Here is a 576,716-nt window from a genome sequence, read left to right as displayed (position 1 = left end):
GGTGCAATGAATGAAAGAAACAAAGATGTAACCAACAGTGACGCGGCAGTGAGACAATTCTGACCGAAATATGGTGATATATACAATATAATATTAATTAATTTAATTTTAATTTCCTTCGATACTGACCTTTGGGTGAAAGCAAAAGTGAAATATTCAGTTTCACTTTTCTTTCACCCAAAGGCGTCAGCGCCGATAAAGGCATTTGGAAATGATCTGCGAAGGTCGGAACTAGCCGTTTAGGGAGTGTTAACACACCTTTAACCGTTAAGTTTTCGGTTTTCTGGACATTAAACCGGGAAAAAGCAGGCGCCCTCGGCGACGCGCAGTTCTATTGTGTAAGATCGTTTCGACAGACATTAACCGAAATTTACGGCTCCGGCCAATTTTAGACAGGATTTAAGTACTACCCTTAATGTTCCGCCTGCCGATTCCAGTATGAGGCAAAATGACTTAACTAAACATTTTTATACGAAGCAGCACATTTTTGTCCTTAACAGTAATTGTATTTAACATAAGTATGTAAAGTACCTACTTAAATTACAATGTTATCGGCCGACGTTGCCGAACTTTTAAGCGTCTAATAAAATATATTTTATTAGACTCAAAGTTTCCTTAACGAATTAATTAAAAGTATAATACTTACTTATTTATACATATACGCAATGTTTAGATACGAATATAGTAATAGTATAATTATTAATAAGTTAGGCAGTTTAGCATATTTTTTACAAATTACTTTAAGTTTACGTTGAACTCAGCTTCACCTGATTATAAGGTACACTTACTTGGAAAATGATGTCTATACTGTGATATCTATCTACGTATCCTTCCAATTGTGAAGCGATAAACACCTTCATTATGGATTTCATCCGACGAATATTATAGGAGCAGGCTTCCGCTACAACTTTACTACTGATATAAAGTAAAGCTCCGCGCGTGATAAGGCTCATTTTGTATCTTTAAATGGGAAATGATTAGGTACGTTCATTTTATTATCTCGCTTTGTTCCCACATTCGGTGTAACGGGTAACCTTGTGCGAGGCTGCATGTAAAGTAGAATGCTGTTAGACAGGGCTGCGATAACTCCCTTATTCTGTATTTCCACCATGTTCTACATGACATACCAACTTCTACATGTATAGTTTATCTCGGTAATTCATTCTGACGCTTTTTACTTACTTTTAGTTTGTTGGTGGAGTTATTTGTGTTACAAACTGAAAGTTGTTTGGATTTACACTGCACTATATAGTTACATGTTTAATTTATTTGGCTAATACTTACCATAGAATACAGTAGAATACAGTTAGTGTTTTTAACATTAAAATTCAAACAAATCCAACCCTAGTCCACAGCGCGCACAACACACAGTTAACACTATCGAACAGCGGATTGAAGCGAAATTTACAATTCCATTAGAAATAGGATCGCGGCTGTTGGTGACATTTGAAGGGGCTGCGTCACTTTATTGCCAATTCATGCCACTGCCGGCCGGCTGAAAAACACACGCGCCTCTACAAGCGAAATCTGATAAGTGGAAATGTGCGCTGGCTCAAACGGCTCTCCAAAAAAGCCAGGCGGCCCAACTAGATTTTTTCTGCGCCAGCGTACAAAAAGCGAACACTTTTTTCTTGTAACTAGAGCCCGAGTCGTTGCCACTGAAACATTCTATTACGACCCTACATAGTCTAACGGTGTTTCGAACACCTTTGATTAAAGATTCCAAAACTACATTAGGTGGCAAAACTTTATACGACATTTAAGTACAGTGGATTACTTAGTAAATAACATTATTATTTTGGTACGTTAAACGCTTTCTGTTTACGCTTTAAAGAATACGTCTTTATTGGCAGACGAAATTTGCACAGTGAGACCTAACAATACGGAAAGTAAACTTTAATAGGGCGGCAATGACGGAGCGTTCTGCCTAGCATGAATAATGAAAGTGAGGGTTTTACGAGGCGAAGTTGAACCGCCCCGGCCACATCGCCAACGTTTATCATATCGTACAAACACATAACGTCTCCAAGACTGTCATGCCGGAATATACAAGTTTTATCAGTTACATTTCACTCGATTTTTGTCATTCGACTTCAATATCTACTATATTACTCTTCTTCTTTATGTTATCTTCATATATAATCATGTAAAATTTCCATGTTAGTTATTTCAGATGTCTGTTCTACCAATGAGTATCGTGGGCAGTATAATTATGTGCAAACTGATCAGTCTTAAGTACTTATCTACATAATATAATTTGTAAGTAAGTATGTAACACAACCCTATGTTTGATACGTTTTGAGACTACTGAGTCCAATTACCTTCGTAATACGTCGTCTGGGAAATTCATTCTGGGTTGCTAGAGTATTACTTAGGAGTTAGAACAAACAACTACCATACTTGAGTATTGTTATACGATAACAATCAATATCTGTTGTAAGTACAAAATAATTTTTATGGTGTATAATTTCTCTATTATTAGTTTAACAACTTTTCACAATTGCCGCCAGGAAAAATAACAATCGACAATTTACTCTTTTCTTTATTAAGCCACAAATTAAAAAGTAGCGAACATAACAAGTTTAAATTATGCCTGTATCAATTTATTATTGAGCCATCGTGGTAGATTATACCTACTATAATCCACCAAGGAGTACTATTCTGATTGTCGATAAATTGCATAATTATTTTGAACAGCAAAGCACAGCTCTACTCAACATCGACACAGCACACCACAGCTATACAGCCATCAGCTATCCTTCCTTTTCCTTTAGGAATATTCTAAGTTAATTAAAATTGAGATAGGGTTATTTTGACATCTTAAAACATACAAATCTGTGCTCTTAAATTAAAATGTAGCTCAAAATATTCATTTCGATTGAATTATTAAATACATAAACCCGAAATTTCTAACCTTATTTCTTGAATTTTTTAACAGAAACATTTGGAAAATTGGCTTTTAGCTTAAAGACAAATGTAATGCAATAAAAGTTAATACAAGTATTTGAAACTTATTTTCCTACTAAAACGCTGGTAGCATTTATTAAAATGAACACAATTTGGCACAATTCCGAAAATACTTCCGTATAATAGTGTTTTTTCTTTAACCTACTTAAAACAAAGAGTAAAAATTATATGGTTAGTTTTAAAATTCAAATATACCTTCTACGAAATCAAACTAATTATTGACGATCTGCGGTAAATCGGCCTCTGACCGGGTCAATCTCATAAACGGGTAAAATAAAATATTAAACTGTAAGATTTATTGAATTGATCCTACTATAGATATCTAGTATACACTACACACACATATATATTTAGGTTGATATACAAAGTTTAATTGTCTATGAATAAAAGTTCGAATAAAACCCCGAGGAAAGAACGCTGCTGTTGGCTTATATTCCTACTCGTGATTGCTACGCGTCGACTACGGCGTAGTCACAAACTGTAACGGCTGCGTAGCGTGGAAGTATGTATCAAGTCGTAAAAATAGTAAAAACGCTACTTATTTTAGGTGAAATGTGTAACTTATGGGGACTTACTTAGGTCTAAGTACATGAATTTCTTACTGACTTAGCTGGTAAGCGGTTTTCACGTCGTTTGTAGCACTATTAGTCAATAATCTATGATGTGCTACGATCGCAATTCTATACAAAGCAAAGCAACTCAGAAGCCCTCAGTGCTCCCGAAGTGTCCGAATCCGAAGTTATTTTTTATTAATTTATTTAAATGAAAAACTTAAACGGTAGATTTACAAATCATCCCCGCCAAACTTATGAAGTTTGATGGCGAGTAGTAAAAGTAAAAGTAGCGAGAGCGAATTATACAAACCTACTCGTACTTGTTATGGTCAGGTCTAAAGATATGGTTTAAAATATTGTCGCATTAACGTATTTGACAAATTTTAATAAAGTTTTAACTCAATGTCCAAAATGTTAATGGAAAATGGTTTTAAAGTGTGACATATTCTTTGGAAATGACCTTATTTGTCCTTACACCAAGTATGACGATTCTATTGCTTTCCCACCACGATTGACATAAGTAGTCAAATATGAATATGTCGAAGTGCTAACGTCAACCATCGATCATTATTATTCACACATCCTCTCCATTTACAAAGGTGAGCACACACACTTCCGCAGCGAGTAAATAAGAAAAATGGAGTCATCTTATTTCGAATAGGGTTGAACCGTTGAAAAGATATTTTTTATGGTTTTTTGAAAGGCCTCTGTGGTCCAGTGGTTGAGCGTTGTGCTCACGATCCGGAGGTCCCGGGTTCGAATCCCGGTGGGGACATTACAGGCTGATCACCAAATTGTCCAAAAAGTAAAAATATCCGTGCTTCGGAAGGCACGTTAAGCCGTGGGTCCCGGCTATTACTTACTCATGTAAGTACGTAGTCTTACATAAAGTCATGTCAGGGGCCCATGGCGGTTCAGTAATAACCCTGACACCAGGGTTGATGGGGTTGGTAATTTACCTCAAAATCCACACGATAGAAGAAGATGTTTTTTTATTTCGCTCTTGACCACAATCACAGGCGTGAAACTCCAAATCTATTTCTTGTGCCGTCTTGATGCGTAAGTGCGAGTAAGACAGACAATCCATGCGCGCTCCTTTACTATTTAATTACGGTTACGGCCATTTAAACTAAAGTGACACCCAGTGGGGGGGTGAAGTAAATGTAGATCGAACCGAAATGGTGCGGGCGGAGAGTGTCTATTCTATATACGTATACTATTAGGTATTAATTATTCTATGCCACATTACCTGATAATAAGAAATAATGTTAGTAATTATTACTTAAAGTTTATTTTATACTACCTACAGTACATTTTAAATATAGAAAGTTCTTAAAATGTACTTTTGTAACTTTTCTTGTAACTTTTCTATCTTATTAGAAATATAATAACTAAGCTTAAAAAGTATTAATCCGAATAAGTATCCTTCGCCTAAATAGCGCCACCTACATAATTTTCCATGAAAATCCTATCTGACTTAAAAATATAAACTTTTCATGGTATATTTTTGTGCTGCCAACCCTATCTCCCGATTTTCACCTACAAACATGTGTCATCAAATCAAAATGTTAAACTTATTTTTTCAATTTGTTATTTCTTTTATTCACGTAACGCAAGGCGCTCCTTTGACAATCCGGGACTTCATTTTCTGCAATTTGGACGGTTTTGTCCCAATCCATACAGACGTACGTAACCTGTATGAAAATAAAAGAAGAATATAGATACAAGTGCAGTCGTTGGAGAACGGGGTTGGGGGGGGGGTCGTCAAGTTATTATGACAGTGGACAGTTGTCTCGTTTCGACACGACACACAGTGTCGCGAGCCCATACAAAAGTTTACGAAAAATATTTAGATAATAATTTTGCAACATGTTGTGGATATTTAGTGTTTTAATTATAAAATAATATTAAAAAAGGTTTTTGCGATGGAAGTTAGATGCTATTTTTAGCCACTAATTATTTTTTTAATAATAAGGTTCTAAATAATCGATAATATCTTCATGAAATTGTTTTTGTTGTATGTTACGCATTTTGTTACGAATAGATGACATTAAAGGGTCTGATGTTAAAGCATCATGACCATTAAATCTTTGTTACATTTTTCTCTAGAAGGTTTACGCGTGTGATGCTTGCGTAAAAATATCGAGTCTTTATGTCTGCCTTCTAAGGCTTCTTCAGAAAGTTGACCAATAGGCAACGGCAAAGATTAAATTACTTCAGCTCCATGAATAAGAACCTTATGTATGGACATCGGCATGTAATACCAAGAATACAAACTCTTCTTGTCGCCACAAGCGCGACAAGTGCACAGTGATTATGAGTGAAAATGTATGTGACATAGGGTGGTATAAAGTGACTGAACAATTTTTTAATTTTTTTACGCAGAATGAAATTAGTATTTGTGTTTCGAGGTTTTAGCGAAGAAAATCACATCAGACTGTTAAAATTTGAGCTGAATCATCCCCCTCAGTATTTGTTATGATATCACAAAGGGTGGTATTAATAAACTAATCTCATCTGAGACTGCCCTCAAGATCATGCTCAAGTTCCTGTTTTTATATAAAATCTGTCACATTGACATGACCTTGAGGGCAGTCTCGAAGCTGAGATTAGTTTATTAATACCACCCTTTGTGATATCATAACAAATACTGAGGGGGATGATTCAGCTCAAATTTTAACAGTCTGATGTGATTTTCTTCGCTAAAACCTCGAAACACAAATACTAATTTCATTCTGCGTAAAAAAAATAAAAAATTGTTCAGTCACTTTATACCACCCTATGTCACATACATTTTCACTCATAATCACTGTGCACTTGTCGCGCTTGTCGCGACAAGAAGAGTTTGTATTCTTGGTATTACATGCCGATGTCCATACATAAGGTTCTCATTCATGGAGCTGAAGTAATTTAATCTTTGCCGTTGCCTATTGGTCAATTTTCTGAAGAAGCCTTAGAACCACCCTAACACTCTGTACAAGTACGTACGGTTCATCCCGACCGATACGGATGCCGTATGTCTATCTATATTACATTGAATTAAATTGAATTGCATTGTATTACATTGTCTGGCATTGTACTGCATTAAGGTACTATAGTACGACGACTAGCGACTGTCAATACAGGTGTCAGAACTTCCCAAGAATTCTCCACACTAGTGGAACAAACACAAATACAGTTCAGTTCAACATTTCAAAGTTGCTTGCAAGTTCGCGTACACAGTGGCTGAGTAAGTCAGGGTCAACAGTATACAAGTATTGTTACTCGACTGCAGCAAAACGAAAATGAGGGTTATGTAAGCGAAATCTCTTCGGACAAATTGGCTTACGATCACAGCTATCTTCTAATAAATATCAATATTCGAAGAATTCTAAGTTCGCAAAAAACATTCTTCGTATCATACTTTTTAGAGTGCGACTTTTCCGTACTCGGGTTTTAGTTTTTAAACATTTTTTACCTTCTTATATTAAGTACTTCCCATTTTTTAAAGTCTTCTTCTATCGTTTGGGTTGTGAGGTGGATTACCAAGCTCGGTGTCAGGGTTGCTATTAAGCCGCCAAGGGCCCTGACAAGGCTCATGTTACGACTGCTTACTAACATCAATAAGTACAACGGGTCCAAGGGCTTAACGTGCCTTCCGAAGCACGAATCATCTTACTTTTTGGACAATCAGGTGTTCAGCTTGTAATGTCCTAACCAAACTAAGGATCACAAAGTGATTTTTTTGTGATATGTCCCCACCGGGATTCGAAACCAGGACCTCCGGATCGTGAGTCCAACGCTCAACAACTGGACCCCTGACAATGTATATGTGTATTATCGTGATGAGCGGTTGAATAGCTAAGACGTGAAAGTAACAAAGGCCAAGGGCCCCCTTTGGCAGCTCAATAATAATCCTGACTCCAGGGTTGATGAAGTTGGTAATTCACCTCACAACCCACACGATAGAAGAAGAATTGTTAGGGGTACAAAATAGGACACGGTAGTTTCCAGACGCGGAAAAAAATAAGTACTTACTTTCCGTAATAATCGAAGTCGCGGATAGTAAGTAGATAATAATAACCTATCTATAAGGTTAGTACACACACATTATACTCACGCCTCCAACACCTTCATCCCAACGATAGTCAAGACACTAACTTGTAATCATTAATTAATCTAACTTTAGTTTGCCAAGAAACTTCCTGAAACGTCTAAATTAAACACGAAACAGCGATTAAGGGTTCAAACAGTTCGTAATACTACCTAGGCAACAAGTGATGCGTAAAGTTCAGTCGTTAGTAATAAAGGCGTTTTTAAAATGATTAATAGTCACATGCTATTGTGTTACTTCTATGCTGTACTGGGCGTTCAGCTGCTTGTCTTCCCGGGCATGTCGTAAAAACCGACAGAGGGATTGTGTCCTGTAACACGATGGATTAATGTTATTTTAAATGGAAAATCTAAATAAAAAGTATTTTTTTAAACTGATTATTATTTATTTTTGATGCGGATTAAATAAAGAGGGGAGGAATTTTCATCGTCTATCAAAACAATTCATTTATAAAATAGATATAAATAGCTATGACATATTATTTTTTGAATTTTTTTTAGCCTATTTCACGCCAATTTCAATCTAAATATATAAAAGGAGAAACTGACTGACTGACATATCAACGCACAGCCTAAACGGCTAAACGTAGGCACTTGAAATTTGGAAGGGACGTAGCTTAGGTACCGTAGAGGTGCACTAAGAAAGGAATTCCCGGAATTCCCATGGGAACGGGAATTAGCGGGAAAATCCTTTTGTATGAAAAATCTAAGCCGCTTAAGTTAGACGCTTGAAATTTGGCATGCAGATACCTTAGTTAAATTAAAGCTTAGTTGCAACAGGATATTGCAAAATTCCCACGGAAATGGAAGAAACATTTGTATGAAAAAATCGAAACCGCGTAAGATAGATGTTTTCAATCTAGCATGTATACATACCTTAGTAAATATAAAGTTTAGTTATGGCTGTATTTTGTTTAAAAAAAAAATATGTAGAAATCTAAACTGCATAAGTTAGATGCTTGAAATTCGATATGCACTCCCACACACACAAAGATCTCTCTTTTGTAACACGCCACGCGGACGAAGTCGCGGGCAAAAGCTAGTATAATACGTAATATAACGATAATACTATATTTTCCTAGCAAATAAATCTGAAAAGAAGTATCCAGTTGGTAAGGTAAGACTATTATATTTTAATGTGATTTTCCTTTGGTAGTTTTCGGACTCAAACAATATTGATGAACAAGTTGTGTTAAATACAGAATGCTGTAGTAAGACTTTCCTTAATAGGAGACTGAGATTTGTAGGCCAAATTGTATCTTACCTACTTAAGTTGTGGTATGGTCTAAAAAATGGTTATATATTTTTCATGTATTTTAAATGTTAATAATCAATCTTAAAAATAAGTAAGTTTCGAGACCTTAATGTGGTTGTTCTTCTTCTTCTTCTATCGAGTGGATTGTGAGATAGATTACCAACCCTCAACCATGGTGTCCGGGTTATTATTGAGCCGCTAAAGGCCCCGGACATGGCTCATGTAACGACTACTTACATCAGCAGCTTAACTCTTTCACGGGCAGACACCATGGTTCATTGATGGTTCCTAATAGGCAGTATGACACCTTGGAATCGGAACGTCATTAGACGTTCTGTCCTTGAAAGTGTTAACGTACCTTCCCGTGCTTCGGAATATAATCTTACTTTCGGACAGTCAGGTGATCAGCCTGTTTATGTGTTAATATTAAAAATACGAAAAAGCTAAGAAGCATCCATTATATGATTTATTTATTTATTTATTTGTACACAATAGAACACAGAAAGAAACACACAAAGAAAACATTAATTATTTCCTACAAAAAAACATGTACTTTAGTGCCTCAATATAAAAGAAAAAAACTTAAAATCGATACGTAATCGTTCTTCAATATCTGCTTTAATGTTTGATCATACTTATTTCATTTTTGATACAGGTTTGTTTATCATGACTTGTTGTACACATTTAAAGTTAGAAGATTATAACACACAATATAACGATATTCTCAGAAAGTTAACCAACCTATTGTGTAGGTGAAGGTGGGAGAACGCCTGAAGCACCTGCCAAATAAACTCAGACAATTAGTCCCAAGCCCTTTCCTAACTTTTTACGTCGGTTCAACTTGTTTCATCAGAATTTCCCTTTGTATCTAAGCCGCAACGTACTGAGCACTTTGAAATATTGAAACTACCTGTAGCTTGTGGCTAGCAGACACGCCTGTAGTAAACTAGAAACTTTTGTATGAAGAGAAATGTACAGAATATAAAGTTCTATAATTTGCGTGTGAAATAAAATAGTACTTAGGGTTTCGTTGACCTAATATATAAACGAAACGAAACGAGATATGCCGCAGTATTCTCCACTTAGCCCAAAATTCAAATTTTAAGCTACTGAATAACAGCAATCTAATTAAAATGTTCCACCAACCTGCAGTGGAGCAACTTGTAAGCACCATACCCATATTGATTGACGAGAGGCCTATGCCCAGCAGTGGGACGTATAGGCTGTTTATGTTTTTTAATTAAAATGTTCGGTGATCAATTATTGACGTTTAGAAGAACAATTAAGCAGTCCAAACACACTTTCTAAACTATGGGAGCCGCGCCGATATTATCAAAAATATGATGTCCCGATCGGAGGCCAGCTAACAAACTACTGGGAATGTTCGTCAATAGTCCCTCTGAAATACTCTCGATAAATTGGATCAAAGGACCGGGAGACGTTGAATGGGTTAGCCGCACATGATGGGAGCATTGTGTATCCGGGGAAATCCGCACGTCATTACCTCGGTGCGGATTACCCCGATTGTATTATGGAATATGGATACCACATCAGAGTTAGGACCCTAGTGTTGCTACACTGCAGATATCTTCTTCTTCTATCGTGTGGATTGTGAGGTGAATTACCAACCCCATCAACCCTGGTGTCAGGGTTACTATTAAGCCGCCAAAGGCCCCTGACATGGCTCATGTAACGACTACTAACTTACACCAGTAAGTAGTAACCAGGACCAACGGATTAACGTGCCTTCCGAAGCATGGATCATCTTACTTTCGCACAATCTGGTGATCAGCCTGTAATGTCCTAACCAAAGTATTTTTTGTGATATATCCCCACCGGGAATGGAACCCGGGACCTCCGGATCTTGAGCCCAACGCTCAAACCACTGGACCACGGAGGCCGTTACACTGCAGGTCTCTCTCTCTATTTAAGAGCTGCGCTCTTGTCGGTGGAGTAACCGTCATTCCTCTCTTCTTCCCGCCAAAACCTTCATCTCCCGATACGACACGACCTGCACCTTCTCTTTTATTTGTTTCATAAATGTTATCCTAGGTCTACCCCTTCCTCTCTTCCCTTCAATTTTTCCTTCTATAATGTTTGTTATAAATGAATCGTGTCGTATCAGGTGGCCAATCATATTTCCTCTCCGGTTCTCTATAGTCTTCAATATGGTTCTCTTTTCTTCAACTCTTTCCAGCACTTTTTCATTTGACACCATTTCAGTCCAGCTTTCAGTACACTGCAGGTATGAAAATGATAATACAATAAATTCATTTGACTTTTTGTTGGACATTTTCTAACGCTTCTTGTTAGTAACATTTAGGTACTTAGTTAACTATTTTTTGTCGTTACATAAATAATAGAATACGCGATAGTTTGGAATGTACAAAGTGCACGAACCTTTATTGATGAAAGTTATAGATTTTTTTGTATAACATCGCATAACATTTTGTTTATCATTAATGATTAGTTGGAATCTACGGTATACTCCACATTACCCGCAGTCCCTCGGGTAAATACTGTTTAACAATTAATGTTATACTTTGTTACATTTTATGTAAAGACATTAATTTAAATTATATTCCGTAACATCAAAACATATATTAACATTTCCTATACATATACGTAGTTTGTGACGAAACATTGACTGTTAAATAATAATGATAAAACACTTTATTGCGCACAAATTTACAAGAGATTTACAGGAGAAACTTATTCTAAAGTGGGCAAAGGCGGCCTTTCGGTAGAGGGTATAGTACACTTGTACACCTGCGCGCAAAAAACGACAATATTATGTACGTTTGTATGTATATATTCAATAACATGTTATAACTGCAGTGTAACAACATCATAACGTGTTATAACGGACGAATCCAGTTGTGTGTGAGGTCGTCTGCTCACGATTCAATTCTACTAATGGGAGGAGCTGACAACCAGATGGCTGAATTCGGACAGGATTCAGATAGTGTAGGTGAGAGTAATTATATATGCACTATGGGTGCAACTGTTGCATGCAGGCACTAACAAAGTTACCGCCAGTCCGGTGGAGTGTGGCTGCATTCTATTTGACGGTTGACGAGTCGACGCGCGAATGTGATTTGAAACTGGCGGGAACTGGTTTACCGTCAATATGTTCTGTGCCAACCATGACTCCTAACAATCTATGTTACAATATTTTTTCACATGAACCTTATATATAAAATACATTGGCTTGTTAAAAGTCAGTTTACTGTAGAATCCAAGACTTCCGTAAAAAGAAAACCTGTGATATGAAAGGGAAGCATTTGCTTCCACTAAAATTTATATTAAAAATTACCAAATTGAAATTCAATAACACTTAATAAAATGTAAAATAATCGAATTTTATACTAAGATGTAAAAATATTCCATAAACGTAATGGAAAAATGACGTATTGAACAACGGTAAATTGATATCTCCTAACTAATAATCGGAAAGTGAGTTTGGAAAACAAATTTTATTTGTGTTACTTTATTGTCTTCGTTCATTATTTAATATTACTATTTGCGACTAATTTTCCCATACTAATCAAATGCTTCGGGAAATACGGGAAACAGAACGAAATTCCCCCAGAAGCGCGGGTCGGCCATTGTTATACTAGTGATGTTCCAAGTTTAGGTACATAGGTAGAGTACCTTGCATAGTTTCAGTCAATGAACAAAACAAATTGAGTAGCCTCGAGAGCTGCGAGTAAAATCTTTGAACACAGCCTTAACCTTTACCGACCACATAGTTAATATCATTTAGGCGACAAATCCACAATAAATCTACCTTCCCCTTAATATCCCTGTCCACTCCACTGACTTTTATTCTTGTTTCACGTTGCAGGCTGTCCGGTTATGGAACTCTCTGCCTGTGGCTGTCAGGAGGGCTTCTTCTCTGGACTCTCAGGGCAAGAATGAAGACGCTTTTCCTCAAGGCATAACTTTCGAATGATTTCCTTATTCTTCTTATATGTATCTATTTGTCCAATACAATAAAATTTAAAAAAATATTAAAAAAATAAAGTAGTAAGAAATAGGAAAAAATAAACATATAATCCTACGAACATAAATAAAATATACTTACCCTAAATAAAGAATTGTATATATGTTTATTTTTCCTATTTCTTATTATTACTTTAATTATTATTTTTTCATTTTATTATATTGGACCATCCCGCGCTCCAATACATAAACTTCTTTCACCCTATGGTGGGCTTGCAGAAGTTGCTGTTTAGCAATTAAGTCGCCTGTTGTACTTATTTCATTCATCTGTACATATCCTGTATTTATGTTAATGTGCAATAAAGATTTATTGATTGATTGAATAAGGCACTTAAAAAAACTTTAATCTAACCTACACGCTAACTTACACAACAGCGTTACCACAGTCCCTGTCGATTATCATTATCGTGTGCAACTTTACTAAAGCCCCTGTAACGCTAAATCTCGGATGTAAATACTTCGGTCACTTCACTAGCACAGTTCGCTGGTTTATCAACACTTTATACCAACGGGAATACACAGATTTATAACGAGACGGTGTAATTCAACTTTGTAATTGACAAATGTCATTTTTGATTGAGTTTCTGTCGATTTGTCACCATCCACGTTTTGCATTGTAGATTGTTATTTTTTTATGAACATCGTTGGGACAACAAGCATGATACCATATTATGTTTGTTAATTGAGATTATTCATCTCCTTCTTTATGGTAGAATGTATTATTTTTTAATGTTAACAATTTATTGTACTAGTAAGCAATACATACGATAGATAAGATACATTGTCTTTGTATAAGCCATCTTCGGGCGCATCAGCGTCGTGCCGACTAGGAGTCGAAGTGGTCGCCATGGCCGAAATTGGTCGGAGAGATCATCATCATCATCATCATCACTTCATTTCAGAAAAGATCATTTTCACAATTGACTATGTTCGGTCACGAGTACTATGTATACACTTTGAAACCATGTCACATTAACTTTTTGGTAAATTAAACCGTAAGTCTCATTAAATGACAAATATGATAGTGAGACAGGGTTCTAAAGTGGGTACATGATTTTGCTCATGACTGTACTTAGTAGATAATTATGATCACCTACCAAGCCTATTCGCGTTGTCAGAATACAACGAATCGATTCTACTAACCATTAATCTATATTCTTCCTACAAGTATTGTCAATAATGTCAAGGTGTAAACATAATTTCCAAGTTCAAGTTAATGTATTTTTCCACGTAGTTCGTCTTCAGATAATGTCATTAGCAAAGGGTATCGTGCAGTGTATCGCGGTCACGGTACACCTCGGTGGTAGAAACTAGGCATTAATCTTCCGTAGCATGCACTTTGAATTGCTATCCGCGAACTTTAATATCACCGGGTGACGTCATTCTGCGTCCATTAGGGATTAAAATGTTCGCCTGACTGTCGGCCAAACGTAAAGTTCACAGAAAAAACCGCAAGGGAATCATTCCACTTGGGACCTCCACTAGTCATAGATTTGTTTCGAAACATCGCTCTGAAGTTTTTAATGCAACTTTTCTCGATTAATTGACTATTATATAATCGTTTGTAATGGTTAAACAGGGATAATCCATTTACAAAATATAAGTACCTAATTCAACAGATCAAGTTATTTTCGGACAATCAGGTGATCTGCCTGTAATGACCTAATCAAACTAGGGACCACAAAGTAATTTTTGTGATGTATCCCCACCGGGAATCGAACCCGTGAGCCCAACGCTCAACCACTGGACCACGGAGGTCGTTTTATATAATAAATCGTTATGAATAAATGAAAAGTTACGAGAAAGTTATTGCATATAAATGAAGCTAGATGACGGGGAACGCGCGATTGTGTATGCAGGGTAGTTAATACGGCACCGCGACACAACTTTTGTTAACACGGGTGGTAATACTAGTCTACCATAACTTTTAATCCGACACGTGGAGCGGATGTATGAGCCTGTTACGTGTCAAATGTAACTGTTACAATTACTTCTATTCACTGCATCCATGGTCCAGCGTTAGGCTCACGATCCGAAAGTCCCGGGAAATATCAGAAAAATTACTTTGTAATCCTTAGTTTGGTTAGGAAATTACAGGCTGATCACCTGATTCAATTGTCCGAAAGTAAGACGATCTGTACTTCGGACGGCACGTGAAGCCGTTGGTCCCGGTTACTACTACTGATGTAAGTATATAGTCGTTACATGAGTCATGTCAGGGGCCTTTGGCGGCTCAATAGTAACCCTGACACCAAGGTTGATGAGGTTGGTAATCCACCCTACAACCCACACGATAGAAGAAGGCTTCTATACAGAGTGTTAGTAAAATGAATGTCAGTAAGTATTCATTTCATATTACGTTTCTACTTTGTTATTGTAGCATGATTCGTTAAAAAATGCACATCGACTTCAAACTTTCATGTCGTAATAAATTATTCCTTATTTTTGCTAAATGTGCAAATTTTCACAAAAGGAAAACTTATTTACAGTTGGACACTTATAACATTTTTTTTACAATATTAATAAGCAAAAATAATTATAAAGGAATACAATTTGTCAAATAATCAGAAACATACGTATCTTCGTCACATCCAACTAGGCACTTAAGTGTACTGAGTCTAACCTGGTCCAAACGAACCCATTATTACACTAGCGGCATTGCCCCGTTGCACAGTCACCGATAGGCGTTGGACCAGGTTAGACACAGACCTAGGGTCACCTCCTTTGACTTTCAGTCTCCGGCCGATCTCCCTGATCAATTCCCTCGCCTCACTACCCCAAGGACCTGCAGTCTAAAGCTACGGGCACAAACACGTATGCAGCTTTCAGTTCCGGGTACGCGGCTTACTTGATTTATAGTTTACCTACATTTCATGTTGAGCGTTACTTCCTTTCTCAGAAATCAGAATCATTTATTCAACGTAATTATCATGGATAAACTTGTTGAAGGTCAATGTAACATTTTTGAATTTACGTCATATCGCACGGTGTTATGGCTGAGGAGAAGAAATGTGCAAGAAACTGCAACAGCAACACATCTTTTAAAAACCAATGAGGGGTATATATTACGTGTTATTTAATAACTAGAGGAACACATTCAATACCAGACATTTTTATCATTTACGTAGTCATTAATCTTATAATAAATTCTGCTAAAGGCGTGTAATAATAACCCATTTTCAAGCAATTAGAAAATTATACCATTCGATATAAGTAACTCAATTTCTGTCTGATTGCACTATTTCAATTTTCATTTCGTTTCTGTTTTCTTAGCAGTTGAAAACTTTTAATTGTTGCAGTTTGTTCTGAATCCGGGCAGAAAGCCAACGTTTCAAAGTTTTAGGTGCCGGAGCTAAATATTTTCATCTTCCATTTACTTTAGAAAGAATGAAAAAAAAAAAGAAATATTATTTTAGAACAGCACACACATAGATACATTAACAATACAACCATGTTTCATTCATTAAATAGCCGTTAGCCGTTACTATTTAGTGATGTAAGTGAGTAATCCTTACATGAGCTTCGTCAGGGGCCTTTCGCGGCTCAATCATAACCCTGACACCAGGGTTGATGAGGTTGGTATTCCACCTCACAACTCCCACGATAAGAAGAAAAAGAAGATTCATTAAATCCCAAAGCGAAAGATATCGTTATAAGAGGCTATACTTAATAGCCCCCCTTCCGTGTTATTCTATTCTTATATATATGGCCTTGCATGCGGATGATTGGTTGAAAGTGCAAATCAATATATGTATTAGTACAGAACCTTTTCTTGTGTTTTTAGACAATATTTATTAGTTAGTAAATAATAGTGTAGGTATTTGAGCTATTACTGCGGCGGTCGCAACGCAATATGTGTATGTATTCTGTGTAAAACCTAGCACAGAAAGAAGATTATCTCCCTATGTCCTGTTTTTTACATGGTACGCTATCCTAAAATGATAAAATTACAAATCCAGTTTTTACAGAAACGACTGCCTGTCTGACTTTTCAAGGGAAAACTAACCCAATTACTGATTAGACTGCATACCTCCGAAAACACATTTCTCGTGAGTTTCCTCAAGATGTTTTCCTTCTCCGCTAAGCCATGATAATCATTTTTGATCCAAACATGAACGCGAAAACAAAGAAAACCGTCGGCTTAGGCGGTGGACTTGAACCTGCAACCTTGCAATGAGAGTGTGAGTGTGAGAGAGCCAAGCATTCTCCCAACTACGACAACCCCGACAGGAAGATGAAGAAGTGAATATATTCAGGTACAGAAACACACAGGCGGCGCGTGCGTGAGAATACAAACATTTTCAACACAGAATGCGTATTTGAAATCCTTGAGCATTTGTCACAAGTGAGCTGCCATTACATTTTATAGAGTCATTTGTAACCCCCAGTGTAGGGGGGATATAAAATTATTTTATGCCTACTTGAGGGCGACTGAGGAGGGTTATTGTTTTCAAGAACATGAAAAACATGGAGTCACGGATCTGAAATTGTTTTATAGCACGCTTTAACAGAAAAATGTGTTCTTCTCTCCTCTTAATTAATGTTATAAGTAAGTGATTATTTGCTTATTCCTAGCTGCATTTTAGGGAATACTTTTATTATTTTTGCTGAAATTCTTCAGCGTCAGATATGCTGTATCAATGTTTTTGTTAAATATGGAATATTTTGTTAACTACAATTACCATCACAGAACAGAAACAGTCGATTTTTCGAGAGAAATAGTAATAATTCATTCCGATAACGTCATCAGAATTTTCCAAATAAACAAAACAAAACTCGGCCATATAAAAGTTATAATTATTCCATATAAAACTCAAAATTCTGATAACGCGTACGATGCAGATGAATTTGGTGTGTTTTCAGATTTAGTCGTATTTTTCTTAAATAACTACTCAGTAATTTTTTGTTAGTATAAGGAAACGCGATTCCTATGAAAATAATTAAATTAAAAAAGCACAACATGATACTGGAGACGCGGCCGGGTGTCGGCTGCTGGGTAATTTTCCTTGCTGTTCCATTATAGCATTTAATTAAAACGTGTCAAGCAAGACGTGCCGCTCACTACAAAGCCTACACTGGATAAGGAAACTTTGAAAGTCGTTTCTTCGTCTCTAAGTCTCCGCGAACGCACATAAATCTTATAAAGTCACTTATGCTCGCGCCAGGGTGTTTACAAACTGCTAGCTCGGCACCAACTAACTAATGGCTATATGAGATTATAAAGAAAATTAATGGCCGATGCTCTAGACTGGCAAACCTCGTAGTCGAAACCTCAAGCGTAGAAATGCAATAATTCATAACTGCAAAAAGCGAAAGCCCTCAAACGAGAATGCTGATATTGAAATTTCAAAGCTGGAGAAGTGGTTTAGTTTGGCTGTTTGCAGGTACGAAACATCTACAGCGATAACTATGTACCTACTTATGTAGCAACAAGTTTAACGTTGCAATATTTCCAACTATATCAATTGTCATAAACACTATGAGCTATTTATTCCGCACAACTTATGTGCTACATTCATTTGTTGGTTAGTTTTCCTGACACATTTTCTGTTCTGAGCCGGACGCACAACGCTAGCGGAGACTTAGTGGAATTGAATACCGCACTCTATTAGTAATATAATATATTACCTAATATATTACAATCTGTAATGCAGAATAATCGGTAAAACTGTTTGAATTCTGCCGATTATATGTAGAAAATAAGTAGTTTCATTCCCATAAACATTTTCGATTTAGGTGTAATGAATAAAATGCATCATATTTTTGTTTTAACTCCTATTAAAATTCAAATTCAATAGATGAAGTCGTCATCATGAAGATCATCAATGTCATACAGGTGACTGTACTGGCGATTCTTACGATACAGGCCTTGCCTTAAAGTAAAATTAGGAGGTGTCTGCAGGAATCGGGGCCAATGTCTCAAAAAAACGTAAACTCAGTAAAAATTTTAAACTTACACTAAAACATGCACTTAATACTGATTATGTAAAAAATGTACTTTTTATTTTTTATGAAATATTACTTTCTTATTATTTCTAAGTATTCCCACCAAACCGCTTTGAAAGCTTGGAAGAGTACACATACAAAAAAATAAAGACGCTAGGATAAAATCCTTAGTTGAATATTCTTAAGGTACAGAGTGTTGTAACGCAATATTGAAGATTAGTTCTGCGGCGCTCATCGCTCGCCGGCTAATGGAACTTTTTTCTATATGAGACATTAACCTTGATCAAAGAGCGAGGGCAACTTAGCCTTCTTCCCGAAGAACCGGAGAAACTGTCGTTCCACCTAATTGGATTATTGTACTGCATCTCCCAACCAAATCGCGATGGGTATTTAACCCGACCCAACGAGATCTAGCTACTCCTTAACTCCTTGTAGATAATATACGTACAAACTTTAGTTTTTTTTTTTCATGTTAAATAGGTACTCTGTCAAAATAATAATGTTTTTATGCGCTTAGATAGTTGAACTTAGTAGTGGTAATGAGATAAAGTCACATAGGTAAAATAAATATTGTAATAAAATACGTACAGTCACATACAGCGACGCATTTTACATCTGTTGATGTACTCGCCTACTCATAGTACTGACCACTTAAGATAATAGGTACGATGAACTATGTCGCCACCTAAATCTAATGCATTACAAGACACAATATCTGGCGACTACTAAGAAAGGCTTTAAATCTATCACGCAAAAAAAGTAAAAAAAAAAACATATTATTATTATACCTAATTCCACACAAATGAATGTCCCTCTATTATCCGTTTTATTTCCAGTTTCCGTGCAGCAGTTGTTGGTTTCGGTTTGGCTAAGCCGCATGCGGCGTTTTATGGATGTCCCGGGAAACGCATTTATCCAAACAAATGTTCATACCGGGCCCGCTTGCTCTGGCCAACATTCCCAGGCGTAATCATTTTGTACAACGTTCCTAATTCAAGCCAAGCTTCTCTAATAGTATTCAATTATCTATTTATTTATTTTTATACTTATACAAACTTACAAACTATAAACACAATAAATCACATCATTAAACCCCAATATTCATCCATTCATTTTAATGTTTAAAGACACAGACACTGGAACATATTAGCTTCAATGCTACTTTCATGATATTATAAAAATAATTTAACAGATAACATAAACTGATAAAAGGGAGGGCTTTTTGGGGGGAAACGGGAACGGGACAGTTGCTTTCTTCATTGAATAATCTAAATAATTAATACGAAGTGGTGTTTTGTGGTTGATGATCGCATTAAGTTAGTCGGAAGACATTCGCGAGTGTTATTATATTGGAGTATTCAATAAACAGTGTATCTGCCTATTTTCGCTTCGTGTCAAGAAGCCGCTTCATAACTCGAAAGTTTATGCGGACTTTCGAGTTAATTCGTTTGGGGTTCGGAGTAGGAGTCTACTCCGAGGGTGGGGGCTTAGGTTTCATCATCATCACCTTTCATCATTTCATTAATCATTAAGAAAAAAAACTACGTAAGACATGGCTGTATGGGCATAGTTCCCTTTGCCTTACCCTTCGGGGAAAACCAAAACAAAAAAAAATGATGAAGGGGAGGCGTTTGCCCAACAGTGGAACAATGTAGAAGACTATAACGTAGGCAACATAATGCAATATCTATTTCAAACAACTGAAGATTGTAATGGCAAGCATTCAACAAGTTCAAATTGGGGTGTAGACTGTAAGCTACAACATTATGTTTGCTAAAGATACTACGATCACCAGGAATTACTGACCCCACCGGCGTGGTCGACGATTTCCCTCATTCAGCGCTTATCGCTATCAACCCACCAGGGTCGATTAATCCTTTCAAATATTCTTCCTCTAAGACGACGCCCTGAGCCGAGGTTCGCGCCCAACTGGGCACCCTCAGGCCTGTTGTCGTAAACGTTGTACCGGGTGAGAGCCTTCAGCGCTCCCCATTTGTCCGGCCAAGTAGTTAATGCCATTTGCGGCAAACCTACAATAAGTCACGTAAAAAAAAGGAATACTATACGTAGTTGAAATGGTAAAATGTTAGAAAGGAGAAGCGAAGGAGAATAATAAATAGACCTCCCAGTAAAGCTAAGTAGGTAATAATTGGTAGCACTGTGGAGAACTTCTAACCGGTGTTCATTGACACTCAGTGCTTGGTTATTTGATTTGCAAACGGAACATTGTCGCAAAATGATTGCTCCCACTTTTGCTACACAAACATCAACTCTTTTTGCAAGACCAAGCCATTGATGAATTACAACCCTAAATCTATTTTATACACATTTTTCTCAATCGTTGAATGGATACATGAAATATGCACTCGATTTACAAAATATCTGTTATATACGTGGTGGAAAAAGAGAAAATAAATTGTAGCGGTTAAGAAAATCAAGGAAATGGGAAATGGCAAAGGAAAGTGGATCAGGAAATATCAAATGACGTGGCCATCTCCCACGACTTGCTATAACTTAGGCATGACTATTTCTCAAGGACTCGTGTTTTATATTGTTATTTCGTAATCAATACGTACAATTCATGTATATTTCTTTACCCGTCAAGATACCTGATCTAACTACAAATGTAAAGACAGAAGCATCTATTATTTTAGAACACCACATATTACAGGTACATTAAAATAACATCACAAGGACAAACAAAGAGCACTCACAAGGTAGACCAAAAAGTAACAACAACCAGATATTAAATATTACGAAACCAAAACCGAAGACACCACAAAAACCATCTTCGTTCAGAAATGTACTAATAAATATATTAATTTAATCATAAAAAATATATTACCTACCCATCTATTGCAAAAACGTAAATAAGACTTTATACCAACATGGTCTAAATGGGAACAAACCGTGATGCCGTGTGAAAGTCAAACATTTCCTCTCGAAATGGGTGGAAGGAGTTTTCAAAATTACGAGTGCCTTTGACGAAGTTGTCTTTGCGGCGGCGCTGTTCGGCGCCCGCGAACTCCAAATGAAACTAACTGCTTAAATTAAACTCTACTAAGCACACTCACCAACTATTTCGACGTCCCACCCATTTTCTTGTAAGTTTGAACGCGTTCGAAAATAAGTTTACATCTGATATGTACGTTTAGTTTGTTCGAAGTTGACGTAAGACAATGGTGTGTTTTGTAGCCATTTTTCTATGGAGATAGATATTGGCGTTTCCGAAATGCTTATAGAATGGGATCCAATGTCGATTGTTAACCGGAGTCTAGACTAGACTGTATTATGGCAAAACAAAAAGAAACCCAAATTGTAAGTGCTTAAGGGATTATATTAGAAAACATAAAACACAATATTCAATATCTCCTATACTTAAAGGTTGCCTGGAAGAGATTGCTACTTAGCAATAAGGCCGCTTATTGTACTCATTCTATTTCTCTTTTGTTTTTTCCTGTTTGTGCAATAAAGTATTTGTTATGTTATAAAATTGTGTTTAATAAATATGTATTACTAAGGATAACATTCTTGGCGCAAATTAAAAATGTTACTCAATAGACGAAGATCTCGGAATACTTTATTCCACTAATTATATGTTGCCAAAATAACCAAGTAATTTGTATCTAAGTGATAAAAGAACTATTAGCTTTACTGGGGTCTTGCGGGGTGATAAAAATAGTGTTACGAGATGCGTAGTTAATTTGATAGGGGTAAAGGGGACGGGGTAAATAGGCAACCATGCAGGAACAAAGGGCAGCGGATTAGTCGTCTTGGGGTAATTAATGAGCTCTCAGACCCGCTACATTTACCCAAATTAGCATTTCCATAATCATCTTTCGTAAACCTGGCCTTTGATTAACACTCGACATTAGGAGACTAACCTACTCTGACTACAAAGGCAAAGTATAAGGGTCTTACTAGGACATCATGTTTGTGGGTGCGCCATCATGGAGTCCTAATGAGATAAGGCCCTAAAAGTGTTTGTCGATACAAAGTGCATAGGGACTTCTCCAAATGAATTCCATCCATATCGGTAGAACTCTCGAATCATAAACTTAGATAAAGCTGGGAAAGTCGTTTCTAACGTTCTCCATACCACGTACTACTGACAGTGATAGTTCCATTATCACGTCTAACAAAAGCTATGGCTTTTTCTGACATTTCAATAACATACTTACTTTAACATAATAATACCATCTGGGCAAATAATAGTTCCCACGCAACTTGATGTTAACCTTCATAATAAATAATTAATTACCTACCTTTCTTAACGTTTCTCTTTATTTGTATATAACTATATCTTCTTGTTATTAACTTGTATCTATACCATTTTATCTATGTCTTCACTCATTTGAAGTTATTGACGGTAGCTACTTAATTCTAGGTTTACTCTAGTGAATTTGGGAGCTCTATTACAATAAACCAGTTAACATACTTTATGGTTTCAGAACGGTGGATCAAGTTATGTGATAGTTTCGCCTTCCTCGAAGCCATGATGCAAGCTGGAATCAAAAGTTTCAGGCAACCTTATGTTTCTGAAGAATTGTGCCGCAGCATCTTCTGAAGATGATGATGTAAGTCATATTGCCTCGCTTCTTATTGTTGCTGTTGCCATCCTATGCTATTATAGCGGCGGCAGCGACAATATTGAAGCCAGTGCAATTGGATCATGTGTTCTTAATTCTTCATCCTCTTTTTCTTCTTTGCCTTACTTCTCTAAATAAAATCAGGTCTGTGAGCGCTTTCAGATCTTAACTTTCTAACACATTAGCTGTTCTATTCAAGGAAAGTCTTCAAAATCGTCTTTATTTCTCAAAAAATTCTTCATGAAAAAGCTGAGGTACCAAACAATGATTACTACTGCCTTAAATTGTTTAAACCAATAATATATTTCATGCTACTTATTCCAATGTCAGTAATTTAGACGTTTTCATACACGTATATTATTATAAGGTAAATAGTGCTAATTACAAACAACTTTTGTAGATTAAAAATTCTCGACAGCAATATTCGATTAAATTCGAGTAATTCGTTTAATATGACTTACTAATTTCGTATGAAAATTTGATATAATTAAGGTAATTTATCTAAAAAAATATTCTTTTATAAAAGCTGTAATATTATAAGGAAGCTGAAACTTTAATTGAGTTAATTTACTTACCTATTAAAATACTCAAAGACAATTTGGTATCACTGTTGAAACTTTAAGCTTTTAAAGAACCTTAATTTAAAGCTGCTCAAAATTTAAAGCATAAAAGCACTAATAGAATAAGAAATGACATAGAATTCGATTGAGGCACCTACTGTTATTGATGTAAGTATAATTAGTGACCGCCACAGACGACGCGCTGTCCGTAATACCAATACAGTCTAATGCTTTCCTACTATATTCCATCAGTAAGTATTCATGAACTACTTTATTATTTATTAACAAAATATAACTTTCATTACTGGTTACCAAAACAAATAAATATTGAAGACGAAATCGCGGGTAGATTAAGTAAGCTGTTAATTTCGAACTGGAGTTGAATTGCAATAGCAATAAGGTACAAAATAGGATAGTGACGCCTACGATAAAGGACCCAGAGTCCCAGACACTAAAGGAGTCTGTTTTAACATCGGAAATAATTTTCCAAAACAATCGGTCTGATTATTTTGATATTTAAATATAACTTGTGTAAGTCTAAAGTTAAGTTTGTCTAGCCTACTCATTCAACAAATTCTGGATGAATGGCTCTACCATTCTGTTACGACAGTCACGAATCTTCATTGCCTGTTTACAATTATCAATGAACGGATGAATAATTCGAAACAATTACGAGCCCTCGATGAAATAATTTTAATAATAAGATAAATAAAAATAAACCTACCTCAATATTATTCCGATAGCGTATTACTGGAAATGTTTTGAATTGGATCGTGTACGGTCACGAGCATTAATATGTATACACTTTGGTACCATGTCACATTAACTTTTTTGACAAATTGAACTATAAGTCTCACTAAATGTCAAATATGTTAGTGCGACAGAGTCCTGAAGTGGGTACATTATATTACTCATGACTGTACTAGGTTCAAGATAAATTATGAAATACTGATTACTAAATAAAGACAGCTCTAAAACTATCTACATTTTCTTTTTCCTATTTAACTTATTTATGAATTTTAATGAAGTAAGACTCAATATAAAAGTCCGACATTTTATCACGTTTTTCTATGACGTCACAGTGTGCTTTTTCATAAAAACTTAGTAGGCTCGTGTTATGACGTTTAGTAAAAAGTAACTGATTTGACTAGTTGGAAACTACCCTATTGGATAACATTTCGGCTAACACGTACATTGAAAAGAATATTATGTGGATCTGCTGAGTCAGCGTGGTTCGTCGTGTAACTTTAGGTCAAATGTGTGTCTTCGGAAAGGGCAGACCGGCTGATGTTTTCAACGATAAGGCCGCCTTCAAATAAGTCGCGTTGTTACAGCGTGCACAGCTGTCGCGCAACTGTCGCGAGTTTTGTTAACTCCATAAGCAGGGTAGTTTCCAACTAGTCAAATCAGTTACTTTTTACTAAACAAGAAATTATTTTATGAAAAAGCAACCTGTGACGTCTTAGAAATTGTGACAAAATGTCACACTTATTATTGAATTTTTCTTTAAGTTACTTAGAAAAAAAGGAAACGTTTTTTGTTACCTTTAGATCTGTCTTTATTTAGGTAGTAATCAGAATTTAATAATTTATCATTGACCTAGGAAACTACCCAATTCATGGCGTTTCTATAAAATCCTAGATTTACTAGGCCTTGCTCTTCAGAAGTCTGTTTTGTTAAACTTCCCTTATTCTCTCCACATGTCTCTACAGTGTAATTAATTAACCAAGCCAGACCCATCCAAAGACAACTTTACCAGTTTATTGTTTATGTAATTGGAACACATGTACATAAAAAATAGGTGCAGGCATATTGAAGTATAGGTATACAAGTTTAAATATATCACTATATTTTTCAATCGTACATCCGAACATTACGACTAACTTAACGACTTTCATGGTATGGTATGTCAATATTGGTGTCAAGTGCTAGTAGGCTAGTTATCAACGGACAACAAGCTCTAGGCCCCATAATACCCTTAAAAGAAACCTCACTCTGTGACTCCAAATAATAAAACCGTGATCAAGATTTCTCGTATTTCAGTGTTAAGAGTGTCCTGGTGAGTGTCGTGCCTTCCGAAGCACGGAGGAGCTCGATATGAAAACTTTTTTTTTGTGGTCACCCATCCTATGACCGGCCTTTGCGAAAGTTGCTTAACTTCAATAATCGCAGACCGAGCGCGTTTACCGCTGCGCCACCGAGCTGCCCACTTTTTACACGCTTACCTAGCAAATACTATTGGAAAAACAGACGACGGCATATAATTCTAGTCCTTTACTGTTCGCATCAAAAAGGAAGAGACAAAACGTTTAGTCCGGATCCGTATATTCACAACATAAGGGTAAAATGCCCGCCGACGTCTAGTTGGCCGTACATGGAATGAAGCGGGTGGAATTAAGTCGTGAAGTTCGTACGTACACTCTAATAGTATGCAGCATGGAGCGTAAAACATACTTGCAATGAACTGAAAAGTATAAGAAAACAGCAAAACAGTTTTTACCTTAACTGTACTATAACATCAAAACTCGCTCGACGTAGAGGGAAAATAAAGCCACTCGCCGTAGCGAGAGTCGCCGTTCGGAGAGTCACTGTCAACGCTACAATTCGATAATAAACATTCTTTTTTATTTTGTTTCAGCTCAAAATTAGCAATCTGTTGTGGCATTCCCTTACTGTGGCCGTAAATATCACAATATTTTGCTGAACCAATGTCCAGAGGAGCAAAAGTAATTTTAATAAGATTTAAAATTACTTTCGCTCCTCTGTAATATATGCGTATATCTAAAATAAACTATTTTCTTTCTTTATTTCTTTCTCATCTCCGACATCAAATTGTATTACTTATTTGTCACGTCAGGGGTCTTAGCCAAGTTGCAAACGATTACGAAAAACGACATTGCAGTCCCAAACATTTTTTTACTGTCGCTTTTCAAAATCCTTTGTAACAAACAAGCCCTGCAGGCTGCTAGAACTGTAAGTAACAAATATTTAATAAGTCACGACACAAAATACCTGTCCAATGTCCATATACTCTGAAATAAATATCCTGACACGGTAACGATAAGAACAGTGTAAACGACTTACGAACGTTCTTATCTGGATTTTATACTTTTTATAAATTATATACAATCTCCTTAGTTTATAAGAATTTATATGTTTTATCTTCTATATGGTTTGACTGTCTTTTGTCTTTTTTCTCTTCAATTTTCGCTCCGACTAAGAACGTCGTTGTTTTTAAGTTATTTTTATTTTCGCTTTTATTTATGTATTTTACTATATATTCATTTAGTAAAAGTGTTATCCGTATAGTTTTTTTTTCCTTTATTTCCGCCCATTTGCTGCCGACCATTTACAAAAACGAAAACCAGAAATGTTAAAAACGTAAGTTATTGTAAATTAACGTAAATTAAGTAAACGTAAGTAATTGTTGCTCTGTCCACTCCTACCTACGTTATTATATCGATTATTGATTGTAGTATTGATATATTACGAAAACGTCCAGGTTCAATCAACTTTTGGCTGATTCAGTATAATAAGTGGATAATAATTAGTAATGTGACAACAATTAAGTACCCTACACAAGCAAAGGGCTGTATTACCCTCAAGGGTGCGCGACATATAGAATAGAGCCGTTCCGCGATGACTAGACAGGTTCGATTCGACAATATAATTAAAACATTCATCATATTAAACTATACGTATAAATATACGTATGTTATTTGCCACTCAGATAACCATGACCTAAGAGAGGAAAGCTAGTTGACTGTACTCAATAATTTTACGTCATTCTCCAAAAACAAATACGGAAAATTCGAACTGAAAGGTATGAGACAAGAAAGTTTTTCTCTGATATAAATATTATATTTATTCAATAGGTACCTAAGTATAAAATTAAGTATATAAGTATTTAAATATTATTTTTATTCATATTATTTTAGAGTGTTCTTAATGGGATAACGTGCAGTGCTTCTTTCTATAAAAATTGTAGTTTAGGCTTAGTTTAGGGACAAAAAGGTGTTCAGATCGGATAAGATGTTATGTTATCAAATCAAATCTTGTAAATACAAGCAAATCCACAGCAAATTTTAGCAATTGTTATTTTTGCTTCATTTTTGTGATAAGTAGGTTGTAGGAACAGACGTCCATACATACAGCGATCAAACACGTATAACCCTCCATTTTGCTCTGCCGTAGTCAGGTATAACAACAAGAATAGGTACGCGAATTAAAAAAATAAAACGCATTTGAATGGCCCATTCAAGTTATTAGTCTATAAATCGTCTCCACACTGAGTGGGAGTGACCGCGCGGTTTTAATTTTGAAAAATATTAGATAGAGCCCTCAGCATGACAGATGGTTGGCTTATTGTTTGGGTGTACCCTCATTCCGTGGTTGGGTTAGCATTCCTGATGACCATGGTATTCCACTAATAAAAAATATGATTTCCCCAAATAATCCTCCCGTGTCACTCGTCCTTTCCAAATTAAAATGTAATTTATACATCAATTAGAGGAACGTTTGAATAACCGATGGTATCGTCAAACTCATTAGACACATAACATAATATAACAACTATATTTACCAAGTGAGGTAGTTAGAGGTACATCGCAAGTATCGCTTCGCGGAACGTCGATAGTCGGATATTTATATAGTATTATTTATTAATCGATTATTTTTGGTAGTAAAGGTGTCCATAGTATAAAATGTTGGGTATGTTTTTGGTCTAAATATTTCAAGAATAAATTCATGACCAGGTACCTAATTTTGACGTCGAAGGTCGACCGAAGTACTGTAAGCTCTTTAGTGAAAACCTGAAGTTTTGAACTTTACTACCTAAGCTAAAATATAAATAACCCCGTATGCTGGTTATAATATTGCAACGACACAACGTCACTTCAATAAGGTAGGTGTTGTTAGCGCAGGCTGTGAGCCATCGTTGTTAGCTGCATTACACTAGAAATTCTACTCCGCCCTATGGCACTTCCCCGTATAAAATGCAAATTGCATATTCAGCCATCACGTTTACGACCTATACGGGATATCCAGACCGAATTACTTCGACGACACGAGACACTACCGCACTCTCGGGTTCATTTCAAACCCGCGACCCTAATACACGATCAAACTGTTCAACGAGAACATATTGCCGCATAAACTTTGATCCCACTGCTACCAGATAAATAATATACGATCTTCTTTACGATATAATATGTAAATTTGAGTTTTATCGCTGCATAACCAGTCTCTTCTCAGACAAATAAAATCATAAATTCTATCTAGTCGCTATCAAAATTGACGTGAGTATAAAATGAAATAGAGGATCCAATGTAGTTGCAATCGTGGGTCCTTGGCTGGCGGCTTGGTGCGCCGGCGCGGCTCTCGGTCGCGATAGAGGACCGAGGTTAAGTAGCGGAAAGCGCTTCTCAGAATTTCCATTAGTCTTGCAGGCGCCTGCCGCGACCTATCGATTTTATCATTTCTCTACAGTTCGCTTTAATCTGCTCTCTAATAATACCCCAGATAAATATTCAATTTGTTTTCTTTCATTTGACTGCTTCAGAGATTTGTGGCTATTGAAGGACGCGACTTGGAATGAATCAAATGGAAATACAATACGATTGTTTCTTTTTGTGTCGGCGCCGCTCTCACAATAGCTAAAAGTAATGATAGAAAATTTGCCTCGACTTCTTGTGAAAACATCGATTGAAGAAAATTGGAATTGTTGGATTTCCCCTCTTTTTTAACATTATTTCACTCAATGCTGTTTAGTGGTTAACATTCTAAAGTGAACAATATTAGCAACAATATACATACTACTTATATAAATCGTCAAATTAAAAAAATAATCATACATTCAAGTGAGTATTAACACATTAATCAGAAGATTTTATAATTGGTATAAAATATAAATCACCTACGTATATATATAATTAACGGCCTCTTATGATCGAGTGGTTGAGCGTTGGGATCACAATACGGAGTCCCCGGGTTCGAAACTCGGTGGGGACTTATCACAAAAATCACTTTCTGATCCCTACTTTGGTTAGGACATTACAGGCTGATCACCTGATTGTCCGTAAGAAAGATGATCCGTGCTTCGGGAGGCACGTTAAACCTTTGGTCCCGGTTACTACTTCCTGATGTAAGTGTGTAGTCGATACTTGAGGCACGTCAGGGGCCTTTGACGGCTCTATAATAACCCTGACACCAGGGTCTGAAAAGGTTAAGGTATACAAGCAGTTAAGCTTAAGTTACCGTTTTCAAACCGGTATGAAATCAGGGTACTAATTTCCTATTGGTCCGTAAAATCGGTAGGGTAACCTTAACTGTGTATATATATATATATATATATATATATATATATATATATATATATATATATACACATATATATATATATATATATATATATATATATATATATATATATATATATGTGTGTATATATATATATATATATATATATATATATATATATATATATACGATTATATATATATATATATATATCTTAAGCTTTTCAAGCCCTACCCTCAACCTTGCAGTGGATGAACGCATTATACCCTCACTACAAAATATCTGCTGTTAAAGTAGCAGTTCAAAGAATTGTTATAATAGCCTATCTATTAATTCCATAACAATTCTTTGAACTAGGTACCTACAACTGTGCATTAGCTTCGATACGTGCTTTTATTTTTCTGATTATTGGCGACAGGCCGCATTATCAACACCGACCATCTTATATGTAAATGAAGGTTTATGCGACTTTTGTAGTTAATGCCGTAGTAAATCAATACCGTACCGTCCTCTGGACCTCAACCGAGCCGGACCAAGTTGGGCTATGGCCAAATATGCCGCCCGCCCTACAACTTTATTAACAACACAGTTAACATATGACACTAATATATCTCCACACTATAACTCTCGACCTACGCAGTAAGTAACAAGTGAAAGAACTCCGGACAAATAGATATAAATCCCGTCTGTAATCCCTATTAGGGTAGGTAGAACCACAAGTTCCCAGAAAACAACTTTTATGCCGCGCTTGATACTGAAGTCTTAACACGTTCACTGTGTAACTGAAAATTAAATATCGACCCGTCACGTGCAATGTTATTTTTCGATAAACACATTGGAATTATGTACATAGACTCACTTGGGCAAAAAGAAATGTGGGTCATATGGGTCATGCACGTATGAGTTTCAAATTTATTGCCTCATATGTGGTTCATACACAGTGATTGTGTTAAAATCGGGCGAACACAAACATAACCTAATTTTTATTTGACAATTCATAAACTATTGCCATCTTTCACGTTGGTTCTATAAATGCAAGAAAAAGACAGTGCTAGTTTCAGTCCTATCAAATTAAGTTGGTAGTTACCCGAATCGGCGCCAGTGACTATTACTGACAGGTTATCAATCCATCATCCAAGAAGATAGACTGTCCCGCCCACTGATACGTATACTTTGGTTCCTATCACATTAACTTTTTTGACTAATCAAACTGTAAGTCTCACTCACGTGTCGTGCGTCGGGGTCTAAAGTGGGTACATGATACTGCTCATGACTGTTTGTATTCTGTTATATTTTTAACAGAGAAACTTATTTTATATTCCCAATGCCCTTGTAAGAGGTTCACCATCGCAAGATGAACTAACTACACACGCTTCACCGAACTTTCTATCAGACCAACATGATAAGTGAGCCGTACCGCCGTCTATAATGATCGGGCCAACTGTGTTAGTCAAAATTGCATTTATGATACATTTATAACTCATTGGTGCATTTCCGGTACCGGAGATCGAATCGGCGCTCCCCGATTGGTGACACAGAGTTCATTTTGCTATAAATGTACCTCTGACTAACTCAATTGGGGATATAGTCGTAAGCTTATGAATATTTTTTATGTTTCAAAATATACTTAAGGGTCTTGTTGACTCATAAAAACAAGACCCCAAACTAGGGCTTTGTTATGGAGCTGTCCAGATCCTACAATAAGTATATGCTCAAACATTAATTACTTAGTTATAATATACTGCAACTAACAGACATGGACACTAAAGCATCCATTATGTAATTATGATTATGTAATTATAATACTATTATTGATTTCCTCCCTTTTAATTTAGATCTCTGATTTTCAGGTTAGGGTAGTTTAAATAAATGCTATAAAGACCATAATATTAAAATACTAATTTGAGGTACAATATCTTCCAAAGGACTAAATGGTAATTAATACCTTTACCTACCAAATTTTTAGTTCGTTATTCGTATTGTCATATTCCAAAGTTCTAGGTAAGCATTATGCTTTCTGTGTGTGTATGTGTGTGTGTGGGGGGGGGGGGGGTGTGTGCGGGTTTGTGTGTGTGGGTATGTGTGTGTGTGATAACCACACTGTGGTTGTGTATGTGTTGGTGTGTGTAATTATTAAGTAAGTAAGTAGTTCAAACATTCCCGTTAGAACCCTTTAATTTTCACTACTTTTCGTTGCATGGTAAATATAGTTCCACGATAGAACAAATCTGGAACTACGTGGAAAAAGCTCAACTTTTGAAAAAGAAGCTCTATGAAGTTAAAAATATTATCATTTTCGGGCCGCCTTTCTCATTACATTTTCACTTCCCGATTACGTCTCCAACAAAAAAATTCAAAAAGATAACACAGACATTTCGCCAGCTTAGTCCGAGTCCAGATGACAAACCGCGTAGAATATTATAAAATTATTTTTAAAGCTACTTTAATATTAATATTATTATGTAATAAGTATATAAACGTAAATATACATTCGAGCTTTATGAGATTCTTTTGCCATTCGCCATCTGTTCGAAAGAACTATTGTACACTTGTGCATTCGACCCCTCATCAAACACATCTGTCCAAAGTATCCGTAAGTTCTCGCATTTATATGCTTTCTGGTGTCTTTTCTATATTCGATAAAGTTTAAGATTCCGAAAGATCGTAGCAGTGTACCATAATTCTTATCTTATGATTATAAAACAAAAAGTATCATAAAATATAAGTGTCTGTATTAAAGTGAGCGCACCTAATATGTTTATAAGGAAATCAAGGTAATAGTCAGAAGTAAAGTAGCATATAGCTTTAAGATATGTTTGATTTACATAGAAGTAGTAAGTATTCTGTTTGTTGGTACTTCAATTGTTATTGGCAAGATTTCTTATTTTTGTGATCTAAGGTGTCTATTTAGTGCACTCTCTTTAGTTATATCTAGCTTAATGGGAAATAAAAAGAGAAATAAAATCTGTGATAAACTATATTTCGCAGTAGCAAACGATGACATTCGCCTGGCAGAGATATTGTCCTTTCGCTTCCGGCCTACCTCCACATACTTCTACCGTTTCGAACCCTGAACTATCCCTAATACTTCAAACAAAAAATAATAAAGCCAACTAATGAAAACCTACCTTTATGCGGCTTCAGTGAAATGGAGATTCGAAGTTGTCTCGGCCCCTCGAGCTGCTCCTAAAAAAGATTATCTATATGAGTAACTCGTTATTTTAACAAAATTTTGTTTTATGAAGGCTGTTTTCCCATTTAGTACAAAGCTGACCTTTGAACTACCGTCGACTGACGGCGTCGAGGATGGGATACCTTCAAGCTCTATAAGGTCGCCTACGCATTACTCGCCCTTACTTGAAAAGTAAGTTATATTATCGGTCTCAATTTCGTATAAAAATATGTGATAGTCCCTTCGGTGCTATTAAAGTTTTCGGATACAGTAAGTCCCTCCCTCCGAACCGATCAATAGGCTGCAAGTTGGGTTCGGACTTCCGACTATCTCAGTTCTGTTATGAAAACTTTCAACACCCATAAATTATCCCCATTTATTAGAAAAAGGAATTTTGGAAGGCCCTCATAAGTCAGTTCAGTTTTGTATTAGAGGCACCCTAAATTGAAATTGGTCGAATGTAGTTCGACACCGGCCTCCAAGTAGGTACCTACGAGATGATATGATCAATAAAATATTTTGTTACTGGCAGCATGATTTATTAACTGAAATTTGGACCCTAACGTCCCAGCTGTATCAGCTTCGTGCGGGCACCGGAACGAAAAAGTACCTAACAATTAAATTAAAAGCTCATCAATTTTAACTTTTAAATGTTTTATTTTTTTGTTATTTTAAACGTTAAAAAATGCGCCTTTTAAACCCGCTTCCTGTTACATTTTATTATTTATTTCTGGTAAGTAACGGAGTTACGCACGGTTACCGCTACTCTGCATGCTTGAAGTACTATTTAAACCACAGCAACATGATAAAAAGCACAGATATGCCAGTCGTAAATATACGACAGTATTCAAAACGTTTTCGACTTCTCGTCATTAAACTTTGTTCATTGAGGCTCCAATAATTTATGCACTGTATTCAACAAACGATGTAATCATTGATATACAAATCAAGGACTGGCCTTCGACTGGATTTATTTCCTAGTGAGATGCTCGCAAAATTTGGCAAAAATTATTTTGGCGTAGTGCCAGGGCGAAGACTCACGCACAAGCCTGTAGCGGCGACTGAATAAATCTCCCGTGACATTAGTACCAGCGTCCTTGCAACGCTCTCAATACACAATCAAGATAACGCTATCGTAAAAATTAGGCCACTGCTTTGATTCGCGGCTTGCATCGTTTCCGAAGTCCGAACCGTTCGAGAGTTAAGTAATAGCCCAAAACTCTCGCAATTAACAAAGTTTTAAACAGCCATTATTTTTTTGGGAACCGAAATTTGTAAATTAGCAATTACAAATCGACGGTGAAAGTTGGGAATGGTTTAACAAACAACGGAATAAATTAAGTGGAAGCACCAAATAATATTAACGGCTAATACAGTAACCCGCGCGGGGTAAATTATTGTTTCCGAAGTGCAGGATAATGTCCGCGGAACGCGCTAAGCTCCCAACTTTGCCCATTACAACTCAATAACTCAAAGATCCTCTCGTTACGGTTGCTGCCCCTCTCATCAAGTACCGCCTTCCTCTCCTACGTAGGTATATAATTATTTAAAAACATTACGAAATAAGATTCTCGCTCTTTCAAATACAATTATATTTCCCGCAACAACGCAAAATAAGAGAACAAAGTCAAATAAGAAAATTAACTTCAACAAACTTTAAGAAAACAATATTTCTTACGCATTAAGTATAACATAAAAACAATGCTTAAAATAATAGTAAGTACAACACTTTAATAAACTTACTTTTAAAAAAATTGCTTTCCGGGGATGAGTCCGTAAACAGCTTCAAAACTCCAAATATCACGATAAAGTCACTTTGTCTATCACACTGATTCACCAAACGTCGTCATTGAACAAACAAGTTAGTGCACGTAAAGTTTTTCATAACTTTTCATTGTTTCGCGGGAAGAAAATCGCGTCTACCCCATAATTGGGGGAAAGTTTTTCGATTTAACTTTAAAAGTTAGAATGTAGATTTTTATCTGTGATAGAAATTGTTATAATAGTGGTGAGAGTAACCGGTGAGCCGGTGTAGTCACAAGTTTTAAGGGAGGTTCGGAGGTTCCGCGGTGCGCTCGGGAGGGCCTGCCGACGGACTGTGAGCGGGCCTCCGGTAGCGGAGCCGCCGTCGCGCCGCCGCGCGCTCGCATGCGCGCACCACCCCCGCTGCAACTCTATGTACACCCTTATATACCCCATACATACAAAATCTCCCAGTACATAAGCTTCTACCTGAACTGCAGCGTAATAACTTCAGTGCGTCATGCCGCCCGCGCCATTTTTGAAATCAATGGAATATTTTATTTGTTGATGGCCGCCGTTACATCACTTTATAGGCTATTTGGTATTCCAAAGTACTTACATGTATCAGCCTTATATTTTGTTTCAAAAATATTTTCATAACTATGATATAAAATTGGTTTTATAACAATTGTTACATGAATATATGCTTAAATATCAAATTTACGCTGTTTAAAGAGCCTACTTCTTATAAGTTAGTAACTTATAATTAATTACCAAATAAATTATATTCCGAAAATATTTTACGTGGTTATTAAAACCGCACAAAAAATTAATGAATGGCGATTCTGTACCCTTTAATTTACTGTTGCTCCGAGTGGTTGTCACTCATTACAAAAACGGTTAGCATAAGGACCGACCCGTCCGGTTATCCTTAAACTAAATTAACATAAAAGGTACCAAATCTTTTGACTTCAAAGTTTGAGATAATTGATGAATTTTTAATGAAGTGAACACAAAGCGTAGCGATGTGCTACGCCGTAGCGCCGCGGTCGCGTAGGCGATAGCTACGTTTGTGCTTCCACCTACGCCCCCACTGCTATGATGCAACGTAGCATTTAAGCGCCTTAATGCTTTTATAATGGTTTCTTCACTGTTTTATTCGTATCTTTTAGGACAAGAAAAAACCCTAGCATATACTACAGTTTAAAAAAACCACAGGTCCAAACCCAAGGACCGAAGATCTTAGAGTAAATACTTCGCAAGGACGGTGTATAACAAACATAATTATCACATGCGAGGGCGTGAGAATCTATCATTTTACGTGGTGACATATCACAATGCGGTACATCATTATTATGATATTCATTTTTAAATATACGTTAGTATTCCATGTTTCTTTTACTGCTAATGACTGAAGTGGTACTTCCCATTCAAGACATCAAGTATGAAACTCTCAGAACAGAAAATAAGGAAGCGTTTAGAATGACCAGTATTCGGCCCTTGTAATTGTTATTGGGGGGAGTACAGACAGTCGGCCGTAAAAACAAAAAGTCTCCTATTACGGAGTGCGTACGCTCTCCCTGCTCTAATAAATAGTAGGTTAATATTATACATTTTAAAGTAACTCTGTGTGTCTATTCGCTCTCACGCCAAAACTACGGAACCGATTTTAATGAAATTTGGTACAGAGATAGATTAGTCCTAAGGTCTAATCTATCTTTTTACCAAATTTCTTTAACATTATTAAGAGTTCGAATAAACATACCACGCGCGATAATCGAAATCATCGCGGAATCACGGACCGAAAGCTAGTGTGTATTTATACAGGGTGTTAGTGACATCGTAACGAAAACTTTGAAGACTGGTTCAGTCAGATCATGATTCTCAGTTGATATCAAGTAGAATTTTCCGTCGCTAAATTATTGAATTGAAATTAATTTAAACAAACACTAAAATTTTCATAAGTTTTCCGACAAGAAATTTCATTTGATTCCTATCTACTTGTGTTGTATGTACATGTACAGGGTGTAAGTGACATCGTAACAAATACTGAGGGGGATGATTCAGCTCATAATTTTGTAAAAGTAAAAGTATAGAATTGAGAAAAAAAACATTAATTTTGCGACGGAAAATTCCACTTGATATTAACTCAGAATCATGGGCAATCGGGAGCCGGAATTCGAACCCGAGAAACTGCGATGAAAGTCACGCGTTTTTCGAACTGATTTATGTATGTTTGTATTACAGAGTTTCTCAAATCATTTTTCAAAATCCGACAAACTCAAAAAAGATCTGTGGGCTTAGCACTGTAAGCACGTGACTCTTTCTCGCCGCGACAGAGATCATCTCTTTCTTTGCAGTACAGTGAGAGAGTGATGGGGGACGTATGTCGAGGCGAGAAAAAGTCGCACGCTTACGGTGCTAAACGGTGGTGTACAAGTTAAAGGTTAATAAACATCATTACAATCTCCCCACCAAAATACGCCCAAGGCTGATTAATTTTGAACGGCTTCAGCCTTCGTTATCGTTATTTGCCTTAATAAAATGCCGGGATTTGTAATGTGGCTACAGTATTGCTACTGTTATTATTAACATGTAACAGGGATAGACTACCTCACGCGACTCGGGTGTTTATACTCTTGATACTACTCTTCTCTCTACGCAACTACCAACACTCAGGTCTTTAAATGTAATATAAACGTTGTTATTATTAACGGCCTCCGTGGTCCAGTGGTTGAGCGTTAGGCTCACGATCCGGAGGTCCCGGGTTCGAATCCCGGTGGGGAAATGTCACAAAAAATATTTTGTGATCCCTAGTTTGGTTAGGACATTACAGGCTGATCACCTGATTGTCCGAAAGTAAGACGATCCGTGCTTCGGACGGTACGTTAAGCTGTTGGTCCCGGTTACTACTAGTGATGTAAGTAAGTAGTCGTTACGTGAGTCATGTCACACGAGAGAAGAAGAAGAAGAACGTTGTTATTAGGAACCTTGATAAACTGGTTGGAAGAACACTTGACTCGCACTGTGAGAGTCAAACCCCAGCTCGGATCTAAACCAACGATTTTCGAATTTGTTTTCAAATTCATATATGCATTACTTATACATTATTATCACGTACTCAGCGGTGAAGGAAAACATCGTAAGGAAATCTACATTCCCGATAAATGCGTTTCGAAAATATGTGCTTTAATCTATATTGGGCTGGTAATCCGCTTCTGTAAAAATCCGAAACTGTCAAAGCTTCAGGTTAGGTAAGCGGACCCTGTGAAAACAGGATAACGCTGGGGAAATGATGTAAACGTTTTAATACGACTAGGTAAACTCTCTTTTAAGCTGACCTAATTATTTACTTGAAGTAAGTACTTACCTATAATATGCATACATACATACATACTCACGCCCGTAATCCCAAATGGGGTGGGCAGAGCCACAAGTACCTACCTATAATATGGATATTTAAATTTATAGGTTTCATTTAGAAAATGTAGAATATATCATTTTCTTTTGAAACTCAATATACTCAATATGAAAATAAGCTGTGAGCAACAATCTACACTCCTGACGTTACACACGTGTTTTTTAATATTGTGATGGCAAATTAGGTACATATTATATTAAATTCGGCATCTACGTTATGGGAATAAGCCGAGATATTGAAAATTTCCCCTCGGGTCGTGTCTTCTGGGGCACTTGAATGTCACACAAACGTACGAGAATACACTGCTGTACACCCTCATTCATTATACGCTTGTTCATCTTTGTCTCTTATTAAAAAAAACATGTGAGATACCAAATTTTTATTAAAAGGCAAAACGATACTTTTAGAAATAATTTGTGCCTTTTGTCTCTCCTCATGTTGTCACATTGTGTTTCTGTGTTATCCTGTGTACAATAAATTATGAAATAAATAAAATAAAATAGAGAGCACGTCATGACGTCATATCTCAGTATTTCCTTACAATTCTAGAATTGTTAGAAAAAGTACGTACGTGTCTCTATTTTATTTATTTATTTAATAATTTATTGTACACATGATAACACGGAAACACAATATGACAACATGAGGAGAGACAAAAGGCAAAACTTATTTTCTAACAGAAATTTCTTTCAGTAGGCCTGTTAGAGTGAAAGATTAACGAGGAGAGGGCAGATAGCGTGTACAAGCATACACAATAATACATACATAATAATCTAATCTAGCCTAAAAGATCCCACTGCTGGGCAAAGGCCTACCCTTTCTCTTTCCATTTTTCGCTGCCAGTCCCTCCGGCAAGCGTCCAACTCGTATGTACCCGCCTTGAGGCAACCAATGCCTGAGGATTCGTGCCCACCGCTCAGGGTGCATGCGACAAACATGTCCAGTCTAATCCCATTTAAGTCTTACTAGTATGCCGTTACATGAGTCATGTCAGGGGCCTATGGCGGCTCAATAATAACCCTGACCCCAGGGTTGATGGGGTTGGTATTCCACCTCACAACCGACACGATAGAAGAAGACTATTTTTTTTTATTTGTCCTGTTTTTTGATGGCCTCCCCTCAATCAACCGGAGGGGGTATGGTGCATACTCCACCACGCTGCTCCAATGCGGGTTGGTGGAGGTGTTTTTACGGCTAATAGCCGGGACCAACGGCTTAACGTGCCCTCCGAAGCACGGAATCATCTTACTTTTTCGGACAATCAGGTGATTCAAGCCTGAAAAGTCCTTACCAAACAAAGGACAGTCACACAAAGTGATTTCGACAATGTCCCCATCGGGAATCGAACCCGGACCTCCAGATCGTGAGCCTAACGCTCTAACCACTAGAGCACGGAGGCTGTTACTTTTTATTTTTTGTGTTATTTTTTGCGAATTAGTTTTTATTTTATGAAGAAGTTGTATGCGGCGAGCCTACTTGTCTCATCGTCAACAGTGACTTATTGTAAATTTGCCTTTATTGTAAAGGGACAATGATATCAAATAAAATATACGGGAAGTGACACCCCATACCTATGATTTATTGGACTTCACTGTCTTTTCTCCGACCAAGTAGATAATGCCACATGCGGAAAATCTACAAATAAGTCACGTCAAAAAAACAACTGTCGTTTTTAGGGTTCCGTAGCCTAATGGCAAAAAAACGGAACCCTTATAGATTCGTCATGTCTGTCCGTCCGTCTGTCTGTCCGTCCGTCCGTATGTTACAGCCACTTTTCTCCGAAACTATAATAGCTATACTATTGAAACTTGATAAATATGTGTATTCTGTGAACCGCATTAAGATTTTTACGCAATGATAGAAAAAAAACAATAAATTTTGGGGGTCCCCCAATTGTACATAGAACTGAAAATCAAAAAATTTTTTTTCATCAAACCCATACGTGTGGGATATCTATGGATAGGTCTTCCAAAATGGTATTGAGGTTTCTAATATCATTTTTTTCTGAACTGAATAGTTTGCGCGAGAGACACTTCCAAAGTGGTAAAATGTGTGTGTGTCCCCTGTAACTTCTAAAATAAGAGGATAAAACTAAAAAAATATATGATGTAGATTAGCATGCAACGAAAATTGGTTTGAACCAGATTTAGTAAGTAGTTTTTTTTTAATACATCATAAATCGTAAACCGTAATTTACTTTCATAGTTAAAACATCAAAAGTTACTACGAACTAAAAAAAACTTTTATATTATGTTACTTGCTGTTACGGAACCCTTCATGGGCGAGTCCGACTCGCATTTGGCCGCTTTTTATTCGTAATTGTATGCAACTTGCCTAAAGCAGGTTGTTTAGATTTGGCCTCTATAGCTCTTTGATTTTGGTATAATGTTGAAAGCTAGATGTATATCGAAATTGGTTCCCCGCGCTTTGCCTTAGTAAGTAGGTAGCTCGCTACCCAAATTGCCTAACAATATCTCGCACGCGCTTAATGGAGTAGGATTCGTTAAATTACAATATCGATATTCCCAATATCCATACTAATATTATAACTGCTACACTATTATATAACATTAATTTTAAGCTTCTCATTTGTTTTTAATTTAGGGAGGGGGTGACCTATCTTCTTCTTATCGTGTGGGTTGTGAGGTGACGTACCAACCTCATCAACCCTGGTGTCAGGGTTACTATTGAGCCGCCAAAGGCCCCTGACATGACTCATGTAACGACTTACTTACTTACATCAGTAAGTAGTAACCGGGACCAACAGCTTAACGTGCCTTCCGAAGCACGGATCATCTTACTTTCGGACAATCAGGTGATCAGCCTGTAATGTCCTAACCAAACTAGGGATCACAAAGTGATTTTTGTGATATGTCCCCACCGGGATTCGAACCCGGGGCCTCCGGATCGTGAGTCCAACGCTCAACCACTGGACCACAGAGGCCGTTAAAACCGGCCCCGTTGGGGGTGACCTATAATACAGGTTTTCACCTAGTATAGGCATCGGCCCTCCACAAAGAGATGCTGTACTCTTAACTATAAGTCAATTGTTACTGTATTTGTCTTTTTGTAGATTCTAATAAACTTTACTTTACATTGGCGCACATAAAAGTCAGTGCGCAATGTCAAGTTGTCAACAAATATGAAATAGCAATATTGCTTTTACAGATGAATTTCTTCAAAGTGGGCTTTTTAACCCTCCTGAACTCTACGCGGACCATGTCGCGGGTGGAGAATTGGTACCTACTATACATAAATACATAAACAGAGTATATGCGTCCCAATGCTGGGCACAGGCCTCTCTCCGATCAAGCGGAGGTCCTCTTCTTCTTCTTCTATCGTGTGGATTGTGAGGTGATTTACCAACCCAATCAAACCTGGTGTCAGGGTTGTTACTGAACCGCCATAGGCCCCTGACATGACTCATGTAACGACTACGTACTTACATCAGTAAGTAATAACCGGGACCAACGGCTTAACGTGCCTTCCGAAGCACGGGTCTTTTTACTTTTTGAACAATCAGGTGATCAGCCTGTAATGTCCTAACCAAACTAGGGATCACAAAGTGATTTTTTGTGATTTGTCCCCACCAGGATTCGAACCTGGGACCTCCGGATCGTGAGCACAACGCTCAACCACTGAACCACAGAGGCCGAAGCGGAGGTGGTATGGGCATATTCCGCCACGCTGCTCCACTTCGGGTTGGTGTATTCCTTACCAAACAAAGGACAGTCTCACGAAATGATTTCGACAATGTCCCCATCGGGAATCGAACCCGGACCTCCAGATTGTGAGCTTAACGCAACCCCTAGACCACGGAGGCTGTTGCTTGGAGGGATCGATCTACTATACACGAGTAGATAATTAAAGCAGTCGATATAATGGCAAAAATTCCAAGTACTTAATAAGCTCTTTATACGAGTATAAGAGATTCCAATGAAGAAGACTTATGAATTATTTTTCTCTAATTTTATTTTACTTTCTCCGTACTCACTAATCGCTGAGTAGGCGCTGATGAATATAATAAGCTGAGCTTATAATATAAAATTGGTTTGGTCTTTTATAAATGCAAATAGTTTTGTAAAATATACTTAATTATACAGGTGGGCGAACATTTACACGAGCCTCGTCTCTGGATAACTTACATAAACTATGAGTAGGTTAGTAAAGAAGAGATAATGGCCGATAGTACAAACGTGTACATACATACATACTCGTACATACATACATAAACAGCCTATATACGTCCCACTGCTGGGCACAGGCCTCCCCTCAAACAACCGGAGAGGGTATGGAGCATACTCCACCACGCTGCTCCAATGCGGGTTGGTGGAGGTGTTTTTACGGCTATTAGCCGGGACCAACGGCTTAACGTGCCCTCCGAAGCACCGAATCATCTTACTTTTTCGGACAATCAGGTGATTCAAGCCTGAGAAGTCCTTACCAAACAAAGGACAGTCTCACAAAGTGATTTCGACAATGTCCCCATCGGGAATCGAACCCGAACCTCCAGATCGTGAGCCTGTTAACGTGTACATAACCGAACATAAATATACATAGCTTACTTTACTCGTATAAGCAAAACAAGTGAGCTCATATTATTCAAAGAAACAACTTTAAATGTTCATATTAGCATGTTCTCACAAATATTATTATAGTTTAAAGAGGGATCGACTTTCTGAGTGAGGTAGTCATTAATATTATTTTTAATCTAATTTGTGTACATTATTTTTTGGCTTGTGTATGATCCGTCTGTGTACCCTATATGTGATCCAGCTATGGCCTCTGCTTCAACACCGTTCAATGGTTACATTAAGAACGTTGAAAAATGAAAGTCGAGAAACAGTTTTCATGGTTTTATTTACCTTAATCGAAATAAATAAATAGCCTATGAGAAAATCTGCGTTGCACGTGTAGCGGAGACATTTACATAAGTTCCCTGATGGATGAGCAGTAATGCTCTGCCACCACTGTCGAGGAGGGAGATATCAAACAATATACCAAAGTATAATTTGTTTTTACACTTGTCTTTAATACCAATATGGCGCTCTAATATCAGTTAGCACCATTGACATTTCATAGAGGTTTGTATCTTAAAATGAACTTACAAATGTTACGTTCTCTTAATTTAATATTTTTAAAGGTATTTCCATTTGAAAAATTTAGTTACTTGGTAACTCTCCCCCGCCACTCGGTTGCCTCACCGATTCTTGTATCGACAAACTCGACTTATTCTAAAGTTAAGGCTAAACATGAGCAAATCCAATAACTAATGGTTAATATTTATATTGTTAATGTTGCAGGCTCTGCCAGCGACGTTCGAGCATCTCGCTATATTCATGGAAGATATTTTAATAATGTTTACTTTTAATTCTCTTAAAATAATCTTCTTGATATAATTTACGTCTCGCGTGATACTAGTGTTGCCGATCGCTAGTCGACTGTCGAAAGTTAATTGTAAGTTTAATCGATACTTAGACCAAAACAACACTATCCATACAAAACTACACTACACTACTACTACAGACTACAGAAACAAAACTATCGAGAGTTTTATTTCCGTGAGCTAAGATATTATCTATAGTATTGCACTGCATATATGCTATTGTAAGGTATCGAGTTATTATCGATAGTTTAGAACTTTATTTGGCTCAATAGGCCTATCTTTTCGAGATGAAACTATCGATAGTTTCGCAACACTAGTGGATACTCGCATTCGGTGTCAGAGCCCGAAACGATGCAGTCTTATTAAATAACAAAAACATTATTCGTTTTAATATTTCAGGCGGGTATACCTTACCTTACGGGTTAATATATTTGTTGCTCAATATATTTTTTGAAAACGGTTCATCACACTATAGGTTTTCTACTAAAAACTGACGTAAAACGAACCGTTTTCTTTATATGTATTTACTTAGCAAATAATTTACTTAATTTAGATCACATGCTGGGTCGAGTTTTTAGGTTTATAAATTATGATGTGTCGGGGACATGTCATGTAGCAACAAACCATTGTGCAGTTGCTATTTGTAAATTCTGTCTCGGTGTTTGATAACTTGCTTGACTGGTCCTGTTTGCTGAGTAAGGGTTGTCTTTGTTGACGCGCAATAGGTTGTCGTTCATACTACATTTCGCAATCGTCGCGGTGCGCATTGTCTGGCCAATCACAGACGTTCAGTTTCACGTTAAACACTGTGCCGGGTTGGCAGGTGAACTGTACGCCTTCGCCGTTAACGCACCTCCAGTACTAGAAAATAAATAATAATTTTGTAAAGCCAGTCTTTCATGTGATAAGTAAACGATGAAAAGCTAAGTTATTGATGTAATTTATTTCCATATTCTATCTTTATATCGTGTTTTATACTTTATTACCAAAGTGGAGCAATGGAGTACATATTTCATGCGTCCACATTTTCTAGAAGTACTTATAAAATATTATAACATTTAACAAAAGGTGTCTATACATCAACTCCTCGCCAGCTAGGTTTATGTCCCATGTAATAGAGAGCGAGCCTATTGCAATTACCAAGGCACAAATTCTGGTGATATTTATGATCCAAATATGAATTCACACTCATAACGAAGTCAGTGGAATAGAATATTACACAACATTTAGGTACTATTAACGAAATATGTCCAACGTACCATATCACACTTCTTCTTATCAGGTACGTAATCATCGTCCGACTGGCACACATCAGGGTTATCAATTTCATTCTCCTGTAAAACGAAAATAAATAAAAACAATTAAAAAAAAATTCTCGTTGAGAGATCAACTTTTCCATAACTCATTACGAGTACTTAGTTTTTAACTTGTTACTAGCCATATCGACTCTACAGCGTTGTTATCTTTGTCTCTTTAAATTATAAATAGTTCACATCTTATGCTTCACCAAAATGTTTCTAGAGACTCATTTCGTTTTCGCAATGATAATAAACATACTTATAAGCCCCAGCGCGGCTTGTGGTACTATATGATTGCGTTCTGTGCATATCGACGACACAACCAAATAACTTTTCAACTAGCTGAGGTAAAGGGGTGGGGGCGGGTGAAGGAAGAGGGACTGCGTTTTGATTGACTCACTCAAGATCCCAAACACGTCGAAAGGTCACGGAAGTGATCACGGTGGTTCGAATGTCGAGTGGCATCTTATATCTGCTTAGTTACATGTGTTTACAGAACCAATTCGTCTTTTATTAGGAGCCTAGAGGTTGTATCCCAGTTTGCACATGTATTTGTAAACCAGACTTACAGCGGGAGGTTCCTCGGGTTCAGGCTGCGACGATCCCTCCTGTGGCGCGGCTGTGGTCGACACCGACGCAGTCTCCTGTGTCAAAGGGGAACACGGAACATCAGAGGAAATTCGGTCTCGGTATTTCGTACTGAATCTAATTGTGCAGAAACAAAAGGAAAATCTACAAAAAACATCTCAAAAATAACTGATAATTTCACTTTTTTTTGTGATTCCTATTACGCTCTTTACTCTTAAAGCTAAATGAAACATTCTTAGTTTTCATATCCAGGCTTATTGCCTAATTGATTGACTAGACCTAATTGAATAATTACCGAAGTCGGTTCCGAAGGAGCAGGTTCCTCTGGTTTAGCTGTAGTTGTAGTGGTGGTTGTAGTCGGTTTGGCAGTTGTAGTCGGTTTAGCAGTTGTAGTCGTAGTCGGGATGGGGTCTCCTTCCGACGGATCCGCAGGCGTCGACGGTGGGCGCGCCCACTCGGGCTGCAAAATAAAATTTATTCAACCAAGCCGCCAATTGAATTGACTTTTGACGTCTTAATATTATTTATTTATTCCCGCGACTGAGTTAGCTGGAAGGCTGGCGGCTGGCGGCAACTGGCACTAAATTAAATAAAGATTTATTTTGTTTTTCATCTTTGCGTCGGTTGTATTTATTTGCTTTGGTGAAGTGTGTACCTAACAGACAGATCTAAAAATTGAATTTTGCAGGGAAATAAAATTTGTAGCGGACATTGTTTTGTAATCGATTGATGATTTCGCAACTGATTTTAAGAGTAAATTTATCTCCTTAATTTCGTTACTAAAATAATATATGGGTATTCACGATCCAGGGCGGTCCCGATACACATTAGGTACCTATGTAAATTAATACATTTACATATATCAGTTATTTTTTTTCTCTTTAGCATTAGTATGTGTTCTATTTTTATACTGCATTTTGACCCTTCATTAATAATTAGCGTCAAAATATAACCCAAACGGCGTGCTAAGAACAGCAAAGGGAGAACCTTTTTATAACCTTCATAAATGTTTAATACGGACTACTTAAAAGAGAACCATTAAAGCGTAGGTCAAAGGTATACTGTTATTAGTTATTACTATTAATATAAACTTACCGTGGGCGTGGCATTTTCAGTGCGGGGTGGCGGTACGGTGTAGGAGCTCATATGTTTATGAAGAAGTTTTATAAGAGGATTCTCGTCTCCACATAGGCCTTTGAAGTCATCCATGTCGATGGCCCAGGTCATCGCTCCCAAGTAGCCCTTCTGCTTGATCCAGTTCATCTTAATCTCCACGCTCTTGGTGTCTTCGTAGCCGACCCACTGTGTACCCTTGTATGCATAGGGACATTTGCCATGCTCGTCCCACTTCTTGGTCCATCCGGTACCTTCCTTGTCTACTTCCGTACAGATCTGGGGGTATAATAGTTGTGTTACTTCAGAACAGGGTATTCACAACATATTTTTGGTGGCGAGGGAGTGCTGCCACCAAAGGATGGTATCTGGGTACCAAAAGCATACAAGTTGGTAGTGTGACTAGAGATCGAAGATCCGCTTGAAACATGTTAAAAGTTGTATTATATGCGTCACTCTTAGTAAATTTCGATAGCGCGTTTCAGGACAGCATTATTTAATGGTGGCGCCATCTGTTGCATGTGGGCGGAACTAGCTGGTCAACTAGTTGAGTCCGCACATATTCCTACATCTAAAATAAAAAGCCTTAATAATTATGATGGTCTAGCCAAGGGTCCTCTCAATCAACCGGAGTGGTTATGGTAGTGCGACCATGACGTAAATACTGACAAACAGAATGAATATGGACCATTTTATAGGCAGATCACCTGAACAAATTCAAATTCAAAAATAGGTTTATTCAGTAGGTAAGTAACATAGTTAAATCGTCATTTTTTACCTAACTAACGTCGCATCTGCTTAATACTACTGCAGCTTCTCACAACCTGTATAGCCGGGGAAAAGCGAAGATGCAAGAAGAACCTCGGCAAGAAAAGTTCGTCATAATTTTTACGATCTTATAATTATAGTATTACATACATACATAAGAATATGCTCATTTCCCGTTGAGGTAGGCAGAGGCCACGGAGTTCTACTTACTACGATCCTGACACACCACTTTCGTTTCTACCACTCTCATCAAAGAGTTCATGCACGCTCGCCGGTTTGGAGTAATCTTGACCTGTAGGCTCTGCAACCGCGCCGCGCGCGGCGCGAATTATATCGAGGCCTTCCACCAATAGCCGTTTGACGTCCATCTACGTAGATAGCATTCGTAACGTTTATTGGTCCAAGCGCTCAATCCGCACCGTGCGCGGCGCGGTTGTCATGCAGACTCGGCAAACCCTTCTTTCAGACATCCTGGATCATAAATCTTTTACATTCATTCTCTCTACATGATGCCAGTATATATGATAATAGTTCTTGTCACCTCGTAATAAGCCCAGAACCCAGTGGCGTTGGTGTAGGGCGCGGGGTCTCCGCCGCCTGCCTCCTTGTTGATGTAAGTGCCGAGGTTGTAATTGTTGTTTCCAGCAGATAGTGTGAACGAGCGCCCGTAGAATGGGATTCCCACCACCAGCTTGTTGCTGGGGCAACCCTTCTCTTCCCAAAGATGTAGACCGTCGTTCTGAAAAGCAATACAATTTGGATAGTTTATAAACATATAGATAAACAGCCTATTTACTTCCCTCTGCTGGGCACTTAACCGGAGGAGCTATGAAGCATACTCCGCCACGCTGCTTCACTATGGGTTTGTAGAGTTGCTTTTTACGGCTAATACTGGGACGAACGGTTTAACGTGGCCTTCAAAGGACGGAATCAATAAATAGTACTGTAAACTACAAATTAATCAAAGGTCACGACTATATTCCCAATTGGGGTAGTCAGGGTACAGCCATCGCTTGATAAAGTGGTAAAGTTTTTAAATCCTTAGTTTTCGAGCTCTTACGTACTCGTTCATTGATATTTTGGCGGCGAGGGTGTGCTGCCGCCAAAGGATGTTTTCGGGGTACCGAACTGAGCATAGTACCCCGCTAGCCACAAGTTAGTAGTGTGACTAGGGATCGACGATCCAACAGTGTTGTGTTGGAAGTTGTATATATGCGTCTTGCTGTGTAAACTTCGATACCGCGTTTCAGAACTGCTTGAAGACTGCATTATTGAATGTGGCGCCATCTGTTGCATATGAGCGGAACTAGGTGGCCAACTAGTTGGGTCCGCTACAATATCACAACAAAAGCGGCGCTGATTTTCTTAAAATATCCTTTTTCCTGTCTGTGTGTACAGTGGCCATTAAAAATAAACTCTACAACCAACTTACCACGTTAAGTTTCTCGTAAGCCCACTGGTCGTGAGGGCGCTTGTATAAAGGAGAGTGCACATCGGCGAAGCCTGCCCAGTTGCCGCGCAAATCGTATGACATCACGTGAATAGCGTCCAATTCCCTGCGAAACGAGAAATAATTGCATTTTACTCTTCTTGGTGCATCAGGGTTAGGATTTCAGGAAAGGCCCTATCGTGTAACCATAGATTACTAAATAAGTAAGTACCTAGAGTTAATGGTGTAACTTGAGTTTCAACCGCATCGTTAAAACAGCATTTACTTAAGTACTTTCAATTTATTTTTTCAGCCAATCATAAGCTAGGAATTACACAAACACAAACGAACATAAATGGCTGCGGGTTGTTTATTCATGACTTTCGGCCGTGCCTACCCAGTTAGGAGCTACGGGCGTGAGTATATCTATGTATGTGAATCGTACTTACTGGCACAGTTCAGGCACATGGTACCCCTCCATGAGTCTGAAGTTCGCCAGCGGCACCGCGGCAGTGAGTTCCCAGCCGCGGCCGGCGCGGACGAATGCCCGTCGCAACTCCTGCACCAGGTACAGGAACCGATCCTTGTCGGAGAATGACCCGCCTCGGTCCGCCGCCCCGGGATACTCCCAGTCAAGGTCCAACCCGTCAAAGTCGTATTTCTTCAAGAAATCTAAAATCAGATTTAATAGTCTATGTGATGTCTCTTCTTGTTGATACTAAGGAGGTGACAGAATACCCTTTTTTTTTACATGACTTATTGTAGATTTGCCGCAGGTGGCATTAACTACTTGGCCGGACAAATGGGGAGCGCTGAAGGCTCTCACCCGTTACAACGTTTTAAGACAACAGGTCTGAGGGTGCCCAGTTGGGCGCGAACCTCGGCTCAGGGCGTCGTCTGAGAATATTTCAAAGAATTAATCGACCCTAGTGGGTCGATAGAGATAAGCGCTGATTGAGGGAAGTCGTCGACCACGCCGGCGGGGTCGGTTATACCCACATAGATTAAAAATCAACGTAAAATGTGTTCACAGATTGCCCGAGGAGAGCAAGGCCTCGGGGCATTAACTAGCACGTCACTCGCGAAGGCTCAGTCTATTTGCTCAGACAGTAATATCATCCCACGCTCTAGAACCGTCTAGCATTTCAAACAATTTTTATCCTCTTTTCTTATAAGCATGCAATCCATTGAAAACATTGTGTGGGCAGTACACCTATAATACATATCTCTTCCACGATATAATAACCAGCAATCCTATCTGCTCGACTAAACATACACGTGCAACACTTGCGGGTAAAATATAGAATTCTCATTTATTTTCTGTTGTCTCGCAGTGTTGTCACGTTTCCTACTGTGATCACAAAGCAATTAAAGACTAGTATTTTCTTTGCTAAGAAGATTTATTGCAGTGATAAGTATATTCGCAGAAACTGACATTTTTCGCAGAGCGAAAGCAAAGAGACTAATATAGAGAAATAAGAATTCCCGCCGGCGAGGGAGCCGGGAGGCAGTCACGTCGTAATGCAAAATGCTGGGCAACATTTTTAATCGCATACCTCATTGCCCCGCTCCGCAGTATTATGTTCACGATAGAAAATATAAAAGACAAAACTTGTGACTGCAACTAGGTAAACTGCTGGTTTTATGGGAGCGTTTTTCTTTGTTTGCCGCGGTAAATGAGTCAATATTTTAAATGGCGCTCTAGATAGCTGTACAATGTCTGCATGGTCGAGGAACTTATCAATTTGCCTGTGAATGCAGGTGGAGGCGTGCATGCGCGTTATCTTGCGAGTATCGCGAGGAATTCCGCGAGTGAGGCGGGTGGGGGGAGGTTTCCGCTCAATTAAATCAGGTGCCGTGACGCGCTTCAGGAAGGGACGCTATTTCCTCCTGTTGCTCAAGTATTGGGGCATTTGTTGCCTTGTTAATTTGTTCTCTTGTACTGCTATACCCATACAAAACATTCAAGTACCTTCACAAACTGAATGTTAAAGTCCTTAAACAATTAATTGCCTACGGTAACTTTCTTCTTAGATCATCTGGCCTAAAACTATCACAAACACAGAACTGTGGAGACTGACTGGGTAAAATACTGTGAAGGCTGATATCCGCACATGGAAATGGCGGTGGATTGGTCGTCCTTAGAAGACCTGTGGAACACCCATCCCGTGACCTGGTGTGCGCGTGGAAAACGCAAAGTGGGGCGGCTCAAAGAGACCTGGTGACGCTCGGTTGACCGAGAGTTAAAAACTCTCGGTATGTCATGGGAGCAAGTTACAAAGGCTGCAAAGGATCGCGAGGAGTGCAAATCTGTTATTCGAGCATCGAAAGTGTTGTATTGTCCGATGGGTGTCTAACTGTGTATCACAAAGTTCCGCCGTGTAAAGTGAAGCGTTTGATACGCCTCCTTGATACAAAGCTTTATTGACGTGCCTATGCAGATGCGGACGTGAACACGGAAAAGGACTACTAGGTATTAACAGTACAAAAATAAAGTAAAAATGCAGCTTTGCTTTCACGCCGGCTTCCGCAATCAATACCGAGTGTGCCAATGGTCGTCTGCAATTGTTTTCCTATAAAATTCTTGCAAGCTAATCTCCATTAACAATCGTTTGTTCATATATTTGGCAAATAAACTTCAAAATTTTTGATATTGATTGATAAAGTTAAGCTTTATCTTTGTTTTATCGAGAATGAAAATAAACTCTCATACGCAAATATTTTTGGATGAGTACAGAGATAAATTTATCTATCTATAAAGTTTATACAGGTCAGAATCAACTAAAAGGAAGGTAAAAATGCTCGTAGTTTCAAACATATACACACTTGATGCTAACATAATGTAATGGTAAGGTATGATAAAAGTCAATGGTGGGTTGTAACTATAATCGGGTTGTTTAATAAGAAAAATGAAATATTGATTTCTAATACCAGCCTCGTCGGCGGCGTAGGAAGGCCTTAAGAGATCTGAAAATATCGTTTTTAAACCATTTTAATTGGCAGTCTGCCCGCCTACAAAGAGTTCCTCAAAATTGTGAAGGACTATAACATATTGTTCTCAATCCGACTAACGAACCGAAGGATTGACGAATTTCTGACTATACCTGGGTTTAAATTGCTCTGTATGTGAACACTTATTAAAAATCTAAATTGGAGGATAGCCAGTATCAACCAGGCGCTCTAATAAGTGCTTTATAGGGCTTTATCACACGGGGGGTTTGCGAGAGATTTCGATTTGGAAGCGACTGTTGTAGGTATCTGCTTTCGTTTCCTGCATGTTTGAATTAACAAATCTGACATCAATGTTACCTCGGCGTAATCCATTCTGTTACTGACTACTTATTCAAAACGCGGACCGCACGCCATCCGGCCAGCACGCGGCTAGCTCGCAATTACGTCGTCGGTTTGAAATCGCGCGTTATCACCAGTGTAATAAGGTCGCGAGACAAAACCGTAAAGATTTGTGTATGTTTTCTTTTTTTGACTAACCGTTATTTTTTACGGATTTGCCAATCTGCGTGAGACATTGTCGCAGGTCACTAATTATAATACTAATGTACAAGATAAAGATCTTACCAACAACGCTGTGAACGAAGGCCATCCTGGAAGACTTCTGCGCCACCATATGTGAGTATTTGGAGCCTCCCTCTGCCCAGCCCCCTACGGCTACTGTGAACTTCACGTTAGGGTGTTTCGACTTCAGAGACGTGAAGTTACGGAACCCACTCTTGTTTATGTCCAACTAGGAAACAAAAAATAATTAAGTAAGTAGTTTAGTATTCCTGAAGTTTATAATTCAAAATAAATTTGAATTTGGAATTCCTTGTAGAACGAAATATACTTATTAAACTTTAAAGCTAGTATTAGATAACGCCAATTTCATAAACACCCCATAGACCCATGCAAGATACCTGAAGATTACTTGTGACGCGCCCCGTTCTTTTATGAATTACGTGCGTGTATGATGTAGAGAATAAACCATTCCAGAAGCAGTACGTAAGTAGGTACTTGTTCTTTTATCCTTACGTGTGCATGTGTTCCTCATTTTCTATAAACACTTATGTATTCATACGTGTATAAAAAAACAATTTGCGCACAGGATTTCTTTGAGGACATAAACCCATTTCCTTATACAAAATGTATGTCACAACGTTATGAGGATGGAGGATTAAGTAGAATAATGTTTTTATTTGAGAAACAATCAAATAGCAATGTTTCATGGCTCGGGGCATTTCTCTTTGCTCACTTATACGCATTAATTCAACCAATTTTATATTTCTAATTTCTAAAAGCGAAATCCATACTAATATTATAAATGCGAAAGTAACTCTGTCTGTCTGTCTGTCTGTCTGTCTGTCTGTCTGTCTGTCTGTTACTCTTTCACGCCTAAACGGCTCAACGGATTTTGATGAAATTTGGTATGGTGATAGATGATAACCTAGAAATGGTCATAGGCTATAAATAATCACGCCATCGTTCTTAGGGGGTAGGCAGTTGGCAGATAACTAAATTGATTTAGTGATTTGTAGTCGTTTTTGTTGGGACTTTTGCTCTTTCACGTCTAAACGGCTGAACGGATTTTAATGAAATTTAGTAAGGTAATAGTTGGTTATCTAAAAACGGTTGTACGATCAAATTGATCACGTCATCGTACTTAGGGGGTAGGAAGTAGGCAGAAAACTGAATTGAGTTAGTGATTTTTTTATGGTTTTTGCTGGGAGTTTTGTCTATCATGCCTAAACGGCTCAACGGATTTTGATGAAATTTAGTTAGCTGATAGATAGTAATCTAGAAAAGGATATGGCCTATTAATATTTATGCTATCGTACTTAAGGCGTAGGCAGTAGACAGAAAACTAGGTTAGTGATTTTTAATTGTTTGTTTTAAAAGTTTGCCTCATTCACGCCTTAACGTCTGAACGGAATTTTATAAGACTTGGTTAATTTAAAGATAGGATCTTAGGCACGGACACAGGCTACTTTTTATGGCGGGAAAATACCTCATTCCCGCGGAAATCTAGATTTCGTGATCGTGTCAAGAAGCGCATGACGCCATAGCTACTGGAATGATTTCGATGTTTTTTTTTAAACTGAGTGACCTCAAGTTAGTATTTGATCACTTTTCTAACTTAGAGGGTAGGTAGGCGCCATAATTTAGGGAATTTATGATAAAATTTTGATGCAACTGTCTTTATTAAACAGTTACATCTCATTCCTACAGGAACCTACACATAGCTATAGCTAGCTATCTATTAACATTAAAACTCTTTCTAGAATCACATTACGCCAATTAATTGATCTGATTTGTATAAGTTTTTTTATTCAACTAACTATTACATTACATACAGATAAAATCTAATTACTTACACCACATAATTAATATAGTACTACATGACTAGCTACGCTTTAAACTTGAGGAGGTAATTCGATAGACATTTATACGAACTTTAAGCCCAGTAATCAATCATAGTAATAAGGTAATACTCATTTTAGACAAAGAAACGGATAGGTAATCAGTTCGTCAACGAAATTATAACACCTACACTTAGTTTGTTTACTATTTAACGAGGGAAAATAATCCTTACTAATATTATAAATGCGAAAGTAACTCTGTCTGTCTGTCTGTCTGTTACGCTTTCCCGCTAAAACCTCTCAACCGATTTTGATTAAATTTGGCACAGACAATCTTTAGACCCTGAGAAAGAAAATAGGATACCTTTTATTGCGAAAAGAAGGGACGAAGAGATTGAAATAGGGGTTGAAAGTTTGTATGGGATATTTTAATTTTAAAATATAAATCCATGAAACTTTATATTTAAGCACTTGATAAAAAATAATTAAACATTTGTTCTAGCGTTGCTGAAATTTCGACCAGTGAGGGGGTGAAATGAGGGTTGAAAGTTTGTATGGGAGTTCGTCATTTTTGGGGATAAAACCACGAAACTTTATATTTAGGAACTTGATAAGAAATAAAAAAACAATTTGTTAAAGCGTTTTTGAAAATTCGATCTTTGAGGGGATGAAATAGGTGTTGAAATTTTTTATGAGGTTCGTCATTTTTCAAGATAAAAATATTAAATTTTGTGTTTAGGCACTAAATAACAAACAAAAAATCGTTTGTTCAAGCATTTTGAAATTTTTACCAGTATGGGGGTGAAATACGGGTTGAATGTTTGTATGGGTATTCGTCATTTTTGAAGATAAAACCATGAAACTTGGTACGTAGGTCTCTTAGGATGTGCAGAGTTTTTCAACAAACGGATTTTCCGAAATTCGAACGGAACGGAACGGATTCGGAACGGGAACTACGAAGCCAAACTTTTTGTATACAAAATATTAACCACTGAACCTAGGAACATGATATTTAGTAGTTTTGGGTGTATCAAGTTAAAAAAATTTGGCTTTTGTAGATAAAGTTCCTTTTAACGAATACTCTGCATCGCCGCCACTGCCGTCGGTCGTCGTTCGTCGTCGCGCACATTCGCCGAAGTGTGGCGGCAGTCAACGGCGCTGTCTTGTGGTGGGGGAGCGCACGTGGTGTATACGTGGCCTGCTCGCGAGTGTCGAGTCCAAACAATTTCTACATTTTAACAAATAATAACAAAATAGCAAACGTTGTGTACAAAAAAGTTTTAAATTAGGTCATTTTAAAATATTTTTGTACACAACGTGACGCTGACCCCTGTAAGTGTCTTGGACATAAGGGACCGATAAATATTCCTAGGTAATTTCTGCCACTCAATGGAATACATAGGTACTTTATAACGACTGTAAACAGATATTTTTTATTTTTTTTAAATATACCTACTTACTCTCTTTTAATCACATGCTATACCGTTCCTTTTATATAATCCTTAATATTCAAATTAAAAGTACGCAGACGAAGTCGCGGGTACCAGCTAGTTTTATTATAAAGTCTTTCCTTCGTGGACTGTGAAAAAGCTATTTTAAAAATGTGCATAACTGAATACGTTGTTAAGTGTTCATCCGAAAGATTAAATTGTTTTTCTCATTCCATTAAAAGAATAATAAGTTAAAGTAGGGTTTTTTCTCTTTATATTATTTGTCATTTATTTGCTATTTTAATTTGCCATATAGCAGACGATTAGTCACGATTTTTACGGTCTTAACTCTGACTTTTTATTCAAACTTCTATCGTAAGAAAATTAAACTTGTCAATAGAAGTTGTACTGGGATCAACATATATTATATCTACCGGTCTTTCTCGCATTGAAGTTCTTGTGCTCTACCATAGTTCGTATGACAGCAGGACAGAAAGATAGAGTACGTCCTAATGCAAAAGAGACAGACGTAGAAATTGTACTATTCTGACAGCTGTCCTACGCACCAAGTCACCCCGAACACTAAATACAAAAATCTCATTCATACCGCGCGCGCTCCTTCTTAGCGGTTTACAGCCATTTAAACTAAAGACGACCCAGTGGGGTGGTAAATCTACCTCGCCGGTAGCTTGATGCGGGGCGGGTGGTTACCGTTCTATACTCAGTATTATTCTTCATTCTATTGTACCATGCTAGACTCTTTGGATATGCCGTTAAAGTCTGACAACAATCGTCTCCACTTTTTCATTTTTTTTTTATTGACGTGACTTATTGTAGATTTGCCGCAGATGGCATTAACTACTTGGCCGGACTAAAATCGTCTTTCCATCTTCGGGCAGGGTCTATACTTATTGTGAGATAATGATTATGAAAATAGGCTTCTCACCTCGGGATCAATAACAAGGACCTCGTGGGTCTTCTCCTGGACGCCGATGAACGAGTAGATGATGTGTGTGCACATGTCCACGGGGATGTCTTCGATACCGTACCGTCCCACGCCGGGCCGGTACACCGCCCAGTTGCTGAAGTAGCATACTACGCGTGCTCTGCCGTCCGCTGAGGATTAATACAAGTCTTATTAGTCCTATGGTCTTGTGATGCTCCGGCTTGCTTCTCCTCCGGGGAGAGCCTGTTACCGCTCACCACCTATCACGTTGGCCTAACAAAAAAATTCGGCTGCGAGCTGTTGTTATAATTATTTTATAAATATTTGGCCGGAGTATTAGTCTTCCTTCTCTTCTACGCCAGGCTGTAAGCAATCTACATGTTATATAGAACGCGTTTCGCTTCTTATCCTCCAGGGCATTTCGCAATAACCGACAGAGGAATTGTGTCTATTCTAACATGATTTTTTCTGACATTATATGAGCTAAGACATGTCAAATAGTGGCTACAAATTGCCTACAAATTGATGCTTAGACAGTAATTTCTGAGAATAAGCGTAAGCACGTTTTTGTTTTTTCCTCGGATATCATTCGCTACTGTTCCAAAGGCAGACGAGAGATCTCAAGTATTCCGTCAACATTTTTATAAAAAAAACCCTCTCCATCCTACGCCATCAAGTAATAATACTCGTTAATACATTTAAATTATTAAAGAAAAAAACATTACTTAATTATAATCATGCTCACTCCCGTGGTCGTATGCCGTGTAAGCCAACTCTTAGGATAAACTGGCATACGACCGCGGGTATCTTGTAAAAGTCACTATTAGGAATAATTTCAGAGAAATATACCTATTTTCTTGTTTCATACTTTTTAGAGCGTGGTTTTTCCGTAGTCGGGTTTTAGTTTTAAACTTTTATTTTTATTTTGACGTGGGATATTGTAGGTTTGCCTCAGATGGGACTAATTACTTGTCCGGAAGGGTACTGCGCCTTCTCTAGTAATATCGGCCGCGAACTGACGTATCTGCATTTTTTTCTGATTCGTACCTTTTACAATTGTCAATAAGACAGAAAACACTTTAGGAAAAAATTACAGATACGTGATTTAGCAAAGTCAACCACGATCTATATTAGATGCTCTCCTCGAAAAAATTGCAATTTTTGGTAAAACTGATTCGACCCTTTTACAATTGTCAATAAGACAGAAAACACTTTAGGAAAAAATTACAGATACGTCATTTAGCAAAGTCAGCCACGATATATTAAGTGCTCTCCTCGAGTCTGGGAGGTCTACAAGCTTTAGGTCTTTCAAGCTCCGTATGCCCATCACACTCACTATTGAGCAGCTTCATGTGGTTTTTTGCCCAGAGGAGAGGCGTTCCGACGCTTCAGGGATGCGATATCGAAGAAAATTCCCAAAATAGCTAGCTATTAACAAATGTTTACTTAGATACATATTACACGGACCTCAATTGCGTGAATTAAAAAATAAATAAATAAATAACTCACATTCAGCAGGAGAAAAGACCGCTAGGACGGCCAACGACGCAAGTAATGCACGCATCCTGTACCTGGAACGAATACAAATACAAATTATGCACATTGCATTATCTATTCGAATACCATATCTGTTTTATGGCGTAACTTGTCTATGGTGTACTATGAAATACTTAAGTAATACTTAATCATTGCATAAAAATATGTATGTTAGCTAACAAGCTCCCATAAGAATGTTTTCGGAAGTGTAGCGACGTTTATACAAGAAAAGTACGTCAGGATTCTCTGCTTACCCAGGTGGGAAATAGGCGTGAGTTTATGTATGTACTGATGTTAAGGTAATGAAATCTTACTTAATGAAAGAAATACAATACGAGTACGCTCCTCGAATAGATTATCTCATTGCAAGAGTGTTAAATGAATGCGACAATAAATATAATTTGAATCAAAGCGCGATGGCTCTTGGCAAAACATTTATAGGCCTAATGAAAATGTTACAGCAAAGTAAATAAATATTCATCAACATTTCCGAGATCAAACAGTTTTCCGCATTTTAATGAGTCGAATAATTTGTAAAATTAAGTTCAATTGATAACAGGCTAACAATGTGAATTTAAATTATTTGTAAATAATATTCGCGTTGTCAGGAGACGGGATTGATCAAGCTTATGTTCATTGAACTTTGATAACACTTAGTCCTATTGATTAATTTATAAGACATTCGCTCCATAAGAGATTAAAATTTTGGGGGTACCGACCGACAGACTCAATACCCTACAATCACGTGTAGTGGACAATGCTATGTGAATAACACATTCTTCGGTGGTAAGCTTCGGCCGTGCCTGGTTACCACCCTCCAGACAAAGACTTGAGACGTATATTGTGTTCCGTCGTGATCGCTGGAGAAGTCGTTTTGGATGAGGGGACCGGGCAAATGCTCTATACATCACACCGATATCCAGGTAGACAGGGTTTGGCACGATAGCCATATTGGAAAACTTCTGGCATATGGGATCCTTTCTAGCCTGTATAACTGGATATCTGACTTTCTGAGAGATATGGTTGTATTAATAAACTAACCTCAGCTACGAGACTGCTCTCAAGATCGTGTCAATGTGACAGTTGTCATATAAAAACAGGGACTTGAGCATGGTCTTGAGGGGAGTCTCAGCTGAGATTCGTTTATTAATACCACCCGTAGATCGATTCAGGTAGTCGTTTACTGGTGCTTGCGCTGCTCTTTTTCTGCTCTGCTTCCTCGATCTGCTAATTATGCCCGGTATCTTTGAGTATGCAGACGATAACCTATATTATTATAAAAAAGAGTGATAGAGTTAACATGTATACGTTTTAGTCTTTGCAGGTCAATCAAATCCAAATCGTGATTCCGTTACTGGTGATAATCATAAAAATGTTTTGATGTTGACGGTAAGAGAAAAGACAGCGAGATTTTACGTATAATAATAACGGCTGCAACATATGCAAGCACATCAATCAACTTTGTGACAGAGTAGCGAAATCACATATCGAGCCAACGGTATTGTCAAGCATTGTTCGATGACAAGTAAAGAGTGATACGACAAGGTCTAACGGCACAAATCTGCAGCTAACGGTAACTCCGATCTAGTTGTCACTCGCCCACTAACCCGGTGCCCGACTAGGCGCTGTCTCGTCATAATACTCGTATTTAGCAAGTGGTTGAGCGCTAGGCTTGCGATCTGAGGTCATAAGTTGGATTCCCGGGCGAGGCACGTCTAACAAAAACTCGCTTTGTGAGACTATTGACCCTACTTTGTTATTGCACCCCGTAAAAGATGATTCCGTGCTTTGGAGGGCACGTTAAGCAGTCGTTCCCAGCTACTATTTACATAACTAAGAATGTAGTCGTTACATGAGCATTGTCAGGGGTCTTTGGGCAACCCTCAAGGGTGTCCGATATTGATGTTACAATCCACCAAGAAAAAGCGACCTTATCCTCCTAAAACAGAATTAAAATCAGCTTGTTTGCTGTGTGAGTCATATTAGTACCTACATAATATGGCTCGGTCAACGTGAACTGCCGGTAACTCAACTGAGTAGCAACACGGTTACTTGTATATGCTCCTTAAAACTTAATTTCGACTTAGTACAAAAAGTATCTAAGTACATATTCTTAGATGTACTAACATTGCACTTATGAACATAATAGATACTCTGTAAATCACTTGTAATAGCTCTGTTCACAGCCTAGTTCAATGGAGGCTGTATCTCGTCCGATATTGATATCTTTAAGCGCTTATAGATTGAAGAGGAAAATATATTGAAAATGCGCTGAGATTCACATAATAAATCTCACTATCTAGGCTAAGTACCTATTTCAGATTTGTATCGTTTATTCCAATGGCATTTTATATTAAATGCACTGGCAATAACGCGGATTTTCAATCCACGTTCGCTGTCCAGCAATTTATCTCGATGAGTTCAATTTTAGCACAAATAATTGAAATTCTTGTGCAACGTTGTATATAATAGAGTAAATTACGACTGCATTCTTAGCATTATTGTGCTTCTCGTGGTGGGATACTTACCTATTTTTATTGTAAATTTTTTGTATTCTTTTTTCTCGACTTGAGTCGGCTTTTAGGCGTAATCCTCTTACAGAATTAAAACAGCTTGGCTCTAAATTATAATCATAAAAAAGATAAAAAAGTAAAACCTGTATAAAATATAAAATTCTCGTAATTTTCGTATGTTTTTCATACATCTTTCGTTCGTGTATTGTTTTGCGTAAATAATATTTAATTTGAATATAGAATCGTAAGTAAAATTTAGCTCATCAATTTATTATATAAAAGATTGTTGTAGTCAGTAAAATGTCTAATACACTAATTAGCATTAAAACTGCAATGTACTATTTATTTTTATTTTTTGCATGTCACATGGCAAGTGTTTCAGTTCTTATACGTAAATATTCACAAACATGTGTAGTAACTTCAATATAAATTATTAAATTCTGATTACTAAATAAGACAAAAAAACTGAAGAAAAACATTTCCCTTTTTCTATTTAACTTATTTATGAATTACAATCAGGAAAAACGTAGTAATAAATCCATCACTTTATCACGTTTTTCTATGACGTCCCAGTGTGCTTTTCCTACAAATTCCATAATCATTTCGTGTTTTGACGTTTAGTAAAAGTAACAAGTTAGAAAGTACCTTATTATCTAAACACTATGTAGTACGAATACTACAACGGGGGTAATGTCGAACTCATTAATAACTTTGTATTGAACATCAGCAATATATTTTGAGCTTCATCTGAACATTATTGTAACAAAGCTTACGACGGAGTATATCAAACTTGTAATTAGTTCTAGTATCAATATCGTCCTCTCACATACACTAGTTTATAGCTAGTCCTCGCCTTGCTTGCTATACCTGAGATTATCGGAAATATTGTGTGCTTAACTTTGTATTGGACCCGGAGTTCATATCCAGTATGAGAATTTTGTGAATCCAGGTCAATTGGTATAGAAATTTCCGATATTACTTATTGGAAATATGTGCATTGTGTATTTCAACCAAAAAAACCGTGATATTGGTTCGGAGAAAGCGTAAAGTTCATTGTAGTATCACGGATTCAAATCTCGAGTCGGTCTCTAAACCACTGAATTCGATTTTATGAGTTTGAATGCATATTTGGATCCCATGATCCACGAGCTTTCCAGGTTTTGTGCCCGGACAAAAGGAATAGGTTCGCTATTACATGGAACTTAAACATTATTGGCGAGGAGTGGGTGTACCTAGATACTATACACCTCTGCCTACCCCTTCAAGGGTGCAGGCGTGATGCTATGTTACGTCATTATTTCTTCCGGGGCTAGGACGGAATGCAATTCAGTTCATGTGAAGTATCGGATAACAGGGCACCGCCTTATACGGTTTTCTTTATGTAAGGAATACGTTACATAGCATGGTAACAGCCAGGATTATTGGAAACATGTCACCACTTTATCGGTTTGCGCCAGCGGTTCATCGAAAGGCAATGAACTGCAATAATTACAATCACATTTAACGGTATTTGGCTTAATCACTAAAGCTTACTGAACATGGCGGTGACCGGCTTAAGATGACTTGATTCACCCTTTATTCGTGTCTCAGAAGACCTACAAAACAAAATTGGATTGCTACTATTTTATTTAAGCACTAGATGTCACTTTAAGTACTTATCGAGAAACACGGTACAAGAACCGGTCCCGCATCTGCGGCGAGGCGACACCCAATCAGCGATGCAAATGTATTCGCAAATCAAAACAACGCTCATTATGCGCCAACTTTTACTCAGATAAACTTTGTTGTCTGTCTGATAAATTAATCATTTCAACAAAGAATAACATCGGGTCCGTTTGTTTGCAGCCACTAAGAAAGGGACGAGCCAACCAGTGAGTGAATCGAGGCTACAGTAGCATTGCACTCGGAATACAGCGTCGCTGCGATCTTTTTCTTTTTTAACTTATTTGGGCTTAAGTAATATAGATTTGTTAGCTGAAAGTTGCTCAGCGTGCTATGCTTGGAGTTTTTCTTAGAAATAAAATCCGAAATGAAGTGTTCCGACAGTGAACCAAAGTTACAGACATAGCTCTGAAAGTTAGCAAACTGAAGTGGCAGTGGGCTGCTGGCCACATTAGTCGCAGAACCGACAACCGCTGGTGCAAGCGTGTTCTAGAGTGTAGATCACGTCTAGGGAAACGCTGTCTGGGCGACCCCTGGCAAGACAGCGGGACGACATGCAGACGGTGGCCGGAAGCGCCTGGGTACGTAAGGCTGAGCATAGAGCTTTGTAACGCGCCTTTGGAGAGGCCTACGATGATGATGATAGATTTGTATATGGCCGAACAAATGAGGAGCGCTGAGAGATTTCACCCGGTACAAACATTACGACAACATGCGTAAAATCTTCCAAATAGAATAGTAAACTTGAAAACATAAGTACCTAACAGTAAACAGTTAATGAGAAGTGTATCAAGGCAAATGTCGCGATGTTCTCAGATACACTTTCAACTTCCATAAAACAGATAGTCTCAACAACACCGCGAATGCCTTTGAGTAAATGCTTGTCGTGGAGTCCCACGAATCCTATGTTGGGTGAGTGACTGATTTATATGCAATTACTGTGACATCACTGATAAAAGAAAAAATAAGGGATCATAGTCTATGGTTTTTAATGTTTTTTAGAGAGCGCGGGACTTTGCGTGTTGGCGCGAAGATAAGAGAAGAGAACACGATAAGAGTACGAATCGTGAGAGACACCAGGTAATGGTTGTCTGCCTGCATGTAAGATGATGTGGAGCAAGGTCGGTAAGTCCCTGATGGCTTAGTTAAGTGAAGTGCGACAAGGCTCTTGAGATATCATGTATTATGTTACACGTTGTACAGCATGAGGTACAAAGTAGTGTCATTGAATGTAATAATTGTCACAGTGGTTCTGAGCATTAAGTTACCTCTCACCAAGTTTGACGGGTGCTCTGGGATCAGCACTAGGGTGAAGTGGACGCACTTACCCATGAGCTAGGTGGCGTGGATCGCAACGTCCAGCCAGCCTAGAAGCGAGTTTAGGGGTGGCCACCCAATCTTGAGTAGGGGGACTAGCAGTACGGGCTCTTCGCCGTACATGTTCCCCTAGTAATCCTATCTGGGCGAGATTCTGATGGATTCGCATGAGCAGATAGTGGGTGGTGAGAGGCAGGGAGGTAAAGGCGGGTTGTAGGGGTGTTGAGGAGACCCGAGGGGGCCCAGCCCCATGTACATGAGGAGATGCTCAGTTACTGCCTAACGGGTAAGAGGATCCAATGTTGCAAGCCTCACCAGTACATGGAAGTAGCCAATGCTGGTAAGGTGGATCCAACGGGTACGAGACCCGGGCCCGTGCGGAGAGTAATGCGGTCTTCTACCGTCCATCAGTCGAAGATGGCTCTCAGATAAAACATAGATAGTTGAAGTATCTATGTCGGACGCGTTAGAATATGTAGCTTATATCATTAATCAGATACATATGTGATATCTCATGACCACTGAATTGTCCCTTCAAAGTTTCTATAATCTTCAATTATTGTTGTAACTTATGTGACGGTACAGTAATATACTTGTTAGTAAGTGTTATTATCATAAACGCCGCCACATAATTTGGTGGAGGTGCTGGGATCTATAACCTCTAGGAAGCGAAGCAAAGCAATTAAAAAAAAAAAAAAAAAAAAAATGAAATTGTGTGAGATGTATTTTCATAAGTCTACAAAAAATCATTTCGTTCTGGAATACTAAATTGCATTTTTATTTCCTTTATGTACCCCTAATAAATAATTATAAATTATTCCGAGTTTTATTCACTGTTTTGAGCATTTTATTTTTGGCTCAAATTATTATTTACGGTTTTTTGTTTAAACGTTTGCGTTTTACGTTACGTTCTATGGCGCCATAGACTATAGGGGGTTGCGTTTTTTGTTTTACGAGTGCGGTACCACGTACGATTTTTGTTTAAAAATCGATTCATTTATTCGGTACAAAATATTTTTATAAATATATTTTACGTTGTGTTATATAATAAACTAAGATTAAATATTATTTTCGAATTAAACTTACGTTTACAGTTATTTTTAAGAAGGTTGATAAGTGTTGTTTGTTTTATAAAAGTGTTTCAATCGGTCTACGAGTGATCGATTCTCTTTATCGATAATAATTTTCGTAAGAACGCTCATCACTTAGTTACCGCCTTTTTCGTTGTTGAAGTTGAAAATTTTCTCGTCAAGGCAAAGTAGAAGTGAAATCTGTTTTAAACGCTTTAAATATCAATTTAAGTGCATTGCATTGATTTTACAAAGTGTTGTTGTAAAGTAACTAGTTAGTGTAACACTTTTCGGCGTGGGGAGTGTGGTGTGAACCCCAAGAAAATCGCCGTCCATTTTACGGTAAGGGAGTAATGAAGCTGAATGTATATTTAGAACGAATTTCTCGTTATTCATGTTCAGGAATGAAGAAATCCTTATCAGTACTTCGTTAATTTCGTATTACAGACGACGTCATAGGGGGCCGAACCTTCCCAGAGCCGACCTATTCTACAATAATTCTACAACTCGTAGGGAATTCACACAGGATTTACCGACCAAGGATATGATTTGTGATAAGTATTTCACACCTAAACTACGTTAAATGAAAGGTAACCTATGTACATTATCTGCGCAAAATGAGGCTTATTGTTATAGAAGTCAAATCTCTGAAATTTTCTTCCTTTTTTTTTCGTCTTATTCCAGTTTGAAGACTATGGATAAGTTAATGAAGGAGCGCCTCTCGTTGCGGGACGAGCAACTCAAACAGCTTTGTGCTGCAGCGACCGACATTACGAACCGTGCGCAGACAGAAGGCGTGTCCCTAGAAGAACTTACAACAGTAAAGGTTAAACTTATGACAGCTACCAAAAAGTTTGAAGAAGATTTCTTCAAGTTGATAAAATGCTCCCCGAATCTCGACATAAAGGAACAAGAAAGGTATACACTTAACCAAATGAAAGCAGAAGACTTATCTGCCGAATTGGAGACAGTCTGCCAACTAAACTGTCAAAACGTGGCTAGTAATAAAACCCAAATAATGAGAACTAAACTGCCAAAACTGGAACTCATGAAATTTAACGGAGATATCTTGAAATGGCCAGAGTTTTGGGACAAGTTTGAGTCTAATATCCACAACCAACCAATGAGTAAGACTGACAAGCTCTCCTATCTGTTCTCATCTCTCGAAGGTAGAGCCTTAGATACTCTGAGAGGAATTGATATCACAAACAATGGTTATGATGTGGCTGTAAACATTCTTAAAGATAGATTCGGAGACAAAAGTCTTGTGGTTGACGCCCATTATGAAGCGCTATCAAGACTACCACAATCATCAAATGATTACTTACGTTCAACATTAGATGCAATTATTAAACATATACGCATCCTTGACTCCCTAGGCGAGGACAGTAAAGGAAACCATCTACGGAGTTTGATTTGCTCAAAGTTTCCAAAAAATATAATTTATGAGCTCAACCTAATTACACCCAAAGACAGGGATCTAGATATGACTGTGAAAGGCTTGGAGAAAATTATTAATGCAAAAGAGAGGTCTGAATTTAACTATGTGCCGGATTTTAGGGAGATGGGTCACTCTACAGAAGCTCTTCACGTGAAACCAGTTCTGAAGAGAAAAGGTGTTCACCACGGCCATAACATACATCATAAGCGGCGTAAACCAGAATGTGCTTTCTGTAAAGGAGCTCATTACAGTGAAGAATGTAGGGAGTATAAAACACTTTATGATCGACAGAAAGTACTGAAACAGAAATGCTTTAGATGTTTTAAACTTGGACACTCCTTTAGGAATTGTAGGTTAACAATACCATGCTACCACTGTCAAGGCAATCACAACAGAGCCATGTGCCATAAGATACTTCAGCAGTATACATCAATAAAAAAATCCGAAAAAATAAAGACAAAGGGGAACGGTAAATATCTACCATTATCCAAGAATGATGACATAATTTCTAGTTCTGTATATAATAATAGTAACACATTTTTACAGACAGCAACAACAAGAGTAAGGAGTAGAGATGGTGATATACCAGCACGGCTTCTATTAGATTGTGGGAGCCAGAGAAGCTATATAACATCAAAACTAGCTAACCAACTTCATCTTTTACCTGATACTGAAGACAAATTACTGATTTATACTTTTGGCTCCAACTCACCAACAGAAATCACCAGTCCTTCAATTGAAATAACTTTAATTACCAAGAGAGGTACAGAAAGATTGTTGAGAGTCAATATTGTCCCACATATCACAGATAGAATCCAACTGACAGATTTACCTACCAATAAAAATGTTGATATACCTGCTGATGACGGTGAACTGGGAGATAGTGTTGACATACTTATAGGCAATGATTATTACTTCTCATTTTTAAGAGACAATTATATCAGACTGGAAGGTAGGTGGTTTCTAATAGACACAGAATTTGGATGGACAACTTCAGGATGCCCCATAGAACAAAACAATTCTGACTTATCCATAATTACGTACTGCCAGTGTCCGGGGACAGGAGGCCCGTATTTCACCGAACCTGACCTCCCTTTGAGAAATATTGATCTTAATTTTCTATGGACATTGGAGAGTATCGGTATAAAAGATTCTCCAAAGACGACTAGAGAAGATGAAGTCATTAAGCATTTCAATAACAGCATCAAATATAAAAATGGAAGATATTCGGTGAAGTGGCCTTGGATTGATTATCCACCGGATCTTGCAACTAATTTTGGACTTTCGTTTGGTCGGCTCAAGAGTCTGATGAAGCGTGCTGATGAAACTACTCTTATAGACTATAATGACATCATTAACGAGCAATTAAACGCTGGCATCATTGAAGAGGTAGATCCCAAGACTATACCAATTTATAACATAAATAATCCTGTTCATTACCTGCCTCATCATATGGTTAAGCAAGATGGAAAAAGAGGTCGCATTGTATATGATGCGTCGGCCAAAGTGAAAGACCAAAAGAGTTTGAATGAAAATATGTACAGAGGTCCCTCCATGCTAGAAGATCTTACGGCATTACTATTGAAATTCAGAACGGGAAAAATCGGAATATCTGCAGACGTGGAGAAAGCTTTTCTACAGATAAGTCTCCAAGAGGAAGATCGTGACGTCACAAGATTTCTATGGGTGAAAGACGTCACCAAGGAATTGTCAGAAAATAACGTGATCCATTATCGATTTTGTAGAGTTCCTTTTGGTATTATCGCCAGCCCTTTTTTATTGACAGCCACAATCAGATACCATATGTCGAAAACAAGCGAAACTCTATTGAAAAAAGTTGCCGATAGATGTTACGTCGATAACTTAGTGACTGAAGCCAAATCACAGGATGAAGCACTTGAACTTTATAAGGAAACCAGAGAGACGTTCAACAAATTGTCAATGAATATCAGAGATTGGATATCTAACGACAAGGAGTTTATGGAAAAGATCCCAAAAGAACACAGGATGAAAGGGAAGACCATAGTCAAGATCCTTGGAATTTTATGGAATGTGAAAGATGATATTCTTAAGTTAAAATTACCAAAATACGAAGACAAATCACCAGTCACAAAGAAAGAAGTATTAAGGACATTAGCTCGATTATATGACCCCTGTGGTTTTGCATCTCCATATATTCTACCTGCCAAACTTATGTTCCAACAAACATGCATAAGGAAGCTGAATTGGGACTGCCCGCTACCAGCAGACCTACTACAGTCTTGGCCAAATGTAATAGAAAATATAGAAGGAGCTACCATAGTCGAGATACCCCGATACATCGGTCACGGCTTGACAGAAGATATAGTAATACGTGAACTCCACTGTTTTACAGACGCGTCTAAAAATGCTTATGCAGCAGTGGTGTACTTAGTTTCAAGAACTGAAAACAAATCTTATACGTCACTTCTTATGTCCAAGTCCAGGATCACACCTATTGAAGACAAAGACGATCTTAAGATTCCTCGGCTAGAACTTTTAGGTTATTTGATTGGCAGTAGACTACTGAGATATGTCGCTGAGAATCTAGACCTAGACGTAGCTAAAAAATATCTGTGGACTGACAGTATGATCGTCCTATCTTGGATGAAAACCTCAAGACTAATGCCTCCTTTTGTTTCAAGGCGTGTAAACGAAATAAAACAGAATAAGGACTTCGACTTGCGATACGTGCCGACTACACTCAACCCCGCCGACATCGCGACCCGTCCTGACAGCGTAAAATTAAAAAAGGAACTATGGTTCTCTGGACCAACATTTTTAATGACAATTGAAAGGGAATGGCCTGCTAGTAAACCTGAAAATCTACCTTCGTTGGCCGAGGAGGTTCTGATGATATCAGAGGGTCCTGAAATGGCTGGGAAAGGTTATGAAGATATTTTTGACACGCAGTTTCCTGAGCAAGACACGAATGACGTAGAGACATCAATGAAAGAAATAATCGATTTACAAGCGAAGTATTTCCCCGATGAAGTAGCTGGGAAACGAACGAGCCTGTCACGGAATCTAGACTTATTTAGGGACGTGGATGGAACACTCAGATGTGGGGGTCGTATGAAAAATGCTGAATGGTCATATGAATCTAAGCACCCCATATTAATACCAAAACTGTGTGACTTTACTAACAGCATCATTCTTCGCACTCATCAAGATAATTATCACGTTGGAGTCTCTCATACGCTTAGTCTGATCCGTAAAATGTATTGGATACCCCAGGGGAGGGCTCAAGTGAAGCAAATATTGAAAACATGCCCGCAGTGTGTAAAACATAGTGGAGGTCCATATAGGTTACCTGATGCACCAGATTTGCCGGTAGAGAGAGTTACCTTCAGTGTACCATTCACATTCACAGGAATGGATTACTTTGGTCCTATCTTTGTTGAAGTTTCTGAAAAAAAGGAAAAAAGGTGGGTCTGCCTTTTCACTTGCCTCGCAGTAAGGGCAATCCATTTAGAGGTTGTCAACGATTTAACCGCCGAAGAATGTCTTCTCGCTGTGAGACGATTTGTTGCATGTAGAGGAAAACCATCATTAATTGTATCTGATAATGCTACACAATTCAGACTGACCAGTGAAATTTTTATAGACCGTCAATGTGCAAGGAGCAATATCAAATGGAAATTTATTCCTCAGTTAGCACCGTGGCATGGTGGTGTCTACGAAAGACTAATTGGTGTAGTAAAGAACTGCCTGAAGCGAACACTCGACAAACATTTACTAAAGGAAGGTCAACTAATGACGATCATAAAGGAAGTAGAAACTGTCGTAAATAGTCGACCGCTGACTACGTTAACTCCTGAAATTGAGCATATTCTCAGACCAGCTGACTTCTTGACTTTAGGAAAATGCTTAGAGTTAATTCCCCCTGATGACACGTCAGAAGGGACGTCGACGAAAATTGACTTAGTGAAAAGTTGGAAAAGAGGTCAAAGAATCATGCAGGATTTTAAGTTGATGTTTCGTGATCAGTACTTACCTAGTCTCAGGGAAAGATACTTTCAAAGACCTAAACAGCCCAGAATTACGTCCGGAAAATCTCCTCGTGTAGGAGATCTTGTACAGATAAAGGATGACTCAAGAAATAGACTGAACTGGCGAGTAGGTAAAATATCTACTTTAGTCGAAAGTCAAGATGGGAAATGTCGTGTGGCAAAGGTACAAGTGGGGAATCAGGTATTTACTCGTTCCATTGCGCATCTGTATCCCTTAGAGGCCGAAGTAGGAAGTATCGAAAGAGTACCAACTACAGGAAACCATACTGATCAAGTACCGAAAGAGCGAGAACCTAGATTTGAAGTTGAGACTCCAGAAGTTGCCTGTGATGCAGATATAATTACAGAAGGCGAAGTAAATGGTCCTCACAGTATTCCAAGATCAACAGAGGGGGAAGCGGTTGTAAGGGAGCCGTTCATCGAGGAGTCAACTGAAATATCTGCATCTGAGGCAGATAAGGTTGCTAATAGAGTAACAGATGGTAGAGTCAGGAGAGAGGCTGCCATCCGCGCACGAGAACGGATCGCGGAGTGGACTCAACAGCTTTTCATTCTTCTGTAACTTCTATCGCCGTCGGGAGTGTCGTGGAGTCCCACGAATCCTATGTTGGGTGAGTGACTGATTTATATGCAATTACTGTGACATCACTGATAAAAGAAAAAATAAGGGATCATAGTCTATGGTTTTTAATGTTTTTTAGAGAGCGCGGGACTTTGCGTGTTGGCGCGAAGATAAGAGAAGAGAACACGATAAGAGTACGAATCGTGAGAGACACCAGGTAATGGTTGTCTGCCTGCATGTAAGATGATGTGGAGCAAGGTCGGTAAGTCCCTGATGGCTTAGTTAAGTGAAGTGCGACAAGGCTCTTGAGATATCATGTATTATGTTACACGTTGTACAGCATGAGGTACAAAGTAGTGTCATTGAATGTAATAATTGTCACAGTGGTTCTGAGCATTAAGTTACCTCTCACCAAGTTTGACGGGTGCTCTGGGATCAGCACTAGGGTGAAGTGGACGCACTTACCCATGAGCTAGGTGGCGTGGATCGCAACGTCCAGCCAGCCTAGAAGCGAGTTTAGGGGTGGCCACCCAATCTTGAGTAGGGGGACTAGCAGTACGGGCTCTTCGCCGTACATGTTCCCCTAGTAATCCTATCTGGGCGAGATTCTGATGGATTCGCATGAGCAGATAGTGGGTGGTGAGAGGCAGGGAGGTAAAGGCGGGTTGTAGGGGTGTTGAGGAGACCCGAGGGGGCCCAGCCCCATGTACATGAGGAGATGCTCAGTTACTGCCTAACGGGTAAGAGGATCCAATGTTGCAAGCCTCACCAGTACATGGAAGTAGCCAATGCTGGTAAGGTGGATCCAACGGGTACGAGACCCGGGCCCGTGCGGAGAGTAATGCGGTCTTCTACCGTCCATCAGTCGAAGATGGCTCTCAGATAAAAAATAGATAGTTGAAGTATCTATGTCGGACGCGTTAGAATATGTAGCTTATATCATTAATCAGATACATATGTGATATCTCATGACCACTGAATTGTCCCTTCAAAGTTTCTATAATCTTCAATTATTGTTGTAACTTATGTGACGGTACAGTAATATACTTGTTAGTAAGTGTTATTATCATAAACGCCGCCACAATGCTATCATAAAGACGGAATGTTATATTATACATTAACACTCAGTTTACAACTTTTTGCGTAGAGGATTCCTTGTACCACAAGAACATAAACTTGTAATGAAATGTATAATAAAATTTCAAGTGCTTTGACTTTCTTGTTATCATGATAATTTATAGACTTACACACGTAGATATCCGCTATTAACAATTATTGGGGTCAGTACGTCACTAGCAGATTAGAATTGGTCTCCGAAAATTGTGTATATGTGTGTAAACCCATGATCAAACATTGGAGTACATTTGTGTGAACCCAAGATTTATCACAAACCGTCACGTTATCAGTCCCCCTTTGGTAGGAACCTATTATTTTTTTATATTTTTGTGAAGATTTTCGGAGATGTCGCGTACACCGAGACTGCCGCGAACGTATTCTTTAGAGAACATTACTAATCAATAGACAATTGAACCTAGCTATAATCGATCTATCGATGTAGGTTGCACAATCGCAATTTGCGGTACCTATTATCCTCGAGTGAACTTGCATCGTTCACGGAATGCCATCCTCGGCGCATTGCAAAACAATATGCCGCGTTTGGTTAATGTCAATAACATGAGGACGTGACTGTGCGGCGCACACCGCCCGCAACACAGCGCCGTGGTGCGGCGTGGTCACAAACGGACACTACGGGCCAGGAATACTAAACATGGCGATGAGTTCACCGGGATGTCGCTATCCTGCTCGCGAGGTCACCGCCCGAAAGTGAAATCCTTTGTCTCCTCGATTTATGTCGTACCAAAAAATATCGCCCAAATTCTTAACGTATCTACCAAAACATAAAAGCAAAGTTCGCGGCAAGGGAAGCATCGATTAAGCGTATATAAAATTCCTCCCCGAGGCGAAGTACTTTAAAAGGTGTCGTTAACCGTCGAGGTTACATTCCGGTAGCGCGAACTCATGTGGCGGCAGGGTGCGAATGTTGTTCATAGACCGGATGCAGTATTAAAAAGTTTCAAGAAAGATGAGTTTTTGTACACAGTCGGATGTTAAGAATCTTCTTAGTTGGAAATGCGGAAGCCAACACTACATGTCACATCTCCAAGGAGACAAGTGTGTTTACGTATGTAAATGAATTACTAGAGCCGACACTATATTACCGACATTATATGCCAAAAAAAGCGAATTGATGGTCTTCAGGGCCGGTACTAGGACTTATTCGAACGTGCCTCCTGTAAGACTGTGCGGGAGTCCATTGGTTCAAGTTGAACGTTTTAAGTACCTGGGCCACTGGGTTACCGAGACTCAATGTGACAACTCGGACATTGAGAGGGAGCGTAGGGCGCTGGCTGTCCGATGCAACATGTTGGCACGCAGATTTGCACGTTGTGGCAAGCAGGTTAAGGCGATGCTTTTCAAAGCTTACTGCCAATCTTTCTACACGTGCGGCCTGTGGGTCAACTATACGCGGAAGGCGTACAGCGCGCTACGTGTGCAGTACAATGATGCGCTCAGGATACTGTTTGGACTTCCGCGATTCTGTAGCGCTTCTCTCATGTTTGCTGAAGCGAGGATAGACTGCTTCTATACAATAATGAGGAAGAGAGGCGCCTCGACCCTAAATCGAATGTGTAAGAGTTCGAACAGTATCCTGAGTGTGCTGATCGGCAGGTGGGACGCGCCTATGTTCGCGCGGTGGATGCGATTGCACACATCTGGCAATCGTTAACTTAGTTTGTGTTTTCTACTAACAATAGGTTAAGACTGCATTTTTACTAACAACTATGGATTGTAAGTCTGAAATAAATGATTATTATTATTATTATTATATTAGCAGGGCTCGTAACACTCTCAATTAAGATTAACGAAATGCGCGCTCAAAGGGTAGCGTACGATCCAGTGCGCTTAGTGTTTTGATCTGAAACCGCATCGACCTTGGTAGTAACTGCACGAAGGTTTTTCAAAGTGGCAATAGGCCTTTAACTACTTGCCCACAATCAAAACCATCGTTGCGTGCGAGTCAGCATCGTCGACAGTGTCGATGCAGCCGGTAATTTTACAAATACGCACAAAATATGCAATTATACAAGCGTGATAACTAATAATGCTATGCACAACGTATCCGTTGTTACGTAAAAAAGTTTGATAACTATTCGCATTTAGCGGTCAATAACAAACAACAAAAAATACACGCATTCCGCATCATTACACATCGCATCGGCAAACGACAATAAATACCTGTTCGTAAACACATGGCAACAATACGGATCTCTACGCAAATTGACAATACACAAAAAAAACAGTAAGTAAAAATAACAAAATTAAAATAATTTCAAATATTAAAAAAGGTTGAATAGTAATGAAAAGGTGACGGAAATCAATTAGCCAATCCGTTCTTATCGAGCAGTGAGTCACACAACCACTAACCTGCAGTGGAGCAGCGTGGTGGAGTATGCTATGCCCAGCAGTGAGACGTATATAGGTTGTTATGTTTATGAGCAGTGTGTACCTAATTTCTAAATTCAGTTGCATAGACATTACATGACTGCTGTTGGCTGTTTCCCTTTCTAGTTTTTCTTCGGCCAAGCTACGCGTGGTTAGTTCAAAAAATGCGTAAAGCTGACTATCTAACGTGCGATTCACGCGTGACAATTTTGCGGTCGCGATGACATTTTCAAACAGCGAATACGTCAACGTGGATTGTTACCATTTCCGTTAGATATTAAAATCGGTGAAAACCTCTGAATCTCACTAGTTCCCTTTGCACGTTTTTTTTTTAAATAGAATAAATACCTACACATCCTGAAAGGCAAAGATTTCGAATCGTACAGAACTCAAAAATCAAACCATTCTAATAATTAGCTTAGCATTGACATTACCGCAATGTAAAATTAAAAAATATAAAAAGCCGAGTCACTTCATACCTACTACGAAGCTACGTTGTTGTTAAAATCTAGAAATATTCAAAATCGAGGTTGATCTATTTATAGAAGAATAAACTATATACATTGATGTAGAAAAACTAATAAAATTTAAATAACCAGTAGGACTACAATATTACTTTCGCTAAGTTGCGAAATTATGGACTTTGATACAAAATATCTGGTTAGATCTGAACTTAATTTGCTAATGTCCATAAATTAAAGAAAGCCAAGCCAATGATTTCACATAAAAAGAAAGTGGATGAAAGCGTGTTATTACCTGTAATAAATTATTTTTGTTTGTATAAAGCTAAGCAAATTCTATTGATAAGAACAAAATATGAGTAACAGACAATTTATGAAATAGTATGAAAGTTGCATTATAATATTTTACAGAAGAGTTGATTGAAAAGAGATTTGATTTATGTTATTATAAATTGATTTATAACTACACATTCACTTAACTGACGAAAACACTTCCTAATTAATAAGTAAGCACTTAAACTATAATTTCACTTAGGTAATTTAATTTAAGTACATACATTTAAGATACAATTGAGATTATTCTCATCCTAAATTAAAATACTTTGTAATTATATTATCTCCACAGCAAACAAATTATATTAGTGATTCACTGTAAGTACTTTTTTATATGTATAATTTAATGAATTATTTTACCTCGAACAATTTTCACTACTTGGCCGTATAATTTCACTGACGGAATGGAATATCGGAAATAGCGACGAATGATTTATTAAACACTTAATTTATCACTACGCATAATTACTGTTTTAACTGTTATGTTATGTAAACATATATCACTATCACTTCCTTTTGCCAATAAATTTAAGTTTAATAAAACGTTAATACATTTTTGAGTACTTAATCAAAAATAATCACTAATTTTATGTTTTAAATAAATAAATTGTGTAAGTATTAATTTAAAATTGGAATATTTTTTATTTTGTTTTTAAGCTATCCTTTATTTTGAATTGTTTTTAATTTTTATTTTAATTATTTTATTTTAGTGTTATATTGGTGCGTGTGTTATGTGCGTGCGATACTCACGTTCGTGGTTGCGGCGTGCGTGCGATTGTGCGGCGTACGCGCTGCACCGCGGTTTTATGCGCGCGCGTCGCACTGCACAGAGTGATCCGAAATTCTCGCACCTCCTAATGTGATATTTTCCTCCAATATCAATTATTTGTCATCTAACACACGTTCAAAGCCCCTTTGTTTCAAAATCCCGGAAGGAAGGAAATGAAAATAATTAACGTATGATCTGACATTTTCTATTCAAGTAGGTCACAAACGTTTGAAGTTAAATGTAAATATTTCAATTTACAAATTTAAATTTATTTAAGTATATAGCAATTAAATATAATTATAATTTTACGACAATTGTCACTGTTAAAACATTATAATTACTATTTTGTCAACAACATTGTATCTTTGTATTGTTTGAACAGTCCATTGTATCTATTCTATTTTTTGGAATAGAGTATAAGTATTTAGCGAGTAATACTACCGAAAACCTAAAATTAAAAACTTTAAATAATATTTAACTAATAAAGATAAGTAATAAAATAATTTATTATTTTCGTTATTACATACTATATACAATAATGTATCCGGGACTAGCAAAAATGCAGAGAATACATCTATTCATCAATTGAAATCTACGATAGGTTGGTTACATACCATAATACCTATAGTTCCTTAAGACACATTTCCAACCAAAATGCTTCCCGTGGATATACGTCAGCGCACCCCATGTCTGTCTGTCGATCTTTTTTTGATGTAACTTATTGTAGGGTTGCCACATATGGCATTAACTACTTGGCCGGACAAATGGCGAGCGCCGAGGGCTCTCACCCGGTACGTGACTGTCTGTCAAAGACTGTATTTTCCAGTAGAGATTACAGTAGGGGCGTTTAAGTGATTTATGTTTGTCCATAATCACTGGGCACTATAAACCAGTTAACATCTGCATAAAGCAACCATTGAGAGCATCATGTAAGTACAAGTAAATCGATGTCACGTATTTAACAATCCCCAAAAATGCAATGCATCAAACAATGAGATCAATGTGCAGGTCAACCAACGGTTCGGAAACCAGTCTCTGGTGGGGAAAGGCTTTCGATTCATTTACGAGCAACCGCATTACCCTACCTACATTTTAGTGTACACGCCACACCGACCGTCAGCGCCGACCAGGCAGTGCCTCACATTATCTCTTAATTCATTAACGAATAAACTCAATAATACAAAATCAGGATACTGGTGTATCCCCGGTGTTATTGAGGTCAGTCATCTAACTTTCAACCCTTATACTATGCTCAATAGCATAGAATAAGCATTAATACTACGTATAGAACTGAACTGTACACGTTCAGCTGCTTCTCTTCCCGGGCATGTCGTAAAAACCGACAGAGGGATTGTGTCCTCTAACATGATGGACTAATGTTATGGGCGATAGGCTGATCCCTTATCACCATAAGGTTCATCATATCCATCTTTGGACTTCGTATCAACAGTGGCTGCAAGTTGTCTTTGATTACTTGTGGCTCTGCCCACCCCATTAGGGATTACGGGCGTGAGTTTATGTATGTATGTATGTATAGAACTGAACTCTCAGCTCTCCACCAGCGGCTGAGCTAGGTTTACCTCACCGCCCCTCGGTCTTACTTTTAGCCTACAATCGTATGGGCGTCAGACGTCACACACACAGATGCGCGTGTACGAGTAATGTATTTTTTTTTGACCTGACTTATTGTAGATTTGCCGCAGATGGCATTAACTACTTGGCCGGACGAATGTGGAGCGCTGAAGGCTCTCACCCGGTACAACGTTTAAGACAACAGGCCTGAGGGTGCCCAGTTGGGCGCGAACCTCGGCTCAGGGCGTCGCCGCGTCGTCAGAGAGGAAAAATATTTGAAAGAATTAATCGACCCTAGTGGGTCGATAGCGGTAAGCGCTGAATGAGGGAAATCGTCAACCACGCCGGCTGGGTCGGTATCGGGGACCTGAAGTGTTTGGTGTCGCGAGCTGATTGGTTGCCTCTATGGCTAGAGGCTGCCTCTATGGCTAGAGAGTAGTGTATGTATAAAACGAGTTTTTTGTATGAAGTGTCCGGGGAGTGTCATTAGTTAGACATTACATCACACGTCACACCGACCATCAGTTACAACTACTAGCACTGGCAACGTATGAAACTTAGTTTTTTTTTATTGAAAACTGTTTTTTTTTCGTATTTCACCACAAGATCATATATATTTTGACAATGAAGCTGATTTCCGGTCGCGTGTCATCGGTATGGCATATATCCACAGTTACCCCAAGCCAACCTTTATTTAATCACAATTATATCGCATTCCACAAAATTTAATTTCGCGAATTTTACGACTGTATTAATAGCTGGTTCCGTTTATGTTATTGTATAAGATAATAATGAAAATGTAGATGTTACTCGTGTGTAGTTACCTATACAATTAATAAAATACATTTTTTTATTATTATTCACTGATAAGTGCCTGTATTCGACTATTCAGTAGTTGTGTTTTCCTTTCTCTACATAAACGGCCTATATACGTCCCACTGCTGGGCACAGGCCTCCCCTCAATCAAACGAAGGGGGTATGGAGCATACTCCACCACGCTGCTCCAATGCGGGTTGGCGGAGGTGTTTTTACGGCTAATAGCCGGGATCAACGGCTTAACGTGCCCTCCAAAGCACGGAATCATCTTACTTTTTCGGACAATCAGGTGATTCAAGCCTGAAAAGTCCTTACCAAACAAGGGACAGTCTCACAAAGTGATTTCGACAGTGATTTCCCCATCGGGAATCGAACCCGGACCTCCAGATCGTGAGCCTAATGCTCTAACCACTAGACCACGGAGGCTGTTCCTTTCTCTGTTTTATGGTAATTGTCAAATTCGTTTTTGAAGGTGTTGGCGCTAGAAGCGGAGACCACGTCCTGCGGCAGCCCGTGTCACGCTGCAACGACTCAAGAAGTCAAGAAGTGCTTATAGGGGTTGTTGTTTGAAATTCTTTTACGGAGTTTGAGGGTATGACCTCTTAGATTGGTGTTTTGATTGAACAAGTATAATGCTTCAAAGTTGTCCAGGTCATAATAACTGTTTAAGTACAATTATTCAGAAAACAACTGCTTATGAGACTAGCGTAGGTACATCACGCTTCTATTCAATAAACCAGAGTGAGTAAGGGAAAACAAATTCAGAATCCAGAGTTAGATAGAGGCTGACAGTTATTTGCCCAATACATAATACTCGCACCAGCGGGGTAATGTTGAAAGCTTTTTGGGGGCGTTCTCTCGATGTGGTAGCTTTGGGAGGAATTTTAAATTTGTAATTTTTTGATTAATTATATTTACTTGTAGTGTTGGAAATATTGTCATTTCGTTGTTAATAAAATGAAACTGTATAAAAACAATATCAAAAAAAAGTTCTATTAATATTATAATACTATGATAATTTATTTCAGTTGTTACCTACTTCAGACTGTATTTTGTTTCGCAACTATTCTTCTTATAGCCTATAGATAGTCAGGCTAGTTGGCGTTGGCTATACGATTTAATTTCACTTCACCCTACAGTATAGATGGCGCTTCTAAGATTTTCCCTTCTAATTTCATGGACCTTTGGTTTTGGGTATAAATGATGACCCTTTTTATTACACCCAGGCACAATTACATTTTCCATCCATTATTATTCTGATCAAAATAAAGAGAAGCAACATATTTAGGTAGCAACGTAAATCTATACGTACGGTCACGAGCATTAATATGTATATACTTTGGTACCATGTCACATTAACTTTTTTGACAAATTGAACTGTAAGTCTCACTAAATATCAAATAAATGTTAGTGCGACAGAGTTCTAAAGTGGGTACATTATATTTCTCATGACTGTACATAACGAAATCCAAAAATCAACAATTATTTTTGTAAATGCTTCTACCATCACATTGTATTTTTGAATAATTATGTGCCAGATAAAAGAGAAAATAGGTTATACGTTAAAGGTATACAGCGCCATTTTTATTTTATTATTTTTGGGGAACGTAGCCCTCATTTTAAGCACACTATAAAAATGTCTTGTACAGAAATTACCCCGGTAGCAGATATTAATCACCTCTTTAGCGATTCCTTCCATGAAACATTTTCTCTGGCTGAACAAATAAAGCTTGAAGCACACGGGCCCGAACTCAGGGCGCAGTTTTTGTTTGCAGTTTCAGTTTGCAGAATCCCGGGCCTTATCCACCTTTCCCAGCTATGTTTACAGCAAGCTTGAAAGAGCTCCTATACTTACTGATCTTCTCAAACATTTTTAAAATTATTACAGACCGAAACATCATTAGGACACACACATTCCCGATAATGCATTTTTGGAGGTATGTGATATGATAAGTCACATACCAAAACCAGCCCAATACAGGTTAGGACCTGTCAAGTCTTCTAATTAGGTAAGCGGACTCTGTGAAAACGGGATAACACTAGGGAGATGATGACTTGATGTTAACCGAATCCTTCTGAGTATTTCAAAGCCAACCATTTTCCAATGAAAGAAAAAAGTCAACCATTGCTCAAATTAGTTCCAAAACATTTTTTCGATTCTGCTCCGCATCATCCAAGGTAGTTGCGGCTTCGAAATACATCCCGCTTAGGGACGGTACTGAAAAGTATCGGCGTCCGAAGTACGTAATATACGATCCTGACGACCCAATTACTCTAGCCATAGAGGCGGCTAATCAGGTCGCTACGACAAACACTTCAGGACACCGACCATGGTGGACATTTTCGTTCATTCAACGCTTATCGCTATCGACCAACTAGAGTTGGTTATTCCAAATATAATCCTCCCAGACGATGCCCCGATCCGAGGTTCGCGCTCAACTGAGCACCCTCAGGCCTGTTGTCTTAAATTTTGTACCAGGTAAGAGCCCTCAGCGCTCCCCATTTGTCCGGCCAAGTAGTTAATGCCATCTACAATAAGTCACGTCAAAAATAAAATAAAAAAGGACTTTCAAATATACCAACTAAGTAGTCTTCTGGTATCGGCCATGTTGCAATACTGTAAGTAATAAAGTATGCACTCACCTTATGGCATAAGGTATAATAAGGCATAATAAGGCTTATGCAATAATAATGACTTATTTACGTTTACGTACTGATCTGTATGTTATCGTAATACCATAGAATAAAGAGTAATACCGCGTAAGGCCACTCTCAGCCCCGCACCAATTCCAATTCGTATCAGGCGCTAGATTTGCCTCACCCCCTCTGGGTTTTAAGTCTAAATGACCGTAAACCGCTTAGGAGTAAGGGCGCGAACTGTCTACGCCCCTCGCATTTGCGTAAGAATCAGATTTTTGTACGGAGTGTCCAAGGTCTGGTAGTAAGTCACTCGGTGAACCTCCTTACTTGCACCCCAAGCAAACATTATTGATAAACCAAACACACACAGTGAAATGTAAAGGTCAGTAGCGTATCAACACCCCATGTCTAATATTGACTCCAAAAAGGCAACCAGTAGTAAACAAAGGCTTTGTTTGGAGATATGTAGATATCAAAGCAAAGGTCCCAAAATAGAACTGGTTTGTCACCCGATATTCAGAATTGGAGCTATAGGTGAAAGCATGGCTCGGTATACCACCCATGCACACTATTGTTACCGAACAATAAGGCTCGACTGGTATTCTTAATACCTTTGGTCTAGACCCACTTTTATTGACATTTTTAAGGCATAATAGACACCATTGTTGTAGCTAAAGGATTCTAATTTTGATTAAAAAAAATGTATTTTCAAAAGCATAAGAAATTCCATGCAGTACATATTATGTGCCTGACAACCAAGGTAAATAAAAATGTTATCCAAACAAAACACATATATTTGGAATGTCCACAATAGGCCGATTGTTTAATCGGCTCGAATAGACAATAATGAGTTGACTACGTTGATACTTATTACGTCTTTTTAGATAAAAAAATATTTACAGAAGTATTGGCCCCAATATACGCATCATTTTCTTATCTGCAGAAAAGGAAAGGGACGGATGACAGTCAACAAGTTAATTTTAAAATTAATGAATAACCCGTGCGATTAAAATAGGCACCTCGCTGGTATGCAATCCGTTTGACATGTTGTCTACTTAATTCTGTCGGGTTATTGGCCGATGTAAAATTTTTAGACGGTTGTTTTAGATTTCCGCTTAAAATTGACGTGTATTCCATAAATTTTATGCCTGTCGAGTCCCTTTCTTCTTCAACGGATAAGAAAATGACAGGTATAACTTAAAATCAAGTTAGATGGCGTCGGCAGGAATTAGCACCATTATCCTGGTATTAAGTAATTAAAGTCAGTAGAAGTTTATATCGGAAGGAGGAAGAACATTGAACTACAAACGTACGTAGCATGTGAATATGACACTTAGACAATACAACTTTATATTATGACTCACGTATATAGAAGTAGGTACATATTACACGTTATCCTTAAAGATTTGTCTCATGGACCCAAAAACGATCGAAGGAGAGACCTTTGTCCAGCAGAATGTACCTATCTTATAGATTAGATTAAGTTTACCCTAGTTAAATATGACCATTTCATGAAATGATCGAGCACATCATGACGTGATCAATTCTAAGATCTGGCCACGACAGGTACATGATATTGCTAATGACTGTACATATGTTACTATAGAGGTAGGTGTACAATGTGAGTAGCTACATGAGATACTCCGTCCTTCTTCTTTTGCTTACGCTATATCTTTTAAATTTTTTAGCGCGCTCTTTCTCTTTTTGACTGTTTGGCAGGCTAATCTCTGCCGATAGACTTTCCCACAAGGCTATTGGGCAAACACTTGCACCCAGTTTTTGAGGGTTCATGTACCTATTATCTACGGTAGTAGTAGAATGAGGTTAATGTTCAACCCGAACATGTATCCGAATTCCAAATAATATGATATAATCTGTGGTAGGGATAAAAAAAAAGAAATAAAACGACTTCCTGTTTAACCATGTAACTATAATGGTGGTTTTATTTTAGTTCCCCAAAATTAATTAATTAAAATCAGTGAAGTTCATTTCAAAACTTATCTTTGTGCTAAACAAAAGAATTGGTCCTTCGAGTTAACCATAGTAACAATGCAGAAGTAAACCCAATGGTAAATGTACCTAAGCTCGCTGTTGTACTCGTACATGATTGTGTTTTGTCTATTTAATTTGTATTATTAACTTTGTAACTGTACGATTCAATAAAGAACATATTTTACTTTTCGAACTTTCTTGTGCCATAACCCATACTGGTTTACCTACTTTAAATTGTTTAACCTTGACTTTGACTTTTAATGCGAGTCCTCAACTTGTGAATGTGTTCCTTTTACCTTTCTCGACGCCCAAATATTTGTTGTTTTTTCACCATTTAAATTTATAATGTTCTCAGATTGTAACTATAATGGAATATTTGAGCAAGATTGCTCTTTCACAATGTGATTTCTAGCAAACACTGAGTGCGACTTCAAGTCTTCTGCTAGCCTCTAAAATGACTTTACCGGGGTAAACAATGTAATGTGGTGATAGAATACCGTAAATTAAATGAACAGATAAAGGATGACAAGTTTCCTCTGACAAATATTACGAGAAGTATATCGGATTCTTTATCAAGTGCAGTGTATTAATTTACTACTCTTGATTTTTATTATCCCAAATTCTGCATAAATATGTCTAAAGGAAGCCAAATAAAATACACATTAACAAGCTTTAATTAAGACTCTGAGAAATATATTTTGACAGCGATTATTAAGTAGGGAAAATTGGGCAAACAATAACCTAGAAACTTTTTTGATCGTTGATCGTGGCAAAATCGTAATTTTAAAATCAATTTAAAACATTTCCCCAAACTTTACTCCTATCTTTTATCTTTCATTCTATCTGACATATGTTGTGACGTAGATAAAACTTAAATGTAATGTAGTGTATCTTGCTTATGAAAAATACCTACTTAAGGTTCTTAGTTGTACAAGATCATTACTTTAGTACCAGGCACATCCTTTGTTAACCACTGCATTCTTCTTCTATTGTATGGGTTGTGAGCTTGATTACCAACCTCATCACCCCTGGTGTCAGGGTTATTATTGAGCCGCCAAAGGCCCCTGACATTGCCCATGTAACGACTAATTACTCACATCAGTAAGTAGTAACCGGGACCAACGGCTTAACGTACCTTCCGAAGCATGGATCTTCTTGCTTTCGGTCAATCGTGACAATCGGGACAAAGTAAATTTTGTGATATGTCCCAGAGTCGGAACCCAGGACCTCCGGATCGTGAGCCCAACGCTCAACTCTGCATTAATACATAGTTTTTTTTTTTTTTTCGTTTTGGCAGGACGCGTTTTGCTTATTTGACACCGACAGAATGAGGAAACATTTTAAAATAAAAAGGAATCTTTCTTCTGAAAGATAATTAAAAAAATCCGAGCTAGTGAGTTGATATCTTGATCGAACCACTTTAACGAATGACTCCTATTAAGGCGTTTAATCGTCTCCTAGGTGCAGCCATTGAAAATAGTCGACTAGATTAGGAGCAACGCTTGGAAAATGCACTTTTAAAATGATAACTCATTATCATACTATGAATGAGAGCGTTAAATATCAAGATTGTCAAGTCATGGTCGATGACAAGTCAACAAGGCGCTAACGGCACTCAACTCATCTTGTAACTAACGGTACCATAATATTATTGTTTTTCACCTCTCTTAAACTGCATGACACATTTAGGACCTGATTTTGTCATAAGGAATAAAAACTACTATACACTAATGTTTTATTCATATTACTTGTAGTATGTAGCACTTCGTCCCCGCTGCGTTCTCCTTGTCTTAATAGATGAGTTATAGAGTAATACCATCGATTAGAATCATTGTCAAAGCAAACCTATTCAGAATGACAGACACGCTCTTGTCGGTGTAGCATTCTCCATGCTACTTTTTTAGGGAAAAATAGGGCAGTGGTTTCCCTCCTGCCTTCCGCCGCGCAGTACTCTGTCTGATGCGGGTGAGATGGCGCCCAGATTAGTCTATTTCAAATCCGTACTAGAACTCCTGTCCTCCGCCACTAAATAGTACCCAATATATAATATAAAAATGTCTCAATAATCGAGGGCAACGGCCGGGGGAATATAGGCTCATCCAGCAGATTACTGCTTTTAACTTTATTACTTTTTATTTTTTCCTTTAATTTATTGTTTATTTAAGTAAGTTGTGAAATATATTTGTATTTCTCAGTAATAGATAAATGACTAATTGCTTGATTATATTTATAACCTACTTTTCTACTCAGACCCCAGTGACTTACATGTGTACTTTGTGACAATGGATATTATAATTAACCTAGTAAATTGTAGGCTACTAGCATTTAGGACGATTTATCTAAGTAGAGCGTTACTAGGCAATTATCTTACATTATACTATTGGTACTTATACAAACTGTTAAGTAATCGATTGTGTAGATATAAAGAGATGAGATGGTGATCATATATTATAAACTAGCGTACATTTTTACCCTCGCAGATATATTTGGGGGTAAAAAGAGTCTCAAAATATCAGGCCCACAAAACATTTGCCAAGATTTTTCTTGCGGCTACTTTTCCCCGGCTATGCTTCATTCGGAAAACACGTTTACCCGTTATTCATATGCTACAAGTACAAACACCTCCACCAACCTGCAGTGGAGCAGCATGGTGGAGTATGCTCCATAACTCCTCCGGATGATCGAGGCGAGGGTTGTGGCTAGCAGTGGGACGTGTATTTAATGTTTTTCACTGGGTTACCCAGGTGTAATTTAGATACTTCAGGTTCGTTCAATTTCCACGCTAATATCAGAAAGGAAATCCGATAAAGTTTATGTCTTTCAATTAAAACAACTCAGTCCTCTCTGATAATAATTAGATCGGCTCCGCCAACATCGATCTTTTATCTTATAACTAAGTCTTAATTAGTTTGCGGACCATTTATAAAATAAGTACCCTAGATTTGTAGATTTCTTTTCCTCGTAATTAAAAATCTTTAAGGTATATTACTCAGACTTCCTATAGTTTTCTAGTCGACCCGTTAAATTTCCATTTAATTATTTTTTACCTTGTCACCGTAAGTTTCATCATATCCATCTTAGGACTTCGATAACTGTGGTTGCAACTTGTGCTTGATTATTTGTGTTGTAGCTCTGCCCATCCCATTAGGGATTAAGGCATGTATAAAAATGATTATGATTGAAAGGTAGGTACTAAACCAATATGAGGCATTCAAAGAATTAATCAAGTATGCTGGTGTCGGACCATTGCTCTTACGAAAGATACGACGACTATTTCAGTAAAATTAGTAATTATATTTCAATAAACACAACATTTTATAATAGCTTCAATGCGTGGTAAGACTAGGCTAGTTTCCAACTACTCAAATTACTTTTTACTAAATGTCAAAACACTAAATTCCTATGCAATTTTTATGAAAAAGCACACAAACGTGATAAAATGTCGAAATAATTATTACTTTTTTCTTGATTAAAATTCATAAATAAGTTAAACAGAAAAAAGAAAATGTTTTTCATTAGTTTTAGATCCGTCTTTCTTTAGTAATCAGAATTTCATAATTTATCTTGAACTTAGTACACGACCCAATTAGATCTCTCAAAGTACGTAAGCTAGTGTTGTGAAGTTTATTGGCATAGTGGTGTAATCGATTCTTTTCTATCTAACATTACCTCAAATAAATGTTCCATAGTGTATCATGCAGTCGTTTGTCTTGGCGGTCGGAAGGAAGAACTCTGACATTGGACCGGTTTCACGTAGGAAGTTGCACTGCTCGCACGTAGAACGCCGCCGTGCGCGGATCGCATAGCAATCGCACGCACGTACTCTGTACAACAGCGCATCTGTCATGTCACAAAATCTCAGTGCACACAGCAATGGCCAGAAATCAAAAAAAACAGAATCATTTATTCTACGTAATTATGATGGATAAACTTGTTGAAGGTCAATATAACATTTTTGAATTTAATACGTCATTTAGCAAGGTGTTTGGGCTGAGGAGAAGAAATGACAAGAAACTGCAACAGCAACACATCTTTTAAATCAATGAGGGTATTTTAATAACTAGAGGCACACATTCAATACCAGACATTTTTATCATTTAGGTAATCATTAATCTTATAATAAACTTTTTTACATAATGTAAGCTTCACGTGAGTTTTAAATTTATTTAGATAAGTCGGCGTCTTTGTAGATAAGTCTTACAAAAAACCGTTTTGTGAGACTAACCCACCGTAGGCTGATCACCCGATTGTCTGATAGACAGGTGATCCGTGTTTCGAGGGGCACGTTAAGCAGTCAGTTCTGGCTACTATTTACATGAATAGGTTAGTATGTGGTCAATACATGAGCCATGTCAGAGACCAATAGTAACCTTGGCATCAGGGTTGACGTGGTTGCTCATTGGGGTCACAACCCACACGATAAAAAAAGTGCCCACAGAGACGACATCCGACACTAGAAGATTTCGGGCCACATATTCACAAAAAAAAATTCGCTGCGGTGCCACGTGGTTTCGTACACTTTCATTCTCCACTCGCAGTTCAGACTCCTGTCTCCAGCGGAGACCCACCGAGGAAGGTATTTTTAGTACTGTTATCTACTCTTATTATTACTTACCTTTGTATGCATTAGGTTTGACATAAAGTACTTATATACTTGAATACCTTCTTACTTACACGGTCACCGTGGTCCAGTGGTTGAGCTCACGATCCGGAGGCCCCGGGTTCGAATCCTAGTAAGGACATGTCACAAAAATCACTTTGTGGTCCCTAGTTTGGTTAAGACATTACAGGCTGATCACCTGATTGTCCGAAAGTAAGACGATCGGTGCTTCGGAAGGCACGTAAAGCCATTGGTCCCGGTTACTACTTACTGATGTAAGTACCTACGTAGTCGTTATAATAATATGAGTCATGTCAGGGGCCTTTGGCGGCTCAATAGTAACCCTGACACCAGATACACGATAGAAGAAGAAGCCTTACACGTAAGTAAGGCGTCTTTAATAAGGTTCAAGCCACCAGTAGTATTATGTACTTAGTTCCTACAAAAATAATATTTAGATGAATAACTGCTCTGGTTTGGCTTAAAAACAGAGACAGAACAAAAAATCCCTTTATAATGCTTCAAGTTCCAAACGATAACTCTCCGAACTGCTTTCTTTCTTTTCCAGTTCTTGCAAATACCGACTTAATACAATTCTTTAGTGATAAAGGAATGAAAAAAGGAGGATTTACTTTACAAAGTACTCGTACACTTTGTTAGTAAGAGATCGGTACCTACTTTGTTTAACATTCCGATCACGCGCCCTACAAAATACATGGTGAATTTATTCCTGCTTATTTCAATCGCGAATCCCTTACTTGCAGAGATAAATCCGTGCGAATAAATGGTACTGTAAGCTATTGTCAGTCAACTGCAAACCAGCTGTCGGAACTTCAAGCGAACTACAATGTCGATATAACACTGTAACAATATAATGTTGTTTTTCCACCCAAAAAGGTATTTTCTGTTTAAGCTTTATACAAATTTATTTATATATAATTATATACACCTAGATATATACGTTTTGTTGTTGTAATTATGAATGCAGTGTGTACCTGTAATTGGAGCACATATACAAAAACTAATTTAAGACTTTACAATATGTGTACTGTTGGTATACCTAGAATAGAATTGAACAGAAATCATTTATTTTAGATATACTTATATCTATTGGTACACAGGTACCTATCTAAATAAATAAATAAAATAAATAAATATTGGAAGTTGACCTTTTATATAGTTAATTATCGAAAGAACTTTACACTGTTAACTAAACAAAACAGATAAAAGCTTTATGGAAGCCATTTTTTTATAACCAAAATGTGAAATGTTTCATTGGCTTTTAATATCCTGCGATGATACTTTGATCCAGCAGCCCGCAAAGGGGTCAATATGCTGCGCTACGGCAATATACTGATGATATTAAACCTCCGTTCTGTAGAGACATATTATTATGATCGAAAACCTACCTACATAAAACGTTGTCCACGTACCTTACCTACACGGGACGTCTTATAGAACGGATTTATTATTTTGTATGTAGTATGGTAGTGGGTTCTTTTGTCCGGCCAAGTAGTTAATGCCACCTGCGGCAAATCTACAATAAGTCAGGTCAAAAAAAAAGGTAGTGAGTAGTGGGTCTATTTTCTGCATTTAGATTCACACATGCCTCATTAATTCTTGTCTATTCTAGTCAACTTATCTCCTTCCAGAAGCCAAGAAGCTTCCTAGGGCTTACGCCGGCTTCGCGGAGCCACCCCGCTTGCTCGGGCCCGTTTTGCTGCAACTCCCACGAATTCCAGAATGACGTGAGAGGCAGTTTCTTCTGCCTCCAGACAGCCTCTACAAAGAGAACTGTCAGTAGGGCCTAACTTTGTAGTAAGTATATTACCAAAATACTGCACTCCTCTACTTAGAATACCTATACATACAGATTACGCAAATTTACAACACCTTAAAGCGATTGGGTGGGTACAGGGTAAGGTTACATGCCTTTACGATTGAACTCGTCACGAATCACGATCTAGGGATAAGCCATAACGATAGTTTTTGTAATTATTTCTTTTTATTTTGGTGCAATAAAGTGTATTTGTATTGTATTGTATAGTTTGAATGATGAAACTGTAGCTGGGTTGATAAATTAGTATACTAATATACAATTACTACTAGTTTGAGATTGCTACTTAGCAATAAGGCCGCCTATTGTACTAATTCTATTTCTCTTTTGTTTTGTATTTTGTTTTTTCCTGTTTGTGCAATAAAGTATTTGTTTTGTTATGTTATGTTATGTTAATTAATTTGTATTTTTTTCAGATGGACATCTGTACACGGACTTCTGTACTTAATCATATGAGTACTTGTGTAGGTACTTGTACTTGACAAGTCAGAAAAAGCCAACAAGTTTATGGAAAAATAAAGTGGTCCAGTGCTCCTCCTCGTTACATAGGTCATTGCCCATCCCACTAGAATAGGCTAGTTTCTAACTAATCAAATCAGTTACTTTTTACTAAACTTCAAAACACGAAATTGCTATGGAATTTGTTTGAAAAGCAACCTGTGACGTCATAGAAAATGTGACAAATTGTCGCAGTTATTATTATATTACATTTTTATTGATTGAAAATGAGAAAATAAGTTAAAAAGAAAAAATAAAACGTTTTTTGTCCCCTGTCTTTACTTGTTAATTAGAATTTAATCATTTATCTTTGACCTAGAAAACTACCTAGTTCATTATGTGTATTCAATTCATATTTAAAGGACAAACTTACGGCATCCCAGATAGTTTTTCCTATCTGCGAAATAAGATATAATAAAAATAGCATAATTACTTATAGTAAATACTATAAACATTGTTAACTACTTCATTTTAATCTGGGATAATCGGTTTAATTAATGTTTTACATCACACACGCATTCATTGTAACGCTGTTGATTATCCAAATAAAATAAATAAATAAGTAAGTATACTTTTTGTGCAAAATAACGCGTTTGTCGCATAAATTAAAACAAAAAATAATATATAGTAAGATAGATACATTTGAACAATACAAACGCGTTTCATACTTTATGTTCGAGTAAGAAACTAACATGGTTTCAAGTCTTTACGAGTAGATGGGCAAAGATTTGGTGACGTTACAATCAATGAGGGAAGCCTAGAATTTCAATACGGGGCGTAACGCCGATTTCAGACCATTAGCGGCTCCGAGGCGCCTTACCCGCGTACCGATAACTCCGCGATAAAACCGAATTATCTCCTCACCTACCCGCACGACGCCCTAATATTATTCCGACAATAGAATTTAGAACGAATTTGTAGTATGGAATACATTAGCACAGATAACAAACGCTTCCATGCCCAAATATTTTAAATAGCGGCCCCATTCTTACCAATGACAGAGACACCAATCTCCCATGATAATGTGACAGGCAATGTCGTCTCGTTTTGCAATAAATACCTTTATGTATCAATAAGTACCATCAGCATCATAATCTCCGTAATATGTTTTCGAGAAATAGATAACTAATATGTATGAGGTTACTCAACTATGTAACAAACGTTTAATAACCAAACTTGAAAACCAAGTACGTAGTTTATCTCACCTTCAAGATACCTAGTAGTACTTTTATGAAAACGTAGTAAATTAAAGTTATCTAAGGGCACGGGAGTGCCTCCGCCAAGACGAGCAAAGCGAAGCGCAAGAACAGGGCGCTATTTTTTTTTATTCGTCGAATTTTTGAATCCTCATAACTCTGGTTTCGATTATTCTAGGTAAACCAAATTCTCAGGATATGTTGTCAGAAGCTTGACTCTACATGAGATCTGAACTTTTTAACATTGCGATCGATATGATCTCGTCTTGGCACATTTTACATGTAAATGTTTTTTTTGAGATAATATTGTTTCTATACTTACATGTATTATCCACCAAACCATAATAAAGCAGGGTGGTTGGGAACCTATGCTCCATACCATACCCCTCCTCCGGTTGATTGTGGATAATCCTGTGCCCAGCAGTAGAAAGTAGGATGTTTATGTTTGTGTACCTCAGAAATATATTATCAAAAAATAAAACAACATTTTGTAGATGCATATTTATTAGTTCTCAGATGAACAACACGCTACAGTTACAAGTTGCAGTATGAGGGATAGAGTAGGTAATAATCAATATCAAACAATATGCACAACTCCCTGTAGGTACTTACATAACAACACAGTTAAGGCATAAGTTGAGACTGTTCTATCGATAGTAGTTTTGTAAAGGGATTTTATGATTCCTATGTGTATGTAGTAAATTGTAGAAATTACTGTGTGATAAAATTTCAGTTTTAAATATTTCGTAACGAGGAAGTTTTTTTAAGGAGCTCCTTAACACCAATACTTAAATATTTCCTTTCCGTACTTAATCGTACAGTCCTCGCAACCGATGGTATTAACCAATAGCTGTACGCCGTTTATCCCAGTAGATAGCAATCGTTGCCTCCATCAGTTGAAACCCTCGATATAATTTGCGCCGTGCGCGGCAAGGTTGCCATGCAGAGCCTGATGGTCGACAAAGTAGGCAGGCACATATATCTAAAATGTACCTAGTGTGCACCCAATTTCAATGAACTTATTATTGACACGGCGCGGTAAATCTTAGGTATAAAGCTCAATGCACACCAAGGTTGTACCGACAACCTTTCGGAGGTGGAAATTTTAGTATTACCACACCCCAGACACTTCAAACAAAACACCTCGTTTTACACAGATAGGTACTACACATTGACGCTATCGTACATGCGCATCTGTGTGTGTGACGTCTGTTGCCATACGATTGAACACTAAACTATGTCCGAGAGGGGGTGAGGTATATCTAGTTCAGACGCTGATGAGGAGGTCCTTATTCTGTCGTTAGTATTATCGAGTTTGTATGAACCCACTAATATAGAAATCCACCACGGCGGCGCAACATACTCACAATTCTCTGAGCGGACCGTACCCGTTACCACCTTATTGCATTGAGCTTTACTGTTTACCATCGTTTGGGCTTTACATATCGATGCTAAGAACATTTTACAAAGATCGAGGTTTCAGAGATGGTAAAAGGGAGGCGAGGTCGCATTCCGTGCAGATGCCTTCTTAACTTAGTCGGCTTGCTTTCGTCCAACTGTCGGCGATTAGCGAGGCGATTTAATTAAATTGAATAAGTAATTAATACTTAGTTCACTACCGAACTTTAAACAGTATAGTTTTTCTAAATCTACTTACTTAGGTTAGATACCTACATTTTGCGCGTACCGATAATTTACTGAAGGTTTTTTACGAACATTGTGAATAGGTAGTTTGGTAAGATTGGTCTTCTAACCAAATTATCACCTAACTAAACGTAATCGAGTGGTATTGATTTATTGCTACCGCAAGGGTTCTGTAGCTTTTTCGAATAAGTAATCTGTGGTAGGTATAGTCAACAATTTTCTCTATACAAATGAAGTTTAAGCATCTCACCGCGTGCGAGAGAAAATAGCTTACTGCTTATTTATCGCTTCATCGCCTGCAGTAGGACCGCACAGAAGAATGTACGCACTCATAAGCTCTAGTTCTTTAATAAGTCCACCGCCTTACCTAATAAGGATAAAAACTAGAAGCTCACATGCAGGCGGCAGCACTGTTGAGTGTTCCTAAATTTTGACAGTTCTCCATACTGTCCAGCTAAAATTCGTAATAAATTGCTATAAAATGTGGAGCAACGTGGAGTGTATCCCGTATGCGATGACTTACGAAAAAGAAAAGCAGCCAGTTGGAAAAAGGCAAGTATATAACACTATGATTTTGCAGTTAAACGCTGCGCAACGAGTTATAGTGTAAATATAACCAAAACAATAATGTTCGTTTACCCAAATAGTACGAGGAACTGTCAAAAAATAAGATCCACTCAACAGAAGTGACACCTGATGGAAGAAATAGGTAGTTTTTATCCTCATTGTATTACAATTACAACAAATAAAAAACTAACCTCGACGCATCATAGTTAGAATGTATGTCGTTGTGCAGGAGTGTTATTATAAAATTGTACTTATCAAATCTTAGGTACCTAATACTAGTACGTACATAGAACATCAATATGTAACACCGTGATTTATGTCAATCGTTTTCACAACCATGTCACAGCAAATACATTGTTGGAAAACTTTGTAATTACTTACCTATTTATATAAATGGTGGTGGTATCACGCCAAATCGTGCGGAGTAGGTACATCTTTACTGTGACATGGTTCTCAATACTCATCATTTTTAATTACCACGACTATACAAGTAAATTGTGGAAAAATCAGATCTGTGCTGTAGTGTTTAAGGATTCTAAGTTAATTGTTCTAACATCGTATTTGTAGTATCAATTAATATAATTTTATAACCATGGATTACACTATCATCATACCACTAGATAAACATTTCACCATTTACTAAACACGGTGCAAAATGATAGGGTCCATATTACAGTCTTAATAAAAGCAACAGTGTATGCTTAGTTTATACGAGTAGGCGATATTCTATAAGAAGGATATCAATTACCATTAGTGGGACAACAGGGATTTAAAGCTTTCGTCAGTATTACGAGCAAAATACAACAATGGATTGATTAAAACAAACAGTCATGAGCGATAGGATGGGTAATATTTTATTACAAAATAAGAATTAATCGGTGAGTGTGTACATAACAAGTAAGTATATCAAATCACAAATACTACAGACTCGTTGCTTGAGTTATGACGGGAGACAGTCAAGGTTACACACATTTATGTTAATAAATATTTTGTTAATATTCATAAGAAGTTCTAAGTTTATAAGGTTCCTACCTAAAATTGACAAACTACATAATAATGTGCACGTAAGGCTATGTATAACCGCACACGATGGCATAATCGAAGACTTGTTTTTCAAATTCTCATGTTGTACTCATTGTTCGATTTTGTCACAGGGCGCTCTGATATCATGATCAACTTATAATATAATGTTACCTAATAAACAAAGTTAAATTACAAAGTAATTGTTCAAAATAAGGTACTTACTGAACAGATTATAACGTAAAGTAATATACACCAAAAATACACAGTAATTTAAACGAAATAATACTAAAACGCATTGACATTCGTTTTGTTAAACTAAGAAAAGTACAATAAAAATAGACGATAAAACATCTAATTAAATGTGCTTTTACTATGGACTAAAATTTATTAACATGGCATCGTCTTAAAACACATCTAAATAAATTTTACTATATATTGCGTAGTCGCCACGTACCTTACATCTAAAATAACAATTCAAGGCCCTTTATATAGAAGACATTATATATTAGTGGTTACGAAAAGATTTCTTCATTGTTCATTTATTAAGTAAACTGGCCTAAAATATGCCGCAGTCGCTTTTCGTATAAAATGTGAAATAACTACAATATTCCTAGTTGTATTATTGAGGGAATGTTGATAAAATTGAGCAAACGCTAAGGAAACTATCAAACCTCTATTGATATAGGTAAGTGTAAAGCACACGAACATTACATACGCTATAGATATGGTATATAAGATATGTGCGAAGCAAAGCATGGATAATACAGGGTCCGTAGCCAAGTTGCCAGCGATACGAAAAATATCATCATCATGAATTTAGGAGCCACACTCTTGTCGGTTGTAGCACTCTCCATTTTTGTCTATCAAGGGCCAATTATTTAACGTCCTTATAAGACACGACGTTCGCCTTCTCTGTAAGCTCTTCTTGGTCTTCTATCTTCCCTTCTATAATGTTTTTAATACATTCGTCGTGTCATATTAAGTATCCAATCGTCTTGCCTCATCTGTCCTGAATAACTCCTTAATATTTGATTTCTTTCCTTTACTTTTACTAGCACTTTTTAATTACAAAATAAGGAAAATTATGTAGGTGTGTATCCCCCTTATACCTTTTGGTGACATCAATCCCACATATTTTAATCGTATAACAGGCGTTTTTTCGTAATCATTTGCAGCTTGGCCAAGTCTCCTCTACCGTACGTAGGATATATGTACTTGAGGTACGAACTGGGAGTCTTTAGACGGTGCACCAATCAACATCATAGTAATTGATCAGAAAGGCAACTAGTGGTGCCAAGTTAATTGACTTTCAACATAAAACTTTACTAAAATATCAATTGCAGTACAAAGAACTAATTCATTACTTTTTGGATTAATTTTGGCAATATCTAAACGGATCTTTATAATATACTGATCCCAAATAAATAATAGACACTCTATTAGGTACATACAAATTCACCTATAAAGTTTAGTATAGATTAAAAACCGTTACTCTATTAATTGAACTTTCTACTTTTATATAGTTAACAATACTTTAAAGCCCAGAAAGTTTTATCTTTATACGTATATTCCGCTATCAATAGATAGGTTTTAAACATTGCCAAAGAAAGGTATTGTGTTAGCCACTAATTTGTGCTAACAATCTAGAAATGTTACATTTATTCGATGACGAAAACCACAGTAACATAGTATAGGAAATATACCTCAAATTCAATTGAAATCATTGCCTTGAAAAATCGTATCCTTTACCATTAAGAACCATTATTTGTTGTGGTGTGGATCTGTTGCTTAGTCAAGACAGAGTTTATGAAAAGAAATTATCTCTTTGCTGGTATATCGGCAACTCGACGTCGGGCGAGCGGTCGTCCAGATCACCGTTCCCGTCCTGTAGTGGCAGCTCTTCCAACGCTTTCACTGCCGAAAAAAAGTCAATCTTAAAAACATGCCTATTAAAACCATGAAACAACACAATTGAAATGATACAATGCAACTTTGACGCCCCCTCTACGCAATCGGCGATTACTGACAAGGACTCTCGTGCTGAGTACACTCGGCTGTATTCACCGATCATCGTCTATGATCGGGCTTAATCATGCTCGCGCGTAATAATACGTAGAGAAGGCATAAAATCAAAAACAAAAACAAAAAAAACTACTCACAACAAAATGCAAAAACGAAACCATGCTGCAACACTGGATACCAGATGTCTTCTAAAGGACCGTCTCGTGCTAGCCGATTTACTTACAAAGGTATTTTAAAGGTAAGGATTGAAAGTTTCAAAATGCCGTTGAATTTGGAGGTTTTGGGAGCAGAGCTACATCTAGCGGTAACATTGGAGGGGTGTATATTAGACTGAGTTATAGGGGGTCGGTGCGGGTGGTGCTAATGTAAGTGAATGGCCAATCAGTTGGTGGACGGCCCTTGGTCAGTGTTGGTTCCTGTAGAATGGGACAGACAACATCAAGCACGTTGTTACTGGCGTGACACACGTGGCTGTTAGTCACACACGAGTTGTCACTTCGATTGGACAGATATTTATAAAAGAAACTACCTGCACACTACGGTTTTAGATCTCTTAACCAGTATTTTTTTCCGTATGTTCTCCGATCACTTCGACTCTAACAGCTATGGTTGTAAGATTAAAATCACCTCATAGTTATAAGGTTTAATTTTCCATGCTGGCTCCCCATTTATTATGAGTCTGAAGTTGACAAATGTCATCTATTAAATTGTTACTTTAGTAGACAAAGTCCATTGATGCATAGTTACGTTACTATTGACAAAGTCAATAACATTAACGATATTATAATATCAATGGGCAATGTAAGAAGGAAGGTCTCTGGAATTTCCTACTTACTTATTTCTCTCAATCTTCTTCTATCATGTGGGTTGTGAGGTGGATTACCAACCCCATCAACCCTTGTGTCAATTACTATTGAACTCCCAAAGGCCCCTGACATGGCTCATGTAACGACTTACATCTGTAAGTAGTAACCCGGAGGCCGTTTTCTATCAATTGATGCAATTTTATGTATAACAAACCGTTTAGTTCGATTTGTGGCTGATGCGAACTCATACATAAATACGATTGGTTAACATCAAAAATACTAACTTTGAAGTGAAACTAACGTACCTTAGATTTTGTTAAAATTATGAAATTATTATTAGTATAGAGCAACTTGCAAGTACCTATCCAATCGAAGTGGCAACACAAAAATAAAATTTCACAAAAATTAAAGTGCATTCTTGGTAAAAAAAACACAACATCGATTAATTACTAATTTCAGACGGATGCAGTTTGCAGTGGTATTACCATTTATAGCATTCTCAACGACAACATCAAATCTAGACGTCAAAACAAAACATTAACTAAATAGTATACACAGACGACCACGTTTAAAAAATATTATCTCTATAAACCTAGAATATTCCAACGTCCTACTTATTTATTCAGAGCATGCTGAAAAACTCTGATGACGTCATCAGAAGAATTCGGCGCGTAGTATTAATAGATGGCATTCGAATTTTTCAAATAAACAAAACATAAAATAGACCTTAAGTAGGGATCATACTTTAAGGTATTCATTCCCATCTTTCTCTAAGCTCTTCTTATTTTTAGCCAGATTTTTTTAGCGTAACATCACTTTTGCTATATTTGTTTGTAGGTAGGTACATAGAGTATGCACCTATTTTATTTCTATTTATGCACGTGTCGGTCGTCTGTATATAGTAATGGCACGATATAGATGGCAGCGGACAGGGGGATGATGGCGGCGGCTCTTAACTCCATAAGTTTCATTATCGCTATCACCACCGCTCCGCTGCACGCTGACATCCATCGGCCTGAAGAGCACCACACACGTACGATAGATCGTTTAGGATCGTCGAATATTTAAGTAAGTAAATAACAGATCGTAACGACCTACCGTACATGTAGCAGATCGTATGGGGCCCTTAAAGTAACACTTACCAGCGATGATTTTGCTCATTTCGGTGACCTGCTTGGCGAGGATCTGGTTCATCTGCAGCAAGTGTTCGCGCTGCCGCTTCTCTTCCCCATCCGGACTCTAGCGTCATCATAACAACAATGAAGACTGTGCCGTTGCGTATGTACACCCCACATTCGAAGCGGCTAGTCAAGCGGAGAATTTGTACAAACAGTTTTTGCTTAGTGTACCCACTGTTGTGTTTTTACCGGCCTATAGGCGTCCGAACAAAGCAACGAAGGCACATTAACGTCGCAAAAAAGTTGTATTTAAAGACATGATTTTATATCGGATAGGATGCAAAATCTGTAACTTGATATGCAATCGAATTACTATTTTACCAAGACAAAAGAGAGGTACCGCATTCCGCTAAGATTGATGTTTTAAGTGCTAAGACACGCTTTCACTTCTAATCCCGCAGTTTGTTTAATGGTGACAAAAGGAAAACCAACAGACACTTATTTTTATCGTAACACGCTTCTATGCGTTTCAACAATAAGTAGTAAATCATGTCTTTATTTCTACCATCGGAAATAGTTGTTGTCAAAATTTGCAACTATTTAATCAGCTAAAACTGTTTGTACAAATTCTACTATAATCTAAACACAAATCTCGTCTTATTGAAGTACCTATTTATATTATGATACAAGTTATCTTAAAAGTAAGAACTTAATCAAAAGTTCATGCATAACTAAAAGAAGGGCATTCAATTGACAATGAAAGCAGGGATGCAAGTTGCAAGTACTAGTTAGAAATATAATGGATGTGTGACATAGTATCTGCATGTATTGACAGATTCACTACTCCATATGGGTTTCGAAGAAGTTACGGATATCGAAGTGAGTGACGAACTATCTATGGAAGAAGCAATGCGCGAGAAAAGTGCAAAAGAAAGAATCAATAGATGGGACTTGAAAAGACAGATTAAAAAAATAATTAACCTCGAATCGATGACGGTGGATGACGATGATGCAGTGGTCACGATCATTCATGACGTGAGGATTGAAAAATGGATCTTCATGATATCAATTATGAACTACGAAACTTTAAAAATGTTTAAAAATTAAGAAAAATACCTTGCTGGGATCAGCTGAAGAACTGGTGAGCATTTTCTTGATAGACTCGACCTTTTCCTGACGCTTTTGTTGCTCCTCCGGCGATAGTTCTGGAGGCTGTCGATCAATATGGAGAAAAAATTAGCTCTGTCTATGAAAATATATTCCAATATATGTAAATTCTGTATATATTGTTCTGTAATTACGGTCAAGTTGGAAGAAGTTTAAGATATATCTCGATGCGATGATTCTTGATTAAGGTACAATCACGAACAAATTACTTTGGGTACGTGTTAAGTATAATAAATAACAATTAAAATGGTAAAGCCTGATAGCATACCTTTTCTGGGATATATCGTTCCGGAATGAGGATCTTCTGTGGCGCGGCTAGCAGCTGGTCGATAGAGTCAGCGTAGCGTGTGGGCAACGCAGACCTAACCACGTCCGGCGCAGGCGCGGACCGCAGCGCACGCTCCATATCCGCATCGTCCAACGATCTACCCATCTTCTAAAAACAAACGATTACCGTTATAGGACTAATAAAGTTTCTTGTAGAAAAAAGTTGAAAAAAGTTGGAACTAGTATTTCCCTTGTATTTTCCTTGTCTAATTATTAGTTGACAGAACCAGTTATATTCTGTTAATTCTTCGGAGCTCGAGAATACTTCCTTTAAAGCAACCTGCAATCTCGGACAAATCAAATAACTCAAAACAGTGCGAAAGTCTAAAAAATCTACTTACGTCCTGATTGTAAGCATCCTTGGGCATTTCATTGAGCGTCTTCGCACTAAGGTGGTGCGGGGCAGTGTAGTGTCGTCGCTTCTCCTTCGGCACCTGCCGCCGGTGCAGCGACCCCGTCTTCGGTCCGTCCCCGGACATCTCCGTGATGATCTGCTTTGCTGCCTCGCTCTTGAATATAGGAGACAACTCCATATGTGAGCGAGTCAGACTCACCACGCTACTAGTCTTCGACAGCGGGTCGTTCGTCAAAGTCTTAGCGCTGTCGGTCGGGCTATTCAAATACTGAGTCGACAATGAAATCGTCCTGTCATATCCGGACCTGTCGTAGCTCTTATTGTAGCTGCTGCTCAATGAAGAGATATCCCGTGAGTAGTCATAGTTGGACAGCGAAGGACTCGATGGGTATTTCGGACTCAGTTCCATGTTCTTGTCATTGAGGCGCAGATAATTCGGCGGCTCGGGAGGTTGGGGCTTGGAGTAGTATTCCTCGAATTTGCTGAAGTCCGTGCGCGGTAAAGAAGCGGACCTGGAGTAGTTGTTGGACTGCACGAGTTCTTCCTCGAGGAAGTGGTCGAGGTTGGCGGTGATGTTGTTGGCAGGCCAGTCCGACATGGGCTGAAGGGAACGTTCCCTGTCCCGCTGTCGACGCTCGCTCTCGCGCTTGACGATGCGGACAGTTTTGATCTCCTGCTTCTCCACGTTCGACAGGTTCGCTAATAGTGAACAAACGATGTCTGTCATTTAAATCGAATAATCAAATAAGGATAGCAGAACAGAAATGGTATCTAAATCGTGCTTGACTAGCGACATTGGCTTTAAACCTAAAATTGCCTTTCGAATACACATAATTAGCATCAGATAATTGGTTTAGGTTATTAACCCACAACGACTTGGTAAAACATGCTCCATATCCATACCATCTCTGGTTGACTGACTGACTGACTGTGAAGTTTAATAGACAACTTACCAAAACTGCTGTGTTGCATATCTTCGCTGGTGATGGGCGATGTGATGTCGGTGCTGGTGACCCTGGTGTCGACGTACAGTGGAGTCTCCATGTTATTGTAGTGGCCCGGCGGAAGCACCTGCCCAGGCATCTCGTAGTACTCTGAGTGCCCATGATCTATAGTCAAACCCGTATCCAGGTTCGTTTCCTGCCATGACGAAGTTGGTCTACGTTTTCCTGTGGTGGAAAATGGTTAATGTGCATTTTGTTTTCAAATGTTCCACCCGGCGATATTATAACAGTCTTAACAACAATAAATCGGCTTTGAAAACGTTTGTCTGAATTTTACAGCGCAGGAAATTCGGCTCCGATTATCATTTAAGAACATAAAGGATCTGTTCTGAAACTAAAAACTGAAGGCAGTTTTAGCCAGCTAAGCTGGGCATAGGTCACGAAATTCCACTTCATTTTAGCTGGAGTGAATTCGTAACATGGTACAATGGAAGGTTAGGTGAAGAAGACCTTTATCAATCTCTTGAAGGGAGGTCGCGGTTATAATTTGAAGTCATCAAACTCAAAGCGGGACGTTTCGAAGGCAGCTTCTTTTCATTCTGTCACAATAGTAGATATCTTCACTGGCTGTCTCTGATATGAAACGTGATTAAGTCAGGCGCTATGGCGACGAACTAGGGAACGCGCAGCTGTAAGGAAGCATATCTAACGTCTGCAGAGAGAGAAGTCAAAGTGTGACACATATACCTTACCGGTCCTGCTGTAAGGTACATAGAGACATAGGAAATGCGTGGTATACTAACCGGGCAGGGTGTCGTGTGTAGACTGCAAGGCGTGCGACTGTTGCGTGAGGTGTCGCACAGCGCGACTGAGCTCCTGTCGCTGACGCTGCAGTGCCGTCACCAGTTGCTGCACTCGCGTCACTTCTGTAAGTGGAAAATAAATTCGAAATAATACCCTAAAAATTGAATTCAGATACAAGTCTCTCTCTCCTCTTCTTTATAACGTTTTTCTTTTCTACTCCATTCTTCTTACATCTTCTTCTTTATAAAGTAGGTATTGTAGTACTGTCATGGTTTCCTTTGTTCCATAGTAATATATGTATATATTTACGTATTTATATATTATTATAATCATTATTTATTGTCTTCTATGTATTGTTTTTAATATAGTTTATCTAGTTATAAGTACTTATATTTTTCAACATTTTTTTTTATTTTGCACTGTCTATCCCGCTACACTTTTCATTAAATTCATATCCTATACCTAAAGGTTGCCTGGAAGAGATTGCTACCTTAGCAATAAGGCCGCCTGCTGTATTACCAATTTAATTATAATACTAATGTATTTTTAATGTGATTCAAGTGCAATAAAGAGTTTTTGTATTGTATTATAAGTCCCAAATATGCTCTGAATATGCTGCAAATATAGGCAATTAAACTGTCTATGATTTCTTTTTTATGACACGAGTTATTTTAGATTTGCCGCAAATGGAATTAACTACTTGGCTAGACAAATGGGGAGCGCTGAGGGCTCTCGACAACAGGCCTGAGGGTGCCCAGTTAGATTGTCACTAAGTGTTAGAACCGTAAGGATGGTCACAAAATCTTTCTGACTGATAATCTGTCACCATGCGACTGTTCCTGCGGGTTCGTGCGGGTACGGTTACGAGCATTAATATGTATACACTTTGATACCATGTCACATTAACTTTTTTGACAAATTAAACCGCAAGTCTCACTAAATGTCAAAAATGATAGTGCGACAGGGTTCTAAAGTGGTTACATGATATTGCTCATGACTCTACACACGAATCGAATTCGTACGAAAGCGCGTTCAAAATGCGTCTGGCATAGTACTAACCATCTTCAAGCATGGCGGTGGGATGCGTGGCATGTGGTGGATGTGGCGCGGCTGCGCGGCGCGCCTGCAACGCGCGGCGCAGTTGCTGCAACTCACGCTCCAACCGAGCGTTGTCCGCCACAGTTTGCTCCAATTTCTACACAAACATTATAATTCATCAGACCTCATAGATCTCCAGATGATTTATACGGAGTCTAGGAGGCAATCTTTTCATGACTATATAATTCAATTTGAGAGCGGCAAGGTCTACCACACGCTCTGCAGTTATCGGCAACTTCGCCTGTCCCTTTTCTCTGCTAAGAGATGAAACACTTCAAACCTGTTCAAATCGACTAGACACCTCCCTCGTTCGCAACGATGCGAGGCGATTAGATAATTCGCAAGATATCCTTGTCATTCTTATGCTGGACTGGAAGCGGATAGAAAGACAGAATTCATTCAGCTTCTTATCTTCCCGGGCATGTCGTAAAAATCGACAGAGGAATTGTAGGCTGACACTTTCACCATATAAGTTAACATATCCTTTTAGGACTTCGTATTAAGAGTGGCTGTTTTTACTTGTGAATCTGTCCACCCCATTAGGTTTTACATGCATAAGTCTTCATGACGTCACTATGTACAAATTCACATTCGAAATTTAAAGAGGAATCAAACCTTCAAAAGCATGTTCTTTTCTTAACATAGCAATTTTAATTGTAAATAAAAACACACTAATTCTCACTTTTCTACTATAACTATAAAGTTAGAGTGCAGCGCAGTTTAATATACAGTGCACTACATGCCACATGCAAGACAAATCTACATACGAATACAACTATCTCCAACTTGTGCTAAATAAAATAGGTAAAGGCGTGTCGAAAATATAAAACCGTTTGGCATTTTGCGAAAATATCTCTCCTGGTCTGGAAGTAAAGAAAAACACCGAAACACGTCGTAATTAGTCGACTGGGGAGTTGTATTTACAACTTAACATAGTATCACGCCTGTATCCCTGAAGGGGTAGGCAGGCAGAGGTGTATAGTTTATACACCCACTCCTCGCCAGCTATGATTTTTGCTGATGTCGGGTATTGTAACCCCTACGAAATAATAAACTATTTATAACGGGCGGTGGTCTAGTAACCTATCATTACCAATGATTTATCAAATAAATCAATACCAAGTATAAATAAAGTTCCGACTACAGTCGATAGGTTAACCGGCCGTAAATACTCGTAACTAACTTTTGCCGATAGCATCTTATAAGAAGGCTTTTTAATTTTTATATTATCGACGACGCTTTATAAAATAAAATTAATAAAAAATAAAAGTGCATGACATAGATGAAAACCTTATAAACCTTAGAATTGTGCGCGAGCATAGCGTGCACTCTGGCTAGTTCTGCCTCCAACCCTCCGGAGTTGATGCTAGGTGCTCCTATAGGCATTTGTGCAGACATTGGACTGTCCATTTGACTAGCCATTTGACCAGCCATTTGAGTAGTCAAGTTGCTTGCTGTCAAGTCTGACACACTGCCTCGTGGTACGCTGTCCAACTTCCCACGCACTCCTGGTGTGGACAAAACATTATCATGTTAGAACATTCCTTACTTTCACTAGCTTTCAGTGGGCTCAAACCCCAATATAATCAAAACCAGTTCAATATAAGTTTTCACATCAGCAAGGTGTAGTAGTAGCATTAGCAAGGTGCAGTAACCAAACAATTAAAAAATATATATGATAGATTAATAAAACGTTCCATGTAAAAATAAAGGGGGCGATAAAGGGGCGCATACCAACTTAACCTAATTTTAGTCTACTTAAATGCTCTTAAACTAGTCCCGTCCTTCGGTTACAATAATAGTCCTGTCAAATTAAGTTGGTGGTTGCCTGAATCGGCACCATTGAGTATCTTGTAGCTAATCTCGTGATTCATAAGCTCTATCTTGTTCTTAAAACAAAAACAACCTATATATGTCCCACTGCTAAGATTGTGCCAAGGGATGCTCCTAAGTACGTACTTACTATAAAAACAATAATGCATTCACATGAAACGTTTGTATGTGAAATAAAACTTTGGGTTCGCAAATGCGTGTAAATGTAGTTCGTATAGTAATTTAGTCGTACCTATAAGGCGTGCGTGCGCTCTATGCTCAAATTTGTATAGATTGTAATGTAGTATACAATTAGTAATATAATAATTATATAATTTAATGGGCTGATGATGATGATGATACAATTAGAGTTTATGTATACAATTAGAGTATGATTTGATTTAACAGAAATAGCAGGCAAATTTGTCCTATATATTAATATATCCCTTTTATACATTACATATACATAAATAGCCTACTAGGTACGTCCCATATCTGAGCATATTAACAACCAAAACATTTCAAATGTTATGCTCCATATTTTCAGATTATCTCCTCCACACTGCGTATCTTTCATTTTTGGCTTCGTTGTCACCCATCTAGTTTTGGATTACTGATGTCACTATGCAAATATGTCGCGTATCGCAAAATTGTAAAAAGAAAAAATCGCATGGCACTTTTCGCAATTGAGATTAAAATTTAATAAACACTGAAGAAACGTGTCTCAACGCTATGACATTCCGGTATTAAATAAATACTTCCAAGATTAATCGGAGAAATAGCACACAGTTCCATAGCGTTATTTCAGATAAACATGATGAGAAGCCAACTCAACTCACCGCCGCCGTAATACTGACATTTACATAATGTTTTTGTTCGCAAGGCGTCAAACAATTAATATTGATAAAATAAGCGCGAGATACGTACCAGTGAGAAGCGATTCGATCGTATCCTTATCGGTCTTCAGTCCTTGTAGTATGGACGCCTCATCAGCCAATTCTTGCTCCAATGCCCAAAGCTCAGCCACTCTTGCCCTGGCTGCCTCAGTTTCCAAAGGTCTACCGGCTGCCGCACTTTCCAACCATCTACAATTATATATATTCAATTATTATGATATATTTATAAACTAATTTGAACTAGATTGAATTCTGTTTGGTTCGCACCCTGCAAGCCGAATCATCTGTTTGTCGGAAAAGGTACGACACCACGGTACTGCGGATTCATCGTTGTACCTAGCTGCTCAACTGAAGTAAGTCGCTTAATAATACAAATTGGACGACGTAGAACATCGATTTAGACATCGATAATGTACACTATACTTGGCCATTTCATTTTTGAAATTACCTCTGTTGTTCCATAGCATGCTCAGCGAGCACCTTGTGCCGGAGCCTCTGGTTTCTCTCCAATCGCTCCACGGTCGATCCGGGCCTATTGTACAGCGACCCAAGTTTCACCATGTTATCCACCAACTGCACCAGAGGTTTGCTCTTTTCATACTGATGCTCCAATTCTATCAGCTGCATCTTCAACTGCTCCAAGCGTTGTAAACTTTCTTCGCGTTGCATAGCCTTGAGAGAACTGAGACAGTCCTGCGAATTAAAGATAAAATAGCATTTAGTCCCTACGTTCTTCTAAACTGTAAGCGAGTCATTCTTTCGCCTGGCTTCTTTATGCTCGATGACTTTCGCCGAGCTAACTTATTTAAAGATAAAGGTTATTTAATGCCCAGTATTATTCTTAACCCAAAGTGTTCACATGAGCTACAGAAACACATATTGAACGAAGAATGTTATGAATATGAAACATAATAACAAAACAAAATATGAAACAAATAAAAACATAAATAAGCACCTCTATACTACTGATTTGGGAACAGCATTGTTCGATAGCTCGGTGAGTGGCCGCGTGACGCCTCCTCAACTGAATCAGGAGGAGCACCAGCTCCTCATGAGTCCGCCCCAGAAGCTCCCCGGCCGTCGGTATCTCGGCTAACTCTCCCTGACCCGATTGTTGATCCCTTTGCTGATGATGCAACAAAACCAACGCAACACAAAATGAAGCTAGTAAATAAAACACAAAACAAATAATATGGAAACAAATGATGCCTGAATAACTTAACATGATAGAATTGATCCCATACCAAATCGTCGTTTTCGGTGTTCTTTCGGACTCTAGGACTGACAGCCCTTATTGGCTGCTGGGCTCTTGACGGAGACCTGACTGTTGCCCATGAATCCTCGTTCGGTGTCAATGTATTCAACTAAAATTTTTAATATTTAGTACAATTAGGAACATATTTATAAAATTTAACATATTACTTATAGGCAGAGAAATAGAAAAGATTTCAACTTACATTTTGCTGAGATGTAGACATCTGCTGTGACCCGTAATGATCATTTTGTGATTTCTCCTCAACCCATCTGACCCTCGGGCTAACAGCCCGCACAGGTATGTTCGCATCCCTGTTATTTCTTCCAATAGAGGTGTTACTTCCGAGAAAAGCTTTCTTTGACAATGTTTGTTGATTTGCTGTGTTATTTGTGCCTAATTCTACGTTTGTGCCTGACATCGTCATTGATGCTGAAAAGAAAACAATTTATTTATATGATTGCGTCATCTAGAAACAATATAAATAAATCCCTACCATCCCTACGTTTTCACTTAACTGATGAAGTAAGAGTAAAAGTGGGCAGTATAAACATGATAAAGTGTAGGTAGGTACATCACACGAATGTTGTTGCCATTACTATGTACAAATTCACAATCCATGTTAAATTTTGCATGCTTAGTGAGCTCAATCAACACAAACACTCTTTTATAGTTTAATTAAAACCATTCTAGAGATAAATGCGTGAAAAATCTGTAGGATTCATGATACAGTATTGATCACTGTTAATGTTTCACTAAGTGTTTGTGGTGGTTGAGCAAACATATTCACACCTTATCTTGTTTAAACCCCACCTACAAGCTGAGAATATTTATAAAGTTATGTATCCTCATCAAAATTTTAAAAAAACATAAAAATGCCTATTTACATTTGACAAAATAATGACTTTGCTTTGCTGAATATCATAATTGAAATGAAACTTACACAGTGTACCGGAACCATATAATGTTAGAGGATACCTTCATTGCTTGCACTGTCAGTTCCGGTGTCCGTGCTACCGAGTACGTCGCCCGCACCCGTGCCCACCCCCGCGCACACGCCCCGCACGCGACCCGCCCCGCCCTTCATCAAACCACTCGACATCAAATCCCACTGGCGAAGCTTTTCTCTATCAATCTCGAACTTTCGTCTATTTCTACCCTGAACGTCATACTTATTCGTTTCCAAACTTTGCATTGTAAGTGAATTATCCGACGACTCAACAGCGAGCTGTTCGTACACACCTTCATCAGAATGCTCTATGGACTTTTGCACGTCCTCTGCGAGACTTACGTAAACATCATTATCGTCCACTTTTTCTTCTTCTTCTTCGGGGCAACTATTATGAAAATTGGTGTTCTCACGACGTCTCAATACTTGACTTTGAATATCGCAATTTACATACGTCACATTCCTACTAATTTTGGTGGTTACATTTTTCTTAACTCGTTTTATACTATTCATTCCACATGTATCGACATTGGTTCGACCTGTAAGTGGCGCCTCCGCGGGCACTGCATCCAAATCATCCATAGACCTGGCATGTCTGTGTGAAACACGCCGTAAATTGTCCCTCCATAATGAATCTTCGTCCCAGTGCTTTTCTCCTTGGGACACAACATTTTCGTAAGCACACGCTTCCGCTTCAGCATCGTAGTATACTGTGTTGGATGAATTTCCACTACAGTGTGATGACATGCTTGCATTAGAAACCTTAATAGATGAACTTGCATTCAAACTATTACGATGTGCAGAATTGGAATCTGGTGAAGAATTACCAATGTTGCTATTATTGCTAGAATTTCTTTTACAGCCAAGTCCAGATATTAAATTCATCGATTCGGGTATTTTGGAATTTCGAGTCCCCGTAGATTCATAAATATTTTTTAAATCAATTTCTGGATCTTTATCAGCCGCACTCAAAAATTCTACAGACACACTTCTTGCAGAGGCAGCCAAATCAAATGATCTATCAGACATTAATAACTGATTATTACGAATGGGGTTGTGAATATGTGAAATTTCGTTTTTCTTGTGTAGCGGACCTCTTCGGCGTTGGTTATTTAATTTACGATGTAAATTTGTATTTTTTAAGTAATGAGATGTTGGCAGCAAGTTTATATGCTCTTGGGAAGAAAGGTCCGAGTAGTAATATGGTGCACTATGCTCTGTTGAACTTTCTCTGCTATGAAATCCAGTTGTGGTTGAAGAAGCATTTGTTTCATTTCCGCTTTTTAAAGCCAGTTTTTCACCTTCAAACTCTTTTATTTTATCTGCTAAGACATCACTATTCAAATTTTTGCTCAATAATTTCTCTTCGTCGTAGGTCTTACAATAATAAGATATTGGCGACTTTGGGATTCCGACAGAACTGCAAGAACTTTGCGATCCAATGTAACCTGTCATTTGTTCATTGATATTTCGATATTGCGCACCTATTTCTGAACTGTTAATCTTGTTAGTATGACTTACTGGAGTGCTGGAGCAACGCATGTGGCTAACAGTTTGCAAGTGAGCAGCACGAACCATATTAGTGTCTTTACTAGAAGATGCATCATTTGCGGAAATATTTAATTGTAAATTACGACGACCGCCGCTGTTGTCACTCGTACTTGGTTGTAAGTTATCTAAGTACATATCTAAGTCCACGTTGGCAGGTAGGTCATTGTGCCCTGATATATCTGAAGCAGCTAATTCAAATATTGAATCATCTGACAAAGGCCTTCTTTTTATCATCATCTCCACGTCTTTAAAACCGGTAGAGTATCGAAAATCAATAGGCGGCTCGCTTTCGTTTAAGCTAGTGACTTCAGATGACATATTAGAAGGTACCATTTCAAACTTGCTGCTAATGTCCGATTCCAGTGATAATCGCGATGAACCCCTGTCAGCATTATAACTTTGTAATGAGTCAGTTTCTATACTGCTAGAATTATACTGCTCAAATATTGAGTTATTTAGTAAATTAGATGGAGTGTCATTCAACTTTCTGTCATTGGTTAAACTTGCTCTACTATTTCGAATTTTTTCTCCTCTTGATAGAGTATCATGTATAGAAGTACGGCTCCCGTAAATCATCAAGGATGTAGTTTTTCTTTTGACAGTGTTCATTTTTTGATTTTCACTAGTCAGCATTTTTAATATAGAGTTATCTTGTGACATGTCAGACTTATCTAGTTTTTCTAAAATATATTTAGAAAGAGCTTCATCTGATAACTCTTCACACGGTGGCGAGGAGCTTGGAATAGGAGGTGGAGGAAGAATTTCGCTATCTGAACTATCCTGCATGTCAGTAATATTTCTAGAGCTACTTAAATAATATGATGCTGGCCTAAAAGTATCCGAAATACTAAATCGACTAAATGGTGTATCTAGAGAAATATCTTTGGATGCCTCATCATCTGCATCAGAGCAGTCAAACCTTTCTTTTGATGTTCTATCACCTTTCGACGCTCTTTTCAAGGTATGATCTTTGGTATCAGCAAAATTTGATGCAGTGTCAAGTAAAAATTTGGTTTTTGGTGCCACGTCCTCAGACTCTTTTTCTTTAGGAGTAACGTTACTCAATTCCATGTAAACAGGCTCGACTTTACCGTTATTAACACAAACTATTTCATACGTTTGCATATCTTCCTCCTCATTGCCAATATTCATTTCAACGTAAGGGTTATCTTCATAACCTTGAGGCATAGATTGGTCAAATACACTTAAATTTTGTAATATGGTTTTATGAGCTGGTTCGATAGTTGAAATTTTTCGAGGACTCATCGGTAAATAATGATCTTCACCAGGCGAACGTGCCGGAGGCGTTTCTCGTTTTTGGTCTATAGTTTCATTATATACATTAGATTCCTCTTTAATTTGCTTTTCCTCCACATTATCTGTGACATTTTGAACTTCAGTATCCGATTCTAACAACACTTCATCCAAATCATTATCTGTATATTCCATTTGTGTTTCTGATTCTCCTTCGCTATCGTGTGTCTCGTAACCACCTTCATCAATTTCTTTTTCGATATTTTCTACAGCTTTATCCGTTTCTTTTTCTTGTGTTTCTGTGCAATTTATTTCTTCTTCTTGCTCTAATTTTATTTTTGGTACATTAATGGTGCAAAGAATGTTTTCGTATGTATTTTCAGTAGCTTCAACGAACTTATTTTCGGTTTTGGATTTATCTTCTACTTGAGCAACCGCGGGCGCGTGCGGGGTTATTGGTCGCATAATGATAGGACTTGTTAGATTCACTGTATTGGACCTTCCTGCCTGCATATCTCTCGGTTTTAGCAGATCAGTGCCCGATGCTTCCTCTGAGGTGCAAAAGTGAAACCGATAATTTATAACCGTGTTTAGTAATCATTGAAGACAAAATAATCAATTTTGTTTTCATTTTTCGTTATGCTCACCAAAATGTTAGTAGTGTAAGTTGATAATTGATTGAAGTGTTAGAAAGTTATACAAACTACTCGTTACAAAACCAGCCGGAACAAATACCCGTAACCACCCCGTAACCCACCACCAATACAAAACCAAAATGATATCTTGTTAGTGGCAGAATGTCCCCGCAGGCAGGAAGGTACCTTTCCGCAAAGCGAAGTCATCATAATGCTATTGCAATGTTCAATGTATACAATAGAGTAAACATAAAATACGAATAATAAAATGGCTGTTACATTATACGGCATTTTTATACTTCATACATAATAAGGATGTAGAAAGGTTCTTTTATAACAGTTCTAAGATACCCAATAATTAATCCTTTTATTAATAGAAAAATTACGATTGGAAATAAATGGGTCTTTGGAATTATTTAATTACATAAATACATCTGCTATTGTGTAAGATCACTAATATTAATCCACAGTACACGTAAAATATTTATACTTATAATTATGTATATTACTAATAACAATGTCACGATTAATACTTAAAATTAACATAATTATAATTTAACGATGATGTGAAGTAGTTCATGCATTTTGTTGTCTAAAAGACAATTATTATATTCACAGATATTTGCATGCTTTAATTCGTCTGCAAATTCTTTGGTAATACACGAGACTGTTTTAATTATATATAATGCCTACTCATTGATATCTAACAGACTCTCATGCTACAACTTTAAACTACTGACACTGACATTAAATGGGAAAATCGCGTGTATAGTATCACGTACCTTCGTCATCAGAAGAATAGCTGTTGTACGAGGCGTTCGTATACGTTTTCGGCTTGTACTGATCTGATCTCAGCGATTGTCGACTTTGGTTCAAAGAGCGAGCCAGCGATATTGCCGCGGGAGTACTCTTCCTCGTCAGCGGCGACTGAAGCATCCTTTGCTTCCACTCTAACAACCTCTTCATTGACTCCTCCCGCTAAACATTAAAAACACATTTAAGTAATATCATTCCATCAACAAACCAACTTATAAAGAATAAATGTCTGATAAATTACCTGTTGGACTTTCTTTTCGCCTTCTTTCTCTGTCGTTGTAGACGGCAACCTAGCACTAGCAGATCTAATAAACCCATCAGCGGGAGATTCAAATCGACTAAGATCTTTGGCAAATCCGCCTGCGTTAGAATTGTCGCTCATGACGCTACCACTCCTGTTCAAGTAGTCCTTTTGATTTTCTTTCTCTTTCAGTGTCCAATTTGAGTTCAAACCCTCCAGGTCACTATACTTTGAATTATAGCTGAGATTGTCGCGGTTTGTACGAGTTATACCAAATTCAGTCTCATAATTGTTATTGGCAATCTGAGAGTATGGTGAATTCAATTGCTTTTCAGCTAATCCACTAGCATACTTTGCCAAAGGTATTTGAATATTTCGTGGACTCATCCCATGCTGCAGGTACTGGGCTGACTGACGCATTTTTTCTGCGTAACTTTCCTCGGAGTAGTATCTGTCTGAACTTGGATCGTAGTACGAATTAATATCAAGACTAGATTTCGGTCGCTGAGGCTGTCTGGGAGGGTCGCAAACTGTTCTAGGTGGCATGGTCTTATTCAACATCTCATTTTTAGACTCATACTCCAAGAAATCGGCGCTGTGAGGTCTCGGCATCGGGGGCTGAATACCACTCGACTGCATCTTTTTCCTTCTCAAGACCGATGGACCGCTGAAAGTTTTCTCTTGAGACTGAAAACAAAAAAAATATGTTAACTAATAGGCGCAAAATAATAATAAGAAAAGAAAATTAATATTTGACTTACGTAGTTTCCTGCGTAATCTTGTGGCTGCTGTTGACTGGATATACTAGTAGCGTCTCTGGTTTGTCTCTGGTCCGGTGGAGATTGTGCATACGTCTTTCCGTATTCACTTTCGGTAGCATATGATGCGTATACGTCCTCATAATCTCCTGCTTTACCTTTATTATTATAGGCTGACATTGTCGTAGATCGACCGTAAGCGTCAGGAGTTCTTCTTTCGATGAGTAATCTTTCGTTAATTGAACTGCCAGCTCTGTTCGATCTCGTATTTAGTTCTCCATACACTTCTCTATTGTATGAATTTATGTCTACATTTGATTTGGCATTTGCTCGAGATTCTCCAAAACAATCATTGAAGAGTGCTTTCGCTCGTTCTTCTTCCAATTTCGTTCGTTCGCTCTCTTTAGATGGTGTCTCTCCTTGTGGTGTCAAATCTTGCAAGAAAGGATTGCGACTCACTTGCCTCTCGTATATCTGTTCTTGATTATTCTCTTGTGGGGCTTGTGATTGCTGTTGACCTCTATTCCTATTATCAAAGTAAGGTGACTGAGGATTAGACCTGTACAAGGACGACGTACTTGGATTTTGATGTTCTATTCTGTCCGTTATTGTGTTTGTCAATGGTAGAGAGAGGTGATGCGTGTCATAGGATCGTTTCGTCTGGTACTGAGGTTGTTGTTGTTGTGCCGGTGGTGGTGGCGACTGCGGGCTACAAGAGTACGTGCTCTCTTGGTTGGGACTAGTTTGATAGTTTGTGTGGTCCTGGTGGCGCATATGACTAGTGCCTTGACTGTAGTGTGAGGCGGGCTTTTTGAGTAGATCGTAGTTTGGATCGTACCTGTAATGTTGCAAAGTGTTTTCACATGTAAATCTAGTATGATTTGGTATATTTTGCAAGTATGTGAATTAAATTCAAGTAACATAAAAAAGTAAGTCTTACATGTCAGGGCTAGGTGAATTATAGCCTTCATTGGATCGACGCGGTTTAGGAGGGGCATTGGCGTACGTAGGCCCGGGTACTTCATCTCCGTCCTGTAAAACATGAATAACGGTATGAGATACCAATAAAAGAATTATAGATAGCACGATAAGTGAGACTACTTATTTATGTCGATACGCGTTTAACGTGTTTAACATGTAGAGTAGTTAACGATACTGTCAATTTGCGGTGGCAACCAGTTCATTATCCGCAGTTATATCGGCGACGTAATGGCTGTCCTTGGTTCCGCTCTGACAAACTAATTGCCGATCATCTGCACGGCACCGGTGCGGGGCGTCGGACTACCGCCGTGCACACACTAATACCCACCTCGGTTTTTGCAGCTGCCCGCTCACTCTGCTTTTGTGGCTGCTCACTGAAAATAGAAACGCATCTAAAATAACATCAATCTGTTAACTGTTACAAAAGCTTGGCGTTCAAGTCCACGCTTTAAATAAACATCGGATAAGACCAATTACAAAGGCAAGGCTAGATAGAGTAATAAGTAAAAATAACTGTCAGATTGTCTCACTTGGAGCTCTGCATGAGCGCCGCCATCGTCAGCGCCTTCACCCACTTCATCATGGCATCCTGGTCGGGCGCCGCCAGCACGTATGTCCGCATATTTGCGTGCTCCAGTTTAAAAGCGAACTTCCGCAGCACTTTATCCTCGGCACTGCACGCTGACACTTTGTACGAAGGCAACAACACGGATCCTAACAGTTTTTCTTCGTCTTGACCTGTAATAATTGCTCTTACATTAGTTTGTTAATTAAAGTATTATATTGGTTTTAAGTGATTGAATTCATACTCACTTTTATAATAAAACAAGCAGTACTCCGAGAGCACAAACCATCTTTTCCTCCATACTTTTAGTCCATCGGAACCTTGCTTGTACAGAATGCCGGCCAGGGTGACGGGGGCTGAAGGAACCCTCTGCGCTATGGGTGAGCGCAGCGCCTGGTTGCCGCCGCTGCTCCGCCGACTGTCCGACGACGGGGACTTCACGCTCGGTGAACTCGACTCGCTAGACTTCATCGGCGACACTACGCCGACATTATTTTTTGGACTCTGGTTATTAAACTCAGGCGGTGACTGACATTTTCCTTTATCTCCTTCCGACTGTTTCCTATATCGTTCGATATCCCTCATTTCAGTCTGTTGGTTAGATGGCCACTGCGATTCTTGATATTGTCTAGTTTGTTTTTCCGTATCCTTATATTCATTATTTTTGGCATATCTATCGATATCTTTTTGTATATCAGTACTACTATATTCTTTGAAATCATTTTTGCTACTATATTGATCTAAGTCTCGATAGGAACCGTCAGAGTAAATACTATTCTGCAGGTTGGGCGGTGGCTGGACTCCATGTATCTGTTGAAGCAGCAGCTGCCTCTCCGCGAACTTCTGTTGCTGCTGCATCTGAGCCTGGTTCTGGTAGTGCATCTGCTGTTGGAGCTTCATCTGCTGAATTTCGTTGTACTGCCGCCTCAGTAACTCTGTGTTGCTCTGTGGACCTATTCTATTAGAGTACGGTAAATATGGCTTCGAACCATACTGATTCATATTAGGCATATACATGGGTTGATGATTTTGGTATATTTGGTTGGTATCTTTCGGTGGGTTGCGTTTTAAGTAGTCTTGGTAGACTTCCGCGTTATAACCTTTAGGCATGTTGTGAAGCAGCTCATGGTTGACGTTGTGGTCCATGTACAGGTCTCTCGGCGGGGACTGAGGGTAGTTGTAGTTGTCGTTGGCGCCGTAGTGCCGCGCGTAATCTTGGGTGTAGCCTGTGCTGTAGACGTCGTGCCTGTTCTCGAGGAGCGGGGAGCGAGCGGTGGTGTTGGAGTGGTATTGGCTCTGTATGAGGTGGTGCATGACGCCGTTGGGCGGCGCGGCGGCGGGCTGCGCGGGCGCGTGGTGCACCTGCGCCGGCGGCTGCGGCGAGTAGATCTGGTCGGGGTGCACGTGGTGCGCCATCAGGTGCTGCTGGCTGATCGGCTGCTGCGTCGCCGGCGCCGCCTTCTTATTCTCCATTTGGTACTGTGTCTGCTGCACTGGAGGGTCAATCCTGAAACAAAAAGAAAACATTTGAATAAGTAATTCATTCCGAGTTTATTCACCTTAAGTACATACGCGTACTCGCGTTCGCGTGTTGGAGAGCATGTCGACCGAAACGATTCAATTTCAGTTGCTTAATCGAACGCTATCGTCGTCGTCTGATAACGTGTGTAGGGAGAAGTAAAAAGGAGCTACATTGCGTATTATCACGAAACTCTGCTAGCCGCCCGACTTATACCTTGAAAACAAGCATATATTTGAAAAATATAGCTACGCCAGCAGCGCCTGCTACTTAAAAATCTCTTTTTTCTTTACAGCGAAAACTAGCTTAATACAGCACAATCTTTGAGATAATCTCTCAGCGAAAACTAAATAGAATGAATTTGCCAAATTCAATAAAAAAAACGGTGAAGAGGTAAAAAGAAAGCTGGTAATAGGTATTATCTACATAAGTAAAGGGCCGAATCAATTTATTCAAAACTGAACCCGCAGCGGGCCGGTGGACCGCAGCGACCCTCGACTCGCCGCCGCCGTAGACGCATAAATTGCGCCTGTTATTACCAACACGCGAAATGTACGCTTCGGTGGAGATTCCCACGCATATCGAACGTACACACACGAGAATGTCGTGCGGAATCAGTTTACGTACATACATAATGCTCGCCCGTGATCCCTAATGATCTGGGCAGATCTACAAGTAAGTAGAAGACCACTTGCGGCCTTATGATGAACGGAAATAGTGACAAGTGATTAGCCCATACATACATATACACTATACACATATATAAAGTCACGTCTATTTGGCACATGGGTAAGCTGAGACTATGGAATTCCGTCTACTTCCACCCTGGCACACTTCTCTTGCTTCCTCCGCATTCATTAATCGTTTCGTTCACGCACGCCGCTTCAGAGTAATCGTACTAAACCTTTTCTAAGGACATCTCCAATTTGGTCAATAGCACCATATACTATTATATTAATGCTTCATCATGTTGGAGTAAACGTGACACAATTCCTTAGTCGACTTTTACGACATACAGTGCTTCCATAATGCGCATATAAAAGTGCGCAACGTCAACTAATGGCAAATAGCAATATTGCTTGTTTAGGTGAATTGCCTCAATATGGCATTTTAGCCAACCTGATCATAATTTAAAATGGTATAGGCTAGGACTGTCCCAAAAGTAGACTACGTCTGGTACAGTCATGAGCAATATAATGTACCCACTTTAGGACTCGCACTAACATATTTGACATTTAGTGAGACTTACAGTTCAATTTGTCAAAAAAGTTAATGTGACATGGTACCTAAGTGTATACATACTCGTGACCGTACATTCACACTCATAATCCTTGAAGGGATTACAAATATGATATTATACAGATAGCAATAAAAATAATTAAAAAGTTCTATTTTTTATAGTAGGTACTTATCTTATATCTATGACCCGGAGTTTTAAATTGGGCTATAAATAATCAAATTTTAATTTTATCAATAAAACGTTGCGGTGTCGTTGTCCTAATTATTGGTATTGTTATCTCCGCGATAACATGTAATGGTACAAAACCGATGTACAACCTACATACATGCTCCGGTCAAGTAGCTAATGAATGATATCTGAGACAAACCTACAATAAGTTACGTTAAAAAAAACATTTCAGGGTTATAATGAACTACATACTAGTCCATTTACCATTTACTACAACTTTAGAAAGATGAGTAGTACGGAACGTAAGATTGATAGATACTATGGAATGGTGAATGAATGGGACGGAAGGAAGTTTTTTTGAAAATAAAATATTGTCCATAAGTATATTATTTGTTTGGTACGGACGCGACGGTATCAAGGTGTTGGAAAAGTTATTGTAAAAAATAAAGAGATATAAAAGAAGCTGATATTCCTTTTTGTTTATCATTCTAAGACTTCTTATTTGTCGTGACCTATTGTTGATTTCGCTCCGATGGCATTTACTATTTATTTGGCGAAACAAAATACACAAGACGACTATACAACACGCAACGTAACACATGGATTTTCGCTATTTAATGGCGCTTTGAATGAACGACAAAACAAAAGTTAGCGATTCAACTAGACCCCTCGCTGATACCTAGCCAACTGATACAACTCACTTGACGCAAATTCCATAGGTACTTACGAGTAAACAAAACAGCAACTGAGATTGTACGAGTATTAGCACACTAAGCATAACATTTCGAAGGCGCCTGACTAAGCGAAAACGATCGAATTACGTGAATATTGACTTTGGATCAGCTGTGGTGTCAAACGTGCTGACTACTATCTCCGGCTACCCACACACGTGATAACGGTATGTAAATAATACTATGCAACTTTAAAATAAACATAAAGTCATTCATATATCCATGGTATAAGAAAACCTGGTAAGCTCAAAAGTGACAGCTAACATTTCAAGGTTAGCCCAGTGGACGTCATCCCGCCCTGCGTTTGCCATTTCGTAAATAATAAAATTACCCACGACCAATGTTTTTATATTTACTTTGCAAGGAAACTTTGAACTTTTAAAAAATAAAAATAAAAACTTATAAATTAAATTATTTTTATATATATGACAAGTAATAGTAATTAAATTAGCCCGGGTAGGCCCGCTGCAAGGTGGACCGACGATCTGGTGAAGGTCGCGGGAAGCCGCTGGATGCGGGCAGCGCAGGACCGATCGTCGTGGAGATCCTTGGGGGAGGCCTATGCCCAGCAGTGGGCGTCATACGGCTGATGGTGGTGGTGGTGTGTGACATTAGCCCGTAATTCTCTTCATTTTCAATAATAAAATTTACGCCCTTGGAATGTTGGAGATACCAATTTAATGGTAACACTTACGTCATCAATGGGCTAGCAATGGCGGCTTGTCATAGGATTGAGCATACCTGGTTTTCTTGTACCATGCATATATCATAGTAACCCAATCAATAACCCAATAGTAACCCTGACACCAGGGTGTGATGACGTGGGTGATCGATCTCACAACCCACATGAGAAAAGTTCATATATAGTACATAATACTTTCAAACTTAAGTCTTACTTTGTTTTTCTATATAGCCAGTTTTTATTTACACCACTGTTATTTTTTTATTACAAAACAAATCTTACAGCTAAAATAACAATTTTACAAATAATATTAAAAACACAGCACAATAAATATAATAATAATAAAGGAAAAATATACAAAATCTATTCAAACAACCCTCCTTTCAGTGACCCCTGTACAAAAGTGCCCATGATACTGGCTGCATTGCCTCGCTAGACGGCCAGTGAGATTCTTAGTTGCAATTATTTAATTAGTACCATAGTAATGGACATAAAACAAAACTTATGTCGTGTTCATAACATTCGTATCAAACACGCTGTATCCTGAAATCGGTTGCTCTGTCTACCCCTATAAATCTACGGGAATGAAGCCTATTAATATTTTAATAACGAAAATCAAATCAAATCAAATCAATATAAACAACATAATATGTCAACAAACACATTAATATGAAACATTAATATGTCATTAAAATATTTTCTTTGCGCAGTAATCAACGAGCTGTCAAATTGAATTGCATAATATTATAACTCCACCAACCCGCATTGGAGCAGCGTGGTGGAGTATGCTCCATACCCCCTCCGGTTGATTGAGGGGAGGCCTGTGCCCAACAGTGGGACGTATATAGGCTGTTTACGTACGATAACAAAAAACCAACGTAGTAGGTTCCTACATAATTAACTAACTACACACCATGACTTCAGAAATAACTTTATTTGCATCCAGACATTAATAACCCTTATTTATAGAGACACTTTTAATTTCGGGTTTGTTTTTAAATTGTACAAGTATTTATAGCTGTATACCTAAACATAACGATCTTTCTTCAGCAGACGTTTATTACTTTGTATCACAAATCATAACAAGTATTAGACATATAAATTGTTAGAACCGTATCAATGTACTTGTCCACGTATTAGAAAGTCAATAGTCTCGCGACGAAGTACTTGCGTTTCCAATCACGTGGGCAGCGTTATAGCATCATAGTATCGCATTTCCCTTATCCACCAACACCACTCAGCATCCGGCGAGGTGAGAGTAAGTAATTGCTAGACTAATGACCGGAAGCCGGCACACGACAGCGTCACAGTGTCACTCACTACCTCCCCCGATAATGACGCGTGTCAATCACACTGCTACAACCACTCTATATACGGAAATAAGAAACGCTGAGAAAATGTGACGCGGAAGTAATCAATTAACTTCCCGGCGACTTGCACTCAACTGACACAGAAAACTCAACGAACCCGATAATAAACTGGCCATCCACACTCACAACTTACCAAGTTAAACATTCACTGAAGGAATCCAAACAAAAACTGACCTAAAATATAATTCGAAATATCACCAATGAAACCAGATGAGATACATTTAGAGCCAAAAGGGTCACCTAAATATAGATTTATAGAAACTAATCAAAGTTTCATGATCGAGGAACAAAAGAAGTACACTCTCAGTCTGTAATTATTAATGGAGTCGAGACGTAATTAATAGCGCAGACGTGTTTAGTCTGGGCCGGTAAAAATTGGTATGATGTGTTAATGTGCATTGCAGAGTGTTGGGGAGAGGTGGTCTAGTTGGCGTCGCGCCAGCGGCCGCTGTTTACAGTCACACTTATAGAGCGCGAGACGCTTTCAGCCCCCGTTCAATGTCAATCTCACTGGATTAACCAGAACCCGCCGACTATATGCGGCCTGACCTGATTCTCCTCAAGCTAATTAAAGCTTACCGTATAATTTGACGTTACACAGATGCGGAATCCTGTTCACTTCACAACGATCCCGACGCTCATAATTTTCTTATGTCTATTTATCGTTTAAATGCCTGGCATGGTAAATTGTATATTATGAGGAAACCACTGGATGTAATTTACGTTATTTACTTCTATAAGCAAACGGTACGTGACTGGCTAGATATTATTATACACGAAGATTTGTTGTTAACACCTATTTTCTTAACAATGAGTCATAAAGCAATAACATCCATCGCTCATTCAGTGCGTTTGCTTACGTTCAACAATATTTTATGGTGAAGCCATCCGTTTAAATTTTAATATCAAGTCGAGTGTTGAAGGTGTGCTCAATATTATAGTCAATAGCTTGCGAAATAAATTCACACGAATAGTTTTTACTGACATTCTTACAATAGTTTATTAGCTAATATTGTGGTATTAAGGCACGCACTCAAGTTACGTCGTTGATGGTATGTGAATGTATATTTATAGTGCTGTCAGTCATGATACAAAGTTACGAAAGCAAAATCTGCTGTCACCTATAAAACATTTCGGCGTGGCAGAGTTCGTTGGTGAAGCTTTTGATGTCGATTGGAGTAGGCTCAGACAGTTGATGCCTCAGATAACCAACAAATCATTTACGTAAAACGACCCGAGACTGCTTACCCATAGCTTTGTTATGCAATCATATTTAATGTAATTATAATCTCACCTATCTATAAACTTCAGCAGGTGTCGCACCGCGACGTACCTATCTTGTTTGATTTCCAATTGTTCTATTCATGAGATGTGTTCAAGAATGTTCTGGTTTTTTCGTTTCATAATGTTCCTTCTTATCATCCCTCTTGGCGGCAGACCTTAGGTGGCCACTGCAGTTTTATCCAATTCTCTACGGAGATTATTTGCGACCTGGTGGCCCCCTCTCCCCCACTAACATACAAGCTGGATCCGCTCCTGATCATCCCGGGTATTTAGATTATGGTAAACCAAGATTAGACGAGTGTTAAGTGATGGAGAATACCACTTACGACTGAGTCCACACACTCTACACTATAAGTGTTATTTAAGTTTTTAAAATTAAACATGGCGGTTTCTTTCCCGAGTAAACCATAATATTATTTACTCTATAAATAATATTAAGTGCAGCTGTCAGAATAGTACACTTTCTTGATAGATCTTTTTCGGACTAGCATGTACACTATCTCCCTGTCCTGTTGTCATAGGCACCATGCTAGAGCGCAAATTGTAAAAGCCACATATAAAGATCGCTGTATCTATTGGTCGATACACACTGTATTTAACGCGTAGTATCTGCCGTACTGCAGCTGCACTAAAACTAGAATAGGAGATGCCTTGACTCACAAACCACGCCGCCCCATTACTGGACAACAAAAATGCTCCCTCGACCAATTAAATGTCATTAGGCGCTGTACTGGCGCCTATTTAATGTAGCCTAAGGCTTCAATTTATCTTATAAAGTTTTTTTATCAGAAGGCTACCCTGTACAAGTTACATATCCCAAATTTGATCACAGGGTAGTCATCTAGGTAAAAGATAAATTGGAATTATATGCATATCAAGACACCCTTAACCTGGAACCTGACTCAGGGCAGCAGTAATATTCAGACGCGGAGGACAGGAGTCCTAGGACGGCATTGAAATAGACTACTCTGGGCGCAATCCCACTCGCGTCAGACAGAGAGAGTCAGTACTGCGGGGTGGAAGGCAAGAGGAAAACCACTGCCCTATTTTTCTACACCGACAAGAGCGTGGGAGTTAAATTAGTGATGATGATGATGACAAGACACCCTACTATTCTTTTGAACCTTTCTATGAATTATCATCAAAATTTACATATTATAATATTTAGAATCTGATCGAATCTTCCAAATATTCATGTTAGGTAAGCGGACCTTGATAAAATGGGATAACGCTAGGGATGTAATATTTAGAACGTTATTGTTCTAAATATGTTTTATCTAACCTATACTACACTATTGATGTAATGACCCAGACGAAAATATTATTATAATACCATTATAATAATTATCAATTTAGAAAGGAGTATTCAAATGACTCATTATGAACAAGGAGAAAACAATGAGATAACAATTTCATTGTTAACCACCAAGCCGGTAGACCTACCTATACCGTTACTTAAAACAATTAATAAGTGTTAGTTACTTTGGAAAACATTAAACAAGTCCCTCCTGGGACTATTGTGATAATAACAATATCACTATCAAATGGGTTTTAAGCTCTCCTCACACAGAAGCGGTGCCGTGAGAGTTGCGAGCCGGGGAGCGGGATGAATGTTTGTGTGAAGGCGTCCATACAACTTTAAACACAAAATATTCCCCGCTCGTAATAATGCCCGCAGTACCGCCTATGTGTGCATTAAACCACACCTCGGACACTTCATACAAAAAACCGCGATCTACACAGACACTACACATTGACGTTATCGTACACGCGCAACTGTGTGTGTGACCTCTGACGCCATACGATTTAAGACTGAAGTATAGACCGAGGGGGGGGTGAAGTAAACGTAGCTCAGCCGCTGGTGGGGAGCGGAGAGTTGCCGTTCCATTATTCCTTATTCTATGATTAAGCTTAAGATAATTCTAGTGCAAACACATAGTAGCGCGATGCTAGTTCCCAGCAAACTAGTCAGAGCACTCAGAACTAGACGGGAATAAAACGACCACATCCTGACCGCTGACCACAAGCGCTGTCCCAGGATAATCTTGGAAAAGAAAAGAAACTGGAATAGCGATGCTGCGGAGGACTTAAAACAACAAGATCAAGTTGCTGACGTGCAAAAAATATTCGATTATACACACAATGTAGCGAGAATGGTAAGCTGTTCTAATCGTAATGGTAATGTCAGGTAGGTTATATATAAGTGCTACATGTACGTTATGAAGCACCGATCAGGAAACAGCAGCATAACTTAACAGGCAGAATGTAGTCTTAATAATAATAGATGGAGTTTTTTGTATGAAGTGTCCGAGGTGTGTTTTAATGCACACACAGGCGGTACCGCGGGCATTATTACCAGCGGGGAATATTTTGTAATGTTTAAAGTTGTATAGAAACCTGCATTCAAGAAACGACCAAGTATTTGAAGTTTGAATAGTATCTAAATTGCAGTACATAAGTGTCGATACAAAATTGGTACCTATAAACCGACCATGTGCTAGAAGTTACTAAACTTAACACAATACACGAGAGGTCAAATGGCCATGTTGTATAATTACAGAGTAATCGATATCGCAGTACGAACGATAAACACGATCTGAGATATGATCTGATTGCTCTCGCTCCAATACATTTACACAAGCGACCACACCAATCAAGGCTGTGTTTTTTGAAGAATATTATATTTTTTTAAATCAAAATTTGTGCCGGCCTATGCTGCCACCTAGTAGAAGCATAAGAACGGTAACTGAACTCAGGTTTTTTTATAATTACTGATCTCATATTAAGGTAATACCTACATAATCTTAGCTTGAATACCTTTACTCGTACCTAAAGTGTGTTTAATGGAATTTTATCGTCAGACTTAAGCTGAGCTGACGCAGCCATCCCGCACGACTCGACCCGTTTGATTCACCGCAAAGGCATTCGAAGGCTCGACGAGTTACACTCCGGGCAGATCCGCGCCACAGCTCTGCATACTTCGCAACTAACTGTTGAATTAGTTGTTCGATGCTTTCAAATATTTCATAGCCATGCAGATTTCGATAAAAAATTGAAAAACGGATGTGTTAGTTATTCAGGCGTTCAAGATTCGCACACTGGGTAGACGACATTCAAATGCAAATGGCGATCGCGTCGAAGTATACTTACTATACAGTTATGAACGTAAAAGCAATGGAGAAAAGTGGACAGTGTGTAGAAAACTGGTCGCGCGACATAGGTAGGTATGTACATTCGTTGAGAATAGTCCGGGCGCGGACTGGGTCCCGGTGCGGCGCGCGCGGCCACTCGGTGGTCCGTGTGTTCCCGCGCATTCTTGCCGCGAGGTGAACAACCGGCGCGCGCGTCGTCGTCCTTGGCACCTTGGAGTGCGCCACGCCAGTTCCTTTCTACGTGGTACAGCCTCCGTGGACCGCGCGCCCGCTCCGCGTACGCGGTAAACCGTAACTCGATTTACTCCAGTAGGTACCTACCTACCTTGCCCAGCGCAATATCCTTATGCGCACATACACATACTAATCTAATGTTATTCATACACGTACACTGCACCTTATCTTTACGACAGCGAAATATTCTACGTACCTATACCTATGTATTTCATTAATCTTGATAAAATTGTTGTAAGATTATTATTTATTAGGCTTATCTAAAAAAAGTGAAATGAGTTTTCTTAATAACACGATAAATTATCTCTTAACTACTATACAAGTTAAGGCGAAAAAGTTATATTGTTACTTAGGTATTAAAATCTTTACAGCAATAAAACAGTAAATACCTAGCAATTAATTTTAAACGAGCGTAAACGAGCGAAAGTAGTGGACCGCACATGAGAAAATCATAACATTTATTAAGCAGGTGATACTAACGTATGTTTGGAGTTAAACGTTTGTAACGTAAGGCCGGCAGACCGTGAACGTTCACAAAGAGTACGGAGCCCGTTTTTGTTGTCGCGAGGATTGTGCAGGATAGAGTTACTGGGCGCTGACGGGCTGCTGGGGCCTGGGGTCATAGAAACCAACGCCCCGTTACAACCCAGACCGTAGTTCACAACCAAAATAAAACAAACCAGCGGATACTTGGCTAAATCTTTCACTACAACATCCTGGGCGTACAAACCGCCACGTCGAAGCAATTCATCTAAAAAAAAGCAATACTGCTATTTGACATTTGTTAACATTGCGCTCTTATTCTTATATGCGCAAATGTCAAATAGCAATATTGCTTTTTAGATGAATTGCACGCAATGTGGCCTTTTTAGCTCAGGGGGGCTAAAATTCATTTCACTACGTAAGCTAATGTCACGGCGTATGCGACCGATAATTATTAAAATATTTATTACAATGGTCTGTAAATATCTAGTAGCGTATGAGTTCGTGTTAGCAGTACCCAGCCTGCTGGTTGCTATTGCTGCAGAAAATGGTTGTCGCACGTTATTACTATTCAGCTTCCGTCTTCCAACGTACACGTGTCGGAAAACTTTCCTCAAATTGCTGCCAACTTTTATATTGCTTTCCGGAATTCCTAAGCGTTCAAGAGGACACACTTCTCGGATAAAATGTGTTCTATTAAATTATAGCTTCGCCTATGTTTGATGAAATGGATTATGAATAACAATTTGAAAGAGAACAATGGTGTTGCCAAACTTATACAGTGTGTTTATTGTCTACAAACAAACTAAAGTGGATAATAATGTACGACGATAAATAACCGAACCCAACGTCAAGTTGCATAAGCAAATGACCGCCAAACCATCCGCAACACAACCGGTCCCTAGGTTCACATTCCTGACACTTCAAAACTCTTGGTCTTAAAGTAGGTACAAACTTTTCGGAACAATATTTCACAATCAACGCGAAACTGTTAAATCGATTTTAATGAAGTAAAACGTCTAAGTCCTTGTTGGAATTACCTCGCAAATTACGAAACTGACAGTAATTAATTAATTTAAAGTTACTTAATAAAATTGTGTTTTATCCGTCTACGTTAACGATTGGTCATTGCTGCAGATTTCGCGGTTGTCCGACGCGTCGGATAATAAAATACAACGCAGCATTTTCGCTTCACATCAAAAAGGTACCTATTTCTGTGCCGAACAAAAGATGAATACGAATGCAGGCAAATTTCAACAGGCGATATAGGTAGGTATACAAAATATTTTGGTTTTTCTTTTAATCCGCTTTGAGGATTGGCATTCTTTACAGTTGTATAAACTACAAGATCTATTTGGGCATATTTAATCGTGATAGGTACCTACATTGTTTAAGTAGATTTAATATTAACCACATCTAGCCAAAGTAAACACAAAACGACAAAGTACCTATGCATCTATGGCACATTAATAGCAATTTATGGGTTGAGAACTAGATTAAGCATAAGGTCGTTTAGATTATTTTCACAACGACGACTAAAGAAAATGGTTTGTTGCATGCAAGTTGTTTTCTAATCATTCTGTCTACTTTAGAAAGTATATAGGTAATTCGACTTTATGTTTATTAGTGTATATAACAACATTAGATGACTGTATCTTGGCAGATTTGATAGAATAACGAATTAATTAGTCCCCACATGTCGGTACAGTTTGTAGATAATTGTGAACAGACACTAATCAGTGCCCGCGGCACGAGTTCCCCGCTTCGAGCCTTACGACGTTTATCCACCTAGATAGAATTGGGTAGTTTCCTAGGTCAAAGATTTTATGAAATTCTGATTACAAAATAAACACAGATCCAAAGCTGACAAATAACTTTTTCTTTTATCTATTTAACTGGCTCTTTAGGGACTGTTTTATCGACAGAGGCATAATGTTTTATCGCTAGTTATTCAAATTTAGAAGTTATTGGCACTAGACGGCTTTTTATTTTAACCCAGATGGTCTTCCCCACATTGACCGTAATGAAAAATGTAATAATAAGTGCGACATTTTGTTACGATTTTCTATGACGTCACAGGTTGCTTTTTTATACAAATTCCATAGTAATTTCGTGTTTTGACGTTTAGTAAAACTACCCTATTCGTTGCATGTATTGGTCAAAGCCCGCGCGATATAATTCGCGGAAGCTGTGTCGCCTGCGCTGGTATTGTACCGGCGAGCTGCGTTCCCGCCGAGCCTGTGTGACATCACAAAGCACAATGATCTGCGCACGCCACTGAATTGGAAACGTTTTGTTATCGACAAACTCTAATGACACTGACAAAAAATATTCTCAAACCTATCTAAACATCATTGAGCTCAAAATGAATTATCAAAAGAACGGTTTGACTAGTCAAACTGATATTCACGGTAGAATATACCTACCTCTGCACATAGGTACGTAGTACTGATATTTATTCTGTGACATAGTACAGTATTCACAACGAAGTAAGTAACTACTTACTTTGTAAATATTTCAAGTTGAAAAAAATACACACACACAACTAAACACAGAATAAGTAATAAGTACTTTAGTACTTTAGTGGGCATTGACGAATGGAATATTTAATAATGGTATATTGGTATGCAAACTTCATTATTTCATAACTTAAGAATGCAGGTTTCACTGCCGTTACGATACAATCACGCCGTTTGTGCTCTAATCTCAGTAACCTTGTGTATAACTGATGCAAATGTGTCTATTAAATATCTATTTTACAAATAGTTTCATTGTAAGGGAAACTATAGAATTTTGTAACATAATTTCAAACCTGATTGGACACGTACGACGCGAAATAAAATAGTACATGATACAATTTTAACTAGGTGCTAATGGAACTATGAGATCGCAATAGCGAATACCAAGTAAGTAGACACTGGCTTCGCTAGCCTATGCACAGTGTCAACACATTCTGATGGTCCCATGCCACGCCTCGACACACTGTTGACTTGCAACTCACAAATTTATACCTATGAATCTGCACCACCAGTCGGCAGTGGTCAAGATCTTTTCTTCCCGCTATCGAATCTTTAGTAGGAAGAATCGACTTCTCGTGATAGCTACGAACAAAATGTCTCTCTCGGCAGCCCCAAAGCAGTCGAAGCCCGATCCTATAGATTAGCATCACAAGGCCTCATCAGCCAATCAGCAGACTCGTGACAGAAAGACACGTGCGCCAACGATTAGCTGGTACTTACGTCTGTGTATCGTAACCTACGCTCTATGCTACTGAAGATAAGATCGAACAGTAGGCGCGTGAGATACGAAACGACAGAGTCGTGAGAGAAGAAAGTCATTGTCGTACTATTAGTAGGTGATAGGTACCGACGCGCGTGCCACTCGAGAGAACGAGATCTCCACGACAGATAGACTATTTTCCAACGACAGACGTGTGACACCGTTGCTCAGTGTCCAACAGTTTTGTCTTCAGACTTTTACTTTGATGACTCTAATAATAGGTCTGTCTGATAGAGCAAAATCTCTATCTATCTATAAGTACATATACATAGTGCAACGTGTCGTTACTATCTTCCACATAGGTACTTCTTATTGTTCTTCGCATTATTAACAATGATAATGGTAAACTTTGAAGCTAATACCTATATACGGAAGTAGGTTACATACTTGTAAGTCTACACTTGTAGAAAATACTTGTGGAATCAAACGTGGACTTATTTCATGTTTTCAATTACACCTTTCTTGAATTTTAGGGTAATTGCAAGATACAACCAATAAACCACTGAACGATTAGTGCTTATAATTTGTCGTAATAAATAATTACTCAAATTACGAAACTGAAACGAAAATTGGGACAGCTTTCACTAATAAAAACAGTTTCGTAATAATTTATGAAAATCGACGCCGATACCGAATGGAAATGATTAAATTTGGACAAAGTTATTTCGGTACAATTGGGTCAACTACAAAACAACATTGCTGTGTTTATTTGCAATGCACACCATTCACAGAGCATTCAGATAAAAAAATCGCATTTGCATTATATTAAGCAAACAAAAATTAACAACATTCGCATTTGCCATAGCATCTTAATATTATAAATGTTGGGTACTAAAGCCGCTTAACCACTAGATGCAGAAATGCGCTCCGATGCACAACACCCACTAACGCGCAGCATTCCTGGAACATTTGAAATACGTCCCGCGAGTTTGCAACCTCTCACGGAAACTATTGGAGTTGTTCTCAACAACTTTAACATGAAATACAGCACCAGGGCGCATATAAATTTTGAAAAATTTCTGAACTTTGTTGAGTGGAAAATTGCTGTAGGATCACCACATAAAGTCATTCTTAAACTTAACGTTTCTCATTCCTTAACCTAACCGTATTACAGATAATGTTGAGTGATAAGATGCCTACTGTTCACTTGAAGTTATAATCACATCCCGTGTCGCGAAACATCAGAGTCATGAGAGATCATTGGGATAATGTGCGTTAGCAGCAGAATCTGTTGACGCGTAAGCAGCCGCGTCGTTATCATGTACAAGTATATCATAGACATTTGAGCTTTAAACTAGTTGTTTAATAATATAAGTAACACGACCCTTGCCCGCTCGCTCCTTCCACGAAATACTATACTGTTGAATCACTAAGTGGCTTTGACTAACTGACCGCATTTGTCCTCTGTGGATTAGATACTTCACGCGAAACGCTTTAGCCCCATTTGTCCTAAAATGATATAGTTACGTAAGTATATAAAATTTATAAGACTGGCGTGAAGTTAAGCCTCACGCTCAAAATAGAGCTTATCTAGTGTGTTTAGTAATATTCCGTAATATCCGGAACCTACTTAGATGTTTGCCCATAAACAAGCTGGCCTCAAAGTGTGGGTAGACTGTAGAGGCAAACTTAGTAACTGTAGTTCAAGATAAACGCTTTTAGACCCTCTGAGGTGCAGGTGTTACGCAACGAATGCCGCAGCCTGCTACTATCGACCGGTCAACTAACTGCATAACTCGCCTCCACCGCACAAGTGCTTTGCATCTGACTTATGCGGATAAGGAACAAGTACCTATTTAGACATTTAAATGTTCATACAGAATCTATAAAATCAAATAAGAAGATGCAACAAAGCTAGAATGTAAGCAACACGTGTATTTCGCATTCCAATGTTCCTTTCACGCTGCGGAATATTCTCGACGTGAGCGGTTAAATGTCGAACAACAGATTACTTTTGGAATGCCAAGACACGACTACGATATTACAATAAAAATCGACTTCAGAAAAATCAATGATGACTACAGCTCCCACTCGAGGATTTACGATCATGATCTACAGTCATGCTCCAAGTACCTCCTACTTTTCTTAATATCCGCGAGGTGTGATGACGAATTTAAAAAGTAAAGCAAATAGATTTCATTAAGTTTGTGCCGCTTTCATTGACGGAAATTTAAGTGGAACTTTACAACGCGTTTGAGGAAAATAAACCTTTTAAGGTAGCAACTTGGCCTTATTTAATTTAATATTACTCAAAGAGGTTGTAGAAAATTAAAAAGCATTATAAAGTAGAACAAAGGCTGGAATGATGCAGAAATAAGTCTCAAAGGGAAAGAAGAAAGATTTTCTTTAACTGGTTGAGAAAACAGATTGTGCGACGCGGGGCAACACCCGCGGGGCGCGGGGTGCGACTACAGTTCTTGCGTGCGTGCCCGACCAAACCTCTACTAAATACTGGACCGTACCGTACCCATACCTACCTATATCCTTCCTTTCGATTCTGCTGATTATTTTCATAAGTGGGTTCTTTCGTAGTAGGTGCCTATTATTAAACAAAACCGCAAAATGTAGCAGGTAACCGTAAATATGAATCAATCTAAGAATTATAAAATGGTTCTTAACATAACTCAATAGCAAATAAAAATGCTTAGAACGCTGGGCGTACGTAAAAATCTAGTGATAGCAAAATATTCTCCACTCGTGTCAAGTTTAGGTAATATACCTAACTATTCATGTCGCTGCCGCTTCTTAGAAAGATAAACATATTCGTGTGCACAAAAAACAAAAGGGCACAATAGCAACAAGTGCTTCCCAAACAAACGTTGACGCGGCAAGCGACGCCATTCAACTCCCCACCAACGCCACACGACAAAGGTCCGGAGACAAAAAACCTCTGCTTGCGAAAGGTACCTTCAACTACCTGCTACAAAGACAGGTCGCCGCAAAAGGCCCCAACGAGGTTGAATCTCCGGAGACATCGTGGTCGATGACACACCGGCCCGCCATCTTTCGCTGCCGAAAATTCCAACTTATTTTCGCAGCTGATCTGTCACGTGGAGATGACTCACGCGAATGACTAAAATAAGTATAAATGCAAAAGTTTCTGCAGGCTTGCGTCAACAAAAAGACAGCAATGCCTTTAAAGAACCAGCTTTTTTTATAAATCTAAATCGAATCATGAACTCATCGTTGACGTTTTTGCACTTGTCTTATTTATAAGTAAGGTAGGTTACCTACCTACCTGTTTATACAAAATTAACATCTTATTTCTAAATAAAATATTTTAACGTAGATTTGGGCATCAGGGCGCTGTAGACATCAAATAAGTACCTACCTATTTCGAATCAGAAGAAACGGAAAACGTAAACAGGCTTTTACGTTGTAGAAATTTAAGTAGGTAAACCCGCTTTCAACCCACAGAACTGGTATGGAAATATAAAACCAACAGTTTTAGGAGAACAATGTGCTTGAAATTTTCTTTAATAGTGTTCATAGTAAGTAAACAACAAATTATACTTACGTTAATGTTATAGAAAATATCAAAATAAAAAATAGGTAGGTACTTTACTACCTACAAAATTTAATGATGTCTTCAACTACGAGTATCTATCCACTTAAACGAAAGCAATAAGGTGTGGTAATTAAAAAGTAAATGCCAATGGTGAATGCAGTCCACCTGTTGAAACCACACCTGGTACTAACACACATTAGGGTAGCGAGAACCATTCTGTGGATTCAATGTTTATGCTAACAACAAATATTTAAACCTAGCGTGACCAACCCGAGACGCGTCCAAATTGAACGCTTCGGGGAAGTTCAAAACATCTCCGACAGTAGGTACAAAAAGCGAGATCAGGATCCTTTTTCAAAAGGCTGAGATATAAGTATAATTATAGGCGTTAAGACTAGTCAAGCGACTGTCTAGCTTGTTCAATATCCGGTTTACCGTACCTTATTCCCTGGCGGCATCAAATCCTCTTGTGTTACGGATAATATCTTGCTTCATTTAACAATAATCTTCTGGCTGCTAACATGTACGGCACTTTTAAGTCATCGAACCACATTTATCAACACTTTACACCAAACTTGAACTTTTGTGGGTCTGTGATCTCTGATGATGTGAAATCTAGTTTTTATTTGTTCTATTAAGATTATTGTCCGTTTTTAATACTTTGTTATGGCGTTCTTCTTTTGTTGGACAACTTTTAATTGAACATATTTTATATATTTTTGTTTTGTGTCGTCGACGGTCTTCAGGTTACTTTGTCCGCTTCACTATATTTTCAAAGAACGCAAACGGCAGTCCGCCGCCGACTGGTGAAGTAACGTATAGCGCGTTGAGCCAACTACCAGCCTCGAGTGGGAGGAGGGCAACGCGATGGCTATACACAAAATCCGAACGTGCGAGCGAAACAGAAATAAACGTCATCACTGGTACATCTATAATGCAACTAATGAAAACTGTCCACAAAGCTAACGTAATCTCCCACAATGTAGGATACGTATAATTTTACAAAGTAATACTGGTTTTACCTGTGGTTGGGCTCCGCGTTCCGATAAGGTAATTTTAATTGAAGAGTGAAAAAGGCAGGCTTTTACGAACACATTCATAGAGCAGACAAAGTTAAATTTTAATTTGAATGCTGGAGACGTTAACGGTCAACTTAGTGCTTTTTCCGCCAAAACAACTTTTGTAATTTTTAATATCAACGAATATGAAGGGTTATTTACGAGAGCTAAGCTAAATTGAGTAATCAATTTGTGACACAACTCATACGTTACACCTCCGATATTTATCGCGAAAACGTAAGTAGGTAGGTTTCTTTGATAATTGAACGTAACAAAAACGTACGAGTAATAACCGTTGGCTGTTAATTTAATAACCACGCGGAGGCTTTGATGGTAGCGGAAAACATAGCAGTGGGGTATTGGCCGTATTGGCGTCGTGAATCACAACCGGGGAACGCGGTACTCTTCTATTTGCCTTTCTTATTGCGACTGGACAAAGGCTTCACTTTTACCAATTAGCTAGACAGCATCGAATGCCGACAGTCGATACTTTGTTTCCAAAAACAAGTGAAAATCTATTCGATATCGACACACTTTGTGCTTGTTCGCATTGCTGTCCGGCGTTCGTTTCTTCATTTCTTTTTTACGATGCAATTACGATAGGTAGATCTTTTAAAATTATTATTTCACAATAAGTACCTACATTAATATAATAATTTGGATATTTCTGCTGCAAAAAAATTGAAATGGAAATCAGAATCATTTATTAAATGTAGTTAATTATTATTGATAAACTTGTTTATTATTTAACATTTTAGAATTTTGTGTTTGGTTAGGTTAGGTTTGCTGAGGAGAAGAAATGTCAAGAAAATGCAACAGCAACACATCTTTTAAATCAATAAATGTAGGTATAACCAGAAATGACAGTTTCTTGACATTTCTTTAATACATTTTTATTATTCATTACCATTAATCTTATATACTAAATATAACAAGCTTAAAAAATATACAACGACGACGAAAAAAAATTAAATACTACTACTAATACTTTTTTTATATTTTATTTATTTTTTTTGTTTCTATTTAATCAAATTGTATATAAAACGTTCTTCAACATTTTATATAAAATATAAAATACCTAATATGTTTAACGTCGTCGTCACTGGATTCCACGAATACCAACGTTTGATTTACTTCAAGCATGAAAGGAATCTACGATGTTCCTACAGCCTATCACCGACGAGATGGATATTTATTTTCAAATTTGTAATCGGTACAAAAAAAAATAGGTAACCAAAATACGGGCGGGAATCGAGCCCTGCTAACGTTCGTTTCAAAATTTCTCTTACCTGCTTCTAATTTAGTAATGAGCCTCCACCGCGTCCGTGACGACCGGGGTTATGATGTCGTGACCGGCATCTTCTCAGTATTATAATAACCAACAGTGCACTCGCAATCGAAAGTTGAAAATTTACGAGTAATTGCGATATTTTACGGCTTTTACCCGGTAATTATAACATGCCGAGCGAAGGAAATTCGCTTGGTATTGTTACCATTACTCAACAAAGAGAAATAGCACACACGTATAGTTTTGTGTGGAAACATTTTAAAATAAAAAAAAAGAATTATCAAAATCGGTTCATAAACGACGAAGTTATCCCCGAACAAACAAAAAATATACGGTCGAATTGAGAACCTCCTTCTAGTACCGTTTTTATTTTCCACGTCCCCTACATGCATATTCTTTGCATCATCAAAACTTATTTTTAACATGATTTAACAGTTGTTGCCAGGAGTAACTCCCGCTAACGTTCTTTTTTTAATTAGATCCGTATTCGAATCGGAATTCAAAGTCGGATATGCAGTCATTCAATACGGCAGCTGAGTTCCGTGAGAGTAACGTGCTGAGAGCGGAAATCAAAGTTAGTTCGGAAATTGGCACTGCCTCTCCAACCCTATTGCTACCGTGACATGTTTCCTTTACAAAAGGACGACAGCGTCAATCAAAAATATAGAGCAACGTTATGTGAATTTATTCACGAATCCAATTTTAACAATATATATTTTGGTTATTCGTTTCTGCGTCACCGAGTTCGGATTTTAATTGGCCTTGTTTATACTTATTATTCTTTATTGGATGCCGTGCTCGACGTAATTACATTTTAGTTTACCTTTTTTTTGGAAAGAATTTCCATCATTAGATCCCCATGTAGTCTTGATTAGGTACTCGTGGCCCTGCCCACCCTCTTACGGATTACTAGCGTCAGTGAGTTCTTCTTCTATCGCATGGGTTGTGAGGTGAATTACCAACCCCATCAACCCTGGTGTCAGGGTTATTATTGAGCCGCCGTAGGCCCCTGACATGACTCATGTCACGACTACGTACTTACATCGTGAGTTTATGTATTATCATCATAAAGTCACTTTGCAGATCCCACAATTGGGGATAATATTAATAGTCTTTGCCTACTGTAATAAGCAGTATTGATTATACTTCGTCACGTTGGTGCTTTGAGCTCGTATTAATACAAATTACCTACTAGTCTGGGTCAACGAACATGCCGCAACTACCGACTAAGGGATTATGTCGTATCTAATCTAGTAGGGTAATATCAGGTTGTGCGTGTAATGTACAGTAGAAGTAGTAGCATGGCACTCACTAATCTTAGTCATCTGGTGAAGTAGTTAAAGCCGTATGCGACACATCTATAGTAAGTGACGTCAAAAAAACCCTTAGGGTGGTATTAATAAACGAATCTCAGCTGAGACTGCCCTCAAGATCATGCTCAAGTCTCTGTTTTTATATGAGAATTGTCACATTAACATGGGCAGTCTCGAAGCTGAAATTAGTTTATTAATACCACCCTTAGAGTCAGCGCAGACCAATAGCAGCGAAGAGATGATCGCTTTCTGATACCTATCACTAGTAGATAATTTAGCTTAATTACATTACACGCTCAACCACTGGGCCACGGAGGAGGAAACAATGGAAATGCGCATTGGAATTTGAAAAGTGTGCTATTCGCATTTACTCACGAGCTTTCATTGTTTCTTGTTTCGTTTTAATGAACACAATTATTGTCTCTTCAGCAATGCCTTATACAACTTGTTCCACAGAAAAGCACCTTGCACCTGACAAGCTTCATTTCATCAGGATTATAACAATTGTTTGGTATTCTATAGTCGTCTTTATTCGATATTACCCTGGTTTCACTTATTTACTTAAAACACGGCCGCATTTACTAACTAACAAAAGAAAGTTCCTAGGAACTTATTTTTTGCTCTAGATTGACTATTAACTCAATCCATTGATTTCTTGGAGGCATTAGTTTGTAGTAGGTAAGCAATTACTCACTAGGTAGGTTTCGTGTGCTGAGCCCGGCAGTCGTACCTACTGTATTGACCTACTGCCTTTTGCTTTTACTCGTAGGTAAACCGTTCTCCGGAAGAGAAAATTTAATTTAAAATAAAAATCTGATTCTGACGGGGCTGCACTCGGTGGTGTAATGGTTAACACGGTCGTCCCGGCTGCGGGTTCAAATCCCGTCCGAGTCACATTTTTTTTCGATTTAAATTTTCTATGTGTGAGTTTCCCTAAGCACGGGTAAGTACTATAATAAAAACAAAACATCATTTAAGGCTGCAGTCTCCGTAAATCGGTATAGAGACGTCAGCGGGGGTGCTCCCCGCTGCTGAGAAGGGTGAAAATATTCAAATTCAATATTCTGCAACCGGAGACTGGGCCCTTAAACCGTTCTCCGTTTATGTACATCGTAACATATCATGAAACGTCTAAAGAAAAGGAATTCCCGACAAAGGCTTCGAGCGCAGTATGTTTATAACGTATTCGAAAGACGAAAACCATAATAAAAGTATAGTGAAGGAATTGCCGGCGAAGGCGGCAATTTTCGCCAGATGGCACGGCGTGCTTCGAATGGCTAAATGTGGTGACGCGCGGTGGAAATCGAACCGTCGTCCACTGCCCCCTTTGCACAATGAATAGTAATGACCTAACTTGAATACACGACACGACTTAAAACATACCAACACATCGATTATAGCTCCATCAAGTTTGTAGGTCGCGGCGGCGTGCGGATGAATTTGTCATACGGTTCTTGATACTTGTAGGTACGTGAAGGTAAACTACACATGCATTATTACAAAGTTTCTTCACGGAGATTCTATTTACTTACATATTATTATTGCGTCACAGACGTCAAAACCTAAAGGGAAATAGAACACAAATTCTGCTGCACTAGGTAAAAGAACTATGATAAGCTATAGGCTCGACTGATGAAGCACCGGTCTCAATGCTACTTAATTACCAGCTGAACAAACGTCTGTTTAAACACTAATAGTGTAGACATTAGTATTCGTGTCACTAGAACTTCTATGTTGTACATCCTAGCAAGGGCCGGTGATTGTTTAGGGCAAAACTCCAATGAAGCGAAGACATGCAGAACTGTACAACGCAGATGACGGTGACACCGCTCGCTTGCATCACATGTACGTACCACTTGTTAATAAAATATGGTCTCTACAACAACCCTATACATCCACTGATTATTTTTCTCTTGTATTTCTCGTCTCACATAACCACTTCAGTGAAAGGTCACGAACGAAGTTTGTCACTGTCTATTTCAATCTATCTTTATGTAAATAAAAACGTTTCAATCTCCCAAGTTGTCGGTTAGATTGTATTTCATAAAGACTGCTCCGAAAATAACATCGGCTGACACGTAAAAGACAGGTACGGCATCGGAAGACTTACATTTTTCAATTCATTTTTGAGTTTCCAGTAAATATGTATAAAAATAACTTACTGTTAGTATTTTAAACGTAAGTACCTATCATGACTCTCTCTGTCTCTTGAAAACGACTTGTCGTTTACAAAAAATGCCTTGACTTGTTGGGAAAATGGACAACTATAAATTAAGATATACATAAATACATAATTATGTAAATTGGCAGATAGTTATGTTAATGAATGTTACTCGGCCATTTATAAACGAACTATAGAAGAAAAGGTGTAAGTTAGAAATCCTTTTTTTATAGTTATAGTTCATAATCTTTTCCATAAATAAGATAAATACCTATATAAATAAGATAAGATATATATGTAGATATTATAGGTACCCGAGATAGACAGAGCATCGACCCGAGCCAGTTAGCTGCCAAAAACTGGAAGCGCAGACGCCAATATCTATCCCCGTGCTGTGCCTCCTCGAGATAAAAGTGTCTTCTACATAAATACAGTTAAAACACATTTTTTCTTGGCGTGGTGTTGGTGACGGACATCCGGTATCGGAATAAAATCCGGGATGTTTCATACGGTAAGCAAGAGTATTATTAACCAGACTAATTGCAAAAGCAACTGGCAAAAGAAAAAAATATCTTAGAGATTTCTTCTTTAATGTCAAATTCCTAGCTCGTAAAAGTGTAAAAGTCGGTACCTAAGTCTTTTTATGTGAATCGCACAAACACGATCACTGGGAATGCCTGACTATTGACAACTTTCGAAAAATGCGTTCTGAGTTTGATATAAAGATTACTTAAGTAAGTAGATTTAACTTAATTATGCCGGGTCCATTATACAAAAAGGTGGAGGGCGGGAGCGAAGAGCGCTTCAAGGCACTCACTGAGCACCGTTTGACCTTAAAACTGTGCTTCACCAGCCAGCATCGACGCTACAAAGCCATTTTACAGTATCTTGAAAGTAGGTACTGAGCCAAAAACTATTTAAAACAAACAACTAGTAAACATGAAAGCAGTTTCAATTTTAAGGTAATTTTGGAATATGACCTACATGTAGGTAACATGAATGCTTTTGGTATAGATGTTCCTTTTCACAAAATGTTTTTTTTAAAGTGTAAAATACCTAAATAACAATATTTTAAAAACCCTTATTTACGTTACAGTTGTAAAATATTATATTTCTATTTCCACCGTAAACGGTTGTCACTAATTAATTGCAGCTCAGTTCTATAAACATTTATATAAAATGGACGTCGATGGTAAATGAACATTCACATCCGTAGTTAGAGAGAGTAAGATGGCTGATTAATTTAATGTTACAGCGCAGTGATCAGCGGCAGTAGGTACAAGCAAAATTATTGTATGAATAGTAATCTCAATTAAGTACTTAATACTTATTCTGTGACAACACCATGCCAGTAAGTCCGCCATTGGCAAGCGAGCTTTATGTTATACTAGCTTTTGCCCGCGACTCCGTCCGCGTGGCGTGTTATAAAAGAAAGATCTTTGTGTGTGTGGGAGAAAGGTTAAAAAATGCTTAATTTTATTATTTTTAAATGAGGTTACAGTATAAGTAGCTCAGTTAAATAATGAACTGTTTGTTGTATTAATTTCTAGATTATTAGTTTATGATTTGGTTTGATATTTTAGGAAAATACGATCAGTTTCGAAAATTTAAACAAAATTTAAAAATTACAACAGAAATACGCCGTGAAACGTCCGCCTGGAAAATTCAACAGAAAACTACCTACGAAAGATTTGAACCATCCAAGAATAGTGAAAAGTTCGCCCGCAAAATTCAATATTTGACACGACCATCAACGACGTCTACCCTCACGCGTCTACCGCGTTCCGGTTGCTCACTCGGGTATCTGCCCCCCCTCCGCGCCTCGCCACCGCTGTCGCCGCCCCACAAACGCCACCGCGGCCGCGACGTTTCTTGGTTGCCACTACCGCGAGCTATAAATTTCAAGCCTCTAACTCGCTTCCCGTTCCCAGGCAAATTTTTAACTTCGAATTCACTAAGGTATATAATATATGCATGTCAAATTTCAAGCATCTAACTTATGCAGTTTAGATTTTTTCATACAATTTTTTTACCCGCCAATTCCCATTTTTCAAAATACAGCCATAACTAAAATTTATATTTACTAAGGTATGCATGCATGCTTTTATTCGTAGCATGCATGCTAGATTAAAAACATCTATCTTACGCTGTTTAGATTTTATCATACAAATGTTTTTTCCCGCTAACTCCCGTTCCCGTGAGAATTTTGCAATGTCCAGTTGCAACTAAGCTTTAAGTTAACTATGGTACCTGCATGCCAAATTTCAAGCGTCTAACTTAAGCGGTTTAGAATTTTTATACAAAAGGGTTGTCCCGCTAATTCCTGTTCCCTTGGGAATTTCGAGAATTCCTTTCTTAGTGCACCTCTACGGTATCTAAGCTACGTCCCTTCCTAATTTCAAGTGCCTACGTTTAGCCGTTTAGGCTGTGCGTTGATATGTCAGTCATTCAGTCAGTCAGTTTCTCCTTTTATATATTTAGATATTTCCGTCATACATGATTTCTATGTAACTTTAACCATTACTGCTCAACTGAGAGACTTACAATGCTGCTCACGCGATGGAAGCTTAAAAATGGAGTAACTTCTCCCGTTTTCCCAAAATTTCCCTTCACTACTCTGCTCCTATTGCTTGTAGCGTGATGAAAAGTATACTATAACCTGCCCAGGAGTATGAAGAATAATTGTACCAAGTTTCATTAAAATCCGTCCAGTAGTTTTTGTTTCTATGTATAAGGAACATACAGACAGACAGACAAAAATTTTACTGATTGCATTTTTGGCATCAGTATCGATCACTAATCACCCCCTGATAGTTATTTTGAAAATATATTTAATGTACAGAATTGACCTCTCTACAGATTTATTATAAGTATAGATTGATTTCCAATAAGTTGTTAATAAGTTCCTGTTTCACCAGAATCGCAACGGATGGTATGGTAGGTCAGTGAAGACGTAAAATAAAGCAAAGCAAGAAGAAAATCAGGGAGACGAGAAAATCACATCATACAGATTTGCAAGCCTGTGGTCACATGCACACCTTCATACAACAATAGATACTGGTAGGTACTGTGTAAACTAGCCGCAAGCTGCCTATCCTCTCAGATATACCACACCGTCTGTCTGTCCGTAATCCGATTAAACTGAAAGTATTTATTCTCGGAACACCGGATAATTCTCTCGAAGCATAAAGCTTGTGATATTCTCAACTGTCCTGCTTTTAACTGGTAGCAGAAATAGACCAATATCGATCGAGAGGCAAGGTATTGTGCTTTCTGTTATAAACTCCATGTAAGTAAATTCAATTTCATTCTTCGAACCGCGGCTAAGCAACGAGGTGAAAATGTGACACAAATCAATGTAGATTTACACAAATAGTCTTAAACGACGTAGATTCAAAAATGTTAAATTGAGCTTCAACTAGTTTATCAATGAGAATAACGTTGAATAAATAATTCTGTTTTTAGTAATGAACCACGTGCGCTTATCTATTGACTAAAAAGATTTTCAGCGGTATTTGAGATCTCTATTACACTCAGATCCTGTACTTATTATTGGAACAAAATGTCTGAAGGCTGCGCTGCGTTTTATGTTAGTTAGGTATGCAGTGATGACGTTTGTCTGCGGAATGCCGGACTATTTGTGCGTAATAGAAATTACTTTTCATGCCAAAAACCACGCCGAGCGCGTTTAGATTTATGATCCGAACATTTGCACAACAGCCGATTTATCTATGATTTCGAAACTGTTTCCGCGAATCAAAAGCTTTCAATATTACGTCAGAAATTAGATGCGTTATTTTACAAATTCTGTTCGTAAGTATATAAGTAAGTACTTACATCCGATAAGTGAATCTGGCATTGAAGAGAAAGATGAAACAAAATCATACCAGGGCGGGCATAAAATTCGATTTACATTCGCGTATGCAATTCTAAATTTAACGAACCCTAGACAATCCTTTCGCAGGAAAAGAGCGATCCGGTTCTTTTGTTCAGAACTTAAGTAGACCGAAAAATACAATTTATCGATGCCTCTGGTGTTTGTGAGGCGCTAATTCTTAGCGTACACATTTTTTCTTTCTGTTACTGGCAGTTTATTAAAAGCTTCTGTTTCATTCTTATGCGTACGAAGTATATCGGAACTGTTCTTACACGGGAACAATTCATAACATCGAATCTAAAGGAACAAAAGCGCGTACGAATAGTCAGTGCCGCTATACAGGAAAACTTCCTGGTAACAATGCGTCTAGACGTTTCATTAAAGCTGTACACTGCGCTCTTTGTAGGCAGGCGACAGCCCCGGCTATGTTACGCCATACTCTTGTAAATGAAAACTAATCTCTCCTGCCATAAAACGTACTATACGGCAAATTCTAAGCGCATATTGTGGTACAAACTGTTATTGAGCTGAAATGTAGACAATTTATTTTGAAGTGCCGTTTCCCATTCATTAGACGTCCACAAAACCAATACGAATTTTCAAGGAAATTTTCCGTCCGCATTACGGAACTTGTACGTGGAAGTTCTGGAAACCGCATGTTTATTCCGAGTAGTGGTCGAGTGATGGAGTGAACAATGGAGCTCGTAACTAACCTATAACATAGTAAATCAAGAACAGTATGTACGTTTTATTGCCTATAAGCACCTGCCGCGCACAAACCAACAATTTTCAACTACACAGATTCTCGCTTCGGCAGCAGGACAATACAGTTCGGTACAATAAGCGATTATATTTTAGTAGATACATATTATTTTTTTGCAATAACTTCAAAGCCGGGCTTTGAAGTTATTGGTTTAAAGAATTCTCTATCTCGAGAGCTATCAAATGTCAGAATTAGTGATGTTCCGTCCAGTTGATCAATTCCCTGAGCGCTCCTCATTTGTCCGGCCACCTAGATATAGCTATTTACGGTAAATCTACAGTAAGTAACGTCAATAAAAGCGATTCCGTTCTTTCCAACACCCAAACTGATATAATTGAAAGTTTGGAACGTCCAAGCGTGTATGTATTGTCTGACCGAGCGCTTGTATGGAGCGTAGCCTCTGTTCTCTTTTCACTATGCATAAAGTTTGCAAGTCTGTGACAGGTGACAGCTGGCACTACAACGGACAATGCTGCGCTGCCACCAACTGTCACTGGCTCACTAACTCACTGTCTCGTGGCTCTCTGACTCACTATCTGAATACCACCGGCACAGCTCAATCCACAAATCAACGAATTTAAGCCGCTTCAACTTGTTGTAATATAATACATTGCCTTTAAACCGCGAACAGGCTTCTATCGCACATTTTCATATTACTAACAAATAAAACCTTTTTTGTACGACTGCAGGTTTGTTCATAAGGTAGAAAAACAACGCAGATCCGCATAAGAACTTTCATTTCGTTTTATATGTAAAGTACGTCGCATTGAAGACAATTCTGGCTACTTTAAGTCTACGTGTTCTAAGGTGTTTTCTCCGTCAAAACGGCGATTTCCCACATACGAACTGGTGAAAACTGCAACTTGTACGTGTTACAAACACCGAGTAGTAAGAAACTTGTAACACGATACTTTTCTAGTTTTATTTTCCGAATACAAACTATTACTACGTCTTTCGTACAAAAGACATCGACGCGAGCGCTGTTTTACTTCCGGATCTCTTGACCGATATACCTACTTTGAAGACGATAAATGTCACTATGGTCGGAAAAAACTTTATAATTTCATTTTATAGTGCCATAGAAAAAATATACCTAAATTCTAGAAGATACAGTGAGTGAATATTTTTTATTTTACTTTTAGCTTGAATGCTTCATGCGTATAGTGCGAAATAATGCTACTAGGTGTATCTAGATTCTAGCTGCACAATAAATTAATCTGAATTCTGAATACGGTTAGTGCTAACTAAGTTACATGGACAAAACTAATTGATAGTGGTTTTCATAACATGATTAACCATAAGACCGGGTTTTTCAGACACAATAGTTAAACAAAAATAGCTATTTGACATTTCTTGCCATTGCGCACTTACATTTATATACGCAAATGTCAAAATAGGTACAATGTGTACCTATTGTTTTATCGTACCCTTTTTAACCCTCCAGCAAAAATGTAAACAACCTTCTCAATATTTTACATTGCGCAATAACCTGAGAGAATTAAGTTTACAGCACACGTCTAATGGGTTGCATAACCTTAATTTTACAGAAGCGACTGCCTATCTGACCCTCCAACCCACGAAGGAGAAGCCAGCCCAATACAGGTTAGGTCACATACCTCCGAAAATGTTTTTCTCGGGAATGTCCTTTCCAACAATGGCTATTACAAATAACAATAGTTTTATGCGAGGAGTACAAGAGGTACTTACCATTCCCACAGATGGGCAAGGCAATCGAACATGACGCAGCCATGCTCGGTGCTCATACAGGATGCCGTCGCGGGCGCAGCCATCTCAGCCTCCGACGTCAAACAGCAGAAATAATCTCACTTATTCCACCCGTCCCAACTTCACCGGTAGTAGCTGTCGCCGGCCACAATTTCGCAATTTCTGAAAGAGAAATGTACCAATTAGTCTGGGACGCAGAGTTTACAGAGTACTATGCGGCAAAATTTCAGCATCGAATTATTTCCCAGAATTCGACTGTTGTTTGTTGCATAACTTGCTTCTCTGTCGTGTTGTATTGATTATATTATATAACATCGACGATATTTTAAATATATTCTGTCAGATGAAAACTCAACGGAAATCCTGTTACAGTTATTATGTTGAATTAATTAGGATTAATGTTCGGATCGTAGATAATTGGATAGTTAATAGCAATAGGTTTGCTTCCTATTACATGGACCTAAATACACCTCTGCTTACCTCTTCACCCACGACCACGGAGGTCGTTAATAGTAGTTTGTCCATTTATAGTACCTCTATACGTATGTTATACTCAAATGTTACAAGAATTTTATTTACACCATGTATAGCTACCTAAATTATAGAATGTCCCAGTGTGACTCGTAACGCTTATGTGCAATAATGAAGTTATTATCTTTATATTACTCCATTACATGCTACAATTTCATCTGAAGTAGTCGTAATGTTCAATCTTCTAACATTACGCCGAGATAGGATACGTAACGTAACTTATCGGTATCGTTCACGTGGAAAAATACACCTTCAACATGACTTCATTCATGCATCTCTGAACGATACCTACTTTTACTTTTTTTCTTGAATATCTAAAGACGATTTTCAGGTGTATCCGAAGCGATTTACCGATTCAATATTGTGACAAAAATATAATATTTTCAGTTGATCGTATTTTTCGCGATATTAATATAACTTGATAAAGCTAAATAGCTTTATCTACACCTCACTCATTTCTCTGATGTAAGTATGTAGTCGTTACATGAGCCATGTCAGGGGCCTTTGGCGACTCAATATTGATTAAGCTTTTGACTTGCGTAGGATATGACTAATCTACGATTTGACGAATTACGAAACTGGCAAATTAAGCTTTTGACAGGTGCCTGCGAAATCGAATATATCGGTTCCAAGATTGTCAACGGGAAAGAGGATTATGAGCTCATAGACAATAAAAATCAACTGATTGAGCTTTCCATGCTAAATCAGATTAACTACGTATATTCCCTTGCTACTAAAATAATTAAAATAGAACCAATAATTGCAACTAGACCACGAGAATAAATTTTTGACTGTGCGCATGATTTCCATTTGGACGTTTCACCTACGTATCAGGCAATAAGCGTATACAGCCGCTTTCCATCATGTGAAATATTCCAAGGTCCAGAAAATGGAGTCATGTACCAACTATTGCTCTCAGTGTACCAATCCCTATGATGCCGATCCAGAAGTCCATAGTCAAAAAGAATAACATTTAATTTATAGTGTTACTTACTTACATTAACACTTTCACGGACAGAACGTCTACGGACGTTCCGATTCCAAGGTATCATACTATTATGAACCATCAATAACCCATGGTCTCTGTCCGTAAAAAGGTTAACTTCAGCCACAGTGATGAGTGATAACTTTTGTATCTCCTTTATAACGATGTGAACATCAATACTTAGGTTTCTTTCTTGCTTTCTATTTTCTTTAGAGTATTGCCTAAAGGTTTAGCTAGTAAACTCTGTTGTTGACAAAATGTACATGCAATTTTCTATTTTCAAGACCTGATGAACCAGCTATTGGCGTAAGCTGTATATGTCAAGTGGTTGTGGCGGTATCGATAATTACACATGAGCGGACTAATGTTATGGACGATTGGCTGATCCTTTATCACCATAAGGTTCATCACATCCAGCTTACATCATAACACATAACAGTAGTTGCAAGTTGTCTTTGATTACTTGTGGCTCTGCTCACCCCATTGGAGAGTAATCTCGCCCGTAAAGTGTGAGTTTATGTATGTATGTATGTTAATTCCAAAATTCGTATTCAAATTATTCGAGGACAAAACTGAGATGCTATGTTATGTATGTTTACTGATTACTGCTGCCGGGACGCCGCCGCGCCTGTCGTTTTGTGAACCAATTAATCACATACGAGTATACCAGTGTAATAGGGTGATGAGAAATACAGCTCTATTCTAATTAAAACATTATATATACATATTGCTGGACCAATCGAATAATATTACTTGCAAGTTCCAATATTGATATCCTACGTTATTCTGACTCAACATAAAACTCTTATAGATATTGGATCAGATATCGCCATGTATTTTCAAAGAGGCACACCTGCTATTACTACAGCGGACTTCAATGCTCGAGTACCTACAAAATTTAAAATTGTTGTATAAATAATGATTGAAATTGTACACAATTCGTGCAATGAGGTACACCGTACATTGACATCATAATGATATTTTCTTCAGATTACATGTAACTTGCTAAAAGACATAATTGTCAAGGCAAGAAGCCTGACATGACGGAAGAAAGCGATTGAATGCCAATTTGTTTCTTGCCAGGTCAACGTCGCTCGGACCGCGGATTACGTGCAAGAAAGTCAATTGTGGAATAATTCACAATGGCCCGCGTAGCGCTTGTCATCGGACTTCGCGCTCCATTTGTTTCATCCATCCGATGGCTATCAGGGTCTGGCATAACCCACGACCACGTAGCGGTTCGATATTGCAATCCATTTGCGGATTCCACAGCTAATGATGGCTGGCCATTCACAAATTACGTGCCGCTGGCGAGAAAACAAGACATCAAGCCGCTTATGTCACCGCCTTCTGGGAATGCACTCAACATCACTCTCAGTCACCATTCCATATTACGTACAACGTAATTAATACTCGACTCAAAGCGCGAGTCGCCCGAGACTTACCTACCTACAGAGTAATCACGTAATTTTATTTAATTAAATTCAGAAAGCTCTTACCTCTTCTTCAAAGGAAAAGACGCAATATAATACTACTTTAAATTACTTCCAGCTAAAATCCTAAAGGCTTTTTATACTAACTCAATGCCGGTGAAACTTTATGGAAGAATAACATTATAGCTAAGCAACACAACCTTGTAACTTTGGGTTATTGTTAGACCTTTGGCGAAGTTTTTCGGAGAATGTAAACTCCACAGTACCTACATTGTAAAGTTGCCGTGAGTTAATACGCTTTTACCGGCTGCTGGCTTCATGGGAGTCAGTTTAACGAAATCCCCCTTCTTCCCCCACTGTGGTGGCAGGGACATGGCCAACGGTTACCCGCAACCCTGGCAAGTTGAACATAAAAGTATTTTCCCAACTACGCCACGCGTGAAAACTCAAGTGGAGTCTCTGGGGATGTATTTTCATTGTATGATTATCCGCGATCGACTAGCATACAAGTATAGACTTAGCTTTTTTTCGCGCTTACGGCACAAGCAGTTTGACAAAATGCTGCAATATCAACTCCCTAGCCATTATCCCGTTTCTCACAGGTCCGGTTTTTACAGAAGTTTATTACTGCCTGACCTTCCAACCCGTGAACGGAAAACCAGCCCAATATAGGTTAGATCACATACCTCCGAAAATACATTTCTCGGGAATGTGAGTTTCCTCACGATGTTTTCCTTCCCCTTCGAAAACAAATTCGACAATCATTAGTGATCTCAAAGTGAGAGGCAAGCGTTCTATCAACTAGGCTACCACGGCTTCCTAAATGCTGCATACTGTGAATAAAATGCTTCACACTGAAAGTATATTTACTTTTGTAACAGGCATTACCGTTGTTACATAGAGCAAAAACAATTCAATATTCTCTTAAAGACTAATAGGTATTACAGGCAGGAACTTCAGTACGTAATTTCTCTCTCAAACGATGCTTATTTATAAAATTACAGCCCGCTCGCAACGCAACTAACTCAGTTTCTCAGAACGGAGCCTTTGATCATTTTAGAAAAGTATTTGAGGTCCTTTTTTTACAAAGTATATTTTTTAAACCAGAATTAATGACGCTTACAACATAATAATTCGTAACAAACCTTTATCAAAATCAATAGGTATAATCGAAAATAACAGAGATTGCATAGATATTCGAGTACCTAGCAGCCAAGAAAGCTATAACATGAAAGTTTCGGTGACAAGTTAAAAACTATTTTTTTTTTTCACCATACACCATACATACACATACATACACCAAATTCATATTTTTTTGTGTTTTTTAAATTATTTTCAATTCTATACTTTTTCGATGGATAATTCCACTTTATATTAATAATAATAATCATAATGATAAATAATCATAATGAAAGATAATCATAAAAATAAGAATAATGAGCTGAATCATCCCCCTCAGTATTTGTTACGATGCCATTTACACTCTGTACAAGTACATACAAGTAGATAGGGTGTTAGTGACATCGTAACAAATACTGAGGAAGATGATTCAGACCACGATTCTGAGTTGATATCAAGTGGATTTTCCTGTGGGGAAAATTTATGAAATTTTTGTGTTATTTTTTTGTATTTTCTGTTCCATACTTTTGCGACGGAAAATTCCACTATCAAGTCGGCCTGAAACATCCCTCAAAGTATTCGTTACGATGTGACTAACACGGTGTATGTTACTTTAGTGTAGATACCTACCTTTGTATAGGTATAGGAAGGTAAATGGCAAACCAACGCGAAAAATTGTGAACTCCCAGAGGAGATTTTATCAATTTATTACGGTCAAACGGTAGCTGGAAAATAGCCACATACGGTACTGAGTACTGATGTTCTATGGGAATACGATTGTATCTAGCACACTTTTGGAAGCGATTATCGAATGAATGAGGGACTACGTTCCTCGAAAACAATATAGATGGCGCTGTACAGATTCAACTTGATAATTACCTGTTTTCTCATTGCTCGTGGTACATAATTACTCAAATATAATGCAATGGCAGAGGTATACGTATGTATAAAAATAATTGTTGCTTGATATTTGGATCAAATTACGTATATGTATAATTATGTTGCTACCTATTCTGCTTCTCTTCATTTTGATCAGAATAATAACAGCCTCCGTGGTCTATTGGTTAGAGCGTTAGGCTCACGATCTGGAGGTCCGGGTTCGATTCCCGATGGGGACATTGTCGAAATCACTTTGTGAGACTGTCCTTTGTTTGGTAAGGACTTTTCAGGCTTGAAACACCCGATTGTCCGAAAAAGTAAGATAATTCCGTGCTTCGGAGGGCACGTTAAGCCGTTGGTCCCGGCTATTAGCCGTAAAAACACCTCCACCAACCCGCAGTGGAGCAGCGTGGTGGAGTATGCTCCATACCCCCTCCGGTTGATTGAGGGGAGGCCTGTGCCCAGCAGTGGAACGTATATAGGCAGTTTATGTAATAATGGGTGGAAGATGTAATTGTGCCTGGGTGTAATAAAAAGGGTCATTAAGATATATTAAGGTCAGAATTAAAGATAAAAACTGCTTATGTCTCTTACGCATGAAATTAAGGCAAATCTGTACAGCGCCATCTATATTTATTTGGTAACGTAGCCTGGAAAGTGCCTCATTATTGGCATGAGGCGACCATGTAGTGAAAGTGTCCCTGCCAGCTGTTAGAGATACTTTAAGCAACCCACTAAGAAAACCGCGAGTCGCTTATCATTATCACAAGGCTTACGTTTAATATTAAAAGAAAAAAGATGAAAAATAAAATTTAAGTATAAAACAAATACGCAATTTAAATCGACGGTAATTCTCTTAAACTGATAAGCAGCAGGTACTAAGTTCTAATACTATTCGTTTTTCCCTCAGAAAACATCAGGTCTATTTCGCCTTGATTACTCGTGACCATACTTAGTGTTTTATCGGCAGGTCGTTATTTATCTAACTCCATAAACATCATTAGGTTGACATGTTGAAAAGCTCGTAGCCTAGATGCGCACCTCGATGGAAAATTTACAAAGCGCGCAAATGACCGTTAATCCGTTTATTCTGTTAAGTGCAAGCATTAAATAAGGTTGACTGTCCAATTTGGCTCGATCATCACCAAGCAGCATAACAATTTAGCCAATTTTTTCTGTCGGATACCACCTTAAGGCGATTTGAAAACTGGTAAACATATCTACAAATTTTCCATCAAACAAACGGTCTCCGTGGTCCAGTGGTTGAGCGTTAGGCATTGATCCGGGGGTCCCGGGTTCGAATCCCGGTGGGGAAATATCACAAATATTACTTTGTGATCCCTAGTTTGGTTAGGACATTACAGGCTCATCACACTGTCAGAAAGTCACGTTAAGTCGTTGGTCCCGGTTACTACTTACTGATGTAAGTAAGTAGTCGTTACATGAGTCATGTCAGGGGGATTTGGCGGCTCAATAGCATCCCTAACACCAGGGTTGATGAGGTTGGTAATCCACCTCACAACCCACACGATAGAAGAGATCAATCGTAATCAACATTACACTACCACGGCTATGCTCTCGGTTGAAATAACACGTGCCTCATGCGGGACGCACAAGTAGATATTGGCTCTTACTAACGACAAGATGGTAAACAGCTTTCCAAAAGGGCTAGAAACCGCCTACGCAAATTAAGGCCACTCTCACGCTACGCCGCAGTATCCGTTTACGCTCACCACACGAAACGTGTTGGTTTTTCATCTATTACAACTTCCTTTTTTCTACGTCTACTTTAGTTATATGAGACTGTATTACCTATTCATATGCATGTAGATTACAACGCGTTTCTCATCAACATGCTACCTGATTTCCAAACTGCCATTTCGAATATTAACGCTACGAATTCACAGGTTAATTACCTTTTAAACGATAGGAAGCGGTTCGGAAAGTACATAAATCATTTAAATATCATATTTTTTGCAAATGCTACTTTGAAAAAAGAACGGGTACAAGTTTATATGAAATTAAAGCGATCGATAAAAACGATAATTTTACTTTTGGACGAACATTCATCTCGGTGACGGAGTAATCGCATCTGCACCCCTGTATCCTCCGGCAGATTTGGCACGCATAGAGGGGAGGCGGGCCCCAGACCCGGTCAATGACCAAACGAATTCACGTCACGATGCCACTATCAAAACTATTAAATTTAGAGAATACAAACTAGACTTAACTAGATTAAACTAGACTTCTAATACAATAAAAATACCTAGTAGGTACAAAATATCTCGTACGCACAAACCGGAGATAGCCGCAAGCAGTAGTCGACTAAGAAATAAAAAAATGTCCTTACGTATTTGCGCAATAATAAAACTAAATATACTTATTCTAAATTTATGCGTCATAAAATTGATGGTCCTAAGGCACACATTAGTAAGTTAAGCCAAGACAGATTTAGTACAGAAAAAAATAAGTAAGTACCCACTCATACTAAAGGTGTAAGTAAACATAAACAATACGACAAAATAATGAAAAATACATATTGCATCTAACAATAAATTTGCTCAATAAATACGTTGAATGACGTAGAAACATACATTTTCCTATGGTCGTAAGTAGGTCATCACAACGTGCTAATAATTACTACACTTACCAAGTCTCTTCTAAAACGAATTTGCGACGCACTTGTTTTTATCAGAGGAAAGTGTCTTAAGAATTTCACTTATTTTTTCTGAGAATTTCTGTGGAGAGGTTTTTGTTTAAAGTGTGGTGGTGATATCATATTTGTGGTGTTATTATGAGAATATAAAAGCGGTAAGATGTATCGTATCGATTGAGCGGCGCGCGGCCGCGCGATCCTCCACGGAATGAGCGGCTACCACCCCCTAATGTGGAGCGGCGCGAGACGCCCTGCCTAGCTACCCTGTGCGCGCGCGTTTTCCACGATTTCCCGCCACCACAAGCGATGGTCCCCGCCAGGCGCGCCACCTTGTGCGGTGACCAGACAACTCTCACAACAATAATCTCCTCGCTTGACACAATTATTTCAAAATACGCCTAATAAAATACTACGATAATGCTGCAAATAACCTAGTCGACACAAACCCTTATTACAATTATAATATATTATTACCAATTCCAAAAATCAGTCTCGACTTCTAGCTGGCGTCCTCGCCCTAGACTTACATAAGAGACCGTGAAATAATGCGAAACTAAGCTAATTTCTATGTCGAATTTTAAGTGCAGTAGGTATGTGTGCGATGGTGCGATAAGAACAGGGGTCGAGCGGCGGGGTTGGGGTTGGTTAGGGCGCCGCCCTCCTCCCGCGCCGCGCCGTGTTTTCATAACAACGAGCGTGCACTAACACCGGCGTTAAGCACCTCCTCACTCGACATGAGCATCATATTCTCCTCTTTACTATTTTCCTGGGAAGAATTACCGCAGACAATTTTTAATGTACACGCACTTCGTACTTGGTTTGCTTAATTTACTTTTTGGCTAATTTATAACAAGTAAGTATAATGTAGTTCGGCTGTCTGGCGACTATTCTGGCCACATAAGCGAATTGTGATACACTGTTTTGATCGCCGCCACGGTTTTAGAATTAGGTCCCTGCATTTCCCACGTGTCTAAGTTTCATAACAAACAGCCTGAGTTTCGAATAATCGTCAATTTACTACGAAATGAGTGACAGAAAAGAAAATTGCGACTCGTCGAACTTTCTACTATTGTCGTAAATCACGCGAATGTGGGCTTCGAAGCAAACTAACTTGCAATTTACTTATATAACTATATTGAATAGACGCGTAAGTACCTACTTATATTGGATGCGATAACTTTCAAACAAGTTTACATCAAGCTATCATAATTCAATTTTATGAGTGCGATAGTTTATCTGAGAGGGTCAAAAGGAAAACATAGTCCTATGGTGTGATCTCTTCAAACTGACGCACGAGAACTCTAACATAGTGGGCAGAGCCATAAGTAATCAGAAGAAAACTATTTTCATTTATATGTCAGCTTTTTTAGTTATTTAACCGATTGTGTTGATTAATTGCAAACTTACACCAGATGCGATGAATGTAGCCAGCCTTGCCTTCGTCGGCTCGTAGATTCTAATTATTTTCAACGCGTATAGATGCCGCTGTCGAGATTTAACGTGATAAGTAATTGCCTATTTTCTCATTACTCAATCATTCAAAAATACAATGTAATGACAAAAGCACATTATAAAAATAATTGTTGCCTGATATTTGGATTATATAAAGTATAGAATTATGTTGCTTCTCTTTAATTTGATCAGAATAATAATGGGTGGAAGATGTAACTTGTGCTTGGGTGTAATTAAAAGGGTCATCATTTATACCTACCCAAAACAAAGATAAAAGATGAATAATATCTGTTACCCATGAATTAGAAGGTTAATTGAAGGAAAATCGTTACAGCGCTATCTATATTGGATTTGAGGAGCGTAGCCTGGAAGGTCTCTCATTAGGGGTGAAATTTTGAAATTGCACTTACCTAATATCGGTGGAGCAATTACATTTTTAATGACAAAGCGACCATAATTGCTGATCTAAAATACCGCTTTATTTATCGATTCGAATGTCCCATATTTATAGTCAACACTTTCGAAAACATGCAAAGAAGGTACCACCGAAATTCGCATACCTAAATAAATGGTGTACTAGATACTTTTTAAAATCACCCTTACATAATACTCAGTATCTAAAGGAAAAAGAAACGCGTAATAATTTCAATTTCTTGTAAAAATATATTTCAATTCAATAAATAAACACGAGTAAAAGTATTGCTTATGTAAGTACAAACAATTAACATTAAATATAAATCCAAATATATACACATTTCCGCTTATTACAATAATATAAATACAGCAATAAAAAAACAACTAGATAATGAAGCATCACTTTGTTCATAAGATGAAGTCAATACGAACTTCATATGGTAATAAAAGTTAACTAATTAGTTAACTAATTTGACATGAAAAACATCCAAAAGGATACTCGGTTCCGACATGAAAAAGAAATTTTTCAATTCCCAATTTTCCCAATTTTTCACGAAAAAATTATATGGCAGTTCGCCACCAAACTTGGTACATTTTGATATTCACCCTAATAAAATAAGTGACTTATTAAAAGGAGAAAGACATCAAACAATGAGGTCTTCAAGTTCTGTTTTTGAACCATACATATGTTTAAAAACTCCATACGTCGCGTCGTCTAGCTAATGAATCAGGCAACGTGAAATCCGTTATAGCTCTGTTCGCTTTCCAAACCATGGAATCCACTTTGAGTTTGAATTAACGTTTGAATCATAGATAATTGACATCATATGGTTTCCAGGATTTGTGTCCTGTTAATGGCAATATGCTCGCCCTCTATTACATGAGACCTGGCGAGGAGTGAGTGTATATACGATACATATACACCTCAGCCAACACCTCGAGGATACAGGCGTGATGCGATGTAAAACGGGTGACTGTTTTGTTTGTGGCTTAATTTAAGGCTCGGGTGGCTTAAGTACAGAAAAAAGACATAAGTAATTGAGCAAAGTTGAGCGCGCACCCTTATCAACGAAGACTACTATTAAAATCCATGTATGGAACATAAATTGATAACATATATTATAATTGTCACGCGTTCACATGGTGAAAGAAGACATTGAGATCGTGAAAAAGCTCGTGTTTGTCGACGACCTTACGTAAGCCGACACCAATAAGAATGTAGTGGTATCCAGTTCTTGTTATCAACATAAGAAAAATGTTGAAATATTTTTCACCAAAAATCAATCTAATTATAATTTGGTAGTTTCCTACGTCAAAAATAAATGATGAAATTCTGATTACATTTTTGACGAACAAACGTTTTCTTTTTTCTATTTAACTTATTCATGAATTTTATTAAAAAAAGAATGTAACAATAAGTGCGACATTTTGTCACGTTTTTCTGTCACATCACAGGTTCATTTTTCATAGTAATTTTGTGTTTTGACGTTTAGTAAAAAGTAACTGATTTGACTAGTTGGAAACTAGCCTATTATGTACAAAAATGGTGGATCATTTACGTTTTTTTTACATTTACAATCCTTAGTAATATGACTGTTTCTATCAAAGATCAACTGCTATTTTCTTTTAGTTTAATACTAAGTATCTCCCTTAGTGTAACTCGGGTAAGTACAGCGCTCCCTGGGCAATCTGTAAAAACTGGTTTTGCCAATTTACAATAGGTAAGCATAGAAGTTTTTTGCTTAGTTTGTCCTTACTGTCCAATCTAATTTAGTGCTGTCATTTTAAAAAGCAATGCACGCTAATGTCGCCGAGGCGCCGACACAACCCGGTGGTCTATATGAAAAGAATCATGTCGGCGATTTGCCCCCGGTGACATACGCCGACTTGCGTAATCTACGTGATACTTTGCCCGGCGACACTTTAGTTTTCCGACTTGCAGTGAGTGAAGTCGCCAACAAGGCCGCCCACAAAATGTTGCCGACATAAGTTGGCTGGTTTGGTGTGTATTACGCTTTAAAATGACAATACAATCTGCTCAGCATTTATTGGTACTGGTATTCCTAACATTTAAAGATTGTACCCAAACTTAGTGATCCACTTAAGACCGTCACGCGTGCCTGAGGCCGGCTTATACTCCAGACCCACCCAGTCGTTGTAGCCGCTGTTCTCCAACAGCTGCAGCAGATACTTGTAGTCGATCTCGCCAGGGCTGTCCGGTTCATTACGGCTTGGAACTTGAGCAATCTGAAAGATTTAGTTATTTGAATTCTTCCTAATATTGTAATAAGAAGACAAGTTTGTTTGTTACGCTTGCACACCTTAAATAGGAAAGGAAACTAGTAGACCCCAATAGTATTGTGAAATAAACATACTTTATAAATCATACACAAAATTGCTTCCTTGCCTACACTATTGTGTGAGCAAAAGAATTTTGTATACACATTGTCAGGGGTACAGATCATTACTGGATTTACAAGACCGGACAAAAAATTAGAACGTGTCGCGATAACCGAAGTTCAAGTGGACACAGTCGCAGGTGGGGAAGAGGGGAGTTAAAAAAAGGCTACATCGAAGCAATTCATCTATAAACGCAGTATTGCAATTTGACACTTGTGCATATAAAAGTAAGTGCACAATGCAAATAAATGTCAAAGAGCAGTATTGCTTTTTTATATGAATTGCTTTGATGTGGTCAGGATGTGGCTTTTTAACCCTCCTGGTCTTATATGAAGAACCAGTGTTAAGAAAAAAATCTATGGGAGTTTTTTGAGCTGCTCCTCAGAAGCAGTAATAAGTGATAGGATTGTAGTATTGAACCTAACACGGAAAACAGCGCTCTAATAAAGATATTTATATTATATCTGTCTCAAAAGTACAAAAGAAGAGTTTTTATACTTATGAAAACATTATGTTGTCATAGATATAATTGGTTATTTCCATTTAATGTTGTAGATTGTTATTAATAAAGAACTAAATTATTATTATTGTACTGTTTTACCTGCACGTGACCCACATAAGGCATGAAGTTCTTGATGTTGTGAGACAGATCCCCAGCAATATGTTGCAAATGGAATGTATCCAATTGCAGCTTTAAGTTTGGACTGTTGATTCTCTTTATAATTTCTATCGCTGTAACATTTAAAATCAAACTTTTAGATGATACGTGAAGTTAATATTTCTAGTTGATAGTGATAGCTGCAGTAAACTTTGTATTTACCTTTACTGTAATCACTTAAAAAGTAATTAGGAACAGAATGTTGATTGATCGGCTCAATGACACCTAAAATGTTTTCATTCTTCAAAATGTCAGCAGCATACTTTAAATTGTTTTCATATGTTTCCCAATTGGCCTTTGTGGCATTGGTCAATTTGCCTGCCATTATGTGGATTTTCCTTGCGTTCACAGCTTTAGCATAGTCAATTGTGACTTTTAAATTGTCTTTGAACTCATTCTCTTTTCCTGGCTCTGCTGTTACTCCAAGTTCTCCTTTACTAAGATCCCCTGAAAGAAAAAAATACATTAAGACAATTTCATATAAAACTAAATAATTATATATCAATTAGAAATGTTAATTAAGTGGTCTATTATGTTTTAGGGTAGGAAGTTATATTATGAGCAGTTAAAAAAATATTTACCAATTATCATTTATTCTTCTCTTTCTAATCTACCTATCTTTGTATCATATTTTATTTGCTAATGTGTAAAAAACAAGGGTCAAATGGAGGTGAAAACTAATTTATCTGCATGATTTACATTATAGTACCTCAATAGTAGGTACTAATCATTTGAATATTACGCGTGTGAGGCGTGCAATTTGTATTAATTTGTATAATTTTACCATTTGCTTCGCCTTCCCCCACCCCCTCACCCCACCCCCGAGTACTTAATGGAGATCATAAGTATTTCGATACTTACCAGTTTTCAAGTTGATTAACACTTGTTCAATGCCTGCGCGTTCTTTTGCTTGTCTTACTTCATCTAAAGTATGGCCAAATGGAAAACCCGATTCTACAGCCTTAAACCCAGCTTCCTTTGCAAGAGCATAGCGTTCCAATATGGAGGAACCCTCCGTAAACATAAAAGACAAATTCGCACAAAACTTCATTCTAACAACCCAAATTGCTGCACTATTGTAACCCAGAGTACTGCTTATGTACGAGGCTCGACGTTGTATAAATAACGAAGTGATAAAACGTTATCAAAACCTCTCGTTCCTTATCAAACCACAAATAATAACTAGAAACCTTAGTTACTATTGTGAAATCTTTAGTAAGTCATTTGTAAGATTTCTGTTCCTCCGAACGGACAGAAATCCTACACACGACTGAGTAAATCATCTTCGCACATAACCTCAACAATTTTTCAAGTGACATTTGTTTACGCAGGCGCAGAATCTTTGGCTGCGTTCAAAATAAAAAGTAAATCTGTAACATGGTCTTCTTATACCTACCATGATCTGTAAAAAGTGTAAAAAAGTGTAGAGCAACACAGACTGCTGCCTGCAGCGGCGGATATTTATAATATCTAGTTACCTCAAAGAAAAGTCTTAATCAAGTTTTATTCAAATGTATTTTAAAGATGCACAAAATAAGTATGATTTACATGGTATTCTAATGAAAGCTTTCTAAAGATGGGAAAATACACGTCATTACTACATAATACAACTAGGTATAAACTTAGAATACACGCTTCAAGACTATTAATCATAACTATCATGAAATGGCCACTTCTAATATAGTATTAAAGTAAATTTAAAAGCTGTACTTACTTAGAAACTATCAAAATTGCAAAATAATTTTGGAATGCTCAAGTCTTAATAAACTTAAAGTAGGTAATAAATACATAGGTAGGTACATACAACGAATTCTCGACGGCATAAATTGTTTGTAGCTACCGCTTATTAGGTATTAAACCGTAAATATTAGCGTCGGGTAACGTCGCAAGAAAAACCTTAGCATACTACCTAACTACTTTACGACTCTGAAAAATGCATATTATGTATTGGCAGTTGCAGTCTTAAGTAACAAGAGGTATTTATGGTTTATAAAAATATTCATATAAATATGCTTTTTGATATTAACACAGCCATTTTTACGAACTAAATTCTAGTTTAGCACACAAAAATACAATACCTGCCTCAATGATTTGGACAGATCTCTCGATAATAGAAAAAAATACTTATTAAATTTGAGCAGACTGTGCCAATACCCTGTGTTACTCCTTCCCTTATAAGTATTTAATTTATCCGGCTCGAATGACCGATTAATCGATATTGTCTTTTTAATCTTAACCTATAAGTAAGTTTCTTTTTTTCTGCAATTTACCTATCCCGAGAATTAAGATATCGGTTCAAAGCTTTGTCAAAACGAATCAAATATCTTTCTGTCCATAACAATAGTTAGGCCTTGTTTTCTAGAACTACATTTACTGCACACCGATTCAAAAAGTAGGCATATCAAAGCAGGCAATGGTAAAATTTGCATACAGTCTACACTTATCTTTAGATGCGCAATTTTGTCGAACTAACGAGGATCTTTGGTCTCTATCGTGCCCCGAGCCAAGGTTCGCGCCCAATTGGGCACCGTACTTTACCAAATATTTGGATGATAACTTAGGTATACAATAGTAATTCATGGAGTAGCTCAACTAGGGCAAGTAAGTTCGACAAATCGCGCGTTACGCTACAAATTTCACCACTCTACTAGCCGCAATGACACTGGTGACTTCGGCGCAAGCAGAAAGTCGAATTGAACGTCCAGTTCTCCGTCGAATTCCACCCGCCATCGCTGCATTATCTGAAAAAATTGACCAATACTTAAAGTAAACGTAGGACTTTAAACCCTCTAGCTGTGACTCTGCCCGTCTCATAAAAATTACGAGCATAAGTTTATTTAGGTATAAGTAAAGTAAAGCGGCTACTAATTGTCTTCCTACCCGATTAGGGATAACAAGTAGGAGGTAGGGTACCTAAGTCGTAATTGTGCCAACTACAGAACAGACAAGGCAAAATATACCTAAGGTGCCAATAAAATAAGACGCGAGAAAGAAACACAAACATACCTTAGCAAGTATAAGATGAAGCTGTAATTCCACGAACCGCTTGCCCGGGCACATGCGGCGGCCGCGGCCAAACGGTGCGACCAGAGACGACGCGTGCGGCTCGCGAATCTGCGTCCATCGCTCCGGCATGAACTCCTGCGCACGCCAGAAGTTCTCTTCACGTCTACAAGCAGCGCCAGTGTGAGCCAGTACAAATGTCTGTAAAAAAATATTTTATTGTCAATAAGTAAATAACAAATATTTTAACGCGTTTACACGTCGTAGTCGCAGGCCGGGTTAAAAACTCTAGCGAGTCCTCGAATGGGTTGGCTATAGGCCAAACATTTCCACCCTATTAAAAACTCCGCAAACTCGTGGTGGCAGCTTAGTGGAGCATGCTCCATTCCTGTCGATGGAGGGTAGGCATGTGCCCAGCTGATGTATAGGCTGTTTATGTTTACATGATTGAAGCTCACGACTATATCCGAATGGGACAGTCAGAGGTCTATAAACCCTTTTAGAGTTTCAGTGTCGTAACGTATGAATTTCATATAATTGTATATTTGGATTTTAAATAAATAATAAGCAGGTACATTCATCGTTAGATGATCTACGTACCTATTCACACCTCACCGAGCTTTCTGTTAGACCAACATGATAGATGGTGAGCCATTTCGCCGTCTATAATGGTCGAGCCAACTGTGTTATTAAAGACAAGCTAGTAACTCAATGGTGCAAGTCCGGTACTGGTGTTTATGTAATGAGAAAAGCAATATACTCACCCCAGCGGGCAAACGGTATCCACAGACGGTGAGAGGTGAGTCGAGCAGGCGAGCGAGGAAAGGGGCGGTCGGGAGCAGCCTAAAGGACTCGTAGACGGCGGCGTGCACGGAGGGCGCGGCCGCGAGCTGCTCGGTGCGCAGCGCGCCGCACGCCGGCAACTCGCTGCGTATGCGCTGCTGCCAGTCCGGGCGGCTGCTCACCAGATATAGCAGAAACACCAGGCTGTTCGCTAACTGCGGAGCGACAAAAAATACTTAAGTAGATATTTTCTCAGATAAACTTATTGACAGTCAAGATTCTTCCTATCGTACTCTATATCTCTTTTGTTTTAACCGACTTCAAAAAAGGAGGTGGTTATTTTTTTAATATTTCCTGTGTGTGTATTTCTTATGGTTGAGGAGAAGTAGCGGCGTATGTAACTCCTCACAAATAGGCTAGATAATAACCGAGCCCACTCTGTTTGTGTATTTGAATTTGTTTTAAGAAAAAACCCGAAAAAAATATGAAAATACTGATGTGAAACTTCAACAATAAACTCATTGTTACATAATTCTTAATTATTATGTAAATAGGTAAGTGAAAGGGAAAACTATTGATTTTTAATCACTTTACTGCGAGGTAAAAATAAGTGCATGAAATATTAGGTAAGTAAGTCAACGTTACAAGCAATTCAGATAAAATGCACCTTACCGTCTCGATACCAGCGCTGATGAAGTCGATGATGGCGGCTTTCTTATCACGCATGTCCAGGTTGGGGTTGGCCAGAATCCTCATGAATATCTCCTGCATACCGTCGTCCTCCGCCGACCCTCGCTGCCTGTTCCGCGCCTCCTCCATCAACTCTGATACTATGCTGTCGGATAATACAAACGATTGTATCAACTCTGATAGATATTGTTATTGGAGCCAATAATTCACGTAATTTCCAGAATTTATGCCCGGTTAATGGCAATAGCTTGCTATTACATGGGACATAAATATAACTGGCAAGGAGTGGAATGCAAGCGTGTCGATATGTTAAGTAAGTGTGTGTAGTAATTCAAATGCGGTCTATTTTATGAGCAGAGTAATGGTATAAGAAAACCAGGTATTCTCTAAAGTGACAGCTAACATTTCAAGGTTATCCCAGCTGAGACGTCATCCCACTCTGTGAAATAAATTACCCACGAGTTGTGTGATAATACCACTGCTCTCAGGTGGGGAGGTGCTCGTCGTAATCAAACAATACAGCAATTCTCTTGAATAATGTTATATTTTCATAAACAATGTTAACTCTCCGACTCTTCATAGCAGATTATCGCAACCAAACAAAATTCCCGTCACCGCCTTTTTAAAAAGGCGGGAAAAAGTTCCCGTTCGAAAAAGAAGAAATCAAAATAAAAACAAATGAAATAATATGCCACTTCCAAATTAAAATTAATAAAGTCGTGACACAGATTCACGATTTTATTCCGTCTCTTATTAAGTTATATAATCTAATAATTATTAAATAATAAAATAAACATAACGAACCCTAAGAAATGTTAGTATAGGTACTCACGTATGTATGGTCTCCTCACTCTTGACAAAGGTCCTGTAGAGTGTGGTGGGCGCAAACTTCCAGAGGGGTGCTCCGTAGTAGGAGTCGCGCTGCGCCCGGAACAGGGTCTTCACGGCCGCCTCCAGGACAGCTGTTCGTCCGGACATCAGCTGCTCCAGAAACCCGAGCCGAACGCCCAGCATCAGCGCACATACCGCTGTAATCCGATACATATTACCTCAAGAGGACTCCAAAAATAGTAATTCAAAACACAAACTTCAAAATAAGTATGTCTAATATACTGATACCTCTATATGGGCGCAAGGCAAGAGGGAAACCACTGCTCTATTTTTCCCTAGAAAAGTAGCATGGAGAATGTTACACCGGCATGAGCGTGGCTCTTAAATTGGTGATGATGAATATATACATAACATACATAAACTCACGCCCGCAATCCCTACCGGGGTGGGCAGAGCCGCAATGATCATAGACAACTTGCAGCCACTGTTGATTCGCAGTCATAAAATGGATATGATGAACCCATAACAATTGTCCATCATCTTAGAAAGAACACAATCCCTCTTCCGAGAAGGCAGGCCGCCAAACGTATTCTATATTTTATGTAAGGACGTCTAATAAAGAGTAAGAACTAATATTCTGTTGAATACAATGTTAGAATCTAAATTCTGAAGCCGGCGCAACTTTTGCAACCTGCATACCCTGCTAATGCCCTGCGTGGTTACATGATGGAACATACTGTTCGACCGTATTTCTACTTACGTCGACTTTTCTAACGTTGTATTCAACAGAATATTAAATGACCTCTGACGAATAAATCATGTCGCCTTCTAACATTGGTAAGGGATTCCTTCATGCAAAAGACATCAACGAGTTCATTGGTTTTCATTCATAATATTTTTTTTATTGACCGCACATTTAAAACTCCTAAGCCGATTTTGATGAAACTTGCACCACTCCCTAATTTAAATAATACTTAATCCAATAAAGAACCATTGCAATTGGATTTGTAGTTACTGTAAAATGCGTGAACAATCCTCCACACAACATGAACACGTGTTGAGAACCCCACATAGATTAAATATACAAGTAATATTCAATTCCAACACTATTTTACACACTTTACGGGTCAAATTCATAACCTCCTTTTTTGAAGTCGGTTGGTTTTTTACATAACATAACGTAAGCTCACGACATATCCCAATGAGGTAGTCAGAGGTACATTCGTCTCAAGATGAACTAAGTACCAACTCCTCACCGAGGTTTCTGTTAGACTGACGTGGTGAGCCGTATCGCCGTCTATAATGGACGAGCCAACTGTGTTAGTGAAAACTGCACTTAAGATAAATTAATAAGTCATTGGACCTCATACCGGACTTGCAAGTATATATCGGGATCCGAACCGGCGCTCCCCGTGAGAAGCAAGCCGGTGAATCGCAGTAACTGGTTATTTTTATACGGGCGCATATTCAAAAACATCGAAATCGCTGCATCCTATATTGGATCACAAAGTATCAAGCTTTGAAAAGGCAACTTGTTGTCGGCTTATTACAGGTAAATATTAGAATGTATTCTTGAGCGATATTTTATCAAAGTAACTACTTAAAAAGAAAGTGCAGTTTTACGCAGTGTGTCACCGATAGTCCTTAATGAGTTACTAATTTTAATTGTTTTTTAACTACTTAGGGTGGCTTGCGTAAGGGTCTTTAAACATGTTTAGTGGCCCACTAAACATGTTTAAAGACCCTTACGCAAGCCACCCTTAGAGACCCGTCCAGTAGCCAGAGCTTAAATTTTTCGTCGCATCAACTGATTGTACCATAGAGGCGGCCAATCGTCCCCGATACGGACCCCGCCGGCGTGGGTGGTGGGCGTTTTCCCTCTTTCAGCGCTTAACGCTATCGGCTCCGAGACTTGCGTTTACCTAAACACCCTCAGGGTTGTCTTCAATTTTGTATCGAGTCGGGGGCCCTCCCCATTTACCCGGCCACGTAGTAGCATTCACTAATTCCAAAGCAAATCTATAATAAATCACGCATGAACACGAAATGAAGTCATTGTTATAATGACATAAAGTAACATGTCAAACCCATATATTTTTATCACTGTAACTGTCGTTTCTCGTATTCGTTTGCAACTTGGCTAAGGCCCCATATTACCTACCTAAGTATAACTTATATGTCAAAAACATCAACACGCACGCTTGACTGAACTCTACCCCGTCTACGTCACAAATATAATACACAGTGATTCGCACTTTGCTAACAATAATAACTCAAAGTTGTTATCGTTATCTCGATTGCAAGGTTATGCATATGCAGTCTAAAACGCCGACGCTTCGGAAAGCATAAATTACTATCGACAAATAACGTTGGCTTCGTCTAATTTCTCTCTAGATTTCAAGAACAACACGCATAATATACGAGTAGCAACACTACACAGTGTACGTATGAATGACCTACCAAATATCATGCGATACGGATGTAATAATAAACTATTATGTCGACACGCGAACTCATTCACATCAACGGCAATTACTTATTTGCTACGATAAGCATACCTACCGGAAATCAAAACATCACTACTGTGTCTATGTGGTGTATGGCTCTAAGGGAATAACGCATTATGTTTCATAATGTGTTTCTAACGTTGCATTCTTCACCCATGCGGGTATATAGGGCGCAGCTATTTCTATGACATATCTGACCCACATTGTGCCTCTTATCTTGTACATAGCGTCATGTTCTCGTCATCACGTGGCCCAGACAGATTCTAATTTAAAGTTCAATGACGTCACTCTTCATTTCACTTCACCCTCCACATTGCATTAATGTTGAATAATAATGTACACAAAATCATAAACCTGTCTTATATTATAAACTTACGTAAGTGGAATGGAGTAGTAGGTAAATGAGTCAAAGAACACACCACTGTAACAACGTTCCAAACATTCCAATATTATCGTTTTTTTACGGAACGAGGGAGATAAGTGAAAGCAAAGACGGGACCTTATCTTAATATGTTTGCATTATTTTAAGAGTGCGTGTTCGTTAATGTCCCAAAAAACTCTAATCTGCATTAATTGTAGTTTTTACAGCATTATTATATCTAAGTAACATACGAAAGCCATGAAACATTACAGAATTTTTCAACTAAGCAGGTTGGCGGCGATTTTCGTTTGGGTCGTAATTTTCAAGCCAATCAATCAATCAGTTACCAACTTATTAGTGGATCTGAAATACGTAAAACTTACATTCAAGCCCCATCCTGTTGGTGAGGTGTTCGAAGCCGTGGACGGTGCCGTCGGCGCGGCGGCATGAGTTCAGCAGCTCCAAGAAGTCGTCACAGATGTTGTTCAACTCCGGCACGAAGCCCTGGATCGTATTGGGGCTTGTCAACTCGGCCGTGAGGTGCCGCCGCAAGAGATACCACGTGTCTCCTTGCCTGGAATTTCAAAGAACCCTCTGAATTAAAGCCGACTCATATTTAAATTATGCGTTCAATAAATATAAAGGGCATTTACAAGTGATTCAAACACGTACAATAAATTTCATAATATGTCTGGTTCTTTTGTTACATTCTTCCCATATTATTATTTAACGCCTCCCTGTCTGTCCTTTATTCAGCTTAATAAATCTGAGACCCCTATGTGAGGCGTGATTTTATGTATTGCATTGTATCAATTTATTTTAAGTTAGATAATCTATGTAGCCGGTCTATTGGTTCTAATAATGTACGCGTATTTTGAAAGCAGGAAGACAGACACAGTACCTTGTTACCTAAGTGTGTAAAATACGTAATTTTCGGTAGATATGCATTATGTACTTAGACCAAATTCATACGAGCGAAGGTACAGTTAAGTACCTAATAATAAAACAGATTTTTTTTAGTACTTACTTACCTAAAAGCGGAATCGGTCCTCTCTAATTTTAAAAGATAATTACTACATAATTATTACGTTATTGAGCCGATATCTCAAAGTCCACACGAACTCGTGCTGGGTCATTCGAACTGTCTCTAGAATGTACCTAATGGACGTTACAAGTCGCAACAATATTCGCATGCAGGCCGGCCAGGAAGTTGCGGATTCGCAATTTTATTTCAATGACTCGCTGCCCATGTTCGCATGTTCGCTACGTTAGTTTTGTCTAAAATACGTGACCGGCACATTTAAAAGTTTTACTTCGCCTATGAATCAGTATTCATCATTTTCCTCGGTTTCGAGGCCATGCCCCCTGTTGCGTTAAAATATACACAAAACTGATAACATCTGAAACTGTCTAGACTAGGCCTTCAATGGAGTATAAAAGAACACTTGTTCATGAAGCGATACTGCAACAATGTTGACTTGTTATCCCGGAAGTCAGAAACAGTCATGTTATAAATAGCTAGTTTTTTCTCCACAACTGCATTGCTAGAAAAACGTACTCGTTAACATTTTTATACATGGTTGGCTAAACAAGCAAGGTTTACCGACTTTTAGGTTCCCTAGCTCGCTTCACAAACATATTATAATTTTGTTGTATAGGTACGTAGTTATAAAAGAAGGATAAAGGAGCTACATAGTAACGACGCGACTGTCCCATAATAGTAGCTTACTCATACCCCTTTCGACTCACCTGCGTGATGTCATAATATCTACCTACCTGTTGTGAACCCTGACAATAACATTAATCTCAGTATAACTTATGAATCATTGTTTTGACTGGGATTTAGCCTTATCTATTAGTATTAAGTATAACATCTGATATTCTATGTTGTTATGGGAGCCAATCAAATCGAGCACCTTCAGCTGCTTTCTTCTCGGGCATGCGGTAAAATCCGACAGAAGGATCGTGTCCTCTCTAACATGGTAGTCAATTGTTTTTTTTATTACCATAACGTAATTGTCTTCTAATTAATGGTGGCTCTCCCCACCCCATTAGAGATTACGGCTGTGAGCTTTTGTACGTGTGATATGATATACATATTTTTTAATTTGTATCGTCCGTACCTAAGAAAATATTATATCCGAATGCCCGCGGTTAGTAAAAAAAAACATTTATTAGATACTTACGTATATTGTACTTTATTCAATATATAATCCTACCTAGTGCAAGTAACTAATAGATAAGGGATAGACAATATTAAGACTAGACCTTTGGACAAATTAGCTACTAAGTAATATTTCATATATTACGAAAAAGTGTCTTCGACGCTTGTTTTTATATTTATTGTGGTAAGATAATAACTTACTCATTGACGATGCCAGTGGAGGCGTATCGATCAGGCCGACTCTTGCGGTAGATTTGGACGATCTCGGTGGGCGGGCGGTAGGGGCGCTTCGCCGGGGCTCGCAGCAGAGTGTCCAGGGCTCCACGGTCAGCGATGGAGACCACAGCGGCGCCACCCGGGGTCATCTCCGCGAACACCGGCCCGTACCGCCTGAACATGTCTGTGTGAAATATCTCTCATTGTGACAGCAAAGCAAACAAGACACATTCGCAACGAGCAAATTACAAAGTCAGATATTTGTCGGCAATAACATACACATACATAAATTCACGCCTATTTCCCACCGGGGTAAGCAGATATTAAAGTAGTATGTGTGTGTCGCCCTCATAAAAATGTACAAATCAATAGGTAAACTGTAAAAAACATTAGTCTAAGAGCATTTCGCTGTAAGTCGATTAGAATGAAATTGATTCCAAAAAATAGCATCGCGTGATAATGCGTTAACCAAAACAATAAATTATTATTATAACAAACTGCTCAATATTGTGAAAAAGCAGTTATTTCTGAGTCAATATAATGATATTTATATTAATTTCCAAAAAATAATCTTTGCAAATTTAGTACTAAACCGATGTAAATTACGTATTGGAAATCACCAAAAAATATTACCTTCGTAGGCTTCATGCAGTTTATTCATCCGGTAGCGGCTCCAGAAGAGCCAGCGGGTGCCGAGGAGAGGATAGGCGGGGGGGCCGGGCAACCGCGCCGCCGGCTTGCTGTCGGCCTGGTGCGCCAGCAGCGCCGTCACCGCCGCCACCACTGCCACCACCGCCAGCACCAGCGTCGGCACCCCCGACCAGTCCACCAGCGGCGGCGGCGTACTCTACACATAACACGATTTCACACATATTATACCTGCTTGTTATTCTTGTCAACATCAATAACCAGCCTCTCCGAGTCTTGAAATAGCCATGCAATTCTACTGGACTAGGAGTGAAGACTACGTAGCATAGAATGAGGGACTTTCCAAGCTACGTTCCCGAAAAAAATGGCACTGTACAGAATTGCCTTCGCTTAGCCTTCTAGTTTCATGGACAACAGACATATGCATCTTTTATCTCGGTTTTTGGGTATAAATGATGACCCTTGTTACCCAGACGCAACACATCTTCTACCCATTATTATTCTGAACAAGATAAAGAGAAGCAATATAGGTAGCAACATAATTCTATAACATATCAGATCCAAATATCAAGCACCAATTATTTCTATATACATATTGTGCCTCAGTTTACTCATTACATTATATTTTTTAATAATTGTTTAACCCTTTCACGGACAGAGACCATGGATCATTGATGGTTCATAATAGGTTGTATGACATCTTGAAATCGGAACGTCCATAGACGTTCTGTACTTGAAAGTGTTAACTGACTAATGAAAAAATAGGTAACTATCATGTTTAATCTGTACAGCGCCATGTTTTTTTTATGAGAACAGCCTGGAAGGTCTCTCATTATCCATCATAACCAGCAGTGGAGCAGTGTGGTGGAGTATGGTCCATACCATCCCGGTAGCTTGAGGGGGTTTCCTCCCGGCAGTGGGACGTATACTATGTATAGGCTGTTATCATCTCTACCACCGTAGTCCAGTGGTTGTATGTAGTCGTTACACGAGTCATGTCTGGGGCTCAATAATAACCCTGATACCAGGGTTGATGAGGTTGGTATTCCACCTCACAACCCACACGATATCAGATCATCTCTGCTCTGATGATGATGATGATGAACTCTTCTTTCATACGTCTCCTTTGTTGCCCAACACTCGGAACCATACAGCACCACCTAGGATCTTATTTCCGTCTTTAAATCATCCCTTTCAGCTTCAGGGGAATTCGCGGGTCAAGTGAGAGTGAGGCCTATCGCTATCTATAGATAGCGATAGGCCTCACTATCCTGCTTCTGTAACCTGACACTGCATAATTACCAACTTACTATTGATGCCGTGCATGTCTGCACGTTGACTTCTAGTGACATATGACTGTGCCTACGCCCCGATAGCGAATTCGAGCTTATGTGTAAGTTCCTCGTCTAAAATTTCAAAGTTATCAAAGGTCTTTGTCTTGTGTGTTGTTGTCAAGGACTTTTACCCCGATAACACAACCCAAAGTCTTTAAAATCGATTACGGGTGAATGAACCTGTGATTCAGTTTGATATAACGGTCAATCCGCGGAGGTCCGTGTTGCTCTGTGATAACGGTGGAGGTAAGCGACGTACGAGTAAGGCGAACGTTCAGATTTTAAATTTTCTACCCATTCTGTAGCAGCTGCGTGCCATGGTCATATGTTTTCCCTAAAAGGCAAACACACTTAGACTGTCTTCACAAAAAGCTCATTCTATTTTCAACCCACAAACTAAGTTCGATTAGATATCGGCCCCTCGTACAGTTTCGTCTGTATTAAAATTTTGTTTGGTATCGCGGTCGTTGACCCGCAGACGCAGTTCGGCGGTGATGCCGGCGCTGGCGCAGCGCTCTTGACATTGGCTTTGCGTAACTGCCTGTCTGACGTACGTTACGTAACGCGTTCTGTAATCACAAGAGCACACACCAGCGTTCACCGCCCGACCACATTCATTGCATTCTCGGAAATAATCCACGCATGCCGGTATTATTAATTCGGCAACTGCTACACCAATACAAGTTCTTTTTTACTGCCTTTAACGGCATCCACGCAATATGGCATGCTGCCGACGAATCTGAATAACGGGATTCTGACTTAACCCGCTGTTCAAAAAATAAATTGTAAAGTTTCAAAATGAAAATAGGTACCTAGTATGCGTGTGGGCAGTGTTTACATGTGTGTGTAGATATTTGAGACGCGGGCAGTTTGCACAAAATTGATATTCGAACACGTGTCAAATATCGATCACGGACTGACCGGGGCACTGAACAATACTTACTCGACCAAAACCATAAAACTGCACTCGATTTCTCGTTCCTGCGTGAGGTGCAATATCAACACTTGACTGCACTCGCTCTATGAAAAGTTCTGCCGGCCAGTCATAAAGAAAATTCTATGTGGCTGTTGTGGCCCGACTAGCCACTAACCACTAATAGGCAGCGACATATTGAATGTTATTGATGTATTTTTATGTTTATACGCAAAACTATAAGTTATTTCGAGCTTTGTAAGGTTTCTACGAAACAGTAACTTAGGTGGCGGAAAACGTTTAATTAAAATAACACCTACAAGGTATACAAAGGTATCTTCTACGCAGTTATTAAAAATCGCAATATTTTTAGTCACGTCCAAGCAAGTTTTTTACTTTTCGTTAATTCAAAAGTGGAATAAGCGGTTCAAAGAACAGCTCCCTAGCAGACCTTGACCTTGGATTATTCTAGATAGTGTACAGTGTCTGTCTAGCCAATAGTAGGTATATAGGTACCTGCGTCGTATCTTCGCAAGTAATTGTGAGTAATTGGATGGAGGTACTTTTTCATAGCATACCACATAACACGGCGTGTGATAGTGCTGCAGTCCTGCACTCACTATAATAGTGGGGTATACCCTACTTGCACAAAAACTGGACTTTTTAATCGGATGTAATGAGTTTTCACAATACGGGAACAAAAGCTTAGACACTCGCCTTTAGTGCAAATGTAGTGAAATAGGTAGGTACTGTGGCCCGGACTAATCTACTGGAAATGAATAAAATTGTGTCCATGTTACACTGACAAAAATTCTGCAACATGCCCTTGAATAAGTTAATACATAATATATATGTACTTAGTAAGTAAAATATCACATGTATGATGTTACAACACGCAAGCAGGAAACGTAGCAGATTAGCGCTAAAATCGTACCGGTTTTTAATTACCTGCCTACCCACTTCGATCGCCTAACTGAGCGAGCAGTCGGTGTCAGACACATAACTTCTTTTAATATCACGTTCTAATATTTCATACGTAATGTGCGAAATAATATTATTTTTGCGATTAACGTTCATTCAACTTCAAGATATTATGTTTGCGCGGAGAGTAAAAATAATCACGTGGGTAATTGTTGTTCCCGAGAACTGAAGGACGGTTAACATCGCATACACAGGCTAGACACGAGACTAACACGTTAGTAGTGGGAAAGATAAGATAAAAATATGTAGGTAATCAAACCGAATCCACTAGACCCTTATACATAGTGATAGAGCTGCCCTGCCACTGTTCTACATTCAATAGTGATCAAGGACGACTGACCTCATCCCTCACATAAGCATAAAACATTACTCATTGTAATATCATTATTATTAATTACTTATTCTTAACGTTTAACATAATATTATCGCTGATTTCAAAAAGACATATTTTGTGTATTTAATTTACTTCTATGGAATTGCGTCGCCTGAAAAGTCGTTCCCAAATTGTTATCACATTACTTATACCTACTCTCCCAAAGCCATTTACATGGGGTTATCTCAGTAAAACTAATATTAGATTACATTTTATGGTTATTTTTATCATTGTAGTTGTTGTTTAGGTTTCTTATAAAGAAGTTACCTAGGTCAAAAACCTCATAAAATTAGCCGTTACTCGACTGGCATGTGAACGTCTCCTTTCATACAATAAATGAGTCTGTTTGGGTGATCATAAAACTAATTACTTATTTTTAAATAAATTAACGTTTACGTCACTGTTTGTATTTTATAAAATAGTTAAGTACCTAGGTACATTGGATATGTTTACGAGGCAGTTATTTGTTTAAATCACTACATAGTATAAAACAAAGTCGCTTTTTTGTCCCTATATGTACGCTTAAATCTTTAAAAGTACGCAACGGATTTTCATGCCCTTTTTTTAATAGATAAAGTGATTCAAGAGGAAGGTTTATATGTATAATAACATCCATTAAGTAGTGGAGAAATACTGTTATTTTTGAGGTTTTTAATGTGATGTCGTAAATAATTTCATTTTTTCCTCAGCATTACACCCGAGCGAAGCCGGGGCGGGTCGCTAGTTAAGTATATAAAAAGAAACGGGACATAGGGACACCACAGTAACAAATGTAAAAAAAACACGGAATAACACATAACATACAATCAAAACACATAAGTAATAAAAACAACTGATACAAGAGAGTACAAATAAATAGACAGTAAACATTAAGAGAAATTGTAATTGAGTGGACTGGTCAACAATGGTGGAGGTGTCCTTTATAAAATGGCCTCACTCAGCACATGCCGCGGCGCCAGCCACGACTCTGATATTCTGTGGACCCTGCTGAGTGATTCACGGAAATCGTGTCTCCCACAAATACAACATCGACTATGAATACATCCTATGATATTTACTTACACTATGAAAACATTACAAAAACATATATTGAAAACGTGTTTGTGTGAAGAAATACAAAATATTTTAAATATTAAATAGAAAATGTTAGAAATGTTTAAAATGTGTTTCGAGTTAATGTATTACGGTTTTGAACGAAAGCCCGTAGTATGTAGGTACATAGATATCTAGATAATAATTAAAAAACAGCAATGATAGGTACCCTAGCTACGCCGCTGCATTTGCAAAGACTAATTAACAGATAAAAAGTTGTTGAGCCTCTACATAAGAAAGTGTAGGTACTCGTATCAAATTGTCTGTATTTGTGTAATTTAATATTTATCGAATAACCAATACAGGATGTCTCGTGGGATATGAATATCGGAATTTCGGAACCCATATGTGATTCCGACATAGAGTGATATGATGACATCAGACTCAATATTTAATTATTTAAGTAATTCAAATGGATGATAGCCCTGTTCAAAGAACGCGTGACTTCTTATCTTAGTATCACGGGTACCAATACCAGCTCGGGCCCTAAGCCATTTCATTTGTCCCGGAAAACCTTCCACCTGACTCTGGGCTAACAAGGCTGACCTGCGGGCTTAGCACCGTACGTGCGCGACTCTTTCTCGACTCGACATACGTCACCCGTCACTCTCTCACAGTACTGCACAGAAAGAGACAGATGATCTCTGTAACGGCGAGAAAGAGTCGCGTGCTTACGGTGCTAAGCCCGCTGGAAATCTTTGAATATAGTATAGTAAGGTTGACTGAAGTAGAGATATCCTATCCAGGCGGGCTTAGATCGGCACAGGACTCTGAGAGTGGTGTTACGCCACACCATATTCTATGGCTCACCTGTTTAGGTGAGCCTTCTCATCGAAACGATAAGAAAAAGAAGCATGTCGATGCATTCTGAATATGTGTAGGTATATTTGGCCTCTATGGAAGATTGTCTGGAAGAGATCGCGGTAAAAGAATTTAGCGATAAGGCCATCTTTGAACATTTTTAATTTTTCTTTGTATCTACCTACTCTGTTTTGTTTGTGCACAATAAAGTGTTTAATCATTAAATCATATTTAAATACCTGTACGTAAAATATAAAGATAAATCAATTAGGTACCTATAACCGTCACAGAAACAGAAACTGTAATTGACGACAGCCGTCAATGAAGATAAATGAACTGCCTTACTTGTCTCGCTAGTACCTACTTAGTACCTAACCCTGCAAGGAGAATTTGAAAGGCAAGTGGAAACATGCAAATAAAAAGAAAACCAGTTACTGTCTCTACCTAACGGAAACGGCCCTATACCTTCTGGAGAAAAATATTTGGCAACATTATTTTCATTTCCCAAAAAGTACACTTGACAAAATTTAATCATAAATACGCGTAATTTCGTCTCAGGCATTTTCATTAACCAAATAATCCACTCGTTAAAGTATCTACCCCTACCTGCCAAACTATCACTTTTGGAGAATGTTTACAAGGGCTGAAGCCTTATACTCTTGGATCTATCACTATCCACTTTGTGGAACAGTGAAAACACACCATTGTAAAGGTCCCTTCGAAGGCAAAATCCGTAAGGTACTTACTTACCTAAAAAATCCAATCATGTTTTTTCTCATATTTTTAAATAACATCACAAAAAAAAAGATATTTTTTTAGGTCCGACTAATGCATCAGGTACAGCAATCATTCAGGAGAATTTAGTCGAAACTAGAACATAAATTGGAGCTGATTTGTAGAAACCGCTGAAAATACGTGTCGTAGGTACAGAGCTTTTTTTTATTTTTCACTAAAGTTCAAATATCTTCTTCTTCTATCGTGTGGGTTGTGAGGTGAATTACCAACCTCATCAACCCTGGTGTCAGGGTTATTGGCGGTTCAAATATCTTGAAAACTTGCTTTTTACCGAGGTAAAGTTTCGTTTGTTGGTAGTAAGTACCAACTTGGTACCTAAGTCACGACTAATATTGTTGTGCCCCACCTATCACTATGTTTGATACGATTCAATATTTGCGGGACACCCTGTTATAACCGTTTGCTTCGTCTATTTTTATAAGTTACAGTTCACAAATACTTGACATTGGATAACAGACTATAAGTACCTATTAGTGATGTGAAGTGATACTTAGGTCTTTAGGTGTAAATAAGTAATTAAGTCTGTTATTAATTGCTTATACATTGATTACCTACATAGATTTGAAAGGTGCAATTTATAAAAAACTGCAGATATTTTTGCATGATACACGTCTAGTAACACCAGTAACACTCAATTGATTTTGCCGCCATGTTATAATATATAAATATTATAAGTATTGTTTTGACGTGATGTGAATGGCGTTTTATAGTAGGTACCTGGTTGGGACTCAACAGGTTCTCGATTTGGCCACGTCCTCACTTTATCCTTGAAGACCCGAATTATACATAGATTTTATGTGTCTGGGAATCACATAAATACCTATTCAATTTATAGAATTTTTATTTTTGTTCTACTAAATCTATCTTACATTCCTCAAATATATCTATACCTTCACTTGTTTTTAATTTCGAGAAATCACGGGTCATGTTTTTCTAGTCTAGACACTGTAAATAATATTTATTATAATTACTTATTGTTTTTATTATTTGAGCGCAATGATCCGTTTTGTCATGGTCAAACATTGTAGGTACCTACTATCTTATTTACCTACGTAGAAAATAAATTATATTTATGTACCTGAACATCTTAGGAGTTAAGGCGCGTTCTGTTCGTGAGCGGTTGGATCGTTATCATAATGAAATATAATTAGAAGAACTGTACGTACTTACTTTCTTAAATTGTACTTAACACCAAACAAATTAATCCACCTGAGAATTAGATTCTAAAATCCAGAGTATCTTTTTAAGTAGGTACTTAAGTAGGTAGGTACATCTCTTTCAGAATGGCATAACCGCAAGTCAATATAATTTGAAAAATAAAATTGGAATTCGTGTTTCCATACGTTCTATTTTCGAAATTACGTGGCGTGTTTTGTCTTGTGAACTTAGCTGTTCCATTTTTTGATACAGTTTAACTTTTCCATTGTAGTTGTATTGTAAGTAATAATACTTAGTAATAAATGTTATAAGTACTAATCCTAAATTCTACCCAATAAGTGTCTACACCTACTACAAAGCTATCAAAGAAGATGAGAACTCAAACTCTCTACATAGAATTCAAAACACATTGACTGTTGTCTCTAGGACACACTTTTGTGTTTTTTTTAAATAGAAAATCCTAATTATTATATTAAGTTGAATTACATTGATTCAACTTTAAGTAACTTATCTGTAGTGTTTAGCTACTTAAAGGAATGGTTAAAACATTAATTTACTATAGTAGGTAGATCTATTGATGATAGGATGCTAAATTCTTGGAGGTTTATGTAGCTATTTAACTTTCGCTTTAAACAGTTAGACCTCCAATAATTTAATAAATATTTATAAGATTACCTTATATCGTTTTAAGTATTTTGCGTGCAAAGATTTCGTCCAAATTATATTATAGCTATTATATATTTGCATGATTGGTCATTATTATTTATTGAACGACGTATTGTGGACGCAACAGCCACACTTCCGCATTTATCGAGGCCAGTTCATGCAAGTTCAACTCGGAACTTAAATTGATTGCGCTCCTACTCCTGCAGGAGATGCACCCAACTAAGCGACAAGAGTTGTTGCGTTTTGTCGAACTTATGTACAGTATGATCTAAAGTAATTGTAAAGGTTTAAAATAAATTTCTACCTCAAACTGTCTCGTATTTATGTTCAATCGCAATTTCTCGGCTGCAATCGCAAGGCTTCAATATTATGTGATATAGGTTGGTAGATGCCTCGCTCGCTCTCTCCTGCTAAACTGGAGCCTATAGATATACCTACCTACTCTGTTTATAGACAGTGATCTCCTTGCAGACGAGCGGCGGGGGCGGCGTGCGATTCTTTTTGCTTCCCGAAGGCCGCCCGGTCTGCCTGTCTGCTAGCTTCTGATATGTGTCACTATTACTTTAAAACATTCCCTTTATAATAACATACCAATGAGTTTAAAAAACAGCTCAAAATTTGAACATAGTAATTTGCATAAGTTGAGCTATATAAGCAGCAGCACAAGCGCTCGGTTTTTCAGAAAAACAGACGTCATACAATCATTTAACAATGCCTTTTGATATATTTATAATAAAAGTAAGTATTATTAACAACCCTCTTTTGTCTCAATTGAAATTATTTTCTTAGGTATTCCAAGATGGAAGTAACAAAGGGGCATTGTATAACCAATTACCATGACCTGTGACGATCAAAGCTCTAAGCGCGATATTAAGATAAGAAATGAACGAATTATTATAAACAGTGTCTTCTTTGTAACGGGCCCCAATCGCGATTACCATTTTTGTCATAAGACATAAAATTTTATTGTGCTTTATGTGGTAATTTATATGCCAAGAGACGAGTAAATTACCTACCTATCTATATAGTAAAAAAATATTAATTGTCCTTGAGACAGGTTAAAGGCGGACCATAGGTGAGTCATGTACTTACCAATGGGAGGCACATCACGATCAGGTCGGTGGCAGGATTTTTGACTTATCCAACCTGTTACAAGCGAATAATAAACCACGGCTAGAGCTCAATAGCACACTCGTCTACAAAACAGTTCACTGTTCAAACTGGTTCAAGTTTATCTAACTGCTTATATATACTTGTTATGTTCATAAGCAGGTTTACAAAAACATTAGGTAAGTATAACTTAGTTTCAAGTTAGATGGGCCCCCGCAACAAAAAGCTTTCGTCGCTCAATAATATAATAACCTTTGTAAACAAAGTCCGAAAGACCGGCTCCTTCTGTTGATGAGTTTGACATATAAGTAGGTATTACCTAGACCGAAAACAACATACCTACCTAATACGAAATGGTATCAATGACGAAATAAGTAGGTATGTTGTTTACTTGCAGGTACCTACTAAACTCTACTGAAACGTGTTCTGCTAGACGTCACTTCTTCTTCTACTATTTGGGTCCTTGAAACGCACGGCGGGTGCGCAGCTTATTTACAGCATTATAGTAGGTATACCTACCTATACGTATATACCTAGTACCTGTATCAGTATTTAAAACTGCTGAAGTGATGAGGCAGAAGTGCGTTTATAGTTCAAGTGCTCGGCTTAGAAATGCTGAAGAGAGCGTTAAACTTAGTTACTACAAGTTACGTAAAGTGGCTATTTCACGGAGCAAGTTTTTGCTTCTGTCAGTGTTTCGCAATTATTCTTAATTATATAGAGCAAAAAATTAACCTTGAATCAGAGGCAGGAGAGCGAATGTTTGAATATTAATACATCGTGATGTGATGAGTGAACAAATACTGAATATTCAACGTTGCGGTCAAGTAGGCGCACGCACTGTAGTGCTCCTGCGCGGCGCACACCGTGTCACGGTAGACCCGGCACCGAGCCGCGTCCGCGTCGCCACTGGCTCCACCACTACTCTACTAACTACTACTCGCCACCACACCGCCACCGCCATAGCGGAACTCGCATCAACCGATCACGCTTCAATCTTTGCCAGTGTCATCAAACACCTGAACATACGTATTCATACACCAACAAAATAAGAAATATTTTTTGTTTTCTATAATTTCTTTCTTTCTTTTGTCAAGACCAAAGAATGCGGAGCACTCCCATTCACCTATCTTAATTGGGATAGTATTCAAAGGTCAAAGGTATGAAAAAATATACGCGCTCACAGAGGAAGTGCTGAACTTTAAGCAAACCCTTCAACTGTAGCGAGGGTTACGGATGAATGGCATAGTTTATAGTGTGCTAAATGTTACAGACATTAAAGCAATTAAGTTAAAATCTTGACGAAAACTACGTATACTTATAATTCTAAAAAACTTTGAGAAACTATCTATCATTTTATTATAAAAACTACACCAAGCAACTTAGATATGGGTATGACCATAATAATTATGCTCCACTTTTTACTACTACAATACTGCCTACTATACCTAAGCTACAATGAACCTGCATCTTGCAACAAACCAAGCCAAAAATATAAAAAGGAGTATATCTCCTGAACACGCAGACTGCTTCAGCACATAATTCACAAAAAAGTCTCAGTACTAATGCGTTTTTTCCTACAAACTAGTTAGAATACTTTTTTTTAGAGTTGTGCAATACGTTAACGTTACTGAAAATCCTAAAAAAGCTCATAGGCTTTTAAACACTTGAAACACATAATATTACAAATTACTTAGAACAGTATTTCGCAAAACTGCAAACAAGCAAATTATGATATTAGTAACTTACTTACACAAAAAACACGATAATAATATTATACAACTTACCCAAAAGCTCACCACGTAATGTGAAAAAAGAAAAGCTCCCGGAAGAGACATGGTTACTAGCTTAAGTTCACAACAAGACTGACAGAGGGAACACGGCGCGCTTTTTATTTATACTTTTTTTATTTACTAACATCACAGGAATTCCTTTATCTGTCGCGATATGTGTGAGGTCGCACACGGGAGTTGCCGGCCAGCGTTCTCAGGGCCCCGTCACTAGCGACTGAGAATCTGCCAACACGTTGCGCCCCTATATACCTACTTAATTCTTGCTTTGCTGAACGCTTGATTTCACGCTCTACATCCGAATTATTAACTATGGATCTTGTGTGTTGAACACCCGCGGGTGCGTTCAATTGCATCGCACATGAATACGCGTCCGTGTCCGACTTTCTTCCCCCCGACATGACTCTGTTAGCTTTGATTGACCTAATAAGATCCCTCTCGATAAAGACGTGGTTGTGAAAAAAATAAATTAGTTCAAGGCTCCACATCTGTACTACTTAGTTAGTACAGTAATATTATGATTCATCTGTTAAAGGAATATCAGAAATAAGAATAGGTTAGTTTATTAACAATCCATGTACCTATGACAAAATTTAAAACGTGTATATTTATTCTTAACCAAATAAGTAGGTACTTAGGTACAGTATGCCTCAAGATGATAAAATGACAATTAACTAAAATTGTTCTTATTGACTACATTCTAGTGTTGTTTAAATTATTTAAATTAAATCACGAGACCGTTATTTTTTTATATAGAACTGGCATCAACTATCGCAGTCTTACAGAAACTCACAAACATGGAATATGTACCTACGTACGTAGAAAATAAAATAATTCGTATATTTACTTTTCCTCGTAATTATAAACAATATAGTTACGTTGTAAAGAGGTCGCGAAAAACAAACGCGAAATAATAAATAACCAATTAAAATCTTTCACAAAGTTCTTAATCACAAATATTGATAAAAATCTTTTCAACAGCTAAAATATGCCCTAGGCTTAATTAAAAAAATATAACAACAACAGCAAAATTCTCGTATCGCTCTTTATAAAAGTTAAAAAATATCAATAAATACGTTTGAATTTTCCGCTTTACAACGCAGCCGGTAGCGGCGCGTTTCAATTTATGCAGATAAACGAAAATTAATAAAAAAAAATTGTAAATCGGTGTTTTACATTAAAACAAAAATAATACACATACATCTAAGATAATTCCCTGCACCCAGAATGAATGTCAAAACTCAAACTCAAAGTCAAATCATGGTATTTATAGGTAGGTAGTTCATACTGTTGCCGAACTATCGATGATGACCCTGAAAATCATATTATTTTATTCCATCGTATTTCATAGCTCATTTAAATCAATACTCACAAAACAATTCCATCAATTATATAAGAGGAAGGCTGAAAGTAGCGTCGGTTAGTGAGAAATGAGGGACTTTCCATATGGGCGGGCATGTAGAAATGGCGAAAGGTATGAGTATGAATATGGATGCTGGAATTGGTGGATGGATAATAGGGATAAGGAACGACCCAAGTGTTTGGATAGATTGTGTGAAGAGGGATACGTGCGGAACCCAGTTAGTGTGGGATAAGAGCAGGAGGATAATGATGATCATCGATAGTATTGATTCTGACTATTGCAGAGACTATAGATAGTTACTAACTATCGACCCTACGTACTATCGATACTACTGGTCTTCTTTCAACTATAGATAGTCATCACAAATATCATGGGCAACACTTTGGCAACACCAACACTACTCTGAACTCTATCTGTCACCGACTCTACTTGGTCTGTGGTCACCGACTACAATTCAATGACTGTGTAGTGTAGAATTCTCTTATTGTTCTTATTATTGTTAATTTAATTACCGTTTTAATATTTAAAATGCAATTTAAAAAAGTGACACATGTCCTGTTTGATTTAGATGGCTTACTGTTAGGTAAACTAATATTAAAATAGTTGCACAATTCATTTATTCGTTTAAATAACTAATTATTTTTTAATATTCTTCAGATTCTGAGAATTTGTACACAGAAGCTTTCACTACAGTATGCGCTAAGTATGGAAAAACATTTACTTGGGAATTAAAAGCAAGCTTATTAGGATTCCAAGGTCAGGAATGTGCAGACAAAATAATTGAAGTTTTACAGTTGCCCCTTACCAGAAATGAGTTTTTAAATGAATGTCAAAAGGAATATGAAGTGTTATTCCCTACTGTCAAGCTTATGCCAGGTAATATGGAGGTAATAGTACAAATTTTCTAGCACTGAAAGAAGGAAAAAAAGAAAATAATTATTTGGCACAAATCCATTGATATTATGTTACTATTGGATAATGAGGATAAATGCAGGTGTCGCTACTGTTGAATGTTCTGAAATTTTGACAGTGTCCCATACTATTTGAGAAAACATTAACATTACGATATTGTTTTAATTATATGTTTACACTATAGTGCTTTGCGCAGTGTTTAACTGTAAAATCATAGTTTATTCCCTAAAGATCGGAAAGAAGAAATCTTAGAAAAACTTATTTTCAATCAAAAACTGCCTTTTTCCAACTGGATGCTTTTCTTTTTCTTAACTCATATATCCTTCAGATGGGATACACTCCAAGTTGCTCCACATTTTATAGCATATTATCACAAATTTTAGCTGGACAGTATGGAAAACCGTCAAAATTAAGGAACATCATTGTCCAAGCTTCATTTGAGCTTGTGTTTATCGTCATTCTGTTGACATTATTAAGCATCATTTTTTAATTTAAAATATTCTAATTAATGCCCTGCAAATTTCATAGCCTAGCTGTAGCTAAGTCTAGCTACTAGCTTGTAGTCACAAGACAGATTTTCAGCTGCAGCCAGTTGGGAATCAAAAACAATGAAAAATGGGTACTTTCTAAGCACACAATTATGAATTTGCCTACTTAAAATGTGAGACTAAAAAAATATGTAATAAAAACAAAAACTAATAACAATACCTCAGTACTTGTTATAGACACTGGCCACTTATAATAATGTGGTCTTTTTCTTAAGAAAAAGTAGTTCATATAATTTATGTACAACCACCTTCAATCATATAAGACAAAATTATAGGTGCTCAAAAACTAGTGGAACACCTACATAAAAAAGGTGTTCCAATAGCAATGGCAACCAGCTCAAGCCAAGACAGTGTGAACATGAAGATGCAAAAACATATGGACTTCCTGAAATACTTCCATCACCTCACCATGGGTTCATCTGACCCTGAGGTAACCAAGGGAAAGCCTGATCCAATAATTTTTTTGGTTTGTGCATCAAGATTCCCTGACAAACCTAACCCTGAAAACGTAAGTTGGGTAAATAATCATAATGATGTTATTATGTATCTTATATAACATATAAAAAATGCATTGTCCGATGGAAAATTCCACTTGATATTAACTCATATAATGAGTTGAATCAACCCTCTCATTATTCGTTATGATGACACTTACATGCCATACCAGTATATGTATAGATAGCCATACAAGTACTTATGGGTGCTACTGACACTGTAACATATACTGAGGGGGATGATTCAAATTTTCAAACCGTGATTTGATATAAGGTGGAATTTCCTAGTGTGCGTTACCCCAACAAGAAAGTATCTCCTAGAGTTATATGAGTAGAACGTATAGTTGGTGCCTTATCTGCTGTAAATGTGCCCCCACATAAAAAATGTGTGCCCCCTGTCGTTTCGAAAAAAAATCGAAAAAACGATTCTTGCTGGGGTAACGTTTTTCTAGCAGGAAAATTCTAAACGAATGATCGGAGAGAGAAAAACTGTGCATGGCCAGATAGCTTATATGTGTGCCAAAATGTGCCCCCAAAAATAAAATCTGTGCCCCTTCAGATTTCCGAGATATTGCATTTCCTGCTGGAGTAACGTTTTGATGAATAGTATATCTCTAAAACCATTGCATGTGCCCCTGTAGAATAAACATACGCGAGTAGCTCTTAATGTGTGCCCCTTTGTGCCCCAATTAGATTTTAGAAAATATTTATAGTTTTCAAGTTATCGCGGTTTTATGAAAACCCGAAAAAACATCGCAGCGCCTAAATGAGACAAGGCATAACTTCGCTGAAAACTGTATTCGGTCTTTCTTGACGCTAATAATAACCATACAAAGTTTCAAAAATGTTCATGCATGCGTTTTTGAATAATCTTGCTAAAAGTAAAAACGATGGTGTCATAACTTTGACGGCAAAATACAAGGAACTGGCACAATCCCAGATGTGTAGGTGTAAACCAAAATCTTGTGCCTTTAGTCAAAAATATATGGTGAAAATATTGAGCTTCAAATGTTACGCATTAAGTAAATATAAACAAAAAACCAAAATATGTAAACAACGGCTGGTTATCCGACCAAATTTGAATGACTACTAAAAAGCGACGGATTCATACATATCGATGACCTTCTTTACTTTACTCACTAACCGGTTCACACGTGTTGTGCCTGAGTACACTGAAGTAGAAAAGTAATAACTAATAAAATAAAGTTGTTATTGGATTATATTTTAATAGCTGTTTCTATGACCTTACACATGATTAAGTACATTTATAAGAGCCATTTTCAAATAAAATGTACATGTGACTAACATGCTCAAAATCGTGACCAAACTGTTTTGTGACATACCTGTATTTTTATACTAATGTAAATAATAATTTCCACATCAACAAGCTGTTTCATTTATATAGTCACAAGGTGCATTTAATATATTTTTTAATTAGCCCTCAAAACTTTTGAACGCGACTGTAAGGACAACAGCTTAGGTATAATACGTCCAATAAAGAAGGTCCTCGTTAAGTATGAATCCGTCGCTTTTTAGTAGTCATTCAGATTTGGTCGGATAACCAGCCGTTGTTTACATATTTTGGTTTTTTGTTTATATTTACTTAATGCGTAACATTTGAAGCTCAATATTTTCACCATATATTTTTGACTAAAGGCACAAGATTTTGGTTTACACCTACACATCTGGGATTGTGCCAGTTCCTTGTATTTTGCCGTCAAAGTTATGACACCAATCGTTTTTACTTTTAGCAAGATTATTCAAAAACGCATGCATGAACATTTTTGAAACTTTGTATGGTTATTATTAGCGTCAAGAAAGACCGAATACAGTTTTCAGCGAAGTTATGCCTTGTCTCATTTAGGCGCTGCGATGTTTTTTCGGGTTTTCATAAAACCGCGATAACTTGAAAACTATAAATATTTTCTAAAATCTAATTGGGGCACAAAGGGGCACACATTAAGAGCTACTCGCGTATGTTTATTCTACAGGGGCACATGCAATGGTTTTAGAGATATACTATTCATCAAAACGTTACTCCAGCAGGAAATGCAATATCTCGAAAATCTGAAGGGGCACAGATTTTATTTTTGGGGGCACATTTTGGCACACATATAAGCTATCTGGCCATGCACAGTTTTTCTCTCTCCGATCATTCGTTTAGAATTTTCCTGCTAGAAAAACGTTACCCCAGCAAGAATCGTTTTTTCGATTTTTTTTCGAAACGACAGGGGGCACACATTTTTTATGTGGGGGCACATTTACAGCAGATAAGGCACCAACTATACGTTCTACTCATGTAACTCTAGGAGATACTTTCTTGTTGGGGTAACGCACACTGGTCTGGTCTGAATCATCCTTCAAAGCTTTTGTTACGATGTCCCCACAATGCATACTAGGGAGCAGTCACCAGCTATAGATACAGCCATTAAAATTATACAAATTAAAATTAGCAATTAATTGTTGTATTTCTTTTTCAGTGCTTGGTTTTTGAAGATGCTGTAAATGGCATCAAAGCTGCAAATGCAGCAAAAATGCAAGTGGTAGTTGTGCCAGATCCCCGCATCCCTGCTGACCAGTTGAAAGATGCTACACTTGTCCTCAAGTCTTTAGAAGACTTCCAACCTGAATTGTTTGGTCTTCCACCATATTGATTTAGAATTGATACTTATACAGTATAATTATTCAATGTTAGTTACGAAAAAAGAAAGAGAATCTACTATTTTTATAGTTGTTGTTACAAAGATGTACTTAAAATGTTTCCAATACTCTATCCTCCTAAGACCGAATGTTCTTTATAAATCCAAAACCCATTGTTTAACTATTGTGTCTGGAAATCTCGGTCTTAAGAGGTTATACTATAGTATATTAAGTCCCTATCACTGGTATGTTATCATCATCATATAAGTCCGAAAATATTTCAAAATCTCTTAGATTGCAGAGATTTTTATTTATAATTATGACTGATACCAACCACTTAAAATATGTAAGTTATAAAAAAGTTTATAAAACACCATAATACCTCAGTACCTACAAATCTAGTCAAATTATTGTGATGTTGTTGAAAATAAACACATACTTATAGGTACTTACTTCGTTTTAATTAAAAAAAAATAATTCTAACATTCAAATGGCATAAGTAGCTAACAATACACCATTCATTCATTACATTGAATAAATTAAATGATCTTAAGTCATTTAAAAAAATATTACGAAAATGCAACTGAAACAGTTTGAAATGAAAACAGACTTTTATAGCATGGTCAAATTAAAATTATTATTAAATACCTACATGAATTAACATATAAATATGTAATAATGTTACCAGACTTGTTGTGGCAGTTTTCTATACTATAATAAATATTGTTCAATAGCGATATAATAAGAAAATGAATCTTGCTCAGAGATATTATTATCCCATTTAGACACTCGTTATATGTATATGGGGTAATGTGTAGCGCACTGCATTGCCAGAATATAGCAACTTATCGCTATAGAAATACTAATTAAATAAGTATAATTATGATCTCTGCCTACTCCTTCGGGGATACATTCGTGATGCTATGTTTAAGTATATGGTAATAGTCGCTACTGCGCTGCGCTGCGTAGCAAATATGGTATATTTCGATTATATACCATAAGCCTAGTGGAACCATAAGTAGATGGGAACCATAAATGCCACCTACTCGAAACAAGAGAAGTGCTATTGTAGAAACAAAGCTAGGAAATCACCGAAAGTAAGTGGCGCTTTACAACTCATACATTTAATGGGTGGATGCAAACGACATTTTCCAAAGACTTAAATAGGTATATTTCGGTGGTCGTAAACTACTCGAAAAAACTGTTTTGTGAAGCCTTGCAACATTTAAATTTGCTAGGGCCGCCACTGGCGTTTTAGAGTACAAAGGTACATAGAGATCAGTCATCATAAAGCGGTAACCCGAAGAGTTCTGGTTTGAATTGCTCAATAGAGTCCAGCACCAGCGTGGCATCTGCAGTCAGATTCCTGTCCAGACGACGATCCGGCACCATCACAACTTGCATTCCCGCCGCTTTCGCCGCCCGAACGCCATTCAGCGAGTCCTCAAACACTAAGCACTAAAATAAATCAGGATATGTCTGTTAACATCGAGTATACCTAGTACTTGTCTGTTGGACTGGAAGTAAAGAAATAAAGCATAGGACAGGTTCACTTTCAGCTGTTAATAATGTCGTATAGACAGACTATGGGGTTATGTCCTCTCAGCAATAATGGGCTGGTAACCTATGACCAAAAGGTTAATCATAACCGCCTTTCCGTCGTATCCAAATCCAGTTTTCTGGTGGCTTGTGGTTCTGCCCACCCAACAGAGATAATGGGCCTGCGTTGGGTGCTCATTAAGTAGGCTATGCTATTTTAAACCTAAAAAAATACCTTCTCAGGTGCAGGTCTGTCTGGAAACTTGGCGGCGGCGACGAGAAATATGTCCGGGTAGGGTTTGCCCCGATTTACATCCGGGTCCGACGAGCCCCACGTCTTGTACGGGAGTAGTTCGAAGAAGTCCAGATGCTTGCTAACTTTCAGGTCATAAGTTTCCTTACTGCTACTAGTGGCGAGACCGATGGGGACATTGTGTGTATGAAGATGCCGAATAAGTTTTTCTACACCTGTAAAAAGTGGATTAATTAAAGTAAATAAGAAGGAATTAAACTTGACGACTATCCGTTGTATATATAAGCATATTTCCTTTAAACTCGTCAAAACAATGGGTTCAAATAAAAAAGCTATGTAGGGTGACCATAAAAATTGGTTCCCCATCATTTTATTTACATGATTTCAAATTAGTGGCTGAGTCTTAACTTCCTCAATTCGAAAGACCTGGTTGAAGTTGACTTTATAATTCGAATCATGACGATGTTTAAGTAGGTGGGTACCTAAAGTAGTATATCGGACTCAACGCAGTCACAAACTACAAGATAGTATGCTACGAAGACCATGAAATACTTTTTACCGGGCATTAATTGACACTGCGGAAACAGTTCATTGAAAATCTTTCGTGTCTCCGCTAAGAACTCGTCGACAGTCATCGGAAGATCCAGGCCTTGGATGATAGAGGCTGCAAACTCCCGACTCTGCTGACCCATTATCTGGCATTTAAGCGCGAAGGTGAACTCCTTCCCATATCGGGACGCAACTTGTTGAAAACCTATCGTATACAAGTCTTCTGTATCTGAAATTGAATATAGGTCATTGTCAAAATTGGTGTTCTAGAAACCCTTGTGGAGGGTATTGTCATCGTTGCGGTTAAAGTGTTTTGCACTATCAGTATCAAGTGATAGGCAATGCTACCTTGAAAACTGATAAACAATGAGGAAGGTCATACGTTCATTGGTGTATATTCCATACATACACAATTACACACCGCAGTGGACAAACCCTCGGAATATAATCAATTAAAGTACTTTGTTATATTTATCTAATAATCAGTCTGAAGAAGTAATAGCGCCGCCGTGCTGAGACGCTTCAACTGGGTTGTGCAAACACAGAATTAGAATTTACTATAAATAACTCAAACTTTCCACGGCCAAACTAACTCACTCAGTATCAATCCGTCCATATCAAATAAAACATGTGTAACAGGCTGGAGTGTCATTTTTATTTGAATTAAAAATATCACAGTCTGTTTCATAGGTTATACTAGTGCACGCTAAAAGCGTTGATTACCGACTCCTGTTTTTGTTAATATGGCATTGCTCACGAATAGCCATTGCGAGATGATGGGGTTATGTAACACCGTGCTATATAGGCTCATTCATATCTTATCGCTAAGAGATTCATAAACAAAACCGGCTATTCAGTAAAATAGCAAACAAGTTTAAGTTAATATAAAAAAAGTATAAAATGTATCAAACAACTAAAATATATTTATAATGGTTATCAGTAAGTTTCTTTTCTCAAAAAAAAAAAAAAGATGTTGCAATAACTTATTTCTTCCCAGTAAGGAAAGGAATAATTGTGGTCACTTACGCGGGCGAATATTTGTTTTAATAGGTTTTGTACTTAATAAGCTTCTGAAATCTCTAAGTTGCTACTTCATATAAAAAGCCACATGTATGACTTTAGTTACAATTGCTAAACTTATTCAGCCAATTTGTTTTTATTAAGGACCTGGATTGTAAGGAAAATCCACGGCATTATGTAGGTTATTTAAATGTTTAGTTTACAAACATGAAATAAAAATAACATGCGTTTTTATGGTATAGTAGAACTTATCCCAAAAAAGCATTGACAGTCAGTTGGTAACATAAAATTTGAGACCTTTCTAGAGCAAAATTACCAGTTAATAAATTGTATTGATTTGAAAAAAAAATGTATAAGACACTATTTTCCTTGGTCATGGTCACTAATTTAAAAAAAAACATATATTCCTGAAAATAAAATTAATTTGCACAGTTTTCCAAACCAGACGGCACAATATCAAGATCGAAAACACAATTCATTCATTGTAATGCCAAACTTAATATAAGTCGTTCATCACCCTATCATCAAACTACCTACATATTTATATAAATATAAACATTTTCTATTTAAATTAAATATCAGTAAATGCAGTTTCTGGATATGATTACAAAATATATGGCATACTTTTAATCAAAAAATATTAACTGTATTGACCTTTTACACATAAATTAGCAAACAGTTTATGAAGTGAATGTAATTTGCAAAAGTAAAAAAATGAGCTATTTATTTCTATGCATTAATTTTCAAAGGGTGGTAGACCAAATAATTCTGGCTTGAAATCCTCCAAACTTTTAAGGACTAATGTAGCATTTTTGGTAAGGCTTTCATCCACACGAGGATCAGGAACCATAACAACCTGCATGCCTGCATCTCGGGCCGCCTTCACACCATTAACTGCATCTTCAAGAACGAGACACTGCAGAAAAAAAATACTATTTTTATGTGATGTTGTTAAAGTACATTACAATTTATCCACATTAACTTATTTATTTATTTTAATTTTATTTTGTTTGGGGAGCTTACAGCTTAATTCACACAATATTACACTTAGTAGTAAGTAAAGGCCAATGGTTGTTAATATTATAAAAAAAAATGGTAATTTTTCAGCAATAGGATTTGCAGAGACTGATTATTACAGATACTGTTAAGTTTTTCATCTATCTAACAAAATGTAATAAGTAGCTTATAAACACTTGAGTACTTAGCACTGTTAAACAGAGGTATGCAAAAATTTACTATAATAAATATCTCTAAATATACAATTTTTATAAAATGTATACATGACATATTTTACCTTATCGGGATTTGGATGTTCAGGAAACCTAGATGCAGCCACTAAAAATATATCAGGATATGGCTTCCCTCTCTTCACTTCTGGATCTGAGGAGCCAAAAGTCTTGTAAGGAAATAATGAAAATAATTCCTTATGGTGTTTATTAACTTTTAAGTTGTAACTCTCTTCACTTGCACTAGTAGCCAGACCTATGGGGACCTTATGTTTATGAAGGTGCTCTATTAATCTTCTGACTCCTGAAAATACAGATAAATGAATTACAGCTTTTCATTATTCAGAAATTATACAACATAAATATTGTCAGCTTATAGCATTTTTCAAAATCATATTCAGATGTTGTTTTTTTCAACCAAACATCGCAATAAACACACTATTTTAAATTCTGGTAAAACTTTGTAAGCTCACCCACCCAGAATGAAATTATTTTTTGAGGTAGAATTCATATCAGTTTGTGATTTTACAAAACTGTGCTTTAAAGGTTTATAGAGTTTTCACTATAAGGCAACAATATTTACTTAGTTTATACTTTTTCTTATTTTTGATACAAATAAATCCAAATTACTATTATAAAATAGAACTTTATTGTACCTGGTAGAACCTTTGTGTCAGGGAACAACTTCAAAAATTGTTTTTTACTTTCTTCTTGGAACTCATCTGGAGTGAGTGGGAGTTGGAGCTCCTTAACAATACTTTCAGCAGTTTCATGGGCTTGTAAGCCCATCAACTTAAGCTTTAAGTCAAATGTATAGGTCTTCCCGTACTGTGAGAGAATGTTTTGGAATGCTACTGTGTATAAATCCTCTGTATCTGAAAAACGACAATACATTACTATTCAGTAATAGCCAGGAAACTACCAAACATCTTATATTACACAGAAAGCGTGTCAAATTAGTAAGATAACAGCGAATTGGTTCGAAAATCCAAAAATTACATACTAAGAATTAAGCCGTCCATATCAAAAAGAACGTGCGTAACTGGTTTTAGTGCCATTTTTTTATTTTATATTTTTGTCAAGTTGCAAAATTCTGTACACAGGAATTTTAATAGCTAAAATGAAAAACGATGTTTTGTGTTTTACACTTCAAAAGAAAGGTTTTTTTTTTTTTTTTCAGCAGACATTCACACCGGCCATGACATGAGATTGACAGTTCAATCTCTGTACTCTATGTCTTGTTTTAATTTTTCCTTAGTATTTTTTCTAAGGGCAATAAGAAATTGCCGGAAAATAAAAAATAAACCCTTTCCAAAAAAAGAAGAACAGCCATGCTGCTGCTTATTATTTGTTTGTATTATTTTAGTTCACCTCAGCGTCATAAATGGTGTTACATCACGGTTCTCTCAAGTCTCAACTCAAATACAATACAAGAAGCATTACCTTCTTTCTATTCTGGTGTAGTCAGGTCAGGTAAAATAAAAGTAACATGTTTAAATGGGCAACCCCAGAAAATAGAAACAAAAAATTGTCTTTCAATGAGTGATGAAAAAAAAAACACTCAAAAAGGAACGTTTTAGATTTCGACAACAACGAACACGATCCAAAAATTACATCAAAATATTATCAAAATCTAATAAGCCACGTGTGTTTTACGTAAGGATACATATTGTTTCAGTTATATGACTATTCCTTTAGGTAAACATGGAAGGTCCGGGAATGAGTTTGTTTCAAGGTGCTGCAAGTATCCACATAAACCACAGCGCTCAAGACAGACTTGAAGAACAAGAGGAGCTGGAGGATCAGAAACGACGCAATGAGGAGGTAGGACGTTAACATTTTATATGAAGTTATTTAATAAAATGTTTGTCAATAAATTAGTACTATAAATTGATACTGTTTTGATTACAGTTGAAACATAAGCTAGAAAATGCTTTTGATGACTTACTGGATGACGATGAAGCCAGCTCAGTGAATAGCAGTGGAAATTTGACCCTGGACCCTGCTCAAACTAATGGAGGTAAACACAAACAATGAATATCATGTACCACTATAAAGCATTTTCTATTCAGTATCCAGCAATTTTTTTATATAAAAATGGCTGTATTATGAACTATGACATATTTATGATCTAACATTTACCTACAGGTCAAAAACAAATAAGGACAGGAATGCCACCGACTTATGTGGAGTCCCTCAATCATTTGAAAGAGCAGCACAATGCACCATCTCCAAATCTATACAGTGAGACTCCAAAGAACAATCACATGCCACATATCAGACACCAGGAAGATGCTGTCAAGCTCCCTTATAGCCCGTATGGAGCTGGTGATGGGCAAAACCATTATTATCACCAGGATTATCGAGGTATGTACTAAGTTAATACTAGATTTTTTTTTTTTTATTTTAATAGCTTTGCAATAGACATGTATATGAATTAAACCTAAGATAAACACTGCTTCATTTTAATCATTCATGTCTCACAATTCCTACGGTAAATATAAAAAGGCATGGAAAAGTATAGGTTTCTTTGTATTTTTATTTACATAGTAAGTGGAATCTATTGTTTGATAAACTGAATTTTAAATGTGCATACCTTTGTGAAGTTGTGATATATGGCATTTATTAATTATAAGGCTATGTGAATATGTTTTTGAAAACAATGATTTTATTGTAATACCTAGTTTGTAATGGGTGCCTCTACACTTTTGTAAATCTTAACATAGGAAATCATACTCTGGCCCCTGCGATACAAGCTGAGCTTAGTGCAGGGACCGCCGCATAACTAGAGTAATTGGTCATATTATAGTTGTCTGTATTTTTATTAATGTAAAATTGTAATACTATGTTCAATAAAGATTATTATTATTTAAAGATTATTATACACACAACAGAAATTGTGAATATTTAAACTTGTACTGTTTGTAAAAATTGTTTCCAGAGAGCCCTAGTGGGACAGCTTAGTGTTCAGCAGTAGGATTAACACCAATTTATGATTTTTATAAATATGGTAATTGAGACAGCCAGTTCAATCAAATTCAACATATGGCTCGTGAACTAGGTCCAAGATAAATTATGAAATTCTGATTACTAAATAAAAACAGATCTAAAACTAAAGAAAAACTTTTTCTTTTTTCTATTTAACTTATTTATTAATTTTAATCAAGAAAAACGTAACAATAAATCCGATATTTTATCACGTTTTTCTATGATGTCACAGTGTGCTTTTTCATACAAATTCCATAATAATTTCATGTTTTAATGTTTAATAAAAAGTAACTGATTTGACTAGTTGGAAGCCAGCCTATTCAGCATGCATTATTTAACTATAAATTTGCTTTAGTGACCAGGATTTAAGAATGAATGTAAGTGTTGTGTTTTGGTTTTAGCTATGTTAACTGTTTGTTATATTTGATGCCAATGATACTAAAGTCTATTTAAAAACTAATCTTAAGAATTTATTGCGAATGTGTTATTGTACTTTAATACATTCACTTATGAACATTTCTTTGTAACTAGTAACCATAGGTAGCACAGCATTTGCATATCAGGCGACAACCAATTCTATTGGCTTATTTATTAGTAGTACATTTACCACATACCTACTAAACTTGATTCACTAATTGAATCGTGCGTGATATGATTTGTTTGTAAAATAAGTTATACTTTTGTCAATTTGCTAAATGGATGTTTTGTGATCGCCAGACATTTTTGCGAATTATTGCTAATGCGCCTAAAGGCTTATCTGTAAAGTATTGTTCGTCTCAATAAGGGGCGCAGGACAATTCATGTAGATGGCGGTATAATCCCTGGTATCTAACCCACATAACTACTCAAATAGGAGCAATATTATCTTAGAGCAACATGGAAGGACTTCCCCGTAACCTGGAAGCCCGTGTTGCTCTATGCATATTATATATTATAAAACAATGCATCCAGTATTTACTGTCATTATCTTTGTTTACTGTTGTTTTGTGGGAAGAATCATAAAACGTTATCACTCTTAAGGGGACACAATCAAAAGAAAAGCTACATTAGATATTGAAATATGTTTTTTTCCTCTTATAACCATGATATTTCTTATAACCTTTTACTATGTTCTGACTTTGATATTCGGTACTAGCGACTAGACGCCAAAGTATTAAACATTTTTTTTCACATTACAGGCCATCTCAACAATAACTTTGATACAAGACAGGAATTTATGAATAATGAACAACTCAAAGTAATGTATGAGGTAAGTTACTTGTACTACAACAATTCGACACAACTGTAATGCTTGTTTCCATTGATATTATATTCCTACATGCACTCAGATACATCTATTTTCAGCTACCGAAAATAAAGGGTTTTAGAACTGGTAAATCACGCTCACATCGCATTGTCTTTTCGGTACCTACCGATTTATTTTTTTTAAGAATATCTAGTGCCCTGTACCGAGGCTTTTCTTGCAGCTTCTTTTCCCCGGCTATACAGGTTGTGAGATACTTCAGTAGTTTTAAGTGAATGAGACATTCGTTATGTAAAAAATAGCGATTCGAAGTGTAACTGTGTTACCTACTGAATAAAGATATTTTTGTATTCGATTTTGAACGATTCAGTTAGGTATAGGTACCGGTAAAAATATTTTTAGGTGTTATTTCAGTAGCATTATTTTGTACTGGTACCAAAACAGCATTTCTTAACCGTTATGGCTCTACCTTCAAGTCGATACCTTTATTTTTCACTGGTAGCGTAACCTTATTCGTTAACCGCTTCCAAGCCCTGATAATGAGTGATGTACTGGCAGATGCGCGTGAAGGAGTGCCAGCAGCTGGCCGGGCAGATAGAGAAGCTGGACTCGGAGATAGATGGGCTGCGGGCACGGCTCGCAGCCGCCGTCACCGACCGGGACAAAGCCGAACTCTCACTGCAGGAGGCTCATCATTTGCTTGGTGAGACAAGAATACATCCTACTAATGTAATAAATAGTAAAACTAACGCTGTTTCTTATTCTTTTAAGCCTAAACTGGTAGAACTCACAAATGGACATAGGCTACTTTCCAGGGCAGACTGACTGAGTACATATCGCAAAAAGTCACTGACGCGGGTAGCATGATTTTTAAATAGTTTTACATTAAGCATTAACAGAAAGTAAAAGCAACACCCACCTAACATCTCGAAATTAAATTTCATTTATTGCTCAAATTCGATCCCTCGTATTGGCATTGTGGTGGTAAATATCATGTATCCTTTGCTTGTTGTAGCGTCAAGCAAGCACAAACTGATCGAGCTGGAGCAGCAAGTGACGGCGCTGACGGAGAAGCTGGTGGAGAGTGACCAGGATAAGGAGCAACTGAAGTTGGAACTCCGGTCCGCCAACATCAGCCTCCAGGATGTGCAGCAGAGGTTGCATACGCTTCAGGTACTCGACGTTTCTTTGATACATAACATTATGGAGTAACTTACACACTACGTACACCAGAGGGTCTCTTGCCATACTAAAAAAGTTGCCGCGAATAAATCGCTCACAAATGTAGCGCCAGTGGCGAACACTTGTACAAACTATGTCAGTGTTCGTAACGTTACGACACACTGGCTAAATGCTACTTATTTCCATATGTAAGCTTATACGGTTAGCGACATCTAGTTTATGGCGAATTATATATAAAGTAACAAATACTACGGTCTATACCCGACCTGACAGAGGGCAGCAGTAACTGTCAGTACCATTCAGAGGCGCCGGACAGGAATCCCTGTACGGCTTTGAAATATACTACTCTGGTTGCCATCCCACTCGCGTCAGACAGAATACTGCGGGCGGAAGGCAAGAGGGTAACCACTGCCCTATTTTTCCCAACAAAGTAACATGGCTCTTAAATTAGTGATGATACCAAGTTAAAATAAAATATATGATAAAAGAGCGACAGCGGCGACCATTGGTACTAAATTTAAAATGTATGGAAATAACCAGACATGATAACATTAATGAAATGTCCTCAAGTAACCAGAAGACCTAAGATGAATATTATGAATCATATACAGGTGATCCATATATTATTCATTATATTACAGTCCATCGTCCCGCGATAGACTTATTCTTTAATTTAAGAGCCATGCTACTTTTTATAGGCTATAGAAGTATACACTATCATGTTAGATATGAGAATCTCTCTATCGGTTTTTAGGACGTGACTTGAAATAAATAAACACGTTAAATATTTCTCTAAATGTATTGCAGGGATGATTTGAATTTAGAATAAGGGTATTTTTATTTATTTTTACATCTTTATATTTGACAGGTGTCACACACCCACGACACTGATGCGCTGTTTAGAGAACAGCAAGACAGGTAATTGTTAAATAGTTCAATCATAATTTTATTAGTCAATGTACTGATTACAGCTCCAGTAGACACCTCCTAATTTTATTTTACGCCTGTACTCGACATTTCTTTATCTACCGGAAAGGATACGGACGGGTAAGCGACAGACTAAAAATTTATGGAATACACGTTAATTTGAGATAGAAACCCCTTCAAAATCAACCCTGTCAAAATCTCCAGGTTATGTTTAGGATATAATTCTAGGCTTAAAATAAAATTAGGAGGTGTCTACTGGAGTTGGTTACGCAACCATGACATATTAAGTTAATAGCGCACATCAAACGGGTTGCATACCAGCGAGATGCCTATTTGATTCGGCCGTTGTTGATTCACTCATTAATTTTAACAGCCAATAATCATCCGTCCACTTCCGTCCGTATAACTTAAAATGAAGTGGTCTCTGCTGGTCTCAGCTCCAATACTTTTTCCCTTTTTTCAGACACAGAGAAGAAGTTGACAGATTACAAAATGACTTGATGAAAGTTAAAAACAGACTTGACGAAAAAGTAAGTGAATTCTAAAAACTACAATGTACTGTCTTATTTTTTCTACTATATTTAGCGCTAAATTGTATTCGCTCCATTGTTAGTCAGTTAGTCAGTAAACGAGTAACTTGAATACAAGTTTTTTTTGCTGTTTATCGCAAAGATACTAATTACAATGCTAAAATTGTGCAGGAAAATGAAGCAAGGATGCTAGAAAAAAGATGTTTAGAAAAAGATCGCGAGAAAGAAGATATTTTGATAGAAAAGGGGGCCACAATAAACAGACTGGCCAGTGAGCTCGAAGTGGCTCAGAGCAGGCTCGTGAGCGGTGAAATCAACAAACTGAAGGAAAAGGTCTCGCAGCTGGCCACGGAGAGAAACGCCGCGCGAGAACAGGTCAAAGAACTTGGGGTAAGTCAAAAAGTAACACTTACAAGGGCCTACCAAAAAGTACAGCTTATTAATAGTGTAACCATAGTTTGTGTTTATATTAATTTCGTTGTACCAACCCTAAAAAAAATCGCTTATCTCATACCACCTACATACCACCGCCGCTTTTTGACGAATATAATAATTCTTTTGGCACCATCAATTCAAATACATTTTGCGTCTAATGTTATTATTTCTATAAGCACAATACTAAACTCTAAAAACTGTCTAATGTTTTGTAGTCTAAATTGGAGATTACTGCACACGAATTGGTTCTATGTCGAAACAAACTAGCAGCTAATCAAAAAGAATATGAAAACTGGCGCACCACATTAAATCAAATATTAATGGAATCATTACCAGATAACACATATGTTGGTAAGTAGTACTCCTATATGATAGACTAATTCGACTAACGTTGTATTTACTTGTTCCAAAATAAACTGTTGAATAAACTAATGTAAATATTCTTCTTCTTATCGTGTGGGTTGTGAGGTAGAATACCAACCTCATCAACCCTGGTGTCAGGGTTATGATTGAGCCGCCAAAGACCCCTGACATGGCTCATGTAACGACTACTTACTTACATCAGAAAGTAGTAACCGGGACCAACGGCTTAACGTGCCTTGCGAAGCACCGATCATCTTACTTTTTGGACAATCAGGTGATCAGCCTGTAATGTCCTAACCAAACTAGGAATCACAAAGTGATTTTTGTGATATGTCCCCACCGGGATTCGAACCCGGGGCCTCCGGATCGTAAGTCCAACGCTCAACCACTGGACCACGGAGGCCGTTATGTAAATATTAATGTCTATTATTATTTTAGGTGAACCTCCGTCGCCAGGAAAACTAGCTACTCTAAAGGAGGTCCTAAGTCGTTATAAACAACAAATACAAAAACTACCGGTATTACAAGAAGAGTTATCTAAGAGGTAAACGGAATTTAGTAGTACATTTACAGTGACACTGTAACGAATACTAAGGGGAATGGTTCAGACCATGGTCTGAATCATCCCTCAAAGTTTCCGTTACGAAAGCTGCTTACCAGTCTTCCTTGTAAAATTGTAACCTCACCAAATGATAAAAATTAGAAACTTAAACGTAGGTGGCAGCACCCTTGAGGGTTCCTAATTTTGTTATTTTCCATACTGTCCAGCTAAAATAAATTTCTATAAAATGTGGAGCGAAGGGGATAGTTGTCTGAAGGATGAGTTACGAAAAAGAAAAGCCATCAGTTGGAAAAAGGCTGTTGCAATTCTAATTTTTTTTTCTATATTTCTTCTTTCCAATCTTTAGAGAATAAATATAGCACTATGATTTTGCAGCTAAACGCTGTGCAAAGGATTATAGTGTATAAATATAACCAAAACAACATGTTTGTTTACTCAAATAGTTTGAGGAACTGTCAAAATTTAAGAACAATCAACAGTAGCGACACCTGATGGGAAAAATAGGCAGTTTTTACCACTGTAATTTTTTAAACTAGCTGTACTGTATCCATTTCTTGCACTTGTTGTAAGTAAAATAAGGCTCTATATTTACAGCTGTCAAATGTAAATAAAATAGAGTTTGTGTCTGCTAGACTTGACACCATTATATTTGCCTTGAATGACATTTCTACATAAAAACCGTTCATTTCATTACTAATTTATTATTGCGTTTCCAGGGACAAAAAGATAGAGTCTCATCGCAAACAAGAGTCTGAGCTGCGTGCTAGGTTGGAGGAACACAAAGGCATAGAGATGCAACTGAACTCGCGGCTAGCAGTGCTTCAGAACAAACTGGATCTACTCGGGAACAACTCTGATAGTGAACTGCTGGAGAGCTACAAGCAACAGAACGAACAATTACAAGTCGAAATAGAGAAAACCCGAGCGGAACTTAAAAGTGTATGTAGAACTTAGCGTGGTTACGTTAACAATTCTCTTATATAGCTGAGGCGCGAGATGCTAGAACATTTATATTTTATTATGACCTGACAAACTTGCGGCGGTATTTATTAAATTTACAATACATTTAATTGTTTCTAGATTAATTTTACTAGGTTGTTGTGTAACCTACAGATAACTGTTGAATGACTAACGTTTATTCTCCAGCTGGATCTCAAGTACACGGAACTGGAAATGGAATACGACAAGCTGAAGAACGAGCGAGGCAGCCGCGCCTCCATCGTGCAGGAGGCCAACGCGGACCTGCTGCGGGAACTGGAGCGATGCAGCGGACAGCTCAAAGACACGCTCAAAGAGAATGGAGAACTCAAAACGTTGTACCTGCAGGTGGGCTCCTTACTAATATTATGGAGTAACTAATATACTATAAACGCGCGCAAATGGAGAGCCAGTGGCGAGCATTTGTACTGTCAAAGTGTTCATAAAGATACTGCTCGCCAGTTCTGTTACTTGCTGAACTTGACACGTTCCCGTGTGTCTAGATGATACGACACACCATTGATGTTTTATAAATATGTTACTATAATATCAATCAGTATGATACACTTTCACTTATTTCCATATGTAAGCATATTCGGTTAGCGACATCTAGTTACTTCATTCAGAGTAATAAATAATATACTACATTCCTTACTGATTGCGAGCATTGGTATTAGTAATAAATCTAAAATGTATGGAAGGGACCAGACTTGCTAATATTATGCGAAAGTGAATTTGTTTGTTACGCTGTCACGCCTTAACTTTTCATTAGATCATTATAAAATTTGACATACACGTTGTCACGGAGACAGAAATAGACCAGAAACCAGAAACAAAATAGTACTGCCCATTATGGTGAAACTTTCCGCCATAATCGTACAAACTATAGTTTTATTAACGTATCAACACATTTTCAGGCATGCAGCTCAAGGGATACAGTCTCAAGAGAATTCAAAGATTTACAATGCAAAATACAAAAAGAAAAAGACTTATTCAAAACACAAGAAAGAGAATATGTCGAGAGACTTGAGAAAGAAAAGCAACAAGCAGATAGGCTAAACTCAGAGCTGACCAATGCAAGGGAAGAATTAGATAGAGCTAATAAAAGAATATCCGAATTGCAAAAGGAATTTACAGATAAGCAGAAAGAGTTTACTGATAAACTTAATAAATATCTTGCTGGTAAGATTCCGTGTTTTTATTGAGTTTTTTCAACTTGTACTTCAGCTTACGAAGTGTTCGAGAACTACACTAGCATTACTTAACACTTAATTGTTTTCAGACGAAAAAAGCTCAATGCGCAAAGAAATGGAAGCATGCGCACAATGCGAAAAACATGTGAAGCAAATACGATATTTAGAAGACCAACTTAATAAATGTAGTGTTAAATTAGGTGAGAACTGTTTATTTATATTTTTATAGAACTCATACAGATCCGTCTAGAACAGCCTCTACTGTCCCACTGCTAGCTATTTATAGTGCATCCTCCATTCCTTATGATCCTTTCCGGTCCCGTGTCATGCGAACCTCATCTAAACTCTTACCGCAGTACCAAAGATGCCATACGACTTATCCCTTGTTTTACATTTTAGAGTAAATAAGGGGTTGATCGAATAAGGGGTTGAATAATTTTATTTTACCCACAGCAACACAAGAAAGTAACGAAACACTAATGAAGGAGCTGAAAGGCAAGGCGGAGTTTTTCCAGCAGTATATAATGGAAAGGTTTCGCAAGTTGCACGAGCAGCGGTCAGTGGGCACTAACACGGAGCCCGAGGGAGCCTCGAGGCCTGCGTCCGGCGGCAGCGGCGGCGACACCCCGCCAGAGGGCGCCTCCATCGAACAGCTAGTGCAGGACTGTGATCAGGGTCTTGCAGCCAAGGTAATACTTTGTTTTTATGAATGTCATTACCACATTTACGTATTCACCTACACTGTATTTCCACTGTAACTAGGATCACAAGTTATATACATACGATACTTGCGTTTTGTCATGACATGCTACACTTTTGCGTTCACAGACTGCTCTAATGATGAAAGAAAAAGCAATAAGGGACCAAATAGCTGAAAAATTCACTCTAGAAATGAAAACTATGGAAATGAACTGTCTTAGAAAAGTTAAAGAAATGGAAAATGAACACCTTACCGCCATAACTAAATTAAAAGAATTGTTAGAAAGGAAAGCACAGGAAGTAGAAACTTTAAAAGAATTTATACTCTCAGAGAGAGCTAAAATAACACAAGTATTGGAATCCAAGGAGAATGAAATATCTGTTTTAATAAGAGAACATAACGAGATGCAAGCAGACTGTCAGAAAGCGAAAGATAATTTGGTAGACTGGAGACTAAAAGCGGAACGATATAAAGAAAGGTTGTCTCGCTTGTCCTCATTGGAGGATGCTCTTAAGAACGAGAGAGAAGACTGGAAACAAAAAACTTCGACTAGTGCTAAAGAATTACAAGGAATAAAAAATAAGATTGTAGAGTTACAAGCGAAGTTGGCGCAAGTGGAAGAGAAACATGAACGTCTGCAGGCCGAGCACCAAATTCTTCAAGACAAGTATAAGAATTGCAAGAAAACTGTTTATACATATAAGGTCAGTATAAAAACTACTATTATCGTAGGCGTGGTAGCCCAGTTGGTAGAACGCTTGTTTCTCACGTTGAGATCGCAGGTTCGGATCCAGCACAGGCCTAAACCAATGATCCTCGAATTAATGTTTGGATCATAAATGATTATCACGTGCTCAGCGGTGAAGGGTGCATTGGGCTGGATTTCCCTTCGCGGGTTAGTCGCTTCTGTAAAAAAACAAGACCTGTCAAATCTTCAGGTTAGGTAAGCGGACCCTGTGAAAAATGAGATAATGCTAGGGGGATGATAAAAACTACTTTTATCGCTTCTCATACAAAAAATAAACAAGTTAGGAAGCTCACAAAAAAGCAGATATAAAAACTTGGTGAGGTTACTTAGTTCACTTTATGATGATTATACCTCTTGACTACCTCAATTGGGATATACTGGTGAGCTTGCGTCATGCTACTAATGAGATCTTTTTTAACGTTTCTTTAATATTCTTATTGTAAGAATATCTGAACTGACATAACTCCGATATTAATTTATCTTGCAGGATTACATAGCGAAGAAAGACGCCCATGTGAACAATGAAATGAATCGTATCCAAGACGAATATAGGAAGATATTTGTGAAGTTGCAGAACCAACTGAACTTCCACGTCAACTGTCGCGTACAGGAAGAGAGGAGTCAGGGCAAGCGAACACAAGCGCAACAGTACCAGCAAGTAGACGTAAGATCATCCATTCTTCCCCATCGGTCACTCATTAGTCATTGTTGATGATTTCGCGACCACAAATCATTTGTCTTGCATGATGAATGAGGTCATCCATTTCTAATATTAAAATTCCTACAGTCTAAATGACCTCTGTCGTCCAGTGGTTGAGCGTTGGGCCCACGATCCGGAGGTCCCGGGTGCGAATCCCAGTGGGGACATATCACAAAATGACATTGTAATACCTAGTTTGGTTAGGACATTACAGGCTGATCACCTGATTCTCTGAAAGTAAGATGATCCGTGCTTCAGAGTTAAGCCGTTGGTCCCGGTTGCTATTTACTGGTGTACGTAAGTAGTCGATACACGAGCCATGTCCTGAAAAGGCCCCTGGGGCTTTGGCGGCCCAATAATGACCCTGATAACAGGGTTGATGAGATTGGTATCCTCACAACCCACACGATAGAAGAAAATTCCGACAGTAACTCTGTCTATATGCTAACTTTTCACGTTTAAACAACTAGAAACTAACACACAGCTATGTCGAAACCCCAACGACAAAGACGCATTATTTTACCCTGGTGTACATTCCAATACCATATTGGTTTTGGATAGTGGTTGCGGTTGCCAATGTTAATGTGGATCACTGTTAATATTAGTATAGTGCATTGTAAGTTTGTTTGATTATTAAAAAATAATAACCTTGTAAACATGAATAATAACCAATAATTTGTGAACACAACAATCATAAAAGTTAATTTAACTTCACCATAACATCCAAAATTGTATTTAAGAATAAGAAAGTTGACTTTAAAAATATTATGCCGTTCTTAAGAAAACGAAAATAATGTTTCAGTACACGGAGAAGATGAATAAACTGAACGAGGACTTCGCGAAGCTCGCACAGAATCGGTTCAAAGAGCCGGACTCGAACCAATGACCCGACGCCGGACGTCCGCGTCACGGTTTCTGTGACCTCCTGCCGTGAACCTCACGCCCCACATAGGCTCAATCACCTAGTGTGAGTGCTTCCCCAGAATGCGTAGTTTTATCAATCAAACATGAAATAAAATGCAATGATATGGTATATCATACGCCCCTTACGTCTATGATCACTATTTTAAGCAGTGTCTGCGAGGCACTTTCTTTTGTTATTGTATAGACTGATATATTCACTTGTCATCATCACATTATATTTCATGTCCAATGAAAATAAGTATGACGTCATTCTGAGGCAAGCAAATCTTCCGGGGAAACACCCTGCCGCTGCTTCGTAAACGAGGAGTGTGCCTCCCAGAAGCGAGCTCACTTAGCTTATATTGCCATGTTTTGTATGTCGGGACCAATGTGTACTTAATTATGTAGAATCGTTTTACAACACTTACAAATATTTCATATTTAAGGTCTTTTTGTTTTTATTGTTATATTGTCAACTTTACACAGCAGGATTGCAAACGACGACATATTAATAACATAATATAAAATTAATTGTATTACTTGAAATATTGTGACAATATTTTATACTGTGCTTTTAAGACTGCAACAATGTCCCATTTAACACACTAGACTGACTAAAAACATTGTTGATGCTACATCAACTAAAATATGCCTGTGATAGTAAAGTACAGAATAATACTAATATAACGAACAGTATTAATAGTAAGAAGAAATACGAAGAGCCTCCATTCCTTTATACACATATTTTTACATTCCTTTGGATTCCATGTTCATTTATATGCATAACAGGTTTAAAATAAATGCGTCGAATTTATTTATTATTGCTCAAATTTATTGTTATGAAACGTTAATGTCATTGCATTTGTGTCGTATTAATTAATTTTAATGTAAAATATAAGTATGTACTTTGAATTAAGCTTTTAATTAGCAGCATAGCCGTATCTGAGAAAATTATTAATGATGCTGTTGTAAATAAAAACCACTATTTCTATAAAAATATAAAATTTATTTCTTTATATAGTACTTGGAAGGAACGAAAGGCATTTTAGCTACAACACAGGGCACATCCTTGCCCCTGATGTTGACTAAGAGTTCAGTGCCGCTTTTCTTGAAGCCTTCTGCAACGTACCCCATGGCGACGTTGCCCCCAAGCGACGGGCTCGGGCAGCCGCTGGTCACCTTACCCACAACTTCGGAATTCGATGGGTTCTTAAGCGCAGCATCTTTCCTTCCCGGAGCACCCTCTTCTATTCTGATTCCTACTCTTCTTTTGCTGACTCCTTCCTTTATTTGTCGCAAAATAACGTTAGACCCAGGAAATTGAGCATCTTGCCTTCTGCGCTTAGCAATCAGCCACGTTAGGCTTGCTTCGACTGGAGTGATGCTTTCGTCGATGTCGTTTCCATACAAACACAGCCCCGCCTCCAAACGTAGCGAATCTCTAGCCCCGAGGCCGGCTAGTTTGACCTCGTTTGACAGGAGCAGCGCCTCAGTGACTCTTTCGGCTTTATCGGCGGGTATCGATATTTCGACGCCGTCCTCGCCGGTGTAGCCGCACCGCGTGACGCGACATTGCACACCCGCCACGGTCCCCACGCGTGACGTCATAAACAACAACTCCTTCAGCGGTATATCTGTAAGCTCCTGCAATACAGAAGCTGCTTTGGGTCCCTGAAGAGCGATAAGAGCTCGTTCACTCGTATTCCAAAACTCTACATGAACGTCTTTTCCTTGTTTCTTAAACATTTCTGTAGTACATTTCATGTGCTCTTTATCGACTTCCAAACGACCTGCGTTTGACACCACGTATAATTCTTTGTCATTCACTTTAGTAACAATCAAGTCGTCGATAATACCTCCTTCCTGGTTCAAGAAAACTGTCAGCGAGCTGCTGCCGTCCGGCATGCCTTGCAGATCCACCGGACAGATAGATTCGAACCACGAAACGCAATCTTTGCCCCTTACTTTGGTTTGCAGCATGTGTGACACATCGAATATCGAAGCACTTTTCCTTGTAAACAGATGGGACGCAGACACACTCATGTCATTGTACTGCACTGGTAGAAGGAATCCGGCGAAATCAACAAGTTTTCCACCGTACTTGGAGTGTAAGTCGTATAGTGGTGTTTTTACAGGTTTCTTCCCAGATTCACTGTACATACGCAGTTGTATTATTTTTGGAATTGCCACTTTTGTATTTGAAATTTTTGCAGCATGGAAAACTTTATTCATGCTTATCGAAGACATTTTTAATGATAACTACAGTGCTAGCAACCGTTAACTACGCGCGATACAGTAGCTGTGCCGATCTCCCGCTCGTTATCGTTAACTATCCCCTCGTTACGAAAGGTCGAAGGCCAGACAATAAGACAACATTATTCGTGATAAACTAACGATGCAATATTGTAATACGTTCTTGGGAGCCATTTTTATGTATGTAATAGATGATTGAAAATGCCATTTAAGTTACGTGAGACCTACCACATCGATAATACAATTGATATACAAACATAAACTCACGCCCACAATCCCTAATGGGATGCATAGAGCTTCAAGTAATCTAAAGGCAACATGCAGCCACTTCTAAAAAATTTGTGTTAAAATTGATACGATAATTATGGTGCCAAAGAGGTCGCCCACATCAATCAATATGTAAATAATTATTGAATAAGGTGTATTGGAAAAGTCGCAATCGAGGTTTATCACGAGATAATCACGTGAATATTTCTATCTAGTTAATTCATTTAGGACAGCCATAATGTTGTAAAATAAAAACTATCTGTACCAAATATTACGGAGCTCCGTGACCGACAAATTCAGATCTAATTCTCTGCATCACTCTTATGTCTCCCAGACAGGGGATCCCGCTGAGTGTAGACACACCACTATTAGAAATAAAAAACTACCCATAACCAATATTAAAATTTCCGATAGGGGCGGAGTCTAAAGACGCGACGATAGGTTTTTGTTTCTGTCGCGCCGAACTGACACCGCATCCTCTGCATTGTTAATTTTTTCTATTGCTTTTACATTTATAACGTAAGATATGACTCACAAATAAAGTCAAATAATTTGCCTATTCCTATTTTACTTTTATAATTTCTTAAAAATCTAATATCTGTAACTGAAACTGCATGTTGACTGTTTATGGTTTTAATTATTTTGCAAATAAAATAAAAATTTTAAGAGCTGAATTAGCCAAAGTTGGAAATAAATAAAACAGCTCCTTAACAAAAAATATGTTTACTGATACATAATGTTTGAACACCTGGAGTAAAAGTGGTCCATACAACAACATTTTTTACACAGGTTTTATTAGTAAATTGTTGTGTAGAGTATAAAAATGTTTTGTACTCTTGCATTATTCTTTGTCACAATGTTAACTCTTGTAAGTTACATTACCACTGCTCTACCAGGCGCACATTATTTAGTCTATACTACTATCAATTGAATTAAGGTATTCTTCAGGAGTCAACAGTTCATTCTTTGTAGCTTCAGAGACTGCAATGCTTGATAATATAATAGCAATGAAACCATCAGAGTCAGGATATTTTTTTAGTAGCTCTGGTTCCTTGACAAGTTCTTCATTAATTTCAACTAAAGTTCCTCGCATACCAGAAGGTACTTTAAAACTAGTTCCATCGGCAAATTCAATCTTGCAGACAGCACTCTGTGGGAAAAGCTTCTGCCCACCTTTCTTGCCTTTCCCCTTTACTGTATTGTTTAATCTGTCCAATTTTCCTATTGTAAAATCTAATTTGTACTCTCCATTCTTCTTGAAAAAGAAATGGCTGGGTGCAAGAGTAAGTAATGCAATTCTATTTGAATGGAACATTATCATAATGTCATTGTTCTTTACATTGTCAGCATTTACTATGTATCTTTTCGTAAAATATCTCTCTGTGAATGTTTTATATTCAGACATGTCTGGTATAGAATCAAGAATGTTAGGCTCCATGTTGGCGTGAACGTGTCACTGGCGTGCCTGCTGTTCTTGTAACAGTATCCTATTGCGTATTTCGGCGTGGCGTACGCGTGATTCGTCCAAGTTAGCTTTTTGACGCCGTAGTCGCTCTGCTTTCAGACACTTTCTCATATCACGATCGAAGTCGTTACAATAACCCATAAACTTCCTGAATGGGTGCTGTAAATGAAATAGTTACTGTTTTGAGGTTATGAACAAAGGCCATAATATAATCCCTTCTCACTTCATATTAAGATCTTCGTCTAAAACATAATAATTCTATTTAGAATACATTTATGTATTTGAAAAAAAAAACAATTATGCAAGAACGCTAACGCTCACCTCTTCATGACAATCTATTAACTTTCTTATCAAAACATTGCATTCATCCGTATGTAAATGCGGCGACAAATCTGTATGCATCACTTACGTGGTTAATTGGCTTGGTTTTTAAAAATGTTTTTTAACATAAATTTGTTGCAAAATAGTCTAGCGAAGTATCGCGATAACCAAGCGCGAGGATTGTATTTTGACAGTTCTCACAAACGTCAATTATACGTTTTTTTATGGTTTTCCCCGAAGGGCAAGGCAAAGGGAACTATACCCATACAGTCAAGTCTTATGTATTCTTTTTCTTGATGATGATCTAAGAAATGATGCAAGGTGATGATCGTATTAATTATTTAGATACTCTCAGTTGCGTAAGATATGTTTTTACCGTGTAGTTTAAACTTTTCCCATATGTACATGCATACAGACATAAACTCACGCCTATTTCCCACTGGGGTAAACAAAGACTATGGAATTCCATTAAAATTTGCTTTGATCCTGCACACTCCTCTTGCTTCCTCCATATTCATCAATCGTTTACACGCACGCCGGTTCAGTGTAGATTGTAGTGAACCTTTTCTAAAGACATCTCCAATTTGGTCAATGTACGTCCTTCTAGGTGTTCCTCCGCCAGCCCTACCCCAACCTTCGCTTTATAACTAACTGCTTTCGTAAACCTATTATTCTTCATCTGCTCTACCTTCGTATGTACTCGTAAGGTACTCGTAGGTACTCCTACTTTCACTGTCCTTGTTTTGATAAACGCGCCACGCGCGGCGCAGTTGTTGTGCCGAAGGGGATGGAATCGCCACCGAATAACAATAGGTAGGTATAGTTAACATCAATGCAATAGGTAATAAATAGATTTTACGTCAAGGTATAAAACATAAATGGATTAATCATGTTGACTTCCTTTCGACGTAGACAGAGATAAGGTCGGGGAAAGTTTCATTAAAAACAACATACTTTTATAATTTATTTTTACTTAAATAGTCACATTGTGTCTCATTATAATATCTAACAAAGAAATAAGGCAGAGACCGCACAATATGGGATTAGTCCTAGTATTGTAGGAACTCACCTCATTAAATAAATAAATATCAACACTTTCATTAACAAACTTTAACATAATGACTAGATTAATTTAAGTTGTTTGAGACGTGTATAAAAAGACAGTGTTAATTAGGAAATTGGAAGTTGTCTTGCGTATTACCGTTCTAACTTCTCTAATAAACGCACGAAAAAAATCACAATAAATTATCATTCGACACATCATTCACCTTAAAACAGGAATAAGCGAATATTTAAGCAAAATAATATTTAAAAAATAAATACAGAAATGCGATATAACAAAAAATACAAAACAAAGTTTCGACGCCCGATTACAAAGAAATGCAAAATGTGCCCAAAATAATAGTGACCAATTCAATTGGCTAAAATGAAAAAGCGGGTGTTAAATGTGGCGCGGGGTTCGTTCGTTCGGGACGGCATCAACTCTTGGGCATGCCCTGGGGCGTGGCGGTCTCGACCATCTTCTTATACTTGCCGACGAGCTCGGGCAGGTCATAAGCGATGGCCACGTCGAGCCGCGTGATGGGGCACCCTCGGAAGTACGTGCAAGTGGCCGAGAGCTGCTGGAACTCATACAGCGGATTCAGCCGGAAGAAATCCCGGTATGTCTCGGGATCGGGCAAATCATACCTGTCGGAAAAATTGGTTTTAGAATCTTACGAATCCCGACCAGTAAGCGTCTAATATGGAAGAAGTTCACAACAAAAATAGCACGTAAACTTTACCTGGAAATGTTAGTGAGAGTGCTGAGCCCCTCGTAGATGTGGTAATTCTGAGGGTTCTCGATGATAGCGTCGGAAATAAGTTTTCTGTTGCCGAAGATCGTCTTGTGATTATAATAGGTGGTCAGGTAACAGTCCACCATTTTCGCGTGATTCCTGACACGAACCTGTGTAAATAAAAATATATTTTGTATGGAAATGTAAAGATGATGATTACGATTATCGGGTAAAACTGAATAGTACTAGTCTCCTAAGTAAATTATTCTTCAGTCCCCAGGACGGGACGTACGGAACAAAACTTCCGTTGATTTTTGTACTTACTGCAAATCTCCTAGCGCTAGCTATCTTGTTCTCAATGCGCTTGTCGATGGCTTGGCGCAGGTCGCGCAGCAGCTCTCGCTCCTGGGCTTGCAGTAGCCGCACTGGCGCGCCCGGCTCGTACGGCATCGACCATAATGACACCGTGTACATAACTGGCGGCTGCGCGGAGCTCATCAGTGGAGAGATGTTCCATATCAACGCACTCTGCACGCGCATCAACTCCTCTGGTTTCACAGTGTCCGCCTTGTTTAACACGATGCGAGTCTGTCGGGACAAATGTACGGTATAGAATTTCAACTTGCGAATTGGTTAGTAAAAGTTATTGTTTATAAAGCATTTGTTTTTAGAAACTGCCTGCGGTACCCAGCATATATATATAAAATAATATATACATATCAGTGCAACAAACCTGAGATTCTCTGCCCTTCAATTGATCAAGAATGGCTTCGGTCTCGGGGCCGACATCGAGTTTAGAAGGATCGTATACCAAGAAGATAATATCGGCGCGATCAATGAACCATTGGCAGGCGTCGTTGAAGGGAAACACGCGGGACACTTGCTTCCTCACTTCCAGAATTCCAGGAATCTCCACAATGTTCACCTGAAATTATACACTCAATATAGACATACTCGAAATATATTATATTATTGTTTCTTATTATTTGTTTTCTCGTAGTATATTTCATATTCTGAAATACTACGAGTATTTCGCGTCAATAAAAGACGCGTTGATCCGAAAGTTTTGTATCAATTGTTTATGTGGCTAACCTTTTCCAAAATTTTGCTGGGATGTTTCAGACCTCTCAGACGTTCTTCCAATCCCTGTCCAAACTTCTGCAGCCCTGAGAAAGTCCAATCAGCTGCCAGCTGAGTACCGTCTAGCACCTCAGGGTTTTTGCCGTGCATCAGAATATTGAAGTAAGCTGGCGATGGCTCCGCACCTTACAAATAATTTCAGTAAGTTTGGGAATGTTTCATACGAAAATAGATCAATGCCCGAAAAGCTCACATTAAAACTGACGGTCTTAACTTACCTGTTCGTAGAGACCATTCAGTAAATTCAAGCCCCGTTAGATAGTTCACAATGCTAGATTTTCCACCGCTCCACGGGCCCATAAACAATACTAAAGGTTTCGAGAAAATTTCAGGATCACCAAAATGCCTGTTGCTCAAGTCTCTATACTTGTAAAGAGCTTCCAGTGGTTTAATAGAGTTTTCATACAGTTTTTTCAAATCCCTGAGGACAATGTCAGCGGACCTCTCAATAAGAATTTCTGCTTCACTCGCTTCTTCGTCCAATCGAAGAATTTGGTTGATGTGGTCGCGAGATCTTAAATTTTCGGGAATTTCTCCAGTCTGAAACACAAAATATTTGCTTTGCATGAGTAAAAATATTTTTTAATAATACTTGCTACCTTTCTGTGATCTATGAATATTAATTGTTATTCATTCAAAATATACGTACAAGTAGTAAATCTTCCTCAGGTGCTCCTTCTTCGTCTTCCTCCTCTGTAGAAGCTTCCTCTCCAGAATCTGCATCCTCTTCAGTTTCCGGCTGGTCAGCTTGCTCCTCAGTGTCCTCAGCAGCAGTTTCATCCGATTTTTCTTCGTCAGTGTCAGCCTTACTTGCTTCTTTTTCTTCACTTGCCTCATCAGCCTCCGCCGACTGTTCCTCTACCCCTCCGTCAGCAGAGTCTTCAGCAGATTCTGCTTCTTCTGTATCATCCTTGTCTTCCCCAGACTTATCGGCCGCATCTTCTTCTTCTTTGGTGTCGTCTTTATCTTCTTTAGAGTCATCTTTCTCAGTATCTTCAGTTGATTCAGCCTTTTCTTGAGATCCATCGTCATCATCCGTCTTATCATCATCATCATCTTCTTTGCTCTGATCAGCGGCGTCTTCTTGCGACTTGTCATCATCATCTCCGGCGGATTCCGCTTCTTTACTATCGTCATCTCCGTCGTCGTCAGCCTGCTCATCTTGCTTGCTATCATCATCACCTTCAGTTGATGCTTCATCCTCAGCAGTAGTTCCAGATTCTCCTTCTTTCTCTTCGCCACTCTCTGTAACATAATAACATGTAAATACACTGCGTTAATATAGCCAACTATTTTTTTATACTAGCCCTGGCAAAGGTCTCCCTTTACTCTTCCCAATCACCGCAGACAACTTTTAATCTACCTACTTATACTTTACGTGTTTATATCCTTATATATAATATACCTTCTTCGCCAGCTTGTTCATCAGCAGATGCTTCTTCCTTGCTGTCTCCTTCTTCTTTACTGTCTTGACTGTCTTCCTTGCTGTCGCCATCGTCCTTGTTGTCATCGTCTTCCTTGCTGTCACCGTCTTCCTTGTCGTCGTCATCCTGTTTACTATCGGCTTGCTGCTCGGCGCTGTCACCGTCGGCATCCTCTACCGTCGCATCTTCTTTCGAGTCGTCGTCGTCAGCGCCTTCAACATCCTCCACAGATGCCTTAGACACATAAGGCTCGTCTGCTACTTCCACTGACGGTGCGTCATCCTCCTTACTATCCCCCGCCTCTGTTGTTTGCCCGCCGTCTTCAGCTGAACTTACTTCTTTCGTATCGTCATTTACACTTACTTCACTACTGTCGTTTTTTTCAGCGGAATCTGAAATAAATAATACAAATTAGTATCTCAAACATTAATCAAAACAAAACAAACTTTGTGTAAGCACGGGCGTGGTGCTAAATCCAAAGCCTGTTCGTCGGTGGTAGCGCGACTCGCTTTATAAATAAACGCTTAATTTTAGTTGGCCCTGCGTCATGATAATTTGAAGGACAATGACAATGTCGGTTCCATTTCTTCTTATTTACTACAGCTGTTGTGATTTACAGTATCTGGGCTGGGGTTACATGTAACCCGAAAATGGAGTAGATATATTTGCTTGGAATTATCTGCATGTGTGTACATTTGATATGAAAATAAACCTAGGACAATTGATCTGCGGTGACACTTTCAAGTACTTACACATGAACTAGTACATAATAGACTAAATTCTCAAATGCTCTCAAGCGCTCAAATGAGTGCATTGCTATAGGTACCTGCACCTACCTATCCTGTGAGGCATGAAATGTTTGAATACTTATGAACTAGGAACTTTAATATTCTACCAATGTTATTGTTGTACTTATTTCAAATCTTCATAATATATAAGTGTTAGGCTTAGTTGTCAGTAAGGTACCTAATGATTATTTTATCACACATTCTACAAGGCCGGAAAAGTTATTTATTGATCATCATGCGTAAACGTAAACTACTCTCTACAGAACGACATACACATCGTCATACACATACATATTGCAAGGGTAGTCGACTATTCGTAGTATAAGTTTACTATTTTGTTCAGTACCCAAATGATAATGATGTTTTAAGGCTCTTCGAGTGTCGAACGCTTTTTAACAAACCCCGATTTAAGGTACATGAAGTGCTGGAATCATGCAAATATTATTTTCAATGATTCATCCGTCGCGAACCAGTTGATAACTCCGGCTGTGGTGTCTATTATTGAGCAGCACAATATATGGGTGACGTCATCAAGTCGCGGTCTTGCCGTAGTTAAAATAGAATCACACCAAGCAAAACGTGGAACTCGTGTCAATCTCTCGAGGTTGTTCTGCTTTCGGTAAGGTCAACTTTAATGCCGGCTTTAATTCCAATCGTATCGTAAAATCCAAGGGAAATTGTTTGCTGTTTTAATTTTTATACGATTTATTTGCCTTAGAGTTTTACGTGTTTACAAACTTCATGTTTAGATGTGCTACCGCGTATGTAAATGCGCCAGGCCATGTGCAAAACACTTGATACTTGGATATGGGTAAGAAAACAGAAGTTTACCTGGTTCCGAGTCTCCCGATTCGAGCTCCTTGAGAGCTTTTTCGATGTATGGACGGCATTGTGACTCTGAAGGAACGTCCTCTTCACCTAGAAACAATATAATAAACCATTAGTAAACATTAAGTATAAATAACAGATATAGGAACTGATTCACAATAATTCGCTTAGACATTTTCATTTAAATGCAATCACAAAAGCGAAGTACCTAAAACATAAAGAAATTATAACGAACAAACTCAACGTCAGTAGGTACAAGAGGAGCATAAAATGGCCGACTACAATTTATTTCTTTTTGTTTAAGTATGACGGGCGGATTTTACGACCCATTATATTGCCTGCGCTATGTTTAGTTGGCTTTCACTGTTGGTAACTCAAAAACCTTTGAGGTCGACCACGGTATGTGAACAACAATATAGTAGTTACCGGAGTCGTTAAACGACGGCAAGTTTATGATCAAGTTTTATCTGTATATGAATAGTTGGTCCGATGCCACTCAGTGTGGGTCACATAATTTTATTAGGTAAACAAATTCATAATATTTCCAATAGAAACAATAAACACTTAGATTTAAAGTGTTATTGCAAGTAATATGGAGTTGAGAGAGGAGATATTTCAGTTCAATGTCATCTAGAATGCGCTTTTAAATTTTTATTACTTTAACGTTCGAAGGAAGTGTTGTTTGATGATGAGAGTTCCGGTGCAGACTTGGACCTCGTTCGTTTATATACCACACGCGATGACTGATTGACCTAAAACTTTGGCCTTGAGCCACATCGCGCAGCTTTCATAATGTATTCTTACGTGATTACGGAGGAGACTAAATCTGAATTAGAAAAAGTGATAGGTATTTTATCACTGAGTAGAAAATACATTTTTGTATTACATTTAGTGACATTTCAAACCTACCTAAACTATAACATGAAAAGTACCCGCGTACAGGTACATCTAATACCGAAATAAGTTCGTTTGTAATTTATCTGTATCTATTCAAACCTGTAAGAGATTAATTATTTTAATTTTCTGTATAGTTATTACTTACAATTGAGGTTGGCTTTGATTCAAGACAGTTAAAATAAATTGTATCGTAATATCTCCTTGGCTTCCTAGGTATTGACTCGAAAATATCACTTTCGTATTTAATTAGTTTCTGACTTAAAGTTCTGAAACGAACATTTTGCCGTATATTGGACCTCTGAAAATAAAAAATAGGACAACTTATATATGTATTGGTAGATATTTACGTTATTATGACCGAAATCCTAAGAGTAGGTTACAAAGTCGTTCCAAAATTATGACCCATTTTCAGAATCTCATCTTTATAATGTCGTCACGATCCTATCATTTTTCACAAGATGGCGACGCACAGCGACAAATCCCTGTATTCTATTTGCGTAGCTTAGTGCGGTAGGAAGCGGGCAATAGCGATCGCTCGGCCCGGCAACCTGCGAGTTTCACCGCCCGCCCTAGACAATTCGCAACTTACTATAACTAGGTTAGTGGAACATTTTGTCAAACAGAACTTCGCCTATGGCTATCGCCAAAAATAGAGCATATACGCGAGCTTTTTACATAATTTCAGCGCAAGTTACGCCGAAAATAGCTAGAGTGTAGTGACGCAGACAGCGAACGCAAGTGTAGCTCCCACTCGCGGGAGCGAGCCGCGATATGCGCGAGCGCAGCGGACACACTCACCTCGCACCACCAGCGCCAGCGTCGACGTCGCCAACAGTATGCACAACATAAACCTCCATAACCGTAACCTCGTGGTCCACATTTTGTTCAAGTTCAGCCCTTTACCGGGCTACCAGTCATTTGCACTCACACTCGCGCACCCGAACGGCCTATCTACAGATTTAATATTTATATCTACACTGAACCAACTAATTGACAACCCGCTTCAACGCGACTCGCATTCGCAGAGGAATGCAACCCGAGTTAAAACGGTGGCCGTTAAATCATGGCTAATCACAGCGCTCTTAGGAATCATAAAATTTTATTGTGATCGGAGACTTGAAATATTTAATTATTACGCTATAATTAGCCGCGATTTAACGGCGATATTAATCAGACACGGCGCGGGTATGTCGCGGCACTGCATGTAAGACGTCGGACGTACTCTATTTCCGGAGACAGCACAGCATCGCTGGTCGGAGGGGTACTGGCGCGCGAGCAAGCTCCTCCCCGCGCTCAAGCTATACCTAGCAGCCGCGGCTTTCGGCAATATTCAGCGCGGTGCGCGTGCCAAGCGCGGCCCACGGCGCGGGGACGTGCGCGGGCGCGGCGGCGGCAGGGCGGGCGGGCGCCGGCGCAGGGGACACGCGCCGCCGCCTCGCTGTCGTACATACTCGCCGGTAAAGCTCTAGCTCTATTAAAACATCGTCAATATTAAATATACTATAAATTTAGATATGTTGTGAAAATTATGGACCACTTGCTTTGCGCCCGCGACTTGGACCGCGTGGACACGAGTCCGTCTCTGGAAAGTCCCTATCCACTTCCGTCTCAGTACTAATTTGTTTCTTTCTTTGATTATAAGTATTATAAATACTTACTTAGTAAGTATATGTTTTATATTTGTATAGATATAGTATATTACCTTAACTTGGGTAGCATTATTTTGTGAAATGTCTTATCAATTCTATTGTGTGATTTTAATGTCCAAAACCCCTTTTAAGGAAGTTCTGTCTCAAATGCTTGTGGTCCCCATATATTGTCTATAATGGAGGATCTACAGGGGAGTAACTGCTTTGGGCATACCTGCCCTGTGAATTAAACCTCATAGCGGTCACAACGGGTGGCCGCGTAACAACATTTTTAAAAGATTTAATTAAGTATGTATATTTCGGTAGCCGTAAACTAATCGAAAAAAAAAACTGTATTTTGAAGGACACCACTGTGAGGTCTCGCACCTCCTAAATATTTTGCTAGGACCGCCACTGATCGTATCATGTGTTGTATTAAACGTTGTTCCATCTAAAACATTTGGTTACTTTCAAGTATATTTCTATTAGCAAGTAGAATTTGCTTACTTAAATTGTTCAAGATCTCTGACAGTTCTAAGCTCAATGTCCTGAAGCATTTGCCAAATTATTTATTGAAGTCGTCAAAGATGCTAATAAAAAAACAGGCCCTCTGATTACCTTCAATCCCACCCCTTCCGTGGTGGGATAATGATTACATTGTAACTATCAGGAGCAAAGAAGCAGAAATAATGTACTTATCGTGAATTTTCTACAGATGAAACATAACATAACATCACGGCTGTATCCCCAAAGGGGTAGACAGAGGTTTATAGTAAATAAGTACACCCACTCCTCGCCAGCTATGTTTATATTCCACAGATTAAAACCCGGATGTCCGTATCGGTCTATAGCAAAGCCACATGGAATTCCAAGTTTACATTCCACATTAAACAAGTATGATGCGAAGTCCTTTGAAGGATTTAATGAACCATACGGTGAGAGGTGACCAGCCCATCGCACATTGCGTGGACACAAACTCTTATTCAACGCAATTTACGACAGGCCCGGGATGATAGGTAACCTAAATAAGCATAGAGTGATTAATGATTCATAAATGTTCGATTCAAATAGCTAAGATCTTTAAAATCCTCCTGAGATTAATACTAGATATAAATCCCGACTGGTAACAGCACAATGCGAATTACTGTGTAGGTAGGTAGTCCGTGCAATTGATGAGTTAATTGTATGCCAGACAGATATATGAACATGACAGTCGGCTGCTTCAATCGTTCAGTTAAATTAATGCTTTGGCGTCAGTAGGTGTACCTATGCTACTTCTCACATTGATAAAGAAATGGTCCCAACTGATTTTGACTCTTACCTAATCTAACATACATACCTACATTCGTCCCATTGCTGGGCACAGGCGTTCCTCCAACCAACCGGAGGGGGTATGGAGCATACTCCTCGCTGCTCTGCTGGTTGGTGGAGGTGTTTTACCAACCCGCACCAACGGGATTGGACCAACGGCTTAACGTGTCTTCCGAAAAACGGAATCATTTTATTTTTTCGAACAATCAGGTGATATCATAACCTAACCCAATAAGGCGTGCAAAGATCGGAAGAAGAAAAAAATTTACTCGTCTAAAGTTCCTTTAGGACTTAGAACCAATTAAACAACCGATTGAGAAATGCCGAGGATCTGGATAACCTAACGACTTCTGTGGTCCAGTGGTTGAGCGTTGTGCCGGGAGGTGCCGGATACAAATTCCGGTGGGAACATGTCACTGTAGTCTTGTTAGGACATTTCAGGCTGATCACCCGATTGTCTGAAAGTAAGATGATCCGAGCTTCGGAAGGCACATAAAGCCATTGGTCCCGGTACTGGTGTAAATAATTCGTTGCATGAGTCATGTCGGGGCTTTTGTCGGCTCAATAATAACCCTGGCACCAGTTTGATGAGGTTAGTAATCCCCCGTAACCAACACGATAAAATAAGATTGGACTTGTTGTTTTGTAAGGTAGTCCTTTTACAAACAAAGCAAGGCAAGGATGTGTGATGGAGACGGTAGGTACACTTTGAACCATTCTACGTTTAGAGAACATTTTTATTTACAGAACTTATAACTGGTTGTTTTCCTTTTTACATCAGACCCGATCAATTCGTTTGAGACTTTGAGACCTTGAGTTTGGACCTTGAGGATGGACAGAATAAGCATATCGAAGAGCTTTCACGAGATCACAATGCAAAAACAAAAACTGCCTTACAACAAAAAGTTAAACAGCCAGGCTAAAATGGGATTACGCCGGACATCTTTGTCGCATGCATCCGAAGTGGTGGGCGCAGGTCGCCACGCATTAGATTTGGGTGCCTCAAGGCGAATATAAGATAGGCTTCACGAGTGGCAGAGCCCGAAAGAGATGGCGTAACGACCTTGACGCTTACTGAAGGGATTGACCGGACTATCCACAAGACCGAGAGAAATAGCCGAGCAGTGGGATCATAATATATGGAATTGGATATGGATGCACATCTTTCAAACTCTTATTCAAGCCCTAAACAAAGAATTTAAACTCAATAAGAGATTACCAAATGAAATTAGATAGGTACAAAATACATTATATTTTCGGAAATACAAAACAACAGACGTGTTTAGTGAGAGTAATTTTCATTATTTGTTGTGTATCTATGCAGTGGTTGCCACGGCTGGTGCAGTTCGGGCGCCGGTATCATCGAGACACAAATAGTTTCATCCAAAGCTATTTAGAGTCGAGCCCTCTTTCGTAGGTGTCTTTATAACACTGCCAAAGGTTTACTCAGATATTTACGTAATGTACACGATTTAAACTGTTGTTGACGAGCGTAAAGTGCTTTTTTACCAGACTGCCAGGAAATGTTATTTAATATTATGATGTGTGTTTTTACGTACCTATACATTTTACTAATGTAGGTATAAAGTAAGAAAATTACGTCGTTCGTAACTTCTTCTTATTTATTTATCCCAGTATCTGAACATTTTATATTATCCCGATCTTCATAGGATCTGTAATTAAGTAGGTAGGTACGTTAAGAAGGCCACATATCACAGATTACTTACTAATTAGCCAGCCATCTTTCGGCGTAATATGGCCTTTATAACGTCATTTTTTTTCCATTATAGCACGGAAATTATAACACTATTTAAAAAATACGGAGTTCGGTATAGGGCCGGTGCAGTGCTGCGGTTACGATGAGATAGCAACGGTGTTTCTTGGATTAGAAAGCAACTGTCGCCATCAATAGCACCAGGCTGGCAAGTATTGGGAGCCGGCAGCTGCTAGATTCGTAGCTTTATGTTGCTGTTGTTAGAGATGGTGGGCGCAGGCTGACTAGCACCATTGATGTAAAATTACTATTTGGGTTGCATAAAGATGGGCACCTAACCAGTAGCCTTCAGAGCGCAGAACAAAATGTTTATATTCCGGTATACCGGGCCAGGCACCTCGGCCTGACGGGGTGCCTCCCCGAGGTGGTCAGCAACGTCAAAGGACTGTTAGACTTCCTTGGGGAACTAGGCTGGCTGGAGTAATCCAGCCGTTTCAGGTATCACGCAAAATAGGCGCACAGACGTCGAGTTGCGGAAACCGGCCCGCGAATACCAATACCAATACCAATTATATTCCGGTACATACATATACTTTTGTGCGCAAGTCTTATATCGATTTATATTTCAGGTACACGAGGCGCGCGTTCTCCGCAGAGCATAGAGTGGACCTTCCTCCCCCCATAGAGTGAAGGCCTTATTGCAGTGTGCGTCAGGATTGGGCGATCTAATAAATAATACATCGGAGTTTTGCGTTACATTTAATATACCTTCGACACATCGTGCCCGATGAATCGCGTAATCAGTAATCATAAGCCAAGCAAGCCAGACTGGGTAGGTAGAGGCTATCTGGCTAACTCTGTACTAGTGTCGCCGATAAATAGTTCACTGTCGACAATGAGGTACTTCCCAGGGTACGTTCCTCAAAACCAATATAGATGGCACTGTACAGTTTTTTCTTCGTTTAACCTTCTCATCATCATCAGCCGTACGACGCCCACTGCTGGGCATAGGCCTCCCCCAAGGATCTCCACGACGATCGGTCCTGCGCTGCCCGCATTCAGCGGCTTCCCGCGACCTTCACCAGATCGTCGGTCCACCTTGTAGCGGGCCTACCCACTGAGCGTCGTCCGACACGTGGTCGCCATTCTAGAACCTTTCCGCCCCATCGGCCATCGGTTCTCCTCGCTATGTGTCCTGCCCACTGCCACTTCAGCTTTGCAATTCTCCGAGCTATGTCGGTGACTTTAGTTCTCCTGCGGATCTCTTCATTTCTGATTCGATCGAGCAGGGAAATACCGAGCATAGCTCTCTCCATTGCCCGCACAACCTTAACCTTCACCTAATCTTCTAATTTCATGAATAACCGACATTATATTTAATCTTTGTTTTTGGGCATAAATGATGACCCTTTTTATTAGGCCCAGCCACAATTACATCTTCCGCCCATTATTATTCTGATCAAAATAAAGAGAAGTGATATAGGTAGCAACATAATTCTATACATAATGTGCACCAAATATCAAGTAACAATTATTTTTATGTAATTATGCTTCTGCCATTACTTTGTATTTTGGAATAATTATGTACCCGAGTAATGAGAAATTAGGTAATTAGTAATTACTTATCACGTTAACACTGAACAACGTCTATCTATATTGGTTTTGGTGAACGTCGCATGGAAAGTCCGTCATTGAAAAAAAAAGATAACGACAGGCTATCGATAGCTCATTGAGATCAATACCATAGAATAAGGAATAATAATACGTATAGAACGGCAACTCTCCGCCCCCCACCAGCGGCTGAACTAGGTTTACCCAAGGTTTACCTCATCCCCCTCGAACAGTTTAGACTTGCATCGTATAGCGTCAGATGTCACACACACAGATGCGCGTGTATGATAACGTCCATGTGTGGTGTCTGTGTCAAACGAGGTTGTTTGTATGATGTGTCCGGGGTGTGTCAACACTAAAGATAGTAACGTTGCTATTGCAAGAACTATCGATTCTTGTCGTTGCAAGGACAATCAAGACAGACAGAACAGGGGCAATAGTTTTGAACTATCTATCTATAATTTTTAAAGTCAGCACTACTACATACAGAGTAGTCCAAGTACTGACGGCATCTGAGGAGCACTGTTCTACCCTAAATTGAAGTCAATTAAATTAAATTATAACTAAAGATGCGCCGAATATTCGTTTGGTATATGGTATTCGGCTGTATATTCGGTTTTGGTGCTGGATATATTCGGTATAATTTCTGCATGTCAGAATAGATGAAAATAATGTTTTTTTTCAGAAATAAACAAAATTTTACTTTTGATTGAAATTATTAACAGGGGTCTAAAAAGCCACATTGTTGCAATTCCTCCTTTTTTATTCATTGCTATTTGACATTAATTGACATTGCGCACTTTTACATGTGCAAATGTCTAATTGCAATATTGCTTTTTAGATGAACTGCTTTGATGTGGCCTTTTTAACTCCTCTGATCTGAATAATATTTTGTACACCACCTTAGGGCACATTTCCACATTAGCATTAGGTGACGTTATGGTCAACACAAACCTTTTATTTAAAAAAAATATAATTTCAGAGGTTTATAGATAGAACATTAAGAACTTTTTAACGGCGCCACGACGAAATCTAGACTTTTCAATTAGGGTTGAAAAATTCACGACAAAATCTAGCTGTAATCCAATCAAAGGTTGGTGGTGGAATTATAGAGTTTTGAGATTGTCGACACTGGAATAATGTTTGCCCATTGTGGAAACTAAAACACCCGTGTATTTTTTTTAAAAGTGGTACTAACAAAATCTTCCCAAGTAGTGACTAAATGGGTAAATAGTAAAAATGATAAATTTTGGTCATGATCATGCTGGAATAAGGCTACAAAGTTTTTAAGATTAAATAATAATTTCATACTAACACAATGATATAACATTACTTACTAAATATTACTTTTAAATATTTATTTACAATGAGTAGGTACGCAAAGCAGACAAAGTACAAAATAGAATAATAGTTTTAAAAACAACCAAAGTGGTACAACGCACAGCATGTAAGTACATAAAGATTATGCTATGAAGCATACATAAAGTTTAATTCATTCACAAATAAGTGTTTAGGCAAAAACATAAACCTAGCTAAACAATTTAAAAAATATATCAAAGGAACAGAAAATACCATGCATAGTGAAGGTATAAAATAAGAACACCATGTTAGGAACTTAAAATATTTATTACTTAAAATCTATGTTATATTAGGTTTAGTGTACTTTACACTGAAGATCGTCATAATTATACTGAACACAACAAGCTAGTTTGATTGAACTATGATTAAATATCTCATAACTTCCAACAAACACATTGCATAATCTGAATAAAATCTATTGTTGATCTATTTTTAAAATATGTACGATACATACATAATATGTATGATGAATAGTTTCAAGGCCACTATTTTGTATTTTGTTTAGTTGAATAAGGCTGTGGGTTTTTTAAACTTAATGATCTATGATTATTAGTTCGTCTATACTCCAGTCTTCATATGAATGGTCAGGTAGGTAACGGCGGATGATGATGGGGATCTTGCGTTGTTTCAGCTCTTTCATAGCAATCTGCAGTGGGTCTGTCTCTCCTTCTAACTCCACCATAACAGGTGCACACATCGCTATCTGTAGCGCTCTTGTGCCTGAAAACAAAACCATTGTTCATTGAGCTTCTAATTGTTTTCCATTGAGTTACTTCCTATAAATTGAGTTAAAAGTAATGTAGGACATTCAATACAACTTGATTAAGTGTGCTTAATATACACATAATGTAACAGATTATTCTAGAAACATACAGTGTAAAAAACATACAGCTACGCTTTATCGTGGGGATTTCTTTTCGAATACAGGATATTATAATATGGATTTACCAAGTACTCTAGCTCGTTCGTATTTAGTCATATAGCGTGTAGTGATCCGCTTTGACTTCTCGACGCCGCCTCCAGCTTGCCCAGGCGCCAGGCACTGCACATTATAACCGTCCTCTTCCTGCTCCTCCGTCTCCTCAATATTATCGTCTTCCTCCGCTATATCATCATAATCTGCACCCGCATCTTCCGCCTCATATTCCTCGTCCGCCATAACTGATGATTTTATATACAATAATTAACTTTACCACCAAATTATAATAATAAAAACACACAACACAACGCACGTAAAACAACGCTATTATAACCTAACAATCGTAACAGTCTCCACACCACACTCGACTTGTCAGTTTTTTTTATTCACAAACACAAACGGCTTGGTTGGCTTGAATTTTTGTTTGTCTATGGTTTCTAGAAAAACGAAAACTCGGAAAATATTTTCATTTGTTTTCACCTTCGTATGAAGATACTTCTATTTTATCCATTACTTTACATTTCCATGTTTTCATTTATTTTACTTGTGACTGATCATTTCCACACTAATCTAATCTATTGCACATATTTGCGCAACATTTTGTGAACGCAGCCGTAACAGATTGCTTATGGTTCAGTTCTCTTCTCTTTGACACAGTGGACGCCTTTCCTTTTCCGGTTCTGCATCAAAGCTGAAACCATGCCGGTGTGTATTTTTACGTTTTATTTATTAAAAATCGGGCAGTGTATCATTTTTGTTTTAATATCTAGTGCACAATAAGCTTATCGCACTCTGTTATGTATTTCATCTTCAAGAAGATATTTACTGTCGGAGAAATAAACTGCGTATGAAATAGCGCATACACATGGCAGTGTCTGCCATGTCGAAAATTTCCTTGAAAGTTATAAATCTACGTGAAATAACCTGTATAACATACTGGATAACGATTATTTAAACTTAGTTTTGTCTACTATTAGTGATTTATGGCAGTACATGCCATTTGAAGACTGGTGAAAATGATAACCTATATCGTGCATGTTTGATCTTTCAGCTCGCAGTGGATTTATTGCACCCTTCCCCCGCGTCGGAGAGGAGGAAACATAAGTTGAAGAGGCTGGTGCCACATCCCAACTCATACTTCATGGATGTGAAATGCCCAGGCTGTTACAAGATTACAACGGTATTCAGTCATGCACAGAGGGTGGTGGTGTGCGCAGGATGCTCAACCATCCTCTGCCAGCCCACTGGAGGTCGTGCTAGATTAACTGAAGGTGAGCTGATGTGTGAGACGTATTTCTACCGCTGTGCATATATTATCCCTTTTGTTTGAGTGAAAAACATAGCTGAACTTCATGGTGCGGTAATTACGCTTATTCACCATGAGGTTAGGCTAGCGAATATAATTTCAGCATGTACAAATCAGCTTGCGAAAATGTGTGGCAAAAATTCAGCCCTTATGAAGTTCACATGTGATTGTTTGTGGGACCATGTGAGCTCTTGAGACTAAAAACCTTTTGAATCGGCCAAAAAGCCCCATGTTTTTGGATAAGCCTCGTGAAAGTGGTACATTATACATACACATGGACAAGATTCTAAGGCCTATCAAATCATAGAATATTCTGTATGATATACTGATCAGATCAATTTGAAAGTTCTAACTGCAACCCCGACTATAGAATATTATTGAGACTATTATAGTGTTTCTTAATATATAGTAATTATGATTATGGGATATAGTCTCACTTTCAATTATTGTATTTTGATATTAAACTTTCGTGAGTACTTTTAGTAATTGCACAATATTATCAAATTGATTAATATATAAAAGAAATTTCAAAATGAATTTGAAATCAATAAAAGTGAAAGAGAGAGAAAAAATATGTTGTGGCTGGTGCAGAAAACCAAAATTAAGTCTCTTTAGGCCTAAAAGGTTACAAACACTATAAATGTCATAGAATTGTGCAATCCAATATTGTTGCACAATGTGTGTAAGCAATATAATATAAACAGTCAAATGATTACATATCAGTGTAGAATATGAACTTCACACTAGATGTAGATTAAATAAGTTAGATTTTTTCAAATCCTCTTTTGAATGTGTTATAAAATGTTAAATTAACAAAAACATTATCTTTGCAGGATGTTCGTTTAGAAGAAAACAACATTGAAAAAATTCCCAGAGAGAGCCGTAATTTAAGATTTGCATTTTAATTTCCAGTTGGATGAAGGCGTTATTATTTACCAATTCATTTCATGTTTATGGATTTGTTTAAGCATTACAAATAAAGGCTTTTTCAAAGGGATTTTTGTTTAATTCTATGTAGCCCTTCTCATAATATTTATACACTCCAAACTCATAAAAAAAATATCTCTTAAAAAAATATTTCCTTGCCTAGTAAAGCCACATAGGTAATAAGGGGAATAAGTCCCCTTGTCCTTTGAATACTGACTCATGGACCCTGATATTAATTGTGGAATTTGGGTACAGAATACTATTTCTGCAGGGAACAATAATTTTTGAGTGGATGATAGAAATCCGCCATTATGAAAGCCTGATTAGTGATGTATCTCTTTTTTGCACTAGGTAATATACTGTATCTCTGTCCTGCTAACATTTTAATTAAACATCCTTTGTTAAATAGGTATGATTTTAGTTCATTCTACCTAATTGCCTATTGGTGTGGACAGAACTACAAACTTTCAATAAAGAAATATTGTTCGTACGTAATATCGGTCGTATTGTAAGTAGGGACATACTTTGCTGAAAATTAAAATTTCATAATTAGTCTCAAGTATTTTACCCTCAGTAGTAGAAGACAACCTGGATCTACCTATTAGCACACCCCGCGGACACTTATACAAACAACCTCGGTTTATACAGATCGTACACGCGCAACTGTTTGTGTGACGTCTCAGGGCTACCCTAATAACTGTCATTACTTAGGTAGGTAGTACTTACGAAAGCTTTTATAGTCATCAGTTAATATTTATCTATTTAAATACCACCCAAATCACAGTCAAAATATTTTGAACAATGAAGGTTCACAATATAAATAAAATAGCTTTACACATGACTGAAAAATTCACTAATCGTCTTCACATAATTTTTACATTTCATGTAGCCCAGGTTCAATTTTATTGCAAATTATTAACATGTTTTGAACAATAACCATGAAAAATAAATATCTGCAGGCGCGGGCAATTACTGTGAGATCAAATATTCGAATCAGACGAAAGAACGTCCGCAACGAATTTCAAAATACGAACATGAACACTTAATTCAAATATTTAAAAAAAAATCCGGTCCGCGCGCAGCCTTCTCGTCACTGTATGCCCGAGGGGGGATGAGGTAAACCTAGCTCAGACGCTGGTGCTGCTGTTCTGTTCTATTCCTTATTCTATGCTATAAATTAGGATACTACAATGACACATGATTTGTTGAAGCAACTTGTCCATTTTACTTAGAATTAGTAAACTTAGAAATTAGTAAAACGACTGCACGCGGCGGAATCGGCTTACTTTAAATTATTTAATATCTCTCGAATGATGAATAATGAACAGTTGCTGTAGTCTAGTGGTTAGAACGTTGGACTCACGAACTGAAGATCCGGGTTCGATTCCTGATGGGGACATTATCGAAATCACTTTGTGAGACTGTCCTTTGTTTAGTAAGCACATTGTAGGGTTGAACCACAAACCTGATTGTCCGAAAAGCAAGATGTTTCCGTGCTTCAGAGGGACGTCCAGCCGGTTGTCTCGGCTATTAGCCGTAAAACAGCTCCAATCCGCAGTGAAGCCGCGTGGTTGATTGAGGGGAGACTTGTGCCCAGCAGTGGGACGTATATAGGCTGTTTATGTTATGACTTATTAATGACGATAAATGATTTCGCCGAGTAAGGATTATTTAAAAACAAGTTTGTATGGTATAAATAAAAATGTATTTCCAATACAAAATCTGTAATAAACATTTCAAAATATCACAATTAGAGGAATTTATTACAACATGGTTTGTTATGATTTATGATATACAGCAAGTACCTATATTAAGTACCTACCAGTTTTAAAAACGCTGTAGGTACTCTAAGTACAACTCAAGTACATTTGTTACATCGCTTGTGAAATTGTAAACGCATGGGTTACGTCGCTTCGATATTCTCATATTATCTAACGGTCGTCATTACGTCTAGTTCTGGCTAATAGCAGCAAGTGCATGTGTCACTAATAGATAAGTATGTTAATTAAAACACATAATAACGGGTTCTTACCGCGTTTAAATGGGGATATGAGACTCCCGATATTTCCGATATTCATATCCCCATTTAAACGCGGTAAGAACCCGTTATTATGTGTTTTAATTATGATAATAACCGCGTAAACTTAAAACAATGTATAGATAAGTATGTTGATATTTAGTAGATAGATACCAATATCAATCAAGGGAAGTAGGCCCCCTATTACATTGAATTCCATGTGGCTCTTTGCCTTAGAACGACACGGGCCTCCGGCGGGCTTTGTCTACCCCATAAGTTTTTATCTTCTCATTTTTTTATTTTCTATTGTTTTATTTTTAATCTGTGGAACTTCATAGCTGGCGAGGAGTGGGTGTAGATATTATGTATACCCCTGCTTACCCCTTTGGGGATTCAGGCGTGATGCCATGTATTTAAACAATGAAAACTTTAACCAATCTTTTATTTTTCTCGTTTGCTAGCCACAACCAGATACAAGACATCGCAACCAAAGACAAGGTAAATAGTAAGTAGGTATGATTACCGATCTCACTTCCGACATATTGATTGCTAACTATTAATGAGAGGATGTTGCTGCTTGCTTCAGTGCTTGCTTGATTCATAAACTATTGCTGTTTATTAAGTAAGTTATTAGGTATTAAGTATCTGTGCAATTAAAGATTAGTGGCAGTAAAAGTAATGTTGGACTCCTATTACTTAGTTGTTTGAAATTAATTAGACCTAAGCACTGACATACTATTTATAGTGTGCGTTTACAAACGAGGTCAATGGACCTAAGTTACAAATGAAAACAAGTGTGGCCTTTAAAAATATACCGTGAAAATCATATAACTATACCGTACGTACATAAAGTCAAGCCCGTATCCCTGTCAGGGTGGGCAGACCCACAATTCATCAATAACCGTGCATCCACACCGCAGTTAACTTTTGTGGAGCAACACAATGCAACACGGTAACATTAGGTAACTATAATGTAACTTTTGTGGCTCTTTAAATAACTTTTTACTGTCGGTTGTAACATTTGAAAACGTTGAACTACAAAAAGTAACTGCGGTGTGGATGCACGGTAAGACAAGCCGCAGCTACGCCGGATATTCATCTCAAGATGGATGGATATGTTAACTTGGGTGGTAATTGGTTATCAACCCACAAATATTTCAGTATCTGTATATACCAAACCGATAATAGACACATCGCTAATATCGTCGTCTTATAGAGGAAACGTTTTATAAAAATCACATACTGATGTTTCTTTCAATTAATTTCAATCCGGGTAAAAATTTCGACCATCATTTTTTAATCGAGAGGTTTTGTTAACAAAAATCACATCCGACGCGACGATAATTATGCATAGCTATTAACATAAATAACATTTATAACTATTATAACAATTTTCATTACATTATCTAATAAAATTGCTAAAATATATTGTGATTTAAACTCATCCCAAAGAAAATAATCAAACAGTGCAACAAAAGTAACGAATAATACATAAAATATAAAAGTAATAACTCGTAATGTTAAATGTTTCGGGGCATAGTAATCGAGTAAATTACCATACATAGGTAAGTATATTATAGATAGGTTACCTATATACTAGTAAATATGTAGGTATAAAAAAATATTGCTATTATACATATCTACGAAAATTAACATAGCATTTACCTATTACCATATCGTTCATAAGATTTTCTTTGTTTAGATTAGATATTTAGACAAACAAACACATGGGCGATAACGGGAGCGTTTAGAGGTCTTCACATAATTGGTAGCGTGATTTTGTATGACAAAACAACGTGCCGCCGCGGTGGAGGTATGTGAGAACGGATGCATGCAAGAGCTACTCATAGGAATGAGTAGCTATAATTTCTATAATGACCTCCGTGGTCCAGTGGTTGAGCGTTGGGCTTACGATCCGGAGTTCCCGGGTTCGAATCTCGGTGGGGACATTTCACAAAAATCACTTTGTGATCCCTAGTTTGGTTAGGACATTACAGGCTGATCACCTGATTGTCCAAAAAGTAAGATGATCCGTGCTTCGGAAGGCACGTTAAGCCGTTGGTCCCGGGTACTACTTACTGGTGTAAGTAAGTAGTCGTTACATGAGCCATGTCAGGGGCCTTTGGCGGCTCAATATTAACCCTAAAAATATCAAAAAATCACGCAGAACGCTCCCGCCATCGCGCATGTGCAGGTGTGCATGGAACTTTAGTAAGGCCGTCACTTATGTGACAACTTCTGTTGTGAAAAAGCTGTGGTTTCTGACTAGTCTTGCGTCAGGCTCTTCCAGTCGGTCTTCGCCGTCCGCAATATCCTGCTTTATGGCGATAATCAGGTCATCCAGAGAATCGAAGTTCTTTTCTCCTCTCAAATATCCAACGATAGCAATTTTCAGATTGGCGCCGTAAAAATCGCTGCTGAATTTGTGCATGATGTGAGTTTCCTGTGACCAATAAAATACATATTTAATATATTAAATAAGCAATAAGGCCGCCAGATTGTACTGTATCTATCTTCATCTGTGTGAATCTGTTTTGTATGTTGTGTGAAATAAAGTATATTTGATTTGATTTGATATTTATTTATACATAGTGGAATTTATTATTTTAGTTTAGGAGGGGCTCAGTTATAGATCATACTGTGGGCTACTGCCTCTGCCGTACTTACTAAGAAAATAAAGGGACAAAAATTATTGTCATAAAATTAAACTTATTTTTTTTTATTAATTAAATTGAATATGGGAAAATAATATCTATACGAACTGTATTTATTACCTTACATAGATTTCTACATCTACAATCCAGATAAGATTGTATTTATTTGTAAGTTTCAAATTCCATTCCATTCAGTTGAATTTAACTTTGCATCATTCTTGAAACCTTGATGTTATAAAACGAGGTGAATTACTAAGTCGTATTTTTTACTCTAGCAAAATTTTTCCAGACCAGAAAGACCTTGACAGGTTTCCCTAGCCTTGTGAGCTATTTAGCTGTATCACGTGATGCGGAAGGAAGCAATAGATGGTGTATGTCCTTCAATAAATCCTTAATCATGAATTACTTTCTGGCTTTCTACGGAATAGCTCGAGTGGCAACCCTAGATAAAAATATATGCACAGGCGCAACGCACATTATCTTTGATATAGGTATATCAGATTATGACGTCACAAAAGAAATTGAACGACAAATAACTTTTATGCATATTGAACTATTATTATATTATTTCTATGAAGGGTCGAAAGCTTCTCAATTTATTAACATAAAGGAAATTTCCACAATAGGTACGGTCACGAGTACTAATGTATACACTTTGAAACCATGTCCATGTCAAATTAAACTGTAAGTCTCATTAAATGTCAAATATGATAGTGCGACAGGGTTCTAAAGTGGGTACATGATATTGCTCATGACTAGAATAATATATTAAGTAATCTGTGATATTGGTAAAAAAAAGTAGTTGGGAAACAAAATCCGCGGTAGACTTGTAAAGGAAACGCGTGACCTACGTCGTTCCCTGCTGTTCAAGTCCCGGCTGGAGCTCTAAATCACAGAATTCTAGTTCATTCATCATCTCCCTAGTATTATCCCGTTTTACACAGGGTCCGCCTACCTAACCTGAACATTTGACAGGTCCGGTTTTTACAGAAGCGACTGCCTAGTCTGACCTTCCAACCCGTGAAGGGAAAACCAGCCCAATACAGGTTAGGTCATATACCTCCGAAAATGCATTTCTCGGGAATGTGGGTTTTCTCACGATGTTTTCTTTCACCGCTGAGCACGTGGTAATAATTTATGATCCAAACATGAATTCGAAAATAAATTCGACAATCATTGGTTTACGCCTGTGGTGGATTCGAAGTTTCGAACCTGCGACCTCAAAGTGAGAGGCAAGCGTTCTACCAACTGGGCTACCACGGCTCAGAATTCGAGTTTATTTATGTGTGGATAATTTATATCACATGGTTTCTAGGATTTTCGCCCGGTTAATGGCACTAGGCTTGCCCCCTATTACATGGTACTTAGAGTGGTATTAATAAACTAATCTCAGCTGAGACTGCCCTCGAGATCATGCCCAAGTCTGTCTTGATCTCAGCTTTAAGACTCAAGACTGACTTGAGCATGATCTCGAGGGCAGTCTCAGCTGAGATTAGTTTATTAATACTACCCTTAAACGTAGCTGGCGATAAGTGGTTATTTCCTACTTATAACCTAACCTTGTTAACTCGCCGAAGTACGAGTAAAATATTATATACAATTTCAAACAGCTTCCGTGGCCTATTGGTTAGAGCGTTGGGCTCACTATTTGCAGGTCCGTGTTCGATCTCCGATGAGGACATTATTGATGTCACTTTGTAAGATTGTTCTTTGTTTGATAAGAAGTAAGATAATTCCGTGCTTCGGAGGACATGTTAAGTCGTCAGTCCCGGCTATTAGCCGTAAAACACCAGCACCAACACGCAGTGGAGCAGCGTGGTGGGGGTATGCTATATATCTCCTCTAGTTGGTTGAGGAGAGCCCGGTGGAGGAGGAGAGATGATGATTCAATTTATGTGAATTACGTACATAAGTTTCATGATGAAAAGACCCAGGATTTATTTAAGCTAATGATATTGACTTCCCGGTAATTCGCCCACGAGAGACTTACGACAGACATCTCCTCGTTCTTGTAGAAGGGGCACCAGCCGATGTTGGCGACCATCTTGTACACCGGGCCCGAGTCCACCTGCGCCCACCCGTAGTACACCCCCGGCTCGAACCCGCGCGGCAGCTTCTTCACCACCTCCAAGTGGAAATTTGCTGAAAACAAAACAATTTAAAAAATTGAATATTTCATACCTTCGGAGATATTAATAGTGACTGTGATCCTGTGACACACCAGCTTGTTTCTCCGTCGGAGAGCGGCGGTTCGAACCCCGGTACTTGCACCTTCTTCTTCTATCGTGTGGACTGTGAGGTGGATTACCAACCTCATCAACCCTGGTGTCAGGGTTATTACTGAGCCGCCATAGGCCCCTGGCATGACTCATGTAACGACTACGTACTTACATAATCGGTAAGTAATAACCAGTAACCAGGACCAACGGCTTAACGTGCCTTCCGAAGCACGGATTATCTTGCTTTCGGGTGATCAGGGTGCAATCAGGTGATCACCCTGTAATGCCCTAACCAAACTAGGGATCGCAAAGTGATTTTTGTGATATGTCCCCACCGGGATTCGAACCCGGGACTTCGGATCGTGAGCACAACGCTCAACCACTGGACCACGGAGGCCGTTACTTACTGGCCGGACTTGCACCAATGAGTTATTAGCTCGACATGTGACATATTTATTACACAAACGGTTTAGAAGTTAAGGAAAACACATAATACTCCTTTTTGCTTTACTGTAATCAGGTAGAAACTGGTTGGAATCTTGTTTCTAAATTTCTAATGTTAGTGCTCTTGTACATTTAATTGTGCAATAAACAACACCTCATCATCATCAGCCCATTAACGTCCCCACTGCTGGGGCACAGGCCTTCCCTATGGATGGATAGGGAGATCGGGCCTTAAACCACCACGCGGGCCCAGTGCGGATTGGTGGTTATTAACGACTGCTAATGCAGCCGGGACCAACGGCTTAACGTGCCTTTCGAAGCACGGAGGAGCTCGAGATGAAAACATTTTTTATTTTGTGGTCACCCAAAAATAACACCTAACAGTACTTAATTTAAAAAAATGTATTTAAGTATAATTATTACATTATGAAGGGTATGGGCATGAGTCTTAATTATATTTTTCATAGCCTAATTCATGTCCTACTGTTGGGCAAAGACATACCCTTCTCTTTTGAAAACCATTAATAAAAGATTTAACATTTCAAAATTATGTACCTGAAATAAGAGCACAAAGAGATATTATCATGTCTCGCTTGATAGTGGGGACAATCTAATGCTTAGACAAACAAATTAAATTGACAAATGAATGTGTGTTGTCACAGATAGCATCACAATGCAAACATGTATGAAGTGGGTCAAATTGTTAAATAATTACCTACCTTATAGATGGTATAATCCCTATCTACAATAAAAGGTAGGGAAGTCAAGGAATTGGCCTTTGATAGACTGGAATGGAAAATGCTACACCGACAAGAGCGTGGCTCTTAAATTGATGATGATGACAATAAAAGGTAACTTGTGCAATTTAAAATATTTTTTTATTGTATATGTTGTAATTTTTTGCAATGAATTATATCATCTGTACTTCTCAAATGTACTTTACAACAACATCACGATATCAATGCCGAATTAAAGTTCTTTTTTTAAAAATTCCTTGTTAAAGGCTATAAATCTCTCTCCCCTGGCCTGTCCCTTTGCTGGTGTCAGTTTAACTTACAGATATTAAGTACATACCTTGTCTGTATCAGTTGCTAAATTGAAGTATATTAAGCACGAATTTAAACAAATATACTTAAGTATTATAAGGTAAGTACATACAATAATTATTTGTTGACTTTCAATATTTTTTGTACTTTAGTTTTGTCGCTTGTTTTGTATATCTCCCCTGGTGATTTTTGAACATAAATATTAGACGGGTTGTCTTTGGTTAGATGGTGCGACGCGTTAGTGCGGTGAAGTGATTTCACAAAGTAACGTTTACTCTCCACAGGTAACTTTTAAAAATTTTACGATGTATCCAAGCAAATAAAATTATTCTATTCTATTCAATATGTACTTTATTTATTTGCAGTTACTGCTTGAATTTAAAAATACCATAATATTTAACAAACAAAAAACAACATCTCTCCCCAGGCGCATCTCCCCTGACAAAATGGCGGCCAGGGGAGTCTCGCTTACAAGGGGAGATAATACGTATTATTAGACTAAATTAATTCAAATGTATAGTTTTAGAAGTTACCTTCAGTCAACGTCAGTTATAAAGAAACTAAATGATTGTAGTAAATAGCTTATGGCATCTCGTTGACTTTCGTGGTTGGGTGTCTTGAGCAAACCGTCAATCAAAATGTTTATTGATGACTAGTCTATGGACCTTACGGCCAATGGCGCCAAGGGTATGTTCTCTCTGCAACCATTTCCTACTCCACGTACACACTACGACAGTATAAGATATTTGGTTAGCGTAATGTAGCGAAAACCTATAATTGGCTTATTGTATAGTTATAACATAATCTATTATTTCTTATGCTGTTGGTTTTCCGAAGAAAATAAAAATAAATAAAGTATAAGTCCGTATGGATGGTATACTTCACAAAAGAATATTTTATTGACTGTCTCTTGTCAAGATGTTCTAGTATTGGATTAAAAAAGATATGTAACAGTAAAAAAAATATTGTTTCAATTATAAATAACTACAATGTTTAATAAAAGTTAATTTTGATAATTTAATACATTATTTTAATGAGTCAAATTCTCTCCCCTGTCTGAAATATCTCCCGTGGCCCTATAAAAAATAAAATTTATTTAAACTCACTTGCCCTTACATGAATGAAAATATATATAAACGAGAATATCATAATATAAATGTTAGATATTAGCTAAACCTCTTATTGTAGAATTACCCATCTAGTACCTACTCTCAAATAATTACAGAAGTACAACTTCAAAGCAGATTGATTGTTCGAAATTAACTATCTTTTTAGGTTCAAGAGGAAGGATGTTCTTGTGCATTAAATACTATAGAAGATGGTGGCATTGGTTGCTATACTTCCAACTTCCAACTAATCACCACACATCAAATCTGATTAAAGTCTTGCAACTGATTGTAGATACTAAAAAAAATCTTTAAGATGAGAATAATATTTCACTTTCAGTTAATAATAAAAAAATAACTCATTTTCAAAATGAGATAAGTATGGGCACTTACTGAAGCTCCAATTGATTATTATTTTATTCAACGAGGAAATAAATTAAATACAGACACACTCATGAACCTGTAACATGGTGGGCAGAGCCACTAGTAATCAAAAATTAAATGATATAATCCAAACTAACTTCAAAAACCTACCTCTACATGAAACTGTTATAAATATTAAATTATTATGTTAAATATTATTCAAGACAATAACAAAGATTTCTTTGAAGACTTACCAGTCGGACAACCTAATTGCTTGGACCCTCGACCGAAACCTTTGACCACTTCTCCTTGGAGGAACTGAGGTAGTGGCGGCGGTGACATGGCGGCAACTTTCGCGAACACTAAAGCGACCAGCTCTCGCAGCGGACGCATGCAAACAATGAGCTCACCTGCCTGCTCACACAAACGTCACCTCCGTTATAATCAGCACCAATTATTTTTACTACTGTGTATTCTCTGATTGGCTCGTTATTTTCAAGCAAACTAAATGACCTTTTGGTAAGAAATTATGTTTCTATCTAAGTTTTATTGGACAACAAGTACATGCAGTTCTTGCAAGGTAGTAAGTGATGTAAATTGTAATGATTAATAATTGGACAGAATCAACTATAGTAGGTAACTTTAATCAAATAAAAACTCGCATGTTATAGGTTTAACTAACCCACTTTGCCCACAGAGTAATAAGACCGTTTTTTTTTTTTTGTTTTGGTTTTCCCCGAAGGGTAAGGCAAAGGGAACTATGCCCATACAGCCATGTCTGACGTATTTTTTTTCTTGATGATTAATGAAATGATGAAAGGTGATGATGATGAAACCTAAGCCCCCACCCTCGGAGTAGACTCCTACTCCGAACCCCAAACGAATTAACTCAAAAGTCCGCATAAACTTTTGAGTTATGAAGCGGCTTCTCGGCACGAAGCGAAAATAGGCAGATACACTTTGTTTATTGAATACTCCAATATAATAACACTCGCGAATGTCTTCCGACTAACTTAATGCGATCATTAACCACAAAACACCACTTCGTATTAATTAATTAGATTACTCAATGAAGAAAGCAACTGTCCCGTTCCCGTTTCCCGCCGAAAAGCCCCGTAATAAGACCGAGACGTCAGCGTCATTCATATTATGTTTTTGGAAAGGGTTTAACGGCTCTGGCCTAGTAGCCTTTTAAGCTTTCGTTTTGGTTCAAATGTGAGAAGTATAACTGACGAATGCAACATTGCAACGAAAGCTATAATAATCCTAATCCTTATCTTTTGTCTCACACTGTATGTCGCGGAAAGCGCGAGTTGCGACGTAAAAATACGTCCACTTAGAACAAAGACCTTGTATAGAATAGACGGAGCATATTTAAGACGAAAGAAAAACATAGGTTTTGTCTTTCGCACTCATGTGAGCCGTCATAAGTTAAAAAGAGATAAATATACTATCGTCGTAACGTCTTTTGTACTCGTGTAGCGGGTTTGTTATAGAAACGTACCTATAGTATATGTTTTTGTATCAGAACCACTAGTGCCGTTCCATGTCTTTATCGACATTATTATTGGCTAAATATTTCATGTTAGTCCAAGATCTAAAAAAATATACATTACAAATTGAATGATTAATTAAATACAGAAATAACGACCTAGTATCCATACCTGGGTGGGTAGAACCACAAGTAAATTAGTTAAAACGATACCTATTTGTACCCTGATAGAAAGATACCTAAGAAGAACCGTACGTTGCGGTGACAGATTCAGAACCACTTATTCAACGTAATTATCATGGACAAACTTGTTAAAGGTCAATTTATCATTTTTGAATCTATGTCATTTCGCAAGGTGTTATGGCCGAGGAGGTCGAGGACGGTCCATCTAGTCCACATATACTATAGTATCATTTTAATACGACATTGCGGCCACCCTTTGGTTGCTATAAATCACATACCTACCATTTTATAAAAATTAAATACACGTTTTTCATTGACTTGACCGGAAATCGAATCGGCTCTCGATACAAGAAGTAGACGACCTTCTAGTATATTTCGGGGATTATCTCAATGCGATTAAAGAATAAAAGCAAATACTTCTTTATAAGATTTTTATTCAATATAGTTAGAATACAATGACTACGAAGCTGAACAATTCCGACTTTTGGTGATAAAAAAAAATATTTCCTCTTGTTCACTTTCTTTAGAAGTGTATAGTGTCGGCTCTGGTCGTTATAACTTTACCTGCAAGAATGGCACATATTAACGTGGAGCACACAAATACACAAGCATTGCATGTTTACACATTGCACATAGAAGGAATAATCACAGGTAATTACAAAAATAGTTATTCATACTAATTATTTTGTGCAATAGAGAATATTTGTATTGTATTGAAATATTTTTTCCATGCTAATGTAGAATACAAAAACGAAATAGCTGCAAATTTATCTATAAACTTATAACTAAACTTAAACTCACCTTATGTGAGATATGTGAGTGAATATTGTTGGTACTGCATCTCTATGTAATATTTTTGTTTGGTATCCTGCTCGATAGAAAGCAAGATACATCGAAATGTAATTAGCACAGGCTTAAATAAGGAGAAGGCGTCCTTCAGAAGAGAGAATTATCTCGTTTCATGGTCTGAATCTAATTGTTTCTTAATTTCTTGTTTCGTAAATTAGGATATTTAGGAAATCTGGAAAATACAATATCTTTATGTAATCTTCATCCAAATCGGAAACAGGTCGAAAAATAAATTAAACGTGAATAGAATAACGCAACATGTAGATGTTACATTCAAACATAATATTATGTTATCGATATCAAAGGACAACACTACTTATAATACTTTGGGTACATGATCTGTCAAAGCTGATTAACGTAAAATGTGAAATCAATTATTTGTACAAATGTGACGGCTTTGCTGAAAATATGCGTCTGCATCGTGTTTAGGGCTCAATAAACTTTACAAAAACCAGACCAGGTAATGTATTTCTTGCACACAAACATGTATTATGTGGTCGATAACTTACCCATGGTGAGACATTGTTTGATCGTTCTCCATTATAACACCCATTCTACTCTCACAACCAATAGCTACGCAAGCCATGGTTCATAATGAATAACTATTTCACAGATTGTTTATATAAAAAGTTAAAATAATGTCCCAAAACACCAAAAAACTAACGGCAGGTTTGGTATCCAGCTGACTACCACAACATCTCAAAACGGTAAACACTGACGTTCTAGACAGCGGTGTTTGTCTATGTTTGTTTCTTTTTTCCACAGAGATTGTTGCCATAGGGAAGAAAGAGAGCTGTGATAGTTTGATCGTCACTCTAAAATATTATCCGTCTATTCTATACAAGGTCTTTGACTTAGAAGGTGAGTTTTTAGCGCCAACTGTCAATTATTAGAAAATTGACAGCAGTTAAAAACTGGAGCGCGGAGAGGCAGGAAGGCGAGGACATGAGTGGGTGAGTCAGCTATCTCTTGCAAGTCTTTTTTATACTATACATCTGATGTGTCGACTCGTATTCATATGGTGTGGAAAATTAAATATGATGAGACTGTATTATCGTAGCAGTAAATTTCCATAAATGGAGTCCTATAAATCGCTAGTACAACGTACTTTGAGTAGTGTCTTAGACATGAGGGCGTAGAAATTGGACGGGAGTGAGTCTCTCGCCCTTAGCGCCAGTCGACTATTAGTTGGAGAAACCATGACGGAACTTGTGATATTTCAATAATAAAATCAAACGAGCTCGATCTTTAGCTACCATTTATTTTATCCGAATGAAACGTCATACAAATACCCTCACATAATAATAATCAATTAAGTATGTGTATCTACCCTACACTACAGAACTATGGGGAAGATGGAGGTTCCCGGGGGACCAAAGGTCCCCTGTCCGGCGGGTGCCAGATATTGATCAAAGCTAGCTGTACGACCAGAAGCTTGTGATCTAGCGTGAACAGGAAGAGCGAGACTTAACGGCAAGGCCACCTGTATCACATTAGTAAGGCACCCGGGTATATACGATTACTTAGACCGGAGCGAGTCGACTGTATTGTCGGCCTGACCGATGGCAATAAACATGTGAGAGTAAATATCTTGTTAATGCAATAACAGTCGATTCATGGTTCCATACCATGTAATGTAAGGTATAACCTAATTTAATTATTCTAGGTTTAACTTTGTTGCTCAACCGAACGTTTTCAGACTTGAACCCGAGGCTATTATCAATATCTAAAAAGGGGGCGACACACACATTCGTCAATTATGGCAACACTAAATAATATTTTTAAAAAAATCGGGGTGGCCAACTTCGGGTTTCTTTTCGCAGTTTTGGGGAAAAATACTTGTTGGCTATGTTTTGGGGAAATTGATCGAAACGATAAGGAAAACATTGGCGAAATTGTTCTTCACAAAATTTGACGGACATTAAAATTGGCCGTGTGGCCGGGGATGTTTGTTTTGTCCTGTCTGGTGTAATATTTATGTTATAATATTGTAACAAGAATCTTAAATATTTCATATTTATCTCTCAAGGGTTATTGTTGTGATTTGGATGGCGTGAATAAAAGATATAATTATAATATTATTCGGTGTATAATTAAAATAGTAAAAAGAACAGAAAAAATGTACAACGGCTTGGTAACACAAAAAGGAGGGAAGGACAACAGCGCCACAAGTGACGAAACATAGGAACTAAAAGGCGATTGCGTTCCATTTCAACACCCACCCCTGGAACGCAAGCCCATTTTCGTAACACAATACAAATGTTTATCTGCACTAGTACCTTTAGTAAGAGAATCAGCTATCATCTTATCACCACTAATGTAACAAAACTTTATCTTTAAATTATTTACATGATCCTTCAGAAAATGGTAACGAATGTCTATATGCTTAGAACTAGGTAGGTAACAGTCACTAGTAGACAGTCTTATGGCACTCTGATTGTCACTGAAGATCACAAGGGGGTTCTGGTTGCTCTGTTGCTGAAGTTCGCCGTGCAGTTGCTGCAGCCACAACGCCTCTTGTGCTGCGGAGGACATGGCCATGTATTCGGCCTCGGCCGCGGACAGCGCCACAGTCTGCTGCTTGTGCGAGCGCCAGGATATAGCTCCACCCTGTAACATAAAAGTATAACCCGTGCACGATTTACGGTCACGGACGTCCCTCGCCCAATCTGCGTCACAGTATCCTGTTATATCTTCATTACCATCTTTGGTGTAAATTAGCTTCATATCTTTTGTGCCCTGCAGATATCTAAAAATCCTTTTAATTGCATTCCAATGCACAAATTTAGGCTCTTTATTAAAGCGGCTTAATGTATTGACAGCAAAAGATATGTCTGGTCGTGTACCTTGCGCCAAGTAGAGTAGGCTGCCGATAGCTTGCTGGTAAGGGCGGCAGTCTAGTACTTCTTCCTCTTTGTCTTCATTAAACTTTAAGCCAACTTCAATGGGAGTCTTCACAGGTTTGCATTCTGACATTCTAAATCTGACTAATATTTCTTTAATATATTTTTCTTGATCAATCATTACTTTATCTCCTTCTCTTGTTATGTTTATACCAACACACTGACTTGCCTTTCCCAGGTCTTTCATTTCAAAGTGTTGTTTCAATTCTTCTTTCAACCAATCTTTGGTAGCCTTGTCAGATGTAAACATAATCAAATCATCAACATATACAGCAATGAAAGTCTTCTTCTCTTTGTCGTAATAGACACAGGGGTCTGTTTTTGACTGTTGCATTCCTAATTTATGCAAACCATCATTCAGCTTGATATTCCATAGTCGGCTCGCTTGTTTCAGTCCATATATCGATTTGCGTAAAAGACATACCTGAGATCCTTGTTTATATTCATCTGGCTGTAGCATATAAATGTCTCTATCAATCTCGCCTTGAAGGAACGCCGACACAGCATCCATCTGGTCAATCTGGAGACCATATTTAGCTGCTAGAGCAAACAGGTAACGTATGGTAGTGTATCTTACGACAGGTGAGTATATCTCTTCAAAGTCTGTGCTCTTGATCTGCGCGTAGCCTTTAATAACAAGCCTAGCCTTATAACGAACAGTATTGCCATTCTGGTCTGTTTTCGTCTTAAATACCCACTTGCATGGTAGTGCCTTCTTCCCAGTAGGGAGCTCTGTTAAACTCCAAGTCTCATTCTTAATCAAGGAGTTGTATTCGGCATCCATGGCGCTCTTCCAGTGCGCGGCTTGCGGGGATGACAGAGCCTCCTCTACTGTCTGTGGGTCAGTTAAGTCAGCGGATAAACATAAATAACAATTTCCAGAATCATCACATTGCCTACAATGCGGTTGGTGTCTCTTATCACGCGGTCTCAGTTGATAAGGGTGACGGTAAGTCTCTTCAAGGTCATCAGTGTCAGTTTCATATTCACTTGAACCTGAAGCTGTTGCTGTGGCTAATTCTTCAGAGTGACTTGGTGCTTGCTCCCTGGTACAGGTGGTATCGGGCTCCTGGTGAGCTGGTGCTGGACTGACGCTGACAGCTGGTGCTGGACTTACGCCGACTGCTGGTGCTGACTGTCTCTCTTCAACTGGTAAGTGTACTGGAACATTATTTTTACATGACATTGGTATACTGATGTCTTTATTTCCTTCAATAAAAGAAACATCCCTGCTCTTTACAACTTTATGCGTTTTCATATCCATTAAGCGGTAACCCTTTGTATTTTCGCAGTAGCCAACAAGTATCATTTTTGCAGATTTTTTATCCCATTTTTGGCGTTTTTCCATACCAACAGAGCCAAATATTCTCATGTGAGACAAATTAGGTTTCTTACCTGACCACATCTCATAGGGCGTTTTACCTTGCAAAGCTTTAGTGGGGGAGCGATTCACAATATATGCAGCAGTTGACAGTGCTTCAGCCCACACGCGTTTGTCCAAGCCTGCGTAAAACAACATGCATCTTGCTCGCTCTACTGTTTACCTTCTAGACAATGGATACAGCTGGTGACATCACTTTTCTCCGGAGTCAGAGTCACACCCTCGGCACAGGCAGGCAGCTTCTTTACATCTGAAACATTTAAATGGGCCATACGGAGATGCCAAAGTAAGTATCATCATAATTTACATCATTTACTGACAGGTGAGCTCTTTCATTATTATCTGTGTCCATGATTTACAGATATCCAGTTATGCAGTGCAGTTGTGCAGTGGTGTCCAGATATGCAGTTTTGCAGAGCACAGGAACTTCCCATGGGCATCATGTATTTCACATCTCTGGTCACCAAATGTGACTTTGTGTCCACTTTTAACTATCGTGCTGACTGAAAGGAGATTGACAGCTAAACCAGGTACGTACAAAACATTTTTTACCTGAATTTTGTGGTCTCGGTTTAGATGTATATCGACACATCCAACTCCCTTTACAGCTAGTGGCTCCTTGTTAGCCACTGTAATGTTTTTCACTGATGGCTCGGTGATATTGTACATCCAATCACTCCTGCACGACATGTGCATGGATGCACCTGAATCAATGTACCATTTGTTAGTTGCTTCTCCGGTAGTGGCTGAAAACGCTGCAACAAAACTAGAACTTTCTCCTTTATCATGTTCCTTGTTCTGTTGTTTCTTTGGGTTTCTACAAAACTTAGCAAAGTGGCCAAACTTGTTGCAGTTATAGCATCTGGGTCCCTTTGGCTTTGATGACTGTGGCTTGTTCTTTGTATTCTTAGAGTTTGTATACAATGCAGTGCTCTTATTTGTGACTTCTTGTATTAGTTTAGTCTTCACCAAGTCTGCGCTGATTGTAGTACCGGAACTCTCGAGCCCCATTATCATAGGCTTGTATTCATCAGGGAGACCAGCCAACATCAGGGTGCCAAGCCATTCGTCATTGACATCAAACTTTATGTTACGAAGTTTATGAGCGGTCGTCATTATTTTGCTAATGTAATCTTCTACGCTCTGACTTGACTCTAATGTGGTGTTGATTAAGTCCTTAAGGAGGCCCACCCTTCTTGTCAAACCATTATCATCAAATGCTTTTTGTAGATTGTCCCACACTTCTTTTGCCGTTGTGCAATGTTGTACGTGAACGTAGTTCTGTGGGTCCAGTAGTAAAACCATTTTAGCCTTCGCTTTCACGTCCTGCGTCGGGTCAACTGGTTTGCCGGCACTCGGTTCCACACATTGCCATAAGTTTTCGTGCTCCAGATATGTTTTCATACTGAACTTCCATGTCGCGAAGTTTTCACGCCCGGTCAATTTCTCCAGGTTAAACATATTTGAGCTCATCTTCCTGCTAGTATTGCTCACTAGTTTTACAATATGTACTCGGCGTCCACGCACTAACCTCACTTTTGGTTTAAAATTTTCTGTCGAACTATTTTCGGTTTATTCACGCTTTCGGATCCAGACAGACACAACCACGCTCTGCTACCATGTTGTGATTTGGATGGCGTGAATAAAAGATATAATTATAATATTATTCGGTGTATAATTAAAATAGTAAAAAGAACAGAAAAAATGTACAACGGCTTGGTAACACAAAAAGGAGGGAAGGACAACAGCGCCACAAGTGACGAAACATAGGAACTAAAAGGCGATTGCGTTCCATTTCAACAGTTATGGAGAAAATTTTCTGAAAGAGTATTGTTATGGGGACTTTTTTTGTAGGAAATGAGGGAATTCCAAAATATATGGCTGGCAACCCTATATGGAACAAGTGTAAATTTTAGTATTTTGATTGCTATATCGTATATCTATTCTTTTCCTGGTTTTACAGTTTTCATAAATATGTGATGAGTTAATAGTTGCTTCTAAACTGTGCGAAGTGCGGGCTCACTAATGCATTTCGTATTAGTCAGTAATGTAGTGTAAAATTATAAAGAATATAGCTATCTGCAGGTTGTTGACAATGCAATTTCCATTCGAACCATATTTAATGAAAAATGAATAATATATAGTGCATCTTATCAAGTTAAAATGACCGAAAACGGCTATGAGGGTGAGCAGTCCCAGCCGTCGTGGGAAATTCCGGGTCCGTCGTCTCTCGCGGCTATGCTAGGCACGGTCTTTACATCCACACATCCAGACAGTCAGCACAGGAATAATGGTAAATGGCATTTAATTTTTATGTACATATGTGTTTTAGATTCGACACCTTATCGCTGCATATGTGTTCACTCACACCACATATTATAAAACAGAAACAATGTAGGTTTACATTTACATTTTATTGAACAAGGTACCCTAAATTTATATAATTATTTTATTTGTAGGGTCACTTCAAATGGAGTGTGATGAAATCTTTGACGAAACTGATGATGAAATAGAAGTGATCCCATCAGTTTCCGATGCTATGTCACCTATTCAGGAAGAACAGTCACCTGATCCCGTTATATCCTCAAACTATATTAATTCTACGACTCTTAACCACTCTTATGGCATGAATATGCAGCCATTAAGTCATCCAATGTCATCTCACCTTAGTCCTGTGCCCGAGGAGTATCAACCATTACCTGATAGCTCGAGTTCACTAGACTATGGAGTGGGGGGCAATGAAACAGATTCCAACAGCAGTGATGGTCCACAAAGATATCCAACTGTAAATATTAGATACCGGCCAAAACCCCACATTAATCGTCATCGGGGATACTATTACCCTGCCTATGCACATTATTCAGGAGGTGAGCAAGCTAACCGTGATTATCTTATGCCTTCATATCAAAATAATGTTATTATGGTTAATGGAGAAGAGCGCCCGTATTTAACACAAGCATTGCATGCATATCTTCAAGCTAATCCAACACCTACACAGGATGACTTAATGGCACAAAGGGGCTACATACCACCTCTTGGAAACAGGCCTGTTTACAGTCCAATTTCAGACAATGAAGATGAAACTGTTAACAATGAATATCAGTTAGATAGTCCAGAAAGGCCGAGTCGCAGATTAAATATTTCACCGAGGCATCGACTGTCAAAAGAAAATGAAGTCAATACTAATTCAGTTGTAGTACTATCTGAAGAGGAAGATAATGCAACTGCTCACAGGCCAATGTATAACCATGTCGCACAAAACAATATTCCAACAAGTAGTGCTAACTTCCACAGTAATAAGTCACCATCAAGACTAGACATCAAAAGAGAGCCTCATGATCAAGCAGAGGTGTCGACACAGGCTGCGGGAGATGCAGATAATAGAGGCACACAGCAGTCTGCACTTTTATGTGGACAACGACAAAGTAGTAATCAAAATTGCATTAATGCTCCACCTCAGCCACAACAAAACGCAAACATCTCTATGCCTGTACCTATGAAGACTGAGCCAGTTGAAATACTACCCACTGATCAATCTGTCGATGTAGCATACAGGGCTGCAATAATAAGAGATTATAATAACCTAGTAACTGATTCTAATAATCCTTACTTTAAAGATGTACATGGATCTCAGACTCTTGAATATGTGCACAATCATGACATACCTATGCCGCGCCCTCTCGTTGAAGGCAGTGTAGCCAGTGGATCAAATAGTTCCATGTCTCATGTCAAAGAAGAGCCAGGAGCTCGTCCTCCTAATATCAAACAAGAAGTCGGCTCATCGCAACCTCAAACATCTGGATTTGTTAGACAAACACAAGCCAATGCCATAAAAATAGAGTCAACAGAACAGCCATGTGTGAAGATGGAACCTGGTGTTTCAAATGCGCCCAGGAGTGTGGAAACAACTGAAAATGTTGGTGTGAAAACAGAAGCTAATGGAAACAGACGAAAATCTCATGAAATTGATGCAGGTGGAGATAGAAGAGTGAAAAATCGTTCGCCACAGCCAGGCCCCAGTTCTGAAAGGCCTGCACATAGTCAAATGAGAACAAATAATGATGGTCGGGTAAGTGTATAATTTATTTATTTTATCTTGGGCAACACACAGTCATAATGCAGCATTTGTATGTTACAAAGTAACAAGACAAGAAGTCAATTGACTGCCCAAAATGTTAACCACAAACTTCTTCTGTTCATTATAAACTATTGACATGCATTGTTTTAAGTTTATCTGGTTATTATCATAATTAAAACACATAATATCGGGAGTCTCATATCCCTGATTTAAATGCGGTAAGAACCCGTTATTATGTGTTTTAATTATTGACATGCACATTTATTCATAGGGAGCAGCAGCCAGTGGATCAGCAATGCGAGGTTGTGTCCTGTCGGCACCTGACCTGCAGCTGGATTGGGTGTCTGATAGTTCTGATGATGACGTGCAAGTGTTAGAGGGAGAAAATTCGGTAAGTTATATTTTATAATTTATTTATTTAATAAAAAAAGTAGCCCAAAAGAATTAGAATTTTCCAACTGGTTAAGTTAAAGGTGTAGTAAATGATAGTCAGCTTGCTAGATAAAGACTGATTTATTTTCCAATCGGTCATACAATGTTTTAATGTACCCTCACAATACCTATATAAATACCACATCCTCCCCTTTCTAAACATAAAAATAAAAAATGTAACATAAGTTCCCTTCTTAGTTAACAACAAGTATCAAGTTAAGTGTAACAAAAGTAAAGTAAAATATAATGAAATGTATTGTGTTTAACAAAATTACACTCCTATTGTGAAGAGTATATAACATATTTTTCCTTACAAAAGTAAAAAATTGTAGATAAGAATATAGGATAGGTTGTTGCTGTGGATAGGAATGGTTAGCACTCCATGTATGTATAAACTAGCTTTAGTTCGCGGCTTCGCTCGCGTTACATTCGGGGTAACACGGTTCCCGATTATATTGCAATAATCGATTTTATCGAGGTATTGGTTAAGATAGTAATATTCTTCGCGGTCTAGTGGTTAGAGCATTAGGGTCACGACCTGGAGGTGCGGGTGATTCCCGATGGGGATATTGTCGAAATCACTTTGTGAGACTGTCCTTTGTTTGGAAAGGACTTTGCAGGCTTGAATCATCTGACTGTACGAAAAAGTAAGATGATTCCGTGCTTCGGAGGGCACGAAAAAACATCTCCGCCAACCCGCAGCGTCGTGGAGTATGCTTCCCTCCAGTTGTTTAAGGGGCGGCCTGTGCCCAGCAGTGGGACGTATATAGATGCATACGAGTGCAGGACATACATAATTGCAGATTGCGGATTTAATTGCAGAATTTTCAATATCGATACTGTCGATAGGGCATGTCGATGTTTACATTATTTAGGGATCCATAATCGATTAGTTGGCAGCAAAGCTAAACACACAAAGCAGTTAAATCAATGTCAATCAATCGTTCTCGCACTCATGGGTATGATCAATCCTATGACAAACCGCCATAGCCCATTGAAGACGTAAGTGTTACCATTCGATTGGTATCTCCAACATTCCAAGGACGTAAATTTTATTATTGAAAATTACATATACAAAAATCATTAAAACTGTACGTGCATCTTTTATTAAAAGTACAAAATTTATTTGCAAAGGAAATTAAAAACAATGGACGAGGGTAATTTATTTTTTACGAAATGGCAACGTAGGGTCGGATGACGTCAGCTGGGCTAACCTTGAAATGCTAGCTGTCAGTTTTGAGCTACCCGGTCTCCTTATACCATGCTCGCACTTACGTGCAGATAGAGAACACATAAAGTTCATATACAATAAACATGTTTCAGAAATATAGTGCATCAGTATCAGTCTACCGGAATCTAGTAGTAGGTTCTACATGGGAATTTGCGGAATGCTCCATACAAACTTCCAACCCCCATTTTAGCGAAGCGGGGGGTTAGAAACAGACAAAAAGGAGCCTATGTGACTCCATCCTTTCAGCTATGTCCACTTAAAAAATGACGTCAATTCGTCGCTCCGTTTTGTCGTCAGACGGACAAACAAACAGACAGACACACAAACACTCTTTCTCATTTTTAATATTAGTATGGATTTAAGGATGTTTTACTGTAACTCCTAAATTACCTATCCGATTTTAATAAATTAGGTATCAACCAATATAAACATTATTATCCCCTATTGGGATGTAGAGCTCGAATAACAGATTTCCACTCCTCGCTTCCTAAATTTTGATATTACATTGGTCTTCTTCTCTTCTATCATGTGGGTTGTGAGGTGGATTACCAAACCCATCAACACTGTTAATTGCAATGTTAATTTACATCAAATTACGCTCGAGTCCTTTCAGCTCAGGTTCCCTCATTGTCTTCAAACTACTTACAAACATAGACCTAGAACCTTAATTACTAATGCTTTTATGTGTTATATCGGTTAGTACTTCTTTCAGAACTTTAGTATTTATTCCGGGACAATTATTTATTCCGTGTCTTTAATTAATTAATTGAATAAATTAATTTCGACAAAGTTCTGTTTTTTGCCCAATATGATATTGTCGTCGTTTGAAATTAAGTATGTTACCGCTTTTTGCTGTAAATAGTTTATAATTGAATAAATATGTACATTTAAGTAAAGTTTGCATGCACTCCAATAAAACAAAGTAATCAAAAAGATAGATACTGCAAAATAACTCAAGGTAGTTCGATCTTCATACCAATAAACAAATAATTAATATTAATTTTACTCAATTAAGAGCACCAGTGCATTTGTATACGCTTCCAACTATTTCCAGATATTCACTTGCGCAAATCAATACTCTGCCATTGGTCTATCACAGAAACAGCGCATAATTGGAAATATTAAATTTTGGTCTCTTCTTCGTAGAACCTACCGTAACAGGACCCTATTACTAAGCCTACGCTGTCCGTCTGTCTATCCTAATTTTAAAGCGCAGTATCTAATGAACTGCAATAGATAGCCAGTTGAAAATTTCATAGTGTTATTATCATAGGTTAAAAATTCGGTGGTATATTTATCTAAACTTGAAGGTAGAGTAATCGCCATTCTTCTCTTCCCGCCAAAACCTTCACCTCCCGATACGACACGACCTGCACCTTTACGATTCATTTATAACAAACATTATAGAAGGAAAATTGAAGGGAAGAGAAGAAGGGGTAGACCTAGGAGAACATTTATGAAACAAATAAAAGAGTCCGTAATATAGAGTTGATATTACACCGTTCATTCATCTCCTAAGGCCGCGTTCAGGGACCGCGTCAAGTGGCGCGGCGCGGAAAAGCAAACGGGTGTTAGTGACATCGTAACGAAAACTTTGAGGGATGATTCAGACCATGATTCTGAGTTGATACCAAGAGAACTCAGTATTTCATTTCGGTGCCACTAACACCCACACGCACTAGTATGGCTACCTGTACGTACTTCTTGGTGGCTTGTTGGTGTAACTGACATCGTAACGAATATTGGAGGGTGATTCAGTTTATTATTTTGAGTTAATATCAAGTGGAATTTTCCATCGCAAAAGAATTGAAAATAATTTACAAAAACAAAAATGTCATGAATTTTCCGGCGAATATTTTCACTTGATATTAACTCAGAATCATGGTCTGAATCATCCCCCTCAGCATTTGTTACGGTGTCACTAACACCCTGTATTGTTTATCTATCTATTTATTAAATAAAAGTTAATCCCTATTTAGTTAAACCCTAGTTATTCTTGAATTTGTAAAGAAAGAAAAATTAAGAACATTGTCCAGAAAATACTATTATTCCAGAAAACTTAACGCGGACCGCGGAGAATCGCGGGCGCAATGCTAGGTAGTAGTAAATCCTAAATTATTATTTGTCCTCAATTGACGATGAAATACTTAATGTCATATGCGGCAAATCTACAATAGGATGTGTGAAAAAAAAGGTACGGAACAACATTTTTTAAATAGGTATAGTTGATAAAGGCTGGAGAGACTGCAGGGCAAGTTAGGGTGGTATTAATAAATTACTCTCAGCTGAGACTGCCCTCAAGATCTTGCTCAAGTCCCTGTTTTGTATAAGAACTGTCACTTTGACAGGATCTTGAGGGCAGTCTCCAAGCTGAGATTAGTTTTTTAATACCACCCTTAGGCACCCTTAGGCCACAGTTAGGCTAATAAATAATTAGTCTTGGATAAATATCCCTTATAAATAAATAATAATGCTATTTTGTTGGGGAGCAAGTGTAGCCACGGGAATATATGTGCATTGCTAGTGAATCCGTTCCCTGCACAATAAACAGAAATACAATTAATTTACTACTGACTATTGTCCCGGTAATACCGGTATTGTTTGTGTCACCCTATGGTTTATGAAAACATTTCGGATTGGGGTGAATTTCAGTGCACCGGCCATTACGAAATGAAATGAAATTAGTAACGTAAAATAACGTACTAAGTATTAATTTGAGCGACAGGTTGATAACCTGTCTACATGGGGTTCGTCACATTTTTAAAAGTGGATGCGATTGTCTACTATGATGGTTTGGGACTCTGTCCTCCCCACCCGGGTTATAGGTTTGACTTTGTATATACGCTCACACACACGTATATACATACATACACTGCTCACGAGCATAACGTGTATGCACTTTAGCACTATGTCACATTAACTTTTTTGACAAATTGAACTGTATGCCTCAATAAATGTCAAATATGTTAATGCGACAGGGTTCTAAAGTGGGCTACAATACGTGTTACGAGCTATGACTGCAGGTATTGCTAATTACGCGCGTCTGCACGTACCCATTACATCTGCCGCCCCGGCCACCTTACCTAATCTAGCTTAAAATTAATCCTTAAAAAAGTTTCTATCTTTTGAGAAAAAAGACAACAACAATACAATTCCCACTTTCTTTCTCTTTCATTTCCCACTTAAAGTTGACCAAAACTTAACCTTTCTTAGCGGATGTTTTTATCGTTATCCCGTCGCACATTGTCAATAATTGGTAGTGTCAATAATTACCTACATACATTTCCGAAGACGTAGGTTGTACCTACGTCATAAAATAATAATGTTCCGTTGCCCTCTAACAGATTTAATAATTTCGGCTGTGCCTGTGCGTTGATAGTCAGTCTGTCGGACACACATTTCGGACGATTTTACATACATAAACTCACACCTTTACCCACCGGGGTAAGCAGAGACTATGGAATTCTGACACATTTCTCTTGCTTCCTCCACGTTCATCAATCGTTTCATACATGCACGCCGGTTCAGAGTAGATCCTACTAAACCTTTTCTAAGGACATCTCCAATTTGTTCAATGTACGTCCTTCTGTGTGTGTAGTAGTAATAAATATTGCGATTCTCACGACACGACACGATTTTAAAAGTATTTAAATAAGGAACTTTACCATATTCACTTATTTAAAAATACGATGTAGATTTCGTATTAAAACATTACTCAAGGAGACTACAAGTAAACGGGGGTGATATACTGTTACGGAAATGTATGTATGTAATTATTGACACTAGCAATTATTGATAATGTGCGGCGGGATGATAGAAAATAAAGTCAGTATTTTTTTTGAATGTGTATAATATTAAAAATATATAATATACATCGACTCTGGAAAGGCAAAATTATGTATGCGCTAAAAGGCTGTTTCGAGAAAACGTATCTATTTCTTTTTTAGTATAACGCTCAAAAGGAAAAACGGAACCTTTATAGGATCACTTTTTTATCATAACTTTTACCCATTTATCCAATTTAGGTGACGTCAAAGTAAGATTACATTGTTTTTAAAATTTCTGTGTCTAGCAATAGGTACATAGGTAACATGGACTGCTATTTTAGGCTATTTGTACGTATTTTTGCCCTTCCAGTGAAGTCTTATATATTTTTTTCCAGTTATTTTCATAAAAACCAACTTGTTTCGTAACGTCCAGCCAACAAAGTCCTCGAAGGACTACAAAACTTTATTCTCTAATTAGGTCTACATAGTGTCGTAAGAACACTGTAGGTTTTATTTCTACATCTATTAGTATTTTTTTTTTCTAAAAATAGATACCTCTTAAAAAAAACTAATTTATAGGCGTTCTTACTTTGTAGTAAGTCTCAAAACTGGTGGACTATGAGATTGTATATATAAATATATAAAAGGAGAAACTGACGGACTGACATATCAATTCACAGCCTAAACGGCTAAACGTAGGCACTTGAAATTTGGAAGGGACGTAGCTTAGGTACCGTAGAGGTGCACTAAGAAAGGAATTCCCGAAATTCCCACGGGAACGGGAATTAGCGGGAAAAATCCTTCCACGCGGACGAAGTCGCGGGCAAAAGCTAGTATTATCTAAAATTCCTGAACACGATGTTATTTAAATGTCGTATGTTGATTCACCCAAAGTATGTTCCGTTATAAATAGAGATATCAATCCTAGGATCACGGACCTTTTTCATTTACGTCAATCTCGGGATTTTCGGGATTATCCAACTATGTACCAATTGGGATAGTCAGAGGTACATCCATGGGCGAGCCGTACCTGCGCGCCGTCTTTAAGTAACTCGTTGGTGCAAGTCCGGTACACGCGGAACATGCGCTTCCCAATTGAGAAAAATAGTTTGTCGTTATTTTTTTTGCATAATTGAAATTCTTATAAGATCTTTTCCAAAAATCGTCTTAATCGGACAATAAATGAGAAAGTTATAACTGTTTTATACTTCTATTTTTAATTTTAAAACTGAAAAGGGGTTTGCCCCTACGATATATAAAATATTTTTAACAGTTATGAGAATCAACTATTTGCGTACCTACTTTTATATAGCCTATGTTATATGGTTTCGACAATTTATAGCTTCTAGGAATTGTTAGCGATGATCTCTCAGTCAGTAGACCTCGTGACAGCAGCGCTGTAATGACTTGAAAGCAGTGTACACGAGGCGTCGACGGTAGGCTGGTAAATCGCTCAGTGTGAATCGGCTCTAACATTTTACCAGCGTCTAAAAAGTCTCAAAATTATGATTCTATATTCTGCAGTTTGTAGCCTGGGTGATGGTTACTATGTCGTTATTTTGCTTATATTTATCGCTAATGACCTTAGAGCGGAGGCCCGTGTAGTTCGATGTTATTGACTGACATAAATAAATTATTTGAACGTCACCTCAAAGTGACAACAACTGTTAAATCGAGCCCATTACAGCGGTACTTGTTGCATGTATTTACTAGGTATTAGTGATGTTACGAATATTCGTATTTGCATTCGCAATATGCGCGTCAAAAAAAAACCTAAGGTGTTAGAAATAGTTGTAGGTACCCTTTTAGGTAAAACTGCAACAACTTTGTATTTAAAATTTTTTTCTTTTTACGCGAGTCATTTAAACTCTTGTAAGTAAGTCCAAACATGCAGTTTTTATCTTACAATATGAAATTTCGACATTAAGCCATTGGTCCTGCCTGCCATTTTGGCGCAAATGTCATCGTGCTTAAAAATGAGGTTGATAAAGTAGTTTACATTTGAAAATAGAATATCTTCTATTATGATACAAGAAATAAGCATGCGTGTTTCAAGCATACATATACGCAAGTGTTTAGCTCCTTCTAAAGGTTTTTTCGATTCTGCTCCACACCGCCCAATCAGCTCGCGACAACTTGTCCTGAATTTTGTACCGAGTAAGGGCCCTCTGTCTTAGTGCTCCCAATTTATCCGGCCAAGTGATCCGTCAAAAACACTCGCATGGGTGATAAAATTTCAAAATGGCGGTTATATCACCGGAGTTTGGCAGATTGATATTGCTGAATATGTTTATCACGCCTGCTCAGGCCCTCTGCCTACCTGCTATCTGCGTTGGTAACGTAATGCAATTATCGTAGACTGTGTTGGTGATGGGGATGCAGCGGGAAATTAAAAAGTGTTTTCAGTCTAACTAAGATATAACAATTGGATCGTGTACTAGGTTCACGATAAATTATGAAATTCTGTTAACTAAATAAAGACAGCTCTAAAACTGACGAAAAACATTATCTTTTATCTATTTAACTTATTTATGAATTTTAATCAAGAAAAACATAATAATAAGTCCGTCATTCCCGGTGGGGACATACTTATCATAAAAATCAATTTGTGGTCCCTAATTTGGTTAAGACATTGCAGGGTGATAATCCGATTTTCCGAAAGTAAGGTGATCCGTGCTTCAGAGGGCACGTTAAGCAGTCGATTCTTCGATCTCTATTTACTTAAGTTACATGAGCCATGTCGGGCGGCTTAATAGTAACTTTGGCTGATTTTAGTCTCACAACCTACAATAGATAGAAGAAAAGAGTATAAATAAATAAGTTATACTTATGTATAGGACGACATAAAATTTTGCTTTTAGGACAAGGACTTCCTTTAATTGTGGTCCTGAAACTACTGTTCTCGTATTTTACAATATTAAATTGTAAAACAAATAGTTGTGATAAAGGGCGCATCACTACATTTAAAATCAATATAGGTAAACCTAGACAGGTAGTGTTCGCGAGAGGAAGTCCCATACAGCCGCCAGATCTGGCAGCGCTCGCTCGCGTGTAAGAGCGTCGGGAGAACCCGGGACTAGCCTACTGTTGGCTTCCTAGTTAGCTAACTCTGCTTCTCTCTTGCGTCTATAACATGGAGCATAAAATTACAATAATTGTTACACATTTTTCAAATGGAGATACCGTCGCGGAGACATATGTAAGTGTCATACTCTCGTTTTTTAAATTACTACCGGGTTTGCACTTGACCACAATCTTACCTGGTAAGTGGAGACGTGTCCTAAGGAACGCTCAGATTGTGATTAGATGTAGGGCTAGGATGTTTTTGTGTTGGGCTGTGGATGTTAAGTGGAATGCATTTTGCAGCGTGAAGTGATCGACTTGACGGAGTCTCCCGAGGAGATAGGCGGGTCGGAAGACGAGGCCCGCGCGCTGTCGCCGGAGCCGGCATGGGAGTCCCCGCGCTACCAGCCGCCGCTGCTGCCCGACCCGCCGCTCTTCCAGCACCCGCCCCCTTTACAGCACAACCCTGCGATGCACAACGCAACCGTCCACCAGCACAACGGCATGTCGCACAACGCCGCTCACGCTCATCTTCTGCGGGCCAGATCGTGAGTACCATATTTGATTTTTCACTCCTTACTATCACTGTATTCAGGATGTTTTAAAAAAGGTCCAGGCCTGCATGACGACTTTGATGACAGCGGAAGAAGCGAAAGTGGCGTGTCAGAATCGTACTACTTACTACAATTGGTACAAGGGTAGGCAGCTCTGTCTACCCTAACGGGAATAAGCGTGAGTTTATGAATGTATACAAATAAAAAATCCTGTGTGTTCTTCACTTCACTGTTCATAGACATCTTTTATTGATAAAAAAAACCACTAGGATTCTTTAGTGTAGTCAACGTGGAGACTTTATAGTTTCGTCATGTCATTCTAATCTTGAAAAACATTTTTATGCTCCGTGCGGCCTACACATAAAGGGGTTTTCTTTTTCTCGCGTCTATCCGATAAGGGGTGTCATAGGATAGATCGTTCAAAAATATTGCAGATGTGTTTAAGGAAAACTAGTTTTCTGTTTCCGAAATATTAAGCATAATTCTTGCTGTCCACTAGAGCACTCATAGCGGGGAAAGCACAATAAGCGGGATTTTTAATGAAACTGCAAACGAACATGCGATCCCGCCCACTTGTCTCGTTTTTCGGGCTCTGCTTGCATCAAGCTTTGATATGAACATTTTTGGAGTCGAATTTGTCTTCCCTGTTAACTAAATGTTGTTTTTATATAACTGAAAACAAATCAAGCCAATGGTATACCTACATAACGGAGTTAAAAGGGAAATTACCACAGTTGATTAGGCTTTACAGATTAACGAGTAATAGTTGACCAACTTATAATAATGTACTTGGAGCAAGATAGTTTGGAAAACCCTTTACTGAGCGTGAGCCGACACGCTCTTGGTTGGGTTCTTTCTTTTCTTATATTAAACCAGCGTAGAGCATCAAAAGCAGGAGTAATTTCTAGGAACCTAGGATTAATTTTGCAGTCTTCCCTAGGTATTTTCATTGCGTCATATTTCTATTAGCGTACCACCAGCTCAACGGTATCTTCTACGAACCCGAGTGCTGGTTGTAATTTTATTTACTTAAGCTCAAGTCAGGCACACAGAGGAAGTGATTGAAAAAGTAGCAGTAAAATAATCAATATCGACCGATTTTTTATTTTTATAATATTATTTAATTATGTTTACATAACTCAAATGCTTTGTTTATACCTATTTTAGGGTGCTGTTTTTTATTTGTTATTTATATATTTCAATTTCTTACTATAACAATAAATTATTTACCTACAAGCACTATATATTGTTTTGGTAACGTGTCCTGTAACATAAAAGTAACATTATCATCGCGACTGTGAGAATAGGTAGGTGGATTGCACGTCGCTAAGGTTGCGCGGGAGTCTGAGCGACAAAGATGTAACTACCGCCGAATGAAGTAACTTTCTTCATTAACTAGTTAATGTTTTTTCTACTTAATAGGGTAGTTTCCAAATAGTCAAATCAGTTACTTTTTACTAAACGTCAAAACGCGAAATTACTATTTAATTTGTATGAAAAAGCAACCTAAGACGTCATGGAAAAACGTGATAAAATGTCATTTACATTTTTATTTATTAAATTTCATAAATAAGTTAAACAGAAAAAAGAAGACTTTTATTGTCACCTTTAGATCTGTCTATGTTTAGTAATCAGAATTTTATAGTTTATCTTGACCTAGGAAACTACCCAACTGTTATGTAAAAATGAAGTAGGCAAGTAGCGAAAGTTAAGTGTTTTGCGATGCGAAGGATTGTGCATGTTGCGTATGACCGCCAGGGGGTGCCGTTCAGGTGCTAGCCTAGGGCGCTGTCAATATTTAAACCGCCTCTGACCATCTAGCTGACTGAGCGAATACACATGGCCGAGCGAATTTGTTGCGTTATATGAGACTTACGCGAACGGCTTTGTTTGCATGTGCACACTAGCGAACATCGAACACTGTCTCCATCAAAAATGATCGTGGCGATTCAACCTGTATGTTCTGTATGTTGGGAGAACTGTTTTATTAAAGTAAGTTTCGATTTCTGACGGTAATGGCTGCTGAGACGATTTGCTATGTTTGAGTTCGGGTGTTCTTGTGCGCAATGCGCGTGTATACACGTTTTTCTTTGTTTGCCTTTGTGTCCTGTGAAAAGATTAACACCATCTGCTGCGACTCTGGACTCCTGCAATTTTCAACTCTAACATAATAAACTCGAAAGTAACTCTGTCTGTCTGTTACCTTTTCACGATGCAAACCGCTTAACCTATTTGGATGAACATAGTTTTTATCTCCGAAATAAAGGCCTCCGTGGCGTTCCACAGCTTGATTAGCTTAGGCTGATCACCTGATTGTCCGAAAGTAAGAGTAATATGATCCGTGCTCCGGAGGGATCGTTAAGCAGAACCGCTGTCGCCGGTTCAACCGCACTCTCTTTTACTAATGCTCCTGAAAATAGATAATTAAGATAGCTCTACTGCTTCTCAAATTCCATAGCCACTTTATATATGACATTTATATGTACGATATGTTTATTTTATGCGATAAACAGAAATTTTATCATTACTTCTCATAATATACAGCATACAAAAGTATTTTTTTTTTTTTTGATAAATAGCCGATCCTACTAAGGTGTCTAAACTCACGCCTATTTCCCACTGGCGTACTAAGCAGAGACTATTGAATTCCATTTGCTTCAATCCTGACACACTTCTTTTGCTTCTTCCACATTCATCAATCGTATCATACATGCACGTCGGTTCAGAGTAGACCGTATCTAGACCTTTTCTAAGGACATCGCTAATTTGGTCAATGTACGCTAAAGATAATATACCAGATATGACATAGCGTTGTGTAGTTCTTGAAATTCGTGTAAAATCATTGTATTTATTGCTTATGTAGATTAAATATTGTAAATGAAGCCTGACAATGCAACAATGCAACTGTTAGCCCGAACACGAAACTGAATATCCTTTGATTCTAGCTTTAGTCACTTTAATTGTGAAGGGACAATTCCTTGGAAAACTAATCAGCGAGTCAAAGCAAGTTATTAAGACATAATATTGTTAATTAGTTTGGTCTGTTATTGAAGTTGATGCAAATTCTACGAGAGGTGATTTATGTCCTAGTTCGCTTAGCATTGCCATGTTTGGGCATGGAATTATGGTGAAAATATTTTATACTTCAATATGCGTAGGATGTCTTCACGGAACGCTCTTGACGTAAAGGAGGTGGCTAGTACATAGCCCGGGGAGGCAACGTTCCTAGAAGGATAATTAACTATTTAAAAAATGTTTTTTTTCGTAAAAAATCCTTAATCATTTGTTTGTTATGAAATTCTTGAAAAACTAACACACACTATAAACAACACAAAACTATAAATAAACATAACTACTACATACAAATAGATTAATTAATAGGTCCTGTTTTAAGTGGCTTGCGTAAACAATCTTCTAAGTAATAAACAATAATCAAAGTCTAAACTACTATACTTAACAAGTCATAAGTTTGATTCCTATCCCTATTTGTATATCAGTATATTAACGCTTCCTATTATTCGAGAATTTACGGCAATATTGTGAGAAATCAGCTTTTGCTAATGCTAAATCCGCTGTACTTGTAATAACTTGTGGACTGTTCGCTGTTATCGAAGAGTCTGAAATAGTCTGAATGCAATTATAGGGAAAATTGTAATGGAAAATAATTGTATGCCCAATACATTCTAGGTACCCAGGGAGCTTTGATAGGGCTTGTGGTCGGATTTAATTTCAATCATGCAAAATTAATGTGAATTTGATTTGACATTCCTGCAAATGAATTTCAGGCAACTGATGCTATTTAGGAGTATTGCAGATATTAATTTTCAGCTGAAATACTGATAATTTTCAGGAGCTTTTCAGAACGTCATTTTCACCTGAAATGCTGTATGCTTTTCAAAAGCTTTTTTGATATTTATATTTAACTTTATTTAAATTTATGAAATGAAAAGGAATTAAATGCATTTTATATTGTAATAGTTGTTAAGAAATATTTATTTATTTAGAACTACACATCTCATATAGGGTTAGTAATATGAAATAGATTGTCCGGTTTAACCTAGGTTTAACATTAATTATGACACTAGAATGCATTTGGTGTTACGTCAATGTATTACGGCTAAAAGTCCGTACAAACATGCAGTAATACGACGTAAACGTTAATTTAGATGGTTTATTCCAGCACTATTGAATGAAATTTTACGATACGGTAAATACGTACTTAATAAATGTGTACGGTAATTTCTTCCCGGGCGAGTGCCTTCAGCGCTGCCCATTTGTCCGGCCAAGGAGCTAATGCCTACTATTCCAAGCCACGTCAAAAAATAACAATTTCTTCGTCTACCAAAGTCCTTGTATTGAATAATATTCCGATTTGGTATGGGCGTTAGTCATGGAAAGTTATAGGTATACGTATAGTTCAATGTGAAGCTAAAGAGGTGATAGACGCGTGTTGGTTCGCACCCAAGATGGAGATTATAGAGGCTTATTTCCTTGTTGCAATGAACAGGTACCTATTGATTAAATATTTTGTCTCCTTACTGTTTCTATAAAGAGTGGCGCATCGCGAACCACGGAACATCCCGCTTAAGGAGAGTAACGAAAAGTATCGACGTTTGAAGTACGTAATAAGTATACGACACGGTGACGACTCGATTACTTAAGCTATATTTCGTTCAAATATAATCCTCTCAGATGACGTTCTGAACCGTGTTTTGCGCCCACCTAGTAACCATCAGCCTCCAAATTTTGTACCGGGTGGAAGCTCTATGAGCGGCCAAGTAGTGAATGCCATCCGAGGCAAATCTACAATTAATCAAGTATATAACATTACGAAACGAAATTAAGTCACATAAAAATTCGTATTTACTGGACTGGGTGCAAAAACACGTAGAGTTAAAGGACTTCGTAACCTAAGTGGCTGCAAGTTGTCTACTGATTACTTGTAACTCTGTCCACTGGTGATTACTGGCGTGAGTTTATGCATTTATGACAAAAATAAACCTTGCGTGTAGTGTCGGACCGCATGATTTCATTTGTTGCGCGATAGTTTCAATTTAGCGATAACTCTTAAGAAATTGATTTAAATTATGTGGTGTAAAGGGCAATTATAATGTTAATGAAATACTTGAGGTTGGCAACTAACGTATTTTTTATAAGAATTAATATCGTATCCGACTAAACAGCTTTTCAAGTATCACATTAAATCTTATTCTTAAAAGATAGACATATGCCATAGCGGACTTTTCTTTAGACCTATAGAATAGAAACAATACCACTATACAGTGTTTTCGATTCGGTCGGTTTGATTTTTTCCTACACGTTTAACATTTATCGTTATATGTAAACCAATTTATAAACATAACATCAATACTCTATATGTATATACGTCCCCTGCACAGGCTTCCCCTCAATCAATCGGAGGGTAAACCAATTTGTACAAAATATTAACGAATTAAACACTTAAACCATCTTCTTGAATCAATCTATCCATTGGTGAAAAGAAAACTGTATCCGTTCAGTAGTTTTTAATTTTGCCGCGAACAGGGGCCTGTTTAATAAAACTTACAATTGTAAATTACAATGACAATTTGATGTACATTGTGGAGTGTGTGATCACGAATATTTTGCAGTTTCATATTAGCTACGTAATGAACACCGAATTGTCGTTGTAATTTACAATTGTAAGTTTTATGAAACAGGCCCCTGACAGTCAAAGCGCGGGGGGGGGGGGTTGTATTTCCTTTGTTTTATAATACCTATTAACTGATACTTATATCGCGGGTCACCATCATCATCAATTTAAGAGCCACGCTCTTGTCGGTGTAGCATTTTCCATTCCAGTCTATCAAAGGCCAATTCCTTGACTTCCCTATAAGACACGACGTTAACCTTTTCTTTAATCTGTTCCATGTAAGCTCTTCTTGGTCTTCCCCTTCCTCTCTTTCCTTCTAGCTTTCCTTCTATGATGTTTTTAATGAATTCGTCGTGTCTTATTAGGTGTCCAATCATCTTGCCTCTTCTGTCCTCAATAATTCTCAGTATTTGTCTCTTTTCCCTTACTCTTACTAGCACTTCCTCATTTGTAACCCTTTCTGTCCAACTTATTCTTTCCATCCTCCTCCAACACCACATTTCAAAGGCCTCGAGTCTCTCTCTGTCCTTCTGTGTCAGTGTCCAAGTTTCACATCCATAGAGGGCTATACTCCATACGAAGGTTACAGGGAAGGATATCGCGGGTACAGAATATTATTTGATAATATTTAATGCCGTTTTGTTGCGCATGTTAGCCCGGCATAACATGCGCAACTTGATAAAATTTTGTCACGGTAACTTTATCGATTTAGACGATATATGTCGTTTTGTGGACTGGTGCTAACATAAAAAACCAAAAAATGTCATGTCGTTCTGTCAAAATACCACCATCTCGAACGCTAACATGGCACCAAATTTTTTATCAGATTCTGTGGACTTTTGACACGTCTACGTAATATGTCCATAATTACATACGAGTACTGTTACTTTTTATCTATTAATGAGAAAAAATGAGCTTGGATTACAGTCTTTTAGTTTAAATTGACGTGGATTTTACAAAGGATTCAACATGCAAAGTATGTATGCGTGTTGCCAAATACAATTCTCGACGTGATAAACGTTTATATCGTGACGGTAATTTAATCGAGGATGACACGACAAAAGTTATCGACTCCATCGATAAATTTTATCACGTTGCGCATGTTAGAAGAGCTGGATGAACAAAGACAGAGTGAAAATAAAAAATATACAGGGTGTTAGTGACATCGTAACGAATACTCAGGGGGATGATTCAGACCATGATTCTGAGTTGATATCAAGTGGAATTTTCAGTCTGAATATTCATGAAAATTTTTGTGTTTTCTAAAATTATTTTCAGTTCCATACTTTTACGACGGAAAATTCCACTTGATATCAACTCAGAATCATGGCCTCAATCACCCCTCAAAGTTTTCGTTACGATGTCACTAACACACTGTATATTGTCGTTTATTCTCCCATTGTCGTTGATTCATTACAATAAATACCCACTGAATATATTATTTTGCTTGTGAATTTAAATTCCAATAACTTGGTGAATGTTATGCGAATTTCCAATAATTTAATTCACTAATTGACAAAGGCTGTATTGATAATTGTATATTGTACAGTTATGAATTTTATTTTAATGAAGTATTGTATAATTTGTAGGTGTAACTCTCTGGGGTATAACTTGATTTGATAGTCTTGAGACTTGCTTATGGCGACGTGACTGTATGTGTGTGTCTGGCGCTACAAGTGTCAGACACTTGTTGCTTTTACGATAAGTCTTGGTCAGAGGAGACTAGGTACTTATACACGGTCGTGGAGTTTCTTCTGTGTGGGTTGTGTGAGTTATCTACTTATACGTTTTTATACTTTATATTTCTACACTCTGTTTCTAATATAAACTGGAAGTGAGGATTTATGTGTGCTTGTTACAAGCGAAAGCTACTGAACTGATTTTGATAAAATTTGATCGCGTGTGCTTACTGAAAAGTTACCGGATGTGATCGGCTAAAGAGGGCATTGGTCTCGGATATAAGCCCTAAAATACATCCACGAACCCGCAATGGAGCAGCGTGGTAAACTCCATAACCCCACCGGTTTAGTGAAGGGAGCATAGATTTACTACAGTAGATTGAACATCAGCGCTCAAAAAGTGGGACGCAAAGTTACTGTTAATATAGCGATGTTGACAGTACTTTATCTTAGTGCGCGATTAGGCGCCGAACACGGGCAAGTGCGTGGTAATGACATTGTGCATGTTATCATAGTATAAACATTTTAATTTTGCAGTAACACCCACTAAAATTATTATTTTAGTTTAAAATACACTAAAACAAGTACTCCCGGTCAATCAGAGTCGCAGTAATAAGACGATAGATAGATAAATAGATAAATAAAATACTTTATTGAGCACAATGGACACAAAATACAGAGATAAGGACAACATATACAGAAAAGCACAACAGGCGGCCTTATTGCTCATGCAGCAATTTCTTCCAGGCAACCTTTGGGTACAGGAAAATTTTGTACAAGTATAATAATAGCGGGTTAGTGCATTCTAACAAAATAAATAATTAAAAGAACAACCTACATAAAATAAGTACATTTAACTACATATATATATTATACATAAATATATAAACTATACATAAATATATAAACTATATATATATATATATGACTATTATACACAACTAAATAATTATACATACATATAATAACACTATGGAAAAAGGAAGGATGGTTTACATAAAAGAGGAGGAGCCAGAGTTCACAAAGTGCGCCTTTACTTGTCCTTTAAATGACTCCAGCGATGGTGCCCGCCTGATACACTCAGGTAGCAGATTCCATGCAGACGATGCGTACTTCTTAATTTGACACGATTTTATTGAATGAAGTACGAATGTATAGCTAACCGCTTTTTTGTATCAAACACTGTATCTACGGTAGTGGTAAATCAATGGAATGGAGGCCTGTGCCCAGCAGTGGGACGTATATAGGTTGTTTATCTTATGTAAAGGTAGGGCTAGGTATCTGGCAATGGATTTTAAGGAGCTGAAGGTGTTTGTCACGATAGTCGTGAGAGATATGAATTGAAGATTATGAATTTATTCAGTTAAAGAATTCATTCTCACATAGGTCACATAATTAGAAAATAAAATGAATTAATTTGATAACATTAATGAAAATGTGTTAGAATTAGAATTGTCATTTATTGCGTGATACTATATACACTATAAGCTAAATAAGCTAAAAGCGACTTCATAATAAACTTAACATCTGTAAAACCCTACTTAATGCGAATAAAGAATTTTGAGTAATTATTAAGCGTCGAGAAGTTTTATTTGCTAAGCGATAATTTCCATTTATTTTTATACTGCGCTGCTTCGTCTTATTTCCACAGTTATGTTATTGATGTTGGATAGATATAGTCGGCGTTACATTGGTGAACATTAATATTTGCTGCTTATTCTTCAAAATGTTTTCCCCCGATGTCGTAGTCTCCCTTTGAGCTAATGGAAGCCTGTCGTTGGGAAGCACCGCTCTTCCTTATAGATTATATTATGTAATACAGGAAACAAATAGGGGGTTTAATATAGCCAGATCGAAGCAATTCATCTACATAAGTAATATTGCTATTTGTCATTTACGCATACAAAAGTAAGTTCGCAATGCAAAGAAATATCAAATTGCAATATTGCTTTTTAGATGAATTGCTTCGATGTTGCCTTTTTAGCCCCCGAGAACACACCTGAGAAAAATAAAGGGGGGTTAAAATCACATTGAATTTACCTAAAAAGCAATATTGCTATTTGATATTTGTTGCCGTTGCGCACTTTTATATGCGCAAATATCAAATGCAATATTGCTTTTTTAAATTAATTGATGTGGGCTTATTAACCCGCCTTATCTGTTGCTAATGATATGGTAATGATTCATTGGTGCGGCGGTATTATAACGTAAGATTGGTTGCAGGGTCCGCATGGGCGGCTGCATGATGGTGAGCCGCGGCGGCTGCTGCTGCGCTGCTCACCCCCACAACCCGCACCACGTGCACCACCAGCACGCGCACGCGCATCCCCACGTGCCACAGCATGCACATCGTGAGTACCCATATATATATTCAGTCATATTGAAAAAAAAAAAACAACGACCTCCGTGGTTCAGTGGTTGAGCGGCTCACGATCCGGAGGTCCTGGGTTCGAATCCCGGTGGGGACATATCACAAAAATCACATCATATCAAATCAATCAGTTTGATTAGGACATTACAGGCTGATCACCTGATTGGCTGGCACGTTAAGCTGTTGGTCCCGGTTACTACTTACTGATGTAAGTATGTAGCCGTTACATGAGCCTTTGGCGGCTCAATAATAACCCTGACACCAGGGTTGATGAGGTTGGTAATTCACCTCACAACCGACACAATAGAAGAAGAATTGAAAAATCACATTTTGATGGTATTTTCTTCAACAAAACCTCGATTTCTTTCAGTTAATTTAATTCTGGGTTTTTGCCAGGATTGAAACTAGCTTGTCTATTGTGTAATTTTGTTAACAAAAATAAAATCAGAATGTGATTTTTCAAAAAGGAGCTTATGTTGTTTTTACTAAAGGTGATAAATCTGTTCGGCACATGCCTATACCGCATGGCTCGTAGGTGGAACCACGGAATAGAAGAAAGAGGTTTGAAAGGCCCCAACGCGCATTTTGTATGAGACCAACTGTCGCCGTTCAACCCCGCTCTCTTTTAGTACTACTCCTGCAAACAAATAACTACGATAGCTTTGCTTCTCAAATTCCATAGCCGCTTTACCGACAACGTATATTTTATGTGACAGGCTGCAATTTTATCACTACTTTTCGTAAAATACTGCATACTTACACAAGTATTTTTTTGATAAATAGCCGATAGGGACAGGATTTTTGATTTCTTGCCCTGCAGGTTATAATGCACAAGACGATCTTCACAATTCATAATCATTTATTCGCAATAAAAATGGTGTTACAGTTTGCAGATGGTCAGCATTTAACATTTGGTCTACATTTTTAGTTATTTAAATTATAACATGCAAATAGTAAAATAAAATAAAATTGATAATTTAAATGTCAATCATTAAGTACATTAATTATGAAATAATAATAAAATGATTTACCATGTCATTATTCAAATTACACATCACAAAAAAACAACACACAAAAAAGAGAATAAAAAAAAAGAAAAACAATGACATGAAACATCCAACGATTCATTGGTTTTAATATCCTATCGCGGAGCTCCGTGGGTCGTAAAGTTTGCGAACAAGTGGAGAGCAAAGTATGGCACGCGTTTCGCGCTCACTTGGCCCTTCCAACCTCTCTCTACTATTCCGTAGGTGGAACAAAACCTGACGGACAGATAGTTTCCAAAAATGTTCTAAATTAATCACCGGGCTGAAACTGACTTTTCCGAGTGCAACGCACGCCTTTGTATTTCTTAAAGTAATTGGAAAACTATGGCAATCGCACCGAGAAGTGTGTCACTTCACAGTCCAAATTAAATATAAAATCTGATAAGTCATACGAAGTACATGTGTGTTATCGGCGTGTTTCTGAATAAATTAGTTATCCTCAATCTACGTACACTGCATGATTGTGTTTTCTTTAAAAATCAGAAGCAGTGAACCAGTGAGTATTCGTATATTAGAGACCTACCTACACTGAAGTTCCAAAAATATTTCTACATGTATACGCAGATAATTTGAAATAGAGATCAACAAAAAAAGCTTCAGTTTTTAACTATTTATTTCATTGTTGCATGTGGGAAATAGTGTCGAAAATTGTTCATGGGGCAAAATACGCGCTCGTTTTGAGACGGGAATGTTTGTAATTTTCGCGGCGCAGCGCGGTTTCAAATAAAGTTTTGCTTTAGTCTACGAATAAATAATAAATTTATTCGTAGGCTTCAGTCCCGCATCTATTGTCCGACCGAAACAGGATTTCTGTCGAAACTGACTCTACGGTGTCAGTTCCAGTTTCGGCCGAAACCGAAACTTCATTTTAAGGCAATTCAACCCCATGTAAGTAGTTGTGAGCTTGTGTTACGTTATTTTAAGTTTTGAAGTACTAAATAGAAAGAAAAATCTTCTGAAATGAAAAATTAAGCGCGGGCGGAGTTGTAGGCGGATATTTAGTTTATTATAGAAATGAAATCTTCATTCAATCAAATAAAGTTTTGCTTTAGTCTACGAATAAATAATAAAGGAGAATGGGCGAAACTGGTCCAAGAACCTCCACTGATGAGACTTATATGTAATGAAAGCTTATACTTTCCCTATGATTCTGGCAACTATCAGATTCTGTCCCGGGATTCTTTTTCTACGGCCGTGTTTGTCCTGGCTATGTAGATTTAGATACTGAGCAACAAATCTTGAGTCGATTTTAGTCCCCCACTGTATTTTATCACATTTTTAGCCAGGGCAAACATGGCTGTAGAAAAAGAATCCCGGGACAGAATCTGATAGAACTTTGCCAGAATAATAGGGAAAGTATAAGCTTTCATTACATATAAGTCTCATCAGTGGAGGTTCTTGGACCAAGTTTCATACAAATGTGCCCATTGTCATTTATTCGTAGGCTTCAGTCCCGCATCTATTGTCCGACCGAAACAAGATTTCTGTCGAAACTGACTCTCTAATTCAAAACATAATATATAACTTATTCTCTAATACATAACTTATCATAATATATTCAAATTCAGAATGTTTTAAAGAAAGGACAGCTCAAGGAGGTTATTCTACTGCAGCGAGAGTAGATGCGAAAGTGCTGTGCCTAGATCGTAGAACGTGCTATTCAGTGGTATCAACCTACCCCGATGAGAAATGGACGTGATCTTATGTATTTATTATAAATTCTCTATAAATAACCTAGGGACGTATGAGCAAGGTCTACTCTACTCGTCATCCTTCTCAGTTTTTAGACATAGTTTCGGTTTCGGTCGTAGTTTCGGCGGTCTTCTGTAACGAAACCGATAGTTCGGTAGGCACTGGATTTGTCTCTGTTATTTGAAAGTGGGTATTGAAGAGAATTGGATATTGTGTGACGTGAATTCGTATGATTTGTTTCAGTGCCAATGCCGGACCGCCGTCGCGACGTCGGGATGTCCATCGCGCCGCCGTACCTGGTCCACGAACGCTTGTGGCAGCGGCAGCAACACATGCTTGTAAGTAGTAGCACACTCGCAGCTCAAGTCCAATGAGGGTGCAATTCGTTCAAAAAGCCTGTACGCATGAGGAGCTTATGAATGCTGCCGAAAATGTTGTCCGGGTGGCAAAATACGGAGCTAAAAGGATCTGAATGCCATCGAAATCATAAGAGTAATAGCATTGTGGTAGTGGTGCGACTGTCCTTTGTCCAGAAAATTGAGACTATTCCGTACTTTGTGCAGCGAAAAAAGCTCGCACTGGAGCAGCGTGGTGGACTACGCTCCGGTTGTTTTGACAGGTGGCCTGCTCCAGCAGTGTTTGTTTTATGTTTATTGTGGGTCATATACCAGGGCAGTGTATATTATTCTCCCTGGCGAAGCTTGCACCTTGTAACTTACTTTACATTACTTATTTAATGACATGAAGCTTTTAAATTTTTCTCATTTAAAATGGATTATATTATATTATTTGTACACGTGTATTGAAGCAGTGTGTGTTAAACAGGAGGTGCAGCGCCGTAATATGATGCCAGAGATGCCGTTTCCCGAGAACGCACAATACCAAAACGCCTACGCCGTTGCCCCTGCTTCCTCCATGCTGGCTGTGTGTATTCATCTTTTATTCACCTATATTAACCCCTCAATGATTGATGAGGTTGGTAATCCACCTCACAATCCACACGATAGAAGAGAAGAATACCCCTCAATTATGCACGTCTTATATTTTTTATTAGTCTCTGCTTACCCCGGTGGGAAATAGGCGTGAGTTTATGTATGTATGTATATTTTTTATTAGGAACTAAGAGTCATCTAGCTCCGAGTGAAATATTTTTAGGATCCACTTTCACTTGTCTCTTCTTTTTTTATAAAATAACTCGTCTTTCTTAGTAGTTATGAAATAATGTAAATAGATGTAGAAGTTTTAGGCTGCGTACCTCGCTCAATTAAGCAGTCTTGATACTGGTTTATCTTAAAAATAGCTAACTATTCCGTTTCTGTTACAGTATTCTGATGATCAGCGAGATATGGGACTACCAATAGGCCTGGCCCCCGCTCCGATGATGATGTGAGTACAGACTTTATTATTTTAAATTTGAAAATTTTTCTATATAATTACGAATGTATAAAGCGTGATAACACATATTCGTCTCGGCATTATTAAGCACAGGTAAGACTGGAAATGGATGTGGTGAGTATGATGTTAATACCCAACTGAATATGTATTATATAGCACGCGTCTTTGATGGTCAACAAAAACTTACAGTTGTTAGCAAACTCTACAATAAAACGTAAGTATACTTAACATGCCCAGTTTTAATCAGTAAATGTTAAGTAGCACAAATATCATTCTTATTACGGAAACCCACTAGTGCAGTTCTATTATTTCTAAAAGTACCGCTCAATTTTTGACCTTGTTGGACGTTATAATAAGAAATACTAATATACTAAAGAATACACCAACTATCTTTCAGTTTTTCCTTCTCTCGACAATAATCGTCTTCACTTGTTTTTCTTCGTAGTCCCAGACGGAACGCCCGCCAAAACATTTTTCTCTTAAAAAGTGACGTGACGTTACTTTTTTGAAATTGCCAACACAAGTCTACCCCAAATTACATAAATTAAATCGCTGAGCAAAGAACAATATATAAGATATAAGGGTAATAATTCGTTTCTATAATAATCAATTTTCATCAGTTACTGGATAAACGAGGTGTGAGACAGTGTGACAGCCAGTTGCAGAAAGGTTTCTTTAATTTCGACATTAGTTAATTGGTCATTAACGCTAATGAGCTCATCAAAGTTAAAGACGTTGCACAAAATGTTGAATACTCCTTCAAACGGCCCTTTAACTAAAGGACATTTAAAGACAACATTAAATAGTATTGCCATTTTTAGAACAAAAATACCGATGTGTCAATAGTCTTAACATAATGGTGTTTCTTATACTGTTATATAATAAAAGTTATATAAAAGTATAACAAAAAAATTATCGTCGCCTTATAGTGAAACTCACGTAAGCGCTTTTATGAAACATATAATTCTAATGTAATTTCCTTCCACACAACCTCGATTTATGCGTATAGCTCAGTATGATCCTAACGTTCATTAAGTATTACAAAATGATTACTAATTCATGTTTGGACGTAGTATTATTCCTTATTCTATGGTTTTGGCTTATGTTATAATTGGGTAGTTTCAAACTAGTCAAATCAGTTACTTTTTACTAGACGTTAAATCTGTGGCCAATACACTAATTTGTATGAAAAATCAACCTGTGACGTCATAGAAAAACGTGACAGTGTCACACTTATCATTACATTTTACTTTATTAAAATTCATAAATAAGTTAAATAGAAAAAAGAAAACTTTTTTGTCACTTGTAGATCTGTCTTTATTTAGAATCGGAATTTCATAATTTATCATTGACCTAGGAAACTACCCAATTCAATTATTATCATCACTAAATGTCTCTGAGGGATCTTTGTTGACTATCGATCCGTGGGATGTTTCTGGAGGGTACTGAAAATGCAGATTTGGTGCTACAGTGCGAACAAGTACGATTGTTGATATTTATTGTTTCAGTGAAGGCCAACACATTCATCATCACATGCATAATCATCTGCAGATGCAACCGCCGGCGCCACACCTGCATATTTCCATCCAGCCTAGTAGATGGGTGGTAAGATTAATAATCTTTAAGTACTCAAGAAAACGATAACACTATCCGAAAGTTTTCAGTTTTTATATAAATGACCATTGTTTTAAGTTTACGCGGTTATTATCATAATTAAAGCACATAATAACGGGTTCTTACCGCGTTTAAATGGGGATATGAGACTCCCGATATTTCGACACTGTTGCAAGTGCCATGATCACGGGATGACTGATGAGATTGGAGTGGAGTAGGTAGATCCATAATTTTCTACGGGCAAAAAAAATAGACTGTAGTTGCGGTAGTTCGTACATCAGACAAACAAAACGGTCTATTTCTTGCCGGATTAAAGAACATATTAGTGCCATGAAGAAAAACGACGTGCAGAAATCTGTTATACCTGAGCACGTACTGGAGTCGGGCCCTAACCACTGGATCGAGTTTAACAATCCACAAATATTATCGACAGAACGTCATTACATCCCCAGACTCGTAAAAGAGGCTATTGAAATCAGAAAACATAAAAATTTCAACAGGGAAGACGGGTTCAAATTATCGAGCATGTGGAATCCAGTAGTAGGTATTGTAAAAAGCTTGGAACGGCCTAATGTGGTGAAAAAACGTGAGGACACAGTGAGTGCGGTTTGTCGTAGTGAGTTTCGTGCGAGTTCAGATGGTTCCGAACATTCCGATATCAAAAACATAAACAAGCGGCAAAGAAAGAGGGTAGACAGATATGTCTGCCCGTAGAAAATTATGGATCTACCTACTCCACTCCAATCTCATCAGTCATCGCGTGATCACTAAATCTTTTAAGGGGCAATGTATACGTTTTTACAATAAGATTCCCATTGACATTCAAAATTTGCCTTTCAACTGCTTTAAGACAGTAGTTAAGGTGATTCGTTTTCCATACAAAAGTTGATGCAGTGCTACAGGAAAACGGATAGAGGAATATTGTTATAAAACCGATAAATAGTAATATTTTGGTGTATTATTTTCGCAAACTAACAAAAATTTAGGGTCCGAATACGAGAAGTACCATATTTCAGACCCTCAATTTTGATCAATTCTACATTTGTAGTGGTGCAGATTACAGTGTATTTGCTGAGCGTGTAGAGGTGTCAATGTTAGTTTGTGTGCGTGATAGTTTTTTTTTTTCTAAAGGCTTTGACTACTTGACAAGTGTAATAGAATGTCAGTGACAATTTATAAAGAGATTTTGTATGAAGAGAATAAATATAAATAAAAATCTAAAAATACTACAATCTGAGAAAAGGAATATTGGAAAAATATTTTTGTAATAACGTATATTATTTAAACATTTTTAAATAATGGGTAAATACCGTGTTTTAAAAGAGGACATATATTATAATAAAAAATCAATACATAAAATGAAATGGCTGTATGGGCATAGTTCCCTTTGCCTTACCCTTCGGGGAAAACCAAATCAAAAAAGAAGTTGTTTGCATTTGCCGGCCTAAATAGTAGTCATTTATAATTAATTGTTTTTCCATCCAACATACAGATTTATTTGTATTCTCTTTGCCGCGGACTTTTTGGTGGGACCGGGAACGGGAAGGTTGCTTTCTTCATTGAATAATCTAAATAATCAATACGAAGTGGTGTTTTGTGGTTAATGATCACATTAGTCGGAAAACATTCCCGATAGTATTATTAAATCGGAATATTCAATAAACAAAGTGTACCTATCTATTTTCGCTTTGCGCCAACAAGCCGCTTACTTCGTTTGGGGTTCGGAGTAGGAGTCTGCTCCGAGGGTGGGGGCTTAGGTTTCATCATTTCATTAATCATCATCAAGAAAAAAAAAAACACAAGACATGGCTGTATGGGCATAGTTTGCCTTTGCCTTGCCCTTTGGGAAAAAAAATAAGATAAATTTTGAAATTCTTATGTATAATAAACAAACATCACAGACATCATGACAGATCTAAAACTAAATAAAATCTTTTTTCTTTTTTCTATTTGACTTATTTATGAATTTTAATCAAGAAAACGTGATAATAAGTTCGACAGCAACCAGTTCAGGTCCCCGAAACAGCCCATTTCAGGCCGCGTATATATGGAAATACTACTTCAATACGTCCCAGCCTCGTCTTTTTTTAACGTCCTCGTTATAAAAAGACGTCCTAACCTGAACTAACTAACCTAACAATAAACACCACGCGTAAATATATGTCCAGAAATGCGCTGTGAGTCGTCTGGACTGGGAGCGAAAACAACATAGAATTCGATTAGGTGCTAAGTGTCCCGCATGCTATCACCAGCTGTCACTGACATACGTATGAAGTCCCGCGGATTTTATTGGAACTAAATGACAAGTCATAATAATTATATGCGAATACTGCGACATCAGCGCCGTGCTTGCGGGACGTCCTGAAGCGCTATTACATCTTTCAAACGCGATGCGACAAAGTTTGAACCTACGCAATTTAGGAAAAATCTACCTTATTATTACTGTACTGTGATCGTTATTTGTAAAATCATACAATACATATACACAATTCTTTATACACAATATAATTATTATGACATATTGTGGACTTTTCGGTATACCTACAAAAAAGGAACGTTGTTTTGTTATATAACATAACATAACAAATACTTTGCACAAACAGGAAAAAACAATATCTCAATGGGCTCAGGCAGCGTTTTCGCCGAAAGCTCCAAGTCGGCTATATTTGTAACAATAATTATGTTTGACATTCATCATCATTTTTGAACCATTTTATACAAAAAAAAAATACTTGTATAAATTATAAACCCTAAAGCACGCCCATGAATCACTCTACTCATTGGTGAAAACCGTATGAAAATCCGTTCAGTAGTTTTTTAGTTAGCCGCATGTTCACTGATGCGATTAATGCCTGTTAGAATTTTACAAAATAAAAAATACGGAAATTACGGAAGGTACTTTAGTGCAAAGTAAATTATTGTATACTTAATTATAATATTATTGGTAAAAGTGATACTTTTTGAAAATTCCGTAACAAATAGACGGGTTCGCCAAATTCAATTGTAAAAAAAAATACAAAAAGTAAAAACAATTAAAACATGCAGTTGGGTTTGAACCGTGAACCTTAAGAATGGCGGCTACTGCTTTACCAAATGCGCCATTTAGAAGTTAGAAGTAGACTTCAAATTATGCATCTCTTTTAATAGCTAACCTAGTTCGCATGTGTGTGTGACAGCTTCGTGTTTGTACACAAATTGAAATGACACCAACTTTTGATGCAATGTTTCAATATGATATCTTCAGTAAATACTTCAAAATTGTAGCTTAACTTAAAGATAATGTATGTAAGATTTCGCCACCTAACATTTCACTGGGTCAGAACTCAACACTAAACGAATAAATGGAAAAAATACGAAAACTGCAGAAGTAACGCCATCTACTGACGCAGCGTTACCTAGCTGACTGAAACACATCACCTTAAACAAAAACTTTCCAAAAAAGGTTATTATAAAGTTAGTGATTATTTACAAGATATGAATGCATGGGATTAACTGTCTGAGAACTGATATTAGGCAGCTAAATTACTCAATTGTATATCAATATTTTATGTTCATTTTTATTTTTTTAAAGAACGTCTAGGGCCCTGTGCCGAGGTTTTTCTTGCAGCTTCTTGTCCCCGGCTTTACAGGTTGTGAGAAGCTGCAGTAGTTTTAGGCGGATGAGACGTTCGTTATGTAAAAATTGACGATTCAAAGTGTGTGTGTTACCTACTGAATAAAGATATTTTTGAATTTGAATTTAAATTTGAATCATGGCACTTGCAACAGTGTCGAAATATCGGGAGTCTCATATCCCCATTTAAACGCGGTAAGAACCCGTTATTATGTGCTTAAATTATAAATGACCATTATTTTAAGCATCTTTTATTACATACATATTTTTTCGAATAAAAAATATACAATAAAAAAAATATCTCTATGGAGTATAAGTACTTAAGAATTTCTTTATTTGTTGAAACTTGTTGGAATAAGTATGTTGTGATACATAATTCCAATTTGTTCTAGCCGCAAATTTTCGACCCCCGTGTGGCGGTCGCTGCGGCGCAGATGTTGGCCATGGTGCGTACTGCGGAGGTGGAGGCCCGCCGCGCCGCTTCCCGCGGCGCCTCGCGCACCGTCATCGAGAACAACACCTACCGGCACGCGTACATCCGCACCGCACACTGCTCCGAGGAGAAGTGCACAATCTGCCTCTCCACGTTTGAGATCAATAGCGATTGCCGGTAAGTTATATAATGTTCGCTGTTCGCGTAAGTCTAGTCAATGCACATGACATTTGAATAAATTCGCATTTGATAAAAGAAAATTCACATTAGCCAAACGCAGCGCATTCAAGTATAATGATTGATTTAAACAGCAAAACCTCAGCATGCGAATATTCTTACAATAGTACATGTAACCATTATGGACATATGTGGTACACAGGCGACTGCCGTGCATGCATCTGTTCCACATGGAGTGTGTGGACACGTGGTTGGCGTCCAACAAACACTGCCCCATTTGCCGCGTGGACATCGAGACGCACCTCAACAAGGACGCCTAGATCTACACGTCCCACCGCATCACAGACGACCACCAGCTTCAACAACGGATTGCATCTATCACACAGGACTGGACTCACGTTACCTTGGCCATTACACTCATAATAATAGTGCCCACCACGAGGCAAGGTCGACAGCACCATATTAGTTCAAAACTAACGACGTCGACCAACCGGATTTCAGATTTGGAAAAACGAGTAGAATACATAAAAATGATTATACACCAGAACAAAAATTACGTATTATAAGCATCACAACAATATATTACATAGGATACTTTGATGTGTTTAGTCTATTCCTGTTGGCCACTATCATTACTATCACAAGACAACAATTAACATAAATTCAGCTGATTAATATGAAATGATATATGATGTATGAGTACTGATGAAATGATACTGGCTAGCGCGAAAGACGTTTAAATGTTCTTGAATGTTGTAAATCTGTTAAATATATAGGTCCCTAAATGTTTATTCAGATTCAGCATAAGATGCTCCTATGCGGCACATTCTTTAGATACATTTGTAGAGTATATTGACCACTTCACCAATGGTTATATTCACGGCGTGTAGCCCTGCTTGCCTACATTCAGCCGCTGCCTCGCACTGTCCATTTTACTCGCAAGTAATATCTACATTCTGTCCGAAGTGGTACTAAGTTACGGTCCTTTTAAATTCCGCACAAAAACAGCTAGGCAAGAATGGTAGCAGTGACGATACAAGTGCAGGGCGACGGCCATGAACAACTTAATGCATGCATGTGTCAAATTCTGCAAAAACATGAACAAAGATTGTGACATAGGAGCACCTTAAGTAAAAATGTAACGATAAGACCACTCACCAATACTCCAATACTTTTCTGGGAATATAATGAAACAAAACTTCCTTATTGCCTATTAAAATTTATTATTGCCACGCATAGGCTGCTACTTAATATTATTTTTTTATTATCTCTTTATATCATTTCTTTTTCGTATTTTTGTTTTTGTCAGTGACTGGATTATCTTTTAATTTTTCTTCAAGATGAGGCGAGCTGATTATAGCCTTTTGTTGCAACTCCAAGCTTTCTTGCTGAAGATCATGCGTGAGTTGCTTCTGAACATTGCATGTCCTAAGGAACAATAAGGAAGAATAAATTAAATTCTACTTTTACTATTAGGTATAAAAGTTCATGTTTCAGTGTGATTATTCAAGATTCAAGTAGCAATGTAAAGCGCACGAGCGTTAAATATTTAGATAATAAATGAATGTCATACAGGTTGTGTAACTGCAGCTGAAACCACTACATTTGTTTTATGAAATTAGCATGTCATTCATCTTTAATTAAATTAGCCACACAACTGGACACAAATACTAACAACGCATTTGTGTTGGTATCAGCTGTGTTTACTTTAGATATAAGTACATATTACTTCTAAAATGATTTTTTTTATTAGGAGTTATTAAGAATGAGCTTAATTCTGTAAAAATATTTTTGTTAATTTTCATTCTGATATTATTTAAAAAATTAATAAAAATAAAAGCTATTACTATTTATGTTTTTTTTTATTAATTTGATAAATAGGTAAGTATATTAATGTTATCTTGACCTTAATAAATGTTTCAATTACAAGTTGTAACTGTAATTGTAGAGTTACCTGCATGCATGGTCAATCCTCTCACAGATGGCGTCAGAAGCTGCTATGTTGCCTGCTAAGTATGATATTTCTGCAGCTGCTGTTGCTAATTTTTCTGCATAATCCATATAACCTGGGAAATATCTTCTTCATTAAAAAAAGAGGTGAAAGCACATTCGTTGCTTTATTTCTAGTCTTATGACAGTCTTCAAATGTATGGGCCAGAAAATAATAATATCAATTTGCAATAACCTTTTTATTAAAAAAAATATAGGCTTGCATTTGACAATTTGACCATAATCTAACCTGATGGTATGTGACACTGTGGTCTAAAGTGGATCACGTTTACCTAGCAAATGTCTAATCACTCTAGCCTTGAACACTCACTCCCTCCTTGAAGAATCTCCAATAACATAAGTAGGTACTACACTATTGTATGAAAAATTTCAGGTAAGGTAGAAGTTATCACTCTAGGGGTCACATTCATATAATTGAGACCTACTCATGGGGACATGCTCCAATTTGATTATGGATAACTTGAGACTCCGCTGTAGCTTTCTACCGGTGAAATAATATTTTAAATCAGTCAATAAGTTCCATGGATTACTCTCTACAAACAAACTTTACCTCTATTATATTAATGTAGATTACTAAGGACTGAGATCAAAGGTTTTGTTGGAGTATGGAATTTGACTTTAAAACAAATTATTACTACTAATTAAGGTTCTAAGATTGTGGTTGAGTTCACAGAGTGCTCCTCTCACAGCAACTAGTTGATCCCAAAATTATTACTTACTAATTAAGGTTCTAAGATTGTGGTTGAGGTCACAGAGAGCTCCTCTCACAGCAACTAGTTGATCCCAGTGATGGGGAGGTGTGCCTTCATCCCCCCACTCCAAAGCTTGCTTCACTAAGCATATCTCTTTACTCAGAGCTTCTCTTAACCTAACAAAAAGACAGATAAAACATAAAATCTTGAGATTGGATTGGAAAAAAATCAATAAAATGCCAAAAATAATAATAATGTAAATAATACATAATTATTTTTACAAATCCCATAATCTACCAAGTGCCTTCCGAGGGTACCACTATACTGAATTTGTCAGACACTAACACTGACTTTGGCTATGTAGAACCAGAAGTTGCCAGAAATGAACTTGCACTCATAATAACAATAATTTCCAATAACTGTTACACATTATTTTAAGTTTACCTTTCACTAGTATCTTGTATGGCAACTAAAGTTACGGTGAGGAGCTGAGTCGCCGCATTTACGTTGATTGTGGTCGCTTGCCGAATGAGAAACTCGTGCTCCAATCGGTCTAGAGATATATCGTCCCAGGTATTGTATGACCTCTTTCTCTTCTCGTCTTCTTCACAGAGGGCTGTGGTTAGTAGACCTAGACCAACGGGGGAGTATCTGCGAATATGTACTGCAACAGTTCGCCTGTGCATCCGGCAAGCGGTTCTTATTACATTCCATATTCTATTTCTGAACATATTGAGCTTAGTGGATGCACAGGTGGATTTGAAGTTGTAATGGTCCAGCTTTTTGAGGTTCACTCACTCCATTGTAATTTATTTCCTATTCCTAAGTCAAAAACTTGAGAAGACAAAAAAGAAACAATTTTTGAAGTCTTTTTGACAGAAAACAGGTGGCATGCCTAATGTCACATACACAGACCAAGTAGGGATGCTATGCACGTGTTTTTTTAAAGGGCTTAACGTCTCTGGCCTAGTAGCTTTTTAAGCCTGCACAAGAATTAAAGAAATCAAATAAAAACGAGTCTCTAGCTCAAGCAAATTCAAAAGTATTTTTAATAAATAAGGCAGGTAATAAAATTCTAACTTTGATCCACAAAGTTCTTTATATTTGTTAACATTTGTATTGTAATATTTTTATCTATTTACAAATTCAAACGCATGTGAGTAGTCCCGCGTTTCAACAGTGTATGGGTTTATGTTGAAGTTTAAGACTGCTATGCTGCGATCCGCGGCGGCAATTAGTTTCGTCGAATCAAAGTCCAAACTATATATTGGCGAAGATTTCTTTTGTGTAAAATACATCTGAAATTTCAATTATGAGGTACAGTATACAGTCGGCAAAAAACTCGTTGTTACTAACATACTCTCGAAATGATGTCACTTGAAATCAAAATGGTCTATGCTTGAAATGCACAGGCTTTTACATAAATACATAAACTCACGCCTATTTCCCACCGGAGTAAGCAGAGATTTTTATTAGCCACATTCAAAATGTAGAAGAAAGTTTTTAGCTGTGTCAACAAACAAAAGCTTGTATACCTGAACATGATGAGCTGGGTTCCTTGCATCAAATAGCACGCATCTAGAATATTCAGAAGAACCAACTAATATTGAATTAACACCATCTGATTTCACGCAGTATAGTGTTGATTGAAAAGGGTCAATTGCTTCATAGACCTGCAATCAAAAGAAAACCAAAAGGCATACTCTTAAAATTTTTACTTTTTAAGCAGCCCACTTTAAAGCAGGTGGTACAAGAAGCAACATATTATGACGATTTATGGTATCATACTTTTATCTTGAATACATTATTTTAGCATTCTTCTAACATATAGGTTGTGACATCACTGATTGACCTCATCAACCCTGGTGTCAGGGTTTCCCATTCGAAACCAACCTGGGTGGCTCATTAGCCACCAACCAAAGTATTAAGATTATAAGTAAATTAATTTTTAATCTTACCAGATTTCCTGTTCGAGTGTCTAGCATCTGCAGCATACCCGAGTGTGTGACAAATGTGATGATGTTCTCATTGTGCCACCTGACATCTCTCACAGCTTGTTTAATGTTCTTTGTTGATTCAAATGTCAACACTAACTTGCTCCTGCAATTATCATTACAAATATTTTATAGAATATTTAAGTAGGTTGGTTTAATGTGTAAGATAAATAGATTTCACCTACGTATTAATATCTAACAAAAGTGGCTTGCTATTTCCATTTGGACCTATTGATAACTTGCTTTCTGTGCTGTTTAAAGCCACACATCTTACTCCTATGTTGTCACCCAGATTGATCTCATTGGTACCTGATGCACAATCAGAAAGTTATATTTATTATTATGTATTTTTATGTATCCATTTTTTATTTATGATCTACCTACAAACAGATCTTGAATTTGTGACTCCATTAGTTCCATTTATATCTGGAGTAATACTCCAGAATCTTAGTGTTGCAATGGAGTCACAAGCTGTGACTATGCAGGGTTTGTGAGTGCTGTTTACTATTTCTACAGCTGACACTTCCACTTGTCCGTTTTCATGGCAGTCTATCAAATGGTGAAGTAAATATGGTTTTCGCCTCGGGTTCTCCATTCTATACACTGCAACACAGCCATCTCTAGAAATTTAAAGATTCTTGTAAGTGTTTTATAAAGAACACAATTTTAAGTTTTATCTGCCAAGTGGTATTATCGTTACTAACCTATTTCCACAAACAATAATATTATTCTTAACAACAAATCTGGATATGTCATCAGTGCGTACATCAAATCTCTTCACAGTAGGCACTTGTAGCTTCCACAGAGTAGTCTTGCAGTTTGGTAAACCTTTCTTATCATTAGGGTAGCACTGTAGATTAGATCCCACAGAAAGGAAAAGAACCTGTGATTCATGAAACTTCAACCATGGCATATAATTTATTTGGTGATAGATGACAACCTGAAATTATTAATTGGAGCGTGTTCTACAAAGGTGCTGTACAATTCATAATATAAGGATGAAACTGTTTCCTTTGCTATACTTTGTTCCGATAAATACCTTGCTGCGATAGATTCCTCTGCACCAATTGTGTGAAATCCGGCACCTATTGTACCAGGACAGCGTGAGGGTTTGACTGTAATAAAATCAAGAAGAAAATTAAGTCACTTCATTCGTCGTTCGCCTATTTATTATTTACACACTATTATGAAAAAGCAGCCTTTGATAGCCTACCTGTTGTCTGAACTGTTGTGTAAAATGAGCCTTTCTCGACAATCTCGACTGATTAACCGCCAAATTGAATTATTTGCCAAAATTAAATCTCTAAGGGCTTTACATGTAAGCATTACATTTCTTAAATCTGCGAAACTCAAATTTGTCATAATATTAACTAAAATATCTAGTGGAAGCTGCAATATTGAAAGGTTCGACATCGTAGGCGATACTGTTACTATATTTTCCTGTTAATTATTTGAATCAAATTAGAATTCATCCAGAATAATTAGGTACGTCTAACCAACAGGCAGACAACAAACAAACAAAAATGACAGAGACATCACAAGTCATAAGTCAACACAAGTGCAAAAAAAAAACGAGTCCGGTTAATGTACATCCACGTAATGTACGACCTGATAATCCGTGTACATAACAATGTACACGGAATACGTGCGTGTACAATCCATGGTCGGGAAATATTGGCTGCGAATTATCAGTCCGTACACGGATTGCCCATCCGTGTAATGTACATCCAAATAATTGGAAGCCAAGATGGCGGCCACCTATTCTGTCAGCCAATCAGGGGTCAGTATCATAGACACAAAACTCCATTGCTATGCGTCGTTTTAATTAGTTAACCGTGTAGCTACATTAGGCAATGTTTTATTATCATAATGTTAGACAAGGACAAAATATAGGCCCAATAGTGCCCTCAGCTTTATTTGTTGAAACCGACCACATTACATGGCTTTTTGGCGGGAACGGAAACGGTACGGCTGCTTTCTTCATTGAATAATCTAAATAATTAATACGAAATGGTGTTTAATGGTCGCATTAAGTTAGTCGGAAAACATTGGCGATAGTTTTATTATATCTGAATATTTAATAAACGAAGTGTACCTACCTATTTTCGCTTCGTTCCAACAAGCCGCTTCATTACTTATTAATTCGTTTATTTAATTCGTTTCTTTAATTCGGACTTTTTTTTTGTTTCTTTAATTAGTTTATGCGGACTTTTGAGTTAATTCGTTTGGGGTTCGGAGTAGGAGTCTACTCCGAGGGTGGGGGCTTAGGTTTCATCATCATCACTTTCATCATTACATTAATCATCAAGAAAAAAAATACGTAAGACATGGCTGTATGGGCATAGTTCCCTTTGCCTTACCCTTTGGGGAAAACCAAAACAAATAACAATAACTTCAACCCAAATTCTGTCGCATCTATAATAAAATACAATAATTAACTTAATTTTATTGAATAAAAAGCCCAAAACTGATAAATTCCTCACAAAGTAAACGGTTAAGAGATGGTGAGACAATCTAAACTTGTAACATAAAGAGGAATTTATTTATATATCCACTACTATTACTTTGAGATTATTTTGTTGAATACGAAATGAGTTGAGAGCATTTAGGTATGTAATGAGTATTATTATAATATAATGTTACAAGATAAGTGACATCTTCAAAATTAGCTCATATATGTACTAACCCTTTTTAGTAAATAGAAGAAACTACTGAACCATGTTGGCTATTTAAAAAGCCAGTTACTTAACTTGATAACGACATTTCAAATATGTGATACAGATAATGTTATTCAAATTAACAATCTCTTTTCAGTTCTGACGATCAAGAAGGAATATCACACAGGATTCATCATCATGCAAATGTTGAGGTTATATTATAATCACATAACCAATCCTTACAAAATCCTTATTAGTCTTGTAAAAATAATATAGAATATTTTCAGTTGCTTGTCTTCGCTGCACTGGCATATTGTAAAAATAGACAGCGAAATTGTGTTATTCCTGACTTTGGGTCATATGGACTGGGCAATTATGATTTTGGGTTCTTTCTGACAAAAAGAGTCTAGTATGAGGGAATGGTTTGTTAACCAATCCATTATCTACATAACCAATCCTTGTTAATCTACCGGTCAATTTATACAAAAATGTAGAATATCTTCAATTGCCTGTCTTCTCGGGTATTTTCCTGGCTTACGGATTGGGCAACCATATCTGACTTAAGATTTGTATCAAAAATTGTCTTATAACAAATGGTTCTAATTTAATTACCCCACAAAGGATTGTGCACGGGACTGAGTTTATGTATTATTGTAAACGTGAACAGCTGGTAAGCATGGCTCCTGTCCACAAACTTTAAGTCCTGACAAACATTTTGATAAAACAACTTTCAAACCTCCAGACTTTTTTTTATAAACTGTTTATTAGGATATACTATACTAACATACTGTGATAAAAGTTAACGGCTCTTCGTTTGTTCGTACATTTATTTAAACGTATAAAAATAGAATAAAAAACAAACGAGGTTACCAACAAGCCTGTTTGACACCGTTTCTCTCGCTATATCTTAATAGAGTACATTCCTACTGCGTGTAAACGTAGCACAACCACAAATAATAGATTGATCAATTAACCAATAGGCGACGAGCGCGATCGACCAATAGGAGGAAGTGTACACGGAATATTTGGATGGGCTTTATCACCTTGTGTCGCTTTTGTCCAAGGTGTTAATTCGCAGCCACGGAATGTACGCGATGATAATCCGTGTACATATGGTCACGGAATATTTGGATGTACATTACTCGGTTGGGCTTTATCATGGTCGTGCATTACAGTTTCCCAAAAAAACTAAATCAAAAAAGTCAAATGAACTGGGTTGCCAATGATAATTTGTCAAATCCCGAATTTGGGGAAAAATCTGCTGATTCCCAATTAGCGGAATAGTGAATTTTGACTATTCAAATAAATGGTTGTTTTTTTCGCTATAATAAATACATAAACAGCCTACATACGTCCCACTGCTGGACTGGACGCAGAGCCCCGTTCCAGAATCAACCGGAGGGTGAGAGCATACTCCACAACGTGGCTCCACTGTACTGCAGGTCGGTGCAAGTATTTTACGACTAGTACCTAACTGGGACCAACAGCCCCATACAGCATATCCCTGACCACCTAAATGAATTTATATGTTCATCTGATACTGCATGTTTTACTGTTTATTTTACTACTTATCTGTTTTCTGTCTGCTATAGCATAACTGATAATTAAAAAATATATAACTATTTATTATAAGACTTAACTGATAATTCTTCCTGCACATTGACAGGAAGTCTGATAAAACTGTTGTGTTTTTATTGTTATATCTGAAAATACACTGTTATTTTTCCTGATCTGTTTCCTAATATTGACTGTTTACTGTTCTCTGCTCTTAACTTCATTTGTTCTTTGAATATTATTTAGCTTTTTCGTAATGTCAGCCCGCCATTTTTTTTTTGTTTTGGTTTGCCCATACAGCCATGTCTTACGTATTTTTTTTCTTGATGATTGATGAAATGATGAAAGATAATGATGATGAAACCTAAGCCCCCACCCTCGGAGTAGACTTCTACTCCGAACCCCAGACGAATTAACTCAAAAGTCCGCATAAACTTTTGAGTTATGAAGCGGCTTCCTGGCACGAAGCGAAAATAGGCAGATACACTTTGTTTATTGAATACTCCGATATAATAACACTCGCGAATGTCTTCCGACTAACTTAATGCGATCATTAACCACAAAACACCACTTCGTATTAATTATTTAGATTATTCAATGAAGAAAGCAACTGTCCCGTTCCCGTTTCCCGCCAAAAAGCCTGTCAGCCCGCCATAAGTATAAACTTTTTTCTGGCCAGTGATGTATGACATAAATTACCTACAAATCGATTACTCGAGTAGAAATAAAATCGATATGATACGTATTATTATGAATTTGATTATTTAAATTTTAGAACAGATCGAGACATTGCGAGGCAATTTAACAAAGGCCCCACATTGGTAATCGAACCCGAATGTTTTCGTAAGATTAACGCTATAATCATTTGACCACAGAAACCACAAATATTATCGAACAAATTGTTATTGTTCCACATTCCCCGCATATTGGCTAGTGTATTCTGAACAACTTGAGATTCCCGCACTTTGGGGACTTGTCGATAGATTGGCAACCATGTAAACTTATTTTTTTCTTCTACGGCTTCAGCAGCTTAAAAGGCTACTAGGTTAGAGCCATGAAACACTTAAAAAAACAACTGTCAAATGATTTTTTTTCTTCGGACACATATGGGCTAGGCTAAAATCACATAACCATAATGCCTAGTCATCAGTCTGTCAAAGCATAAATGTCAAATATTTTATTTGGTCTTGATTTGGTCGGTAGTGAACAACCCCTCCGCTCCGCACATGGTCGTAGTCTTAAGTTGTAGCTTAGGGTTGTAGTATTTATTATTCCATGCTTTTTTCTAAGTCCGGAGTCTGGAGGTCCGGGTTCGATTCCCGATGGGGACATTGTCGAAATCACTTTGTGAGACTGTCCTTTGTTTGGTAAGGACTTCTCAGGCTTGAATCACCTGACTGTCCGAAAAAGTAAGATGATTCCGTGCTTCGGAGGGCACGTTAAGCCGTTGGTCCCGGCTAATAGCCGTAAAAACATCTCCACCAACCCGCATTGGAGCAGCGTGGTGGAGTATGCTCCATACCCCCTCCGATTGATTGAGGGGAGGCCTGTGCCCAGAAGTGGGACGTACATAGGCTGTTTATGTATGTATGTTTATGTGTTTTTCTAAGTACAAAGCGTGAGCAGTCAATATGAGTCAAAACAAAACATGAACTGATTGAACATGAACTTTGTAACCAGAACCAGGCCAGAAACTTAAAAAAAAGTTTTCGTGATTCCTTTATTGTCAACTTGTTGTCAACATTGTACTCAAGTACTGAAGACTAGGCAGCATAGTCTTAAAATCTTAGCCTGTCCCTTAAATAGGCAAAAGGAAAAAAAATCGTTTCCTTCGTTGTCATGTCAGTCAAATCAAATGAATAATAAGTTCTTTCTTCGTAAAAACTACGTAGTCGAATGAATAAATATTTATATTACTTTTAACCCACTATCTTACACACTAAAAAAATCCATATAATATGTGAATTTAAAGTAACGATCTTACTAATTGCGTAAATTACTGTGTCTTATTGGTGTAGCCATCTCAGTAATTAACTGTGGTGGGATGGAGTTGTTCAAGCAGGGTAAGTGTAATAATTGTATTTTGATTCATTGCATTAATGGCTCTATTTTCCATGGAATCGAATTGTGTTCTGATGACTTCTCCTGATTGTTCAATCAGGAGATTGTGCGAAGTACAGCGAACTCTATCAAGGCCGTGCTATCCCGTACCTGGCACCTACTGCGCGATACTGCGTTGTGTTTAGGCGCCGTATACATTGCGCCTGTTGTGGGTGTATCGCGATATTTGTCATATCAGAATAAAAATAAAACGTTGTTATCGTATTATTTGCGACTTAATTGCGTGACGCGGGCAGACGATTCCAATCAGTCGAACAGTGTGGCCGCGATCTTTGTCCTCTCTGTGTTCAATTAGATTGTTCGCATTGACGCGCGAATCCAACCTTACGATCGCACTTGTTAGTATTGTTATGAGTGGTAGAGTGTTATTCTTCTCACATGTTATTTTGTTAGCTGAAAGAACTAATCTGGAGATTGCAAAAGTAAGTTTACCATTGTAGTTTTTCACACTAAATAATACATTGACAGTGACATGAATAATTGAAAAAATATTTTTTTTAATAATGGCTCATACTTCATGAGATCTAGTGAGTCATTGTTTTCCTTAAAAACACCATCCTTGTCACATATTAATGTTAATCGATTGTCTGTTCAATAAACTAGTTAACATTGTATTGTATTACATAAACAAGTTGCTTCTGTAATCAACAATGACTGGGGTAGGTAGTGCCATTTTGTGAGAGTTGTGACAGTCATTTTAATATGGATATGCCTCCAAATTCTATTTCTCGCAATACAATATCGGAGTATTTATTAAACGACATTTGCCTTTGGTGAATTAATTTAGTATTTACAGACTTCAATTTACATATTATCAATTTGTGATGTTTTATCACCAAATTTTTATTTTGTATATTTATCTGTTGATTGCGGCCTGTGCCCAGCAGTGCGATGTTTATAGACTAATTATTGCAACAACATTCTGACAGTTATAATATATACACCCACTCCTTGCAAGCAATGGTTGTGGTTGGAATTGATGTAAGTTTATTAGCTGCTTATTTTACTTTGTCTGTCTATCCTGTGCCTATACAGTCTTCTTGTTAGTTAAAATTTTATAGAATAGTGTTGTTAAAATATACTTATTGCGATATATTAAGCAGATTCAGTTTCAGAATTTGTGTATTGTGTACCTACCTACAATGTATACAAACGAATTACCTACATAGAAGGTAATTACTTGAGATTTATTACATAATTTCCCATGGGAATTTTAGGGTAAAAAGTATTGTACTTTCTAGTTTCTCTATAGGATTTAGGTGTAATCTTATGTATACATATACATATGTTCTAGTCTGGGTCTATACCGGGTGTTAGTGCTAACAACCGTCTGCCATGTGGACAATTTCATCCAAATTCGTTTTATGCGGCGTAGGCCTTTTATGCGTATTTCAGTCACAAAGAAATATACTTTCACATTTATAATATTAGTAGGATTGTACTTCTGATATGTCAAACAGTTTACCTTATTTTAGTACAACATTTGGGATGATAGATATAATGTAGAATTAACGTAATCTCGCAATGTCGAAAAAATCCTGTGGTCATAGCCACATTAACATCAACATTCAATTTTATTGACTCTAAATGGAATTGTAGGTAGTTCCTAATCACTGGTAATCACCCAATCAATTTCCGTTTTTTAGTTATTAGAAACAAAATCATTCAAAATGTATAGTAATTAATTAATTAATACTTAAGTTCTCATTTGGTTGAATTAATTTTATGTTCAAGAACATAATTAGTAATGAAATTTAAAAAGTAGTGTCACTTTTGCTTAATCTGTTCTATTCCCCAATTAGGGTATTGTGAAACAAGCTTGACAGATTGAAGAACATCTACATGCATTTTATTTTTAACCCCACAAATGGGTGAATATGTATATATAATGGGTGAATGGGTGTGCCAAGTTTGGTGGAGAACTGTCATATAATTTTTTCGTGAAAAATTGGAACCGAGGATCCTTTTGGATCTTTTTCATGTCGGAACCCAATTTTTCACGAAAAAATAATATGATCGCCACCAAACTTGAAATTTTGATATTCACCCAAATACCTATTGTATATCTTAATTTTTATATTCTACACATGTAAGCCTCCCCTCAGAAAATCAGGACTGCTAAGAAATTCTTTACAGAAATAAGTTGTAGTCTATTACTAAATAAATGTATTGTTGTATTGTTTGCAGGCATGAAGGGTCCATCAAGACCGGCTCCTAGTGTTCCTGGGGTGGGGGTGAATAGATACTCGCCTGTCACCAACTGGAATGACGATCCCTTTGGTGCTGATGTATTTGAGCCCAACCCCCAGTACATGCAGAAGAAAAAGCCCCCACCACGCCCTCCACCACCCAAAGTTAACCCCAAACAGCCAGATGTGCCGCTGAAACCATCCCATTTTATCAGGAAGCCTACTGTCCTGTCCTCTCTATTGTCTCGAAAGAACAAAGCTGCAGTAAATAGTCAAACTCAAAATGGCAATGTTAATATAATTTCTCAGAGTCTCACTGAGTATAGCAATGACTTAGATGCCCATAAGATGTTTCCTAAGTGTGAACCAAAGAATATTCAAACAGGAGCATTGATAGATTTATCGTCTCCCCCAAGCTCACCCACCTTCACTACAAGGTCTAGTAGTGATGGTCTCAGTGTGGACAGCTTTGGTTCTGATGCCACAACTTCCACTAACCATCACAATCTCCACAATGGCGGCAATGCTTCGCAAGCCGAGAGCGGGTTTGAAGACGATTTTGATCTCTTCTTAAATTCTAGAAAAACCTTGCCTAAGGAGGACACATTAGATGATTTTGCTGCAGTAGATCCTTTCTCACCTACAATAAAGCCTCCTGTAATGAAAAAACCTGTACTCAATAAAGATTTCTTTGATACACCTGGCCTTATAAATAATCAAAATGCAGTGTCTTTACTAAAGGGGCCTACTATAATACGTGCTAAACCTGCTCGGCCTAAACCCCCGGACAATTCTGCTTTGCTCAAGAATACATTTGGCGGAGGATTTCCTATCTCTTCCATGACCATAAACACCACCACACCCATTCAGAAGGTCTGCAATGGCTTTGGAGACTTCGTAAGTAGTGTTTTCTGATCATTGCTTGTAATGCTGTGTTACTAAATTATTTAGCAGAATAATTTAGTCTTCCTAATTGTTACTAGTTTAATGTGTACGAATTAAACTAACTTCCTGTGAACTCTTTGTTGCCATTTAATATGTGTGGCATAATGATTATTGACTTAATTTCAAATGTACGTAGACTGAAACGTACGTAAATTGAGGATGAAATAATATAATATGAACCCAAGTACAGCCAAGGACTCTATAAACTGAAATTAAATATTTCATACAATACTCTGATCAGACTTATCTACTTTTTATTGTGTCAATTTGTGTCTAGTTGTGACAATGAAACTAATAGATCACAAATAGCAGTCATTGACGTTAGGTACATAATTTAGAGTTTATAGCGGGCTTTTCAATAGAAAACACACTGTTATATTACAGAATATTAATGTTTCAATTCCATGATGTAACCGCCTTGCATGTGCAGCCTCTTCATTATTTATGCTGCGATGCTCAACAGCTATTAGTTTGGCGCGTTACTGTTGCACGATAATTGATCACTTCATAAGAATGATGAATATATTAATTTATTCTCACTTTAGATATCTTGTATTACCCATTGTTCAATGCTTGTCCAGCATTGTTGTAATTACACATATTACGTCTTACAGTCCTACTCTACACAATACAACCTCCCTAACTCTTCTTTGTTGAATATATTCTTTGTTTATTCTACTTGTAATTGCCGAAGATATCTCTGAAGATAAGATAATAGTTAATGCGTATCTATGTTAATCGGATTAAAAGTATGTTATGATTCAGGAAGGGTGTTTGCCTTGATTGTTTTAGGAATCTAAGCCTTTGAGTTGGGAAGACGAGGGTTCGCCGGAGCGGGAGTGGTCGCCGCCGATGCCGTCGGTGCCGCCGCCGCCGCCGCCTGCGGCCGACGATGACCTGCCGCCGGAGTGGTGTGGCGACGCCACTGCAGACTTGTCCGAACCACTCGCTCAGGTCCCGGATTTAGACGACGAGCCGCACGCTATTGCCCTTTTCGACTATTTTACCGATCATCCCGACGATTTATGCTTTTCGGTGAGTATTTGTATTGCAATGCTTGTGTATTTTGTGTATGACTTTCGAGAACTTGTCCTAAGCACTATTGTGCGCTTAGAAAAATAAGGGCGTAGCTTTATCGATCGAAAACGATTATCAAAGTGTGGTGAGATTAGTCACTAAATCAGCCGTATTGTTGTGATTACTAGTAAATTGGTCTTATGTCAATAGGTAGTTGTGTTGTAGCAGACTTAGACGATGAGTCTGTATTTATCAAATGTCTTATAAACTGTGATAAGAAAGGCACGTTCCCTGCCTTGCACCTTTGCGTATGTATGTCGTGTCACTACACTGAAAAAAATATCTCCTGACTGATTTGGCTTCTCGACTACTGCATATAAAAATAAAAGTCGAATATCTTCTAATTTATTTGTCACCATATTCTGATATTTGGCGAAAAATTCTGTAGAAAATAATAGTACATATTACCGTGGCACTGCCACCAAAAATAGCTTGTAACATTTTAACGGCAGACCGACAAATTATGATATATGGCGACAAACGACACGGTATTTTTATATGCATTTTTTTCTGTGTAGTTAGTATCCCAATTCGTTATGGCGGCAGTGCCAGGATAAGGGACATATTGATAAAACTGCCGGTTTCGCTCCGCTACTTCAATACACATATTGTACATTTAATAGACTTTAATTACTTACTAAGATTAAGGGCGTTTTTGCACTAGATCTGGTTCGACCCGGGGATTGATATCGGTTGTCGTGCCCATACAAATAGTTCCAGGAACCGTCATTCTTCGGATCCGTAATTCACGGATTCGAATCGGGTGTTGGGTGAAAACACCCTAAACGCCGTATTCGTATAAATTACGCAACCCTTGAGCTCGGGTCGGACCGTGTAACAGATTAGCAAGTGGGCGGGGCTACGATCTCGCTATAACATAAAGTCTACCTACACCCGGCGCGTCAAGCCCGATAAATCCCGTAATGTAATAAACTAATAAGGCCATAGAATTCAAGGCTAAATTAAAATATTACACTTAATTATGAATATAAGAACAAGTTACTATTTTCCTTATAGTTTTCCGTGTACGTAGCTTTTTACATAAAATATCTACATATATGGATTGTGGTGTGTTTTCATGTAGATGTAGGTGTCATCCATTTTCTAGAAACTAGTAAATGGGCCACACGGGTTACCCTAATACTAAAATCAAACTTAGTTAACTGTTCTTTTAAATCTATGATTTTTTTAGATTCCTTGTGGATTTTGTTGAAAATGGGGATATCCCATATACAGATTATCCGAACATTAAAAACAATTTTGGGATACCTATCCCATACGGGTTATCCCAACTTCAAAGTCATCTGTTTGTTTTGTTTATATCGTGTGGCGTGAAGCCAAGTGCGTTGCTATTTAAAGACCTATTACGTAGATATAAGTTTTCTCCGTGCCCATGTCGACTATGCGCCTCTGCAATGCAAGTTCAAGGTGATTGCTTACTGTCGTTATTGTTCGCCTCGCGCGGGTCAAAGCGGCGACGTCGTCTCCTCACATTCAAAAGAGACTATTATGATATGACAATTTATAAATAAGCATTCATCGGAACTGTTATTTGTAATGAAGGATTTGCCTGGCTACGTTCTACGAAAAATATATAGATGGCGGTGTACAGTAGCCTTCGTTTAACCTTCTAATTTCATAGCTAACAGAGATATGCATGTTTTATCTTTGTGTTTGGGTCAATTCAAATTCAAAAATATCTTTATTCAGTAGGTAACATAGTTACACTTTGAATCGTCAATTTTTACATAACGAACGTCTCATCCGCCTAAAACTACTGCAGCTTCTCACAACCTGTATAGCCGGGGAAAAGAAGCTGCAAGAAAAACCTCGGCACAGGGCCCTAGACGTTCTTTAAAAAAATAATAAACATAAAAATATTGATATACAATTGAGTAATTTAGCTGCCTAATATCAGTTCTCAGACAGTTAATCCCATGCATTCATATCTTCTAAATAATCACTAACTTTATAATAACCTTTTTTGTAAAGTTTTTGTTTAACTACTGTCTTAAAGCAGTTGAAAGGCAAATTCTGAATGTCAATGGGAATCTTATTGTAAAAACGTATACATTGCCCCTTAAAAGATTTAGTAATCTTATGTAATCGACTGACTTGTAAAGCAAGTTTATTCTTATTCCGGGTATTAACAATGTGCCGATCGCTATTTTTTGCAAATAATCCTATATGTTTTTTTACATATATTAAGTTTTCAAAGATATATTGTGATGCCAAAGTTAAAATATTAATTTCTTTAAATTTATTTCTAAGTGACATCTTGGGTCCCAATTTGTAAATCGCCCGAATGGCTCGCTTTTGCAGAACAAAAATGCTGTTCACATCTGCAGCATGACCCCACAGCAAGATGCCGTACGACATTAGGGGTACAAATGATGATCCTTTTTATTACATCCAGGCACAACACATCTTCCGCCCATTATTATTCTGATCAAAATAAAGAGAAGCAATATAGATAGCAACATTTTTCTATATCATATCTGATCCAAATATCGTAGTCTCTGCCTACATTATGTTTTTGAATAATTATACGTACTCAAGCAATGATAAAATGCTAATTATCACGTTAAATTTGTATAACGCCATCTATATTGGTTTTGAGGAAGGTGGTCTGGAAAGTCATTCATTGAAACGATTCTACGTTTCAAATGATGATGTTAACCCAGCCAGTGGAAGGTTAAATAAATATTGCAGCGTGGTTATAAGTTATTGTACGCAGTCATGTTTGCAGCCATGTAACGTACCAAATACTGCGGTAGCGTCACGGTAACGTAAGCGCAACTACCTTAATTACGTTTTGATTTCTCTAGGCCATATTTCTTGTTGTTTGAACGACCCACGATGGCTCAAGTGTTATTTCGTAAATACAGTGTTAATACATAGCATAAGCTCACGACTATACAGAGTGTTAGTGACATCGTAACGAAAACTTTGAGGGATGATTCAGGCCATGATTCTGAGTTAATATCAAGTGGAATTTTCCGTCGCAAAAGTATGGAACGGAAAATAATTTAAAAAATCACAAAAATTTTCATGAATTTTCCGACATAAAATTCCACTTAATATCAACTCAGAATTATGGTCTGAATCATCCCCCTCAGTATTCGTTACGGTGTCACTAACACCCATACCTACTTGTATGGCTACCTGTGTGTACTTGTATGGGGTGTAAGTGACATCGTAACGAATGCTGAGTGGGATGGTTCAGCTCATTATTCTGAGTTAATATCAAGTGGAATTTTCCATCGCAAAAGTATAGAATTGAAAATAATTTAAAAAAACTAAAAAAAAATCATGAATTTTGCGACGGAAAATTCCACTTGATATTAACTCAGAATCATGGTCTGAATCATCCCTCTGAGTATTCGTTACGATGTCACTAACACCCTGTATAATTGGGATATCCCAATTCGACGTAAGAACCAAGTACCCACACCTCATCGAGCTTTTTGTTAGACCAACGTGATAGGTGAGCCGTATCGCCGTCTATAATGGTCGAGCCAAACTGTGATAGTGAAAACTGCACATTCATACATAAATAAAATACAAACGCCAGGTAACTCCACTGTAGGTATTCATTTAATTAAATTATTTAGAATTTACAGTAATTAATAATCCAATAACTAAGTAAATAGTGTGTTGAAACGCTTTATAAGGGGCCACTGTGAGCTTGCTTGGCGATTGTAAAACATTGTTTATTGATTTGACGCAAATATGCTTACGTCAAGAAAGTGTAAACCCAGATGGCCGTATGACGCTCCGGGCTTCTTGTTTGGGGCGTTTACGCGCTGATTACTGGAATTGTTTGATTTGTCATCGCGTAGACGTAGGTATATCCGCAATGTACCGCCTGGCCGCATCAAATGATAAATGGGTTTCATTGAGTCGATTGATAGCGCGCTGACAGGAACTTGTTATCATATCACATTCAGACTTCCACATGTACGCGGCCAGCTATGTCGAATAATGAACATTGTTTTTTTTTTAATACAGGTTGTGCGCTGGTGCTCAAACCTTTTATTTTTATTAGTTTACCAACCCCTCTTTACCAACATCCACTTTATACATAAATTAGCAAATGCAACAGGCTTCTACTGTATTTTCATTTCTAAAAATGCGATTGTATATAGAAACCTACCTATATAAACATATTATGAAAAGCCTATATATGTCCCACTGCTGGGCAAAGGAAACTGGAAGGAGTATACTTCACCACGCTGCTCCACTGCGGGTTGGTGGCAGTGATTTTAAGGCTAATTAATAGTCGGGACCAACCGCTTAACGTACCCTCCGAAGCACGGAATCATCTAACTTTTTCGGACAATCATGATTCAGACCTGCAATGGTGCAATGTCCTTACCAAACAAAGGACAATCTCACAGTGATTTCGAATGTTCTCATCGGGTATCGAACCCGGACCGTGAGCCAAACGCTCTAACCACAAGACGACAGAGGCTGTTCTTACCTACCTAGGTGATATTTTCTATTCTGAGAAAAGTCATTAAGCGAGTATTCAATGACCTGTTTTATAATTGCATTCGCGAAGCATTGCGTGTTGCATGATGATAATAATACGACTCATCATGCTCTATAACCCGTTGTCAGAGGTGAAGTCCTTGATGAATGGATTTCGTCCGAGCGTCTTGCTCCCATTACAGGCTATTGTACTGCTAGAGTTCAATATTGCCATCTTTGTATTTATATTGTTATTACAACAGTTGCTACTGTCACGTCGCTATGACCTAATGACAAGAGAGAAGCAGCGTTATTGCTTTTATGCGAAGTTTTTATATTATTAACCACCATACAAACTACATGAAAAGGGACACATCCACACTCATAAAATATTTATAAATACGAAAGTAACTCCGTTATTGTTATACTTACCCTAGATCGCTGGACCGATTCGGAAAGCCTGAGACGGTTGCAGGGTACTTTCAACAGACGTAGTACTTTATCGAAGATCGAAGTAATCATAGTGACTTAATTCCACTTGTTTTTACTGCTGTTAAGAGCGAGCGTTGCGAATATAATTCCTATGAATCTTGTTAAATTATGAACGTGGTGACGGATGCAGCAGAGACTTGGTTAAGGGAGCTTAAGCTGGATATTTGATCCAAGCAGGATACTTGTCTGCCATACGCAATAATAAATGAACGTGGTAAATGTAGGTATTTATAATAGTATTATTTTTGCAGGCGGGTTCCAAGATCAAGTTGATACGGCGAGTGGACGACGAGTGGTTGTACGGTGGCATGCGGAGCGGCGTGTGCGGACTGTTCCCCGCCAACTACGTGGAGGTGAAGGTGCCGCTGCCGCAGGACCCGGCCCCGCCGCCGCGGCGCCTCGCCTCCGCCACCGCACTCTACGATTTCGAGCCCGTGCAGCCCGGCGACCTCCGATTCCTCACCGGCGACACCATCAACGTCATGTATAAACTCAACGACGAATGGTACTTCGGAGAATGCAACGGCCTCAAAGGACAATTCCCCGTCAACTACGTACAAATGAGCTAATTACCAACACACCCGATCTCATCCATTTAAACTGGTTATTCAATTCAAACGTCTTCGCCAACACGAAGTGACGTCAAAAGTTTATCACCGATGCCGATGTGGGCAGAGTAGCTATCAAATGGAACTCCCTCCCACATTCTCATCGTATTGTGATTTTATTGTGGTATTTATGAAATTGCGAGTTTCAAATTGATGTGATAAAATATATAAATTGCACGAAGACTGATATATACCATATCACGATGCCACTATGACGTGTTTGCACCTTTATATCCAACTTGTTTGAGTAGTAATAAATTGTATTCTCGTGCAGTAAATAATTTTTGAATGTATTTTAATATCCTAAACTATAATTGGATTTAAGTAATGGGTATAGTAAGACTAGTGATGCAATACGTCAAACCTTTGTGAAGCCATTTTTACATGTACAATTTAATCATTAGCGTTTTCGCACCATTGTTGCCATAATAACGTAAACTATCCAATAATTAATTTAATCGATTATTGGAATGGCACCTCATGAATTTTTTAAAAATAATGACAGGTCGACTGAATGTAAATATTTGTGCTTGTATAAATACGCCTTCAACATAGAGTATTAATATATGTTAGCTTGTAAAGGTTGTGTGTATAGTCCTAAATATGATCTGAAGTGTAGTTGCGACACTGTAATTATTATTTTGTATTGTTAATATTATCGACCAAAATGTAGTATCCATATACTTTGATTTACAAAGTGTGGTTTACCATATGTGGTGTAAAACTGTTGATATTTGGATTTTCATATTCGTTTTGTAAATAATCATAAGTGAAACTGATAATATCGTACACACCATAAACAACACATTAGAATGACGCGTAGTATTAGGAATTAACCTGTTTTGCGCTAGAAAACTTAATGGTAATGGAGTTGTAAAGACAGTAGCTTCCCGGTCATTATCGCAGCGACGTGTATATACATAGGAATTATCGAGACACGTTAAACATCACGCTGATTCTGTTATCAACGGGCGAGGACACAAAGTGTGACGTACCGATATAACAGTACTCTACCGTATTGTGATTATGTGTAAAACATCCAATACAAGGTTCCTTTTCATCGTCAGTGCTCAACAGTGGTCTACAAAACGCAATATCTTCCAATAGCCTATATTTCTGGGTATATCTTTTATAAAATCTACACAATTATTATTTAATGTTTACAAATATTTGATCATGATGAGTATATGATAGCTCAACGGGTTTTGTCGATAGGTAGAGGATGATAGGGGGGATAGGTCACAGGGATGGATAAAATAGACGCTTTGGAAGCGTCGTTATTAAAGCGATTCTGTTTTTTCGATAGCCTATTACCCTTTTAAGTCCAGTATCTAGTGAGTACTTCCGGGATCTATTATTATCAATGTTACGAGCTTATTCTTAAGACGACAGTCTTCGCAGTAAATTAAGTAAATCGTTTCGTTATCTCCGCGGTATTATTGATAAACGCGAGTAGTATTTTGTATATTTTAACAGTATAATTTTAGTTACTTTTTGTGTCATTTATATTTTAAGTTTATTAATTATTTGGAGGGACCATTATTCTGAGTGCCTTAAGCATTTTCAACTCCGGTGAAATATATGTATATGATGAATTATTTATCTACTTACGTAATAATAAAATCTAACGCTAGCAATGAGTTTTTTTACGATTGATCCAGCAAGCGAGTTAACTGACTTACTTCATAGAGGTTCCAATATGTCACAGACACTTAAATAAAACACCTATTTCGCCACATAAAGTGAGATTAATTATTTGAACAAAAATAATCTATAGGTACTTAAAATATTTACAAATCCTTAATATTAAAACTTAATGTCAACATACCCTGTTCGCTTTTCAACCGTTGCTTTGTAACTAAATATTCAAAATCTTAGGTGGCAAGACAACATTCCGATAATAGATTTATTAAGATGCTTAAATTTCTAAAATAATCATGTATCGTGTACATCTCCGTTCAAAATAGGATTATCACACTAAAAATCTCAATTTTTCGACAACAAGTTGAAAAGGGAAAAGAGGGCGGGATTTTCTAATGTAGAATACGTACCATATATTTGATATTAACTAATTGTCTAATAACACAGTCCCGAACATTGTCCTACCGTATCCTCCAAAATAGTTCATTAAAATAACTAACACCATCATCATAGATGAAATATTGTTATTGGTTTGCTATACAGTCCCCGGTCCGCCGGAGGCCCGTGTTGTTCTATGGAATATAGTACATTGTTCACCAGGGGGAAAGTGACTGATTACGGCCGACTTATACATAGTGTTTTAAACTACACTTACAAGGAAAATTAAGTCTACTAATCTTCTTCTATCGTGTGGGTTGTGAGGTGGATTACTAACCCCATCACACCTGGCGTCAGGGTTACTATCGAGCCGCCAAGGGCCCTTGACATGGCTCATGTAACGATTTCTAACTTACATCGTTTAGTAGTAACGGACCAACGGCTTCGCGTACCTTTATCATCTTTCTTTCGGAAAATCAGGTGATCAGCCGATGTCCTATAACCAAACTAGGGATCACAAAGTAATTTTAGTGATGTGTCCCCACCGGGATTTTACCCGGGACCTCCGGATCGTGAGCAAAACGCTCAACCACTGGACCACGGAGGGTACTAATGTTTTCAAAAGAATAAAAAAACGGACGGTAATGGTATTTCATATTTTTTACAACATAACATTACTGTCATAAGTATATTATGAATATCCATTACTATCCCCTTTCTAAATTTAAATTTTGTGTCTACATTTAAAAAGAAACGGCTTCGTGGCAAAATATTAGAAAAAATTATCATCATCTCCCTAGCATTATCCCGTTTCTCACAGGGTCCACCTACCTGACCTGAAGTTTTATTAGGTCAGTTTTTTACAGAAGCGGGTGCCTGTCTGACCTTCCAACCCGCGAAGGGAAAACCAGCTCAATACAGGTTAGGTCACATACCTCCAAAAATGGATTTCTCGGGAATTTGGGTTTCCTCACGATGTTTTTCTTCACGGCTGAGCACGTGAAAAAAAAAGAAACTAACTGTAACTGTCTGGTGAATTTCAATATAGCGGACCCTGTGAGAAACGGGATAATGCTAGGGAGATGTTGTTGATTTTGTTCAGCCACGCCCCCGTTTTCTTACCACTAGTAACATTTCGCCATGAAGCCGTTTCTTTTGAAATGTTGACACAACATTTAAATTTAGAAAGGGGACGGTAATGGATATTCATAATATACTTATCTTCCGCTTATTTTGAATGACAGTAATGTTATGTAGTAAAAAAATGTGAAAATCCATTACCATCCGTTTTTTTTACTCTTTTGAAAACATTAGTAGCCTCCGTGGTCCAGTGGTTTGAGCGTTGGGCTCACGATTCGGAGGTCCCGGGTTTAAATCCCGGTGGGGAAACATCACTTAAATCACTTTGTGATCCCTAGTTTGGTTATAGGACATTACAAGCTGATCACCTGATTGTCCGAAAAAAAAATAAGATAATCATTTATATAGGAAAATGATTAGCTATTTTACTCGTAGGTGTAGTATAATTCGGGAGCAGAGCAAGTAATCGGTCACTATCTCTGTGAATAATGTTCTATAGTTATACAAGAGCGGAGAGGTATGTTTTACGCGAGTGCCGAGTTAAATATCGAACTACCGAAGTAGTTTTTCTAACATTGACTACTGAGCGTAGTTAGAAAGCACAAGACATAAAACAAATTTCCAGTCGTGTAAAATATACAACTTTTCACCTCTACCAGCGAGAAAAGTTTTATAGGTTATACCTACCTAGCTAACCTGATCACATTCCACATTTGATTCGCGCCATTTTGTTTTATAAGTACGATTATTTTTTTAGATATATTTTTCTCTCTAGTGGATAAAACGTGCTTTCCTACGATGTTTTTACGTGGAAAAAGCACCCTTTTCGCGTTGAAGAGGTGAAAAGAGCATTTTCTCTATGAACGCGACTTTCGCTATGGTCATATTAAAAATAGATTACAAGTATTGAATAACAGCGTCACATATATATGCGCGTGCGGGGTAGGCGCCTTGGGTAGTCGGGCACCGGTCGCGGTTAGTCCATCTATCACATCTGAAGAGGAAAAAACTAATATACTCGTATATCCATTGACTATGGCTAGAACAATTCAAGAAGCTTTATGTCAATCCTCCAAAAGACCTGCTACTCCTGGGGGACATACTTAAGGAGCAATTTTAGCAGGGCTAACAGACACCGTGCCAGCCATGCCAGCATCACGACCGCCGCTCGTCACCCAAATGCACCCAGACCGCGCGCGCTTTCTCTTTCTAACAGTAACTAATGTTGACATTCAGGTACATTAAATACACACCAATTTTTATGGTTGTAAAACTATACACTCTATTGTTAGTTGAAACCTTTGTTGAAACGTATGTGAATTAAAATCAATAAGCAAAGTTACTTTGAACAATATAAAACTGACTAAAAATTGAGAGTAGAAAATAATGAAGGGTTTCATGTAAATATATCTACACGATGATCAGTAAACGTAATGTAATGAAGTTATGAATAACCCGTCGGAAATATTACCGCATTTTTCGAATAGCATAATATTATATAGGTATATAACGCATCTTATTAATCGTATTTTTTTAGAAGGTAATACATTATTTCTTATTTACATAAGCTGGAACTTCTGTATTTATCCATAGCAAATTCCGGCGAGGTGTGCAGATATTTCCAACGGGTTGTACATTTATGTGATTGATTGTAACCAAATACCTCTATATTTACCATTTATATAGGAAAACCTTTTATAATATATTATTATTTCCCTATACATGTAATAATGTTATGTCCTAATATCTATGTTTCGGTAGATAAATATTTCTCTGGGTATTTCTATACACTTAACTGCACTTTATTGACTTCTATTACATTGATTTATTGGTTCTACGTTAGACTAATAATTTGCAAGTACTAACTATAGCAGATCGATCCTGGATCGAGTCCAGGAAATGCTATACGACAACGTACATGAGAAGCACAAGACTTAACTTTCTGGTCCTAGGTTTGCATTTGATGCGTCGATGTATTGAATATTGCTCCTTACAAACATCGAAACAAATCACGCTTTGCGCAGCATATTATATCATTAACTTTCTATCGCGTATTAACCCAACACGTATTAGATCGGTTTTATTTTAGAATTTAGAAATATCAAATCAAGAATGTTATAGCTTCAATGTTTTAAAGACAAACAATCACGCAAGTAGTCGGTACTAAGTGGTGGCTGTAACCATATAGGTATCTAACTAACATTGGTAAGATGGGAATACATTATAAAATTTTTGATGCTAAATGAAATTTTTACCTCCATAATCTAATTGCAGTATATGGAACTGAAATATTCAAAAATATTTTTACTTTTAAAGTGCCTACAACTTTAACCAAGTCATTTCGATATTTTAAATAAAAAGTGATCGAGCAAGAATTGATGTACTAGTACAAAATGTTAACATAAACTATCAGATAAAGAAGTATCTGGAGTAATGTTTGAAATCACTAATAAATTAACGTGTAAAATGTATTAATAACATGTATAATTATATAAATTCGATTATCAAAATACCTTGAATTGCACATGCCAAATTATATTAAACTAAAATTACAAAATATGTACATTGTATCCATTCCTCTTCACATAAATACCAATCATATAAAAAAAAAATAGCGAGGTCGACTTCAATAACAATCCTTCGAACTCTTAAAAGTAATCCTAACATGTTGCGTTCTTAAACAAAAGGAAGCTTGCAATATTCATATAGTGACTCTATTATACGTAAAAAAGCAGTTAACATACAACTTTATTTGTCAGTATTAATACACTTTAGTTTAAAAGTATGTATATTTACAGCTCTTAGCAATTCTTGAAAAAGTTGAGTCATGCATTTCTCCTATTATAATCCGTTTCATTACTTACCTAATGTAGGCTTATCCATGTAAATGTTACTTGTTGAGATTTGAAGACGTTAATAATTTAGATATATGGTATTTACAAGGTGTAAGCCTGTGATTCTGGCAATTCAAAGTAGATTTAGTCTGGCCTGTATATGGGAATCTTCGGTATGAATTCGATGAGGAGTACATACTCCATCATGGAGGAGGAGTCGCAGTGTTGCTTGGTGATCCGCCAGCGAAGCCCGAGTTTGTTGTACAACCTGCTATTCTCCCACTCCAGCAGCTTGTTCAGTGAGTGTTGCGTCTGGAAGCAGATAAAGCCATCATAAATCGCACTGTTAGATATACTATGATTACCTAATAACTTGTATTATTTGGGTATAAATTACGGCATATACTATATTATATAGTAGTAAAGTGTGTCAGGGTTGAGGCAAATGCAATTCTTAATCTCCGCTTACCCCGGTGGGGAATAGGCGTGAGTTTATGTATGTGTTGCTAAACATATTCTGTACATTTTCTATAACGTTTCTGCTCGGAAGAAAAAGATTATAATTACGTGATGAATTAATCAGCATAAGCATATCGTAAGGGATTATCTGTTATTTATAAATAACAACTAAATAAATAACATGCCTATTTAAGGTGGTACATACATACAAACTCAAGTTTATTTCCCACCGGGGTAAGCAGAGACTATGGAATTCCATTTGCTTCGATTCTGACACACTTCATCTTCAGAAAACTTTTCACTTTTCTTTTAAGGTGTTCTTCTTTGCGAGTCGGTGACGATCGATGCTATGTTTTTGCTGACCAATAGTTGGCCACGCTTACGGCATTGTCAGTGGCTTCGTGAAGATCTTTAATAGTATAGGTGTACTAAGGTACTAAGGGTACTTAGGACAGCACAAAAGGCGAGCCATAGTTTGTGGTGATACTACACAGTCACACTCATTGCAACCACCATCCAGGTAGGCCCCCACCTGTAGAGATTATCCTTGCAGCGGCCAACCTGCGTCCGGAGGCTATTTATGGACTTCAATGTCGGCTACGCTAGATTTTTTTCAGGTGGGAGGCTTTTCGATGGATCAATAAAAGGGGTGGGAGATCACTTCTGTCGTCAAAGATTTAAGCGGGCTTGGCTAGGTTCGGTATCTAACGGAACCACTTCTTTAAGGAAGCTGTGACGACTTTTAAGCCTTTGAGGCACAGAAATGTTCTACAGCGCCAGCCACCTCCCGTCGGATTTCAGGGGGTGCTGGCAAGAGGGTACAGCATATAAACCGGTGGTAATCATACAATTCAATATAATCACACAAATCTTAAGACATCAATACCAAGTGTGGCTGCTTCTTAAATGCCTGCATCAAATAAACTAATAATCTACAAGCAGTACAATGTACTTTGAACTGGATTTTATTTATACTTAATAACAAGTTATCAGTTTGAGAACATAAATAGTAAAGTGACATACCTACCTACTATTTCAATTTGACGTTATCGACATAATAAAATCTATGCAGATTAATTTTGACCCTGATGACATTGCATAGTCAATCACATACTCTACTACCACATCAAATATAGCATGAATAGAATGTTAGCTGTCAGCATAGTATGTGCCTGATATGTCTCTACCTTTCATACTAGGCTCTGTGCCACCGTCGTACTAATGCTGCTGCTTTTAATGAAGGATAGAGAGCGCCACAAATGTCATAAAGAATGTTTAAGTTGTGTTGTAAAAAGCTAAAAAATGAAAATAATCTACTTTATAGTTTGTGGCACAGTCTCCATGGTCTAGTGGTCAGAGTGTTAGGCTCCTGAATAACCAGTAGTGGAGCAGCGTGGTGCTATGTTCCCTATCCCCGTCAGTTTAATAAGGGACCGTTCCCTTAACACAGCCGCCTGTGCCCAGCAATGGGACGTATAGTCGTATAGGCTTTAGTTTGTAGTTCGTACGTGCGTAAAATCGAAAAGTTATGTAATATAATATAATGGCAATACATACCCTTTTACTAAGACATATGACGGGCCAGAGAGAGCATCCGAGAGTGCAGCAGCAGCACACGCAGCCACAGAACAGCCATTTCACGTTGACCGGCAAGGTTTTCTTGAGCACACTGTTGATCCGCGACACTGTGGCCTGGTACTCTTCTGGTGCCACTCGAGACTGCAGCCCCGATGGGAACTCTGTGTTGAAGCGGTTGCTCAGACCAAAACTGGAAATATACAGGATTTTCTTATAGAATGGTAGTCAATAAGAGACAGAATTTAATGACCTTTTGCTAAGGGTAATTATGTAGCGACCCACACGGGGTGGAAGGCAGAGATGCGGGGAAGAAACATGTTTTTATAAAAAACTTCAGGAAATATATCAAATGGAAGATGGTGTTCAATTATATAACATGCATATCTATTGAAATCGTCTGTGTGCTACTGTTACTTTCAAGCCTCAGCTTAGCTTAAACACTGTATACATATATACACCGCTGCAGAGGCTAGAGGATACCTTTGTATAAACAACAAAACAACATACAACAGACATATTATTTATAATATTAAATATTATTATTTATAATATATAACATTTCATTCAAATCAATTCAACAGCCGACAAAACAATACATTTTCTTGATAAGAAGTTCATGGTCCATTACATTTTACCTTATAATTACAGAGATGTTTCCAAAGCAGTAGGATTCATATCTAACAATTTTATATAACTGGATTTTATGCATTATATTTTAAAACATCGATATTAAATAACTAAGAAATTTTGCTCAGCACTCCAATATAAATCATTCACTAGGCTTTTACAGTTTGTAAAATATTAGTAACCGCAGAATGTGTTATTAGCATCTTCAAATCGCAGTGAGTATCTTTGATATAGGTTTGAAATTTATAAATCATTGAACATGCATACCCAAGATCTTAAAGATCTTTATAATAATGAGCCTAGAAGTGTGGTTCTACCAATTGCAATAGTGATGGTGAAAGTGTGACTTACTGATGTACTACTCTATACAGGCTACATTACCTTCCCTCTCTATACCCTAGTTAGGACAATTTGATTACGAGAGATTGGAATGCCAGTATAAATAAAATTGAGAACCGCAATATAGATACACTACAACAGAACTAACTCTATTTATCGTTTTCATTACAACATCTCGGTCTTAGAATATCAGGTTTCTGACTTTCCTTAAATTAAAAAAAAAACATATTATATAAAAGTCCCACAAAAATGATATTCTATTAACCTATCTCTTTGTTTTACTCTTTTCGGGATTGTTTTTTTTTCAATAACTCAATAATATATTAATTGATTACGAAATAGATATTATGTTGCATAATTAAATTGCCATAGACATGCAACAAACGACTCAGCTTGTAAGCAACTTTCCATTTTGCATATTAACAAACAAAATACAACAGCAAAGCTTCATGTAACAAGGCTACAAAGGACACATTTATCACAATAGCAATACAGTGCATTCACAATTGCTTTTATTTGCAAGGTAAGGACTCAATGATGGATTCAAATCTCATACTTTTGTCATGGTATAATCAAGATGAAGAAATATGTTTGATGTTTTCAACATCATTTGTTGGTTGAGCTTATCATTTTACAGAGAGAAACATATACACAGATATATTTAAAGTTTAAACAGCTACACAATAGGCGCATTAACATAAACTACTATGTTGAGGAAGTTCTGTAAGAATTATTCTAGGGATTAAAATTTAAGATATGAATATACTAAAAAGAGTTTGTAAAGTAAAGGTGTGTTTATTTCATGCACATACATTCTTTGCTAGTTTAAGAATGGTGTCTTTGATAATGATGGATTGTTATCCCATATATTTTTGGGGTCTTATAGTTGGGGTTAAACATTAATATTAAAAAGCATAACTAGGTAGGTATTCTCAGTATTTATGATCTGTAATGTGAAGTAAAGAATTATAGATAATGTAAGTATAAGCTTTATATTGCAATGTTGTTGCAAATAAATATCAACAATTGAGAAAGTATTATACAATTGGCGATTGGTCAACGCATTAGCTGTAAGAAAAAGTCCTTCAATGTCGAAGGCAGTTTATATGACAAAGAACATCGAATCGCTTGTGCAATGTCGCGACGAGAGGCGACGAGCGCTCGGGGCTCGGGGGAGGCCAGCTGAGCGTGCAATCTGTAAGTGGTGGTGCCAAGCTGGTGGAAATGAAACCTTACACTGTCATATTCCCAGCTCCACGGACGATGATTGGATCAGGTACTAACGTCACATGTGTCTCTTCTATATTTTCTTCACTTTCTGTTTCATCTGGATAAATTGCGTCAAAATCTGCCATTGTAAATAATCAATAACACCTCTATTTAATCAGTCAACACATAACAAAGCACTGTTTTGTAAGATTTTTACACATTCATGGAAAAAGCAACACGAACAGTGACGTTTTCATAAACACAAATAGTTGGGGTTGCCATTTTGTTGGAAATAGAACCCCCATTGTTTTTAATTCTGTCTTGAGCTTCGTTATATCTTTCAATTTTTGGTCAAACAACTCAAACATGACTTACGATTAAAATATGAAATACCTAATAAAAACAGTGCAGTAATAACACAGTCAATTCTTGGTTGATTTGTCAGAAAACCACAATCATCCACCGATTCTTCGAAAAATCGAGTATCACTCGCCCACACCTCAAGCTATACCCTCATTGGTCCAACCAGTCCCTTTGTTGTCTTAGTGAACAACCTAGGTATATACTAATTGAAGGAACTATACTTACTATAAAATTAGGACTATTTTTCTTTGTGCTAGAATATTGGAACACTTACTAAAAGGTACTATTTTACTTTGTGCTAGACTATTGGGCATATTTTTAAATTAGCAACACTGATCTGATAAGTGTATTCTTAGCTCAATAGATGGCAGTATTTCCAGGCAGGCAGGAAAATGGTTTTGATTTGAATACAGAATTTTGAATATTTGCTCGCTATGAATATTTGATGTACTGGCATTTATGGATAGACACTGTCAAAAGTCATTGCTTTACAATTTACGTTAAAAATCTACGTTACGGTTTTTACGTCGTCCTACCTACCTATATAAAAGCTGGCGTGTAGAGAGAGAGGGTGGTTTCAGGGATGAATACCTTCCCAACTAGATTAGGCTTTAACTGTTTTTCACGGAAGCTTTCCCAATACCTAATCATGTTTCTGTCTGGAAAACTAATATCGTCGGCTGACTAGTCTCCTTAGACCTACATGTAAAATCAATTTATCACGGATTGAATAGGCTTTCTAAAATATAGGGTTGTCTCAGCTATTCCTGGAGCGTTTTGCTTAGAAGGCAATTTTACGCCATATTTTTTGTGTAAATTACGTCATCGAAAACCAACTTGAGATCTAGCTGATTCGGTAAAGGTCATCAAGAAGTGCACGAAGTGGGTTGCCTCGTCCTACCCTAGCACTTTCTATAGACCGACCATTTGACCTGCTTATTTATTCTATTTAAAACGCACCTACTTTTTATTCTATTAAATTTTTCACAAGTAGAAAGTACAAGGCTTGGTTACCTAAGCAAGTGCTGAAAAACTGGCTGCGTACCTACAAGTAGATCCATTTTGTTCCATGAACATTCTTTACTTTGTACGTTTTCTATCCTTAAGCTCTTTCCACACTGAGGCAATTCCGCGCTTTGCATTAAACTTCCTTTCCTTTTTAATTTTTAGGTATAAGCAGTAAAAAAACGGTGGTGAAATTCAAAGGTTTCGCTTGCGACTTCGTCGGGAAAACTCGGGTAGGAACCGCGACACGCTAGTTAAGTAATACTTAAGTATTTTTTCGACTCTAGAATAGTCAAAGAAAAAAGCAGTATAAAATTCACGTTACTTACCTTATTAAAAAAAATTCAGTAGTGAATGTGTTTCTAAATCTTCTTCTATCGTGTGGGTTATGAGGTGGTTTACCAACCCCATCAATCCTGGTGTCAGGGTTATGGCTCATGTAATGACTACTTACTTACATCGGTAAATAGTACCCGGGACCAACGGCTTAACGTGCCTTCCGAAGCACGGATCATCTTACTGTCGGACAATCAGTTGATCAGCCTGTAATGTCCTAGGGATGACAATCCAAACTAGGTATGACAATCTGATTTCTAAATAATAATAAGTCTTATTCTACATTACAGTTTTCAGGGATTACCTACACTTGACTCTACAGGTAATACTACTATAATCGTCGTCCTATTTCCTTTTCTATAACAATTTCAAAATACTTCGCATTAATATACGCGATGTGGGATTTCATTGCCAGTTGAGTCTAAAAATAATTATTAAGAAATTGAAGGAAGGCTTTAGCCCGCCCTTACCGGTTGTAGTGCTTCCATTGCACGGGGCTGCGTGCCACCGCAGCCGCTGAAACTGTATAAATACGCAGCAGGCGCCACCTTCAGGGACATAACGATCCCAGAGTCCACCGACGATGAACACTATGGAGGTAACCATCGCTCCAACACCACCATACCATCATGCTGCTGCTTCAAGATAGGTACTTACCTATTTAGGAATCAGTTGCAAACATTCAGTGTTTTTTTGTTTCGGCAGGTATTTTTCAACGGTCTAACAGTGTGTGGAGCCCTGGCTGGAGTGGTGCCAGTTGCTACGGTGTCTCCATATTCCCGTCACCTGATAGGGTATATGTATATGACCCGGCTCGGCACTGTCGATCCGGTCAGCTTCGCCGATGTCGCTCCCGTTTATGAATACGAAGCCTATCCTCAGTAAGCCTACGGATACGACATTGATTATGACATGATCAGTAAGTTGGGACATTCAGCCACTAAGAGTGAGAGTGTGAGTTTTGAAAAACGTTGCTTGGAACAATGTTTGTTTTCAGTTGAGCTGCCCGTTGACGCCTATGAGAAGGGCCACGCTGGTGATGGAGCGCTGGGATCGTACTCTATAGTGGAGCCTGACGGCACCTGGCGCATCGTGGAGTATACAGCCGACTTCTGTAAGAAGTTCAACGCGGTCATGTACACAAGGCGGCTGTGCTGAACCCAGCAGCTACCCCAGGCCCCCACTCCGGCACTAAGCTAAGCAACCTGCTTTACAGCGAGCATGTCCCTTCTACTGCTGGTATTAGCACTGGTGTAGCGAAGTGAATTTAACGTATTTTATACATAACGAAATTTTCCGATTACGGCTCTTGTATACCTAGTCAAATATATTTAATAGTAAGTATAGTGTATTAACCAATGTATTTATTGTTAGTAGGTAGATTAAATAAAAGTGAGAAATCCCCCTTATTTGTTTTTTCCAATAAACCCGAATGGGTACACAAATCTCTCTCAAAAAGAACAACACAATATCTTAAAACCTAGAACCTAACGTAAACACTTATATCTAACTAGATATATCGACTGTTGTCTCTTATAATTTTCAATGATACTGAATAAAAAATGAGTAGACAAAATATTAACAAAAAAGTTATATTATACCTCATCCGACTACTAAATAATATTTTAAATGCGAAAGTAACCCTGTCTGGCTGTTTGCTACCTTTTCATGCTTAAACCACTTAACTAATATTGTGGAGATAGTTAGAGAACCAGGGAAGAACATAGGATAGTTTTCATCTCAGAAATCACCCCCTAAGGGGTGAAAGGGTGGTAGAAAAAACGCGCGCTATTAATCGAAGTCCACCCGAACAAGGTCCTGGGGGCGGGCGGAACGCTAGTAAGTGTCTATCAAATATAGAAAAGATCCAAGAAGGTATCGTCGACAGTTATTTTTGCAATAATCTTGAAAGGCTTTTGCAGTATACATACAGACAGAAAGTTCCAAGTTGGGATACTCATTGTTTGTACATTATAACATATTATACCAGATTAGAGCCCATTGAGCTCGCCATTTCTTCCGGTCGACTCAACAGTGAGTGGGAATAAAAGCTTTATTTTATACTGTCTATTTTCACTAAACATTTTACTTATTAACTTATTATTAAGGGTGGGTTGAGAGTCTTGAGAGTGTTGAGACCCACCTGACTACCTGACAGTAGGTAGTCAATATAAATGGCATTTATGACTAACTACATTAAAAATTAACGTGTTGATTTCGGAACACACACACGCCTTCCAAAAGCCCGGGACTCGATAGGCCCAAGATATGGAAACGACATAGCTAGGTACTTACAAATAATAATAAACATTATTGCACGAAAATACGTCAGAAATTATAGTAAATATTTATAAGTCACTATACCTGCAGTAAATAAGGACATATAAGTAGTTGTCATTCATCGAGCATTAAAAAGTTCAACGCCCTTAAGTCTACAATATAAATAAATGAAAGATTAAGTAAGTACTTATATAAAGCACAATGACAGTGGAAAGGCGTGCACTTGCCGAGCAACAACTTGAGCAGCGGCTGTGCGCCGGCGCACTCGAGAGAACGCGGCCGCTTCTATAAATACGACCGAGAGGACACACGCAGGATTATATCGTTCCAAGCTTATTGTTGAGCGGATTAACAATATGATCAGGGTAACTATGCAATTTATTGTTACAATACGTACTAACAAGTACTTACTAACTGGTTTAATTACCTAGCTACTTACCTAGCAACGAACGTCGAATAATAACATAATATAGTATCACGCCCCTATACCCGCAAGGATAAACAGAGGTGTATAGTACACCCACTCTTCGCCACCTCTGTGAATAGTTCCTATAATAGAAAGAAACGTTTATTATAAAGGAACACCACACTAACAAATATAAAACAAATAACAAATCCATACTAATATTATAAATGCGAAAGTAACTCTGTCTGTCTGTCTGTCTGTTACTCTTTCACGCCTAAACGGCTGAACGGATTTTGATGAAATTTGGTATGGTGATAGATGATAACCTATTAATGGTCATAGGCTATAAATAATCACGCCATCGTCCTTAGGGGGTAGGCAGTAGGCAGATAACTAAATTGATTTAGTGATTTTTAGTCGTTTTTGTTGGAACTTTTGCTCTTTCACGTCTAAACGGCTGAACGGATTTTGATGAAATTTAGTAAGGTAATAGATGGTTACAAAAAAACGGATATAAGATCAAAACGATCACGTCAGCGTACTTATGGGGTAGGAAGTAGGCAGAAAACTGAATTGAGTTAGTGATTTTTTATGGTTTTTGCTGGGAGTTTTGCTCTATCATGCCTAAACGGCTGAACAGATTTTGATGAAATTTAGTTAGGTGATAGGTAGTAACCTGGAAAAGGATATGGGCTATTAATATTCATGCTATCGTACTTAAGGCGTAGGCAGTAGGTAGAAAACTAATTAATTTAGTGATTTTTAATCATTTGTTTTAAAAGTTTACCTCATTCACGCCTTAACGTCTGAACGGATCTTTATAAGACTTGGTTTATTTAAAGATAGGATCCTAGGCACGGACACAGGCTACTTTTTACGGCGGGAAAATGCCTCATTCCCGAGGAAATCTAGCGTGATCATGTCAAGAAGCGCATGACGCCATAGCTACTGAAATGATTTTGATGTTTTTTTTTAAACTAAATGTTACTAAGACTTCCAGTTAGTATTTGATCACTTTTCTAACTTTGATGGTAGGTAGGTAGGCGCCATAATTTACGAATCCCTACTAATATTATATATGCGAAAGTAAATCTGTCTGTCTGTCTGTCTGTTACGCTTTCCCGCTTAAACCTCTCAACCGATTTTGATGAAATTTGGCACAGACAATCTTTAGACCCTGAGAAAGAACATTGACCTTTTATTGCGAAAAAAAGGAATGAAGAGGTTAAAATAGGGGTTGAAAGTTTGTAGGGATATTTTGCGTTCGGCTGTGCTGTGTGTGTGTGGTTCAAAAAGGCATCTATTGGGACCTACATTACGGACCTAACCAGCGTCCAAAGAATGGCTTGCATGATAATAACGTGAGCTATGTCGTCCACACCAACTTTGGCAATGGAGGCGGCACTAAACCTGCCTCCACTCCATCTGTACATAATCGGGGAAGCTAGAATCGCTATGCTCCGAGCTAAGGAAAGGGGTAAGACGACATGGGGATCAACTGTCATGAGAAAGCTCAAAGAGGACCTTATGACTGACCCGGTTATGGCGATGCCCTCAGACGTCATGGTCGGGACTCATAACTTTGTGAGATACTTCAAGGTGGTAATACCAGAGAGAGAGGAGTGGTCTAGAACTGTACCCTCACCCTTTCCCAGTGCGGATCGGGTGTGGTTTACCGACGCCTCTAAGCGAGACGGGCTTTCAGGGGCGGGTGTATATGGAGAGTGCCCCAAGCGAAAGAGGGTAACCAACATGGGGGCACACGCCACAGTTTTTCAGGCCGAGATGTTTGCCATCATTGATTGTGTGCACCAATATTTGGGGAACACAAACAGTAACATTCTCATACTGTCGGACAACCAAGCTGCTCTTAAGGCAGTGGCGACGACTGAAGTACACCCATTACTCATTCTAGAGTGTATAGATCGTCTGAATAAGTTGGGGGCCTCAAACTCGGTAACATTAGATTGGGTCCCAGGGCACTCTAACATTAAAGGCAACGAAATCGCTGACCAACTTGCGAGAGAGGGATCGGGAACAAGTCTAATCGGACCCGAACCCGTCTGCGGGATCTCGCCTCTCACCTCTAGATATCATCTGGGGGTGCGACTAGAAAATGAATCCAAGGAATTTTGGCCCAACTCAGTTGGCCTGAAACATTCGAAGCAGCTGATTAGACCTTTTTCTAAGAAATTCTCATCAGAAATCCTTACTCTCACTAGGGGGCAGGTTAGGATTTTAATAAGGGCCCTCACGGGGCATTGCAGACTTAATAAGCACATACACAGAATGGAGCTGAGCGAGTCTCCTTTATGCAGATTCTGCTTAGGGGAAGATGAGACGCCACTACATCTGCTGTGCAGCTGTGAGACTCTCATACATAGTAGAAGCCGTACACTTGGGGATTACATAATGGAACCCAGGAAGTCACGCAACTTTCTCCCAAAAAGACGTTGTATCTCTTCGAACGGATCGGTCTAGAGGAGAATTTTTAAATGTATGGATTTAGGTCACAATATATCTGACAAGGTCGCAGTGATCTCGCGGGCTGCATTCAGTTCGGCATTCACAATTCTCAAATAATAAATAAATAATACCCAAATCTATACCGTTCCTTTAATTATAATCCTTAATTTTCAAATTAAAATTATGCAGACGAAGTCGCGGGTACCAGCTAGTATATAATATAAAACACGGAGTAACACATAACTTACAATCAAACAAAACACATAATAAAAACAACATACACGAGAAATACAAATAATTGAGTGTATGGACTGGTCAACGATGGTGGTGGTGTCCTTTATAAAAGGGCCTCACTCAGCATAAGCCGCGGTGCGAGCAACGATAATAATACACGTGTAATCGGTCCCAAACTTCTGTCACAAGTTAAAATAATGATAATAACAAAAGTACTAATCAGTTTTTAATTAATTACAATATCACTTTAAAGTAAATTTAATCAAGGAATCAGAATAACTTAAAATTATTCCAAGTGTCCACCCTTATTTTGAATATAGGCTCTTAATCGGCGCGGCTAGTCGTCTATCGCAGCATGCACCATATTTAAATCCTTCAGCCTCTCCAATTTTTTATGAGGTTTATTACAAACCTTCCCCTCTAAGACCTGCCAAATTTTATAGTCCAAATGATTAAGTCCGGGCTGGACGAAAGCCAGTCCTCGTGTCTGATAAACTTGATGTAATGACGCTCAAACCAGGATTGAGAGGTCTTGGCTTTGTGTGCAGGCGCGGAGTCCTGCTGGAACACGAAGTGAAGTCCAGAAAATAGTGTGTTGCCCAACACACTATTTTCTGGACTTCACTTCGTTCACTTCTTTGACAAACTTTTCCAAAACCGTGTCTTAATACACGTATGCACTGGTTTTGACCCCTAACTAGTTTATAGTAATAGGACACTCCCAACCAGACCATCCATTACTGATGATGGATGATGGTCATCGGCGGAACTTTTTGCTACTTCTTCAGAGCTTTTAGCGCTATAATAACTCTCGGGATCTTTTAAGCCTTATTGTTTTTATAGGATCGTCGATCCCTAGTCACACTCCCAACTTGTGGCTAGCGGGGTACTATGCTCAGTTCGGTACCCCGAAAACATCCTTTGGCGGCAGCCCAGCGGCAGCGCACCCTCGCCGCCAAAATGGCAATGGGTTATACTCTTCTGCCTACTCCTTCAGGGTTACAGGCGTGATTGTATGTTTTTTTTGTTTTGTTTTTAGACGATTATTAAGTGCCTACTTTTTTTGTATGGTTGCAGACCAAGGTCTCGCCATCAACTTCTGTTTTTGGATTGGATGTAAAAGTGCCAGTTCTGTTCTTGTCCTCAACACAAGAGATTTCATTGTCCCTATCAACAGTACGGTACCAAAGCCTAAGCGTAATATTAAAATTCTTGAGCAACTTGAAAATGGTACTCGGTTTGTACCCACATCGATGCAACGCTATCGTCCGTAACGTAACTAAGGTAGGTAACGTAAGCTTTAACGTCCACTTCATCATGAAAAATCGCGGTAAATTATTGTTCTTTTGTTTTAAAATAATTGTCAAATATGTAAAAAAATAATTTTGTTTGTGGCAAATGGTGCAAGCCGCGCGAAGCCAACGAAAAAGATTGATTGAAAAAAAATATTTTAATAAAATCATGTTCGAATTTTAAAAATTATGACCAATGAACTTTGGGATCATTTTACGTAATACCTACGTATTTACATTTTTAACTAGTACAATAAGTATATTGATAATGAATTCCTATTAAGTACTGTTCTGAAGTTTATTAAGATTTCTGATTGTTTTCCAGTTGTTGTTAGCTGCGTGTGCGTTGTCGCCTGTGTGGGGCATCATCGTGAAGGACCCGCCGGCTGGCGACGAGTACAAGTACGCTTACGAGGTGGCGGATCCCAGCACGGGTGATAGCAAGAGCCTGCACGAAATGCGCCACGGGGACGTAGTCAGTGGCTCCTACTCCGTGCTCGACCCTGACGGCACCAAGCGCACGGTGCACTACACCGCCGACGCTGAGCACGGATTCAGGGCTGTCGTCACGCAGGAACCCATCGCCCTCCCAGCGCCTCCAGCACACGCGCCACATACACTCCCCTATTTCAGCCTGGGTAACCGTTTACCCGACTACTCCATGTTGTCTACAAACCCCATGTTCACAGACTATGCAGATCCCTATCAACAGCGCATGCCAAATCGAAGAGATAAATACTTCATCCCTGCTAATGAACTACCCTCCGGTAAAGCCCCCTTCAACGGACTATATTTTGAACCAAATAATCAATCGGCTTAACGAATAGGTACCAGGTGGATGTAGCTTGATATTTATAAACGTGATAAAGTTTTTAAAATTGTGATATTGTTTTAAATGTGTACCTGTGGGACTGATGAAGAAGTACAATAAAGGAACGTAGAAAACAAACATGTATTGTGTTTTAATGTGTGACACGATCAAGGATAGCATACTTTCGGATTATGTTACTCGTATTTCAAACCGGAATCATTCGAGCGGTAATTTTGGTAATGTAACGTCCTTCTCTTACAACAAAAAATGCGCTATTTTAATGTTAATTATATTACATTACAAAGAGGCTAAATGTAGACCGTTTTAATGTTACGGAGTAAATTAGCACACGGATTGGCTGGTTCAAGGTGAGACATAAAGTGGGTCGGCGAGCGGAGACCTTAGTCACCAGGCCTCTGCGGGCGGGACGCTACTATTATAGTTATTAATAAAATGTTTTAATTGTTTAGTACAAGTAGGTTATGAAAGGATAAAGGGGTATTTGATTGATTATTTATAACTTTATTTTGATGCGCCAAAGACGCGAACTCCGGAATCGAGTGTAAGTATAAAATGTAAGGCGAAATCGTGGTCCCGTCCACCGATGTGCTATTACATTGCCCGATCTGAGCGGTTGACGCATCAGGTCCGACGGACAGGATAGTGTATTCTGTAATAAGTGCTTTACTGCGACGAAATCAATCGGGTTAATTCCGGCACAGCGGCTACAGCGGCTGCAACCGGCTGTAGTCGTTATATGAGCCATATCAGGGACCTTTGGCGGTTCACTAGTAACCCTGACACCAAGGTCGGAGTTCGACCTCATAAACCCACACTAAAGAAGAAAAAGTTGCTAATCTTTGGGCGAAGGTAGGAGGGAAGAATTTAGGTCTTTTTGATGACTTTTGCATCTACCATACCCGAATGGGTTACAGGTGTCACTTTATAGGTGTGAGTAGTTTTCACACTCTGTTTCTACGCTGCTCAGCAACCGCTATTCGCTCGCAGTTGGACTAGTGACGAAGCCTAGATTGTCGTCGTCTAGACGACTGGCTCGCGCCTGAGCTTGCACTGAGCTCCACAGATTCAATTACACAGGACCTGGATACCTAGCTTGTCATTATTTAAGTAGTAACCCCATTGACGTTCTGCTGGGGCTTGTTAGAATTTAATGTAGGCCCATTGATACATTTGCCCGGACTCGTTGTTTTATGTGGTGCCGTATCGCTGTCCATACCAATTTCAAAATGGTCGAAAGATACACATACAAGTATGATCACGGCTATTTCCCGTAGTGGTAGGCAGAGACTACGGAATTTCATTTGCTACGTCCTGACAAACACTTTCGCTTCTGCCACTTTCATTAAAGACGGTCGAAGAGAAGCACGGTCAAAACATGTTCAAATAAAACTGAGCAGGATAAAAAGAAAGTATTTATTAAGAGTATAGGAATGAATAACGATAAGAAGAATCAGGTGTTAGAGCGGCGCGATGGGGCAGAGTTCGAACCAGTAGCCGCAGCCGCAGCGCTTGGGCACGCCCTGGTGCAGCCACATGTACTCCACGTGGTTGTCGTCCGGGTGGCAGCTGCACGCCAGCAGACGTTGGCAGAACGCACTCGGGACTAGGTTCGGACGCTCTCGAGTACCCGGCCCTGGTGAACAGATAAATGTTTCTACATTAATGGGCTAATTGAAAGCACGGAATAGAAAAAAGTGGTTGGAAGGGCCAAGTGAGAACGAAACGCGCGCCATACAAGTATGAGCAAATAGTTCGTCCTCAAACTTCACGACGGACGCACGGAGCTCCGCGACATTAGGTACTGACATTATAAGCTGCAGGGGTAAAAATCAAATATCGACTCGAAAACTTAGTTTTACGAAAAGTAATGATAACATTGCTGCCTATCACATAAAATATCTTAACAAAATATACATTTCCAGTAAAGTGTATGGAATTTGAGAAGCAGTAGAGATACCGTAGTATTTGATTATAGGAAAAGTAGTAAAAGGGAGTGGGGTAGAACCGGCGACCGGGGTTCTTATATTAAATCTAATTGATTTCACTACTCGCGGTAGACTGTAGAATAAAAAAGGTTGATTTGTCTATTTTGAGTAAGTAAGCATATTATTTTAGTAAAATTACTTAGTTTTTTCTATAACTCCTCCCACAATAAGAAGAGACCGCCGAAAACAAATTCATAGAGAAAATATTAAGAATATTAAGAAAAAGAATGTTATATTTCTAAAAATACTTTTTTTAGAAGAATTCTAAGATAGTTTTTCTTTGTGTCTGCAGTATTCATTATAAAAGCCTAGAGAATGGAGTTTATTTAATTCAAATGGAAGTAATTGCGTAGTAGTGCACACTAGGCGTCGTCGCGTTGGACAGTGTGGGTGGAAGTCAAGCTCTATTTCCACATAGCGAAATTATAACGATGCTATATAAAATACAATGAAGAATTTATGATCACAATTACAATTAGTGGGCACGGCCAGAGCTAAGCAGTTGTTGCTCTTGACAAGGTCGGGGAGGAAATTCGTCAGCGTAGAATAAAAGGAATTGTGAAATGGAATGAGAATTTCGAAATTTAAACATGACGGTAGAAAGAAAGGCCAGTATGTGCAGAGTTTGTACTCTGCTACAAAGGTAACAAACAAACAGGCAACCACACATCGTCGCAAACTTTCGCGGTTATAATATTCGTAGGATGTGCTGGTTGAAAACGGCATACTTACCTCGTTTGATGGGCATGATACGGAAGGGGTCGCAGTCGCCGGCCAGGTGGGCCAGCAGCTCGCGTTTCTCGATGCCCGTCACGTGCTCAAGAGGATCGTGCATCTTGTTGCAGTAGGCGCGGGCGAACGCACGGCGCAGCGGTTGTAATGCTCGTACTACGCGCATCTCGACCTAACGAATCGTCAATTAAATCTTCTCAATTCGGGTGGGAATTTCAGATGATAAGCGATTGTCACTCCGAATCTGGCTACCGAGGTATTTGAAAGTAGAAACTTCTTCTAAAATCGAGTCACCCAGAGTGACATTCGACTGGTCAGCGTTACAGCCTCTAGGTGGTTGCTTGAGTACTTGGGTCTTAGATACGCTAATAACCAAGCCAAATTTGGAGCACGATTCGCTGAGAGAGTCTAAATAATGCTGCAAGGCTTCAAGTGTATTGGTCATCGGCATACGTTCGTCTCCCAAAGTTCGTCTTCTACTCCGAACTAGCGAGTGGAAAGCGTAAACGTGGGGGACAATATCTGCGGTACAAGGACGTCTTGAAACGTAACCTGACCGCCTGCGATATTTCCACTGAACGCTGGGAGGACCTTGCTGTTTTAAGACCTGTTTGGCGTCACTGTGTCAAAACAGGGGTGGCCAACTTTGAACAAAATCGTCTGAAAGAGCTCGATGAAAAACGCCAAAAACGCAAGGATCGTCCCAAACCCACCTATAGCTACACCTTTAACTCGGATGGACAGCTATTCTGCCTCCAATGTGACCGGGTTTTCAGAACAAAGTTTGGCTTTGCCAGTCACATTCGAGCGCACGAGGGAAGAGACTGAGGTCGCCGTTGTCGGATACGACAAGGAGGACTATATATATATAAATCTTCTCAAAACTTAAAGGTGCAAAAGATCATCTTCTAAAAAAGTTTTTTACTCTTTGGTTACGGAACCCTAAAAAGAAGTGAAATTGGTGAAATTTAACTTTTAGGTTCCCTAAAAGCATGGTGCTACCATGTATAAACTGTCTTTATACCTATATTCTTTGATGTTCAATAGTTTCATTTTCAATAAGTTTCTCAGGTATTTCTAAGTAGGTACACTATAATACACTGGAAGTTAATAAAAAAACAAAGGCAGCGTTCAGCTGCTTATCTTGCACAGCATGTCGTTAAAACGACGTAATTGAACGATGGGCTGATCACCTTATCTATTTCATGACCATTTCATCACATTCATTTTAGGACTTGGTATCAAACGTGCCTGAAAATTGTCATCTGCTTACTAGTGGCTCTGCCTCATTAGGGCGGCCGGATTACGGGGGATGGTTTGTCAATTCTATCTAGCACAATTCTTATGTAGAATAAAGCCTAGTTTTCTTAAGGCTTAATGCGTTTCTTTGTATCAATTTATTCTAAGAATTGTGCTAGATAGAATTGACAATTCAAATTCAAGAATAACATAGTTACACTTTGAATCGTCAATTTTTACGTAACGAACAGTATCTCATCCGCCTAAAACTACTGCAATTATGAATGACAAAGCAACTAAGAAGTTTACATCATTCTCCCATGCAGGATTTTATACAAGTTCCCTCACACTTCACAGATGTAGCACTTAAATAGACAGGAGCCCTTCGAACTTTATGAGCTGAATCGTATCTGGCTGCCCATTTGTAGCCTGAGACGCTGTTTTAAGGTCTACAGGAGCTTAGTTCTGGTGAAACCGGCTCTGATGTATTTTCTATGAAAACGGGTGTGAGTTTCATATATTGTGATACTTAAGTATATTCCATACTTAAGAAATAAACCATACCTGAACTTTCAGTTTCCAAGATTACTTAAGACAATTCTTATACTAACGTAACTGGAAAATATCAAGCAAGACTTACGTAAAATACTTCCTAAGTTCTTGGCTCTTGGTCTTAGCTCGTCAATTTGTAACAATTTGTCATAAATCATATCAATCAATTATAAATCAGGCTGACTTACGTCACTCACGTCAAACAATTCAAATTGAAACCACGGCGTTGTCGCGATTGTTTCGCGTCGCTGTATTGGCATACTCGTATGTGGTGGTTTCAGGTGGTGGTGTAACTTAAATCATAGAGCATAACGGGCCTATGCGGACCACAGCTGCGGTGGTGTGGTGGTGGTTTTAGGTTTAGTTTCGGCCATAGAGCTAACGGACCTCCACCTTTCGGCTAACTCACAGACTTTTATTGATAGATTTTTTCTCTTGGGGAAGCTCATTACCTACCTCTGACTTGGAAACCGTTCGATGGGTGCAAGGTACAAGCATATCTTGCTTGAAAAGAGACTACAACAATTTAGTTTTAAGCAAAGTTTTGTAAGTAGATACCTAAAGAATTGTTTTTTTGTTTCGAACCTCAAAAGGAAAAAGAACTCTTGTAGGTTCACTTTCAAAGATATTTTTTCACTACGATCACTTTGTAACAGGCATGAGTTGTATGTACAGTCATAAACAATATAATGTACCCACTTTAGGATTCTGTCGCACTAACATATTTGACATTTAGTGAGAGTTACAGTTCAATTTGTCAAAAAAGTTAATGTGACATGGTACTAAAGTGTATACATATTGTGAGCATCAGAATGACTGCCCAAAATGACAGATCAGCTTTAAAATATTACTAACATCCAATACCTTTTAGCTACTATTTAATACCTTTGTTTAGATATTTTCTACCTAATTAATAAATAAGAAAATTTATTTAAAAAATGGCCAGTCATTCTGATGTCTGAATGACCACCCACATTTAGAATCTCCACAAAAAGGCTCCGAAATGTAATTTCACCTATACACAAATTTAGTACCTATTCAGTACCTACCTAAACAAATATTTTTTTTAGATTTTTAAACTAAATTTGTGTATAGGCGAAATTACATTTCGGAGCCTTTTTGTGGAGATTCTAAATGTGGGTGGTCATTCAGACATCAGAATGACTGGCCATTTTTTAAATAAATTTTCTTATTTATTAATTAGGTAGAAAATATCTATACAAAGGTATTAAATAGTAGCTAAAAGGTATTGGATGTTAGTAATATTTTAAAGCTGATCAGTCATTTTGGGCAGTCATTCTGATGCTCACTACATATTAGCTCGTGACCGTACCATTGCTATACGTTACTACGATATATATATATATATGACGGTCGTACGATCACTTTGTTATCCGTCCGTCTGTTCGTCAAGACTAAGTCGTTTAAAAAACGGAATGGATCATGGAATGATCTTTCGCGAAAAGTACACTCCCAGAAAGGACATTTTACGAAAAATACTAGAGGGTTGCATCGAGAGTAATCAGTACCTATCGAGCTCTTTTATATCCGATGTACATACTGGTTAGACCGATGGTAACCTTGTTCTTTGTACAAAAAAACGTAGTAGAGAAAGTCAGTCACAAGGCATTTATTAGACACGCCATGATAAAGATTACGAGCAGGAGCTTTGACGGCGAGGGGGCGGGCGCGGCCGCCGTCTGGTCGGAGGCCAGCTGCACGATGGGGCTCGTCTTCAACAATTCCACCACGCCTACCATCACATCCCTGCACGCCGGCAGTAGTTGCGACTCGGGCAGCGCCGGCCCGTAGTAGCCGTCGTCACGCGGCATTATGGCGTACGTGTACCTGTCGGAATAACAACATAAGCTCACGACATATCTCAATGGAGTAAGAGGTACATCCATCGCAAGATGAACTAAGTACCCACACACCTCACTGAGACGAGATGTATCGCCGTCTAGTCTGTGTGTGTAGTTAAAAACTGCAGTTAAGATATTCATAACTCATTGGTGCAAGTCCGATACCCTGACTTATCTTTTGAGAAGCAAGCCCATGAACCACAGGACCACAGTGACTTTCGATTAACAACTCGTCTTCAAATATATTCCCAAGCGGGAGCGCAGTATGAAACCGAGCCGAGATATTTGTGTGATTTACTAAAATCGGATCTGCGCCCTCAGAACTCTTTTGATTCGCATGTCTTCACACAGCACTAAGCTCTCCACTCACTGAAGCAGTATCGTCATACATAAAGTTAGATTCATGCCTCTTCATTTTTTTGACGCGACTCTTCGTAGATAGGCCATATATTGCATTCACTACTGGACAAATGAGGAGCGCTGAGGACTCTCAGCCGGCTCAAAATTCAAGGCTACACGCCTGAGGGTGCCCAGTTACGTGCAACCCTTGGCTTAGACTCGTAACGCCGACAGCCCTTTTAAAATCCAAACTCCATTGTTTTCCTATTGTGTCTGGAAACCTCGGCTTTACGAGGTTAAGGCGTTGTCTGAGGGTATTAATATGTTTGAAAGAATAATCGACCCCAGTGAGCTGGCACTGAATGATGGAAATTGTCGACCATACCGGCGGGGTCGTACTTATAACATCGGACAGTACCCACCTTTAAGATTTAATGATACTCACGGTACTTGATAAGTATTTCGCACCCAGGTCACGCTGTCGCCAGATATTTTTTTACCTGAGTCAATAAATTAATTAAGTACATTATATAATACAGGTACCCATTGTCACCTTGTCACAGAGAAAAATCAAAGCAGAGATTTATCAAAAAGAAAAAAATAAGAAAAATAAAAATGAGAAGCGGATCCGCTCCTAAATCACTCGGCTCTCTTAGTACAATACAATTTCAAACCCAATAGGCTCTCAATCCGGCGGTCCCTGGTTCAAATCCCGGTGGGGACATATCACAAAAAAATCACTTTGTGACTTTGTGACTAGCTACCTAGTAAATGTCCTAACCAAACTAGGGAGTTTGGTTAGGACATTACAGGCTGATAACCTGATTGTCTGAAAGAAAGATGATCCGTGCTTCGGAAGGCACATTAAGCCGTTGATCCCGGTTACGACTAGTAATCGTTACATGAGTCATGTTAATGGTGGTAACCAATAATGCCTACATTCTTGTATTTGGATTGGATTTTCAAAAAGCAGAGCGTAACTCGTAATAGGTAAGGTAGGGCAACGGGCAATATTTCATTGATCAAATCAATATTTTATTGATGACTTACATAAGTTTAGAAAGTACATTGTGTTTCTCCCTGTACACAGTCTCCAGAAACGTTATAGATTGGACACAAAATCTGAAAGTGACATACCCAACATTTGTGATGTTGTGCCATAGGCGTACTTGCGCCCTGAGTAGTCGTATATCTTCGCCGCGGCTTGCTTGATGTACTTTTGCTAAAAAAATAATTGATTATACTTAAAAAACAGGTATACAGGCAAAGTAGGTATTTATTAGGAAATTTCAAGGAAAAGGGAGTTTTTAAACTACGAAAGCACCTTAGCTACGGCTTTACACTTTCCCCTTATTGTTGCTCATCCTACAGACATCGTACTTATATAATAATATCGTCACTGGAAAGGCGCCAAAATATCCTAAAATAGCAGTCCATATTATAATATTTACTCCTGGACAAAGAAAATGAAAAACAATGTAATCCTAAGTTGACGTCACCCAAATTGGATAAATGGGTAAAAAGTTATGATAAATAAAAGAAAACATACTTTAAACCGCTTTTTCCTGAAATTGGATTTTGCCGCTTACGTTATTTTACCTCGTCATTGAATATGATAACCTTATCATGTCACAAAATCTTTTTTTAATTAATGTTTAGTAAGTACCACAAAGTGCTTGTATTTTTTCGTTATTATTTACTTAAACGAATCTAAACACTAAAACATAGGTAAAAGCGTTCTAAAATCTATTGAGTAGGAATTCTTACCTGTTGCTCCATTACGTAGTTTACAAGTAGGTGGGTATATATATATATATATATATATATATATATATATATATATATATATATATATATATATATATATATATATATATATATATCTGTAAGCAAGATTAACGACAGTCGATCGACGACGTACGGCGGATGCGTAATCGCCTTGCTGACGACAGACAGTCGAGTGACTGTGTATCCCACTATTTCTATTACGAATTTCCGTTGATGGAAATACTGGGACACCACCATCACCAGCCCATTAAAGTCCCCACTGCAGGGGCACGGGCCTTCCCTATGGATGGATAGGGAGATCGGGCCTTAAACCATCACGCGGGCCCAGTGTGGATTGGTGGTTATTTACGACTGCTAATGCAACCGGGACCAACGGCTTAACGTGCCTTCCGAAGCACGATGAAAATTTTTTTTTGTGGTCACCCATCCTATGACCGGCCTTTGTGAATGTTGCTTAACTTCAACAATCGCAGACCGAGCGCGTTTACCGCTGCGCCACCGAGCTCCTCAGCTTCTCAACTGGGACACATTCTCCCACTATTTCCTTTGCGGGCGGCGGCGGCAGCAAAAAAACGCTGCATCGCCTCTTATGACGGCGTGAGCATAGAAACTATTTATTTCCTCTTTAGATAAAACCTCGTGCATAGTAGTAATTGACTGTTATTGATAGGTCGCGGTGTGGTTGCGGTACGTGTGACTACACACTTATCACCTTACAAGTAAAAAATAAACCAGGGATGAACGTGGGTAAAAGTATTTGACAGCCAAGCAAAATTGAATCCAATTATCATACAATTCGACTGAACTTTGCTTGGCTTTCAAATACTTAAACCCACGTTCATCCCTGGTTTATTTTTTATTTGTAAGGTGGTTAAAATGGAAACAGATTCTCAAAAAAACGCAGTTGTGTTAAACGGCGTTTTTTTGCCGCAATGGAAATAATGGGATTATAGTTTAGAAAAAACGGCAGTGCCACTATTCCCGTTATGTATTTCCATGGAAATTGTGTGATACGCCGGTCGATGCGGGGCGACGACAGGCTTGGTCTTTAAGCGCCCTTAATGAGTGCATGTTTTTAACTTATACTATGTTCCGTGCATTCCAAATTACCTATTCCGAAAATGATCAGTCGTCGATTACGTCTTCTACTAATTTTAAGTTGCACTACGCACAGCTAAATCGATTCGAGTTGAAATTCAGCTTAATCGTTAGTAGCTAAAAAATGAAGAGACGTTTATAAATTACCTACTTACTCGTATTATATACTTAAAAGTAAACTATTTTACTAACCATGAAGTCAAATTGCCGCTCGGCGGTGTAAGGTATGATAATCTTCTGTCCAAACCCGTGAATGGCAAGGTAGAACATTAACTTCTTTCGTTTCGAATGCACGAAATCTCTGACGGTTCTGGTCTCTGGCTCGGAGAACTCGTATGGCCCACGATAGGTGTCGTCACCTGGGTTCTCACTGGCGTCATGTGCTGAAAGAAAATAAAACATACATATATACAGGGTGTTAGTGACATCGTAACGAAAACTTTGCGTAATGATTCAGACCATGATTCTGAGTTGATATCAAGTGGAATTTTCCGTCGCAAAAGTATGAAACGGAAAATAATTTCAAAAAACAATAAAATCTTCATGAATTTTCGACAGAAAAATACACTAGACATCAACTGCGATTCATAAAGTAATCATGGTCTGAATCATCCATCTCAGTATTTGTTACGATGTCACTAAAACCCTATCTATTTGTTTGTACTTGTACAGGGTGTAAGTGACATCGTAACAAGTACTGAGTCAGCTCATTATTCTAAGTTAATATCAAGTAGAATTTTCCATCGCAAAAGTATGGAATTGAAAATAATTTAAAACACAAAAAATTCATTAATTTTGCGACGGAAAATTCCATTTGATACTAACTCACAATCATGATCTGAGTCATCCCTCTTAGTATTCGTTACGATGTCACTAACACCCTTTATGTAAACAGTCTCTATGAGGCCGACTGCTGGGAACATGATACTCTCACTCTTCAGGAAGGAGTATTGTACAAACTATCAAAGAACATCACATATAAATGGAGAAAATAAAAGTACCAAATTACCAAAATAAAAGAAAAAATAACAATAATAAAAGATAGCACAATCAAATGTGACTTCCTAATAAAATACTTACTATGCAGACGGATGGTGAACATTATTTTATTTTTCTTTTTGTTTATTTTAAAACAGTAGCAGCATGTTAAATTACTTACTCGCGTTTGAAGAACCTTTATAAGATCAACGTGACACATTTTTTATTTACTAAGAAGACGAATATATTTTATTCGTTTACATTCCAGTCCGATATCGCGGTGGTGGCATTACACTGCGCTTACTGACCACACTACACTGTACACTGTACAATTTCAACCAAATCATAAACAGTATATTTACAAACAATATAACTTACATGCAAAATTAAATTTAAAATTCCTGTTGAGGTCCACACCGACAAATTTGCCTTGAGTTCTCCTCCGGTTTTTTCTCCATAGGCGATCCTAAAAGTAAACGACGATTAGCTAAATAAGTACAGTAAGTAGTATGAAATGTTGTAAGTCAATGTAGGGAAGACCGGCATACTGTTCTAAAATTTGAGTTTGATTGAGTTTATTGAAGAAGATATTATTTGTAGACCAAGTCAAATGATCGGGTATGTGATAGATAATTTACTTGGCTATGTTCATAAGTCTAAATAAAAGAGAAAACGCCGTAATCTTTTGATATAAGTACAATCGTTTTTTTAAAACATGTCAAAGTAGACGGTCTTCCAATGCAGTGTGAGGCAAGTCCGTCCACAAAAGAAAAAACGCATTATTAGTAAGAAATCATAGGCCTAGACGTATAACAATACTTTCAGGCGGTGAACCAACAATGCCATTCTGATACGTACTTTACCGATTTATGATTGAGGCTTTCATTACATAGATAAATGATTATTTTTATGAAACAAGGCAAGACCGGCATATCTTTGGTGACAGTGGTTGTAAACATTTCTTCATATTGTTTACCCGACTGCGGTGAAGCAAAAGGAGGGTTATGCGCTATGTGTGTATGTATGTGTGTATACAGGTTTGTTCCCTCCTAACCCCTAAAGCACTTATCAGAGTTAAACAAATGAGGTGTCACTAAAAAGCGTCTTGATTGTCTGGTGGTAGACTATGTGACGTACACATATTACTTAATATGAGGCATAAGTCAATAAGATTTATAATGTGAACACACACAAACACAAAATATTAACAGAATGGGACACAAAATACTATCTCACTAGTCTTGCATAAAATACGCTTTGCTGTATAGTTGTCAATATCTGGATTGAGGCAAGATCGGTATATGACGGACTTCCCTCTCTTAATGTAGACGGTCTTTCCAACTATTATATTTTCTAATTTAAAATTTCACACTGGTATAAATTCTAACTAAAAGCCATATTCCTGCATTATGTTTAACGAATACATTAATGGATCAATAAATAACCTAAGTGACCAGAAAAACTTCTGAGAATCCTCCGATTTGCCACTTTTTTTTGATCAAAAATCCGCCACTGGCCACTGCATTCTAGAGCGCGAAATGGTAAAAAAAATTGCAGAACCGATATTGTCCAAACTAATCATACTAGCACCATCTACGGTTTTTAGTTCGGACTGGCTCTTTAGGGACTATTTTATCGACAGAGACGTAAGGCGCTAGTTATTCAAATTTAGAAGTTATTGGCAATAGACGATCTTTTAGCCCAGACGGTCTTCACCACATTGACCTATGTTGTATCGCGTTGCCTGCTTTACCTACCTTTTTTCACTTGACTTGTTGTAGGTTTGCCTCAGATAGCATTAAGTCGTTTCTCCGGGTCTGTGTGCATCAAACAGTTTGTTCGTAATAATAATAGGGTTACTTACGTGCTCATGAGAATAAACGTATCCATCGGGATTTACCACTGGTATGAAGTACCACGTGTACATTTGTTTTAGTTCTACTAAAAGATTAAAATTGCTCGTCAACAGCTGGTCGATGAGGTACATGGCCACCGCGGTTGATATCCACTCATGTCCATGGGTCCCTGCTTCCACGATCACCTTGTAATTATTTTCCCCCCGCTCCTTTATACAAAACGAATATATCGTTCTGTTTTCCGCCGATCTCCCGATTGGCTGTAACTTTGTTATACTGGAGTACTCAGCAGCAGTTTTGTTCAGCCATTTGTGAATATCATTCAACGTGTGATAGTACTCCCATATGCTCCTGTTTTGCATTTCTGACGAATCTTTACCACTTTGCATCTCGAATTCTCTGGAAACAGTTTTTCAGTTACAGTGTTAAAGAAAAGTCAATGAGAAGTATAGGTATGCTCTGTATGTATCACGGGAAGGAAAGTGAAAAGATCATTAACAGCTTATTACCTAGGTTTTCACATGTTTATCATGTGCCACAGAGATTTTATTGTAAAACCTAGGTAATAATATTACTTCTTTTAAATTAATAATACTTCTAATAATATTATATTTTATACGCGGATGTTGCCGGTTTCAGTAAAACTACGCACTGTTTGATGATTGGTCATAGACGTGGCGTGAAACCCAATGGTTAGATCAAATATTTCATTCAGTAGATAATACCTCGTCATACCGAATAATATTCAATATTCGGTTAAATCACTATTTAGTGCATCTCTACTTTTAAGCAAAAATTAAGTTACCTTTGAATGTCAGGAAACACACGTTCAGTTTTGATAGCAAAATGCTGTGTTCGCTCCTTGAACTGGTCCTGATCGTCGCGGTTGACGAGTAGCGGCAAGTTGTCGAACATGTTGGGCGACCGCAGGAATATCACATCCATGAACTTGTTGTCCTGCAGGGTCTGCAGGTACTTGATGTGGGCCTCCGCCTCGGGCCGCACCACGTACAGCGCGTAGTCATCGTACCGCTTACCCCAGCACACCTCCATACCGGCAACGATCACTAGACAAGCAAACAATCTCACAGTCACCATGTTTTGGTCCTATTTTTTTATTCACATTATATTAGAATTTTATTTTCGCAGTATTTTGATCATTCTCCTAATATTGCAATACCGTTTTATTTACTAGCAAAACGGAATAGACATAGAAAAAGTAAACAAATATTATAAAATTTTGCGGTGTCACAAATGATCACCATTTGTCTCAAACCAAAGAGCAACCAAGAAAGTAATTTTTACTTCTAATAAGTATGCTACTTTGCATTTTACTTTATAACGTACTTAATGATTATATTTTCTTTACTTTTTTTATACATATAAGTAGTGGTTATACTCTATAACCAGCTAAAGCGTAGTAAATTCTTTCGTATTTTATTTCACATAGATGAAATTAAATTATTTTCTTAACCGCTCACACAGCCAACTCGCTTGAGTCATTTTATCGAAATGAAATAGATAAGTATGTTAAGATAGAATTTACCACGATACGGAATGCCTGTTATGGGTCTCTGTAAGTATATGCAATACCTACAGAGGCATTATAAGAGGTAGACTGTCTCCCTAGCTCGCAGTACCACATAATTTCAGAGGACAATGTCAGAAATTATTTCAATTCATTTGTCTAAAAAACACACTACTTAGTTTAGAAAAAAATGCCACTTAATTAATTTGACTTGTTACATTAGAATCCTTAGATAGGTACCTATCTCTCTTTGGCCTTAACCTTGCTATAATCTGATTTCTGATCAGTCTAACCCTCATATTCTAAGTAGATAGGTTTTTTAATGTAGGATAATAAAACTTTACGATTATATCCCCCCCAATATTACTTATGGTAAGTATTGGTAAGTATGTATTTTCTAAGTGTTAAATTGGGAATTTTGTTGATCTCTTTTATGAACTGTGTATATCTTTTGTGTACATAAATGTAACTACTTTGACCTTCTTAAAGCGTCTGACCTTTGAGAGAAAATATTTTAGGAGTTAGTGCTTATAATATAAGCATCCTAGTATATAGTAAGTATACATATATTTGGGTAAGTACCTATAGTAGAATACCTCGTAACATATTGGCATGGACGAATCGCCCAAAATTGCGTCTACTTGCACTGCAAGTGATATTTGCAAAGAGAATTGTGAGCCTGCTTGCCGTTGCTTGAATTTATAATAACACGACATGTTCGATATGGTGCCTGTGACTCATAAAAGATTATCGATTTGAGAAACATTCAAAAGCAACTGGTTAATAAAGATCTCGGCCTCCTACGTGAGCGACGCCCCAGGCGGACGAGCGGTGTATAAAAACTGCCCGTACGCACTGTAGGTATCACAATCACTTAGCAGTTTCTTCTCGGCGCAGTCTTCTCCTACAAAATGGCTTTCAAGGTGCGATTAATTGAACACAAAAATGTTTGTTAAAGTTTTGATTTAATTAATCAAATATTACATTAATAAATGTGTCTAATAATTTCAATGATGAGATATTTATAGGGACTCTAAAATGATTGTTAGAATTATAATTGTTCTTAATCTGTTTTATTATTTACAGTTTGTGGTACTCGCGTGCTTCGTTGCAAGCGCCTGCGCCGGCGTCGTCCCAGCAGCGCCAGTGGCATACGCTGCCCAGGCTTACCATGCCGCCCCAGTGGCATACGCCGCCCCCGTGGCGAAGGTGGCCGCCCCCGTGGCGTACGCCGCCCCCGTAGTTAAAGCAGTAGAGGAATACAACCCCCACCCACAGTACACCTTCGCATACGATGTGCAGGACGGCCTCACCGGCGACTCCAAGACCCAGCACGAGACCCGCGATGGAGATGTTGTGCACGGCTCATACTCAGTGGTGGACCCTGATGGCACCAAGCGCACTGTAGAGTACACCGCCGACCCGCACAACGGCTTCAACGCGGTCGTGCACAAGGAGCCGCTCGCGCACGTCGCTAAGGTGGCTGCTCCCGTGGCCTACGCCGCCCCCGTTGCCAAGCTCGCCGCCCCTGTCGCCTACGCCGCAGCTCCCGTCGCCAAACTCGCCGCCCCCTTGGCCTACGCTGCCGCTCCTGTTGTCCACTCCGCTCCGTTAGTTCACTCTGCCCCCACGTATTACCACCACTAAATATCTAAGTACTTATACAACTTTTCATCAATACATGTATGAACATGAACACAGGGATATTAACTTATTATATTAGTTTATAGAAGCAAAGAAGTGAATAAATGGGTGAATTTCAACAAGTCTCATTTTTTTATCATTTCGGTGAGATTTTTTATTTTAATACTTTTCTTCACATATTTGACGACAAATAAAACTTTAACCTATTTTGAATTATGTGCGTGAGTGGGCATCAAATACGATCGAAACTTACTGAGATATTTAAAATTGAATTTTTATGAGTCCACTGAAATGATAAGTACCCACTGAAATGATATAAATGTACACCGAAATGATATAAATGTACACTGAAATGATAATGAGTCCACTGAAATGAAATTAACCCACGGAAATGATACAGTCAAGAAAAATTGTGCTGCTTAGCTAGGGTTCCGTACAAAGTGAAGTTCGATTTATAGATAAATAGCCTATATACGTCCCACTGCTGAGCACAGGCCTACTCTCAATTAACCGGGGGGAGGGTATGGAGCATACTCCATCACGCTGCTCCACTGCGGGTTGGTGGAGATCGATTTATACATTCTTAGATAAATAGTTCAATACTTGCTAAATAAAAAAATAGTTTAATACTATTTACTAATAGTAATAGATTGTTGTTCGTTTCTTTCATCGAGCAATAAAAAATGCATTTAGTTGTTGTCAATATGTGTAGCCGTGGTAGCCTAGTTGGTAGAACGCTTGCCTCTCACTTTGAGGTCGCAGGTTCGAATCCAGCACAGGCCTAAACCAGTGATTGTCGAATTTATTTTCAAATTCATGTTTAGATCAGAAATGATTGTCACATGCTCAGCGGTGAAGAAAAACATCGTGAGGAAACCCACATTCCCGAAAATTCCATTTTCGGAGGTATGTGACCTAATGTGTATTGGGCTGGTTTCCCCTTCGTGGGTTGGAAGGTGAGACAGGCAGTCGCTTCTGTAAAATACTGGACCTGTCAAATCTTCAAGTTAGGTAAGCGGACCTTGTGAAAAATCGGGATAATGCTAGGGGGATGATGCTTATTGTCAATATGTCTTTTTTGTGGCTATTGTCATTGCTTCTTTATTACTTACCTACATTTTTTTAATAATATAGGTTCACGTAGGACCACAATCTCACCTGATGTTAAATGACGATACTCACACTTACCTAGCAAATGCCTATTCACCCTAGTCTTGAAGTCTCCTAGATTATAACGAGTTGGAAGTTATATCCATACCCAAGAGCTCGAGATGGTTGGTAATTCACTCCGGAAAGTCCCAGTCAGGAGAAAAGGACTCCGTTTTGCGGTGAACAGATACGCCTGGGTCATGGAAGCGTTGAGTCGAACCTACTTGTTGTCACCCCAGTCTGAGACGGACTTAAGGGGCAGTTTCACACGATTCACAAGATCCTCTCTGAGGGCACTATCATCTCTGGTGCTTACGCGTGCATTGGACATGTATCTCTCCGTCACTGTGCTATCGTCTGCATGCCTAAATATACCGGGCATAATCAGCAGATCATTGATAGAAAAAACGTGGCGGAGAGAACAGATCCCTGAGGGAGTCCGGCATTAATAGCATGTAGATCAGACAAGCACCCATCAACTACTACCCGAATCAATCTATCCCTATCTATCCAATTACATAGGCTAGAAGGGATCCTGAATATATCAAGGGACACAACAAGATCCTCGCCTTGATTCTAGATTGCCTCACTCCATAAGCGTGTAGCATACACAAGAAGAACATCAGTTGACCTATCTCTGAGTAAATTGTTGGCTTCAAGGTACGCCAGGAGGCGGTTGTTCAGGATTAGCGGCGGTTGTACCGAGATGGGGCGGTAGTTAGCAGGGTTGGTACGAGTGCCTTTTTTGGGCATACACTGCACATTGGCAAGGTTCCATGGTTTCGAGAATTGTCCTGAACCCAGAGAGAGCAGGTAGAGGCGTGTCAGTAGGAGACTATTCAGGTGCACAGTTCCGCAGTACTATTGCTGGGATATCATCAGGATTACTCACCTTATTCACGTCTAGAGTGCGAAGCATTTTTATACGGCAGAAGTTTGCTTCGACCGATTTGACTAGCGTCTAAAAGGTTTTACTACCAGCTCAGTCAGTTTGGCATCAATTTGGCCAATATTGTCGAAACGTGCCCTGCGCATTGTCTTCTTGCAAGACTTTGCAGCGGTATTCAGGGAATTTTTCAGAGCCCGCATGTTAGGAGGCATATTAGAGCTTCTGCACTAGCATACTCCGCGATGTACCATGAGCGAGCCTTATCGTCAGATGATATGTCAGAAAATGGGATAGAGTATTCCATTGCCTGACAACTAATATGGCATCTCCGCAGCTCGTCGAGTCTTCTGAAGAAAAGCAAACCTCACGCCAAGGATAGGATGCGAAGAAGTGCCGCATCTCATCCCAATCTGCTAGCGTGTGTCACCATATTTGCCTCGATCCTCTGGGGCTAGAATCAGGTGGGGAATAGACAGACACATATCTCACCAGACAATGGTCGGATGTTCCCAAGGGGGAAGTCACTGATAGAGATTGATATTGGTCCGGATCAGTTATCAGCAAAAGGTCCAAGCAGTTGGCGCTATAGTTAGCAACGTCAGGTATCTTTGTAACGCAATTCACCAGATGTGAGAGATTTTGCCACACATGGCAAAAGCTTGCGCCTCTTTGACAGCATGGTTGGTCTTCTGGAATGGGAACAACCACTCTTGCTGGTGGGCGTTGGAGTCCCGGAGAAGAACAAGTTGCGCTGAGAGATACCTCCGCCGTGCCAACTCCACTGTCCTACTGAGGTAGGTGAATAACCTGCTTGTCTCAGAGTTACCGCTGTGCGATCGGTAGACACTGGTGTAAACTATTTTATCCAGGCCAGTGTCTACCAGGATCTAAAGAATGGATAAGTCTGGGTATTCAAGGTTACCGAGAAAAGCAGAAAGAGGAGTTTGATAGAAGGTTATATGACGTTTTCCAATCACCCAAAATGGTTTTGGAAAACCATGAGATCATCTCGAGGAAAAATAAAATAGCTCCACAGAACTGTTAAAAAGGCCCTTAAAACAATACCTAATTCGAAACTAAAATTTAAGACACGGATCTCTAAAACTTAACGGTTTTATCATTTCAGTGTTACTTATCATTCCCATGGACTGTTATTGGCATTTCAGTCCACCGAATCCACCGGAATGATAACACCGAGATGATAAAAAAACAGGTTATTTTTGTATAAACTGTGAATTTAAATAACTATCGAAAAATCGACACTTCTCAAACAAAACAGTACTTGTAGCCGATTTAACATATCAATATGAAATAAATTGAACTAATCTAACACGAGTTATAATGGCTACCGAAATGATTTTTTACTGATTTTTTTTTGTCCCCCTATCACCGAAATGATAAATTTCTTTTTTTGGCGGGAAACCGTTACACGCTGTGACGGGTATGTTCACGTCTAGCGGTCGAGCCGAACCAATGCGAGGTGTTGGCAGGTAAGGAGGTGTCATAGACGCAATGTTGACGGAGTTATTCTACCAAAACTTACTGTCCTCTGAAATGATAACTTTTTTTCGGACAAAGGGCTATGAACCTTTCTGGCATATCTCAGTGGCGCCACCTAGCGGATTTTTTAAAACTGCGGCGCACGATGAAACCTGTGCAAATCGATAGGGGACACTTGTCTGAACAAAAAAGCTTTAATGAACCTATGCTCTAAAGTGTCACGTTTTCAAGATATCTAGCTTGAAAGTTACGAAAAGTGTCGTATGGATAAATCGATTTTACTCTTTATCTATATACAATCGTAATATAGTGACAAAGTGATTGATTATACATGAAACTTTATTTAATATACAACATATTTATCTTATTGAAAAAATGAAATTAATAAATACTTGCAACAACATTAATGGTTTTTGTCTTTGCTACATTATATAGGAAGTACATAGGTACTTAACTGTGCACACCTTATCTAAGGTTACTAATTGCAAACTGAGTTTATCAGTTTGTGTTATGTATGATATAGGCGTCATTTACTCCTTAACTTGATTTTACTTGACACAACGACAGGATCTAATAAAAATAAAGTTTACATTTTTATATACGCAATGCGTTTAGTGCGGCATCATTAGTACTCGTTAAAAAGCAGAATTTTCGAAGTTTAAGAAATCTGTGTAAGAGAAACAAAATGGTGTACTTATTAACTGCCATTTTGCTTTCTCGTTTAATTCCAGGAACTACGAAAATGGAGGTCCTTTGTTTAAAGTTGCACGAATTTCTATTATTTCGGCGGAATCAACAAGGATAGCGAATAGCCATACAATAAGTGTGAGTGAGACAACATCATACAATAAATACAATAGGACGATTGGCAGCCGGGTGAACTTTCAGTCAGTTTGCCACTTTCATCTTCAACGTGCGCACGCGCTTTTCTCTGTTCTGAGACTCTATCCTGTTCATTCTGTTGTATTTGTTACCACTGTTGAGTTTGTTAATATTCCTCTTGAGTTTGTTAGTATTTTTGTTGACTTTGTTAGTGTTATTGTTGAATTTGTTGTTGTTCTCTTGGCAAGATGTCCAGTCATGTTGGTGCCAGGCAATGTTTTTTGTTGTGGTGTAAGCACTGTTCGTGGCCCGCGCCGAAGATCTCGGCGTCTTATACAGTCTTACTTGACAACTGAAGATTATATTGCTAGGCACCCCAACATCCTGAATTATGCTCGCCACTTATTTGACGATCGAGAGCTAAGTAATCTTATTTGAACATTGCAAAAATTAAAAATCTCAGTATGCAGTGTATCTGGTATCTATATTATAGTCCCTGGTCAGTATAATACATAAAATGACAATGTATAATTCGGCTCGTTTCTCAATCGTGCTTTTCATAATCGAAATGTCATATGAAAAAAATTATGATATATCCTACTTTATCGAAGCTCTCATTATGTAGCGTCTTAGACGAAGTGTAATCAACGCAAAACATTTTTAACAGAAAGTCGTCAACTTATCTCTATTATAATTAGCCAGAGATAACTCTTACGCCAAGCGTATCACTTGTGTACCAGACTTACGCTTTCAATAGATTTTATAGCCAACTATTACCACTTAATTATGTATAATAAATGATATTTGCATTTTTTTGTAACAGTAGAGAGTAATCAGTTCATATTAATGCAAGCACAACGGTAAGGCTGTTTTTTCATCTGACATGTGCTACGTTGCTAGGTTTAATATCCACCAATCAGATAATTGGGTCTGATTCTGATCGGCACAATGAACCCGATTGTAGGGTATGCAACGTAGCATCTAGCATGTTACTGGTGGAAACGCAGTCTAAATGTGACGTACTTACTTCATTATTGATGGAACAGTATTCTTATCGTTTCCAGCTAACTACGCAATACCGAATATGCCACATTAAAAGAGGAAGTGAGGATTGCTTGCGCCCTAATAAATGCCTTCGGAAAACGGGTGACAGATCCACTCGTAAATGAAATAATCAACGATATATACCTTAAGTACGACGCCTCAAACTATCTGTGCGAGTTTGTAATACAAAACAATTTAAATCAACGCAGAGCCGCTTTCCAAGCTATAAACTCAAGTGAAGGCTTTCAACAGTTTCCCATGTTATCATATGAGGATCTGTTGATAATGTCTCTGGGGCCGTATCAAGTGACGCAGGCAAGAAGCTACTATGGCGAAAACCTAAAAGAAAACGGAACGTTTTTCATTGAAGTGTATGAAGATTTTGAAGTTGACTATAATTTAAATCAATACAACATAGTAGTTTGTGATCCTTGGCTGACAAGAGCTAAAATACTCTCGAGGCACCAGAGCAACAGAATTTATTTTGTATATATCTTGCTAAATAATAGTTTGAAAAACAGAAATAAACTTGTCGGTCACTATTGCAGCTGTATAGTTGGAAAACGGACACTCGGGTGCTGTGCTCATGTCATGTGCATAGTTTGGTATATGGGATGGGCTCGGCACCAAGAAATTCAACCCCCTGCTGCATTTTAGATCAAGTTATTATTTCTGATGAAGAAGAAGATTGATTATTCAAGAAGACTGATATTCATTATCCTAATAGGTACGAATTTGTATAAAAAAAGCCTATTTGTTATAAGTATATACACTGTATGTATTCAATAACAATTAGTATTGATTTAATTTTTAAGCAAAATATAAATAACTATATATGACTACTTTTACGATGTTTTATTTCATACTTACTTATAAAAACACAACTAAGAAAATCGATGAATAATTGAACAATGTGTTCATGTAATATGATTGTTATGAACTAAACAGCTTAAGGTCCCGTTGCATTGAAGGCACACACCCCATTGGTGTGTCTATACGAACTAGGTATGTTCCATACACTGCTGTAAAGTAAAGTAGTCCTAAAAGCGAATTTTCACACCCCACCTGCTTTCACTGTGATTAGACATTTAAGCTGCCTTTCATTGAATAAACATAAAAACTCAAAAAGTGTGAAATTGTTAGACAATCATAGCAAATAACTTTGAGCGTGATTACCACGAGAATAAGTCATGAGCTGTACATCTCACGACTCGTTTCTGGATTTCTTTTAAGTTACACATAAAGATAGTTATAGATATTTATTTTACCTATTTTCTATTTATTTATTTTTCAATAAAGTAAATATGTGGTATATTAAACACTAATATTCCATGCATAATCACTTAGTCACTATATTCCAATTGCATATAAAAGTAAAATCGATTTGTTCATACAACACTTTTCGGAACTTTCAAGCTAAATATCTTGAAAACGTGACGCTTTAGAGCGTAGGTTCATTAAAGCTTTTTTGTGCAGAAAAGTGCCCCCTATCGATTTGCACAGGTTTCATCGTGCGCCGCAGTTTTAAAAAATCCGCTAGGTGGCGCCACCAGGCTATGCCAGCCTCCATAGTGAAATGTTCAATGCCCTTTAACTGCCTGTCAAATGTATGAGAAGGAAGGTAAACAGACAGAAATAGTTTTTGTTGTTAGATTATTTAATAATTTAACGAAATTCTATCAATTTAAATCCCAATAATAGAAAATAATTGTAGAGCAAGACATTTTATAAGCGATAATGGGTTACGGACAAGCTACCGAAATGATAAAATGACACTTTAAAAAATTTTTTCAGCGTGTTACAGTTGCTGAAACTGAATGATTTTTTTTGCCAAGGTAGAGGACTACTTACTTTACCCAGAAAAAATATTCAAAATCATTTAGCAGAACTTTGCACTACCGTTCTCAGCCAAGACAACTTTTTTTTTCGCTTTTGCAATTCACCCAAATACAACTTCGTTTAAAATTATTTTGTTTATTTGGATTGATAGTTTTTACGAATTCTTATTCAATGAAGATTTTTACTTCTCTGTAAGTAATCAAGTTTCGTACCTACTCACTGCCATTAATTAAATAAGCCTAATAAATTCACGTCAAAAAAATGTACAGTGAGCAAAAAACAGCAATACAATTGGGTAGTTTCCTAGGTCAAAGATGACACTCAACTAAAACTATGAAACTCAACTGGAAAGGTGCCAAAAAACGTTTTCTTTTTTCTATTTAACGTTTTTATGAATTTTAATAAAGAAAAATGTAATAATAACTGTCACATTTTCTCACGTTTTTTTATGACGTTGCTACGAGGTTGTATGACGTTTAGTAAAAAGTAACTGATTTGACTTGTTGGATACTACCCTATTATCCTTTATTCAACAATACACACTATAATTTCGAAGCATGATAGATTAATGAGGGATGAAATAACTTTCACCGGAGGTACCAATATTGCATATTTAAGGTAATTATAAAATCGCAGTGTTTTCTAAACACCATTACAAAGAATAACAATTCAAGATACTTACTACGTTTACTATAAGTAATCTAATGGATTTTATTTGTCTACTACTCGGATCGTCTGATAGAACTAAAAACAGTCACACGCGTTTAAGTTCTCTATTTTGTTTGTACTACTGTAAATACCCACACAGTAGACACACTAAACGCGAAACGCGCGACCCTGCGGCAGGGTAGTGTTAGTGTAGACACTCTAGATCAAGGAGGACAAATGCGTCTAGGAAAAAAAACTTTTGTTAATTTACCCTATGCTCTACTTCGGACCTCCGCGCACCTTTGGCTTCACTAATAGATACGTTTTAAAAGGTTTTAATATTCTCTTTGATTAATCTTTGATTCTCTTCACTACCTACGCTCACAGAGTAGGTGATTTGTGTACTACGTTGCTATGGTCTGTTAAGTGAAAAGACGTGTAATTTTTTTAGAAATTTCTACAATTTTGAAAAGATTTTGTTTACTTGTTTCTAAGAATTTTATTTATATAAAACAGTTTACAAAATATTTACAAATGGAAGGGCAGGAGAAGAGACTCTACGGTGGGCTAACTGTGTACCGTGAGCAAGGTGCCTATCTGCGAAGACTTGAGCAGTTTGAGAAGGCTAAAGTGGCATACGACGAGGCGTACAAAACTTATCCCGAAGACATCCGCCTACTGATCGGCCGCAGCAGGGTGTGTGCCGATGCCGTCCAACCGCAGCAAGCATATGCGGACGCCGAGCTAGCGCTCAAGCTGGAGCCTCGCAACATGAATGCGCGATACATGCAGGCCAACGCCATGTACACCATGTGCGACTTCGAGCGATCCGTTGCCATGGCCTACCGCGGGTCCTGGCTACGTCGACAACCACCTTATTTTATGGAAAGTATTAATCAAGGCTTGGAAACTATACAGGACTGTGTAGGAAAAAATTCTGGGCACGTGATGCATGATTTTCTCCCACTAATCAAACGAAACGAACAAAGTCATGTGGACGATCACGAGCCAGAAAAAGTTTTACGTATGTCTCGCATACCGCATCCAGTACGACGTGCAAAACTCACACAGATGGAAACACGTAAACATCTGACATTATCAAGGGTGCTCGCAATGAAGTATCTGGGGCCCATGGCCTCCGATAAGTTTTTTCTTCAATCATTAATCGAAGATAGTCGGTTAAAGTCTGCAAATTCTAAGGGAAGTGAGGAATTATTATCCTTAGCAAAAGAAGCTTTGCGGTCGCTGACTGAAAGGCAAGACATGCTACGCTCTCAACGGCCGTACTATACCATTAAACTAGCAGAAAAATCAGAATCTAAACATGAAACTAAATATAAACAACAGCTACTAATTCGTGAGCGTCAAATAAATACTCACACAGCAGAACGTTTGATAGGACAAATTGATAAAAGCTTGAGAGACAGACATCTTAAAGACATGGTAGCTAAAGCTGAGCGAATGCAATTATTTCTTGATAGCAAGACTCCGCGAACTTTGCCGGGTATCGACACTTTTATTGATCGTTTGTATCGAGCTTTGGGAGAAGGTTTCTTTGCACAACATAGGCTTTCGTATAAATTAAGTGAGCAAGGGAATCGCCGTCGCGTTAATTTCCTTATGGGCCTCCCTACAGAGCGCCCTACGTCTTATGATTCTATAATTGCGAGCTATCCTTATAAGTTCATGGATTCAGAGGTAGTTCTAGAAAGGGTAAAAGCTGCCCTTGATATATGTGAAAATTCGACCATGAAATGCTATTTAATGTACGAAATGGCCAGGTTACTTACAAGTCAAAAGAACTATGCGCTTGGTAAATTCTACGCTAAACGTTGTCAGCGTGAAGCTCAAAATATAGGAAGTGTAATATGGTGGCTGAACGCCTGTTTTGTGTTGATCGGTGGAGATATGCAGCAGGGAAACTCGAACGAGGTGCGCGTTATGGCGGAAGAAGCTTTTGAATGGTCAAAGAAATTACCAGAGGCCCAACAAGTGCAAGCATTCCTAGCCAAATGTGCAGAAATGGCGTCCGAGACTGTACCTGTGGATGAGACCAAAGCTATAATACAACGCGAGAAAAAAATCTTGAAAGTATTGCAAACCGACTTACGCGTAGATGCACAAGTCTTATTTAAGCGGATATCTACTGTCCCTCATGGAAGAAGATTTTCAGTTCTGCCACGTAATCCTGACCAAGAAGTGAAAACGTCCGAGCGGCGGACCAGGCGCCAGCGGGGACTCTCCATCATTCCAGGGATGGAGAAAGGATTACCACGCCCACCTAAGTCTCACGTATTGGGATTTCAGACATTCGATATATAGTATGTATTTTTGTAAGATTTATTGTATTTATATATTTTTGTAAAATATAATAATGATTTATAACAATTTAAGCTTTTTATTTGCCAGTAACCACTTCACGGATGATCAACTCACCATGTAGAGACGCACTGCGTCAGCAATAAAAAATAATACTAACTTAACTTGACAGTCCCTGTATCACATATGATACAAATTGATCTTTCACCATACGTCCTTGCATCACAAGTGATGCAAGGAGGCTTACAGACTGTATGCCGTTTATTGGCGAGGACGTCTGAGTTAGGGAAATAAATATTATTAGGACGTCTAGGGTAGATGTTAAGGAAAGTAAAACACCAATGTTCCAACAGATTTTTTTTACGCAATAAATTGGCATCACTTAACGGTCGGGAACTCATTTTTGCTAACTATTTTGTGCAACAATAAATCTACGATGCTTATAAATCATTAACTGATGTTTATCATTACTTTTCTGTAACTACACGTAAGAAAACTAAAATAATTATTTAAACGAATACCCACATTTTATGCATCGACGTCCCTGCATCGTATGAGATACACTAAAATTAAGAACGAGACGTCCCTGCATCACATGTAATACATGCTGAAAATAACTGAAATATTACAGTGTCGGAGATTTCTAGTATAAATTTATTAAATGTGAAATACTTCCAACTACCTTTAATAAAAACACCGCGGGACGTCACGTGGAGGTTGTTGGATTTGGCCTGGACAGTCAACGTGTTAAATTAAAAAATCCTGCACATTTTATGATGCGCAGTCGGGAGCCTAAAGCGAAATCGATGCTATTTACACTAAGTAAGTATTTAAAGGGACTCACAAAGCGACGAAAAAGCATTCGAATCGAGTGTGATTTCATTCAAATCTTCTATGATATGCTGAAACCATTTAATGTATTTGTGTATAATTCGCTTCTTCTTCTTCTATGGTGTTATAACCTCATCAACCCTGGTGTCAGTGTTATTATTTCTTTCTGCTTATTTTTTTTGACGTAGATTATTGTAGATTTTCCGCATTAACTACTTGGCCGGACAAATGGAGAGCGCTGAAGGCTCTCACCCGGTACAACGTTTAAGACAACAGGCCCCAGGGCGTCGTTTGAGAGGAAAAATATTTTAAAGTATTAATCGACTCTAGTGGGTCGATAGCGATTGCGCTGATTGGCTGCCTCTATGGCTAGAGTAATCGGGTCGTCGGGATCGTATATTAAGTCCTTAGGACGCCGATACTTTTAGTACCGTCCCTAAGCGGGATGAGCCACCAAAGGCCCCTGACATGGCTCATGTAACGACTACTTACATAAGTACATCAGTAAGTAGTAACCGGGACCAACGGCGTAACGTGCGTGTATAATCCGCTGTAAACTATATAAGCACTTACTTCTAAAGGAACTAATTACAATGTTACACTTACACTGGCAACTTACAATTTCTAATGCCTTTAATTTTGACAGGTCAGTGTCAAAATATCACAATTCTTCTGTTTAAAACTTCATTAATATTTATGAATGAATTTAAAGTTCCTAACAAACGTAATTGTGTTTACCTAAGCTTTATAAGTGATTTATTTGTAAGTAATTGTATTATACATTACAATAATAATGGAAGAAAAGCAACTGTATGGTGGACTAACAGTGTACCGCGAGCGAGGTGTCTATCTTCGAAGACTCGAACAATTTGTAAAAGCAAAGGCAGCATGCGACGAAGCGTACAAGAATAACCCCGATAACGTACGTCTACTCATCACTCGCAGCCAGGTGTGTGCTGATGCAGTCCAGCCGCAACAAGCGTATGATGACGCCGAGCTGGCTCTCAAACTGGAGCCGAGCAACATGAAGGCTCGTAAAGTGCAGGCCAACGCTATGTACACCATGTCTGACTTTGAGCGTTCAATAGTAATGAATTATCGCGGAGCAAGAGATCGTCAGCAACCTCCATACTTCACCGAAGGCATAAGTCAAGGTCTGGAAACTTTACAGGACTGCATTGGAGAACATGCTGGAAATGTTATGTTAGATTTTTACCCTTTGATTAAACAGCAAGCTGAACATAAGGATAATCACTCAATTGCAAAAACACACGTATCCCGGATACCTAAACTCGAAGTTAAAAAGAAGTTCACTCAGATGGAAGCACGGAAACATTCTACCTTAGCAAGAGTATTGGCCATGAAATACTTGGGGCCTATGGCTTACGATAAGTTTTTTCTGCAACAACTTGATGAAGATCCCAGAATATCGTCCGCCAACTCGAAAGGTAGCCGAAAACTTGAAGCTCATATCAAGGAGGCCCTTACATCGCTATCTGAACGACAAGAAATGTTACGCACTCAGCGTCCTTACTACACAATAAAACGAGCAGAGAAGTCAGAGTCTAAATATTTAACAAAATACAGGAAAGAAATTTTAGAACAAGAGCGCAAAGTGGATGCCTATAATGCAGAACGTTTGTTAAGAAAAGTTGATGTCTGCTTGCGACAAAATAATATAATGGATCTTATATCAAAAGCTGAAAGAATGCAAATTTTCCTTGATACCAAGACTCCACGTACTCTACCTGATAAAGATTTATACATTGATCGCCTATACCGCACTGTCGGAGAGGGCTACCTATCACTTTACCGACTCTCCTACAGGTTTAGTGACCGGCATAATTCTCGTCGCATAGCTTTTCTAATGGGCATGCAAGTACGACCTTCTTCTTATGATTCTGTAGTAGCCAAGTTTCCTTACAAGTTTTCTAACATCAAAACTGCTACTGAGCGCTTATTAGCACAATTAGATATGTGTGAAAACTCAAATATGAGATGTTGGCTTATGTTCGAACTATCTTGGTTAATGAATAAAGAAAAGAACTATCCGCTGGCTAAATTCTATGCAAAGCGATGTCAGGCCCAAGCCCAAGAAATAGGCAGTACGGTGTGGTGGTTGAACGCGTGTTTCATGCTAATGAGCGGTGACATGCAGCAAGGAAATACCCACGAAGTTTTAGCACAAATAGAAGAAGCTTACAATTTTGCAGACAATTTGCTGGCTCCGGATCAAGTGAAAGCTTTCCTTCTTAAGTGCGCTACAGTAGCGTCAAGTACTACCCTTGCCGATGATAACAAGGCCATTCGTGACCGCCAGAAGCAAATATTGAGAGTTATAGATGATCAGAAGATTCGCACGGAAACTGGGGTGCTGTTCAAGCGCATGTGGACAGTGCCGAGGGGGCGGCAGTTCAACGTTCTGCCTAAGGGGGAGCACATCCTAGCACCGCAGTCAGAGCGGCGCCGAGCCCGCCAGCGCGGCCTCTCCATTGTACCCGGCCCCGAGAAGCGTATTGCCCTGCCACCGATATCCAGTGTCCTTGGCTTTCAAATCTTCGATATTTAGTTGTTTACCTTCATGTGTATGTTTGTTTAAGAGAAAGATGTATTGTACGTATTATATATAGGTAATTGTTAATTAATTTTTAATATTTACATGGTATGTTTAACGTATGTTGTATGTAACGGATTTAGAGTAAGAGACTTTAGATTACTTTAGATGTAATTTTGTTTTTTATATCTTAATGTGACTTATGCTTTAGATTTCGCTTATTTTATACTTATTTCAATGATATAATAAATAAGTAGTTTTAAAGTTTTGAAATGCATTATGAACTTCATCACCATATCTGGATCATTCGCCAGCAGCGCGTCCTCGGTGCGAATCTAAGTATATTACAACTTTGAGCTTCGACTTTGCTGCATAGGACCACAGGCTATTTCTTTGGCCCAAATGCGTGGCGGAGAGCGGCGGCTCTGTCCTTTATAGATTTTTAAGCCTGATTTCGAATTGCTATTAAATGCATGAAGTATCGTAGAACCATGAAAAAACGGAGGTGTCAGGCAATAAAACAATAGTTATTTTTTATTTTTTTATATTAAAGGAGCTCCTAAAATATTACAATAATAATAGCAATTAAAAATAATAACTAATTATAAACGTTATTTAAAGCGAAATGAATAATATAACAATACACTTAGAAAATTAAATTAATCAGAACTCATTAAGTAAATTACTAAAATCTTATTGTCGCAATAATAACATTTAAGTATTAATAGATGAAATACATTTATTACTATCATACGGTGTATTTTAGTTCGAACACCACATAACACATTAAAAATTAACTAGGTAACTCAAATGTCAAATAGCTGAAAACCAAGAACTTGGGATTTGGGCGGCTTTGGCAACCCTTTCTCCTCGCCAGGCACGATAGACATGCCGCGCTGCCGGCGCTTGCGCCGCTCGCACGTCATCGTCGACTGCACCGGCTTACGCGGCAATACTGAAAAGCGTCTCCCTTCAGGCAACCGCGATATACGCTTGAACAAGACTCCCGTCTCCACACGAGTGTCCTCATCCATAACCTTCAAGATTTGTTTCTCACGTTGTTTGTTTGCCTTCTGTTCATCAACAGATATTGTTTCAGAAGCCACTTCTAAACATTTTAGAAGAAATGCTCGAACTTGGTCCGAGTCTTGCATTTGCTTTGACCACTCAAACGCTTCTTCTACTTGAACGCGAACCTCGTTAGCATTTCCCTGTTGCATGTCACCGCTCATCAACGCAAAACAGCCATTCAACCACCAGGTCACACTGCTTATTTCTTGGGCTTCACGTTGACAGCGTTTCGCGTAAAATCTAGAGAGCGCATAATTTTTCTGAATGTTAAGTATTCGAGACATTTCGTACATTAACCAACATCTCATATAAGAGTTCTCGCACATCTCAAGTCTAGCCGATACTCTCTCAGCAGCTACTTTCACATCAACATTACGGGGGGCTGCTGCTATTACAGAATCATAAGATTTTGGTCTCCCCGTTGGCAGTCCCATTAAGAAAGCTATGCGGCGGTGGAGTCCACGCTCGCTAAGTTTAAACGAGATCCTATATTGCGACAAATAACCCTCTCCAACTAATTTATACAAACGGTCTATGAACATATCTCTGTCAGGCAACGTCCGCGGGGTCTTCATATCAAGAAATATTTGCATTCGTTCAGCGTTTGCCATCATATCCATAATGCGGCGTCTCCACAAACATAATTCTATTTGTTTAATTAAACGTTCTGCTGTTCGCGTATTTATCCTGCATTCGTTAATTAACAGTTGTGCTCTAAATTTATTTTGATATTTTGACTCAGATTTTTCAGCCGCTTTAATAGCATAATACGGGCGTTGGGTGCGCAACATGTCTTGACGTTCAGATAGCGTCTCTAGAGCATCTTTTATTAATTTTTTTAGATCTTTACTTCCCTTGGAATTTGCCGACTTTATGCATGGATCTTCAGTAAGTGCTTGAAGGAAAAATTTGTCGTACGCCATAGGACCAAGATATTTGTTAGCAAGTACCCGAGACAATGTAATATGTTTACGCGCCTGCATTTGTGTAAGTCTTTTTTTATAATCGAGGTGAGGAATACGTGAAACATGTAATACTCTTTCAGGTTCGTCATCGCCCACACGTTTTGCTTCTTGTTTTCGTATTATTGGCAAGAAATCTAGCAACACGTGACCAACGTTTTTGCCAACACAGTCCTGTATGGTTTCTAGCCCTTGGTTAATGCCCTCCGTGAAGTACGGTGGTTGTTTCCGTATCCTCGATCCACGATAGTTCATCACCACCGATCGTTCGAAGTCAGACATGGTGTACATGGCATTAGCTTGCATGTTCCGGGCATTCATGTTGGTCGGTTCCAGCTTGAGAGCCAACTCAGCGTCTGCATACGCTTGTTGCGGCTTGACTGCATCAGAACATACCTGACTGCGGCCTATCAGCAGGCGGACGTTATCGGGGGCATTTTTAAACGCCTCATCGTATGACGCCTTTGATTTCTCAATTTGTTCAAGTCTTCGAAGGTAAGCACCTCTCTCACGGTACACCGTAAGAGCTCCGTAGAGTTGTTTCTCCTCCATATTGTAGCACTATGTAAACTTATTATACAAACAATATTCTTATTATTTTACAAATAAGTACAAGCTAAAATAACTTTGATATTTGTCTATATTATTATATTTATCACTATCGAATAAAGATCTGACGTTCGTTTACTAAAAACAATTGACTCCTGTAATGGATTTAAAGTACTTTTATGGTTCTCTACGAGACGTCCGACCGCTTTTGCGCAAGTTTTTGCATCTGCCCGTTTGTCTGTCGGGTCTCAAAGTTCAACCTTTAAAAGGCTGTATCTTTTGAACCATATTTGATGCCTAGGTGAAATTGCATGGAATATGTATTACTGTTGTGGATATTATATCGAGTAATAAAAAAATCAGAAAGTTAATAAATTAAGGGGGCGCATAGATGTAACTTTTTTTCAACGTCTTTGTGATCTCGATCTGTAAAAAAAAACGACAACTCATACAATAATACATTTATATATTGGAACGAAGATAGAGTTTAATCTAAACTAGAAAGATAAATAATAAAAATCTCAGAAAATTTAACATTTAGGGGGACGGGGTCACATGACATATTGTTTTCAATTATTGTATTTTATTTTGTTCAAAAAAAAACAAACATTAACAGCCTATACCTATACGTCCCACTGGTGGGCACAGGTCTCCCCTCAATCAACCGGAGGGGGTATGGAGCATACTCCACCACGCAGCTCCACTGCGCGTTGGTGGTTATTTTGTAGTAAAACGATAATAATACCTTAGCGTCAAACTTAGTGCCATAGAAGTGTATATGTTAAAGAATAAAATAATAATAATTTGATGCAAAGATAGGACGAATGCGAAATTGGTAATTTTTGGTGGTATACAATATATACAATAGTATACAATACTCGGCGGGTCATAGGTGGAGCGCTCAGGGCGCTCAACTCAACGATCAGCATAACCCTTCCCCCTACAGAGTCGTACGTAAGATTAAAATATTTACAATAACGCTCCGCGTCTAATCGCCGCCGCCGCCGCGTGCTCTGCCGAGAAAAAACGCTAGTGTGAAAGAAGCCTAATGTAGCCGCGGTGGTCCGTGTTACTCTATGGTAGCCTAAGGCCACGAGGGTGGATTAGGTCGGGATTAGGCGTATTCTCTTTGGATTAAGCTGTGCAGTGCACTTGATAAGTCAGTAAGATTGTTATATAATAATATTATCTAAAGAAAATATAAAGGATTTTTTTATAATATTAAGATTAGAGTTAAGCAAATGCTGAATGTAAACCATATGGCAGTACTTCATACAAATGAATAAATATTAAGGAATAATAATCTTCTTCTATCGTGTGGGTTGTGAGGTGGATTACCAACCTCATCAACCCTGGTGTCGGGGTTACTATTGAGCCGCCAAAGGCCCCTGACATGGCTCATGTAACGACTACTTACTTACATCAGTAAGTAGTAACAGGGACCAACGGCTTAACGTGCCTTCCGAAGCACGGATCATCTTACTTTCGGACAATCTGGTGATCAGCCAGTAAAGTCCTTACCAAACTAGGGACCACAAACTATTTTTATAATATGTCCCCACCGGGAATCGAATCCGGGACTTCCGGATCGTGAGCCCAGCGCTCAACCACTGGACTACGGAGGTAGTTGGGAATAATAATAGTAAGTAGTTTTGGAAAGTTTTCCGGGAGTTTTGAGAATTTATTAATGTACTTATTGCCTTAAATATTAAATGAATAAGACAGAAACTTATTTAAACTTATTTTTATTACAGAAAGTTAAAATAAAAAATACAATACTACTACAAATCAAATATCTGAAATCCAAGAGTATCTGACTTCGGTGCCGGGGGTAGGCCTTTCTCCTTTCCCGGAATGACGGTGAGACCCATTTGACGGCGCTTCGTTCGTTCCGAGGTCATGGGTGCGTGCTCCCGCTTCAGCGGCAGTACATTGAACCGTCGTCTGGGCGGTAACGTTGCTATCCGCTTGAACAACACTTGAGTGTTGACACGTGCCGTCTCATCCATTACTTTCAGAATTTGCTTCTCACGTTGTTCTATCGCTTTAGTTTCGTCTACAGTGATCGTTTCAGCAGCCATTTCCGAACACTTCAGAAGGAAAGCCTTCAGTTGATCTGGATCTTGCATATGCACTGACCAATTGAAAGCCTCTTCCACTTGTATGCGTACTTCATTTGTATTTCCTTGCTGCATGTCTCCGCCGATCAAAACGAAGCACCCATTCATCCACCAAGTCACGCTGCCCAGCTCTTGAGCTTCACGTTGACATCGCTTAGCGTAAAATTTTGCGAGCGCATAGTTTTTCATCGTCGTTAGTAACCGAGCCATTTCGTACATTAACCAACATTTCATATAAGAATTTTCGCACATTTCGAGTCTTGTACTTACCTTTTCAAGAGCTACTTTTATATCGACTTGAGTAGGAGCTTGTGCTATTACAGAATCATAAGATTTGGGTCGACCCACTGGTAGTCCCATTAAGAAAGCTATGCGTCGTCGGAGCCCGCGTTCGCTAAGTCTATATGAGAGTCTGTGTTGCACCAAATAACCTTCTCCTACCGCTCTATATAAACGATCTATAAATAACTCTTTATCAGGTAAAGTACGTGGAGTCTTCGCATCAAGAAATATTTGCATTCGTTCAGCTTTCGCTATTAATTCCATTGTTTGACGTCGCCACATTGCTGCTTCCACTTGTTTCACCAACCGTTCAGCTGTCCGTGTGTTTGTTAAGCGCTCATTATGTAGTAATTGTTCCTTAAATTTATTTTGATGCTCAGATATTGATTTTTCTGCAAACTTTACGGTATAGTAAGGGCGTTGAGTGCGCAACATTTCTTGCCTTTCAGTAAGCGTTTGTAGGGTATCATCGACTAGACTTTTTAATACTTTACTTCCTTTAGAATTCGCGGACTTTATCCGAGGATCGTCAGTAAGTTCTTGTAAGAAAAATTTATCATAAGCCATAGGTCCGAGGTATTTCATAGCAAGCACTCGTGACAAAGTCAAATGTTTACGCACCTGCATTTGCGTAAGTTTTCTATGTTGTTTTGGATGTGGAATACGTGAAACACGTAACACTTTTTGAGGTTCATCTTCATCCGCATGCATCTCTGCATGCTTTTGTATTATTGGCAAGAAATCTAGCATCACGTGACCAGCATTTTTGCCAACACAGTCCTGTATGGTCTCTAACCCTTGGATAATGCCCTCCATGAAGTAGGGTGGTTTCCGTCGTACTCTGGACCCGCGATAGTTTATGACCACCGACCGTTCGAAGTCCGACATAGTGTACATGGCGTTAGCTTGCATGTTTTTTGCGTTCATGTTATTTGGTTCCAGCTTGAGAGCCAGCTCAGCATCTGCATACGCTTGTTGCGGCTTGACCGCATCGGCACACACCTGACTGCGGCCTATCAACAGGCGGACGTTATCGGGGGCGTTCTTAAACGCCTCATCGTATGACGCCTTTGATTTCTCAAATTGTTCGAGCCTTCGAAGGTAAGCACCTCTCTCACGATACACCGTAAGGGCACCGTAGAGTTGTTTCTCTTCCATTTCAGAAAACTTTAAAAATACTTTATCTAAATAAAATTCTTTCGAATGAATACTAAGCAATAGCGCTTAAAATTATAAGAGTATCTTCTAAAATTCACAACAATTACAACATAGATGTAGAATATCTGACGTTGACGTCTATAACCAAGGATTTTTTTTTGTTAAATTTGCCCCGAGATGGAACAGGCAAAGGGACATAGCCAATAACCAAGGATTGCAAGTTACAACGTAGTGAATACATAAAGCTTTTTTTTTTTTTTTGTTTTGGTATCCCCGAAGGGTAAGGCAAAGGGAACTATGCCCATACAGCCATGTCTGACGTATTTTTTTCTTGATGATTAATGAAATGATGAAAGGTGATGATGATGAAACCTAAGCCTCCACCCTCGGAGTAGACTCCTACTCCGAACCCCAAACGAATTAACTCAAAAGTCCGCATAAACTTTTGAGTTATGAAGCGGCTTCCTGACACGAAGCGAAAATAAGGAGATACACTTTGTTTATTGAATACTCCAATATAATAACACTCGCGAATGTCTTCCGACTAACTTAATGCGATCATTAACCACAAAACACCACTTCGTATTAATTATTTAGATTACTCAATGAAGAAAGCAACTGTCCCGTTCCCGTTTCCCGCCAAAAAGCCGAATACATAAAGCATCACGGACCTCCGCGGAGTGAATATTATCTTTGTAGTGAATTATGTTCTCTTTGTTGCAAGTAACATAAACATCACTGAGTTCTATTTTTGTGATTTTGAGTCTTCTTCTTCTCTCGTGTGGGTAGTGATCAATAACCGCCTTCATCAACCGGTCAGGGTTACTATTGAACCGTCAAAGGAGCTGCTCATGCAACGACTACGGACTAACTTTAAGTAAATAGTAACCGGAACCGATTGATCAACGTGCTCTCCGAAGCGTGGATCATCATACTTTCGGTCAATCGGCTGACCGGCTTGGAATGTCCAAACCGAACTAGAAATCACAACATGATTTTTGTGATATGACCCCACGGGATTCGAACCCGGGGCCTTCGGAACGTCAGCAGTTACTGCCGTTATTATAAAGAACATAATAATTTAATTCAATTTTTTTATCACCTTGAACTTGAACATCGAACACCTTGTTTTCAAAAAAAAGACATTGTTCTGGTACGTATCATATTTATTTTAATAACATAAATTACAGTCATACAAAATCTTATAAAAATAGGATGTAACAAACAAAATTGTAATTTTCATCTAGAAGAAGTAGGGACTAGGTAACCTTGGAGCTAAGATGGGCGCGGGGGCGGGGGCGAAGACGGGGGCGCGGGGGACGACGGGAACAGGTGCCGGGGCCACTATCGGGGCCGGAATACGCGCCACTAAGGGCTCGCGTCGCACCACCGCGTTAAACCCGTTCAAGGGATCCGCAGCGTAGTCCACAATCCTCCTAGTGCCGTCAGGATCCACTACACTATAGGAGCCGGTGACTACGTCTCCGTTCCGATGTTCCTGGTGGCCCTTGTAGTCGCCGGTTAGCGCATCCTGTACGTCGTACCCGTACGAGTACTGCGGGTACGGGTCTAGACGCGCCACGGGCACTGGTGCCACCACACTGGCGGTCACTGCGCCCATCAGGCAGATGAATACTACAATCTGAAAATACAAGAGATGGTATCAAGTCGCTGCCGTATGTTTATGAAATATATTTATCACTGAAGTTGGAGCTTAATCTAGATAATAGAGGTATATATGATCCACATAGGATATTTTTTGCCATACGCAATAATAATAGTCCTACACGAACCGGGGATTGTCATTGCACTCCCATAGTGTACAGACATGAGCAATATAATGTACCCACTTTAGGACTCTGTCGCACTAACATATTGGACATTTAGTGAGACTTACAGTTCAATTTGTCAAAAAAGTTAATGTGACATGGTACCAAAATGTATACATATTAATGCTCGTGACCGTATACAGGAATAATCGCCGGTTGCTGTCACAACTCATTTAGATTAAATTGTCTTAAGGGGCCTCTACGTGTTGGCTTCGGCTCGTCGCTCGCCGTCCAAAAGTCCGGGACATGGAAACGACATACATTATAATAATCATTGAAGTACTTACTTAGTTTGATTATTTTGGAATTATAAACAAAGACCTAAGAAGATTTTTTTACTTGAAATTATAAAGTCAAATTGGATACAAAGTTACATCATTAGCCCTTTCTTAATCGATTAGATATCTAACAAACATCATGAATATCAATGCGATCCTACTTAGGTAATCGCATTTACGTAACCACACATATAAGGAATTGTCCTTATAAATCAAATCGATGTCTCATCACACGTTATTGATAAACTAAACAAGCGTTACTTTCTAATCGTTAACACGCGTGTGGGCAATATTAATTATCTTTCAATAATTGATAAATAGGAAATCGCTCTGCTTTTACGAGTATATCGACTTTCGCGCTGTTTACTGTTAAGAACTCTAATTAGTAATACTTTAGGTATTATTTAGGATAGTAGTAAGTACACGATAACATACGAAATACGACCTCCGTGATCCAGTGGTTGAGCGTTGGGCTCACGATCCGGAGGTCCCGGGTTCGAATCCCGGAAAGGACATATCACAAAAATCACTTTGTGATCCCTAGTTCGGTTAGGACATTACAGGGTGATCACCTGATTGTCCAAAAAGTAAGATGATCCGTGCTTCGGAAGGCACGTTAAGCCGTTGGTCCTGGTTACTACTTACTGATGTAAGTAAGTAGTCGTTACATGAGCCATGTCAGGAGCCTTTGGCGGCTCAATAATAACCCTGACACCATGGTTGACGATGTTGGTAATTCATCTCACAACCCACTATAGAAGAAGACATACGAAATTTGGTATGATATTCGCCCTGGGGTATCTGCGAAATGGTGATCCATTTCGTGACTACCAACAAACTTTACAACACTATTAGTTAAACTAAATGATAGAACAAAGATCACAATCCTTTTAAGTAAGTACCTAAAAGAAACACAAACGAATACTTTGAATAAGTTAATAAGTAAGTTGAATAACTTATTTATTCAGTTTATGTGTAACATTTCGCTTTCACATATTTCGCTATGGGCTTACCTTGGTGTCCATGGTTGTGTGTGTGGGGTAGAAGCAAGTCCAAGAGTCGAACTGTGGATGTCCCGAAGTGTATGCCCGTTTTATATCGATCACTGCGTAACATGGAACGTGAGGACAATACCGACGCCTCATTGAAGAAAGTTTCGTTACGCGAACACTTTTGCGCACAGTGCACACCTCGCGGTTTACAAACAAATTTTAATGTATGTCCTGATATTGGCAGTGATGGCGATTTATTGGTACTTACCTATTTCTTCTGAAGAATGGTTTGTTATGAAAAATAAGCCATGGTGCTATTTGTTTATGTAGCGGGTAGGTATATTTATTTCCTCTATTCTAAAGGTATCTAATGTCTAACATTATATCTAGTATTCTAGTCTAAATTAATTTTGATGTAAATTATATACAGGGTGCTAGTGACATCGTAACGAAAACTTTGAGGGATGATTGAGACCATGATTCTGATATGATATGAAGTGGAATTTTCCGTCGCAAAAGTATGAAACAGAAAATAACAAAAAGAAAAACAAAAATTTTCATGAATTTTCTGACGGAAAATTCTACTTGATATTAACTCAGAATCGTGGTCTGAATCATCCCCCACAGTATTTATTACGGTGTCACTAACACCCATACCTACTTGTATGGATACAGTATGTACTTGTGCGGGGTGTAAGTGACATCGTAACGAATACTGAGGGGGATGATTCAGCTGATTATTCTGAGTTAATATCAAGTAGAATTTTCCTTCGCAAAAGTATAGAATTGAAAATAAAAAAAATAAAAAAAAAACATGAATTTTGCGACGAAAAATTCCACTTGATATTAACTCAGAATCATGGTATGAATCATCCCCCTGAGTATTCGTTACGATGTTACTAACACCCTGTATGATATGTGTACGAAATTACCTACATCTAATTGCCCCTAAGGTCCGCTTACCTAATCTGAAGATTTGATATAATACGAGTATTGGTGAATCTTACTGTAAACTACAATTTTTGTTTTTTACCTATCAATCCAACCTTCCTTATAAATAAAGTTGATCGTTTCATGCGGAAAGCCACGGGAGCTCCGTGGTTCCTTCGCAATGAAAATCTGCACATTGACCTAGGTCTGCCAACCATTGCCCAATGGCTCAAATTAATTAGCTTCCAAACGTTTTTTCGATTCTGCTCCGCACCACCCAAATCCCCTGGTAGTTGCGGCTTCCGAGTACATTCCGCTTAGGGACGGTACTGAAAAGTATCGGCGTCCGAAGGACGTAATATACGATCCCGACGACCCGATTACTCTAGCCATAGAGGCAGCCAATCAGCTCGCGACACCAAACACTTCAGGTCCCCGATACCGCCCCCGCCGGCGTGGTCGACGATTTCCCTCATTCAGCGCTTATCGCTATCGGCCCACTAGGGTCGACTAATTCTTTCAAATATTTTTCCTCTCAGACGACGCCCTGAGCCGAGGTTCGCGCCCAACTGGGCACCCTCAGGCCTGTTGTCTTAAACGTTGTACCGGGTGAGAGCCTTCAGCGCTCCCTATTTGTCCGGCCAAGTAGTTAATGCCATCTGCGGCAAATCTACAATAAGTCACGTCAAAAAAAAATCGTAAATAAAGTCAAATCATTTCAACCTACCATATTTAATTTTTATATTTTTTTTTTAAAGTTTAATATCCGTCACCGAAACGGATTCGTTCGGATAGGTTCGGATCCTATATATCCGTAACTTCATCTACATAACATTCCTGTTTTTTTTTTGTATAAGTACCTATATTATGTTATCACATAGTATCTGACACAAATCAAAATTGAAAATTGCCAAATTATAATGACGTGCTAATCCCTTTCTGCAGTTCTACTTGCGTTAGTTTTGTACGTCGACGAAAGGTGTACTTACCCTATTTGCCATTGAGTTAAATACCGTACGAGGATAAACTTCTTTCAACTTTCTTTGAAGTTACGGGCACCCTTATCTAAAAATAAAACCTACCTACGTTACACTTACACCCCCCTATTTTATTTTAAGAATTTATTTTTTATATGTTTATAGTTACAGGATATTGGTACAAATATTTGTTGATTGTGATAATTTGACGTCGTGAAACCCTGAAAAGGGTTTGTCCCGACACACATTGGGTCGAAAGTGCTATTGCAGGGACTTACGATTCAACTTTCGTTTATCACATATTTGATTATGCCAATAGATAGAGCTAATCAAACACAATAAATGTTATGTTAGGTCATTTTTTCCTAAAGTTTATACTTTGGTCAGAAAAAAACATTTTCTGTTTTTTTGTATGAAACGTATCAAAGACAGTTAAATTTCTGCCAAGTCCATACCGATCCAGCCGCGAGACCTTATTTTCTGTAATCTTTGTCTAGTTGACTACTCAAATGCAAAATCAGCATCTGCCTAAAGTTGCAATTCTTTGAAAGAAATGGGTCAGAAAAAGACAAAAAATTCAACATTTCAAAATTCAGTTTTATGTTTTATTAATTTATTATAAGCTTAGTTCTATGTTAAATACTATACAGAAATACATTACAACACAAGTGACAAAGTTAAAATGAACAAAAAAATATTTTGAAGGTACCTACCCAGAATATATAATTAATGAATAACCTTTACTTATGTTTTTTCGTTATAAAATTTCTCAAAATTAATTAACCTCTATATATCACTATTGCTCGCCATAAATTGTGACAAACATTCTTACAACTCTTATTAATTGGTTACCTACATAAGTTTTAACAAAATAATAATATAATCTTAAGAGATACTTAAACAAAAATATACTACTTAACTTGTAAAAGACAAAAGATATTAAATACAAAAAAGTTAGCCATTATTTTAAAATACTATTCACTTCACTATCACTAGAACTATCTTCTAAATTACTTGTGTCTATAAATACTATATCAGATTCAAGCGGATAAAGCTCTCTGGCTTCGGAAGAAAGAATCATTCCCTTTTGCTTTGTCATTCGAGGTCGAAGACTCGTTATCACTGGATCAGAAGACAATAGAAGATTATGCAAAATGTCTTCATTTGTCGCTGTCCTACTTATTTTTCTGGAATGGTTCTCTCTGTATTTCCGAAAGTCTTTGTTACGAGCTTCTGCTGCTTCTTCAGATAGTTTTCCTATGGACATAGCACCAAAATGTTTAATTATATCTGCTCCATGGATCAATAGCTCGATGGCATGTAATACCATGGATAAAATTCCACATACATCTTTGCAGTGTTTTTACAGTACTGATAAAAATTTTGAATTATATCCATTTTTGGTGCTATGCCCATAGGAAAACTATCTGAAGAAGCAGCAGAAGCTCGTAACAAAGACTTTCGGAAATACAGAGAGAACCATTCCAGAAAAATAAGTAGGACAGCGACAAATGAAGACATTTTGCATAATCTTCTATTGTCTTCTGATCCAGTGATAACGAGTCTTCGACCTCGAATGACAAAGCAAAAGGGAATGATTCTTTCTTCCGAAGCCAGAGAGCTTTATCCGCTTGAATCTGATATAGTATTTATAGACACAAGTAATTTAGAAGATAGTTCTAGTGATAGTGAAGTGAATAGTATTTTAAAATAATGGCTAACTTTTTTGTATTTAATATCTTTTGTCTTTTACAAGTTAAGTAGTATATTTTTGTTTAAGTATCTCTTAAGATTATATTATTATTTTGTTAAAACTTATGTAGGTAACCAATTAATAAGAGTTGTAAGAATGTTTGTCACAATTTATGGCGAGCAATAGTGATATATAGAGGTTAATTAATTTTGAGAAATTTTATAACGAAAAAACATAAGTAAAGGTTATTCATTAATTATATATTCTGGGTAGGTACCTTCAAAATATTATTTTGTTCATTTTAACTTTGTCACTTGTGTTGTAATGTATTTCTGTATAGTATTTAACATAGAACTAAGCTTATAATAAATTAATAAAACATAAAACTGAATTTTGAAATGTTGAATTTTTTGTCTTTTTCTGACCCATTTCTTTCAAAGAATTGCAACTTTAGGCAGATGCTGATTTTGCATTTGAGTAGTCAACTAGACAAAGATTACAGAAAATAAGGTCTCGCGGCTGGATCGGTATGGACTTGGCAGAAATTTAACTGTCTTTGATACGTTTCATACAAAAAAAACAGAAAATGTTTTTTTCTGACCAAAGTATAAACTTTAGGAAAAAATGACCTAACATAACATTTATTGTGTTTGATTAGCTCTATCTATTGGCATAATCAAATATGTGATAAACGAAAGTTGAATCGTAAGTCCCTGCAATAGCACTTTCGACCCAATGTGCGACATCATACCATTGATGTCATTGATGTAAGTATAATATAACATCTCGACACGCGAAGGTCCGTGTGGTTCTAGCCTCTCGACAATAAATGTCTCGACTCCCGCCAACGGTAACGATGACATTATAAAGGTTTTTATTTATTAGACACATCAAGAATACAAACACACAGTAGTTAATATAACTTTCTTATAGGTTAGTGCCAGTGCTTGCACCAATTACAGACGTGCACAACTTGTGTCATTAACATGCATGTAAAAGTTGGAATAGGAAGTTAAAGAACAAAAAATGATTAACAAAAGGAATTAAAAGTTACAACAAAAAAGTAGATACAAGAATATTTTTTTTTAATATGAATCTGGTAAATTGACGGTCATGACTAGACGATTGCACAAAGTTGGCCGTGTTTATTTTTCTTTGAGTAAGTAAATGACAAGTATCGATAAGTAACCGTAATCAACAACAATCTTATCATCATATTCAAGAAAAACCAATCCATGGTATGAGTAATATAATGTACTTAATCTTGTACATTTCCTTGTTGTGCTCCGATTTTTATAAACAATCCCGTGAAAGTACTTAACTATTATGGAGCGGTAAGGGAAGGCTCCTGTAACCGTAGCTTACTGCCTGCATATATCGCACACAGCGCGATAAATCTCTCGCTCAGACTTACGGCTGCATTTTTTTTTCACGTGACTAATTGTAGATTTGGTGCAGATGGCATTAACTACTTGGCCGAACAAACGGGGAGCGCTGAAGGCCCTCACCCGGTACAACGTTTAAGACAACAGGCCTGAGGGTGCCCAGTTGGTTACGGCTGCATAGGAATCCTGATCCAAGTATGTAATTTAACTAGGTAAGTACCTATCTAAAGTTTTTGGTGGGTTAATACTGTGTTTAGGGACATGATAGTGACGAGATTGCGGTGCATACATTTTTTAACGATTGTTTTAATAAATTCGTAAGTGTTAAACAAATCTGCAATAACATCCCACGCGGTAATTCACATTCTAAAGGATTTAATATTAGCTGCCGATACCATCATGACGAATTCTATATATTTCGACATTCAGATAAGAATTTACTTTATAATATATATTTAGCTTCTGTGTCGGGCTAGACTGGGAACCTATTTACCTAACCATAGACCGAGTTAGCTTTTCGCGCTCGCATAACTGACTTCGTTTTCTGATTACCACATTTACCACTACCACCCCACTAAGGTCTACGTGCGTCAGCTGAGAATTATATGTTTTATTTTTAAGAATGTACTTAGATAATATTGTAAAGTAAGAGTAAAATGTTTCCTCGAAGGTATTTAAACATGTTTGTTTTTATCTTGAAAGCTAAGACAAGATTTGTCAACCATTTCATTTTATCATTTAAGTACTTACATTGATAAGTGCTCTGCAGCAATTTCGCATTGCCATCTTAATGTTTTGTGCTTCAACATCTCTCTCTAATAACATACGTTCCTATTTGGTAAGTCACTTTCGTTTACGTCGAAGTAATACATACAAATGTTCACGACTATATACCAATTTAGGTAGGCAGTATGTACTCTAAGTAATATTGGAAATTATTCGTGTGCAGAGACAAACTTACAAAGTCATCGCAGTGCAATTTTATTGTTTTTTTATTATATTCAATAGCCACGTGGAACAATTTACATAAAATCCAATATCACATCGCTCAGCTACACATTATTATCAACAATATTTTAGTATTTCAAGGAAAGCTTAATAAATACATCATAATACTTTCAACTTCTTTATTCGTCCGATAACATTTAATAATACTTAATTAATAAAAAAAGACAAGAAAAATCACAATTAGCCTATAAGATATACATATTAAGTCTTTTAAAAATGGTCGTTAAGTCATTAGTGTTTCTTCAAGGGTAGCGGTAACCAGCGGTGGCAACGGACTCGATTATTTTGGCGGGTGCCTCACGCACCACGGTGGGAGCTACCGCATATCGCGGCAACGGCGCGGCGTACGCCGTGTAGGCGGCGGATACGGGCGCGGCGTATGCAGCGGGGGCGGCGTATGCGGCGGGGGCGGCGTATGCGGCGGGGGCGGCGTATGCGGCAGGAGCGGCATATGCGGCGGGAGCGGTGTATGCAGCGGGAGCAGCGTAGGCCACGGGAGCCCTGTAAGCGGCTGCTACTGGAGCAGCGTAACGCGCTGCTACGAGGGGAGCTGCGGCGTAGCGAGCAGCAACCGGGGTCGCGGCGTACTGGGCGACCACGGGAGCGGGCGCTACTGGCGCTGACACCACCGGGGCAGACGCATACCTGGCGATCACGGGGGTAGGTGCAGCGGCCACTGGCGCGGTGGCGTATTGTGCTACCACAGGAGCGGCCGCGTATCTGGCTGCTACGGCAGGCGCGTACACAGCAGGGGCGGTGGTGTAGCGAGCAGCCACTACGGGGGCTGGAGCGGCAGCGACGGGGGCTGGAGCGGCGACGACAGGGGCTGCGGCCAGGCGAGCTGGCACCACAGCTGGGGCCGCAGCTACAAGAGGCTCCTTGCGTACCACTGCGTTAAAGCCATTGACCGGGTCGGCGGCGTAGTCGACGATGCGGCGAGTGCCATCGGGTTCCACTAGAGAGTACTGTCCCTGTACCACGTCACCGTCGCGTTGCTCCTGTTGAGTTTTATAGTCTCCAGTGAGGGAATCGGCCACGTCGTACCCGAAGCGGTATTGGGGGTAGGGGTCGTACTCGGCGACAGGGGCCACCGCGACGGGGGCCGCAGCCAGTGCCGCTGGGGCCACGCTGCAGCGAACCATCGCCACCAGGCATGACAACAGTACCAACTGCAAAATTTAAAAAATCACTGTTAATATTAATTAAATACGAAACTTGTTCTAACAGACACTGGCACTTTGTTGTACCATAAATAATCTAATTGATTTCGTAGATTTTTACATCGGGAAAATTACGCTAAAAGAACCACTTTTTTTTCACTTCACTGATGTACACTACACTCGGGGTCCGTACCTTAAAAGCCATTTTTGATTGTGTGTGGTGATGTGTTCGGGGGTGCTGAGAGCAGCGAACTGTATCCCCTAGTTGTCACTAACAGCATTTATAGTAGTCGAGTAGACGTTGCCTCATCCCGGCCGCATCTCCAAATTTAAATATATTCAAGTACGCACGTACGAGCGGCCGTCGAGGGTACGCGGACAATGACGGTGGACAAAGAGCTACTTGTGCAACCGCCCGTAAACCTGGCCGCACTCATTCTTTAACATTTTCTAATAAATATTTTATTTTCAGAACACCTGTCGCATTACACGAGCTGTTCGGTATTACTGGAGAACTTTTTCAAAATACATTCGCTTAACAATATTTTATGATAATATTATCTCTACTGCTAATAGTAGGTTTGTAAGTATTTAATACCTAGCATTCCTCAATCTGTGTGGTACTTACATCTGTTTTTTGGCAACTCTAATTTGAAATAGATACAGAGCTACTACTTATCGTCGCTGATGTCGCTAACGGACGTATCTGATTGGCGTATCTAATTTGCGTCATTTGCTATTGTCAATAGACACAGATTATTTTAGCAACATATTGCAGATAAGTACGCCATTTTGCAATATCAGCCACATTATATTCAACCCCAACTGCTTAAACTATACCTCAAATATTCATGTACTTAAGTGAGGCACTAGTTAGTGTATTGGTAATTTATGTTACTAGCTTTCTGCCCGGGACTCCGGCCGGGTGGATTTCGATTATCACGAGCGGTAATTTTTTTCGAAATGACACTACCACAAAACAATGTTAAATAGATTTTAAACACTGTGAAGAGTGAATACCAAGCAAACTTCAACCGAAATATTTCAAAATTGAGTTCACTTTTTCTTAAACACTGTTTAGTAGTAAAGAGCAGGCTAAAATTCGGGAATTTAGATCATAATTTTTAAATAAATTTCCATAATTTAAAATACTCACCTTATAAAAGCTTTAACATTTGGAGATTGTAAAAGTTGTTTCTATTCTAACAATCTTAATCGAAATGGCATGTAATTTGTCATTGCACGCCGTAAGCGCACGCGTCGACGACCGGTCGGCCCAGATCGTTGCTAAAGATCAAGAGTGACATTTGTTCCGGTCAGGGTACTTGTACAACCGACACATCGACGACCATATTATTCGGCTCTTGAAATATTGCACATTGAAAGAAAGAAAGAAAGATTGATTGATTGTGATTTTAGATGACCACTAAAACTGACTTATATATCGTCCCGAGTAAACAGGGTAGAGGCACAAGCTATTAGAAGATAACTTGCAACCACTCTTTATACTTAGGGTGCTATTAATAAACTAATCTCAGCTACGAGACTGTCCTCAAGATCATGTCAATGTGACAGTTCTTATATAAAAACAGGAACTTGAGCATCATACTTATAGATGTATTCAATTCGGTCCACGTCCAGGGAGTAAATGCAATGAATTTAGAATGCTTTTCATTTCGCTATGTCCATTAAGGGTCCAACAGGCGACACGAATTTGCGGCGGTCGGTCAGATATTATCCATTATTATATCTTAGAATTTGATTTACAACTCAGCGTCATATAACTAATATTTAATTTTTACTTATATGTATCATTGTATGTATATATCTATAGTATGTGTATAATGTATATATTTAGTATTATAAGATTGTGTATGTATATATAAAATGTGTCGATTGTTTTATTTTACGTATCTGCGCGCTACACTGCAGCTGTACAAATGTACCATATCCTTTGCCGAAGGTTGTCTGGAATAGATCGCTCTTAGCAATAAGGCCGCCTTTGCCCACCTTAGAATAAGTTTATCCTGTAAATGTTTTGTGAATTTGTGTGCAATAAAGTGTTTTTATTTATTATTATTATTATCTATCTCTAGCTTGGTTGGCTTGGCTTGTAAATATACCTACTCAATTTTACCGGGGCACAACTCTCAAACTGATTTATCAAATTGTTTAAGTGTCGTTTTGTAATTTAAAAAACATGAAAGTAATTCAACATATAGACATAATTATAACGAGGTTACGCTGCGATAGAGCAAATGATCTGGTTTAGTACGGACATGCGCGTGCGACGAGTCCGTCTCGTCGACATTTCAAACAGGCTCGCAAACTCGACGAGTTACTAGTGACGAAATGTCTAACTCCAAGGATTTTTCAATCTACGAACCATGTTAACCGTTCTAGTACTTGTACTTGCTTACTTCAATTGATTATGAGCTTCATAATTAATCTAACTCTAACTACCCAAAAAACATAATAAGCCGATTAGGGGTAACGACCGTGAGTTTATGTATGTGTACCTAAAGTAATAGTCAGTAAAGAGAAAATGAAATCAAAAAAGTCTGCCTCGGGCGGGTGTTGGCAACACCAACACAGAACTTATATTTAAAAAATATAAACTTAGATTTTGTTGACGTTACTACCTGTTAACATTCGTGTCTGCACTATACGCTCTGTATTGCTCCGCGCAAATAAAAGAGTTCTTTCAAGTACTTACCAAGGTGTTTACTTTGTAGAAAACAGCTCCAAACCTACAAGCAATCCTACAGTCTACTTGCCCAGCTGACAGCGAGATTCGAACCCGCAGCTCTTGTCGAACCGGGTGACTGCTATAAATATAGAAAAATACCTTTTTATAGGTGGTCAGCTATAAGCTATAATAAAACATAAAAAAATCTATACTCATCCCACTAGTGGGTACAAGCATGGAGCATACCTACTTCATCACGCGGCTCCCCTGCGGGTTAGTAGTGTTTGTTTGATAGAACAAGAGAGTGGTTTACTAAAAGCGCCCTTTCTTTGTTTACCCACGAGTGTCTACTCGTACATCACAGTCTTCTGATGGGAAAGTACCTGCACAAATGATTGGTTTTCAACAAAAGCTGCTGCAAAAGGCATACAACTCTCATACTTTCCTCAATGCAACGACTCACAACCACCACTGTATTTCTTCAAAGTATGATCGATGAGTTATAGAGAGTATGTCTTATTCTATCGTGTGGGTTGTGGGATTACCAACCTCATCAACCCTGGTAAGGGAGGGTTGAGAGTAAGTATGTCAAATATCTAGTAACTCTAGCAAGTCGTCAAAATGACGAAGTAGATACTTCCTTTACTCATACAACGCTTATGGCTATCGACCTACTACAGACCAATCGATCAAATATAATCCTCTTACACCACGCCCTGATCCGAGGTACGCGCCAAACTGGGCATCCTCAGGCCTGTTGTCTTAAATTTTGTGTGAGAGCCCTCAGTGCTCTCCCCATTTCTCCAGCCAAGTAGTTAATACCAGTTGCAGCAAATCTACAAGTTATAAAAATACTTGTGTTGTAAGACCTTCGTTCTTGCTTTTCATGGTTCTAGGTCTATGTGAAGCACTTACCCCATAGGTTTTCATTTCCCTACGAAATGTATCAAATCTGTACAACGCCATCTATTTTGTTTTTGGGAACGTAGCCTGGAAAGTCCCTTATTTAAAAAGCAATATTGCGCACTCACTTTTATATCTGCAAATACTTACTTATCAAATTGTAATATGTAGCTTTTTAGAGGAATTGCTTCAATGTGACCCTTTGGTCATCTTGCGGTGCATCATATCCATCTCAGGAGTACATACTTATAAAAAAATACTGTAAGTAAATTGTCTTCTTGATTACTTTTAGCTCTGTCCATCCCTCTAAAGATTACCGGCGTAATTGTATGTGTTAAAGTAAAAAATATTGCGCTGGATAACTAATCCAATAATATACAAATGAGGACTATACTTGTAAGCTAGAGTAACATTTTGTACATCAATGCTTGTAAGTATAGGAAGTGCATTGCCTACATACCTACGGTCACGAGCATTAATATGTATACACTTTGGTACCATGTCACATTAACTTTTTTGACAAATTGAACTGTAAGCTCACTAAATGTAAAATATGTTAGTGCGACAGAGTCCTAAAGTGGGTACATTATATTGCTCATGACTGTACATGTATATAAATCGAAAGTGTATGAGGACATCTAACTGTCAAGCAAGTGAAGCATCGAGTGAACAGTCGCCGAGTATGACACTAGTGAGAGTGGCCATTTGCATTACAATGGACATATTTCGAGCAAGTGTCACAAGGACCCAAGGTCGTATGTACTAGCGTATGTCGTGCAATAAACTTGTCTATATGCCACCTGGAATGATACCTATAGATGTAAATATCCGACCATTTCAAATTGTAAGAGAAAGTAAGCCTAAAATACTTAAGTATTATTGTGACTCAGTCACTCTTTACCTTACTACTGTTAGATAGAAAAGAATCGAGCGACCTAATATCGACTGATACATCACTAAGCTAATGAACGTCACAACGGTAGCTCAAGTATTTTGACAGATCTAATTCTTACCGCGCATTGAGGACGATTGTAAAATGTTATCATATTTAAATATAATCAATAGTTGTACTGTACTGGTCGTTCTGTTTAATACTAATTACCCTTACTCTCTCTCCAGTCAGTCCGGCCAGTCCCTGGCAAATTAGAAGTTAGTTGGCTCCACTAAATGTAATTTGCGGGAAATCTATAATCTTCTTCAATAGTGTGGGTTGTGAGGTGAATCACCAACCTCATCAACCTTGGTGTCAGAGTTATTATTGAGCCGCCAAAGGTCCCTGACATGGCTCGTGTAACGACTACTTACTTACATCAGTAAGTAGAAACCGGGACCAACGACTTAACGTGCCTTCCGAAGCACGGATCATCTTACTTTTCACGGACAATCAGGTGATCAACCTGTAATGTCCTAACCAAACTAGGGATCACAAAGTGATTTTTGTGATATGTCCCCACCGAGATTCGAACCCGGGACCTCCTCCCAACGCTCAACCATTGGACCACAGAGGTCGTTTTAATATACGAGTACAATAAGCACATCAAACAAATAACAGTCACAACAGTCGTGAGAGTGAGTATTTTCTTATTTTGTCCTGGTTACATTTCGTTGTTCATCTCCTTACCCATGTTATTACGTACTTTATAATAGTATCCTCTATGTATGGTATTAACGTCAAGTTAGGTAGGCAGGTCGCTAAGTGGACACTGAAATATTAAAATTAACACTTGAATTAAATCTCGAACTGCAACTTGTTTGAAAAATCTATCAAAAACCTAACTAGGCATCCTCTTACACCCTCTTTCTCGTACCTGCTGGAAATTTTGAAAAATAGATCCTTATTCCTTATCTACATAATAGCGACCCGCCCCGGCTTCGCTCGGGTGCAATGCTGAGGAAAAAATAAAATTATTTACGACATCACATTAAAAAGTTCAAAAATAACAATATTTCTCCACTATTTAATGGATGTTATTACACATATAAACCTTCTTCTTGAATCACTCTATCTATTAAAAAAACTGCATCAAAATCCATTGCGTAGTTTTAAAGATTTAAGCGTACATAGGGATATAGGAACAGAAAAAGCGACTTTGTTTTATACTATGTAGTGATAAGTAAGTATCGTAAATACGTAATGCCTACTGCTGTGCAATTTACTTACTAGATCCAAGACTTTTGGTGGGTGCCTTTTAAGTACCTAGTCAGTGAGTCAGGACATTCCTTACATGTATCATTCAGCAGTGCATGCAGGAGGCGTCGTATGCAGTGTCAGGGCGTTTTCCAGAGTTGCGCAGCCGTCCTTGTCAAGGCTATTGTGTCGCAAGCGCAGCGCGCGTTAAATACAACCCGGCACCAACTCACCGACGTGTCCGACAACGATGGACCAAGCTGGCCTGGGCAACAGCAAACTGTCAATTTATTTTCTAACCAACTGTATCAGAAAACGGTTCCTCATTTCCAGAATAGGACTTCGTTTCCATAGTTACCGGTGAGAGCCTTCAACGCTCCCCTTTTGTCCGGCCAAGTAGTTAATGCCATCGGCGGCAAATATACAATAAGTGACGTCAAAAAAAAGTTTGCATAGTGGCTGCAAGTTGTCTTCTGTTCACTTGCGTATGATCCAAATGTTGATTTTTTATTTGTTTTTAACACAACAAATAAAAAAGCTGAAATGTAATGGTAAAACTTATATGTTTTTTTCTTTTCTGGGAAGTAATCGTAGCAATTGTGAAGACTCGCCGAGGGACAGGGCTATACGGGACTACCCTTTCGGAGCAGTTTACCAGATTTTCAATTCACCAGATTCGCAACTTACCAGATTCTCAATACTGGGAATAATTGGTATGGTCACCCCATTCGGGATTAATAGCGTATTTTTTTATGTACTTAACAGATAAGGTACTGTACTGTATGGGGCGTTAAGATAACGTTTGTGTTTCCCATCTAATATTACCAACCTGTACTTACATTGGCCAATAGTTATTATTAAGTCGCTTATATTGTAAATAACGCTGTAAGCTTCTCTAAGACAATAAAATAATAAAATAATACATAATTGTTTTGGCACTGTGCATCCACTACAGTCCTTGTGCGAGGATAGTCTGGACTCAACCATTACCTATTTAATCTCTTTATTGAGGTTAGATAGATCTAAATGACTTTAAATAAATAATTAATTGAAGTATACTTATTAGGCTCATCACGTGGCGCTTCTATTGGTCGGCGAATTATGTGACCTTTTAAATTTCGCAACTCAGCTTAGAACAAAAAAATCACAAGAGAAAATCGAAGCGTGTTTACGTTTTCCACCATTATTCCACCCTTAAGTATATTTAATTGCGCAAAAAAAAATTAAACTCTTTCATTCACCACAATTGATCAGTTGAAAGAAGCCTTATAAAGTACAGTAAGTATTTCCTAATCATTTCAGCAAGTGTTTTAGTAAGGTTTCACTGGAATTTCTGTTCTAAAAGTCAAAACAGTGTTTTGCAAAAGGAAACCATAATAGGTAGAACTTACCGATTGTATTATATTCAACCTTTCGTTCCAAGTGTTATACTTCTAGGTATATGGGTAAGTACTGACTATAAAATAACAATGATGGTACCTAATTTCTATAGTCATAAAATAAATCTTCTTTTATTGCAGTCACTTAAAAATCGAATTTATGTAATCGAATATAATCGAATAATTCGATTCGTAGAGGAAATCCTCTTCTCCATTTTTCTACACTTTACAACTGCTTAAATACGGAAGTGGCCTTCTGATTACGTGTGATCCTGTCCACCTTATTAGGGATTACAGGCACGGGCTTACGTACGAATGTATATTCATTTTGCGTCTAAATTCTGGGCTTAGCACACGCACACCTAATGCTAGCTAGAGTTCGCGAGCTGACATTTTCAATGTGTCAAACGGTCCATGAACTGCACCATTTAATTAAATCCTTTAAGTCCTTGATAGACGTTCTAGCAAAGCTCCATGTAGTGAAGGTCTGTATTTAGTATCTTAGTACCTAAGCAATGAATGAACGGTGATGTTTGTGGTGGTTATAAGCGCAGGATTCATTGGGTATCAGAAATAAAACGACGTAAGGCGAATCTTAAGGTGGTTTACCGGCTGGATACCACCCTCTAGTCTGTCTGATGTCTGCCTTGCCGCCAAGTGAAAAAAAAATGTCTTGTATACCATGTTAATAGATAAGTAAATGAATAAATTTTAGCCACAGAAGTAATAACTATTATTTTTTTATATAATTTAATGGCTTTTATAATATATTTTTTCATACCTAAGCCGGTAAGTATAAGCAAAAATGATGAGTAAGGAAGGAGTTCCAAGGATAATGAACTCCTTGTCCAGAAAAATATACTTAACCGACTTAATTCTTATTAAGTATCGTCCAACTTAGAGAATAGTGTAAGTTTCATCAAAATCGGCTAAGTACTTTTAATGTTGTGGTCAAAAAACATTATCATGGAACAATAACAAAACATAGAACTCGTTGATGTCTTTTGTATGAAGGAAGCCCTGATCAGAGTTAGTAGGCAACATGAAGCCGTTAGTGGTCATTTAATAATTAAATGTATTACAATAATTAATAATAATAACTAAATAATATTATTTTTTTAATACATTGATTAATCAAATTGTTACAATTGCCGTGCAGAGATCGCTGATGGCTGTATAGCTGTGGTGTGCTGTGCCGATGCTAAGCTGAGCTGTGCTGTGCTGGTAGAATTTAAGTTGAGCTGAGCTGTTATTTATTATTACGCAACAATTTGACGCAATTATTTTATTTAACAATCAGAATAATACTCCTTGGTGGATTATAGTTAATATAATCTAGCAAGGAGGCTCAATATTAAACTGATACAGGCATAATTTACGTACGGTTAGTTACGTTCGGTACATTTTTAGTCTGTGGTTTAAAAAGAAAAGAGTAGATTCTCTGTTGTTAGTTTTCATGGCGGCAATTGTAAAAGTTGTTAAATAATTAATAGTGGCGTAATTATACACATAAATCTATTTCATATTTAATTCAGGATCCCCTTTTACAAAATAAAATATAATATATAATATAATTCAGCATTCATGAATAGTACAAGTTTCATCAAAATCAGTTTAGTAGTTTTCATTAGGAATATTGTGTTTCGATTAACTATACTAACAGAGGCTGGGAATGTGTAAATTAAAATACTTTGGAAAATGGTCAAGGGAGACCTACATTAACTAATGAGTGACTTTCCAGGCTACGTTCCCGAAAAATAATACAGATGGCGTTGTCGAGACTTAACGTGATAATTGCGTATTTTCTCATTATTCGGGTAATAACTTACATAAATAATTAATTAGGTATTCAAAAATAGAATGTAATAGCAATTGTTGCTTGATATTTGGATCACATTATGTATGTTGCTTACCTACATTGCTTCTCTTTACTTTGATCAAAATAACAATTTGTGGATGATGTAATTTTATGCCTGGGTGTAATAAAAAGTGTCATCATTTATACCCAAAGACAAAGATAAAAGATGCATTATGTTTGTTAACCATAAAATTAAAAGGTAAAACAAAGGAAAATCTTCACAGCGCCATCTATATATTGTTTTTGAGCAACATAGCCTAGAAAGTCCCTCTTTATAAGGCCTGTTATATTCGAGTGTTTTGATAACATAGGTACCTAGTTACAGACGTAATAATATTTACAGTGTTACCTACTTCATAGTTTACATTTAAAAAAGTAATTTTAATAAATTAAACCGACTTCAAAATATGTCTAATAAAAAGTAAAACAACATTTTGTGGAATACAGTGTGGATCGGCTTGTTCCACCGGTTGTCATAGGTATTTAAGAACCACACGGAGGAGCAAGTATCGAAGGAAGGTTAGTCCAGTGGTTGAGCTGTGAGCTCACGATCCAGATATCCCAGGTTCGAACCCTGGTGGAGACATATCACAAAAATCACTGTGATAGGACATTGCAGGCTGATTACATTTTACTTATTCAATAAAATATTATTTTTTACTAGTTAAAAGAATAAGAATAAGAATAAGAATAATTTATTTGCCAGAAAACAGTATTTACAGATGTAATTGTATACAGTAGTCCGTGTTTATGTTAGCTAACTCTACAATAAAACGTAAATATTAGTAACATACCCAGTTTTAATCAGTAAATGTTAAGTAGCTCAAATATCACTCTTATTACGGAAATCAAATATTATTACTACAAATTATAATAAGAAATATTAATACAAAAGAATACAACAAATAGTCTTTCAGTTTTCGCTTCTCTCCACAATAATCGTCTTCACTTGTTTTTCTTTCCTCGAAGTCGCAGACGGAACACCCGCCAAAACGTTTTTCTCTTAAAAAGTGACGTGACGTTCCTTTTTTGAAATTGCCAACACGGCCATTCTGCAAAGCGCATGCCCTCAGGCGCTGCTCAAATAACTGTAACATAAAATCATTCAAAGATTAATTAATTATCATTCCGTTCGGCCAATCTTGACATCATTTTCGAATGATATTTTAATCTAACTGCGTCCCTTTAGTCTTAGGCGACTCTCTCGTGTCTTATATTATCTATATCTATTATATATAGTATAATATACCCGTACCAATTTTCAGTTTAGGAATCATGAGTAGAAGGTTGGTATACGTGAGAGTGTTATATTTACAATTCTCTACTCATGTACTACCAAATCAGGCTTGATCCTTTAGACTTAGGCAACATCCCGCCCGATTGATTGGTTTAGGCAATTTACCTTTAGACTTAGGTAACCCTGTACCAGTCTCCAGTTTGGTAAACATGAGTGGAATGTTGGTGTACGTGTGAATGTTAACTCATGCACTACCAAATCAGTCTTGTTCCTTTAGACTTAGGCAACATCCCGATTGATTGGTTTAGGCAATTTACCTTTAGACTTAGGTAACCCTGTACCAATCTCCAGTTTGGTAAACATGAGTGTGTGTGTGTGTGTGTGTGTGTGTGAGTGTTAACTCATGCACTACCAAATCAGTTTTGTTCCTTTAGACTTAGGCAACATCCCGATTGATTGGTTTAGGCAATTTACCTTTAGACTTAGGTAACCCTGTACCAATCTCCAGTTTGGTAAACATGAGAGTGTGTTGGTGTTTGTGTAAGTGTGAGTGTGATATTTACAATGCTCCACTCATGCAATACCAAATCAGTCTTGTTCCTTTAGACTTAGGCAACATACTGATTGATTGGTTTAGGCAATTTACCTTTAGGCTTAGGTAAACCTGTACCAATCTCGAGTTTGGTAAACATGAGTGTGGATTGCAAACATGTGTATGTGTGTGTGTGTGTGTGTGTGTGTGTGTGTGTGTGTGTGTGTGTGTGTGCGCGTGTGTGTTTGTGTGTGTGAGATAGCGAGAGAGAGAGAGAGAGAGAGGTGCGTGTGCGTGCGTCAAGGTACATATAAATATATAGATGAATAATAAAATAAATAAATATTATTAGTAAACAATCACCTATAATTGCCAACATGAGCTTACAATTGACTCCAGTTGTCTAACCGAAACCAGGGCGTCATGTTTTCCACGACAACTGTTCCTGTGTAGCGTTTGTCAGGACGTTCACAAGTATGTGTCATGGCCCAGGACTTGTATACCCTTATAAGGGCCCTTATATGTAGGCAACAAGTTTTACTCCGGCCGTCATTTGATTGATTTATAATTATTACAAGTACCAAATCACCAATTATGTAAAGTAACCGTACTCGTAGACGTACTCACTGGTTCACGTTTCTATTTTCGGCTGCTCTTCGACTTCCTCTTCTTAATGAGTTCATACCTAGCAGATGAACGCGTTTTCGTTTCGATCGTGATCTGCAATCGATGGTAAACACATCACCATACCTGGTGCTCCCCGCTACCGGTGATATTCTTCGCGGCAAAGGTAGCGGCGTCCCTCACCTGCTCAGCCCCCTACTTAGAGCGTGAACGGGAAGGCCTCCGCTTCAATCTGGACTTTCGCTCGTCCATTACGGCAATGGATCCGAAACACTTCTGATGTTAGCTAACTCTACAATAAAACGTAAATATTAGTAACATACCCAGTTTTAATCAGTAAATGTTAAGTAGCTCAAATATCACTCTTATTACGGAAATCAAATATTATTACTACAAATTATAATAAGAAATATTAATACAAAAGAATACAACAAATAGTCTTTCAGTTTTCGCTTCTCTCCACAATAATCGTCTTCACTTGTTTTTCTTTCCTCGAAGTCGCAGACGGAACACCCGCCAAAACGTTTTTCTCTTAAAAAGTGACGTGACGTTCCTTTTTTGAAATTGCCAACAGTTATTTATTGCAAAAACGAAACCGGATTTTTTAAATTACCTTTTTGATAATTTTATTACATTTGACTGCTCCTAACAGCCTATATAATGTAATACTTTTTATTTCTTCTAAAAGTATCTACGAAAGAGATTGCGTTACGTAAATAAATTATTATCTATGACATGTGATGCTTTACCTATGAACGTGTTCGCGCCGCCTTGACTTACATAAAAGTGGCCTCATTTGTGTGAAAGAAATGCCCTACGTTGCATCAGGTGCGCGTGCGTCACTGCTTGGTATTCTCACCACGAAACTGGCGCAGACGGCGGACTGCTGCCGAAACTTTCCTCGGCGGTATTGACAACAACATTTCTTGACAAACTGTATGTATTTGCAGATTGAATCACATGATTGTCCAAAAGTAAGATCTACTTCTATCGTGTGGGTTGTGAGGTAGATTACCAACCACATTAACCCTGCTGTCAGGGTTATGGTTGAGTCGCCAAAGGCCCCTGACATGACTCATGTAACGACCACTTACCTACATCAGTAACCGGGACCAACGCCTTAACGTGCCTTCTGAAGCACGAATCGTCTTACTTTTGGACAATCGGGTGATCAGCCTTCAATGTTCTAACCAAACCAGGGCTCACTAGTGATTTTTGTAATACATATATCCTCACCAGGATTCGAACCCGGGTCCTCCGGATCGTGAGTCCAACGCTCAAACGGTGAACCAGGGAGATCGTTAAGATGAAAAGCACATTAAGCCGTTGGTGTCGGCTACTATCTATTTAAAATAAATACGGGCCCTGTTAAACTCTGTCACCAAAGCAACGGTTTAATGATAACCATTATCATTTCACAACGAATAATACACAGTTGCCAATATTAAGGTTAAACACGCATGTTAGGGAAAAAAATAGACTTACTTATCGATTTTGTCAAAATTTATTGAATCCATCGATAATTTTATCACGTTGCTTATGTTAGTCCTGCAGGACATAAACCAGCCAAAATATTAACGAGAATATCAGAATACTAACAATAAAGGTACAGGCGAGTAGATTAACCCTCCTAATTCATTATTGCGAGTGTCAGGTTTGTCTCGTAGTCACGAGCTTTGACGCAACGTCCGGAGCGAGCCCCGCGTGTTTTGGCGACATATGTCTTTATTTTGTGTTCCGGTAGACAAAAGATACCTATTTCGATAAACACATTTAGATATCATCTGTATTAACCGTTGTTGACCAATAGTAGTTATAAAGTTGTTATGTAAGAGAGAAAAATAGTAAAGAAAGTACAAGGGTACCTAGTTATTTAAATAATTTCAACTTGATATCTCAACGACCTCCGTGGTCCAGTGGTTGAGCGTTGGGCTCACGATCCGGAGGTCCCGGATTCGAATCCAGGTGGGGACATATTACAAAAATCACTTTGTGATCCCTAGTTTGGTTAGGACATTACAGGCTTACTGATGTAAGTAAGTAGCCGTTACTTGAGCCGTGAGCGGGGCCTTGGCGTCTTGGTTATTATATTTGTATGAAAAAGCACACTGTGACGTCATAGTAAAACGTGATCGGACTGAAGTACGTTTTTTTACATTAAAATTCATAAGTTAAATAGAAAAAAAAGAAATGTTATTCGTTAGTTTTATATCTCTTTATTTAGTAATCAAAATTACATAATCTTTAACCTAAGAAATTACCCAATTTGCCACTGCCATAAAATCAATGGTAAAAATAGCGAATTTTTAGGAGATAGAAAATAGAGTAAGTATAAATTGCTCTGCGCACACGTTATGTGTGGGATAAACTTCTTTTGCAACATGAGAGTTGACGATAAGATCGGTACGCCCGCGCCCGCGCTTGCGCCGGCGGACTTGTATTGTTGAGCATCTGCGCGCGCGCTGGATATTATCATAGCATTAGACACGTAGGTACAACATACAGTATAATGTCAAGGTGACATGCGCATTGTTTCTAGTGCCCATATCTTCTAGCTAATGTTTGCGTTCAATCATCCACTGTCAATACTCGAGGTTGTTGTATCAGGCAATGATGTTTATTTACGCATGCGATTCGTCAATACAACAATGTTTAGAAGTCTGTTACGGACTCTTAGCGCACATTGCTGTATATGTATATATAATACAAATACAATACAAATATACTTTATTGAACATACAAAACAAGTTTTGCACACATCGACGCTTTCGTCGTGATTGTACTGTATACAGTAACAAAAAAAAATAGCCGACCGGCAAGAAAACATTTATCACAATTTGGTGCGGGACGGTGCAACATCTTGTATAAAATAAATACTTACAAAAAGTAAAATACTTACTTTTAAAAAATTAAGCATGTTTATGTTAATTATTCCAGAATTCAGGTAAGGCACAGTTTTCCGCTATTTAAAACAGAAATAATTTACAAAAAGAAACATTATATAGAGTTTTAGTGTCACCGTAACGAAAGCTTTGAGGGATTACTCCAACCATGATCCTGAGGACTAATGTTATGGGCGATAGGCCGATCCCTTATCACCATAAGGTTCATCATATCCAGCTTACGACATCGTATCAATAGTGGCTTCAAGTTGTCTTTGATTACTTGTGGCTCTGCCCACCCCATTAGGGATTACGGGCGTGAGTTTTTGTGTGTGTGTGTATAATTCATGATCGCGACGAGTAGAACCTGTTATTCGAGCCTTACATCCCAACAGGGGATAAAAGGATTAGAAGAAGAAGAAAATTCATGATTCTTTTAGTATTATTATTTTAATAATAAGTTAATTAGTAATAATAGTACAATACCCCTTTCTCCTCACTGCTAAAACATAGTGTAATTTTCAAAAGAATCCATTTAAAAATAAACACTGTTACGAATGATGTGAAAATTTCGCTGCGAGCTTGTGTGAGCTGGGTCTGCTAAAGACGACGAGCAGACGTCAGAATGAGGTTTGAATAGATCCAGCTTTAGTAGGTAAGGTGCATCGTTTTCAAGAAAGTGGGTTATACTGCGGTGGTGAGTCCTCTGGTAGCAATCCTTGACAGCGCAGAGCCGGACGACGACGCTGCGCTTGCGCATATTGTGCAACTGAAACGAGAGCGCGCGTGCCATAGGCCCCGCTTGCTATTCATTCAACGTTTCTACTATTTGCGTATCTAAAATACCCAGGCAATGCTATTGCTTACTTAATTAATTATCTATTCCGTTATTTAATTGTTTTTTTCCTCACTGCTGAACTGCTCTGGAAGAGGAGAGTGTTTTGAAGTCTGTTACGAACCCTTAGCGTATGTACTTAGTTAGGCAAGTAGGTACGTCCGCGGAGGACCGTGTTGCTCTATGATAAGTACTCACAAAAACATTATTATCCTTCGTTAAGATGAAAGGTCTTAGAGGCGGTTCCAATAGTCTCGCCAAGTAGAGAACGTTATCCGAGGCAAATCTCTCATCACCGCACCCGTTACATGCCAGAGTCTCACAAAGCTCCGTCCTCTCCCCTTTACTATTTTCATTGTATACCAGTGACATTCCCAAATAACGAACTAGCTTTATTAGCTGATAATACAACTGTTTATTGTCAACGGAGATCTCCAATCCACGAAACGAGATAAACCCGGAGAAAAGTGCAGCAGTATACTTCTCAAAATATCATTATAACATTTTTGTATTGTTGACGGGGTTGGTAATCCACCCCACAACCCACACGATAGAAGAAGAAGAAGACGCCACGGTCACACAGTCTACTCAAGTCATCAAAGATATTCGACAAGGCGATCCTCTGGGAAGATCCAGTCAAATATCTCGGCGTAGTCTTAGATAGACGTCTAACGTTTCGGGCGCGACCCTGCCAGCGTGGTCGAAGTTTCTGGGGTGAATAATACTTTCAAATATAATCCTCTCACACGACGCCCTAAGCTGGGATTCACGCTCAACTCTGAGAGCCCTCAGCGCTGCCTATTCGTCCGGCCAAGTAGTAAATACCATATACGGCAAATCTACAAGGAGTTTCACGTAAAAACAAGTTACTCCATAATAGGACAGGTCACAAAACAGACACTTGAAACAACAAACAAAAAACAGCCAATATCCTTACCAGCGTAAACCGTATTGTTGGGGTTAGCTTAAGACCCTAAATAATAGGTAAGTATTAAAAAATGTCGGATCTTACGTGTACGATGCGACAACTGTAATAAATTTTAAGTAAGTACCTGAAGTAGGTCGTTTTCAAACCGGTTCAATGACTTGATGATCCAGTGACTTTCGTTCTTCTAATCTGTACTCTGAGGAGCTCGGTGGCGCAGCGGTAAACACGCTCGATCTGCGATTGTTGAAGTAAAGTAACTTTCGCAGAGGCCGGTCATAGGATGGGTGACCACAAAAAAAAATTCATCTCGAGCTCCTCCGCGCTTCGGAAGGCACGTTAAGCCGTTGGTCCCGGCTGCATTAGCAGTCGTTAATAACCACCAATCCGCACTGGGCCCGCGTGGTGGTTTAAGGCCCGATCTCCCTATCCATCCATAGGGAAGGCCCGTGCCCCAGCAGTGGGGACGTTAATGGGCTGGTGATGATGATGATGAATCTGTACAGTGTTCACATTTTTCTAATGTCTCTCAGCAATCATAGCATTTCCCGAATACAAACGAATGCTAATTTCCATTTAAGTGTTCAAGGAAAAAAGGACTACTTACACTTCGACATTTAGTTCATCAATGAGGGAGTTTCCACGTTCCTCAAAAACATTATGGATGGCGTTGTACAGATTCTTCTTCATTTAACCTTCTTATTTCATGGATATGATCCATCATATCCATGAAAATAATGGGTAATGCATGGGTAATAAAAAGGTCATCATATGGATATCCATATAATATGATAACATCATATGATGACCATTACCTATTATTCTGATAAAAATAAGGAGAAGCAATATAAATAGCAACATAATTCTATAATAATGTGATCCAAATATCAAGCAATAATTATTTTTATATAGATATATGCTTCTGCCATTACATATCATTCTGGAATTCTGGAATCACATTAAAGCTGTACAACGCCATCTATGTTGTTTTTCGTGAACGTAGCCTGGAAAGTCCCTCATTATTGAGATTGATCTTTATTTATCGTTGTTTTGATGCCCGCATGAACAAAATAACAATGAGTATCTAAGTATTGGTTCATAATAGTTATTCATCATCATCTCCTTAGCGTTATTCCATTTTCACAGGTTCCGCTTACGTAACCTGAAGATTCGCTAGGTCCGGTTTTTTACAGAATTTACAGAAGCAACTGCTTGTCTGACCTTCCAACCCGCGAAGGACAAACAAACCCCAAACAGGTTTGATCACATACCAACGAAACGCATTTCTCGGAAATGTGGGTCATAATATTTTCCTTCACCGCCGCCGATAAACATTATTATTAGTCTAAATCGAGGGTTTAAAACGCTGCTGCTGCAGCAGCAGCTTAGACCCTGCGACCTCATAGTGAAACTCAAGCGTTCCTTTATATAGTTTATAATTAGTAGGTACTTACAATTCTATTTCGAAGTCCGTAAGTACTGCAAAATATAACTGCTTATACCTACTTACTAGATAGACATGTAAACACTGTTCGCATGCTTTGGCATACAGTTCACAATTGAGATATAGCTGGTATTTTTAGTTCATTTTCAAAACATGACGCAGAGGTTGCAAATTTTAAACACGATGATAATGATTCGACTGACATCGTAATGTTTAGTGAGGTCGAAGTGAGGAAGACTTAAATTGGGAAAAAGAAGAACTCAAATTGCAATGTACTTAATTAATGAAATATAATGCCTATGACCTATTGAATTGTAAATCTATTTAGAGACAGACAGGATGATTTTTATATAGTACTTAGCTGAAAACACAGATAAACTTAGCATCATTATCATGTTAGTGTCATGTACCTAATTGCTGTGTACCACGCGAGATGGGTGAGCTTCCGCCGCGGGAGGAGGCCCGGGCCGCTCCGGGGCGCTCAGGGCCGTCTGTCGCCGCTGCGAGGTTGCGAGTGAAAGGGTGTGCCCCGCCAGACGTATAAAAGCAAAAAGCACTCCTCATCAGACATCATTCACCATCTCCGATCAACACACAACACACAATGGCATTCAAGGTGTGACTCGTGAAGTACTAACGCAGTGATTCCCCTACTAAACCAGTGTAGTTACAATTTGTTTACAATTTATTTGTTGATTACAGTTTGTGGCCCTCGCGTGCTTGATGGCGACCGCCAGCGCCGGCGTAGTCCCCGCCGCCCCATTGGCATACGCCGCCGCCCCGGCCTATCATGCCGCCCCAGTGGCATACGCCGCCCCTGTAGCTAAGGTGGCCACTCCCGTAGCCTACTCCGCGCCCGTGGGATACGCCGCCCCTGTGGCCAAGGTTGCCGTAGAAGAATACGACCCCCACCCACAGTACACCTTCGCGTATGACGTGCAGGATGGTCTCACTGGGGATTCCAAGACCCAGCATGAAAGCCGTGACGGAGACGTAGTCCGTGGCTCATACTCAGTAGTGGACCCTGATGGCACCAAGCGCACCGTGGAGTACACCGCCGACCCGCACAACGGCTTCAACGCGGTCGTGCACAGAGAGCCGCTCGCGCACGTCGCTAAGGTGGCTGCTCCCGTGGCCTACGCCGCCCCCGTCGCCAAATATGCCGCTCCCGTCGCGTACGCCACCGCGCCAGTGGCGCATGCCGCCCCCATCGTGCACGCCGCCCCTGTTGCCAAGCTTGCCGCACCCGTCGCCTACGCTGCCCCTGCCTACTACCACCACTAACTTGATGCCAAAACATAGGAGTAAATAATTTTAATTCAATGTATTTATTTTTAAATAAGTACGTAATATTTGGTAAAATGCCTATTGGTTACATAAGATAAGCTATGCGTGATTATTGTGATAGTATAACTAAATTAAATGTTGTGCTTTCGAAAAAATGCTTGCGTTTTTATTCACTAAAGTATAGGATACCTATGGATTATTAGGTATGTCTGATAATGCGTAATGGTCTGTTCAAAACACAATAACAATAACTGTAATAAGTATTATTGTATTGTCGGGACTGAAGTTATTATTGGATTTGATCCAGTTTCATTCTAAAGAGCAGGTCAAAAGCCTGCAACTGATATGAGTACTTTTAACAACAGATTTATTTAAAGTTTTTGTTTTTATAACACTCACCCACAAAGCGAAAATTAAATCGAAAAGTCTAACTCGGATGGGACTTGAACCCGCAATTCTCGTCAAACCACCGAGACGTGCGTGTATTTTTATATTATACTTAATATAATTAATTAGTTAGATGAATTTAATTGACTTAGTATACAATGTTGAAACGCCTACCTAAAACACTAGTGGGTCGGCCTATTTTGAACAAATGACATTTCATCAGAAACCAACTAAGAAAAAAGATGCGACTTTTTATAACTAATGCATTAGAAAATAAAGATGTTACAAAGTTAAGTAAGTATTAAACTTATTTATTAAACTTTAGTAGAAACCTACCTAAAGTAATCCTGTTAACCTCTGTTGTAACTCTACAATGTTTGAACGATAGTAGGAATATAATGAGTATCTAAGGATTGATGAAAAATGTACCTCCTTATTTAAGCTCCTCACTTTAAGGTTTATTTGTTGCAAAAGTTCGTAAGCTCAGTGCGGGTAATATGTATGTGTACAACCTTGGTATTTCTACGGTTCCCACGAGACGAACCAACTTGCACTGCAGATTGCACAACGCGCTGCGACCTAAGCACAGTGCGGGCCATATTATCGCCCGTGGGCCCCCAGGGCTCCGGCCAAGTAGTCTAAATATATAAAAGGAGAAACTGACTGACTGACATATCAACGCACAGCCTAAACGGCTAAACGTAGGCACTTGAAATTTGGAAGGGACGTAGCTTAGGTACCGTAGAGGTGCACTAAGAAAGGAATTCTCGTAATTCCCACGGGAACGGGAATTAGCGGGAAAATCCTTTTGTATGAAAAATCTAAACCGCTTAAGTTAGACGCTTGAAATTTGGCATGCAGGTATCTTAGTTAAAGCTTAGTTGCAACAGGATATTGCAAAATTCCCACGGAAACGGGAGTTAGCGGGAAGAAACATTTGTATGAAAAAATCTAAACTGCATAAGTTAGATGCTTGAAATTTGATATGCACTCCCACACACACAAAGATCTCTCTTTTATAACACGCCACGCGGACGAAGTCGCGGGCATAAGCTAGTACAATATAAATAAGTAAAGAACTACATATCACACAAAAAAAACAGGGCTTGTAGTCTATGCATCAACAGCTGATATCACGTACGTACGTGCACAAACTCACGCCCTTAATCTCTAATGGGGTCGGCAGAGGCACAATGAACTTGCAGCATACGAAGTCCTAAAGATCGGTACGTTGAACCGTCAGATGACGTGATGGGTGACCAGGCTAATGTCAAGGTTTAAAAATATAACGTATTTTCTTACTAAAAGTAAGTGCCTTTAAACACAATCGCACTTGACTGTAAACGACGATAATAGGTAGGTTATAACCAAATACATTTCTCTGGCTTCCTCCAAGTAAATTGGACTCCCACCAAAGAGAATATAACTCAGTAAGTACTTTTTTTTAATCCTGCGGATATTTCTAAATAAAACAACACATACCGCTATACCATAGCATAGTAGCAAAGAACGTAACTCTTTTTCCCATCAATCTATATTATTTATTGTTGTCCTTATCTCTCTCTGTATTTTGTGTCCATTGTGTTCAATAAAGTATTTTATCTATCTATTTTTGGGGAATATAGCCTAGAAAGTCCTTCATTAAAATTATATGCCAATATTATGGTCACCCTACAAATTTAAGATCGTAAGACGCCCATACAGTTTCTCACTCATACACAGTGCAATCAGCGCCACCAGGGTTGTGAAACGGAACTATAATTACGATACGCCCACCCATATCTCGATGTGGCTAAGTGACTGTAGGGCAAATCGACAAATATGTTGCTCCCAATCCATCCCCCCAACTTTAAATTGGGCACATCGTGATATAATTGGCCATACTTATCTCGAAGCGCTGGCACATCGTGTTCTGCCCAGGCTAATCTCGATTAACGATTTAACGATCGACATCTCCATTTTGGTGTTGATTCCGTGTTTCTCGCGGGCAGATTCCAATTTCCTGGGTTAAACTCAAATTACTAACCGGTTTCTTTTGCATCACTGCTAGTGATGTGCCGTTTCCGGAAACGTTCCCGTTGTATAAACTCTGCAATAGTAAGGACACTGGCTGCTTTTCTCTTTCAAATTGTTCTTTCTTGTACTCTGGTCTTATACTTATGCCTACTATTAGGCTATAAAAGTTTGGCGCCTTTTTACTGCTGGGATCGGATCGAAGAACATTCCCGGGAACGGCACATCACTGGTCACCGCCCATTATTATTTCAATAGGAGCTCGCACGCTACTCTATTAGAAACTCGCGTTACCTGTTACGCCAGTTATAGTACCTATTACCTACCTTACCAGTCCTGTGATTAGTACCTAGATTAGGTAGCACAGACTACTAAGAGAACCTATTAGTAGGATAATGGTGCTAATTCCTGTAAACACCATCTAATTTTATTTTAGGTTATATCTGTCATTTTCTTATCCGCCGAAAAGGAAAGGGACGGGTAATCGACAAGCATAAAATTTATGGAACACACGTCAATTTTAAGCACAAATCTAAAACAACCGTCTAAAAATTCGCCCGGGTTATTCATTTATTTACTCATTCTTCCTAAAATTAAGAGCTGTCAATCATCCGTCCCTTTCCTTTTCGGCGTATAAGAAAATGACAGGTATAACTTATAGTAAAATTAAGAGATGTCTGCAGGAATCGGGGCCAATAGCAACTAGAAAACTGCCAGTGTTGCCATTTAAAAAAAGAGCTAAAAGAATCCTACAAATCGTAATTTTTTCAAGACTTGTAAGTATTCAAGTTTCATTAAATTCGTCTAGATATAGGTAGATAATAAAATTATGTCTTCACTGGAATCACTTAGTATATTGATGATATGTTTACTCTTGCCATGAAAAACAAATGTCTGAAAACGTGAAACATGCGCTTCCTCGACCGATTCACTCTCATACAAAAGTTTTTAGCCTATTATAGGCGACGGAGAATATGTCAAATACTTGGTATTTGATGTCAACCGCGTCTGTCGCGCACTCAACTTCAACCCCAATTCAACCCCGATCCGCCATTTTATGTCAATGACAGCTCAGCTCAGTGACATTGTCGCTGATTTCACGTTTCTTTTTTAGTCCGCACACGTTTTATTGTTGGTGAAGATTTAGTGATATTTTCCTGTGCTATTTCCTCATAAGTGCATGCGCTTTAATGTGTTTTCGAGCCTTTAGACTCATTAACCTTATGACTCTTTTTGTTCGAGATGATTTTTTGATTCGCGTAGATTTGCTATAAATAACTGGTGCAACATTATAAATAGACTTTGCTTTTAAAGGACACACGACGGATTCAAAGTTGACTTGCGCGACTTTCACCGATACAAGAAAAAACATTTATAAAATTCAAAAATAAATGTTAAAAATAAAGAAAAATATTGTTTTCTTTATTTCTTTATTTAATAATCTACAAACATAAAACGAAACACTCTACAGCTACGAAAAGTTCATACTTTACAATTACACAGCGGATTAACCGGGTGACATTGGCAGAATTAACTTATTGCCTTTGCTCAAGGGCTCAAAGTTTAACCAAAACCTATTAAATGCTTTGGCATTTTGTGATAGTATAACGGGGAAGAGTTGAATTTGTTCAACTCTTCCCCGTCTCTAAAAATATCCCTACAAAAATATCAATATAGGCCAGTAGTCTGATAATACTTAGTATCTTGTTAGTATTTACCTTTACTCAAGGCTTAGATAAAAATGAAAAAAAAAAGAGATTCAATATTCCCCACAGAAATATCATTAATTCACGTTATATTCCCGTGACAATCTTTGTCCCGTGATGTTCCAGTACCCCCGTGTGAGAGTGAGATTTTTTCGATTTGCCCATTCCGGTCGGCAAAAGGAACTGCCCATACAGCCTAGTCTTTGGTTTTGTGACTTGTGAAACGTGAGAATGAGGTTTTTTATAAAGATTATGGCCTGGAATCAAGTTGAAAGTGAAATCCCACAGAGTAAGTATTGCAGTGGTCTCAAATTCGAACCTACCATTTTTTCGGTATTTCTGTCGATATAAGACCACGTCTACTGAAATTAAACAGATTGTCATGATTTTTGAAAATATAATATAAGGAACTCCTGACTCAAACTATTTTGCTTAAGATTCATTGTTATTTCCCACCTACTTTGATAAAAGAAATTATTTCCGTAAGAACACGCTTTTGTCGCATTTTTGACTTGCTGGATATCGTAAGAGTTTAAAATATGTACTTAAAATAAGTAGTTCATCCAGCTGTGAACCAACTAAAAGATCTATAACTTGTTTGCGTCTGGGTTTGCGTTTGCATTTAATTTTTTTTAATAACTTCAATATGTATATTTTCAATAAATAAGACTTACAAAATAAATGTCGAACTTGGTTCAAAGTGGATCAAGGGGCTAATTTCCACAGTTGGTATGATGCCCAAAATGTAGCAGTTATTAAATATTACCGTATTTAAAAGTCTTTTTTAAACTACCAATTTTGGGTTTTATAGTATTGTGCATATTATGGGTACATTTGCGCCAACTATGATTGGAGGTGGGCGTTTTAAGTAAGGTTTAGTTTAATTGTTAATTGTATATAATTTGTTTTGTTTAATTATTTTAGTTTTATTTAATTTTATTTTTGTCGTTTGTGGGTATTATTTATTTCTGTAATGTAAGCATAGAATAAGGAATAATACTACATTGCTGTAAGTAACTGTTTTGTTTATGGTGTAAATAAATTTAAATCTTCTACTTTAAAAAAATTGGGTACCCCAATCTACCGATACCGATATATTGTGGGTTGGTTGTGGGCAACTCTAATGATTTCGTATTTTGACGTTCGAGCGAGACCACTACTTTGTTGTTTACATTAGAGTCGCCATATCTTTGGCTTTTTGGCGGGAGACGGGAACGGGACAGTTGCTTTCTTCATTGAATAATCTAAATAATTAATACGAAGTGGTGTTTTGTGGTTAATGATCGCATTAAGTTAGTCGGAAGACATTCGCGAGTGTTATTATATTGGAGTATTCAATAAACAAAGTGTATCTGCCTATTTTCGCTTCGTGCTGGGAAGCCGCTTCATAACTCAAAAGTTTATGCGGACTTTTGAGTTAATTCGTTTGGGGTTCGGAGTAGGAGTCTACTCCGAGGGTGGGGGCTTAGGTTTCATCATCATCACCTTTCATCATTTCATTAATCATCAAGAAAAAAATACGTCAGACGTGGCTGTATGGGCATAGTTCCCTTTGCCTTACCCTTCGGGGAAAACCAAAACAAAAAAAAAAAAAAAAAAATCGCCATATCTTTATGCCGCCATTGATCGTCACGCCCAAACAAAAACATTTTTCAATTACTTTTGCATATAAATGTGTACTATTTTAAAGACTGATGCTATTTCCTACCATGAAATAGTTATAATCAAAACAATTCGTTTATTTTCCCTCTTTAGTTTCGTCTAACTTTTTAATCAATAATTTCCAAAGAGGTCTTACCGTGATTGGTTTAAAGTTTGGCTTCGATTTTCACGTTGTTTGAGAACTGGCTGCGAGAGCATGGTGTCAACAAGAGGTGTCCGCTATAAATTCAGTGAGGGTGAACGTGTTCTGTGCTATGAACCGGACCCTACAAAGGCTAAAGTACTCTACGATTCAAAGGTGATTGTCACAGAAATAACGTACCTACCTGTTATACAAGTAGTAATAGCTCTATGAGCTTCGATTTTTACGGTGCATCTTGCGGTACATGCGCATCTAGCGCTTTTGCATTCCAATTTATGTAAACAACACAATATGGAGGTTGTCACTATTAGTCGCAGAACTAGGCCCATATTCGAATGACAAATCGTAAAAATAATACCCACACAGGAAAACGTGATCTAGAATGACGAATGCATAACAGTTATCTGAATAAAGATAAGAAAATTTAACATTACCAACATTCTGCCTGATTAGTGAAAAGTTAAAGTGAAAAATAGCTGTGTCTCCTATATTGTACACCTCTTCATATCAACAAAATAAACAATAGCAAGCTCATTTAAATTATAGTTCATATAACAATACAGTGGTTTCATAAATCACATACTCAACTGGAAACAAAAGAGTACTTTTGCATGTCATGGTATTTGATGTCAGGTTGGTGTTTTGTGAGGAATGTTATTGCATCTGTACACTGTGAATGCTCAACTTTTGGAGTTGATGATAGATGACATATACTGTATACACAGCCATCCTTACTGTTTAAAAGGAATCAGCTCAGCCATTACTACTTGTGACTATATAGACCAGAATCTACATTAAAGACTTTTGCAAATATTTCTATGTCAGGTATTAGAGGTGATAGAAAGTAAAGACAAACGTGGTCGTCGCACAGTGGAATACCTCATTCACTTCCAAGGCTGGAACTCCTCGTGGGATCGCTGCGTCAGTGAAGACTTTGTGCTCAAAGATACAGAAGAAAACAGACAGTTGCAAAGAGATTTAGCTGAGAAATCTCAGCTCCAATTGTAAGATATTTTTGGTCCTTAACAGTCGATCACTGAATTATTTTCGTATTACATCACATATTGTACTTGGGGCTTTCATGTATTTTATTCTATAGTTAGTTTAAGAAAATTATGTTATTACTAACAGTTATACTTGATTTCATTGATTGAACTTACAGTAACAAAATTTAACCCTATAATAAAACTCATCTCTGCCATGCCATTACCTCATATACCAACTGCAAGGTTCAGAACTTAACGCACCTAATTTAACATTACATGTAAGTATATAGACTAAACTTATGTGTATGAAATAAATTACAGAGTTTAATCATTCTTATAAAACGTTGCCCAAAAGTAAAAACACAATCAAAAATAAGATATACATTCTCAGAGGTGCTTATTTGTATCGACGTGAGCGCAAGAAGGGAAGCAGCTCAACAACAGGCACTGGGTCTGCAAAACGTGTTCGGCACGGCTTCAGCGACGACGGTTCTTCCAGTAGCACGCAGCCAGACGGTAAGTTAGAACTCCAATCGTTAGCAAAATATGCGCATGGTAGTAATTGCACACGAAAAATTGTAAGTTTAATTTCCACTACAATTGCCGTCTAATAAGTAGTAATCCACATCTGATTTTCCTTTTCAAAAATCAATCTACTCTACTAACTATTTAATCAATCTAGATCAAGTAGTATCATAACTCTAAGAAAGCTAAATTTGATAATTTGTGAAAAACATTACAATGTTAATTCACTAATAGCAAAATAAAATTTTAGTTGCATCTAGCTTTATCTGAGTAGATAATCTCCGGCGTTCGGACCCCTCCTGACCCTCTCGTGTTGTAGCAAACAAACTATTACCTAAACTATAACTGTATCTATACCGTCGAGGCAATCTACGCGTCAAAGAGCAAACAACAGAAGCAAATTTAGTCCCTACACTATACTTCTTCGGAATTAAAACAAGTTCTTGAGACATACCTGAATTTCACCTTAATACCTTATATTGCAATTTAAAGCAGCTTTTTTTCGTATTTAATTAATCAGAAAACACTAATCAATAACTTTCGGCGGAAAACTTCAACTTTTCCCGTGTCATTGCAGTGTACCAATATAGAAAAAAATATTAAAAGTGCGGTGCCCCCGCTCCTCGTTATAATTATATATATAAATAACAGCTAATTAATAATTATAAAGCGATATGTTCAACAACAAATAACAACTGAAAAAATACTCGAAACCTACGTAAACTATTTGTAACAAATTGCGTGCGGCTGCAATCGCGATATAGGAATCGAGTAACATCGAGTGCATCGATAACCTAGGTACAAAATAAACACTATCATAAATCAATCATAGATGCTACCTTCTCTCTCCATCACTCGTATACACTACAGCTACATCAATTACATCTACCTATTACGTACTTCAGTCCCGGGCGCGTTCAGTTGCACCGACTGCTCTATTGATTTTTCGTAGGGCGATTGTTAGGTGTTTTGAATTATAAATATCCAGTCCGGTTTCGTCTTCGGATAGTGGCGGTCCATCTGTGGTGCAAATTGACCTACCGTTACACTACTTGTTAAGAGTTCTCGTTGCCGCCGCGAACTATAGGAAATGCTTAGAGGAGATTAGGAGCAACGCGCAAATATACGTGACTTTCAAATAAAGTTTTGTTTGCGATCTTAAAAATGAAAAGAAATTTAGAAAAATATCGGTACCATGTCACTTTTACGTTGCCATCAGAAGGCGAAACGGGTGATACGGATTCCTCGTCTGGCGACGGGTCCGGCTCGCAGCCGCACTCGCCGCCACCCAACGTGCAGGGGCGTGCCTCCATCACGCTGCCACCACAACTCAGGTAAGCCCTTGTCCTCATCGTATATACAAACATTCCTTGATACTATGTTCCGTCTAAATTTCATTTAAACTACGTGTATTTTAAATTTTAACCTAACTGCACGTTCAGACGAAACTGCACGTAAAGTTAAAACTGCACATTGATATAAATATAAATAATAGTAGAGACGCATGTGCTTGGGCAATTGAGCGCTCTCCGGGCGGCGTGGTGAAAGGTTAAAGTCGTGGTGGATCGAGCAGGTACAACCCGCGGTAGATATATGTTCTCATTTTATGACATGTTTTTTACGAGAGATAGGAAAACGTTTGACCACAATCTCACCTGATGGTAAGTGAAGATGTGGCCGAATATGGGACATGCTTACCTAGAAAGTGTATTCACTCTTGCCCTGAAGAGGCCCAGATTGTACTTATCGGGAAACAGATTCGCATGCAGAGAATTCCAGTCCTTAGCCGTTCGTACATGTAATGATGAAAAATTGTTTATTTTCTTAGTTATTATAGGCCAGCTCGTCTGGTACGTAGTTGGTAGTAACGATCAAATATTATCATAAGTACTAATAACATCGCGCGCGCATGACCGAACCATCTTCGTTGCCAGGCACACGACTTCTAGTGAGGTGCCGCGCATGACCTAACGCTGCTAGATTTTATTGATTTTTGTTATTAATAAAACTTCAACCCACACACATTTATTGTCTGAGACTAGGTATTGTCCGTAGCTCAGCGACTGCAATATAACATAATTAATAACAGCCTATATAGGTCACACTACTACCTCCCCTCAATCAACTGGAGGGGGTATGAAGCATACTCGACCACGCTGCTCCACTGTGGGATGGTGGAAATGTTTTACCGCTAATAACCGCGCCCCACGGCTTAATGTGCCTTTCGAAGTACGGAATCATTTTACTTTTTCGGACAATCAGGTGACTCAAGCCTGCAATGTCCCTACCAAACGAACAGTCTCGCAAAGTGATTTCTACAATAACTTCAACGGGAATCGAACAGGGATCTCCAGTTCGAGAGCCCAACGCTCTAGCAACAGACAACGGAGGCTCTCGCGTCTTTCGCTTAGCCCGAAATGCTCCATGCTTGGCATAAACCAACGTATCAAATAAGATATTAATATTATAGCGGTATACCTAAGTCGTAAATAAATCATTCCATAGATACCGATGATGCGAAATTTTACAGTTATGTTTGCTATTGATTGTATCTCAAGTATTTACAAGAATGATAATCAATCACACAAACTTAGAATACCGTATATAACAGAAGTTTTCTTCATTCAAACGCCTGAGCCTAAGTACTGGAAAGTAGTTGGAGGGTAGTTTCACCGAACAGAAAATCAATGTCTTAAAAAGGTACCTACTTAGTTTGGGAAAACCTGAATACGTACTGCAATCTAACATAACATTCATACGCTTGTATTAAGATAACCGTAACAAGTAATCGTAGCAAGCTGGTCGTCTACGCGAAAAATAAAACAATTTTAATACCTCAATTACCGCATCGCGCGCGATATGCGGACAGGCCCTCTATTTGTTACTGTGCTTTGGAATACATTGTGGTGTTACCTCCACCAGAGATCGCCTCACATTCGACTATCACCTTGTGGTGAAGCGCGGCAAGTTATCGAGGCTGCCGGCGTCGCCATGCGCCGCAGAGATCCTGGAATCCTTCGTGAAGTGGTTCGCGCGAGCCGGCGCGTGGCACCCCGCGCGCGGCCGCCATGACCCGCCCCAGAAGCCGGACTTAGTCGACGTCTCCTGCAGGTACTTACTAATATTCATTATCATCTCCCTAGCGAGTGTTGTCTCGCTTTCGTAGGATCCGCTTACCCGACCTAGGATTAAGCAGGTCCGGTCTTTTACATGCTGGTACCACAGACTACTTAAAAATTTGCTTTGTTATCCACAGCACAGGAACTAATGTAATTATATACACACAAGAATCATTACTCTCAAGTTGACATAACAGTAGCCGCAGCTTGCTGCAAGCATCGCACACTATGCAATAAAGAGCTTCTATCGGTTACGCGATAAATTAAAAAAAATCGCGCGCTATATGCGTATACTACGTTACGGCTACTGGGTAGGACGACGACTCACAAACTAGGGATCATAAAATAAAACGTAGTTTTAAATATTTACTCTAAAATGTCTGTAATATTTATACTAGGTATTCTAATTCTTAGAACGTCGTTACGCACATTTACATGGAGACAATATAAAAGCGATTGCATTTGATACCTAATAGGCATCTGTGTGACGTCTGACACCAATACGGTTGAAGACTAAAGTAAGACCGACGGGGGCGGAGCCACCTAGCTCACCCGCTGGTGGGGAGCGGAGAGTTGCCGTTCTATACGTAGTATTATTCCTTATTCTACGGTAAAACCTAAGTATTATTGCCAAATGATCAACATAAAACCTATGAATCCATAAAAACTTTTGAAAGTTAATCTGCAACTGCCGCAATTTTCTTATTGTATTTTTATTGGTATTATAGTTGCAGCCCTCGCGGTCGCGCGCGACGTGATGGGGGTTTTGACCAATAGTCGTACGTCCACTATCTACGTAGATAGCATTCGCTGCGTTGGCTGGTCGAAGCCCTCGATATAATTTGAGTGGCGCGCGGCGGAAGTCGTGCAGACCCGTGCCAGCTACCGTGCTGATATGGACCCAAAATTTTCAGGTTGAACCTGATCAGAGAAGTAGCCGATGGTCTGCGCGTATATTTCGACTTCATCCTGCGAGGACACTTGCTTTATAAACAAGAGCTCAACCAGTACCACGAAGTATGTGGACAGTTCCTTGAAAAGTGAGTAGCCTACACTACTTCTCAAATTGACATTTTACAAAAATTAAAATAAATAGTCATTAGGAAGTCTTGTAATAGTAGAATATGTACCTACTTGTAATTTCATTTCACAGAGGTTTTCGTTTTTCAACACAACCTTTTCATCCCAATAAGGGACATCCCAGGACTTTCTCAAAAAATATAGATGATCCTGTACAGATTTGTATTCGTTTAACCTTATAATTTAAACCTTCTAATTTCATGGATAACAGACATATGCTTTTATCTTTGTTTTTGGTTATACATGATGACCCTTCTCATTGCACCCATGCGTCTGCCATTAGATTATATTTTTGAATAATTATGTTCCCCAAGCAATGCGATATTAGGTAATTATCATGTTAAATCTGAACAGCGCCATATATATATAAATAAATATATTCCACAATTACGGAATTGTGGAATATATTTATTTAAAAGTCTTGTTAAGCTTATTATATATACTTCTATCTATCTATCTATATCAGCCTAGATTTATATCCAATTTTGGACGTAGGCCTCTTCCATGTTTTTCCATTTCCGACGATCCTGGGCTATCGACATCCAGCCATACCCTGCGTGCCGGACAATGTCGTCCTTCCATCTCATTGGTGGTCTTCCTCTCGGTCTTGTGAATGCTCGTGGGCGCCACTCTAACAATCTCCGGGTCCATCTTTCCTTGCTCATTCGAGCAATGTGTCCCGCCCATCTCCACTTGCGTTCGGCAATTACTTTTACCACATCCCTAACCTTGGTTTTAGATCGAACCCAAGTATTTCTCTTCCGGTCCCGTAAGGAAATGCCGAGCATAGCTCTTTCCATTGCTCTTTGAGCAACACGGAGATTCTCTGCGGATTTCTCAGTTAGGGTCATGGTCTCGGCTCCGTATACGAATACTGGCAGAACACATTGCTCAAAGACTCTTCGTTTTAAGTGCATTGACATCATTATATATACTTACTACTATATATAACGAAATAACTTTTTCGTCAGGCAAGAACAAATGAAATATCTAGCAGCGCAACAAACGATTACGTCGTATGAGAACAAGACTTTGAAAGCTGCTGCTACCATTACAAGCCCCAAACTACCGGACTACTCTCATCTGCCGCCAGATCCCAATCCCAATGATGTAGAGAAAAATGGTGGCAAAGTGTCCCATGGTGAGTTGAATTTGCAATAATTATTTTCCAGTACAGAACTTATTAAAAGAAGAGAGAGGAGAGTGGAAGAAGCGAAAGTGGTGTATCAGGATTGTAGTTAGTGAAACTCCGTGGTCTCTGCCTACCCCAACGGAAAATAGGCGTGTTCTTTTGTATGTGTGCATGTAACTTATAGAAAGTAGCTTGGTCAGAACAGCACATTTTTCCTGCTACATCTATTCCTCACTATTATTTTTCACTGCACTGCTGTCATTCTAACCAAGCTATTTTAATGGTATAAAAAACGGTTTCTAGAAGCTATTTTAGCATTGCTCGCTTAGCTGACGCAGTTTTCCATAGTGTTTGCATAGTTCGCAGTCTGCACACAACTAAAACTGCGTCAGCTATGCTAAGCCTTGGTCTGCAACCGGCGTAAGTACGTTATCTTCTACGAGATGCTCATTGCAGATGGAGCACACGCGAATAACCATGTAGAGCCAGCCAAGCCGGACGCTACCGAGACGCCCGTTATCAAGACCGAGCCAACGGACGAGCCGCAGAATAATCAGAATAACATCAACGTGCCAGCAGCGAAGGTTAGGGAAGCACGCTCCTCCACCCGCGCCGGCAATGTCGCCAGAAGGTGAATAACTAGTTTACCAGTGCTGCCAGTTCTGCCAGACAAACTTATTTTTTTATATAATTTGACAATTGTAAAAGTAAGAGCAAGAATTAATAGGGCTTGTTTTAGAACACAAAACAAAGTTTGTCTGCCAGAATCGGCACCGATGCGACGTTTTGTTTATTTATTTGTTTGTTTGTTTGTTTATTATTCAACATGCCACTACAATATTATCGTTATCCTAGGCTTCGCTCTCACAAGTCGGTGGTATCACAGTCCGAGAACGAAGAACCGGCGCCATCTACTTCCACGGGCGAGCCGCGCACTTTCGAAACACTTTCATCTAGGTACGACACAATCTTTTTAATGCGAACAGCGAAGAACTGGAAGAGCTTGCCGCAATCCGTAATTCCAAAACATAATCTTGGCTAAGCGTGAATCTGTATTTGGCTAGGTAATCGTGTGTTCAACAGGTGAGATGTGGTGAAACACGTCATTAAATGTAGCTTGATTAGAATGACAGCAGGACATATATATCGACACTCTAGACATAGGGTGCAGCTTCTTTCTTATTAGACTGTAGAAATATATCTCTTGTCATTCCAATCAAGCTACATTTAATTAAGTTACTATGCTTCATACGTATCTACAATAAAGGGAACAAAGGGTTATGATAGCTGCAGCGACGGTACGATGGTAATGTTTGTGTTGCAGCGTGGGCAGTAGCGGATCGTCTCTGAGCGAGTCGTGGTCGCGGCCTGCCCAGGCGGCCGCCACGGCGCCGGCGCCCACCCGGACACCGCTGTCCCTCTTGCTGGAGAAGGTAATCATAGTGTACCAGTTGCGTTATAGCACGGTGCGTAGAACAACTGTCAGAATTCAAGATTTCCACGCTACGTCTCTTTCGCACTAAGCTGTACCTACTCTATTTTCTATCCTGATATGCCCTCGCGGTATAGCAACCACGCCACGCGCGACTCGAATTATATCGAGGGTTTTGACCGATAGCATCTATTGAAGCCCTCGTAATAATTGTTATTACTGTGGTTGTTACCATGTTAGAACCCCAATACTGCTCATCGAAGAAATCGAACCACTTCCGAAGTATATTTTCAACAAAACACGAGTTTAATTATATTTTTAGAACATTAACATGAAGAATAAAAATACCTACCCACCCACTGAAAAATTACATTTTTTTTCTGCAATATGCGTGCAGTATGCTATGGTTACTGGTTTAGTAATCTGAAAATTCATGATTTGCTATTTTAATGTATTAGATGACAAGACTAATTAATGTAACGTATGTTGCACTGCGCCAGGTTGCTAAGTGGGAAATAATCCCGAGAGAAGGCACAGAACACCTCCCTTGCCGGATATACGGCGCCATACACCTGTCTCGACTCTTCGTCAAGCTGCCAGACTTCCTGAATGCGACGCAGATGCCAGACTTCAAGTTGAAACTTGTTTTGAAACATATTGACATGTTTATGCAGTAAGTACAGAATCCTCACCAAACATAATATTATAATACTTGTACATATAGTAGACTGTAGATAGGTACGAGTAGATCAAATTATATTAATGACCACAAAATATTTTTTATCAAAAAAGTCAATGAATTTCTTAATTATTCATTAAGAATTGAACAATGATTACTTGGTTATGGCCGCCAATGAATTAAATTATGCTTTAAAACGGCCTGAGTAAATTATTATTGATAGTGGGTATGGAACAGGTATTTCATGTATGGTGTTGACAAGCACGCATAATGGGCCATCTTAGAGTCACTAACTAATGGTGTTGACTGTTGGTGCAGATACTTGGACGAGCACAGCGAGTGGTTCAGCGAGGCGTACTACGTCGCAGACGCGACGGCGCGCTCTCACTGACGGCACGCCTCCGCAAGTGCACACAAACACTCGCGAGACAATACACAATCAACCAGTGGAAAAACATTCCCTAACTAAATGGACTCTTTAGTTATCAATATAACAATTTAATAATCATAATGCAATTATTCTGTATAGACATGCCAAATTTCCATCATAATTGATAATTTAAGTCTTTAGAATGTAAGTCGTAACTTAAGTATTGACAATTTCAATATATGTAATGAATATCAATTTTGTCTTAATGTTTAAATAATTATTTTATGTAATCATGACATGTACCAATGAATATGTTAAATGTTTAAAAGTAAATTATACGTTTTCACTATATTTTTCACTGTAAGTTAATTCTACCATCGAACTACATATTCTCTGTACTGGCGATGTTTTTGGCATTTACAGACATTCACCCGCAGTTTGATTTCCAGACTGCTTGTAGACAATCCCACAAAATAGGTACCGCCTCTGCGGATCTTAGTAAGTACCGCCATTGATATTGTATAATATCAAATGGGTACAGCTTAGAATATAACATGCAAAATAAAACATCTCAGTAATAATTAGATATTGTATTCAGCGATAGGCATCGTAAAAAAGATATAAAAGTGAGCATATTTAAATGTGATGAATGTAACAAGTTGTCCTCCTGAGGTTGGTCAATCCATCACTTGCCAGATTTATTTGTATTTCTATCATTTATTAAGACTGGCGACAGAATTGTAATCTAACAAATGTAATCATAACTCATCAGTGGGCTAGTGATAAATTCAAATTAATTATAATAATACATAAAATGAAGCATAATCAATCACAAACATCATTAATTGCATATAAAGTAATTCAAAACACAACAGTTACAATCATGTTCAAGAATAAAATAAGACAAAAGATGAATACAACAATTTTTTGACAGAATCTATTTTACAAATTCATTTTATTATACAATCATTAAAACTGGTGACTGAAAATTAATATTTCATTTGTATTTTTTGGACCAGAGTTAAAATAAAATGTTTTATGCCTATAATTGATCAATCGAAATCCATCTCCATCCTGTGAATAACCCGACGATATTCATGCTCCAAAGTCTGGTAATGACTGGCGAGGCGGTTCTGGGTCTCGCCTACTCCAGTGGCAGTTAATGTTGCTGCATACTCTTCTGGTTTAAGCACTTTCTGTAGCTTTTTCATTTCCAGCTTCTTTTTCTAAATTATTAAAATAAAATATAAATAAATAGAAGAAAACTCGAAATTATATTGTTACAACAGTGTCAAGTAGCAATCAACTTTTGTTTTTCATTGTCAAAAACAAAAGTTGAATGTTATTATAACTTTTAATTATTAATCCAAACTATCAAACCTGAAATGGTGCATTGAGTCTGTTCTTGACATCCAGTCTATAGCTGAGATAAGCAGTCTTGTCAGAGGTATTGGTGTTTTTCAGGCGAAGAATCTCATAGACACGTCGAGTCTGCTTTTTGTTTATTTTGTACTTGCTACAAGCTTGATTGGCCATCTCCGTAGAAAAGCTAAAATAGCAAAAATAATTAAATTTATAGGGAATGTTTCAATTATCAAAAATTTAAAATATATAGTAACCTATATGATAATATTTTTTCTTACCCTTGAAATATCTTTGCAGGCTGGAAAGCTGGTAGTGACTGACAGTTCTTGGCATCTACATAATCCCTAATTCTTTGAAAGTCTTCTGAAGGGTCTTCCACAGTAATATCAACTACTTCTGGGAGAGTTACAAAATGGGAATAAATAGTCTGGAAAAATGATGAACATCATTAAAATGAGAAGTCTTAAGAAATCTTACTTAATGAATACAGATCAAGTAATACCTGCAAAAGATGTGCACACACCCCCATTTTACGGAATGGAGGTAGAACAAGTACTTGTGACACACGGGGACGAATGTGGTGGGGGTATGCATAGTACCGGTATACTGTAGCATATCCTGCTGTTGCATATCGCCATCCACCTTCCTCTGACTGGTATTTCTCGTACCTGTGTGATTACGGTGATTAACGAGTTGAAGTGTTCACACTTCCTAATTAATAAAGAAAAATGTAATACTCACACTGTAAAGAATGTCCACTGGTCATCATCAACGTCTATGAATGAAGCAGCATCAACATACCACAACAGGAACGTCTGCAGACGTTGATGGAAGGACAGGAAGTTTGAAGTGGATGTTTCAGTATAATAAACTTCAAATGTACGTTTATCTTCACCATCACCTGCATTCATATTGAATGAATGTACTTTTAATAATAGAAAAATGATTGATTTTACTTTGTTAAACTTTTCAGAAAAATATAATTGGTAGGTACTTCAAAATTTAACATTTGGTAATCATGAGCATCACTCACGACAGAAACATATTGTGAATTTACTTACGTGGTGTAACTGTAAATGCATATAACAACCGCCCATAAGGTGTAAAAGATTCATCCTTTTTCAACAAAGACACAAATTGATCTAAGTTGGTGGTGTAACCCGGTGCCAAAACTTTTTTTAGAGCTCCTTCTACGTCATCCGCTTTCAATCCCTCAGATTTACTTGGTTCAATCTAACAACAAAATGTCCACTAATTAATATAGTTACAGATGAATCAGTGGTGGACATCCACATTAACAAAACATGAGATTATTGTATCAACAATTCCAATTGAGTGAATAATAACATTGGAACAAACCTTATCCGTGTATTCAATGCCCAGATATGTTTGAAGGCTTCCTGCACTGTAATACAAACGAATCTGCAAATCTGAATAGCCAAATATATTTTCGTTCTCCCCGAACACTTGGTGACACATTTCTGGGGCGAAACTACAATCATCTTTCTCAATATCCTCTGCAGACCTCACTGAAAAAAGAGGAAGGTTATGAGATTTTATTATGCCACACAAAATGGAAGTTGTGCAAATGTTACTCACCTAATTTAATCTCCATCACCTCATTACCGTCCACTACTAAATGGCACAGAGCGTCAGTCATTTCGAAAAGTAGAAATATAGTACAAAATCAATAATAATACGAAATTTTAATTCGCGTAATGAGTTCCCGCGCAAAATGTGCAAATGTATGACCAACGTTTTTTTACAGTACAGCGACTGGATTGATCCCGCCTTTTTATAGTAAAACACTCAATTATTCGTAAATACGTGGTCGAAAATACGAAATAAAATATTTTTTATCGAAGAAACGTAAGACACAATGTTATTTTATCATTAAAATAGTTTTCAAGTTTCATTTTCTATCCTACTATCAAGCTGTGAAAGAATGAAGTGAAGTAAGCTAATAATACCGTGCGTGACTGCCAAAGTCAAATTATAAAAAGGAGTCCGGTTAATGTACATCCACGTAATGTACGACCTGATAATCCGTGTACATAACAATGTACACGGAATACGTGCGTGTACAATCCATGGTCGGGAAATATTGGCTGCGAATTATCAGTCCGTACACGGATTGCCCATCCGTGTAATGTACATCCAAATAATTGGAAGCCAAGATGGCGGCCACCTATTCTATCAGCCAATCAGGGGTCAGTATCATAGACACAAAACTCCATTGCTATGCGTCGTTTTAATTAGTTAACCGTGTAGCTACATTAGGCAATTTTTTATTATCATAATGTTAGACAAGGACAAAATATAGGCCCAATAGTGCCCTCAGCTTTATTTGTTGAAACCGACCACATTATATGGCTTTTTGGCGGGAACGGAAACGGTACGGATACGAAATGGTGTTTAATGGTCGCATTAAGTTAGTCGGAAAACATTGGCGATAGTTTTATTATATCTGAATATTTAATAAACGAAGTGTACCTACCTATTTTCGCTTCGTTCCAACAAGCCGCTTCATTACTTATTAATTCGTTTCTTTAATTCGGACTTTTTTTTTGTTTCTTTAATTAGTTTATGCGGACTTTTGAGTTAATTCGTTTGGGGTTCGGAGTAGGAGTCTACTCCGAGGTTGGGGGCTTAGGTTTCATCATCATCACCTTTCATCTTTACATTAATCATCAAGAAAAAAAATACGTAAGACATGGCTGTATGGGCATAGTTCCCTTTGCCTTACCCTTTGGGGAAAACCAAAACAAATAACAATAACTTCAACCCAAATTCTGTCGCATCTATAATAAAATACAATAATTAACTTAATTTTATTGAATAAAAAGCCCAAAACTGATAAATTCCTCACAAAGTAAACGGTCAAGAGATGTTGAGACAATCTAAACTTGTAACATAAAGAGGAATTTATTTATATATCCACTACTATTACTTTGAGATTATTTTGTTGAATACGAAATGAGTTGAGAGCATTTAGGTATGTAATGAGTATTATTATAATATAATGTTACAAGATAAGTGACATCTTCAAAATTAGCTCATATAGGTACTAACCCTTTTTAGTAAATAGAAGAAACTACTGAACCATGTTGGCTATTTAAAAAGCCAGTTACTTAACTTGATAACGACATTTCAAATATGTGATGCAGATAATGTTATTCAAATTAACAATCTCTTTTCAGTTCTGACGATCAAGAAGGAATATCACACAGGATTCATCATCATGCAAATGTTGAGGTTATGCTGCTCTACATCATACGTACTAAAGAAATAAATAAAAAGAATTAACGAAAATAACATAAGTGTGAGAGTAGAATCTGTGACGCCAACTAAAGTAATACATGAACAGTGTCTTCACCTATAATTAATAAATAATGTACTAGTGGAAATGAGACGTTGGTTTTTATAATTGGAAGTGGAATTTTATAATTATTTTCGATTCATCATCATCATCAGCCCATTAACGTTCCCACTGCTGGAGCACGGGCCTTCCCTACAGAGTGATAGGGAGATCGGGCAATAAACCATCACGCGGGCCCAGTGCAGATTGATGGTTATTATCAACTGCTAATGCAGCCGGGACCAATGGCTTAACATGCCTTCCGAAGCACAGAGGAGCTCGAGATGAAAACTTTTTTTTTTTTGTGGTTCGATTATGTTGAATAAATTAATCTTTAATCTCAAACATCTTTTTTAACTACTCTCCCAGTAATAATTTTTGGGTAGTGACAAGAATTGAGAAAAGTATGCTGCAATATATTATAATAGTTTAAACATATCAAAAGAATGAATGAATATCAACAGAGTTTTTAAACAAATGCCAAAAGTAAGTAGGCAAGTACATCAAACCATCTAAATCAGTGATCATATATGTTTGAGAAAGTTAAACAAATGTATCATAATAGAAAGTGGAATTCCATTGTCTCCGCTCACCTCGGTGGAAAGTTTAGCATTCAATTATTACTATCAATGATGGTTAGCCACACCTTTTTAAAGTAATATTATTGTCGCTATGCCCTCTCCCTAAATTAGAAAGAAAGAAAGAAACGTTTATTATAAAGGGACACCACAGTAACAAATATAAAATAAATAACAAATATTGTCCTGTTTAAGGACACGTAACTAAAAGAAAACACAAATTGCAACGTAATGGTTTACTCTTCGGTAACAGACTGACGGTACAAAAGGACACTTTTTAGCAAATCAATTGCGGTCTACCCTCAGATACCACAATTCCCTCCACCCTTAGTCTAAACATAACAAAACTACAGCTAATACAAGAGAATCATAACTTATATCTAACGTTTTTGTTCCTAGTAGAGCGTACTGGACGATTGGTGTATGTGTGGGCTGTATTTGCATCAGTGACAGTTCCTTCTGGTTGGAGTGGCTCATCTGCAGGGAGCCTTGCTGCCTGGTGTCCGCCATCAACATCTCTCTCCACCCTCAGATTCGTATCAGGTTCCGCTATTTGTGGCGCACTGGTTGTGTCAGCTAAAGCTTCCGGTGATGGTGGGTCTACGTCCGGCATTGACTGGAATGAGTCATTCTCCCCCGACTCGCTCGGGTACAGTTGATCCTCGCAGTGTTCTGTGGGACTGCCACGTGTAGGTATCTTCACATTATTAATATTTATCTTAGAAAATATGCATGAGGGTGATTGTAAATAAAAAACAAATAAAGCAGTCTTAATGTAACAACCGTGTTTGATTGACGCACCGACTCCAATGATCTTTGACATGGCGCAGTCGGTAGGATATTTTAAATAAATTCGCGTGTTAGCGGGGAACAGTTGAACTACTGCATGTCGGGTGACAGTGACAGTGAACAATTTGAGGATTCAAGTGAAGCAATCGAGGATTTATCGTGTACAATGGAGTCAATTTTGCACCCGCCGCCACCATTTCTATACGAGAACAATTTAATTAACGTCACATCAGGAAACTTGAGTGCAGAGTGGTCAAAATGGAAAAAATCGTTTTATATCTATTACGAAGCATGTGAGTTGTCGAAAAAACCCGAGAAGGCACAAATAAACATATTACTACATATAATCGGAGACAAATGCCGGGAGGTATGTGAACAATTCACCGGAGAATTTAAGACAGTTAAGGAGTTACTAAGCAAATTCGACACATATTTTATACCGAAAAAAAATCTGGCAGTTGAAAGGCAAAAGTTTTTCAAGAGGGATCAAAGAGATTTGGAGTCGACAGAACAATACATTTTTGAGCTGAAGAAAATAGCGGGTACATGTGAATTTAGTAATCTGCAAGATGATCTAGTTTGCAGCCGATTTATATGTGGTATTACAGATATAGGTCTCTCTGAACGATTATTAAGGGAACCCGATATAACTTTACAAAAAGCGCTGGATATTTCCCGCTTGGCGGAAATGTCTAGAATGCAAGCAATAAATATAAAATCAGAAAAAAATGAACAACACGTACACGAAATATCACAAAACCAAAACAGCGACGAAGTAAAAACTGATGGTGATGTATACCTAGTCAACCGTCGGCCACGGCCGTTTCAATCTCGTACACAGCGGCCGCCACTCACACCGATGCGTTACAACACGACGAACCGAACAAACGCGCAGCAAATAAATAAGTCAGCGTGGAATAGTGCTACGTCATCGTCGTCTCATGGACCATCAAACAAAAGTCAAATGAGCACGAACAAAAGTTGCTGGAATTGTGGACGAATCCACAGGAGATTGGAGTGTCCAGCCTATGGTATGCGGTGTAATAAGTGCAATCGTATGAATCATTTCGCGAGAATGTGCAGGGCGGGCCGTCAAGTGTATGCGGTGCAGGAGGACTCCACCGATCAGGTAATATGTAACAATAAATCAAAGGGTGATTGGACAGTAGAATTAGAAATCAATAATAATCGTATTTGTTTTAAATTGGATACTGGAGCCGACGTGAATGTGTTGCCGAAAAATTGTTTAACGCGTATAAATGTATCACAAGATAGTCTAACACAAACTTCGCTTAAATTAAGCGGTTATTCTGGTGCAAACATTAAGGTCGTGGGTAAAATATACTTAAAAACTATGTATAAGGATGTTACATATTTTTTAGAATTCATAGTAGCTGATGTAGATTCGACGCCAGTTTTAAGCAAACACACATGTGAAGAGTTGCAATTAATTAAACGCATTATGGCAGTGTCACAGTCGAATGAATCAGAAAATATATTAAATGAATATCCGGACGTCTTTGTGGGCATGGGATGTTTGCCAGGAGAATATCAAATACGGATAAAAAATGATGTGTGTCCGGTGGTACATGCACCTAGGAAGTTACCAATAGCATTGAGGGATCAGATTAAGAATAAGCTAATAGAGATGGAAAATGAGGGTATTATTGCGAAGGTTGAGGGACCCACAGATTGGGTTAATAGTATGACCGTAGTCAAAAAACCCAATGGGGATTTACGTATTTGCCTAGACCCCCGGGACCTAAACAAAGCAATTCGACGCGAACATTTTAAATTACCAACTTTTAGCGAAATAACTGCAAACCTAGTAGGCGCAAAATATTTCAGTACCCTAGATGCAAAGCAAGGATTTTGGCAAATAAAATTGAGTCCTGAAAGTACCGATTTATGTACCTTCAATACAGTGTTTGGCCGATATAAGTTCCTGCGCATGCCGTACGGAATATCATCCGCGTCAGAAATATTCCATAAACGCTTATACGAACACTTCGACGATATAGAGGGCGTTGTATTGTTTGTTGACGACTTATTAATCTACGGGCCGACTAAGGAAGTTCACGATCAAAGATTAAGAACTGTGTTGAAAAGATGCGAAGACATTAATATAAAATTAAACAAGCTCAAGTGCAAAATCGGTTTGACAGAGATAAAATACCTAGGACACAAAATCAGCGTAGACGGTATTCGACCGGATGATTCGCATGTTACCGCCATAAATGATATGCCTACTCCAAAAAATTGCAAAGACGTCGAAAGATTTTTGGGCTTAGTAACATACGTTGGAAATTTTATCCCGGGTCTGTCAGAAAAAACAACTTTATTACGAGAGTTAATAAAGAAGGACGTCGAGTGGTACTGGGACAGTGCACATGAACAATGTTTTCAGTCTATAAAAAAATGTCTAATTAGCCCCCCTGTTCTACAGTATTACGATTTAAATAAACCAATTACTATATCTGTAGATGCGAGTAAGAATGGCCTAGGCGCGTGTTTAATGCAAAACAACTTACCGGTTTGTTACGCATCAAGGTCATTAACAAAAACAGAACAGTCGTATGCACAAATCGAAAAAGAGCTTTATGCATGTGTTTTCGCCTGTGAAAAGTTTTACACTTATATATATGGACGCACGGATGTAATAATCGAAACCGATCATAAACCTCTTGTTCATATTATTAAAAAACCTTTAGCCAGCGCGCCAGCGCGCCTTCAAAGAATGTTAATGAGATTGCAACCGTATACGTTTGAATTGGTATACAAACCAGGAAAGTACCTATACATAGCGGATGCGTTATCACGAGCAACGGCGCCTAGCGCAGACATATATATGCCGCCCCGCGACTACCTCGATGCGCAAGCGCAGGTTTGTGCCATTGCAGCCAATAACACATTGACCGATACACACTTCATAAAAATTCAACAATGCACAAAGCAAGACCCGGAAATGCAAAAACTAATGAAAAATATAAAACGAGGTTGGCCAAATGAAAAGAAAGAAGTCGATTATTGTTTGCGAACGTATTGGGATGTAAGGGACGAGTTGGTTGTGAATTTTGGAATAATTTGGAAAGGTGATAGGGTGGTCATACCAAAATGCATGCGATATGACATGCTAAAGAAAATTCACATTAGTCATCTGGGCATAGATAAATGTAAACTAAGAGCGCGGGAGATTATGTACTGGCCGAACATGAACGCACACTTGGAAGACTATCTCTCGCACTGCCAGGCGTGTTTGACGTATAGGAAGCAAAACAGTAAAGAGCCGCTCATACCACATGAAATACCCGACAGACCTTGGTGCAAGGTGGGCACGGACATATTTCACGTAGGTAGCCAGTCGTATCTCATAGTCGTTGACTACTACAGTAAATACGTTGAAATTGCGAAACTTTACTCATTAACATCAGCAAATGTAATAAACGCATTAAAAAATATTTTTAGCAGGCTAGGAATACCGGAAATCGTCATGTCGGATAATGGACCAGAGTTTTCGTCCGACTCATTCAAAACATTTTCAGCGGATTGGAGTTTTCAACATATCACGTCTTCACCTAGATATCCTCAGTCGAACGGTCAGGTTGAACGAGCAATTCAAACCATAAAAAATATAATAAAAAAAACCACATTTGAAAGAACAGATACAAATTTGGCTATCTTAGAATATTTAAATACTCCAGTTAGCAAGGACATAGTTTCTCCGGCAGAATTATTGCACAACAGGAAACTCCGAAGTATCGTTCCATGCAAACCATCCATATTAAAACCAAATATACAGAAAAACTACACAAAGGAACTAAAGTTGCGACAAAAACAGCAAAAAATCTATCATGACAGGGGTTCTAAACAATTAAAACCATTAATACCAGGACAACTCGTAAAAGTTAGGTTAAACAATCATTGGATTCCGGGAACAGTTAAAAAAGCAATAGGACCTAGGTCATATTACATTAACATGGCAAACGGGAATGTTATAAGACGAAATAGAAAACACCTGATAATAGACTCGAATAGACGATGTGAATCAACAGTCAACACTCATTACGATGACATAACAATAGGGCCCGCACTCCCCGCCTCCTGCGCATCGGCCGGCTCCAGCAATCCGGTTTCGCAATCAGCTGATCATGGCTCACAACCTAATGATTATTGTTATCGTACTCGTTCCGGCAGGACAGTGCGGCCTCCTGATCGGTGGGGACACTCGCCCGCTGCACACCCTACAAGTACGTTAGCGCAATGATGTTACAAGAAGGAAGGTGTACACCATATTATTATACATATTTTATTTCAATCAATTATGATATTATTAGCTAAAACTAAAAAAAGTTATCAATCTCAAATACCTAAGATTGTAGTTAATTTATGCAATATTAAAATAAATATTATAATGGGTGATAAAATGTTAATTTAATAGATAATTTAAATATAATTGGGATTGCTGTACTTTATACAATAAATAAATAAGAATGTAAAAAATAAATAAACAAACAATAAATATATAATGTATACGTAAATGTAGGATACAGTACCTATTTCTAAGTAATAGGAATTAGTAATTGCATTTGCTTTGAAAATATTAATTATTCAATAAAATATTATTATCATAGTGCATGTGATCTTTACCATTTATTTTGTAATATAAATTAAGTTTGTTTACTCGCTTAAATTATACACAGTGTAACTTAAGGCTTGAGTTTTATAAACAGTGTACCTAATTTCTTTATTTATACTTAATTAATTAATTTAATAATTTTATACTTGTCAATACATTGCTCAGAAAACTTATACATGTAATAAGTAAATGCTTGAGAATAGATGCAATTGAATAAGTGTTAACTTGATGAAAGTTATGTAGGTAATTGTTTATTATTATTTTTAATGAGGGGATTGTAGGTATCTTCACATTATTAATATTTATCTTAGAAAATATGCATGAGGGTGATTGTAAATAAAAAACAAATAAAGCAGTCTTAATGTAACAACCGTGTTTGATTGACGCACCGACTCCAATGATCTTTGACACCACGTATGCCTTGCTCTTCAATTTGGGGAGTAATGTCTTCCTCCGCCGTGTCATCGAGTTCGGTTAACTCACCACAGCAGCTTATTTCGTCTGGGTCACTAGATGCATCCGCCCCTTTATATGGTAATAATTGATCTATATGTTTCTTTATGTCCATGTTTAAATCTGGTACTCTCACTAGGTACATTCTATCTCCTAATTTTCTTTTTATACGTCCATATTTCCAGGTATGTTTATTTCCATTATTGTAAAATTGTTTGATCAAAACTTTGTCACCTTCGCAAAACATTGTTTTCCGATGGCCTCCGTAGTACTTAAACTGTAAGGTCTGTTTAATGTTAACATTATTCTTAGCTGCGGATGCTAACGATTTTGACGTATTATCCGTGCTCTCTTTACGAGAGTCGGGAACCCGCAGCAAATCGAATCGACAGTGCAATGGCCTGCCCAGCATCAACTGTGCTGGTGAAAAACCTGTAGTGCAGTGGGTCGAATTTCTGTAGTCAAATAAGAAGTTATTTAATTTTTTGTTAATTGCTCTTACCGTCGCGTTTTCTTGTATTATTATTTTTACTGCTTTTTTCACCGTTTTTACAGTATTTTCTGCCTGTCCGTTTGATGCTGGGTGATATGGTGCAATTGTTAAATGTTTAATCAAATTTAAAGTACAAAATTCCTCAAACTGCCGAGAACAAAAATTTGTTGCGTTGTCGGTAACCAAAGTGCGCACCAAGCCGAAACGACTAAACATTTCCTCTATTTTTTCTATGACAGCTTCACTATCTGTTTTCACCATCATAAAACACTCAACCCACTTTGAATGCGCATCTACTGCTATTAAATACTGCCTACCCCCTAACGAAAACATATCTAAATGTACACGTTCCCATGGCTTCGCTGGGAACGGCCACGGCGCGAGCGGGGAGCGGGGAGGTGCACTACGTAATGAATTACAAATACTGCACGAACCGATCTTTTGCACTATGTGTTCATCTATATGTGGCCACCACATCCTAGACCTAGCTTCTGCTTTAGTACGTACCACCCCAAAATGTGATTTATGTAATTCATTTAATAACTGTTCCCGAAAAATAGAAGGTATCACTATTTTGTGCCCACGCATAATAACTTCCTGTTCCACAGATAATTCTAAACGACATGCGAAATAAGGTTTTATTTCTTGGTCCGTTATTTTATTTGGCCAGCCATTCATTATAAATTTTTTTACTTCGCTCAGTACCGCGTCATTTCCAATTTCTTTTCTTATATCCTCTACCGTTATTGGCTTCAATATTGAATCATTAATATAATTTACGTATAACAAGTCATCACGATCTAAGCTATTTACCTCGTTTGCATAATTAATCAACTCCACAGAGCGTGACAAAAAATCCGCCACGTTGTCTTCACTTTTCACATATTCAATGTTAAAATTGTACGCCGATAAAAACAAAGCGTAACGTTGAAGACGATTTGCTGCCATCTCAGGCACTCCTTTTTTTGAACCAAAAATCGACAGAAGCGGTTTATGGTCAGTCCGTAATGTAAAAGGCACAGTACGACCATACAAATAATGATGGAACTTTTTAATTGCGAAAATAATAGATGCCGCCTCTTTCTGTATCTGCGCATAGTTTATTTCTGCCTTGTTCAATGAACGTGACGCATACGCAACTACGCGCTCGGTGCCGTCGGGCTGTCGCTGCGCCAGTACGGCGCCGAGCCCGGCCGGGCCCGCGTCCGCCGTCACCACCGTCGGCAGCTCCGGCGAGTAGTGCGCCAGCACGCGCTCTGACGACATCTCGCGCTTAATCTCATCAAATGCACGTTGCTGTGACTCACCCCAATGCCATTCCTCACCCTTTTTTAACAATAAATGGAGTGGACTAAGGACACTAGAGGTGTTTGGTACGAAACATCTATAATAATTTATCATCCCTAAGAAAGACTTTAATTCAGTAACGTTCTTCGGACATCTACTCCTTAAAATAGCCTCCACCTTGTTTTTAGACTTGTGCAAGCCGTTACTATCTATCAGAAAACCCAAATACTCCACAGATTTTCTAAATAATTCACACTTATCTTGTTTCAAACGCAACCCTGCCTCTTGTAATCTCAATAGAACCTGTTCCAGCCTTTTTAAATGTATTTCCCTAGTAGGTCCAGTCACTAAAATGTCATCGAGAAAAATACAAGTTCCTTCTATATCCGCCAGTAATTGTTCCATTGTCCTTTGAAAAATAAAAGGAGCATTTGCCAGCCCGAAAACTAAACGGTTATAACAAAATAAACCCTTATGTGTATTTATACAAGTTAAGTGTTTACTTTCTCCCAACTCCAACTGATTATACGCCCTAGACAAGTCCAATTTTGAAAATTCCACTCCACCGTGTAATTTCGCAAATAAATCGTCAATCTGCGGAATCGGATAATTGTCCATTTTTAAAACTTTATTTAACGTAACAGAAAAATCTCCGCAAATTCTCACATTTCCGTCGGAGCGTAAAACCGGAACACTAGGCGTCGCGACCTCGGAATGTTCTACCTTCTCTAAAATACCTAACTCCAGTAAACGCTTTAGCTCACTCTCCACTTTACCTTTTAAAGCTAAAGGTACCGGACGAGACTTAAAAAACTTCAACTGTGCATCGGGCTGAATTTTTAAATCAATCTTATATTTATTAAATTTCCCTAATTCATTACTAAACAAAATTGAGAACTTTTCTTTCAACATATCACTCAAGTGATCCCTACTTTGCTTCAAATTATTGCAACTCACACTACATAACTGTAAATTAAATGCACTAATAAAATCCCTCCCTAATAATGCCGGCTGATTATTTTCTGTGTTTATAACAAATAATCTAATCGGCTTAGTGCGGCCTTCAAAAGTTACCGGCAACGTAATACAACCTAACGGGGATATCTTGCTCCCATTATAACAATTCAAAACAACATTGCTCGACCTAATGCTATGTTTACTTTTAAAACAAGAATCATATGTTCCGACTGGCAAAACCGAAACAGCACTACCGCTATCTATCTCACAATAGATACCTACTCCGCTTATCGAAACCATTTGCCGCATAGGCTCGCCGTTTATGCATTCTATATTATATAATTTCACATTACCTTCAATGGTGTCGCCGCCGTCATCCGCAGCTAAGAAATAATTATTGGTTTTTACACTCGTTTTACATACGCGTTGTAGATGCCCTACCCTATTACACTTCTTACATGTATAATCAGAGAAACGACATTGCTCTTTCGCGTGATTTTTGTAACCGCACACTTCACAACATTTTAAACCAGCACTATTACGCGAAGGGTTATGATTTGGCGCGCCGCCGCCGCCGCCGCTGATATCACCGCCGCGGCGCCTAGCGCCGCCGGGCGCAGACGCCGAGCTTCCACCGCCGCGCATCGCGAACACGTCATGCGCCTGCGATGCTGCCGGTGCCTCGCCGCGAGCTGTTTGCATTGCAAGCCGCGCACACCGCACGTTCTGCGCTAATTCCAACGCTTTGTTAAACGTCAGAGTATTGATGTCCTCTGCAAATAATTTCTCCTTTTCTTTTGTATTCTCCAGTCCGAGAATAAATCGATCTCTTAGTGCAGTCTCCAATTCAGAGTTAAACCCGCAAAACTGCGCTAAGCTACGCACTCGCGCCGCCCATTCTGCTAAGTCTTCTCCCACACGTTGTTCTGCTTTGTAGAACTTATATCTCTCGGCGAAAGAACTTCTTTTCGATCGAAAATGATCATCCAATTTCTTCAATAACGCCTTGTACTCTAAGTCCTCCACAGACTTAGGAAAAGCCAAATCCCTTACGACGCGGTAGGTGTCTTCCACCAACGCAGTGAGCAGCAGTGCCCGTCGTCTTACTCCAGCTTTATCAACTTCTTCCGTTATGTTATTTGCTGTGCAATATTGAATAAAACGACTTTTAAAAATACTCCACTCCTGTGCGCGATGGTCAAACGCGAGAATGCCACCGAATAAACCATTACTAGCCATGATTCTAGAAATTACACTTGCACTACACAATTCCTCGCTACACAACACTGTAACACGCGTGAATAAGTACTCGTCGCCAAATATGTCCTGTTTAAGGACACGTAACTAAAAGAAAACACAAATTGCAACGTAATGGTTTACTCTTCGGTAACAGACTGACGGTACAAAAGGACACTTTTTAGCAAATCAATTGCGGTCTACCCTCAGATACCACAAATATATAATATAAAAACTAATAGCTAACATAATTAGCACTCCTAATTTGGTGAATATAAATCTATTTAAAAGAAAAATAATAGTAACTAGTACAAGCTTATAGTTATGTATAATTTATACCTCTTCGAGAGCATAGCAGAACAGATTAAGCAGATTAATACTGTGGTGCTACTGCTAGTTTCATGGGACGGCACATGAAGTACAAAAATAAAGATATTTAATATTCAACATAATATAGGAAGTTATTTACTATATTTATTTTTAGTGTACAAACTACAAACAACCTGGGATAGATGTTTGGAAATAGGTTACGCCGGTGAGGATATGGTTTGGACATGGTGATTTAAAACTGTCGGGATAGAATGGCACATGAAGTACAGAATACAGATACTTATTTTATTTTATTTATTTATAGATCACTTACAGCTATGTACATTATAACATTTAGTTAGAACATAATTAAACAAAGTAAAACAGTACTTATGTGTAGTGTAAGCCTATTACTTATATTAGATATACTATGCGAAATTGTTTGATTAAAAGGTACAAAAAAACCACCATATGCTCCGTATGCTAAAACAATAATTATAATATTTCAATATGTAAATAAATATGTTTATTTTAGTGTTTGAGCATAATCGCACAGTCTAATGAGAATATAATTCACTATGTGTTATTAGGTACTTGGAGTCATACTTCCAAGTATTGCAAGTATTGGATTGGAAACAAATTTACGAGTAGTTGGCATAGGATGGCACATAAGTACAGAATAGACAGGTTTTGACTTGATATAGGAATTTATTTGAAATAAATGACATATACACACAATTAAAATTGACCACATGATCAAATTATTCAAATAATAATATTAAGGAATGAAAAATAATGTTAAGTGTTCAATAATAATTTGTCTATTTGCTATTTAATCTAAATCATCTGTGTGGGATTTTTTCAAAAGCGAACATTTAATTAATTATACAGCATTTTTGAAAATTTCAACATTGCATTGCAAATTTATCACATCATTAAAATAAAATAAAAAAACCAACAGTTGAAACGAAAACTATCAAACAAACTTTTGACTAATTAACTTATTTGCCTATCATTTTATTTAATCTTCTTATCGTGTGATTTGTGAAGTGAAATACCTACCAGCCTCATCAATCCTGGTGTCAGGGTTACGATTGAGCCGCCAAAAACCCTGACATGGCTCCTGTAACAATTACTCACTTACATCAGTAAATAGTAACCAACCAGGACTAACGGCTTAACGTGCTTTCCGAGTCACGGATCATCTTACTTTCGGACAATCAGGTGATCAGCCTGTAATGTCCTAACCAAACTAGGGATCGCAAAGTGTTTTTTTGGGTTTTGAACCCGGGGCTCCCAATCGTACGATAGAAGAAGATATCAGAATTCTGTACCGTCGGTGAAAAGTAATACAACTCGAGTTGTATCACTTTTGAGTTATTAGCACACACTTCATGTTCAAAAAAATCTCTTTCTTTCTGTCTAATTCTCGTAACTGTAGCTATTATAAATACGGTGATAATTTTTGTGTTCAGTGATATAAGTACTGTTTGTGAAGGATTCATGCTGTTATAACACGTGTAACGTAATTCATCTTAACTTGTATTAAAGTGAAATGAAGATTTTCATTAAATATTTTGGTGTAAGTAAATGTAACTCAACATATATTAAAATACACGCAATCCTTGAATTCTCACGGTCCGTGTTTAATGATATAATTTTAGTTGTAACATCAAACACCAAATTTGTTTTTTCGTGAAAAGTAATATAAATTAATATATATCAAAATATTTCAGAAAATACGATCTTGGATATCAATAACGTGTCGTGTATAATGATACATACAAGTTCGATTCCATGCGCCACCAGTGTGTATCCTAGGGTGACCTCCGCATAAACCTGTCTATGGGAAGACATTTTGTCTAGAGCCACAGCAAACCATATCTGATCCGCATTGCGAATGGGTATAGGTTAAGTTAGTACTTCAGACCAAACCGTGTTTTTTCTCTTTCTGCTATAGCCACCTTGTAGTACTTAATTACAGTACCTCAATAAGTTGTGGGTCCTGATCATGGCGTCGTTATCACCATGGTAGGGTTAGTCAAGAGGTATTTGAGATTTGTCATAACTGTCGTTAGTCTCCTTCCCTTAGCTCGAAGCATAGCTGTTTTACATAGTTTTCTTGATTACATGCAGGTTAAGCGGTGGCAGATTGAACGCTGCCTTCATTGCTAAGGAGGTTGTAGACGTGAAATAATGGCTCCAAATATTATCGAGCTCCAATTAATATGCAAGCCATTCAATACACGCTGGTTAGATCTTTGATGTAAGCGCCGGTAGTGGTATTTTTGAACCTACACAGCCGTAGATGATCGTACATACTTTTGGGTTTAAGGTCCTACTGGGATCCAGCTCGGCATCGGCAGCATCGGGATCTGCCACATCTTCTCAAGAGAAGATTACCAGTTTCTCAAACACGTTGAATGGTGTAAATTTGTCGAGCTACCTCATTTTTATAAACGGAATAACTACTCTGAACTCTTGAGCACCACCAGTAATATTTTTTCTGTATTTTGATTACATAAGAGAGAATTATGCACAGGACTGTGAAAAATGGAAAGAGGAAGGGGAGGCCTTTGCACAGCAGTGGGATCTTGTAGGATAGATTAGATTAGAATAAATAATTGGCAACACCACGGGCACAACCCCTTAATTAAACCAGGTCACAAAGTTTGTAAAAATCCCAGGAGGTATTTGAGCTTCTGAAAGGAGTTAGTAGGCTTACATAGTCAATAAAAGCACGCATAATGGACCACTTGCGTTTATGCGGAAAACTGAGCCCATTAAAATAACATTACATATGAGACATTCGAGTATTCATTGAGTCAAGTCAGGGGCCTATGGCGGCTCAGTTATAACCACCAGGGTTGATGGGGTTGGTAATTCACCTCACAATCCACACGATAGAAGATGAGACATTTGCCCATACATGTTGTGTCGACCCCACCTAGAGTGAGATAAGGGCAGGAGGATGATGATGATATAGTGGAAAGTTTGCCCACTACACAATAGTGGTCCATATGCGAGGATACGCGGAAAGTCCCCCACGTGTGCTTACGTGTAGAGTTTTGCGGAAACGAGCTCATTTAGCTTAACCATAACAGACCCCTACCCTAACCTACCCTGAGGATAGCCCTGTGTAACCTATAGGTTTGGAGGTGAACCAATGATCTTCATTTTCACTACCTATTCTTATCGTCGACATTGATTCGACTCCGTTTATCGTTTTGTCAATGTTGCGGGCTCCCATTAGACCGGGAATTTTGATAATTCGAAATATAGAATGTTACTTTACCTTAGGGGATTTTGATTGTGGAATGAGTTGTGATCTTTTAAATAGTTTCAGCAGGAAAGAAGTAACACTTACCGGTTTGTGTGATTTTGGTTTAAATGTACGTAGGTACATCACCTTTATCTTCAGGCCATACTGCCAGGCTAGCCCGAAACATTCCTAATGACCAGTCTTAATATGATTCCTCTTACCTTCATTTGTTAGGAGTGGAAATATTATCATAATTGAATTTGTAAAATTTTGACTGCAAAAATGACCCAAAAGTGGTTTTGATTAGGGGCGTAGTGTAGTGGACAAAATGTGTTTGTAGTGAGCAGCAGTGGTGGTTTTGACTGGTTATTTATGAGTTTTAAGAGTTTTCATAACAAAAATATCTTATTATCGCGACCTTACACTATATATACGTGTACCATCTTTATATGTATTTATTACTAGAAATTCGTAAAAACATGTATCATTTTACACAATAAAACCGAAAAAATAAGTCATGTTAAACCACTTGACACAAATTCGTTATACTTTATCGTTTGTGTCAATTGATATAAGTTACGTTTCTTTACTTTTTAAAGAAAATAAATAGAATTTTGCCTTTCTACAACTTTATGAAATAAACTTTCTTCCAAGACATTTTGTTTTTTGTAGAATAAGACTGTAAAATTATTAATTGAAATATGATATATCAACGATGACTTTTGTATAGTTATGTGTGTAAAAAGGTATAACTAGACTTGTATCAATTTACACAGTATAAAAGTTGGTGTCAACTGATACATGTAATTTATTTTGATCCTCTACCATTTCTGTTTAGGTTCTAAATATTAGAAAAGAAACCTTCCATCATCACCTATCGACACATCTAACTTCTGTTCCATTATTCCTTATAAGTCGCGAGCTAGAATGTTTGTAACTTTAAACTCGATTTTCTCAAAACTTGAATTTTGGACTTGTATTACTTTTCACCGACGGTCAAAGACCTTGTATATTCTATACAAGGTCTTTGCCGACGGTACAGAATTTTCCTTTTATTCTACTCGCATAATAATTTAATAATATGGCTCAGAACAATAACTAAAGCATAGAAGGAAGGCTAAAATAAGAATTCAGAAACTATAAACCGGCTCTCTTCTAGCTTACGACACAAACTATGAGTGAGAAAAGGACAAATGATTCGCTCTTTGCTTCATTTTTTCCGAGGTTGTCACAACATGAAATGTCATTTGGACCTATTGGACTCATTTTAACTCGGCCAAATACATAGTAACATACATAAGAAGATTTTACTTATATTTACCGAACTATTTGACACGGTCGCGTCAACTGTGTTTACGAGTGTCTTGTGTTCAGATTGTTTTAAGTGATAATTTAACAATATTTTTCCAAATAAATAGAAAGAAACTTTTATTTATATCAAATAATTGAGTGTCTCGACTGTGTGACATTATGTCTTGTGTGGTATGGGGCTGCAGCTCACATTCAGGAAGAAAAGAAAATAGCCAACAACTTCTGTCGTTTCATCGGTAAGTTTTTTGTAATTTTCTAGTGAAATGTGAACTGCTGAACAATTTTAGGAAAGTAATATGTTTTGCTGAATAGATTTGTAGCATAAAATATTTGAGATATCCATTATATTATACGTTTCATCGATGAATACGGAATTGATTTGAGGTTATGTTGATTGTCCATAGTGATGTACTAAAATTATCGATACTTTTAATTTTTAGATTTCCTGTAGACGATAACAAAGAGAAAGAATGGATAATTCGCATTAATAGACGAAATTGGATTCCAAATAAGTACAGCCGTATTTGCTCGAAACATTTTACTGCGGATTCATTTATGTGTGTTCCTAATTCAAAGTGGAGGCGTCTTCGAGACGATGCTATTCCTACATTGAACATTATAGATCAGACAGATGAAATGGTGTTTAAATTTAAATTTCAGCCTAGCCTGCATCATCTCACTGCTGGATAGATAGATAAGATATTTGTATCATGTTATCACAACACGTTTATACTATCTATCATTCAACTACATATTATTATGTACTTAATAAACTTAGTATATATATACTAAGTCTGTAGTTGTTTTATGTCTAAACAATTATGAGTTGTACACGTTTTATATAAGTAAATTATTATTATCTTTGATTTCAGATATTAAATCCAAAAGTGTCGACTGGATTTACATGAAAAGGTATATCAAATAATTTTCTTTTTTTATATTTTTAACATGATATACATATATAGAGTGTATAATTCAACCAGCTGCACAATGCACTTAAATCAGATATATTTTACTTTTATTTTTATAGATTATTTTGTACATATACTATTTTAACATTATTATTAAACTTTATTTCAGTCAGTTCAAGAAGACGAGATGAAAAATTTAAAAGAAAAGCTGAACAAGTCCCGCCTCAAGATCAAACGACTTAATGAAAAAAAAAAAACAATGTGACAGGGTGTCACAAAGACAGTTTCTAAGCAAATTGACACTGTTTAGAAATTAATAAATTTGTATTTATTGTAAATATAATGTACATAATTAATAACGTGTGAAATAAATACTTGCTAATGAACAGATTTACGATCTAATTTATATTTCATTTTACCTCCTTTTCTTATTTACTCCTACTCCAACACTCCAGGTTGATACGAACTGCGCCCAATAAAGAATGTAATGAATGTTATAGATTTGTGTAAGCGACTTAGATAAATCTTGACTAAACCTTCCTTTACAAATACAAATATACTTTATTGCACACAACATACAATACTTACAAGTTTTGCACGAAAGATACAGTACACCACCTACCTACCTTTTACTTTCCCTTTCTGTTCTCTTATGAATACTTGTATGCCGTATTTTTTTAAGTATAATGCTATATCTAGTAGGTACGAGTATGGTAATCCTAGTATTGAAACAGCTTGTAGCCCTAGTAAAGACCGCCATTTTATGTTTACAGAGTGGCACGTTTTTTCTGTAGGTATTTCCAGTCCATACTCTTTTCTATGTTAAATATATAAATAAATATAACACATGACTTGGCTGTATGGGCTATGATCCCTTTGCCTGTCCTACGGACAAAATAACCAAAAAAAAAAAAAAAATCTTTTCTATGTCTATGGCGTGACCCCATCGGGCCTCTTACCGTCTGTGCGGCTTAGACCCGGCGGCGGCGGTTCCAATTTGCACGGCACGTCGATCGACACCAGTGCACGGCGGATGACATCATAAATAAATTCGAATATTACAAAATACTTACCGATGAAACGATAACAGTTGGCTATTTTCTTTCCTTCCTGAATGTGAGCTGCAGCTCCAAACTAATATAAACCAGACAATATAATCCAAAAATGGTTAGATACTTACCTATCAGAGACAGAGTCTCCTTTCATCAAGAAGAAGATAATTGCATCCTACAAAAAGAAATCTTGTAAAAAAAATTTATCGACATTAATTGTAAGTAAATTTAATTTTATCGACATATTACTAAAGTGAAACCCAACACTAGGCAATGAAAAACTTGTGACAACCTACGAAATTACGAAACAATTTTTGTATATGCGTCTTTGTCTAACATTACGCCGGTTCCGTAAGATAAAGTAGAGCAGAATTATAGAGTTCTGTTGCTATTTTAGCCTTCCTTCTATGCTTTAGTTATTGTTCTGAGTAATATGGTGTATAGTAGTGTTGCCGCGATAGTGCCCTATCGATAGTTTTCGATCGAACTATCGATAGTTTTGTACGATCGATAGGGTCCTTAATTCCGATAGTATTGTAAAAAAAATCCCATCCACTCATTTAACAGTTTTTTTTTAGTATCGATGCTATCGTTGCTTATCAATAATAGTTAAATAGTATCGCCAAAAACGTGTTATCGATAGGCCTATCCGTTGGGTAGATGATTTATCAAAATAATAATATTAAATTAATATCCCTAACTTGAAATTTAACAGTTCTAATTTAAAAAAAAAGGTACCGCCTGTCTGACCTTCCAACCCCCGAAGGGAAAACCAGCACCAAAGACCAAGTATTAGAATCATTGAAATACTTGGTCCTTGGTTGCGAGAATTTCGATTAGTGTTGCCGATCGATAGACAACTATCCTATATATTAAGATATATGTAGAAGTGAGGATCGCGACCACAGGTTATGGTTTTCCACTTGGTACGGCTATATGCTGCGTGCACCGCCCTCTGTATGCTGCCGCCCACCGTCTTCTTCACGATGTCAGATCACCTCGTAGGCGCCCTTCCTCGCGCACGTTTGCCTTTGCCATCTATTTGCCCAAAGATGATCTGCTTCTCCAGAATGTGCTTCGGAGACCGCATAATATGTCCGAAGAAGCTTAGGGCACGATTCCGGCATATTGAGGAGAGCCGCGTCGTGATCTTGAGCTCTTTTAATATGGACTCATTCGTACACGTAAAAAGCCTTAAATTACCAAGTAGAGAAAGTCCGGCATGAGGTGAGCACGAAGTTTTGAAGACAGGAGTGATTGTATTAGATTTCCTCCTGAGCAGTTGCACTACAAATTTAGTGATGAAGAGGTGAGTGATCGAAAAAATATGTCATAGAAGAACTTGTAGACATCATATTAATCTGAGTTACTTGTATTAATCAGATTTTTTACAAATTTTCAGGCAATACTTGACAGAAACCTTAAGTGGGATGACATAATTATAAAGAAAATCAATAAGAGGATGAACTCTTTTAATGTTTATAAAACAATAGTATGGAAGAATTTTGATGCATCTTGGAGCAATGGCAACATGTAAGCATATTCCTAGTTAAAAATATATTTAAGTGAGTGTTGCTCGTTGTAAGTGGATTTCCTTTACGGCTGATTAGGCTCAGGCCTAGGACGGCCAGATATGAGGAACGGCTAATCCTGTTTTTTTCTCTAATGTGGTTTGTAAGATCAATGACCAACCTCATCAACCTGCTGCTGTGACTATTCGGGTGTCCCAGACTAAAGGCCCTTGACGTAGCTTACTTATCTAATGAAATGCCTATGTAGGTACTTAAGTAATTAGTAACGGAGTCAAGACTCTCTTTGTGAATTTGCCTGTTATGTATGAAACCGTTTATCATGCCAGTCATAGTAACTAAACACATAACGGCCTCCGTGGTCTAGTAGTTGAACGTTGTGCTCACAATCCAGAGGTCCCGGGTTCGAATCCTGGTGGAGAAAAATTAGCTTTGTATTCCTTGTTTTGCTAGGACATTACAGGCTGAACACCTGATTGTCCAAATGTAAGATGATCAGTGCTTCAGAAGGCATGTTAAGCTGTTGGTCTTGGTTACTACTTACTAGGCGGACCCTTGGCGGCTCAATAATAACCCAGACACCAGGGTTGATAAGGTTGGTAATCCATCTCATAACTCACATGATAGAAGAAGAATAGTAACTAAGGAAGGGATCTTCTTCAGTATTATAATGGGCTAGGTAATGGACTCCAATGCGGGTTGGTGGAGGTGTTTTTACGGTGTTTTTCTTTTTTGGAGCAGCATGGTGGAGTATGCTCCATACCCCCTCTGGTTGATTGAGGGGAGGCCTGTGCCCAGCAGTGGGATGTATATAGGCTGTTTATGTATGTATGTAGGTAACGGACTGGTATCTATCTTAAAAAACTGACTGCATGTTGTCTTGATTTATTAAAGTTTAGAGAGATGGAAGTGTATACAGCATTTTTAATATTTGTTTTCTCTTCAGATTTGGGAGTTGTGAGTGACAACGAGCAGATTACATAACAATGGGAGGATAACAAGGGCCTTAACTGAAAAAACTGGTGAATGTTCCCAAATAAACCTCACAGATGTAGAAGAAACACAAAATAAATTTGTTTATTTATTTTATTTCTGTTCCCTACTAAACTAGTAATAAAACATACTTTTTACAAATACTTTTTGATTGTATTTTATTTATAACATCAAAACTTGCACAGAAAAAAGAAATATTTATATTTGTGATGGGTTGCTTATCTGTCACCACTCTGGTCATTATGTCCATCACAAGAGGCTGCAGTTGGTCTTCTTGGTAGTGCTTGGCTCAGTCCATCCTGGTATGGTGGTGTGACTATGTATGTATGTACAGCACCACAATGGTAGGTATGTATGTAAGTATTTTTTATACTCCTGGGTTCTTCTTTTTTTATTCGTCACCATCTAAAACAAGTATAATGCTTAGATAATTATTCTAATAAGAAACAAACATAAATAGCCTATTTATTATGTCCCACTGCTGGGCATAGGCATCCCTTAAATCAACTGGAGGGGGTACGAAGCATACTATATGCTGCTCGACTGCAGATTAGTGACGGTGTTTGGCCTAAATAGCCCGGGAATAACTGCTTGACGTGCCTTCTGAAGCACAGAATCATCTGACTTCTTTAGACAATTGGATGATTCAAGCCTGCAATTTCCTATCCATACAAAGGACCTTGACAGCCTCAAAGTGATTTTGACTATGTCCCCATTGGGTATCAGACCCGGATCTCCAGATTGTGAGCTATGGTTAGAGAACCATTAGACCAAGGAGGCTGTTATATATATAACTCATAGGTAGACAGATTTGCATTCATATTTAATGTACTTACATACCTGAGAGAATATTAGGGATCCATGTCACAGACATCTTTTTTGTTATTGGTGGCTCATAATTACAATTCAGGATGCAGTGGCTATTAGGACTACTTGCAAACGTCAAAGTCAAAGATTTATCACCTGAAATAAAAAAGGATTATTTAGAATACATACATACATCAATTCATGCTTACATTTCCTAATGGGTTGGACAGAAACAAATATAATGATCAGAAGGATGTAAACAAAAAATGTGGGTTCCGTCACATTCCCAGTACATTTAGCATGCCATGATATTCGTGGAAACTGAGATAAAGCAGTAAAGAGCTTGTAAAAGAAGTTTTTTAGCCCACCTTTTGTTACTGCTAACTGGTGATTTTGTTTGGTTCACATCATAAAGTATTTTGAAATAATCTAAAGGAATAAACCAACAAGTAAGGTATCTACCCAGAGCGGGATCAAGTGTATTTTGCTTACATTTACAATTATTTTCTATTATACATAACATAATAATATGATACCTATAAACTTTGTAACAACTGCACACCAACTTTCAATACTCAAGATAATACAATTACATACTTGCAAGTAAAACACTAGGAAAATGCACAACTTAAACTGCAAAATAGTACTAATTATTCATATTATTTTAGTTCTAATAAACTTTGTACTCTTTTAGGAATGATACTGTGCAATCAATCTAATTCTACAAACTTTATAATAAAAGAATATCAAGCCAATTCTTTTATTCTATTTTGCCAGAAACTCTCTTCAAGTAACATTTACAAAGAGCATCCTTATAGATGACGGCTTGAATTTCTGGGCTTTTAGCAGCGACTATTCCCGTCCCACCACCATAACGTCCCCCCCATTTTCCACAACTACCTTCTCAGGGGTATTGCAGATCTCTCCCAGGTCATCCTTAGAGCTCTCCAGCTGGACACCGGGAGTCAACTGGATCAAGCCAGGGTTGGAGGGTTGTAACCTTCTTTTGGCAAACAAACCCTGTGATCAAGTCTGGATACTTTTCAGCCATTTGACTGTAGCTACTGAGTACTCCGATGTAATTAGATTTCCCTGAAAAAGCATAAAATTTACATTAGACTACTCTTTTTCAAAGTTCATTATATCATAATTTTACATTGAAAACACAAATTGGTTCAACAAATCAGTTTAAATTACCTCACAACTCATTTCCGCCACCAAGAAAACACCTCTACTGACGCCATTACTAGATCCATTAAGAACCTTCAGAATACCCTCTCCAGGCAAGGAATGAACAGTCACACAGTCTGCCCACTCTCCAATCTTGTAAACACCCTTTAAATATTGCTGTAGAACAGTATTGCCAATATCAGCAAATTTACAGTCCTCCAGTATTAAAAAGTTAAGCTGTGCTACCAATTGTTTCAAACTGCTTATAAAATCCTCTGAAAAATCTTCTATAATATCCACATGGGTTTTCACTAAGCAGATATGTTCGCCAACTTTTTCTAACAGGTCAAGGATTTTCGCTGTGTGTTGTTGTTTTGTTAGTCAACGGACAAACATAAATTGGTTTTCTTAGAAGCCATTATGGTGAATAGCTGCTTCACAATGGGTGGCTAGCTCTGATCTATCTTCATATCTATGTAAAAGCCATTCGGTTTACTAGTTGTACTGCAAAAGAAAAAGCAAATAAAATTTATGTAAATACTGATACACAACACGAAGGCTATTAATGTTATCTAGGTATTAACATTATATAATCTCCACAAACATCACAAGAAATAAGCAAACATAATAAATTTCTTAGACAACTTGTTTAAATAAATTTAAATTGTGATAATTACCTGTTGAAGGAGCTTTAGTACCTTTCAGGTAATCATGGACTTTAGTGGCTATTTCTTGATTGATCTATTTTTTTATTTGCCAACAATATCTCAATCAAACCAGACAAAGAAATAGAGATTTAACTTGGACATTATTTTCAAGATTCTCTTTCCGTCCCTGTTCTCTATCGAGAATCACAATTGCCTCATTGGATACTAAACCCTCATTATGCAGATTTTTTACAGTTTCCATCACACTGGAACCAGAAGTGATCACATCTTCAATGATAAGGCACTTTTGACCAACTCTATAATGGCCCTCTATTATTTTTTTGGTACCGTAAGACTTGGCTTCTTTTCTCCTCATCAACATAGGCTTTGTGGCTTGAACGCTCAACAAGGTCGCGACCGGTAATGCAGTGTACGGCACTCCACACAGATGATCGCATTTACTGTCTTTTACAGCGAACTCATATAGATTGCTATATGTAGATATTAAGTCCTAGAAAGAGTAACCAATTTTAAACCGTATACATAATAGACTAGAATACCATCCACATGTAATCATAATGTACAAAATTGGGTATGATTTCTTACCATAACAGCCGGATAGCTGACTATAACCCTCAAGTCCAAGTAGGTACACCGGTGTCTTTATGCCGATCTTCGTCATAAATTCACCAAATTTCACAGCATCTATATTGAACAGCTTAAGCGCTAGTTCTTGAAGTTTATTATTGTATACCATTTTTATTATTATATCAATTTAAACTAAATTAAAATGGAATAGAAGAGGAACACGTGTGAACAGAATCCTCAGGTAGATTATGGTAAATGCACAGACCAAGTAGAGATGCTAGGATGCTACGCATCAGGCGGAAATGTTCCATTAAAAAAAACCTCTGTTGAAATTGCACTTATAGAACATGACAGCTCTTTTTTTTAAATTGATTTGCCTTGGAAGTTAGTAGCTTTGGGACTTTTTGGCGGGAAACGGGAACGGGACAGTTGCTTTCTTCATTGAATAATCTAAATAATTAATACGAAATGGTGTTTTGTGGTTAATGATCGCATTAAGTTAGTCGGAAGACATTCGCGAGTGTTATTATATCGGAGTATTCAATAAACAAAGTGTATCTGCCTATTTTCGCTTCGTGGCAGGAAGCCGCTTCATAACTCGAAAGTTTATGCGGACTTTTGAGTTAATTCGTTTGGGGTTCGGAGTAGGAGTCTACTTCGAGGGTGGGGGCTTAGGTTTCATCATCATCACCTTTCATCATTTCATTAATCTATTTTTCAATTTGACATGGCTGTATGGGCATAGTTCCCTTTGCCTTACCCTTCGGGGAAAACCAAAATAAAAAAATAGTAGCTTTGTAGCAATTTTAGCCTTTTTCAGCCTAAATCGCCTCCCCTTTTCACCCTATAAAATTTATTTATTTTCAATTGGAAGGGGAATTTGAACATGATGAGTAGTGCTATTTATTATTTTATTTTTTAATGGATTGTTTTTTTGGATCTCATGTAATCAGAGTACATTCTTGCACAAATTGATGTCAGATTTTTTTCGTGACAATCACCCGCTTTCTTTATCTAGGGCGTCGAGGAATGGAGTAAATGGGTGCATCTGAAATAAGAAACACAAAGTAAAAAAATAATAATAACCTCACAACAGCTCTAAATCGACAGAAACAAATAAACATCCTACAACGCCACACCCATACCTAGTCCATTCTGTTGAGGGAATTATTTTTTTTGTGTTCTATCTGTAGATAAATATGGAAAGTGAAACAACATCAAAATAATTGCCTAAAATAAAATAATAAATAGCACTACTCATCATATTCAAATTCCCCTTCCAAGTGATAATAAATAAATTTTATAGTGTGAAAAGGGGAGGCGATTTAGGCTGAAAAAGGCTAAAATTGCTACCAACCAAAGCTACTAACTTCCAAGGCATATAATTCAATTTAAAAAAAGAGCTGTCATGTTCTATAAGAGCAGTTTCCACAGAGCAATTTTTTTACTATGGAACATTACCGTCTAGTGCGTAGCATCTCTACTTGGTCTGTGGTATAAATATATAAATATGCTCTTATAAAAGTAATTATAAAATATTAAAATAAACTGTTTCAAATGTGTAAATTTAATTACCTACTGAAATGACTGGACTTTCATTTTATTTTGTATTATATTATATGGCCAGGTTTCAAGACTTAACCCATGTCGGGTGATGGTTTATTAACCAATCTATTATCACATAACCAATCCTTATTAGTCTTGTAAAAATAATTATAGAATATTTTCAGTTGCCAGCGAAATTGTGTTATTCCTGACTTTGGGTCATATGGACTGGGCAATTATGATTTTGGGTTCTTTCTGACAAAAAGAGTCTAGTATGAGGGAATGGTTTGTTAACCAATCCATTATCTACATAACCAATCCTTGTTAATCTACCGGTCAATTTATACAAAAATGTAGAATATCTTCAATTGCCTGTCTTCTCGGGTATTTTCCTGGCTTACGGATTGGGCAACCATATCTGACTTAAGATTTGTATCAAAAATTGTCTTATAACAAATGGTTCTAATTTAATTACCCCACAAAGGATTGTGCACGGGACTGAGTTTATGTATTATTGTAAACGTGAACAGCTGGTAAGCATGGCTCCTGTCCACAAACTTTAAGTCCTGACAAACATTTTGATAAAACAACTTTCAAACCTCCAGACTTTTTTTTATAAACTGTTTATTAGGATATACTAACATACTGTGATAAAAGTTAACGGCTCTTCGTTTGTTCGTACATTTATTTAAACGTATAAAAATAGAATAAAAAACAAACGAGGTTACCAACAAGCCTGTTTGACACCGTTTCTCTCGCTATATCTTAATAGAGTACATTCCTACTGCGTGTAAACGTAGCACAACCACAAATAATAGATTGATCAATTAACCAATAGGTGACGAGCGCGATCGACCAATAGGAGGAAGTGTACACGGAATATTTGGATGGGCTTTATCACCTTGTGTCGCTTTTGTCCAAGGTGTTAATTCGCAGCCACGGAATGTACGCGATGATAATCCGTGTACATATGGTCACGGAATATTTGGATGTACATTACTCGGTTGGGCTTTATCATGGTCGTGCATTACAGTTTCCCATAAAAAGTGACAGTAAAATAATGAACATAGGTGCATTTCATGAATACGAGAAGAATATCTAAAAAAAATCGATTCGATCGGTCCGGGAAAAGTTTTAATCCGCAAGGTAAATTATTTCCGCATTCTGTTTTATCAGGTGTTTTTGGCACTACTTACATCTGAACTGAACCAAATCTGAGTCCGTGATATGACGGTTCCAAAATAGTCGTTAAATATTACGGCACTACATTACATCCGATATTCGTCATCCGATATCTCGAAATTTTCATAGCTATGGCTATCCGTGATTCATAGACTCAGATCGGATAATAGTCATGTATTGCGATTGCAAAAATGCCCTCACTGTCCTGAACAAGGACCAAGTACCAGAACCTGAAGTCCTGAATCCAATCCTGAATCCTGAACTTTTTTGCGGGGTTGCTTATTTTAAGCAATAAGCAAAATTAAATAATCAAAAAATTATAGCAACACCGAGGTTCAATTATGTGACGTCATTATGGCCTGGTTGGGTTAGGTTTGCTTGGAAATTTTTGTTAAAAATCTTGTATTTTAGTGTAATATATGTTGTGCTACTTAGTTTAGATTAGTAATATAATTACCTCAGGAAGTAGCGGTGATACTGGTGCCAAGAAGTGTTTGTTACGGCTACATTTTCTGGCGAAAATGAATCGCCATGAAGGTAGGTGATGAATGAATGATAATCAAAATTTGTTCGATGCTTTTGTCGCTGAATGTTTTGTGCAAAAACGTTAGTTGTTGATTTAATGTTGAAATTTTGGTTTTTTATTGTGCTAAATAATTTTGACTTTACAAGATACTAAAGCTCTGATCTCTTCTCAGGAGTCAGCTGTGATTCTTGTTTGAAAAACAACTTTAGAGGACGGCGATACAAATGTCTGATTTGCATTGACTACGACTTGTGCGCTGCCTGCTACGAGTCCGGTGCCACCACGAACCAACACACTACAGAGCATCCCATGCAGTGTATCCTCTCTAGGAGTGATTTTGGTGAGTATCTTTTCACACTATTGTTGCCCTAGTTTTAATTCTGTACTTCCATACTGTTATGTCAGTAGGCAATAAATCAAAATGTAGTGACTTAAAAATGTAATGTTTCCCACAAGCAAGCATTTTTATGTTATGTGTAGCCTTATATTTTTAATATTTTTTACTGATGATGATAATTATCTTTTTTATATACAATACTTTCATATGACACTCAAAATCTCCTAAGACTGGACCAATATTGATGATTTGAACCTTTCATGAGGTCTGGTAGTATGAATACATCATTATTATAATTTGTACACCAAAAATGTATTTTTAGTATAGTCAAGCATAAAACATAAGTACTGCTCAGTATCAAAACTTCTCTTGTTAATTAAAGATATAAACTTATTATTAATAATAATAACCTTGATGATTTGGCATATTAACATAATTAAGTGCATGTTGCCACTTTGTAAGTTTGAATGCCTACTTGGAAACCATACAAATGTATATTAAGCTTTAGTTGTGTGAATGAGTATTCATAATTATTTAGTCATAGTGCATAATGTCACTATGTAGCTAGTATGTGTCTAGTATGTATAATAGAAACAAGGTGAAATGCTATATATTATTATAATATGAGCATCAAAAGACTTATGTGTGTATCCACCCTTAGAGTAATGTTTTTAAATAGATAATAATATGTTACTAATGTCACAAAAAAGAGAAGAAGAAAAAGTATAAACTCACAGCCATAATCCCTAATGGGTCCTCCAGAGACAGAAATAATCAGAAGACTACTTGCAACCAATATCGATACAAAGTGCTAAGATGGATATGATGAACTTATGGTACTATCATGTTAGAAAGGACACAATTCCTCTGTCAGAACAAGAACAAAGAACATTTTATTGCCTATAACTATAGTTACCTATAAAGGGTAGTTTAATTATGTTTACAGCTTCCACATTAAAGAGAAGATACATATAAAGGAGTACATATTGTGAAGTTTATCTGTTAGATAAATTCCATGCTTTTTTCTAAATCACAAATTATTTAGTCAAATCAACAGTCTAAAGTACTCTAATAATCAAATAATCTTGACTTTCATGAAATAAATCCAAAAAATATGCAGTAACAATGTCCAACATTCTATATTTATCTTAAATAAAAATTGTCACCATCTTCATCATTTGCCTATGTTTGCCAAATAGCCCAATAGAATTCAGGTTGTTCTCATATTCCCAAGGAATTATGCACACTAAAGACACACTAGCATGCATTCATCTTCTAATAATAATCTTTTATTAAAGTAATATTCATCTTCAGGCATGTGTAACAACTACAATAGCTCAATGAGGTGCTTATCAATTTCATGCATTTGATTAAAACAGTAATTGGAGGAATTGATAATTTATTTAATTATTATTTTTCTCTTAATAGCTTTGATGTGTAATTTAGATTCTACTGGTTTAGTGATACTACATTATTTTAACAGTCAAAATATATTACCGTCCTTCACTTTAGTAACTGTCAGATTAATATACAGATTATTACACCAGGAAACCATGCTGGTTTGTATGGGAAAATTACAGAAAGTTTGGTAAAAATGGCTTAAAGTTAGTACTAAAATTGTTGGCTTACATTGTTTTGAAAGCACTGTTATCCATATTGAATTTTTTTTATTGTTATTTTTATACAACCACCACCATAGACCATTATAGACGGCGATACGGATCACTACCTATCACGTTGGTCTAACACTAGCTCTGTGTGATCTGGGTACTTAGACCATCTTGCAATTGATGTACCTTTGACCCCATTTGGGATTTAGTCGAAAGGTTATGTTATTTTTAATACAATCAATTTAGTTACTGTGTATAAAAATAATGTATGGTTTATAGACTTATACTATGGAGGAGAAGCTCTGGCCCTGGAGCAGCCGCAGGCGTACACATGTCCATTCTGCAACCGCATGGGGTTCACGGACACCACCCTCATAGAGCATGTCACTGCAGAACATGCTGATACTACACTCGCTGTAAGTTCCCCTCACTATTTTGGTTCTGCCTTATACATACAATGCATAAGGCAGAACCAAAAGCTCTCCTAAGTCAACTTACAGCCACTTTTGATATGAAGTCCTAAAATGTTAGAAAGGACAGAAGCTAAACGTTTTTATATCATGCCCAGGAAAATGCAGGCGCATGACTCATTATTGCAATATACAAATACCTTCAATTGTAAAAAAATAAATATACCTACCTCATCCAAAGTTATTCATCGTAATTTACCTCATCCAAATCGTAATTTTCACACATGCCTTCTAAAATATGCTTTATCTAAGTTATGGTCATATTATATTGTTTCGTTCTTTTTTTTGCTATCGGATTTACAGTTTCTATTTCCCGATCGCCATACAACCATACAATTGCGCATAAAACTGCAAGTCATCAATTCATCATAATATTACAATTCCTAATTATTTAACATTTGTGTTTGTATTACAGGTAGTGTGCCCAGTATGTGCATCAATTCCCGGCGGAGAACCAAACTTTGTAACCGATGACTTTGCTGGCCATCTCACCTTGGAACATCGAACTGGACCCAGAGACCTCATTTCATTCCTGATATCCTTTTTCAAAGATACAGTACCTACTTATTTATGTAGGAATCTTCAAATAATTTGTATCTGAAATCAACTGCTTCTAACTTGTGTTCTTTCATTATGTGCAAAAAATGGCGTAGTTATTTTTTACTTCTGCTAATTTGTGTACACTGCCTGCGATGTTAGTGTATAAATACTACTCGGCGATATGTACGGTTTTCCTGGCGAATACAAATATGCGTAAAATTTAAATAATGCTATGCGAATTGTTTATTATGGCTGCTATCATTTCATATAACAGTACTTAGAATGCTTTGTAGCTGGCTTGAGATATTCCCATTTGGAACACGAACGTAAAACCAAGGCCAATTTACGATGTTACATCAAAGAAGTTGTAAACATTAATCCATTTACTGAAAATGCACTGGAACAATGCAACACGATGATCTGATGTAAATGTAATATTTTAGATATTACATTATAAAAATGTAGTAGTTTCCAACTAGTCAAATCAGTTACTTTTACAAAACGTTTTACTATGGAATTTGTATGAAAAAGCACCCTGTGACGTCATACGTCGTGACAAAATGTTGCACTTATTTATTTTTATTTCTTAAAATTCATAACTAAGTTAAATAGAAAAAAGAAAATGTTTTTTGTCACCTTTAGATCAGTCTTTATTTAGTAAGAATTTTACATAGGAAACTACCCAATTGGATAGTTGCTTGCTATAAGTAGTATCAAGTTGAAGTTAATGAGAAGTGCACTAAATGGATCAGTTTGCTCTTGTGTCATGTTTCTAAATGTGCTGTGTAAACAGAACATTGCGTGACAATCGTCCGCGGCTTTCATGTTTATATAAGTAGGTGACGCTGCGCTGTTGATTTGTTCTACGTAATACGTATAAAAGCTATTCAACCCCGTTATTGTGCCCTGTACAATTCATCATAACACAAATAAGAATGGTGGTTCTACTAGTGATGAAAGAAACTTCTTTTCTTCATTTCTTTTAAGGCCTATTAAAAAGACTTCATCTTAAAGGACTCGACTCTAAAATAAAGATTAAAGGTTCGAGTTTTTATTAATAAGACTTAGTCGTTGTATTAAAAAGACTAAACGACTTAAACGACTATAGTTGTTTTTAAAAAACTTAAAGACTAAAATGACTGAAGTTATTTTTAAAAGGACTCGCACCTGAGTATTGCACATGACTCATTCATCATCAGCACATTCATCATCTTTTGTGTCCTACTAATAACACAGATAGAAAAAAAAACATAATTTATATTCAGAAATGTTTAATCATTTTTGTATTATAATAAGACACGCATCACGCACGAACGACTAGCGCTCGCGCTACTAAAGGCTATAAGGCACTTTCAGTCGTTTTAGTCTTTTAAGCCTTTTACGTTATAAGGTTAAAGACTACGACTGAAATTAGTCGTCATTTCTAGTCTTATGACTAAAGACTACAGGGTTACAAGACTAATTTACTCGTAACGCGTTAAAAATTAGTCTAGTCTTTTTAATAGGCCTTGAAAGACTAAGTTTCTTTCATCACTAGTTCTACCCATCCCAATAGGACGTTTTGAGACTTACAAAGATTTTCATCAGCATATAAAAATACTTAATCCAAAACCCCCCTTGGGATGTGTCCACTTGTGGAACATGAGACATATGCAGCCTGTGTTTATATTACAGTAGTAATCTCTAAGTATTGCAAAACAGATTCATGTTTTTGTATTTCAATAAGTTTGTCTATAAAATTGATCAACCTATCATGGACTAAAATATTTTAATAATAAATGCCACCGTTTTGAAATTGCATGTCTAATATGACATTCGATTCAAATACGAGTTCTGTTTTTAGAGAAAGTGTTTTGCGTTAACTTGTTTACAAAGAATTAATGTATTATTTACTTAGCTACTAAATATTTTAACACTCCCCTGACGTTGTCGCTACAAGACTTCAACGTAAACATATCTACCTCCAAACTGCCCTGCAAATTGCGCGCTATCGTACTAATTTATATTGTTTTGCCTGACTATATTTTTTATATATTCTCCCTGTTTGGCCTAGCAGCTTCGTCTTATATAGGTACAGAGCATGGCTTAAAACTAATAAATTGAAGCAACTCTTCTATTTCCAGTCGACTTGGCCTAGATCCGTATTTGGAAAGTGATCGAACACGTTAGGTGAAAGGGCATCTAAAAGTAGTGCTTACCAAATTAAAACGTAGTTGTATAGGCAAAGATTTAAATATAAATATACTCACAGTGTATCAAAAGTATGTGCTTACTAGAGAGACAATATTGTGTACGAAACCGTTTGCGCTTTTGAAGGCTTTGTGCAATAAAGCGAAAACATTACATTAATCAATGTCAGAGGCTAATTGAATTGCACTATTTTATTTATTTCTTCAAATGAGACAGTATACATATTATTATGAGTATCTATCTCAATTCTATATTTTCATATTGTGTTTAGTATTTGTTGCTCATTGAAGAAAAATACATTTATAATATAAGCATAGGAATTGACAATATTCTACTTTTTGGAATTAGAGTGTACATAATGTTGTAACACATATACCCTGCAATTTATGAAGCAAGGCGAAGTCCATCCGCTGCCCGCTGCTGGCGGTGACAAATACAATACAATTATTGACGACTTACCAATAATAAAAACGGCTCTCGTACAAGCAACAATATAATATATTTTACAAGAAAAACAAAAGACAAAAGTCATTATCAAAAACAAAGACAACAAAGGAATAAAAAACTATATAAAAGAGGTAAAATTTTCTAAAAAGATGTGCTATCTTGCACATTCTCTCTTTTTTTAATAGCAAAGAATCTTGGCAAGCTTCCTTAGGGGTCTGTGCAAGATTCCAGCTCCGGTGCAGACAATAATACTAACACAAAGCTCCCCAGTATTTTGAATTAATAGGGTAGTTTCCAACTAGTCAAATCAGTTACTTTTTACTAAATGTCTAAACACGAAATTACTATGGAATTTGTATGAAAAAGCACACTGTGACGTCATAGAAAAACGTGATAAAATGTCGGACGTATTATTATGTTTTTGTTGATTAAAATCTGTAAATAAGTTAAATAGTACATATAAGTTAAACTGTCTTTATTTAGTAATCAGAATTTCATAATTTATGTTGAACCTAGTACACGACTCAATTTATGTTTGTTTTTGTACGTATGATACAACAGATTGCGAAATATTCTCGCGATTGCTATGTAAAATCTTCTATCTTCTGACGGGACCCTCATGGCCAGACAAACACGTAATTTATAACAATAATCCCTATCGGTGTGGGCAGAGCTGTGGTTCACTGTGGTCACCGCTAGTCATCTTGACGAAATGTTTGGTGACACTTTAGTTTCCATATAGATAGCTCTAGTCAATCATGACGAAAAGAATCATAATCATTATCATATATTTTTACGACATGTATGTAGAAAAGCGTCTGAACATTTTGTATGTTTTTTCTTCATATTCATGTCAGATCATAATATAACAGACATACATAAACTAACGCCAGACTTAATCCCTAATAAGCCCTCCGGCGCCAGGGGTCTACTTCTCAAACTGTCTATTTCGCATCATTACCCACTTCTCTGTTTGACTACTTCGCTAACTGCCTACTTAGCAAACAGTCTGTTTCGCATTCCGCCTACTTTTCAATTGAACTACTTCGCAAACTGACTACTTTTTTCTTTAATGTCATCTTCGGACAGTTAATAACATAATAGCAATAGAATGCACATTCGTTACCTCCTTGCTAGAGGAAATTACTGGCCACTTTATTTTTGATATATCCTTCATTTATTTTCCTTTAATGACAATTAAGATGAAATAATGGCCCCGATTCCTGCAGACATCTCTTAATTTTACTTTAAGTTATACCTGTCATTTTCTTATCCGCCGAAAAGGAAAGGGGACGGATGATTGACAGCTCTTAATTTTAGGAAGAATGAGTAAATAAATGAATAACCCGGGCGAATTATTAGACGGTTGTTTTAGATTTGTGCTTAAAATTGACGTGTGTTCCATAAATTTTATGCTTGTCGATTACCCGTCCCTTTCCTTTTCGGCGGATAAGAAAGTGACAGATATAACTTAAAATAAAATTAGATGGTGTTTACAGGAATTAGCACCAATGTAATATCAATTGCCAATTAGAAGCTAACGAAATAACAATTATAGAATATTTACAAAAAACTGTTTATATGCGATTAAAATTTAATTAGTGTTTTTAAGTTTTTCTTTGTTATTACATTACAATTTAAGTTTAATTTCATTTTAAGTTTGTTTGGTTAATAAAAATAATATAATACAAAACGTAATGAATAATTTTCTATTTATCAGTACTTTGTTCGTTCTTTGACAAGTAGGTAGTTTGCGAAGTGGTCTCTTTGAGAGTAGGCGGAATGCGAAATAGACTGTTTGATAAGTAGGCGATTTGCGAAGTTGTCTCCACGAAAAGTAGTCAAAATGAGAAATAGACTGTTTGAGAAGTAGACCCCTGGCGCCGGAGGGCTAATAAGGTGCGCAGAAATACAAGTAATCAAAGACAACTTACAACCACTTTTGATACGATTTCTAAGATATGATAAAGATACACACACATTATTTAGTCCTATCAGGGTAGTCTCATCAGCATGAACTCGTGCTTTAAATCGCTAGCGGGATAGTGACATCCATCATAAAGTCACAAAGAGAAAAGAAATCAGAAAATTCTAACTCAGACGGGACTTGAACCCGCAGGTCTTGTCAAACCGGGACGAGCTTGTCAATCAATACTCCAGGTGCTCATCCTGGGGGCTATGAAGAAAAAGTCCTGTTCTCGCAATAGACAAGCTCGTTTCAACCCAGCCCTCGGGGCACGGCTATCGTGCCGTGGGGCGCGAATTATATACGTACGATGTCCACGTAGATAGCATTCGGTGTGTGTATTGGTCGAAACCCTCGATATAAATTGTGCGGGTTATGGTGTGCGTATGGTAGTCGTGCAGGGCCTGCAGGTCAATTTATGGTCCCAATTATATCTTTGCCGTATAGTAAAACCACGAAAGCGCCACCTATTAAAATCATATTCGGATATGATTTTTTGAATAAAACCTCGCAATAGACAAGCTCGTTGCAAGCAAGTTAAAATTTTGGACCCAATTTTTACTTAGATTATGTATGCCAATTACAAACATTTCCTCAATTTTACCTGTCATTTCATCAATAATATTTCCTCCACTCCATTTTTGCCAATTTTATAACTATCTTTATTATAATGTTTTATAAAGAATTTTCAAATTTATCGATAGTCCTTTTATCGACAATTGGCACAACCACAATGTGACGTGTCACACCTTCCCGTTCCGTGAAAAGTGGCACAAAATGTTATATTGACAACTTATGCTATGGCTACTCCTGCGACTCCCCTCCGGCCCGCGGAGGCCCGTGTTGCTCTTATGATCTGGGAGTTCCACCTGCAATGCCATTTTTATACAGTACAAAACTTTATTGCATTCAAAACAAACATTAAAATAAACAATTATAATCAGTTGGGTGGTACAACAGGCGGCCGTATTCCTAAGGTAGATATCTCTTACAGCCAACCTTTAGGTATAGGAAATGCATTTAATGAAAGCGTAACGGGATAGACAGTGCAAAATAAAAATTACGTAAATTATATTAAAAGCAATAAATTAAAATAAAAGACAATGAATATTGATTATAATAACACTCTTCTCCCCTTCTCCTTTTAAGATGTTATAAAGAAGAGAAGAGAGAGTTGAGAAAGTGCTGCTTGACTTGCCCTTTAAAATAATCTGACAATGCTGCCCTTGTAGTTGTTAGTAGTTGTAGTTGTTGGGGTTGGTCATGGATTCAGGCAAGGAATTCCATAACCGGGCAGCTTGCACCGTAAACGACTTGAAGTAGTAAATGGAGGAATGGAAGGGAATATTGAAGTAAAGGTTAAACGAGGAACGAAGGTTGCGGTTCAGGGTAGATGAGTGAATGACAAATCGTTCTTTGAGGTATTAGGGTTAAAGAGGATTGAGTAAAGGAGGGATAGGATAACACATGAGTATTTTATAATTTTGTTTACGCATATAATAGTAAGTGAGCAATGATAACAATTGGCAAATATATCTATATTGCTTTTGAGATGAATCGCTTCAATGTGGCCTTTTTAACCCCCCAATATACCCTAAATGTTGTACAGCAAACAGTATGTCGCGTTGTATTATTCCAGTTTATTATATTGCTATGTTAAAATTAAGAATAATATATATAGTCAGTATTGTCCGTCAGTTTGACTGTCATAAAATGATGAAGATGACGATATCGTTACTTTCAGAATTTGAAGCCGAGAGATTTTATTTGAAAATTACTCTTACTTTACGTTAAATGTATGAATTGTCGCTACCGGTTTAACGGTAAAAACTACGGAATTTTACTAGGTTTTTGACATTTGTATGGTAAAATATTCGGCGACGTTTGTCTCATAGCTATTCTATTTGACCTTACCGGTTCTCTGGAAGGGTTATTTTCTATTTGATACGAGAATATCCGACGTGTAGTGTTCGATATTTCTTCGAAACACCATACTATAACTAACTTTCGAACAACGTCCAACCTGGTAGACCCGTGACCTTCTAAACTAGAACACATTCAGGTAAATCGAACATAGACGGATTGCTTCCGTATATCCCAAAACGAGACTTTCGTTTGACATAATGACTGAACACATTAATTCTAATATTTTATAATTATAATTAAAAAGTACCAGCTTGAGTGATATGGTTTCCTTAATGGGCTTACCACGATGAACCGAGCGGCATTAGACACGGCGGCGTACGCCGCATACCTCACACAGGTCGCGGCTTGGGTCGCGGTCGCCGCGCTAACATGCAGTTCAGGTAAATATTTACTTAGATTACCAACCTACTACTCGTTTACTATTATCAAACACTCGTTGCTCGTGGGGTAATAAGATGTCGAAAAATGACGCCGCTTGTTGCGCTCGCCGTTGTCTGTCGCACTATGGATTTTAAATGAAAGCTTGGTACTGTGAGAGCGCAACTGGCGTCATCCTGTTCTCAATATTTACGCCAGTGAATGTTTGACATTACTATAGGAAAAAAATCCTTTGTTTTAATATACGTATATAATTTTTTTCTTAAATTTTTTCTTCATAATAGTATTTTATGCAACAGTTGTATAAGAAGGGTCAAAAAATGCGAGTGGCGTGAGTTGCGATGTGAGCCTTGGCGAACATCGCAATAAGAGACGCCACGAGCATTTTTTGACCTAGTTATACAACGTTGCATACAATACTTTTTCTACGACGACGTCATTTTTCCTTTTTATTTTATACTTTTTAGTGTTTTGAAACGAAACACAAAAATTTTCCAATTTATTTTCCAACGCGCGGGAAAATAGCGGCAAATGTATACTTTTTTTTATAGTATATCTATGGCACCAAACAAAGTAAAGGTGCCAGTTTCCAGGTCAAAAAAAAAAAAAACAACAACAATGCTTTTTTGGCGACATTATAGTACAGTTACACTTTGTAAACAATGCTTTTATAGGCCATAGAGCGTACACTTTTTCAAAGAGTTTAATTATGTATGTACTTATATTAGACTTTTTGGTTATTTAAATGCCAGATTAAAGTAGAGGAGTAGAAAAAGTATATTATATACCATAACTTTTCTGGTCATAACTTTCGCGGTAGAGTTAAAATCCCCACCCAGATTGCCTAGCTCCAGGAGGCAGGCATATAACGTGTGTATATTAGAGTAGTTTCACACGAGTGAAAGGTCTGTCACCCGCAGCACGGGCGGCGGGATCTCGTCGCTGTCGCCGTCGTCACGCGACGCGGTGGTGGACCCGATCGCGGAGCTGTTGTCGCAGCTGTCGGGCGTGCGCCGCGGGCCCGGCCAGCCCGGCACGCCCAGCCAGCTGCAGCAGCTGCAGATGCAGCTCCAACTCGAACGCCAGCAAGCCACCGTAAGTTATATAACTCATTGTATAACCCGTGCGAATTAAGAAAGATATTATAATTAAAACACATAATAACGGGTTCTTACAGCGTTTAAAGTAAAAAACAAAATTATGGATCTGCCTACTCCACTCCAATCTCATGAGTCATCCCGTGATCATGGCACTTGCAACATTGTCGAAATATCAGGAGTCTCATATCACTACTTTAAATGCGGTAAGAACCCGTTATTATGTGTTTTAATTATAATAATAACCGCGTAAACTTAAAACAATGTAAGAAAAATATTTTTTATAGTTAAAAGGCGTCACAGTAACAATAACATGAAAAAAACTTAGACAAAGATGTTGTCGAACTATTCTTGTGGTGGACGTCCAATTATCATTCAGCATCACCATAATCTACGTCGTGAGCCACGACGAACTAGACACCTTACTGGTACCCAGTGGGCTTGATGAGGTAACAGCCCAGAATGTTAAAGAATTATCACTTCTTCCTGTTTATTTATCCATGGTTACGCATTGCCAGACTGTTAATCTTGTGATGTCTCTGGTAAACTTGTATTGATATCTTTCGTCTTAGTCTTAGAATATTTCGAAGATCTACTTACAAGGTATCATGGAGTATCTCCATACGTTGTAAAGCAATGTAGTAAATTATCGGACTATGCGTGCGTAGATTGGTTAGTGCATTTGGACATATTTTCGTATAACTTCGTCGACAATTCCATGTACTATGGGAGTTCCTACATTGGGGATGATTTAGTATATGTACGTTGTAAATTATTATGCAAGTTGCGACTGTTGTAAATGGTTTTTGCATTGCAGGCGGCTCGTCAGCAATTGGAGCGGCTGCCGCGGCGGCCGGCAGCGGCGTCGTCGTCGGGAGGCGCGGCCGCCGCGCCCCCGCCCGCGCCGCAGCCCACGCAGCAAGCACCGCCGCCTCAGGATAACACTGAGTCACAGCTGCTGCTATCAGGATTCCTGGGTAACTTTTTCACTACTCTACAACACTGAAATATACCATTACTGGCTTGAGAACTTCAAGCAGAAGTCTTCAGTGTGCTCTACCAACTCCTGCAGGCTCACGTTTCGTATACGGTAGATGTGATAAGAAATCCGCGCATTACTAGTAGATGTGCAGCCATCCCGTTCCGTGTTAGAGGCGTGAGTGTATGCATAGGGTTGTTTGTGTGTCCAGACGATACGAGCGCCCCGGCGGGCGCGGAGGCTGAGTCGCGGGCGGCGCTGTTGCGCGGGCTGGTGCTGGCGTCCCTCGGGCGGCCGCCGCCGGTGCGCGCGCCGCCGCCTGCGCCCCGCGCGCCCCCGCAGCCCGCGCCGCAGCCCCTCGCCGACGCGCCCCCCGCCGCCGCACAGCCGCTGCCGCGCGCCAAGCCGCAACCAAGAACTAAGGTACGGCCAGACACAGAAAAATCTGACCACTACGATGACTCGCTTGAATTATCTAAACAGTAAAGTCGTTTTTGTGATGAGTAGCCTTTTTTTCAAATTGAAAATTTTTCTTTCAGAATTAAATTTCATATCGGGTTAGCAACAATGCACTTAAAATATGCCAGTTTCGACTTTTTCAGTTTAACACTTTGTCAATCAAAGAAACGAACAGTGGTGTCTAACTGTTTTATTTTATTATTATTATTATTTTATTACTTTTATTATTAACAAACCATCACTTTACATCGTCACAGAAAAAATATCATTATTGTATGACTTTGAAGATGCAGCCTCTGATACCTGCAGCGCCGCATTTAGGGTCTGAGGTCTCTATGCTGTATCTGGCTGTCACTTTTTCATTTACGTGATTTTCTAACCAATTGTGCCCATTTGTGGAAAGAGCTTTTATGGTGGAGGCGCCTAGGCTATGGATTATCTGGCCTATACTTAAATACGGCACTTGGTACCTGACTTAATGACTGCTTCTCTTCCACTTCTTCAGTCCCCAGGGTTTCATTACTCAAAATTCATACGTCATCTTCATGATGATGATGATCTCTCCGACCGATTTCGGCCATGGCGACCACTTCGACTCCTAGTCGGCACGACGCTGACGCACGCGCGCGCTGGCGCGTCATCTTCATAAGCTAATATTAAAATAACTAAAGTCGAATATTACATTACTAAGGTGCACTAAAAGACCGAACAGGTTTCAATCAAAACGGATAGTGAACTGAGAAATTACGATAATTTTGATAAAACGTAACACAAATATAGTTAGAACTCTCGGAGCGCGACTCCGAATCGCATTTGACTGATTCTATTCTTTGAAGGATTACAACTCGGTGTGCAACTCTTTTGTGTGTAAGTGGGTCCAACTTGTGTGATTTTAAGGCACTTAATAAAAGTAATAAAGAGGCAAAGAATAACACTACGTATAAGGCGGACCCTCCGCCCGCAACAATCCGTATCAGGTAGATTTACCTCAACCCCTCGCAGGATCTCATTAGACTAGTTTCCAACTACTCAAATCAGTTACTTTTTACTAAACGTCAAAACACGACATTATTATGAAATTTGTATAAAAAAGCACTCTGTGACGTAATAGGAAAACGTAATAAAAAGTTGGACTTATTATTACGTTTTTCTTGATCAAAATTCATAAATAAGTTAACTAGAAAAAAGAAAATGTTTAAGTTTTAGAAAAAAAAGAAAATGCATTAGTTTTAGATCTGTCTTTATTTAGTAATCAGAATTTCATAATTTATCTTCAATCTAGTACACGACCTATTTGATTAAATGTCTAAATGGCAGTAAGCCTTTAAGAAGTAAGGGAACGTGCAGACTGCCTGTCTCGCTTGCACTTTCGCGTTAGGCTGGACAATGGTAAGAACGAGTTTTTGTTAAATGGAGTGTCTGGGCTGTGGTAGAAATTAGGAAGAATTAAGCATAATGGTGCTAATTCCAGCAGACATCAAATTTTATTTTATCTTTTTTTTTCTCTGAGAAGGTAAATAAATCTTTTATGGGTATATATTGCCGAGATAGTGAACCAAAACATGCAATAACATTTTATAGGTACTATATTTCCAATGTTTATTTTGTGGTATCGAATAAGTCCTTATCAATCGTTTCTAACATAAGGCAAATATTTTTAAAGTTCCAAGGAGATGAAAAAACGAGCACGCGCTGCTAAAATGGTCCCGCTCGACGGCGGACTCAGGGCGGTCGGGCGCTTTGCTAGCGAGGTGGAGCACAATTTACGATGAAAAATGTCTTTACATAAATTCCTAAATCATGCATGTTCTACATTATGAAATATCAACTACGAGTGTTTGGGAACTGCACAATACCAACCCCTAAATTAAAAAATCCTTATTTCCGTAACATTGCCTGTTACCTTTTCATACTTATACCGCTGAAGGTGAAGGAGATTAAACCTAAATCCACGCGAACAAAGGCGCGGGCAGAAAGCCAGTTGGCTCACAAGATATGCTAGTATTTGGAAGAGCCGTGCCTTCACTTCTCCTTTTACATGCTGGCTTATGTTATAGGAATATATATATCTTTAGTAACAAAACTACTCTCTAATTCCCAATAGAGGTAGTCAGAGGTACATTCATCGACGACGTACACAGGCTTCACCGAGCATTCTGTTAGATCAACGTGATAGGTCGAGAGCCATACCGCGTAAGAAATTTAGCACATTTAATATAATTCTGTATTATTAGAAATGAAATGATCAACATTGCCTGGAGATCTGTCTGGAAATTCTGCTTGATTAATGTTTAACCGATTTCAAAAAAGGAGGTTATCCATTTGACCTGTATGTATGTAATATTGTTGGTATTGCACATAATTAATATATGTTAGGCTAGGCGGCGTGCTAAACACGTGTGGCACATTTCATGAGTGTGTATGTATGTATGTTTGTCCACAAGTATTTCGGAACAAGTCAATACAACTCGGGGAATAGTGCAAGTTTTATCAAATAGTAGTTGTTTTAAAGTTATTTTCTTATGGAAAAATAATAATGAACTTGTTGACGTCGTTTATATGAAGGAAGCCTTTATCAGTGTTAGAAGGCAACATTAAGCTGTGAGGTCCTTAATAGTATGCCTTGCAATAGTTTGCAATATATATTTTATTGAATTAAGTATTCCATTTAGAGAATAATGCAACCATATAATACAACTTCAATCAAAACCTGGAGATGATGGTAAAAAAACCGTTAAACATTAAAACCCAATGCTGAAGTTGTTAGGTATCTTGCGTTTCGACTATGGTCGTGTTCATGTATGGGTCAGGGATGTAAAGATTAACTTAGGCTACTTGCACTGCCCCGGTCATTCCCGACATGGCGTAGTAGTCGAATGAGTGGTAATCAAATATTCGGCTGGCAAACAGGCGCTATTCCAGTTGGCTAAGAATGATCGCAAGTTTTTTCTGACTACTACTAGCTACGTCTACTCCAGTCTTACATATTATCAAAGCTTCTGCTTTTGTTACTACGGTTTTATCATAATTCATAAGACAGTAATTAACTTGTCAATAAAGTGAATGTGCACGTGCCAGGAGACGGCGGCGCGCGCGCACGCTGCGGCGCGACAGCTGCCGGAGGGCAGGTAGGAGTGCGTCGGGCCGAGCAGCCGTCCGCACGCCCGCCCGCGGGCCGGCCCTTCCGGCGGGGGCCCTCCCCGGCCGCCCGGCGACCCGCCTGCGCCCCCCTCTGCGGCGCCCCCACCCGGCCGAGACACTTAGGAGCGCCGACCGCAGCCTCGCTGTCCGACAACACAACGACACCGCGACACCGCCACCTGTGCGAAGGCCGCTCTCTACCGCTCGTGAGTCCCGCGGCGGCGTGCGCCTGCCGCCGACGTGTTACAAATCTCCAGTGAAGCGAGCCGCCGCCGGGCGGTCGGCCCGCGCTGCACCGCCCTCGACAAACAGCGGTAGATGAAACTATTTAATGTTTATTCGTTAGATATTATGGTAGTCTATGTAATATTATTTATCCATGCCGCGAGCTCGGACCCGAGCGATTCCGGTTATATTGCACTTAAGGGGTAAAGTTTGTGGCCGTCGATGTTATTAGTGAGTATCCGTTGTAAATATGGAGTCACAGGCACGCCGCATCCGCCACGGGTCTGATCGGCGATGCACCGTCAACTGAACTTGTTTTATTGTTTTTCGCTAACTTCTAGTAGTCTTATTAGTGAATGCTTATGTTTGTTTTGTCGGCTTTCGAAATATCAGTGTGAATTCCTTTATAGTATAATAATTGTCAAATATGGAATGTTTTAAACGTTCTATGTCTTTCATGGAAATTGATTATGCAGTTTTGCTATGTTATGAATTCAGTTAACGATATTAAGAGAGGAGTATTTTACAACTTTAACTATTTTGTAATATATATTTTAACATAGAATTAACTATTACATATAGTTCCTTGATTTTTTTTAATGAATTTATTTATCATGTATAATATAGCAAAGCGAAATCAAAATATTTACAACAATAATAAAAAGACGGCTCCTCTCTAAATTTTATATGTATACATTTTATAAATATTAAAGAGTCAGGTGACTTACTCACAAATTTTGAATAGCTACTCAAAAAGTGCTTATTAGTTTGATTATACTCCAACATTACAAAATGTTTGTATGTACCCTAATTAAATTCTATAATATTAAAATGTGCATTTAATTTATCCATGCTGTGGCTACTAGTCCCAAATTAACTTATACGAGTCATAACTTCCCGCGGCCCAGTTCAACAGACACAATAATTAAATAATGGGGAGAACTTTGGACCTTAAGACCATGAAGGTGTACTACATCAAAGATATACAATAAACATTTATTTATTTAGGATTAGGTCTAAATACTTTACGCATGTTACTGTAAAAGCCCGAACTACAGTAAATCAAGAATCTCAAAAGCGAAAATCGTTCATTTTGGACTTAGGATTTACTGGATCTTAATAGTCACCGTATTTCGGGCTTTTTCATTTACATACACGTGTAAAGCTGTTATCTAATACGTTACAGATGTGTCGTACCCGGGAATGTTCCCAAAGCGGGAATGTTGAATGACTGATTATGTATATCTCAGTGACGGGAATTAGAATTACTCTGTTATTGGATAATCAAGCGATTTCAGCTGAATGACGTAACCTAAAGGGACAGTGACAAAAATGATTATTGTCACTCGTGTCCCCACCGATAATCGAATACAGGACCTTCAGATCGTGATTCCAACGCCCAACTACTGGACCATGGAGACCATCGTACATCGTGCACGTTTAAACATCTCTTTTGTTTAGCATTTACCATGACTCAATGGTAAATCCTAAGATTATTCAGGCCTTCCAGCAAGTGAACGATTATTGGAGCCAGTGGCACGGCTACGGGACTACTTTCATGGCTCGGACTCTACATCCGGTTCGAGTCCGGGAAAGCGTAAGGTACAAAACATTTGTTTATCAAGGATCATAACTAGGTAACCCCAATCCTCCTTGCGCAATTTTCGATTGTTCGTCAGACTCTGATCTGTAAATTTGTTTGTGGTGTAAGTTGGCGACATACATAAGTTCTAACTAGATATTTGCAAGAAGACTAAAGACTGGGTTATTTTTACGTTCTCGGTTATGATATTGACTTTCACTTCGGTGTTTGAAGATCGGCCCTATCACATCATGGACTAGCATAATGATGCATGCATGTTTCCTATGATGTGATGTGTGTGTGGGGGGAAGTATTATATACGAGTCGTAAACGTAGCATGCGTGACTGACGTGCTTGATGTTTACCCATTTTAGCGCAGTCTTAAACGAGGATATTCAAGTATCCTGAGGTCTTAGTATTTGTAAACGAAAATGTATTGCTAACGCACTCTCTCTCTCAAATCAGACGTTTAATGAAATGTATTATTCGATGGGTGCGCGATGCCAGGGCCGAATACAGCGACAACTCAGTAAATGGTTGGCTGTCATTACGAAGAGTTACTTTTATAGAAATCTCTCAGAGATAAGCCCACCTGTTTTTTTTTTTCTTTAATTTTGGTAACTCTGTGTACAATAGTTTAAATAATAGATAAATATGCAGATCGATACTTGACCTTGAAAATCATCTACGATCGATGGCTGATTTCTATCGCTTTAAAGTAATGCTGTCGATAGTATTGCTTCTATTATCGATACTAATAAAACTATCGATAATACAACACTAACATATGCACATTTCATCTAAAGATACCTAATTGAGAGTCTAGCCCCTTACTTAGCCCTAGCCGTTGATGACGCAGTGTTACCATTAAATTGGTATCTCCAACATTCCAAGGACGTAAATTTTATTATTGAAAATTAAGTGAATTACTAATTAATGCATTAAATTACTTGTCACATATATAAAAATAATTAAAACGGTAAGTAAATCTTTTACTAAAAGTTCAAAATTGCCTTGCAAAGTAAATTAAAAACATTGGGTAATTTATTTTTTACCAAATGGCAACGCAGGGTGGGATTACTTGTTACGTGACTTCAGCTGGGCTAACCTTAAAATATTAGCTGTCACTTCACTTGGCTTGGCATTTTGGTTTTATTATACCATGAATTTTATGATTATTTATCTATCATACAGAGCACAGACTAATATTTTATAATAATAGATCTATAATAGATACTACGTTGATACAATGCCAAAATGCAGTATTCTGGAAATATGGTTTAGGAATCTTTGTATTTGGTAATTAAGTTCTTCTTTCTAAAATTAAGTGAGCACTCAGTGCTTGTAAGTTTCTATTTACAATTAATTGAGTCAATAAATGAACGCTGTGTTAGGTTATGGTGTTTTATCTAGTTGCCATACTGTATTCTGATTTCAGGTTAGTTATTTTACTACCATAGTGCGAAAAATTTAAAATTTATGGATACTGCAACATAATTTAAGCCATATTTTGTGTAGATATTGGTTTTTGTTACCTAGAAATGGCCAGTGAAGAACATAAACAGTTAGCGCATTTTTTGAAGAATGTTCACTTATGTTTGAGGAAAGCGTCAACAAAGGAAGGAGCAGAAGAAGCCTGGCGCCAGCATTGTGAAAATAAAGATGTTCTAAAACATTATGCACAGTGTATGGAGAAACTAGCAACAACTCACTGGACAGCGAGCACTACACGCGAGCATAGCTCTGTGACTTCTCGTATCACATGGGCGGCTGAGTTCTGTTATGATTATTTTATAAATAAAGGATATATATCTCACAGACAGAAAGATATAGAGATATCTGAGAAAATAAACATTACATGTGATGTAGATGAGTGCCATTCACAACCGATAAAATTAATTGATGTTGGAAGTTGCTACAATCCTTTTCAATGTTATGACTTTTTTGATGTGACTGCCATAGATTTATACCCTGCTAATAATTCTGTATTACAATGTGATTTTCTTAAAGTTCTTACTGGACATAATACAAAGATTTCAGATATGAAGGTAGATCAAATTCAAGAAAAGTATTTTGATGTAGTGACATTCTGTTTTCTTTTGGAATATATACCTACATCAGAATTGAGAATTAAAGCTTGTGAAAAAGCTTATAATATTGTGAAGTATGGTGGGTTACTAATTATAAATACCCCTGATTCAAAACATGTTGGAGCAAATTCAAAAATAATGAAATGTTGGCAGTACACTTTAGCAAATATAGGTTTTACAAGGATAAAGTATGAGAAATTTAAACATATGCACTGTATGGCATTTAGGAAAGCTTCATGTAAAGATATAGCACAGAGATGGGCATCATTGCACAGAAAACCATACATGCAGTATGCATTACATATTCCACAAGATTTTAATGATAATACTGAAGAAACAATATATTCGCAGGAAATCAAAATAGAAGTGGAAGATTTTATGGAATTACCATTCCATGAGTAAAGGGATTCCATGAATTATGTGTCTTGATATAATAGGGTTCAATTCTGGAATCATTCTGGAATCAATCAAATCACATAGTCTTGAAATAGATTTGGTTAGGTACCAAAATAAATCCTGTTATGCATTTTTTAGACTTTATAAAATAATTAATTTACATAATAAAAAGCAATTTTGAAAAAGTAGACTTATTATTTATTTGATGTTAAACATATTACAAGTATATTGCTTTCTTACTTGGAACACACCCGTCTAAAATATTAATTGCAGCAACATAAAATTGTTACTTTAACAAATTAATGTTAATAATTTCTGTCAAGTTCCTAAATAGTGAGATGAACAAAATGAGAACCATTCTCATTTAACAGTTCCAAATTTGGCTTTGCGTTTTTCTAGCTTTTCTTTATTTTCAATATCAGTCATAAATTTGGATACAGATTGGCCAAATCTTTCTGCTCTTTTCTTAAGTTTATCTAAATTTTCACCCAAGGGAGGTTTGCTAATAGCTCCACCTGGTTTAGTTGTTCCAGTTTGCCCAAATCTGAGTTTACGTGCCTCTTTTTTCTCATCATCTGTCATCTTCACTGGTAATCCAAACCTTTTTGCTCTCAGTTCTAATCTTGACTGGGTTCTATCTTTATCTCCACTGGGTTCTATCTTTATCTTATCGTTGTTAGTAGAACTATCTGGCTTGACATCTTTTTCTTCAGTTTTCTCTGCAGTTGGTACAGGCGGTGAAGAGGTCACGGAAGAGGCGGTGATCGAAGTTGTAGAAGTGGCTCTGTTAAGAATAATTTTCTTTGCACTTGTGTTCTCTTCTGTTTTGGAGTCTGGCTCTTTTGCCTTTTTGTCTTTTATCTTTCGTTTTAAAGATGTTTCAGGATTTCCCTCATCGGCATAGTTTTTGACAATTGGCGTCGATGGCAACGGTTGATCAACAAGCAATTCTTCGTCATCTTCTAATATCCATGCAGCTTCACTAGTCATGTCATCAGAATCTAGATTTATGTCACCGTGATCATCTGGAGTATCGTTGGACAATGTTGCTTGCAGCCTCTCAATTAAAACGGCTTTATCGCCGGTACTCGGAAGTCCACGTGATTTCAACTCTTTACGTAAATCTAGCACTTTCATTTTAATCACATCAGCTATCGTTAGGTCAGACATTTTGAAGTGATTAAAACCTGCGAATAATTATTACCTACTTTTCTTTGCCTCAAAGCCAACTCCCTTCAAGAAAACACTTGCATAAAGAAATATAATCATTTATAACTGACGCTTCACGCTTCCAAAACGCATCAGTCAGCAAGCAAGTAGCGTTGCCGCTCGATAGTGCCCTATCGATAGTTTTCGATCGAACTATCGATAGTTTACCAAAAAACGATAGTATCGATAGCTCTTTTTTGGCGATACTATTGATAAGCAACGATAGTATCGATACTATCGATAGTTAAAAGATGAAAAACTATTACACTGTATTACATGAAATTTACATGATGAAATTAAGGTCACTATCGATCGTACAAAACTATCGATAGTATCGATAGCTTGCGCAATATCGAAGAGCGATACTATCGATAGTATTGATAGTTTTTTGTTTTTCAACTATCGATACTATCGCCAAAAAAGAGCTATCGATAGTATCGATACTATCGATTGGGTAGATGATTTTGGCTGTTTACTATCGATAGTAAAACTATCGATTTTTCGGCAACACTACAAGCAAGCAAACTAATTTTTTTTAAGGCCTCGTTCTAGGGCCAAATACTTGGTCTTATGCCTCGTTTCAAGTTTATGACTTTTTCTTCAAATTGTCACTCCTGTATTAGCGTTTACGTTTTGCCGGTCCGCAGAGGTCAGTGTTGCTCTATGGCACAACCCAATCCATCGGGCCCGAAGTGTCAAGGATGCGGGCTCAGGCAACCGCGTGTGCCTTTAAAATCGATGAACTATTTATTACACTGCCCCGGCCCGATCCTGATACCCGAACGAATACCTCGACGCATCGGGCCCGATCAACCGATAGTGTAATAAGTGTTGTATCAAACTTTGGTTGTAGGTTGCAATACTAGTTGACTTGTTGGACAGATTTGATACATGGACATCTGTGTACATTAGTAGCAAGAACTCCAAAGTGACATTAGGTACATTTTGAAAACACATTAGGTATTTCTGTTACAAATTTGTAAATAAAAACTGTATTTACCGGTTTTCGTAAAACCCAGCGTACCTCGGGCTCGATAGGAAAAATCTCAGAACAAAAAAATGGTCCGCCGGAGTCCGTGTTGCTCTATGGCTCGATAGCAACTCGAACTCGATAGTGTTATAATGCGGTATTTGATGCGGTATAGTGTAATGTCGAGGTAGGTACCAAGGCGATGTACAGTCTACTATTTGACATAACGATTTTCCGATTTGTTTATAAAAACGTCAAGTCAGTTCAGTGAATAAAATCTCCTTTGATATTTCTTCTTTAATGATAAAATACTGAATAATTTTCATTGCTACCGAAAAATACTATCAAAATAGTAGATATTCCTGACCTTAACTGATTTGTTTAAATTATATCTAAATATTTTCTCTCATCTGTATTTATAGTTTTAAAAGACAAGATATCGTTCTTAAATTGTTTATTTACCATTAGCCGGTACTTATGAATTATACAATAGCATTTTTTAAAATTCGTTGCAAATAATTTGCTTAATGAATATGTTTTAAAACATGAATAAATATAAAGAAAACCTTGCCGAAATGTGTGATTCAGAGCTAGTTGTTGATCAATTAATAAGCCAAAATGAGCATTCATTTCTGCCTATCCCAGATTTCGAATGTGATCCACAACTTGTGATATCTAAAGTAAGTACCTAGGTAATAATTATGTCTACTGACTGTGGATTTTGCAGATAGTCAACTACCACTAAAAAAATTAACATTTGTATAAGATAATGGTTTATTACTTTGTTTTTTCCTATAGCCTATTGTGTTCCATCACAGCTGAGTAAAGACCCTTTTTCCACTGTTCCCTGTCTGTTTTGCATGTCCCCTATAAAATTGTAATAAATATCTGATAATGGGGCCACGGTCTACATCCTAAAGATGCCAAGAATTGCATTTCTGATATGCGGTCAAGACTATAATTTAAGTAAAGGGGAAGGGTACCCTTTTCAATACTGGAAGTGATTGCAGAAGGGCCCCTATTATTGCAGGGTAAAAATAACAATAGTAATAGTACAAAATGTGTCATTAACTGCCTCTAAAAATATTGGAAAGAACTAGCTTCAGCACAAAAGAATAGGTATCGAATTTGCTTTTAAACCCATCTGGATAATAATATCTACCTTACAAAAATCAATCAATCTTTAAGTGTGAATCTTCAAACCTGTTTTTACCCCTATTATCGGTACTTTTGGGATTTATCTAAAAGCCTACTGAATAGAGAAGTTTTAAAAAATCTTTTAGGATCCCTAGTGGGGGAGACCATTTGGGGTCTTTGGTGGCTCAATAATAATCCAGACACCAGTGTTGATGAGGTTGGAAATTAACCTCATAACCCACAATAGAAGAAGATTCCCCCATTGTTTTTAAACTTTTCAATAATGTTACTAATTTACCAAATTAACATTTTTTTTTGTCTTTGACTTGGTAGTTATTCTTTATAATGTAATAGTCCACTTCCTTTGTAATATTAAGAAGAAAAAATAAATGAATGATGATTGTGGAGGAAGCAAAAGAGAATGTCAGTATTGAATCAAATGAAATTCCTTAGTCTCTGTGAGTTTATGTATGTACAAAAAGGAATGTTTAGAAATAAATGGCAATAACAATGATATCTGAAATAAGGCAGAAGAAAATAAGGATCAAAGTACAAAATCTTGAAAATAGTACAAAATGAGTTATATTTAATACAAAAACTTTGGGCCACCCTGTATAATAAATGAATCAGTATTTCCCTTAGTCACGCCATAACTTGCGAAGCAATTTACCGATTTAATTCATCTTTACTTAAGGTTTCTACTATTTTGTAGAAGGTTTTTACTGAAAGAAAAATTTAGAAGATTGCAGAATATTGTTAAACTCTAAACTTAATGGAAATATATGCAGACGGAGTCGCGGGCGGAAAGCTATAATACATATGTAATATGCCAATTATAGTGTGTTCTTAGGTACTTCTGGTTTGAGTAGTGCTTTGCGGTTCAGGCAGTCAATATTTTTTATCTATTTATCTTCACATTTTATGTTAGCTCAATCTCATCTACTCTTCATTGTCGACCATGCAGATGTCTGCTACTTAGATACTCCTGAAGAGTTGCTTAACAAGCCGGAGAGGGGTTTCTTGGATATCGCAAGTTCGATCATCTGGAGTATTGTTCGCATTTGAAGTGGCTGCCTACTCGCTTCTACTGTAATGTGCATAACAACAGTAATGTGTAACTTCATATACAAAATCCTCAATGATCCTTGTCCCGATTACCTACGTAAACGTATCTTTCTCCTTCCTGCACATGCTCGCTCTTAAGAGAGTGTGCAACACAGAAACCTACTTTGTTCCCTGTGCTAATACCAGTCCACGCTAGCTGCGGAATAAACTTTCAGCAGATTTTAGAGTATATCCATCAGTTGCTTCTTTCAAAGTTAAATTAAAAGAGCATGTCTATCACACAATGTCTGATAATATTATATTTATATATGTATATTATTTTAAATATGCATTAATATATTATATTATTGTAGTGTAGTATATTAATATAACATTGGTGTTCTCTTTTTTTTGTTTTTATATTATATATTTGCGTGACTTTATGCCTTCCCATATTTATCGTCCTTTTACACCATGCGGGGTTGGTCAGAAGAGATCACTTTTAGAGATAAGCACATCCTTTGTACTTATTTTTCGTTGTTAATTCTGCTAATGTGTACAATAAAGAGTTTAATATATTTTTACAGGTGCGGAAGCATTACATGGAATATTTAATTAAACTGCTGTCTGTGAATTATGAAACCAATCAGAAGTTACACAAAAATATCTACCTACCCAGTGCTATATGGAGATGTGCTAAAAACATAGAAACAACCGCTGCACAAACTTGCATGGTGGTACAACTGTACAGAAAATATATTACGTCTGCAGTATGTTGTTTTTAATTATCTACTTTTTATGATTTATATTGCCTTTATGTTCCTATAAATGAGTGCCTTATTCAGACATACGGCACGTTTTCATACAAAAGCCCACTTCTTGCCCCGATCACTGTCCCGGTAAACTCCCGTTACCGTTTGTTTACTCAAGGGGATTCAGCCCCGCTTGCATAACTACTCATCGTGAGAACGTGGTCGAATTTTAATCCGCATGGCTTTAATTAAACCACCAAGAATGGTGCCTGATAGAGTTAATTTCTTTTTGAATGAGTTAAATAATGCTAATCTTACCTTACAACTAATTTCAGATTAAAGAGTTGAAAAATGATACTAAAAAAGGTAAACTAAATAAAAATCTTTATGACTACCTGCACAGTCCACCACAAAATGAAAAAAAAATACAAACAGACTTCAGTGCAATAGATAAATGCAGTTGCGAATGTAATTGCCACCTACATAGAAAGCGTCGCAAAACATCGCAGTTTTCTGAGGTACTAGAAGTTATGCAGACAGATACTCCTAAGATTGTGAAAAATGATGAATTACCCATCACTGTGTGCAATGAGGTGAATAAAATACCTGTTTTAATAAATTCACAAATTGAACCACCACAAATTATACAAAACGCTGTGGATACAGCAAATAATCAAAAAGAATTAAATACAAACCAGTCTAGTCCATCCAAGAGGTCTGTCAGAATGTCTGTGGAATTACAAGAATCAGATGAATTAATGCTTCAATTGGAAAAACTATTTCACAGTGATCCGAATGATGATGATTTGTATGATACCGCTCTATGCAGTACTGAGAATATCATCGCAACAGAAGATATAATTAAAACGGCCCAAAATGATAATGCAGACACTGCAATTCCCAATGTAAACCCTTCAATAATTGAGAGTCATAGTATTCAAATCAAGTCTTTAGATGAAAGGCTGGCATCACTGACTGGGTTGCTGACAAACAATGCTGAAACAGTGACTGGGCAAGCAAAAGTTGATGTACCAAAGACGAAGAAGTCGAGTTCCAGCAAATGGTTATGTGAAGAGTATTTCTTAAAACAGCGTTTCCATGAAATGTTGGACGAAATGGGAGACGCCAATAGGAAAAAGCTTGCGCGGGTAATGATTCCATGAATTATTCTCGTTCTTATTGATTTAATTCATAGTTGATGTGCGATTAAAATAATTTATTTCTTAGGTAAAAGAAATATTGTTGGTGTTATTTGGCGAAGATGATGATAACGACGCTATTGTGTCGCCATTTGAAGTAACTCCAGAACTTACAATCAGTTGCAAGGAACGCATAGCTCCTTGGGTTGTGAAGCTTCTGACTCCTTACTATATGAAGGGGCGTATTCGAGGAAAAACCCTGTTCAAGGCGCTGGCCAAACATCTTATAAGATTGATCTATCAATGCAGCCGATATCCACGTAAGTGACTACATTTTATATTTGTACGGGTGAAAGACTTATTTGGAGCTGGTGTAAGCTAATAGGGTTTTGAATAGTTCGGATAGCCATGACCAATGATCTCCTCAACCGTTGTGTTAGGGTGCCTTGGAATCAAGACATTTCAAATCATTGTGGCCTTATACTGTTGTTAATCTAAATCAACTCAACATCCTATATCCTATCACCCTTGGTCTCTATATTCTGTTAACAAGATATTAGGTATATTTCTTTTTTGCATACACATATACATAGCGGTCAAACAAATAACCCTTATTGGCTTCGCCGCAGTCGGGTAATAGGTAAATATACAATTTAATTTTTCTAAGGTTACCCATTCATTGCACAAAGGTGAATCTACAATATTGTGTTTTGTTTTCAGAGCATTATGAAGTGCAAAGCTTTGTGTCAGACTTCTTGAAAAATCATAAGTTGATACGTTGTGAAGCAGATTTCAAGCAATTCAGAATTGAAAACATTTAAATAATTAATTAGGTAGGTACATTACTACTGAAATTATACGTATTTTTCATGGTTTACTAGATTGTATACTGGATATAATTTTGTTTGTTAATTAATATGTAGGTACATAGGTACCTAACCTATCTATTGATTATGTTACAATGTATCTTATCATAGTGTGGACCTTAATTAGTCCAATAGTAACACAAATTTCCAGGTTTTAAACAATAAAACAATTTAGAACAATAAAGAGACAATGTTCCTGAGATAGGTATCTATACCCAGTTGTTTAATATATCGCGGGAAACGTGAATCAACCGCTCTACTTCTTTTAAAAGCCTTTCTTTAGTGGGCAGGCTAAGTAAGATAAGATACTCTGTTACATTTGTTACAAATGATGTTGAAAAAATCTTGCCGTACAAGTTCGACTCGCAGGAGTATTCCGTACCACCTCACAATTTATTGGCGTAGGTAGGTATTTACCAAATAGGTATATAGGTACGTAATATGGATTTATTAATTCGGTTCATCCTTAGCGCGAGTCCAAGTGACACTTGGCCGGTTTTTGTAGTGATTCATTTTAGACCATGTTGTAGATAATGTTAATAAACTTTTCGTGTGGGTCAGAATGGTGGGCGAACTGTTGCAAGAAAATATGAATATGTTACAAAGGTACGAAAGCAATATACCTCATTTTCAATGTAGGTAAATACCTCCGTGAAACGGTAGAAATTATAATATACCTAGTGAGCCGCGGTTCTGACGGTCTGAATGGCGGCTGTATGTTGAAAATGAACGTAATTGATAAGATACGGTTATGTGATATTTACCAAAGCAAATAAGTGGTGCAGTGGTTTGAGCGTTGGGCTCACGGTCCGGAGGGCCCGGGTTCAAATCCCGGTGGGGACATATCACAAAAATAACTTTAATCCCTAGTTTGGCTAGGACATTACAGGCTGATCACCTGATTGTCCGAAAGTAAGATGATCCGTGCTTTGGAAGGTACGTTAAGCTGTTGGTCCCGGTTACTACTATGTAAGTAAGTAGTCGTTACATGAGCCACGTCAGGGGCCTTTGGCGGCTCAATAGTAACCCTGACATCAGGGCTGATGGGGTTGGTAATCCACCTCACAACCCACACGATAGAAGAAAAATACCAAAGCAATATAAGTACATTCAATGTCCTTACAAAATTGTAATCTTAATCAAAATCTGTCCAGTAATAAAAAATCAACAAAACAAATTGAGGCGCTTTCACACTAACGATTTTTCTCAGCGATTTCTAATCATTTACCCGTCGTCATAGAATAAGGAATAATATGCCATCGTTTATCAAAAGTAACAAAACGATACAGCAGTGTTATTACTTTCACCATAATAAATACAATGTGCGATGACGTGTTATGGTTTCTTGTAGGTAATTCGATTACATAGGTCATGTTGCTGTATCTTTTAAATCGTTAGTGTGAAAGCGCCCATACTATAAATTTGTTTTCTCGTTAATTACTCGTCGTTCATATTTGCAACAATACACACGCCATTCTGACCCGCACAACTTTTCTTGTAGGTATATTATAATGATTGCAGTGAGGACCCACCTTAAATTTTGATTGTCTTTATAAGAATGCAAGGTCTTTGAGATGGACAAATAGCATAGGTTTAGTAAGGTCTACTATTTGTGTTTTTTGTGATTGTAGATGAATTAATACTCAACAGTTAATGAGAAGTAACCATTTAATCTACACATTTAATGTTAACAACACTGTATGTCTTAATGAATACTATAGAAATGTTATCTCTACAGTCTTAAATAAAAATAACACAATTGTATTATGTCTTTAATTTCTTGCAAGTTGACATTTCATCTTTAGTTAATTTTCTTTTCTCTGTCTTTGTAAACCATGCTGTTATAGTCTTCTGTGGGTTTTGGGTTTTTTTCTCAGGTTGTCTTTTATTGCAGTCATCAGATTTATTTCGAGAGTTATTTACAGCAGTAGATACTGGGTGCCAAGATAACATTTGAACTGGTTTCAAACAGGATACGGCTGTCTCAGCGTCCACATTGTTGACATCAAGCCACATCTGAAATAATATTACAGTTAAACAAAAAAATTGGCTTAACTATCATAAGCAGGCCCTGTTATTGCAGATACTTGAACAATTGTTTTGTTTATTTTGGTTTCTGCAGTTAGCTATGCACCAATGACAAATCTTGAGTGATTTTAGTCTTGTTTTATTGACTGAAGTCATATCAATATTTATATTTTACCATAGTAACACTCTTTGGATTTTACAATTTATAATGTTGTCTTGATAGATAAACTCTTTATTTCTATAAATAAATTACTTGCCATATTCTTATATCAAATTGCAATTACTAATATAAATACAAATATAGTATAATTAAGATGTAAAACATGTGTTAATTACTATCTATACTATATACTAGCTACTTGACAACTTGAGGAAAATTTTCTTTGGTGTTTGTGTGGATCCTATGACATCATCAATAAAATTGGTCAAACATCATACTCATTGTTACTTAATTCATGAATAAAATTCGAAAATAAGTCGAATAGTAAAATGAGTTTGATTGATTATCTTAGACTGGCTTCTATTTCTATATTAGCATTTTATAATTTACCTTTGACCTTTGTATTTAACTATACCCTACTGTTTGTTAATGCATAATGAAACTGACTTGTATTTGTTGGGGTGTATCCAATATTGCTGGCATTCTGTGGTGGAGCCACTTTAAAGTGTCATTAGATTCCAAAGTGATGACAGAGTATGAATAGATAATTGTGGTAATGTGTTGCCACACATAGTATAGTCCAGCCATATACAGGAGATTAATTCCTCTCCAGCCCTCTTGGTTGCTATAAGTATTGCTCCATGTTGAGGGGTCATCAATCTGAAATCAATACCATTTTTATATTATTTTATTCCCAGATTCCTTGGCCAATGTGCCCCTTGCTCACTCGGCACTTGCTAACTGAGTATGTGTGTGACCTACCTTTGTCTCTCTAGCCTGTGGTGCATAGATATAATATGGTTGCTTTACTTTGGCAAGTTTTTCAGTAGTTTTCCATTCATAAAAACCTTCAACTGGTATAATGCACCTTCCTCCACTTCTTAATATTGGACCATATAATTTTGATGTATTGATATTTTCCAATCGGCAGTTGTTAGTACTTAGGTTGTGTGTTCTATAATCACCCTGAAATATTTTAATTGGGTTATTCTCAAACATTTTGTAAGTCTACTGATGTTAGGAGTAAATAGAAATGTGTGTATTTACTTTGTGCCATGGAGGTATTATCCCCCACAGCATTGGTTTCAGCACTCGGTCAGTGTTAGCAGCATGTCTATATTTACTGGCAGAAACAAGAACCGGCGTTACGTCTGACGGTGCGATGTTGTAAGAAGGTGTATATTCTTTTCCATTGTTGTGTTCATGCAACCATTCTGGTTTTATGTACAAGTCTCCTCCATTCGCTTTGTAACTGCATGCACAGCAAACTTGTTCCTGGTTCAGTGATCTTTAAAAAACAAGATAATGAGATGTAAACAATTATTTCTGTGTTCATAAACATATCAGTCGGCACATACTTACAAGCCTGTTCTACCACACATAATTTTTAAGTTGTTACTATATTATTATTACTGTGAGTGAGTTTGTAAAAGCTTTACGGAAGAGGGAGAATTAAATATGAATTACTGCTACTTTTACTTAATGTCAGAATACAGAGAAGATAATTATCATAGATACATTAGAATTAGTAGGTACCCTTCGAAAACAATAACAAAACAAAAGCAATCAAAGCGTAGGTAGGTACCTACCTAATGCAAACTTTACAATTTTTTTTTTTTTTGTTTGGTTTTCCCCGAAGGGTGAGGCAAAGGGAACTATGCCCCTACAGCCATGTCTGACGTATTTTTTTTCTTGATGATTAATGAAATGATGAAAGGTGATGATGATGAAACCTAAGCCCCCACCCTCGGAGTAGACTCCTACTCCGAACCCCAAACGAATTAACTCAAAAGTCCGCATAAACTTTTGAGTTATGAAGCGGCTTCCTGACACGAAGCGAAAATAGGCAGATACACTTTGTTTATTGAATACTCCAATATAATAACACTCGCGAATGTCTTCCGACTAACTTAATGCGATCATTAACCACAAAACACCACTTCGTATTAATTATTTAGATCATTCAATGAAGAAAGTAACTGTCCCGTTCCCGCCTCCCGCCAAAAAGCCTTCACACTGACAGTGACACACACACACACAACAGATTTTTTTTTATCAAAAATAAAGGCATGGGAAAGGCAAAGCCGTGCAGCCATCGTCTTAATGCAACAGCAATAACCCAAATAATATTCTTGAACCGATCAATACCTATGATCAATACGCAAATAACTTCGCCTTCGCCAGCATCAGACATCGAAGTTTTGTATTTAATATTTTTTTGTTAATTTAAATAAACAAGTAAAGGTATGCTCGCACGAGCAATTTTGTCTCCGCGACTATTTTGTCTCTCACATTCTCACATCAAGTCTATGGGTTAATATGGAAATGTGCACACAAAGCGATACGCGACTCCCGGGAGATTTTTTGTCTGCGGGTTCGGAGACAAGCTCGCGACGCAACAGTCTCATTCCCTATTGGTTTTAATTTGGGTAATTTGGTTTTTATGGTAGTGTGCGCACGGGCGACAAACGAAGCCAGGTCGTGAGGGATATTACATTTATCCAACATTCGTCAATCATGACTTTGTATTGAAAGAAAAATCGACCTTATTATTACTAACCTGTGATCGTTGTTTGTAGGTAGGGTCGTATCAAAGACCAAGTATTAGAATAGCCGTCTCTTTCATTTTGTCTAAAAGAAAAATGTAAGTTAATGACTGCGTAGAAAAAAGCGATTAATTAGTCGAAAGAGACGCCCTCAGAACAAGTTATTGTTCTGAGGAGACGCCTAACTCGTGCGCACATACCCTAAGTGTATAATATTGTTTTATCAACCTACGTGAAAATTTAAATACATTAGTATATGAGATGAAAAAAAGGAAATTAAAATATTTTTAAAAAATAAAAATGCAACTACAGATTAATGCACGAAATACCAATATGAAAACCTGTGAAAACCGAATATTTGAAAAATAAGATGTCAATGTCAAAATGTCATGTATCTGACTGATTGAATGCAAGCAAGCAAGCAAGCCTACGGACACAGAGATCTCTAAGGCCATGGCTTATTAAGCCATGGAAAATATTTAGTTTTCGCCTTTTTGTCGTGTACCTTTACGGTTTTGAATAAATATGTGGAAATATGTGTCGCGGCGGATTAGAGACACGTTTGAGAGAAGCGTTAATCATTTTGACAAACGCAGTTCTGCAGGTGTCGTAAATACTTCTGGTAGTGTACCGGATGAGAAAAGCAAGCGATCTGCTCCACCGTGTCGCTGGTTTTGCTCGCGGAAGTGTTGGGGCTCATTCCAAGGAGATAATGACACTAACAGCAAGCGATGGAACTTCGAACAACTGAATCGCTCTTGGATTGGTGCCATAACATGGGTAGGACATAAGTTTATTTTTATCAACATTTCTGTAGCTCCTTGCGACATAACACCATTTTGATATATCTATTAACACATTTATTTTTTGTCACAATCAATGATAGGACATTTGGGTGGGTTTCCTTATAAAATATTAGGCTATTGGTTTTTGTTGATTTTGTTTCATAAGTTATTGCTATTTATTACTATACTCTTTTGAAATATTTCAGAGTGGTGCACTTGTAGTGGGCTGGTACACAAGCCAGCTGATCCATCTGAAACTTAAGTATCTCTCCAAACAACAAAAGAAGGACCATCTGTGTAACAATACTTTGCTATCATTACTTCATCCATACATCAACTGTGTGAATAAAAGTCCAGTATATTTGAATTCTGCTTCCCAAATTGAAAAGGTTGTACAAACCTTTACTCCTAAGGTGCATTTCATTTCTAATGAACAAAGTGAAGCAAGCAAGGAAAGTAGCAACAGCAGTGGTAACACTGCACCTCCTGAAGACAACTTGGGAGATGTGTTGAACTCCATTGAGAATAAGTTGGGTTTGGCAGCGATAGAAAATGGTCAGCACAAAGATGGACTCAATTTGTTGAGGTAAGATTGTCAAATAAGTAGATGAAAGAGAGAATGAAATCAGGCAAAACACCTGGTGAGCAAGTGTGGAAGTAAATTTATACTTGCAAGAGAACTATGCATTTTTCAGTACTATAAAATACCACATGCTAATTAGTTGTTAAAATATGAAAAATCTTTTCAAAATAGGTATTTAACACTTGGTCATGTATGTAAATGATTATTTTTCTGGGGTTAGGTTCTTTTACAAATTCCATGAATTACACATCTATTTTATATTTTTTGGTTCATGCCATGGCCACACTACACTGCACTGGCTCACTAACACTGCAATTTATCTTTTAGACAAAATGAAAACTGCCGTATGTTAATATTATAAATGGATTTTGAGTAATACTAATGAGACTATTGTTAATTACAGATCAGCAGCAAACCGTAATCATGCACCAGCCCTATATAATTTAGGGTTGTGTTATGAAATGGGATTAGGAGTATCCATCAATGAAAAAACTGTAAGTGTAAATAAACACAACATTACATAGACTTAGGATTCTATAAAATGCTGCATACATTATGCTTAAGTATACATAAGATTATGGTGCATTGGATACATAAGATTTTAATTCTATTGACTTCTAAAGACCTATTAATATGACCTTGTTTATAGAAGCCAATATGTACCTACATACTTATATTGAAACTATAATAATGGGCACCTTTTCCAGGCTATGGAGTTGTATCGTTCAGCTGCTGCTTTAGAACATCCAGGTGCATTATACAACTTGGGGGTGTACTATGGACAAGGACGTGGAGGCCTCACCCGCGATACCGATATGGCCACCAGATTGCTTCGCCTGGCGGCTGTGCAAGGCCAGAAAGATGCCATTGAAGCTTTGAAGTCACTCGACATAGATATGTCAGAACCTCCAAAGCAAGGTGAATACAACTGGGCGTATCATCGTTGTACACCGGAAGAAAACAGTATTGTACCAATGCATACTACACTTTTTGTTGAAAATGTTAATTATTTGCGATTTCCAAACCAAGCTACTGTTTACTAGATCAGAATGGTATTTTCTAATGTATAATATAGAATTTTAAAATTCTAAAATATAAATCTAATCAATTATATTTCAAAGTGTATTTTCTTCCAGTAGCAACGGAATTAGCCATGTTTCTTTTATGTTGTAGGGGTAAGATTGACAAAGACAAATTTTGAAATAAGATTTCATTATATTTGTGAATTAATTAATGTGATTTTGATTACATGCTTTATAGATATAAGGTACTATGTTTCCTGGTGTAATGGTAATAAAGAAATGAACAATTTCAGCTTCAATGTCAATATCTTTTAATCAAACTCACATCTTTTACATAGTCTAATACATATGAAAATGAAACTCCACAAGTATACTAACAAAATTAGTAAGAAACTAAATAAACAGACAAGTTTAGATAATAATAATAGAATTAATAAAACATCTAGTACATGCTACTATAAAGTCATGGATTAACACTATAAGATGGAGTATGTACTAAAAGGACAGGTAATACAATTAAAATACAATTTATCAGATGTTTATCTGTACCTTCTCGTCATTCTTGCTGATGTAAACATAATCATGTTTTGCATATATTTTTCAGGATCATGCCTGATCCCCTTTATATTGAAAGTACAGGTCCACCTGGAAGCGATGTGGCGGCGTGGGTTCATAAATCAAAATGCAGGTGCGAGCTAAGAAAGTCGTGCGCCTGCGCTTTCATTGTAGGGAAACGATACACGTTTGTGTACTGACACATAAACAAAATTAGGTCTTATATCCCTTTGTGCACTTAACATAATCATTCATACATAGCATTGCGTGCGGTATGAGTGATGTATGTTACGGGGTGTTGCAGATATAAATAAAACTTAAGATTCATAATAAAAATATAAAATTTGGGCATTTGTAGGTACGAAGTTTAAATTCTAATGTGATATCTCAATTCAGCACAGACCTATTTTGTAACTATGTACTTTTCGGTAGAGTTCTGTCAAATTGTGGCAAAAATAAAATTCGGTCAGAAATTCTTGCTACTCGCTCACCATTAGCGCGGTGCCAACAGTTTTGGATAATAACATATTTATTATAGATGATGATTATTTCGGACACAAAATTAATCCAGCAAATCCGAATAAATAAAAAGATTCGAGTCGATTAAATGTTTCTAAAAAGACCCTGTTAGCGAGTTTTTTTTATATTTAGAAAAAGGTCTATATAATGATTATATTGTATATTGTATTTCTTTAGTAAAGGCGATTATGATTCTATTAACGCTGAGTTGATGGTGGTGGATTGGCGAACTGAATTTTCAAGTCGTTCGTTTGAGCAATCGGTTAACTTTTTCTATAGCAAATTCGAATTGTTAAGGGACAAGTATGTGCCTCGTAAGGAGATGAAGGCGGACTTGTTTCCTAAGTGGTTTACTCCTCCTCTTAAGAAGGCTATCAAAGAAAAATTTAAATATCTTCGTAGATATAGAATTTACGGAAATAAGTCGGATCTTTTAACTTACACAGTCTTAAGGGAGAGAGTGAAAAGGTTGGAGCAAAAATGTTATGAGAAGTACATTAAATCAGTGGAACAGTCGATTGAGAATAATCCTAAACATTTTTGGTCGTTCTCCAAAACACGTACTACTTCCAACGCTATTCCTAGTAGCGTGAAGTATAATGATACTGTAGTTAACGGCGGCGTTGAAATTTGTAATGCGTTCTGTGATTATTTCAGTTCCTCGTTTTTGCCATTTAGTACTACCTCAGTGCAACACTCGGAAGATGACATGGATATAGGGGCGGATATTGCCACCGTGGAGATTGATCTCGATGTTTTGAAGAAATTGTTACTCGGATTAGATACTTCCAAGTCGGCAGGTCCTGATCATCTGCCAGCAATATTTTTGGTCAAATGTGCTCAGAGTTTAGCTGTCCCTATTGCATTATTATTTAGAAGGTCGCTTGACGAATGTTCCGTACCAGCAATTTGGAAATCGGCATATATTACTCCGGTTCTCAAAAAGGGTTCTAAAACTGATGTTTGTAATTACAGACCTATTTCAAAATTATGCATTCTGTCAAAAGTACTAGAAAAAATCGTCTATGGTCAAGTTTACGCCGTGTTGAAAAACGTATTTAATAGCGCCCAACATGGCTTTCTACAACGTAAATCTACTGTATCAAATCTGGTTCTTTTAAATGATTACGTCTCTGAAGCTATGAATAATGGTTGCCAAGTTGATGTAGTCTATACAGACTACAGCAAGGCTTTTGATAGAATAGATCATGACTTATTACTTTCAAAATTATGTAATTGCGGCATCAGGGGGGACTTACTCAGGTGGTTTTCTTCTTAAGTATATAAAGAATAGATCCCAGGCTGTTGTCATTAACAATTATATGTCGGGGTGGGTTGGTGTTCCCAGTGGGGTTCCCCAAGGATCGCTACTCGGTCCTCTACTCTTTAATATTTTTGTTAATGATATCAGCAATTGTTTCTCCGTTTCGAAATTATTGTGTTTTGCGGATGACATGAAGATTTTTAACAAAATCGCATCCCTGGATGACGCTCGGGCCCTTCAATCGGATCTTCTACGTTTGGATGAGTATTGTCGGGCAAATAAATTGGATCTAAATCCTTCTAAATGTTTTGTCGTCACTTTTTCTCGTAAATCCAATAACTTTTTAATGCTCTACTCTTTGGAGGGACACACCTTGGTGAGGAGATCTGATATGAGGGATTTGGGTGTTATCCATGACTCCAAACTCATGTTTGATTCGCACATCGACAATATAGTGAAGAGTGCCACTAAAGCTCTGGGTTTCATTATGCGTATTTCTCACTGTTTTACTCGCGCAAAAACATTTAAAAACTTTACTGTGCTTTTGTGCGGAGCAAGTTAGAGTACGCATCTCAAATATGGAATCCCAGATATCAGAAATATATTGAACGAATTGAATCGATACAAAAAAAGTTTATAAAGTTTTTATGCTTTAAATTGAAGAAACCATATTGTTCTTCATCTTATATTCGCATATGCAAGCAGCATCACCTCTTATCCCTTGAAGCGAGGCGTGAGATTGCGGATATATCGTACTTGCTGAGTATAACCAATGGGACTGTTGACTGTCCGGAACTGTTAGGTAAGCTTTTGTTTAACATTCCCACTAGATCACGAAGGGTTTATCCACCATTTTCACTACCATTAGCATCTAAAAACTATAGACAGGACAGTTTTCTATGGCGAGCAGGCAGAAACCTTAATAACATAATAAAAGATCTTGATATTGATATCTTCAACTGTAGTATACCATCAGTGAAGCGGAAATTGGCAAAAAGATATTAGTTGGTTAGGAGTATCATGCGTTGTAATTACGTGATCGCAGGCATTTTTCTGCTTGCAGATTTCTATCCCGGGCATTGTGGGCGACTAGTTGATTTTTTCGTGAAATGTGTTTGTTATGTTTGTATAGGCACCTAGTTTATTTTACTATCTATTGTTGCTGTATGACCAACATATACCGAAGTCTATCTGTGGAAACCTATAATTGGCTCTTTTGTGATTTATATTTATGTTTATACTATTTGATGTAGCTGTTGGTTTTCCTATAAATAAATAAAAAAATAAATAAATAGATTATATCCCTAAAAACATACAACATTTATAATCCCTAGTAGTGCGTAGAGGCAACCTTTTGTGGAATCTTAGACTAACCCCCGCGGACCCTTGACACTACCGGTGGTGCCATGGGCACGGAATAATACCCTTGACACTACCGGTGGTGCCATCGGGTAGCGTCAAGGGTCCGCGGGGGATAAACCAACACGCCTTTGGGCTAGAAGTACCTACCTAACCTACATCCATCACAATATGAACTTAAGACTCACGCTTTACTGAGTTTTCTATTAGACCAACGCGAACCAGGTCTGCCTCGTTAGTCGGCTATCCGTTCGTCGACAGTCTTTTTTGACGTGACTTACTATAGATTTGCCACAACTAGATACTACTTGGCCGGGCAAATGGGGAGCGTTTATGGCTCTCATCCGGTATTTTGGACAACAGACCTAAGGGTGCCAATTTGGAGCCAACCTCGGCTCTGGGCGTCGTCTGAGAGGATTGTGTCTAAGAATTAATCGATTCTAGTGGGCTGATAGCGATAAGCAGTATAATAAATTAGAAGGTGTCTGCAGGAATCGGGGCCAATATGTAGAAATTGTAATATATTATACAATTTCAATAAAAGGGAGCGGAGTTAGGTAAGTGCAGTGTGAACACCCCGTAAGCGAGACGGCTGCGCGGTACCTATTATATCGAGATTGTTAGGATAAGCGTGGCGTGTCGGCCGGTCCGTCAATGCATTGTATGAACGCACTACGCGTTACGGGTGCGCACATTCGTGTGGACAGCAAGACTCAGATGGCGTGTTGGTAGCACATTCGTTGGCACAGCTTTCGCGATAGCTACGCGTGTGCGTAGCGCGTGGCTCGAGTTTCCAAATGCTCATATTTGTCACATAGGTCTAGCAGCTAAAGTGTTACACGAGGAATATCGTCGACCACGCCAGCGGGGTCGGTATCCGGGTCCTGCGGTGTTTGTTGTCGTTGATTGGCCGCTTCTATGGCTAATCGTGTCGTCATGATCGCATGTCCTTCGGGCGCCGATACTTTTAAGCAGGGATTTATGGATATGAAATTTCGATTAAGGATTTAAGAATGATTATTATACCGGATAATAAATTATTTCGGATTATCCGTTAGTTTCGGATAATATCGGTTACGGATATTATTTTTTTAAGGAAGTAAAGGAAGGAATTTCAAAGGTACTTAATAAAGCAGTTTTGTTTATAACGACATGTTATGACGAAAAAAGAAGAAAAAACAAACAATGCACGGGGCTTGTGTGTCGGCACTGGTAGCGGCCAGCCGATCAAAACAGCTTGTCATAACGTGTCTCAATTATTATTCGCCTCTATCCGATATTATCCGAAACTTTTATTTCGGATTCGGTTACGGAGCCCTAACATCCCTGCTTTTAAGTACCGTCCCTAAGCGGGATGTATTCGGAAGCCGCAACCACCATTGGATTTGGGCGGTGCGGGGCAGAATTGAAGAAATGTTAACAAGCTAATTTTAGCCATTGGGTTTGGAGGCTAGGTCAATGCGCAGCTTTCATTGTGAAGGAACTACGGTTCATATGGTTTTTAGCATGAAACGATTTTGTAGGCTGTGGCTTAGAAAAGACACGCGTGAGCAAAAACGACAGATGCAAGTCGTGTATATTTTCTAGTTTAACTATATTCATTAAAAAGACTAAGTGCTACTAAGTGAGTAACTTTGTTTTGACTCGACTCTTATGCTATAGAGTTGAGACTCAATTAAACAAAATATTTGTACCTTATAATATGTGTAATTATTTAACTCTGGTGACGTTTTTTGAATCCCTCGCTACACTCAAATTCTACCTTAGGGTTGAACCACATCTGGCAGCATGAAATCGCATAATGCGGCATTTGTTCCGTCTGTGTTTGCGAGCTGCCGCACGCTAACACGTTTTTTTGGCATTAGGTTTGGTCACCGCCCCCTCATCAATTTCGCGGCGTGCGGTCGCATGGTCTCGCTCTAGCAAATGACGGTTCTGAGTGAACGAAAAGGTCAAAAGTCAAACTTAGTTCAACCCTTAGAATCCTTCGCCGTAAAAATATTATTTTGCAACCCTAGGCGATTTCGCACTAAATCCGATTGTTATCCGGTCTGAGTCCTAGAATTACGGATAGGTAATAGAAAATTAGAAATACCGGCTGACGCTCTACAGATGTAGTGTGCAAGCTACCATACAAATAATTCTAGGGCTACTTCAAATACCTCATTTGAAAAGAATCGGATCGGACAAGAATCAGAGTAGTGCGAAAACAACTTATGATACAATCTACTATGTTACTTGCCTTTTGGCATTTTTATTATTAGATTTAAAATTTCTACTGATGTCCAAAAAATGAAAAGTAAAAAGGTGCACGCTAATGGATTTTCATATACAGGGTGTTAGTGACATCGTAACGAATACTCAGGGGGATGATTCGGACCATGATTCTGAGTTAATATCAGGTGGAATTTTTCGTCGCAAAATTCATGATTTTTTTTTATTTTTTTTAAATTATTTTCAATTCTATACTTTTGCGATGGAAAATTCCACTTGATATTAACTCAGAATAATCAGCTGAATCATTCCCCTCAGTATTCGTTACGATGTCACTTACACCCCGCACAAGTACATACGGTAGCCATACAAGTAGGTATGGGTGTTAGTGACACCGTAACGAATACTGAGAGGAATGGTTCAGATCATGATTCTGAATTGATATCAAGTGGAATTTTCAGTCTGCATATTCATGAAAATTTTTGTGTTTTTTTTTAATTATTTTCAGTTCCATACTTTTGCGACGGAAAATTCCACTTGATATCATCTCAGAATCATGGCCTCAATCACCTCTCAAAGTTTTCGTTACGATGTCACTAACACCCTGTATTTCTTCTTACCACTTATTTGTATGACGGTAATGCCGTATTTTCTTGGAAGGAAGAAGACACTTTCCAAGTAGATGTAGTATTTTTTTCCCAGCCTATTGTGTTACACTTTGACTTTTGCCCAGTACTATAAAATAATAATAAAAAAAAGAAATCGACGCATTATATTCTATGAAACAATATTTATTACTTGATGCCCATGTTTAAAATGTCATTAACTTAGATGGAGAGATAAGAAATACGGATTATGTAATTCATACCTATTTAAAAAAACAACACAAATCAGTACCTACAGTACAATCACTAAAAAGTCCGATAAAACATCATTTCGTATCATTATCCATATTAAACATTTTGTGAACAAGGAATGATTATAGCTCTATTTAATTGAGAGTAAACATGCGAAAACAAAATTCAAAGCATATATTGGTCACTTACAAGAGGTAAGCTATAACAATGTAAGCTTTTAATACAGGGTGTTAGTGACACCGTAAAGAATACTGAAGGGGGGTGATTCAGGCCATGATTCTGAGTTCAAGTGGAATATTCCGTCGCAAAATTAATGTTTCTTTTTAATCACTTTCAGTTCCATACTTTTGCGTCGGAAAATTCTACTTTATATTAACTCAGAATCATGGTCTGAATCATCCCCCTCAGTATTTGTTACGGTGTCACCAACACCCTGTATTCTTAGCAATTTCTTTCTTTCTTCTAGGACTTAATTTATTGCAATATTTGAATTACGTCTTTTTGGTTAGACGCCCCCAAAATAGTACATTGTTCACCGAGGGAAGAAAGTGACCCATTACCAACGAGGGTGTTAGCCACGGGCAGTGCAGGGCAAGACACCCGAGTTGGGAATCGTTCTTTATCCCGAGTGATACATAGTGCTTTATACTACACCTACAAGGAAAATAGCTAACATTTTTGTATCCTGTATACTTTCATATCGTCAATTCATAACCACACGGGATGGTCATTTTTTAAATTAATGTTGTGCAATGCGTGCTTATGGTGCACTGTTTTAAATATTTTATTATTAATAGTTGTCATAATAGGTGGCACTGATATGTTGATACAAATAACTCGTGAATATAGGCGTCTGATATTTGTACTCAAGAATGCAAAAAAAAATCAAGTTGTTCCATCACTAATACACATTTTTCTGACGTGATTGTAGTTTTGCCCCATATGACATTTAACTACTTAGCCATAATACACTCCGCATTTCCTGTCCCTTTTAAAATAGGAAGAAGGCACTTTCCGAGTAGGTGTAGTATAAATAATATAATTTTGACTACATTTGTTATACTTGACTGCCTAACTTTTTTAGTAACTTAAAATTAAGGTCCAAAATCGTCAAGATTTGGCACGGTGTCTTGGAATAATTCTGTAAAAGAAAACAATAATGATTAGTTACGGTGAAAATTAGCTATCTATAGAAACATTTTAAATTAAATAAAATAAGAACACAACATAAGAATTCGAAACAAAGTAATGGACCACGATTTCTCGATTAGTATAGCTGTAACGATGTCCCCTGCCCGTGACGTTACAGTTGTAGCTACTCAGGGACAAGAGGCATCCAAACCCAAGGAGGCCCTTTGGCTAGCTTCAGGGTTTATTTATATATTTTGCAAGTCCTACCATCGCCTTATAGTGAAAACCTCGTAAGCGCCTTTATGATAAATCACATTCTGAAACCGACACGCTACTTTCATATCAGGTAACAACAGAGACCACAATTTTTTGCCTCGATTAAAAATAGCGTCTGTTGCGAGGTTTTTGTTAATAAAAATCACTACAGAATGTCATTTTTCAAAAAGAGCGTACGAGGTTTTCCCTATAAGGCGACAATATGAAAATTTTTATAGAGCATCAATTTAAATATAATAGAATCTTGATTACTAAACTATACACTGGTTGGTAGACCGTTCAGTTTGATAATTTTTTCTCAAACATCATAGTTTCGTGATTTAGTTAACTATTTCCCCATAGCAAAATTAAAAAACTTACTAGCACCGTCCGTATTTGGATGGGGCGAAGCAAATACAAGTCATCGCAATTTGCAGATGTTTGAAGAACTATAGTGAGTAGCGACAGGGTAGCAGGCCGTCGACCACAGGTAGCGCAACACAGGCAGGGCGTGAGTTGACGTGACCCCTCGGTAGAACTTATACATGCAGCATGGCACATTCCTAGCTTTTCCTTACTACCCATTGACTTCGTATATGATAATAGACAACCAATCTCCCGATATTGCTCTTTATAATAACAACCATAAGATCTTAATTTTAACGAACGAACTTACACTATCTACACAACTTAATGAATATACGTATTTAAAACACGGTTCGGACGTTTTTTTAAAACTCCTTAGTGATTGTGAGTATATTTGTTTATAGTATGTGATGTGCTGACCTCCACCGTGGTGCTGAAAGTCAGTATTTGCGGTAGTCCCTCGCGGGTGGGTAACGGTCAGGGTAGGTGGCGCCGGGCGGCGGCGGCTGGTAGGCGGGGGGGTAGCGCGTCTCGTACGCCGTGCTGCCGTACCGAGTCTCACTGTTCGACCACGCCTCACTGCTGCCTCCACCGCCTCCTGTCCAAAAACAGATTCGCGCTGACTTCTTTCGTCACTGACGAGGCCTTAATGTAAGCATAGGCTTGATTTTGATTTTTAATTTTGTTTTTACGTTACTAAGTTGCATAAGTGGCAGAATTATAAGCAGTTATACATAAGTGTTGAGATATTATCATCAAATTTGATGCAATGGAAGTCTGGCGATTGGGTTGGCTACTAGACTAAACACTTCCACAAACCCGCAATGGAGCAGCGAACAGCGAGATGGGGTATGATGGAGGGGAGGCTAATGTCCGGCAGTGGGACATATATGGTCGTAAGGCCCAAAGTCCTTTTAAAATCCAAGTCCCATTGTTTAACTATTGTGTCTGGAAATCCGGGCCTTACGAGGATATAGCTGCTGGCGTGTATACGGCTGTCTATTTATGACGTGTACGCAAATTGATACCTTTAGAAGCTGCAGTTGAATCTGGATACCGGCTTGACGCGTTCCAGCTGCGAGGCTCGGGCTTGCCGGGGGGTGACGGCCGGTACGAGCGGTTGTCGCGTGACTCGTACGAACGGCTATCAACAGACAAAGTACGAGCTTATAGTACTGTAAACACACTCCCAACTCTTGTACTATCTATATAAAATTGTTTATCTCCACCACTTTCTTCCCTCTGTCTGTTCACGGAGAAGTTCAAGCCATGTAAATATTTATGGTGTTCAACCTTCCGTAGCATTGTCAGTCACCTACCGTTAGATGAGTTCGGGGCCACACAAAAAACTAAGTATTAGCTTATAGAAAAATCTAATTTCATTATAAACATACTCGTATTTCAACATACCTTGGTTCCTTCGGCCTCGTTCCAGGAGGCAGTGGTTGTCTTGCATCATCATTGCAGTTGCCATTGCTTGGGTACTTGATGTTACCCGCTGCAAAAAAGTAATCGTCATGAAACTGTTATATGCGACGCACATTTGGATGGTTATTTTTATTTTATTTTTTATTGTAATTGATAGAAAAAGAAAATATTGGTTTTATTTCTTATTATTATTACTGGTGGTAGAGATATGCGTCGAATAGTGATTTAAGCGACTATTATCATATTTGACTATCACTGAACCGTATATTCGTCCGAACTATCCAGTTTCGTGCTGTTGCGTCTAAGTTTATGGTAAATCCTTAAGGGCAACATATACATCGATGCTAATTTTACTGAAACCTTTTAGGGACGTAACTAAAAATCCAGTTCTTCAAGTATCAAATCGACCGGATTACAATATTATAACAATCATAACATGGCTGGGTAATGGTCGGAAGACGGAAAAATAATGGTTTCAAATTGTTTTCTTACGTATTCCTGTCTTTGTTCAGATCAATGTGATTATTTAATGCATAATATTATAAAACACAATTAGTTTCATTTGCCTAGTGTTATTGTAAATATCAGCTGTTGCCGTAACATGAATATCGCGTCGCGCAATATATGAGCACGTATATATTGCGCGACGCGATATTCAACCGACAGAATTAGTTTTTATTTAGTGTTGATTCAATTAACGCATTGCACGCGGTCACCACATTTGTGGGACTGGTTATGATTAAGTCCGCAAAGAGCTTGTTGCACTTGGAAGACAGGTAGGCGCTGGGGAGCACAGTTTTCTAACAAACAACTGTCACTAAATGACATTTCCTAGGAAAGCCACGGAATTAGTTCCCATTTTGTCCACGTGCCAAAAGATGGTTGTTGCTCTATAGTTATTAGATATTTGTGTTGCGTACAGGAGACATGTCTTGGGTAGTCACGCTTGTAGTCTCGGTCGCGTTCGCGCTTGTCGGCGCCGCGGTCGTAGCTCGACGACATCTCGAACCGAGGCGGTGGTGGCGCCTCGAACTGTCCGCGACTCGACGACTGTGAATCAATTATTTTGTTATATAATTATAATTCATTATTTCAACTTCTTTCGCTTATACAATAAACATCCTAACTTAAGAATACATATTTAGAGGTTTTAGAGGTATAATTTTAAAACTTATACAATTAATAATATAACGGCACACAAGGCAGGCCTGGGTAAGCTATTTGATAGCCTATCTGCCACAGTATCTGTTAGTATACTAGTAAGTGTTAAATGAGTTGTGAATAGTATCACACACTTATTAGCAAATGGCGTAACGGCGAACTGATCTTAAACGCACTGGAGTGGTACAAAAGATTTCATCAGCACCATTTAATTGGCGAACTCAGCATGTTAGCGGACAGGGCCAGTCGTCGCGTTGTCAGCTACGTAAATATTTTGTTGAAGACATACCATGAATCGAACAAATCTATATCTGACCCCGTAGCATGCTGTACGCATATCGGGCGTGTTGCGACATATGAACCAACAATGCAAAGTCAAATTATCTAGCCGATAAATTAAGCAACCTATTGTGTCGTTATGCTATACAGCAGCTGGTTAGCTTAGGTTTTGTTTCAAAAACAATGCTGTGATACAGGGCAAGTATGTTTCACCTTAAATCATATAGTCAGATACCATCTGGTGGCATTAGGTACTAACTAGTATTACGGTATAAAATACACTTAATTGTAATCACATGTAACGAGGAGAAGAAAATTTACACATAAAAAATACATTGAAAACACTACACAAAAGCGAAACGTTTATCTGGGGGGTTATAAAGGCCACATCGAAGCAATTCATCTAAAAAGCAATATTGCTATTTGATATTTGTTTGCAATACGCACTTATTTTAATAAGCGAAAATGTCAAATAGTAATATTGCTTTCTTAGATGAATTGCATCAATGTGGCTTTTTTTCATCCCCCTGTTTACTGTAAGAGTTACAAACAGCAGCTGGCTGGCGGCAGTTATAAAATACCGAACCGAGTGGCTTACAATGCTCGACGCCAACACTGTTAATACATTCGCACTGGTTTTTAAGCTTCATTAAATATAGCTTGATTAGAATACAAACAGCCTAGAAATAGTATTAAACAGCCCAGTACGAAAGAAATATGTCTGTTGTCATCTCCTCCGTACTAGGCTGTATACTATATATCTGTTTTGTGATTCTAATCAAGCTACATTTGATGAGGTATAGCAAGAGGTTGGAGGTACCTTTGAGTGTGTGGTATTCAAAGTGGGCTTGTACTGGTAGTGATTAGCACTGACCATGGGCGGCGGCGGGGCGCGCTTGTGTCGCTCGCGTTCGTACGCGGGCTCCGGCGGCGGGCTACCGGCCGCCTTGCGGTACGTCGTGTTGTTTTCGTACCCACGCTTCCTGCGTTCCTCCTCTAACCTGTACATCAACATGGGGTTTAATTATGTACATTATAATATCGTGTGTCGGCGACCGGACATGAAATGTCTCATCATCTCCCTAGCATTATCCCGTTTTCTCAGGGTCCGCTTTCCTAACCTGTAGATTTGACAGGTCCGGTTTTTTAGAGGCGACTGCCTGTCTGACCTCCCAACCCGCGAAGGCAAAATCAGCCCCATACAGCTTAGGTAATATACCTGCGAAAATGCATTTCTCTGGAATGTTTAGGCCTGTGCTGGACTCGAACCTGCAACCTCAAAGTGATTGTTCTACCAACTGGGCTACTACAGCCGGCGGCGGTGAATGTCTACCTATCTATATAAATATTCAGCCCACATCTAACCAATGCCGAATCTATATTTCAGGAAATGAAGTATGCCTTCATTCTTTTATGCTACTCTTTCCAGTCCTGTGCAAGTTTCATCGACTGCTGTTCAGCATTGCTTAGTGTTATCCGGCTATGGCATACTCTGTTCCCGAAATATGGCTGCCTGTCAGCCAGCAATTTCAGATGCAGTTTCTATTTTTCAGCAGTAGTATTTGAAACTTGTGTCATCTTGGCACATAATGTGAAGAAGTGCAGTGGAGCTACCTTTCTCATTAGGAATGCAAAAGAGCTACAATGCTATAAGAAATCAATGACTAGCAAATACCTCAACTGCGCTCTTTTCAGCTCTAGTCGCTCCAACTCCAATTTTTCGCGTTCGAGTCTGTGTCTCTCTCGCTCCAATCGCAGTAATTCATTCTTCTCACGTTCAATTTTCTCTCTAGAAATTAAAAGTATTTTACGTTTTCTTCCAATAGCTTGTCAAGTATCAATTTATTATAGATTTATAGATATTCAATAGTGCTTATTTGGCTCTAAAAAGTGCAAGACAGAGGTAGAGCTAGTTTTAGAACTGTCTGCTAAAATCGGCATCTTTTAAAGTATGTGTGAATTAGTGACCTCTCGGCGCGTAGTTTCTCTCGTTCGAGCGCGAGGCGTTGTTTCTCCTGCCTCTGGCGACGCTCGCGCTCGCGAAGCGCGTCCTCCGCGGCTCTGCGCCGGCGCTCCTCCTCGCGGGCCGCACGGGACCGCTCTCTTTGCCGTGCTACATCTCGCTCTTTCTAAAATACAAAAGAAAGTAAACGCCTAACAATTACGTCTCAGAATCATAGATGACATTTTATATATTTTAATTAATCATGTGAAGATGAAATTTGGAAGTAATAGCAAATTGCTGATTGGTAAAGCGTGACTTATAAACCTGTGTCGATAGATAGTTTATAGTAACCCGGGTCAATCAGGACCCATTTGAATGATGATTGGGTCCAAATGACTCGATCATTTGAGTCACTAGAGACAAATATTGGATTTGATTGAGGAATGACTGTAGAAAATGTTAGCCTATCGGCCGCGGTTCACTTCTCACTCAATCGCGACCGAGAGATACGATACTCGCGCCCGCGCCCATGCGCCCATGATTATTTAACTTGTATGTGACCGAAATATGGAAGATTATTGTTAGTGCGTCGTTGCGTAATCGAATGTACGACTCGATCGATTTTATAACCAACCAATTAGTTGTATATTGCTTGCATCACCTGTGGGTCACAATGATCAAATGATCTTTTACAGAGCCGTGATTCGATTATTCGTTCTCGGAGTGAGATCGAATCAAATTGATTTGATCAATCGCGCCCGACATAGGTCTCACTTACCCAAATTTTAGAGAAAGACAATACTTCTTTAGGTGATCTTTTGGGTTCGCGACTTCTGGTACTACGCCGACCACGATCCTAAAAGTAACATGTATTTTTTTTAAATTTACCATTTCTTTTTTACGACAATTATTTAGGAAGCTTTCCATTTACCTTATTCTAAGAATTATTTACTTTCGAACAATCAGGTGATTCAGCCCGAAATATGCTAATATGATGACGGTCGTGTACACTCGTATGGCGTTTAATTACAAACCTTATCAGAGCGATGAGACTTTTCTCGTGAGCGCGACGTCGATCTGGTACTGTCGTCTTCATCATCCTTTGCTTTATCATTTTCTTCAGCCTGCTGTACCAAGGAAGAATAAATTAACGAATTTAAGCAAATCTCAGAGCAAAGCGTATTGGGTTTCCAAGATTGCTTATGCTGTACTGGGTGTACACGCTGCGGAATAGTCTAAATCATAATGTTTTCGAAATAAAATTATGGATCATGACGGAGGATGAATCCAGACCCCTTCCTCCAGACTTTCCAAGCCATAGGAAACTACGATTACGATTTAAATAAATCAGAAGAGTGTATAATAACATTATAGAAAAAAATATTAAGTAGAAGTTTTATCCCTAGGACGCACTGTTTTTGAGATAAGATCTAAGACCAGGTCGTCGCAATTCTTCGTCAATTTTAGGGTAAAAATACAAATTGTATTGGAGGTATCCTCCACTATACTAACTTCATTTTCCTTTCCTTCTTCTTTGCGCTCCTTGCTCGTGTGTCGCTCCGGACGTTGCGGTTGGCGTCGCGACGCTGATTCTGACTCCGACTTAGCTTTCTCCACGGAGATCATTCTTCCATGCAATTCTAAGACGTGCAAACATTCGACGTTAGAATTCGTTTTAAACTCAAAAGCTAATGACGGCACGGACAGCTAGACTGCAATGTATTAGGCGTCAAACTAATCAGGGGGGTTAAAATGGCCACATCGAAGCGCATATAAAAGTAAGTGCGCAATGCAAACAAATGTCAAATAGCAATATTGCTTTTTTTGATGAATTGCTTCGATGTGGCCATTTTAACCCCGCAACAGAACACGGCTTTTTAAATCAAGGCAATATGATGAAATATGACGTTTACGATGTGTTCCGGTCTTCTAGACTGAGAAATTATTTTATATTACATACATAAACAGCCTATACACGTCCCACTGCTGGGCACAGGTCTCCTCTCAATCAACCGGAGGAGGTATGGAGCATACTCCACCACGCTGCTCCAATGCGGGTTATTAATTATTTTATATTAATCAATGTTTATTTAGAGCATTCTATTCAGATGGGGATTGAGATAATTTGTTAAAGTTGAATTACTTACCAGTTCGATGCAGATTTTTGATACAGTTCTCGGCGTCTTGGGCACTCGCCATTGTCACGTATCCATAACAGCGGGATCCGGGTGTCCTTGCATTAGTAACAATTTTGGCGCCAATCACCTATTAGCAGACAAAAACATTTTTATAAGTAACAAAAGATCTATTAAATCATTTATTTACATCGTTAACTAACCATTTGTATGCCAATTTAATGTTTCCAGTTACCTTGCCGTGTTTGCTGCAAAGTTGCTTGAGGTCTTTAGCGCGGGTATCGCCTGACAATCCACTGACCCACAGATTTCGGGCGCCGCCCTCTTTACCATCATCCTTTTTATTATTCTTGTCCCCAGCTGATTTGTGTCTATCATCTGTTAATACAATGACGATAATTTTAAATAAAAGGCATGGGTAATTAATTTTGTTGGCATAGCAGGTTTAAATGGTTTTAAAGATAATTGTAAAAGTATTTCGCTTAGAAGATTACATTGTAGAGTAAATGAAATATTAAAGATCTTAAGAATAGAGAACAATTATGTTTTCAGGATATCACGGTAAACAATTGTTCAGATGGTCTAAAGTGTACGCTTTCGCATAGGCAGGTTTTGTTTCGTCAAAGGCAAAAGGGTTTGTGGCAAGGTAGATAATGTGTCTGAATTGTCTTTCTCATATCAGAGCAACTATTGATGAATAAGATATCAAGGCGACATTTAACGCGCATCTCTGATATGATACATCCGTGAGATAATAAAATCCTATATAAATTGTGGTATTATTAAGTAGAAGTATCAGGAAGATGTATTTCGTGTTATTTTGTATTACATTTTCAAAAAATGTATGAAAATGTGGCTTGATAAACCGATGCCGACAAAGTATGGATATAGATAACATATTATTATTAAAGTGCACATAATCGAATTTGATGAATGTTATCTTAAATAAACGTGTTTTTAATTATATATGATTGTTTCACTTTGGTTGGTTGACATTTTGAAAGGTTTAAAATAATTACAAATGGAGCATGATGTTTGTTCAGTATTGCTCATCTAGTACCTGAATGTTTCAAGTAGGTATATAATGTTGAAACTTATTGGGTTCCATTGTCATTCCATAATATACCTATCGATGATACCTGCCTACATCAACATTTAACAATGCAAGTACTGTAGACAACAATACTTTACACACACAATTTAAATTATATATTGGCCAACAACCAATACATGAATTGTTCACTGAATTAAGTTGACAACACACGTCAAACGGATTGCATATGAGCGAGATGACTATTTTATTCGCCGGGGTTATTCATTCATTTTAAAATTAACAGTTGTCAATCATCCGTCCCTTTCTTTTTCGGCGGATAAGAAAATGGCGGGTATAGCTTAAAATAAAATTAGGTGTCTGCAGGAATCGGGACCAATATGTTTTACCATTACTTTTAGCTACTTAGGATTTGAAAGAAACCTTATTTAATTATTGCTATAAAAACACGTCACATATTATAAACATTCGCAGCAAAGTCGTATCAATGTTAGGTTTTCGCTCTTTTTCTAGTTTAAGCAAGCAAAGCATCAATATACTAATGAGTTCATTACTTAAGTATCACATTTAGGAATAATTTATTATTTCATCATACTATACAGCCGCAAAGGCACCGTGCTTTAATTGGGTGAGCACAGTCACGATTAAGCAGAATATAGCTTACAGCCAGTTTTTGTACAGAGACCTAAGATGGATATGATGAACCGTATGTGACATTTGATTGATCTGATTACCTATAATGATTAAGTCGAATATTCGGTGTAAGTTTTAAAAACTCAACCAACATTTATATCAACTATGACACCATATAATGCCACAGAATATTCAACCTATAATAATGATACTGGACTGCACACAATCTCTGTTGGGTTACAACATGGCTGGGATGAGAAACGGGTAAACACTACTTCTATCTATTTATTAATTTCCTATTCTCCTTCATAATCAGCAGGAAAGATTCAAATGTGTATTATATTAGTTGGTGGTGAGGATGATTCTTCTCTTGGCCAATTTATATGACATATGAATAAATTATATGTTATTCTAATGTGTAAGCTATATTGCTGCCAAATTTTATTAAAATCTGTCCAGTACTTTTTGCGTAAATGAGGCACACACATTCGCATTTATAATATTGTGTAGGATTTCTCTAGGTATGTATCATAAATTTCTTGTCCAAAATACCTACATAACAGCTTTGAGGCTATGCACAGCAATTTTAAATTATCGTTACCATTAATTAGAATTAGTTGGATAAAATTGGAAATATGTAGTCATATGTATAGTTATGTAATTAAAAAAAATGATATATAAATACCTTTTGGATCTTTTTCTGCATTGTCCCCATCAGTGCTGAAAAAAATAAAAATTATGAGAAGTGTGTAAGTAACTATTAACACATTTTAATAATTTTAACATGTTTTAAATTTTAACACAGGACTCGTAACATAGACACGTAGTTTGAAAACTTCCGCGACTTTAACAGTTCTCAATTTTTGTAGTTTAGTGACACACAATCAGCTACAAAGTTTTGCACCAGTAGTACTCCACTGCACGAGGATACGCCAAGCCGACTCGTCGCGCAAGCCGCTGCCGCTGCCGAGAACGTCGCGTCGCCTGCAACGCTGGCTCCTGCCGCAGCTGCGGGTGGGTCCTCCGTCTCGCCCCATCGATACTCTTGTAAACTGCTTGTCGCCACTATCAAAGTCGCCGCATTTGCGCGTCGCACGATGAGAAGCGATGACTTAACTGCAGTCTTCATACACTATACCGCAATCTTCATTCACGTTCATTTTGGTGCAAAACTTTGTAGTGATAATATAACGGATAATAGATGATGAAATAATCGAAGTTATAGTTGCGCACGACGTCGCGACGGCCATTCGGCGTTCACCAACCTAGTGGCGGGAGCTTCGGCGTTTACTTGATCGTCAACAGGCTCGGCGTCTGTCGCAGCTGCACTGTTGTCGGGTTGCGAGTCGTCGTCCGCTGTCTCCGCTGCGTCGTCATTGCCGGCGTCATCTACGTCAGTACCAGTTATCAGTTGAGTCAAAGTAGGTCGCTCGCTGGGAGCGGCCTACTCTGTCTCTCCTCCATCTTGATAGAGCTCTGCATGTTGGTCTTGAAATATCTTCAATGATTCACACTTGTTTGAAGAATAACAAAACATTTCTTGACCTGAAAACTTGATTCGATATTAGCACCACTGTCTCTACAATGGAGAATTATGGCCCAAAGCCACTATATTCACAATACTTATCAATATATTGCTGAAGAACACCAGGGAAACGTTGACAGTTGTCAGCATACAAAGTGAAGCACCTCGAATCTAATTTCAGGAAGGCATCCACAGCCTTCACTCCGCCGAGACCTATGCATCTGATAAACATAGGGACCACCTTGGTAGGGATTTGAGGTCTGGTCAGTAATCCATCCCAGTCCTAGTTGACTGAAAATTTTCAGGCTTGCCATCTTCTTTAGTAAGCAAGATGTGTATTTAATCATGTGTGGTAGTTTGCAGGTTCGAATATGATGCCTTTTGGTTTGCTTAAATATAATCACTTTTCTTCATGTAGACATGTATCCACTTGTTATCAGCAGCAACACTTCACATTGTGTGGAGTTAGTTCATATTTACTTGGTTAATCATTATAATAGTTTAAGCATCTCCACACTTAATGACACCTGCTTTTATTTAAAGTACATTTCTGTAAGGAACTTATGTACAAAAGAGTATTCATGTAACTACATTTCTTCCATAGAACTTACCTTTTTTATTAAGTTTTGAAGTGCTGTCAGTCTGAAACAGACAAAATTATGCATCCATGTAATTTCTTAACTATTTGGCAAGTATCCAGCACTCAAGTTCAACGCAGGCTAGTCAACACTATACTATCTCAAATTTTCAGTGTGTTTAAAATTGTTAGTATTTTGGTGACTATTAAAAGAATAGACTGGTGTATGTAACAACATATATATTTAATGACTTTTGACTAGGTTTGACTAGAACTTACATTTCACATGTGTGTTGTGTACACATTTGACATAACTTTACAAGATTTTAATCAATTTCCATCATATAACCATTGGAAATTTTAGTGTTTACTGATGGTAATGTAATAGAAACACTGAAGACATAAAAACATACCTCCTCATTGAGTAATTCATCATCTCCAATGTCTAAATTGATGCTGTCATCAGCATCCGTATTGTTTTCATTTTTATGGTCATCCTCTTTATCTAAGCACGGCTTTTTGGGCTCTGTTGCTTCCGTGGAATCATCATCCTGTATGTCCCGTTTTCTGTTGATCTTGTCGTTAGCATCGACATCCATGGAGTCTTCGCCGCCGGCGGCCGCATCCTCGGACTCCACATTTTGTAAGGCGTCGTTTCCGCTCTCCACGTCTTCTTCTTCACCGGCGTCATCCTGCACGATCATGTCCTCCATTGCTGGCGTTTCTTCAGTTTCTGGTTCGACTGCACTCTCCGAACGCCGGGTTCTTTTGGTTGGCGTGCTTTTAGGTTCCGAACCAGTCAAATCAAATCTAAATGTGGTAGGGTCATGTCCCTCTTCCTCCAGGTACTAGAACAAAATAATGATAAATGTTTATTGGTCACACATTATTATACACATTTACTATTATGAACCCCTTACTACTAGCTCATATTTAGTTCCCGAGATATTTTCTTTTAAAAAACTTTGCAGTCTCATACTTTCATAGAAAAACAAAATAAAACACCATCTATTCACATTGACACATATTCTATTAAATCTGGGTGTTCAACTTGTGTCTCGTGATTTTGAAACAGAGCGTGTACCTAGTGCTTTTCAAAACAAATCTGAAAATATTTAAAGTTGGCAAATATAATAAATGGAAAAAATACAAAGTGCTTGTGAAGGGCATCAAGATTCCAGGAAAGTCATAGTTTTACACTAAAACAGAAATAATTTATATAAAATGATTATACCATGAGCCATGATGAGCCACAAGTAATCAGATATTCAAACGACATTAACATTTCTATTATAATTTTAATCTTTCCCTCCTTACTTCACAAACACACAGGTAAAACCATGAGACACCACTAGTAAATGATCAATGCAATACTGCTTAATTGGATAATGGTCCTTATGAAACATAGGTAGGTATTAAAAATGTACTAAATGGCTTTTTGCAAATATCTCAAATAATATTATAATGAAAAATCATGAACTTCGTATGTTTTAATTTTAGAGGTGCCCCAATAATTACTAATTTACATAGGTAATCGAGATATGCACTATTTACTAATACTTATAATTGGTTACGAAATTAGTAACTTTTGTTATTTCATAATCAAATGTTATCATTAATTTGTGTTACTATTACTAATTTACGTCCATGTCCACCGGCACTAAATTAATCGCTCCAGCAAGCGCGGCGCACTGTTTACTTACGTTTAATATTAATACCTAATTGCTGTAATCGAGATATCTCGAGACATCTTCATACCCGAATGATATCTCAAATAGCTCACCCCTAATATAATTCTTTTCATCGCAGAAAAACATGCAGTAAGGGGTTATAAAGCGGGAAAAGGCTGTCAATATTTTTAAACTCTTTTTAACGTCGAAAATACGTCTGTCGAAGTAATCCCTACTGCTGTAAAGTTTCTTATAAATCGTAATCATCTGAAATAGTATATCACACAAATTACCTTTGATAAGCGTTGTATGAGCACACCGCGAACTCCACTTTTATCGAGGTTACGTTTTTCAAGTTCCGCACGTAAGTCAATCACTCTGAGATCAGTGAGTAAACGCTTTCGGTCCGACATCGCCGGATGTTATTTTAGGAATGCTTCTAATAATATTTCAGAACACGTAATATTTCAACGAAAATAATTTCACGACAAACAACTGCGGACACGCAAGAAGCCAACGAATGAAGTACATCAAAATGGCGGCCAAATGGCGGCTTAGTCTGAGCCAGTGTTGCGCGATTACTTATCGATACTATCGTATTGTAAACACAATCAATTCAAATGCTGTGGAACTGGAAATTATAGAGTTTATTAAGTAAAAGTTTAAAAAAAATCCATAATGGAGTCTTTTTTGTTTTTAAACTGTATGTCGGTCGATACTGTTAGAGGTTATATACTACTGGCTTGATGACAAGGATTTCTATAATCTATCACATTGACTGTATCAAATGTCTATTGCATCTCTGCTATTTGGTTTTTATTTTTAAGTTATGGGATTTTATTATAAAAAAATTATATTGTAAATATCGACTATTCTATCGATAGTCGATAATCCAACTGTATGTAGACTTGGTATTCTATACTCTATGCTCCGTTGACTACATAATCTCTCACGAAGATATTCGAGTGCAGCTATGGTCTTTGGCGACAGGCGTTAGAAAAAAAGGCTTAAGTTATCTTTGGACAGGTTTTATGGCGGGAACGGAAACGGGACGGTTGGTTTCTTCATTGAATTATATAAATAATCAAAACGAAGTGGTGTTTTGTGGTTAGAGATCGCATTAAGTTAGTCAGAAAACATTCGCGATATACCGGAATATCCAATAAACAAAGTGTACCTATCTATTTTCGCTTCATGCCAACAAGCTGCTTCATAACTCAAAAGTTTATGTTATGTGGACCTTTGAGTTAATTCGTTTGAAGTTTAGAGTAGGAGTCTGCGCCGAGGGTGGGGGCTTAGGTTTCATCATTTATCGTCATCACCTTTCAACATTTCATTAAAACAAAACAAAAAAATATATCTTTGGACAGGCTTTATTGCTTTTTGGCGGGAATGTGAAAGACATGGTTGCTTTCTCTATTGAATAATCTAAATAATTCATATACGAAGTGGTTAATGATCGCATTAAGTTAGTCAGAAAACATTTGCGATATCGGAATATTCAATAAACAAAATGTAACCTATCTATACCTAGTAGCTTGGTGCTAAGAAGCCGCTTCATAACTCAAAAAAAAGCTTTATGCGGACTTTTGAGCTAATTCGTTTGAGGCCATCTATATTTATTTATCTATATTTTTTTTGGGGAACGTACCATGAAACGTAGAGACGTTTCATGGTACCTACGTTCCTAATGAGAGCATTAGTGGTGGGTATCGTAACCCATGATTACGACTGGTAGACAAATGAAGGACTTCTGTTTAATCATTAAGTAATCGATATTTATCTATTGTTTAAAAACTTTTTATTTAATAAGTAACGTTATAAGTATAAACTCATGGTAGGTTAGGTACTTGAAAAACTGGTTAAGTGCCTAAGCATACTATTAGTCAACATGAGACTACACAAATATATTTTATGACCGCATAACATATTTTTAATATTTCATAGTATAGGAGTGGTGGAGTGGCTACGCCACTCGCCGCGCGTGCAGGGATCCTTGCTCCTGTGCCACCACGCCTGCACGTCCGTGTAGTGTGCGGTGCGCTGCCGGCGGGCATTGGCGTGCAACATGGCGCATATGCGGCAGAAGAAATACGTGTTTATAAACTTCCCCGTACCCTGGAACAGATATTGCTTTTAGGTTTCAACTACACGGAATGTGTCGAGTAGGGAGTAGGCATAGGTAGGGTACCTACCTACCTTCCATTTAAAGTATGAATTGTAGAGCTCGTCGTCCTCGTCCAGGCGGCGCAGGTAGGCGGCGAGCTCCTCAGCATCTTCAAAATCCTCGATGTGCACGTACGAGTGGTGCGGCGCTACGGCTGCGTACTCCTCCGGACGTGCGCCCATCACCACCGGCAGCACGTCGTGCCTGACACATAACGTATTATTTGAAATAACATGCATAGCCCCAGCAGTTTCCCCGGTCGCGTAATTAGAAATGCTAGTTAAATACGAACCAGATGGTGAGGAAATGGAGTAGGATTTCTAGATTAATATGCGTTAAAATATGTTAGAAACCCTCATTCTATACGACGTATAAGGCTTAGAGCTAATATAGGTTTCTGGTTTACAGATGGAGTACGTATACTGTCACATACTGCTATCAGACACTTATCTAGTAGGTACTTAGATATTAAGTTACCATAGACTTATCTAGCGGATAGCATTATCACTATAGGATTGCGGATTATTGATTACGGATTACGGACAACGATTATTCGGTAATCAGTAATCGGAAGTCGGAAATCCGTAACCGGTAATCGGAAATGAAAATTGGGGTAGTCAGAGATACATCCATCGCATACAAGTATCGGTTTCACGTTGACAATCTGAATAAGGATAATTTCTAATTTCCAATTTGAATCCCTAAGTATACCAAAATGTCACGCAAGGGTGACGAGTAGAATGAGGGTTTCTAGCATATTTTAACGTATATTAACCTAGAAATCCAACTCCAGTTCGTCTCGGCTGGCGGGGACGTATAGAGCTAACATTTCTAATTACTCATCCTGGTCCCTAAGGCCCAGTTTTCTTTGTTACCATAATATGCAATAGTCTTACACGAACCGGGGCTTGTCTTTGGGTGCACTCACATAGTGCATACTCGGATAATCGCAAGTTGATGTCACACCAGATTTAGATTACTTAAATTGTTTTAAGGGTTGGCTTTCTTCTACGTGTTGGCTTCGGCCCCACGCACGTCTTCCAAAAGTCCGGGACTCCATAGGTCCGGATTTGGAAACTACATATTACTTTTAATTGAGAATGTGTCTTTGAGCACCTTTAACAACGTTAGAAAGAAGCAGCTACATTGTATGAGAATGTCAAATTTTCCTTCAAATCTGTCTGTCTTGCAATATTTGAGGTCTAATTACTTAGTTTTTTGCCCGTATTAAGGTACTTTTTTGGATTTTTCTAAAAGCCTATTAAATGGAGCAGTTTTTAGAAATACTTTCAGGGTCCATGACAATCTCATGTGTTTATTATTCTTCGGCGAAGTTTTAACAACCGTAACAATTTTTGTCGAATTCTCACTTTGACTTCCGATAACTTTTTTTTATCTTTGATTTGACTTTGATTTATCTTTGATTGAGCGGTACACAGCCTTAGGCATAGTTGTGAAGTAAAATAAAATAATTATTAAGAAAGGGATAGCGACAAAATGATTATTTCTGAAGTAAGGTAGAAAATCTAGAAAAAGGTACTAAATGGGTCATATCTCCTAAACCGTAAATAATTGCTGAACATACATGGGGGTGTTTCTGGTAGCTAATGAGCCACTCTATCTAATTTTTCATTTTGAACGTGAACTTCTGGGCCACCCTGTATACGCCCCGTAAAACATAGTTTAGACCGCATGAAACGTAATTTAGAGTATTAGGTACCTACTTATTTAGGTGATAGTATTTTGGGGATGGGCAGCGGTGCTAGCCCGCTGAATCCCTCTTTGCTTTTTAGATATACTTTGTCTCGTTCAATAGGGTACGTTCCAATCACAACACAAAATTTTATATCCAAAACGTTTATTGCACCTCTCACAGTCCACCATTAAATTTAACTACTGAACTAAGTACTCAATCAATTATTCATCCACCGTAAATAACGCACAAACTTTTTCCGCTTCTTTAATCGTACTGTGTCAAAACTCTTGTCTCTCCCGACTCCCGTGTGTGTGCGGGAGCGCGGGCGGGGAACGACCGCTGATTGGCTGACGGTTGGCGGCAGTTTTCCAGCCGCCACACCACCCCCCTACGGAGTCAAGAAAACCCGGAAAGAAGAAGAAGAAGAAGGTCAGAGATCGAACGGCTTAGCAAAGCGGACTGTCCGACCTGTCCTAGTGGTGTAGGGTTTGCGTGAGTCTGGAAAAGAAGGAAGAGTAGTGGCAGAAGGAAGAACAGTGATAGTAGACGGGGCAGAAGGAGCAGCAGGCGGAGTCGCAGGAACAGCTGAAGGTGAAGCTACCGGTACTGGTGGAGCCGGAGCAGCTGGTGTAGTAGCGGTTAGGTCAGCATCAATGTGTGCAGGCTTGACACGGTCGACACTGACTGTTACCTCTTTGCCCTTTATTAGAAGAGTGATGGTCTTCGTTGCTCTTTGCACGACTAGGTATGGTCCAGTGTACGGCGGTGTCAGGGGTCGTCGTACGGTGTCGTCGCGGAGGAACACATGCGAAGCCGACGTCAAGTTTTTATAAACGAACGACGTTGGCTGAGTGTGGTGTGCAGCGGGGACAGGTCGCAATGTTTCCATGTACGTCCGCAGCTGGGCGACAAAATCCGACGTTTTTACACTGGGAGATTCTGGATCAAACATCTCGCCAGGTAAGTGCAACGGTTCCCCATAAACCAATTCTGCCGCTGAAGCTTTCAGGTCCTCTTTCAGCGCTGCGCGCATGCCAAGTAACACGACAGGTAAGGCTCTGATCCAGGATTCATCGCGACACATCAGGGAGGCTTTGAGTTGCCTGTGTAGGCGCTCGACCATGCCATTGGCACAGGGATGGTAACTGGTAGTTCTAAGCTTCTTGGTCCCTAAAAATGCCATAAGTTTACGGAACAGATCGGACTCAAATTGCCGTCCCTGATCTGTTGTTATGCAAGTAGGGGTCCCAAATCGAGCGATCCAACCAGAGAGAAGAGTATCGGCAGTTTCTTCTGCCGTGATACTTCGCATGGGCCACGCCTCAGGCCAGCGCGTAAACCTATCCACAGCCGTCAGCAGATAGCTATAACCCTCACAAACGGGCAAGGGTCCCACAATGTCAACGTGGATGTGGCGGAAACGGCCAGGTGGAACGCCAAAGTTACCGAGCGGTGAGACAGTATGTCTTGTAACCTTGCTACGTTGGCAAGGGATACAAGACCTAGTCCACTCGCGGACGTCCTTTTGCATGGAAGGCCACACGAATCTGTCGGTGATAAGACGGGAGGTAGCACGAATGCCTGGATGGCTTAAGTTATGGAGCTTGTCGAAGTATTTCCGACGGAAAGAGACAGTGAGGAATGGCCGGGCTTTGCCGGTAGACGTGTCACAGATGATTGTGACGTCAGTACCAGGCAGCGCGACTTTCTCTAATTTTAGAGAGGTACCGTCGCTAAGCAGTTTCTGTAGCTCCTCGTCTTCTTCCTGTGATACGGCGAGAGCTGTGTAGTCGTCCTCTAAGGAGATTGCCTCTATGCGTGACATTGTATCAGCCACGACGTTATCCACACCTTTTATGTGTGCAATATCCGTCGTGAACTGGGATACAAAGGTGAGCTGATTGAGCTGTACCGGAGGCAACTTCTCCCGACGCTGCGTGAAAGCGTAGAGGAGGGGCTTGTGGTCAGTGTAGATAGTGACGTGCTGCACTTCCAAGATGTGACGAAATTGCTGCACACTCTCATACACTGCCAATAATTCGCGGTAATATGCGGGCCACTGGGATTGCTTTTCCGTAAGCTTCTTGCTAAAGAAAGCAAGCGGTTGCCAATGTGGACCGACTTTTTGTTGCAGGCAAGCTCCGACTTGATGAGAAGATGCATCCGTGAACAGCCCCAGTGGGGCATCAGAAATGGGATGAGCCAAGAGAGTAGCGTTAGTGAGATGCTTCTTACAATTCTCAAACGCGAGCTCTAGTTCTGGTGTCCAGGGTACTGGCTTTGCACCTTTAAGGTTAGAGCTTGCCAACACGTTGATGAGCGGTGCTTGTAGTTCTGCGGCATTAGGGAGGAAACGGCGGTAAAAGTTTACCATGCCTAGAAACCTGCGCAGGCCTTGTACCGTTTTAGGCAAGGGGTACTGTCGCAGAGCTTCAACTCTTCCGGGCGGAGGCCGTGTGCCGTCTTTAGAGATGTTATAGCCTAGGAATGTGACTTCGTTAGCGGCGAAAACACATTTAGACGCGTTCACTATTACGCCGTATTCGGCGAGACGGTGAAAAAGTATACGCAGATGTTCGGCGTGTTCTTCAGCGTTTCGAGAAGACACCAAAATATCGTCAACATATGGATAGCAAAATTCGAGTCCCCTTACAACCTCGTCTATGAAACGCTGGAACGTTTGTCCAGCGTTCCGCAGGCCGAAAGTCATAAAGGGGAATTCGAAGAGGCCAAAAGGAGTTGTAATGGCCGTCTTGCAGATGTCCTCTTTGTTGACGGGTATTTGTTGGTAGGCCTTAACGAGATCAATCGTGCTGAAGACAGTCTTGCCGGCGAGATGTTGTGAAAAATCGGCGATGTGTCGGACAGGATAGCGATCAGGTACCGTTCTTGCGTTAAGGGCTCTGTAGTCCCCGCATGGACGCCAGCCATCTTCTCCCTTGCGTGCCATGTGTAATGGTGAAGCCCAGGGACTGTCCGAAGGTCGCGCTGTGCCAGATCTAACCATTTCCTCAAATTCCTTCTTCGCCGCAGAGAACTTCTGAGGGGCGAGGCGCCGAGGTCGACAGGAAACAGGTGGGCCATCAGTCGTCACAATGTGGTGCACTGTGGAGTGCCTGATGACACGTGGTAGGCCTGGTGGGCGAGTGAGGTCAGGGTGTTCAGAGAGCAGTTTAGAGAAGATGGTGTTCTCTGTTGCTACAGACCTCACGCTTACTTGGTTGACTTGGGCGACGCTAGCTGGTGCTGAGAGGCTGGTGGCGCCGTCCAAGAGCCTTTTGTTGTGGCAGTCTGGCAACAAGTTATAATATGCCAGAAAATCCGACCCTATTATAGGAGTACTTACGTCGGCCACTACAAAATGCCAACGGAACTCCCGGCGCAGACCAAGGTTTAGGCAGAGAGCGATGGTGCCGTAGGTCTTGATAGAGCTGCCGTTTGCGGCGCTGAGTTCGTAGTCTGTAGCAGATGAGCGGCCTTTGACAAGGCGGCGCGGAAAACAGCAAAGATCCGATCCAGTGTCGATCAAAAATCGGCATTTGGAGTCGGCATCGGTAACAAACAAGCGGCGGCCGGGATTAGGACAATCAGTTGCCACCTCTACTGACTGCCTGTCGCGTTTCCCTTATCGGTCTTCCACTCACAAGGGCTGATGCACTTACTAGCTTTGGGGCCGAACCTTCTATGGTACCAGCACAGGCGGCGACCACTAGAAGACGACCGGGAGCGGTTACTTCTGTCCTGAGAAGTCGGTCTTGACCGTGATCGTGCAGCCGCGGAGGTAAGGGCATCAACCTTCTGAGTTAACTGGTCGATGCATCGCATGATTTTCTCCACGTCGAACGCAGGAGCGCTAGCAGCGTGTACGGCAGGCATGGGGTGACTTACCTCAAGGATGTTGTCTGCAATCTCTGCAATTTTATCTACAGGTAAGTCCTTCTGCGCGGCGAGTATCACTTGTATATTGTTAGGCAAGCGTCGCATCCACAGCTCCCGTATTATGCCATCATCAGAAACGGTTTTGCCAGCCAAAGAACGCAAGTCACGGAGGAACTGCGAAGGTTTGCGATCACCTAGTTGCTCCTCGCTGAGTAGTTGCCTGACACGCTGTTCCCTCGAACACGACAACCGCTTAATTAATTCTGTTTTAAGAAAATTGTACCTGTCCTCTTTAGGCGGGTTAACGATGATGTCCTCCACCACGTCAGATACCCTAGAGTCCAAAATAGCAAGTACATGGCTGTACTTGGTCCTGTCCTGCGTGATACCGGCGACGTCGAACTGTGCCTCTGCCTGGCCAAACCATACACTAGGCTTGTTTACCCAGAATGGTGGAAGTTTGACAGAGACAGCTGCAGTGACTTGTGCCTGTGATGTGGATGGGCCTTGTAATTGTGCCAGCTGCTTTTGCAGCTCCACAAGCTGCTCCTTCAACTCGTCCTGCGATGCCATAGTCAGGAGAAAAATACACAAGACAAAAGGGTAATATAAAAAGAGAGAGAAAAAGAAACCAGGGAAAATAAACCACACACACAGAGAGAGAGAGAGACAACAAACCAACACCGATAATAAAATAAAAAATATAAAAATGTAAAAGGAAACTGACTCTGCTGCAGTCACACACACTATATATGATTAATAAAAATAAGCACAAATAATAGTTAAAATAAGACCATAACCATACCAAACAAAATTCAAATGAGCAATTAAATTCAATTAACTTAAGTAGTTGTTACAATGAATTCAATTAAGGTAAGTATGAAATTCTAGCAGTTTAAATGATTAGAGAGAATTTGAAACTATAACAATGTTTATAAGATGTAAAATGAAATGTAAGTTGTATACAGTGAATCTATTTTTAGAAATGTAAACAGTTTTGCTAGCTTCAATGTTTTGTTATTGTATTATGAGGCCCTTAGAATACCAATGAGACAACTGAAGTCTTAGGTACCTTTTAAGATGTTCACTTATAAGTACTTAATTAAAATTATTATAGCAAAATGTAACACACAAGGTTTATCTTAGTTACCTGGATAGTAAATTAATATTTTTAAAAGGTATTACATGCACAAACCTGTATCACAACACTTAATAGATAGCTAATTAATAATAAGGAATGTAGTAGGTTAAATGTTTATGTTTTAGATCGGCGTAGAAATTAGTTGTAGTTAGAATAGTATATAGTCCAAGTAGTTGTAGTTTTAGTTATTGTAGATAGTTAGGTAATTCACTCCACATGCAGGTATCCTTCGTCCAGGAGTCCTCAGTACTTCTCAGCTATGTGTAACTTGCTGCAGGCAAAAACATACATGCTATCCACCACCAAATTGAAGTCCACTGCCAGGTAAGTAGGTATGTACTTTCAGTAAGACACCACAGCCCTGATGCGGTAGATATTTTCGCAGGTAGGTAGGTATCGCTTAGTTTCAGATGCAGTAGATGAGTACTGGATGGAGATCGTGTGCACTGATCGTCTTTGAAGTACGGGAAACGGAGTATTTACGGTCGGCAAGGGTAGATAGGATGTCTTCGCATCTGATCAGTCTCGCGGTGCTTGAATGGGTATAGTTCTTCAAGGACAGTGTCGAATCAGCCTCGCGTCGATGACTTTGAGTACGTAAGCCGCCTGGCGACTGCTCGCGGAGAAATTTGAGACTTGCCTTGAGCCGAAGAGTAGGTTATTGTGTATGTAGAACGTCGTCTGGGGTCACCAATTTGGGGATGGGCAGCGGTGCTAGCCCGCTGAATCCCTCTTTGCTTTTTAGATATACTTTGTCTCGTTCAATAGGGTACGTTCCAATCACAACACAAAATTTTATATCCAAAACGTTTATTGCACCTCTCACAGTCCACCATTAAATTTAACTACTGAACTAAGTACTCAATCAATTATTCATCCACCGTAAATAACGCACAAACTTTTTCCGCTTCTTTAATCGTACTGTGTCAAAACTCTTGTCTCTCCCGACTCCCGTGTGTGTGCGGGAGCGCGGGCGGGGAACGACCGCTGATTGGCTGACGGTTGGCGGCAGTTTTCCAGCCGCCACAGTATTATTATAGTAATTTATGTACCCCAGTCCATTTACGAAGAACTTTTCCGTAATGTAATCTCGACAGTTGGAGTTTTCGAAAGATAAGTAGAATTTGTAATCCCTGTTGAGTGTTTTCGAACACCCGGGATCTGAGCGGGGACAGCGGTGGGTGCTGCAGCCTCCGTATATGTCCACGGGAATAAACTGGCTGAGTGCTAAAGCGTACTGCATCCGAGAATTGGGCGTACGACAGTTCGACACGAACCACGCTACCTGAAAAACCACAAACATGTAAAAAAAAGGAAATTATTTTTATTGAAACATAGGTACGTGCTATAATTCTGTCATACCTTTTTTGTTTTGTTAGCTGCGTAGTTTCTGTCTAATTCTCTCTCGGTGATATTAGGATTATAGTATATCCATCGTGCGTAAGGCGTCACTATGTCGGAGTCCCTGCGATAAGTCGCCGTCCAGTTAAACACTACAGACGAGTATCTAAGACGCGTAGTGTGGTATGGACTCTCCAAATTGTACCAAATCCAGGTCTAAAATACATAGTTACAATAAGCAGTTTTATCAAGTTGCTGGCGGAGACCTTGTCGCTGTCGCATTAGTTTATTTCGTGATGGAAAAAGTGCCTCCTAGACACTGTATAAATTATCTGGAAAATATGAATGAGGCCTGATGAATGAAAGTCCATCTTCATTCATAGCACCCCACCCCACCTATAAAATGAGACACGCCAAAAATGGTACGTTAAGTATGTACTTGCATTTGTAATCATAGATACCTGGTTTGATAAGGGCCTTAGGTGAAATCTTTCGTTACTGTTTTTAAATAAGACGGCGTCAGCAGAGGCGGAGTCGCTTGAGTCCGCGGTGAGGGTGCATCGGTTCACAGAACATTTGTTCCTCAGGAATTCCCTGCGACCACTTGGGACATCCCACGCGTCAAAACCGTTTGGTAAAAATATTTTTTTTATTGGCAACCCTTTGTTTTTTGGCAAACTAAACAGCAGCTGGTTGATAATTCTGAAATAAACGTAAGTATCTCATTATTGATTATGACAATGAGTTTAATAAATAACTTGTAAAATATCTGTCACCTATCATCTCCAGGTGCATCTTCCGGGAAAAGTTTGGGCTCTGTTGTATTGCTTGCGTTGGCACTGATGTTAGTTCGTTTATTAAATGGTTTAAGTATCTAAAAAATAAAAAAATATACCCTCTGGTTAAAACGCTAACGTACTTACGTTAATTTTAAAAGACGTTAACTTTTCCTAATAGATAGATAGATAGATAAAATACTTTATTGAGCACAATGGACACAAAATACAGATATAAGGACAGCATATACAGAAAAGCACAACAGGCGGCCTTATTGCTCATGCAGCAATGAAGCAGTCGGGTTAAAAGGATCACCACATCACCTGTTAGCAAGTAATGATGTGGTCTAAGTGGGCAGGTTTACCTAGTGAATGAGACAAAAGGGTAATATAAAAAGAGAGAGAAAAAGAAACCAGGGAAAATAAACCACACACACAGAGAGAGAGAGAGACAACAAACCAACACCGATAATAAAATAAAAAATATAAAAATGTAAAAGGAAACTGACTCTGCTGCAGTCACACACACTATATATGATTAATAAAAATAAGCACAAATAATAGTTAAAATAAGACCATAACCATACCAAACAAAATTCAAATGAGCAATTAAATTCAATTAACTTAAGTAGTTGTTACAATGAATTCAATTAAGGTAAGTATGAAATTCTAGCAGTTTAAATGATTAGAGAGAATTTGAAACTATAACAATGTTTATAAGATGTAAAATGAAATGTAAGTTGTATACAGTGAATCTATTTTTAGAAATGTAAACAGTTTTGCTAGCTTCAATGTTTTGTTATTGTATTATGAGGCCCTTAGAATACCAATGAGACAACTGAAGTCTTAGGTACCTTTTAAGATGTTCACTTATAAGTACTTAATTAAAATTATTATAGCAAAATGTAACACACAAGGTTTATCTTAGTTACCTGGATAGTAAATTAATATTTTTAAAAGGTATTACATGCACAAACCTGTATCACAACACTTAATAGATAGCTAATTAATAATAAGGAATGTAGTAGGTTAAATGTTTATGTTTTAGATCGGCGTAGAAATTAGTTGTAGTTAGAATAGTATATAGTCCAAGTAGTTGTAGTTTTAGTTATTGTAGATAGTTAGGTAATTCACTCCACATGCAGGTATCCTTCGTCCAGGAGTCCTCAGTACTTCTCAGCTATGTGTAACTTGCTGCAGGCAAAAACATACATGCTATCCACCACCAAATTGAAGTCCACTGCCAGGTAAGTAGGTATGTACTTTCAGTAAGACACCACAGCCCTGATGCGGTAGATATTTTCGCAGGTAGGTAGGTATCGCTTAGTTTCAGATGCAGTAGATGAGTACTGGATGGAGATCGTGTGCACTGATCGTCTTTGAAGTACGGGAAACGGAGTATTTACGGTCGGCAAGGGTAGATAGGATGTCTTCGCATCTGATCAGTCTCGCGGTGCTTGAATGGGTATAGTTCTTCAAGGACAGTGTCGAATCAGCCTCGCGTCGATGACTTTGAGTACGTAAGCCGCCTGGCGACTGCTCGCGGAGAAATTTGAGACTTGCCTTGAGCCGAAGAGTAGGTTATTGTGTATGTAGAACGTCGTCTGGGGTCACCAATTTGGGGATGGGCAGCGGTGCTAGCCCGCTGAATCCCTCTTTGCTTTTTAGATATACTTTGTCTCGTTCAATAGGGTACGTTCCAATCACAACACAAAATTTTATATCCAAAACGTTTATTGCACCTCTCACAGTCCACCATTAAATTTAACTACTGAACTAAGTACTCAATCAATTATTCATCCACCGTAAATAACGCACAAACTTTTTCCGCTTCTTTAATCGTACTGTGTCAAAACTCTTGTCTCTCCCGACTCCCGTGTGTGTGCGGGAGCGCGGGCGGGGAACGACCGCTGATTGGCTGACGGTTGGCGGCAGTTTTCCAGCCGCCACAGTATTATTATAGTAATTTATGTACCCCAGTCCATTTACGAAGAACTTTTCCGTAATGTAATCTCGACAGTTGGAGTTTTCGAAAGATAAGTAGAATTTGTAATCCCTGTTGAGTGTTTTCGAACACCCGGGATCTGAGCGGGGACAGCGGTGGGTGCTGCAGCCTCCGTATATGTCCACGGGAATAAACTGGCTGAGTGCTAAAGCGTACTGCATCCGAGAATTGGGCGTACGACAGTTCGACACGAACCACGCTACCTGAAAAACCACAAACATGTAAAAAAAAGGAAATTATTTTTATTGAAACATAGGTACGTGCTATAATTCTGTCATACCTTTTTTGTTTTGTTAGCTGCGTAGTTTCTGTCTAATTCTCTCTCGGTGATATTAGGATTATAGTATATCCATCGTGCGTAAGGCGTCACTATGTCGGAGTCCCTGCGATAAGTCGCCGTCCAGTTAAACACTACAGACGAGTATCTAAGACGCGTAGTGTGGTATGGACTCTCCAAATTGTACCAAATCCAGGTCTAAAATACATAGTTACAATAAGCAGTTTTATCAAGTTGCTGGCGGAGACCTTGTCGCTGTCGCATTAGTTTATTTCGTGATGGAAAAAGTGCCTCCTAGACACTGTATAAATTATCTGGAAAATATGAATGAGGCCTGATGAATGAAAGTCCATCTTCATTCATAGCACCCCACCCCACCTATAAAATGAGACACGCCAAAAATGGTACGTTAAGTATGTACTTGCATTTGTAATCATAGATACCTGGTTTGATAAGGGCCTTAGGTGAAATCTTTCGTTACTGTTTTTAAATAAGACGGCGTCAGCAGAGGCGGAGTCGCTTGAGTCCGCGGTGAGGGTGCATCGGTTCACAGAACATTTGTTCCTCAGGAATTCCCTGCGACCACTTGGGACATCCCACGCGTCAAAACCGTTTGGTAAAAATATTTTTTTTATTGGCAACCCTTTGTTTTTTGGCAAACTAAACAGCAGCTGGTTGATAATTCTGAAATAAACGTAAGTATCTCATTATTGATTATGACAATGAGTTTAATAAATAACTTGTAAAATATCTGTCACCTATCATCTCCAGGTGCATCTTCCGGGAAAAGTTTGGGCTCTGTTGTATTGCTTGCGTTGGCACTGATGTTAGTTCGTTTATTAAATGGTTTAAGTATCTAAAAAATAAAAAAATATACCCTCTGGTTAAAACGCTAACGTACTTACGTTAATTTTAAAAGACGTTAACTTTTCCTAATAGATAGATAGATAGATAAAATACTTTATTGAGCACAATGGACACAAAATACAGATATAAGGACAGCATATACAGAAAAGCACAACAGGCGGCCTTATTGCTCATGCAGCAATGAAGCAGTCGGGTTAAAAGGATCACCACATCACCTGTTAGCAAGTAATGATGTGGTCTAAGTGGGCAGGTTTACCTAGTGAATGCTTACTCGCATTAGCTTTAGAAACTCCCAAGATTAAATGTTTTGGAAACACAGACATTCAATGCCAATATCGGGAGTACCTAATTTATAAACTTGCAGACTATGAATAAGGCAAACCAAATACCTAACTAAGTATATTGTGTAGGTAAGTACCTAAAAATAACATTTATTTTGAGAAAAATGTATTTGTTCAATAGTAACCTTGCGAGGGATAGTCGGCCGCGGTGTTAGATAGTACGCTGCCAGCGCCAGGGGTATCACTATGTACCACATTGTGATGCTGGCTGCAGTGCGGAAGATACCTACTTCCAGTACAGCAAGGGCTTGGAATGCTAGCAACTAACAGTAGGTAGGTACCTATTATCAGTATTCTCTGGTGGTGCAACAACTTTTTTCTCAAAACCCTGCGTCATTTTACTATTGTCGACACCTGCAAAACATAATGCATTAACATTTTAAAGTAGGTTTTTTCAGGTGTGCAATAAATCATATTTATTCCTCATAGCGTGTCTACTATTTACCACTATAAATGTGAAAGTGCCTGTCTGTTTGTTTCACGCTCGTCTAAAATGCTGGACCGATTTGGATGGATATTCGCACTTTAATGAACAGAAACCCATGGACGAACAACATTTATGCAATTACTCAAATTCATAACTTATAATTATTTATATAAGTTCGCCCTTTTTAGTATAATTATCTTATGGTGCCATATCTGGCACAGGTTTTTGCTTTGCAGGTTTTTTGCTATAAAACATAACTCACTTACCTTGCTGCATTAGAAATCAGGAGAGCCAAGTGAATTAATACAAAACACCTCACAAATACTTAATACCTATTATCGCGTTAAAGGCTTCTAAAGTAATAAAATTAAGTAAGTACTTTTATTACTTTTTGACTAGCAGACTGAAATTATATTTTTTATGGCTTGGTTTACCAACTCATATTATTATTTACTTATAGTTTGTTACCGTAAACAAATAACGTCGTGAAAAACGTAAATAAACTCACAAAGGAATGTTAAACAATAGCGAATTATTATTTAATATATTTATTACACAAGCAGATACAATATAAAATGTATTGTCTCGATTGCGATCAAATACTGAATCCAATTAGTATACTTAACGTTAAACAATAAAATACTCTATAGGAAGTTTATACCAAACTAGTTCAAGTTTTTCAAAACACGTAGGTATGTATGATTGTGGGTAAACATAAATGTTAGTGAAAAACAAAATGCTGACATTTAAAATCCGGCCAAGTGCGAGTCGGATTTTTTTTCTTTTTATTTATTTATTTATTAAATCTTAAAACTAAAATACAATTTGTCAATGCCCTGCAAAACTGTTTAATCAGTTTGTCTGCAGGAAAGAGTCTCTACTAATAATATGAACTTATATCTAATAGTCAATTGTAAGTAGGAGCACAGTGAATTTAACAATTAATAACATATAAATTAACTAACTGGGACACGGGGGTTTAGTTTAACGCAGGAGTAAAGATTAGTTTGACAAAAATATTATTATCGGGGTCTTAGACAGAGAGAGTAAAAAGGCAACCTTACCAAAGATTGTGAAGGTTTTAATAGCTTTAGTATAAATAATACGCGAACTAAACAACTCAAATGGAGTAATCGACGAATATCAATAATAAGTTCTAAGCTTGTTTTACATGGCTATGAGACTTTTGTTGTAAGTACTTAAACGACTACGAAAAGCGACAGTTTAATCTAATGAAACGTACGGGACTGAACGTTAAAAAGTGACCGAGACGTATTTACTCTGGGGGTCCCGTACGTACTCGTTTTATGAACTGGTTAACACTGAAAGTTCTTAGAACTCACCAGTTAGTAACATAAAAAAATGATTTTTGAATTTCGAATGCAGAACTCCTTGGTAACACAGTGGAAGATTTTACTTTCCTGTGAATAAAATGAACTATATTAGGCACACACTCAAGCTACGTCGGTAGTTGCGCCTTCCAAATACATCCCGCTCAGGGACGGCACTGAAAAGTATCGGCGTCCGAAAGACGTAATATACAATCCCGACGACCCGATCACTCCAGCCATAGAGGCGGCCAATCAGCTCGCGACACCAAACACTTCAGAACCCCAATATCGACCCCGCTGGTATGGTTGACGATTTCCCTCATTCAGCGCTTATCACTATCGACCTACAAGAGTCGATCAATTCTTTCAAATATTCTTTCACTTAGACGATGCCCTGAGCCGAAGTTCGCCCTCAACTGGGCATCCTCAGGCCTGTTGTCTTAAATGTTGTGCCGGGGGAGATCCCTCAGCACTCTCCATTTGTCCGGCCATGTAGTTAATGCTATCTGCGGCAAATCAACAATAAGTAAAAAAAATCTACTTAAGTCATCTTGTTTCTCTCTTTTTAGTTCGCTTTTTACGCAGTCGAGTATTTAGATTTTTTATATTTCGTTCTTCTATTCAAATTCAATAAAACATAGTAACACTTAGAATCGTCATTTTTTACATAACGAACGTCTTATTCGTCTAAAACTACTGCAGCTTTTCACAACCTTTATCTTGCCATGTAGGTAGTTACAACCTACAACATTGTACGCGGTCATGAGTACTAATATGTGTATACACTTCGATACCATGTCACATTAACTTTTTTGACAAATTAAACCGTAAGGCTCAATAAATGTCAAATATGATAGTGCGACAGGGTTCTAAAGTGGGTACATGATATTACTCATGACTCATGAGTGTACAGCTAATAGAGCTTACTCTATTTTTATTTCTTAAAAGATTGTTATTGTAAGTACTTATCTTGTCGATTCTGCTCCGCACCACCCAAATCCCCTGGTAGTTGCGGCTTCCGAATACATCTCGCATAGGGACGGTACTGAAAAGTATCGGCGTCCGAAGGACGTAATATACGATCCCGACGACCTGATTATTCTAGCCATAGAGGCGGCCAATCAGCTCGCGACACCAAACACTTCAGAACCTCGATACCGACCCCGCCGGCGTGGTCGACGATTTCCCTCATTCAGCGCTTATCGCTATCGACCCACTAGGTCCGATTAATCCTTTCAAATATTCTTCCTCTCAGACGACGCCCTGAGCCGAGGTTCGCGCCCAACTGGGCACCCTCAGGCCTGTTGTCTTAAACGTTGTACGGGGTGAGAGCCTTCAGCGCTCCCCATTTGTCCGGCCAAGTAGTTTATGCCATGTGTGGCAAATCTACAATAAGTCACGTCAACAAAAAAGTACTTATCTTATATCATTGGGTAGATTAGGTATCTAGGTATAAAGGAAACATACATACATAAACTCACGTACGTAGTTCGTAAATTTTAATGGGGTGGGCAGACTCACAAGTCACAAGTAAACAAGCATATTTATAACGAAACATGTATTTTTATTAAAACTTTGACTATGTAGACTGTGTGATACAATTTGTAATGCGATAAGGCCATAATGGATTTACGTAACAGACTCGCAATAGGTACTTCTAATAATCAGTATAGTTATTTATATTAGGTATAATTGTCAGTTTGGCATTATTCGGGCAACTCGACATAAAGCGGCGCCATACCTTAACATGTCACGTTACAATATTTTAGAATATTCATTGAGAGGGGATATCTAGCTATTTCTATATTTGGAGCCTGGGTCGTTATTCTTTTTTATCGACAATGATCTATCCGTCGTTCTGATAAGTTATATGTTTTAAAATATTATTTAATCTTTCCATTGTCCAAAAATATAGTTAGGTATCTTATTATATTTACTCAAAATACTAGCAAAATATACTAATCGGTTCCTCCATTAGTGATTAACGTAGCTTGATTGTTTTCACAAAATTCTGTCACAGAGTGCTAAATCGAAAATGCTGTCTCCGATGAAGAAGGCCACTCTGTTACAATATATTTTGGAATGCCCCTGCAAAGAAAAGTATGTTACTAAGATAAAGAAACATTAAATAGTCCTCTACAGATACATATTTATATGATGTTTTAATATATTTATTGCCGTTATAATTTTAAAGATGTTAAATCCGAAATACCGCGGAAATGTATTTTTATTGTCGATAAAAAAGAAGAACGACCCGCCTAAGTTTTATTAAAAGAGCAAATGGTATGCGTCAGCGTGCGCCTCATCCGCGTCGCTCTAACTACTGGACGACACAAAAATAAAAACAACAACAATAGGTAGGTACGGTACTTCTTACATTATACAGCCCGATCAAAACTTAAAAACCCTCTCGTGGGGGCACTAATTTATAATTCTGTGTAAGCATGTTGTCATAGAAAAATAGTTTGTGTGATTTCAACATTGCGAGGATCATTACTGTTTTGGTCGGGCTTTACACGTTCCTTATGATAATATAGGGTTCATTTTTTAACTGTATAAAAATAAGTTGTGTGTTGCTTACCTATTTATGTTTATGACACAACATTTATTTCTTCTCAGCTTCAGTCATTCTTACCATGATAAACTATATCGACTTCATAAGATGATCGCTCTCCGGTGTTGACGGAACTTTGAAAGTTATATTATAAGATTATTTTAATAACATGTTCTGTTAATAATTGATTAAGTACACAACTTTTAACGTGACAGACTCTTGTCAACACCAGAGTTAATACTTGATAACACAACTGGTTAGATTAATTAAATTAACTCATTATGATCCGAATATTATCGGGCACTAAAACTGTAATATAAAAAGTGAACCCCATACCTAAAATATATTACAAAGTAATTTTCTTACAAGTTAGCTTTGTAGTATTTAAGTTTATCATTTTGAAACTAATTTCAATTTTCATTAGATATCAAGGCGTTATATGGAGCGATTTATTTTTACCATAATAAGAGGAATTCCGGTAGCAAGAGTACCTAATCTAACCTCGCGAGCTAGGCTGCGGGGAACTTAAACAATATATCATAAATACTTTCCATTTATGAGGTCCATTTAATCATAATATTGTATTACCTATTATATTGGTGTTTAGTATCATAGATATCGAAAAAACTTGTTAAAGTTACCTTTAAGTGCAACAAACAAATGTCGATTTAAGTGTTTTACAATGTAAAATTTAAAGTGTACCTACAGTACAAACACATCATGTAAATGAATTTTATAATTATATAAATAAATAAGTGTGATGTTCTGTGGCGGGGCCATCACTTCCAATTCAGTTGAAAACATCGAGAACTATGTATACCGAGTGGCCCAGTTGGATAGTGTGCTGTGCAGCTGGGCCACTTTCATTAGTTTTATTCATTCTTACTGCAGTATGTACGCGTACATTATTTTCACGTAGAATCTGTACGTAATACGTACTCATACGTCGATCTGTTCGTAAATTTAGAGAATGAAAACATTGAAACGTACCTACGCATACTGAGTGGCCCTGCTGGGGAGCATGTTCTGCAGCAGGGCCACTTTAATTAGTTTTTTTCTTTCTTACACACGTACGTACACATAAGTTCACATGCACTACATGTAGTATGCACATTAAAATATGTATATCGTCTCTATGGCCCCGCGACAGAGCAACACACATAATTAACATACACCAGTATAAAACATGCACGTGGGTAAACAATTAATTAACACCCTGATTAAAACCAGTGATAAAAACATTTTGAATTTCGATTAATGATCTGATTGCAGATCTTAAAGTAATTACAGAAACTTCAATAAAACTTCGTACCTACACTCATTCAAATCTTATGTACCTAACAACATTTCAAAACAATCAACTTGGCCCAACAAAATAATAATTAATAAGGTACTTGCACCCTATAAGGGCTGGCTCCTAATAATGACCATGTGGGAAAACTCACATTTGCCATTTTCAAAACTGCAATTTTCCCACGCGATATCCTAAACTACCCATAGACAAAATGCAGTCGCGCTACTTGCTCAAGTACAATACAATACCCCCATTTTGACAATAGATTTGAGTTGGTGTCAAGCAACAGACTGAAAGATCATTTTATAAAATTGATGCGCCATCTTTTTGTTTATTTTGGTGGTGCGTTTTGGTAAAAAAAAATATTTATTATAAACTTTTATAATATTGTTAGAAGTTTTGTTTTATGTAAGTACTTACTTAATAGATATTTTTTGCTTTGAAATGTAATGACATGCTTAAAAGAAATACTAATAAGGGTCGCAAAATAAGTTCGTATTAATACCCGGTTCTAATTAGGAAATCTACTCTTATTCGCAATTCACGAAATATCTTTACATTTTCAACTTATAAGGATTATAATAAAGGGGGTCCTTTAGGGCGCAAGTAAGATACCTTAATATTCAAATCACACGTCGATAACATAGTACTTAATAAAGCTCAAGTTTCAAAAAGCTTAAAAATAAATAGTAATTAGAATACCTATACAAAATGCGAATGATATGTTAACAATTAAAATTATACCTGCCGTAAGTAGAACCATATCGGTAAACTTTGGTACCTAGTTACTTAGGTACTTTGTGCAAGTTATCTTAATAAAATAATATAAATATTTAACAAAGAATTATAATTGTAAATGTAACTCTATGATGTAAATGTTAAATATGCGTATAAAATTGTTTGTGCTCATTTATTGGCGTCATGACTAGACACTTGAGCTTAAATTAAAATTCTCGACAAGTCGGAATGTGTTCTATGCGTTCACAATAACTAAGCAAGCCCACATGCTCTACTTATCTACGTACAGTCACACTACTGCCAGCCCGCATGGACGTGCCTCCGCCGTGCGCCTGCGCCGCCGCGCCGCCGGCGCAGCGTCGGTCGTCGGGGTGGCCGCGAATCTCGCCCGCCCGACTGACTACTTAGTACACACCCGAGACACTCGTAATCTTTACTCTACCTATACAAGAACTAAGCACTTATGAAAATAATGCATCTAGCTTTTTACGAATCAGTACCACATTATTAAAAAAAATGATTGCAGTCAAGTCTCAGGTCGCGTTCACTATTCGGGCACCACATAATTCACTTTAATACTTGTGAATTAATATTTGTGCTTCTTGTGACTACTTATTAAATTATATAAAAATTCGATTCATTAATATTCCATTGCCCTTTTTATTGCAATAACACTTATTGCACTAAAAGTTACGTTACTATCTATAATGAACATTTTTATACATTTTATATCAATGGATGGTAACTATGTTTATGCAACTACTATGTATTTTTTATTATCTGTTGCATGTATATCTGTGGAATGTTACAAGATTGTTGATGAATGATTTTTTTTTAATTAAATCTATCGTAGGTAAGTAGGTAATTATTTTTGTTGTCTAATATTAAGGCTGTTTGTTGGTGTTCGATTAGTATTGCTATTGTTTGTTTAGAATATTTATGTAAACTCTGCACCGCACACCGTTAGCGTGCACCAAGTAAACTTAACAATTCAAGGCTTATAATTAGAGATGCACCGACTACACGGGAAAGCGGACTAGTCGGCCTATATCATAGTCGATTACTACTTAGTCGAGTACTACTATTTGTATGTGACTAATCGGCTTTAAATAAGTTAGCTTCGTAACGTAGAAAATCTCTGTGTTTAAAATAATTCCACAATATTAACAATCAACAAATCAGCACGAAAGAAATACCTACTACATTATGAGTGACGAACACCAGTAAAATATGATACCTAACCATTTTGTCAACGACAATAATAATTGCTGGTGTATTGTGTTCGGAGATCCGTCGGCTCGACGGTAGATATTTGTGAAGCTGGTGTGTTCCGATGGCCCGATTTGGATGGACATCAATCATGTACCTGATATAAAACTCGTGAGTTTGAGTTTGTTCTGCATAGTTTGGTATACATTGTTTCAACTTTAGAGACTATATTTTCCTACACAGTGCCTACTTACTAGCTGGACAAGTAACCGACTAGTCGGCTTTCTAGGGCTGCTTAATCGGCCAGTCAGCTAGTCGGCCTAACCTGTAATCGGCCCATCTCTTTTTATAATCTTGCTAAGGGAAAACGGAAACAGCGGTATCATAGTATATTAGTGCTCGTCTCTTGATTATAAAAAAATAAATGATGCCTCTGTTTCGCTTCATGATACGATAAGGTTGTGTTAGCGTTGGGAGGGTATTCGAGTGACCGCTGTCCAAGTTTAGCCGTAGAGGTAGACCTCCGCGCCTGTTGGTGGGGTGTGGCCTCACCGGGCAGTGCGTGCGGGGCGGGCACCGGACGCCGAGCCCCGCGCAGGCGCGGAGGTTCGCTGTCCTAGCCGTTGTCGCGGGCCATGGCGCGCCACTCGCCGCGCGTGCAAGTGCCCTCGCGCCACCACGCCTGCACGTCCGTGTAGTGTGCGCTGCGCTGCCGGCGGTCGTTGGCGTGCACCATGGCACATATACGGCAGAAGAAGTACGTGTTTATGAACTCACCCGTACCCTGGAACAAATCCTGTTTTAAGTTTTCAATAACACGGAATGTGTAGAGCAGGAAGTGCGCGTATGTACCTACCTTCCACTTAAAGTATGAGTTGTAGAGCACGTCGTCCTCGTCGAGGCGGCGCAGGTAGGCGGCGAGCTCCTCGGCGCCCGCGAACTCCTCGATGTGCACGTACGAGTTGTGCGGTGCCACGGCTGCGTACTCCTCCGGCCGTGCGCCCATCACCACCGGCAGCACGTCGTGCCTAACACAAACAACCTCAATTATCCACGCGCCTGCTTTTTAACAGCATTTACACTCTAATCTGCTACGCACACTTTCATGAATTTTCCGACAGGAAATTGATATCAACTCAGAATCATGGTCTGAATCACAGCCCTTAGTATTCGTTACGATGTTACTAACGGTCTGAATAGTATCCTAAGTACGATTATAATATATGTACTTATTTTACTTTCTCTACAGGACCGCAATATCGACCCTGCCGACGTGGTTGACGATTTTCATCATTCAGCGCTTATCATTAACGTCTCAATAGGATGGATTAACACTTTTAAGTAAGTAAGTACTTAGGTATAATAATCCTCTCAGACGTTATCTTATTATAGCTACCGAGCGCGAGCCCTCAGCGCTCCCCATTTGTCCGGCCAAGTAGTTTCTGCTATTTGAGTTAAATTTAAATTGTGTCACGTCAAAAAAACTGCTTTACTTACTGCAATCCATTAACAAAAAACTTTTCAGTGACATAATCCCGGCAGTTAGAGTTTTCAAATGCTAGGTAGAATTTGTAGTCCCTATCGAGCATTTCTAAGCAGTTTGGGTCGGCTCGGGGACAGTGAAGCGAGCCACACGCTCCGTAAATATCGACGGGGATAAACTTGCTGAGTGCACGCGCATACTGCAACCGCCGGTTCCGCGCATGACAGTTCGATACGAACCACGCCACCTGTAATATAAATGACCATACTGAAAGGCGATAAAGGGTTAACTGATCATCTTATTATAAATGAAAAAGTGCGTTTGTTTATTACGCTTACTGTACGGTTTACGTACGTACAAGTTAATCTAGCTGAGCTTGCGCCCTACTTTTGCGCATCGCACACGTTTTCTAGAGTTGACGTAAATACGTCGTCGCGGTCGGTCACGATTAGCATCCATCCAAAACCAACTAATTGTAACTTTACTTTCGAATAAAACAACTTAATGTGATCCTTGCCCAAGTGTTTATGTTTCAACTCATCTAACTAACTTAACTTACTACGACGTCCAAGGCCATACATTTTGGTCCTTCGAGCAACGGAAATCAGTGCTTCGGGTTTTTTCGTGACGTTAGCGAATCGGTGCTTTCGGCCTCCCACCAGCGGGACTCACCGACAGCATAGAGACGGCGCATATAACGTCATAGGAGAGCAGGAACATTGAGACAACAAGATTAATGAAACTTCGCGATCTTGTAGAACTAGTAAACCTACGGAGAAACGTGCCATAGGATTTCATATAATTTATAACTACAACTAGGTAGGTTAGACTAAAAAACCTATCTTATTAACTACATTGAACAACTTACTATACAACTTTACTTTTAACAATGGCAACGGACGTCTCGGAGATGATTGCCAATCAGGAGTCTATCTTCGTAACTCTAAAACAACTATGTTCCAACTACAAGAAAGATAGTCCCTCAAGGAAGACTCTGACGTACCTGGAGGAACATCTTAAGCGTCTAAACTCTAACTGGGAGAAGTTTGTCAGTAACCACATGGATTTAGTGAAATCTGGAAAAACGGACACCGAATACTTTAGAGATGATGTATACGCGAAAATGAAAACTTTATACGAAGAAGTGTTACAAGACATGCTTCAACGGAAGTCCGCGTTGACTTCTAAACCAACAAGTAAGTCTGAACAAGCAACTACTTCTTCTTCAACTGTAACCAAACAACTTGCGACCACTTCGAAATTTAATTTTGATGATATTAAGTTCGAAGTACCGCTACGGGAAACTAACGAAACTAAAGAGAAGCAGCAAGAAATGTTAAGACAACAATATTGCAATTTTAGAGCCTTTGAGCGCACAGTGGAGAAAACTTATCGTGAAAACATTTCGGAAAAATGGGAGCTTGAAGATACTTTAAAAATTCTAAAAAACAAATGGGACAATATAGAAAAAATACATTGGGAACTAGATTGCATTTTGCAGGATGACGAAACAACTTATAAACTGAAATACGAGGCATTAGAGAGCGTCTACGATAACTTACGTAAAGAACTAAACCACAAAATTTGGAACAACACACATTACCAACAATCTACGCCAAAGATTGCTATCCCGGACTTCTATGGTAACTATAACCATTGGTTAACTTTTAAAGATCTTTTTATTGAGAGCGTACACATCAACCCTCTCCTCTCTAATGCACAAAAAATGCAACACCTTAAGTCCAAGCTTAAGGATGAGGCTGAGAGAATAGTATCTCATCTCAGAGTGAGCGCCGAGAACTACACTTCATGCTGGGAACTGCTTACAAACAGATACGACAATCAGAGCCTACTTTTTAACTCTTACATGAACACGCTCTTCAACCATCCCGCTCTACAACAGGAGTCCGCCGTGGGCCTTAGAAAACTCCATGATGTAATTAAAGAGTGCCTGAATGGATTATGTAACATCGGAGTCGACGTAGCATCATGGGGACCTATGGTTGTATACTTGATGATTCAGAAACTTGATCCCACCAGTTCCAGTGAATATAGGAAAGAACGAGAGAATCCTAGAGGGTTACCTAATCTGGATGAATTTACTCATTTTCTGGAAACAAAGTTCATGGCTCTCGAACCAGTTCAAGGTGAGAAAATTCAGAAATCATCAATGAACAAACCACACTCTTACTACAATACCGCAAATAACAACACGAAGCATACCTATAACAATTATAAGAAGAATTATTTTTCGCCGAAGGGTTCATCAAACTTTAACAATTCTAAAAAGGAAGCAAATACCTACTTTACTATAGCACGAACTTGCCCACTCTGCAAAAGTGATCAGCACGTGCTAATGCAATGTCAGAAGTTTTTGAATATGACACCAACTGATCGCCGCAAAACAATTATAAACTTGCGATTATGCAAAAACTGCTTATTTACGCATGGCAATAATGCATGTACATCACAGAAAACATGCAAAATTTGTAACAAAGCCCATCATACACAGATGCATGAGGCGGAAACTGAACATCTAACGAATAGAAATAATTCTAACCAACTTCCTCTAACTTCAAGCTCACATGCCGTCAACAACATAACTGACGTTAACAAAGAGGTTTTACTGACGACTATACAACTACGAGTAAAAACTATAGATGGAAACTATGTAACACTTCGAGGCCTACTTGACCAGGGCTCACAAGTAAGCCTAATTACTGAGGATGCTGCACAGCGACTCAGGTTAAAACGTAAAAAACTGAGTGCGGTCGTATCTGGAATCGGATCGCTGTCGGGAAACTGTAAGGGAGCGGTGAACTTAGAATGCAAGTCTATCCATACTGACTACACGCTCCACATCGAAGCTTTAGTATTGAAGAAACTAATAAACAACTTACCAAGCACTACATTTTCCCTGGACAACTGGCATTACCTGGAAAACTTAAAACTCGCCGACCCTAACTTCAACACCTCGGGCCCAGTTGATCTGTTGCTGGGTGCCGACATCTACTCAGACATCATACTCGATGGTGTGATGAGAAACGATAACTTACCAGTAGCGCAGCAAACGAAGGTGGGTTGGATTATCAGCGGCAGAGTGAAAACGTTCAACTGTCTCGTTATACACAACGACCTGCAAAACATGACGCGCTTTTGGGAGTCGGAAGAGATAACGCCTAACTCAACCGACATAAACAAACAGGACTTCTGTGAAGAAATGTACACTAAAACTACAACTAGATTACCAGACGGGAAGTACGTGGTCCAGATGCCTATGCAGCCAGGCTATGAACATAACTTACCAACAACTCGACCTCAGGCCCTGTCGCAGTTCATGCAACTGGAACGAAAGATGGAGAAAAACAACGAGTATAGCAAGGAGTATAATCGTTTCATGAACGAATACATTGCGATGGGACACATGAAACCTATAACTAAACAAACTAAACAGAAACAACAACTATACTTACCTCACCATGGTGTACTCAGGTTAGAGTCACTAACGACTAAACTACGAGTGGTCTATAATGCCTCCTACAAAACAAGAAATAATCAGAGTCTCAACGACTTAATGTACACGGGACCTAATCTGCAGAAGGATATGTTAACACTCCTTATCAACTGGCGAACATACAAGTACGTTTTCACTGCTGACGTGGAGAAAATGTACAGGCAGATTTGGCTTGATGAAAACCAGCAACATCTACAAACAGTATTCTGGAGAGGGTCACGCGCCGAACCTTTGCAAGAATGGCAACTTTGTACTGTGACGTACGGAACAAAGGCTGCACCGTATCTTGCAATGCGGACCATGCACCAACTCGGTCAAGATGAACAACTTAACTACCCGGTGGCGGCAGAAGTACTTAAAAACTACTTTTACATGGACGACTTAGTCTATGGACAAGACACGATCGAATCGTCTAAACAGCTTATTAGCGAACTTATTAAACTACTGGAAAAAGGAGGTTTCAACTTACGTAAATGGAACAGCAACGAGCCAACCATTTTGGATGACTTACGAGATGACCAGCGCTGTAGTAAGACGACTATCGACTTCAGCTCTGAACAAACTCCAAGCTCGAAGACACTCGGAATGCGCTGGAACCCGGCCGCCGACACTTTTACCTACAATTGGAACTTACCGGCAAAAGATAATTTAACGAAACGTAACTTACTAGCACAGATAAGCAAACTCTATGACCCACTCGGATGGCTGTCACCCACAACCATCAAAGCGAAATTACTCTTTCAAAAGATGTGGATGAGTAAAAACGAGTGGGACGAACCAGTATCTGCTGCAGTAGTAAAGGAATGGGAGGACATACGACAAGACCTACACAACGTAAACAAACTTACTATACCCCGATGGTTAAATTGCACTACAAACAAACTTGAAATACACGGATACTGCGATGCAAGCGAAAAGGCGTACGCTTGCGTCCTGTATAGTCGAGTGCAATCTGATGGCGGCTGTTACATCACTACATTAATTACAGCCAAAACAAAGGTCGCACCGCTGAACAAGAAAGTAACATTGCCTCGAATGGAACTATGCGGGGCCCTTTTATTGGCCAAACTGGTTGATAAACTGAAAACTATCATAACTAGCAAAGAACTGCAAATAAACTGCTGGAGCGATTCCAAAGTAGTCCTGGCGTGGCTACAGGGCAATGTACAACGATGGGAGCGCTACGTCGCTAACAGAGTGACACAAATAAACAATGTAATTCCTCCCACACAGTGGCGCTACGTAAAGTCGGAAGAAAACCCCGCTGACTGTGCCACTAGAGGTCTCACACCATCCCAACTTGTAACATTTAACTTATGGTGGGAGGGACCCCAACAGCTAAAAACCGAAAAGTTTGTAAACAACAACGAAAATCAAGAAACATACACTACATGTGATGAAATAAAAACAAATTGTTTCATAACAAAAGGAGAAAAGAAAGGCGATATCATACCTACACTACTGAACAGATATAGTGATTTAAAACGTGTAACACGAGTACTAGCGTGTGTACTACGAGCTGTGCAAATATTTAGCATTCAGAAAAGAAATAATGCTATTAATAACTTACCCAACTGCGAAAAAAGAGTGTTGCCTTTATCTCCACAAGAACTAACTACTGCGACTGAACGAATAATTAAAGATGTTCAAGAACAATGCTTTAGCGAAGATATTGAGAGACTAAAGAAAGGCATCCCTATATCACAAAAGAGCAACTTATTAAAACTGACTCCTTATCTCGACGATAAGGGTCTCTTACGAGTAAAGGGACGCCTAACTAACTCAATGTTGCCAACAGAATCCAAGCATCCGTTCATCCTTCCCGCTAAAGGACGATTGACGGAGCTTCTAATTCAAGAAGCGCATATCATCACTATCCACGGCGGTGCACGTCTCACTCTAGCACAACTACGCTTAGAGTATTGGATTATAGGAGGAGGCAGTACTGTCAAAAAACAACTAAGACAATGCGTGAGATGTCATCGTTACAAGCCGCACCGAAACACACAACTCATGGCTGACTTGCCAAAGGAAAGAGTCACACCAGCAAGACCTTTCACGAACACCGGTGTGGACTTCACTGGCCATATTGAAATAAAAATCAACAAGGGCAGGGGAGTCAAAACGTGTAAGGCTTATGTAGCAATTTTCATTTGCATGGCAACAAAAGCCGTGCATTTGGAACTTGTTTCTGACCTAACAACACAAACGTTCCTAGCTGCTTTCAAGAGAATGTGCGCACGGAGAGGTACACCACAAAACGTCTTTTCGGATAACGGCACGAACTTTGTAGGTGCCGCCAAACAGCTACAACAAGACTTTGAACTTAACAAAACTTTCCTAGCTTCAGAATTTCAAGACAACATGAGCAACTTACGCGTACAATGGCACTTCAACGCACCTCTGTGGCCTACAGCAGGTGGGCTCTGGGAGGCTGCGGTAAAATCGATGAAGTACCATCTTAAGCGAGTCCTCGGCGAGCAAAAGCTCACATTTGAGCAATTTTCAACGTTGCTGGCGCAGATAGAGGGCTGTATGAACTCGCGCCCCTTGTGCCCACTCTCGGAAGACATCGAAGATCTGGAATACTTAACCCCAGGTCACTTCCTCGTCGGCGGACCGCTGCTGTCACTACCACAGCAAGAAGAAGACTTCAACCAGTACGACTTGAGAAACAGATGGAGACTTGTTGAACAAATGAACATCCATATATGGAAACGATGGTCCAGCGAGTACCTCCATCAACTCCAGGAACGCAGTAAGTGGCATCATCCAACAAAGAACTTGGGAGAAGGCAACGTAGTACTCGTGACAGACGAAAACTTGCCTCCGGGGCAGTGGGCTCTTGGTAGAGTGACAGAACTCCATCCAGGAGCGGATGGCAAGGTTCGGGTGGTCACTATAAAAACTAAAAAAGGACACCTGAAACGACCTATTACGAAACTAGCACCGCTGCCGCAACAAGATGACCTGCAAACTAACTTACAAACTAAAAAGAAAGCAGAAGAAAGCGACACCCCTATCCTACAAAAAACAAATAAAAAGGGGAAGAAAACTATTTGCAGTCTATTCACAATACTGCTTGTAATGCTAACTCTTAACGTGAAAACTGCAACATCAACACAATTAAATAACTATAAACTAACTAAAATTGAAAATAATCACCCGATATATTTCGACGCGGCTGGGAAAATACAACGGATACACGACGAGTGGAATCTCTTAATCTACTATAATCTAACATCTTATTGGCAAGCTGAAAACAAACTTAAAAACTACGTGGAACAGATAAACATTCTTTGTCAAAAGATTCCTTACCCACCATGCAACACTATCGTCAGTCATTTACGCGAAGAACTGCGTCATCTCTTCGAACGCGACGAGCTTCTGTTGTCTCAACATCTGGCACGGCAGAAACGAGGCTACTTCGATGGCGTAGGAAAGCTAGCACGGACACTATTTGGGGTTCTTGACGAGGATTTCGCCAAAAAATATGTGGATGACATCGAAACCTTGAATAACAACGATAACTACCTACTACAACTTATGAAAAACCAAACTTTGATTATTGAAGCCCAAAACAACATTGTTAAGAAGAGCCAATATTTTATGGAAGAACAATTTAACATCATACATAACTACATGAACAAAACCTGTAACGAAATCGAAAAGATGGAACACCGCGTGCAAATCTTGTATGTAGTGAACGATGTCAACTCAGCAGCTATAACTACAACTTTAATTCTCAGCGCACTACAACGTATACAAGAAATGTTGCTAAACGCAATCTCAAACATCTACAAAGGTCACTTAGATACCCATCTGTTCCCGACATCGCAATTGATAGACCAACTGAATACTATATCCGGAAAACTTCCAAGTGGTCTATCTCTCCCAATCAAAGATATACATCAAGATGTACAGGATATTTATCAACTTATCTACGTGAAGGCTCGAGTTACGAAAAACTATTTACTGTTCGAACTTCATATACCACTAATCAGCGACGAAGAATACAAACTACACAGAATCATCCCTATACCATTCATAAGACAGGGACACTTAAAACTGATACGCCCATCTTCAGAGTACATTGCTATAAACTTTGTAAAAAACTCATACATAACTATGGACGAAAATAAAATGCAGCAGTGTACAGCATATGGAAAAGAACAATATGTTTGCGTTGCAAACCAACCGATCCACAACCTATACGACAAAAATGCGCCATGCGAAGCAAACGTGTTCAGTCAACAAACGTCACACTTATGCGTCATCGATGACGTAGACTGTAAAGAAATGTGGACGAAGCTACACAGACCGAACTTATGGCTATTCACATTATGCAACAAACACTTGATAAGAATCATATGCGAAGATCAAGTTACGTCTGTGGCATTAATGGGTACCGGAATTATATTTCTAAAGCCTAAGTGCATTCTACAAAAAAGAGATGCAACTATTTACACATTTAATCACTTTGGAAGTCATCTACAGATGAGTGCTGACATAGATGTACCAACAATAAACTCTTCGATTAACAACATGTTTAACTTAAATTGGAACAATGCCCAACTAAACATGACGGAACTCAAACCTACATCATTGGACTTCGGTAAGATTGAGCAACAACTGGCATATCAGAAGCAAAATGAGAAGCTACCAATGACGTCACACTTATCGGTTCACGACACTTACCTATACTCCGTCACAACTTTGCTGTTGGGAGGAATGCTTACAGCAGCCCTCTATTTTTACATTAAAAAGAGGTGCATAAAAAGAAAAACTCCCAATTCATCCTCTAAAACTTACATGAGAAACACGGAACCAGATATAGAGTTGCAAGAAGTACGCAATCCGACACCAGCGGAACCTGTCTATAGCGAAGTGAAGACGAAACGTTCAGAATTTAACTTTGACTAATTTCTTGCTTTGTACTGGATGCTCATTGTAATCAAAACTTTGGCTATTTTTCATAACCTTTCCCTCAGGAGCATGTACGGTTTACGTACGTACAAGTTAATCTAGCTGAGCTTGCGCCCTACTTTTGCGCATCGCACACGTTTTCTAGAGTTGACGTAAATACGTCGTCGCGGTCGGTCACGATTAGCATCCATCCAAAACCAACTAATTGTAACTTTACTTTCGAATAAAACAACTTAATGTGATCCTTGCCCAAGTGTTTATGTTTCAACTCATCTAACTAACTTAACTTACTACGACGTCCAAGGCCATACACTTACTAACCACTCATAGCTAACTCTGTATAACTTTTCGGTACCTACAACATTATTAGAACATTAACAACTAAGAATATTCTAGAACCGGAAGAGGATGAAGTCACGGGTAGAAAGCTAGTTCGCTACAAGTAGGCTAAAACAACATAGGTAAGTACGAGTTTTATTTTCAGTAGGTAGCTACCTACCTACCTAACTTGTAAAACTAAAACTGTTTCACAAGACTGGAACCGGCGTGAAATGTAGGGATGGATTTTAGTTCTTTTTGGTGGTTTATGCTCAAATAAAAGTAGGTATAAGTATCTACAGGGAACAAAGTGAACAGTCTTCAGCGGTTAAACTTGTTGGAACGGTAAAAACAACGGTATCGTAGCATAAAATATTTTTACGCGCTCGTCTTCTGATTAAAAATAGAATTATGGTACTTCGTTTTAGTTTATGATGGTCTGGTGTTAGCATTAAAAGGGTATTTAACTGGCTGGAAATAAACTAAAGAAATAGTTTTATGTGTGGGTGACCACTTTGGCAGTCCGATAACAATATCGGGTTGCCAGAGAAGGTAGGTAAGATAATATAGATACAATGAAACCTGGTTAAGTGAGACATCAAGGGACCTTCAATGTCGTTTCACTTATAGAGGTATTCCACTTACCCAGTGTCTCAGATATACAGGTATAAATAAATATTTGTCTCATTTACAGAGGGTTCCATTAATAGAGGTGAGAATACAGGTTATTTCATTTATACAGGTGCGATCATTAAATAAAATAACGTGTTATGTATTTTTCAAATAAACATCTGTATGATAGTAAAGCGAAACTAAAAATGAAGGTAATTGAAGCTTAAAATTTGTACTTACGTACTTGGAATTAGGTGTGGAATTTGTGGGTAGAATAAGAATGAGTAAATAAACAATGTTATCTCAGTTACAGAGGGCATATAAAATTTACTCGCTGTCTCAGTTATAGAGTTAACTATGATGATAAATCGAAAGAACGAATCCCAGATATAGAGGCTTACCTCGTCCCACTAACAGAGGTAATTCAGTGCCAAAAAGTGTTGGGACCTCAGCATGAGTTCCAGTTATGGAGGTTTCTCACTTATCCAGGTCCCACTTAACCAAGTTTCACTGTATATACACACAAAGTTATGTCCTACAATCCCTAACAAGGTCAACGGTCATGAAAATGCAGCCATTCTTGATACTTATTCGGAATGACATTTTACACCTGTCATTTAACATTTTTGAAAACAAGGCCGAGCTTATAAGCATTGGACGGTTAAGGCGAATCGATAGACAGCTCATTTATTAAAATCCATTCAGCCGTTAGGATGTTCCGACGGAAGGAAGAACCATTCCTGCAGTCGTGTAAAATAAAAGCTCGAGACCGTAAAGCTACGGTACGTAGTCGATTAACAGATTGAACTATTGATTGTATGGGTAGTATGGTGTTAATCGAATAAAAAGTTGTAACTTTCGAAGCTCGAAGTGTACTTCAAGCGAAGTAAATCGATAAACCTAAGGGCGCGTACAGACGAACGACTCACACGAACACTAAATCAGCACGTGTTGTACATTAACGTAATTTAATTGTGTAGGAATGTCAGCTCATATCGGAATTTCTCTCAAAAGGTGTCGTCAGAATATACCAGCACCCTTGTTGTAAAGTTTGCTTGATTAATTATGTTTTGCATAGTCGACTGAGTACGTATCATCATATCCCACACTCCCAGGGAGTCGCATCATGTTAAAAACTGAAATTGAATTTTACCTTTTTAGTTTTGTTAGCCGCGTAGTTTCTGTCCAGCTCCTTCTCAGTAACTTTCGGGTCATGGTACACCCACCGCTCATACGGGGCTACAATGTCTGAATCTCTGCGATACGTTGCTGTCCAATTAAATACATCCAGCGATGTCGGCCTTAGAGACGCCGTGTGGTATGGACACTCCAAATAGTACAGGATCCAGATCTGAAAGGTAGTAAATAATATGGGTGTATTAGGGTGGATCGACAATAACCAGTAGCGAGCGACAGAGCGTATTCTCTCCGTTACGGTGGAAAATCATCTTTACTCCTGGGTGACTAAAGACAGGTACCTGATTAGGGGGACGCCTGACGTTAAATGGTGTGTGGTTGTCTTTGAACAAGATGGCGTCAGCAATACCGGCGTCCCGTGAGTCCGCGGTGAGCGTGCAACGGTCCACGGGACACTTGTTCCTGATGAATTCCGTGCGCCCGCCTAAAGCTCCCCATGCACCCAAACCGTTCGCCAATAAAATTTTCTTTATCGGTACTACTTCGTTTTTCGGCAGAGTGTACATCAGCTGGTCGACGATCCTGCAATAAATGAACATAACATTACATAAGCTCACGACGTTAACCTAATAGTCAATACGGTACGTCTACTAAGTGCCTACACCTCACCGAGCTTTCTGCAAGACCAACGTGACAGGTAGTGAGCTGTATTGCAATTAAGATAAATTAGTAACTCATTAGCATAGAAGAAGGAGTAATACTACGTAATTAGTATAGATCCGGTACCGGGGTTCGGACTGGCGTACCCCGATTACTAAGCACGCCGGTGTACCACAGGACGACAGTGACACAGTGTGCATTAAGTTAACGATACATACTTAAACAAAGTTAAACCGTTACACTTCAATCCATCTCACAACCCACACGATAAGAAGAAGAATTATGCACGCGTTTATACAGAAATTTGCAATATTTTTGTTCTTATACATAATCATGGTCCCCGGGTCGCAATACTCGCGGTAAGTACTGCTTTCTCGGTTTGTGAAGACCGTTACTTGCCTATCGTCCCCGGAGGCATCCTCTGGAAAAAGTTTTGCTTCCGCCGCGTTAGTAAGGGTAGGCCTCAGATCACCGCCCCGCATGTACCATGGCCGTCGAGTCTTCTCGCCATCATGCGTTTGCAACTCTTCTTCCTTTTCTGCTACTACAATCTGGAAAACGTATTAAGAAACGTATTACTTAGTAGCACACGGCAAGTTCTCTCTGACGGATCCCTGAAACGGAAAATCGTTTTCTTCTATTAGCAATGTTTTTCTGGGATATGACCTTGTTTTCTATGATGACACTGTGTCGGCGCTAGCTTCTTTATCGATGTCTTATAGCTTTATAGTACTATGAGCATCAGAGCTAAACTGCGAACAGACAGACAGACAACCGACGGCTTTGGCGAACTTAAAAGGAATCCTTGTAGACCACTGAACCCTAAAAAGGGTGGATATGTTGACGTTTGATGTGTGAAATGAATGATCATAATTATATGTGAGATGGATATGATAATGTTGGGTGTCATGCATAGAACAACAGGGGCTTCCATGTCATGTCATGACATGAGTCATGAGTGAGTATTGACTAGGTACCTACCCTAAATTGGGTAAAATACGTTATGCCATAAGCCGATGAAGGCTGTATCGACAAAAGCGTGAATAATCCTTCACGCTTCGACGGCGCTTAAATAAAGGGTTGCCTATCTGGTTAACCCAATTACGCGTCAATAAGTTTAGGACACGTATCGAACCGGCGTCAGGGGCCGGAGGATAAACTATTGCAAAATAATAATAAAAAAAATATTCTGTTATTTGTTCATAAAACATGCTACAAGTATCTCCATATTTTGCCGCAATTTGGCAAGCAAACAATATTTATAAAATGTTTCAACTTTTGTAGTACTTATTTGTACAAGTAAATCATACACGCTTTCAGACGTTGTCGAATCTTTGGGATATCTCGAGAGCTGTCAAGCGCGAAAACTGCGAGAATTTGATGTGATTCCTGGTCGGTTGATTACACTCTATGTAATATTATATATATGAAAAGTGTCTTTGTTTGTTTGTTAGCGTCGGCGAGAGCCACAGCAGTTATGGGCAGTAGCAACAACAGCGCCAGCACCGCCCTGAGCGCTAGGGCACAAGCAGTGACCTGTCATGTCATGTCTTACTTGTTGAGGGGCGTGGGTCGGCGTCGGAGAGGGCAGGCGCGCGGAGGGCGCGGTCCGCAGCGGTTGGGGGCGCGGCAGCAGCAGTAGCGCCAGCGCCGTGAGCACCAGCAGCACGAGCAGCGCCCCGCGACGCAGCGCGCGCGCCACTCGCGCCCACATTCTCAGCGCTACCCGACCGACGCGCGCGCTTGCGCTTCGGCGCCCACCATTGCTCTCATACAACTATCATCTTCGCATCTGAAATGAATACTTATTTTGAAATGTCGTAACGCAGATATTTACAAGCAAAACTATAAGATCTAATGTGACTGGTATCCCGACTGATAAGGAGTTCAAGCTTACTCTACTATTACTTTTACTCTCGAAATTCTTTATTAATGTAAGGAGAACACATCCAAACTGAGAAATTCTTACTTTTCAGTTTTTAATTATTGTAAGTAAGTATATGTAAGTACGTAAATATGTATATATTTAACATATAGTAGGTAAATCCGAGCTTTACCCACCTGCCTGTTGTAAATAACTAAAATTTCTTATATAAAACGTCCAAAACTTATAAATGTAGTGTCATGAAAATAGTTAGTAATCTACTATAAATCAGGCCATAAAAATAAAGTTTATGTTTTCAGCATTCTGAAACTCGTAAAAGCAAGGGATTATGTAATCAACGAATAATAAAATTATTTCATGTGCTAACGTAGCGTGCACCATCGTGACTTTAAGTTGGTTAATATAACGTTATGTTTCGAAAATAAAATGGAACGCCTTCTGGGTTAATGAATTATTGATTTGTACCAAGCTCAAGCCAGCTACCATTTTACAATTGAATTTTGCGCCACTCCAGAGGATTAATAAGCGCTTAATACATTTCCAATTTCCTGTTATGTGAGGGACTTTCCAGGCTACGTTCCTCAAAAACAATATAGATGGCGCTGTATAGATTTTCCCTCGTTTAACCTTCTAATTTCATGGATAACAGACATATGCATCTTTTATCTTTGTTTTTGGGTACAAATGATGACCCCTTTTATCCAGGAACAATAACATCTTCCACCCTTTATTATTAGTACGATCAAAATTAAAGAGAAGCCTATACCTATATTAGGTAGCAACATAATTCTATACATGATGTACGAGCGAACTCGCACATTATTATTTTACGCTGACATATCTTTTCATATATATTGTAAATTACGCAAACTAGTGACAATTAAACACTCAATCTAAACGCACGTGCCTTTCCTTTCCGGAACCTAACAACGCAACATATATGTAGGGATTACGACCCGACATATTGGTCCATAGGTCGCTGGTTCATATCCGGCTCGAAGGACCAATATGTCGGGTCGTAATCCCTACATATATGTTGCGTTGTTAGGTTCCGGAAAGGAAAGGCACGTGCGTTTAGATTGAGTGTTTAATTGTCACTAGTTTGCGTAATTTACAATATATATGAAAAGATATGTCAGCGTAAAATAATAATGTGCGAGTTCGCTCGTACACATGATGTGATCCAAATATCAAGCAACAATTATTATTATACCTAATGCTGCTGCCATTGCATTGTATTTTTGAATAATTATGTTACCCGAGTAATGAGAAAATAGGTAATTATCACGTTAAATCTAAACAGCGCTTTCTGTATTCTTTTTTTGAAACCTAGCCTGAAAAGTCCCGCATTCCTTGGGTCATTAGTAAAATAAGAAAAATAAACGGAAATTCGTTTTCGGGTGCATAATAGGATTCATTTATACATTCCCCTATCCGATCACACCTCTGGATTTCACATTATAATATTTAACGTTGCGAATTTGCCACTAATGAGCAAGGCCTTGGAAATTGTATCCGGAATGTCGTTTACAATAATTTCAGGTCTATCAAAACTTTAAAATGACATAATTACCTGAACATTTACCTACATATTTATGTAGGTATTTACATACATATTTATGTGTATTTAGGTAAATGTTACTTATAATAGCTCTACAGCGGAAGGCCAGACAATCATTCCAGTAATATTGTATTAACTTCCTAAAGTCAACTAAGTTATTGAACACATGTACTGCTATTGAATTTCACAAGAAGACTAGGTAGATTATTGCATCTGGGATGGAGTCTCATGGAATGTAAAACCTTTATAGTGATCGCAACGGGATCGTGAACAGTAACACGACGTCTGCGACGTTGCGTCAATAAAGAGACTCTAGAGGGTTAAAAAAACCGCATTAAAATCGGATCATCCGTTTGGAAGCTACGATGCCACAGACTGACACATACACATTTACACAGACACGTCAAACTTATAACACCCCGTCGTTTTTGCGTCGGGGGTTAAAAATGGCCACATCGAAGCAATTCATCTAAAAAAGCAATACTGCAATTTCACATTTGCGCATATAAAAGTAAGTGCGCAATGCAAAGAAATGTCAAATTGCAATATTGCATGTTGAGATGAATTGCTTCGATGTCGAAAGCAACGTAAAAGAGCGAATACATATATTATACAAATCTAAATCGTCTTTCTATGTAAGTACATAGGTTTTAACTTTACAATTTTGCTACAGTTGGGACTAGCAAGCCGACTCAATTCACTTAATTAGTTTCGTGTTTGACTTGTACACTCATTATAGAAAATTAACTGAAAAACTCAATGACCTTCATCAGCGTGATTTGATGTCACGTTGTTGCCAGAATTGGACTACGAAGTAACAAACAGTTCGACGTTTGATATATTTTTAATGACGTCATAACTCTTTATTTCATACACATTGGTAGGTTTTGATAAATCAATGGGAAGTGTGCTTACCTATTCAAACCGTTAAGTGTTTGGATATGTCACAAATCGCGTCGCGTCGTGTTCTCTGTATCCCCAAACTTACCTCTGGCTAGGTTGCCTGACGTAGTGTCGAGCCGGAACATATCCGGAACTCTCAGCCATACACCAGTGAACTTTGCATCCGAATCCGTGTAGTAGAATCTCTGCGATCCCCGGGTAAACCTACAAACAGACAATCATTCCAGTAACATTGTATTAACCTCCTAAACTCAACTAAGTTATTGAACACATCTACAGCTATTGAATTTAACAAGAAGTAGGTGTTTAGTCTACATTATTACAAACATAGCACGGGGGTTCTCCGTAGTTTATTATTTAATTACTAGTAAGTGCATTTAATAATGCCATTGAAGTACCAATAACACGAGTTCAGCAGTAAATTATATTATGTACTGTAATAATTATGATTATCGTTTCCGCCTCAAGCATATTTATATGATACGAGTAGGTTTTTAATATAATGTATATGATTTATTTACTTAGGTAAGTTACATAAGAGTTATATTTATTTAATATATATTACTATGGTACTTAATATTCATTGTTCTAGACTAATCATTTGACTAGGTTACTTAGTCAAGCGATAAGCAACGTGGCTATCATGGTTTATGGTTCACACGGGTGTTTAAACTTTACACTATTTGTTAGGACAGTACTGTTACTTTACACAATAATGACGCTAAATGAGTACCGTTTTACGGACACTATTTCGAGCGACACACGACAAATATAAGGTATTAACGTACATTGGACACTTCTTCAGAAGTAAAAAGTATTAGGTATACTTATTTGTTGTCGCCCGCCTGATATAATTTAATTAATACCTCCATAATTAAACAACTTATAAGCACTTAACTAATAACAGTGTTGAATGTGACCTAACTTGATAACGTACAAGGACACATCATGAAATATAATACCCATTTATATTTTTGTTTCAGATACATAATAGTTTTTTTTTTCATTGATTTTATAGCGAACGGTTGCAGGGCGGAAATTGTAGTAATGTTTGTGCCCGTAACTATGCCTGTTGTTCACACAGAATCTCGGTATGGTGCATTGACGCCGTGTTGCGTTTTCAGCTTCGCGGCACTGTCCACGGAACTGAACCCGTGATGTCCTGTTCCCCCGTAAAAGGTACCTTCACCTACAGGCATCTTCTGGGCGAACTCGCTCCTAATAGGTCTCGTCAGTGCCTTTAGGTACCTACTTACATAAGGTCAGAGTACAAGAATGAAAATTTGGAGAAAAAAGCAGCCAGTGTCGTTACTTTTAGAGAGGTTTTTACAACAGGAACTTTCCGACGTTCTCGCGTTCCTGGTACCGCTGGTTCTGTGTGGATCGAGCTCAATCGTTGAGCCCGCTACCCGCATTCATAGGGTTATCAGAGATCAGTGTGGATTTATTCAATACGAATATGGAGCATTCTTTTATTTAGAGTATGAATGAAAAGTAGTCGCTCTCTCGCCGGAACCGGCGGAAATAGAAACTTTTGCCGCAGGTTGCCTGCGCGCTTGCACTACGTAGATATTTGCATCGCTTCGGCTTGTTTCTTTCGTATACTGATGGTGTAGCATTACATTATTATTTTTTCAAACATTTTAAGAGGACTATCAGTATTCCTTATGCTCATAGCTACAGTTTGCCACTTCTGTAATAAAGTTTTCCATCCTTTTTTGTACCTTATTTTCTACCGTATGGATTATGAAGTGGATGACTAACTTCAGCAATCCTGGTGTCACTATTATTGAGTCGCCAAAGGATCCGCACATGATACATTACGATTGACTATCTACTTACATCAGTATGGGACCAATGGTCCAATGTGCCTTCTAAAGCACGGATCATCTTACTTTCAGATAATCGAGCCGCGATCAGCCTGTAATGTTCTAACCTAGGTTCTAACCAAACTAGGGATCACAGTATTTTTTATGATATATCCCCACTGAGATTCGAAGTCAGGACTGCCGGAAAGCGAAGGCTGTGTTTTTTTGTATAGTTAGTATACATGTGGCATATTTCTACCCAAATAGTAGTCGCTGGTCGTCAGAAAATGCAGCGATTTTCGCGAACGGAAGTAAAAAGTACGCGGTGAACGAAACAAAAGAAAACGGTTTAACTGTCTATGAGATGTTGGTTGTAAAAAGAATTATGATGAAAAATAAATAAGTAATAAATAAATAAGTTTTAGTAAAGGTGATATGATAGTCTCGAACGTCCATTAAACTTAATCTCGTTATAAGAACGGGTTGTAAGGAGTCACACTTGTACAGTATGACAACATGCTCGGGATGATCAGCAGCACGAGACATGCACTGACCATGCATGGCGTTCAAGTCCTAATGATTTGGATAATCACTAAGAATGTATATTGCATTGAACAAATAAACGGTTAAATCGATTAGTTGAATGTGCCATTGCTTGTATTGACTACAAGTGGCATATATCGTACATAAAGTCAAGGTGAACCTAATAACATAATTATTTCGTCTCACGCCGATTCGTGCAACTGAAAAGCTATGAAGACTAAACATTATTTTGTAATTTTTGGTTTGGCTTTGGATACATTAATGTACCTACTGGATAATATTTGTTTGGTAGGTATCCGGCCTTGAAAGACTTGAAAGTTGTCATTTAAACAGCGGAATCGTTCATCGTTTAACCATACCTACTTTAGTAAATAGCAGATTAGCTTGTTTTTTCGTAAAATCGCGAGGCGAGACGACTTGAACAGCGAAACCTTATCTGCATTAAAAAAAAAAACACTCGAAACGTTTTCTCTATACTTACTTGTAAGCACTTATATACATAAATCCTTAAGAATGGTCGTTAAAATACTTATCTGTTATCAGAACTCTAATACGGTAAGCGTATCCTTTTCAATAAGTTCTTTTTCTTTAACCATTTCTTTCTAAAATGTACCTACATTTCATGTGCATTTATTTGCGTATTTATTTATTATCTATTTGTACACAATACTCCATATAAAAGGAACGTTCAAAGAAAGCAGACAGAACGGGTAAGCTTATCCCTTAACAATAAGATTTCTTCCATTTGTGTCATGTCTGCTACTACCTAACTGTAAGTACCTACGACATATGGTACCTACTGAGCAGTTCGATAAATTTGTAATTTAATTTATGGTGATACATTAATACCTACTAATAATACCCACGTGCGTCTAACAGATAGCTCGGAGAAGTGTGGGTACTTAGTTCATATTGCGATGGATGTACCTCTGATGCAACCAATGAGGGACTTTTCAGGCCACGTTTATCAAAAACAATATAGATGGCGCTGTACAGATATATGCATCTCTTATCTTTGTTGTTGGGTACAAATGATGACCTGCATTTAAAATGCCAAATACACAAAATATATTCAGATAAGTACCTGCAAATATAATGGATACCTACCTAAAAATACTATTTTTTAAGTTTTCATATTGTTTAATAGCGACAGGTGTATTGATTGAAAATCATGAATGGTATGAACAATAATATCAACATTCGTTGTACATAAATATTGCTAACCCATGAAGTATTTTTGTTGCAAATGAAGCGTAACTGAAGCGAAGTAAGAAAAAATTATAGTACAAAAAAGAAAACCACGGCAAAAGCGAGTTAACACCGTGCAAAAGTGGGTTCCATGTCCAGAAAACAGCTCAACTGTACATCACCCTAAGAAAACTGAAGCGGTAAATTCAACATTAAGTATAGGCGCGTATAAGGATTTCTTTTTACGCAATGCGGATTTGATATGTTACTTCAAAGAAACGTCTTAGCCCTATTACAAACGCTTGACGTACCTACCCCTATGCCGGGCAATGGGACACGGTATTTTGCTTGCGGTTTCATAAGTACCTACATTTACTTCCCAGTGCAGAAGGTATTAACGACGAACTTCACGCACTTATCTCCATACGACTCTTCCTCCACTAAAAAAAAAAAAACTCGACTCGGCATCAGGCTGAGCATTTTGGTATTTTAAGTTGACATTTACGTTCTCGACTTGAGTACTTTACTCATTGGAGTCGAGCATGTCGTACTGCCAACATAATACTACGAAAATAATGACGTCATACTTTACTGGAGTAAACTCGAGTTAGGTTGAGGCGCCGTTTAAGAATACCGATTTTCAGTTGAGTTTGAGGAAGACCTTGAGGTCCCTCAACATTTTAATATACGGGTGTACCTAATCACACACATCCCTCTTCACGCAATCCATCCACACTTATTCACTCACACTTTCTTGAGTCATCCCCTCCTCTATATCCATCCACATTCATACTCATCACTTTCCGCGTAAACCGCTAATAACGTTATCATTCATTCGTAAAATAAATTAATATTTTATTCGTAAAAAGTATCCTATAGTATCGTTTTCTAGAACGACATTTTTCATATTTGATTAAGTACAAGTAACAAATTATACTGTACCTACGCACATTTAATATTAAATTACTTAATTTAATTAAAACGTTAAAGTTATATTTACTTTCTATGGTTGATAAATAAATGTAAACTTTCTATGGATTCAATCAGGCTTGATTATAATTTTACGTGATCGACAATATTTTCGTTGCCACTTTTAAGTTTAAATTAAGTTGTAATTTCATATTTATTCTGCTACTAACTAACTTTCCGCCCGCTACTCCGTCTATGTGGAAGTTTCGTGGAAATCTTAGGAAAATTTTCATTTGGTTCTGTAAGAAAGAAATAGAAAACTTAAAAAAAAGATTTATGAATGGAATCAGTGAAGTCGTTGTCAAGTTTTGGCGTAAGGAGGGGAAATAGGGATTCATTTTACTTATTTATCTTTCATTTATTATTACCTGCTTACCTATTATCTATTTTCTTTTCCTTGATTGGTATTTTTTATACTTTTTGCACTTGGACTAATATGTAGGTATTGTAGACCCGTGGATGCGAAAACTACTTTGGAGTCTCAGAATAAAATCGATCTATGAGTTGTATTTTTGGAGCTTGGCCAAGAAATTACGATAAAGCAGACTACCTATGCTGCTGCTGAATTTCCTCAATACCTCCTTGGATGTTCTCGTGCCTCTGCACCGATGATGGCGCGAAATATTCATACCACCGAGAGTCCTTACTAATCTGTTTATAAGTGTTATCATGAGCGCTTTGTGGGCAGGATGACATAATAACATATTATAATTATGAAATTTACTGCGTTTCTCTCGCAAGCGTGAGTAACTTAACATCATCGATTGGGATAAACAGTGGTTTAAATTCTTGCTACACGCCGTACACATACTACTTTGACAATCCTCTTTCCATCACATGCAATTTTCTTTATCATCATAATAGGCTGTAATGGAAACTTTAAATTAACAAATCATTTAAGTACTTAATGTTGTCTACCGATTGAATGAATGGGACATACAACGGGATATTTGATTGAAATTTTGGATTTTAAGTATGTGATTATAGCTCACTGGATGACGAAAAATAGCTGCGTTCTGGTCTCATCCAGAAGTTCTCAAATAGGGCCTTAAAATGTGGCGAAATGGTTCCAATAAAGGATGGTAGGTACGGCAGCGTATGCTTCGCGCTCGACTTGGCGGGGGCACTGCCGTGCACCGCGATTCTTTGTATTTGTAACGTCGACCACATTTGTTGAAGTCTAGTTTGGTAATCTCGATGCTTTGCTAATGACGAGTGCCAACAGACGCGGTCGTTGGTCGCCGACGTAGATACACTGAGTACAACGATCTATTGATGTCTACATCTGCCGAATACTCATAGAAAACAATGTAAATTATTCAACACAGTTGTCACGACCACACCTATTATCTAGGTTTATTAGGAAGACGACTCTATGCCGTCAGTAATGAATTTTACCTTCTAGCAATAGCATTTACGTATAAGCTTATCAGTCACACTCTGAACTGTCTGAGTGGAACGTAAGTATACGAAAAACATTTTTGAATTTTTATGTCATAAGTAAAATGTGAAAACCCGACAATACATTTATTTCGACACTATAAAAGTTGAAGCATTTTGCAATGCCAGATACTTAACGCACGTAGCCTTGTTGATAACATAAAACTGAATGTTTCATACTTGATCGAATAGGTATATAAAGAAATGTGAGTAACGAACGCATCTAAGTTTACTTTAAAAAAATGTTGTTAAATAATTTAAATTTACACTTTATAGTACTTAATACTTACTTAATTCCGGAAAAAGTAGTTTGATATTTTCGTCTTTGTACGAGACATGCCTAATATGCATTTACCGACTGGGTAAGTTGAAAGTTATGTAGTTAGTAACACTCAGATTTTTAGTGCCGATATTTTAATACTTAGTTCTATGTTTTTGTGCCATTTTTATTGTAACGACAGTCATTTCTTTTTTCGTGACTTCTGTGCGGGTCACGCTGCAGTAATACCCCTCAGTGATAATGATAACATTAACACATTAGTCCGCTAACTTTTGTTCTTAAATTATTTTTATTCTTTACATTTTAGAGGATTTAGATAAGTCTATATTTTCACGTCACTCTGGAGATGGAAAAAAGGTTAAGTAAGTATACTACTTGTATAGTCTTCTTTTATTTTTTTCTTAGTACAGGTTTTTTTCTGGAAGGAGGATAATAATTAATTATACTGAACTATAGAAATTTGACTTTCAAAGTGCTCTCTGATAATCCTACATTAAAAGTAGACTCTTTTGAATTGTACCATACCTAATTGAAATTGAAAAAATCGAATTCTTCGCATATACCTACTACTGTGAAATCTGCAGTTACAATAGATGTTAAGATGTTTGTTTGTGTGGACCGCCAGTCGGTGCAAAACATGTAGTGCAACCGAATGCGATTCTGTCCGTAAACATTTACTTTCCGTTCAACACCCCGTAGCCTTATCGATTGTCATCCTTTTAAATTCGAGGAAAGTCGGCCAGTGGAAACCAATTCATATACATCACAATGTTTTTTGCGCGATGCGTATATACAAACAATTGACTGTTTTTATATTGTATAGCCTCTGTGGAATGCATGTAGTCACAAATAACAATAATATTATTAATAATAATATAGGCCCGAGATATGGAAACGACATACAATATAATAATAAAAAAGTTTATTTAGGTAAAACCTATTACGCCGTACGCCAATTACAGATACAAAAATCGCGTTAAGTATGTTAAGAAAACGCTCAGTACTTACTGTATTTTTGGAATTTTGTTAGGATACTTAGATACCAAAAGTGTTACCCCAGTCTACAGAAGTGAAAATCCTAGGTCTGTGGCTTCGGATCTATGCTAATCACGTGGCGTTCGGAAAATCGCGAAGTAAGCTTCATGATTTGGCTTGCAATTTAAAAAAAGGTGTAGGCATCCTATGGAAACAGTCACTGTATAGGTAAGTACTTATACCTTTCACACCCTTGAAATGAGCGACCTACATAAGTTTATCAAATCTGTGGTGATGTATGCCATGAAACCTAGTTTGACGGCTTATCATCGTCTCTTATGGCGTCAATGGCGATAATGGATTATTATGATGACTGAATTATACGGGATTGGTTACAAATGAAAATGAACTCAGCATTCCATCACATTACGTTTAGCGCTTACAGTACTTATAAGTAAATATATTTTATAAGCATTACAGTATTATAATAGCCTGTGTGGTCTAGTGGTTAGAGCGTTAGGCTCACGATCTGAAGGTCCGGGTTCGATTCCCGATGGGGACATTGTCGAAATCACTTTGTGAGACTGTCCTTTGTTTGGTAAGGACTTTTCAGGCTTGAATCACCTGATTGTCCGGAAAAGTAAGATGATTCCGTGTTTCGGAGGGCACGTTAAGCCGTTGGTCCCGGCTATTAGCCGTAAAAACACCTCTACCAACCCGCATTGGAGTGTAGCGTGGTGGAGTATGCTCCATACCCCCTCCGGTTGATTGAGGGGAGGCCTGTGCCCAGCAGTGGGATATATAGGCTGTTTATGTTCATGCGTATCAATCTAATCAACAAAGATACCCTTTTGGAATATTGATTAAAGTAGACCTTAGATAAGATACCTACGTCAGCCAGTTCAGCAGCAAAGCTTATAAATTTCCAGGTCGGAGCGGTAGCGCCTTCTAACGGCGACACATAATAAATAAAAAAAAATGAATTTGTTTCTGTAAATCAGTTACAATTATTGGACAGGTCCCGGGTAAGTAATCAGGGGGGTTAAAATGGCCACATCGAAGCAATTCATCTAAGAAAGCAATACTTATTGCTATTTGACATTTGTTTGCATTGCGCACTTACTTTTATATGCGCAAATGTCAAATTGCAATATTGCTTTCTTAAAAGAATTGCTTCGATGTGGCCATTTTACCCCCCAGATTCTTGTGTTGGGAATGACCCGCAACTTCCCTTAAGGCTAGGTAGCTACAGTTTTACAGATAATTGAGCCTTTTAATTTAGATAACATTAAGTTTAGTTTGAGTTAATTAATGTAAGTTAGTGTTTACTTTTTAAGTAAGTTATAATTTTAGATGTTGGTAGGTTTATATATTACTTAGTTAATTTTTTTTTGGCCTGTGTGTGTGAGAGAGTGGGCGTGGGTGTTTTATGTAATATATCAGTAAGTATGCCCTTTTTTGAAGTACCGATTATGATCAAAATATAATGGTATGGTAAGTCTTTGGGAAAGGTGCTCTAGTTCTTCGTTGGTTATAAATTCAAATCGGTGATTCGGCGGACAGAATACATGGCAGACAGGACACGTCAGAACAGAGAGAACCAAGAATCAACACACAAACTCCTCAAGAAGCATGTTGCATGGGTAGTTGGGGGCTCGGTATGAGGGGTTTGTGTACAACACAATGCGGGCACATGTAGTAGCAGTTTCCATGGACGATTATTATTATTGCAGGTTCATAATATACCGCCGCAGGTGCGTAATATAATGTTTTAATCGAATTCAGAAGAAAGGTTCTATATTCGACGATTCGTTTTTTAAAACGGTAGCCTTGTACTTAGGATCATTTTATTGTCCGTTTTTCTCTCTTTCTAGATCATTTCTTCTCGCGAACGCGTGGAGGTATCAAATTGAAATTAACATCTAATTTAATACTAGCTATGTTTGTGCTCCCTTAAAGCTGTAAACAAATCAAGCTTCTAAAGCTTATTACAATTTTTATTACAATGATATTAAGATTATGTAAAATATATTAATTTAATTCCTACTTATTTACTGTTGTCTATGTCTAGCTTCTAAATCTAAGCGTTTCTTCAACTATGCGCCGCATAATCCAAATCCTTTGGTAGTTGAGGGTTTCGAAAGTATCGTGCTTAGACGATAGGGTACCAAAAAATTTCGACGCCCTAGACGGAACGATTTTGACGACCCGATTTCTCTAGCCATAGAGCCGTAAACTGTTTGGGGGGTCAGTCGGGTAAAATAAAAAAAATCATTGCATGATGAACCGAAGTACCAGGTTCGGTCAGAACAAATCAGTCAGTTTGGCCCGCAAATAAATAGTTAAGGCTTCGGCATGCCAAAAGCGGCAGCAGCGCAGGCGCAGCGCGGCTTTTGTTGTAATATCTACAAAATTACTTGGTAGTTTGAGTGCCTACGGTGGCAGCGCAGTTTAGCGTGCGTCACGGCTTTGCACGAATTAATCATCAGATTAGTGCGTAATAATAAATGTTTATACAGGCATGATTTTAAAGACAAATATTACAGAATCAACGTTGTATGTATGGGACCTTTTCCTCGCTACGTCATTAGAAAAGCCGTCAGTATGATGCTTCGCCCATCAATTGCCTATTAATAAAGCTACGTCTGTTCTACAGACGGATTAATCGGTCGTTGGGGGCTGATCAATACGAGTAGTAGGTACTCCTGTATCTGCCGATGATGGCGTTAAGAGGTTGAATTGTGACAACTAAACGCGGTTGTGACGCGGACACCGCGCTGCTCGAAACCTTAAATAGTAAGTAAGGAATAGTCACCTACCTACAGAATATAATATCAGCTCTAAAGCTAGATTACCTTACCAGTGACTGAACACGTGTAAGCCTAATCAGTTGATATTGTTAAAGTTAGGTACTCTGCACTCCCGCGATACAGAAAAAAATGCTAAAGCGGCGTTCGCCAGAAAAAAACCTCTAAAAAGGGGATGACAATGAGTATATGTAATGAGCATTTATATAATTTGAAAAAAAAAAGTAATTGCGTAGAGTTGAAAGGCAAACGCTAAATAACGCTGCACACTTGCCTAGGGGTCACCTATAACGTTTCGGGCCGCGATTTTATTGTACTTATCTAATTTCTGAGTTTGTAAATACACGTTCACACAGATGATCACATTTTAGGTATATGCACATATCCCGTTCTCTGTTTGGGCTGAATTGGGTTTAGTAGGTACCTTTGTGCGCGTGCGTCGGATGTCACACGCACCGTTATCGTTCTCTCTACATTCGCGCATAAATATGAGCTGTAATTCAATACCGTTCCAATTTTTTTATATTTTACTGCTGTGTGACATTGGGCGCCTAACACAATATGCTTATCAGAAGCGGTATGGCTGAAGAACAGAGTAGAGGTCCCGGGTTCGATTCCCGCTTGGGTCACAATGTAGCAGCATGGTGGAATATTCCCTGTACCCAGAGGGATGCATTAGAGAATGCAGAGCGTATTCCACCACGCATAAGATGGTGCCTTGCGCCCACGCAAGTGTCTCGATCCACGATTTATGTCTACTTATTATAGTTTAGATGTAAGTACGTATACTTTTATTACAAATTCGCATTGCATAGTTCGCCAATAGCAAATCAGAGGTAGGTATATAAGTAATTCTATTGTAGGTGGCAAAAAACAATCACTATTTAAAAGTAACAGTAGGAAATGGCAACGTAAACTATAAATATTCCTGTTTGACTATTAATGTTTTCATAATATCTCGGTACCAATACGGACCGGATAAAATGTATTTCGTTTAAGTACTTACCACAATAATAATTTAGAGTACAAAAGGGGTACTTTACTCGTTAGTTACGAGCAATATTAGCAAAGAATTGGAAAGGAAAGCAGCGATATCCGTTTGCGGTTGCAGCGGAAGTCTGTCTGAGTGTCACTTGGCTGTGTCAGAATGCAGTAAAAAAAAAAAACATTGTGTGAAGGTTATCGAGCGACTTGAGACTTCGGCAAATGGGTGGGCTACCAGCTCAGAGATAACCATCGTATGTAGCGTACTGCAACACACATTGTGTGGAGTACGGTCACGAGTACTAATATGTATACAATTTAAAACTGTTTTGACAAATTAAACCATAAGTTTCGTTAAATGTCAAATATGATAGTGCGACAGGGTTCTAAAGTGTATACATGATATTGATCATGACTGTACGCTACATACAGGTTGATTGAGGGAAGGCCTCCGCCCAGCACTAGGATGTAGATATATAGATTGTTTATATACTTACATTAAAAACAAATATTGAAATAAAAAAATGATTTGACTGATATGGGATCTTGGGTAAATAACCCTCATTTTTGCTACGTCGCAAACGGGTAAAAACTGTTCAGGTAACGGATCAGATAAACGGAGTTGGCTGGAAGAGATCTCTTTTAGAGATAAGTCCATCTTTTGTAAGTACCAATATATTTTTTGTCATTATTAACTATATTAATGTGTACAATAAAGAGTTTAATAAAGTTGATGCAAAGGAAATACATAGGTAATTTTTATACTTACAGAATAATTTTGATGAACACAACATTGTAATACGTGCAATAATAAATTTATGCATTCATTTAGGCTTTGTAAATTTATAAAGCTGATGTTAAGCGGTAGGCACAAGTAGCAACTTGACTCATTTGGACATGCCTTTTGATTATTAATTAATCTCGCAATTGTTCATCAACCATCACTCCATATCGGATTCAACTAAATTGGTTTGTTAGCCACACGTGGACTGTGTGACCTTATTTACCTATTACAACATGGATTTTTAATTACCTTTCACCTTTGTTCAAACTAAGTATATTTACTATGCACAGAGTAACACTCTCACTGTCACACATGTAATTAACAAAGGGACAATAAAAATGACCGCGTCAATTTAAACAACTTTCATAAACTTTGAATATGTACTTATACTACTTACAGAAAAGTGACCAATTAGTTGGTTTTAACTTTTTAACTTATTATCAGGTTACAACGATTGCATGTAATTACACGAAAGTTTAATGTGGCTTTCGATAATTCATACTCTCACACATCGAGTTATGAAATCACAATTACCGCAAGATACTGACGACAACAATAACTTAAATATTGTAACACTCACTTCGTTATTTTGTTTCAGGTATTAAAATGAGGTTTATGTTTGATTTTAGATAAGAAAACAATTATTAAAAATATGGAGTTACTGACGACATAACATTTCGATTGATATTCTATAGTTTTTTAGTTTACTGAACTTCACCAAAAGTTAAAGAAACTGCAATTGACGCTACAACTACGTTACGTAAGTAATTTCCATGACCGGTACGTGAAGCACGATATAAGTTGTTTCATACTAGATATTTCAATTGGAAAAATAATTGAACGGAATAAAACACTATATAGCGATTTTTCACTTACATATAAAAAGCGTGTGCCGCTGATAAGGACTGCAACGTTGTAAAGCCTCAGTGCGCTCGGCAAGAGGCGTACGTAATAAAATGTTGTCACAAATTTTGGTATGATCACAACATAATTAGGAAGGTTTCCAGCGTGGTGTGTTTGGGGTGTTTTCGCGTGTTCACGTCGATAAGGCGAGCGAGAGGCGCGCGCTCGGCGGCTTCCAGCGGGTTATTGGCGGCACGGCGCGGGCTGCGCGCGCACTGCCCTCCGCATGGCGCATGCCGCATACTCGCTCCGCATTGACGGCAGCTACGCATCCGCGGATCGCGATGCACAACGCTAAACAAAGCTTCTGACAACAAACAACACTTTCCTGACTTGTAATGCTAGTGTGCTGGAACAGTCAGCTGATAGGTACTCGCTACCTGGCAGAAACGATAGGATGCAATTGATTTGATGCTGACAAATTTAGTAGTCAAACAATTCATGGCGGGGATAGTTCAATACGTTTTTATTGGATTTATAATTAGGTATATTAAATCTGAAAAACTAATTGGTTCATGAGCTTCCGAATCTATCATCTACTAGTGATGTAAATGTAAAGCGAGTATCAGTACTTATTCGCATTCGCTTTTTAGGACAAAATAAGAACAATATATGTTATAAAAGTTGTCTAAAAATTGGGAAATTCGGGGTAAAGTGGGCGTTCTTTTTTCTATAGGATTTTTCATGAACTGGCTAAATAAATTAAATTCGAAGACATTTGTTTTGGACAGGACTACGTTTGTCGGGTCAGCTACTATAATCATAATACCAAATTAATTAACAGGAACGTGTGGCAGTGCTATTTTGTTGAAAAATCCGTGGATTTCCTTATTTTTCCAGGGTATCGCTTGAACTTTTTTTACTAAAATGTGTCCCAGTAAGTAGGACGGAATATTTAGAAGGTTCACCGGAAAAATAAACATCCCAGCTCCACGCGGTTTTCCAAAGCTTGGTTTTGCACTTTTGGTACAGCGTATCTATATGTGCGATCTGGGGGTTAAAATGGCCACATCGACGCAATTCATCTAAAAAAAGCAATATTGCAATTTGACTTTTGCGCATATAAAAGTAAGTGCGCAATGCAAACAAATGTCAAAAAGCAATATTGCTTTCTTAGATGAATTGCTTCGATGTGGCTATTTTAACCCCCCTGTTTTACTATATTTTTGTGTTTATGATGTGTCGTGTTAAAATGGAGCCATACCTAGACAAATGGCACCAGATGTAGAAAGTGGATTTACATTCGCGAATATTAGTGTCAGATTAACGTATTCGCATTCGCGAATCTTGAAAAATCGATATTCTTTACATCACTAACCTACCTATGAATGTAAAAACGACGACGCCTTACCAACGTCTGTAGACGACATCTAAGATAATTGGAAAACTTCTAATCTAACGCATTCAATCACGGTAATTGGTTTAGGTCCTTCCAACCGGCTAAGGGAAATCCAGCTCAATAGTTTAGGTCAGGTTAGGTAACATAGGTAGGTAAGTACCTCCGAAACGCATTTCTCGGGAATGTGGGTTTCCTCACGATGTTGTCCTTCACCGCCGAGCATGTGATAATCATTTATGATCCAAACTTGAATTCGAAAACCAATTCGAAATTCATTACATTAGGCCCGTGCTGATATTCGTATCTGCAACTTTACAGTGAGAGTTAAGCTTTCTTCCAACTGGGCTATAACGGCTATTTACATTTTTTTTATTTATTAATACGTATATTTGTTTATATAGGTATGTATCCAGGTACCAGTAATTTATTCCTAGTATAGAACAGGACAGGATGTTTTACTAATAAGTAGTAAGTAGGTACCTACCTACTATTTATTCCTCCTGTAGTATGTCTGTATTTAGCTAGCTACTTATATTTTTAAATGGCTCATTTCGAATAAACGCTTAAGTTTGAAGTTAAAACGAATCGATTTAGCACTTGGTAGATGGAACAAATTATGTTAAGGGTACTTATAAATAAATAATAAATAGTATTACTATAATTACTTACAATATCACCGTAACTAATGAAACACACGGAGCAAATGAACCAATTTGTACAAAAGTATTTCGATTGCGTGTAATAAAATACCGACACGCTATTAGCAGCTTGCGATGACTTACGTTAATTTAGTACTACGATATTAGAACGCAGTTGAGTTTAAAATAGGCGTCCTGCATACTGCTTGACCAGCAGCGCAGCGTTAAGAAATTCAATCCGAATTGACAGAAGATTCCGGCGAGTGTATTACCAACTTCTTCTAAATTATTTATTTTTAACGTGATGCTTCCGCCTGTCCGTCTCGCAACAGCGACAACCAAAACAAACTATTTTTTGAATTTACTTGACATCTCTGACACTAGAAACGAAAAACAGCGGCTTTGATACTAATTTAACACCTGTTGTAATTTATCAAATCAGCCTAAATACAAGACACGAACATCATTATTGTAGACGTACTCATTCAGAAAGAAAATAGTTTGGTATTAAAGTGGCAAAGCTCTTGCCTATTATTAATGGGTTTCAAATGTTTTTTAGTAGGTAGGCCCTATATTTTTCGTGAATGAACTCTTTTTGTTTCAAACAGATGTTCTACTTAGAATTTTACTTTGACGGTATCTTATAGATGCACAAGATACTATGATACCGTTATAAAACACAAACAAACAAATAACCAAACAAACAAATAATCGAATATCTAAAATTGGGTACAAATTATGAAATTCTGATTACTAAATAAAGATAGATCTAAAGGCGACAAAAAACGTTATCTTTTCCTGTTTAACTCATTTATGAATTTTAATAAAGAAATTGTCGACATTTTGTCACGTTTTTTTATGACGTCACAGGTTGCTTTTTCATACAAATGCCATAGCAATTTCGTGTTTTGACTTTTAGTAAAAAGTAGCCCAGACCTCGTCCACGCTACCACCATCCATACGCGGCCGTCCTTGCCCGGAAATGTTTCGTCAACGACGCCATTTAACCACAAGTTGCGGGGTGAATCAGGGTCGACAATTAAATCGAGATTTACCTTTAGCGAAAGCCGCTACTCACCCCATTTCCGATGTGGCAACATATCGGGTAAGTAGACAACATATCCGTTAACCCCCTCTGATTTGACTAGTTGGAAACTACCTTATTATGGTAATAAACTGAGTAAGCAGGTAGAGAATCTCTATCAGATACGAGGTACGGTATCAACGAAATTAGACAGTAATTACGTACAGTTAGTTGCAGCTAGTGTTGCCGAACTATCGATTGTATGTATAAAATAGTTCATACGTACCAACATAAACCAAATACCAACGGGTCAGGCAGAGCCGCATTAATAAATCAGAAGGAGAAAAAACGGAACGGGGTGGAGGAAAGTCTATGGTTGTAAAGCACATGGCAAGGAATGGATCCGGATTTTAGCCTACAGACGCGACATAATACAGGGTGTTAGTATCCGTACGACTATTTGTACGCGTACTTGTACGGGGCGTAATGGTGACATTGTAACGAATTCAGCTCATGATTCTGAGTTAATATCAAGTGGAATTCGACTCTCCACCTATCACGTTGTCTAATAGAAAGCTCGGTGAGGCGTGGGTACTTAGGTCATCTTGCGGTGGATGTATCTCTGACTACGCTATTTGGGATATTCTCGTGAACTTATGTATCTGGAATTCACCTTGGAAGTTGGAACCTAAGGTTGGAATATCAAAAACATCTAAGTGTTCTATTTCTATTGGAAGTATTTTTGCGAAATACCTACTACAAGGAGGTTTATATGTTTTTCAGTAAATACCTAATCAATGATGTAATAATTTTATATACCGGACAGACATACCGACAAATAAGCAAGCAACATGATAGCAACAACAAAACATGAACTTGAACAATAACTTCAAAAAACAATTTTATTTTCAGTAACACTCTTCTCTTGAATTACTCATGGAAACATTCACACTTAAATCAAAGATAAAACAATGACATTGAGCCACTTTTATTAATTTCCCCAAAGTATTTTATTTTACAAAATAATACAATTTAACCCTAACAAATTGTAAGAATATGTTTTCTATTCAAAAAATTGTGACAGAAATATTCAACATAATTCAATTGTATGAAGCTTTACAAAAGTTTGTTGAATTACTTTTTAAGACATAAATTACATTCCAGACAAGAGAAATGCCATTTAAATAAAGTGTATGATTTCACTACAAAGCTATCCTAGCTAATTGGAAAATAAACCATTACCCATACAATACTTCAAGAGTTTCTTAAGCTAAATATTAATTATTTGAAATAAGAGGTCAGATATAGGTACAGTAAAGTCTATGCACTACTGAACACCTCATATATATTTGCACCCAACAGTTTCAACTTGTCGTTCAGTGTAAGTTGCTGGGTCAGGAGGTCTGGAATGTTAGTATTCTCTTTGCATGTGTTCTTAGTTACCAGTTCATTGATCACAGGTAAAAGCTTTACTAGATGTAATTCTGCTTTATTCACATCTACAAAGGGGGTGGCCGGTGTTCCTAATTTTAATGCTCCATTTGTTATGACATGATCCTCGCCAAGTTCTAAATGATTCTTAGTCACTGGAACTGACTTTGAAACAAATAAGTTTGCAACTTCATCAATCACAGATGAAAAGCTTCGACTTACTGATGACATTGTCACAGAGGTAATTTCATCACTTTCTAAAATATCCATTGTTTCCTTTACAATTGTGTCAAGTTTTGCTTCATTTATTTCTGTGTGACCAACTAAGTAATATACCATTTTCCTTACGGGATCTCCTTCTACAGTGTCTGTGCATAAAATAGTTTGAATAGACCAAAACATTTGTTCCACTTCTTGAAGGGTAATTTTCTTTTTTAATGACACAGGCTCCAGAACTCTTTTTACTGCCTTTTCTATGTGTCTGACTAAGTCCTCCACACCCGGCCCTACAAAGTGATGACACAAAGACAAGTACTTAGCTTGTAGGTCACTGTCTATGAGTGACTGCTCATCATGAACAGAATCTCTATATAGGTATCCTCCTATAATGTTCAGTTGTACTCTTAAGGTCACTTGAAGTATACACAATGCATACACAAGGACACAAATCCTGGTAAAAATCATAATTTTCAACTGCTCCCATAGCTCTAATTTATTCTCTGGGTTTTCTTGCAGCTTTTGCACTATTTCTTCCGTGTTGAGTACGCTTAAAATGCTTTCCGAGACAATTTTGGATAACGACAGAATTGTCTGGTTGCAAGTGCGTTCTGTGCTTTCAAAATGTTGTTTCTTGCGTGTCATCTCAAAGAACTTCTTTGCCTCATTCTCCTGCCATTCTCTCAGTTTACGCTGAGCATAATTTGTCAACAAGTACAACCCACCAAACACTGCACCAGTGACTATGAACTTCCTCTTGTGGCGGTGTAAAAAGCTTTTGAAACTCGAAAACATGTTTACAATTTACTTTCTTCACTTTATTTATTGAAACTCAAGAGGGGCGTCAGAACGGTATTTAGTTGTGCTCATTAGGCGCTTTGTGATAAATGTGGTAGCATCAATAAATCTTTCTACACAGTTCATGATGCACACTTCAGTCTTGGTGTCGAGACGGGGTGAAGGACGTCCCATACAAGTGTCCCAGCATGTGTCAGTCAAGCCGTGAACCAAAACCTGAAAAACATTCACCAAATTCTAAACAAAACTACAAAATTTGTACTAAGTAAATCAGGGCTTTAAAATCTTTTGAGATGATGGTAAAATATTCTAAGACAACATAATATTTAATTAGAGTTTATCTTTGGTAATTGCAGGCTTCTTAAACTAATGATATTATCAAGTAAATAAAATGTGTTGAAATAATTAAGTAATCCATAGACAAAAGACACTTCACAATGTCCTGCAAGTATAAGTGAATAAATTACTTTGCGACTATTGATCTTTCTCCGTAAAGAGGACAAAGGTCAGCATTAATTATTTGTGTATGGAAAATGGTAAATAACGCGGTGTAGCATAATGCGTCACAGAAAAAAATAACCATAGAAGGAAGGAGGATAAGTGATTGGACAACGAAATTCCAAAAAAATAAGAACATATATGAAGGATACATGTGCAATACAAACTACAAAGATATAAGATAAAAATTAACCTGAAAACGTTGCTTCTGTGTTTCGGTCAAGATAAAGTCTTCTAGCTGTGGATCAACATTTTGCTTCTCTGTCATAATAAGTAAAATTCAATCGCGAATAATTTGTATTCTTACAACTTATCAATAATCTTTTCTAATTTTATATATCGGCATTTAAAATTTCGAAACGATTGGCCGTAGCAAACTAACTAAAGCCAAGAAAAGAAAGAAAGACTGGATTTCGGAATATGACATGACATGACTGACTGACAGACAAAAGTGACAACACAAACGTAACGTTCCGGTTTTACATTTATAAATAAAATAAATAATATTTATTTACTATTATATTTTCGCTACTATAACAGTAAATATTCCATAGGATTATTAGAATGGAATTTAGTTTAATTTTGGGATGCTATGAGATGCACCTGTTATTATATATTCAAACCAATTTAGAAAGGAAGGACAAATTATTATTACAATTGGCTGAATGTGTAATTTCCGATGCAATTAGAGATGCGAAAAAGTAAACTGTCAGTTTCAATGATTCGCATAACCTTAAATACATATATTGTTTTGATTTGTAATTTTGTGAATAAATTCGATTCAAGTCTTTGAAGATGACTCAGAAAAGCATTTGGAAATTTTACGAAGACCATGATTTAAATGGCTATACGCTAATAATCCCGAGTGTTGCTGTGGGTAACGTGGGACAACTCGCCTGTGACTTGCTGATTTCCAGTTTGGATATGCAAAAAATAGCATCCATGTACAGTCCTGCACTCATTCCGGTGTTGGGGTATGACCCTTATGATCTCAACTCCGACAATCTTTCAAGTTGCTGCGAAGTTTACAAGTGTGTTTCAAGAAACGTTGCAGTCTTACAGCTGCGAGCACCGCTGGTTTACAAATATGCGCGAGAATTTTTAGAAAACTTGGTCAAAACATACAAAGAAAAGCAAATAAAGGATATTATTATACTATCAAGTAGTTTTGCACATGAGAAAAAACATATTCTTACTTCGCCTTTTAGATACATGACCAATGACATTTGTTCTCATAAGAATGGCATTGTTGCTTTAAATTGGATGGAACACGAGTCACCTGATGGCACTTTGAAGATATATGGCGGAGGATTTGCAACACTTCTATTTGAAATCAGTTCAGAAAATGGGATGCCATGTCTAATATTATACAAGTACTGCTCAGAAGGAGACAACATTCCAGATGCTTATGATATGATTAATTATTTAACAGATATTGTGCCTCTATTCAAGGATAAAAGTGATCTCTTGTCACAGCTTGTGCAACCTGTCTCATGGAAGCTGCTGTTTGGCCGACCACCACCACGTGACATTTATTGATTGTGGTTACCTTGTTAATATTTTCAAAATTACATGTCTTTTTTAAATAAAATGTTGTGTGGATTATGTTACTAGTAAACACTCATGATCTAGGTAATTGAGGCATATTTATCTTATTTACCTACCTAATGAACCTATCAAGTAAATCACATAATATTATATTATAGCCACCAGCCGTACCTTTGCATAGGTAACCAGAGGATATTCCTACATTATTTTTTCTGTCATTGTACCAAATGGTCGTGTCATAGAAGTGGCCAAAGCTCGCGACAGCAAACAATTCAGGTTCTCGATACGGCTCCGCCGGCGGTGTGGTCGGCGTTTTCCCTCTTCCGTCCCGGCGGCAACCCGGCACACCCTGGACAGTCCATACAAAAATCTCATGCTCGCTGTATGCCGCGACCGCAACGCGAGTGCGACCGAGACAGTCGACGCGCTCTTCCCCTTACTCCTTAACGAGTTAAAGTCATTTAAGAGTAATGTAATACTCAGAAACTGCTTGTAGGTACCTACCTATCTCATCGCGCAGTGTCACCATACGGATCATCATTCCCTTACAACCAAAAGTGGCTGCAAGTTGTCTTCTGATGACTTGTGGCTCTGCCCTTCCCATTACGGAGTAATCCCAAGCAAGAGTTAGGGCGTGTGTGTAGAAAAACCTTGCGGTTTTTGCATCACGTACCTAATTTATGTTTTCGCGCGATACTTAGTTTAAAAGGGTGTTGGGACCCTACCTAGTACCTAGATGGCGTACGTATAGCACATTCAGTGTAAAACATAAATAAATTAGTCTTTTTCTCATTTAGGTACCATTATTTCTGAGGCTTCATTTTATTTTTGCCACAAGAGGAAAAATAGTAAAGTATTTTCTATAAATTATTGATTACCATACATAACTATTTACTAAGTTTCTATATTTCTGTTACATATAAACGTAAATATACTTTTTCAAAACGTATTAACATATAGCGAGGATCCCAACACCCGTAAATTTTGCGATAAGTTCTGATAATTGATTGAATTTGTATGATGTGAAGGGAAATCAGGGACTATCCGGGCTACCTACGTTTCCCAAAAAAATATACAGATGGTGGTGGATACTTTCAACGTAAAAATAAACACGAGATAGTAGTTAAAATGTGTACAAATCGCAATAGTACTTATTAGTAATAATGAATAGGTATGTATTTATGAAGATCTTACAATTTAACACCAGCATTTCAACTCCCAGCGCTTACCGACGCGTCTGTAAATAATTATTCTGGTAAGCGTTAAGTAGAGAATCATTATTTTTCGCTTTTCAAAGGAACGTTTTTGTGTCGGGAGGCTTTTTATTTTATTTATTGAGTTTTTTTTAAGTAGGTACGGTTTTGTAACATTATATTTACTACATAACATCATTTCATAAGAGTAGGTAATACAAGCGCGCAAAAGAGAGCTTGCGAGAGTGCGTATTATAAAAGGATTACATCCTATTTAAAATTTTATAGGATTTTCCACTTTTCGCGCGCAGTTAATGCCTACCTATCGTAAAAAGTGTATTCGTGTATAATAAAGAACTAAATAGGTATAATATTTGCTCTTCACGAGTATACTAGGTAGGTTATATTGATTCTACAACCGCTGGTAAGTAGATAAAAGTTATCAGAGGATGGTGTAGGTATTCATACCTGTGGGAACATTCCCTAATTGTTGATTCAGCCAGTGCGGCGTACCCTAATTAAATGTATTAGCCTTCGCGGTCTTGTGCGTTAGCAAGGAACGGTCTTAAAATTCCACTCATGTTTTCAATCAATACGAATTATGGTACAATGTTTAGATTAGGTATTCTTTGTTCATCCCATTTACATAGTATCGTGTGACGACTATTATACTTCTGGTTACCCCAATTGGTAATCCTAACTACTCAAATAGGTAGCTTGGTAGTTACTAGCAAGTTACCTAGATAGGTAGGTACTATGGTTTTTGATTGCTGGAATGTGTAAGGGCGTTACGAGATGCAGTTTATGAAACTCAAGTTATATGCGGATGAGTTTATGTTTTAATTCGTGTCTCGTGGAACTAATGCAGGATATTTCCCGGATGAATAGTTAAAACTGACATCGGACATTACGCCCGTAGTCCCGGGGCCGGGCCGGGTGGAACTACAACTGCAATCATCCCGACACGTTACAATTTGCCGACGGCCCCGGAACTTTCCCGTCCATTGTAATGGACGCACTTATGTCAGTATTTTACCGTACCGGTTTATACTAAGTAGGTAAGTAGATATAGGTACTTAATATGTATTTTATAGTGTTGCCGATCGATAGTCGACTATCGATGGTTAATAGTATCGATAACACCTTTCTTTCTTTCGATAGGACGATAGTTTTGATAGCAGTCGATGCTATTGAAGCTCACAGAAACAAAACTATCGATTGTTTTGAACTATCGATTGTCTTTGTACAAGAACAACAATCAACCTACCTGTAATGTACCTGGGGGACATTTTACCACTTTGGAAGAATCTCTCGCGCAAATTATTCAGTTTAGAAAAAAATGATAAAAAATGAAACCTCAATATTATTTTTGAAAACCTATCCATAGACACCCCACACGTATGGGTTTGATGAAAAAAACTATTTTGAGTTTCAGTTCTAAGTATGGGCAACCCCCAAAAATTATTGTTTTTTTTTCTGTTTTTGTGTGAAAATGTTAATGTGGTTCACAGAATACATCTACTTACCAAGTTTCGACAGTTTCGGAAAAAAGTGGCTATGACATATGGACGGACAGACACACATGACGAATCCATAAGGGTTCCGTTTTTGCTATTTGGCTACGGAACCCTAAAAAGTAAATATTTAATCAATAAGTAATAAAGTAAAATATCTATTATAAATAAAAATAAATGCATTCAATAAAAGCCTGTATAGGTTGTATGTTTTTATTTTTTATTCAAAATATGTTATTTACCACCTTTAAGAACGTTATAAGAAACTAGCTACAATGTATGAGACGGACATCCTTCAAATCTGTCTGTCTTGCAATTTTTGAGGGCCAATTAATTTGTTTTTGCCCCTATTAAGGGTACTTGTTTATAATGTTTCTGAAAGCCTATTAAATACTTAGAGCTGTTTTTAGAAATACTTTCAGGGTCCATGACAACCTCAAGTGTTTATTATTCAGATAGCGACGATATAATGATTTTTGAAGTAAGGTAGAGAAAAATCTTGAAAAAGATACAAAATGGGTCATATCTCCTTATGGGTCTTATTTACGAATAATCGCTGAACAGACATGGGGGTGTTTCTGGTAGTCAATGAGCCCCTCTTTGTAATTTTTCATTTTGAACGTGAACCTTTGGGTCACATTAATAAGAGCGCAGCGGTGCTTAAAATTCGAATAAAACAAATCAACTTTTATACGCAAGAAGTTTGTAATACTTAGTTGACAAAGTCATGACTTTGAGTACGGGACGTTCTTTTAAAATTATATCTATACTTATAATAAATCTGTAGAGAGGTCAATTCTGTACATTAAATATTTTTTCAAAATAACTATCAGGGGGTGATAAGTGGTCGATACTGATGCCAAAAATGCAATCAGTAAAATTTTTGTCTGTCTGTCTGTCTGTCTGTCTGTATGTTCCTTATAGAAACAAAAACTACTGGACGGATTTTAATGAAACTTGGTACAATTATTCTTCACACTCCTGGACAGGTTATAGTATACTTTTCATCACGCTACAATCAATAGGAGCAGAGTAGTGAAGGGAAATTCTTTTGTATAAAAAATCTAAACCACTCAAGACGTTTGAAATTTGGCACGCAGGTACCTTAAATACCGTAGAGGTGCACTAAGAAAGGAATTTCCGAAATTCCTACGGGAACGGGAATTAGCGGGAAAATCCTTTTGTATGAAAAATCTAAACCACTCAAGTTAGACGTTTGAAATTTGGCATGCAGGTACCTTAGATATCGTAGAGGTACACTAAGAAAGGAATTCCCGAAATTCCCACGGGAACGGGAATTAGCGGGAAAATCCTTTTGTATGAAAAATCTAAACCACTCAAGTTAGACGTTTGAAATTTGGCATGCAGGTACCATAGGTACCGTAGAGGTGCACTAAGAAAGGAATTCCCAAAATTCTCACGGGAACGGGAATTAGCGGGAAAATCCTTTTGTATGAAAAATCTAAACCATTCAAGTTAGATGTTTGAAATTTGTCATGCAAGTACCTTAGATACCGTAGAGGTACACTAAGAAAGGAATTTCCGAAATTCCCACGGGAACGGGAATTAGCGGGAAAATCCTTTTGTATGAAAAATCTAAACCACTCAAGTTAGACGTTTGAAATTTGGCATGCAGGTACCATAGGTACCGTAGAGATGCACTAAGAAAGGAATTCTCAAAATTCTCACGGGAACGGGAATTAGCGGGAAAATCCTTTTGTATGAAAAATCTAAACCACTCAAGTTAGACGTTTGAAATTTGGCATGGAGATACCTTAAGTACCGTAAAGGTGCACTAAGAAAGGAATTCCCGAAATTCCCACGAGAACGGGAATTAGCGGGAAAATCCTTCTGTATGAAAAATCTAAACCACTCAAGTTAGACGTTTGAAATTTGTCATGCAGGTACCTTAGGTACCGTGGAGGTGCACTAAGAAAGGAATTCCCGAAATTCCCACGGGAACGGGAATTAACGGGAAAATCCTTTTGTATGAAAAATCTAACCCATTCAAGTTAGATGTTTGAAATTTGGCTCGCAGGTACCTTAGATACCGTAGAGGTGCACTAAGAAAGGAATTCCCGAAATTCCCACGGGAACGGGAATTAGCGGGAAAATCCTTTTGTATGAAAAATCTAAACCACTCAAGTTAGACGTTTGAAATTTGGCATGCAGGTACTTTAGTAAACTTAAAGCTAAGTTGCAACAGGATATTACAAAATTCCCACGGGAACGGTAGTTAGCGGGAAAAAACATTTGTATGAAAAAATCAAATCTAAATAAAAGGAGAAACTGACTGACTCAGTGACTGACATATCAACGCATAGCCTGAACGGCTAAACGTAGGCATTTGAAATTTGGAAGGGACATAGCTTAGGTACCGTAGAGGTGCACTAAGAAAGGAATTCCCGGAATTCCCACGGGAACGGAAATTAGCGGGAAAATCTTTTTCGCTTAAGTTAACCGCTTGAAATTTGGCATGCAGGTACCTTAGTTAACTTAAAGCTTAGTTGCAACAGGATATTGCAAAATTCCCACGGAAACGGGAGTTAGTGGGAAAAAAACATTTGTATGAAAAAATTGAAACCGCGTAAGATAGATGTTTTCAATTCAATTTAATTCAATTATTTATTGCATTCCATGTAGTACAATGGGGTGTTACATAGGCATAGGAACTAAAACATGGACCCTGTAGGGCACAGCAACGTTGAAGGGAAGAGAGGAAGTGTGTATTAAAATTAAAACTCAATGAACAATCAATTAAAAAAAAATCAATTCAATCAATTGATTCAATCTAGCATGCATGCATACCTTAGTAAATATAAAGTTTATTTTTGGCTGTATTTTGAAAAATGGGAGTTATTGGGAAAAAAAAAATGTACTTATGAAAAAATCTAAACTGCATAAGTATGCACTCCCACACACACAAAGATCTCTCTCTTATATAACACGCCACGCGGACGAAGTCGCGGGCAAAAGCTAGTTTTTAATAAACCGTTTACTGTTATTGTGGACGGTAGTGGAATCCATTGTTTCTGGCTAGGAATGCTGCACTTGCTACTAGCTCCCCGAGGGCCGGTTGGCGTCACAATTAGACCTCATATTTTCCACACCGATTTATATTTATGTAGCTACACATAAAATTTTATTTTACGGTCGGTACCGGTGGAGCTCACAATTATTACGGTTTGGCAGTAGGTAGATAGGTACTGTTCACCTAATTTGATGTTATTAAGTAGTATTTATAGGTACTTTTAAATATTCTAAGCATAAATATTCTATTTTTGAATTTCATTGATTCCATTATTCGTAACGAAATCTTTGAGGAATGATTCAGACCATGATTCTGAGTTGATATCAACTGGAATTTTTCGTCGCAAAAGTATGAAACGGAAAATTATTTAAAAAATACAAAAAGTTACTGAATTTTCCGACAGGAAATTCCGCTTAATATCAACTCAGAATCATGGTCTGAATCATGCCCCTCAGTATTCGTTACGGTGTCACTAACACCCATACCTACTTGCATGGCTACCTGTATGTATTGGTACGGGGTGTAAGTAGGTGACGTCGTAACGAATACTGAGGGGGCTGATTCAGCTCATTATTCTGAGTTAATATCAAGTTGAATTTTCGATCGCAAAAGTAATATGTAATTGAAAATAATTAAAAATATTAAAACATCATGAATTTTGCGACGGAAAATTCTTGATATCAACTCAAAATTATGGTCTGAATCAGCCCCCTTAGTATTCGTTACGATGTCGCAAACACCCTGTATAGGTAAAATGAAATGCGACATAACTTGCAAATATCTATCTTACAGTACCTACTTAGGTACTTAGCACACGCATATCTATCATCATCATAAGAAAAATCTCTACCTTATCTGTTTTGTGATCATCATAATTTATTTATTTATTTATTATTTATTTTATTGTCTTACATCCTCTATCATGATGGACTAATGTTATGGGCGATAGGCTGATCCCTTATCACCATAAGGTTCATCATATCCATCTTTGGACTTCGTATCAACAGTGGCTGCAAGTTGTCTTTGATTACTTGTGGCTCTGCCCACCCCATTAGGGATTATGGGCGTGAGTTTATGTATGTTATGTATGTATGTTTATTGTCTTAGGGAAGCTTACAGCATTATTTACAATATAAGCGACTTAATGCTCACATAGAGTCGCGTGTGCGTGTTTGAAAGAGTTTCTTTACTGTGACTGTTTCTAGGCAGCTAGGATACTGCGATTAGAATTATAGATGGATCTACATGCATACATAAAATGCGTGCCCCTTGATCCCTAAAGGGCAGCCCATCCTTTTCGCCCTAAGTAATATCACAAGACAACTTACAGTCGCTTTTAATATACTTACATTCCAAATTTTTTGGTAAATATATGGTGATCAGCCCGTCGCCAATATGTTTTATCCTCCGCCATGTTAGAAAGGATACAGAAGTTGGTATTTATGACATGCTCTGGGAGAGAAGCGTTATAAAAGTTACATCATTAACTAAACTACCTACGATAAATCCGTTTTGGTCGATATTTTTGCTTGTTAAATAGCAATTTCAGCCGGGCAACCTTAGGGTGAAAGAAGTTTACGCATAGGAGCACGGGATAGTTAATCAAATGAATAAATAGGAAATAAAAAATAAACATACAGGGTGTTAGTGACCTCGTAACAAATACTAAAGGGGATGATTCAGATCATGATTCTGAGTTGATATCAAGTGGAATATCCTGCCGGAAAATACATGAACATTTTTGTGTATTTTTTAATTAATTTCAATTCCAGGCTGCGATGGAAAATTCCACTTGATATCAACTCGGAATCATGGTCTGATTTAACCCTCAAAGTTTTCGTTACGATGTCACTAACATCCTGTATAATCCCACCAACTTAAATAAAATAAGTATACCATAAATATATATATATACACATTAACCTACACAATATAATAGATATAAGGATATAAGAATTGTCTATGTGCCTTACATCAAGCTCTCAACGTTTCGCCGTCAAAGTACTTTATATCATCGTCGCCGCTCTAACTTATTTATCTTTATACTCTCGGTAATAGTGCCTTGTGTAGGCGGTTTTTCAGCGGGGTGCGATAAGCAAGAGAGAGATGTGTTAGCATTGAGCCCCGTATAGGGGCCGCTGGGGCCGCCTAGCGAGCACTAAAGTGTTATAAATCGCCTGTTATCTCCTCCGAACAATAACTATTTTATGGTACTATAAAGACAACCGACAGACGTTACTTTATCTGCGAGACGGTATTATAGAGAGAAACAGGGTTTTTTGTTAAAAATATGATGTTTTTTAGCCTTCAGTAAACGTAATATGGTCGGATTCTCATAACCGAATTGCAATAGACTGAGCTAAATGGGACTCGATCGAGTTATTTTAATTGCGATGCAAACACACCTTACCTTTTTTTCTCTAGCCTATCGTGTCCCACTTCTGACCAAACGCCTCTTAAAAGGACATGATATGGCAGCACATCGTGATTCGTGCGTGCGTGCGTGATGTTAATGACATCGTAACGAAAACTTTGAGGGATGATTCCCATGATTCAGAGTTGATATTGAGTGTACCTTTTCGTCGCAAAAGTATGGAACTAATAATACTTATTAATTTAAAAAAAACTACTAACACTTTTCGATAGGAAATTCCACGTGATATCAACTCAAATTCATGGTCTTATCATTTCATAATAATAACTTAAATTAATAATGGATGGCTTTTAGTAATAGTACCTAATACCTGCTCCGTACCTTGCCCTATCCAACCCATAAAGTTCTCCCTGTGCCGCCTCTGTGTGCATTAATCATAAAAGGCAGAATGCGACGGTGTATTTTAAATGTATCGTATGCGATTAAAACAAGTAACAAATAACAAGTAATAAATAAAACATGTCGGTGGAGGCAATATACAGGGTGTTAGTGACACCGTAACGAAAACTTTGAGGGATGATTTAGTCCATGATTCTGAGTTGATATCAAGTGGAAATTTCCGTCGAAAATAAACCTATTTTCATGAAATTTCCGACAGAAAATTCCACTTGAGATCAGAATCATGGTCTGAATCAATCGCTCAGTATTTGTTACGGAGTCACTAACACCCATACCTAATTTTACCAGTGCGTACTTGTACGGGGTGTAAGTGACATTAGGATGATTCAATTTTCCATTGCAAATTAATTTAAAAATTTTAAATGTTTGCGACGGAAATTTCCACTTGATATTAACTCAGAATCATGGTGTGAATCATCCCTTAGTATTCGTTACGATGTCAGTAACACCCTGTAAGTATACGGTGGAGGGCAGGCGCGCGAGCCGGCGACACAAGAGCTCCGCCAGTGTCCACTGTTTGCGATCAATGCTTTATCCCACCTTAATCGAATTTACCCTCCAAATTGGAAATTGTTTTACGGACAAATTAAAAGGGCGCTCTGATATTATGTAGGTACGAGGTACCCATCATAAAATGAACGTGTTAGCCCAAAATCAATAATCTGTATGCGTAATTATATCGCCGAGAGAAAACATATTGAGCAATCAAGCGGACTCAATTTCATATCTCATTTGGGTATGATCCATTTGATTGAATGCAGGGCTGTGTCGAGTTGTTCAAATAGCTAATTCGTCGTATTCTGACGAATATACTATAAGTACTGTTCATATGTTACCTACATACTCACTTAGAATTAAAAAAGTATAAAATAATTGAAATAGTTAATAGTTGAAAACTAAGACTAAATTATGTAGTAGTTATTTTCAAAACGGGTATTACTTACTTAATAATTGGCTGGCAAAACTTGACACTTTATGAAATGTGTTTTGAGAAGAAGGGAGGCCGCTTAACCCCTTAAAAGATTTTCGTCACCTTGCTTACACGGCTTATTAATTTTCTAAGTAAGTATACGAAGCAGACACTTATTTTTTAATCAACCATTGATTATGTATTTGAAGATGGACACTTTATATAATTTTCAGCTAATTTGTTTAACATAATAAAATGAGTAAATAAATGGAAGGTCAATGACAGGGAGCAGGCATACGTACATAAATCTAGTTAAGTACGTAATATTGCGCTTCTGTTAATTTCACTGTACCGACCTAAATCCAAGCACCGCTTTATTTACATCATTCCTAAAAGCTTCATTTCTATAAAAAAGGATTGCTTGTTTACAGAGTCCCGGCCGGGCAAAGTCATCATTTTTAAACAAAGGCCGGCTTAAAAATGTGCGCTTATCTCCAACGGACGGGCAATCTCGTTTAAAATCAATTTAAGAACCCCGTTGTTTCCGGTTGTTTGCGATCGCGTTTTCAAAAGTCTGACGCAATGGATCGCTTCAAAAAACCAACAGATAAAAGAATCACAACGTAATGTGTTAGTACTTCAGAAACATCAACTACTTGTCAAAAAATAAAAGCGGTTTTGTGTCCTATGTAACATGTTGGACCATTGAGCGATGGGTTGAACATTGTTTATTTTTTTTGACGTAAGATATTGTAGGTTTGCGGCAAACGGCATTAACTACTTACTTCTCACCCGGTAATGGGTTGAACAAAATAGTAAAAGTTAATACTTAATATTAGTTAAGTAGGTATATCCTGATAATTCATAAATAAATTCAATGTTTCTCGGGCTTTCCTTTTCTTTGCAAGTGTGTGTCTTATAGGTGAGTGAAATCAAATGAGATGTAAATAGAAAGAGAACCCATTTACGTGGCTTTTGTACACGACCGTACACTACACCTACGTTCTATATTTGAACGGTAATTCTAACCTGCACGATGCACGTTTTTTTTTATCAGGGTCGGGCCGGTTAGTAAACTAAGCTACTTACTTAGTTTTGCTTTATTAGTCCATGTTTTGTTTGAGTGGTTATTACTGCTCATTATCCCACACAATCGCTTGAAACGCTTTTGAGGAAACACTCAAATCTCCTATTGCCTATTAATTATAAAAAACATAAACAGCCCAACGTTCTCTCCACCAGACCACAGAGGCTGTTGCACTATTGTCAAATGAAGAATTATTATTTTCGTAATCAATACGAAGTCAACGCAATATAGTAAAGTACTTATTTTTAATTTCCATAATTCAGAATGATTCATTGTGTGACCATCGACATTATAGCCATTAGATTTATGTGTTTTTGCCGGCCAGCGCGCGTCAAATTACAGACGTTCAGTCTACTGACAAATTCTCACCATTTTTGTTTGGAAATTCCTCCCTCTATCCGTGCCAACTTTTATAGTTTGCGACTCTCCTCTAATCCAACCTTATTGTACCCTTAAAAGCTCGAGCTTTCTATACAACCTACTCTCGTGTTAGCGGATTTAAACAGGTCTCTATAATAAACAACACAGTAAAATGAATGATACAGGTATGTGAGCTTAATTTTGGTTGTTACTTGCTTTAAAGATAGGTTTCGTAGATTTCGTACTATACATCCACAGAAATAATAACTTTATGGAACTAACGTTCCATTTTTTTAAGTAAGTGAGTATAGTAAGAATTAAAAAGCGAAATTGTGTCCTTTTTCTTTCTCTGGAGTGGTGGATTTATCATTACAGGGTAATGAGTTTACTAATAATTATGACAAATATAAAAAGGTCTTTTGAAACTTACAATGAGATACTTAATTAGATAAAGGATTTAGTCTCGTTTCCGCTGAATACTATCTGCTTTTAGCCAAAACGAATAATCTTCATTGGGAAAGCTACGAGTAGGTAGTGGAAAATATCATCTCTGCGGTAGTAAAATTACAAAATGCGAGTGCCAAACGAATATTGCAGATGTCCGAAGCAGGGCAGTGGGGTAATTGGGTGGCGGTGGCGGGGAGCGGCGGCTGCCGCTGCCAACTTGTCACCTGATTAAACGGCTTTCACTCTGATTAAGTACTAACCGGCTTAAACCTTTCCATTTCCTTCTAAGTACCTACACTCGTTCATTTCACTCACTCAGTTGTTACTTCCGGTGTTAATTGTAAGCAGAAGATGCAAATAAAAGCAACATACATACCACGTAGCTCTGTACTGTGTGAATCGCTTTGTCCAGTTTATAATAAAAAACCGATCGTGTAATTTCAGCTTCATATTCGGACTGGCATTGTTCTTCCATTACATCCCAATTTAAAATAATTCTGGAGTTTCTCTCGGCAAAAGAGGACATTTTCAATATGTTGTAATTGCATACCTGGTATTGACGCAGAATTTTGCAATATTTCGACTAATTCTGTCGTTCCAGTTTCATATAATAAGTATGTGTTTACGTGGAACTCTAAACGTATAATAAATAAACACAAAAGAAAGTAAACAGGCTATTATGGCCCATTGCAGATTTTTACTTATTTGATGTTAGTAATAGTCAACATACAAACCACGGTTTTGTTTTACAGAGTACTTACACCATCTGGAATGTGCTCATAACTAATGTGTCCTCCGAAGAACGAAAAATGTTAGAATATTGAGCAATAAACATATTGTCAATTTCAATAATAACAAAGAACTGATATAAATAAATAAATATCGTGGAATAATAATTAGAGAGAATTTAAAATTAGAACGGCAAAGAGTATCGACCCTTCGTATTTTTCGGAAAATGTTTTGACTGACAGAGAAATAACAGCATGAATAATCGTTGTATAAATATGCAGAACTTTGAGACGTCGCTACTGAATTTTGAATTACGAAATACGGTGCAAAGTGATAATATGCAAGTAGAAAGTTCTTGCGAACAAATAATTTACTTATATTAAAATTCTGCTTGTTTGTTTATCAACATGTGTAAGCATCTGAGAAACGAAACATTAAAAACACAAACATTATTTATTCTTTACAAAGTAAAACTCTACCTAACATTCTTCGCTGAAACTTTAGAGATCCAATATTTACACTTATTATTCTTTATAAAGCAAAGCTTTTCCTGCTTTCTTGAATCTTTTGAGAAATAATTAATAAAGAAAAGTTTTTGTTGCGTTGGTGTTGTGCAAGAAAAACAAAGTGTAGGTACCTAACGAGGTGAGCTGTGTTGCCAAGTAGAATGTGCCGCCACCGGGGCGGCGGGCCGGTCCTCGGATAAGACTGACATTCCTGTAGGTAATTATTCTCCCTGCCATGGATCCGTTCACCTACTCTAAAGTTTAATCGAACTGCTGTTTTGATACTATATGATACCATACTCTACCGTACTGACTAGTACGTGATCTGTGCAATTTTTTAGACCAATTTAAAAGATCAGGGGGCTAAAAAGACCTCTTCAAAGCAATTCATTTATTGAGAATTATTTTTCAAACCTCATCATGGTCAGTCTGTTGTGCTTTACATTATTTTGTAAGCAACGTGACGTAAGAACGTAAGGTAGGTAACATTTTTGATTAAGAAACAATTGTTAATCGTCAATTAAACATGTTAGTCTCTTATGAATTCTGAATTGAACATACATTATATAAGGTATGTTTTGAATTGATCGATCGATTCTCAAGGGAGAAGTTTTTAGTTCCATTTTGGTCTTAGTAAACTATCGAAGTCTAACTCGAGCTTGCATAGAAGCGGACTGGGTATCCTTCTATTGGAAAGTTATTTATGCAGTATCGATACTACGTAATGCAATTTTCCTTTGAAGCCAATAAGAAAACAACAGTTGCACGGTCTCGATTTACTGGGAATAAGAGGTAATTATAACGGCAAAGTTACCTAATATCGAATGAATAACGAAGTAGTTAGTTTACAAAGCAATTCTCAAGCACGTGATAACAAGTATCGAGCGACTCTCATTATAACACGGTCATCTACACACGTGAATTAGGCCCCAGGTTTATAACACAGTCGTAAATTATTCCTCCGACCTACGGGAGACAGACGAAGGCGCTGTGACTCGCTGGCTGCGCTAATATTTGATAACAAGAGGTCATACTAAACCTCATTTGGTTCGCTTAATGAGACATTAATAAACATTAGGTTCACGACGTTGATATTTGACTTGGTAAGTACTTCACGGATAAACGAAGGAATAACGTTAAGGAAAACAGATGCAACAAATAAATCTGCCTTATGACTGCAATGTACTACAATATACTTATTTAAAATTTAAAAATACGAGACAATTTACTTTCATGAGGAAATGAAGGTCCATATTTTTGTGTAAATAATAACCGTTAAAAAGTAGGAACTTAATTTATACGCCAGCTATGCAAGTGGAGGGACCAAAACGAGAAGTTCTATAAAATTCAATCAACCTTTTTGATGGAATAGTAGCATCAATGTGTGATACTTGTGAATTAATTAGAGCGAGCGACTCTGGGCGACAACATAGAATAAGGAATAAGACTACGTATAGAACGGCAACTCTCCGGTCCCCACCAGCAGGTTTACCTCACCCCCGACCATCCCTGGACATACTTTAGTCTTCAATCGTATTGCGTCGGGCGTCACACATACGCGTATACGATAACGTCTATGTGTAGTGTCTGTGTAATACGAGGTGTTTTGTATTAAATGTCCGAGGTGTGGCGACGACGCCGCCGTCCCCGTATAATAAATTATTTATTTATTATAAAGTAATTAATATAAACAACGTGTACGTTGTAACTGGGGGATATTACGACAAAGCACTTAATATTTTTCAAGTAAATAAGATGTTTGAATGTCGACGTGTATTTTAAGTACTTATTTATTCTTAGCAATAAGTATTTCGCGAGTCATGGAGTGCTTCCGGGGTCTTAACAAGACGGTCTAAGACTGTCGGCTTCTCATCGCACTCATATATCAAGGAGAAACACTGGCACGTTTCCAAACGACGCGAAATGAACAGATTATGATCATAGTCAAAAATATATCTAGTATAAATCGTGTTGCGGATTAAGTGAATGGCTCTGGAAACAAGAGAAATTATATACACGCTCTTTACGGTCAGCGCCTTTTCATATTAGAGTAGGTGAGGGGAAGCGAGTATTTATATACTCGAAAACTTGAACAACTAAGTACTTATTGTAAGTTTTGGCTCACATGCCCATCAGAGATGGTATCAAACAAATCGGCGATGCGCATACCTCGGCAAGGGCCGGCGCCAGGACGCCGCTAGGCGCGCGGGTGGAACTCGAATGAAATAACTGCAATAACTGGAATATAATTATCCCTGTATTTTTGATAACAAATCATCGATCGCGGGTCACTCACATAATCTTGGCCGGGCGGCTAATGAACGTCATTATCTGATATTCTGGGCGGATGAGTAATGCATGGCGTGGGGCGCGGGCAGCGGCTCGCGGAAATTGCCAATTAATGTGTCCGCCTGCCCCCGACCTCCCCCGCTTCTCGCCGACTAGATGTTTTTTTGGAACTATCTTGATTACTATGTTTCGAATGTTTCGACCCCACGCAGCGCTGGGACATCAATGTCAAAGTGGATCAAGGTGTTCATTAAACGATACGCTGTTGGGTTATTTATGAAAAGCAACACACGGGCGACCAGAAGAAAGCTGTTTAAATCATCTGATAAAGATGAAAAGGCCTGTGATGATGAAGTTCTTCATGTCTTGCGACAAACATGCGGGGACGCATTAGTTAATACTAAGAGCCCGCCACACAAGGTAGGTAAGGCTTAGTATTAACCCCCCTGCTTTTAAGCAGGGGGGTTAAAATGGCCACATCGAAGCAATTCATCTAAGAAAGTGATATTGCTATTTGATATTTGTTTGCATTGCGCTCTTACTTTTTTTATATGTGCAAATGTCAAATTGCAATATTGCCATCTTTGATGAATTACTTCGATGTGGCCATTTGAAACCCCCAGATGTGGATACCATCAAATATAAAGAAGAACTCCACACGCGTTGTTAGTGCGTATGTCCTTAATGTTGCTCTCGGCTCACGGACACTCGTGCGGTCACCTCCTTAGGGATTCACTCCGGTATTTCCTCTTGAATACATTATTTGCAAATAATTACGCTTTTTACCAACCCCCCCCCCCCCACCCGGTCCCCCCGGGTCTGCTTCCGTAATTATTTATCAACCATAAAGAATGATTGTTACGAGCCTGACGTGACTGCTCTACAAAAGCGTCGAAGATAAAAGCTTGTATTCACTGTAATTTATTCTTTGAACGTATCTCTCGCTTGAGCTAAATGTCGACATACATATACTGTATTTTGTTTACGTATTACCTGTATTTTTCTCACGTGATAACCGTTTGTCAGGTAGAAAAAAATGTGTCGGTTTCATGGAGAGAGAGAGAGAGCTGTGCGGGGCCTATGTCCTCACTATCTCCCGAAATAAACCATATTTACATTAAGGAGGACAGTTGACCCTAACAAGAAATAACACTATAAATAATAATCACACTTCATACAATAAAAACCTCGTTTTACACAGATATTAGACGTTGACATTATCGTACACGCGCATCCTTATGTGTGACATCTGAGAGGTACCATCTACAATACCTAATTTAACCGTCATTACTTATTTAGGTAGTACTACTTACGAAAGACGCTCTTAAATCATCTGTGAATACTTTTTTAAAGGAATTTGATTTAAAAAATCACTGAACTAATTAATTGCATTCACATGATTTTAACATTAACCACTTAGCCTAGGTCTAATTTTAATGCAAATTATTAGCTTGTGTTGATGAACAATCACCATGAAAAATAAATATGTATAGGCGCCACGCAGGCGCGCATGCGCGGGCAATTACTGTGAGATCAAATAATCAGACGAAAGAACGTCGGCGTCCAATTTCAAAATTCGAACATATAAGCTATACTTACTGCTAAAAAATAAAAGCAATGGTCCACACGCAGCCTTCACGATTTAAGACTAAAGTATGACCGAGGAAAATCTAGCTCAGTCGCTGGTGGGGAGCAGAGAGTTGCCGTCCTATACGTAGTATTATTCTTTATTCTATACTAATACTTAATTCGCAAATGCATCCCTGAATAAATAAATGGTGTTCACACACCCGCAATATATCTGTGCGACCTATCCGACTACAGTCCGCACCATGGGATAGACGTTAGAAAATATGCATCCCCATGTACCCAAACATTTTACTACTTGGTATGTATCCAGGCAGACAGGATTCTAAGTAATATCTAATCCAAAGTATTTTTTTTTAAATTTAAGTTATGGCTAAGGTGAAGAATTTGGCAAGAAACTTAACAAAACACATCTCAAATTCAGTACGTTACAACACGTTATTTAATAACTGCATTAAAATAAGCATTAATTTTGTAATAAGCTTATCTACAATTTTACAAGAAAAAAAAAACTTTTTTTAACATAAGATTTTTTTTTTTTTTCAGTCACATCCAAAATATCATCTGATATTTTATTGTAAAATCGTATACAAAATCCCAAAATAGATTGTATTTCTTTTACTTAGTTTTAAATATTCTTCTCTCGTGTGGATCACGTGAGCAATGACTGCATTAAAAAAATCGTCTAAAATGTTGAATAGTAATTGTTTTTTCTTGTAGTGTAGGTTTATTTGTCGTTTATTTATCAGGTGGCTTAATAATTAACATTTTGGTTGGCGACATGCCGTCTGCATGTTTACGAGGAGAAAATGCAATAAAAACTACTTACACAATTGTCTGGTAATCCAGTGAGTGACAGCTGGTTCCTATTATCATGATATTCTTTTACTACGTTATAATCGCTGTACGGTATATTACTTACATTGTAATACATTGTTGTGTGCATTCAGTGATATTCAAGATTTATAATAATAAACCAGCAATGAAGACGACGCGAAGGTCTTATATCTCTCAGAATACTCCGCTTTAGATCCGTGGTGTGACCGCCGGGATGCGCGAATCTCCCGAGCCACGGCAGTTCGCTACGAGCAGTAGTTACTGCTACGCGCGTCTCGACCCACTACGACGTAGCCGTAGCACTACGCGCGGTCGCGGTCGTACGAACACGTGTTTGCGATTTGTGCTACCTTTTATCACCTCAGAAGGTGAATTATTAAGTAAAATACATACAAAATTGTGACAATTACAAATATTTTCCTTATTTCATTTATTGCATTTCAACCGTGTATAATTTAATTTGACGTGTCGATGATCTCTAAATTAAACATTAATTAAATTAGATTCATCTTTCAAGGTAAATTGAATCTCAAAGTTATAATATTTATTTTATGAGACAACTAATTAAATGTGAAACTATCAAAGCGACCAAAGGGTAGGTGATTCTCGCGTTGTGAATAATTTGCATAGCGAAAAGTTGAGATTGAGGGTACGAGCAAATTGTTTCTGGTAACAAAGCGGTTCCAAACAAATGAATGAATGAAGGATCAAAAGGAGCTCATTTAATGAAAATCTTTGAAACTGATGACTGCTTTGTAAAAAGACAACGAAATATTAATAATTATTACTTACTTACCGCTAAAAATATTTGTGACCTAGATCGCCGCTCCCGGGCGTCTGGTAACTAAATGCATTTTATTGTAGTTATTTTGACGCTAGTCCAGCTAGTTGAGAATAATTGGCTATACAGTGTGAATAGATTATGTTGAATAGCTTTTACACAACCTGTCAGCTCTTCAGATAATTATTTACGTAGTTATTATGTATATATATTATTAATAAAATAGTGAGTCGCCGTTACGGTAAAAGTATAAGTAAGTACAGCTCTTTAGAGTTGAGTGCAATTTGACATAATTGTGTCGATTGCATAGCGCCCTGCAGCGCCGCCGGAATCAAGGAACGACCGTGCCATTTCCTCGCCGCTCTTATATTTTATTCACAGTTTAAAAATACTTTTGCACAAAATTCTGTACATTTTCTTCAATTGTCCTAAGCAACGCATCGTTTGATATTGCCTCAGGTTGAGGTCTAGCGCGTTTTAGCGCCGCGATTGCTAAAATTATTTAAATAGCTCAATGTCTGCTGGCTGTAGTCTCAACTAAATCATAGACTAAATGCAAACAGATTAAATGATAATTCGACATTTTGATATGGTAGGGCAGATGTGGTAGTGAAAACATTTTAATTGGAATTAACAATGAGAAATTATATCTCACTCTGCAATTAATGAATTATATCATTCCCATGAATGAATTTAAATCAATTCAAAGTCGGTGTTTTACATTAGCAGCAATAAAGAACATTACAATCAGGATTTTACACATATACGGTATATCCATAATTAAACCAAATCATGTCAATCAAATAAATAACGTAACTTTGAGCTGGATTTTAAAATTTTACTGATAACTTATTTCTAGCGTTCTAGAGTTATTTTAATTACTTAAATAAAAGTGATTGTTTTTTTTTTTAAATACTTAAAGAAGAGCAGCAATAAAGCAGCAATGATTTCTCCGATATACTTAGCAGTTGTAGTGATAACAGTGGTATACACCAAGACAGATGCGACCCTGCCGGGAGGTAAGTTTTACATTAAATGTATGAAAATTACATTGTTTAATATAATTTTTAGGCCTATACCCGAAAGCAGGCAAAAGAAAGGAAATGATTTTAAAATAGGTAAGTATATAAATGTAATCATCATCATAATATTTATATATTATTCCACTTTGTATTAATGCCATTGCGAATTCAATTAGTAAATAAATAATTAAGAGCTTAAGCGAATTATGTTTATATATTTATGTATAATTATGAGCGATGCGAATACGTACGTTTTTAAGAGTCTGTTTTAAATGTAAAATGTTGAGTTCCATTTATTAAATCCCACGTATATTAAAATTAAAATATATTTTATTAATATTTCAACGACTTTACGAAGTGAAAATCTACACCGGGCCCATTTCATTATGAACCCCTGCCCCACCGAGTTGATGAGTATAGGTACGTTCAATTTCAATTTGTTATTGGAAAAGTTAAAGGTTCCAATTTCCCAAAGCATTGACAAAATTGCCGACTGATCGAACGTGACTGCGGTTGTTCCATGATTTCAATGTTTTACACGAGTACAGTTTCAATGCCTGCATCCAAATATTGTTCATTTCATAATTATACATCAATATGAACCGAAAACTGTGTATTCTAAATCTCAAACAAATACAAACCTATTTAGTTTGCACGGAAACACAATAAATAAATATATTTACTTACTTATATAAAAAAGGATTTTACTAGATAATTGGCGATTCTACAGCAATTCCATCCAGGCGACCAGTGAATTTTAAATAGTTGAGAGTGGATTCGCCAATTTGCAGATGCAATGGAAATTTCTATTGTTCAGTATTTCGTGACATTATTATTAGTGTCATCTACAGGCAGAGCAAGCAAATATATTTTGAAACAAGTAAGTAAATTAATTATGTTTTCAACTTATTGAGAATACCTACTTGCTCAATACTGATTGGAATCTGCCGATCTGATGTAATTACTTTCTAAAATACCTTCGAGACTCAGTGGGTAGTATAATATCTACTCTGGGTAGTTATAATATGATTTATGCGAGTACAAAGTTGACTTATGGGTTGGTTGAGGCTTGTTTAAATATTGAAATAGGATTTAATTCACACCACAGCACAAACAAGTTGTTCGTGAGTTTAAAGTTACGTGGTGGTAGACTTATTGTAGACGTATATTAGTGCTACAGGTTGATATATAGTATATGGCGTGTATGTACTTGATACTTACAGATAGGTTCCCTTTGTCATATAGAATATAGTTATCAACTATTTGATCCGACGCTCAGAGCTTAGTGCTCAGCGGTGAAGGAAAAGATCTGGAGGAAACCCAAATTCCTGAGAAATGTATTTTTGGCGGTATGTGACCCAACCTATATTTGGCTGGTTTTCCCTTCGCGGGTTGGAAGTTCAGACAAGCAGTCGCTTCTGTAAAAAACTGGACTTGTAAAATTTTCAGTTTAGGTAAGCGGACCCTGTGAAAAACGGGATAATGCTACGGAGATGATGAACTATTTGATCCGACGCTAGGGGTGTTGTCATCTTTTGACTTATTCGAATATATTGTTAATATAGTATTTACTAGCTTTTGCCCGCGACTTCGTCCGCGTGGCGTGTTATATAAGAGAGAGATCTTTGTGTGTGTGGGAGTGCATACTTATGCAGTTTAGATTTTTTCATAAGTACATTTTTTTTTTCCCAATAACTCCCATTTTTCAAAATACAGCCAAAAATAAACTTTATATTTACTAAGGTATGCATGCATGCTAGATTGAATCAATTGATTGAATTGTTTTTTTTTTAATTGATTGTTCATTGAGTTTTAATTTTAATACACACTTCCTCTCTTCCCTTCAACGTTGCTGTGCCCTACAGGGTCCATGTTTTAGTTCCTATGCCTATGTAACACCCCATTGTACTACATGGAATGCAATAAATAATTTAATTGAATTGAATTGAAAATATCTATCTTACGCGGTTTCGATTTTTTCATACAAATGTTTTTTTCCCACTAACTCCCGTTTCCGTGGTAATTTTGCAATATCCTGTTGCAACTAAGCTTTAAGTTAACTAAGGTACCTGCATGCCAAATTTCAAGCGTCTAACTTAAGCGGTTTAGATTTTTCATACAAAAAGATTTTCCCGCTAATTTCCGTTCCCGTGGGAATTCCGGGAATTCCTTTCTTAGTGCACCTCTACGGTACCTAAGCTATGTCCCTTCCAAATTTCAAATGCCTACGTTTAGCCGTTCAGGCTATGCGTTGATATGTCAGTCACTGAGTCAGTCAGTTTCTCCTTTTATTTAGATTTGATTTTTTCATACAAATGTTTTTTCCCGCTAACTACCGTTCCCGTGGGAATTTTGTAATATCCTGTTGCAACTAAGCTTTAAGTTTACTAAAGTACCTGCATGCCAAATTTCAAACGTCTAACTTGAGTGGTTTAGATTTTTCATACAAAAGGATTTTCGGGAATTCCTTTCTTAGTGCACCTCTACGGTATCTAAGGTACCTGCATGCCAAATTTCAATTGTCTAACTTGAGTGGTTTAGATTTTTCATACAAAAGGATTTTCCCGCTAATTCCCGTTCCCGTGGGAATTTCGGGAATTCCTTTCTTAGTACACCTCTACGGTATCTAAGGTACCTGCATGACAAATTTCAAACATCTAACTTGAATGGTTTAGATTTTTCATACAAAAGGATTTTCCTGCTAATTCCCGTTCCCGTGAGAATTTTGGGAATTCCTTTCTTAGTGCACCTCTACGGTACCTATGGTACCTGCATGCCAAATTTCAAACGTCTAACTTGAGTGGTTTTGATTTTTCATACAAAAGGATTTTCCCGCTAATTCCCGTTCCCGTGGGAATTTCGGGAATTCCTTTCTTAGTACACCTCTACGGTATCTAAGGTACCTGCATGACAAATTTCAAACATCTAACTTGAATGGTTTAGATTTTTCATACAAAAGGATTTTCCCGCTAATTCCCGTTCTCGTGGGAATTTCGGGAATTCCTTTCTTAATGCACCTCTACGGTACCTAAGGTACCTGCATGACAAATTTCAAACGTCTAACTTGAGTGGTTTAGATTTTTCATACAAAAGGATTTTCTTGCTAATTCCCGTTCTCGTGGGAATTTCGGGAATTCCTTTCTTAGTGCACCTCTACGGTACTTAAGGTATCTGCATGCCAAATTTCAAACGTCTAACTTGAGTGGTTTAGATTTTTCATACAAAAGGATTTTCCCGCTAATTCCCGTTTTCGTAAGAATTTCGGAAATTCCTTTCTTAGTACACCTCTACGGTATCTAAGGTACCTGCATGCCAAATTTCAAATGTCTAACTTGAGTGGTTTAGATTTTTCATACAAAAGGATTTTCTTGCTAATTCCCGTTCTCGTAGGAATTTCGGGAATTCCTTTCTTAGTGCACCTCTACGGTATCTATGGTACCTGCATGCCAAATTTCAAACGTCTAACTTGAGTGGTTTTGATTTTTCATACAAAAGGATTTTCCCGCTAATTCCCGTTCTCGTGGGAATTTCGGGAATTCCTTTCTTAATGCACCTCTACGGTACCTAAGGTACCTGCATGACAAATTTCAAACATCTAACTTGAATGGTTTAGATTTTTCATACAAAAGGATTTTCCCGCTAATTCCCGTTCTCGTGGGAATTTCGGGAATTCCTTTCTTAATGCACCTCTACGGTACCTAAGGTACCTGCATGACAAATTTCAAACGTCTAACTTGAGTGGTTTAGATTTTTCATACAAAAGGATTTTCTTGCTAATTCCCGTTCTCGTAGGAATTTCGGGAATTCCTTTCTTAGTGCACCTCTACGGTATCTAAGGTACCTGCATGCCAAATTTCAATTGTCTAACTTGAGTGGTTTAGATTTTTCATACAAAAGGATTTTCCCGCTAATTCCCGTTCCCGTGGGAATTTCGGGAATTCCTTTCTTAGTACACCTCTACGGTATCTAAGGTACCTGCATGACAAATTTCAAACATCTAACTTGAATGGTTTAGATTTTTCATACAAAAGGATTTTCCTGCTAATTCCCGTTCCCGTGAGAATTTTGGGAATTCCTTTCTTAGTGCACCTCTACGGTACCTATGGTACCTGCATGCCAAATTTCAAACGTCTAACTTGAGTGGTTTTGATTTTTCATACAAAAGGATTTTCCCGCTAATTCCCGTTCCCGTGGGAATTTCGGGAATTCCTTTCTTAGTACACCTCTACGGTATCTAAGGTACCTGCATGACAAATTTCAAACATCTAACTTGAATGGTTTAGATTTTTCATACAAAAGGATTTTCCCGCTAATTCCCGTTCTCGTGGGAATTTCGGGAATTCCTTTCTTAATGCACCTCTACGGTACCTAAGGTACCTGCATGACAAATTTCAAACGTCTAACTTGAGTGGTTTAGATTTTTCATACAAAAGGATTTTCTTGCTAATTCCCGTTTTCGTGGGAATTTCGGGAATTCCTTTCTTAGTGCACCTCTACGGTACTTAAGGTATCTGCATGCCAAATTTCAAACGTCTAACTTGAGTGGTTTAGATTTTTCATACAAAAGGATTTTCCCGCTAATTCCCGTTTTCGTAAGAATTTCGGAAATTCCTTTCTTAGTACACCTCTACGGTATTTAAGGTACCTGCATGCCAAATTTCAAATGTCTAACTTGAGTGGTTTAGATTTTTCATACAAAAGGATTTTCCCGCTAATTCCCGTTCCCGTGGGAATTTCGGGAATTCCTTTCTTAGTACACCTCTACGGTATCTAAGGTACCTGCATGACAAATTTCAAACATCTAACTTGAATGGTTTAGATTTTTCATACAAAAGGATTTTCCCGCTAATTCCCGTTCTCGTGGGAATTTCGGGAATTCCTTTCTTAATGCACCTCTACGGTACCTAAGGTACCTGCATGACAAATTTCAAACGTCTAACTTGAGTGGTTTAGATTTTTCATACAAAAGGATTTTCTTGCTAATTCCCGTTCTCGTAGGAATTTCGGGAATTCCTTTCTTAGTGCACCTCTACGGTACTTAAGGTATCTGCATGCCAAATTTCAAACGTCTAACTTGAGTGGTTTAGATTTTTCATACAAAAGGATTTTCCCGCTAATTCCCGTTCCCGTAAGATTTTCGGGAATTCCTTTCTTAGTGCACCTCTACGGTATCTAAGGTACCTGCATGCCAAATTTCAAACGTCTAACTTGAGTGGTTTAGATTTTTCATACAAAAGAATTTCCCTTCACTACTCTGCTCCTATTGATTGTAGCGTGATGAAAAGTATACTATAACCTGTCCAGGAGTGTGAAGAATAATTGTACCAAGTTTCATTAAAATCCGTCCAGTAGTTTTTGTTTCTATAAGGAACATACAGACAGACAGACAGACAGACAGACAGACAGACAGACAGACAGACAGACAGACAGACAAAAATTTTACTGATTGCATTTTTGGCATCAGTATCGACCACTTATCACCCCCTGATAGTTATTTTGAAAAAATATTTAATGTACAGAATTGACCTCTCTACAGATTTATTATAAGTATAGATTAATTTAAAGGTCAAGTAGACACAAAGAACCACTGCCGCCGGGGAGCACCGGTTCGATTCCCGGTACCAGACTTATATCAATGCGTTATTAGCGCAATTTTTACTAACATATTTGGCTATTGAACATTATACTTTCTATGAAGCGTGGACACTTAGTTAATTTTGCGATGAATGTATCGTACCTGTTATGTTTACAAATAACGGCATTTTAAAATTATATCCGCTATACACTTTAATAATATATGTAGGTATATTTTAAACTGTTTATTTTTCTTTGTTTTATACATACCAGTATAAAATAAGGTGGTATGATGAAAATATAAATATATTTAAGATTTTTAAATATGGTAACACTTTTATGATTACGTTCATTCGCGGAGCTTCCGCTCTTTCTTCTCACAATACAACACAAGAACAAGACGCTGCTGTTTTATTTCATAAAATCAATTCCACCGCCCCGACACACAAGGGCTTCTTCAGTTGACAGGTATCGAAAATGACGCGTTTTTCACTGTCGTTCCAAAAATACACAAATTGATAGTCAAATGTGATAACAGAATCGAAATTCGTTGAAAAATGTAACAGCCTCCACCTGGATTCGAACCCGGGCCTCCAGATCGTGCGCCTAACGCTCAACCGCTGGGCCATGGAGGCCGTGAAAAGGCAATCTTCTTCTATCGTTTGGGTTGTAAGGTGAATTACCAACCTCATCAACCCTGGTGTCAGGATTATTTCTCATCTAACGACTACTTACTTAGATCAGTAAGTAGTAACCGGGACCAATGGCTTAACGTGCCTTCCGAAGCACGGATCATCTTACTTTTTGGACAATCAGGTGATCAGCCTGTAACCTAACCAAACTAGGGATCACAAAGTGATTTTTATGATATGTCCCCACCGGGATTCGAACCCAGGACCTCCGGATCGTGACCCCAACACTCAACCACTGGACCATGGAGGCCGTTGGAACTCGTGACTTCACAAGCCACGGTTGTCATAGAAACTACAAAAAAGCCTGAAGCATTCCCCAGCACTGATTTTAACCTGGTATTAAATGAGATATTTAAAAATGGATTTTACATCTATCTTCAGCATGTTCACGTGGGTAGATTGATGGCATTAAAATAAGTCAAGCCAGTCAACTATGCTATTCCAAGCAGAGAGAGATGTAGGTAGATCTGAAGGTGAAGGATCTAATTATACTCTTGTGTAGGGTTCTCGTTGCTTCGGAAATATCGTAAGCGCATTTTTCCAAAATCACATTCGGATGAGATTTTCTCTTTCCTCTCCAACAGAACCTCGCAATAGACACGCAAGTATTATTGCGGGTAATGCATTTTTGTGTTCTGTTTTTGTGCCATGAATTCTCTTTTTATTTTTGATTTGAATCGAATTCATTCAGCGGGAGGATTCGACCTCCATGGTCCAGTGGTTGAGCGTTGGGCTCGCTCTCCGCAGGCCCCGGGTTCGAATCCCGATGGGGACATATCACAAAAATCACTTTGTGATTTGTGATATGTCCCCATCGATTGTGTTTGGTTAGGACATTACAAGCTGATCACCCGATTGTCCAAAAGTAAGATCATCCGTGCTTCGAAGGGCACGTTAAGCCGTTGGTTCCGGTTACTACTTACTGGTGTAAGTAAATAGTCGTTACATGAGCCATGTCAAGGCCTTTGGAGGCTCAGTAATAACCCCCTGACACCAGGGTTGATGAGGTTGGTATTCCACCTCACAACCCACACGATAAGGAGAAGAAGTGGGTGTTTTAATAATAATAATAAAACATCGTGTTTTATGTAGATCCTTTTAAGTTATTTCATATTTCATTATTTTACTTATACCTGTATTGCACCGTCGCCGACTCCAATATGTAGCAAGTTCTTTCTCCCTTAGGTCGCCTGGAAGAAATTGCTATTTATCAATAAGGCCGCCGATTGTGCTTTTCTTTTTACTTTCGTAATTGTTTTTAGTGTTGTGTTTATATGTGCAATAAAGCGTTTTTGTACACTTTATTGCACAGAAGGAAATAAATGGTGCAGTAGGCGGTTTAGTGCACCAGATAGGTGTGATATGTTCTTGTGGTGAGAGTGTTGTTGTCGGCAGGCGCGGCGGCGCAGCAGTGCTACCAGTGCAGCGAGCCGGGGTGCGCACGCGGCGCTCAGCCCGCCAGCTGCCCGCTCGACCACCCACTATGCGCCACCATCGCCAGTTCCCCGAGTAAGTATCATCTAATGCCACTTGAGGTGGACAGAGCTACAAGAACTTAATCACAAGACTGAAAGCTAAGATACTGAGGCATGTTACAAACTCTGTATCATCATAAATTCATAACGTACATTTTCCCATTTGTATTTTTAATTTTAATTCATTTGTTTCCAACACTACTTAATTTTGTTGTATATGTTATAGTTTTAACTCTTATGTTTTCTAAGAAGATTTATGGCTGTTTTAATTTAGAAGTTAATTTCTGTTTAAGTTTTATACATATTTAATTATATATAAATATATATACACTTAGATATATAAGTTTGTTGTTGTAATTACGAATGTTGTGTGTACCTGTAATTGGAGCACATATACAAAAACTAATTTAAGACTTGTATTTTATAACTTTACAATATGTGTACTGTTGGTATACCTATCTAAATAAATAAATAAAGACAACTCGCAGCCACTTTTGATACTAAGTCTAACGATGGATATGAGGGCATTTACGGTAACAGGCGATCAGCTCATCTCCCATGTAGTAATCAATTCCTCAATCGGTTATTTTACCCCTTTTACATTTTTTATGCGCTTCGAGTACAGAAGTTTTAGAGCTTCTACACTTTTAACACATTTATTATTAACAAACATATCTCTACATACGTACTCACATAAAATTAGGCCCGTATCCTTAACGACGTGAGCAGAGCACAAGTTATCAATATGTTGTTCCATGATGTAGATTGAATTAGTTCATAATATTTTAAAAGGATATCATCGAAGTAATACTTCTATTCAAGAGTTATTAAATGTGGAAACAAGGCACGGCACAGCTTATTATAGAAACGAGGCTGCTCAGTTTAATATGACTTTATATAATAGGATATAAAAGCAGGAAAAATAAATATTGGTTGACTTTGTTTGTACTTACCTACAGTTTAAAATTGCATTAATCTGTGAAGTAGGCTATCGACAACAACATAATCGAGCTGCATGAAACCTCGTGAGAATGATTCTCGCGGCTAAAATAAACATGACTTACGTATATACAGGATCCGAAAAAAGTAAGATGGTTGCATGCTTCGGAGGGCATATTAAATCGTTGGTCTCGGCTACTAGTTGTAAGAAACCTCTTTCGCTCAGTGGAGCAGCGTCTGGTTGATTAAGAGGAGGCCTGTGTCTAGCAATGGGAAGTATATAGGCAGTTTATTAAGTATGTTACCTCGTAATCAAACGCTAATGTCGCAGCTCGACTTATTATGGCCGTGTTCTTTAGCTCGCTAATCCTTCAACTCGTCGCGATCACGACCCGTGCTCCTTGAGAAAGCCACTCTGGGAATACTCTTGACAAATCCAATCGCACCACAAAACTTTTAACGCGTCTGAGTTTCAGACTACCTCTGGTATCAGTTATTTTTTATTTTTTGACGTTACTTATTGTTGTGTAGATTTGCTGCGAATGACATAAACAAAGGTCAGACAAATGGGGAGTGCTGACGGCTCTCACTCAGTACAAAATTGACAACAACAGGCCTGAGGGTGCCCAGTTGGCCGCGAACCTCTACTCAGGGTATCTGAGAGGATATTATTTATTTGAATTGTTTGGCCCTAGTGGGTCGATAGAGATAAGCGCTGAATAAGGGAAGTCGCCAACCACGCCGACGCGGTCGGTATCGGGGTTCCAAATTTGTTTATCAGCGCAAGTTTTTGGTAATACAGAATACTTACAGAGATTTTTGAAAATAGTTACTTAAAGCTTTGTTTCACACAATAAGTAATACTTACACAACTAATTTTGTTACCTAACTAAGCAAGCAAAAAAAGTTGTGCTAGCTGCGAAACACGTGAAATAACTGCAAAACTTTCGGACCTTTTTAGTTTTCGACAACTTTTTACTAGATAATAAGTACTTATTTTATATAATACGATAAAAGTTTTGTACACTTTTAAGTAAGTAAGTAAGACTTTTGGAACAAAATAAGTTTTTTTTTTGTCTTGATAGATCAAATACTTTCTAAGATACACGCCTTCAAAGATTAGCTACGTAAGAACCGCGTATTATGTCTTTTAATTAAAAAATCTGAAGTACTTACAAGGTTATTGTCCGACAGTTATTTTTATGCATTCTTTCTTTTTTTCATAGAAATAGCTTATTTAATGATATTTTGAGGGCTGTGCAATCAGTATTTTTTCTGCGATTTGAGAATATTTGTAACAGAAAAAATACATTTTTAGATTTGCACTTACTTATAATATACTACTCCAAAAAAATAATTGTACTTAAAAATAATGTAAGTAACCTGTCGCCATCGGATTCATCATATCCATTAGGTTGACGCTAATACCAAGAGTGGGTGCAAGTTATCAAACACCATGTATGTATGATAATATGGACACCAAGTATGATAACTGTTTCACTATCGAGTGTATTATGCTATGCATTGAAAAGAAAACAAGGACGAGTGAAATTCAAATGTAGTTAGTTCATTCGGGGCGAGTTCGCCTGAAAGCGAGTATCGCATCCCATACATGTCGATTCGGAAAAGTTGCTTGTCCATTTCCCATTCCCCTTGTGACAATTCCATCACAAAAGTTAAATGAAATTCAAGTTATTGTACCGCCCCAGTATTCGCTGCATGTGACACGAATTTAACTAGAACTACGGTTCATGAACATTGTAAACAAACGTTAATGTACCTGCACTACTGGATAACTAGTTACTGATATTCACGATGCAAATGATAAACGGAGAAATTTGTGCATTGACAGCGACTCCCGATACAGTGACTCCCTTGATAGCGAGTCATTTTACGGTGAGTGGCTTGACGTCGCGTTTGTCTACCGTACGTAAATGAAGATTAAATAAAGCCCCTTTTCCTCCGATTAGAATGCAACAAAAAGTTTCATTGAACATTCCTTTTTCTTTCCAGATTTCACATCATTCCTGGCATGCGCCGCCACTCAGGATAAACCCTGCTCATTAATTTATTCTACAAAGCAAACATTCGAGATAACCTGCGTCTGCTCAACTCACCTCTGCAACGCGCCTTTTTCCACCAGTATGCAGCACGAGTTGATCAATTTCTCATCGGCAATCCCACCCAAAATTAATGACACAGATCTCATTGAAGTATTTTGGAAACAGTCTCACATTACAAATGTGAACGATACATATGAGTATTTCCAAATAACTACTGAAATTGAAGACGTGACGGAATTGCCAGTCGTGAACATTTCCCAGACTGTTATGGTGAGCACAACCGCGAGCGTGGCTCTAAAGGGTGAGTGGCGCGTGGTCGCTGCGAGTGGCATCCTGCCGCGTGCCGAGGCGCTGCGGCAGGAAACGACGGTGCCGTCCGACGACGACGAGGACGAGGGCGAGGGCAGCGGTGAGGACGTGGAGCGCCTATCGCCGTCCGCGCCCGCCGCCCCCGCCGCGCCCGCCGCGCCCAGCTCGCACTTGCCGGCCGGCGCCGGCGCCGCGCCCCGCCTGCTCGCCAGCCTGCTTACCGCGATACCCGCCATCTTACATTTCTCACTGTAAGGAACTAAATCCGACATCATTCGATCACTTTCACAAAAAGTAATTACTAATTACAATATCCAGAGAATTTAAGTGAACCTGTAGCGTTTACCTATATGGGAGCAAGTTGAAAAGAATTTGTAATTTCACTAACACTTATTTCCATAACTATAGGACATTATTCAACACGAGGAACGTAATGTATTATGTTCCCAATATTGATCTTTCGATCTACATTTACCAGTAGTTAGATAGATAATTAAGTAAATGATAAATCATTTTTGAATACTCTTTATCTATTTCGTGTTTAAAAGACAAATTTTAACAACTAAATTGTATGAGGGTATTAAATTGAACTGTGGATAAAGATGTGCCAAAAGAAGGGTGTTAGTAGGTCATACAATTTTGTAACTTTCATATCTACGACGACAGTTAGGGTTTCTTGTTTAAGAAATATGTTAAGGACAGTCGTAAAGTGAACACCGGACCTGCTGTTATAGTCATTCTATTGAATGGACGTATTCCGTAATTATAACTATCGGCATACTTACATCAAATATATTTAGATATAGTTGTTAGTTGCAAATCAAGTATTATGTAATTTTTAAGGTTACACTCAGCACGTTTATCGAATATACACCGTCATCTTGTAGGATGAGTAAATTACTCAATTTACAGCCACTGATTTACTGTCTCTACAATATCACTACGAGTTTACTATTTATTTCATGAAACATTGTTGCGATTTACTTAATAAAGAATAGAATACAATAATTATGGTGTTTTATTTCAACACTTATAAATAATAACTAAGTATTACTTTTAAGTTCATTCATTCAGATGAATTACGGTTCAAAATGGCACAAAAATACTCGCGCTAATGTGAATACGTATAGTTCGTAACCTTTCACTATTAATCTGCATCCACATCGCGCTTAGAATAAAGATTATATTAACGGTAGCACAGGAATACCAGCGGAATTCGATTTTAAGTTTTCTAGTTTGTGTCTGCTTCCTACTGTAGGTACGGTTTGGTCCAGCTCATCTAATTTTCACTCGGTCTTGTAGTTCGTTCCGGGGATGTTTCTTACTACGGAGCTCACTGATATGGCTTCAACCGCTCCGCGAACTTATTGAGTCAAAGGAGGAGCATGTGTCTCCAACCTCCGCAGTAATGCCTTTTGCGCAATATGCACCTCTGTTACAGGGACTTTCAACCTTTGGTTGACATCCTTAATCAATATTTCAAATAATCTCTATTTTCCTAACTTCATATTCATAAGTTTCCCATGATCATATTTCTTTATTGTTGTTATATGGTAATTATTTATACACGGCTTTTAAACAACCGGTTTCCTAAGTCACGGGCCTAGACCAAGTGACTATCATGTTGGGTGCTACTATATCGATCAGTCCGCATAAATTTTCTGGCTACCCCACAAGTATTCTGGATGACAGCTTTTTGCATATAATGGAAGGCGGTAGGTCAAGATATTTAATAAATTTCTCAAGTGATGCGCATTATTATTATTATTATCTATGTCATTTCCATATCTCGGGCCTATGGAGTCCCGGACTTTTGGAAGGCGTGCGTGGGGCCGAAGCCAACACGTAGAGGCCCCTTAAGACAATTTAATCTAAATGTGATGTGACACCAACCGGCGATTATCCCTGTATGCACTATTGGAGTGCACCCAAAGACAATCCCCGGTGCGTGTAGGACTATTGCAGATTATGGGAACAAAGGAAACTGGGCTATTGGGTTGGGGGTTAGTGGACCAAAATACTGGGGCTTTGTGGGACTATGGCGCCTGCTCGACAAATGTTAGTAAACATAGATAGAACGAGCAGGCGGTGACTCGCCACCTATCAATCTAGCCGACGCGACAAGACAGCAAGGCAGCAACATGGTTGTGAGCAGCTCAGGGTGTCGGTCGAGACACCGCTTTCTGCGAGGCGGTTTACCCGCCTCACCAACTAGCGACTTATGCATCTTTCACTTCCACCCTGCGAGCGTATAGCTCTAACGCCCCACTCTGGCCGGCCGATGAAGGCAAGCCTCCGGCCAAGTAGTTAATACCATCTGCGGCAAATCTACAATAAGACACGTCAAAAAATAGAAAAAAAAAGAAGGCAAGCCAGAGGTGAGAGTACACCAGTTACAGAAATTACTATTGGGACTATTGTTACCCTCTTGAGTTGCCACATGCGCATTATTATTATTATTACCTATTTCGATAGAATTTTTTAAATAACTGGAGTTACTTAATATTTTTTAGCGTAGAGACACCTTCCATGAGCTAGTGTTCTACACCACAATTTTAAAGTAAGTAAATGTATAATTTATTTAAAATAGCAGGGCAGATTTTATTCGGAATCATCAAGTAATCATTATCATCAACGAATCAACCTCCCATTACCGACACCGGGCACGCCCCTACAAAACCATCGCTACGAGACGCTTCCGATAACGCTCTAATGGTAAAATTACATCTCACAGCTATGGTAAAACAAATGGCAACATCAAACAAGAGGTAGCGAGGCTACGTCAAGACGTGTCCCCAATGTACCATTCTCAAACAACGAGTTTGTGTAATATGAACGAAAACAATACTTATTAATTTCTTTGTTGATGTTGATACATTTTGTCGTTCGTTTCGTGATGTTTTCCTTTTGCATTGTTCAGTATCAGTAAGAAATTAGGTGGTCGTACTTTCCAAGAAACCATGCTTGCCAAAATATTCGTTTTGCGATTTAATACGCGTTGTAAACGGATACCTACAAAGGCATACAAACAAAACAAAGGTAACAGATACGAAACAGTGCTTCAAAGGGTGGAAAATAAATACAGAATTCATTCATGCTTATGCAGTTACTCATCGACGATGATAATGATATAGAATAGAATAAAGAAATCTCAATTATTTTTCGGTTGGGTATTTTTATTTCCACAAACCCGTCATGGGGCAGCGTGGTGAACAATGCTCCATACCGCTACCGCACCAGTTGATTGAGGGGACGCCTGTGCCCAGCAGTGGAACGTACGTATATAGGCAATTCATGTTTTGTTATGTACCTTTATTTACGAGTATATTGGTAAAAAGATAGCCCATGGGAAGCGACATTCAGAGATGAATTCTCAAACAGAGGGAAGCGGAGGAAAGGCTGGATGGTGAATGCTGAAAATTAATATGATGTAGGTAGCAATCTGTTACAAAGACACAAATAGATAACATTCGCAAGACATTCTTCAGCCGAAATAATCAAATAACAACGGTAATCGTACTTACAATAGGTACATTTCGGTATTGTACATAAATGCACAGCGCTGCATACCAATGCAGTGCACGGAAATAGGACGACGACGCTAGTTCACTGAGGGTAATGTACTTACCTATAATAAAATGTGTTTGGAATATGTGATGGAACCTTGTGATGGTATGTATCGAGCTAAGTAACATGTGGTTCCAAAATAATTTATGTCGGGCTGGCTCAATAAAAATAGACTTCGTGGTCTAGTGTGTGTCAAGCCCCCGATCTGAAGGTCCGGGTTCATTCCCGATTCATGTCGAAATAACTTTGTGAGACTGTCCTTTGTGTAGCAGGACATTGCAGTCTAGATCACTTGATTATCCGAGAAAGCAAGATGATTCCGTGCCTCGGAAGGGGAGTAATAGCCAATTGTAGCCTCCATCAACTCGCAGTAGCTCAGCGTGATAATCCTTCCGGTTACGGTTGACTGAGAGGCCTGTTCCCAGTAGTGAGACATATATAGGTTGTTTATATAACATGTTAAGTGTATATTGTGACTGCCTGCAGATGCCGCCGCGAGCTACCGAATGCGGAGGAAACTTAACAAGATTGTCTCGACTCATTACCCGTATTAGTCCTCTTCATTATGCTCATAAACAATTCCCATATACTGCAGCACCTTCATCGCAAGACGTTATCGACAATAGCCAGGACCATATCGAGGACAGAAATGTATAGTTAGTTACTTACCTACATCATCAATATCCCTAGACCTCGTTGGATGACTTTTAGGTAGACTGTTGTCTTACAGTTTAAGTACTTATGTTTATATTTGTACCTACTTTCCAGGTTTTCGTGTAGATAATCAATAATTACATTTATAGCGTACATTTCAAAAATGATACATGCCACCGTCATTCGCTCCTTTGCTTGTTGCCTTTTCAGTTTTTCTTCCACATAGACATTGTCAAAACTAGCGTTGTTCATTATCTGCGTGCCGGAATTGGTTGATATTCTTAAGTGTCAATGATTACCCGAATATCTATCCCTCAGGAAGTCAGATATCCAATTGTACATAGGCTAGAAAGGATCCCATATGCTAGAAGCTTTCCAATAAGTCTATCGTACCAAACCCTGAAAGCCTTAGAGATATACCATTCTCGATGGTCTCGTTCGCTTCATAGGTGGAAACTAAATTGGCGACCACTGAATAGATAGTTGGTTTCAAAAACCGCTAGGAGGCGGTGGTTCAGGATTCGCTTCATTGTTAGTAAGATACACGCGTAGACTATTTTGTACAGGCCAGAGTCCGCCAGGACCCACAGAACGAGAAGTCTGGGTCTTCGAGGTTACGCGAACGTCGACAGCAAATATCATCGCGAGCATACATGCACACCCCGGCCTGCGGTATAAACTTAGCTCCAAATTGTAGCCGGGACAGTGCAAGTATGCCGCGTCACTTGGACAACTGACTGTTGTCTCCGATATAAACAGTTGCCGGTTTCAAGATGCCAGTGGACCGGGTCGAGATTTGGCAGCATGCATGCATGCATGAGTGCAGGCCTGGGATATTGCTGCACTTTGAGTGAAAGGACGAAGGTGAGGTGCAGTTTAACTTTTCTTTTTTCGCAAATTTTCTTATTTTTTTGAGTAAATATGGTGGGAGAGGGCAGTAGGGCGATGTCCTATGCAATTCACGCAACACTGCTGAACTGGAGCGCGCGGGGACGCCCGAATCCACTAGATCACTAAGATAAATGTCACCGTTTGTCACCGCTGGGCATCGATGACTTGATGTTGACCAACGTCCACAAACAGAAAGGTAGGTTTCTCGAGCACATGCCATCACATACCTACATCCACCCTGGTACCCTAATAAAAACTTCTTTGCGTCTCCGTGAGAAGCAACATATTATGAAACCGGTTTTGATACGAGTGATCTGATCATAGCAATCAATATATTCAACATAAAAATGTAGTTTCTTAGACTTGCAGTTTATTTGCCAGGAGACTTGCACTCCGTTAAATTATAATTTATATTTACTTTATGTATGAAAGTCATTGTTCTCCCAGAACTTACAGATATTTATTTGAAAAAAAAAAAGTTATCTAGTGTGTCTTTATTGTAATATAGCATATATTTAGTGAATTTATCCCCCCGCACCAAATCATACGTAGTGCAGCATATTTCGCTGGCAATCCAACGCGGAAACGCCGCCAGCGCTCTGAGCACTTTCCCACCGGGTGCGATTCGGAGCGGTCTTTTTGACTAGACTTACCTGTTAAGGTCGATATGTAGTTTGAAATTTTGATTTAAAATCTTTAAAATAATAAATTTATTTTTATTTAGTATAGCGTATTTTCGCGACATTTTGTGGAACTTGTTTTTTGAAGGAAGAGAATAAGTCTAAGAACCCACCCATTAAATAATTTTGCTGTTAGAAGGCTGTAGGGGACACTATAATATATTTTTAGATAAAAATGATTTCATTGTAATTATGCATTGATACAGTTTTTTTTTTTCCAATGTTTCAGAAAATTTCACAACATTCACTGAATCTTTCCGAAAGAAATGTTTAGTTTAGTTTTGGGCATTTTACATCTATATTTTTGGGAAAGTATAAATGATGACCCTTGTTCTTCCACACAGACACAACTTCCACCCAATATATACGGATATATATAATTATATATAGCAGTTTAAATTATATTCAATTTAATTCGATTTAATCACCACAATTAAAAACAAAACAAACACATCTTATAAATAAAACACCTCCTCCAATGCGTCACATCGAGGCAAGGTGCCCAACAGGCTGGCAGCATTACCCCTCTGAATCGCCAGGCTAATTCTCTGACAGAAATAACTACCAGCCCTAGCATCCCCCGAAGCCCCGATAAGACGCATTATATTCATATATCTGACCTAATATTAAGCAACAATTATTTTTAAATATGCATCTGCCATTACATTATATTTTTGAATAATTTTGTACACCAGCAATGAGAAAATATGTAATTATCAAAAAATCTGGACAGCGCCATCTACTTTTTTTTCGGAAACGTAGCTTGGAAAGTGCCTCATTATTATTCTTTTTAAGAATCATGAGACACGCCAACTTTACCACCCGTAACTTTGCTCGAAAAGTGATAAGTACTTACTTGAACAAATCATAATTTTTGAATACTCTCACTTCCACTACACTAAACTATAACTAATTTATTTAAGTTACATAGCACTGTGATTAGTTACACATCAGTTACTGTGTTGCGTTTTATTTTTCCAGTTTACAATTGAAAATAGGTAAGCACTTAAGTAGCTGAGCTTTTGCAAACTTTGCTGTTACAA

At 38.0% G+C, this 576,716-nt stretch overlaps 45 protein-coding genes, 5 long non-coding RNA genes, 1 other non-coding gene and 1 pseudogene across 84 annotated transcripts; 23 read left to right on the top strand and 29 right to left on the bottom strand.

Annotated features, from left to right (window-relative positions):
- Window positions 1-43,444: 43,444 nt before the first annotated feature.
- On the bottom strand, window positions 43,445-76,116 carry LOC126379950 (endochitinase). The gene is made up of 12 exons (XM_050028983.1): window positions 76,091-76,116; window positions 58,420-58,481; window positions 56,911-57,080; window positions 52,760-52,925; window positions 49,633-49,855; window positions 49,187-49,310; window positions 48,296-48,493; window positions 46,969-47,265; window positions 46,169-46,333; window positions 45,855-45,929; window positions 45,247-45,321; window positions 43,445-44,848 (listed from the first exon to the last, which is right to left on the bottom strand). Exons 2-12 carry the CDS (start codon window positions 58,472-58,474, stop codon window positions 44,726-44,728), a joined length of 1,671 nt encoding a protein of 556 aa, XP_049884940.1. The 5' UTR covers window positions 58,475-58,481; window positions 76,091-76,116; the 3' UTR covers window positions 43,445-44,725.
- LOC126379949 (uncharacterized) lies at window positions 63,624-72,124 on the top strand. 5 transcript variants are annotated; one of them, XM_050028979.1, is made up of 4 exons: window positions 63,624-65,350; window positions 65,456-66,538; window positions 69,266-71,091; window positions 71,182-72,124. In XM_050028979.1, exons 2-3 carry the CDS (start codon window positions 65,592-65,594, stop codon window positions 71,040-71,042), a joined length of 2,724 nt encoding a protein of 907 aa, XP_049884936.1. In that variant the 5' UTR covers window positions 63,624-65,350; window positions 65,456-65,591; the 3' UTR covers window positions 71,043-71,091; window positions 71,182-72,124. The 5 variants fall into 5 exon arrangements, with proteins under 5 accessions (XP_049884936.1, XP_049884937.1, XP_049884935.1 ...); XM_050028980.1 differs by having other exon boundaries at window positions 63,624-65,598; window positions 65,693-66,538; XM_050028978.1 differs by having other exon boundaries at window positions 63,624-66,538.
- An 18,183-nt stretch (window positions 76,117-94,299) lies between the features above and the next one.
- On the bottom strand, window positions 94,300-133,090 carry LOC126379948 (uncharacterized). 6 transcript variants are annotated; one of them, XR_007568409.1, is made up of 23 exons: window positions 132,936-133,090; window positions 115,094-116,352; window positions 114,811-115,018; window positions 114,609-114,654; window positions 114,240-114,331; window positions 113,303-114,137; window positions 112,542-113,228; window positions 112,267-112,462; window positions 107,301-107,527; window positions 107,088-107,207; window positions 106,799-106,969; window positions 106,292-106,536; window positions 105,875-106,032; window positions 104,426-104,643; window positions 103,097-103,232; window positions 102,037-102,159; window positions 101,243-101,458; window positions 100,276-100,988; window positions 99,876-100,043; window positions 99,557-99,652; window positions 98,465-98,561; window positions 96,654-96,932; window positions 94,300-96,408 (listed from the first exon to the last, which is right to left on the bottom strand). XR_007568409.1 is itself a non-coding variant. In XM_050028973.1 (22 exons), exons 2-22 carry the CDS (start codon window positions 116,316-116,318, stop codon window positions 96,299-96,301), a joined length of 6,087 nt encoding a protein of 2,028 aa, XP_049884930.1. In that variant the 5' UTR covers window positions 116,319-116,352; window positions 132,936-133,090; the 3' UTR covers window positions 94,300-96,298. The 6 variants fall into 6 exon arrangements, 5 of the variants coding, with proteins under 5 accessions (XP_049884930.1, XP_049884931.1, XP_049884932.1 ...); XM_050028973.1 differs by lacking the exon at window positions 96,654-96,932; XM_050028974.1 differs by lacking the exon at window positions 96,654-96,932 and having other exon boundaries at window positions 99,876-100,040.
- A 21,288-nt stretch (window positions 133,091-154,378) lies between these two features.
- Window positions 154,379-158,491, bottom strand: LOC126379952 (putative hydroxypyruvate isomerase). The gene is made up of 4 exons (XM_050028986.1): window positions 158,069-158,491; window positions 157,370-157,654; window positions 157,151-157,281; window positions 154,379-156,396 (listed from the first exon to the last, which is right to left on the bottom strand). The coding sequence occupies exons 1-4, from the start codon at window positions 158,256-158,258 to the stop codon at window positions 156,220-156,222; spliced, it is 783 nt and encodes a 260-aa protein (XP_049884943.1). The 5' UTR covers window positions 158,259-158,491; the 3' UTR covers window positions 154,379-156,219.
- A 212-nt stretch (window positions 158,492-158,703) lies between these two features.
- Window positions 158,704-179,623, bottom strand: LOC126379951 (ecdysone 20-monooxygenase). 2 transcript variants are annotated; one of them, XM_050028984.1, is made up of 9 exons: window positions 179,421-179,623; window positions 168,396-168,609; window positions 167,748-167,946; window positions 165,766-165,956; window positions 162,516-162,711; window positions 161,666-161,828; window positions 160,975-161,208; window positions 160,214-160,411; window positions 158,704-159,948 (listed from the first exon to the last, which is right to left on the bottom strand). In XM_050028984.1, the coding sequence occupies exons 1-9, from the start codon at window positions 179,469-179,471 to the stop codon at window positions 159,844-159,846; spliced, it is 1,551 nt and encodes a 516-aa protein (XP_049884941.1). In that variant the 5' UTR covers window positions 179,472-179,623; the 3' UTR covers window positions 158,704-159,843. The 2 variants fall into 2 exon arrangements, with proteins under 2 accessions (XP_049884941.1, XP_049884942.1); XM_050028985.1 differs by lacking the exon at window positions 179,421-179,623 and having other exon boundaries at window positions 167,748-167,936; window positions 168,396-168,530.
- Window positions 179,624-181,193: 1,570 nt separating this feature from the next.
- LOC126379955 (pseudouridine-5'-phosphatase-like) lies at window positions 181,194-185,828 on the top strand. The gene is made up of 4 exons (XM_050028989.1): window positions 181,194-181,369; window positions 181,444-181,662; window positions 182,522-182,754; window positions 185,221-185,828. Exons 1-4 carry the CDS (start codon window positions 181,315-181,317, stop codon window positions 185,392-185,394), a joined length of 681 nt encoding a protein of 226 aa, XP_049884946.1. The 5' UTR covers window positions 181,194-181,314; the 3' UTR covers window positions 185,395-185,828.
- On the bottom strand, window positions 185,824-188,448 carry LOC126379953 (pseudouridine-5'-phosphatase-like). The gene is made up of 4 exons (XM_050028987.1): window positions 188,319-188,448; window positions 187,732-187,950; window positions 187,155-187,387; window positions 185,824-186,838 (listed from the first exon to the last, which is right to left on the bottom strand). The coding sequence occupies exons 1-4, from the start codon at window positions 188,407-188,409 to the stop codon at window positions 186,659-186,661; spliced, it is 723 nt and encodes a 240-aa protein (XP_049884944.1). The 5' UTR covers window positions 188,410-188,448; the 3' UTR covers window positions 185,824-186,658.
- LOC126379954 (pseudouridine-5'-phosphatase-like) lies at window positions 188,355-191,124 on the bottom strand. Its single transcript, XM_050028988.1, has 4 exons — window positions 190,971-191,124; window positions 190,624-190,842; window positions 190,036-190,271; window positions 188,355-189,657 (listed from the first exon to the last, which is right to left on the bottom strand). The coding sequence occupies exons 1-4, from the start codon at window positions 191,023-191,025 to the stop codon at window positions 189,478-189,480; spliced, it is 690 nt and encodes a 229-aa protein (XP_049884945.1). The 5' UTR covers window positions 191,026-191,124; the 3' UTR covers window positions 188,355-189,477.
- A 398-nt stretch (window positions 191,125-191,522) lies between these two features.
- Window positions 191,523-204,396, top strand: LOC126380211 (girdin). Its single transcript, XM_050029467.1, has 19 exons — window positions 191,523-191,791; window positions 191,879-191,987; window positions 192,116-192,334; window positions 194,134-194,204; window positions 194,757-194,901; window positions 195,214-195,371; window positions 196,249-196,298; window positions 196,771-196,837; window positions 197,009-197,227; window positions 197,488-197,623; window positions 198,074-198,179; window positions 198,914-199,136; window positions 199,344-199,523; window positions 200,093-200,357; window positions 200,458-200,568; window positions 200,822-201,057; window positions 201,197-201,772; window positions 202,304-202,480; window positions 203,319-204,396. The coding sequence occupies exons 1-19, from the start codon at window positions 191,672-191,674 to the stop codon at window positions 203,400-203,402; spliced, it is 3,252 nt and encodes a 1,083-aa protein (XP_049885424.1). The 5' UTR covers window positions 191,523-191,671; the 3' UTR covers window positions 203,403-204,396.
- On the bottom strand, window positions 197,967-198,038 carry Trnav-uac (transfer RNA valine (anticodon UAC)). Its single transcript has one exon. It is a non-coding gene; the product is annotated as a tRNA-Val (tRNA).
- Window positions 204,397-204,404: 8 nt separating the features above from the next.
- LOC126380212 (aminomethyltransferase, mitochondrial) lies at window positions 204,405-205,898 on the bottom strand. Its single transcript, XM_050029468.1, has one exon. It carries the CDS (start codon window positions 205,664-205,666, stop codon window positions 204,425-204,427), a length of 1,242 nt encoding a protein of 413 aa, XP_049885425.1. The 5' UTR covers window positions 205,667-205,898; the 3' UTR covers window positions 204,405-204,424.
- A 748-nt stretch (window positions 205,899-206,646) lies between these two features.
- LOC126380214 (protein Abitram) lies at window positions 206,647-207,931 on the bottom strand. Its single transcript, XM_050029469.1, has 2 exons — window positions 207,814-207,931; window positions 206,647-207,563 (listed from the first exon to the last, which is right to left on the bottom strand). Exon 2 carries the CDS (start codon window positions 207,375-207,377, stop codon window positions 206,847-206,849), a length of 531 nt encoding a protein of 176 aa, XP_049885426.1. The 5' UTR covers window positions 207,378-207,563; window positions 207,814-207,931; the 3' UTR covers window positions 206,647-206,846.
- A 745-nt stretch (window positions 207,932-208,676) lies between these two features.
- Window positions 208,677-215,924, bottom strand: LOC126380228 (sarcalumenin). 4 transcript variants are annotated; one of them, XM_050029490.1, is made up of 11 exons: window positions 215,803-215,924; window positions 215,379-215,531; window positions 213,687-213,773; window positions 212,049-212,459; window positions 211,293-211,888; window positions 210,862-211,183; window positions 210,596-210,768; window positions 210,237-210,428; window positions 209,828-210,091; window positions 209,510-209,673; window positions 208,677-209,414 (listed from the first exon to the last, which is right to left on the bottom strand). In XM_050029490.1, the coding sequence occupies exons 2-11, from the start codon at window positions 215,458-215,460 to the stop codon at window positions 209,204-209,206; spliced, it is 2,502 nt and encodes an 833-aa protein (XP_049885447.1). In that variant the 5' UTR covers window positions 215,461-215,531; window positions 215,803-215,924; the 3' UTR covers window positions 208,677-209,203. The 4 variants fall into 4 exon arrangements, with proteins under 4 accessions (XP_049885447.1, XP_049885450.1, XP_049885448.1 ...); XM_050029493.1 differs by having other exon boundaries at window positions 215,379-215,527; window positions 215,803-215,921; XM_050029491.1 differs by having other exon boundaries at window positions 215,717-215,839.
- Window positions 215,925-222,451: 6,527 nt separating this feature from the next.
- On the bottom strand, window positions 222,452-223,500 carry LOC126380617 (DNA-directed RNA polymerases I, II, and III subunit RPABC2). The gene is made up of 2 exons (XM_050030148.1): window positions 223,152-223,500; window positions 222,452-222,923 (listed from the first exon to the last, which is right to left on the bottom strand). Exons 1-2 carry the CDS (start codon window positions 223,360-223,362, stop codon window positions 222,736-222,738), a joined length of 399 nt encoding a protein of 132 aa, XP_049886105.1. The 5' UTR covers window positions 223,363-223,500; the 3' UTR covers window positions 222,452-222,735.
- A 179-nt stretch (window positions 223,501-223,679) lies between these two features.
- On the top strand, window positions 223,680-225,425 carry LOC126380616 (40S ribosomal protein S27). The gene is made up of 3 exons (XM_050030147.1): window positions 223,680-223,827; window positions 224,174-224,393; window positions 225,262-225,425. The coding sequence occupies exons 1-3, from the start codon at window positions 223,822-223,824 to the stop codon at window positions 225,288-225,290; spliced, it is 255 nt and encodes an 84-aa protein (XP_049886104.1). The 5' UTR covers window positions 223,680-223,821; the 3' UTR covers window positions 225,291-225,425.
- Window positions 225,426-227,797: 2,372 nt separating this feature from the next.
- On the bottom strand, window positions 227,798-235,878 carry LOC126379987 (putative riboflavin kinase). Its single transcript, XM_050029034.1, has 3 exons — window positions 235,459-235,878; window positions 232,017-232,168; window positions 227,798-229,815 (listed from the first exon to the last, which is right to left on the bottom strand). The coding sequence occupies exons 1-3, from the start codon at window positions 235,595-235,597 to the stop codon at window positions 229,597-229,599; spliced, it is 510 nt and encodes a 169-aa protein (XP_049884991.1). The 5' UTR covers window positions 235,598-235,878; the 3' UTR covers window positions 227,798-229,596.
- Window positions 235,879-238,593: 2,715 nt separating this feature from the next.
- Window positions 238,594-276,642, top strand: LOC126379976 (uncharacterized). Of its 2 annotated transcripts, none has more exons than XM_050029021.1 (11): window positions 238,594-238,681; window positions 244,472-246,081; window positions 246,362-246,481; window positions 254,887-255,131; window positions 264,672-264,799; window positions 267,801-267,895; window positions 268,383-268,481; window positions 268,882-268,943; window positions 270,461-270,557; window positions 274,572-274,789; window positions 274,992-276,642. In XM_050029021.1, the coding sequence occupies exons 2-11, from the start codon at window positions 244,483-244,485 to the stop codon at window positions 275,107-275,109; spliced, it is 2,781 nt and encodes a 926-aa protein (XP_049884978.1). In that variant the 5' UTR covers window positions 238,594-238,681; window positions 244,472-244,482; the 3' UTR covers window positions 275,110-276,642. The 2 variants fall into 2 exon arrangements, with proteins under 2 accessions (XP_049884978.1, XP_049884977.1); XM_050029020.1 differs by lacking the exon at window positions 238,594-238,681 and adding an exon at window positions 243,131-244,305.
- LOC126379983 (uncharacterized) lies at window positions 275,989-278,399 on the bottom strand. Its single transcript, XM_050029030.1, has 4 exons — window positions 277,936-278,399; window positions 277,519-277,667; window positions 276,744-276,855; window positions 275,989-276,217 (listed from the first exon to the last, which is right to left on the bottom strand). Exons 1-4 carry the CDS (start codon window positions 278,220-278,222, stop codon window positions 276,067-276,069), a joined length of 699 nt encoding a protein of 232 aa, XP_049884987.1. The 5' UTR covers window positions 278,223-278,399; the 3' UTR covers window positions 275,989-276,066.
- Window positions 278,400-278,559: 160 nt separating this feature from the next.
- LOC126379981 (F-box/WD repeat-containing protein 4) lies at window positions 278,560-281,016 on the bottom strand. The gene is made up of 8 exons (XM_050029028.1): window positions 280,699-281,016; window positions 280,525-280,600; window positions 280,190-280,425; window positions 279,870-280,105; window positions 279,671-279,794; window positions 279,450-279,591; window positions 279,027-279,164; window positions 278,560-278,789 (listed from the first exon to the last, which is right to left on the bottom strand). The coding sequence occupies exons 1-8, from the start codon at window positions 280,896-280,898 to the stop codon at window positions 278,622-278,624; spliced, it is 1,320 nt and encodes a 439-aa protein (XP_049884985.1). The 5' UTR covers window positions 280,899-281,016; the 3' UTR covers window positions 278,560-278,621.
- A 4,503-nt stretch (window positions 281,017-285,519) lies between these two features.
- LOC126379980 (SH3 domain-containing protein 19) lies at window positions 285,520-297,234 on the top strand. 2 transcript variants are annotated; one of them, XM_050029025.1, is made up of 4 exons: window positions 285,520-285,759; window positions 288,005-288,903; window positions 289,744-289,986; window positions 295,245-297,234. In XM_050029025.1, exons 1-4 carry the CDS (start codon window positions 285,741-285,743, stop codon window positions 295,560-295,562), a joined length of 1,479 nt encoding a protein of 492 aa, XP_049884982.1. In that variant the 5' UTR covers window positions 285,520-285,740; the 3' UTR covers window positions 295,563-297,234. The 2 variants fall into 2 exon arrangements, with proteins under 2 accessions (XP_049884982.1, XP_049884983.1); XM_050029026.1 differs by lacking the exon at window positions 285,520-285,759 and adding an exon at window positions 285,997-286,239.
- A 3,574-nt stretch (window positions 297,235-300,808) lies between these two features.
- LOC126379990 (cysteine-rich hydrophobic domain-containing protein 2) lies at window positions 300,809-305,990 on the bottom strand. Its single transcript, XM_050029036.1, has 3 exons — window positions 305,774-305,990; window positions 303,551-303,761; window positions 300,809-301,846 (listed from the first exon to the last, which is right to left on the bottom strand). Exons 1-3 carry the CDS (start codon window positions 305,890-305,892, stop codon window positions 301,679-301,681), a joined length of 498 nt encoding a protein of 165 aa, XP_049884993.1. The 5' UTR covers window positions 305,893-305,990; the 3' UTR covers window positions 300,809-301,678.
- Window positions 305,991-307,704: 1,714 nt separating this feature from the next.
- Window positions 307,705-308,859, top strand: LOC126379992 (uncharacterized). Its single transcript, XR_007568412.1, has 2 exons — window positions 307,705-308,369; window positions 308,448-308,859. It is a non-coding gene; the product is annotated as an uncharacterized LOC126379992 (long non-coding RNA).
- Window positions 308,860-309,938: 1,079 nt separating this feature from the next.
- LOC126379989 (larval cuticle protein A2B-like) lies at window positions 309,939-315,065 on the top strand. The gene is made up of 2 exons (XM_050029035.1): window positions 309,939-310,095; window positions 314,454-315,065. Exons 1-2 carry the CDS (start codon window positions 310,087-310,089, stop codon window positions 314,946-314,948), a joined length of 504 nt encoding a protein of 167 aa, XP_049884992.1. The 5' UTR covers window positions 309,939-310,086; the 3' UTR covers window positions 314,949-315,065.
- A 1,294-nt stretch (window positions 315,066-316,359) lies between these two features.
- LOC126379985 (uncharacterized) lies at window positions 316,360-324,784 on the bottom strand. Its single transcript, XM_050029032.1, has 6 exons — window positions 324,748-324,784; window positions 322,807-322,891; window positions 322,115-322,169; window positions 321,226-321,316; window positions 317,678-317,849; window positions 316,360-316,593 (listed from the first exon to the last, which is right to left on the bottom strand). The coding sequence occupies exons 1-6, from the start codon at window positions 324,748-324,750 to the stop codon at window positions 316,418-316,420; spliced, it is 582 nt and encodes a 193-aa protein (XP_049884989.1). The 5' UTR covers window positions 324,751-324,784; the 3' UTR covers window positions 316,360-316,417.
- Window positions 324,785-325,822: 1,038 nt separating this feature from the next.
- LOC126379746 (zinc carboxypeptidase A 1-like) lies at window positions 325,823-328,442 on the bottom strand. Its single transcript, XM_050028563.1, has 4 exons — window positions 328,195-328,442; window positions 327,398-327,788; window positions 325,912-325,999; window positions 325,823-325,857 (listed from the first exon to the last, which is right to left on the bottom strand). The coding sequence occupies exons 1-4, from the start codon at window positions 328,440-328,442 to the stop codon at window positions 325,823-325,825; spliced, it is 762 nt and encodes a 253-aa protein (XP_049884520.1).
- A 1,386-nt stretch (window positions 328,443-329,828) lies between these two features.
- LOC126379986 (cuticle protein 21-like) lies at window positions 329,829-330,600 on the top strand. Its single transcript, XM_050029033.1, has 2 exons — window positions 329,829-329,840; window positions 330,004-330,600. The coding sequence occupies exons 1-2, from the start codon at window positions 329,829-329,831 to the stop codon at window positions 330,562-330,564; spliced, it is 573 nt and encodes a 190-aa protein (XP_049884990.1). The 3' UTR covers window positions 330,565-330,600.
- An 8,386-nt stretch (window positions 330,601-338,986) lies between these two features.
- On the top strand, window positions 338,987-340,774 carry LOC126379745 (uncharacterized). Its single transcript, XM_050028561.1, has one exon. The coding sequence runs from the start codon at window positions 338,987-338,989 to the stop codon at window positions 340,772-340,774; it is 1,788 nt and encodes a 595-aa protein (XP_049884518.1).
- Window positions 340,775-342,395: 1,621 nt separating this feature from the next.
- On the top strand, window positions 342,396-344,171 carry LOC126379979 (uncharacterized). Its single transcript, XM_050029024.1, has one exon. It carries the CDS (start codon window positions 342,396-342,398, stop codon window positions 344,169-344,171), a length of 1,776 nt encoding a protein of 591 aa, XP_049884981.1.
- Window positions 344,172-344,962: 791 nt separating this feature from the next.
- LOC126379978 (outer dynein arm-docking complex subunit 4-like) lies at window positions 344,963-346,741 on the bottom strand. The gene has a single exon (XM_050029023.1). The coding sequence runs from the start codon at window positions 346,739-346,741 to the stop codon at window positions 344,963-344,965; it is 1,779 nt and encodes a 592-aa protein (XP_049884980.1).
- Window positions 346,742-348,519: 1,778 nt separating this feature from the next.
- Window positions 348,520-350,298, bottom strand: LOC126379977 (outer dynein arm-docking complex subunit 4-like). The gene has a single exon (XM_050029022.1). The coding sequence runs from the start codon at window positions 350,296-350,298 to the stop codon at window positions 348,520-348,522; it is 1,779 nt and encodes a 592-aa protein (XP_049884979.1).
- Window positions 350,299-351,541: 1,243 nt separating this feature from the next.
- On the bottom strand, window positions 351,542-353,456 carry LOC126379991 (larval cuticle protein A3A-like). The gene is made up of 2 exons (XM_050029037.1): window positions 353,419-353,456; window positions 351,542-351,940 (listed from the first exon to the last, which is right to left on the bottom strand). The coding sequence occupies exons 1-2, from the start codon at window positions 353,428-353,430 to the stop codon at window positions 351,542-351,544; spliced, it is 411 nt and encodes a 136-aa protein (XP_049884994.1). The 5' UTR covers window positions 353,431-353,456.
- Window positions 353,457-359,632: 6,176 nt separating this feature from the next.
- On the bottom strand, window positions 359,633-360,778 carry LOC126379982 (cuticle protein 19.8-like). Its single transcript, XM_050029029.1, has 2 exons — window positions 360,744-360,778; window positions 359,633-360,559 (listed from the first exon to the last, which is right to left on the bottom strand). The coding sequence occupies exons 1-2, from the start codon at window positions 360,753-360,755 to the stop codon at window positions 359,633-359,635; spliced, it is 939 nt and encodes a 312-aa protein (XP_049884986.1). The 5' UTR covers window positions 360,756-360,778.
- A 17,349-nt stretch (window positions 360,779-378,127) lies between these two features.
- Window positions 378,128-379,375, top strand: LOC126379984 (cuticle protein 21-like). Its single transcript, XM_050029031.1, has 2 exons — window positions 378,128-378,602; window positions 378,689-379,375. The coding sequence occupies exons 1-2, from the start codon at window positions 378,591-378,593 to the stop codon at window positions 379,268-379,270; spliced, it is 594 nt and encodes a 197-aa protein (XP_049884988.1). The 5' UTR covers window positions 378,128-378,590; the 3' UTR covers window positions 379,271-379,375.
- Window positions 379,376-384,985: 5,610 nt separating this feature from the next.
- Window positions 384,986-394,857, top strand: LOC126380629 (protein male-specific lethal-3). 3 transcript variants are annotated; one of them, XM_050030171.1, is made up of 12 exons: window positions 384,986-385,339; window positions 386,009-386,187; window positions 386,561-386,685; window positions 387,917-388,028; window positions 389,617-389,805; window positions 390,728-390,853; window positions 391,865-392,034; window positions 392,482-392,656; window positions 392,881-392,982; window positions 393,350-393,458; window positions 393,958-394,130; window positions 394,455-394,857. In XM_050030171.1, the coding sequence occupies exons 1-12, from the start codon at window positions 385,238-385,240 to the stop codon at window positions 394,525-394,527; spliced, it is 1,635 nt and encodes a 544-aa protein (XP_049886128.1). In that variant the 5' UTR covers window positions 384,986-385,237; the 3' UTR covers window positions 394,528-394,857. The 3 variants fall into 3 exon arrangements, with proteins under 3 accessions (XP_049886128.1, XP_049886127.1, XP_049886129.1); XM_050030170.1 differs by having other exon boundaries at window positions 387,914-388,028; XM_050030172.1 differs by lacking the exon at window positions 392,881-392,982 and having other exon boundaries at window positions 387,914-388,028.
- A 224-nt stretch (window positions 394,858-395,081) lies between these two features.
- Window positions 395,082-425,487, bottom strand: LOC126380644 (histone acetyltransferase type B catalytic subunit). 2 transcript variants are annotated; one of them, XM_050030201.1, is made up of 8 exons: window positions 425,422-425,487; window positions 397,231-397,400; window positions 396,933-397,104; window positions 396,613-396,772; window positions 396,374-396,539; window positions 396,150-396,298; window positions 395,887-396,055; window positions 395,082-395,732 (listed from the first exon to the last, which is right to left on the bottom strand). In XM_050030201.1, exons 2-8 carry the CDS (start codon window positions 397,348-397,350, stop codon window positions 395,559-395,561), a joined length of 1,110 nt encoding a protein of 369 aa, XP_049886158.1. In that variant the 5' UTR covers window positions 397,351-397,400; window positions 425,422-425,487; the 3' UTR covers window positions 395,082-395,558. The 2 variants fall into 2 exon arrangements, with proteins under 2 accessions (XP_049886158.1, XP_049886157.1); XM_050030200.1 differs by lacking the exon at window positions 425,422-425,487 and adding an exon at window positions 397,471-397,837.
- Window positions 398,524-399,281, top strand: LOC126380667 (uncharacterized). Its single transcript, XR_007568497.1, has 2 exons — window positions 398,524-398,866; window positions 399,072-399,281. It is a non-coding gene; the product is annotated as an uncharacterized LOC126380667 (long non-coding RNA).
- On the top strand, window positions 414,597-415,918 carry LOC126380675 (uncharacterized). The gene is made up of 3 exons (XR_007568506.1): window positions 414,597-414,776; window positions 415,413-415,452; window positions 415,621-415,918. It is a non-coding gene; the product is annotated as an uncharacterized LOC126380675 (long non-coding RNA).
- Window positions 417,567-419,168, top strand: LOC126380669 (uncharacterized). The gene is made up of 3 exons (XR_007568498.1): window positions 417,567-417,812; window positions 417,906-418,036; window positions 418,979-419,168. It is a non-coding gene; the product is annotated as an uncharacterized LOC126380669 (long non-coding RNA).
- LOC126380638 (uridine 5'-monophosphate synthase-like) lies at window positions 419,105-422,485 on the bottom strand (annotated as a pseudogene).
- Window positions 425,361-442,087, top strand: LOC126380647 (E3 ubiquitin-protein ligase Kcmf1). Of its 2 annotated transcripts, none has more exons than XM_050030208.1 (9): window positions 425,361-425,501; window positions 425,663-425,830; window positions 427,717-427,853; window positions 428,323-428,439; window positions 435,259-435,356; window positions 436,275-436,449; window positions 437,269-437,428; window positions 437,642-437,853; window positions 440,968-442,087. In XM_050030208.1, exons 1-9 carry the CDS (start codon window positions 425,486-425,488, stop codon window positions 441,019-441,021), a joined length of 1,137 nt encoding a protein of 378 aa, XP_049886165.1. In that variant the 5' UTR covers window positions 425,361-425,485; the 3' UTR covers window positions 441,022-442,087. The 2 variants fall into 2 exon arrangements, with proteins under 2 accessions (XP_049886165.1, XP_049886164.1); XM_050030207.1 differs by having other exon boundaries at window positions 428,323-428,442.
- Window positions 442,088-443,935: 1,848 nt separating this feature from the next.
- LOC126380653 (S-adenosylmethionine sensor upstream of mTORC1) lies at window positions 443,936-445,502 on the top strand. 3 transcript variants are annotated; one of them, XM_050030216.1, is made up of 2 exons: window positions 443,936-444,136; window positions 444,276-445,502. In XM_050030216.1, the coding sequence occupies exon 2, from the start codon at window positions 444,379-444,381 to the stop codon at window positions 445,327-445,329; it is 951 nt and encodes a 316-aa protein (XP_049886173.1). In that variant the 5' UTR covers window positions 443,936-444,136; window positions 444,276-444,378; the 3' UTR covers window positions 445,330-445,502. The 3 variants fall into 3 exon arrangements, with proteins under 3 accessions (XP_049886173.1, XP_049886174.1, XP_049886175.1); XM_050030217.1 differs by having other exon boundaries at window positions 443,936-444,181; XM_050030218.1 differs by having other exon boundaries at window positions 443,936-444,275; window positions 444,356-445,502.
- Window positions 445,499-446,769, bottom strand: LOC126380658 (SAP domain-containing ribonucleoprotein). Its single transcript, XM_050030224.1, has one exon. It carries the CDS (start codon window positions 446,491-446,493, stop codon window positions 445,684-445,686), a length of 810 nt encoding a protein of 269 aa, XP_049886181.1. The 5' UTR covers window positions 446,494-446,769; the 3' UTR covers window positions 445,499-445,683.
- A 729-nt stretch (window positions 446,770-447,498) lies between these two features.
- Window positions 447,499-454,204, top strand: LOC126380637 (uncharacterized). 3 transcript variants are annotated; one of them, XM_050030186.1, is made up of 6 exons: window positions 447,499-447,689; window positions 448,148-448,182; window positions 450,271-450,453; window positions 450,771-451,583; window positions 451,663-451,894; window positions 452,295-454,204. In XM_050030186.1, the coding sequence occupies exons 3-6, from the start codon at window positions 450,286-450,288 to the stop codon at window positions 452,393-452,395; spliced, it is 1,314 nt and encodes a 437-aa protein (XP_049886143.1). In that variant the 5' UTR covers window positions 447,499-447,689; window positions 448,148-448,182; window positions 450,271-450,285; the 3' UTR covers window positions 452,396-454,204. The 3 variants fall into 3 exon arrangements, with proteins under 3 accessions (XP_049886143.1, XP_049886142.1, XP_049886141.1); XM_050030185.1 differs by lacking the exon at window positions 448,148-448,182; XM_050030184.1 differs by lacking the exon at window positions 447,499-447,689 and having other exon boundaries at window positions 447,720-448,182.
- On the bottom strand, window positions 454,091-456,211 carry LOC126380655 (abasic site processing protein HMCES). Its single transcript, XM_050030219.1, has 5 exons — window positions 455,991-456,211; window positions 455,676-455,916; window positions 455,391-455,594; window positions 455,076-455,288; window positions 454,091-454,456 (listed from the first exon to the last, which is right to left on the bottom strand). The coding sequence occupies exons 1-5, from the start codon at window positions 456,008-456,010 to the stop codon at window positions 454,205-454,207; spliced, it is 930 nt and encodes a 309-aa protein (XP_049886176.1). The 5' UTR covers window positions 456,011-456,211; the 3' UTR covers window positions 454,091-454,204.
- A 1,351-nt stretch (window positions 456,212-457,562) lies between these two features.
- LOC126380649 (uncharacterized) lies at window positions 457,563-459,863 on the top strand. Its single transcript, XM_050030211.1, has 4 exons — window positions 457,563-457,954; window positions 458,166-458,545; window positions 458,946-459,036; window positions 459,250-459,863. The coding sequence occupies exons 1-4, from the start codon at window positions 457,700-457,702 to the stop codon at window positions 459,583-459,585; spliced, it is 1,062 nt and encodes a 353-aa protein (XP_049886168.1). The 5' UTR covers window positions 457,563-457,699; the 3' UTR covers window positions 459,586-459,863.
- A 6,382-nt stretch (window positions 459,864-466,245) lies between these two features.
- LOC126380623 (SAFB-like transcription modulator) lies at window positions 466,246-481,054 on the bottom strand. 4 transcript variants are annotated; one of them, XM_050030157.1, is made up of 18 exons: window positions 480,782-481,054; window positions 479,232-479,666; window positions 478,853-478,883; window positions 477,982-478,105; window positions 477,402-477,436; window positions 475,268-475,410; window positions 475,045-475,162; window positions 474,410-474,537; window positions 473,932-474,024; window positions 473,676-473,753; window positions 472,921-473,081; window positions 472,628-472,741; window positions 471,773-471,953; window positions 470,433-470,562; window positions 469,495-469,582; window positions 469,113-469,228; window positions 468,505-468,679; window positions 466,246-467,473 (listed from the first exon to the last, which is right to left on the bottom strand). In XM_050030157.1, exons 1-17 carry the CDS (start codon window positions 480,899-480,901, stop codon window positions 468,525-468,527), a joined length of 2,250 nt encoding a protein of 749 aa, XP_049886114.1. In that variant the 5' UTR covers window positions 480,902-481,054; the 3' UTR covers window positions 466,246-467,473; window positions 468,505-468,524. The 4 variants fall into 4 exon arrangements, with proteins under 4 accessions (XP_049886114.1, XP_049886113.1, XP_049886115.1 ...); XM_050030156.1 differs by having other exon boundaries at window positions 468,505-468,682; window positions 480,782-481,053; XM_050030158.1 differs by having other exon boundaries at window positions 468,505-468,682; window positions 471,827-471,953; window positions 480,782-481,053.
- A 1,358-nt stretch (window positions 481,055-482,412) lies between these two features.
- Window positions 482,413-495,489, bottom strand: LOC126380645 (glycoprotein 3-alpha-L-fucosyltransferase A-like). Of its 5 annotated transcripts, none has more exons than XM_050030203.1 (8): window positions 495,424-495,489; window positions 495,104-495,332; window positions 494,529-494,626; window positions 494,214-494,454; window positions 493,774-493,968; window positions 493,464-493,696; window positions 482,688-482,859; window positions 482,413-482,606 (listed from the first exon to the last, which is right to left on the bottom strand). In XM_050030203.1, exons 2-8 carry the CDS (start codon window positions 495,173-495,175, stop codon window positions 482,430-482,432), a joined length of 1,188 nt encoding a protein of 395 aa, XP_049886160.1. In that variant the 5' UTR covers window positions 495,176-495,332; window positions 495,424-495,489; the 3' UTR covers window positions 482,413-482,429. The 5 variants fall into 5 exon arrangements, with proteins under 5 accessions (XP_049886160.1, XP_049886163.1, XP_049886161.1 ...); XM_050030206.1 differs by lacking the exon at window positions 493,464-493,696 and adding an exon at window positions 490,424-490,656; XM_050030204.1 differs by lacking the exons at window positions 493,464-493,696; window positions 493,774-493,968 and adding exons at window positions 490,424-490,656; window positions 490,734-490,928.
- Window positions 495,490-498,279: 2,790 nt separating this feature from the next.
- LOC126380640 (glycoprotein 3-alpha-L-fucosyltransferase A) lies at window positions 498,280-532,474 on the bottom strand. Its single transcript, XM_050030188.1, has 9 exons — window positions 532,185-532,474; window positions 519,616-519,734; window positions 516,737-516,973; window positions 515,581-515,732; window positions 514,863-515,103; window positions 514,538-514,735; window positions 504,029-504,261; window positions 503,388-503,559; window positions 498,280-503,315 (listed from the first exon to the last, which is right to left on the bottom strand). The coding sequence occupies exons 3-9, from the start codon at window positions 516,893-516,895 to the stop codon at window positions 503,148-503,150; spliced, it is 1,323 nt and encodes a 440-aa protein (XP_049886145.1). The 5' UTR covers window positions 516,896-516,973; window positions 519,616-519,734; window positions 532,185-532,474; the 3' UTR covers window positions 498,280-503,147.
- On the top strand, window positions 525,651-532,182 carry LOC126380671 (uncharacterized). Of its 4 annotated transcripts, none has more exons than XR_007568502.1 (5): window positions 525,651-525,840; window positions 526,066-526,120; window positions 526,789-526,961; window positions 527,663-527,758; window positions 531,938-532,182. It is a non-coding gene; the product is annotated as an uncharacterized LOC126380671 (long non-coding RNA). The 4 variants fall into 4 exon arrangements; XR_007568503.1 differs by having other exon boundaries at window positions 525,652-525,840; window positions 526,841-526,961; window positions 531,907-532,179; XR_007568500.1 differs by having other exon boundaries at window positions 525,652-525,840; window positions 531,907-532,179.
- A 3,710-nt stretch (window positions 532,475-536,184) lies between the features above and the next one.
- Window positions 536,185-538,584, bottom strand: LOC126380648 (peroxisomal biogenesis factor 3). Its single transcript, XM_050030210.1, has 2 exons — window positions 538,349-538,584; window positions 536,185-537,873 (listed from the first exon to the last, which is right to left on the bottom strand). Exon 2 carries the CDS (start codon window positions 537,652-537,654, stop codon window positions 536,533-536,535), a length of 1,122 nt encoding a protein of 373 aa, XP_049886167.1. The 5' UTR covers window positions 537,655-537,873; window positions 538,349-538,584; the 3' UTR covers window positions 536,185-536,532.
- Window positions 538,585-538,869: 285 nt separating this feature from the next.
- Window positions 538,870-539,791, top strand: LOC126380659 (proteasome assembly chaperone 2). Its single transcript, XM_050030225.1, has one exon. The coding sequence runs from the start codon at window positions 538,951-538,953 to the stop codon at window positions 539,692-539,694; it is 744 nt and encodes a 247-aa protein (XP_049886182.1). The 5' UTR covers window positions 538,870-538,950; the 3' UTR covers window positions 539,695-539,791.
- A 17,538-nt stretch (window positions 539,792-557,329) lies between these two features.
- Window positions 557,330-570,136, top strand: LOC126379744 (uncharacterized). Its single transcript, XM_050028560.1, has 4 exons — window positions 557,330-557,394; window positions 558,730-558,826; window positions 566,491-566,604; window positions 569,523-570,136. The coding sequence occupies exons 2-4, from the start codon at window positions 558,751-558,753 to the stop codon at window positions 570,134-570,136; spliced, it is 804 nt and encodes a 267-aa protein (XP_049884517.1). The 5' UTR covers window positions 557,330-557,394; window positions 558,730-558,750.
- The last annotated feature ends 6,580 nt before the right edge of the window (window positions 570,137-576,716 follow it).

The sequence above is a fragment of the Pectinophora gossypiella genome, chromosome Z, assembly GCF_024362695.1.
Source record: "Pectinophora gossypiella chromosome Z, ilPecGoss1.1, whole genome shotgun sequence".
NCBI classification, from domain to species: domain Eukaryota; kingdom Metazoa; phylum Arthropoda; class Insecta; order Lepidoptera; family Gelechiidae; genus Pectinophora; species Pectinophora gossypiella.
This window is presented reverse-complemented; position numbering and strand designations above follow the sequence as displayed.

Bases quoted from the DNA above. Each gene is read 5' to 3' on its own strand.
- LOC126379950 (XM_050028983.1), bottom strand. From the start codon at position 58,474: ATGCGTGCATTACTTGCGTCGTTGGCCGTCCTAGCGGTCTTTTCTCCT. The intron at 46,334-46,968 runs GTAAGTTTATAT...TTTATTTTGCAG, and splicing joins CTGAAAATGCCACGCCCACG to CCCGAGTGGGCGCGCCCACC. The intron at 45,930-46,168 runs GTAATTATTCAA...CCTTTGACACAG, and splicing joins CTCCTTCGGAACCGACTTCG to GAGACTGCGTCGGTGTCGAC.
- LOC126379949 (XM_050028976.1), top strand. From the start codon at position 66,573: ATGGGTCACTCTACAGAAGCTCTTCACGTGAAACCAGTTCTGAAGAGA.
- LOC126379948 (XM_050028970.1), bottom strand. From the start codon at position 116,318: ATGGAGAATAAGAAGGCGGCGCCGGCGACGCAGCAGCCGATCAGCCAG. The intron at 114,655-114,810 runs GTGAGACAATCT...TTCTATTTTCAG, and splicing joins GCGCTCATGCAGAGCTCCAA to TGAGCAGCCACAAAAGCAGA. The intron at 113,229-113,302 runs GTAAGTCAAATA...TTTTGTTTTCAG, and splicing joins AAGATTACGCAGGAAACTAC to TCTCAAGAGAAAACTTTCAG.
- LOC126379952 (XM_050028986.1), bottom strand. From the start codon at position 158,258: ATGAAGTTTTGTGCGAATTTGTCTTTTATGTTTACGGAGGGTTCCTCC. The intron at 157,655-158,068 runs GTAAGTATCGAA...TTTTTCTTTCAG, and splicing joins GTTAATCAACTTGAAAACTG to GGGATCTTAGTAAAGGAGAA. The intron at 157,282-157,369 runs GTAAATACAAAG...TAAATGTTACAG, and splicing joins TTTAAGTGATTACAGTAAAG to CGATAGAAATTATAAAGAGA.
- LOC126379951 (XM_050028984.1), bottom strand. From the start codon at position 179,471: ATGTCTCTTCCGGGAGCTTTTCTTTTTTCACATTACGTGGTGAGCTTT. The intron at 167,947-168,395 runs GTAATATTTTTT...TATTTCACACAG, and splicing joins ACTGCATGAAGCCTACGAAG to ACATGTTCAGGCGGTACGGG. The intron at 159,949-160,213 runs GTATGTTTGTGT...CAATTTTTTCAG, and splicing joins TTCATCTTATACTTGCTAAG to ATAATGCAGCGATGGCGGGT.
- LOC126379955 (XM_050028989.1), top strand. From the start codon at position 181,315: ATGCAATTTAAAAAAGTGACACATGTCCTGTTTGATTTAGATGGCTTA. The intron at 181,663-182,521 runs GTAATATGGAGG...ACAAAATTATAG, and splicing joins TACTGTCAAGCTTATGCCAG to GTGCTCAAAAACTAGTGGAA. The intron at 182,755-185,220 runs GTAAGTTGGGTA...TTTCTTTTTCAG, and splicing joins ACAAACCTAACCCTGAAAAC to TGCTTGGTTTTTGAAGATGC.
- LOC126379953 (XM_050028987.1), bottom strand. From the start codon at position 188,409: ATGAAACAGACTGTGATATTTTTAATTCAAATAAAAATGACACTCCAG. The intron at 187,951-188,318 runs GTGAGTTAGTTT...ATTCAATTTCAG, and splicing joins TATGGACGGATTGATACTGA to ATACAGAAGACTTGTATACG. The intron at 187,388-187,731 runs GTAAAAAGTATT...CACTTTTTACAG, and splicing joins GCAGTGTCAATTAATGCCCG to GTGTAGAAAAACTTATTCGG.
- LOC126379954 (XM_050028988.1), bottom strand. From the start codon at position 191,025: ATGGCACTAAAACCAGTTACGCACGTTCTTTTTGATATGGACGGCTTA. The intron at 190,843-190,970 runs GTATGTAATTTT...GTCGTTTTTCAG, and splicing joins TATGGACGGCTTAATTCTTA to ATACAGAGGATTTATACACA. The intron at 189,658-190,035 runs GTAAAATATGTC...TTTTTTCTGCAG, and splicing joins AACATCCAAATCCCGATAAG to TGTCTCGTTCTTGAAGATGC.
- LOC126380211 (XM_050029467.1), top strand. From the start codon at position 191,672: ATGGAAGGTCCGGGAATGAGTTTGTTTCAAGGTGCTGCAAGTATCCAC. The intron at 192,335-194,133 runs GTATGTACTAAG...TTCACATTACAG, and splicing joins TTATCACCAGGATTATCGAG to GCCATCTCAACAATAACTTT. The intron at 199,137-199,343 runs GTATGTAGAACT...TTTATTCTCCAG, and splicing joins CCCGAGCGGAACTTAAAAGT to CTGGATCTCAAGTACACGGA.
- LOC126380212 (XM_050029468.1), bottom strand. From the start codon at position 205,666: ATGTCTTCGATAAGCATGAATAAAGTTTTCCATGCTGCAAAAATTTCA.
- LOC126380214 (XM_050029469.1), bottom strand. From the start codon at position 207,377: ATGGAGCCTAACATTCTTGATTCTATACCAGACATGTCTGAATATAAA.
- LOC126380228 (XM_050029490.1), bottom strand. From the start codon at position 215,460: ATGTGGACCACGAGGTTACGGTTATGGAGGTTTATGTTGTGCATACTG. The intron at 210,769-210,861 runs GTAAGTTAAGAC...ATTATTTGTAAG, and splicing joins TGAATGGTCTCTACGAACAG to GTGCGGAGCCATCGCCAGCT. The intron at 209,674-209,827 runs GTAAGTACAAAA...TTATTTACACAG, and splicing joins CTAGCGCTAGGAGATTTGCA to GTTCGTGTCAGGAATCACGC.
- LOC126380617 (XM_050030148.1), bottom strand. From the start codon at position 223,362: ATGGCGGACGAGGAATATGAGGCGGAAGATGCGGGTGCAGATTATGAT. The intron at 222,924-223,151 runs GTAAATCCATAT...TTTTGTTTTCAG, and splicing joins CGAACGAGCTAGAGTACTTG to GCACAAGAGCGCTACAGATA.
- LOC126380616 (XM_050030147.1), top strand. The intron at 224,394-225,261 runs GTGAGCTGATGT...TTATCTTTGCAG, and splicing joins TCGTGCTAGATTAACTGAAG to GATGTTCGTTTAGAAGAAAA.
- LOC126379987 (XM_050029034.1), bottom strand. From the start codon at position 235,597: ATGCGTCCGCTGCGAGAGCTGGTCGCTTTAGTGTTCGCGAAAGTTGCC. The intron at 232,169-235,458 runs GTAAGTCTTCAA...TTTTGTTTTCAG, and splicing joins GCAATTAGGTTGTCCGACTG to CAAATTTCCACTTGGAGGTG. The intron at 229,816-232,016 runs GTAAGTCTCTCG...TATTGGTCACAG, and splicing joins AGAACGAGGAGATGTCTGTC to GAAACTCACATCATGCACAA.
- LOC126379976 (XM_050029020.1), top strand. From the start codon at position 244,176: ATGACCGAAAACGGCTATGAGGGTGAGCAGTCCCAGCCGTCGTGGGAA. The intron at 244,306-244,471 runs GTAAATGGCATT...TTTTATTTGTAG, and splicing joins CAGTCAGCACAGGAATAATG to GGTCACTTCAAATGGAGTGT. The intron at 267,896-268,382 runs GTAAGTAGTAGC...TGTGTTAAACAG, and splicing joins AGCGGCAGCAACACATGCTT to GAGGTGCAGCGCCGTAATAT.
- LOC126379983 (XM_050029030.1), bottom strand. From the start codon at position 278,222: ATGTTCAGAAATAGAATATGGAATGTAATAAGAACCGCTTGCCGGATG. The intron at 277,668-277,935 runs GTAAACTTAAAA...TCTTTTTGTTAG, and splicing joins ATACAAGATACTAGTGAAAG to GTTAAGAGAAGCTCTGAGTA. The intron at 276,218-276,743 runs GTAACTCTACAA...ATTGTTCCTTAG, and splicing joins AGGATTGACCATGCATGCAG to GACATGCAATGTTCAGAAGC.
- LOC126379981 (XM_050029028.1), bottom strand. From the start codon at position 280,898: ATGTCGAACCTTTCAATATTGCAGCTTCCACTAGATATTTTAGTTAAT. The intron at 280,106-280,189 runs GTTAGTAACGAT...TTAAATTTCTAG, and splicing joins ATTATTGTTTGTGGAAATAG to AGATGGCTGTGTTGCAGTGT. The intron at 279,795-279,869 runs GTAGGTAGATCA...ATTGTGCATCAG, and splicing joins CACAAATTCAAGATCTGTTT to GTACCAATGAGATCAATCTG.
- LOC126379980 (XM_050029025.1), top strand. The intron at 288,904-289,743 runs GTAAGTAGTGTT...TGATTGTTTTAG, and splicing joins GCAATGGCTTTGGAGACTTC to GAATCTAAGCCTTTGAGTTG. The intron at 289,987-295,244 runs GTGAGTATTTGT...TTATTTTTGCAG, and splicing joins CCGACGATTTATGCTTTTCG to GCGGGTTCCAAGATCAAGTT.
- LOC126379990 (XM_050029036.1), bottom strand. From the start codon at position 305,892: ATGGCAGATTTTGACGCAATTTATCCAGATGAAACAGAAAGTGAAGAA. The intron at 303,762-305,773 runs GTAAGGTTTCAT...GTATATTTCCAG, and splicing joins GGAGCTGGGAATATGACAGT to TTTTGGTCTGAGCAACCGCT. The intron at 301,847-303,550 runs GTATGTATTGCC...ATCTGCTTCCAG, and splicing joins TCATATGTCTTAGTAAAAGG to ACGCAACACTCACTGAACAA.
- LOC126379985 (XM_050029032.1), bottom strand. The intron at 321,317-322,114 runs GTGAGTATCATT...TTATTCCGACAG, and splicing joins CGAAATACTTATCAAGTACC to GTACACGTACGCCATAATGC. The intron at 317,850-321,225 runs GTAGGCGTGGTG...ACGATTCGTTAG, and splicing joins CGGCGTGCAGGGATGTGATG to GTCGAGATGCGCGTAGTACG.
- LOC126379746 (XM_050028563.1), bottom strand. From the start codon at position 328,442: ATGGAGGTGTGCTGGGGTAAGCGGTACGATGACTACGCGCTGTACGTG. The intron at 327,789-328,194 runs GTAACTTAATTT...AACTGTTTCCAG, and splicing joins GTGTTTCCTGACATTCAAAG to AGAATTCGAGATGCAAAGTG. The intron at 326,000-327,397 runs GTAAGTAACCCT...GTTTACTTTTAG, and splicing joins ACGTTTATTCTCATGAGCAC to GATCGCCTATGGAGAAAAAA.
- LOC126379745 (XM_050028561.1), top strand. From the start codon at position 338,987: ATGGAAGGGCAGGAGAAGAGACTCTACGGTGGGCTAACTGTGTACCGT.
- LOC126379979 (XM_050029024.1), top strand. From the start codon at position 342,396: ATGGAAGAAAAGCAACTGTATGGTGGACTAACAGTGTACCGCGAGCGA.
- LOC126379978 (XM_050029023.1), bottom strand. From the start codon at position 346,741: ATGGAGGAGAAACAACTCTACGGAGCTCTTACGGTGTACCGTGAGAGA.
- LOC126379977 (XM_050029022.1), bottom strand. From the start codon at position 350,298: ATGGAAGAGAAACAACTCTACGGTGCCCTTACGGTGTATCGTGAGAGA.
- LOC126380629 (XM_050030170.1), top strand. From the start codon at position 385,238: ATGGTGTCAACAAGAGGTGTCCGCTATAAATTCAGTGAGGGTGAACGT. The intron at 392,035-392,481 runs GTGAGTTGAATT...TGCTCATTGCAG, and splicing joins TGGTGGCAAAGTGTCCCATG to ATGGAGCACACGCGAATAAC. The intron at 392,657-392,880 runs GTGAATAACTAG...TCGTTATCCTAG, and splicing joins GCCGGCAATGTCGCCAGAAG to GCTTCGCTCTCACAAGTCGG.
- LOC126380644 (XM_050030200.1), bottom strand. From the start codon at position 397,531: ATGACTGACGCTCTGTGCCATTTAGTAGTGGACGGTAATGAGGTGATG. The intron at 397,105-397,230 runs GTTTGTTCCAAT...TTTTGTTGTTAG, and splicing joins GCATTGAATACACGGATAAG to ATTGAACCAAGTAAATCTGA. The intron at 396,056-396,149 runs GTAAGAAAAAAT...TTGCTATTTTAG, and splicing joins CCTGCAAAGATATTTCAAGG to CTTTTCTACGGAGATGGCCA.
- LOC126380647 (XM_050030207.1), top strand. The intron at 427,854-428,322 runs GTAAGTTCCCCT...TTTGTATTACAG, and splicing joins ATGCTGATACTACACTCGCT to GTAGTGTGCCCAGTATGTGC. The intron at 435,357-436,274 runs GTAAATATTTAC...TGTCACCCGCAG, and splicing joins CGCGCTAACATGCAGTTCAG to CACGGGCGGCGGGATCTCGT.
- LOC126380653 (XM_050030216.1), top strand. From the start codon at position 444,379: ATGGCCAGTGAAGAACATAAACAGTTAGCGCATTTTTTGAAGAATGTT.
- LOC126380658 (XM_050030224.1), bottom strand. From the start codon at position 446,493: ATGTCTGACCTAACGATAGCTGATGTGATTAAAATGAAAGTGCTAGAT.
- LOC126380637 (XM_050030184.1), top strand. From the start codon at position 448,048: ATGAATAAATATAAAGAAAACCTTGCCGAAATGTGTGATTCAGAGCTA. The intron at 448,183-450,270 runs GTAAGTACCTAG...ATATTTTTACAG, and splicing joins CACAACTTGTGATATCTAAA to GTGCGGAAGCATTACATGGA. The intron at 451,895-452,294 runs GTAAGTGACTAC...TTTTGTTTTCAG, and splicing joins TCAATGCAGCCGATATCCAC to AGCATTATGAAGTGCAAAGC.
- LOC126380655 (XM_050030219.1), bottom strand. From the start codon at position 456,010: ATGTGTGGTAGAACAGGCTT. The intron at 455,917-455,990 runs GTAAGTATGTGC...TGTTTTTTAAAG, and splicing joins ATGTGTGGTAGAACAGGCTT to ATCACTGAACCAGGAACAAG. The intron at 455,289-455,390 runs GTAGGTCACACA...TATTGATTTCAG, and splicing joins CACAGGCTAGAGAGACAAAG to ATTGATGACCCCTCAACATG.
- LOC126380649 (XM_050030211.1), top strand. From the start codon at position 457,700: ATGTGGAAATATGTGTCGCGGCGGATTAGAGACACGTTTGAGAGAAGC. The intron at 458,546-458,945 runs GTAAGATTGTCA...TGTTAATTACAG, and splicing joins GATGGACTCAATTTGTTGAG to ATCAGCAGCAAACCGTAATC. The intron at 459,037-459,249 runs GTAAGTGTAAAT...CACCTTTTCCAG, and splicing joins TATCCATCAATGAAAAAACT to GCTATGGAGTTGTATCGTTC.
- LOC126380623 (XM_050030156.1), bottom strand. From the start codon at position 480,901: ATGTCGGACCGAAAGCGTTTACTCACTGATCTCAGAGTGATTGACTTA. The intron at 473,082-473,675 runs GTAAGTGAGACC...TTTGTATTTTAG, and splicing joins TGTCTTTCTCTAAAATTTGG to AAAGAGCGAGATGTAGCACG. The intron at 470,563-471,772 runs GTACCTCCAACC...ATTGATTCACAG, and splicing joins TGAATACCACACACTCAAAG to TCGTCGAGTCGCGGACAGTT.
- LOC126380645 (XM_050030203.1), bottom strand. From the start codon at position 495,175: ATGTGGTACATAGTGATACCCCTGGCGCTGGCAGCGTACTATCTAACA. The intron at 482,860-493,463 runs GTACATAAATTA...GTTATGTGTCAG, and splicing joins TTCTTCGTAAATGGACTGGG to GCACGACGTGCTGCCGGTGG. The intron at 482,607-482,687 runs GTAGGTAGGTAC...TATCTGTTCCAG, and splicing joins ATTCATACTTTAAATGGAAG to GGTACGGGGAAGTTTATAAA.
- LOC126380640 (XM_050030188.1), bottom strand. From the start codon at position 516,895: ATGTGGGCGCGAGTGGCGCGCGCGCTGCGTCGCGGGGCGCTGCTCGTG. The intron at 514,736-514,862 runs GTACCTGTCTTT...ACTACCTTTCAG, and splicing joins TCAGGCGTCCCCCTAATCAG to ATCTGGATCCTGTACTATTT. The intron at 503,560-504,028 runs GTAAGTAAAGCA...TGTTTGTGTTAG, and splicing joins TTTTTTGTTAATGGATTGCA to GCACGACGTGCTGCCGGTGG.
- LOC126380648 (XM_050030210.1), bottom strand. From the start codon at position 537,654: ATGTTTTCGAGTTTCAAAAGCTTTTTACACCGCCACAAGAGGAAGTTC.
- LOC126380659 (XM_050030225.1), top strand. From the start codon at position 538,951: ATGACTCAGAAAAGCATTTGGAAATTTTACGAAGACCATGATTTAAAT.
- LOC126379744 (XM_050028560.1), top strand. From the start codon at position 558,751: ATGATTTCTCCGATATACTTAGCAGTTGTAGTGATAACAGTGGTATAC. The intron at 558,827-566,490 runs GTAAGTTTTACA...TGTTGTCGGCAG, and splicing joins AGATGCGACCCTGCCGGGAG to GCGCGGCGGCGCAGCAGTGC. The intron at 566,605-569,522 runs GTAAGTATCATC...TTTTCTTTCCAG, and splicing joins CACCATCGCCAGTTCCCCGA to ATTTCACATCATTCCTGGCA.